Source organism: Eptesicus fuscus, chromosome 3, assembly GCF_027574615.1.
Source record: "Eptesicus fuscus isolate TK198812 chromosome 3, DD_ASM_mEF_20220401, whole genome shotgun sequence".
Taxonomy (NCBI): Eukaryota; Metazoa; Chordata; class Mammalia; order Chiroptera; family Vespertilionidae; genus Eptesicus; species Eptesicus fuscus.
Genome location: NC_072475.1, coordinates 90077532 through 90654247, shown reverse-complemented (window position 1 = coordinate 90654247; position 576716 = coordinate 90077532). Strand labels below are relative to the sequence as shown.

At 37.2% G+C, this 576716-nt stretch overlaps 1 protein-coding gene, 1 non-coding gene and 1 pseudogene across 2 annotated transcripts; 2 read left to right on the top strand and 1 right to left on the bottom strand.

Moving 5' to 3' along the window:
• Window positions 1-64837: 64837 nt before the first annotated feature.
• LOC114226976 (eukaryotic translation initiation factor 4E-binding protein 2-like) lies at window positions 64838-65200 on the bottom strand (annotated as a pseudogene).
• A 98806-nt stretch (window positions 65201-164006) lies between these two features.
• On the top strand, window positions 164007-445032 carry CADM2 (cell adhesion molecule 2; the record flags this gene model as incomplete). The annotated part of the gene is made up of 10 exons (XM_054712332.1): window positions 164007-164065; window positions 173861-174012; window positions 262392-262544; window positions 265110-265247; window positions 291610-291780; window positions 306358-306448; window positions 336326-336504; window positions 361491-361610; window positions 443692-443817; window positions 444914-445032. Coding segments are annotated over 10 exons (1308 nt in total), but the record flags the coding sequence as incomplete, so codon positions are not given.
• On the top strand, window positions 208041-208170 carry LOC114226981 (small nucleolar RNA SNORA65). Its single transcript, XR_003613075.2, has one exon. It is a non-coding gene; the product is annotated as a small nucleolar RNA SNORA65 (small nucleolar RNA).
• Window positions 445033-576716: the final 131684 nt, after the last annotated feature.

Here is a 576716-nt window from a genome sequence, read left to right as displayed (position 1 = left end):
CAATAACAAAACAAATTAGACAATAAGTATCTTACAAAAATGTTATTTGTATTTAGAATACTTCTTTTATTCCTAAGATAAGCAATTAGCATCAATTTCCCTGCAATGAAAATCTCAACATTAATCTCTACTTTTTGAGACCACTTCTGTTTCTTAAGTGCTTATTCTGTTTATTTTAAAGTTAATAAGTATATTTGCTCATTGGTTAGTGTAATATTTTGTAGAGTCCTTGAAATGATCATTCTAACTTAATTATTGTATAGAACAGAAAAGTTAACAAGTGGCCACAAAATATGGTGGAAATGTACATTGCTTCTTAATTTTTATCTTGGATTTTGTTTCCCAAGAGTTCTAACTTACATGTTTTGGAATATGTGGAGCAAATCTATTCTAAAAACAAGCAACATTTAGTTATCATTATGTTTCATAACAATGCAATTCTGGATATCACTGTCATGGGGTGCCTTTCATTACAAAAATTGCTTACATTACCTTAAAAGAAAGGGGATTTATTATAAGGATATAGTTCACATAGAACTAAATAAAAGTCTTAACAATGGACTTCACCAGGGAAGCTCTTAAATCACCAAGGGCACCATGATTCTACCATCTTGAGTTCTGTCATTGGTGTGACTCAGCTATAAGCTCACTCACATTCTGTCTCTCATGTTTCAAATTGTAAGAGTTAGTTTACTCAGTCCAGTTAAGGATTTCCTCTCTTGTGGTCAGGGACTGGTCAACTATGATCAGAATAGATTGTGTCACATTATACAATGGTACAACTAGGCCTGTGGGAGAGGGAGTATATTGGAGAGGGTTGGGGAGAAGTCAGGATGAAAGGAGAGCAAGGAAGCAATCAATAGCCACTATAGTCATCACTGTCAGTCTTTTTGAGGCTTATTGGATTTGCACCCTGTCTATGAAATCGATTCACTTCTGGAGAGAGCTGTCACCTTTCTCTTTAAACCCTAGTATTTCTAATTTTATATACTTAAATTGAACTTGTTATATTCTGCCCTGTGTGCTTGCTATTTTTATGGCTATTTGTTTTATCTCCTCAGATGGATGAAACAGACTGGGCTGGTGGTGGGGGAACAGGAAGAGATTAAACCAAATAATTTATATGCATATATACATAGCCCATGGAAACAGACAAGGTTGTTGAAGGTTAAGATGGGGTGGGGGCTAGATGATGGGGAGGAAAGTGGGGGAAATAGAGGACATCTGTAATACTTTCAACAATAATTTTTTTAATTATTATTCAGGAAATCAAATCCTACCTAATAATAGGAAAATATGCAAATTGACCATACCTCTGCTACACCCAAACCATGCCCACCAGTCCAAGCCACGCCCACCAGACAATCAGGGCGAGTATGCAAATAAACCGAACCAAGATGGCTACAGCCACTGAGAGCAAGGTTTCCCAGGCAACAGAGGGAAACAAGCTTTCTGCCTGCCCTTGACAGGCCTAAGCCTCCACTCAAGCTACAAAGTTTCAATTATAGAAGGTAAACAAATTCAAACAGAATGGCGGCAGCTGGAGAGACCAGGCCAGGGTTGCCTGCGGTAACGGAGAAAGCAAAGCTTTCCGCACATCCTGGCCGGGCTCAGGCCTCTGCTTAAGGCTACAAAGTTTCAATTATAGAAGGTGAATTAACTCAAACAGAAATGGCTGCTGGTGGAGCATGCAGGAGGCTTGACTCTGCTCCAGGCTACAAAGTTTCAATTGTAGAAGGTAAATAAATTCCAGATACCAGGGCCTCCGCTTGGGTTGCCAGGGGGTGTGGCTGGCCTACAAACCACCACAGGCCCCTCGCTCAGGCTGCCCCATACCCCAAGGAAACTCCACCCTGATCTGGGACACCCTTCAGGGAAAACCAGCTGGCCCCACCCCTGTACCAGGCCTCTATCCTATCTAATAAAAGAGTAATATGCAGATTGACCACCACTCCAACACACAAGATGGCTGCCCCCATGTGGTCAAAGATCCTGCCCCCATGTGGACACAAGATGGCCACCGCAAGATGGCCAGCAGGGGAGGGCAGTTGGGAGGCACCCAGCCTGCAAGGGAGGGAAGTTGGAGGCGATCAATCCTGCAGGGGAGGGCAGTTAGGGGTGACCGGGCCGGCAGAGGAGGGAAGTTGGGGGCAAACAGGCTGGCAGGGGAGCAATTAGGCATCAATCAGGCTGGCAGCAGAGAAGTTAGGGGGTGATCAGAAGTTAGGGGGCAGCAGGCAGAAGTGGTTAGGGGCAATCAGGAAGGCAGGCAGGCAAGCAGTTGGGAGCCAGTAGTCCTGGATTGTGAGAGGGATAACAAACTGCCCATTTAGGCCCGATCCCACTGGGATCGGGCCTAAATGGGCAGTAGGACATCCCTCAAGGGGTCCCAGATTGGAGAAGGTACAGGCTGGGCTGAGGGACACCCCATCCTCCATGCACGAATTTCGTGCACTGGGCCTCTAGCATCTTATATATGGAAAAAGTCCTGTTCTCTATGTTCAGCTTTCCCCTGCCCCAAGGCACAAGGGGTGAAACTGGAAAGTTTCTCCAGAAGTTAACATCTCTTTTTTTTTTTAATATATTTTATTGATTTTTTACAGAGAGGAAAAGAGAGGGATAGAGAGTTAGAAACATTGATGAGAGAGAAACATCAATCAGCTGCCTCTTGCACACCCCCTACTGGGGATGTGCCCGCAACCAAGGTACATGCCCTTGACCGGAATCGAACCTTGGGACCCTTGAGTCCGCAGGCCGACACTCTATCCACTGAGCCAATCCGGTTTCGGCAGAAGTTAAGATCTCTATATATACCTATTACATTGGTGGGGAAGGAGGGAGAAACATTTCTGTGACAAATGTTACAAGTAGAAAAAAATCCATTTTCGAAAGTCTATAATAATTATGTTTGAAAAGATAGACAAGCATATGTAATAATACATAGTAATGTTATAATATAAAGTAAAAAAGAAGTTTAACATAGCAGTTTCAAAAGTATACAAAGAATATTGATTATATGTGTGTGGGCATTTCTGTACATTAATTATAGTTTAGGGTGGAAAAAATACTTAGATAAATGCCAAAATTTCAAATTGGATTTCTCTTGATCAGTAGCCACCAGTGGTTCTCAAAGGGTGGGCATCATCCTGAATGTCACCTAGGAACTTGTTAGAAATACAAATTACATCTGCTGAATCATAGATTCTGGGCACAGGCCCCAGCAATCTGAGTTTTAATAAGTACACCTGCACTCAAAGTGATTGTGTTGGACCCTAAAGTTTGAGAAATTGTACATTAGTATAGAGGGTGTGACTACAGGTGATTTATTTTCTCCTTGGTGCTTAATGACTGTGTGGTGTGTTTGAATTTATAAAGCACCACAACTGTTAATTTTCTAAAGAAAGATGCTTTCTGAATAGCCACATTGTATACTTCTTTGTAAATACCACTCTCAGAGCAGACATTTACATATATCAGGTACAATAAATGCATGCTGATAGCTTGGTTAAAATTAGCTTTAAAGTGTACCTCCATCTCTGCCTATTTCAGATTCAAAGGAGTGTATTGAGTATGAGCCACCAAGGTCAAGGTTTATGGCTTGAACTACTTTTGGTAATGAAGTGTAAAATAATTTATTTTAATGCACTTATTTAGAACTATAACTTAAGCAAAAATTGCTCTCATGGAAAATATACCATAGTATAGAATTATTTAAGCTACTTCAAAAATTCAAATAAGAACTAATTAAATGCATTCTGGAAAAGGCAAGAAACATTTTCTATTAAGCTGAGAGTTTAATGTCTCATTGCTGTTCTTCAATTTATTGATGCCTGCAGGTCATATTAAAGGTTACTTAACAAAAGCAGTGACAATAAGATAGCAAATCACAAATTAGCCTCGTCTTTGGGGATTTGTACTCTACCCACTTCAGTTTTCCAGTCCTTGAATATTTTGTAACAGTTGTTTTATTTGTACATTGTTATCTGGGCAACAAAAAGGCATCAGTTAGTTAACCAGAATGAATTTGAAAAAAAAGAGAAGGTTCATAGAAATGATTTTTAGGAGGGAAATAGTTTTTCAACAAAATGATAAAGAAATGAAGAAAGAAAAATAGTGATTAGAGATATACTAACAATGTTGAAAATTATACTATAATATATTTCAAATTATTTAGTCTTCTTAAATAATTGTATAAATTTCTACATAATCTTATTATTAAAAGAAGTTTAGATCATGCTAATTCATAATAGGTTCCCCAAATGTCATTAATCTTGTTCTTTCTGAACTCTGACCAGACATATCGTTTGCATTGCATAATCTCAGTACTCAGTTATATTAGTCTATTGATAAAATGTTTAAAAAGTCTTTTAAGATGTCACTCTTATTTACCCAATTAAAAAGTAAGTACCTTAAGAGCAAAGAGATGTAGTGAATACTTCCTTGATACCCTCACCATGGTCTTAGTGATTATTTCAAAAGTATACTAATTGATTAGGTCGCAAGCTTTCTAGAATCAGGATCTAGCATGTGATATCTGCATTAGTTGTCTTAACAAATTACCCGCAAAATTAGTGTCTTTAAGCAACAAACATTTGTTATCTCATAATTTTAAAGAGGAATCTTAGGCTCAGCTTAGCTGGAGCTCTGACTCAGTGTAACTTACAAAGCTAAAAATAGGGTTTAGGGACAGGTGCAGTCATCTCAAGGCATGACTCATGGACAATATGCTTCTAAACCCACTCATGGTGGTTATTGGAAGAATTCAGTTCCTCAGTGACTGTTGAACTCAAAGACTCAGTTCTGTGCCACGCAAAAAATATAAAGCTTCTAATAACAAGCAGGTCACTGTTTGTGAGAACAGAGTAAGTAAGAGGGGATGTGATAGCACAGTCAGAGGGGAAAGAAGTGGGATGTTACATATGGTAGTTTTTTTCTCAAATATCAAGGTGCATATGAATAATCTGGTGATCTTTTAAAGTGCAGATTTAAATTCAGAAAATCTGGGATGGCACCTGAGATTCTTCAACTCCAACAATGTGATTCATGTTGTCAAATATTAACATAGTTTAACTAAGATGTGGACTTAGAATTGATTATTAGTTTTAGCAATGGGAAAGTAACTGATGACCTGGGCAAGAGCAGTACAGTGAATTTGTTGGGGCAAAAACCTGATTGAAGTCAGCTTAAGAGAATGGGAGAGAATAAATTGAATATTAGATGACTGAGTAGTTATTTTGAGTAGTTTCACAGTAAATAGGAACAGAAAAACTGTGTGTTCATTGGAGGAAAACTTGGTCAAGAGAGGAATATATTGAGTTGAAACAAGATCATAGTTGTGTGCCCATAGGGAATATTGAATAGAGAGAAAAAAATGATGATGTAGTGGTAAAGGTACAAAATCATTGGAGTAGTAGCCTTGAGTAGATGAGGTGGAATGGGAACTAACATATTAAGAGAAATACAAGCTTTGGAAAGAAGCATGGAGAGTTTATTATTCTAACAGCTCAACAGAAGAGAAGTAAGTATATATAGACAGAATAATGGGTAGATGTATTGATAAGAGTTTGCTATAATTCTCTTCTGAGTTTTCCTTCATTTTTACTCCATAAAATTAAGTATAGTAGTAGTACATTAAGTAATAGATGTTTGATGAGTGAATCTGAAGAGTTATTTAGGCTGTGAAAAATGAATGTTCTAGAGATATATAGGAATTCTGGTTAGAGGTAAGGACTTAAGATTAGTGGCCATGAACTTAAAGGTATACCATATACATTTGGTTGTTCTCTTTCCCCAGGTATATTTTGTTTCTCTTTTGAAATACAACATACTCTCTTTAGGGTTAGTTAATTTTTCATGTGCATATTCCAAGTCTAATGGTAACATCAGGGCCATGTACTTTGTAATTCTTTCATTCCCTACACCATTGACCACAGTTCATTAAACCTAATTGTTAATTGATTGATTAAAGGTGTTAGTGATAAATGAGAGACAACCATGGAATGTAGGGTTGGAAAAGAAATTATACATCATTGAGTCTATTCACATAATTTTATGTTGTAAAACTAAGGACTACATTGCCAACAAACTGGCCTAAGGCCAGGCAGTTTGTTCAGACTAGGAATTATAGAGTAGTGAGGAAATGTGTATACTTTAGTTTGGAATATTACATTTCATATTGGTTTTCTTTGTTAAAACAAGCAGTGTTGTTCTCATTACCCAAAATGAGAAGCAGGAATGCACTTTAGTAATTCCATAACTGTTTCTTGCTGCTGAGCCACCTCTATCTGATTGTCACCTAGAAATAAGAGCTATCATTGTTTAGTGTTTGTTTCATGCCAGGCACTGCACTAACCACTTCACAAGAACAATGCATGCTGCCTTTATATCGATCCTATCAAATTAGAATTCTTTCACAGATGGAGAATTGAAATCTTATCCATCCCAATATAAATGACATGCCTTTAATCACACAGCTAATCAAAGAGTCATGACTTGAAACCCAGACCCAGTTGAACAGAGTGACTCAAACTTTGAAGTGCATCAGGATTAGCAGATGGGCTTATTAAAACAAAGATTGTTGGGCCATATTCCTTGAGTTTCTTAGTCAGGAAGTCTGGGACGTAGCCCAAGAATTTTCATTTCTAACCATTTCCCATGTGATTCAGCCACCTTTTCATTGCTCCAGAAGCCCCTCTCATTTCCATCCTCCTCTTCACTATCCTAGGTAAAGCCTTTTGCTTCTTACTTCACTCTCCCCCACACCTTAAAGCACTGATATTAAGAAAACTTCTCACACATCTAACACTGGAATATATAAATCATGAAGTATAAGTCACATGTTTTATGTTATTAAAAACTGCAATAATTTTAACTTTATTATTTGGAGGTTAAATAATTTAAATTTATTTGCTGCTGTTTGTTGCTGTATGAACATTTGTTTTGTTTCAAGAATTATAAAAATAAAAACAGACTGAATAAAATTCCCATAAAGTAATCTATTTATCCATTGGCATCACTCATTATAGCTTATTTATATAGAGATTTAACAATTTGCAAAAAATGGAGCCAGACTATAAAAGCTGCTTCCAATGGGACCATTCTGTGTTGTCTCTTTCTATTGTGTTCAAACTACACATATTAACTAAATCAGTCATTCTGAAGTGAAAGTCTCATCATTTCATGGCTCATCTCAAGAAATTTCAATGAATTCCAAATGTCTAATAAATTAAGTCCAAATTGAACATGTTGGAATTAGAGATATACAATGTGGTATCAATTAATCTGTCCAGCCTAATCTCCCAATTCAATTTCCCTATGTTAAAACATCTTTGCACTAATTCTGAATATGTCCAAAATCTAGTAATACTAGACCATTATTCATGCAATTGCATTTTCTTAGAATATTCTTGAGTTTTTGAAATATTGCCATTGTATCTGGGCTTATATAAAATATCTCCTCTGAGAAGAGTTTCCTAAACTTCTAGCTAGTTGCATTTTCTTTCTCTCTTTAGCTCTTTTACAGCAATTTTTGGTACATTTTTTTATAAAACTACTTAAGGTGACACATATATGGGTAATAAACAGATTGGATTTAAACCCAGGTCTGAGTGATTACTTCCACTTATTCTCTATTTGTTTAAAGCCTCAGTTTTCTTTTCAGTGAGATGAGGGCAACAGCATTTATGTTTTAGAGACATTGTAGGGAATAAATGAAGTAATACTGTGAATAGTCTATGGCATGTGCCCCTTATATAAAGGGTTCTCAATAAATGTTAGTACTGGTAATAGTCTGGAATCTTCCAGTAATAAGTAATAGAAATCTAGCCTAACCTATCTTGAAAAAAAAAGGAATTTAATGTTTCAGTAACTTTAAAAACCAGAAATGAATTTCAGTCTGAGCATGTCTATACCCAAGGTTTCAAAAAAATGTCATTCAAAAAAATGCCATTATAGTGTTCCTTTCCATCTCTTTGTGTCTCTAATTGGTTTCACCCTGTATGTAGGTTTTTATTCATGGATATTTACATTATTATAAATGAGCTTATTTAGCAATTAATATTTGTATACAATTCTCTGTATACATACATATATACATACATTATATATTAAAATCTTTCTAGATTCCTGAATTTTTGGGTTAAAAACAACAACACTGATTTCTATTAGGGTCCTTATACCATTTCAGAAGTTCCTGATGAATCCTGCTTGGATTACTTGCCCAGTTTAGGACTAATCATTGTGGAGGACACTCTCCTATGGTTTTTTTTTAAACTAATTCCATGCCCACTTCTGGGGAATATAATTGGCAGACTCATCACAATTATATTTAGTGAACGTGGTGATTTCTTCAAGGAAGGAAGCCTGGCGTGCCAGACCATAGCAATTATATTTCCCCTCTTTCTTTATAATATAACAATGCGTGTCTGATACCCAAGGAAGCAACTATATACTTGTTTTGAATTATTATTTATCTACTCTTCTCTTTATATTTTATAAACTAGAGGATGTATGTTATGAATAACTCATGCTTTTATCTCTTATATGCAAACACTTTGCACAAGGAATGCTTTCAATAAAGGTTCTGGGATGTACTTGATTTAACTATAAAACCAAAAGTAAACCAAAAAGCAGGGCGGAAACATGCACACACAGAGAAATCTACAAAAAAAATGCAAGAGGAACATCATTACAGAAATGCATGTTATTGGAAAATTTTATTGTCTGGTCTTCTTTAGCTCAGAATCTTAGATAAAGTTCTCTATAAAACATTTTGTAGTATTTATATTTGCACCTAAATTCAGTGTATGCATGAGAAATAAAACTTGTGACAGGTATGAAAAAAGCATGGTTGGGCCAGGGCAGCGCTTCTCAAAGTTTGATGTGCATTTGTGTCACCAGGATCTTGTTAAAATGTAGATTTCCAGTCAGTAGATCTAAGGTAGGGTCTAAAATTTGTTGTGACTAATAAGTTCCAAGTTGGAAAAGATGAGGCTCAAGTGAATACCACACTTTGAGTAGCAATGGTTTAGACTAGAGCACCAAGTGTGAATCACATCAAACTGTGGACATTGGCTGTTTAGACAACACAGATTTCAACCTTTTAAATAAAGTTAAATGCCTTCTTATGGACTTGGATGCTGACACTAATCTAGTCCTTACTTTATTATTTTAAAAGCTATTACTTCTCAAATTTAAATTATTAACTTGCTACCAGTGAATATTTAGGGTTTAGATTCTTGTGCATAGATCTCTCTATTAACTCTAAATTATTTCTGTGCCTAATCTCAGTGTTTCCAGGAGAGAGAGGCCCTTTATGAAAGCTACCTTGTATGGGACTGCAAACAAGTGCGAGATTCCTGTGTTCTTGATTAAAATATTTCAGTACATTTAGATCTTAGTATAATCATATATAGTAGTTTCTATTCTTCCTAAAATGGATGAGGCATACAATATGTTGGTGGGGGCGGGGAGGCATTAGGGAGAGTTAGGTGGTGGTTTGCTAGATTCTAATTTTTAGAGAACAGTAGATAGTCTACAACCTTTTAGATTTTCTCTTTAAGAGCTTTCCATGTCCAGATCAAAGGAATTTATTAGGCTTTTAGCTCTCCTGTGTGTGTGTGTGTGTGAGAGTGAGTGTGTGTGTGTGTGTGTGTGTGTTTTACAGCTCAAAAATGAACAAATTTTCAAGTACAAAAGAAATGCTTTAAAAGAGTTCTTTTAGTCTTTATTTGAAATCTCCTGCTCTCCTCCAGTTCACAGATGTGCCGTACACTGAATGGAGGAATCAGACTACTACACTTTGATCATTTCACTATCTTGTTTGATTAGTGTTTTCAAACTATGGAGTTTATCAGCAGGGGGCAGGTTGATCCCTGTGGCTTATAATGGGCAAAGTATGGGGGGAAAATAGGTTTTTAGAAATCGTTTAAGATCAATCAGTTTCTTCCTTCTTGAAGGTTTAAAAATAACATCATGGACAGATAGACTTTGACACAGAATAAGAGCAGCTATTTCCAAAGGGAAAACTGACCAGCATGGTACACTTTTTTCCCCTCTTTTTCTGTTTAAAATTGTGACTTCTAGTCTTCAGATTATTACAAACTATAATCAAACTCCTTTAAAAAAGGGAAGCAAGAGCCACAACTGCTCAATTTTAACTTTCATTTATTGTACAAACATAACTTTCAGAATGAAGGGCAAGGTTGTTAAAGACATTTTAAGAGCCTACCTGTTTGGGGGAAGGTTTTGAATGATGCCTGTGTCAGTTTTAGCTATTGTTGTGAACTTGGATTATTCATCCTCTACTTAGGGATTTCTAATTTGTGGTTCCATATCTATAATTCAGGAGACATAGTTTTGCCTCTGATGATAAATCAGTACCAAAACATGGTCTTTCTTGTGTGGTATTTGGAAATATCCTGAGTGGCAATGCTATGCATGTTGTCAGCTGGTGATCTTTGAATGAGGCTGGCAACATATTAGCTCAATGACTGACTGCCTTGTAGATCTGGGGAATACTGTTAAATTATGGATTTTTAAATTGGGGGGTAAATTATATCATATGTAACTTTTCAATTTAAATACATTTAGCTGGTTTTCAGTTTGAAATGAAAGTATGGACACAGAAAACTGACAGAAAAAGAGGCTAGTTAGGCCAGAGGCTTGATGAAAAATTTCCTTTCGCCATCTTCCTGTTTCTTGATGTTCCCCTCTGAGGTACCCAGTGGGGGCTTCTTGTGATGGAGCTGGTCTCCTTTGACCAGCCCCTTGGGTTGTTCACTCTGCAAAATGTCCTTGTACTCTTACAACCCTACTTGTGTAAAGAAGAGGGGAGTCCAGCTGGTGTGGCTTAGTGGTTGAGCATTGACCTATGAACCAGAAGGTCGCAGTTCTATTTTAGGTCATGGCACATGCCTGGGTTGTGGGCTCAATTCCCAGTGGTGGGGGTGGGGGGGGGCATGCAGGAGGAAACTAATCCATAATTCTCTCTCATTACTGATGTTTCTATTTCTCTCTCCCTCTCTCTTCCTCTCTGAAATCAATAAAAATACATTTTTTAAAACAAAAGGGAAAGATTAAATAAATAATTTCATACCAAAAATTAAATGACCACCAGCTCAGATGGCCAAATGAAGAGCATTTTAATGGTAAAAATCTCAGGCATTTTTACAGAAATAACTGAAATTATCCCCAAGCCTATAGGAGATATATCTATATCTATATCTATATCTATATCTATATCTATATCTATATCTATATCTATATCTATATCTATATCTATATCTATATCTATCTATATCTATATCTATATCTATATCTATATCTATATCTATATCTATATCTATATCTATATCTATATCTATCTATATCTATATCATCTATATCTATATCTATCTATATATAACTTTATAGGCATCCCAATAGTCACTTTGAAGTTTTGTCAAAAGAGTCACCAATTTTTAGTTTTAATTTATTATAGAGGCATTCACTATAAATACATGTTTTTTGCAATTGTCTTTAAATTGAAAGCAAAATGTCATTCTATATTTCTCTCTTGTAGTTAAATATACAGCAGATAATATAATTTACATCTTGTTTATTTATATGTACCTTAATTCCAAAAGGATTTATATATTTGAGTTATTTTGGAACATTTTAAAGTTTGCTATAATATATCAGTTCTAAACGTGTGTGTTGGTTCAGTCTTCAAATTAGGTTGTTAACTATATAATCCTATATAATAAAGAGGTAATATGCAAATTATCCCTCAAACCTTCACAAGATGGCTGCCTATGACCAGGCTGGAAGGGGCATTACTGAGGGACAACCAAACGACTGAACAAGCAGGCTGCATGGGGCAACCATGCTGGCAGGGCTGTTAGTGAGGAGCAACCAGGCTGACAGGGGGGCAGTTGGGGGTGACCAGGCCATCAGGGGGCAGTTGGGTGCAATTAGGCTGGCAGGGGGGCAGTAAGGGGTGACCAGGCTGGCAGGGAAGGGGTAGTTTGGGGTGACCTGGCTGGCAGCGAGGGGCAGTTAGGGGTGATCAGACTGGCACACAGAGGCAGTGAAAGGTGATCAGGCTGGAATGGGGGCAGTTAGGGGTGACCAGGCAGGCAGGCAGGTGAGTGATTAGGAGCCAGCAGTCCAGGATTGTGAGAGGGATGTCCGACTGCTGTGATCAGGCCTAAACCGGCAATCAGACATCCCCATGGGGTCCCGGATTGGAAAGGGTGCAGGCTAGGCTGAGGGGACACCCCCTGTGCATGAATTTTGTGCACTGGGCCTCTAGTATAAAATAATTAATAGAGCAGTTTGATCTGTGTTCACTTCTTAATTATTGGTAAATGATTACTTTTTTAACAATTAATTTTAAGCAATTATTTCTAAACTTCAAAATACTGAGGATGTAAGTGATTTTTTGGTACTAGATATACCAAGAATTAGAAAATGTTTTTTAAGAAAGCATTAAAAAACTGTGATAAAAATTAAAACATAATTTCAAGAGATTTCTGAAAGTCATGAATTTATGTCTCCTTCATCCTCAGAATTGCAGCTTCACTTCCAGTTACTGGGAAGTTGCAATAATCAATAAAATAGTCTTGTTGCCTCACATAATCTCTCCCACTCTCTTTTCAATATATACTCTGAATTGAGCCCAGTGTTTTCTCCACAAAATGCAAATCCTCTCTTGCTACCTGCTTCCCTCTGTTTATACATAGCTCCTCAGCCCTCCTCTCATGTGTAATCTCCCTGCACAGCCACCTTTTCTCCCAAATGCAGCATCTTCAGGCCCCTGCAAGTGACATTTTTTTTTCCTGCCCGTGCACATGCTGTTCTTTGCCTGAGGACTTTGTATTAATTCCTCAACATTCTTCCTAAGCATGTTACCATCTGGCTACCATTGTTGACACCTTTTCTTTTAGCCTCCCCCAAAGATGGAGAACACTCTCCTCCTGTAGTTCTATTGAACATCAATTATAGCACTTTTCATGGTATACTGTGATTGTTTAATTGCTTATTTCTCTACTATAATATGAATATTGTAAGAGCCATAACTGTGTTCTCTTTCTGGAAAATTCACAAATCCCCCACTACAAAAGTACGAAATTGCAATAACTTTCTAGTTCATGTGTTCCCATGCTTGAAACCTTCTCCCTTTTCTGCACTCCATATTTTGGACAATGACACTAAGGTCAACTAGTTGCCCTAATCAGATACTTAACCTTTTGCACTCAGATGTCGAGTGTGACTCAACACGGTTAGCATTGGTAGCAGCTCTTTTTACACTCTTAGAATATATCAATAATTTGAAATATAAAAAAATCCAAATAAATAAGTTTGTATGAAAAGAAACTCCAGTTTTTTATTCTACTGACACGTTTTGTAAAATCTGAGGTTTTTAAAAAATTAAATCCCGAGTAGAATAAAGGAATCAAGAAAAAAGCAAGCGAGTGCAAAGGGTGAATGTAGTCCCAGAATACACAATTCATGGAAGCATTGAGTGTAGTAATAAGTGGTGCAAGCTATCTATATATATACACAAGGTTAATATGCAAAGTGGCCCCTCAGGAGTTCAACTGGGAGACCAGGAGTTCGATTAATTGCTATGGCATGTGCTGACTACCAGGGTGTGTCATGGAATGAAGGAAGACCCCTGCCAGCAGCAGAAAGGCCCCAATTGGCTCTGATCGCAGGCCAGGCCTAGGGACCCTACCTGTGCGCAAATTTCTTTAACCAGGCCTCTAGTGTATGAATAATAATCCAAAACCTAACCATTTTTAATTATAACATCTTGGGCAATTTCCTTAACCCCTCTTTGTTTCTACATTTTTTCAGCTCTAAAGTGGAAATGGCAATAGTCATACATCATGGACTGAACACTATTTCCTACTAGTCTGAAGCTAAATAAAGTTGCAAATGAGCACACTGCATGTTGATTGGACTCCCTTTAAATTCTGGCCCACTGGCCTTGATGGTTTCTAGAAATATGCTACAATCTCAGTCTGTTCACTTTTCCAGTTCGGTAACCATGTTGTACCTCTCCCTTCTCCTCACCTTCAATACATCTCCTATTCTTACTTTCACCTGATGATTCTGCTCTCTGCTTAGTGAGAATAATAGCTCCAGTTAGAATTGAACTATGCACACCATGCACCACCTGTCAAACTCTGTGCTCATGAACAATGCCTTTTCTTTGACTGTTATCACTGGTGGAAACAGAAACCTTCACTTTATTTTATTCATTTGTGTTCCCACCCCACCTTCTTTATCGTGGGTGGCTACAGTGTCCCAACAACTGCTCCATTATCTTTCCTACATGATCAGTTTTCATCTCCCACCTGAATCTTTTCTATCAGTATAAAAACATGTAGTTATCCCTCTCTTCTTAAAAATGTATTGCCCCTACTTCCTTTGTAGCTATAGCTTCACTCTCCCCTCTATATGCTCACCACAAAGCTCCTTAGAGGAAGTGTTTCTACTGTATCTTATTCCTGGGCTTTCATGCTAGCCTGAACTCACTGTTCCAAGTTTGCACTGCCAGCACTCCATCAGAACTGTTCTAGACAGTGCCAGCGGTAAATTCTGAGTTCTCATCCTAATGAAAGCAGCAGTATTTTACCCAGTAGATCACTGACTGCTATGGGAAATATTTTATTCATTTGCCTGCCAGAAACTCACCCTTCTGACTTCCTCTCCATCCTCACAGGAAGATAATGCTTCTCTCAGTCTCTTTGGGTATTTCCTCCTCAATTCCCCAATCTCTAGACTTTGGTCCACTCCCTGGGCCTCTTTTCATTTTCATCTAATTCTCTTTAATTAATGATATTGTTCGTTTTAAGTTTTTAAATACCACCTATAAGCTAGCAATTTTCAAATTTCTATCTATAGCAAGAACGTTTCCTCTGAACTTTAGATACATATTGTCAACCACCAATCTCTACTTTTGTGTCTAAAGACGTTTCCATATTATCATGTCCAAAATCAATTTTTTTAAATTTATTTTTATTGTTGACACTATTGCAGATGTCCCCACCTCTCTTCACCCTCTTCTTAACTTCCCCTGAAATATGTTTCTTCCATAGCATTCTACTTTTCATATGGTGACAATTACATCCATTTAATTTTTCAGGACACACAAAAAAAAAACACAACAAAGAAACATAGAGGCATCCTTTACAACTATTTTAATCACACCCTGCTTCAGATGCATGAACAAAATTTCTGATGGTTTTACCTTTATTATATACCCAGAGTCAATTCAATGCATACTACCCTCCCACATAACTATTGCCCTTTCCTCATGATCCATTACCCTTTCTTGTCTTGATAATAGCTCCTCTTGTTTTCTGCCAAATCCATAGAACCTTGAAGTGTGTATAACTTGTAGTAAGATATCATTCAATATCTATGAATTTAATGAAGTAGTAATGTAATTATTATTTGAAATTGTCTTTTCAACATTCCTTATTTTTTTATTTGAGTGCTATTTAGCAGTACCTGACATGTTGTAAATTCTTAGTAGTTGTAAAAACCTTCACTTTTTCTTAAGTGGAATGACAATTTCTAATCTCTAACATATAACATTTAACTGTTTGATTTTGCTAAATATAACCTAATCTTTAATAATTTTAAAAACATTTAAATGTAATGACTTGAATTCATTATTTATTCTGCCATACACAAATTGGGTACACATTTGCTCTTCATATGTACTGGTTCTTTGTTATACACTGGAACTTAGTTGCTACGTAAAATAATTCTCTAATAATAGTTAATTTTGTTTTTAATTTGCTTCTTTCAAGTCAAAGTGAATTGCAAAAATTTAACTCTCATATATAGGCTGTGATACCCCATTACTTTACTGCTAATAGTTGTTAATGAAAATAGACGGATCCTTTTGCCAAGTGATATTATTTTCACTAAAGCCATTGGTAACTTTAAAAGTATCTTTTGTCTTTCAGTTAATCAACAGTTTTTACCATTGTTTCATTAACATTTTAAAAAATTCTTTAATTTTGAAGTTTTTACATATGCCTTCTTTTCCCCCCAATGGCTTCTCCCCACTTGCTCCCACCCCCCAACACATGTCCCCACCCCCCTATTGTCTGTGTCCATTGTTATACTCATTTGCATGGATACAAATCCTTTGGTTGATCTCTTAACCCTACCCCAACCCTCCTTTGCCTTCCCTCTGAGGTTTGACAGTCTGATGCTTTTATGTCTCTGGATCTATTTTTGTTCATCAGTTTATGTTGTTCATTATATTCCATAAATGAGTGAAATGATGTGATTTTATATTTCTCCAACTGGCTTATTTTGCTTAGCATAATGCTCTCCATTTCTATCCATGCTGTTGCCAATGGTAAGAGGTCCTTCTTTTTTACAATAGCATAGTATTCCATTGTGTAGATATACCACAGTTTTTAATCCACTCATCTGCTGATGGGCACTTATACTGTTTCCAAATCTTAGCTATGGTGAATTGTGCTGCTATGAACATAGGGGACATACATTCTTTCTGATTGGTGTTTCTGAGTTCTTAGTAAATATTCCTAGAAGTGGGATTACTGGGTCGAATGGGAGTTCCATTTTTAATTTTTTGAGGAAACTCCATACTGTTATCTACAGTGGCTGCACCAGTCTGCATTCCCACCAGGAGTGTATGAGGTTTCTTTTTTCTCCACATCCTCGCCAACACTTGTCTTTTGTCTTTTGTTGATTTGTTGATTTGTTGATGATAGCCTTTCTGACAGGTGTGAGAAGGTATCTCATTGACATTTTGATATACATCTCTTGGATGATTAGTTACTTTGAGCATGTTTTCATGTCTCTTGGCCATCTCTATGTCCACTTTTGAAAAGTGTTTAAGTCCTTTGCCCATTTTTTATTGAATTGTTTATCTCCCTGTTGTTAAGTTGTATGAGTTCCCTATAAATTTTGGAGATTAAACGCTTTTCAGATGTAATATTGGCAAATATGTACTCCCATGCAGTAGGCTCTCTTGTTGTTTTTTTGATGGTTTCTTTTGCTGTTCAGAAGATTTTTTATTTTGATGTAGTTTTATTTTTGATGATTTGTTTATTTTTTCTTTAGTTTCTATTGCCCTGGGAAATGTATCAGGAAAAATATTGCTATGATATATGTCTGATATTTTGCTGCCTACAGATTTTTCTAAGATTTTTTATGGTTTTCCATCTTACCTTTAAATCTTTTATCCATTTGAGCCCATTTTTGTATATGGTATAAGTTGGTGATCTAGTTTCATTGTTTTTCATGTATTTGTCCAATTTTCCCAACACCTTATTGAAGAGACTGTCTTGCCTCCATTGTATGCTCTTGCCTCTTTTGTCAAATATTCACTGAGCGTAATGGCTTGGGTCAATTTCTGGGTTCTCTGTTCTGTTCCATTGCTCTGTATGTCTGTTCTTGTGCCTGTACAGGGCAGTTTTGAGAACAGTGACTTTGTAATACAGCTTGATATCTGGTATTGTGATCCCTCCAACTTTGATCTTCTTTCTCAGGATTGCTGAAGCTATTTTGGGTCTTTTTTTTTTATTCCATATAAATTCTTGGAGAATTTGAACTAGCTCTGTGAAATGTGCTGTGGTATTTTAATTGGGATTGCCTTGAATCTGTTGATTGCTTTGGGTAGTATGTGCATTTTAATGATATTGATTCTATCAATGCATGAACAGAGTATATTTTTCCACTTATTTATATCTTTCTCTATCTCTTTTTTCAGTGTCCTGTAGTTTTCTGAGTACAGCTCTTTTACCTCATTAGTTAAGTTTATTCTTAGGTATCTTAATTTTTTTTGTTACTATGGTAAATAGAACTTTTCTTAGATTTCTCTTTCTGTGAGTTCATTATTGGTATATAAAAATGCCATAAATTTCTGGATATTAATTTTGTATCCTGCTATGTTGCCGAATTAATTTATTAAATCTAGTTGTTTTTTGATGGAGTCTTTAGGGTTTTCTATGTACTATATCATGTCATCTGTGAATAATAACAGTTTTACTTCTTCTTTTCTAATTTGGATGTCTTTTATTTTTTCTTCTTGTTTGATTGCTATGGCTAGCACTTCCAGTACAATGTTGAACGGGAGTCATGAAAGTGGGTATCCCTGTCTTATTCCTGTTCTTAGGGGAAATGATTTTAGTATTTGCCCATTGCATCTGACGTTGGCTGTAGGTTTGTCATATAAGGCTTTTATTATGTTGAGGTATGATCCCTCTATTCCCACTTTATCTGAGAGTTTTTATCAAGAAAGGGTGTTGGATTTTGTCAAATGCTTTTTCTGCATCAACTGATATGATCATGTGGATTTTGTCTTTCAATTTGTTTATGTGATGTATCATGTTTATTGATTTGCAGATATTGTACCAGCCTTGCATCCCCAGAATAAGTCCCACTTGGTCATGGTGTATGATCATTTTAATGTGTTGCTGGATGTGATTTGCTAATATTTTGATGAGGATTTTAGCATCTATGTTCATCAGGAATATTGGCCTATAATTCTCTTTCTTTATAGTGTCTTTATCTGGTTTTGGCATTAGGTTAATGCTGGCTTCATTCTGAAGATGTCAATTGATTCCATATGATCTAGTGAATCGTTTAGGATGGCTGTTTCTTTGTTGATTTTTTGTCTAAAAGATTTATTCAGTGATGTCAATGGGATTTTAAAGTCCCCTACTAAGATAGTATTGCTGTTGATCTCTCCCTTGATATCTTCCAGGAGTTCTTTTATGTATTTGGATGTTCCTGCATTGGGTGCATATATGTTTACCAGAGTTATATCTTCTGGTTGTATCAAGCCCTATAGTATTCTGAAGTGGCCTTCCTTATCTATTATTATGGCCTTCACTTTGAGTTCTATTTTGTCAGATATAAATATTGCTACCCCAGCTTTTTTTTTTTTTTTTCATTTCCATTTGCCTGAAAAATATTTTTCTATCCCTTCATTTTCAGTCTGTGTGAGTCTTTTGTTCTGAGGTGTGTTTCTTGTAGACAGCATATATATATGGGACATGTTTTCTTATCCATTCAGCTACCTTATGTCTTTTGACTGGAGCATTTAACCCATTTATGTTTAAGGTTATAATTGACTAGAGACCTGGTGCACAGATTCATGCACCATAGGGGTCCCTAGGCCCAGCCTGTGGGGATTGGGCCAAAACTGGCTCTCCAACATCCCCACAAGGGGTACTGGAATGCAAAAGAGTTGTTCTTGGGTTACCCAACCCTGGAATCAGGCTCCTTCCTCTGTTTCTGGGTGTGTCACGGCAGCTACTGCATTAAGTGTCTGCCTCCTGGTGGTCATTGCATGCCATAGCTACCAGTTGGAAGGTCAAATGGTTGGACGGTCCCTTAGGCAGATATATATATATATATCTGTTTATTGTCATTTTTATCCTTTATGTCTTTGTTTCTCCTTCTCTCTCTATTTCTATTTCTTACACAAGTCCCTTTAGGATTTCTGGCATATGGTTTTTTTCTCTACTATATATGCACATTTGGATAACTGTTATTAGAAATGTATTTTAAGTAGCAACTTTTGTTCAGTGAATAACAAAGAACCAGTACAGATTATGAGCAAACTTATACTACTTTGCATATGATAGAGTGACTGATGATTCCAAGTCATAAAAATTAAATGTTTTTAGAATGATTAAACATTTATTTTTGTCATAGAGGTTAGTGATAATTATAGTAAATAAACAGGAGATTACAAGATGATGAAGTGTAAATAAAAAGACCTCTTACATTCTTAGAGCAGAAAAACCTATTTTAGATACTGGTTACCTCATAAAATCATAATAGAAGCAGACAGGGAGTATAACTCTCTTAAATCTCTTAAAAGCAGGAGGCTTGGAAGAAAGCACTTTAGAGCAGCACTGCACAATAAAAAAATAATGTGAGCCACAAATATAAGTTTAAATTTCTAGTAGCCACATTTTTAAAAGTATTTTTAGAAAACAACATTAATTATAATGAAATATTCAACTCAATTGTATCCAAAATGTTATCATTTCAACATGTAATCATATGAGAATTATTACAGAGACAACTTATATTCTTTTTCTAGTACTGAGTCTTCAAAATCTATTATGGTTTTTCACTTACAGCGCATTCCCTCAGACCAGCCACATTTTAAGCGCTCAGTTGCCCTGGTGGCTAGAGGTTGCCATTTTGGAAAGTGTAGCTTGAGGTAAAATCAATGTAAGTAAAGATCTCTCTCCTCTGAAGCACACAATTTGCATACTTAAAGACATCTTCCAGGAGACACCAAGCAAATCTGGATCCCTTCTTTCAATTTTCTCTCAATAGGTCCCAGTGATGGCTAAGGGAATATTCTGATTTTAGGAAAGACTACTCTTCTAATCTCACCCCAAATGCCTTAAATCTACTCAAGGCAGGCACAAGACCAGTGAGGGAAAAGGGATTTGTTATCTATCATATCTTCTTACTACTTAAGTAACCTCAACTTTAATTCTCTATGTCTTTATTTCCTCACCTATAAAATGGGACTTATGATATAACTTTCCTCATATGATTGTAGTAGAAATTAAATGACATGATGAAGGTAAGATATAAGCACATCATCTCTGTCCATACTTGTTGCACAATAAATCTTAACTGATATTATCCATTCTTCTATAGTTCAAAGCCAAGTTATCCTAACTATATATTAACAATGTTGGCTCATAATAGACCTTGAACAATCTTTTGCCTATGGAGAGTGCTAACAAATTAAATGTGAAGTACTTTTTACTGAAAGTTTTGGATATTTTGATATTTTAAAAATCTTAGAAAATCAACAATTCATTGATAGCGATGGCCAGTAGTGAGAGGTGATCCCTCCCATACACAACCTATGGCTTTCTACCTTCCTCTTTCTGATAGCAAAATCAGAGAATGACAAAGGTATTAAGCACTACATTTTACCATCAACCTCCCTGAGAATGGAAAAGACTGATCATGTTTTTCTAGTGCCCAAGCAAAATACTCTAATAAGCCTGGTGTTGAGGTACAAATAAGTTTATTGTTTTTTACATGAATAAGGTAATTTACAACTCATCCATCTGAAGTGCAAATAACATGTGCTTTATGTTCTTTTGATTCTGTACAATGCCTTTGGTTATTCTTGTTGTAAAAGTCAGCTACATTGAATTCTCTAGGAAGAAATGGATGTGTACTTTATAGATCATAGACTTGATTCAACTTTTCCCCAGATAGTAAAATTCAGTTTTCCTTTTTATTGTTTGTAAAGAGAAATAATTTATCCAGATACAATGTAAATGTGGTTGACAAATTCTCTGTCTCATGCATTAAAGAGCTTTGTAACTTCAAACTTGTTTACTGTACCCATTCCTACCTTCAACTTTATTTGCATCATTTTATCTTGACATTTTTAGTATTTTCCATGTGCTAAGGAAATTTTTTCTTCAATAATTGATAAGATAAAGAAACACAAGACTTCATAACTAGTTCATTTTTTACTTAGATGGTTCTGCTGCTATCGTTTGCAGCAAAAAGTGCATTCTTTCCCTAAGGCCGAAACAATTATCTCTGGTATCATAAAGAAGTAAAACTGGCACATGTGAAAAATTCTTGATGCATTTCACTCTATGTAAAGAGCACCAGCCACTGTGCAAAGCAGTATAGATCGACCTCAAAAAATTAAAAATGGAACTGCCTTACGACCCAGTGATTGCACTCCTGGGAATATGTCTGAAGAAACCGAAAACACTAATTGAAAAGAATATATGCACCCTTATGTTCAGTGCAACATTATTTACAATAGCCAAGATTTGGAGGCAGCCCAAGTGCCTGTCAGTCAATGAGTGGATAAAATGTTGTGGTACATTTACACCATGGAACACTACTGGGCCATAGAAAAGAAGGAATCTTACTTTTTTGTGACAGCATGGATGGGTGGGGGGAGTATTACGCTAAATGAAATAAGCCAGTAAGAAATGGATACGTACTATATGATTTCAGTTATATTTAGAATTTAATGAATGAAATAAACTAATAAACAAAATAGAAACAGACTCATAGATACAGAGCACAGACTGACAGCTGTCAGAGGAGAGAGGTGTTGGGGGCTGGGTGAAAACGATGAAAGCATTAAACAAAGAAAAAAGACCTCATAGACACAGACCACGGTATGGTGATTAGCAGAGTGAAAGTGGAGTAGGGGGAGGGAGAGGACAGTAAAGAGGGGATAAATGGTGATGAAATGAGACTTAACTTGGGGTATGCACAATACAATATACAGATGAGGTATTATAGATTTGTATACCTAAAACCTATATTACTTTATTAAACGATCTCACCCTAATAAATTCAATATTTTTTAAAAGAGCAGCAAAAGGCTAAAGGTCTTTTTGTAATTGGCATTTGAAAGTATTGAACATAAAGAATATGCAGCTACAAAGTAGAGAGATTTTTTTTTCAAAAAACGAACACAATTTTTCTTGCATTTGTAAAATATGAGCATTGGTCAGTTAAAAAGAAATTTTGATGATCACAAAATAAGGAGTGATATGTAATTTTTGCCAAAAGAACCTCAACACAATGTGAATGCCTAAATCTTTTAGAGCAATTTCAAAGAACAGAGAGATGTAGAATCAACAGTAAAACTTAAAAGACAGAATAGAATATTGGGTAGTATACCTTTCTCTCATACATCCCTAGACTAGCAAATTCCCAAGCCTAAGAATAAATATATATACAATTGATATACAAACATCACATATTACATGTTTAATATATTGATTACTTTTGTTGTTATTGCTGTTGCTAAAGTTTATACCGTTATGATGGAGTAGCAACATGGTATAATGGCAATGCTGCCATGGGACAGAAGTCTCCTGTATTCTCTTTTCAGCTGCAATTTCAATAAACTGTGGCCTCAGTAAACTCAAACACTCTCCTCCAGGTTTAGTTTCCTCATCTGTAAAATAAAAGGATTAGGTTAGATTTTCTAGGGCATTTCCAACACTAATTTTCCCCATTTCCAATGCTATGTTACAAGCTTACTTCTGTTCTTAGTGGAGAACATACAGAACCCACAAATATGGCCTCAGTGAATCCTGTATGCAAAGGAGTGACAATCTTGATAAGCCTCCTTGGATTCCTGTTCACCTATGAATTACTTTTCCTAATTAAAAATGAATCTATTATTTTTTGGTTTTTTTTTTTAGTTCTGGAGATGTCAACTAAGAAATAAATTATAGAATAACATGTATATTCCTTTTTTTTTTTCTATAAAGAAGTAGGAAGTATGCCTTAAATTGCTTTCCTTTTTCCAATCTCAAGTGTCCCAAACACAACCCTTATTCTAAAATTATGTCTCGCTCAGTGTTCATTAAATATGATTTCTAAATTCCTGTTTTGTGTTCTGCTAGTGACATCTTGTTACTCTATTTTTCTCAGTTCTCAAGCTTTAGTCATTCACTACCTTCCATCATTTCTTCATAGTTCAGCTCAAATCCAAGCCAATCAAACTCAGTGTCTTAGCAATTTACACACACAAAAAAAGCACTGAGAGTAAAAATCAACAACAGTGAAGCTAAACATTAAATGTTAACATTAAAAAAGAGTTCCGCATGATGGCCATGTGTGATCTGAAGTTGTGGGGAGTGTTAACTCTGCGGCAGATACATCCTATGCAATAAAGACAGAATATGCAAATTGACTATAACTCCGTGACAAAGATGGTGATGCCCACAGCCAATAAGGAGGGAATATGCAAATTGACACAACAAGGCAAGAGGCAGAAGGTGGCTCTGGGCTGGAGCAAAGGCGGTCCCAGCAGCCAGGGGAAAGAAGGCCTATTCTTGCATGAATCTTAGTGCAACGGGCCTCTAGTATGATATAAAGAAAAGAGATAAGGAAAATGTTTATTTAGAAAGAGAGGAGAGCCATGGAGAGAGCCCTCTCCATAGCAGAACACTGGGGTGACTACTGTGGTCAGCTCTGTTTTGGTCCTTGTTCTTTCTCCAATTCTTACTCTGCTCTTGCCTTTCTTAAGCTACGTTGCTTCTCATCCATGAACTGATACCCTTCCCCCCTCTGCTTGCAAGCCTGACATGGGATTTTTCATGGCAGAGTGATTCAGTGATCTTTGTGTCAGTCAGTCTGTCCTATTTAGTTAGGCTAAGTGTATGGAAGGTCTGACCTTTCTTACCAAACTGAGCATTAAAGTGCTTTGCTAAACAAGAATTGCCAGTTTCTGGAGTTGAATAATGCTTCTCCCATAGAAGGAAGAATCTGCCCCGATCAGTGTTTCTATTAAACCGCGTGTGTTTTCCCTTTACATAATAAATTTCCCATCACTTAGAGCAACATGAATGAATCTCTGTAGCTTGCAATTCCAAAGACCAACTAAAATAATAAATGTCCATTGCTTGATTTTAAAGTTTGTGTATGTTGGTATGGGGGTAGGAGAGAAATAGACTGTAAGTTATTTCTTTCTCTGATAATTATCACTGTCCAATTTTTACAGGAGAGCAGACAACTTATTTTCAAACATTAGTAATTTAATCATTAGTTGATACAGTGGCTCCTTCTCTTCTCTTTTTCAAAGGCAGTGACTCCTATTTCAAATTTTTTATTTGGTAAATACTTGACAAGGGACTGAAATGAGCAATGGAACCTGGATAATTCCCAGCCCCTCTACTACTGCATCCCACTGCCTTTAAGTCTACAAGACCCTACATTATCTGACATCCTTTGCTACTTTTTCCTCCTCCTCCTCAAAATCCACATCAGCTACACTGATCTTTTCCCTACTTCTTTGAATATGTAAAATGATTCACTTCCTCAAGACCTTTGCACTTGCTGTTCCCTATGCATGAAAAATATTCCCTAGGATACATATATGGTTCACTCACAATTTATATCCTCATAGTTGCATTCTTTGATCATTCTTCTAAATTAGCAGCACTCATTATCATCTATAGCCTAATATTTCCTATTTTGATAAACATAGTCCACAGCACTACCTGAGATTATCTTATATATTGATTGATTTTCTCTTACTACTTAAAAATGTATGTTGTCTTGAAAATAAGCTTTATGAATTCAAAAGTTTTCTCTTCGGGTCACTGTAGTTTCCACAAAACCTCCTAAAGTACCTGTCATACAGTAGGTGTTCAATAAACATTTATTGAACAAATGAAGCAGAAATTTAGTATGGAACAATAAGTTTAAAATCTCATAGAGTTCATCGAAAATAAGTCAAGTGAAAAATGAACAAGCAAGTAAAATCTTCATGACTCCAAAATTTACTTCTAGGTTTTCTTAATGTTATGGGCTAAAGGATCCCAATCTGATAACACTAATACCCAGTAGATAGGTCAAAATAAACCTCTACTCTAATTATTCAAATAGTAGTCTCTCAAAGTGACATATAATTTAGATCCTTTGGGAGACAAAAGATGAGCTAATTCCTTGAATGTCTGATAATTTTTATGTATAAAAATTTTACAATTAAAATTTTCATTTAGCTGCTAATTCAGTTGATTTTTAGATCCTCTGAATTTATGACATAAATATAAAGAGCTATAAAATACCTCTCCTTTTTTGACATGTTGACAGAAGTGGTTTATACAATCTGAATGCTAGATTATTTAGAAAATACACATAATTTTATTCTTTATTTAATCTAAATTGAATCAGATTTTACAAGTAAGCACTAATGTCAGATTAAAAGCATGTTAAAAGAAGAAAGAATGTAGAGTACTAGTATACCTTATGTTTCTGTAGTTTTTTTTTCTTGCCTGAATATAAGAACTGTGTTAATGCAGTATTTCTTGCCTGACTGTTTAGGGTCAGGCTTTCTGGGACTAAACTGTTAGCCTTTGAGTTAAAAAGAATGTCAGGTAAATTGATGTAAATTGTCTGTCTTGTGACCTGAGGGCACAGACAAGGAATCAAGAGATAAGTGTTCCACAAACCCATCCCATTACCCAAGAAAGCCCTCTGCCTGTGTACTAGGGACAGGAGGTTAGCAGCATGCAAGTAAAACCTCACTGTCACTTAGTCATGATTTCTCTCCCAAGTGTAAAAGAATGCACCCTGTGAGCCAACATTACTCAACTTGCAAATTCTGTCTACTGTGTTCTAAGACACTGACTATCCACCTAAAGGTCTGATTAAGAAGGAAAAATAGGGTAGTCTCCAGGTGCATACTAATTTCAAGCTTATGTGGGTGTTCTCATAGATAAATTCAGCAAGGTTACAGTGTGCTTGCTCAGAAATGTATCTAGATTACTGAGAAGTGAGTGCTGTAGGAGGGGAAAAAATTACCAAAAAAAAAAAAATACTTCCCCCAACACTAAAATAATAGTTTTCATCTACTACTTATGAAGAGGAAGTATCTAAAGAAACTCTAATCCAAACAGAAGTATGGAATTATAAAGATATCAGTACTGCTCTCTACAAAGGGCTTATATATGCTTAGGATATTAATGGGAAGGAAGGAAGGAAGGAAGGAAGGAAGGAAGGAAGGAAGGAAGGAAGGAAGGAAGGAAGGAAGGAAGGAAGGAAGGAAGGGAGGAAAGGAAGGAAGGAAGGAAGGAAAGAAGGAAATATGGAGGACTAGAGAGGGAGAGGAAGAAAGTAAGACAGCATATTTCCTACTCTAGGTTACTAGTGGATTTAAACCTGAATTAATTTTGCTACACCCTATACTTTCTTTGAGATGAGTGAGGTAAGGAGAAGAGGATGTTAAATCAGAAATTTTTGGTGTTATATTTTAATTAAGACTTTTGTGCCAGGTTTGTCATTGAATCACTTTACTCAGAAAACCTAAGGAAAAATTCTGGGATCCTTCCCACCTAAGTTTAATTCAAGTAGGTTATATATGAGCAACCTATTGTTTTGCAGGGTTATTAGTTTATTTGATGAATTCCTAATAAGAGCTGGAATTCTATTAAGCTGAGAACAATAGTCAATGAAAATAAAAAGGATTTTGAGCTCTAGAAAATAACATTTTAGTAGGGGAGACAGATAATAATAACATGCAACAAAAATGCACCAAATCAATGTAAATACACCTGCAAAAATGTAAATAAAAAACGTATTACCAGTGTGGTGAAGGAAATGTTGTCCAGGCTTTGACAAGCATATGCTTTGTCTGAAGGATCAAGAAACGATTTTTAAAGAAGTGGCATGTGAGGCGATGGAGATGTTAACTAACCTTATTGTGTTAATCATTTTGCAATTTCTATGCTTATCAAATCATCACATTGTACACCTTAAACTTACACAGTGTTAAAAGTAAATGTATCTCAATAAAACTGGGGGTGGGGGGTAGCAGATGTGATGTCTGAAGAGAGAGTAGAAGGCTATCGAGGAGATAACAGAGGGAAGCAGAAAGAGCCTCCAGTATAGAGGTACAGGTGGGAGAAAATGAACCAAGAAGTCAGAAGGAGCTTGCAGCCCGAAGGAAAGGAGGAGCTGGGGTAGATGAGGGTGGAGAGGTAGACAGGGTTGCATCATTCTGAGCTTTTCCTTTCCCATTACCCACAAAAGATCGGAAGAGGAATGAAAAGAAAATGTAAAGGTTCCACATGTTTTCCCATAGTAATTTTAAAATTTGTGATGTCCTAAGTTATTGTAGGCTTAAGTACCTGAAAGAAATGATAATTCTTTAATCAAAACCAGTGGTTTGCCAATCAAAATTTGAAATGGATATCTAATTTTTTTTTAATATTTACCTTATTGAGATTAGAAATGCACATATTTTAGTGATTTATAAAAATTGTAATTAACCCTGGCCTGTTTTCCAGTTTCTCTCAGTAGTTAGAGTGTTTGATTCCAGGTCAAGGGCATGTACCTCAGTTGCAGGCTCAATCCCCAGTCCCAGTTGGGGCCCATGTGGTAGGCAACCAATTGATGTGCCTCTCTCACATCTCTCTCTCTCTCTCTCTCTCTCTCTCTCTCTTCCCCATTCCTCCTTCCCCTCCACTCTCTCTAAAAAAAGCAATGGAAAAAAGATTCTAGGGTGAGGATAAAATAAATAAATAAATAAATAAATAAATAAATAAATAAATAAATTGTTATTAATAAGCAAACCCTTTATAATATATAGCTAAATATTTTAATTACTACACCCAAATTAGTATTTCATTTTATATTTTGAGATTATTTATATTTTTTTTACTATCTTACATTATATATTGTGTTTTGGGTTCAAATAACTTTATAGAAATTATTATTTTTATTTTGTTTTGGCTGTGTCAAGAATGAATTATTGAGTTTTAAATTTGAGCCATGATACAATTGGCTAAATAGAAATTTCTCATAAACTCTAAGGTACCTTGCAAATAAGTCACCAGAAATAAATATAAATAAAGCAGAGAAGAAAAATTGCTATAGAAATATTTGGAAAAAAAAATATTAGCTTACTTGCTATGGTTTCTTGGTTTTTGAAATATTAAAATGAAATCATTTAAATAGATGAAGGCAAAATCATTAGTTTGTGATGAACATGGATGTCATGGTCTGTCAGCAATCACTATGTCCAAGTAAACTAGTGAAATCATCAGAACTTTTAATAGTATTTTGTTGAATGATTTGCATTGATGTGCCTGAAAAGTTCATCATAAAATCTTTCTAACCACATTAATATCCTTCTTAGGATATTAAAGAAAGCAGCTCTACTTTTGTGTCATTTGTGTGAATTGAATTACAAGCATCATAAGGAAAATTTTTGTATTTAAGTATCAAATTCCTGTTTATAAAAAGAATAGAGGCCCAGTGCCCGGATTCATGAACCTGTGGGGTCCCCTGGCTTAGCCGGTGGGGATTGGGTCAAATCAGCAGTGCAATGCTGCCTGCTGCTCCTGCCTGCCACTCCTGCTCACCCAGGCCCCGCTGTGCCTTCTGCCACTGCCACTCTGTAGGCTCACTGCTGCTCTGCTGTCTGGCACCCCTTGGTCAGCTGAGCAGAGCTCCCGCTGTGGGAGCGCACTCATCACCAGGGGCAGCTCCTGTGTTGAGTGTCTGCCCCCTGGTTGTCAGTGTGCATCATAACAGCCAGCTGACCTGTCATTCAGTCTTTCAGTTGACTGGTCGCTTAGGCTTTTATATATATAGAAGATGCCTGCCACCTGGCCAGTAGAGCTCAGTGGTTGAGCATTGACCTATGAATCAGGATGTCACTTTTGATTCCCAGGTCAGGGCACATGCATGGGTTGCAGGCTCCAGTAGGGAGCATGGGCATGTAGGAGGCAGCCAATCAATGATTCTCTCTCATCATTGATGCTTCTATCTCTCTCTACCTCTCCCTTCCTCTCTGAAATCAATATATATAAAGATGTCTGACCTTTATTCCTATAGTAAACAATTATGTTTGAGTCTCGTTTTGACTTAATTCTCCAGTTTTGTCCTCAGTAGAGCAAAAGTGCAAATATCTAGAGAGCTGATTTTATTTGCACCTTGCTAAATATTTGCTGATCATTTATTAGTTTCAGGTTATTTATCTTACACTTAACCCTACCTTTTGCTAGAATAATGAAAAAGCATTTACATACCAGTTTTCCCTTTTTACTATAAGGATATATGAAATTTTAACAAATCTGATGCTCTTAATTTATAGTTATCCAGATTTGAATATTTCAAGTTTTCATTTTTAAAGTTATATTTAGCACTTCTACTTGTTAGTATATAAACATTAATTGATATTTTATAGAATTTCAGGAAATTATTTACTTTTCAAATCACAAACTTCCACTAGCCATAAGGAATGCATGCTTAACTTTAAATAAGGATATTTAACTTCTTTGGAAAAGGCTTTTGTTTTTCAGCATATTGTTTGTTTGTTTGTTTGTTTGTTTTTGAGAAAATTAAGTATAAGAAATAGTGAATATAAGTACTCTGTGTGTTTGTACCAGAGATTAGAGAACTGGGTTTTAGAAGCCAAGTGATTAATTTATGTGCTGCTGTATTTATTCTCATTTTATTCACTCACTACATAGCACAGAGACAGAAGTCTAAGTTTTATACCTCTCTCCTGGTATTTTCTCTAGTGCTTCACGTAGAGTAGTTGTTTAACAGGTTTTTTTTTTTGTTTTTTTTTTTTGGTGAAGATGATGAAGGAGAAATGGACACATCAGAATGTCTCTGTAGGTTAAATTAACAAAGGATTTCATGGGAAGTGTTAGGGAAAACCACCCATATAGTAGATGCATCTATCTGTTCATTAATCATAGAGGGTGTGCCTTTGTGACCAAAATTTCATCTAACCTTTATCAGAATTTGAAAGTAAAAGAGACTTAAAAAAAAACAAAAACTGAATTAACTTCTTCTTGTTATACATGCGCGTTTTGATGGTAGGGAATGGTTGAAAGAAAGAATAATTTGCATGGCTTAAATAAAAATTATTTTTGCATATTGTAACTGCTATCAAGCTTTTAGCATTTACTGGATAACTAAAGAAACTATCCTTTTCAGAGACGATGTAGTATAATTTGGCTTTTGGCACACATCTGCACTGAAGTAGCCAGCACTTGCTGGGACGCTCATGGCTATTGAAACCACAGCAGATGCCTCACTTTGACATCTTCCTGATTCCCACTGATAGATCTGTTGCACTAGGCCTACCTGCCTGAATACTGAAACACAGCCCATTAATTCCATGGAGTCTCTGTCCTTTATAATAAATGAGCTTACATCACCCTTAAAATCAATTAGTTTCACATCATAGAAATCTAGACTCAGGGTGTAATGATCATCTCATTTACTTCCCTCTCAAACCCCAATAGAAATCTTGAATTTTATTTGTGATAAAATTCCTAAATCCTGTTATCCATGTTATTCATGAAACTTTTGATAATAAGATCTCCTTAGGAACCCATGTCTATAATTTTAAAATGTTATCTTGTTTTGAGATTAAAAATGTGAAGGATCTTCTTTCTTTGTAACATCTTAATTTATCTGTTTATTTAAGATACAGTTTTGATTATTGCAGTATAGGACAGGGTAGTGAGATTTAGACGTTAGTAATATCATCAGAAACAATTTCTCAATCACACAGGAACTTCCATATTGATATTACACTGACTATTGGAAACAACTTTCTTATATATTTTTTAAAATATATTTGATTGATTTTTTACAGAGAGGAAGGGAGAGGGAGAGAGGGTTAGAAACATCGATGAGAGAGAAACATCAATCAGCTGCATCCTGCACCCTCCCCACTGGGGATGGGCCCACAACCAAGGTACATGCCCTTGACTGGAATCGAACCTGGGGCCCTTGAGTCTACAGGCTGACGCTCTATCCACTGAGCCAAACCGGTTAGGGCCAACTTTCTTATATTGAGCTGATATGTAATGTCTTCCCAGGGAACCAAGTTACACCTATAATAGTCTGTTCATAAAGTACATGCATTCTTCTTCTTCTACAAGATGATCCTTCCACAACATGAAAACTGCTTTTTCTTTTCAAGCATATTATCTCTCCAAATTAGACAATCCCAGTTGATTTAACCTTTCCTAGTCATCCAGTGCATCATATGAACAACATCCTCCCTTGCCCTCTTTTTAATCACCTTAGAAATGTGACATCCTAGATTATATAAAACTTTCAAGGGTTGTCTGCACAATAAATAGTGGCATGGGATCATCCATGGCCATGCCCACATAGGACACTTCTGATAATGTAGCCTAACATTGAGTGCACTTTTTCAGTTTTATGACAGTGATTATGTATTGATCTAATTGCTGATTAAAACACCTATGTTAAATTGTTTTATATCTACATTATATCTACATCCTATATAATAAAAGCGTAATATGCAAATTGACTCAACATTGGAACAACCAGTGGTGGGGGGGCGGGGCCAGTGAATAGGTGGCGCCAGGCCAGCAGAGGTGCGTGCCAGTGGGCAGAGGGAGGGAATGGCGATGGGGGGAGTGGCAACCAGTGGTGGCAGAGGAGCGATGGTGGGGGGCTAGCACCATCCCCTGATCAGCCCATCTGGTCGCCTCCTGCAGAGAGAGGCCGGGCGGCAATGGTGGGGTGATGTAGGGGGCACCATCTCCTGATCCCCTGTCCTTGCCTCCTGCAAAGGGAGGCCAGGCAGCAATGGCAGGGTGATGGGGGTCATCCCCTGATTGGTCGGCCCGGTCGACTCCCGCAGAAGGAGGCCTGACTATGGCTCAGGCCCACTCCCTAAGCCCTCAGTAGGACATCTCCTGAGGACTGAGGACTGTGAGATGGTGCAGGCAGGGCTGAGTGACCCCCCAGTGCACAGATTTTTGTGCAATGGGCCTGTAGTATATATATAAAAGCCTAAGCGACCGGTTGACTTAATGACTGAATGACCAGTTGAATAGTTGCTATGATGTGCACTGACCACCAGGGGGCAGATGCACAACACAGGAGCTTTCCCCTGATGGCAAGTGCGCTCCCACAGTGGGAGCCCCGCTCAGCTGACCGACAGGCACCAGACACCTGGCTCATGGCTGGTCGCTGCAGCCCAGAGACCGTAGCAGAGCAGCAGCAAGCCTATTGAGCAGCAGCAGCAGATGCAGCGGGGCCGGGATGAGTCAAGTGGCAGGCAGGAGCTGCATGAGGCATTGGACTGCCAGTTTGGCCCAATACCCGCAGGCCATGTGAATATATGTTTATTTTATTACTTATTACAAGTTTATGTCATTAATAATATTTATCCAGTTGTTCTATCTATAATGTCATTTGAATGTTCAGATATAATGAATGAGATATTTGTTGAGAATTTATTTTTGTGTACTGTATGGAAGTAAGCTAAGAGTGCAATAAAAAAAAAAAAAATAGAAACTCAGTGAATCCCTAGTCTTAAGAAATGGGTGCTACAGATTACAGGAAAATCCTCTATAATAAAGAGGTAATATAAAAATGGTCGTGACACCATGACGCATAACAACCGATCAGCAGGAGGGTGGGGCAGTGAGCTACAAGCTGCAGAAAACTACAGGAAGTTGAGGCAATGAGCTACCTGCAGCAGAGAGCTACAGGAGGATGACACAGCAGGTGGAGAGCTACAGGAGGGTGGGGCAGTGAGCTATGAGTGGTGGAGAGCTAGAGGAGGGTGGGGTAGTGAGTTATAAGCAGGGGAGAGCTAAAGGAGGGTGTGGTAGTGAGCTATGTGTAGCAGAGAGCTACAAGCTATGGTGGGCTGGGCAGCCAGCTGAGGCAAGCAGCAGTGAGCTACTCATGCATGGATTCGTGTGCAGGGCCACTAGTATATACATAAATTTAAAAATTCCTAAGCAAATATAAAGAAAATTAAAAAGGGAAAATATATAATTGAATATTGAAGGATGGTAACTAAGGTGATGTTTTGAATGGGATCATAGTTGAAGAGTTTATATTTGGAAGAAATGTTTATTATGGTGTGAATCCATGAAGTTTCTGACAGCTCTAACAACTGACATCTGGGTTCTTTTTTTCTTTTTTAAAAATATATTTTTATTGATTTTTTACAGAGAGGAAGGGAGAGGAATAGAGAGTTAGAAACATCAATGAGAGAGAAACACTGATCAGCTGCCTCCTGCACACCTCCTACTGGGGATGTGCCCACAACCAAGATACATGCCCTTGACTGGAATCAAACCTGGAACCTTTCAGTCTGCAGGCCAACGCTCTATCCACTGAGCCAAACTGGTTAGGGCACCTCTGGGTTCTTTGTACCTTTAATATCATATGACCAGAAAGGAAAGAAAATCATTATTTTCTCCATAAACAATTGTACTTGGGGATACCAAAGCTATCAGAAACATAAAATCTAACATCACAGGAATTCACCAAAAATGAGAAAAGACTAGTGCAATATTATGTTAAAGACTTAATTTTTACTAGAGGCCTGGTGCACGAACTTCATGCACTTGGGGAGGTTCCCTCAGCCTGGCCTGCACACTTTTGCAGTCCAGGAGCCCTCAGGGATTGTCTGACTGATGGCTTAGGCTGCTCCCCCCAAGGGACATCCTTAGCACTGCCACAGAGGCAGGAGAGGCTCCCGCCAACGCCACTGTGCTCACCAGCCGTGAGCCCAGTTTCTGGCTGAGCGGCACTCCCCTGTGGGAGCACACTGACCACCAGGAGTAAGGTCCTGTGTTGAGTTTCTGCCCCCTGGTGGTCAGTGTGCATCATAGTGACTGGTCGTTCTGCCATCAGCCTGAAACCATCTCTCCAACATCCCCTGAGGGATCCCAAATTACAAGAAGGCGCAGGCCTGGTCGAGGGACCCCACTAGTGCACAATGGGAACCAGGGAGGGACATGAGAGGTTGGTCAGCCAGGGAGGGACTGCAGGAGGGCTCCAGGGCATTTCTGGTCAGTCTCACAAAGTCCCTATCAGCCGGACCCCAGCAGTAAGCTAACCTACTGGTCAGAGTGTCTATCCCCTAGTGTTCAGTGCACGGCAGAGTGACTGGCCAACCAGTTAACTGTCTGCCCCCTGGTGGTCAGTGCACATCATAGCAAGCAGTTGCACAGCCTTACCATATCATTAGCATATTACGCTTTGATTGGTTGAATGGCCAACTGGATAACCAGACACTTAGCACATTAAGCTTTTATTATATAGGATCGTACATGGAATTGAAGAGTGAGAAGTCAGGTTTCTGGCCAACTATGTCGGATCAGTTGTGAGATGGGAATTAAGGCAGAGAATAAGAATGAGGCTGATGTTCCAGGGGAAACTTTCAGTAAGTGTGAGCCAGAGAAACATGATGTAACAGGGAGAGTAAAGGAGACTGGGGTAACCATCTTCACTGGCCTCTCTCTGTAGTTTAGACCTTATCTACTCCAAGATGCTTGACTATCCTAGAAGTTGTGAGGGTCCCAGGCTATTCTAGAGCTTTGGCTTTCAACTAGTATTGGATCATCATTCCAATTGCATACTATTTGCTAACTTGTCTTTACACCTGTACTAGAGGCCCGGTGCATGAAATTCGTGCACGGAGGTGGGGATGTCCCTCAGCCCAGCCTGCACCCTCTCCAATTTGGGACCCCTGCATCACTCTCACAATCCAGGACTGCTGGCTCCCAAGTGCTCGCTTGCCTGCCTTTCTGATTGCCCCTAACCACTCCCCTGCCAGCCTGATTGATGTCTAACTGCTCCCCTACCAGCCTGTTTGCACCCAACTTCCTTCCTCTGCCAGCCTGGTCACCCCTTAACTGCTGGCCTGATCACCCACAACTGCTCTCCCTTACAGGCCTGGTCCCTCCCAACTCCCCTCCCCTGCTGGCCATCTTGTGTCCACATGGGGGCAGGATCTTTGACCACATGGGGGCAGGCATCTTGTGTGTTGGAGTGATAGTCAATCTGCATATTACTATTTTATTACATAGGATAGAGGCCTGGTGCATGGGTGGGGGCCAGCTGGTTTGCCCTGAAGGGTGTCCCGGATCAGGGTTCCCATGGGGTATGGGGCAGTCTGGGCGAGAGGCCTGTGGTGGTTTGCAGGCCGGCCACACCCCCTGGCAACCCAAGCCTGGTATCTGGAATTTATTTATCTTCTACAATTGAAACTTTGTAGCCTGGAGCGGAGCCAAGCCTTCTGCTCGCTCCGTGGCGGCAGCCATTTCTGTTGGAATTTATTTATCTTCTATAATTGAAACTTTGTAGCCTGGAGAGAAGGTCTGGGCCAGCCAGGGCTGCAGAAGCTTGGCACCCTCCATCACCGGGGGCAACCCTAGGCTCCTGCTCTCTCCAGCTCCATGGCCGCAGCCATTTCTGTTGGGATTTATGTATCTTCTATAACTGAAACTTTATAGCCTTAAGTGGAGGCCTGGAACGGCCAGGGTGTGCAGAAAGCTTGGCTTCCTCCATCACCGGGGAAACCTAAGTCTCCCTCCTGCTCTCTCTGTGGCTGCAGCCATCTTGGTTGGTTTAATTTGCATACTCGCTCCTGATTGGCTGGTGGGCGTGGCTTGTGGGTGTAGCAAAGTGATGGTTAATTTGCATATTACTCTTTTATTGAATAGGATTTTCCCATTGATCTTTGGAGTCCTTATTCTTTAATCTCCTACATATCATGTAAAATCAGTCTTTTACAAATTCTACTCTTTAGAAATCCATAATTATGGTCAATAGTCTGTTTCATATTGCCTAAAAGTAAAGTTCACCTGTAATAGTACTGCTAATAATTATTTACTGAAACTTTAACATGAACCAGGGACTGAGTGAAATATCGTCAATGCATTATCTCATTTAATCCTCATAAAAACCTTATGAAATTGACAACTTAACATTAGCACACAACATCAGTCTAGTATTTGATTGTATGATGCCCATATCAGTTCATTCATTCCATTATTTATTCAACAACTATTTAGTAAATGTACATTATGTGTTGCATGCTATTGTAAAATAGTAGGTCTTAGCTTGGGACAGTTTTGCACCCAGGAGACATTTGGCAATATCTGGAGATATTATTGTTTGTCACACCTGAGGGAATGGCTACTGGTATCTGTAGGGTAGAAGTAAAGAATGCTACTATGCACCCTACTATGCACAAAGCAGCCTGCTACACAAAGGATTATCTGGTACCAAATGTCAATAATGCTGACATTGAGAAACCATGTTGTACAGTGAAGAGATATAATGCCTAGAAAATCAGACACATGCTGAAACCGGTTTGGCTCAGTGGATAGAGCATCGGCCTGCGGATTCAAGGGTCCCAGGTTTGATTCCGGTCAAGGGCATGTGCCTTGGTTGCAGGCAAATCCCCAGTAGGGGGTGTGCAAGAGCCAGCTGATCGATGTTTCTCTCTCATCGATGTTTCTAACTCTCTATCCATCTCTCTTCCTCTCTGTAAAAAATCAATAAAATATATTTAAGAAAATCAGACACATATCTGCCTTTGTAGAGCTTATGTCATTAGTTATGTCATTAATTTGAAGGCAAATATAAAATCAATAACCAACAAATTAAATACATAGGTGTTAAATGTTATAAACTGAAGGAATATATGGGGTGTGATTCTCTATAATAAAAGTGTAATATGCAAATCAACCAAACAGCAGAATGACCAGTCAGCAGGGGGCAGAGCCAATGAGCAGGTGGTGTCAGGCCAACCAAGGTGCATGCCAGTGGCAGAGGGAGGAGATGGCAATGGGGTGGTGGGGGCAGTGGTGACCAGTGGCCTGGTGATGGGGGCTGGTGCCATCCCCTGATAACCCACCCAGTCACCTCCCACAGAGTGAAGCCATGGGCTGTGTGGCGATTCAGGGCAGGGCCGGCTGCTCGCAGCTCTGGATAGGCCTGCCAGGGTTGCCTCCTTCAGATGGAGGTGGGCCTAAGCCCTCAGTTGGACATCCCCTGAGGGCTCCCTGACTGGGAGAGGACACAGGCCAGGCTGAGTGATGCCTCTTCCCCTCTTCCCCCCCTACCCCCCCAAGTGCATGAATTTCCATGCATCGGACCTCTAGTAAAAGAATAAAACTGTAGTGGTTAATTTAGATTCTTTTGTAGGGAAGTTTGAGAGAAACCTTTTTGAAAAATAAATGTTTAAATTGAAATCTAATGGAAAAATCAGAGTTCACATGGCTAACTATTACACATTTGGAGAGTAGAAGATATGCCAGTGGGAATGGACCAGAGTGTACATGGGTGTATGGGTGAGAGATGAGGCTGGTCTCTGATTGTCTTATGTATATAAATCTTTTCTCTCTAATAAGATTACAGACTCCCACGAGGAGAACATGACAAATACAATATTTACTTTCTATCCCATGGAGTGCTTTGAACAGTATTGGGACATAATAGGTACACAATAACTTGACTTGTGTATTTTTGCTAGAAATCCAATTTCTAGATTGTATTATGCCAGTTTCCACTTTGGGGGAATGGTAGTGCCTTTGACAATCTTTCCAATTAATTCAGGAATTGCTTCCAATTGTAGACCTAGCCGGAGTCCTGCCATTTGTCAGGCAGTCATTGTGTCTGCAGGCTGCGCGGGGCTGCACTGAGCTTTTTATATAACCACTGTTAGTAAATCACTTGTTGTCAGCTGGCCTTGTTTTGGAATTTCAATAAAAACCATACCTTTCTTTAGTCTTCCTGAAAAATTCTTACTAAGGACCATTTTCCTCTCTATTGCATATTTGTAAATTGTTTAATAATAGGGCAAATAGTTACTTTGTTACATGAAGAATTCTGATTATTTATATGACCCTGAATTATCACAATCCATTTAATTCCCAGAGAAAGATAACATGCATACTTATTACAGATTTAAAATATAAATCCCGCCCAGGCGGGTCTCTCTCCCTCTCCCTTCCTCTCTGAAGTCAAAAAAAAAAAAAAAAAAAAAAAAAATATATATATATATATATATATATATATATATATATATATATATATATATAAATCCCTTTGAAATTTGAGATTTTCTTTGGAAACCATTTCAATTATTCTTAACACTAGAGGCCCAGTGCACAAAATTTGTGCAATGGGAGGGGGGGTTCCCTCAGCCCAGCCTGCCCCCTCTCACAGTCCAGGAGCCCTCAAGGGATGTCCTACTGATGGATTAGGCACATGGGGAGTGGGCCTAAGCCGTGTTCTGGCCTACCTCTGCGGGAGGCAACCGGGCTAGTCAGGGGAAGGCGCCACCCCGATCAGCCCGCTGCTGCTGCCACTGCTGACCACCACAGCCGCCAAGGTGTTTTCATCAACGTGGACTCCAGTCCCTTCACCACGAAAAAATAGCAACTTTCTTTAGGCATTTTCAAGATGTCTCTTTCATAGGATATGACATTGCTTTCTTTCTTTTTTTTTTTAATCCTCACCTGAGGATATTTTTCCATTGATTTTTAGAGAATGTGGCAGAGAGAGGGAAAGACAGAGAGAAATATCAATGTGAGAGGGACACTTTGATTGGTTGCTTCCTGCATGAGCCCTGACCTGGGCCCCAGCCAGGGAGGAGCCTGCAACCTAGCTTACATGTTCTTGATCAGAATCGAACCCGGACCCTGCAGTCCGGAGCCAGACCAGCTAGAGCAGGATATGACATTTCTTAGCCCCTCCAGCAGCAGACCTTCGTTTTTTCCTCCAGGAGTGAGGTGCAAAAACCCTAGATCACCTTCTTGGATTCTTGTTAGCCAAGTTACCAAGAACACTGCAAGTGGTATACTGGGAGCTTAGCCAAAAAGCGGTCAGAAAAGGTGTCTCCTCTGCAGCTCACACTCAGAGGGGGACTGCTGGCATGCTGTGGTGTGTCCGCTCTGGGCCTGCTCCAGCCATGCCGTGGTGGCTTGGGCAGCCCCCGCTGTGTGTGTGTCCACTCCGGGCCTGCGCCATCCATGTCTTGCCTCACTGCGCACGCAGTCCCCTCCTGTCCATCTGCGCACACAGCCTCCTCCTGAGCAGGTTGTGACTGTAATAGCGTCCCAGCTAATTTGCATATTACCTCTTTATGTATAAATAGGAGGGTGGATTTTTTTAAAGGCCCTTGTTAGGCACAGGATAATATCCATAAATAATAATTTTGATTCATTTCAAATTATATTGAATTTATATTATATTTTATACAATGAAGGTGTTCATTTAGGTCAGTGATGGGCAACCTTTTGAGCTTGGTGTGTCAAACTTCGCCAAAAAACTGAGCATAACTCGGGTAGTGTGTCACTTTGAGGAAAAAACGTTATTTCGCAAATGTTTCATCCTCAGGAGCAGCAAACGTTTCATCCTTGGCATGTGGCCGCATGTCATCAGAAATGGCTACACGTGTCAGTGCTGACACGCGTGTCATAGGTTCACCATCACTGATTTAGGTCAATAAAACTACAAAAATTCTTCATACTTATAAGAAAGTATGATGAATACATACTTTCTGTTATCTAATCTAATAATAGACAAATATGCAAATTGACCGCACCTTCGCTACACCTAAGCCACGCCCACCAGCCAAGCCACGCCCACCAACCAATCAGGATGAGTATGCAAATTGCCCCAACAAAGATGGCGGCTAATTTGCATATCAAGACAGCGTCCAAAGAAGCCAACAGCTGCAGAAGGGAGTAAAGCTTCCAAGAAGCAAGCAAGGGGGGGGGGGGAGGGCGGGGCGGAGGCGGGGCCGGGGGGAAGGAGAAGGGCGGGGCGGAGGCGGGGCCGGGGGAGAAGGGCGGGGCGGAGGCGGGGCCAGGGGTGAAGGAAAACAAGGGAGGGCTGGAAGAGAAGGCGGGGTGGGCGGGGCGGAGGCGGGGCCGGGGGTGAAGAGAAACGCGGGCGGGCTGGAGGAGAAGGCGGGGCGGGCGGAGCGGAGGTGGGGCCGGGGGTGAAGAGAAACGCGGGCAGGCTGGAGAAGAAGGCGAGGCGGGTGATAAAGGTGGAGTGGAGGTGGGGCCGGGGGCGAAGGGAAATGCTGGCGGGCGGGCTGGAGGAGAAGGTGAGGCGGGGGACAAGGGCGGGGCGGGGGACAAGGGCGGGGCAGAGGCGGGGCGGGGGAGAAGGGAAACGCGGGCGGGCTGGAGGAGAAGGTGAGGCGGGCGAACAAGGGAGGAACGGAGGCAGGGTAGAGTGCTGCGGGAAATCCTATTGCAGGATTTTTTCCTGCAACGGGAAAGCTAGTTTTAAATAAAAGTTAAGATAATCAACTTGTGCTCAATTGGAAACATTTTTTTGCATTTTAATTTCTTTATTGATTAAGGTATTACATATTTGTCCTCATTCCCCCATTACCTTCCCACCGCCCCCCTCCCGCCCAGAGAAATGATAGAGGACTTGTCTTTAAAACTTTACAAAAGGAAAAATATTTTCCTATTTTAACAGGTAAAGAGAATACTGTCTACCCTCAACTGTATATCTTACATATAATTGTCTCTTGCAACTTATGTATACTGAGTTTAATATTTTGTTGGAGTACTTTCTTCAGTGTTTCTTAGTGTATGTAGTTGGTGCTCTAGGTGCTCTAGAAATGTTATCGAATACCAGAGTAATACATAACCATTAAAGGCCTAATTGTGTTACATACTCTGCAATATAAATTGACAAATTGTGTGTATGCATATATGTGTATACATATATATGTGTTTACATGTAGTGTATATATAAATGTGTATGTTTATGTATATATGTGTATATATGTGACTATACACACATATATACCATTATGCACAAAAATAAACACAGACTTTTTCATACCATTTTCATAGAACTTTGCTTTGGGCAATATTTAAATTTAGAGTAATTCAAAAATATCTCTCTAATTAGCATGTTATTTTTTATCTGTTCTCTTGACTTCTTTCTGGAATGTTTGCTTTCTGGAGTTTGCCTGATATTCTACCAAGGCTTCAAAAATGGTGTAAACTTATAAAAAGGTCAGTTCAAGCTCATGGTCCTTTGGCCTCTTGCCATCCAGAGGATAAGGTTTCTGATAGAGGACTGTGTAATCACTTCAGAGAATACTGATGTTTGAAGGAGGGAGAAGGAAGAAAATATATGAAAAATTCATGGGCCTTCATTGGCATGCATACTGTTATTTGATTTTCATCAGACAGTAAATGAGAAGAACCTGAAGTCTGGTTGTGTTAACAGAACTCTTTTAAATGCTGGACAGCCCCTGTAAATAAATGCTCAGCATGTCATGAAAAATTCTTCCACTGCATACAAGAATAGATTTTGTCACATTGGGGCCTAAATATAGGCAGTGATATCCATGACTGGCCACTCTTAAGGAAAACATTTACATTCCTAACAGAATGCATGGAAGAAAAAAGAATATGCATCATGAGAAGAGGTTATCATATAGGGTGCAGAGGCAGGTGTGAGATCTACAGTTCATTAGGCATGCTGATTATATTCAGCATGCCTTAATAGAGAGAGATAAGAAGAATATCAGTTTTTGCAAATGAAAATATGCTTTTTGGAAAGCACCTTCTGGCTAATCTTTAAGCTAAGTGGTGAAGGTGAAATTGAAGAATTTTTTATCTATAATAAAATTTAATGAACATATTAATTGCAGCATAGAGTTAGCGGCACACCATAACTCTGAAGCTTTCTCTAAATGATAATCATCTTTAAGCCATATATATGTGAATGAGAGGCAGGGTTTGATTTATAATATTGAGTGGCAAAGCATGTTAAGGCTGAAAGTGACCTTAGAAATCACCTAAAATTCTCTGCCTCATTTTTCAGTTGATGAAACTGACATCAGTGGAGTCAAATGATTTCTCAAATTTTCATGATAAATTTCTGAAAGTTCTATCCCATTCTATCAACCCATTTAGCTTCTTAGTGTCACAGAGAAAAATTTTAAATATTTTGCTTTATTTGTAGAACTCCAAATTAAGTTTCCTTCTATTGATTCTTGCTAATTATTTAGTAATGTCTAGGATAAAATAATTACAAAAATGTAACAGCTTTATGCAAATACCTGATCTATTTCATATAGATCACCTCTTAGAAGTAAAGAAAAATCTGCTAAAGGTTTCAACATGCATTTTGCAATGTGTAGGAGACAGGCATTTTTATTTGGTTGTTGATTTGTTGCTTTTAGCCATGAAGCAAAGAATGTGCTTTGGATTGCTTTTCTCACAGCTTCATTCCTCATGTGTCTCAGTGACACAAATAGACAGGCTGACAACAGATTTATTACCTAAAGCTCAGTTGAAAATTTAAATGATACAGCTAAAAGTCATAGTCTGCCTGAGCACCCACTTGCCAGTTCAGGAGTGAGTATTAAATACCCCAGGACATGAAAGTGGTGAAACATTTGGTAGAAAAAGAAATTGGGAATAAATCACTAATTTGATAAGTTTTGACTGACTGACCAAACAGGAAAATAATTCTTTAAAATGTGTCCATCTTTAAATTAGTTGACTTTCTAAGTAGAGGAAAGCCTAGTCCTTTCCAGTAATCTACTAAGCTATCTCCCCACACTTTTACAATGTGATCGAATTCTTTATTCGAATTTTTCCATGTTTCCTCAGATTATCTGTTGAGCATTACAGGAAACTAGTTTTAGCAGCGTGGTATGTAGAGGTGTTTAAACTGAAGTTGGAGACCAGAGAAATATGTGCTTTATATATTTTCAAACAACATTGCATACATTGAATATATAGTGTAAGGTAGCTAAGAGTAATTATTTATATAGTAAGAATTGCAAGAACACTAAATGTTTCTAATTGTCTTAATATAATGTTTGCAATGAGATTGACCCCAAAGCTTCCTTTTTAAATAAAAGCCAAATTAGCATTCTTTATTTAGTACAGAGAAGGTCCTAAATTCCACTTTATTACAGGTATTTTCACGTTTTTCTCTTACATTGTTTCAAGAAGACTGTTCATTAATCCTTATATTCTCTCTTTATTTTTTAATTTATACAATCATGTAGAATTATAAGGAAATAAAAATATCTCCAAGTCTAGGAGATTTTGTTGGGTTTATATACCATGCCCAAAGGTAAAACTAATCTCCTGTCTCATGGAATATGTGCCAATAATTTCTCCCTTTAATGATTATGTAAAAAAGTTATTTTGAAAGAACTGAGGGGTTTACTATCCTAGTGTATTTATGCAGTGTAGGTGAAATAAAATATTTTTACGGTGAGTGCCACTTAAATATTAAGTACATATGAGCTCAGAAGTATATCTTAGAAGGAGCTATATCCTAAATCATTGAAATCTTCTACAATTCTATTTTTAGAGGGACTTGAAGATGAAGGAGTGGCTGCAGGCAAAATAGTTTTGACGGTTCACTATTCTATCTAAAAGTCTTAAAGTTTCCGGATGCATTTATTCAGAATTATCCTAACACAATATTGTTCTTTATGGTTGTCTGATCTGTTTATATGATGAACTCCCTGACTTAGGGTAAAAGCAAAATGAATGCAATAGAGTTGTGTTTATTTTTTGATTACTAGAACCCTTACTAAAAACCTAATAACTTCAAACATAAAATACGAATCTTGCTCTACCTTTCTGGTGAATTCTTTAAATATTATCTTATATTTTCACAATTGCATGAAATTCAAAATATAAGGTTAAATATTGCTCTCCAAATTATGACTAATTTATCCTTTGTGACACATAAATTCTTGTTACTGGATAGTATAGGAATATTTAACATGACGAAATGCTCAGATTACCTAGGATAGTAATGAACCAACCTGATGCCAGTAGGAAAACTGTCTTTGTACTGTCAACTGTGTTCTTGATTCCCCCAATTATATAGAAAACAGTGGGAATATTTATGGAATACAGGTATCCCTAATTTATTGTTTTTCCTCTACTCCTACAAGATGTTACTCTTAGAGCATAAGTCCTTTAAATAAGTTTGCAACAGCATTGATGAAACTGGAGAGCATTGTGCTAAGTGAAATAAGCCAGTCAGTGAAAGAAAAATACCATATGATCTCACTAATTTGTAGAATATAAAGAACATTATAAACTGTTGAACAAAAATAGATAGAGGCAAAGAAGCATCAAACAGACTGTCAAACTACAGCGGGAGGGTTTGGTGGGTAAGAGATCAACCAAAGGACTTGTATGTATGCATATAAGCACAATAAACAGATGCAAGACACGGGGGGGCAGAGGGGGTGAGGGCAAGTGCCAGGAGGTAGGGGAGTCTTGGGGGAGGCCAATGGGGGAGGGGGGGAAAGAGACATATGTACTACTATTTGTAATACCTTAAACAATAAAATAAAATAATAAAATAAATAAATAATCACTATGACTATTCAATGTATGACAATACTAGTAGGTCTATATCTATGTGTGTTTGTATGTCTTGTGTTTTAGCAAAGAATTACCTTCTTTAGTAACCCCTAGGAATCATTTCTCCTGATTATAACTGGAGCTACATGATATGAAATGTTCACACCCATTGGCAGGCCAACCCTAATATCTGCAAGGTATAGAACAAGAGATCAAATAGAAGCCCACACAGAATAGGTCTTAATATTTTAAAATTGCAAATCATGCTAATAAACTGTACAGTCAGATATGTTTGAATCTCCTACCTTGATAAATATATCTCCCTAATGACCTGGAAAATTAATTTGAATTTAGAATTCTTGAATTCCTTTGAATTCCTCATTTAACATAGTGATGCAAATAAGTTGGTCCCTGGTCCACTCTAAATTACACACCATGTAAGAGAAATCTTTGATTGCAAGTGAGGATATCCCAGAGCATGTGTCAACTCTGCATACATACCCTTAAAGACAATTGCCTATAAGTTTAACAGTGGGCAAACCAAAAGAGAGATCCAGTGAGGCCTTGAAATGTCTCAAATACAAATTTTTAATACCTTCTCTTTATTTTAATTTTAATATATTTTTATTGATTTCAGAGAGGAAGGGAGAGGGAGAGAGAAAGAGAAATATTAATGATGAGAGAAAATCATTGATCGGCTGTCTCCTGCATGCCCCACACAGGGGATCGAGCCCACAATCAGGGCATATGCCCTGACTGGGAATCGAACCTTGACCTCCTCGGCTGTAGATTGACACTCAACCACTGAACCATGCCAACCAGGCTCAAATACATGTTGACAGCTAGTTCTAGGGTCTTGTGTGCTTGGAACATTGTCTGGAGCCTTGATCTTTACAATTGCTCCAACAAGCAGTAACAGTAAAACCTGGGATCATGTTAGAAATGCATCATTTCTGGCTGCACCTCAGAATCACACAATCAGAATCTTAATTTTAAAGGATTACCCAAGGATTCCTGTTGGCATCAGAGTTTAATACCTATTGAACTAAAGGATGGCAGTGTGTTTGTTACAGAAAACAGCTGGGCATATTCCCTTGCCTGCCAGACTTTTCACCCTATGATATCACTAACTTCCAAATTAGCCTGTAAAATACATAGAAACATGTCTTATTCACCACTGTAGCCATTAGCTGTTCCTTTATGGATAAAATTACAGACTGAAGATATGTTCTAATATATGATTCAAACATTCTATTTCTTACTGATAGGAAATGATGATTTCAATAAGAAGCCTGGATTTAAACAATCAAATGATTTTATTTGGCTATAGAGATTAAAAAATATATTTGTTATTATTTGTTTTCTGCTTAAAGGCATAAGATCTGTTCTATATATGTAAATACATACATATGCTACATGAAGTACATAAGCGGCTGTTGATTGTAGTCCAAATGCCAGCTGCATAAATTCATAAATTACAACAAAGTTCTATAGTTAGTATCTAATGTGTTTCTAACATAGAAAACTAGAGCATAGTTGCTCTGCATAGTTTTATCATTAATGCTTTAATTTTGAGTTTAGTTTTACCTCAAGTCTTCTTTCCCTTTCTGCCCAAACTAATCCTGTAGATATTGAAAAAATCAATATGATGGCCATATTTGTCTTCTTAGTTGTCTTATATGTATTTTATAAGTAATACTAATTATTAGTGTCTTTAAGTTTTCAATGACTTTTTTTAAAAATCCTCACTTGAGAATATATGTTCATTGATTTTTCAGAGAGAGAGGAATGGAAGAAAGGGAGAGAGAGAGAAACATCAATCAGTTACACGCCCAACAGGAGACTGAACCTGCAACCTTTTGGTGTAGGAGACAATGATCCAACAGAGCCACCAGGCCAGGGCCGGACAATATTCTTCATGGCTGATAGTCACTAAACCTGGGCTATCTATTTCATTTATGCAGAACAACTATGCTCAATCCTATAGGGAAAATTAGAAAAAATACCTTCTTCCTGGCAGTCAGGTACAGACTATGTGTTTGGTGTAGGGTTTGGCAAGAGGATGGCAGTTTTGGGAAAGGAAGGACTAGACTTCCTTAGATTCCACCCCGCCAGCAGCAGGGCCTTATCTTGGCCTTTCAGGTACAAGCTGAATTTCAGCCCCATATGCTTTTGTGCCATGCACATTTTGCATGACCTAGCAATTCCATATATATATTAAGGGCATTTGAGCCACCAGTTTTGTAAAATTTTGATTTTATGATGCTAAAAGAAGATATTGAAGCCACTAAAGAAAAAGAAGAAAAGGTTAGGAAGCAACCAGTTGTAGAAAACATTAAGAAACAGAGGGAGTATGTTACAATTTTTTTAAAAAATATATATTTTATTGATTTTTTACAGAGAGGAAGAGAGAGGGATAGAGAGCTAGAAACATCGATGAGAGAGAAACATCGATCAGCTGCCTCTTGCACACCCCCTACTGGGGATGTGCCCACAACCAAGGTACATGCCCATGACCGGAATCGAACGTGGGACCCTTCAGTCTGCAGGCCGACACTCTATCCACTGAGCCAAACCGGTTTCGGCAGTATGTTACAATTTTTAAGCGTATATTTAAATACTAGAGGCCCGGTGCACGAAATTCGTGCACGGAGGGGAGTTGTCCCTCAGCCCAGTCTGTACCCTCTCCAATCTGGGACCCCTCAAGGGATGTCTGACTGCCCGTTTAGGCCCCATCCCAGGGATCGGGCCGAAAAGGGCAGTGGAAAATCCCTCTCACAATCCAGGACTGCTGGCTCCCAACTGCTTGCCTGCCTGCCTTCCTGATTGCCCCTAACCGCTTCTGCCTGCCAGCCTGATCACCCCCTAACCACTCTGCTGCCAGCCTGTTTGCCCCCAACTTCCCTCCTCTGCCGGCCTGGTCACCCCTAACTGCCCTCTCCTGCAGGGTTGATCACCTACAACTGCCCTCCCTTGCAGGCCTGGTCCTTCTCAACTGCCCTCCCTTGTAGGCTGGGTGCCTCCCAACTACCCTCTCCTGCTGGCCATCTTGTGGTGGCCATCTTGTGTCCACATGGGGGCAAGATCTTTGACCACATGGGGGCAGCTATATTGTGTGTTGCAGTGATGATCAATCTGCATAGTACTCTTTTATTAGATATGATAGAGGCCTGGTACAGGGGTGGGGGCCAGCTGGTTTTCCCTGAAGGATGTCCCTGATCAGGGTGGGGTTCCCTTGGGGCGTGGGGCGGCCTGAGCGAGGGGCCTGTGGTGGTTTGCAGGCGGGCCACGCCCCCTGGCAACCCAAGCGGAGGTCCTGGTATCTGGAATTTATTTTCCTTCTACAATTGAAACTTTGTATCCTGGAGCAGAGCCAAGCCTCGGGCTCTGTCCGAGGTCCGAAGCCATTTGTGTTGGGGTTATAATTGAAACTTTGTTGCCTTAAGCGGGTGGGCCTGGCCAGGGAGTGCGGAAAGCTTTGCTTCCCCTGTTGCTGGTGGCAACCCTGGCCTGCTCTCTCAAGCTCCATTCTGCCGCCATTTGTTTGAATTTGTTTACCTTCTATAATTGAAACTTTGTAGCTTGAGTGGAGGCTTAGGCCTGGCAAGGGCCAGCGGAAAGCTTGGCTTCCTCTGTTACCTAGGAAACCTTGCTCTCTGTGGCTGTAGCCATCTTGGTTTGGGTTAATTTGCATAGTCGCTCTGATTGGATGGTGGGCGTGGCTTGTGGGCGTGGCTTGTGGGTGTGTTGGAGTTATGGTCAATTTGCATATTTGTCTATTATTAGATAGGATTTTAACCCCAACTCTTTCTTTTTAATTAGTTCTAGTTGAGGGTTTTGTCCTTCTTTTGCTTTATTGAATATATTTATTTTGAAGTTTGGTCTGGTGAAATCACCAACTTAATTATTCATTGCTCTAAGGCATCTGTTTAGACACAATCAGTGTTTGAACTAACTCTCCCTCTGGTAATTACCCACCAGTTATTTTCTAGTGTAAAGACCAGAGGCCACTATGCTTTTCTTAAACTTTCAGATAAGAAATAGTAAATGTATATTTCATTCTTCCTGAGGGAAGCTCATTAGCTTATTTTGATGATGCAAATTAAAAGGATGACTTCTCTTCCCCTGACCCCTCCACAGAGCATGTTCTTCTAAATGCCATAGAAAAAAAAAATTGAAAAAATATATTTTTTTGAGAAATAGATACAAAGAGAAGAATGACTGGCTTTTGCTTAATTTGTGGAATTCTGGAGATATTTCTAATATCCCTTGAAATGCTTAGTGTCTTTTAAAGATATATAATATTTTCTTTAAGACCAAGGGTCAATTTGTATTTATTATCTATTATGACAAAAATAAGAGTGATTTAAAATATAATATACAATAAAATAAATTAGTTTTTGTTGAGGACTGAATTATGCTACCCCAAATTCTAAATTTTTCAGATGGAGTCTAACCCCCAATGTAGATATAGAGCCTTTAAAGAGGTAATTAAAATTAAATGAAGTCTTGCCCTGGCCCACGTAGCTCAGTTGGTTGAGCTTCATTGCAGGTTTGATTCCTGGTAAGGGAACGTACCTAGGTTGGGAGTCTGGTCCCCAGTGGGAGGGCATACAAAAGGCAACCAATCAATGTTTATCTCTCCCTCTCTCTAAAGTTAATAAAACATATCCTCAGATAAGGATTAAAAATATACTTAAGAAAGAAAGAGGTTAAATTAAGTCTGAGGGTGGTTCCCTAATCGGAGAGGACTTGTCTCCTAATAAGAAAAGAAAGGGACACTGAGGAGTGCAGGCCCAGAGGAAAGGCCATGTGAGGACATAGGGATAAGACAGATACCTGCAAGTCCTGGAGACAGGCCTCATGAGAACACCAACATGCTGACACCCTGATCTTGGACTTGTAGCCTAAAGAATTGTGAGGAAATTAATTTTTGTTGTTCAAGCAACCAAGTCCATGATATTTTGTTATGGCAGCCCTAGCAGACTAATTCAGAGTGAATATATATATTTTTTTAATATTCAATATAAATATACCAATTGGCAATAGAATTCTAATTATAAAAATCATTCATGCATTTGTATTTCTTATTCAATTAAATATGTATTGAGCACCCATTGTGCTCAGGCTCTTGCTAGGCCCTGAGAATCAAAAAATGACTCTAGAGAGAAAATTTTCTATCCCTTCGCTTGTTCTTCTCTTTTAATGGTATATTCCCTTCCCATTCTCCCACAGTTCCCTAGCATGTCCTGCATTCTTTCCAAAAGTCGGGACTTTTTTAAAACGCCGCGGGACTCAGGACAAATTGTTAAAAATCGGACTGTCCCGCCAAAAGCGGGACGTCTGGTCGCCTTACACATATGAAATCATGTGATATTTATCTTTCTCCAACTGGCTTCTTTTGCTTAGCATAATGCTCTCCAGTCGTTTCTATTTGCATTTCTTGGGTGATTAGTGACTTTGAGCATGTTTTCATATGTCTCTCAGACTTCTGTATGTTTTCTTTCGAAAAATGTCTATTTAGGTCCTTTGACCATTTTTTGATTGGATTGTTTATCTTCCTTTTGTTAAGTTGTATGAGTTCTCTGTAAATTTTGGAGATTAAACCTTTATCTGAAATAGCATTGGCAAACATGTTCTCCCATGCAGTGGGCTTTCTGGTTGTTTTGTTGATGGTTTCTTTTGCTGTGCAGAAGCTTTATATTTTGATGTAGTCCCATTTGTTTATTTTCTCCTTAGTTCCCATTGCCCTAGGAGGTGTATAGATAAAGATATTGCTCTGACATATGTCTGATATTTTACTGCCTATGGATTCTTCTAAGATTTTTATGGTTTCCTGTCTTACATTTAAGTCCTTTAGCCATTTTGAGTTTGTTTTTGTGTATGATGTAAGTTGGTGACTTAGTTTCATTTTTTTGCATGTATCTGACCAAATTTACCAGCACCATTTATTGAAAAGACTGTCTTGACTCCATTGTATGCTTTTGCCTCCTTTGTCAAATGTTAATCAAGGATATTGACTTGGGTCGATTTCTGGGTACTCTGTTCTGTTTCATTGGTCTATATGTCTGTTCATGTGCCAGTACCTGGAAGTTTTGAGAACCGTGGCTTGGTAATATAGTTTGATATCTGGTATTATGATCCTTCCAACTTTGTTCATCTTTCTCAGGATTGCTGTGGTTATTCAGGGTCTTTTTTTATTACAGTTTAATTTTTGGAGAATTTGTCCTAGGTCTTTGAAATATGCTGTTGGTATTTTAATGGGGATTGCATTGAATCTGTAGATTGCTTTGGGTAGTACCGACATTTTAATAATGTTAATTCTACCAATCCATGAACATGGTATGTTCTTCCATTTCTTTTTGTCTTCCTCTATCTCTTTTTACAATGTCCTATAGTTTCTGAGTACAGGTCTTTTACATCCTTAGTTAAGTTTATTCCTCAGTATCTTAACTTTTTTGGTGCAATGATAAATGGGATTTTTTTTTTTTTTAGTTTCTTTTTCTTTGAGTTCATTATTAGTGTATAAAAAGGCCATAGATTTCTGGGTGTTAATTTTGTATCCTGCTACATTGCCGAATTCATTTATTAAGTTTAGTAGTTTTTTGATGGAGTTTGTATAGTATCATGTACAGACTTCCCAATTTTTCTGAGAGTTTTTATCAAAAAGGTGTTGGATTTTGTTGGATGCTTTTCTGCATCAATTGATATGATTATGCGATTTTTGTCTCTCAATTGTTTATGTGATATAACACATTTATTGATTTGCAAATATTGTACCATCCTTGCAGCCCCAGAATAAACCCCACTTAGTCATGGTGTATGATCTTTCTAATGTAATGCTGGATATGATTTGCTAGAATTTTGTTGAGGATTTTAGCATCTATGTTCATCAACAATATTGGCCTGTAGTTCTCTTTTTTTGTGGTGTCTTTATCTGGTTTTAGAATTAGGGTAATGTTGGCTTCATAAAAATAACTTGGAAGTGTTCCTTTCTCTTAAATTGTTGGAATAGTCTGAGGAGGATAGGTTTTATTTCTTTTTTAAATGCTTGGCAGAACTCCCCTGTAAAGCCATGCAGACCAAGGCTTTTATTTGCTTGAAGATTTTTTTTTTTATTACTGCTTCAATTTCTTCTGTATTTATCAGCCTATTCAAGTTTTTTTATTCTTCCTGATTGAGTTTTGGGATCTTGTATTTTTCTAAGAATATGTCCATTTTATCCTGGTTGTGCAGTTTTTTGGAATAGAGTTGTTCAAAGTATTTTTTCATAATCCTTTGTATTTCTGTGTAGTAAGCTGTTACTTCACCTCTTTAATTTCTGATTTTGTTTATTTAGGTCCTCTCTCTTTGCTTCTTGGTGAGCCTGGTTAGAGGTTCATCAATCTTGTTTATGCTTTCGAAGAAACAGCTCTTGCTTTTATTGATCTTTTGTCTTGTTTTTTTTTTTTGTCTCTATTTTGTTTATTTCCACTCTGACCTTCCTTCTGCTTAAGCTGGGCTTTTCTTGATGCTCTATTTCTTAATTCTTTGAGTTGTAGGGTTTGATAATTTATTACCTGTCGTTCTTGTTTTTTGAGGTAGGCCTGTAGAGCAATGAACTTCCCTCTCAAGACTGCTTTCACTGTGTCCCATAGATTTAGGATTGTTGTGTTTTCATTGTCCTTTGTTACCAAGATTATTTTTATTTCTTCTTTGATCTCCTTGGTAACCCAATCATTGTTTAATAGCATTCTATTTAGCCTCCAAGTGTTTGATTTTTTTTCTTTTTTTATTTTTGTTGATTTCTAATTTTATGCCATTGTAGTCTGAGAAGATGCTTGATATGATTTCTATCTTCTTGAATTTGAAGAAACCTTGCCTGTGTCCCAATATGTGGTCTATCTTTGAAAATGAACTGTGTGCACTTGAGAAGAATGTATATTCTATCGCTTTGGGGTGAAATGTTCTGAAGATGTCAATTAATTCCATCTGATCTACTTAGTCATTTAGGATTGATGTTTCTTTGCTGATTTTTTGTTTAGAGAATTTATTCAGTGGTGTTAGTGGGGTATTAATGTCCCCTACTATGATTTTATTGCTATTGATTTTGCCCTTGATATCTTCCAGAAGTTTTTTTAATGTATCTGAGTGCTCCTATATTGGGTGCATATATGTTTACCAGAGTTTTATCTTCTTGTTAAATTGCTCCCTTTAGTATTGTGAAGTGATGTTCCTTATCTCGTGTTATGGTCTTTACTTTGAGGTCTAATGTGTCAGATATAAGTATTGCTATCCCAGCTGTTTTTCATTTTCATTCGACTGAGGTGTTTTGTTTTTTTTCATCCATTGACTCTCAGTCTGTGTGAGTCCTTTCTTCTGAGGTGGATTTCCTGTAGACAGCAAATATATGGGTCATATTTTCTTATCCACTCAGCTATCCTATGTCTTTTGATTGGGGCATTTAATCCATTTACATTTAAATTTATTATTGATAGGTACTTGTTTGTCACCATATTTATTCTTTATGCCTGTGTTTTTTCTTCCCTTCCTATTTCTTCTTTTTACAGCAGACCCTTTAGTATTTCTTGCATTTTTGGTTTGGTGGTAATAAACTCCCTTAGTCCTTTTTTTGTCTGTGAAACTCCTGATTTCTCCCTCAATTTTGAATGATAGCCTTGCTGGTACAGTATTCTTGGTTTCAGATCCTTGCTTTGCATGACTTTGTATATTTCATTCCATTCCCTTCTGGCCTGATGTGTTTCTGTTGAGAAATCAGTCAATAGTCAGATGGGAGATCTTTTGTAGGTAGCTTTCTGTCTCTCTCTGGCACCCTTTAAGATTCTTACTTTGTCATTGGTGTTTGCCAATTTAATTATAATGTGTCTTGGTGTCTATCTTTTTGGGGTTCATCTTGTTTGGGACTCTGTGAGCTTCTTGAACTGTGCAAGATTTTTCTTCCCAATATCAGGGAAGTTTTCTGTCATTTATTCAAACAGGTTTTCTATTCCTTGCACAGTTTCCTCTCCTTCTAGTACCCCAATTATGCAGATGTTATTTCATTTCATGTTGTCCCAAAGCTCCCTTAGAATCTCCTCCTGTTTTTTAAGGTTTTTTTTTTTGTTGTTGTTGTTTTCTGTTGCTGCTCTGTTTGGGTGTTTTTTCCTACCTTGTCTTTTAGCTCACTGATGTGGTCCTCAGCTTATTCTAGTCTACTGTTGATGCTTTCTATTGTGTACTTTGTTGTAGCTATGTCATTCTTCATTTCTCCTTGGTTTTTCTTCATTTCCTCTTGGTTCTTACACATGTTATTGAATTTGTCTTCCATCCTTTTCAGCATCCTTATCACCATTGCTCTGATTTTTTTATCTGAAAAATTGCTTGCTCCATTTTGTTAACTTCCTTTTCTGGTGATTCCTCCTTTTCTTTTTATGGGGGCTGTTTCTTTGTCTCCCCGTTTTCACTCCTCTCAGGGTGTCTGGTTATGTGGCTCCCTCTCTACTGTGTTGACTTAAAGGCACAAAATACAACTCGACAAGACACAACACAGAGGGCACAAAACACAAATGCATTCACGATACCGATAACCCCAAATAAAGGTGACCACCAGAGAAAGGAGAATTAGAGGAGAGAAAAGAGTGCAAAAATGATATTGATGAAAGGAAGAAAGGTAAGAGAGAGGGAAAAAAAAGAGAAAAGAAGGGAAAATTTTAAAAAAACAACCTCTAGTCCAATAAGTGCAAACAACAAACACCTAGAAAAGAAGGAGGGAAGCTGAATCTGAAGAGGCAGAGCTTATTTCCAGAAGGTAAGGTCAAGGAATTGAATGAATGGGGAAATGGCCACGATTCAGTATGGAGGATGTAGAAAGAGAATGAGTATATAAGAATAAAAGTAAAAAACAAAATACTAATAAAAAAGTAGAAAACAATAATTGAAAAAATATAATGATTAATATATGTATATATTAAATATATACATAAAAGAAAAAAATATATATATATAATTTTCCCTTTCTTTAATCTATCTATCTATGTACTCATCTATTTTTGGAAAAGGGGAATAGCGAGAAGATAGGCCTGATTTGGTGATTGAAACTAATTAAGCTATTAGTAAAAGAAGAAAATAAGCAAAAAGAGGAAACACAAAAGCATAAAATTAAAAAAAAGCAAAAAAACAATAAGAAAAAAAGAAAAAAATTAGCTATTGAAGAAATAGTAAAGAGGAGTGTATATGTACTTGGAGAAGGGGAGAAGAAATTAGATATATGAGTAAGCCAACAAAGACTACTTTAATAGTAATATGTCAATAAAGCAGATAAAGAAGATCAATTTTTAACAGGGTGTAAGAAGAAAGGATAAAGAAGAACTAAAGCAAGAACTGGAGAAGAGAAACAGGATGAAATAGGGTGGAAGAAAGTGTTGGCATAAAGGAAAAAATGAGAGAGTAAAATAATGATAAAAAATAAAAAATAGAATGTAGAACACTAATACAAAAAATTTTTTTTTAAATGGTAAAAAATAATAATAAATGCCCTAACCGGTTTGGCTCAGTGGATAGAGCGTCGGTCTGTGGAATGAAGGGTCCCAGGTTCGATTCCAGTCAAGGGCATGTATCTTGGTTGCAGGCACATCCCCAGTGGGGAGTGTGTAGGAAGCAGCTGATCGATGTTTCTCTCTCATCGATGTTTCTAACTCTCTATCCCTTTCTCTCTGTAAATAATTAATAAAATATATTTAAAAATAATAATAATAAATGAAAATAATAATAAAGTGAGAAAAAAATTTACTTTCTTAAATAAAAGGTAAAAAAAAAAAAAAAAAACTGAAGTAGTAAAGTTCATTCGCTTCAGGGGAGCTTCAATCCCATGGAGGCTGGTTTAAGACCCCTCTCTACTGTTCTGCCTGCCATGTCTCAGTTTACTGTCAGGTATTCAGCACAGGGTTGAAGTTCCCAGTGATCCACCACTCCTCTGTGTCATACACACACAACCTTGGTTTCAAGCAGGTGGGATCAATCTTCCCATTTTATTTTTCTGCCTGCTTTCAGTTGTATTTACACAAGTGTCTATTTCTGACACAACCCCTGGGTTGCGGTGTTTCTGTATTAGTTTCTGGGACCAAATGGCCCCTCAACCCAGTCCTCCAGGGCTCCCTGGGTGTATTTAGAATCCTTGTTTCCCTGCCACAGTCAAGACTGGGTGCAGCTACACTGCTAGGAGGAGCCTGGTCTCCGATCGCCCGGCTCCGCCCCTGGCCAAGGCTGCAAGCCTCTGGCTGAGCTCAGGCCCTGGGCAGGGACCCCCAGATCACTTGCTCCACACTTGGCCAAGGCCGCAAGCTTCTGGCCGAGGCTTGGGCCCTGGGCAGGGACCCCCAGCTGGCTCCGATGGACAGACTCCCGGCCAAGGCCAGCAAGGGCAGGCAGAAAGCTTGGTTTCCTCCATTGCTGGGGAAACCCAAGCCTTCCTCCTGCTCTCTTTGGCTGCAGCCATCTTGGTTGGGTTTATTTGCATATTAGCTCCTGATTGGCTGGTGGGCGTGACTGGTGGGTGTAGCAGAGGTATTGTCAATTTGCATATTACTCTTTTATTAGATAGGATGATATCTACCTCAAGCATTATTAATCAATACTGATTATGACATCTTGTATATGACTATATTAGGCTATAGTGTCACATAGGTATAACCAGGGTGGCCTATAAAATCCAGACTCTATGCTCAATAATGTTTGACTCATTTTAAAAATCAAAGTAATAAGTTTTTGTACTATAGTGTTTTATCTCTATGAATTATTTCATAAACAGAACAAGCAGTATTATTAAGGCCTTGTGACTATAAATCGGATATAAGAAACACTAACTAAACTTGATAGAGCTCTATTTATTGTCACAAGCACTATTTTATTGTCTAAGTTTCTGATTGCAGGTATGAAGCAGCTCCATTTAGTTACTCTGCACATCATATGAACAATATTACAGCTAGATTATATCTGTCACAAATGAAAGCCATATATTTTTTTCCTTGTAATTCATTCACAGTTATCCAGATCCATAATCCTCTAGGGAGTGTCATGAATCCACATAATGTTCCCAAATGCTAGATACTGCATTTGTATATGTGATTTAACTGACAGATGTATAAAATCACATGCAGCTAAATAACCTCACAATAACTGTGCAACTGTGAATCCTAAAATTTGCCAGTTATTCCAGCTGGTGGAGATGTACCATATAATCAGAATAATCCAATTCCAATTTAATCCCCCATTTTAATTGCACATGTGCTAAAAAATTTAGCAACAGTAAAATAAATAAACTGCTTTTGAATATTTGTATAATAACACACAAAGACAATAAAGAGAAAAATAATTATGTTTTTATTGTGCTTCTTTAGTGATTAAAAACTCTATAATTTTTAATGTAGTGCAGCAATTACTGGTTTATATGGCAGTAGGTAGATATCAACATGGCTATCCACTTTCTCTAATAGTATAAGAGGCAGGGAGATTGAGGTATGGATTACATAGGAAGCATATGGGTAGATGCAAATTATTGGTAATGTTATTTCTTGGGTTGTTGGTGTATTCCTCTTGTTTATTGCATAGTACTTTATAAGTCATGCATATACATGTACATAATTTTTCATAGCTTAAATACTATATTTAAGACTTATATAAGAGGAAAAACAGCAGGGAGACAGTGATTTATTTGTTCCTCTACCATGCAATAGTCACTGAACTTAGTGTGTGTACTTTGCTGAAGAATTAAGGGGTGTTGGATGGCTACATCTACCCAATTATTTGCATCTTTGTGTTGCTTGTTTACTGATTTGACAAAAACTTAATTAAGATAAACTGTAGACAGAGTTGACTCATCATTCCCACTGATCAGACCTTCTGGGCTCACCTGACCCTATTATCTCTTGTAAAACATAATATCTTAAGACATTAGCAAATTCATTAAATTGTTTTATTTTGAGGATGAAGAATTTGGTCAGGCAACTATTGGGGAATTATGCTTTTTATGTCATCAATTAAAGTCAACCACTTATATTCAGCTGGCAGGAGTGCTGCTCTGTAGTATACAAGATTTTTCATAACTGGCATGTCCGGTGCCTTTGGCCTCTGTCTCATGAGGGCCTTAAAATGGTCAGTCTCATGAGAGGGCTCAGTCTTCCAAAGGTAAATTTTCCTAGAAAGCATGATGAGGAGCTGCACAGCTTTCATTGCCACAGGAGGCATGTAGCTGTCTTCTATTAGGAGAAGAGCTTCCTTGTTTGTGCAGATGCAAGGGATAAGGGCATATACCCACATCTCTGTGGGATGAGTGTCAAAGAATTGGCAGCCTTGTTTTTATATGTTTTAATTTTATTTTATTGTTTAAAGTATTACAAATAGTAGTACACATGTCTCCTTTTTTTTTCCCCCATTGACCTTCCCCCTGCCTCCCCTACCCCCGGCACATGCCCTCACCACCCCTTGTTTTTAAACAACCACACTCACACCCATATAACATTCCATTTTGTGTCATCATTTTATAAATACCACATATCCACTTACCTGTTCAGTCACTTTTCCTAGAGGTCTCTGAATATCAGGTCCTCACCTGGTGAAGTCTACCAGGATTCATAATGAAGCTTGCGATAGAGGCACCGCCTACTTTCATTTATTAATTTTCCTTACATATTGCTACTGCTCAATCTGCTTCCATTTATATAAATTGGTAAATTATTCTGTTGTACAACACCAGATACATGTATTTGAATGTATAATCTCTATCTGTCGTCTGTTATAGCTGTTGCTGGAAAAACAAAAAGTCCTGGCCTAAGCTTATTTATATTTGTACAGCATGAGGTTTTGCCACTTGCAACTTTGGTGCATATGCCTTTATTCTTCTTGAAATTCTTCCTCTCCAGTCTCACAGGCATTCCTTACTTTCTGTTGTCTTTTTTCTTTCCTCCCTTCTCCATAAACAACAACCTCAAAAATGATAGCAATAAGGGTTGTAGTCAGGAAGCAGATAACTTACTCTCTTCACCATTCCTTTTTCTGTTTCCCCTTTCCTTTCTCATATTCATACTGCTTGCTGCTCTTGTTAGGCTATTCTTCAGACTCTTGCTGTCATTCTCACTATCTTTTTATCAGGTCCACAAGTCAGAGACTTAAGATCCTATATAATAAAAGGCTAATATGCAAATAGACAGGACAGTGGAACAACCAAACAACTGGTCGCTATGATGTGCACTGACCACGAAGGGATGCACGCAGAACTTGGTGGTAATCAGCGGCAGGCAGCAGAGGGGGGAACATGGTGGGCGTCGGCTGTGGCGGGATGGTGGAGCAGGTGAGCAGGGGCACCAGACCAAGACAGGGCATTGGTCGCTATCATCAGGGCAAGCCTCTGGTGGTTACTGAAAATTATTTGCTCCCACAGGTCGCAGTCCTTCCCAGCCCTCACACCCACTGCTGGCACCTGGTGTCAGCCCTGATTGCCCCTCAGTGCTTCTCCACCTCCCCCTGCTCCTGAGGGGCAATCCAAGCAATGGCCGATGCTTGCACCCACTGCCAGCACCAGCCCCACTTGCAGCACACAGACAGGGGATTGGAGCATGGAGGATGCACAGAGCCCCGCCTCTCTGCCCACAGCAGACTCATGGCCCACCCACAGTTCCTTTCAAGATGCACAAATTCATGCATTGGGCCCCTAGTATTATTACAAGAATGTCAAACTAGACCTCTGTATTCTCCTGACCAGGCTACAACTATTATTAACTTATGGTAATTCAGGTTTCATATTTTCAACATCTAGATATTTGTTTAAATATATTTTTAAATTTTTAGTTACAGTTGACATGAAATATTATATTAGTTGTCAGGTGAACAACTCAGTGATTAGACATTATATACCTTACTAGTAATCACCCTGATAAATCTAGTACTCATCTGACACCATGCATAGTTATTAAAATATCATTGACTATATTTCCTATGCTCTATTTTACATCCCCGTGACTATTCTCTAACTACCAATTTTATACTTCTTCAACCCTTCACCTTTTTACCTATAACGCCTTCCCATCTGGCAACTGTCACAATGTTCTCTGTACCTATTAGTCTATTTCTCTTTTGTTTGTCCATTTATTTTATTTTATTTATTTATTTTCTTTAAATTATATCTTTATTGTTGAAAGTATGTCCTCTTTGGAGAAATGTCTATTCAGGTGTTTTGCCCATTTTAATTGGATTATTTGTTGGTATTGAGTTTTATAAGTTATTTTTTAATTAAATATTTATTGTTGAAAGTATTTCATATGTCCCCTTTTTCCACCATTGACCCTTTCTAGCCCTCCCCACCTCTAACCCCCACAGGCCTTTACTGCCCTACTGTCTGTGTCCATAGGTTATGCATATAAGTTCTTTGCTTGATCGCTTCCCACCCACTACCTTTCCCCACCTTCCCTCTGAGATTCAGCAGCCTATGCTATGCTTCTATGTCTCTGGATCTGTTTTGTTCATCAATTTATTCTGTTCATCCAATTCCACATATGATTGAGACCATGTGATACTTATCGTTTTCTGACTGACTTATTACATTTAGCATAATACTCTCCAGGCCTCTCCATGATGTCTCTCTCAAAGGGTAAAAGATCCTTTTTTTTTTTTTTTTTTTTTTACTGATGCATAGTATTCCATGGTGTAAATGTACCACAGCTTTTTGTTTTTTTAACAACTCATATACTAATGGGCACTTAGGCTGTTTTCAGATCTTAGCTATTTTGGATTTTGCTGTTATGAACATAGGGGTGCATACATTTTTTCTGATTAGTTTTTCAAGTTTCTTAGGAAATATTCCTGGAAGTGGGATCCTGATCCTGGGTCAAATGGCAGGTCCATGTTTAATTTTTTGAGGAAACTCCATACTATTTTCCATAACAGCTGTATCAGTCTGCATTTCCACCAGCAATGTACTATGATTCCCTTTTCTCCACATCCTCACCAGCACTTGTCGTTTGTTGATTTGTTCATGGTAGCCATCTCACAGGTATGAGGCAAGACCTCATTGTTGTTTGAATTTGCATCCCAGTGATGATCAGTGACTTTGAGCATTGTTTTCAAATGTCTCTTGGCTATCTGTATATTCACTTTGGAGAAGTGTCTATTTAGGCCCTTTGCCCATTTTTTTAGTTGAATTGTTTGTCTTCCCCCTTGTTAAGTTGTTAAGTTCCTTATATATTTTGAATATTAACCCTTTATCAGATGTATCATGTTCTCCCATACAGTGGCTCCCTTTTCATTTTGATGGTTTCTTTAGCTGTACAGAAGCCTTTTATTTTTATGTAGTCCGATTTATTTATTTTCTTGTTATTTTACTTTGCTCTAGGAGATGTATCTGTATATATATATTGCTATAAGATATGTCTGATATTTTGCTGCCTAGGGATTGTTCTAAGGATTTTAAAGGTTTCACAATTTACATTTAATTATTTTATCCATTTTTAGTTTATTTTTGTGTATGTATAAGTTGGTGGTCTAGTTTTATTTTTTTGCATGTATCTGTCCAATTTTCCCAACACCATTTATTGAGGAGACTCTCTTTTTTTTAAATATATTTTTTATTGATTTCAGAGAGGAAGGGAGAGGGGGAGAGAGATAGAAACATCAATGATGATAGAGAATCATTGATTGGGTGCCTCCTGCATACCCGCTACTAGGGATCAAGCCTGAAACCCGGGCATATGCCCTTGACTGGAATCAAACCTGGGACCTTTCAGTCCACAGGCCGACACTCTATCCATTGAGCCAAACCGACTAGGGCTGAAGAGACTCTCTTGACTCCATTGTAATCTCTTGCCTCCTTTGCCAATTATTGAGCATAATGGCGTGGGTTGATTTCTGGGGTCTCTGTTCTGTTGCATTGATATATATGCCTATTCTTTTGCCAGTACCAGGCTGTTTTGATTACATTGTCTTTGTAGTATAACTTGATATCTGGTATTGTGATCCCTCCAACTTTCTTCTTTCTCAAGATTGCTTTGGCTATTCGGGATCTTATTTGGTTCCATATAAAATTTTGAAATATCTATTCTACATCTGTGAAATATTCCATTGGTGTTTTAATAGGGCTTGCTTTGAATCTGTGGATTGCTTTAAGTAGTATGGAAATTTGAATGATGTTAATTCTACCAATCCAGGAATATGTTATTTTCCTCCACTTGTTTTTATCTTCCTCTATATCTTTTAGTTTTCCCACTACAAGTCCTTTACCTCTTTGGTTAAATTTATTCCTAAGTATCTTAATTTATTTGTTGTAATGGTAAGTGGGATTGCTTTTTAGTTTCACTTTCTGAGAATTCATTAATGGTGTATAAAACGCCATTGATTTCTGGGTATTAATTTTATGTCTTACTACACTGCCAAATTCTTCTATTAAATCTAGTCATTTTTTGTCTGTATCTTCAGGCTTTTCTATGCACAATATCATGTCATTTGGGAATAATGAGAGTTTTACTTCCTCCTTTACAATTTGGATGCCTTTTATTTCTTCTTTTCTGATGATTGTGGCTATGACTTCCAGTACTATGTTGAATAACCGTGGTGAAACTGATCATCCCTGACTTGTTCCCGTTCTTAGGGGAAATGGTTTTAGTTTTTGCCCATTGAGTATGATGTTGGCTGTAGGTTTGTTATATAAGGCTTTTATTATGTTTAGGTATGATCCCTCTATTCCAACTTTGGTGAGAGTTTTTAACAAAAATGGGTCTTGGATTTTGTCGATATCTTTTCTGCATCTATTGATATGGTCATTTATTTTTATTTTGGTTTCACATATAAGTGAAATCATATGGCATCTGTATTCCTCTATGTGATTTATTTCATTTATCACAATACCCTCCATGTCCATCCATGTTGTTGCAGATGACAAGATTATATTCTGTATGCACCACTTCTTCTTTATCCATTCATCTACTGATGAACATTTAGGTTGCTTCCATTTCATATCTATTGTAAATAATCATGCAATTCGTATACATATTTAATTTATTATTTTGGGTTTCTTTGAATAAATACCCAGAGATGGAATTGCCGTGTCTTTCTTTGTCTCCTTCTATATAGCCTTTGTATATTTTTTGTTGTTGTTACTTTTAAGTGAAATTTGGAGTTTAATTAAAATCAGAACAGGGATATAGTAAACAAAAAAACATAGCATACTTTTCTGATCATCAATTTTTGAGACTGAAGGCATCTCCAAAATTTTGGAGGTCCAACTTATTTCTGAGAGATAGCAACCATCACAAAAGGTTTCACTCTTTGAACTATTCACATTTCATAGAAGAAAACAGAACAAAGTTCCTCAGACATTTTCCCTTTCATATCTAAAATGTATTTGCAAACCGGGTCTTTTCATAGTTCAAAGGAAAAGCAAACAGCTTTCTTTCTTAACCAGCTTACCTGTTACTCACCTTGGGATGTGATCGCACAATATGAGGGCACCAGATCCACCCAGAGACCAGGGCACCAGTGGCCACTTGTCTTTCTCTGAGGAGGCAGAGGTATTAGTCTTTCCGCAAGGGGAAGGGTGTGCCAGTTCACTGTCAGGAAGGATGAGCAGTGACAGAACAAAGAGTAACAGAAAAGAAGAAGGCTTTCACAAGTCAGAGTAGCCCAGCTTTACACACCACGCACTACAAATGCCAAATATGCACACCCACAACTAGAGGGAGAAGGAAAGAGCTCATAAGGGACTGCAGGAGACAAAGGATGGTGACATAGAACAGCAGGTTTGCTTACAGACATTTATCACCTTCCTAACCCTGGAAGATGTGATTAAGAAGTTGCAGTTCAAGATTGTGCTAAAAACATATCTAAAAATAGGCCTGTGGTCATCTTAAAAAATGAAAGGTCACTCCTCAGATAATAGAAGTGACAGATATTATCAGATACCAAAATTTGAGGTATCTTTGAAAATGGCCTGGCAGAGAAAAAGGAAGGAGAGAGAAAGTGAGGGAGGGAGAGAGGGAAGAGGAGAAAGAAAGGTAAATTCAGAGTACAATGGGAAAGGCAAAAAAATGGGGAGGAGCACATTTTTAAGCCCATGCTTACCTTTCTCAGCAGCCAAATAATAAAACAGGTGCACAAAGGGAAAAAAATAGTTTTTTTCTAAGAACTTTCTGGAAGTCAATGTTAACATATATATTTCAAAAACCTGCAATCTGAGACTGCACATATTACAATGCTCACTGGAATGAAAAACAATGACCACTGAGACTAGGTACTCAAATGGGTCAATGCTCTTCCAAGGTCATTCTTAAGTATCATCTGCAGGGTACTGTGATCAGGCCTTATCCAAAGTGCCTCTGTCACTTGGTATGGACCTGCTCTGAGAGCAGTGCTCAGAGGACAACAGGATTTTAAGCAATAAGATGCAAGCAGGGGGAAATGGAACAAGAAGAGGAGAGAACAGCTGGTTACTGATGACTCCCTTTTCATGTAGAGAGTTTACCATTATTTGCCCAAATGTGCTAAGTAAAGATAGGGGAAAATGAACTATAACACCGAAGGCAAAAGACATCCATTCTAGAGATTGGATGGGAAGCAGAGCTCAAAACTGTGTCACAGGGCATTCCTATTAGAGTTTTACAACCTGCACTGTCCCCAAAGCAAAAGGAAAAGGAAAAGCAGTTCTCTTCTTATTTATTTTCCTCTGGTTTTGAAGGGCACACACCCAGGCTCTTGTAGCACTGATCCGTGGGTAGAAGACAGGGAAGAGAGACACGATGTAAGAACATGAACAATGCTGAACCCATCAAACCTCTGTAACACTGACCCAGACTTCCCAGATGGCACTTGTTGGTAGGCTGATATTTGATTTGGGAGTTAAAAAAAATGTGTGTGGGAGATGTTTCTCAATATGAAAATGACTAGGGAAGCCAAAGGAACTCAACTGTTTTCCTTTGTGGGCTGCTTAGGTCTACAGATATATCCCATAGGCCTTCAATCTAATCTGTCTAGCTGGGAGAGGAAATGGTCAGATGAAGCTCATCTTTGCATCATGTGGCACCCAGAGGAAGAGGAGGAGAGGGAAACTGCAGTGGGGACTGCTGGGGCTGCCATTTCATGGTTGATCCTTTTGGCCAAATCAGGTACACACAGGTATCAGTTTTGCTGCTATTCTTCTGATCCTTGAAGGACAGTTAGATGTCCTTCTCAAACTGACCATCATCCCCAGCTACATGCTTTCTCTCATGATTGCTCAAGATGTTCAAATTATTTGCTTCTACTATGGAGTCTTTGATTAAGATTCGAGGGTTGATGAATCCTGTGGTATTGGGCAGATGGCAGGGTTGCATCTGAGGCATGGGATAATTGCAACTACCCAACAGAAACTTTCAGTCATAAATTATTTGGGTTCCTCTTGGCGTGGTGGAGAAGAGCATCCCACTGGGCATGGAGATATAGTCATGGGATAGTTGTGTGGCATTTCTGTTGGGCACTGTGCAGGTGGGGATGGCATGGCTCTGGCTATGCTGGTGGTTGCTACTGGCAGATGAGAACATGGCCCTGGGCGTGGACTCTTGGATTTTGTACTTTGGGAGGGCAGTATATAGCCTTTGCTTTAAACTTAATTTTGTCTGGTATAAATATTGCTACCCCAGCTTTTTTGTTGCTTTGTTTCCATTTTCATGAAATATATTTCCCATGCCTTTACATTCAGTCTGTGTGTCTTTTGATCTAAACTGAGTCTCTTGCAAACAGCACAGATGAGGGTGTTGTTTTGCTATCCATTTAGCCTCCATTTGTCTTTTGATTGGAGCACTTAATCCATTTGCATTTAAAGTAATTGTTGATAGATATGTATTTATTTTAACTTTATTATTAATAGTTTTAATCTTTTTTTTTTTCTTAAACAAAACCCTTTATCATTTTTTGTAATGCTGACTTGATGATGTTGAATTCCTTTAGCTTTTTCTTGTCTGGGAGGCTCATTATCTGTTCCTCAATTCTAAATGATAGCTTTGCTGGGTAAAGTAGTCTTGGTTGTAAGTCCTTGCTTTTCATCACTTTAATACATATATTTTAATTTAAATTCTTTATTGTTTAAAGTATTACAATAAGTCTCCTTTTTCCCCCATTGACCTCTCCCCGGCTGCCTCCAACCTCCAACATGTGCCCTCACCCCCCACCCTGTCTGTGTCCATTGGTTTTGCTCATATGCATGCATACAAATCCTTCGGTTGATCTCTTACAACCTCACCTCTTGCCTTCCCTCATTGGTTGGACAGTCTGTTTGATGCTTCTATGACTCTGGTTTTATTTTGGTTCCTCAGTTTATGTTGTTCATTATATTCCACAAATGATTGAGATCACGTGATATTTATCTTTCTCTGACTGGCTTATTTCACTTATCTCTGACATAATGCTCTGACAATGAATATTTTGTGCCAATCTCTTCTGACCTGCAAAGTTTTTGTTGAAAAATCAGCTGATAGTCTTATGGGTCACCCTTGTAGATAACTAATTTTGCTTTTCTCTTGCTGCTTTTAACCTTTTGCATTTTAATTATGATGTGTCTTGGTGTGGGCCTCTTTGGATTCATTTTGTTTGGGACTCTCTGCACTTCCTGGACTTATATGTCTTTTTCTTCACCAGGTCAGGGAAGTTTCCCCATCATTACTTCTTCACATAGGTTTTTAATTCCCTACTCTCTCTCTTCTCCTTCTGGCACCCCCATGATGTGAATGTTTGTATGCTTGATGTTGTCCAAAGGCTCCTTATAGTATCCTCATTAAAATATATATATATTCCCTTTTTCTGTTCTGATTGGTTGTTTCTTTGTTTTCTTATTTTCCATATATGACCTTATATAGTAGATGTCCTGTAGGGTCCAGTGGCACAACCTCCACGATAACCTGACCTGGGCACTCCAGGTGCATTCCCCCAACCTGTGTGGGAGTGCACACCCTTCTGTTGTAGTTGAGCTTTGATTATTGTTGGCACCTCAATCAGAGGGATTTCCCCCAGGATGATTGGCTGCAGGGACTGGCTGAGACCACCATGAAGGGTCTACAGTGCAGGGCTGACTCTCACAAAAAAGGATTTACTTCTGCAGGGCTCCACTGCTTGCTAAGTCTGTCCCTTGAGTTTGTCACATGTGGATGTGGTTGGGTGGTGCTCTGTCATGATCTGTAACTATCCACCAGGTACACTGGCTCAGAGGCCTACTAGAAGGTTCAGGCCAAGGTGAGCTGCCATCTGTGCCCTCTTTGAGCCACTCAGCATGAGCCACAAAGCAATTAGCATATGACTGCTACTTGTGCTGGGCTTGGAGGTGCCCAGGAGAAGCCAACCTGCAAACCAACACTGACTGCCACTAGTGTCTGGCCTGGGGACACTTAGCAAGGGGTATGGGGCATTATGAGGCCAGATGCTGATTAAGAGATTTTAGGCAAGTCCAAAGCATAAGCCAAGATAGGACATTTATATGGGAAAAAAAAAAACACTGGAAATGGCTTGGGAAGCCCACAATTTTGATAGGGCTGGGTCTCAGGGAATCGCCTTCAGGGGAAGAAGGGCAAAAAGGGTTATCCCAGTTAGTTACCTTGCTGGACACTCAGATATGGTGCTTGCCAGCCAGATTCTTGGAGGGAGGACCCAGAAAATGAGTAATAGCCTCTGCTAGCACTTCTGTGTGGGAAAAAAACTGCCCCTCCCGCTCTTGGCCTGATGTCAGACAATTCAATTATTCCCTATATGTCTCTGGTGCCTTTTGAGCTGCTGTACCTGTGCTGGAGCTCAGAGCAAGTGAGCCTGAGTATGTCCATGTACGGCCCTTTAATAGGAGAGCTTATGATTCCAGGAGCCTTTGTCTCATGAAGCAACAATCTCTGCTGGTTTTATACCAGCAGTTATGGAGTCTTCTCTTCCTGGCACTGGAACCTGGCTAGAGGCCTGGTGTGGGGCTGAAACCCTTTGCTCCTCAGCAGGGAACTCCACAGGTGAGATATCTCTCCCAATTTTTATCCACCACATGTGGGTGTGGGACCAGCCATTCTATGTCTCTGCCCCTCCTACCAGTCTCGATGTGGCTTCTTCTTTATAGCCTTAGTTATAGGAATTCTGCTCAGCTAGATTTCAGGCAGTTTTGAGTGATGGTTGTTCTTTAGCTTAGTTATAATTTTGATGTGGTTGTTGGAGTATTCAAGTACCACATTTACCTATGCTGCCATCTTTACCAGAACCTCAACATCTAGAGAAGCTAACTGTGATATTCTAATTCTATATTATCCTTTCATTTTATCAATGATTTGTCTCCCTGAGGTATTACTCATATAGGAAAAGTAAAATAAATGCTTACTGTCTTTTTAAAGTTTGTTTTTGACAGTTTAAAACTAACTAGTTGAGCTCTTGACATCTTCTAAATCAGTCTGTTTGTTTATGAATCTTTGTTTTGGGGATCAGTATGTGTTCATAAACTTAAGCATATTTGATGTGTTTAAATCCATCAGAGTAATTACTCAGATAGTCCAATATTTGACTAGTGATTGACTCTTCAATTCTTTTGGCATAAAATCAGTAGACTTTTATTGCTTTTTAGCTTTCTGGATGATATACTTCTTGTCCCCCTAAAAAGTGTTTTATTTTAATGGAAATGTATTTATAGACCTCAATTATGATATGAGAGTGGCTCATTGCTACTAGATTTGTCATTGATTCTAGGCCTTTCTGTAGCAGAATATATATATATATATATATATATAGATATATATATATATATATCCTTAAATTAATACTTCCAAATGAAATTTTGGACTATAGAAATTTTACTTAATGGTACTCATCTTACCTCTCTTTCTCTGTTGCTAGAAATATGATCAGCTTTCATTCTAGTCAATGAAAAGAGAGGAGGGAGAAGACAAAATATTTTTTTTCATGGAGCTTTTCTTCAATTCCCAAAGAGCTAAATGTCATTTGGATGATTTACAGTATTAGTATTAAGAAAAGTGAAAATTCAGGACTCCTCCACTAATCTTACATTTTTCTTCATTTGGCTTCTGGATGAATAATATTATTTTAATGCAGTCAGATTTCCATGGCATAGAGATTAAAGACTTATATGTACACATTTAGTATGTAAAATGAAATGTATAAAATCCGTTCACACTAAGAGAATAATCAGTTTATCAACACAAGGGCAAATGGTTTATCAGAAACTTTCTGTTTGCAAATGGGATAAAAAACCATAACCTGAGCATTCTGAACACATTGTAATTCCTGATCCTCAGTTTCAGCAGTGTTTTACTGCCGAATTACACATACAACCTAGATACAAGGGCCTAGACAATACAGAAAATGAGCTGACTGAAATAGGAGGTAAGGCTCTACATGGCTGAAAAGAAACATTGAGTAAAAAGTCACAAACATTATAAAATTCAAAGTTTTTTTTGAAATCTGTTTCTATTCACATGCCACAAAACCTGTCTGACCCAGAACAGCTATTTCTCATCCTAATACAGTCATACTATGCAGTGTAGAAAGAATATTTCACTTAAAATTCAATAAAGTATTTCCTGAATACTTTCTGTATTTACCTTGTAGGAACTGTTCTACTGGCCAATACTGCCCTCAATAATTTATGCAGAATTCTATATTTTTTTAATGAGTCAATTTGCTTTTAATAAAGCTTAAGCCCTAGAAGATTCACTCATCAAAGGTGTTCTTTAGGTGAGTCAATGCTACACTACATATACTTCATGTTTTCTTCTTTAGTGTTTTAAATGTGTATTACAGCACATATTTTTTAGTCCTGGGTCTTTCTATTTCAACACATGTTGTTGTTGTTTTTTTTTAAAGTTTTCAGGAACTTTTTGTTTTCAATAAATGAAGACACATTCATATTGCTCCCCATAAATAGGATTGACTGAATGGAAATCCAAGGAATCTAGGGAGTAATGCAAGTATGTTCCTAAAAGGAGATGCTTCCAAGAAATCTATCATCTGTATCTTCCTTTTTCTAGCCCACTTTCCATTTTCTGTCTGGTTTGACTTCAACTATATACCATGTAAAATCTTTTCAGTTCTCACTGATCACCTTATATAAGTTATCTAAGGATACATTTCTGATAGAAATTGGCTGATCCTTTTCAAAGCAGGGTACTAATGCTATATATCAAGTATGTAGAGGAGAAAATGATTGATTGGACAATGAGATTTGCAATAACAAATGCCAATAGGGAAACTCAGCAGGTATTTCCTTAAAGGAGGGCATTTTACCCTTTTCTCCAGGTGAGAGTTAGGGTTGGGGTGGTAAGTCAAGCAGCTCTAAATATGTCTAATACAAGATCATTTTATATGGCAATTATGTAGTATATTTGCATGTCCTTTTCCTGTTCTACTTTAAAGTGACATTAATGGTTACTTCAATGGTTTCTTACCTATTTTATACTTGGGGATTTTTTTTTTTTTTTTTTTTTTTTTTGCCAAACAAAAAAACTCAATATTAGATCAATTGAAAAGGTGCCTTAAGTGTTTTATATCCTTTATTAGGACACTTGGCATTCTAGTTTTTTTTTTTTTTTTAATGTACTCAAGGCCAATACAAAGGACAAGAGCATTCAATATAACATCATTGCTTAGTAGAAAATTGTCAAACATCTTATTATTTTCATCCTTTGTTTCTTTAGACTAAAGTACTTGGCACATAGTACATTTTTTATCTTTGTTTCTTGTTCAAAAACTGTTCTGAGTGCCTACCATACACTGAGCTCTGTATGAGAAAATGGGTTCCTAATAGCCAGCAGAGAAAACCAAGCCCTCAATAAAAGGAGAGCAAGGAAACAGATAATTCCTATGTGAGGCCATAAATGGTGCAATAAAAATGGTTTCTGTGCACTTAGTTTGTGTAGAGTGTGTTCTGAGTGTTTTATATATTATTGAATAACTAGTGGCCCAGTGCACAAAACTCAGCCTGCATCCTCTCCAATCAGGGACCCCTTGGGGCATCGGGCCTAACCCAGCAGTTGGACATCCCTCTCACAATCTGGGATGGCTGGCTGCTAACTGCTCACCTGCCTGCCTGTCTGATCGCTCCTAACTGCCCTACCCTCCTGCAGGCCTGATCACCCCTAATTGCCTCTGCCTTTGCCCCCACCACCATGGCTTTGTCCGGAAGGAAGTCGGACGTCTGAAAGATGGCCAGTCAACCTGGTCTAATTAGCATATTACCCTTTTATTAGTATAGATAGATTATATAGAATAGGATTTCTTAAATAGGGAGGAAAAGCCTTTTTCAGCAGGAGATGCTCTTGGCAGACAAAAATACATAATCTCTATATCTGGACTGATAGCCAGCCATATGCACTATATTGCATACTAGTCATTAAAAAATTGAACCACTTTCTTACACCTTACACCAAACAGCTTTTGCCCTTAAGACTCCTCCTCAGCCCCCACCTTAGGTTCTGCCTGTGCAGTTCCCCCAGATTTGGTTCTAATTGGTCAGTTTCTATGCCAGTCAACGTCAAAAGCTCTGCCTCCTAGGCAGCCATTAGCTCCTCACAGTTGACCCAGATTTGGTTGTGATTGGTTGGTTTCTATGCCAGTCAGCATCTCCAAGCCTGATCAGAGAGGCAGGGCTGATCAGCAGCCACCCCAGGCTGCTGTCCAGCAGGCTGAACTGCTGACCTCTTGGAGAGAGAGAGAGAGGTGGGGCTGCTGGCGAGGCCCGGAGAGAGAGAGAGGCAAGGGCTGATCAGCAGCTGTCACAGAGGCTGCAGATCAGACTCTGCTTCTCTCTCTGGGTCTTGCCAGCAGCTGTGGCAGCTGCTGATCAGCCCTGCTTCTCTCTCTCTCCGAGAGGTCAGCAGTTCAGCCCGCTGACCAGTCCCTGCCCAACTGTGCTTGCTGTGCATGCAGCCTGACATCCAGGCATCCCTTTGGTCATTTTAGACATTACGGACCCTGGCTCTTTATATATGTAGATTATATTTTTATTATAATTCTACATATCAGGTACTGTTATTCTTGTCCCATTTAGGGATGAAGAATTTATTGCAGAGAGATGGCATATCTTGCTCATTTATATCAGAAAATGGAGAGGGCTGTTGTTCTAGACCTAGAGTTGAAAGCTTCTAGTGAGTAGATGTGCTGTGTGAACATTACAAGAGACACTGTGCAGGCAAATTTAATTAAAAAATCAATAATCTAGCAGAAAACTTATTTATGTACTTTTATTTTTTTCCCATGATGATTTTTAAATTTGTCTATATGTACAAGGAGTAAGCTTCCAATTGTAAACCCTTTGGGGACTTCACTGTACATTCCCTTGAGCTCTGCATGCTGAGATATTTAAGTAGAGCTTGTTCTACAGAACCTCCTGCCATTTGTGAACTAGTCTCATTACAAATTTATTAACAGTCTGAGAAATCTGGTATCTGACCTCCAAACCTTATATTCAAAGGCCTAAGAAAAAAGAAGCTAATTGGAGTATAATTTAACTCTGAAAAATTTATCCTAGGGTTACTTATGGCGTTCACCCATCACATTTCATCTTTGATTATTTATAGTGAATCCCTTTTTATTCATATAATTTGCTCATTGTGTCATATGACTGAAAAAAGGTCCCTGAAATATGTATACTAACTGTTCATATGACCTCAATATTTCTCTTTAAAAATGTTGCTTAAAACTATATTCACACAAATAAGTTCCTTACATAGATCGTCATTTTATTTTCCTTAGCAAATCTAATAATATGATTAGAACTGCTCAGATAATCTTCCATCTCAAGGTTTTATTCATTTCTGATTCATTTTGTCTATTATTAAACCCAGCTGTTGATGTTTTTGAACAAACTGATTTCTGAATTAACTCTACATTGTGTTCTATAATAACCCCACTTCAGTATTACCATGGGTTGCTCCCAATTTACTTTAGATAATTAAAGCCTCTCTTTATTTCTATCCAAGTTGCCTGTTTTATTTCCCAGAACACAAGGATGTGATTTCATTCATGTTGCTCTAGGGGTCTAAAGTTGATAATCATTTTTCTACATCTGCCCTCATCAGTGTCTGCTTACAATATACATTGCTATATTCCCATCTCTTGGCTTCCTCTCATTGACACTCACATTCCCACTGATATGTTGTGTTTTTCTGCCACAAGCCATTTCTTGTTGCTTTCTGTAAAGTCAGTACCTTTGTATCAGAATTGTCCTAATTTCCTTAGCATATTAGATATTTTTTTCCTATATTGACTTGTTTAAGATGATTGTTTACATACGAATGCATCTACTTTAGAATTGATGACATTTATTACTGAAATATGAAAAAATGTATACATTTTTCAATATCTGAATGAGCAATTCACAAGTAGGTATTGGGAGAGAAGAAAATCTAGGTCATCACAAAAATCCTTGCTTATTTCTCTTTCATTTTCATGATGAAAACTTGAAACCTATTAAAATGTGTATTTTATTTGTCAGATCAGAACAAAGAAAAAGTGGTTTAAGTAATTTTTATATCCAATATATTCTAGTGGATATTCACTTATAGAATGACAAAGCTATAATTATTTATGTACATATTTGAATACATACTTATAGAAGTATTGGTATATTTTATATTCTATACAGTTTAGAGGTTTGTTTTATATACTTTATATTAGTATTGAATTAATTTATAATTTTTTACTAAATGTCTACCCCTAAAGTGACAAAGCAAAATAATAAAATTACAAAGAATATGTGGAATTTCCAGTTCTCTGTATTATGATTTATAATTTATATATCTGATGAAGTTTCTTAGATTTTATACAATTCCTTCTATAGAGTACCAATATTTTCTTGGTTCACCAAAATGAAAATTTCCTAGGAAGACTATGTAATTATATGGTTTCATTGTAAAACTAGAGGCCTAGTACAAGAAATTCATGCATTTGAGGGGGGGGGTCCCTCAGTCTGAAATCCCTCGGGGGATGTCTGACTGATGGCTTAGGTCCACTTCCTGCTGGCTGGGTGGTGCCCTCCCTGTGTGAGTGAACTGACCACCAGGGGGCAGCTCCTACATTGAGTGTCTGCCTCCTGATGGTCAGTATGCATCAACCAGTTGTTCCACCATTTGGTTGATTTGCATATTAGCCTTATATTACATAGGATAGGCATTGAAAAATATGGTTGATAAGTTTAGGAGATTTCCACTATCCTTATTATGTGATTAGATAAAAACCACTATCCTTATTATATGCTTATATATCTTTCTTACTTAGTTGCCTTCCTTTACCTGAAGAATAATATCTATACTGAAAACTTTTCATACCCAAAAAAACAAAAGGTACATTTTGAGATTGTGCAGATGTATTAAATATTATATAGTTTTATAAAAATATTTCAATGTTATATCTTAGAGAAACCCAAACCCCTATACTTTTCTATAATTTTTAGAAAAATAAATAATAATAATAATACAACCTCCCCTAGTTTAGCATTTTAAAACAATTTATCAGTATTATTTACTTTAAGAAAATAAGATGTTCTTTGTGCATATTTTAATATTTCCAACTCAAGCATGCACTTGAATGTTAAAATATTAGTAATCCAAATTTTTGTCTTACTTGCCAATACTCCCCACCCATATGACATCAACACTAATAAAAGAGAAAGATGTAAATTGACTGTACCTCTGCGATGCCGACCAGCCAATCAGGAGTGAGTATGCACATTAACCCAACAAACATGGTGGGTTCATTTGCATATGCAGGTGCCAAGAGGCCCAAGATGGGGCTGTGTCAAGCAGCCTGGGTCCCGGGGACAGGAGCCAAGCCCGCAGCCTCCCGGGACCATTGCCGGCCCTGGGAGGCGAGGGCGGCCCCACCAAAGGAGCCTGGGAGCACAGGTGCAGCCCAGCACAGGCCCAGAGTAAAACGTTGACAGCAAGTCCTTTCGGTATAATTGGAGCATTAGAGGCCCACAGAATGATCATTCCCTTTTCTATGAAACACATAACTCTGACACACTATTTACAATTAAATAAGTTCCATATATTTTGACATTTTATAGCCCTGGAAAGTTACATATAATGATCAGCAAAGTGAGAAGATGAAAAGAATTTTTATGCTTTTAAAGATGTAACTAATTTCTGTCAAGAAGACACACCAACTCAAAAAATGATGGTTTTATTGTCCTATAAGTCATTAGCCAGATTGTATCTAATTTAGCCATTTTACTTTAGGCTGCAAGCTCCTCCCTGGCCGGGGCCTAGGTCAGGGCTCATGCAGGAGGCAATCAATCAAAGTGTCCCTCTCACATTGATGTTTCTCTCTGTCTTTCCCTCTGTCTTCCACACTCTCTAAAAATCAATGGAAAAATATCCTCAGGTGAGGATACAAAGAAAGAAAGAAAGAAAGAAAGAAAGAAAGAAAGAAAGAAAGAAAGAAAGAAAGAAGAAAGAAAGAGTCATGTCCTATGAAAGAGACATCTTGAAAATGCCTAAAGAAAGTTGTCATTTTTTCATGGTGAAGGGACTGGAGTCTGTGTTGATGAAAACACCTTGGGAGCTGTGGTGGCCATCAGTGGCAGCAGCAGCAGGGTGATGGGGGCGGCTCCTTCCCCTGATCAGCCAGATTGCCTCCTGCAGAGGGAGGCCTACTGATGCTGTCAGTAGGACATCCCCTGAGGGCTCCCGGACTGTGAGAGAGAGCAGGCTGGGCTGAGGGACCCCACCCCCAGTGAACGAATTTCATGCACCGGGCCTCTAGCATATTATAAGAATCACCATAATCAGATGTAAAGTGTTTTTTGGAAAGCTTTTCTATTTTACAAAAAGAGGACTTGGAAACATACTTTGTTAATACTTTGGACTTTCTGTCACTTGCTGGTAGTAGAATAAAATATTCACAGTTGTTTTTTTGCCTTTAGAATTTTGGGTATTTGATTCTAAACATGTGAATAGAATTTGGGTACTGATATCTGATGTCTAGAGTTTTTTCTTTATAGTACCTGAGGTGTTATATATATCTCATACCTGTGACTTTTAACATTTTTATTTCATGGTACACATAAACTAATCACTAAAATTCTGTGCCACACCAAAAATATATATTATATTTTTTCTAACAAAATATATTTTTCTTACAAAAAAAAAAAAAAGGTATCATTTTGATTTATTTACACTGGATGGCTATTGTTGTTTAGCTGTTGTCATTTTCTTGATCTGATAATCAAAGGGAAATAGGTCAGTGCCCCTGACTAAATAGTGAGTTATTTCATGGTTTAAAAATTATTGGGCACTCTAGTTAAAAATCACTGTTCTGTACTATAATCACCTCAAATCTCTTTAGTACATAGGAAGAATGTACTAAATATAAAGAAAGTTAATTTTTTCAGCCTTCATGAAGACAGTTCATGTGAGAGTTCAATCTTTAATGTTTTTCTTAATGTTAATGAGGACACAAAAATGACAATGAAGTTATTGTTTGCAGAGTAGATTGAATAGATAGACTGGCCCAAAATATACACAGGTTACATGTGCGAGAGTTAAAAATAAATAAGGTTGAATGAGGCAGTTTAAATTACCAAGAATCTATGTTTTATTTGCTTTGTTTCCTGTTTTACTATAGTTTTTTTTTAATTCTTTGAATTCTAGACTTTTCTCTAATGCAATTATCAATTTTCATGTAAACATCAATATGTGTTCATTCAGTGATACTTTCTTTTAGTCAATGAAAACCAGAAAATTTGTTATAACATCTGTTCATAATCTTTAGTAAAAAATTAGGTCCCCACATCACTGAGATCTTTAAAAAAGTATTTATAACAATTTCCTAACAGTTGATATTTTTCAACTCAACTTTGGCTTTTTAGTTTATGATTTCACCATGTTTCTAGCTCTACCATTGAAGACCAAGAATTAAGTTGACTTTGTGTATTGAATTCACCTGTTCCTATGATTTTTTGTTAAAATTTGCCTGTTCCTAAACATGATTTTGTTTAAACTTTAAACAAAACAACATTTTTGACAATTTCTCTTGGCATGCAAGCATGTTAAAATGGTATCTATCCTTTTCTGTAAATGTCCGTGAAAATTGTCAACTTTGAACCAGTGACACTATATTACACTTTCTGTTTGTGTGTTCTGTTGCTCTACATATAAAGTTTCCTTATAGTTTATTTTGCGCTAAGAGATAGCACTTTGTTAATATGACTGTGTACAATTTTCTGACATGTGCTGAATCTATGCTAACAAAAATGATTCTTATTTATGACGTGTCGAATTACAGTTCTGAGAGTAGACCTTTTAGGTTACATTCAGCCTTTAATTTGACTGAATTTAAATGGCATAAAAATGCCTTTTAGTTGGGCTTTTGCTGACATATTATACATCTCAGTTCAATGAAAAACATTCACATGCAAATATGGTTTGTTTGGAGTAAGGCAAATGTGACTATCATGACTGATGAAGGCTTTTGATCACAGTTCTACAAACTGAAACCTTGAAAAAGAAGAGGCTATTTGTACTGGCATCTGCAATCCCATGAATTATTTAGTTCACATTATTCATAAATCTCTTTGAAGAGGAGGTTTTAGGAGGTTTTAAGGAGGAGTTGTCATAGTTGTATTGACAGCTTAAGTGTATGCTGTGTTTGCCTGCATAGGAACACTTCCTTGAAATACTGTGTTCCATAGCCTGTAAAGTGTGTTACCTGAGTACTCCAGCAAGTTCATTTCTTTTTAGAAATGAAATCAATGTTCATTCCTACCTTACTCTTTCCATCATTGGGTCTATTGGAAGGAAAAATGAAATGAAGGTAATGTAGAACGTTTCACATACATTATATAAAGAAGTAGAACACATCAATAGAACATTCATTTTCTATTCCAACTTCATACCAGAGCAAGCTAAAAGCTGTCCTTCCCCTGCACACCATGATCCTCCTCTTTTCCAGGACTTTGCACTGATGCAGTTGCCTGGAAAGACCTCTCTCCTCTTTTGTTCTAGATTTCCAAAGCACTTTTTTTTTTTTTTTTTTTTTTTGCTGGTGAATTGATTTTTCTAAAACTTAGTCCCATTGCTAATGACATAGACTAGTTTTACACGTATTTTTTTTCTGAATTAGTTGTTTACATATTTGTTTCCTTTTCTGATCTTGTATTAATCATACTCTTTGTTCCAGAGTAACATCATCCTTGAAAGTCCACAAAAATATCTATTATCTGGACTTGGAGAATACCTATATCTTATGTTGTTTACAGTTTATATAAATAATTATTACTTCAAAAGCATTTCCATATTTGAAACATTAAGAGAAGTTTAATATTGGCTGCACTTTAGGAAAAACATCCTCTTTAGCTAACACAGGAAAGTGACTCAAGTTCAGATCAAGTTTTTGAGAGAGTGAGTTGAAATGCTCAGTTGTAATTTCCTCATTTGAATTTTTGAGTACTGCTTTTAGAGTTTTACATTTAATGAACAGTTACATTTTATGATGCTGAATAGCTATCTCTTACCCTCAATTTAGAGTGCACAATATTTGATAATCAACACTGGGAAGGAGGTTAGACCAGATAAACCTTAATGGAAACTTCTAACTCTGAGATTCTCTGAAATCATTCCAGGTGGGATTTGGGGTTTAACAATAGATTCAAATCCAAACAACCTGAGTAAGTTTACTTACAGTTTGACTATTTAAAAAATCCAGAAAATGATTCTTATTTTATTTTCTCTCTAAAATACATTTTTCTTTGAACTGTTTGGACTTTGCAATATGTTTATTAATATCCTATCTAATAAAAGAGTAATATGCAAATTGACTGTACCACCGCTACACCCACCAGCCACGCCCACCAGCCATGCCCACCTGCCAATCAGGAGTGAATATGCAAATAAACTCAACCAAAATGGCTGCGGCCACAGAGAGCAGGAGGGTGACTTGGGCTTCCCTGGCAATGGGGGAAGCCAAGCTTTCTGCCTGCCCTTGCTGGCCTAGGCCTCCACTCAATGCTACAAAGTTACAATGATAGAAGATAAATAAATCCAAACAGAAATGGCGGCAGCCACAGAGCTAGAAAGAGCAGGAGGCTAGGGTTGCCCCCAGCGATGGAGGAAGCCAAGATTCTGAAGCCCTGGCCTGCCTTGGCCTCCACTCCAGGCTACAAAGTTTCAATTATAGAAGATGCATAAATCCCAACAGAAATGGCTGCCTCCATGGAGCAAGCAGAAGGCTTGGCTCCGCTCCAGGCTACAAAGTTTCAATTGTAGAAGATAAACAAATCCCAGATACCAGGGCCTCCGCTTGGGTCACCGGGGGGCATGATTGATCTGCAAACCACCACAGGCCCCTTTCCCAGGCCGCCCCACACCCCAAGAGAACCCCCACCCTGATCCTGGACACCCTGCAGGGCAAACCAGCTGGCCCCTACCCATGCACCAGGCCTCTATCCTATCTAATAAAAGAGTAATATGCAGATTGACCATCACTCGAACACACAAGATGCCTCCCCACATGTGGTCAAAGATCCTGCCCCCATGTGGACACAAGATGGCCGGCACAAGATGGCCAGCAGGGGAGGTCAGTTGGGAGGGACCAGGCCTACAAGGGAGGGCAGTTGGGGGTGATCAAGCCTGCAGGGGAGGGCAGTTAGGGGTGACCAGACCGGCGGAGGAGGGAAGTTGGGGGTGACCAGGCCTGCAGGGGACGGCAATTAGGGGCAAACAGGCTGGCAGGGGAGCAGTTAGGCATCAATCAGGCTGGCAGGGGAGTGGTTAGGGGGTGATCAGGCTGGCAGGCAGAAGAGGTTAGGGGCAATCAGGCAGGCAGGCAGGCGAGCGGTTGGGAACCAGCAGTCCTGGATTGTGAGAGGGATGTCCGACTGCCCAGGGGTCCCAGATTGGAGAGGGTGCAGGCTGGGCTGAGGGACACCCCCCCCCCCCCCCGCCGCTCCATGTATGAATTTCGTGCACCGGGCCTCTAGTGTACATATAAAATGGTTTGTAAAATTATGAAATATATATATATATATATATATATATATATAAATGCCTAAGTGACTGGTAGGACCAAACAACAGGACCGATCGCTCAACCAGTTGCTATGACGTGCACTGACCACTGGGGGCAGATGCTCATGGCAGAAGCTGTCCCCTGTCCCCTGGTGGTCAGTGTGCTCTCACAGTCTGAGCATTGCTCAGCTGACTGACCCATCCTGGAGGCCCACCAGCCTGGCAGCAGCCACTCATTCCCTCAGTAATCCTGCAGGTCCAATCCCTGGAGAAGAGGCCAGGCACTGACAGACCAGTGCCTCGGCATGATCCTGACAATGCCACCAGCCACATGGAAGTCAGCCTCAGGCACTGTGGCCTCTTCCCCTTCCTAGATGCTCCACAAGGAAGAAAGAATATAAAAGCGGCCACCAGGTGGCTCCCAACAACTGGCACGCATGTCAGAGAGAGGGATAGGGATCCGGATCCCAGGCTGGCAAGGGCATCCCACTGCCTGCCCGGAGGGCCAATTGCATCCTGGCCCTCCACCCCCACCCCCTCGGTACCCTACCCATGAACAAATTCATTCACTGCGCCTGTAGTAGCATCATAATGAAACAAGTGGGTTTTTTTTGTAGTTAATTGGAATATTATACCATAGATAAAAGGAACCAGAATATGTATACTGAAATTCAGACAGCATGATGGGAGAGAAAAAGTCCCTGTGCTGGGAGTTGGAAGATTTGGAACTTTCTTGATTCCTTTCCTGAGTAGCTGGGTACTATTGAGAAAATCTTGTATTGTCCCTCAGGCCTCAACTTCTACACATACAATTTAGAATTAACAGTATCTGATCTCAGAGTTTCTTTGTGAATTCTATGTAAGGACAGATATGGAAATGTTTTAAAAAGCATTAAGTTTTTTAACAGTGAAATTTACAAAATTTTAGGTAAAACATTATCTGTCAAGAATGTTACCTTATTTTAAGAATTTGTTTCCTATATGATTTAGTGAAGTTGTTGTAGGTTTCTTATGTTTTCAAATGTATATTCTAGACCAGGTTGGTATGTTTGAATGTATCTTTCATTCAAATGATCACATAAAATGTAGAATTAAAATTATGAATTTCTCATTGTGACTGTGTCTGTCACAGACATTCAACTTCAAATTGAATGTACTAGTTTTAGAGGGAAAAAAACAGCAAAAATAGTAATGTGATCTTTAGCATTAGGCATTTTGTTAAAATATGAATTGTTTAATATCAGTATGATTATCTTACAAGTATATATTGTGAACCTTATGACAAGTAGTGTTTGATTTGTAAAATGCACATAATACTTATAAGTTGAGCATTATCTTACAAGCCAAAACTGGCAGTTAGCTTACTTGTTGCACAGTATGAACTAGTCTTCCACCTGCTCTCTGTAACAATCTGAGGTACTGGGAAAATTAGTATCCATAAATTTTTAATAACTTACTTATCCTGGTCAAAATATTTTGTCCTTTTCTACAGTGAAAAAGTTTATTACAATGGTAATGTTTTAGCTATAACTTCAAACTGCCTAGACCTAACATAAATACTATATAATAATTATACTGAGTTATTTTTAATGTATATTGAAATCCAGTTCTGAAAAATGTCCCTATATTGCTCTTGTTTTTGAGGATTTCAAATTGAGATGTAGTCATAGTAGATCCTCAATTGCTCAACATTTGTTAATAGCCTTTAAATAAAATGCTAATCATTTATTGAACCACAATCTATACCCTATAATTCATGTTATTCTATCAATCAAGGTAGAATAATGATATCTGTAGACCCAGAGCAGTGGTCGGCAAACCACGGTTTGCGAGTCACATGCGGCTCTTTGGCCCCTTGAGTGTGGCTCTTCCACAAAATACCACTTGTGGGTGCGCACATACAGTGCGATTGAAACTTTGTGGCCCATGCACAGAAGTCGGTTTTCGGCCTGGGTGAGTCTATTTTGAAGAAGTGGTTCTAACGCTGAGCCACACTCAAGGGGCCAAAGAGCCGCATGTGGCTCGCGAGCCGCCGTTTGCTGACCACTGACCCAGAGAGTTACATAGCACCTGATAAAATTTTGTTTTGAAAAATAAAATTATGCAAAATCACTGACTATGTCAATATAAAATAAAACTTTTAAATAGAAGGTAACAGAAGAACAATATAGGGAAAAAAGATGCCACTGATGTTCTTCTTAAGACTTAGTGGAACCAAATACCAACAGCCCAATACTTACCAGTACTTAACCCACCTATTTAGCATTGAATCAGTAATGTGACTTGCTCTTCGTTCACTTATTAAGACTTAAGCAAAATAACATCTGTGTCAAAAAGCCTTAATTATATTATACTAGAGGCCCGGAACACAAAATTCGTGCGCGGTTATGGTCCCCAGGCCTGGCCTGCGATCAGGGCCATCTTCCCCAGCTGCCTGCAGCCAGCCCCACCCCCGTCACCCACCCTGGGTTCTCTGTTTGCTATCGGGTGATCGGTGCCTAAGAACCAGGGGGAGGGACCAGGAGGTCAGTTGTTCCTGCCCGTTCTCAGGCCCTGTTCCCACACTAGGTGACCATCAGACAATCTGAGCCAGTGGGATGGGGAAAGGGACCAAGGTTGTCAGTTCCCCTCAGAGTGACTGGTTCAGTGGTAGTTCTGGTCATTCTGCTATTAGGGTCAATTTTCATATTACCCTTTTATTATATAGGATAGAGGCTTGGTGCATGGGTGGGGGCTGGCTGGCCTGCCCCGATCAGGGTGGGGGTCCTCGCTGGGATGGGGCCAGCCTGGACGAGGAGACATGGGTGGTTCGTAGGCTGGCTATGCCCCAGGCTTTGTCAGTAAGGACGTCCGGAAGATGTCTGGTCTAATTAGCATATTACCCTTTTATTAGTATAGATTACAGCAAAAACTTCCAGATATCATGTCTAATTAATTTGAAAATGGCATTTCTAAATGATCACATTCCCTGCATATGGTTATGGAAGTGATGTACTGAAAATAAGCATCTAATTGCTCCTCAAACTAACATGTCTACACTAATAAAAGAGAAACATGCAAATTGACTGTACCTCTGCTACACCCACCAGCCATGCCCACCAGCTAATCAGGAGCAAGTATGCAAATTAACTCAACAAAGATGGCAGCATCCATGGAGCTGGAGAGAGCAGGAGGCTTGGGTTGTGCCCAGCGATAGAGGAAGACAAGTTTCCCACCTGCCCTGGCCGGCCCTGGCCTCTGCTCAAGGCTACAAAGTTTCAATTATAGAAGGTAAATAAATCCCAGATACCTGCTTTCAGCCAGCCCTGGCCTCTGCTCAAGGAGGTGCTGACAAAAAAAAAAAAAAAAAAAAAAAAAAAAAAGGAGGGGCTGGGAGCCTGGATCACCGGGGGGGGGGGGGCGGGGAGGTGGCCGGGCTGCAAACGGCCATCAGCCCCTCACCCAGGCTGGCCACACCCCCATGAGGTGAGGGTCCCCACTGGGGGGCTTGAACAGCCTGAAAACGGTCCTTAGCCCCTCACCCAAGCATCTCCACGCCCCAAGGAAACCCCCACCCTGATCCGGGACACCCTTCAGGGCAAACCAGCTGGTCCCCACCCATGCACCAGGCCTCTATCTATACTAATAAAAGGGTAATATGCTAATTAGACTGGGAGACCTTCTAGGAGACCTTCTGGATGTTCTTCTGGACAAAGCCATGGTGCCGGGGCTGAGGTAGAGGCGGTTAGAGGCCAAGAGGGGATGGCAGTTGTGAGTGATCAGGCTGGTGGGGGGCAGGGCCATTGGGGTAAGCAGACCAGCAGGGAGGCCAGTTGGGGGTGAGCAGGCCATCAGTGGGGGTCAGTTGGAGGTGATCAGGACAGCACGGGGGGCAGTTTAGAGTGAGCAGGCCAGTAGAAGGGCAGTTGGGGGTGAACAGGCCAGTGGGGAGGAAAGGTGGGGGCAAGCAGGCCAGCAGGGGGGGTCAGTTGGGGGTGAGCAGGCTGGTGGGGGGGCATTTGGGGGCAAGCAGGCCAGCAGGCAGAGTAGTTAGGAGCAAGGTGAGCGGTTAGGAGCCAGCAGTCCTGGATTGCGAGAGGGATGTCCGACTGCTGGTTGGGGCCCGATCCCTGTACACTGGTAGTAGGACTTCCTTCGAGGGGTCCCAGATTAGAGAGGGTGCAGGCCGGGCTGAGCCCCACATCCCCCATGCATGAATTTCGTGCACCAGGCCACTAGTCTTATATAATGAATGTATGTTAAGTGTGTGTATTCTGGGTCTGATATATTTTATTGTGGATGACAATTTTAGAAAATGATGACCCTGCCTGAGTTATAAGTTAGGATGAGATCAGAAGCTGATTAACAGCATTCTGCAGGTCACTTTTAACCTTGCTGGAGTTCTTCATTGGGGTGATCCCCTAGAGGACAATACCAAGTATTTCTTTATCAAAAGCCTTCCTTGTCCATTCCACTGATTGCCATTAGATTCCCTGAGAATTGAATTAGTTATCTGAACTACAACAGAGCAGATTATATACATTCCCATAAGTTATTCCTAACCACATTTTCTATTTGCATAGCTTTTTCAGAATGAGCCCATTATCTAGTAATTAGTAGGTAGGGAATTGAGTATTTGTCTGCTTTATAACTATTTGCTTGAATGCTATTGGCCAAATCAGCACATGGTGCTGAGTTTCACATCTCTATTTATAGATCTTCTCAAAAATTATCTCATGAAAACATGATTTTATATATATATATATAAATTTCAGTTCTACCCCTTAAAATATCTTCTGTCGCTACCCTCCTTAAAATGAAGCTGTAAATCCTTGCGTTAAGTGTAAGCATAAGGTGGTATGGATTCTCTTCCTTTACACCAATTATCCCAGGCATTCATTTTAATAATTGCAAGACCATTATCATTAGGTGATGGTTTGGTTTTATAATTGAAAACCATTCCCAGCAGTTATTCTTCCCAGATAAATACAAAAAGTACTAATTACCAAAGGTATATTATAAACTGAATAAACTGTTATGTGTATATATGGTTATACAAAATTATTATATAATGTTATTTTCCATATACATACACATATACAAATATATATGCATATACATAGAGAGAATGTCATATTATTTTTCTCCTATTATCTTCTACCTTAAAATATGAATTTTTACTGATAAATGTCATACCATTATTGATTCTATATAACCACTGAAGAACTTTAATGGACAAAAAATATTCAAAGAGGTATATATTTGTGCTTTATTATTTTACCATTACTACTTATGGGCATAATAGTATCATTACTTTGTGTATGTTTTAATTCATAAAATAAAATACATTTTAAAATAAATTACTGAGTAGACATTTCTAATTAAGATAGTCACTCAATAGAAAAAAAACCCTGCAAGTATATTATAACATCTAGAAAGTAAGAAATGTGACCAATCTCATGGATATTGGAAGTTAGTTTTATAAGTATCTATTTATGTAACACTTCTTAAATCTAATAGTGTCCATATAACTGACAATAACTTAAGTATGTATATTATATTTATCCATCTAAATTAGCCACTGAGGATCTGGGGAATAATTCTTCCTCCTCCTCCTCCTATATAATAAAGAGGTAATATGCAAATTGACCATCACTCCAACACACAAGAAGGCCGCCCCCATGTGGACACAAGATGGCTGCCACAAGATGGCCAGCAGGGGAGAGCAGTTGGGAGGGATCAGGCCAGCAAGGGAGGGCAGTTGGGAGGGACTGAGCCAGCAGGGGAGGGAAGTTATGGGTGACCCAGGTCTGCAGGAGAAGGCAGTTGGGAGGGACTAGACCTGCAGGGGAAGGCAATTGGGCGTGGTCAGGCCTGCAGGGGAGAGAAGTTGGGAGGGACTAGACCTGCAGGGGAGGGCAGTTGGGGGGGAAACAGGCTTGCAGTGGAGGGCAGTTGAGGTGACCGGGCCAGCAGGGGAGGGCAGTTAGGGGCAGTCAGGCCTGCAGGGGAGGGCAGTTGGGAGGGACTAGACCTGCAGGGGAGGGAAGTTGGGAGGGACCAGACCTGCAGGGGAGGGCAGTTGGGGGCAGTCAGGCCTGCAGAGTAGAGCAGTTGGGAGGAAAAAGGGCTGTAGGGGAGGGCAGTTGGGGGAGGACCAGACCAGCAGAGGAGGGCAGTTGCGGGGGACCAAGCCTGCAGGGGAGGGCAGTTGGAGGTTACTGAGCCAGCCGGGGAGGGCAGTTAGGGGCAACCAGTTCTGTAAGAAAGGGCAGTTGGGGGTGACCAGCCTGGCAGGGGAGGGCAGTTAGGGGCAACCAGGCTATCAGGGGAGGGCAGTTGGGGGCAATCGGGCCAGAAGGGGAGCAGTTAGGCATCGATCAGGCTGGCATGGGAGTGGTTAGGGGGTGATCAAGCTGGCAGGCAGAGCAGTTAGGGGCAATCAGGCAGGCAGGCAGATGAGTGGTAGGGAGCCAGCAGTCCTGAATTGTGAGAGGGATGTCTGACTGCCCATTTAGACCCAATCTCACCAGGATTGGGCCTAAATGGGCAGTCGGACATCCCTCAAGGTGTCCCTGATTGGAGAGGGTGCAGGCTGGGCTGAGGGACACACACACACCCCATGCACAAATTTCGTGCACTGGGCCTCTAGTGTGATATAAAACTTATTGGCACCATTATATTTTAGTGTTTTATTGATTTAGGATATTTCTAAAACAACTTCCTGATTCAGTAACATAGATATAAAATACTAGACCTGTACGGGAGGGTAGTTGGGAGGGACAAGGACTGTAGGGGAGGGCAGTTGGGAGGGATTGGGCCTAAACTGGCATTTGGACATCTCTCTCACAATCAGGGATGGCTGGTTCCTAACTGCTCACCTGCCTGATTGCCCCTAACTGTCCCCCCTGCCAGCCTTATCACCCCTAACTGACTCTGCCTGCCAGCCTGTTCACCCCTAACTGTTCCCCCTACCAGCCTGATCACCCCTAACTGCCTCTGCCTGCCAGCCTGATTGCCCCCAACTGTCCCCTCCCGCCAGCTTAGTTGCCCCCAACTGCCACCCCCCACTGGCCTGTTTGCCCCTAACTGCCCCCCCCACCAGCCTGGTCACTCCTTACTGCCCCCCTGCTGGTCTGGTCACCCCTCACTGCCCCCCCTGCCAGCCTGGTCACTCCCAACTGCCCGTCCCCCTTGCCAGCCTGGTCACCTTCAAATGCTCCCACTGCCAGCCTGATCTCACCCCAACTGCCCTCCCCTGCTGGCCTGGTTACCTCACGCAGCTTGCTGTTCAGTCATTTGGTCATCCCTCACTAACCCCCTTCCAGCCTGGTTGCCCCACACAGCCTGCTGTTCAGTCATTTGGTCATGCCTCACTAACCCCCCTGCCGGCCTGGTTGCCCCCCAACTGCACCTCTGCCAGCCTGGTTGCCTCCCCCGCCAGTCTGCTCTCCCCCAACTGCCTCTCCTTGGCCCTGACACCATGGTTTTGTCCGGAAGGATGCCCAGTGTTCTGGTCCTCCAGCATATTACCTTTATTTATGATATATATTTTCATTTTATTTATCATTTACACAATGGACTATTACACACTATAATTTTATTTTTCAATTACAGTTTACATTCAATATTATTTTTATTAGTTTTAGGTGTACAGCATTTAGACAGTCATATGCTTTACAAAGTGATCCCCCAATATTTCTTTTTTTTTAAATTTAATTTTATTGTTTACAGTATTATACATAGTGGTACATATATCTCCTTTTTCCCCCCATTGACCTTCCTCCAGCCTCCCCACCCCCTGTCACATGCCCTCATCGCAACCCCCCCCCCAGTGTCTTGTGTCCATTGGTTGTGCTTATATGCATGCATACAAGTCCTTCAGTTGATCTCTTTCCCCACCTCCCCAACACTCCCCAGCCTTCCCTCTGTAATTTGACAGTCTGTTCAATGCTTTACTGCCTCTGTATATATCTTTTTGTTAGCATATTACCCTTTTATTAGTATAGATAATTTAAGAGGATGCCCATGCACTTTATTTATTGGTAACCTTTTATTCTTGTCATGCCTTGTGACTGAGATATATATGTGTATATATATATGGACTTTTACTTATTTTGCTATATGTACCAGTTAATAATGTGGATTTTTTCAATAGATGGAGTTACACATATGTTGATATACAGTATATGCAATTTGATTTGTATGCTATTTTGTTGTATTGACAGTAAGCTTCAAAACTGCATATGTCAAATTTGCTACAGGTGTTAACATCATAGATATTTTTACACTTAAAAATGTAGAATTTTGTGCCAAAAAGAGAGCATTTGCGGGAAGTTTTAATTCATTACTTTATTTTGAAGAAAAAGTTATCGAATACTTCAGGAAGCTTATGGTGAACATGCTCCATCTCAAGATACTTGTGAACACTGATTTAAATGCTTTAAAAGTGATGATTTCGATGTGAAAGACAAAGAACATCCAGGTCAACCGAAAAAGTTTGAAGACCAATAATTATAAGCATTATTGGATGAAGATGCGTGTCAAACTAAAAAAAACAAAAAACAAAAAAAACTTGCAGAAAGTTTAAACATTGCTCAGCAAACAATTTCCGATCATTTTCAAGCAATAGGAAAGATTTTAAAGGAAGGAAAATGGGTGCCACATCAACTGAACGAAAGACAAATCAGTAAAATGTTGCTTCAAAGGCATGAAAGAAAATCTTTTTTGCATCAAATTGTGACTGGCGATGAAAAGTGGACTTATTTTGAGAATCCCAAATGCACAAAACCATGGGTTGATCCAGGTCAACCATCTACATCGACTGCAAGTCCAAATCTCTTCAGAAAGAAGACAATGCTCTGCATTTGGTGGGATCAGGAAGGTGTGGTATATTATGAGCTTCTAAAACCAGGTAAAACTGTTAATACTGATTGCTACCAACAATAAATAATCAATTTGAACCACACTTTGATAGTAAAATGACCAGAATGGGCCAGAAGACATGGCAAAGTAAATTTGCTTTATGATAATGCACCATCACACACTTCAAAACCAGTTAAAGACACATTAAAAGATCTTGCCTGGGAAGTATTAAACCAACCGCTGTATTCACCAGACCTTGCTCCTTCAGATTACCACTTGTTCAGATCGATGGCACATGCACTTTCTGAGCAGCACTTCAAAATGTATGAAGAAGTGGAAAATTGGGTCTCTGAATGGTTTGCCTCAAAACAAGAAAAGTTCTTTTGGGACGGTATCCACAAATTACCTGAAAGATGGGGGAAATGTGTAGCTAGCAATGAACATTACTTTGAATAAAGCACTTTTGATGTTTCTCTTGAAATTATCATGTTTTCTTTGATTACAAAATCAGCATTATTAACCGGTAGTATTGTCCCTCTAAAGACATGAGTTTGAGTTCAATTTTTCACAAAGCCTTGAAAACTTCTCCCTATATCTACAGAAGAAAGTCATAACCTACAGGAAATATAGAATGTGGCATAAGAAAAAGAGATTTGTGAATTGATAGTGACTCATGAAGTTCAAAGAGATTCTTGAGAACAAAAGAAATAGATATAGAATAAGGTAGTGTAAATATATTATATATACACTATTAATCCTAGAAGCATGGAAATCATAGAGAGGAAAAATTCTTAATGCAAAATAAGTTATTTTAATACATATAATAATTCAGTATTTATAGAGTAAGGAACATGGAAAATAACCATAGATTAATTAATTCTCACAGTACACATGAATAAAGTAGTTAGAAGTTTAAAATAAACTTCTCATTTATCTCTCTAGAAGTAAAATGTTTATTTTATAGAGAAAATACAATGTCCCACATTTTAAAGACTAAATTTCTTAAACTAAAATTGTTTCATTGATGCCTGTTTGCTTTGTACATACCATTATTAATTTACTCACATGATAAATTGACCTCCTTCAATATAAAGGTCACTATATAGCCAATACATGGTGTTTTATATTCACTGTTACATTTAATCATATTATAGGAAAATCAGTACTGAGAAATGATGTTTAAACAGAAATTATCCTAGATAGTTAATTGAATATTTTAAATATTTTTATCAGAAATATTGATTATATACAAAAGTAGATAATATAATAAACAGCATGCATCCCAAGATTACTCTGAAACACATCCCAGGCAACAGGTAATTTTTCATAAGTATTTAATTTTGTTAAAAAATAATGATTTAAAAATAACAGTTACTTACTACATTCCATTTATATATTAACAGTAATTACTTAGTGTCAGGAAATATCTGGTGCTGAAGTCAGGATCCAACACGTGACAATTGTTTGTTTTGTCTCAAAAGTCTCCTCTTCAACTGATATTTTTTATCCCTAAAACCTATTTGCTAAAGAAACCAAATGCCAAAACTGCTTGTGTGGTTTTCCACATTCAAGATTTGACTAATTGCATTGATTGAATGTAATTTATTCATCCCCTTGTTTATTGGCCATTCAAAGTTCAATGTAGAGAAATGAACCCATTCAGATTTGATTATTTTGGCAAAATACTTCTATGAGAAGTTATATAATGTTTGATAGTCTTTTAAATAATGTTAGTAGGAATGGTGATCACTGCCTATGCACAAAAACATTAAGAATTGGAGAATAGTAGTTTTTAAATTCCATTATTTCATCTTTATTTATTGCCTGAAATATTTGTATAAAGAGATATTTCTATGTATCAAATATTTGGCTACTCTGGGGTATAATTTTTGAGATTTTTTTTTTCTCAAGCATTACTTTTACACATTTTTTCTAGTGTGAAATTTGTATGTTTAATAAGAAAGAAAAAAACGTTTGATAGATATTGAAGTCAAACTTTTCAATTATTTAAATTTCAGTGAGACTTTTAAGAAAGTTATAATGTTTAGGTGGTTAGTGGGTGGCTAGAAAGTTGTTATTTTAAATAATTCTCAAGTGATTCTTGAAGGAATGTGTTTAACTTTGTGCTAGATAGTTACAGAAAAGGGTGAAATGTAGGTGGTTATCTAAAATGCATTTATTTTAATATCCTGATCTTGAAGGACTATAATAATGTGACATGTGATCAATTAAGTGTAATAGTACTTTTCCTTTCCAAATCAGTTTGATTTCCTTCTTTGAATAAATGAATCATACTCAGCTGGTTTGATTAGCACTACATTAATACTGTTATCTAATGATTGCATTTTGATGTAGTGGATTTAAAAACATGTTTATCAAACATGTTGTTTTCATTGTAAATTTTTTATCGGATAACTTTGTAACCTAGAAAAAAAATCACTTTTCCTAGGAAGTAGAGGCAATGTATACTCTCTTTTTAATAATTTGCACATATGCATATAAGAATAACTTTTCATATTTAAAAACTATATTTTACAGTAAATAACAATGAGAATGGGTTTTAGTTTGTTGTGTTGTTTTTTATTGCAGGTAAATTTGGGACAAAGAACACATCTAATATATCTGGTTATAAAGTCATAGATGTCAGGAACTTCTCTACTTGGAATGTCTAAGAACTTTCTAAGTTCATATATTACTTCCCTACTAGGGAATAGTAATCTGTTATCTATAAATTTGCTATGGAAGGAGGAATAAAAATACTAGACTAAAGTATTAAGGTATTTAGACAAATTTTATATCATCTTAAAATGAAAAGATCAATTGTGCTTTAGCATTAGTTCTGAGTGTATAAATACCAGCCATGTCTTTGCTATCTATTTACTAAATGTTTAACTGCTAAATAACTTTATGGCAAACACTTCTAAGGCAACCACAAATACAATATGTTCTATATCATTCATACATTGAAAATATTCATAAATATACCCCATTTTGTTATGACAGGAAATCTTAGAATAAGAAGTAGGTGTTAAAAGAAAAGGGAAAATGTGAGTAGGTCATGTCATTTTTGAGGATGGTTTTAAAATTGATCTAAACTCCCTTGAGAATGCCCTCATTCTCTGTACTTTGAGAAACATTGTTTTAGATTCACCAATTCTTCAAAATTTATTAGTGATACCTTTCAAATAGACAGGCCACTGACTAATTCAATAAAACTAATTAACTAAACTGGGAGCATAATTGTATTTTTACTCTGATAATTTGTATTGGAGATTTTTAAAGATAAACCTTACTAATCTGATCCCTAATATTCACTAACTATCCAGAATTCGTCTGTAAATCATTATGGTGATTTTTTATTATGATTCACATGATTCTGCTTCAAAAATTACATGTGCAAATTTTTACATTATTAATATTATAATTATCAGTTACAGATTTAATATTATGACTAATCAACTCTGAGAAAATAGTGTGAACACGTATAATGTTACAGCTTGCTGCTTTTATTATAAAAGTGAAGAAATGTTGATAACATACCTAAAACTTTTCTTTGGTCAAAGTACCTTCACTCCTTTTCTTTCATTTTAACTATAAACTGTTAAAATTGTATTTTAAAGATAAATTTCAGTCACTTTTGTGTGGTGTGCAATGTGCACTTTGCAATTGACTTATAATTGGACTATGCTGACAATGGAAAATCATACAAGTATTGAACATGACATTTATGACAGTATTGCTGTCATCTTGGCTTCTTTTATTGAATATGCAGAGAATTATAATTGGGCTAACAAGCCTGGTAGCCTGGCCTCTTTCCAATTATATTAACCAGCCTAGTTGAGTATTAGCTGCCTGAACAGACACTTATTAGGCATAGAGCTTTGTTTTCTTTCCTATTTTATTTTGGTATCTACCCAATAATCTAAGAATAATATTGGCTGCCTCCATGTAACCTTGGAGAGCTTTCAATAATTCACCTCCATTTCACTGAGAAATGTAAAGAAAGACGTGCCTTCCCTACATTTATCTCATTAGTTTTTAGTAAGACAATGTTTTTAAGTGAAACATTGGTTGTATCTGCTACATATTAAATACGAATATTTGTCTAATAATTTATAAAGGCTTTTGGCAATGCTTTTTGAATTCAGGCTAAAATTTTAAAGTGATGAATTTGAAACTTAAGAAAAATGTCCTTTCATGTGAGCAAGTCAGTATACTGATGCATTGAAATATTTTCTTTGAAGTGGAGGCAAATAATACTTTTTACCTAATCTAAAAATTTATTTTAGCTTTGAGTAGCTTTAAATACAATACAAAGTTAAAAATAATTCCTGATGGTTAGACTTCTGAAATCTACTATAATTCTGGCAAGAATTAAAAACTGAATTTTTAATTGAAAAGCCAATATTAAGATATGTTAAATGAAGCAGTTTGTGGTTTACAATATCAAGTACATTACAGTGTATCAATTACTTGGAACACTAGATTCTTTACTTTTGTTTCTCTCTCTCTTTTTTTCTCTTTTTCTGTTTTTCTTTTACTTTATAGCATTCAATATACTTGCATATTTCGTTTAGAAACATTCCCAACCATACCATATGCAATATTTAAAGTACTTATCTTTATCAGTGATTCCTTGAATGGAAATATGAAAACAATCTGGAAATTTATTCTATAGAAACAAAACACCACTAAAGCACATCAGGGATATGGCATAGGGTGTATATTGCAGTATTGTTAGTAGCAGCAAGATATATACATACATACATAACAAGCAGCCTGATGGTTTATCAATAAAAAAATAGTCCTATACTTTATATGTGCTATCAAAATATATACAACTATTAAAATTAGTGAGCTAGAACTCTGTGTGTTAACCTGGAAAATGTGGGAAAAGCAGACTGAAAAGTAATGTGTATAGCATTATCCTGTTTTTGGAAAAAAATACACAAAATATGTATGTTACTAGTTTTTATAAGAATTGCAAAATTAATTTTTCTAACATTAGTAAACTGTTAACATTGATTCTTTCAGTAGCTAACATTGGAGAAAAATGAAATATTGTTTTTTTACCTATATCACCTCTAATTTTTTTAGATGCATCAATTTTATAATAAAAATAAACAATGAAGTAAAATAACTATTTCATTCATTAAATAGGAGTAAATTTCTTGGTAAAAGTAACTTAAATTTTGTTTTAATAGTAATCATTTTAGGGACTTTAATGGTCTATACATTATATTATGAATTGCTTCATCATAGTAACAATATCACAATAAAACTGGTAGGTTAGCCCTAGCCGGTTTGGCTTGGTGGATAGAGCGTTGGCCTGTGGACTGAAGGGTCCCAGGTTTGATACCAGTCAAGGGCATATGCCCGGGTTTCAGGCTCAATACCCAGTGGGGGGGGCGTGCAGGAGGCAGCTGATCAATGATTCTTTCTCATCATTGATGTTTCTATCTCTCTCTCCCTCTTCCTTCCTCTCTGAAATCAATAATATATATATATATATTACCTGGTAGTTTAGTTTTGGATCATTGTTTTTTAGTTTGAATTTTTTATCTTCATAACAATATTGTGAACATTCTCCCTCTCAAGCCATATATACTCTCATTTTAAAGCTGTGGGATAAACAGAGATTGAATGGGCTTTAGCAAGGCATGATTGAGGTTTTTTTGAAATATTTTTGTTTTAGTTAATATATTTTTATCTGAAAAAATATTCTAAAAACTTGATGCACATTTTTGTATGAGTTAGTGAAAGATAAATGCTAATAAGTAAGATCATGTTTATAATTGTAAACAAAAATTAAATTCTCTGTGAGTAGTCTGGCATATATCTAGAAATGCAAGAAAATTTTATTTAGCTTTAAATAACTTGAAGGAATGAACTATAGACTAACATTTTCTATATACAGTTCATAAGTACTTGATCCAAAATCTAAATTAAAAGTCATTGAAGGTCACTATGCCCAAGTGGAGACTGCTTATTGCCCAATTAAGGGATGGGTTATCACTTCATCTTTAACATCATTTAGAGAGTGAAAAAGACTATCTTCATTTTTAAATAGTATTTAAGTCAAAATAGAATATATCACTTCAAAACATTTAGAGGTCTCTAATTATGCATTTTGTCTAGAAATCTCCCTTTGAGTAAAGAACTCTCCTTTAGGTCTGTTATAACTTCCTCATTAAGTTTACTTCTAACCCCAATATTGTTTACCAGTAGATATAAACAAGCTTAAAATTGTACTTCTTAATGGTAATAATGCCATTTAAAGTAACGGAGTTTTCTAATTTCATAGCTATGTGCTCAACCAAAAACGAAATAGCTGGATGTTGCTTTGGGTTTGTTGACCTGATGTTTGCAATTCAGTCGATGACTCAGTGCCTTAAATCCCAATAATATGAGGGATTTTGGAGTCACATACACCTATTATAAAATCCCACATTTGCTTTTTTCCAAATATATCTCAGTCAGCAAGTAATTTGACTTGTCGAAGTCCCAGTTTCTATGTTTCTGAGGCAACAGTCACAAAACTCCCATCTTGAGCTTGCTGTTATTAAGTGGAAGAAGTATGGGAAGTGTTCAACCTCAGTCACTGGCACTGAGTAAGCAGGCAGTAAATACAAGTGGCTTGCCCTTGTTATTTCTCCAAACTTCGTGAAGTATATTTTAATACTTAAATAATCTGAAATATATTTGAGCTATATATGAGTATTTCTTTAATTCAATTATAACTTAAGCTTAGAGTTAAGAAGGAAATAGAGAAAGATTTACAATCCTCAATGGAATTTGGTGCCTGTGCTGCTTGGAATTTCAGCTCTGTGGCTCCTATCTATTTTTCTTTCTTATTCAATAAGTTAGATCAGATACTAACAAAATGTAACCAATTGTCATTTTCCTTGTCATAGGCCCTATTCATCAAAAGTATGTTGATCATATAATAATAAGTGCATCTTTTTAGACTTTAGCTAATAGTACTAACATACCTCTTTTTCTTATTAAAGACTCTGTTTAATATCTAATCTCTGTTTGTTCTCTTCTTCTTGTGCAATCTTTGCTTGGAACCAGCTGCTGCTTCAAAAAATAAAGTTAAAGGTGAGCTCCTGTCTGTTTTGCATGATTCATCATGATTCATTTTTCTGCTCACTCCTCTAAGTCCTCTTAAATGATGAGCCAATTCTGTTGGTGATAATATTAGTTCAGTATATAAATATTCATAATGAATTTTTACAAATATAAATATATATTATTTCAATTATTCAGCTTCTGATATATGTCTGTGTTTGCATGATGATTTGTGAGAATTTTTTTTGTTTTATTTCTCACTTTAAACATTGCTTTTGTGCACTAATATTTTGTTTTTTGACCTTTGTTTCCTTGATAAAATTGTAAATTGGAAAAAATATGGCATAAAATAGGCTGATGGAAAATCTCAAAATTGAACACACCCTTCATAGAATTATGTGAAGAGAAAATGTTATCTTTTAAAAATGAATATTATAAACTGTGGGTTGCTATTTATGATGTTCCTTCCATTTCCTAGTTGCATTAAGTTTGCATTTTCTAGAATTCTAAAATATATTTTCATGAGGAAGGATGAACTTGTCTAATGCCAGAATGTTTCCCTGAAAGAAAAATACTTTTGGCTTCATGTGCCTGTCTTGGTTTTGAAAGAATTCTAATATATGTATACTACTGTGTCATAGGTTTATAGTTTATGTTTTGATTTCATACTCTCTACAACAATGTATATATTTTTTTAAAATGTCTTCTTCTTATAAAGCAAATATATATTTTTCATCTTTCATGTATTATTATGCAACAAAACTGGTCATATATCTATTGGTCATATATCTGTTATCTTCAGTTTCCTCATCTACAGAGTGTGAATAAACACTTCAAAAGATTGTTGTAAGAGTTGAATTGGGTAAACATGTGAAACGACTAGTAGGCTTCCTGCTGCTAATTGCATTTTAAACAATGCTGGTTTCATTTTGCTTCTCACAAAACTGCCTCTTCTTTGTGGCGAATTTTCTGACTTTTTATCACTTATGTTGTGGTATCTATTATATCCCTGTGTGTACTCAGAAGAAATGAACAGGTGGTTTTGTCTCTTTCTCTACTTCTCATATTCAAATTCATCCCAAGGCCAACCTTCTCTATTATCCTTCTCCCTCCAGCCCTGCCCTCCCACAGGGTTTAGTTTTATAGCTAGTTTCAACACTATGACAGAGTCATCTTTGAAATGTTAACTGCTCCCTCTTTATAAGGCTAACCATTTAGTGTGCAAGTACTATTTTCCTAGCAATATATTTGTTTTATAAAATACTAACGATATAAAAGACAAGATGACAAATCTATGTTACCATTTACTGTATCCTCTATATCTAGCCTAATATGTGGTTTCGCTGGTGGTGAGAATGGCACCAGGTGTCAGACCTGTGGAGTCCGACCAGACCTCAGTTCAGCAACCTTGGTGACTGAGTTCTGGCTAGGAAAGAATTCAGAGCCAAGACTCAACCAATAAGAGAAAGTTTATTTAGAAAACCACTGAGATAGAAGAATTGAGCAGTAGAAGAAATGGGCCCAGGAATCAAATTACATTATGGAGGCAAAGGAAAGGGCCCTCAGAACTTAGGAGAGGGAAAGGTCAGGGCAACTTGCTTAGTGGGAAAGGCACTGGTATGCTCCAGAGGAGGAGTGCACTGGGTCCTCTAGCCTAAGGGCTTTTAAGAGTGGACCTTGTAGGGGAGGTCTTAGGAAAGGATCTCAATAGAATATCCATCAGCTCTCCAGGTGTGTCATTTCAGAGTCAGGGTCTCCACTGATTGGTTAGCACCATGGCAAGGAGTCAGTAGTCAATGCAACTGGACCTGAGGTTTTCTGTGGCATCACTTGTCTGATTTTGCTGCTTTTCTGGGCCTGGAGCTGAAACACAACTGAGGTTTAGATGTTATCCCTGGGGGTTAACGTTTAAGGGAGTGGTCTTGCAAGGGCCCTCATGGGAGTCATACGAGGCCTCTCTTGATTCCTTGTTTCTCCTCCAATGGAGTCTACCACACAACTATGGACATGGCAGGGGAGGAAAGGTCAAGGGAGGGTCTGAGCTGCATGGCCAGTGATATGAAAGGTCGGGGGGTCTAAACGATGACCTGGGTATACTAGGTAAGGTAAGGTTAACCTGGAAGTAAGGTCCTTGCTTTCCCAACTTTGCCCATTGACACCCAGGGCCTTCTGTACCTGACCTATCATTCCTGCTGTGCTCACGTCTGTCTAATTGCCTACCACAGTTTCTGTAAATGTGCTAGAATAATTATTTAGGCTGGAGTCCTTAGAGAATGCTTTATGTGGCAGATGAGGCTTGAGCTGATTCTTGATGGTTGGGTAAGATGTAGAAAAGATTAGTACATAGAAAAAAAATAACAAAAGCATAAGTAAAGGTATAGAAATAGAAATGAGTAGAGTTCATTTCAGTATAATGAAGACAGGTTTTGAGGAAAGACCTGTATTATTATGGAAGTGGAGGAAAATAAATGTGTTGATTCAATAAGCAATTGAGTGATTGTGAGCCATTACCGTATTTGACTACACAAAACCTCTTGTAATAGTCAAATGTATGATCACCTAATAATTCTTAAAAACAATGGACAATAATTTAAATTATAATATGTAAGTTACAAAGTATTAAGTACAGAAAAACAATTTACCAATGTGGATTTATAGACATAAATTATATTACAGGTGTCTGTTAAGTCATGTCAGAAATCAAGCTGGCTAGGATTTTGGAATGCAAATATGTTTCTGCCTACAATTTGGTGCTCTTCACATCACCATCCCTACTGTTCTACTCCTATTTATTTTATATAAATATCTTTCTCCAATCGTGTACAAGCCTGCAGGGAGCTTTGGGACATAGTTTACCTATGTTTTTGCATCTATAAGGTCTTATAGAGACCAGAAATGACACTTTCTAAAATGAACTGTACCTCAAGTAGAAATTGAAATTTTATTTCTATCAATTGAAACATATATATTATATAGAGATAATAATAGAGAGAAATACTCAATGCTTTTATTGACCAATTTTCATTTTAAGGAAAATGACATTCCTTAACATGAAAAATAAAAAAAGTGGGTAAGAGGAAAATAAAGCCCAAGGTAATATAAGGGATATAGTTGCTTAGAAATAGTTCATTTTCTGGTCCAAACAAAGCACATTCCAGGGAAACAAGGTAAATTTTGAAGAGGATCATATCTCATTAATTTCTTCCCATGAAATCATCCAAATGTGGGGAGCCTCTGAAATATTGGAGAGAGGCATATGTCCTGATATATATATATTTTAAGAATTACATTCCAGAACACAAAGATGATATTTTGATATTAACTTCCCAATAAAATTTTTAAACAGACTCTTAAAATAATTTATAGATGTTTACATTAAAAGAGAGTATATACTAGGAGTCAACATTTATTAGTAATGGTGTAGGAAATTGCCCTAATTCCCTCCTTACTTTTTTATATTGGTTATTATACCAGTTTCTGAGGACAAAATTATAAATATGTCTGAATTTCATTAAATCATTTAACAGCTAATGCTTTTCTTATGTATGCAGAAACTTTCATTCTGGAAACTACCTATTATTCTTTTTAAAATTTTATTTTATTGTTTAAAGTATTACAAATAGTAGTACATAAGTCTCCTTTTTTTCCCCATTGATCTTCCCCTGGCCTCCCCTACCCCCGGCACATGCCCTTACCCCCCCCCCCGCAAAGTGTCTTGTGTCCATTGGTTATGTTATATGCATGCATACAAGTCCTTCAGTTGATCTCTCCAATGGTGGTTTCCCAATCTTCATATTGCTCATTTTGTTTTGATGAATATATATTGTTTATTTTTATTTTATTTTGCCCTTGATTTCAGTGTCTCCATGCAAAATTTATTTATGTATTTGTTTGTTTGTTTTCTTATTTATTTACTCCTCTTTCTGTTTTTACATCTTGTTCTGGAATATAGATTTCATTCAGATTATATTTTTGATCCCTGAAAAGATTACTTATTGCAATATTGGTTCAGTGCTCCACATCCCTTTTAAGAGATGAACTTTAACTTCTACAAAATAAAGAAAGCAGCCTTTTTCTAGATGATGGTGTATCCACAACCAACTTCGCTCATCATTGTTGACTATTAAGAGAAAAACAAAGGATCTAATAAAATTCCTCTGCTGAAAACTTAGAACTGGGAAGGGAGGAAGGAGAGTGAGAGGAAACTGAAACTGGCAAGAAAAAGGAGAGATAGGGAATCAATTTTGCTCAACTGCATGGCCAGGTCTTTTGTATGTAGAATGAATAAGAACATTAATTAAGTCAAGAAAAAGAAAGCTGAATGTACAAAGAGAAGGCAAGACAATGACCTCATGGTGCTGCATTTTGAAAGTCTTTTATGCCTGAGGAAGGCCTTTTAATTAAGCTTTCTAGATGGGTTTATCTTGCTTGTAATCAAAAGGGAAACAGCTACTATAACTGTCTTCTTTGTCTGAACGTTTCTTAGTTGATTTCAGTTAATACTTTTCTTGACTTGTTCCTACCACCTAGATCTTATTTGCTATTTCCATTCACCCTCCTAAATATTTCCACCTGAATATTAAAAACTGAAACTCTTATTTTTTTTTCCAAATTTGAGGCCTCAGGATTTGTTGTGTTTTCTCATGAACAGATACGTTCCTAACTCTGTAGTTTAAAATAATTGAGACATCTTTAACGTCTTTGCCTTAATGCCCCCCATAAACAATTAATTATCAAATTGTCCTCTTTGATGGGGATAAAATTACCCTAATTTTATCCTACTTTTACCATGGGAATAGTAGCTTTTGCATGGGACTCTCTTCTTCAAGCTACTCATTTCTCAGAGCTGGCCTGGAGAAGTTCCTACCTTGTCTTCTGCTTCAGTCCTTGATACCATACAATCTCTTCTACATTCATATATCACAGTAAATTTTTAAAAAAGGTCAACAGTTAGAGGTAGACAAAAAGGTACCATAAAGTGTTCCTACATTTTTTGTATAAAATTATTTCATTTTATTCTATTGTAAACTTATATAGACTACATATATTTTAATAACTAATGTTGTTTAAAAATCTTATAAAATTTCTAAATAGTTTCAATCTTGTATCTTTTTAGTCTCTTACCTGATTTTAAGCTTTTTTAATTTAAAATTTGGCAACTATAGTGAAGATAACATTTTATGTCATTTCTAGATTATTAGCTATTACTTTCAATCACATAATCATTTTTTCAGTGCTCAAATAAAATTAACATAATTATTTTCACTATACATGAGAACTAAAAGATAATGCAGGATACTCAACAATCAAACTTCAGTTATATATGTGGTTTGAGAAAAATCAGTATTTCAATTTACTAGATTTAAATAATAGTCATATAGAATATTGTTAAATAAATCATTCATACAGGTGCAAATATAAAAAGTCTCTAGTAAACCTTAAACTTTGGAGGTAAATTGAAATGCTATATGAGGTTGAAATTGACACATTATTCAAACTATTCTAAGATTTTTATCTTAACTGGGGCACATATTTTCATATTGTATGCAGTATATATACTAACAACTTCCATTTTGTACTCTGACAGACGTAGGTCAAATCCTGGTTTTCAATTTATTAGATTTGAACATCTGGACAGTTCAATTAATTTAATTCAATATTCAGTTATTATGACAATTATATGGGATAATGTACAAAAAAAATTAAACTATGGAAAAGGGCCTAGTAAACACTCAGTAAATTGTACTTAGTACTATCATTACTATTGTCATTTAAAGAATGTCTGTGGAAAAACAAACACACACAATATGGTAAAAATAAATTGTGAAGTGAAAGACAATTCCAAAAACTAAAACTTACATTGAGTATCAGCTGTATTTCAACTTTATGATGCATTCATGTTTATAATCATCTATATATATAAAATCCTAAGCGATCCTTAGGACCGAATGACCAGAACAACCAGTTGACCAGTTGCTGTAACACACACTGACTACCAGGGGTAGACGCTCAATGCAGAAGCTTCCCCCTGGTGGTCAGTGTGCTCCCATAGCCAGCCTCCCATGGCTGGCCGGCGGCATCAGCATCCAGTGTCCATTCCTTCCACAACCGGCCCAGCGACCATTGCTTCCTCTCTTGATCCTGCCGGGCCTTCAGACCCTGAGCTGGGACAGGGACTGGGTGAGACGGCCCCAATAGGCCCTGATCACTGGCCAGACCTAGGACCCCACCCATGCACGAATTTTGTGCACCAGGCCTGTAAAACATAATGTGCATAGTACATTAGGGTATGTATATTTTCTTTCTTCACATTTAAATATCAAAAACCAAACTGTATAAATGATATCATTAAGGAATTTCAACCCAATGTCAGAAAGGAAAAAAGTGAAGAAAAATTGTCACAGAGAGGTTTATATAATGCTTAAAATGTAAAAATAACTTGTCTCTGTGAAGAAATTGAGGACTAAGGTTATATGTGATTTACTTTGAATATATCACTTAACTCCTTTTGTTGAAGCTATGTTTAGACTTTAATTTTAAAAAGTGTGAGGAAATTCTTGCATAACAGCTACAAAATCTTCATAAAAATAACTCATCAAGAAACAGTTATTGCAGCTTATGTTTATTTGTCCCATACAAGACAAGCTGATATAAGAAAACATGCTGTGAATGTTAGATATACAGTATGTCAGAGAATTTAAAAGAATATTATATTTCTATAACATATTCACTATGGGCTCCAGGTGGACTTCGTTGAGATTTTCTTAATCCATCTTCTTGTGCTTCTCACTTCTTAAGGAAAAGTGCCAGAGACATTGCTATATATGATAATGTAGTAAAATTTTAAAATATATAATTTGTTGCTATAGCATTTTTCTAACTTTGAAAAGAGTGGATAACAATAATAATTATAACAACTAACACTCAATATTTTAAATGATTCCTAATTTAATACCTTCAAAACAGTTTGAGGTAAATACTGTTATTATTCTCATTTTTTTAAAATGAGGAAATAAAGCCAAGGGTTAAGAAATTTGTTTTTAAGTTTTCAACCTGAATAGAAGGCAGGATTACAATTCAAAATCAGACATAATGATTCCTGAGATCAAGCTTTGTATCTTTTAAAAACTCTAAAGATACCAGATTAATCAATATTACCAGTCACCTAAATCTTATTAATTTAAATGCTTTTACCTATGTCTCTTCCACCCAGGCAGGACTGGGGTTGGAAATGGGGGCAAAGTAGAAAGATGATGAGCTATCAGAAGCAAATAAATTGGACCTACCAAGTTGGGTGCATTGCTGACAAAAAAATATCCTCCCAGACTTGTTGTATTTTTCTTCTATATTTTTCTTCTTTTTCTTTCAGGTGCCTTGTCCTTTTATCTTATGTTAATTTTACTTATTTCCTCTTGGGAAAGTGAGGAGGTAATTAGATTCTCAATAAGATGAGTAATGTTCTAGAAAAGTTTTAGTCATAGCTAATGTAAAATGCTAAACTTAGAAGAGGGTAACAGGGTTAAAGAGTGTGTTCATGAAAATTTTATGACAAGATGATTCAGTAGGTCAAAATATACTTAATTTTAGTTTTTAAAGTGCAGCTTTATTTGACATGGTTTCTGATTTTTATTTCTCACTGTATAGGAGTTTTGCCATGTAGTTGCTTTAAGGAATATTTCATTATTTACTCTTGTGTAACTGTCCACATTAATGTTGTACACTACAAACAGTGTGGGACAGGATGGAACAACCCCTCTATACACTCCATTTGCAAGTCTAAACAAATATAATGTTTCACTTGATTTAATGGAACTTCATTTTTCTCACTCCTTTCTTTTTGAAATGCAAATACAGGCTTGAGTTTTCCTGTGGACATGTGGATAAACTTAATTATTTGCCACCAAAACAGAATAAATTTTGTGCAGTGATTAAAAATTAGTTTAAGTGTTGCTACCATAAGTTTATGTCCCGATTTCCATTATAAATAAGTCATTGCAATGCTCTTTATCTAAACGCATCTCATCCAAAAGACAGGATCTTCGGGGATTCAATGCATTCTGTTGTTTCATGTCATTCTATTATGTTAATAAAATTGGTTTGTGCTTATTGTATAGCTGTGGGATAGGGTTTTAAAAAGTCTGTCATTAAAAGCCCAAGTTTTGTGGCTTCTTACAGGTTTTTAAACAGAAAAAAGTCTGTAATAATGAGAAATGCAGTGATTAATGTGTAACAGTTGAGCATTTAGGGGCATTTTCAAAAAAAAAAGTTCTATAAGGCCAATAGTTACATTAGATTAAAAATAAATCCTGCTTCATATTTCAAATGAAATGGAATTATAGGTATATATTTTTAATGGAAAATTTCTTCTAGAAATCTTCCAGGGACTTAGTTAGACTTTCAAGGATCTCAGTGAGAATGTAAAAAAAAAAAAAAAAAACACACAATGGAAAAGGACTAGTCAGAAATTAAGCATACAGTGACTGAAATAAAGAATAATACACAGGGATTCAACAGTAGAGTAGAGAATTCTGAGAATCAAATCAACCACAAGAGATAAAAGAAATAAGAATCCATAAATATGAAGATAGTATAAGAAGTCTCTGGGACAACTTGAAGAGTACCAACATTCTAATTATGGGGTGCCAGAAGAAGAGAGAGAGAGCAAGATATTGAAAACCTATATGAAAAAATAATGACAGAAAACTTCTCCTATCTAGTGAAAGAAATAGACTTACAAGTTCAGGAAGTACAGAGAGTCCCAAACAAGAGGAATCCAAAGAGGACCACACCAAGGCACATCAGAATTAAAATGCCAAGGGTACAAGACAAAGAGAGAATCTTAAAAGCAGCAAGAGAAATGTAGTGAGTTACCTACAAGAGAATGCCCATACAACTCTCAGTTGATTTCTCAACAGAAACTATGCAGGTCAGAGGGAGTGGCAAGAAATATTCTAAGTGATGAATAGCAAGTACCTGCAACCAAGATTACTCTACCCAACAAAGCTATCATTTAGAATTGAAGGTCACATATAGAGCTTCACAGACAAGAAAAAGCTAAAAAAGTTCATCACCCCCAAGTCAGTATTTTATGAAATGTTGAAGGGTATTCTTTAAAAAGAATACTACTGTGTTGCCTATATTAAAGTTGATAAGACAGTAAACCTAAAAAGTTTTTTTTTAATCTAACAACTAGAAATGCATTTTGTGACACATTAATTCATTAACATTTAATTATTTATTATGTCAAAAAATTAAATTTATGTCATTTCGCAAAAGAAGTTATTGTATGTTTTATATTTTAAAATCAATCTAAAATTATAACAGACATTTCAATATAAATGATTTAAAATAAATTATACAATAGCACCAAAAATGAATATGTTTAGAATCTAATTTTAAAAGACTATATATGGTATTTGCAAAAACATAACCCAAGAAAATAAGCATTTTGCCTTTGATTATCTTATTTATCATCAACTTCCTAATAGCATGATGGAATGGAAGTTTGCATTAGTATGTATATTCTACTATTAATCTTTAAGTAGTACTGGCTTACATACCAAAACAAATTTTGGGTGTTATGGTTGTTGTGGTTGAAAAAAATTTTATTAGCCTTAAAGGCAACACATTTTATTTTATTTTTATTTTATTTATTTTAATTTATTTATTTATTTTACTTTCATTTTATTTTATTTTTATTATTTTGTTGTTAATCCTCATTCAAGGATATTTCCTCCATTGATCTTAAAGTAGGTTGGAGTATGGATAGTAAGTTTTAAAATGTCAACCGTATTATCAGTTCTAAAACTGGTAGATGACTATACTAAAATGTATTTATGTTAGGTTTAAACAGATTAGACAAATTTTGTTTTCTTGTAAAATTATTCAACTGCCTCAGCTTCATCAGTAGTTTGTGCAAATGTAAATGACAGATCTGAAATCAACTTGAATATATAACTGAGGAAAAGGAAAAAAATAAAGAAAAATAAAGTGTCTGGGAAATAAATAAGATTACAATAAATTTATTGAAAATACACATAAATGCAAGTTGCATTCATTGTGAGTAACACAATATCAGAAAGTGATCTTATTTTGAAAGAAAATAAAACTATTTAAATTTTAAAATTAAACACATTTATAGTTATAGATGAGGAAGCACTGGAAAAGATAAAGTTTAAATAAGTGTTTAAATATAAATAAAATATATTAGCTACCCCAGGAGACAATGTATTATTGGCAACTTTAAAATAAAAGCATGCCATTAAATAAAAATTTTCAAAGTTAATTATTATCAAATTCAATGACATGTGACACTGAATTCTGCTTCCAAAACAAGTTTTAATTATTGAGAGTCATATGTAAAGGACAGATGTGATCTATTACGTGAGAAGAAAACATTTAACTTTTATCCTTGTAAACAGATTTAGCTTAATAAGCTAGTTCTACCTTCGAAACAGATCTTCTATGAATAATAGCAGTGTTAAAGAGTAGCCAATGCTATTAATATCAGGGTCAAACAATTTAAAGCAAGGACATTAATTATATTCATATTCTAGTTAAAACGGATGGCCAAGTTGGTAGCATTTCATTTTCTAAGAGATTTGGTAAACTAGTCTATCTTTTTTATATATGTAATATAACATTATATTTATACTCTCTTTATCGTATAGAATGCTTTCCTTTTTCTATAAATAATCTAGGTGCCTTATTTGCATGCCTTGTCCCAAAGAGAGCTGTAGTCCTTTTTGGTCCAATGGTTTCAGTAATAGATCAAGTATAATGTACCCTTCCTGACAATGTTGAGATCAAATAACTCACACTTTTGACACTAATTCCAACTGTTTGCTTAAGTGACCATTATTTCAATCTGTACTGACTATATTTCACGGTTGTTATTAGAGAGACTAATTTTTGCTCCACTTTGGTACTAATGTTATCATTACCAATTACACTCTTTATTTTCTTGTTTCCACCTTTTTTTCTTACTGTACTTAGGGAATCTAAGGCCCTAATCTTCTTGTATCAGTATAGCAGTTTACCACCAGATCCCCTAGTTTTTGTTTTATTCAAATTACCATATTAATTCACATATATATTTAAGAATTTCAAGTCCCTACAGCATCAGCTGGTTCCTTTGATTAATTATTGTGTTTCTTTGTTTTTCTTTGCAAGGAATTTGTTCCCACAACCTTCCCATAAAACACTTGGAGCCAACTCCCTCTGGCTCTCTGGAGTAGCTCTGCAGTTCCCCAGATCTGATTAATTCTTCACATCTGATATTAATATGTTTGTTCACTTTTAAGACATATTCTCTATTTTCAGAGCTTGACTCTGTACTCACCTGATCTAGCAGCTTTTCCAGAATAGTGCAGTCATCAGAAATTCTTATCCAGGGCAAGAGTTCTCCTTCTACTTTCTACAAATGAACAGGCACTTTTATGCTTCCATGTGTCTGTCAAATAGCCACCTTCTGAGTTTCCAAGTATCATTAATAGGATTTAATTGGATTATGCTATGAGCTTTGTCCAGTCTTTGTATAGGAATTAATAAAGCCCTAAGCAAAGAAGAGGTTGGAATTCTTCAATTTGACTTGAGCATCTAAGATGTTTAGATATCATCTTCTATTTCAGTATAAGAAGATATAATTTCAGCCAATAGCTTCCCAGCTTATAGTTTTGAAATATCTCCATGTAATTTAATTGGGAAGTACATTAGTGCAAAGTCACTTGTTCCTGTCTTAGATAATTTATTTTTCCCAGAGAAATAAAAGAATGACTCTTGTTATTTTCTTGCCAAATAAATCATTTCACATATGGAAAATTCCTTCTCTAAGCCATGACCACCGTACATTATTCAAGCTGAGATATAAACAATCAAATGTACTTGTTACTCAACCCATTAGTGTAGTATATTTTACTATTTCACTCAGAAAATAAAATTGGAACTAAAGTACATATAATTTACTTTCTTTAAAAAGTCATCCTTTTCTGTAGCTCACAGAAACAATTGGAAACTACTATTTTGTAAATCACTTGAGTTATAAGGAATCATATAGTTTTGAATTTCTAAATGCAAAACACTTACTTTTACAAATTATTACTTCCTTAGAAGTTCTTGAGGGATATAAGATATAGGTTTTTCCAGTAAGCTGACTACCTATTATGTGTTAAGCACTGGTCTAGCAACTCGGAATATAAAGGGCTTTGTCTAGCAGTATCTAACACTCGCTCATTTCCTATTACTGGATTACAGGATACAAGAGCACACACTGACATTTTCATGAATTTTAAAATAAGCATATTGTTATTTTATTTTCCTTGTTAGTGGCTTTGACCATTGATCAGAACTAGCATTATGATAGTGTCATCTAGTGGTTCTTATGCCAGGTTGTAGGCATTTGCCTGTAGAGGTATTTTTTTTTTTTTTTACTTCCCATGGTTGAATTTCACCTGATAAAACATGCCATAGGTGTTATGCATACATATCTTTCCCTGTACATTCATCTTTCCTGGGATCTTCTGCTGAAAGACACTGTAAAGAAATACTCTAAATGGGTCACTGAATATGATCTGATTGTATCTGCCTATCCATGATGAAAAGGACATGATACACTTTTAAGAAATAGATGATAAAATAAGTTACATTCGCATTTTTAAATTCACTATCAGTAATTTAAATGATGAATTTTATTTTTATTGCAGTTTCATTGATAGTATTGAGGAGAAAGATTACTTAGAAGCAGAAACAAAAAACATAAACTGAGACATCATGAACAATATTTTTTCAAAACTGATATTTTGAAATGATGTTAGTTTCTCTCAGTGGCAATTGTGGCATGTTTTATACCTTCTATATGAAATATATTTTTCTACGTTAAAAAATGCTCAACTGCTAATATAATTCTCGTGTTTCAGTTGGCAATTGTGTGGCACCCTCTCTAATCCAATCATAAAGGCCATATCTAGAACACAGATAAAACTTTCTGATGGAGGTTTGTTGGAGCAGTTTTTGATTTCTGCCCAGCATCATTATTCCACAATTTGTTTTCTTTAAAAGAGATTTTTGTTTGTTTAAGATTTGTCTCCTCCGACTGCTTGTTATGCATGTACTTCATTGATTTAGTTCTTTCTAGTATGTGATTGCATTTTTCTTTTTGAGTCTATCAATTTGTGCACAGTTATGGACTGAGCAGCTCACATTACTCTCTGGGTGGTTTATGTAAATAACAATAATGAAAAACCCTGAAGCTTCATCCCTGTTCCCAGTGGTATCCCACTGACCTCTTTTCAGCTTGAAAAGGCTCTATCTGTGGCTGATTTTTTCCCTTCCCACTGGCAATTTTCAGCCTACTGTGCTTCTTCATCTGATTTCTTGACTCTTTCTTGACTTAAGAATTAATTATTGAAATGTATCAGATGCACTCTGAAAATGTCAGTGTATTTGGTTGGACTTACTAAGAAGCACAGCTTTTCAGTCAACATGATATTGGAACTGAATTTCAAGCAGTGCCTTTCGCCACACATCCTTTTCACAGGCAACACAAAAACATAATGCAGATGATCTATACCAGCTCTGAAAGGTTTGAGCTGTAGAAGGCCATTTGTCTCTATCACTTTAAAGCAGAATGTTTACCTTTGCATTTAGTGGCTTTTTTCTCTTTGAAACTTTAACAAACACTTTGTATACAACTACAAGTGACTCAAATAAGCTGTCCATCTATCCTCCTGCTTCCAAACCAGCCTGTGGCTAATTTAATCTGTCCAACTCAGATGGTTATTGATCCTGGTATAAAAGGAATTCACAGCCTCCCTTGTATTTGGTGGAATATTCTACAAGCCTTATTCTCAGAAACTTGGACACAGGAATCCATACACTGAATAGCACAAGGCAGCTTGAGAATGGAAGCAATTTAAAAACAAAGATTAAAATAATCTGAAAAGAGATTCAGAAGCATTTATTAAAATAGTCCAGGTGTGGGTTTAAGAAGGGAAGAGATGTTTGAATTCACAGAACATTTTAAAAGAATATTAATAAAATACTAGTTTCATATAGCCTAGACTCTGTACTTATTCATTAACTTATAAAGTAATTATTAGACACCTTCTTGTAGGTTGAGCTGTTTCAGGGGTTTGTTTCATTGGTGTATACACCCAATGAAAGAGACAAAAACTCTATTCTCATAGAACACATATCCTCGTGAGGAAAGACAAAGTAAGGAAACAGTAGTTATGTTTCAAGGTGATGAGGATTGCAGACAAAACACAGAGAATGGGGTTGAGACATGCCTGGAGGTGGGAGGATTGCTTTTTTAAAGGAAGCAGTCAGAGTCAGGCCTTTTTGAGAAGGTGACATTTGGACAAACTGAAGGTGACAAGGGACAAGGTTATGAGAGGGAAAAGCAGTAAAGAATAAGATTGGTGCTAAAGCCTTGAGGCAGGAGTATACTTGTGTGCTTAAGAAAGAATGAGGGACCTATTGTAGGTGGGGTGGACAGAGGCTGCACACAGATCCCTCAGAACCATCTGGAAGGTTCTCTTTCCTCCTGTGACTCAGGGGTGACTGGCCCCACAACTTACAATCTCTCTCCTACTCATGGATTTTTCTTCTTGTGGATGTCTTACCTCCCACATCACCCCATCATACTTGTGTCCTGAAATTATTTTAAGTCCAAATTTTACCTCATAAGGCCTCAGCTTTTAAAATCTGACTAGAGGCCCGGTGCATGAAAATTCATGCACTGCAGGGGGGGTCCCACAGCCTGGGCCTGCCCCCTCTCACAGTCTGGGAGCCCTCAGGGGCGGGAGGCAACCCGGTGATCAGGGGAAGGCGATGCCCCCATCACACCTCTGTTGCTGCCACTGCCGGCAGCGCAAGCCTCAGCCGGCCCTGGTTACCTAAGCCTCAGGTGGTCCTGGGCAGCTGGGCAGCCACTATCCAAGGCTTGCCTGTGCCTCAGGCCGGCACTGGGTGGCTGGGAAGCCACCATCCAAGGCTTGCCTGTGCCTCAGGCTGGCCCTGGGCAGCTGGGGGGCTGAGGGGACTAGGGGACTCTGGAGGCAGGTGCGGGGAGCTGCCATGTGACTGCTGCCCTAGCAGGGCTGAGGTGACTGGGCACTGCCATCCTGTGGCTGTGGGTGCCACCATCTTTGAGGGCAGGGCAGTCAATTAGCATATTCCCTCCTTATTGGCTCTGGACACCACCATCTTTGTGTTGATGTGAGGGTCAATTAGCATATTCCCTCTTTATTACATAGGATAGCCAGGAAAGCTTTGTTTCCCTCTAAGTTCTGAACATGTATCTTTCTTGTATCACGACACTGAACGGGCTTACTACCCCTGATTGTGGAGAGTAGGGCAGGGTGAAGAGGAGACCTATGTGGATCAGGAGATACAACACATTACATTGACTATCAGAAGTTCTGTGAACAACATCCTATACTTACCTCAGTCTAAAATATTTACTAAGTACTTTCATCTATATTTAAAAATGATCCTTTATTCAACCTTATAGGATAGTAGCTTTAGAGATGAGAGGTGTATGACTGAAATACATTAAATAATTTATTTTAGGGTTATCTATAAACAGATAGTTAACACATTACTGAAACCCAGATCTTCATCCTGCATGAAATATAAAATTTTACACCACACTTCTGTTAGGTCACCAAAGGAATTGCTGGCTCTGCCTTTCCCTCTTCTCTTCAGCATATATCACCATCCCTATACCAATCAAGAGATGGAATCAGGCAAAAATCACTCAAGCTTATAAAAGGAAAAGGGAACTATATTTCTCAAAAAGGCAGACACCCAACTAGGTAATTATCCTACAGTCCAGGCAAACCAAGCCTCCCTCCTCTTCTGTACCTATTTTCTATCTCTTACTAAGGTAGCTTCTTCCTCCCTTCCGGTCACAGGTCCTATCACTCTACACACCTCACTAATCGCTCAAGCCCCTATACTCTATACAAGATCACAGGGCAATATATCAATAAGCCACCTCCCATCATCTGCTTGCAACACCACAAACTAGAACTATGGAACACTGATTGGTCCCAACAGGTCAACTACCAGGTCTCCCCAGAAGCCATGGTTATTTCCTACAGCCAGCCCATTTTACTTCTTATCCAACCATCCAGGCCCAAGGCTTCAACTGCTCCTTTCCTTCCCTTTCATTTTTTCCTTGGATAACAGCCCATCATAGTATTCCCTCCCACTTTCACTGCAATAGAATCTCAACTACTCATCTGTCACCCCTTATTGGTAGTGTCATGGCAACCACCCTCTCAGTTTGAAGTGCAGAACCAGGAAAAGGAACCTCATACCCTTTAGTCCACCCCTTCTCCTTACACCTATCAGCTTGTCTCCATGATCAGGGATTCTTCTTCCTCTGTGGGGAAAACACATACACTTGTCTCCCCACCAACTGGACAGGGACCTGTACTCTATCTCTCACCCAATGTAGATGTAGCCCCCAATAATCAGATATGGTATTTATAGTCTAAGGAATGACTCAGCCTTGTGGGGTGAGAGAGTACAACTGAGGTAGGTGATTCTGGTTTGGGACAACTGGGCTTTATGAGGGGATGCATGGTAGTCCTGGCTGGGCACCAAGGTAGAATGAGAAAAGAGTGAATGGGGGAATTTAGTAAGATGCAGTGTAGAGGTGAGGTGGCTAACAGCTATGAGACTGATCCGTCAACCCCCATAATAGAAGCTGAAAAGTGGACAAGGGTCCCAGCAAATTCAGAGAGGGCAAAATAAGTGGCCTCAGTGTCAATTAAAAAGGAGATGGGCTTACCTGACACCACAGTCATTACCTGAGGCTCTGTCCTGGTGGTGTAAGTCGGTGGGGCCCTGTCAGGGCCTGGGCAGCTTCAGTCTTTAGTGACCAGTCCCAGGAGGTCTGGGAGCTCCAAAACAGATTCAGAGAGTGGCCTTGATGGACTGGCTGTGGGGCCAGACTACAGTTTGATTTCCAGTGGCCTTCCCTTCTGCACCTTGGGTAGGGCCCAGGTGGGAGTCTTGGGTTTGAGCAGGACTTGGCCCAGTGTCCTTCCTTGTTTCATTTGAAGCATGAGCCCAGAGGAGGCTTAGCCCTGACTTACCCTCAGTAGGAGGACCAGCATTTTGTTTGGGGGTCATGAGAGTGGTGGCTAGGAGCTGGAAGGCCTCCTTCTGGGCTTCAGCCTTGGCTTGACCTCGCCTTTGTTTTTGGGTTTGGGTCTCCTTGTCTCTATAATTAAATACCTTAAAGTCCAGGTTAACCAGGTCTTTTTGAGGGTTTTGTGGACCTGTGTCTCTTTTTCAAAGTTTGCGGCATATGTTGGGGGCTGATTGGGATATAAAATGGGTGTTCAGAAGAAGGGCTCCCTCTGGGGAGGTGGAGTCTAAGGTGATACATTTCTGTAAGGCCTTCATGAGGAGGAAGAGAAAGAGAGCTGGGTTTTCATCAGGGCCTTGAGTGATTTCATTAAGTTTTTCATAATTGATCACAATACCCTCAATTCCTACTACTGCCCTCAGGGGTAGAATGGGCGCAGGAATAAAAGAGGCTGTTGAGATGGGGAGTCTTGGCTGGCCCAAGAGCGAGTTTTAGGTGGGAAAATGCTGTTTTGGAGCTTGTATTCTTGAGATTTGGGCTCTCAGCAGCCAGGTAGAGGTGGTTGCTGGTTAGGAGGGTCTGGGTTTTGGGAACCTACTGCAGGTGAGGAAGGGGATGTGTAAGGGGGTGGAGGTCGGTGGTCTGCTGGGTCAAAAGTCGATTCAGAATCAGAAGTGTTAGGGGTAAGATGTTTTGTGTGAAGGAGAAAGATCTGGTGGGTAGAGCAAGACTGAGAGAGAGGATTGGGACTAAAGGATAAAAAAGGCCTGGATGTAGGGAATCTCTGACCATTTTCCATTGCAGTGACAGCAATTATCTAAATTGATCAGTGTGTTAAAATCAAAAGTGCTGTTTTCAGGCCATTGAGACTTATTATCTAGTTTATGTTGTGGTCAAACAGTGTTACAAAATAAATTGAGGTGCTTGGGCATGATCTCCCCCACCAGTGTGCAAAGGGAGTGTGGCGTGGCCTATGAGAGAGGAAGGGTGAGTGACAGACCACAAATCCAAAGGTGACTATTTAGGGAAGGCATCTCTGCTGCTAAACAAATCACCATGAGAAATAAGAGGTGACCCTCTGGACTGGGCGTCCCCAATCCAGAAGGACCCAAAGCCAAATGGCTGAGGAGTCTTCTGGCCTAGTGCTAGGACTTTTGAGATGAGAGACTTCTAAGTCAGTGAGAGAGAGTGGGCAGAAGACCCCGGACAAGGGGAGTTGTGGTACGTCACTCACCTAGAGAAGATTAGCCAATGTGGGATGGAGGATCAGCAATGGAGAAGGAGAGATTCCCAGTCTGGCATCCTCCTTGGCTGGCTGGCTGGGGGGGGGGGGGGGGGAGGGATAAGGGAGGGAGGCCTGATTGAGGCTGGCAATCGAGTTGCCTGAGTAGGATTCAGAGGTAAGCCCAGGACGAGCTGCCACTGCCTACTGTTCTCCCAGTTGCAAACTCGGGGTGACTGAAGCCAGGACGATGGCTCCCCTTTCCCGTGGAATCCTCCTGGGTTTTGACCAAATGTTAGGTCACTGAAGGAGGAACACATGAGGCCAGAGTGGTGAGGGATTACAAATTTATTCCATCATCTGCACACCAGGTGGCTGAGCCTGGATGGCTCCTGCACCCAGTGACGGGAGTCAGCAGTTTTTAAAGGACTTTTGGCGGGCTTTTTCTGGGTGGGAATTCTCTGTGCAGGTCCAGAGAGGAGAGATAATGGAATGTGGTCTCAGCAAGTAAAGTGTGGTCTCAGCAGAAGGGAATGTCCTTAGTGAAATGGCCTGAAAAGTCAATTCCTGGGGAAGAGGTATCAATTCAGTTATTTGATCAAACCTAACAACTTCCTTAAATGTTTGCATATTAATAGAAATAAATTGTCCTTCCTCCATTTAAGAGGAAAGAGTGAGGAGGACACCTGTAGTAAATGAGAGCTTGATATAGTGCTGGAGAAAGTGAAGGCACCATCAATAAGGGGCATAGAATCAACCCCCAAACCTTTAGTCTTCTGTGATGTCCTAGTGCCTTTTAGCTGAAAAGGGGATGTTATATTTTTATAGTAGCAGCAGTGCATAAAAAACTAAATCAATGTAATATGCAGACTATTTAATTGTTTGAAATAGAATGAAAACTTGGTATATTTATGAAAACTTTGAACTTGGTTAGTTCCACAAATATTTAATCACTATAGACCCGGTGCACGGATTTGTGCACCAGTGGCTCCCTCGGCCTGGACTGTGGGGATTGGGCTGAAACTGGCTCTCTGACATCTCTCAAGGGTTACAGGATTGTGAGAGGATGCAGGCCAGGCTGAGGGACCCAACTGGTGCACGAATCCATGCACCGGGCCTCTAGTATGCATATAAGATCTTTGATTAATCTCTTCCTACCTTCCCCCACCCCCTTTCCCTCTCAGAGTCATCAGTCTGTTCCATGTTTCCATGCCTGTGGTTTCTATTCCTGCATTGAGCATCAGCTCCATAGTGGTCAGTGTGTATCATAGCTACGGGTTGGATGGTGGAACGGTCAGCTGGTCACTTAGGCTTTTATATATATAGAATATTGTCTCCAGATCATCAAAATTACTCTCATTATAAATTCTGGATTTGTTTGGTTTTATATATTACACAGTGAAACCCGGAAATTAAAGCAAAATGCGTTGTTTTCCTCTGGGCAGGATGCAAAGGTGATTTCCCGTTTTTTTTGTCCAGGTAGATTCGAAGAATGAAGCCACGGACAAAAGGTGATATAGGAAAAGGTGGAAATTTATTGGGAAACAAGCACAGACTCCCATGTGCGGATGGGGAGAGAGACCCACTAAGTACCTTTTTTCTAAGGTTTATGAAGGCTGCAGTGCTTTGTATCCTGATATCCCCTCTGATTGGTCACTATAGCAGCTTCAGAGCTCAAACCCCACGTGGGGTTACCCTCTTTTCCTCCCTTTAGTTTTTCTATTCCCTGTGGCCTTTACCTTTATTCTGTGAACAGTTGGCTTCCTCTCCCTTTATTCTGTAAATGTGTACCTTTTGGCAGCTCCCAACCCCCTTGTTCGGTGAATGTATGCCTTCTGGCAGCTCCCAGCTTTGCAGCCCCCGGTTCTCCCCCATGGACCCCCTAATTCCTAAAACTCCATAAATCTGCCCTTTTTATCACTAAAAACTCCTTTCAATAGTATGTTCAAAATGTTGCACAATGACATTGTAGGAAAGGACAACAAGTGTGGCCCAAAATAAGAAGTCTTAGGAATTAATATTGAAATGGTTAGCTATCTAGCTTAATTAGGCAGGTTTAGGAAATATTACAGATAAGAGGGGTCTATGGGGGAAGGAATACACAGTGGAGACTTGAAGACACCAGGGTGTTTATTATATTACTTGTACAGAGAATAAAGAAATGCCATAGGCAAATTGAAATATATCTGGCCTGTGCAATTAAGACAGCCATAAACAGGGGTATCTCTGGCCTGAGCAATTAAAGTGACCATAAGTTAGGCCAAAAGCAGCCCTGACCTGAGTGGCTGGGAGGGCCATCAGATAAGGTTTCTCTGTAGGCACAACTGGGAGAGCTGTAAGATAAATCAAAAGGGACTCCAACCAACAAGATAATGGGGAGAGAAAATGGAGGACACCACACGGGCTTTGAGCTTTGAGAACTAATTCTATGCAGCAGAATGACTAATAAGAAGGGTCAGGTTCAGACAAAGAACTGCAGCCTAGTTAATGCCTCAAGGCCAAGAAAGCAGCGGTCACCCTTCTCAGGGGCCTCTCTGTCCACCCAGGAGGGACACAGTCTTAGGCTTAGAAGTTAGAATTAGGTTTTAGAGGTAGTATTTGCTTACATAAAGTTCCTGTACTTTTCCCCTGTCACCTTTTGTCCGTGGCTTCATTCTTCATATCCATTGGGACAAGAACCCAGAAATTCACCTTTGCATCCTGCCCAGAGGGAAAACCACACATTCCAGTTCAATTTTTATGGTTCAATATATTTTTAAAATATTTGATATACTAGTATTAAATGTAATGGCATTTGAATCAAAAGACTATGGTTAATTTTTAACATTTTACTATATTATAAAATATCTTTTCAATGTATTTTTAAAAATTTATGTGCATGAAATTGTTTTATAAATGGAAAGTTTTTTTTATTTTTTATTTTTCTGTCAAAATATAACTCCATTAATGGAAAGAGGATTATTTATGTAGATTTTTTTCTCTATAAAACTCTTCAGAAACATTTCTCTTCTTACATATCAGAGACTTTTGCTTGTCATACTGCTCCTAATAGATCAAAATATTGTTAGCTTTAAAAATAAAACCACTAAAAAGTTCATTTACATTATTTTAATCAACTTTATCTCATTTATGTCTAGACAGCTATTAAAAAAATAAGCATGTAGCATTGCAAACAAAATAAAAATACTGAAGCAGAAAAATAGCCTAAATTGTCCTTGCCTCTCCTTTCTAGTCAATTTATTTCTCTACCCAGGTTTCTGATGGGTATCTGTGTTTGGGCACAGACTCAGACTGTATCTATTCCAGCTGAATGCCCACTTATCTGAGTCTAATATCAGGGCTCTAGATGCAAATGAGATGAAGGAAACTCAGAGCGCGTGATCGTGTTAGTCATAGGGCATTTGGCTGTTTCACTTGATCTGAAAAGCCTTCTCTGCCTGGTTATTCACCTTTTCCACAGTTACTCTCATCCCATCACATCTGCATGGCTTTCCTTTACATGTTGTCATGGGGCCCAGTCTTTCCTTTTTCACAGCACTTGCCACACTTAACTGTCTTAGTTTAGATGTCCCTTTTTATCTTTGCAAACTGCAAGAAATTTTACCAGTGCCCTGGCCTGCGTGGTTCAGCTGGTTGGGCCTCCTCCATGCACCAGAAGGTTGCTGGTTCATTTCCCTGTCAGGACACATGCCCATGTTTAAGGCTGGATCCCAGGAAGGGGGAAGTGCAGGAAGCAGGCTATCTATGTATTGTTCTCACATCAATGTTTCTCACTCTTTCTCTCTCTAAAAATCAATAAAAATTTTTTAAAAGTAAAAAAAAAACAACAAAACTTTACTAGTCCCTAATATATTGCCTAATAATCCATAGGTATCCACTTAATGTCTTCCGAATAAGTGGTTTATGAAAATATTTAAGCTTCACACATGGATGAAGGCAGCCCAAAACGTGCTATAAATATGAGACTTATAATAGCAACAATGAAAATTATAACAGCTAACTTATTGAGCACTTACTAAGTGTAGATGCATTTCTGTTCGCCCATGATTTTATTTCATCCTTGCAACAATCCCTGAAGAAAAATTTTTATGGTACTCATTGTTATGAAAATAATTTGTGTGATAATTCTTTTTCTTATATCTCCACTTTTCTGATGTCATCTAATATTTTCTACTTATCTTCACATTATTAAATGATCTAACGATGTGCACATCAATTTTGTTGTAAACTGCCAATATTAAAAGAAAGTGTCACTTATTTTAAAATAGATACAATTTAGGATATATCTGTAACTTAGAACATTTTGTGGAAAATTACATAGAAAAAATGCTGGCAGGGATGTTCAATATTTATATTGTCTGACTAGGTTCAAAAGAGAAGATCTATGCAGTACAAAACCATAGTTACTGACCCCAGAATAGTTTTATATGCAGATGAGCAGGAATCCACTTGGGATTGAAATAAAATAAATGTGTCATGAGTCTACCTTTTGCTTTTAGTTTCAAGTGCTAATACTTACTTCTACTTAAGTCATTTTTATGTCTTTAACTAGAAGCCCAGTGCACAAAATTCATGCACGGGGGGTGAGGGGGAGTGTTCTTCAGCCCAGCAGGATCGGGCCTAAATGGGCAGTTGGACATCCCTCTCACAATCCAGGACTGCTGGCTCCCAACTGCTCACCTGCCTGCCTGCCTGATTACCTCTAACTGCTTCTGACTGCCAGCCTGATCATCCCTTAACCACTCCCCTGCCAGCCTGATTGACATATAACTGCTCCCCTGCCAGCCTGATTGCCCCAACTGCCCTCCCCTGCCTGCCTGGTCATCCTCAACTGCCCTCCCCTCCAGGCCTCGTCACCCCCAACTGCCCTCCCCTGCTGGCCCGGTCACCCCTAACTTCCCTCCCTTGCTGGCCTGGTCGCCCCTACCTGTACTCTCCTGCAGGCCTGGTTACTCCCAACTGCCCTCCCCTGCAGGCCTGGTCTATCCCAACTGCCCTACCCACTGGCCACCTTGTGGCGGCCATATTGTGTCCACATGAGGGTGGCCATCTTTGACAACATGGGGCGGCCATCTTGTATGTTGGAGTGATGGTCAATTTGCATATTACCTCTTTATTATATAGGATTAGAAGGATGTTGAGATACATTTGATATGTTTTTTTATTGCTGTTGCTATTGTTTGTTTACTTTTTTATGGTATTTAATTCTTTTGTTTTAGTAGGATATAATGTTCCCTTTTCTATTTAAAAGTAATCAGAAGTGCAACACTGCTCCTTTAAGGTGATATTTTTTCCCCATGCACTGCTCTTGTCATTTTCCATGAGCTATGAGCTGTAAGCACTATTAAAGCTATATTGGGAGAAATTTGTTGAACTATTTTAAGATACTTTTTATATTCCTCTTCCATTTAGTACTGAGTTTTGCCTTGATCATGCATTTTCATTTTGCTGAAAATGTCTAGTAATTTTTTGCACCAACTCCACATCTTTCAGGACGTGTTTTCGTCTTGAATGAGGTTAACATTTTCTGAAGTGTGAATAGTATCTTCTCTGCTACTTAATTCTCTGAGGTCATCCCCCAGCCTTTCTCAAAGTCCCTACTTATCCTTCTGTCTTTAATCCTGCTTTGGAAACTTAGAAAGGAAGCTGAATTGTTACTGCTCACTGGACTGAACACACTCCCTTTTCACTTGATTTCTTACAATAGTTGAATAGTCTGTGATTCATTGAAGAATAATTTGAGTTATAGTATCAGGCATTATGGCAAATCTACTTAATATTCAATTTCATGACCTTTACATATATTTGTAATATATATGAAAGATAGGATGAGAAAAGCATTTCTATTATTATTTTTACCAGTTGGAAGAACTAGATATTTTCCAGTTGGACAGTTTTATATTTTATTAAACCTATTTTAGGGTTTTATTAACCTATTCGAAGGTTGAAAAATTGTCAAATGCCATGGTGAAGATAATTAGAATTTCAGACATCTGATGTTGCTCTGGCACTGAGGGAAAAAAAGTTTGAGTATTATTTTTTCAACTAAATATACTAAGCTAGGCTCCTCTATGCTCTTAGCCAGGCCAAATATAGTTTCAAATGTGACATTTTTACCACATCTTATATTGTTTAAAAAAATTAGTAAGAACTTGATTCATGTGAAATAAATACTCATAACTTTATTTGTAAGAAGACTTATTACCAAATTAGTCATAAGTATTGAATTTGGAATTAAAAAAAAAAAAGAGTTCAACATTACCTAAAGTAAGTGCAATAGATCTTTTTAAAGAGTAATTAATCAGGAGACTTGTGAAGAGGAATAAAGGAATGTAGGTTAAAGGTGGCTACGGCAAAGCATGTGGAGTCAGTCAGCTGGGGAGAAACTTTGGAGCTGAAGCAAGAAAGAGGCAGTGGCAGTGTTTGTGGAAGGGCATTTAACCCTAACCCTCACACTTACCCTCACCCTCACCCTAACCCTAACCATAACCTTAAACCTAACCCTAACCCTAACCCTAAACCCTCACCCTAACCCTAACCATAACCTTAAACCTAACCCTCACCCAAATCCTCACCCTAACCCTCACCTGAACCTTCTCCCTCACCCTAACTCCTAACACTAACCTCTAACTCTAACCACTAACCCTAATCAATAAGTCTAAAAGTCACTGAGAAATTATGCTTGAGGAGGAGAAGGACTACATATACCTGATCATAAAGTGAACCAATTATAAATTGAATTTCATTTTTCCAATGGATGATATTTTTCCACTGTTTTCAGGATTTTGAAAAGTTAAATTCTTAAAGATATTCTTGGCATGGTTAGATGTCATCTTGCAATGCTTATCAATTTAATAATGTATATATTTAAATTGGTATATTTTATAAAATCCATTTATTGAGAAATGGTACTTTATTTTCATTCTCCTATTTTATGGAAGTTTATTCAAAGTTCTCATATATATCTTTGACATCAGAGTCTTGTCATCACCAAAGCCACTTGAGAAATTTAATGTGATTTTCCCAGAGCACATCTTCACATTTATTTAAGTTGTTTGAAACATTGTAGCACTTTTTGATTTGATGCTGGCACAGGAAATTTTAGTGTAAGCCTGAAGTATCCATTTGCTATCCATAATCGACAACTAACCACTTAATACATTTCTTAAAGGATCTATTAAAAACTTGACAGCTAACCCTTGCAATTATTAAGGCATATGCTCATGACTAAATACATATTAAATTCTGCCTGCTTTTATCATTCTGTTTGTAAGGATTGTGTCAGGTGACGTTTGTAAGTATTCAGAACCAGCACTAAAATTAGTTCATTCGGTAAACATGTAGGGTCTTTAAAAGGACTATTATCCACAGTAACTTTTCTGAGAAATAATTTTTAGATGAAATGAATCAGTCAGAGTCCCAGGAAGAAAGACTCAATTTAGGATGATTTGAAGCGAATTTAAGAAAGACATTATTAGCAAAGACGTGAGGAGAGTGTTGGAAAACCATAATGGACAGTGTGCTACTCTATGATGGGTAACAGGGAAGCTATTACTAACCTTCAGCCTGAAGATGCAGAGGAGAGGACAATTTCCAAGATAAGGGAGAACAGTGTAGAAAGGTCCATCTTCAAAGGTGAGACCTAGCCAGCCTGCTGGGAACCTATAGGAAGTGATTCTGACTCTCTCTTCTTCCTTCCTTTGATCTCCTGAAAGGGCTGTGCATTAATCCAACTTAAACAAAAAACAGGGTAAGAAAGCTCATCCTGCAAACCAGCCTACCAAGACAGAAACAGAAGGAGAGGGTAGAGTGAGGGGTGCAGGTAAATGGAAGATAGTCTTCAGAGAAAAACTTTAATCCCTCTCATCTGTGTGTGTGTGTGTGTGTGTGTGTGTGTGTGTGTGTGTGTGTTTGTGATAAAGTAATTTAGGCTGTTCTCAAATCCATTGATATATGGGATTTGGACTTGGCCACATTAAATAGTTATATTTTTAAGTTGTTACCCAGGAGAAGCGAAGACAAAGCACCATTTGGAGAGAAGAGCTTTCTTTCTTTTGTCTCCAGTCTTGTAAGGCACTCGTATCACTATCCAACCTCAAACACCAATAACCAGATTGCCCCAGCTGTGGAAGAGAAAAGGTGTTTTTAGTGTTTGTTTGTTTTGTTTTTATTTAGTAAGTAAATAAAGTTTCATCATGTAAATGTAGAGTTAAGGTAACAAAAATAATTTTCAGAAGAATTTAATCATTTAGACATTGAATATAAAAAAAAATCTGGAGCCCTGGCCTCTGTGGCTCAGTTGGTTGAGCAACCTCCCATGCACCAAAACGTCACCAATCTGATTCCTGGTCAGGCCACAAGCCCAGGTTACAGGCTTAATCCCCAGTAGGGGGTGTGCAGGAGGAAGCTGATCAATGTTTCTCTCTTGCATGGATGTTTCTCTGTCTCTCTGTCTCTCTCTCTCTCTCTCTCTCTCTCTGCTTCTCCCTCTAAAATCAATAAAAATATACTTAAAAAAATAACCTGGAGAACACTGGCCAACTAATGTGGACAATGGAAAAGTATACCTAAAGTAAAGCCTGAAAAACAAATCAACTTGAAAAAAATGAGCAGTAGGCTTTCCAGGGTTGCAGGTGGTGAATTTTCTCCTTATCAGGTAGGTACAAATAAAAGATGACCACAGAGATATTTTTGTCATGCAGCTACAAATGTAGGTAAGTCTGCTTTCTATGGATGATGATACTATTTTTCATCTTAATATGACAGAATTTTTTTTAAAAAAAACAAACAAATAAAAACAAAACACCTGTGCTCATTGGGAGAGTGGGAACTGTGCTATATAAAGCAGATGCATGGTTTATGTATGTTATTCAGACACATCAAATACTTTTAAATGATACAGCACTATTATAAAAGTAGTAATACAGTTCTAGCTTTGATGAGGCAAGAAAAGGAGTACATTATAAAGGGATGTTGGAGGAAACCAAAGAAGAAAGCACAAAGGGAAGGAAATGTAAAACAATAATTAAGAAAGGGTTATTTTGACAAAGAGGAGCGTATAAAAGTGGAAATAGAAAAAAAAAATGTCATTGGCAGGAGAAATCAGAAAAACCAGAAACCTGAAATTCTACCCATAATTCCAATGAGAGACAGTGCATTTTTTTCTTGAGCATAGAAAATAGAAACTAGAACAAGTGAGTACAAAAGTGTGTGTTAAGGGCAGTAAAAATCATGGCAAATGTGTGGGTGCATCAACTATGGACCAGTACTTTGTTAGTTCTATCTCACACGAAACTCACTGAAACCTTGAAAGGTTAGTTGAACAGTTTTTTATTTATCCCCATGATATCTGTAGTACACAGTTAGATAAGTTCATGGGACTTCTATGATCCCTGTCAGCTCAGAAAATTTTCTAGAATGAACCACAAAACTCAGGAAAGCACTATACTTATTACAGTAAACCTTTGATTTTGTGGACTTCCATTTAATGGACTTTGAATTTAACAGACAAGTTTTCTGCGTCCATATGTCATATATGAAAATTAACACCCTGTTAATTTTTAAATTCTTTTAACTAAGATTTGCTTATAATTAAATTAACAGGTTATTTTTGTCATTAATTCACTGTTAATTTCTTAATATTTTTATTAATTTTTAGAGAGAGAGGAGGGGAGAGGGTGAGAGAGAGCATGAAACATCAATGTGAGAGCAAATCATGAGCTGCCTCCTGCACATCCCCCAACAGGGATCGAGCCCACAACCTGGGTAAGTGCCCTGACCAGGAACCAGGCCAGCATGGGAAGACACTCAACCAACTGAGCCACACTGGCCAGGGCAAATTCACTGTTATTTTTAACAAATTTTAGCTAATAGTCCATATGTTGGAACAAACACTGTACTAATTTCACCTACATAAATAAATATTACATAACTATAGGCTACATATTAAGATGCAAGTGCCAGTGCTCTTAAACAATGTTTGAGAAGGGTTAGCACACGATCACACAGCACTGTGCTTGGTAACTGGCTCTGTTGTCTGGTGGCATGACTTTCTGCAGCAGCTTTAACTCCAGTCGGCCCATGTTCTGATGTTCACTAAGCCACACCCCAACTCTGTACATTTGTTTATTAGCGGTGACTGGTAAATGCACACATGTACTAGACCTATTCAGTATAAATTTAAAATTACTGTAATACATATAGAAAACTTTTCTGTGAAATTAAACTCTACATACATACTTAATTTTAATTACACAAACATGTCTACATAAGTAAAAACAGGTAAACTAATTTGTCACTTATTTAACATGTGCATTCAGAAAACCTACATTATTATAAAATGGACTTTCAGCTTTAAAGAATGCCTCCTTACCCGAATTAGTCCATTATATTGAGGTTTTACTGGGCTGCAGTTTTATTATAGAGGTTACAATTCAAAAAGCGTCAAATGAAAGAGATACATAGAAAAGGGCTGGTGGGGTTGGGGGTTGGAGCGCATAGCTCTCCTGCCCTCTCCTGACATGCTACCTACCCTCCCAGTACATTAGTGTACGCCCCAACCCAGAAGCTCCCTGTTCATGTTTTTTTTTGAGATTTCATTACTTAGACATGATTGACTAAATCGTAGCCACTTGATTGAACTCCATCTCATTCTCTTCCCCCTGGAGATTGTTGGGTGGGGTGGGGATGAAAGCTTCTCTAATCACCTGGCCAGCCCCTCCTTGAAAGTATCTAAGAGCCCATGAAAAGTTCATTGTTAGTTTAAACTGAAGTACTATTGAAAGGGGTATAGTATGAATTACAAAAGAGAAATTCCAAGGGTTTTTGAACTTCTTGTGCCAGTACCCTGGGACAAAAACAAATATATGATTTTATTATACCACTGAATAGAAGAGGGTAAATTCCCTTGTCTACATTTCTTGAGTTTTAATATTTTTATTTATTTATTTATTTTTAAATATTTTTTTTATTGATTTCAGAGAGGAAGAGAGAGGGAGATAGAAACATTAATAATGAGAAAGAATCATCAATTGGCTGCTTCCCACATGCCCCACACTGGGGATCAATCCCTCCACCCAGGCATATGCCTGATCAGGAATGGAACCTTGACCTCCTGGTTCATAGGTCAACACTCAACCACTGAGCAACACCGTCTGGACTATTATTGATTTTTAGAGAGAGAGGAAAGGAGAGGGAGAGAGAGGAAGAGAAAGATGTCAATGTGAGAGGGAAACATGGATCAGCTGCCTCCTGCATGCCCCCTACTGGGAATCAAGGCCCTGGTCTAGTATATATATATATATATATATATATATATATATATATATATATATATATATTTGAAGTCATTATATATCAAACAGACATATAATTAAGTTATTCAACTACCTTGGTCACAAGGATTCTACTTCATATTGTATTTAAGCCAAGAATGTCATTTGTAGATCATGTAGCAACTACTTGATATGTTGATGTTGACATTTACTTTTGTCTTACATTTATTTTTCAAGAATATAGACACATATGAAATCTATTTTATCAGACTGATAATTGGTTGTCTTTGAAATATTCTCAGCATAGATAGTAATATTATATTACTAGTTTTTTTAGCCTTCTTTTATTTTGATCTATTTAGACAATATTTATGTTTTGGTAAATGGATTACTGTTTTGTTTTTAACTTACTTAATTCTTATTTTGAGAACTTTTGATAGGGTTATTACCAAAAGCTGAAAATTTAAGGTATAGAAAATGTCTATATAGTGGAATCCCCTGTGCAGTAGGTAGATTAGAATAGCATGGTTTTAATAAAAATATATGAATTTTTGGCACAGAGAAGAGGACATTTCAGATAATTTATTGATATCTATTTGGATTATACAAGCTCAGGAGAGGAGCTTATTTGAATTGTAAATTACTTAACATTAGATATTTATGTCCTCATAAAATATTAATATTAAACAAAGGAAAGTTTGCACTAATACAATTTACCATGTGCTTGAACTTAATTACAACAATTATAAAAATTAACATTTGTAATATACTTGGAAGATTATAAGAAAGGCACTAAAGTTGTTAAGTTTGCCTTGCCTTGCAAATGCATTTACTTACTTTCTATTTATTCATACATTCAAATAATTTTATTGAGCACCTACTACATGAAAGGCAAATTGTGTTAAGATCTTGGGTTATAAGAATAAATAAACCTGATTCAAATATATTTCAGGAGTTTATTATTGAAAAGGAACAAAGAACTTGATCCTGGTTTCATGAAGCAAAATCAGGTCAGGGAGATAGATAAGTAAACGGATAATTCAAAGAAAGTATGATACATTTTAGGGATTTATAATCTCAGGATGCTATAGGAACATAAGTAGATATATTTTCATAAGCTGGATTAAGAGCTGGAGTAGGAGTGACAAGGCTAAGTTTTGAAAGCTTAATAGAAATTGAGCCATATGCTGAAGAAAAGGGCTAGTGCACACAAATTTCTTGGGGAGGGACCTAGTGTTGTGAATCCAGGGGACTTCAAGTTTTTTATGGAATAGTTGTAAGGTACTGAGAATGGAGCAATGGGAAATGAGACTGGAGACTTAGGTCATTTAGATACTAAAAGAGGATTTTAAATTTATTTTTTTTGATCCATTGAAGAATCTTTAATTAATAAGTAACCTATTCAAATTTATACTTTTAAAGGTTATCTAGGAAATAGAGGATTGTTTTATCCTAGGCCAACTGAATTTAGTAACTAAGTGGAAATTTTATAGATTTCACCAGGGTATGGAAAGGATGTAAATTAACATAGACCAACAGATGGAAAAGTGTAAAGATGAGTTGCTTTATTTGTTTTTTAATTACTCCGGATATATTATTGACTTGGCAGTGTTCACTTAGAGACAAAGGGAGGTAGGAAAAAAATAATAATGGGTAGGGATACATATAAACTAAGAAGTGTTTTGTTGGTAGCACAGAGTTCAGTAAATTAGCACCAGGTTGGTACTGTCACATAATTTGCTGGTAGGAGCACAACAGAGCAGCTTGTAAGAACAGATGAGCCAGGGCACAAATAAAGCAATGAACATAAATCAGAGAAACTTAATTTAGCATTGGACATCTAGATGGCGGTCAGTGAGCTGATCGTTATTACCATACTGCCATGCTCACAGGAGACGAAAAAGTATTTGTTGGTGGTAATTATAAATTTAAACAGAAACATGACTAGCATCCCTGCCCCCCACCATTTTGAACATGTTTGTTCATAAAATATTTAGATGTTCATCATGATTAGTAAAATATGCTTTGACCATTATCTGGACTTTAAGACACTTTAAAATATCAAATGTTTCCTTCTTGAACAGGCAAATTTATAAACACCTTGTTTTCTATTTCTAGCAGACTGTCTCATCTGTGCATGTTTCTGATGGTTCAATATTTAGTTTGGTATTATTTGAAACAGAAGTTTAAGTATATAATCCATTAAATTTAAAAACAAACATTACTAAGTACAAGTGAGATTTTTATTGTAGCAGTAATCTCATCTAGGAATAATCTCTTTGGCTATATTGCCAATTTCACTTGAGTTTGTCAATCTCATGTGAATTCCTCATTTTATTTTTTTCTCTTCACTAAAAGTCTCAGTGCTTTTTCTTGACTGTTGAAAAGTTGGCCCACATGTTTCTTTATTTTGCCAAAAAGAGAAATAATATAAAAATCATTTTAATGTATTATCGTGAGCATGAGAGGAGTTGGAGTGGAGCTGGGACACAAAACATAAAACAACTTATTCACATATGGTATACTCAAACCTCGTAATGCCCACTTTGATAATATGAAATAAAGAACATTATTATACATATACTGTAGCTCAGGCTATTATTTAGGACAGATTCTTATTCACTATTCAGACAGATTCTCATACATTGTTTGAGTTGGGACACAAACAAAGACTGCTTTTTTTTTTTTTTAAAAGTTAAAAAATATATTGTTAGAAAATTGCACCTGAATATAAAGGACATTATTTGAATTCTTTTGTTAGGGTTGTTCATTTCTGCCTAGCTCTCTTCTGCATTGTCCATATTTTCCTGAAATATATAGATTTAAAGTATTTAAAATTCAAGGAGGAAAGTAAAATATGCACAATATTAAAATACATTTATTCATGATGAAATGCAATAAAATACAATGCCACACAATGCAATAAAATAACTCATGCTGTTTTATAAGCAATCAAAATCACTCATGTCTGGTCATTTAAAAATTCTGTTCTCTAGATTTTATCTCTCTCAATATTGTAGATACCATTATCTTTTGTTTAAGTGTGTCACTGGGGAAGGGATAAGTAGAAAAGAGGAGTTTACTGTACATCTTGTTTCTTCATAAGTTGCCACATAAAACAACACTTCTGCTTATATTTCAGTGGCCATAATTTATTAGCATGGCTATGCCTAGCTTCAAGATAATCTGGAAATATAGTCTTAATTCTGGAAGTCACATACTTGGATAAAATTATTGTTGGGAGATTGGTATTAGCAAATGATTAGTAGTCTCTACCATACTAAGTACCATGGGCATTTTAAGTCGGGTCCTCTCTCTACTTTGATGTCTGTTTGCTAGTTTTTGAACAACATAACTACAGACTTTTTTTTTTCCAAGAACTTTCTCCAAATGTTATCATAAATACTTTTATGCAGATAAAAATTTTATTGTAGTGAATAAATGCAGATAGTAAATACATAAAATTAAAATGTAATACATAATCTTACGAGAAAGAGACCCCAAAATTACTTTGGTTAGTGTTTTACTCTTCCATAAAATATTAGAAAGACCTTTTGTGGTTTCTATTTGAGTGTTTTATAATTTTACTAGAAGCCTAGTGCATGAAATTCATGCACAAGGCGGGGGGGTCCCTCAGCCTGGCCTGCACCCTCTCCAATCTGGGACCCCTCGGGTGATGTCCCTCTCACAATCCAGGACCACTCACTGGCTCTTAACCACTCGCCTGCCTGTTTGATTGCCCCTAACCCTCTGCCTGCCATCCTGATCGCCCCTAACTTCCCTCTCCTGCCAGCCTAATCACCCCTAACAGCCTCTGCCTCAGCCCCCACCACCATGGCTTTGTCTGGAAGTAGGATCAGACGACTGGAAGATGTCTGGTCAACCTGGTCTAATTAGCATATTACCCTTTTATTCATTAGTATAGATTTTTATAAAAGAATCATCCATACATAATGCCAGACTTGCTAGAAATACAAGTTTTCTGAACTCTTAGTGCTCTGAAAAAAAATGCTTTTCTAAAAATAAATTGTACATGTTGGGAAAATGTTCAAATCAATGTGCTAGTTGTTATGTTCAAAATTCCATTACTGTTAATGAGATTTGCAAGCATAACTTGCACAGCAAGTTACTCTGAAATTTTTCCCAGCTGTGTCCTTAAAAAATAGATACTTTTTTAAAAAAGAAATTCATTTTATCGGAGCAGTTGCTTTCCAAGTTATCTATTTTTGTGCTGATGGCAGTTATTCTATACAAAACGTTGGACTTATATGTAAAGAAAAAGCTTAGGTATTTGTTCACTACATCTGTATGAATCACAAACAACTCATTGACATGAACTTAGCACCTTAGCATAGTTCTGGTATGGAACTTCTGAATAATTCATTACAAAAGAACATGAAGCATTCAGAAGTCAGTGTTCACTCAAGGATGCACTGCAGTATTAGCAACGCAAGGAATATGCCTTTTCTCTACATATTTTACATGAAGCAGCTGATAAGTTTATGGCACATAATAGGCTTATTTTGATCCTTTTATAGTTGTTTGGGGATATTTTAAAAGTAATACATTAAAATAAATTATACTCAAACCAAATTTTTTAATCTTCTGTGATATATATATATATATATATATATATATATCCATATATGTCCTTGGAAGACAATTACTAGTGATTAAATCCATATTATATTTCAAAAGCAAAACTGTAAAATGGTATCTAACCAATAAAAATTATTAACATGATTTTTATCTCATCATCTCCTACTTATATCACACTGACTGGTTGCTTTATAAGAAATAGAAATTTGATTTGTATCATACATAAGTCCTGCTAACAGTATTTTATATTATCAGAGCAAATGCTTTTGGCCATTTTCTCTAGTTTGAATTTCCCACAAGGCAGAAGAGGAAGGGGCTCTCAGGATCACCTACAGAAACATTGCAAAACATACCCCACTGCCAGCACCAGCACCACTTCCCCAAACTGTGCCTTACTGAGCCATTGGACTTGTGTTCTGTTGGGAACATAAATGGGGACTTTTTTCTCAAAACTCTAAAACACAGTTATGTTTTTCATTTAAAAAAATAATCACCAGCTCTTTTAAAAGAAATATATATATATATATATATATATATATATATATATATATATATTCCTATATTGTCAGAAAAACAGCCTTAGTAAAAACAATTACTCCTATGAATAAAACTGTAAATTCTATAAAATAGAAACTTATAGACAAGACACCATAGTAGTGATTCATAATAATGATTTCAATCATCAAAACCAAAACAAACACATTGTGTTATTATTGTCTATTTGGTAGTATCATTGTTATACCTTCCATACAGATCAGGCTTATAGTGTGTATGAAGTCTTCTCTTAAAAAGTAAGAATATTTGATGGCTTTGTAATGAACACTTAAATGTAAGTCATACAATGAACATGCACACTAACCTATTTTATGTGGCCAGAAAACAATCTGGGAATGGTTATTCTTTAAATAAATTATTAGATAGAAGTAAGTCAATTGAAATTATGAACTTACATAGCTAGGCAGAAATAAAACGTTCTTAATGTTTTAGGTGAGGTTCCCCAGGAAAAGACTCTGAGACAGATATTTCCTTGCAAAGAAAGCAGAATTGGTCAGAAGTCAAAGTTGCAATGCAGTCACAAAAAAGGTCTCAGATGACTGCTCTAGGAGTATGGAACTAGGAATACTTTTGAAGTTGTCACTTCTGCCCTGGCTAGGTGGTTCAGTTGGTTGGAGCATTGTCCCATACACCCGAAGGTTTCAAGTTCAATTCCCAGTCAGGGCACATAGCTAGGTTGTGGGTTCAATCCCTAGTCTAGTGCCTAGGGGAGGCAACGGATTGATGTTTCTCTCATCTCCCTCTCTCTATATATTTCTCAACATATCCTCAGGTGAGGATTTTTTTAAAAAAAGGTCATCTGATAAGGGTTTAATTTCTGAAATATATAAAGTACTCATACAACTCAACAAAAGGAAGACAAACAATCCATTAAAAAGTGGTCAAAGGACCTGAATAGACACTTCTCCAAAGATAACATACAAATGGTCAAGATACATATGAAAAAATGCTCAACATCACTAAGCATCAGAGTGATGCAAATTAAAATGACAATGAGTTACCACCTAACACACAACAACTGCTGGCAAGGATGTGGAGAAAAAGCTAGTACACTGCTGGTGGGAATGCAGACTGGTGCAGCCATTATGGAAAACAGTGTGGAATTTCCTCAAAAAATTAAAAATGGAACTGCAATTTGACCCAGTGATCCAACTTCTAGGAATATATCCTATGAATCCTGAAACACCAATCAGAAAGAATGTATGCGCCCCTATGTTCATAGCAGCACAATTTACAATAGCTAAGATCTAGAAGCAGCTCCAGTGCCCACCAGTAGACCAATGGATAAAAAATGGTAGTAAATTTACACAATGGATGAATATGCAGCTGTAAAAAAGAATAATCTATTATCCTTTAAGACAGCATGGAGGGACCTGGAGATTATTATGCTAAGCGAAATAAGGCAGTCAAAGAAAGACAAATATATGATCATTGTTATATCTTGGCAGTATCATTGTTATATCTTCTATACAGATTGGGCTTATAGTGTGTATGAAGTCTGCTCTTAAAGAGTTAGAATATTTGATGGCTTTGTAATGAACACTTAAATGTAAGTCATTCAATGAACATGCACACTAACCTATTTTCCACACTTATATATGGAATCTAATGAACACAATAAACTAATGAATAAAATAAAACCAGAGGCGTGGAAACATGGGACAGACTGATGAATCTCAGACAGAAGGAGGGTGAAAGGGCAAGAAGAGGACGTATATGCACATATGCATTGCCCATGAGCACAGACAATAGGGTGGTGAAGGCCTGGGTTGGGGGCAGGGTAACTGGGTGGTGGGGAGCAAGGGTTAAGAAAGGGGGTTGTTTCCATTTGTAAAACTCTCAACACTAAAGAATTTTTTTTTTATTTTTTTAAGTTCAGGGGTAGTGTGACATTGGGGATTTAGCTTTCTTTGATGAAGACGATTCCAGAACAGCTCAGAGGAGTCACCCAGTTGCTGGGGAATGAGTGCCATAGGCTGGAAGTGGAATCTGGGTGTGTTCATCTGCATCCACTTTCCAAAATTTACTTTAAGATAGTGAGTTACAAATGAGTAAACTTGATTTTGAAGAATTACTAAGTGAAAGGAGGAAGATTTCTTGGTTTGGGCTGAAAATATTGTTTAAATAACTAGGGCATACTTCAAAATAACACTGATAGTTCTTTACACCGGTAAGTGAACCAGGCACAAGTAATAGGTGGTACGAGATGAGTTGTAGTATAGTAGGAAATCCCCATTTCGTAGTCAGGAAAGTTTATGACAAATGAACTAAAGAAACCTGTTAAAATTATTTTATAGACCCCCTGAGACTCTTCACCATTTGGCACCCACCTAACTTCTCCAATGTTACTTCTTTTGGAACAACTCTTAATGGTTACTCACTATTTACTGGAATGAACATGGATTTCACACTCCTTTCATGCTTTTCTTTTATACCTCTATTTTTCTTCCAAGTTTTCCCATCCTGTATCACTCCCCATTGTTCCCTAAGTCTTCCCTTGTTCCCTCCCTCCTTGTAACCCTTTCCTACATTTTCCTGCTAATTCATTGCAAGTTCCTCATTTCTTCCTTCCCTTATCCTCCAGTCCCCTCCCAGCTCAGTTCCTTATCATCTCTTCTTCTCTCTCTTTATCTCCCTCTCAGTTCTAATTTTCCCATTCATGCTTTTGTTCTATTTATTTTCACAATAAAAGTGTAAATAATATACTAGATGGATTTATATACTCTATATACATAAATATATGCACGCTATGTATAGTGTTATAAATATATACAGTATATAATTTTTATATAGTTAAGTATTCTTATACTTTGGTATTTGCATTTTTCCTGTTTGTCAGAGCATCTTATGAGATTTATTGATACTAACACATTAAGATATGTTCATTTTAGCTGAAGTATAGCATATCTTCAAATGAATAAGCCAGATTTTATTTATCAATATATCTAATTATATTTTTGGGGTGGGTTCTTTCTAATTTTTCATTATAGTAACAAAGCTATAATCATATCCTTGGAATTATTAACATGTATTTGTTAGAGCTTCCTAACAAGAATATAGGTTCCTTGAAAGAAGAAATACCTTTAATTGCCTATGATATCTAGCACAGAATTTGCTTCATAATTATAATATTTTATTGATAGATTGGTTGGAAAGCAATGGCTTTGGATCGATAAGCAAGAGCCTTTTTCTTATATGTAAAACGGGACAATTTGGCAGGTAGTGTTTACTTTTTAAAAAAATATTTTTTATTGATTTTTTTTTTTTACAGAGAGGAAGGGAGAGAGAGAGTTAGAAACATTGATGAGAGAGAAACATCAATCAGCTGCCTCCTGCACCACAACCAAGGTACATACCCTTGACCAGAATAGAACCTGGGACCCTTGAGTCCGCAGGCCAACGCTCTATCCACTGAGCCAAACCGGTTAGGGTAGGTAGTGTTTACTTGATAGCATGTACTAACTTCTCATAAAATAGGTTCTATCAACTAGGGTTGTGTTACATTCTTCTTTATTTAAGACTTACCCTGAGTCATTTCACTTAACTTCCATATGTCTATTTACTGATATATTCACAATACTTAGGTTGTTTGGAAATAATGTCATCTTTACTTATATAAAGGTAGCTTTATATTAATGTCCCTCCCAGAGGCTATTTTGTAGAAGCACATGATTTATTGCCATCTTTCCAATTTATTCTGAGTCAATTGTGCCTTCTTAGAAACATTTCTTACAGCTACTTAAGTAGGTCGGTGAAATGGCCATCTCTCATTTTGACCACTGAACAACTCCTCCCTGCTCTGCCTGCTTTAAACATGGTCCTACTCTAATCAATTGCCAATTTGCAGCTGCCAAAATGATCCTTTCCTCCCAGTGCTTTGACTGTGACTCCTCTCAATTCGTTCTTCCTATAACTTCATATTCTAGACATCAGGCTGGAGAATAGCAGTTTCTGTCCCAAGCTTTTCATCAAAAAGCTTTACATTGTTTTTTTCTGTCTGTACCTATATTCTCTTCACTTGTATCTTCTGGCAATCTTACCACATCCGTTTTTACAATTATCCTACTTTGGTTCACTTTCTCTTCAATGCATTCTCTGACTTGGCTTGCAAGAACTCTGTCCTCCTCTATTATACTTTTAGTAGACATCTATCCTATCTAATAATAGACAAATATGCAAATTTACCATACCTCCAACACACCCACAAGCCACGGCCATAAGCCACGCCCGCCATCCAATCAGAGCAAGCATGCAAATTAACCCAAACCAAGATGGCTACAGCCACAGAGAGCAAGGTTTCCTAGGTAACAGAGGAAGCCAAGATTTCCGCCTGCCCTTGCCAGGCCTAAGCCTCCACTCAAGCTACCAAGTTTCAATTATAGAAGGTAAACAAATTCAAACAAATGGCGGCAGAATGGAGCTTGGGAGAGCAGGCCAGGGTTGCCTCCGGCAACAGGGGAAGCAAAGCTTTCTGCACACCCTGGCCGGGCCCACCTGTTTAAGGCAACAAGTTTCAATTATAACCCCAACAAAACTGGCTACCGGCCTCGGAGGGAGCCCCAGGCTTGGCTCTGATCCAGGCTACAAAGTTTCAATTGTAGAAGGAAAATAAATTCCAGATACCAGGGCCTTTACTTGCGTTGCCAGGGGGCGTGGCCCGCCTGCAAACCACCACAGGCCCCTCACTCAGGCCCACTCACACCCCAAGGGAACCCCACCCTGATCCAGGACTCCCTTCAGGGCAAACCAGCTGGCCCCCACCCCTGTAACAGGCCTCTATCCTATCTAATAAAAGAATACTATGCAGATTGATCATCACTGCAACACACAATATAGCTGCCCCCATGTGATCAAAGATCCTGCCCCCATGTGGACACAAGATGGCCACCACAAGATGGCCAGCAGGAGAGGGCAGTTGGGAGGCACCCGGCCTGCAAAGGAGGGCAGTTGAGAAGGACCAGGCCTGCAAGGGAGTTGGAGGTGATCAACCCTGCAGGAGAGGGCAGTTAGGAGTGACCAGGCCGGCAGAGGAGGGAAGTTGGGGGCAAACAGGCTGGCAACAGAGTGGTTAGGGGGTGATCAGGCTGGCAGGCAGAAGCAGTTAGGGGCAATCAGGAAAGCAGGCAGGCAAGCAGTTGGGAGTCAGCAGTCCTGGATTGTGAGAGGGATGTCCGACTGCCCGTTTAGGCCCAATCCCACCGGTGGGATCAGGCCTAAACGGGCAGTTGGACATCCCTTGAGGGGTCCCAGATTGGAGAGGGTACAGGCTGGGCTGAGGGACAACCCCCCTCCATGAACAAATTTCATGCACCAGCCCTCTAGTATATATATAAAAGGCTAACATGCTAAGTGTCCGTCCAACAGGTCGCTATGATGTGCACTGACCACCAGGGGACAGATGCTCAACACAGGAGCTGCCATGACACACACTGGCCATTTACAGAGAAACGGCACTGCCAACCTGGCACCCACAAAGCAACAGTCAGCTTCTCCCAAGTGGGACACAGGCCCTGCTACCACCCTGGAGTGACAGCCCACCAAATTGCAGCTGATGCTGCCAAGACCCCATGGCACAAAATGCGGTCCACAGCCCAGCCCAGAAACAGTGGCTATGGGCACCATGTAATGACATTACAAAGCAACATCTGGCTTCCTCTCCCTAGCGACTAGCCTCCTTGTAGTTTCTTCAGCCCAGGAACACTACTTGCTTTATAGCCAGGTGGAAACATTTTACACTTTAATCAAATGTCTGTGAAGCATTTGACTGTTCCTCATTTCATTTGATCCTCACAGAAGTCCTGGAGTAGGTAGATAGGAGACTCGCCGGAATCCTATTTTCTTTTCATTAGCCAAAAAATGGAAATCTAGAAAACTTAGAAACTTGACCCTACTGAAAAGAAGTAAGAAATGGTGGACCTTGAAAATGACTTCAGGATTTCTTACTGCGCAGAATAGAGTCAAACTCTGCTGCAGTTAAATATTTTACCCTTTGTTCTCCATGCATAATCTACAATAATAATCTGCTTCATGTTGATACTTACTGCTGTGTTGCTGACAATTACCTGAAAGAGAAGTTGAGGTGCTTCACTGGGCTGGAAAAAGTTTAGCTAAATCAGAAAGCAGGTCTATAGAAGGCTAACTTAACTCATGCATGCACAATACATATAAAGCACTTGCTGGTGCCAATTGCATGCATGTGTTTCAATCTGTCATTGTTGATCATAAATTTGGTTGACACTTCTATTATAGAGAAAGGGCAAATAGCAATATTAACATATTTCTTCTAATTAATTTCCTTTCAATGTGCATGAATCTGTGTACCAGGTCACTAGTTTACTATAATTATGTAACTTATGAGATGAATAGAGAGAGATAAGAAAAAGAGGAAAAGCATCTAGGGATATCTACTATCATTGTTTAAGTATGTTTCTTTTCTTTCTGAATTATATGGAAAAAATCAGCTCCTCTGTATACCAAATTAGCATATTTTTTTGCTAAATACTATATCATATGCATCTTTCAGATACTAAAAATTCTTTGTGAACAGCATTTCTTTCAGAACAAAATAAAAATATATGAAGATACATTATAGAGTACTCCATTCTAAAATACAATTTAAAAAAACTAAGTAAGTAATGTGACTGGAAAATTCAGATAATCAGTTAAAAATAATTGCTGATTGTTGTTGATAGATGGAGTCACTGAGGAATAGGAAATTAAAATCTATAAGTAGGAAAATACCATTAATGCATATGCCCAATAAAAGAAACAAAGACTGTGGTAAGTTGCCAGACTGGAGCTTAATAGGAGCAAATGTTCAAAGTCCACTCTTTAGTAACATGAAGTATTTGTTGTTATATAACCAATGCTAAAGTTAGCATTTGAAATACTTAACAAGGAATGTTTTCCTATGTGCCATGCTTATTCTATTCCAATTCTTTATTCGTTGAGAAAAGTGTTAATGAACCATAAGTAGGGTCATTTCCAGAAAGGAATGTGAAAATGACTGATATTCTTCCTAAAGAATTTTAAAGACACTAAATGATTAATAATAATTCCTTACATTTGTATAACTAAAATGTTACAAGATCACTTTCATATTAATTATCTTCTTTTATGTTCACAACAAAGCTATGAAGCAGATATTATAATTATTCTATGTATAAATGGATAAAACCAATGTCAGAGAAGTTAAGTGATTTACTGAAGATGGTACCATTAGCTCGGGGTATACAAACCTTACCTTCTGATTCATTCTGTTTGATTTTTTTTTTTTTTTTTAATAATAGGGAGGTGTGCTTTGGCAAGGAAGACAGAAATTTTTTAATTGATTTTTAGAGAGAGAGGGAGAGGGATAGAGAGATAGAAACAGCAATGAGAGAGGAACATCAATGATTGGCTGCCTCCTAAACACCTCCTATTGGATCAAGCCCACAATCCAGCATGTTCCCTGAGTATGAAAGGAACCAGTGAACTCTTGCTTCATGGGTGGATCAATCACTGAGCCAAACTAGCTGAGCTGAATGTCATATTTTTATAACACAGAAACTTTAACCTTAAATTCTTAATATTAATTCTCTTCTTGGTTGTTTAGTCCCAGAATGTAGGAAAGAATATATTTTCTAAGTTTTCACAAAGACACAACTTTTGAGAATATAAAATGTCTTCTCTGACTTACAGCTATTTACTCTGGTGTCTCTCACAATTACTACCGAAAAGAAGTAATAATCCTCCCATTTTGAGAATTACCTACTCTGATGTTTCTAAGATTTTTAAATGCATTCTTAAAATACTAAGTATTTCTGGAATCTGCCCAATTGAGGGGTCATTAATGTTGTCTATGAGGTGGTAAGGGTATTCAATATTCTTATAAAGTATACTAGAGGCCCGGTGCATGAAATTCGTGCACGGAGGGGGGTTGTCCTCAGCCCAGCCTGTACCCTCTCCAGTCTGGGACCCCTGGGATCCCAGGGATCGGGCCTAAACGGGCAGTCGGACATCCCTCTCACAATCCAGGACTGCTGGCTCCCACCTGCTTGCCTGCCTGCCTGCCTTCCTGATTGCCCCTAACCACTTCTGCCTGCCAGCCTGATCACCCCCTAACCACTCTGCTGCCAGCCTGTTTGCCCCCAACTTCCCTCCTCTGCCGGCCTGGTTACCCCTAACTGCCCTCTCCTGCAGGGTTGATCACCTCCAACTGCTCTCCCTTGCAGGCCTGGTCCCTCACAACTGCCCTCCCTTGCAGGCCAGTGCCTCCCAACTGCCCTCTCCTGCTGGCCATCTTGTGGTGGCCATCTTGTGTCCACATGGGGGCAGGATCTTTGACCACATGGGGGCAGCTATATTGTGTGTTGTAGTGATGATCAATCTGCATAGTACTCTTTTATTAGATAGGATAGAGGCCTGGTACAGGGGTGGGAGCCAGCTGGTTTGCCCTGAAGGGTGTCCCGGATCAGGGTGGGGTACCCTGGGGGCGTGGGGCGGCCTGAGCGAGGGGCCTGGGGTGGTTTGCAGGCGGGCCATGCCCCCTGGCAACCCAAGCAGAGGCCCTGGTATCTGGAATTCATTTTCCTTCTACAATTGAAACTTTGTAGCCTGGAGCGGAGCCAAGCCTGTGGCTCCGTCAGCCATTTGTGTTGGGGTTATAATTGAAACTTTGTTGCCTTAAGCGGGTGGGCCTGGCCAGGGTGTGCGGAAAGCTTTGCTTCCCCTGTTGCCAGTGGCAACCCTGGCCTGCTCTCTCAAGCTCCATTCTGCCGCCATTTGTTTGAATTTGTTTACCTTCTATAATTGAAACTTTGTAGCTTGAGTGGAGGCTTAGGCCTGCAACGGCTATGGAAAGCTTGGCTTCCTCTGTTACCTAGGAAACCTTGCTCTCTGTGGCTGTAGCCATCTTGGTTTGGGTTAATTTGCATGCTTGCTCTGATTGGATGGTGGGCATGGCTTGTGGGTGTGTCGGAGGTGTGGTCAATTTGCATATTTGTCTATTATTAGATTAGATTTCTATTTCAAGATTTATTTTTAATCATCATAGTCCCAATTATCTTAATTCTGCTTCAAATGTTTTTTGAGATTGAGCCCAACTTCTATCCACTATAGCTATCATCTTCTTTCAATCATTTTAATTCTGTTTTCATATTATCTCCACATGTTTAGGATCTTTCAATTTTTCCTCAAATTCTTTTTTTGTTGTTGTTTTTTGTTTTGTTTTGTTTTGCTTTCTAGCATCAACATGTTCTTGGTTACCTCCAAGTCAGATTTTGGTTCTTTAGTTGGTTTTAAAAATTATCTTATATATATTTCTTATTTTATTCATTTTCCTTTTATCATGTGTTTTTCATTTTTCATATTACCTTATTCATCATTCTTCTTTTGTATCCTCTTCCTTGTGTTTGATTGAATATATTACAAAGAAATGGCCTTCTTTAGGAAAGGCCCCACATATGCTATTGTTTTTTCACTTATGTATGGAAGAGAAAATGTTATCCAATATTGTACTTTCTAACAGAGTACTCAGATTGTCTTTGATTCCACTTTATTTTAGCATAAATATTGGATAAATACCTCTTATATGCAAATGAGAGGGAAAAAGATGCATAAGGTTTCTTAATCAATGGCATAGAACTGCTATAGACTTATTAGATTAAGATATAATCTTTTCAACTCTCATCATATTTTTTGGCCTAATAAACAATAATACTATTGGGCAATACATGAGGTCAATTCCTGAATTAATAGGGTCTATTTTACTTTACATTGTTGGCTTTTTTTTTTTTTCTGACTCAGCAAGCAATTGCCAATTCCCCATTTAACCAGCTGTATAATGTACCTATAGTATACATGTTATTGGTATGGTAAACATACAAGTTATTGCCAAAAAAGGAAAATCTGAGAGTGAAAGTAGGCTCTATTAATAACCATGCTAGGGCACCAGCATGCACTAGGGTTATCCCAGGCAAACTGTGACATATGGTCACCCTCATTAAAGAGTGTTCAGTTGGTTGTAGAAGAAGGGTCACTAACCCAAGAACGAGGTAGCTGGAGTTCGACTAATGTTCTCCTCCTTGAAATAGCAGCCATCATGTAGAGGATGGACATTTGCTTTTCAGAGTGGCATAAAACTTGCTTGCACTTTTGAAGCAAAGAACAGACTCTTGCAGAAGTTCTAATTCCTATGATTCTGGGAGTTTACCCTTGTAATTGCATAAGAGAGGAAAACAAATATTTATTATCTCAGTTCAAGTCTCTTGGCCTTATAGTTCATAGGTATTTTCCAGAAAATATATGCTCATGACATATATGCTCATGACATATATTGATGACTGCCATTGTCCTGTTTTGTCATGAGTTTTCACTCTTTGTGTCTCCATAATTATATCGTTGAGTGCTGGGAGAAATGGAGTTGAGCTGTCCTAGCAATATTTTATTTAAATTTCTGTTTCTATTTCATTCAAACTGATAACGTGTCTTTCATCACATATTAAATTCATCATTCTCTCTTTATGTATTACATTTAATAAACATGTGTTCAATTTCCCCCATTATCTATGACATAGATTAGCAACTCCTACACATTATGAAAAAAAACAATAGATTCAATATTTATATTAAATATCTATTAGTGTTATCATAATTTTTAACTTTCTTAGAGTATATGCTACACTTTAACTCAATGAATAGGTGTCAAATGTTTTAATGTTAGTAGCAAAGTACATACATAAAGTAAAAAATGTCTAATTATCATAATTAGTTTTGTTAGTGACCACCTTAAATAATACAATTAAGCATGTTACTTAGAGCTCAGTTATAAGCTTAAGTGTCCACTTTATGCAGCTATGCCTATTTTTTTATTGATGAAAAGGAATCAAAATCACAGAGTAGCTAAATTATTAGTGCAAATTTAATTCATGAAGTTTTCTGTCACTAAATTTCTTGCAGCTAGCGGGACTATTGTGATCTATTATCCTATAGCCTGATGTCTAGTCTTCTCTGCAGTAGATGTCAATCAGTTCCACCCAGGAGCATGGTGCCACCTCCAACCATGACTTCATATCACTTTCACTTCCCCCAAAACTGCATGTGGCATTATTGAAACAGTTTGAATTTTTCAAAATTTCACATGCACAGAAACACATCTGACCATATTTCAAAAACAATTAGAGGATGACAGTCCCATGTGTTTTCCCTCTCCATCCCCACTGCTCCCAGAAACCTCACCCAAAAGCCTATGGGCCCTTGCTGGTTGGGCTCAGTGCATAGAGTGTCGGCCTGTGGACTGAAGGGTTCTGGATTCAATTCTGGTCAAGGGCACATGCTTGAGTTGTAGGCTTGATCCCCAGTAGGAGGCATGAAGGAGGCAGCCAATCAATAATTCTATCTCAGCATTGATGTTTCTATCTCTCCCTCTCCCTTCGTCTCTGAAATCAATAAAAATATATATTTTTAAAAAGCCTATGGAACATTGGTAGAAGATCTGTGGTGTTTGATAAATGCTCAAAACAGATGGTATTTTTAACGTCCTAAACTGATGTGTATTACCTGTCTTTCACATCTGGTTCTTTTAACAGTTTTACACAACACAAGAAGTAAATTATTATGTTTGTTCATTTTGTTGCTTATATTGTAATTGATTATTGCCTAGAGGATGATGTGCTTCTTGTTTTCAGTTTTTTCTTACAGCTTTTATGATAATTCATCAATTAAATCTTATATTCAGTCATTTGCCATAATCTAGCTCATTAACAGGTGGTTTTCAGGTAATATGGCTATGTATTTAAAAATACATATTATCACTGAAGCAAATAAATCTCGTTAATGTGTCATTTAAACTATTAACCCTTTGCACTCGCTTGCTTTTTTCTCGATTCCTTTATTCTAATGCTAACCGTGTCGAGTCACACTCGACATCCGAGTGCAAAAGGTTAAAGCATAATTATTGAAAGGTTGAACATAAGATGAGAGCTGTTTAAATATTTTGCTAATACACCAACTAATTGGTTTTATTTGAGGTTACAAGAGAAAAAATATATTTGTGGCTTGCTTGATTTTTTTTCTTTTTATTTTTTCCAAACTGGGAACAACTAATATTTAGCAAAACTTCCTGACTAAGTTGATAAACATAAGCAGAAACAATCACTATTAAGAGCTAACATGCATATTATAAAATTGTATCTTAATTCCTAAATAGAAAATTATTGAAAACTGGAAGAAAATATTCATGTCTGTATATCATTTTCCATATTTCATATGATTTATATATACATATAAATGCATATGTAGTATTTATACTAATAAGAGGGTAATATGCTAATTAGACTGGATGACCAGACATCTTCCGGATGTCTGACTTCCTTCCCAACAGTTAGGGGGTGACCAGGCCAGCAGGGGGGCAGTTGGGGGATGACCAGGCCAGCAGGCAGGTGAGCTGTTAGGAGCCAGAGGTCCTGGATTGTGAGAGGGATATCCCTGATTGGAGAGGGTGCAGGCCAGGCTGAGGGACACCCCCCCCCCCCACACAAATTTCATGCACCGGGCCTCTAGTGTGCATATATAGCATATATATATATGTCTATGATAATACAGGCATATATGTACATATATACTTTTTTCTTGTTCAGATAATGCTAGGTCATACAATTGATTAGCCTATAAAAGTTATGCAAAACTACTTTATTAGGAAAATGCTGTGCTTTCCAAGCTGAGTTTGTTCTTCTATGTATTTTTTTAAAAAATATATTTTGTTGATTTTTTACAGAGAGGGAGGGAGAGGGTTAGAAAGTTAGAAACATCGATGAGAGAGAAACATCAATCAGCTGCCTCCTGCACACCCGCTACTGGGCATGTGCCTGCAACCAAGGTACATGCTCTTAACCGGAATCGAACCTGAGACCCTTCAGTCCACAGGCTGACGCTCTACCCACTGAGCCAAATCGGTTAGGGCAGTTTTTCTATGCATTTTATATTCTAATTTTATATTTCACATGATAACAAAAACTGCCATTTTATTTCATTTTAATAGATTTTTTTCATTTTAGTGGTTTTGTCTGATTTTAGTGTTCTGTACAATAGTGTCACTCAAAAACACAGCATTTTGTGACATCTGTACAGCAGTGTTCAGACTTCAATGAGAAGAAAAGAGAAAAAAGTAGCAATTAACTTTGGTATTTTGCTGCTAAGACATAAAATATTGACAGCTCAATTAAAAATATGAGTTCAAATAAAACATGCTTGCTCACTGAGAACTTTTATGCAATTCATAAAAAGCAGCTTTCTGCAGCCTCTTTCCATGGGATGCTGTAGCAAGAGGTTACTGCACTGGAAGCAGGAAGCCTGGCTCCTCTGCCAGCTCTACCAGCAGCCAGCTGTGCCAGGGTGCCAGTCACTTCACCTCCAGAGGCCGTAATGTTCTCATTTAAAAAATTAAAAAGTAAAGTGCACAATCTTTAAATGTCACTCCTAAATGAAAAATTCCATTCCATTTGCTTACTTGGGAAGGTGGCTAAAATTTCAAGTACTATATCTTTACAAAAGACTAAATTTGAAGTACAACTAGCAACATATCCAAGTGTAATGATTTTTATATGAGTGTAAAACGAAATATACAGATTGTTTTATGCTGTTGTTCTAGAAATTTGTGAAAGTCCCGTGGTAGATAATGGGAAGCAGAAAACAAATTGTACTGTTTGCAGTATCCCTTCTAATTCTTTATTTTCCACTAAATGGGGCCATTTCCTTTGTGTTGAGGCCGTCATTTAAGTTCAGCAAGTGGCATTTTACTCCTCTAAATTCAGGGATATTTTTTCATATACTTTGATCATTTGCTGCACAGCAAGGACAGCCATAAAATGTTTTAAACTTTTGTGTTTAGCAATGCAGTGATGTAGTGGTGCCTGGACTTCATGCTCTGTGGTAGATGTCATTTACAATAGGCACCTCTGTGTGTCTCCTAACCCATCTCCTACAGTGTAAAACAACCCTCTTATTCTTATGAATCAGAAAACAGTAATTCTTCTTCTAGCAAAGGTGTGTGGGAACTGGAGGTGAGCGCTTGATCTAAATTAGACCATAAATATTTTGTTCAGTGAAGTATAAGTGACCGTTTGTTGGTTTAGTAACAACAATAATTATAATGTTAAAATAAGAGCAGTTCCTGAACTTCTTAAGTTCATTGGTCAATCCATGAATCAATTCATATCTCTTCAGAGAAATCAAATAAAAGTTAATGTTCCGATGAGTACATTAACAGAATATGTATTTACTACCTTGAGTTCTAATGAACTAAAAAGATTGTCAAAGGCATATCCTAGAATTCATTACTTTTGTATTTATAAAGCACCATAAGTTATTTGTGTACAAAATATATTTGCCTGATATTACTAGTATTTATTCTATACTTAATATTTTTAATCTGGTCTCAGCTTTTGCATCTACACTTACATATCACATCGTGGACATATATGATAGAAATGTTTAGGAAAAATTAAGAGAGCTAGGTGGAATGAAAAAAAGTAATTCAAAAAGCCTCCCACCCTCTTTGCAGGTAAATATTTAAAAAGAAATTGAGAATGGGCCAGAAATTTATGGCATGCTGATAGAATGATTTGATTTTTTTTCTCAAAAATGAATATCTGTCTTTCTTCACGTTCCACCTATCTAGATAGCTGATCTATAAAGAGCCGAAGAAGGGATTTTTATATTTCCTGACAATATTTTGTCAATGATCAGAAGAAAAACAAAAACAAAAACAACTGTTTTTATTTCTTTCCAAGTTGAACCAGATGCCATAAAACAAGAAAGGTGAAGGCTTTCAGCAAAAGGGGTAGTAAATGCATTGAGCCTTTACAAGCTAGCAAAGTATTGTATTTTTCTTTCTTTTTCTTTTCTTTTTTTTTTTTTTTTTTGGTGTGTGTGTAAAATATATCCATGCACCTCTGACACTTCTGACACTAGTGGAGGCAAATGGAAATATCATGGTGAGAGAACCACGTTGAGGTTAGCAGGATTGTTCCTTACGAAAGCATTTTTGAAACATAAAACAGGTTGCACAAGTTTTAAAACTGTGCTAAGAGACTCAGAGGCATTCATATGGACAAAGAGAACTTTCTTAGTGTTAACTGATTTTTTTTTTCTCTTATTAAAGGTTTTTTCTGGTCATTTTTAACTTTGCAATGTTTGCATTCAAATGTTGAAATTTTCTTCTACTTAGGTTTATGTTTAAGTGTATGTATGTGGAAAATATGTGTACATTGCCTTTGTTTCCTATGTATATGCATTTTTCTAAGCAGGATTTATAGAATACCTAAGTTTTTCAACATAAACCATGAGTGAAGATATAGACAGCTTTTTGGAAGCAAAGTACATTTGTGTAATTCTAACTCAATTTAACTTACTTTGGCACCGGGAACCAATAACATATATAATTTTTTAAAGAATTTCAAAATTCCAATTATGGTAATTATTATGTAATATTAACCTACTTTTGTTTTGTTTTGTTTTGTATTTAGGGGACTGGCATCCAAGGGTTTACTAAGAAGTTTAGTTTAACAGAGGAGTATACTTAGGCAGAATACAAAAGCTACTGAGAATCAATAATCTTCTATTTATATTTCACTTCTATCTTGATTTCGGCTAGAAGCCAAATTTTGTTTTTACCCTCACTTTTGCTGAGTACAGTGTTTAGTGTTCAGCAAGTTAGGTCTCATTTTGGTCTGTTGCCATTTTTCTTTAATTCTTCACCCCAAATTCTCATCTTCATTTTTGTTTCCACTTGAGAATGTGCTTTTAGCTGGATGAGTTCCTTGCTATATTACTTAGGCAATGCTAGCTACTATAACAAATAGACCCGCAGGTTGTATGATGGTTTAAATATATTCAAGGTATTTTTTTTCCTGGTGCCCTTATTGATCTGAGATGAGTGTTCCTGACTTGAGGTATGTTCTTCTTCCTCAAAAATTGATGGAAACAGGCTAACAAGGGCTTTGTTTAAAAAACACACACAAACAAACACTAACTTAGATTGTAGTTCTAGTCAGCCAGAAGCAGAGGGGAGAATATAGCAGAGTGCTGTGGGACTTTTTAATGAGTAAGCCTACAAAATAAACATTCCCTTCTGTAAAATCCTTTGTCATTTAATCATACGGTCACAATTAATTGAAAAATAAGAAGGGCCACACAATATTGCCAAAAGGGCAAGAAAGGGGAGGAAAAATGTTTTCATGAATAGTTAGCTGTCTCAGCATAAGAAACATGATATTAAATGCTACTTTTCGTCCATTTAACCTTGCCACAGAATACTTATATTCTCAAATATATATTTTCAGATGAGAGACATGGTGATCTCAAAAGTATTTTATTTGTTCCAATATTCAATATGTCAATAGTTCTAGCTTCTGCTTTAATATGTATGTTACATGACATTGAATAAATCTGACTCCTACAGGCTCTATAAATGAGTGATGTCCACAATATCATGTCCTCAGAAGCCCTGCTCAACTCCTGTGTTCTCATGACTATGGATTCTTTTATATCATCAATTCATCTCATTTTTTATCTTCCCTTTTATCTGCTGCCTCCTATTTTCCCGAGAATTATCATCTTTTCCAAAGAACCCTGCTTTCTCATGATATACACTAAGTAGGATAACTTCAAAAAAGCATATTTGTTAATTATGTACTTAGAATTTGCTTAGAGTATCACTTTTCTACTAAATGGTAATGCTTTCAGGCACATTTATATCTTAGATTTGATCAATCACATAGGATATCTTTCTGAGAAAGACTGGAGATTACTGCTTATTACTTTAATGTCCTTAATTTTCCCATACTTTAAATTGCATGAGGGCTAGAGTCTACTTCAGTTTTGATCATCTTATACCTGCATTAAAAATGATTCAGTTTTCATGTTAAGTACTAAAATAATGTATATAAATATGTGTTGAATGAATTAAAAAGGCTAAACATGTGATGATGTAATTTATTTTAAATTATAACTAAGTTATTAGCTTCAATATTTTTCTTTTATAGGGAATATGTTATTCCTGGCCAGAAAAGCATAAAATTAGTTTTTGAGACTGGCTCTTCTTGTTTTGAAAGTTTTCTTGTGTTTGTGGAACTTCTCTTTTACGGTATGATCATTGGTATATAGCTTTTACACTTTCCCTAGATTCTTTACCTGTGTTTTTCAGTGTCACACCTCCATTTCCTCTACATCCTTTTACATTCTCCTAAGAATAAGAATTTTATGTTTCTATCTGAAAATTTATGCCAAAAAAGCCTAATAAACATGATAGACATTGTCTATCAACGAACAAATGTACAGTCTCCTAGTTTAGATGGATAAGAGAAAATATTATTCATTAGGTTTGATATGCATATGATTGTTTTACACTTACTGTAAATAGCCGTAAAACATTTTACTTAGTATTATTCATGGTAAAATGTCTTGTCATAAAAAAAGGTAATTAATAACAGAAAGGCAGTTATTTTAGTAGTTTAAAGAGGAAGATTTTATGAAACATTTATATCTGATAGAAAAGTCACCATATTTAAAATAGTGTGCATGAAAATGCATTCTAATGTAAAGATATTCAGAAAGTGGTTCCTTTTTAAAAACAATCCCACTGTATATTTTGCAAAAATATTACCCTCATGAAACATTTTTATCAGTCTTTTACAACCAGATAGATTACTACTGTTTTTTATACTCAGAAAAGCTCTAGAATTAGAAAAGTTGATATTTTCTTTAAGGTTTAAATTTTCATCTTTATTTTCCTGAAATATTATGTTGCCTGCCATCCTAATTGATCATTTTATTCAAGTCATGCATAACATCAGGTGGACAGATACTCTGGATAAAATTGGTAACTATTCTTAGGATCCGGATGACTACAAAACAGTGGGAAATTAGCAGAGTTGTGTAGTTTATATATAATACCAGGTTCAGTGTGATAATTCTGCAAAATACTAAAGAAATTTCCATTCAGTTTTCTTCATGGGTGGTTAAATTAGTTTAATCTCATAAACAAACTCAAATGAAGAAATAAATAGAATGTTAGTAGACAGGCACTTAAGGAGGCATCTCTGTAGAGCAATAAGGGCTTTAGTGTCAAATACTAAGTTAAGACTGAAACCTAAGTGTTTATTCATCAGAAATGTTTTACAAATTTCACAAGTTTTTAAAATCTTAAAAAGGAGTACATTAGCATATTTGCCAAACAATTAAAATTATTCTATTTTAAAAGCTTTTTTAACATATAATAATATAATTGCTACTGTTATCATTGGTTCTGTTAATGCAGGAATTAATAATGTATTGGTAACTGGCTCAGGTCTTAAATATATAGTTCAAGAAATTTGGGTGGTAAGGCCTGGGGCAGGGGCCAGGAGTAGCAAGAAGGGGTTAATGGGGGCAAAAAGGAGACACATGTAAAACTTTCAACAATAAAGATTTTTAAAAAATCGCATAGCGTTCATTCAGTAGATTAAGGACTATATTCTAGCTTTATAAACCTTAAAAGTAAAATCTATTCAGAATAGATTGGTAAGATAATCATATTCATTCCAAATTGTACAAACAACTTCTTCTGTCTATGCTGACTTCTGTCCTTTTGCTCTTAGATATTCTTGCTTTCTCCAGACTCAGTGCTATGAAAGTAGTTTGGGGCTACACTAGGTGAATAAGTGTAAAACAAGATTGCTAGAGGTAGATCTTCCATTATTTCCGTTACATACAACCTGATGCAATAAACTTAGTGACATGCAAAACCAATTATGCTCTCATTTATGAGAAAACCATGCTCCAGCACACAGTTGCTATTCAGATAAATCCATTCACGTCTGCATGTTATTAGGTACTAAATTACCTTTAAAATAATTCAGTAATTTAAAAAGTAAAAGATTTTTATTAAAGGATTTTTAGAGCAAAAGAAGAAATGTAATTTTAGTATAAGCAACCGTTTCTAACATGAATTCGCTGATCTAGAAAATTACTTTAATGCACATATCAATATACAAGCCAGTTGCTAATATTTCAGCAATTAATTAAAAAATCTTATTCATTTTTGTGTGTTTAATACAAATACACAGAAACTTTTCATAGTAAAATAATAAGTATGCTTTTATTATTGTTATTTTAGTAAAACTAAGTTTTAATTAATGTTTAATTAAATTAATTAAGATTTAATAAAAATTACAAATGGAAAATATCACATATTTTAGATTTAGTATCGTTTTCCTATATTGAGAAAGATTAAATGTTTTGATAGAAAAATACATATTTAACTTTTTTATGATAAAAGAGTCTTGGTAGCCACTTAATTTAAAAATCAAAAATAAGGACATTTCAAATTTTCACAATATGAGAGAGATGGAGAGAGAGAGAGACAGAGACAGAGAGAGAGAGAGAGAGAGAGAGAGAGAGAGAGAGAGAAAAGAGAGAGAGAGAAAGAGAGAGAGACCGAAAGAGAGAGAGGGGGAAAGGAAGCAATTTTATTAAATACCTGTACTTGGATGTCTCAAATTCATATACATTAATGAATTCAAATCATCACTTTCATTTTAAATGTGTGTGTGTGTGTGTGTGTGTGTGTGTGTGTGTGTGTGTGAGTGTGTGTGTCTGTGTGTATTTAGAGAGCGAGAAAGAGAAAAGCATCTATATGAGAAAGAAACATCGGTTGTCTCCCATACATGACCGGACTAGGGATCAAACCCACAACCTGGGCTTGTGAACCCAACACCTTTTGGTGTACTGGACGACACTCCAACCAAGTGAGCCACACCAACTAGGGCTCATTTTAAATATTGTAAAGCTTCATGTCTGTCATAATGCTTGGCATACAGTAGAGAATGAATAAATTGTGTGACTAGTTAAATAAAAATACTATTTAATATATGATCTAGTTTAAAATTCCCATCTTGCCATTCTTAAAGGTATTTATTTTTAGATGTAGTGTTTATCTTTATATTTTTGATAATAATATATACCTTCAGATTACTTCTAGTCTTTAATTATAAGGGACTACATTTGGGGGCATTAGAGAAATGTAATATTTAAACAAAAGTCGAAAGACATTTTTAACAAAATATTTGATTTCTAATATCTTACATAAATCAGCACTCAATAGTAATTGTTAGACTTCCCAACTGTGTTGATTGTATCATTTTAACCAAAAATTTCCATGTTGAAAGAAAATATGAATCCCATGTAACTTTAGTTGTATTCTAAGTATTTAAAAAAACAGAATATATCTCTGATATTCCTGCAAGTTCTGCTAAATAATATGACTTGATTTGATGTGGTCTTTGAATCACAATTGAAATCATTTCTGTTTACTTGTTCTTTTAGTATAAAACAGGTTGCACATTATTTATTTATATTTCCTTTTAAATTATCTCAAATTCATTGCTTATTATATTTCCAAAATGTACATAAATATGCATATATTTATTTCCGTCACTTGCATCTGCTTATGCAAATGTTTCATTTTATATTTCAGCATTATCATTTTCATAAATAAATTGTATGACATTTTAATATATCCAGTTGCACAAAGCATATTTGCTATATTTTAAACTCAGCTTTTCATGGTTGGCTCCTCTCTAACCTTTTCCCATATTCATTTGTTATTATTTTTACCTTCTTACCTATTCTCATTCAAATATGCCTGATTTTAAAAAATTAAATTTATTAAGTATTTTCTAACAATTTATATTATTTAGTACACATGTGTTAAGCTGGTGTTCAATAAGAACTTTATCTCAAACTGTCTAACATATAAGCAAACCAATTTATAGAATAGCTTTTAAAGTGTCCAGTTCAGAGTAGCATTAGAAGCCAGTCTGGACCATGCAGAAATCTTCGTGATGCAAACTTTAAAGTCAAAGTAGATGAGCTCATCGGTGTTTCATTCTACCTCATTTTAATATGCATACTTTGTACTTGCATACAGATGAACACATGTTTCTGTCATGTGTGTAGAGAAAATTAAATAGAAGGTGTACATTCTTAAGGATTATATTAGTCAATGAGAACTGTGTTTATTTCCTTATGTTTTCTGTTTTATTTCCTTAACTACTTATTTATTTTAAGAACAAAAGGAAATAGTACAACTATTAACAATGATTAGACTGGTGAAGACTAAGTAATATCAAGTGGGCCAATAGCATTTTAGCAACTTACTATAAAGAAAACCAACCAACAAACAAAGATATTTACTGGGCTTCCACAATACTTAAGAAAATAATAATTTCAAAATAATGGCAAAGATTATTTAAGAGAACTTTTCAATGTGAGGTGAGATGTATTCTTACTTAACCTCAGTATACTTTTTTTTTAATTATTTATCTCAGATCAGGAAGGGAGGGAGAGATAGAGAGAGAGAAACATTGATCAGTTGCCTCCTTCATGCTCCCTGATTGGGGATTGAACCCTGCAACCAGGGTATGTGGTCTGAGAATCGAACCTGCCACCTTCTGGTGTACAGAAAATACTCCAACCAACTTAGCCACACTGGCCAAGGCTATACTTTGTATTTTTATTTAAGTTTTTTTAAATATATTTTTATTGATTTCAGAGAGGAAGGGAGAGAAAGAGAGAGATAGAAACATCAATGATGAGAGAGAATCATTGATTGGCTGCCTCCTGGATGCCCAACACTGGGGATTGAGCCTGCAAACCCAGGCATGTGCCCTTGACCGGAATTGAACCTGGGACCTTTTGGTCCAAAGGCCGATGCTCTATCCACTAAGCCAAACAAGCTAGGGCTAAGTTTTGTTTTATTTATTTAATGTTGCCACTATAAAAAATAAGAGTGTGACCATCAGTCCAACATATTCATTGGACGAAGACTGTGCTGACTAGACATAGAAATAATGTTACTGACCTAAGAATAGGGCCCCGTATTGATGTGCTCTTCCTGAAGTGGGAACACCCTGGCGCTGGTTACTCCCAGTCTTCTCAATCGGCCTGTAGGTCAAAGAAAACATTTGTAAAATAATTTAACTGAGTCACAAAGAAGGCTATATGGCATTATTCTACTGTTATATGAAGAAGTAAGCAACAAATAATAAAAATCTCCCTCCCTCAAATCCTATACTCTCCTTTAGCCTTTGTTAAATCTCCATATTGTCAAGTTTCTTGAAACTATTAGTTACACTTAATATCTTCATCTGATAATCTTTCACTCCTAAAACATTATATTCTGCTTTTTTTTTCTTTTTCAATTAATCTCTTATAGCAAATACCCCAAGGCATATGGGTGGTCATGCCCCAATAACTGTTTTTGATTTGTCTTAAACTTGGTTTCCTGCAACATTTGAAGTATGAAAATATCTTTCACTCTTAATTTTCTTTTTTCTTGCTCTGGGATGCACCATTTTTTCTCTGATAAATTACTTTAATCTCCCAAACCAATATCTGTTCAATAATAAGAACAAAAAAATATTCATGTTGCCCTATATCTTTCTCTTTGAATAATCTTTTTCCACATTGACTCTTCGCTTCACCCGGTGACTAGTTTTGGCCAATAAAACAAGAGCAAACTTAAAGCAAGAAGGGACTTGGCAAATGCTTGCTTGTTGGGTTGTACTCTTGGGACCGAAGAGCCCTAAAATCAAGCACAGTCACCAACTGTCACTCCAGCTGACAGCCAGTCTATCCTCAGATGCGGAGCCCCCAAAAGCAGGTAACCATTGATACATTAGGGAACACAGCCAAATCAGAACTATCCAGTAGAGCCCAGTACAAACTGCCACTTCACAGAAATGTGAACTACAGAAATGACATGTCACTATTTAGTGGTGGCTTGCTAAGAAGAAAAAAATAACAAACATACTACTTTCCTTGTGGTATCCAGATCTTTATTAGTAGCACTGCCATCTATTCTATCGTATATCTGGAGACTCTGGGTCATCCTCAATGGTTTTCATTACATTTAGCCCTTAACCTTATTGGTAACTAGGTCTTGCTGCTATTTTTAAACCTCAAATTATTTGAATACTGAAATAATTGAATATTTTATGAATGTAATACATATTTGTGATTACTTGATATATGCCAGAATTATTAAGCCAATAATTAGAAGCACAATGATTTGTTCATTTTGGATTATGGATTTAATATCTCTTTCCCCCTATGCACTATATCCCACTGTCTTTTTTTATAATATACAGTATTTCTGATTGCCTTGTATGGTGCATGTATGAATCTGTTAATTCTTTTACTTCATTTGTGATCTAATTGATTCCGAGCCTTCTGAAAGATTTTTGTAGTCTTCTACCTAAAAGATAATATAGATAATGAAATGTAGTCCATTTGTTGTTTTTTTGCTGTTGTTGTTTTTTATTATAAAAAACAGGAATTTTGTTTCTGGTTGTTTCACTGAGATGTAAAATCTCTATCCTCTTGATTCCTTGTTTGACCAAACACTGTTTGCACAGCTTGCAAAGAAAACTTTTGTAGGAAATTAAATCTCTATAGTGCCTCTGTCTCATGGCCATGTTTGCCAACTTTCGGGGCCAGAATTTCTATTTCCACTCACAAAGCTAAGTAATACCTACAAAATCCTTGAAGGAACTTTAAGTTTCTGATGATTAGAATACAAGGTGGGGGGAGTTAAATGTTTGGCATTGGAATTTATATGAGTGAGTCTTTTCTAATCACAACTATCATACGTGCAATGCACAGGAAGCATTTTAAAATACTTCCAACATTTTTCACTACTTATGCTTTGCTACTTTACTCAAAATGACATGCCCTTTTTAAAGTGATCATGGAAACATTAAAATAAGCCTTCCATTGAGCAGTCATTCAGTTTAGCTTTCGGAGTTGATTGAATGTATTGTAGAGCATTGTTAATGCTGACCTTATGGAAGGTCTTCTTTGTAACCTGATTATACTATGTAGTGTGCTTATTATGCACTTTGTGGTTTCTTATTATTTGCATTTACTGTGCCTTATTCATAGTAGGTGGCCAATACATAATGGGAGAGTAAATAAAAATTAGCAAACAGTAACTTATTTTGCTATTAAAATTTATATTTATGTATTTCTTTTTAAAAATATGTTTTATTGATTTTTAGAGAGAGAGGAAGGGGGAACGATAGAGAGATAGAAGCATCCATGACAGAGAAACATCATCCATCAGCTGTCTCCTGCACACCCCCTACTGGGAATTGAACCAGGGACTGCTTGGTTCCTAGATCTATGCTCAACCGTTGAGCCACACCAGCCAGGCTCTATTTATTTTATAACTTTTTTTTTTTTATTTCTTTGACAGTAGAAAACACAGGGATAGGAAAAAGTAGGTTTACAGTTGTCCTTATGGAAAAATATGAAAAATAAGGAAAAATATTCTTGTATTCATGAATAAGTAACAAGTTTAAACTCTGATTTGCGTATTCATGACTGAAAACCTACTTTTGCCCACCTCGTGTATCCTGCTGTGCTATAACAAGGGTGTGGGGGGTGCATGTGCTATAATAAATGGGGGACATAGTATATAGTATCAGAGCCTAAGAAACATGGTCCATCTCTTTTAAAAACTCTATCCCTTTAAATTTGTGTGTTGGATAAAGGAGAACAGTTGTGTAGAGGCAATATAAAATTCTAAAATATGGAATTTTTATATAGGTGACAAAATCTAAATCTTATAAAATTGATGGGCACTCCACTGAGTCAGTGTAATTGAGGGTGGAGAGATGAGGAACAGTTACATCATTTAATCACATTGTGTTCTTCAGTAAATTTAAAATTCAACTGAATAACGTGGAGTAGTGAACATACAAAACAATATACAGATGACTTATTATAGAATTATACATATGAACCCATGTAATTTTATTAACCAACTAGAGGCCTGATGCACAAAATCCGTGCAAGGGGCTTGGCCCTCGCAGCCAGGGCTTAGTCTGGATGGTCTTCCTAAAGGTCGTTCAACTGTAAGGTCTAATTAGCATATTATGCTTTTATTATTATAGATGTCCCCACAATAAATTAAACACACACACACACACACACACACACACACACACACACACACATGATTCAATACAGAGTACTTAGCTTAACCCTTTATTTATTGTTTCTTAGAATTTTTTATAAAAACTTGGCCTGTTAGTATGACATCAACAATATGTAATTAAGCCTGGTAAACTGCAAGTTGAAGATTAGGTGGTTTGTCCATTTATATAAGAACAAATATTAGAAATAAATATTTTCCTACAATATTCAGACTTCTTTTGGTTTATATCTTGAAAGAAATCACATATACAAGCATTCAATTTAGGATAAATGCTGTTATATAAAAACAGACAGTTTTATATGGGTTTGGTTAAATGAAGTAGCAAATGAACAAAAATAAGTCATTAAAAAATGGCTTAATAGTTCATTCAAACCACTGATGACCACTATTTATGAGTAAGGGTGTTCCCAACTTTCTCACCAGCCCTTCTGCTTTCCATTTGGCATGAATCCCAATTTCTGCTGTGTTAATATTTGCTCCTGGGAAGAGATGAAGGAAAAAAGGTCCATAAGGTTTCCATTGGCCCAGATAGGAGAAACATCTGCTGGATTCAAGAGCAGCTTGCTGGCTCAAGTCAGCAGGGAGAATTGATGCCTATCAACCCTGCCATATGAGTTGATATTTCCTGTGCCCTGGGGCTAAGCAAGCTTAATCAAGAAAAAATAAAGAAACACATTGTAAGGCAAAATTTTCTTATTAAATAAGCATTATATATTTTTAAAACAACTCCCCTAGCATTATAAATTATGAGTTTAGTACTATGAAATTCAATTTCAAGCAAGCAAAGTGTATTGGATTATTTTATGATTAATTAGATTATTTTGAGTAATGATAGATTCCATGCATTTAGAACCTGTTTAGATTTTATCCTTAAACTTGAAGAGTTGATTAATATTTTTCTTGGTGATAAAAAGCTTGTCATCTTTATATGCAATTTTAGGATTAGCTTGTCAATAGTTTCAATAGTGAGATTTGGGATTATAGTCTCAAATGTAAACTTAATAAGTTGCTACTAAATGTAATTATTGATATTTACATACAAACACATATATTTGCCGTTTAGAAAGAAGTTGCATTCAAAAGTGTATACTTATTTCCACATTGCTACCAATACCCTGAACCCTTGGTATTTTTTTTGCAATTGTCCTCTGAGTCTGTGGCTCATCCTATTCAGTGCCCTAAATTGGAAAAGTCTGTACCTTCTAAAGTTTGTTAAAATTTTTAATTAGCACAACACTCAGTAGATATCTAAATTTGAGAAATGAAATATCAGCTTTTATTAAAATACTAGGGGCCCAGTTCACGAAATTCGTGCACGGAGGGGGGTTGTCCCTCAGCCCAGCCTGTACCCTCTCCAATCTGGGACCCCTCAAGGGATGTCCGACTGCCCGTTTAGGCCCGATCCCTGGTATCGGGCCTAAACGGGCAGTCGGACATCCCTCTCACAATCCAGGACTGCTGGCTCCCAACTGCTTGCCTGCCTGCCTTCCTGATTGCCCCTAACCACTTCTGCCTGCCAGCCTGATCACCCCCTAACCACTCTGCTGCCAGCCTGTTTGCCCCCCACTTCCCTCCTCTGCCGGCCTGGTCACCCCTAACTGCCCTCTCCTGCAGGGTTGATCACCTCCAACTGCCCTCCCTTGCAGGCTTGGTCCCTCTCAACTGCCCTCCCTTGCAGGCCAGGTGCCTCCCAACTGCCCTCTCCTGCTGGCCATCTTGTGGTGGCGATCCTGTGTCCACATGGGGGCAGGATCTTTGACCACATGGGGGCAGCTATATTGTGTGTTGCAGTGATGATCAATCTGCATAGTACTCTTTTATTAGATAGGATAGAGGCCTAGTACAGGGGTGGGGGCCAGCTGGTTTTCCCTGAAGGGTGTCCCTGATCAGGGTGGGGTACCCTTGGGGCGTGGGGCGGCCTGAGCGAGGGGCCTGTGGTGGTTTGCAGGCCGGCCACGCCCCCTGGCAACGCAAGCGGAGGCCCTGGTATCTGGAATTTATTTTCCTTCTACAATTGAAACTTTGTAGCCTGGAGCAGAGCCAAGCCTGGGGCTCCCTCCGAGGCCCGAAGCCATTTGTGTTGGGGTTATAATTGAAACTTTGTTGCCTTAAGCGGGTGGGCCTGGCCAGGGTGTGTGGAAAGCTTTGCTTCCTCTGTTGCCGGCGGCAACCCTTGCCTGCTCTCTCAAGCTCCATTCTGCCGCCATTTGTTTGAATTTGTTTACCTTCTATAATTGAAACTTTGTAGCTTGAGTGGAGGCTTAGGCCTGGCAAGGGCAGGCGGAAAGCTTGGCTTCCTCTGTTACCTAGGAAACCTTGCTCTCTGTGGCTGTAGCCATCTTGGTTTGGGTTAATTTGCATGCTCGCTCTGATTGGATGGTGGGCGTGGTTTGTGGGTGTGGCTTGTGGGTGTGTCGGAGGTATGGTCAATTTGCATATTTGTCTATTATTATATAGGACTAGGGGCCCAGTTCACAAATTTGTGCACCTTGAAAGGAACTGTGAGCCAAGAGGCTCCAGTAGGCACAAGGGCAGGTCTCGACCCATCCTCCGTGCTCCTGACCGGCCCCTCCCGCTGTAGCCCCTCCGGTGCCCTGTATGCCGGCAGCCCCGCTCTCGCCACTGCTGCTCTCATGCACTGAGGGCGCCATCCCCGCTCACACCTGCTGATGGTGCGGAGTGATTGGTGATTGGGGCTGGCACCAGCAGAGGGTGCAAGTGGCGGCTGCTGCCCAATCACCCCTCAGGAGCAGGGGGAGGTGGAGAAACCCTCAGGGGTGATCAGGGCCAGCAGCTACTCCTCGCACCTGTTCCAAGTGATCGGGACCGACCCTGGGCACCAGCAGTGGGTGTGAGCAGCAGCTCCAGTGCCAGCTGCAGGTGTGAGCAGGGCTGGCACCTGCAGCAAGTGCAAGCGCTGGGCAGGACCGTGGCGCGTGGGAGCAAAGAATTTTCAGTAACCACCTGAGGCTCACCCTGATGACAGCTACCAGTGCCCCACCTTGGTCTGGCACCCCTGCTCACCTGCTCCACCATCCCACCGCAGACAACACCCGCCATGTTTTGAACACATCCCCGGTGGTCAGCACACATCATAGCGACTGGTTGTTTGGTTGTTCTGGTTGTTCCACCAACATTCGGTCTATTTGCATATTAGCCTTTTATTATATAGGATATGTCAGTATAATATATATTTTATTCATATATATTTAATACTAGAGGCCCAGTGCATGAAATCTGTTTACGCAGGGTGGGGGGGGGTCCCTCAGCCTGGCCTGCGCCCTCTTGCAGTCATGGAGCCCTCGGGAGATGTCTGACTGCCGGCTTAGGCCCGCTCCCCGGGAGGAGCGGGCCTAAGCTGGCAGTTAGACATCCTTAGCACTGCAGCAGAGCTGGGAGAGTCTCTTGCCACCCCAGCTGTGCTCGCCAGCCATAAGCCAGGTTTCTGGCTGAGCCGCATTCCCCCTGTGGGAGTACACTGACCACCAGGGGACAGCACCTGTGTTGAGTGTTAGTGGTCAGTGTGCATCATAGCTACCGGTTGTTTTGCCATTCTGTTGATTTGCATATTAGTCTTTTATTATATAGAATGTATAAATAATGAAAGATATCTACATACCAAAATCTATCATCTATCTATCTATTCATCTATCTGTCTATCATCTCTCTATCTATCATTCTATCTCAGCACACACTTTTGGTTTCAGATCTGTCAAAACCTGTAAGACTATGATTTTGAAATGACAATCTGTTATTGCCCAAATTGTATGTAGAATTCATAAAATAGACAAATAGAAACAGTTTCAAGATTTTATTTGAAAAGTCTTTACCTCACCAGAGAGACTATGCAGAAATTTTCTTTATTTTTAAACCTGATATAGTTGCAATGCCCACTTTGCTAGAGCAGTAATACAATTCTTGGTTTCATATACACAGTGATACCAATGAGAAACAACAGACTTGATTGATATCCAACTATAGGCTTACCCAAAAGTCAAAAGACAAGTGATACAATAAGAATATCAACAACTAGCTGAGGTTTTGTGACTCCCTGAAGTGCTTCTCAATGTGCAGTTACTCCTGATCCCAGACTAGACTGAATCCATCAGAAGCCACAAGCTCTGGAGTCCATTCAGTTTTTTGGCCTTGCTAGTCACCCACCCTTCTCAAGATTATGCCATCAGTTCCCATTCTCTGATACACATACATCTAACCAATACTGATAATTTATTATTCAATAAGTCATTGCAACAATGAAATGCAAGTACCTAGTCTGGTACATAGCAACCTTTCTGGTTCTCATTAATTTTGAATCTAGTACAGATGAGGATTTTTTTAAATTGCAAAGATGATTCAACCAATAGTTAACTTTTTAGGATTTTCTGAGACTAGACATAAGACCAAGAACCAGATATTACCCTTTCTTTCCAATGTTGCCGTGAAGAGACCATTTTCTTTCCTATGAATATAAATATATATATTTTCCATTTATCATTTTGCAACATCTCTCCAGAACAAGCATTATTCAAATGTAAGAATTCAGATGAGGTTGTTTTTGTTCTTCATTCCACCTCAATGTATTGTATTCAAGTTTAATTTTAATAATTTCCATTAAAAATTCATTTTAACTTTCTTAAATTAATATATTATAACTCCCAAAAAAAGAATACAAGAAGATATTATTAATTTCTTCTCTGCATTATCAGAAGTATAATTCTTTGAGCTGCCTTATGTGTACTAATCTATACAAAATATTTAGTTTCTTTTTAATATTTTCCCACAGTAGTTTCCACTTGGTCTCATAGGGCAATGTTCCCCTAGATCTAATGTGGCACTACAAAGGACTTAAACATCAAAGTATGTAAACATGCACAAGATGGGTGAAATCAACATTAATGAAATCTTTGTGCATTCAGAAATGATCAAACAGTGAAAAACACATCCTATTAACCATTGTGTTATTACATATTGTTTTTCAAACGGGAGCTTGTTCCTTTGGGAATATGCCAAGTTGATTCATAAGTTACTGCATATTGATCCACACTTAAATAATTAAGGTGACATCATTTTCTACACAATGGTCATATTTTCAAAAATGTGTGCCCAGCCCTAGCCAGTTTGGCTCGTGGTTAGAGCATCACCCTGATGACCAAAGTGTCACAGGTTCCGTTCCTGGTCAGGAGCATGTATCTTGGTTATGGGTTCTCTTCCTGGCCCCAGTAGGGGCGTGTGCCTGAGGCAACCAATTAATGTTTCTCTCTCTCTCTCCCTTCTCCTCCCTCCCTTCCACTCTGCAAATCAATGGGAAAAAAATATCCTCGGGTGAGAATTAAAAAAAAAAAAAAAGTGTGCCCAGCCCTGGATGGTGTGGCTCATTTGGTTGAGCATGCTGCAATGCATCAAAAGGTTACAAGTTTGAATCCTGGTTCAGGTTGTGGGCTCCATTACCAGTGGCGGGCATGCAGAAGGCAGCCAGTCAATGTTATCTTCTCACATGAATGTTTCTCTCTATCTCCCTCTCCCTTCCTCTCTCTCTAAAAGTCAATAAACTATTTTGAAAAAGGGCTTCAGACTAATGAGCTTATTTAAAAAAAATATGCCTACCATGACCACTTATGCTTGTTAGAAAATAAAAAGTAATAGACACTTCCTTCTCTGCTATCAAGGACTTTGAACATGTTTCAGGTTATAGAGCAATGGTGACCTTGGGCATAAAAATTCTGTCATTAAAAAAGAAAATCTTTCTATGGTATTAGTCAAAAGAGGAACCATTTTATAATGTTTACTAGTACTCAAACAGGGCAAAGGCTCAAATGTTTTGTTATCTCACTTTTGTAGTCTTTTATTAACTCATTATTTATTTAAAAGCATAGTATTGTTATCCACTCAGGGAAATACATCTTTGCCAAAGAAAACTCTCTTAAAAACAATATTTACAGCAATATTTTCCTTTCTCGCAGATAACTATGGCAGTTTTTAAAATAAGCAGTAAAACAGAAGTCCTCCATTATTAACAACAAGGAACTTCCATAGGCAATGGCATTTTAACGTGGAAGTCAGTGATACATTGTCTATCAAAGAGTGCGGCTCAATTGACTGAGTGTTGTCCAGTGAAGGAAAGGTCCTCAGTTCGATCCCGGGTCAGAGCACATGCTCAGGTTGCTGGCTAGGTCCTTGCAGGAGGTAGCTAATCAATGTTTATCTCTCACATTGATGTTTCTCTCTCTCCCTCTCCCTTCCTGTCTCTCTAAAAATCAGTAAAAACACATTTTAAAAAATAAAACAGTGGGAGGTATATAGGAATATGGGTAATGATTCTGTAGTAGTACAAGCTCAAGTCAGTAAAATACGGGTTTCCATTTACTAGAAGGTTATTTACAGTATAAACCAAATACGAAGAGATTAGTTACATTTACAAATAAATTATCCCATGATTTAATGGATTTTTTTTTGATATTTTCTCAATAAGGTTCTTGACTGTAAACACAATTTTTACAGTGATTCATCTCTGAGATTAAAAATCTTTGGTTTGAGGATAATGATAAATCAACAGAAAAGCAACGTTTTCTGAAAATTTATATTGAATAATTGCCATTGCATGTAGAATAATTGTAAGCTCCTCGTTGTGACATAAAAAGTTCTACATTATTTGCCTGAACTTTCTTTGTCATCTCATCTTGGGCCATCACATCCATTTCTTCTAATGTAGATTCATTGTCTGCTTGTTTATTTCTCCCTTCCCTCCCAATCCTCCCCCTCCCCCAGTTTCTTTAATAGCCAATCTCTTTTCTCCTTATGGTCCAGGACTTTCACATTAACTAATTTACATTTTGGAATACCAGCCCCTTCTCTTTAGCATTTTTGTCCTCTAGCAATTTGTAAGTGACTTGTTCTTTCTCCCCATTTAGGTTTCTGTCGAAATGTCAACATATTCTTTTTTTAAAATATTTTTTTATTGATTTCAGAGAGGAAGGGAGAGAAAGAGAGAGATGGAAACATCAGTGATGAGAAGGAATCATTTATTGGCTGCTTACTGCACGTTGGACAGAGCCCACAACCCAGGCATGTGCCCTTGACTGGAATCAAACCTGGGACCTTTCGGTCCACAGGCCGATGCTGTATCCACTGAACCAAACCGGCTAGGGCTCAAATGTCTACTTTTTCTTAATCATGGCTTTCCTTTATATCAGCAATGTTCACCTTTTTCAGCTCATGGCATACATAAACTAATTACTAAAAAATCTGCTGCACACCAAAAACTACATTTTTTGCCAAATTGACAATAAAATAGGTATAATTTTGATTAATTCACACTGGGGTGGGGAGGGGAAGAAAAGGGCTATTGTGTTGGCTGTTATTTTTTTTTTTCCTTTTTTGGCAATTTAAGTAAAATCATTAACTAGCAACAATATGTTAGGCAACAATTATTTTGAGTTTGTATATAAATATATATATATATATATATATATATATATATATATATTTATATATATATATATATATTAGGGGCCTGGTGTACAAAATTTGTGCACTGGGGGGGGGTCCCTCAGCCCAGCCTGCCCCCTCTCACATACTGGGAAACCTCAGGGGATGTCTTACTGACGGCTTAGGCCTGCTCCCCACGGCACAGTCTGGCCTCCCTTTGTGGGAGGCAACCAGGCTGATCAGGGAAAGGCACCAGCCCCATCACCCCGCTGATGCAGCCACTGCCAGTCACCACAGCCACCAAGGTATTTTCATCAAAACGGACTCCAGTCCCTTCACCATGAAAAAATGACAACTTTCTTTAGACATTTTCAAGATGTGTCTTTCATAAGATATGACATTTCTTTATTTCTTTATTTTTTTTTTTTATCCTCGCCTAAGGATATGTTTCCATTGACTTTTAGAGAATGTGGAAGAGAAAGGGAAAGACAGAGAGAAACATCAAAGTGAGAGGAAAACTCTGATTGGTTGCCTCCTGCATGAGCCCTGACCTGGGCCCCAGCCAGGGAGGAGCCTGCAACATTGGTACATGCCCTTGATCAGAATCGAACCCGGACCCTGTGGTCGGCAGGCCGAGGCATTATCCACTGGGCCAAACCGGCTAAGGCAAGATATGACATTTCTTAGCCCTCCAGCAGCAGACCTTCGTTTTTTTCTCCAGAAGTGTGGTGGAAAAGCCCTAGATCACCTTTTTGGATTCTTATACCCAAGTTACTAAGAATATTACCAGTGGCATACAGGGAGCTTAGCCAATGAGCGGTCAGAAAAGGTGTTTTCTCTGTAGTTCACACCTATTGCCTCTGATCACTGGCTCCACCCCTGCCAAGGCCTAAAGCCTCATTGCCTGGGCAGGGTCCCCAAGCTCCCTCTGATCGCCTGCTCTGCCCCTTCCCAGGACCAAAGCCTCAGGGCCTGGGCAGGGGGCCCCCCAGCTCCATTCGATCTCCTGCTCCGCACCTGCCCAGGACCAAAGCCTTGGGCCCTGGGCAGGGAGCCTCCCAGCTCGCTCTGATCACTGGCTCCACCCCTGGGCAGGAGCATCCACCTCAGATCCACCATTCTACCTCTGCCCAGGAGCCCCCTGGCTCAGGCCCTTCCCAGGTTGCTCAGGACCCATGGGGGGCCTAACACAGAGTGACCTGGGTGCTGAGAACGTTCCCAGGACCCAGGCTGCTGGTCGCCTATGTATGCAAATTAACCTCCATCTTTGTTGAGTTAATTTGCATACTCACTCTGATTGGCTGTGGGAGTAGCAGAAGTACGGTCAATTTACATGTTTGTCTATTATTAGTTATGATATATATATTATGTGGAATTCGATTGAAGTCCGAATATATAATTATGTATGATATATATATTATATATGATATATATATTATGTGGAATTAGATTGAAGTCCGAATATCATCTCAATTTAAACTTGCCTCACTATCTAAAACTAAATGTGTTAGTTATGTTTTGTATATTTGAAATAATTATATATTTGGAATTAGGATTAATTATACTTGCTTTATTTTCTTAGAAGTTTTTCATTTAATTTATTCCTAGGAATGTTACTAGGAATTTAACTTTTTCTCAAAGTTATTAAATATTTTAAAAGATATTACAATTAAATATTATATCTAATTTTCTTTAAATATATCAACCTTCTAGGACCTACCAGATGAAACAAAAATATTTTTACCATTTTCCCCTTTTTTAGTTTCAGATTAAAGTTTTTCTCAGGGACTTTAATTTTAAACAGTTATGTCCCACCCAGCCCATTTCCCCCAAGAAGATTGATTATTGTACTCTCAGCACTATATTCCTCACTCTGTCTTCAGAAGAGTTCTACCATCTGTATATTCCTTTCCAGAATATTTCCTCCAGGTTGACATCTCAATTTAGAATTTAGTTCCATGATTGAGTTTCACTGTGAATCAGACTGTGATTTTGGTCATAAATTTATTTTCTTTGGAAGGCTGCCTCTCAAATGTTCATCAGTTAGCAAGTATAGTAGTCAGTTCTAGGTCTTGATCATTCACCCTGAAAACAGTACTCTGGAAAGATCAAATGACTGTATGCACACATGATAATCACTATGTAAACCTGTTTTGAAGTTATAGAAATATTTTTTTAAATCTGCTTATTCTTTTATATAGCTTTACAAGACATACAGTGTCCTTTTTATTTTAATCATACTTCCTTTTCTTTTTATTCTTCTATAATGTAATAGTTGAAAAATCTATTTGTATAGGAAGAAAAGTAACCTTGTGAATATAAATGTGAAAAAATTGAAGTTCACTTTTTCCTTGAAAATCTGGGGCAGGGTGGAATCCAGGTGGGGAGAAGGACTGGGGGGAAATGAGGGAATATCTGTAATACTCTCAAAAACAAAGATTAAAACAAAGAAAATTGTATGACCTCATTCAATATATTTTTTGAGAAAGGTCAGGACATGTGAGGAAATTAATTAAACTAGACCAATTAATAAAAGTAAAATATATTTTAATATTTTGATCATAAAAATCTACTTTGGATGTAAAAATGGGTATATTTATATTTAATTTAGTTCACTAAGTCTGTACTTTAGACAGCTTTTTGTTTATTATAAATTTTGGCAGAGGGTGAAAACACAAAACAAGCTAAGAATGGAGATACAGGTTAAAAATGCTGGGGATATTTTTTTTTAATTATATAATGCGAAAGCAATACAACCACTATGCAAAACGTAGAGCAACCATAAAACAATGTTTCCCAGGATTTTATAAATATTCTGTGAGGCTCAGAATTTTGTAATTTAAGGAAAACAATGTTTGTGATACAGCTGAGTAATATAAAATTAATAGAAGAAATATGCAAAATCTATTTCATGTAGGAAGAATAACTGTGCTGGGAAATATTTACAATATAGAAGGCTGAGGTACACAATCACACAAAAACATTTTTAAAATGGAAGGGAAGGCACTAATATTATATTTTACCTACATTACAAATTTCTCCAGGGCCAAGCCTGATACTGATAATCAAGAATTAACTTTATTATAAATTATATCAGAGCCACAGCAAACCATAACTGGTCTTAATATAATGTAGTTAACTGGGTCACCTGCTCACCATCATTGTGTAGGTCAATGGAAACAATGCAAGAGTTATCCCATAAGCCCCCTGATCTACTATGGGTGTCCAGGAAAACCTATGAGCACATTCTGGAAAAGAAAAAGAAAGGTGAAATTTCTGCAGGAGAATTGTGATTCTCTGGGTCAGGAGCTGTGGGAGCCATTGTAAATCTGAAGAAGCCTTTTGTCATGGATCACAGGCCAGCAAAGGACTAGGGCCAAGCTTTGGGTACACAAGAGTTTCTGCTCCAGAAGTTGGGAACAGAATGGGTTCCTCACAATGGCCACAGTGAACACCAGGATCTGGTCTACAGCATTGTAATTGCTGAAGCTGTCAACTTGGCATTCTTACAACCTGATATCAGGAGGAGAAAGCCCTTCCAACCTTCCCTGGCCTTGCAAGACCCTGTGCCCGCCAGCTTTGTTTCTTTCCTGCCTTGGTCTGGCAGCTGCGAGGGAACACAGGTCTCTGAAGTGCTTCCTGTCTCTATGGAAACTGGCAAGCAGCACCAGACCCGTGGCCATGCTCCATAGCGGCTGGGCAGAGGGGCGGCGCAGAAGGTGGATACCAGGTGTTGTACTCCATAAGGCAAGCGGAATAAGGAAAGGATGAAGCAGAATCAGAGAAAAATAAATGATATGTGGTAGCCTAGGAAAACAGAATGCTTAATTTTTCAGATAAAGCTAAGAGATAGAATGAAGTAATGAGAAACACATCTAGAGAATTCTAAGTATTTGAAAGAACAGAGGGACATTCCAAAAGTGGAAACACTTCTGCACTTAGTCTTAATTTTCTCTCTAATTTCTTTCTCACATGATAGAGCATTCATCACACTTCTCTTAAGAATTATAATTTTGCATTAATGACATTTGCGCTTTTTAATCCAATAGGCTTTAGTATGCAATATGTATTTCAGTCCCTACAACTACTGAGCCACAACGTTCACATTAGAAGAGGTTGTTTAGAATGCCCTCAGTAATTTAGTGGAAGTAATCTCATATTGTGTGTGCATTTAGATATACTTCTAGCAACAAGAATGAGCTTGAATTTTCTAAGATGCAGGCTCTCTGTATAAATACCCTTAACTAGGTGATGAAATAGATGAGAGAGAAAGAGATAGAAACACAAAGCTGAGAATAGTTGAGGGGGAAATCCTAAAGAATAGTAGGATACCTTCATATTTCATTTAAAAATTAGTTATGTATTTATGTCATTGCTTATTGAGGTTGGTATTTAAGAACCTTTAATTTATTTTGTAAATACTTATCTATTTGGCATCTGCACTTTTCATAAGCAAAATATGAGAACCTTAATATGAAACCAGTATTTTGCATTTAAAATAGGGTTCTTGAGAGGACATAAAATGTTTTTAAACAAATCAAAACATTATATAGACCACTTGATTCAGGTGCCAATAACGTGAATTAAATTTTTTTGTAGACTGTGTTGACAGTTTTCACTAGACACAAGTATATTCCATTCTGAAAGAAAGGGTCAAAATACAGGGCATTATTTATCTCATGAGAAATTTTCACTTTCTTATTGAAAAACAGTACCTTAACTTCTCTTCACATTTGTTCCCCTTCACTGTTTTTAAATCTGGTTCTTCCTTTGAGAAAGTTTTGCTCATTTTCAGGAAGAAAAATAATGAGGGTCCTCAGTTCCTGTTAAATAGCCCACAAAATTTGATCATTTACTCTGAAAAATCACAGTCTGTAGCACACTCCCTCTCACATGCGAAAAGGCTCAACCTCTGCCTGTCTGTCTAGATATATCTCAGGTGATTATTGCTCTCAGTAAGTAAGCACTCATGCACAGTGTGCACTGATCCATTGCCGTGGTCCAAGTTAATCTTCAGCATAGGAAGCGAGATGGAGAAAAGCATTGCTTTTACTCAGCATCCATTCCGGAGATAGCAAGGCTTGAATGATGTTGTCTTTGGAGGCAGAGCCATGCGTTGAGATCAGTGTTCAAACACGCAACTTCGCCTCGCCTACCTGCTCTCTTTCAACAATGCAGCTGGCTTCAAAGATTTCTTATTGCTGCTTTGTTTCTCGCCTCTTTATGCTTAGGGCACACTGCAGCCTTCACCCAGGCTGAGGTGGCCATAATTGAGAATTTGCTTCTTTATGTCCTGTGTGACAGAGTGCTAGGTTCTTGGTGGTCAGAGAGTCAAGGCACATGTGAAACGTGGGGGGAGGACACTTCTTAACTAACTGAGGTTCAAGGAGTCAAGACTGAGCTCACTTGATGTTGAACTTGGTAGTTCCTAATCTAGACAAGGAAAGCTTTGGACTATTATTTTCTTAAGTACATGACAGATGGAAACATTGAAGGAATAATAATAGCTGCTCCGTCTGCAATTTAAAGATGACCTGCAAAGCTATCTTTTCAGAATATTGACTACGTAATTGCTCTTCACTAAATTGTCTTTCATGGCAATGAATTACCAAATTATTTTCATATGACTACTAAGACTAACTTAAGTGGTTTTTAACCACCGATGCTAGTTAGTGACAACCTAAGAAAAAAACTAGTAGCACAGAACAACTATCCATATAGAAAAAAGACATCTTATCTGAAATATTTTGTAATCAGAACAGTGGTGGGAAGGGAAAGAGGACTTTGCAAAGTGATTTGAAGAAAAGAAAAAAAAATGATTAAAGAAGAGGCTCAAAATATGAAAGAAAAGAACTTCAAAACAAATACTAACCTGTATTAGAAAGATTCATTGGTTTTTATAAACAAATTGAAATAAAATAAAAAAACCTAATTTATACTAAAAATGCAAGCAACAGCTCCACCAAGAGGCATCAAGAGTGGCTTCCTCAGTGGTGTGCTGTACATGTACATGTTTAGCAACTGCCTCTGTGGGGGGAAAAAGAAAGGAAAAAGTTGGCCTGGATTGTTTGCCAGTTTCCACCATGAAAATAATCCCAATGTGGTCAATTTCAAGGTACCAACATCCCTCTCTGAGCATGAAGTCAGCAGACTGCAGTTGTCTCTCCCAGCCCAGGGAAGCCCAGCTGCTCCTACTTAAGTTGAAGATGCTTCTTTTACTTACTAAAAATAGATGCAAACACTCTAATTGCATTTTTGAAATGTTTGATTTCAAACTAGCTGCTTCTTTTATAACAATTATTCAGTCAGAATTTTCACTTCCCTTTCAAAGCAGCTCAGGAGTTAAACACATGAGATCTGAAGACAGAATGCAAGAGTTCAAAACCTGTCTCTGCCCTTCCCAGCTCTGTGGCAGTGGGCACATTTTTCCAGGTCTTCTTGCAGCTGTCCCCTCCTCTTCTGGGTAGAGATGACAACACTGTTGGCATGAAAATTAAATCCTTGCTGAAGGAGATGTACTTAGAATAGTGTTTAACATATTGTGGATGCTCAATTAAGGTTAGCTGTGGTTTTCATGTGTTTACCACTGGTTTAGTGACAGATGAGGGATGACATGACATAGGAAGGGTATGTTGGCATAACAAATATCCAGACCTGTAATAACTTTTATGAGAGTTTGTTTGAGCCAAACTGAGGGCGTGTGACAGGGAGCAATATATCAAGTGCAGCTTCTTTTATGCATTTGTGATTAAGGAGGGAACTAAGGAAGATGATGTAGGGCTGGGAGAAAGCAAGGTGGGGGTCTGATTACAGGGTAGTTAATAGGATTATCTGTTTTCTTGCTTTAATACCTGGTATTAACTTTTGTATTTCAAAGGTGTGTTGACCTAGATGAGAAGAACAATGAACAGGGTTGACTTAATACCTTTACTAAAGAAGTTATGGGCCTGAGGCATGACTACCCTGTGAATTTATTACCAGATTATCCTGTGAGGCCACTTTCCATAGGAGACCCCCCTTTTATTTTCATCCACAGGTACTATTAAAAATGAATGTTGATAAAAGGGAAATTGCACCGTGAAGGGAAGATAAAATACTTTTAGTCACAGAAATCTATCTTCTTCAGAGGGCTTATGTAGAGCTTATTATACTTAATATTCAAGAAAAGTCATTGTCTTCTAAGTTTTCCCCCTCTGGAGCATAGATTTGGCACAGTCTGTCTTTTCATGTCCCGTTTTGGGAGCTGACAATGGTGTTAGGTATGTCTGTTCTAGAAATTAGTCTCTCCTCTCCTCCATTTTGACCATGAACCAACGCAACAGACTTGAATTACTCTGGTCCTTCTATCACAGGTTCCTCTGCAAATGCTAGCCACCAGTCTTAGAAGATTCTTTCATTTTAGACAGTATGTACCAACTGAGAATTCTGATTCACAGCAAAGGAAGTTAAGCAATGTAGCTGACTCAAAAATACATAAGATGCCTTGTTACCTGACCCTTAATTAGCTTAGAAACAAGTGAGGGAGACTGATATTTATGCACATAATAAAATGACATAAACACACTGAGCGAAAGAGGAAAATGATGGATATAGTTTGCCTGGGAAAATAGCCAACTTCTGCAATTCTAAATTGGAAGTTGTGTTTCCTTTAAATACCATCATGAACTTGTTTTAGAATGACTCCTCTGAAACCTAGGATGGTGGTGAGCTTAGGCAGAGTAAATATCATTTTAAAATAATGCCTCAAGGATATGACCGATGCATTTTAGAAATCCTTGTAGAGAGTAAACAGCACCACACCTAAACTGCCTTCTTTCTCCATTTCCATCACACTTCCTGCTAAAGTTTCTGATTATTTTACAGTTTCTTTAGAAAATTTTTTCTTCCTCTATGCATCTTTCAGATGCTGATTCATACAAGACAAGGCATCTAGTAGACCCCCCCAAATATTTGTTTGATGACGTTATTGAAGATGAATCCTTAATTTGGCACATATACTAATTTTGCTAACTGGGAAAATTAGTAATTTTTTTGGAAAGACTTGAGCCATGAGGAGTTAAAAGCAAAAAGTAGCAACTAACTTGATACTTTTTCTAGGTTATAACCAGAAATAAAAGGCAATTTCAATCTTTGAGAAGTTTGTTTGACTGCCTCTACAACACTGGCTTTTGAATTGATTTTGGAAATCACATATCCTAAGGGTGTTTAGGATTAGTAGATTCTCCACATGGGTTTGCTCTCTATTGGGAAAAACTAAATTATTTGACCACAGGGATTTTAGGCCGCAGGTCCCAGTGAAATTGAAGGTGCAATGCTTTAAAGTCAGAATCTACAAAGAGAGAAGATGGAAGAAAGCTGTCCCAATCTTCTATTCCCAAGGACAAAGTACAGGTGCACTGAGGTATTGAAGAGTTGTAAAATCATAAAAGCCAGCATTTCAGTAAGGGCCTGAGGTCAGTTGAAGACAAGGGCAGTTGAAGACAATTAGAACAAGTCAGCCAAGAATGTTGAGATAGAAACCAGATAGCCATCTATGGCTGGGGGGAACAGATACCAAGAGCTTGTGTATAGCTAAAGAAAAATGCTTGTATGTCAACAGACTTAATTGTCTTAATTGTTCCAGGAAGCAGAAAACCATAGTGGAAAGTTACCGGGTTGTAAAATGGAAAGACCCTGCCCCCTAAAGTGTATTTAACCTGTGCTCAAACCCTGCTTCGGGGCCCACAACCTCTGCTCTGTGTTCAGAGTATGTTGTGGGACCGGGCATGCCTGTACCAATAAACCCTTTGCTTTTTGCATGAGAACGTCTCTTGGTGCTTTGTGAGTGCAGCCAGCGTTCCGGGCGTTACATTATATAGAGTAGCTGGCATGTAGAAGACCCTATGGAATATTACTTTCTTTCTTCTATGGGCCAGTAAGGAAAGCCTGAAATAATTAACAAAAGTAAGTTCTGAATAGAATAGAATATTTAAGGGCAGTTAATATTGACATCTTCCTTTCGTATTTGATTTTAATGTTATAACTGAAATTTATGAGGACTTAGTTCAGCTAGATATGCAATTTAAAGTTTTATTGTTAAAGAGCTTACTCTTTATTTTTTAATTGTTGTCTAACTAATTTTTAAACAAATAGTGACAAAATTACTATGACTAAGAAGCCTTGGTGAAAAAATAAGAATAAAATGTTGAACTTTCAGAACAAACTTTGAATGGTTCATTGACTTTGTTTCACCATGGAAAAATCACTTCACCCGCCAGTGTCAGTTTACCCATCTGTGAGATCAGAAGGATAATATTTTCTTAGGGGGATGTTTTCAAATTATTTTGTAAATGCAGTGGATGAAATGATTACAAGCATCACTGCTTCCCCTCCCCTCCACACTTGTTGAAAGAAGTAGACAGTATATCTATGTACTAGTTGATAGTCAAATTGTCATCTTGACAATACATATATTTACTATCAGTTGTGTGCTTTTTATTATTTAAAGAATCCCCTTATCCCCCAGATTTATTTATTTATGCATTAGGTCAGTACCTGGGAACTCAAGCAAAGTATCTTAAAATTATTCTGAACTTCATATTTATGAGCTGCTAATACTGTATCTGTGGTAATTGTTTCTTCTTTCTGTTTTTACTTATATTTCCTCTGATGTGGTTTTTTGCTTCAGCTCACTTCCCAAGATTGATAGCTCTCCAGGTTTCCCAGCTAGAGGTCACCTTTGAGCTGAAGGAAGACACACCCCACTCTGGCTCCTGTTGACTTTAAGTCAACTATCAAAAATTTTATTCCAGACATCTCCTAACCTCTATTTAAAAACTCCACCCTAAGGATTAGAGGGAGATGTCCTGGGGAGTTGCCATAGTGACTCTAAGTGGCTGGCATTGAGGAGACAAAGCTGCTGATGTCAAAATTTTATACTTGATAGGCTTAATTATATAAAGTGGTCATGAACCTCTGTGCTTGTGTCATTTAGGTCTGGAAAGAAAATTTCCCCTTCAGGCTCTTCTGTATCTTATGGTGCCAATCAACAGGCTTCTTGGTAATAAGGTTCTTTATGCCAATATCTCCAGCATAACCTCAAGTGGTGCTTATAGTAATGACAGAATCATTACAAAACTCAAGAAAAAAAGGAAATATATTTCATGGGTGTGATTAAGTCATCACAATGTTCTTACATATGTAAATTACCCTTGACTTAATGAACTACCTTGCTCATACAAGAGTGTTTTAAGCTGGCTCTAGAAAATAAATTTTTACCCATGTTGATAATTGTTACCAGACCTGGCAGGGCACATCTTTAGATACTCTTGCTGACCTAACATTTATGTATTATGTTTCTATGAGCATGAATTTTGTTTTAAATATTGGAAGTGCTATTATTAAGTAAGGTTATTACATGTATTTCTTTAATAAATAACTACACTTAGGAAGACAGCAAACTTAATTTCTAATGATATCCAAATTGACAAGGGTCATTTTAAACATCTTTTTCTTGATTATAAAAGAAATATGTATTCAAATCATAAAAAAACTATAGAAAGGAACAAATAAGAATATTATCTTGATTTCCACTTTAAGACTTTGATGTATATTCTACAAAATGAACACTTTTTTTGAAAACTACTTACATTGTTTTCTCTCACACATTTTGTATTTCTAAAAACAGTTATACATACAAGAAACCCTAGCGAAATAGGATTTAAAAAATATATTTTATCAAAAATTGAATCTAAAGAGGGTTCAGTTCATCCCAAATTATTCCAAAGCCTTATCTTCAAAGATGACCAGTTGCAGCACAATTTACTATAATTAATGCAAGGCCAAGATAAATTAATGATAATCATATCACTATTTAAATACAAATGTTATGTGCCTAGGAGGAAAAGAATGTTTTCTGGAACATGTGAGGGAATACAAAGGGATCTCAATTGTATGTCAAAACTGTTGTCCTCTGATAAAGGGTTTTCAATAACTTTTCTGTCTTTTTGCAATATACAGTGTTTTGTTGTTTGGTTGGTTTAATTTTTTTTGTTTTTGAGTGAGAAGTTAAATACAATGAAACTCTTGGGAAATTAATCATTTTATATCTTTCATTTAATCAAAATTTTCTTTAATCCCCTTTTAGGCAGCCAAGGGCAGTTTCCACTAACACAGAATGTAACAGTTGTTGAAGGAGGAACGGCAATTTTGACCTGCAGGGTTGATCAAAATGATAACACCTCCCTCCAGTGGTCAAATCCAGCTCAACAGACTCTGTACTTTGATGACAAGAAAGGTGAATACATTTTCTTTTCAATGTTTTAATCATATTCTGAAATGTCCTAATTATAATGAATTTATTTCTATGAGATGATTCAAATTATTCCTTTTGATTACCAAACTGCTGCTGCTTGTATTTAAACATGTTAAATATTAAATGCTTTAGTTTGCAAGTCATAAACACTAAAGATAACCTATGCCAACTTTTTAATAACATAAACAGTTCTAATTCTGTTACAAAAATAGCATTATGCTCTCTCTTAACAATCACCTTCTATCCAGATACCATATTCTTTTGTTTTTGTAGCTTCATTGCGTATATATTTAATATATTTTCCTCACTTCTGGCATTGTGATATGCTATTTTAATTACCTTCACTTTTTAAAAAAATTTTTGGAGGTGTTTGTTGCAGTTTTTTCAAATCAAGTGATCATTGTTGCTTTCAAAAGAGTGAAGTTCATTAATTAAAAAAAATTAAGTGAATAAGCAAGAAGTCACACAGAGATTTAACAAACTGTTTTTGCTTTTAGTATTAACTAATTATATACATATATATATATATATATATATATATATATATATATATATATATACACACACACACTGAGTGGCCAGATTATTATGATCTCTGAACGCATAATAATCTGGCCACTCAGTATGTGTATGTGCATGTGTGTGTGTGTGTGTGTGTGTGTGTGTGTATGTGTATATTTATATATATATTAGAGGCCCAGTGCATGAATTCGTGAATTCATGCATGGGTGGGGTCCGGCCAGCCTGGCCAGAGGGAGGAAACATGGGCAGTTGTCCTGGTCGAGGGGACAATTTGTATATTAGCCTTTTATTATATAAAATATACACTGAGTGGCCAGATTATTATGCATTCAGAGATCATAATAATCTGGCCACTCAGTGTGTATATATATACTAATATATAAGACTATACCAATTTTAAGGAAAACTCTCATTTGCCCAGTCATATAAAAAAATGTTTTTAAGAATGCAGACTTTTAGGGATATTCATGGAACAATTAAATATATAGTTACACTATTGAATTTATCAATTTGATTATATTCCCATATTTAAACTAACATAAAACATATTAATTTAGAAAATGTATTTTCCACTGTTGCATTTAATGAAATAATTTAACTTAGAAGCACTTTTTTGAAAGTGTAGATACTCTCAATGACAAATTTGTCCCAAGCAACAACTAGTATAAATTTTTATAACAGTAGAACATTCTTCTTTGTTCATTCATCCAGCAGGAGTATAATTATCTCCACCATGTAGAAACTTATTGTACAGTATTTTTAAGGAGATCTGTGAAAGACATTTTTTACAGTGACATCTAAATCTGTGAGGTCAAATCCTCAGGCATAAAAACAAAATCTATACAAACTGTCCTTACCTCCTCTTTCATGATTCTATAAGTTATCCTCTCTAGAACGTCTAACACTGGAATTGATTCAGGGTATTTTAAGCTAATGCATCTTTCCTGTAGCAAATACTGAACAACTTGTAAAGTAAGATTTGCAAAGCCTTGGAAATAAGGCAGCTCCTCTTTTCTGAGGGATAATTACGGTGAGAAAAGCCATTATGTTATATTCGTGATATTTAGTAATATATTCCTGTATTCTACTGCTATAAAAATATAATGATACACCTGACTATATGAATTGCTGATGTATGTACTTGCTTTATTTCATTTCTCCTATTCTAATTGCTAGATAGCTTAGACATAGGTTGAACAAAGCGTGTGTGTGTGTGCGCGCGCGCCTGGGTTTAAGTGTTTGTAAAATAGCAGGTTTCTGTTTTCAATATTGGACTTTTTCTAACTCTATCATGGTTCTAATTGTCAGTTGCAACACAATAGCAGGACGTTTTGAATAAAGAAACCCTTTCATGAATGGCCATCTAGCATGTCTATACTCTCACAATTACTTGGTTCAATTCCTATGTGATGTCTTAGTGGGAGGAATCTTGGACAATGACGCACATCAATGCAAGAGTTAGAAAATGAAAACATTTTTTAAAGATTCCATTCAGATTTTACCACACACTGTCTTGTTCTCTGCATTTAACTGCCGAGCCTCAGTCCTAAGGATTATCTTGAGCAAATAAACTTGCTACGAAATGCCAGAGCAGAAGTGGAGAAGCTAAGCATGGCTTAGTGTGACTAGAATGTCCCATATGTGTTGTGCAAGTGACAACTGCTCAGAACAATAGAAAAAATGGTGGGTTGTCTGTGTCGCTGATTGCACTACCTCCTCCTACAGGTGGCTGCTCCTGTTAAATACTTCATTCATGGCTCTGTTCTTATTTCTGTCTCAGCTGATGTTGCCAGTTGTTCTTGGGAGCTTTCAAGATAAATTGTATGCAGTGTCCTAGTGCCTTAATTGTGTCTCAAATGTATAAAATGCATCTGAGGTTGAGAAGCTTTGGGTTAAGCAAATCAATTCTCATAAGAGTTCTGTATCCCTAAGCTTAGATTTCTGTGCTGACATAGGTTCCTGAGAAGGAAGGAAGGTAGGGAGACAGGGAGGGAAGAAGGAAGGAGAGAAGCTGCCCAGAAAAAACTGAACAAGTGCTTCTCATTAACATTGCTGCTGCCAGTAAGAGATCTAAGAGACATTCTGAATAGTGTTTCATGTTACCTGGAGACAGGCTCTGAGGATCCTAGCTATGAGGGTTGAACAAAACACTCGGGATGGCAGTCATTGGTCCAATTAGAACTGGAAAAGCCTTTCTTGTTTACTTGGAATTAATAGCCAAAGAAAATTATGCTGTGATTGGCCAGTTGACGATCAGGTAAATAAGTATTAAGCTGAGCCCCTTTCCTATGTATCTCTTTCACAGAAGTTAAATATGACCACTCACATTGACATCCCACCAAATTAGATGTTCTGCTTGTTGTACCACAATTGCTTTTTACCAATTTCTCTATCTACTATGGAATCTCTTTACAAGGGAGATAGGTGTCCAGGGGAGAGTTGGCTAAATATTGCAATATTTCTCTCTCCGGCAAATTATGGAGGAGGTCAGAGATTTTGGGCTTTTGCTACTTTGAGCACATTTAACATGATCAGTAGCTTTGGCCATTTACAAATGAAGAAATTAAGGATCAAATTTGTCCAGACATTCAGCTAATGCCTGGCAATGATAAGATTTGAATCCAGGTGTGGCCTCTGTGTTAGTTTTAACAAAAATGCCCCTCAGAACAAAGGCATCTGGGCACCAGGTCACTTTACATATAACCCAAGTGGCCTCTGCCATTGATCTTGGCAACCACCTTTCAGACACAGAGCAGCAGTTCCTTTCAAACACTTAAAGACACACCTGGAGTAAGACAGGATACAATGCAGTCAGCACACCCAGCGGCGGTCTTGATGATGATGGTAGTGCTCTGATTCTGTGCAGAATAATTCTGTAGCCAGCAGCCATGTGTAGCTATTTAAGCTAATTAAAATGCAATAAAACGTCAAATTTAGTTTCTTGATCACACCAGCACTCAGTAGCTACATGTGGGTAGTGGTTACTGTTTTGGAAAACACTCTTCTGGATGCCGATACAGCCTTGGCTGGTGGAATGCCCATTTTCTAACTGAGAAAGCCCTAGGTCATCATAAAAATGTGTATCAAATATTCAATAAGTAAAATTTTGCTTTTTAAATTGCACAGCTTTAATGGGAACACTGTAGTGCAGGAGACAGGGAGTCATAACTGACTTCTAATTCTGCCTTTGACACCAACTAGCAGAGTAATAAAATGGGCATATTGACACCCCACCAAATTAGATGTTCTGGTGGTTGTACCAGAATTGCATTTTTAACAATTTCCCTATCTATTGTGTGTGCACTGAACACCAGAAATAATTAACCTATAAAGTAGATGTTTAATTACAATTCCATTTTATTTCTGTATAGTTTCTTTATGAAGAAATTTCTATAACAACCTGCAAGTGTAAATGGAAAATAAAACCAAGAGAAAAATTTGCAAGTTCTTATGGGTCAGAGGGACCTAGAACATATTTAGCTAAGGCAACACTCACTTTTATGGCCCTCTTTTCTCTACAAATCTTACTACATCTTTTATAAAACGTAAGGAAACATTTGAAATAGAGTGGGTATAGAAAGACAGAGTAGGGACTTGAGGCCATTGAAACACCACACGAATGCTGTGTGGTATTTGGCAATATAATTGTAAAAAATCAATTAGGTCATTGCATCTGTTTCTCTGAAGGTGTGGAAGAAACAATTGAAGTGTACAATCTTATCACTTAATGCTCAGGAAAGTATACTTCAATTCCTTCCTGTTATTTACAAAGAATATTTTGGACAAACATTTCCAGTGTATGCATTCAATAGACACATCTCTGTGTGCTTGTATCTTTTTATATAAAAATGTAAACTACACTACTTTTTAAAATGATGTTTCTTTTCACAGTATTTTTGCTTTTTTGAAGAATCCACACAAATTATCTGAAGGAAATATTATTTCTGAAGGGAAAAAAGTAAAATATTATTAAGGGCATGCATAGCCCAAAATTGCTAGTGTTAATTATCCTGCTGATAATGTTACACTAATACTGGGAACAATGGGAGAGGAAAAACATGAATAAGAAGTCCTGGAACAAGAAGTGATAAAGAGAAGAAAAATGAGATTAACCTGAAATAGAAGTACAGGCACACCTGGCTGCATGCCAACCAATGCCACCTGACTATGCCTGCCCTTACAGCTGGCTTCCATCCATTTGACAGGCTTAAACATATTAAAGATCAACTCAGTAAAAATCAGGTATTAATATTACTATTCTCCTTGCTTTCTTACAAAATTCAGACATCATGTATAATTTAAAGACCTTCAATTAATGACAATTTGCAGTTATATAATGCTCTACACTTTCTAAGTAACACTCAACATGTTTATCTTTTCTCATTGATTCACACCAACCCTTTGGGGTAGACATTCTCATTTTCTATAAGAAATACTAGGTGTTTGCAGATTTGAATAACTGAGTAGTAAGTGAGAAAACAATTATGATACCTCAGTTTTCTTATAAGCCTAATTAACTTGGAGCTATGTCACTTTAAAGAAAACATATTTTTATTGATTTCATAGAGAAAGAGAGAGGAAGAGAGAGAAACATCAATGATGAGATAGAATCATTGATCAGATGCCTCCTGTACACTCCCGCCCGCCCCCCCACCCCCACCTCTGGGGATTGAGCCTGCAACCCAGGCATGTGCCCTGAACAGGAATCAAAACATTACCTCCTAGTTCATAGTTTGACACTCAACCAGTGAGTCACACCAGCCATGCTATGTCATTGTGATAAGGACTTCATTTTATTACTTTTTGTATTTATTTATTTATTTTTTTACTTTTCCTGTGAAAATTATTACTTGTTTTAGGTCTTTATTCCAAATTCACTTTCTCCTTGAGGAATCTTCTGAACATATCTCATATTTTAATCTCAACACACAACAATACTTTTATCTGTTTTAGCAGATTTCCTAACAAAGTATACATATTAACTTAGTATGAATCAGGTTCCCATTAAGAAATAAATGACACATGAGTTAATGAAGAATGAGCACACTATATACATAGTCATAATTAAGGGAAACAGTCAAGATGATGCAGCACCTAGGGGCTAGCAACTGTAGGAACCACTGGACCCTTGGGCCTGAAAGGGTGACAGTGGGCCAGCAAAGCTATGGCTGTGAGAGAAGAGTCCTAGTTAGAAGCTGTGGAAACATGGACTTCTCTTTTTCCCCACCACTGATCTCTTGTCAATGCCTTCCATGGGCTGAGTACAAATGAAAATCCTAGGTTAAGTTATCCTGGGGTAGTTTACTCTCCCCAGGCAGAGAAAAAAAAAATAGATCTGGAAGGATCAGCAGAAAATAACCAGTACAACTTACTATATATAAAATATATTTTTCCCAATCCAATATTCAGAATAGATAATATTTATTGAATACCATGTATTATTCTGTACTCACAGCTAGTTTTACTTGGTTCCTTTTTGGAAGAAATAAGTTGCAACAATGCAGCCCTTTCGAAAACATATTAATTTATCAATATCTATAAAATTAGGGAGCGGGCCTAAATCGACAGTTGGACATCCCCTGAGGGGTCCCAGATTGGAGAGGGTGCAGGCCAGGCTGAGGGACACACCCCCATGCACGAATTTTGTGCACTGGGCCACTAATTAAAAAGCTACTAGATTATGACTTTATTGTAATTAAAATGTTAATGAATTTGATCTAATTTTTAATTTATTCATTTAGTTTTCTTAAATTATTTTGGATATTTCTGATATTTCTAAATACTGAGTGTTTTTCCTCTTCCATGCTTTTTCAGGTAACATTTCTCCACCCTTCAAACAAAATATTACAGTTAAGAAATACATTTTCCTAATACATATTTTAATTTATCGTTTTATACTGTGTGGACTGAAGGGCTATTCATTGGTATAGGTACCCTACTTTCCTTAGCTTATTATTACTTTCGTCCCAGCAAGATCCTGTGTGATCCTTGGTAACAGATGTAAGTGAGCATTTTGGGGCTCTCATGGAATGCAGAGAGGCAGCATTATTTTAGTACCGAAGTGTGAGTGTTTGTAAGAATTAAGTGTCTTGGTTTAACACCTGTTTATAATGAGGTTAGTTAGTGGACTTAGGTGCAAATGGCTAATGTTGGGGGTGAAGAGGGGAATGCTGAATGATTGGTCTGCATATTCTGTAACATTCACTTTTACATTTCAGAAAGAATGATGGTAGTTTAGGAAGAATGGTAGTAATATGAACCTAGACATAGCATGTTGGTTTTGGACTTTCAAAGCCCCTTTAATACATACAGTCCACCTTTTAATGATGAAAATTGTATATAGTAAGTTTGAATGAGCTATTTCCTAAGTTGTGAATTGTGATATAAATATCTTCCAGGTCAGTGATTTTTAACTGGTGTGCTTCAAGAATTTTTAAAACAAGCAAACCTGACTACTTAGTCAGGGACACTGACCTCTTTTCCCTTAAATTGTGAAATAAAAAAAAATTATAGCTGCCAACACAATAGCTCTCCAGTGTGAATGAATCAAAATACCTTTTTCTTGTCAGCTCGGCAAAAAATACATACTTTCTGTGTGCCTGTGTTTTTCCATGGAGATGATATTTTATTAGTCACTTATTTATTTGTAACTTTAAATATTTTCTCATGACATTTTATGGTATAGATGAGTTGGTTTGTGAAGTTTATAGGCTTGATAGTCAGGGGAGCTACACTCGAATCCAGGCTCCACCACAGGTTTGTGTGTGATCTTGAATGGACCATGACTTATATAACCGATCTCACTCCAGCCTATCACCATCTTGAGGCAATGGTTTGTGATGGGCCACCTGCTGCTATGCCCAGGTCTCCAGGGTGAAATGATTCTTAGAGTTTGTTTTGACATTTTTAAAATATTGGAAAATCAATGCTGCAATACCAAACAGAATTAAAAGCAAAAGTGTGCCAGGGCATCTTAAGCAGTTTCTATCTAACAGGAAGTTGAGATCTTAAAAAAAGAAAACAAACACCCTTTTGACTGAAAGTGGCTGTGTATGAGTAAGTACCTGAAATGGGTCTTTTAGTTAATGGAACTTGAAGCAGAGACCCTGCCTTCCAATGCTAATATTCAGCCCTGCTGGTACCTTGGTGCTATAACTGTGTTGAAGGTAAAATGCAATGAAGGCTTCTAATATGGAGGCTGAGTTGCTATTCTAAAGCCTTTGCGAGAAAGCACCTAAGTTAGAAGGAGGAAACTTAGGAGGAAAAGGAGAGTTTTCATCCTCACCTTCCTGCCTCTCTTCTTTCTACATTGAGTCTGAGCTCTTGTAGTAGGAGCTTTGCATGAAGAGAAGTTGAGTTTCTCCCACCTTAGAGCTGTCACTGAGTTTATGTGACAGAGTGGCAAAAATCAGTCCTGGTGCCCTGATGCCGGCAGCTACTTTAACTGCTTTCTTTGCCTCCTTCTATAATTTCAGTGGGTATCTAGCAAGTCAACATGTACACTTCTATTTTGTTTATTACCTCCTCACTAAATGCTCTCTTACTAGTTTCAATGGTGTTTTGAACTTCTTTGGAGGTTTCTCATTAGACTACTCTGCGTTCTCTATAAATAATTGTGCTTCTGCTTTTTAATAGCCATAACTCTACTTTTCCCCCCCTCCCTTAGTATATTGGCTACAGTATAAATTCTTTTAAAATTAGGGGAATGAAAGAAAAAAATCAACTGTTATGGGAAGGGAGGCTTTGAGTATAGAGCGGTAAAAAGAAGATAAAAATGACTTTAGCATCTCTAGCATGAAATGATAATGACCTGAATCAAAATTAAAGCAAAGGAAATAGAGAGAAAGAATATACTTGAAAGGTATTCAAGCAATGAATTGTCTGGGATTGGGGTTGCAGTCAGGCAGCCAAAAATTAATTTCAAGTTTCCAAACCAGGAGCAAAGTAATCTAATTATGAGTAGGCATATGATTGTTTATATTATTAGTGTATTATAATCTATGTCAGAGAAGGTGTGACAGTTGAAATTAATTGTATCTCAGTTTCTAAGGGATCCTAAGATTATAGACTCACGATCATTAGTAGACGTTTCATTTACTATATCTATACGGTTTGACACTAATGCACGTAAGAGTAATTAAGACTCAATTATGCATTCAGTGACATTTACTGAGCTGCTATTTGCCAGGTGTTGTTCTAGGCACTTTGGATATAGCAAAGAAAAACGGGCAAAATTCTGCCCTCATGCAACTTCCATTTAAGTAAGAGGAAACTGACCCTCAGTAAAAGAAATAAATAAATGTGTATTTTGTGCAATGATAATGAAATATATGAAGACAAAAAAATGAAGGAAAGGGAGAAAAGAAGCATCATTTACAATAAGGTCTGAGGGAAAGCCTCATTAATAAAGTGATATTAAAACAAACTTAGAAGATGATAAGGGCTATAAGTGGGACTGTGTGTGGGACAGCCTGGAATGAGTATGTCTGAAGAAGAGCTCAGCCAGTGTGTACAGAACAGGGTGAATGGAGAGAAGCGATGAGATGAGGGCAGAAAGGTAAGGGCCTGGGAGTGTGAGCAGGTGTGGTCTCGTCGGTCATGGAAGGATTCTGGATTTTCTCTCATGAAGATGAGAACCCACTGGAGGGAGGGTTTTGAACAGAGGGAAGGTTCAGATTTGGCCTTATTTCATTTGAGCTTGTTAAAGCTACAAGAGGGATTATAGCATAGGCAATTGGGTATATGAGTCTGGAACCCAGGGCCTGATTCAAGTGGAAGATCTCAGAGTGGGCATGTCACCAGACTAGATGTGTTACCAGGAGTATCTGGAAACATCTGGTCCAAGGCATGATCCCTGGAAGCTACCCTAGTAGTTTAAGAAGGTGAGAAAGAAAAAGCATTTGAATCATGAATTATCTTTTTATTTACGTTTGCAGCTTTCTTTATATTGTGACACTTGGCCTACAGAATCATATTGAAAAACATGTAGTGATAGAACGAGAAGCAGGTTAATATCCCTCCTCCCTGAATTTATAAGTTGCAAGCATTCTGTCTTTCATATCTTATTTTTCTATTTTTCTTGTCATATTTATGAACCTTATCATTCATATCCAGAAGGTAAATCAATGCTACTGCGGTTCTCTGCATACATGTTTCATCACACTTGCAAGTATGTTAGATGGGATTCCCTTTACCAAGTGTAGGCTTTCCTATCTTATTCACCCGCAACACCCTGTATAGGCAGGGAACTTTGTCCTCTTTCCCCTGGAGATAGCAAGGTCAGGGAGAGGAAGTTCAGACATCAGTGATTCTGCTAATGAAGTGGCCTCAACCAGATGTCCATGGGAGTTGCAGGAGCTCATTCCCATGTCTTCCCTGGGCATCCAGAAAAGCTTCTGAGAATACCTACAACTTATTAAGGATTGAACCATCCCCTTCCTAACCTTATGTTAAGTTCCCTGCTATCATTGAAGAAAACAAAGTAAGAACAAGAGCAACCATAAACAAAACAAAACCTCCCTAAGTCCTAGTCTTCCCTTAGCCTAATCCAGTTTTCCTACATGCAGTAGAAAAGAGGGGAGTTGCTTTTTTGTTGCTGTTGCATGAGATGGAGTTGGGGTAAACAAGTCACATTTCGTGTTGAGACCTGTTTTATCTTCCTGCCACCATTTAGGCCTTTCTCTACAACAACTCATTTCTGCACAACGTTGTAGGTGGGAGCTGCAATAGTGACCACATCAACCAAACTAACCTCATTCATGGAGCTCTGTCAGCACTTAAAGCATCAGCAGTGAGAGCTGCTGAATTTTCTAAATCAGGTACAAGTGATAGAGAGCTTTGTAAAGTACCACAAGAATGGATTATTAAAAAATGAAATAATAAAGCACACAAAATGCAAGTCCCAACTTTGTATTATTAGGTTCTATAAAAATATCATAGAAAATAAATTACAAAATTGTATATATTCATTGAGCATGGTTACATTTGGAATAACACAGTAATTATTTTATTTGCAAGTGTTTGTTATTATTTAATCAGAATTAACAAAAAGCTATAAAATAAATACTAATTGTTCATATTAAAATGATATACAGACTTTGAATGACCATCATGTATACCAATTATTTAAATTTTAATGTGATGCATGTGTTTGCTGCTTGCTTGTTTATTCAGTCTCCTGGGACTGACTAGAATTTCTTACAGAGAATAATGTATAATCTAAATTGTTTCCATGTCTTATATTAATTGCAGTCATAGTAGAAAAATTAATCTCAGACAAGTATGTTGACAGGAATAGAGAAGAGATTTTAAATCTATTTCATCAATCTTAAGATATTCATTTTTAATATTTATCCAAAATGAGACACATTTGCTGCATTTTCAAAATTCAGCTTCAATCCCTCATTAGTAGCCAGTTTCATATTTATCCTGTAAAGTTAGAGTTAAATATTTTTTATGAAATAAATTAATTCAGGACCTACAGATTTCTATATGTGGACCTTTTGATGTAATATACCATGCAAAATATTCTATTGTATGGAAAAATGGTCTGTTTTACAAATGTTCAATGTGAAGATCATCACATATTTTACTGATAATTGTACTTAATTTGTGGATCACATCATAAATAATTGTAGAAACTCTGTTCTTTCAAGCTCTAACTTTCGCCTTGCCTTTTCGTCCTAACTGCCTCTGCAAAACATGTTGCCTTCTCTCCTTGCAAAAAGTATTAGGATCATTAATGACACCAACCATATCAGACAAATTAGGAGGCTGGCTCTATAACTCACATATCTAAAATTCCTGGGCTGGTTTCTTATCTTGTATGAAAAAGAGCTTTTGTTGTTGTTCAACATTCTCAACAAAAGTTTTTATGTCTATAACCTCTGTGCCCAGAATGCAGTAAAGTTGTTTAAAATCAACTTCATATAAGAGTCTTGCATTTAAGTTTGAATACAATTCACAATTTTTACTGTTTGAGAAGAATCCTGATATTCGGCTGATATTTTTATTTTGTAGCAAGCATTTCTTGATGAAAAAAGCAGTCCATTGGTTTATGTTCTGCATTAGCATTTTAATCTAAGTACTCCACTGTGTTTCCCTGCCATTGTAGCTTGCCAGTTTACTGCTAAATAAAACTTAGCCCACAAACCAAATTTACTGACAGAGATCACACACTTTGAAGTAATAGCAATGTCAAATAGCTATAAAAGTTTATAAGCATTTATTCTCAATGTCTATAGTCATCTATTTGATAAATAATTTATAACTGGCACTTTGAGAAACACTGTTGTATATAAAGTAGAGATAATGCCTACTTTGCAGAGATGTGGTTAAGATTACCAATAATCTTGAAAAAGTGCCCACCAAATAGTAGGCATTTTATTTAAAAGAACTATTAAATTGTATTAAGTAATTATATACTCCACTTTAAGCAATTCAGGAGTTGAAAAAGGGATAAATAAAACAATCTATCTGACCTGAAAAATCTTATAGAGAATTGTATCTATTAATACTTATGTATCTACATATAGATATAAAAAACAGACATATTCAATAATAACATATCTTCTGTTTAAAAAATCTTTATTGTTGAAAGTGTTACATACAGTATATCCCCTATTTCCCGCCATTGACCCCTTCTAGCTCACTCTGCCCCCTGCCCCAGGCCTTCACCACCCTATTGTCTGTGTCCATGGGTTATGCATATATGCAAACAAATTCTTTGGTTGATCTCTTCCCACCCACCCACCACCACTGCCTTCCCTCTGAGAGTGTAGAAGCATGGAACAGAATCTTGAATGAATATCTTCTATAAGAAAAACTAACAAATTGTTAGGGATTGGTCAGAGCATAGGCAGAAAAATTATATTAAATTAGGGAGATCAGAATAAGACTCAAAACAGGAGATGGATTATGAGATAGGCTTTAAAAGATGGCAGGCAGAGCAAGTTGCTGCAATTTGAGACTGTTGAGAGCTTTCTGGCACATTTTTCTCCACATAGGATGTACTAAGGAAATAGTGCAGAGTCTCTCAGCTGAGAGAGCTTGAAAAGCATTAACTCATATAGTTCTCACAAGGGATACACTGTTATGCGTGTTTCATATTTAAGGATCCTAAAGCAGAGACAAGCTCAAGGACATGTTTTAGTTTGCTGCGTGGAAGTATATAATCCTAAATAGTCTGCCCTCACTCACAGCCTATGCTCACCAACAGATTACAGTGCCCTCTCATGGGAATACATGGGGGCTAAGAATGGAAAGGTTCTAGTGACTTTATACGGGGAAGATAAAGATAGAGGGTTTTTCCAACAAGCCTCCAGGTGAGCCCACAGTGCACACAGCAAGCTGAAGGGTGGTAGAGAGATGTGGCTGCCCTGTGCACTGGTGGGATCCAGCTGGCACTGCTGTGCATGAGGAATTACAGCTACAGGTGGGGCGGGGGGAATGCAGGCAGGTGGACTCTCGTTTAATTCCTTGATGAGATCTAAAGATTACACGGAGGGTGAAAATCAACTGTGACAAAAATCTCTGAATGTGAAAAGAACAATCTGAGGAAAGAGAAGCTACATATTCCTTTGACCTCCCCTCCACTCTTGGTTATTCACTAACTGAGTGAAGGTCAGTGTCCCGGATAGAACAACACTAGGTACCGTAGTTCAATTGAGGAGCAGAAAGGAACTAGGAAGTGGAAAAGGAAACCAAAAGGCAATTAATTGTGAGAATGTTGAATATATACTGGCAATAAACAGGCTGAATGTACAATTGAGTGGAGGCCTGTGAAGAAATCAGTGATAATCAGTGATGATTCAGGTCTCAAACCTCTGTCAATATGATATCCACAAGAGAAACAGAGAATTTAGGAGGAGGAGATGAATGTGAGGAGAAAGGGTTAAATTGATGAAAATAGAGTAATGAATGTTCTTGAAAACTTTCAAAAGGAAGAGTAATTTGTATTAAAAATTATAATATGCATACCTGAATGCATGTAGAATATAAACTGAGGGGTACTTCGTTTGGGTTATTTGAGAACAATATAAAACTGATAACCATAACTGAAGTAAAATTACCATGAGAATATATAGTTAGATCATAGCAGAAAACACAGGGCACCATCAAAAGGTTCACGTTAAGAGGGTTTAAAGAGGATACCATTCCAAAGATGCCGGAGGGCTTAAGGAAACCTACCAAAGACTGCCTACATCAAACCTCAGGGAAGGTAGGGGAAGGTGGGGGTAAGGAGGAGAGATCAACCAAAGGACTTATATGCATGCATCTAAGCTTAATCAATGGACACAGACAACAGGGGGGTGAGGGCATAATTAGGGGGAGGGGGTAATGGGGGAATAAGGACATATATGGAATACCTTAATCAATAAAGAAATTTTAAAAAAAAGACTACCTACTCATAGGCAAACAATTTGAGAAACTATCACTCTCCCTAAGACTGGAAAGACATGTGATCTAAGCTGTAGCCAGAACATGCAGCCACTACCACAGCTAACAGAAACACACTCCAGTGCCCTTTTCCTATCCCACAGTATCCAGCCATGGACTTTCTTTGGCTGAACTTAATTGTAAGGCAGAGGACTGGGACAAGGGAAAATGCATCCCCTAGGGGCCGGTTGCCCAGGCCATATAGAGTACAAGAGGTGAAAATGATAAAATCAGACATTGTGACATAAGTAACAACATTATTCACAGAATAATCCTAAAAAGGACTATGAGAAATTATTTAGAGCACATATTTTGTGAAAATGAACTTTATCATTTTTTAAATCACTATGTTTAGATACTTTGAAGTATAAGTCTGATATTAAAGCTTACTCTCACCCAGCCACTGTGTCTCAGTGGCTGAGCATTGACCTATGAACCAGGAGGTCACAGGAATGATCCCCGGTTAGGCCACATGCCTGGGTTGTGGGCTCCATCCCCAGTAGGGGGCTGAAGGAGGCAGTTGATAGATGTTTCTATCTCTTTATTCCTCTCCCTTCCTCTCTTTGTAAATATCAATAAAAACATTTTTTTAAAGTTTACTCTTAATACTATAATCCTTTTTTTACTTAGTGATGAAAAATGTAAATTGTACTAGCAATGATTTAGAGTATTAACTATTTTAATTAATAATTGCTATGTTTCACAATTCCAGTAATATATCTTTGCAAGTAAAATAACATAGTTAAGGGATTAGTTTTGTAACAGTATCATGAGTATACTAGAGGCTGGTGCATGAATTTGTGCATGGGTGGGGTCTGGCTGGCCTCGCCCCTGATTGGGGTAGGAGGGCCAATCTGGGATGGGGCTAGCCAGGGAGAGGAGCCATGGGCCATTGGCCAGCCTGCCCCACCCCCTGGTCAAACTCACGGTTGAGAGGACAATTTGCATATTAGCCTTTTATTATATAGAATAATTACTGACCTCTCATATCATCACATACTTTTATAGAAATTCAGCATATTTTTTTAAAAAACTTCTCATTCTCATAGGATTTATTAATTATAAATTTTCTAAATACATTATCCATCACTTCACTTGGACCATAATATGGTACCAGTGAATTAATTGGGGCATTATATAATTAATTGGGGCATTATAATAATTATATAATTATTGGTGAGTCTGACTTTACTTTTGTATAAAGCTGCCTACTGTACTATTTAATGAAAAAAATGCACTTAGACTCAATCACTACTTTGCATCATACTTCTTTTAAAATAATGAGAAATCACGTGCACATTTCAATCATTAAAATAACAATATTGGAATTAATTGTGTTCCTGATTGTAGGGTTTTTATCTTGTTTTTCCCAAACAATATTTTATATAATTTGTTATTTCATGATTAGCAGAAATGCACATAACAGGAATAACTGTAATAGCTGAATTTGTTAAGGAAAAGGGAAATAGTTTCTCATTTTTCTTAATTGCAATATGAAAAGATTCCCCCTACAGTTACTAAATGATAGTGGTGAATGAAGGATAGAGGGCAGAGAAGAATAAACACTTGTCTTTGAAGTGAACCAGAGGGAATTTCTAGAAGATTTACAACCATATTGGCTCATTGATTACTCAGATAGCAGAAAGACATTCTCAGTGTGTGCTCCTTTATCCTAATGAAAAAGACTATTAACCGACCTCAAAATATATTTTAAAAGTTTTATTTTTGTTAAATGGAGAGATCTGTTTAAAACATTTGGGGAATTGGGTCTCTTCTTGGAAATTAGTAACCACTTTTGGAGCAGTATCACCGCAATTACAAATCAAGTGGAGTTAGAATTGAGATACCATTTGTTAAATTATGATTGCAAGATGAGTGTAGTGAGGAATTATTGAATTCTTTGTGCTCCAAAGATTATGCAGAAAATTTTAATTTCACTGTTACCAAATTGACCCCCAAATGGAAGATCATATAAGCAGGCTAGAGATTGTATCAAGGATGCTGAAAGCACTATTAATGCCTCTTTCAATGACCTCAAAGTGAGAGTATTAAGGAAATCATGGTTGGTTTCATTGAGGTCATTCTTTTTATTGAATAAAATTTAACATTTAAGTAAATGAATAGTCATTTTTGGACAGCATAATATAAAAATATATGACCATAAAAACTTGATAGCCCTCCAGCAGTGCTTGTGGAAATTGCAATCTCTTACAAATATTATAATGGGTGGTAGCTCAGTAGAAAATTACAAGGGCTGTCTAAATTCTAGTACATTTCATTTCTATTACATATCCTAAAATGTGCATTTTTATTACTTCTTAAGGTGCATAAAGTAATGAATATATATGTGTTGTATGGTGGTGTAGAGCCATAAAAATACTATATTTTCTCTGATATAAAAAATTTGAAAAGGAAATCATAAATTGTTCTTTTGAAATTCATGTGATTATCAGTAAATTTGGCAATGGGGAAATTACATTATTCATAGAAAGCTTAATTATTTTCATCCTGTTTTATCATTTTTGGAAATCCCATTTGTTTTATTGTATAGGAACCAGACCAGAGGCTACTAGAGCTACAATTGATCAGAGAGGTTCACTTCAGATGTTTCATTAGGAAAGTCTTCCTGAAGCTTATTTTAATGTTTATTCTATATAATAAGAGAGGAATATGCAAATTAGGCCAGGACTCCATAATGGTCACAACCACTCTGAAAGGGGAGTGGGGCTTGCGGCCGGGACACGAGCCTGTGGTGCCTCCTCTGGAGTTGGGGATCTAATGACCGATGGGCTCCAGTCCTCTTCCAACAGCCCTTTCCAGCAGGCATGGGCTTGCTGAGACCCAGGCCAGGCCTCTGGCCACAGATCCACAGCTTTGAGGAGACCGACTCTACCAGGCCACCCGGAGGCCATGTGGCTGGGCCACAGGGTGCCTGTTCAAGATGTGACACAGAGAGGAGGTGCGGGAGGAAATCCAGAGAATGGAATGTGAGGGTTCATTACACACTTCCTTTGGTCTTTGTCCTTCTTGGCCTTGGTCCTTTTCTTTAGGGCCTGGAGCACAAGCAGTGCAGGAGAGAGGGATGGATGGAGGCCGAATGTGGAAGAAAGGAAGTGACCCAGGTGAGGGTGGAGACCTAGCAGAGGCCCGAGGCCGACTGCAGGGCCACCTGAGGGGTGGCTCCCAGGTGAGCGTTGCTGCTTTGGCAAAGCCGCTGGCCAGGAGGCGGGTGTTCCAAGGGGCGCAGAGCAGTGCCGCACCGTCCCTCTATGAGGACACCCCACACAGGCGCTGCCTTCGCCAGCAGGCTCTGGGCGACATCTGCAAATGCTACTGCAACCTCTAGCATTCTGGGCAAAGAACTGACCCTGTGCCCCTCTGGGTGCCAGGCTTGCTGGGAGTGTGCTGTCACCAATGCCATAGATCAAAGGCAAAAACCTGGCGAGGCAGGGTGCACCGGAGGGGGCTCAGGCCGGGGCAAGGGGCCGGCGGGCAGGGATCTGCCTCACCTGCAGAGATAGAGGTTCTGCAGTGGCCCCAAGACACAGGTTGACCCAGGGGGGACCAAGTGGCATGGAAGGACACCTGGGTGGAGGGGTGCAGACCCGCAGCCCTGAGGCAGGAGTTGAGGGGCAGCATCACCTCAGTGGAGGGGTGCCGCACTGCAGGGTACCTGACTGACTGACACGATTCAGAGAAGCTCCCAAGCTCCCAGCGCTAACCGGGCCTTGCCCAGGTGGCCTTTGCACTTCAGAGGCCACGACTCCTGCTCCCACTTTGGGCCAAAAGCAAGCTCACGCCCCCTTGCCCCACAGCGGCGCAAGCCTGTGAGGTGAGTGCAAAGCCTACCACCTGCTCTGGAGAAGGTGGGGACAGTAAAGAATGGGGGCGGGGGGGGGGGAGAGGAAAGAATGTGGAGCATCCATGATGAAGAAGTGCTTGAGAATGAGGCTTGAGGCTCGGAAGCCTGATGGGAGGTTTGTTCTGTTTTCCCTGAGGCTGCCCCTTAGGAAGGGCAGAGGTAGCAAGGCTATGAGGGCTCCCTGCACACTGAGTCAAGTTCCGCAGCCAACTGGAATCGGCCTCAGTTTCCTGGTCTGTAAAATGGATTAAGTGTGTCCCAGTGCCTTCATTGAGCTTTGAGGCCAATTGAGATACTATATAAAGAAAATGAGGGAAGAAGTGAGAAAGAAAAGGAAGGATGAGCAACACAAAAGAAAGATCGGAAGGAACCTGTAAACCTATTGTCACTTAAATAGGGAATATAGTCAGTAGGGTTGTAATGACGGTATGATGCCAGGTGGGTACTGGAAATATCAGGGAACACTTTGCAAAGTATATGATTGTCTAACCACTATTCTGTAACTACTATAAAACCTGAAACCAATACAAAATAATACTGAATGTAAAGAAATGAAAAAAGGAGTGAAATGTTTATAAATTTCACAGTTTAAATAAAGGCTGTAAAGGAAGGAAGGGGAGTGTAAAAATAGTGTTTTTCATTTTACCACTTTATTGTCTTTTCAATACATGAAAAAGACAGTTGTCTTTATATGGTTCTTTTATACTTTTCTTTTTCTCATTTTTTTTATTAAGGTATTATATGTGTACATATCTTACCATTGCCCCCGCCACCCCACTCCCATACATGCCCTCACCCCCAAGTGTTTTGCGTCCATTGGTTATGCTTATATGCATGCATACAAGTCCTTCAGTTGATCTCTTATCTTCCCCACCTCTCCCTAACCTTCCCGCTGTAATTTGACAGTCTGTTTGATGCTTTACTGTCTCTGTATCTATCTTTTTGTTCATCATTTTATAATGTTCTTTATTATCCATAAATGAATGAGATCATGTGGTATTTTTCTTTCATTGACTGGCTTATTTCACTTAGCATAATGTTCTCCAATTCCATCCAGGTTGCTGCAAATGGTGAGAATTCCTTCTTTTTTATGGCAGCATAGTATTCCATTGTGTAGAAGTACCACAGTTTTCTGATCCAGTCATCTGCTGACGGACACCTAGGCTGTTTCCAAATCTTAGTTATTGTAAATAGTGCTGCTATGAACATAGGGGTGCATATATCCTTTCTGATTGGTGTTTCTAGTTTCTTAGGATATATTCCTAGGAGTGGGATTACTGGGTCAAATGGGAGTTCCATTTTCAGTTTTTTGAGGAAACTCCATACTGTTCTCCACAGTGGCTGCACCAGTCTGCATTCCCACCAACAGTGCACGAGGGTTCCTTTTTCTCTGCACCCTCGCCAACACTTGTCGTTTGTTGATTTGTTGATGATAGTCATTCTGACAGGTGTGTGAAGGTACCGCATTGTCGTTTTGATTTGCATCTCTCCGATAATTAGTGACTTTGAGCATGTTTTCATGTGTCTCTTGGCCTTCCTTCTGTCTTTTGAAAAGATTCTATTTAGGTCCATTGCCCATTTTTTTATTGGATCATTTATCTTCCTTTTATTAAGTTGTATAAGCTGCCTGTAGATGTTTGAGATTAAAACTTTATCAGTGATAACATTGGCAAATATGTTCTCCCATAGAGTGGGCTTTCTTGTTGTTTTGTTGATGGTTTCTTTTGCTGTGCAAAAGCTTTTTATTTTGATATAGTCCCATTTGTTTATTTTCTCTTTAGCTTCCATTGCCCTAGGAGCAGTATCAGTGAAGAAGTTCTTTCGGCATATGTCTGAGATTTTGCTGCCTGTGGATTCCTCATAAGCTGGGAAACCATAAGTATTTTTATGGTTTCCCGGCTTATGTTTAAGTCCTGTATCCATTTTGAGTTTATGTTTGTGTATGGTGTATGTTGGTGATCTAGTTTCATTTTTTTGCATGTATCTGTCTAATTGTCCCAACACCATTTATTGAAGAGACTGTCTTGACTCCATTGTATGTTCATGCCTCCTTTGTCAAATATTAATTGAGCATAGTGTTTTGGGTCAATATCTGGATTCTCTATTCTGTTCCATTGATCTATATGTCTGTTCTTGTGTCAGTACCAGGCTGTTTTGAGAACAGTGGCTTTGTAATACAGCTAGAAATCTGGTATTGAGATCCCTCCTACTTTATTCTTCTTTCTCAGGATTGCTGTGGCTATTCAGGGTCTTTTTTTATTCCAGATGAATTTTTGGAGAGTTCTTTCTAGGTCTGTGAAATATACCATTGGTATTTTACCTCCTTAGTTAAGTTTATTCCTAGGTATCTTAATTTTTTGGTGTGATGGTAAATAGGATTGCTTTTTTAGTCTCTCTTTCTGTAAGTTCACTTTTGGTGTATAGGAAGGCCATAGATTTCTTGGCGTTAATTTTGTATCCTGCTACATTGCTGAATTCATTTATTAAGTCTATTAGTTTTTTGATGTAGTCTTTCAGGTTTTTTATGTACAATATCATGTCATCTGCAAATAAGGACAGCTTTACTTCTTCTTTTCCAATTTGGATGCCTTTTATTTCTTCTTCTTGTCTAATTGCAATGGCTAATACTTCCAGTACTATGTCAAACAGGATTGGTGAGAGTGGGCATCCCTGTCTTGTTCCTGTTCTTAGGGGAAATAGTTTTAGTTTTGCTCATTGTGTATGATGTTTGCTGTGGGTTTATCATATATAGCTTTTATTATGTTGAGGTATGATCCTTCTATTCCCACCTTGTTGAGAGTTTTTATCAAGAAAGGGTGTTTGCTAGAACTTTGTTGAGGATTTTGGCATCTATGTTAATGAGGGATATTGGCCTGTAATTCTTTTTATTGTGTTGTCTTTATCTGGTTTTGGTATTAGAGTGATGCTGGTTTCATAGAAGGAGCTTGGAAGTGTTCCATTCTCTTGAATTTTTTGGAATAGTCTGAGGAGGATAGGTTTTAGTTCTTCCTTAAATGTTTGGTAAAACTCTCCTGTGAAGCCGTCAAGCCCTGGGCTTTTGTTTGCCGGAAGCTTTTTGATGACTGCTTCAATTTCTTCCACAGTTACTGGCCTATTGAGTTGTTTAGATTCTTCCTTATTGAGTTTTGGAAGGTTATATTTTTCTAGGCATATGTCCATTTCCTCCAGGTTGTCCAGTTTGTTGGAATAGAGTTGTTCATAGTATTTTTTAATAATCCTTTGTATTTCGGCAGAGTCTGTTGTTATTTCACTTCTTTCATTTCTGATTTTGTTTATTTGGGTCCTCTCTCTTTGCTTCTTGGTGAGCCTGGCTAGAGGTTCATCAATCTTGTTTATCCTTTCAAAGAATCAGCTCTTGGTTTTGTTGATCTTTTGTATTATTTCTTTGGTCTCTATGTCATTTATCTTCACTCTGATCTTTATTATTTCCTTCTTTCTGCTTACACTGGGCTTTTATTGTTACTCTTTTTCCAACTCGTTGAGTTGTAGGGTTAGGGAAATTATTACTATTGTTTCTTGTGTTTTGTAGTAGGCTTGTAGAGCTATGAACTTCCCTCTCAAGACTGCTTTCGCTGTGTCCCATAGATTTTTGGATTGTTGTGTTTTCATTGTCATTTGTTGCCATGATGTTTTTTATTTCTTCCATGATCTCTCTGGTAACCCAGTCATTGTTCAATACCATGCTGTTTAGTCTCCATGTGTTTGATTTCTTTAAATTATTTTTATTGTAGTTGATTTCCAGTTTTATGCCACTGTGATCTGAGAAGATACATGATATGATTTCTATCTTCTTGAATTTGAAGAGACTTTGCCTATGTCCCAACATATGGTCTATCTTTGAAAATGACCCATGTGCACTTGAGAAGAATGTATATTATGTGGCTTTGGGGTGAAATGTTCTGAAGGTGTCAATTAATTCCATCTGGTCTAGTGAGTCATTTAGGGTTGATGTTTCTTTGCTGATTTTTTGTTTAGAGGATTTGTCCAATGGTGATAGTGGGGTATTAAAGTCTCCTACTATGATTGTATTGCAGTTAATCTCTCCCTTGATATCCTCCAGAAGTTTTTTTTTTTTTTTTTTTTTAATGTATTTGGGTGCTCCTGTATTGGGTACATATATGTTTACCAGAGTTATTTCTTCTTGTTGGATTGCTCTCTTTAGTATTATGAAGTGGCCTTCCTTATCTCTTGTTATGTCTTTCTCTTTGAGATCTAATTTATCAGATATAAGTATTGCTACCTCAGCTTTTTTTTTTTTTTCATTTCCATTCACCTGGAAAACTTTTTCCAACCCTTCACCCTCAGTCCGTGTGTGTCTTTTTTTCTGAAGTGGGTTTCTTGTAGACAGCAGATATATGGGTCTTGTTTTCTTATCCAATCTGTTACCCTATATCTTTTGATTGGGGCATTTAATCCATTTACATTTAAAGTTATTATTGATAGGTGCTTATTTGTCGCCATTTTTATTCTTTACCCCTGTCTTCCTTCTTCACTTCCTATTTCTTTTTTTTACAGCAGACCCTTTAGCATTTCTTGCATTTCTGGTTTGGTGGTGATAAATTCCCTTAGTCCTTTTTTGTCTGTGAAGCTCCTGATTTCACCTTCAATTTTGATTGATAGCCTTGTTGGGTACAGTATTCTTGGATTCAGACCCTTCCTTTGCATGACTTTGTATATTTCATTCCATTCCCTTCTGACCTGATGAGTTTCTGTTGAGAAATCAGTTGGTATTCTGATGGGGGTTTCTTTGTAGGTAACTTTCTGTCTCTGGCCGCTTTTAAGATTCTTATTTGTCATTGGTGTTTGCCAATTTAATTAAAATGTGCCTTGGTGTAGGTCTTTTGGGGTTCATTTTGCTTGGGACTTTGTGAGCTTCTTGGATGTGTGTGGGTTTTTCCTTCCCTATATCAGGGAAGTTGTCTGTCATTATTTCTTCAAACAGGTTTTCTATTCCTTGCTCAGTTTCCTTTCCTTCTGGAACCCCTATTATGTGGATGTTGTTTTGTTTTGTGTTGTCCCAAAGTTCCCTTAGGCTCTCCTCTTGCTTTTTATTTTTTTTTTTCTAGAAGCTGCTCTACTTGGGTATTTTTTCCCATCTTGTCTTCTAGCTCACTGATGTGGTCCTCTGCTTCTTCTAGTCTACTCTTGATGCTTTCTATTGAGTTCTTTACAGCAGCGATGTCATTTTTCATTTCTTCTCGGTTCTTCTTCATTTCCTCTTGGTTCTTACTCATATTGTCGAATTTGTCTTCCATTCTTTTCAGCCACCTTATGACCATTTCTCTGAATTCTTTCTCTGATAGGTTGCTTGCCTCTATTTCATTTACTTCCTTTTCTGCTGATGCCTGCTTTTCTTTCATATGCAGGCTGTTTCTTTGTCTCCCCATGGTCTCTCTTCTCTGGATGTCTGGTTATGCAGTTCTCACTCATATCTGTTGATTTAAAGGCACAGAATACAACACAACCAGGTACAATACACAAGGCACTGAACAGAAATGTATTAATGATATTAATAACCTCCAATAAAGATGACCACCAGAGAAAGGCAAATTAGGGGATGGGAGAGAAAGAAGAAGAGTAAAAAGAAAGAAAAAAGGAGTGTCAAAATGAAATTGGGAAAAGGAAAAAAAAAAGTAAGAGAGACAAGAATGAGACTAGGAGAGAAAAGGGGAACAAACTATATATATGAGGAGAAAACTCCAATAGAACAACCACTAATCTTAGCAAATGCAAGCAAAAAGTACCTGGAGATTAATACAAACTACAAACAACTAATATCAAGTGAGGCAAGGGCAAACAGAAGTAAAAAACAAATAAAAACAAATCAAACAAAAACAAAGAAACAAAAAAAGAATAAGCAAAACAATCTCACAAAAAAGCATAAAAATTTTATATAATCAACATTCAAGCAAACAAAAACAAAAGGATAGAGAGAAAAACAATGTTTTGGATAGTTAAGACAGAGGTGTGTATGGACTTGGAGCAGGGGATTGGAAATTAGATATATAAGTAGGGTGAAATTTTAGCAGGGGGTATACCGAAATAATAGGGAAAATCTAAAGCAGGAAAGGGTTAAGATAAACAGGACACCAAAAGGGGAAATGTTAGAAAGAGAGTGATGGCATAAAGGTAGAGTTGAGATGGGCCAAAACGATGCTAAAGGAAAGATGAAAATAGAATGTAGAACACTAATCCCAAAGTAAAATAAAGAGAAAATAAAATGACACTTAAAAAAAAAAAAAAAAGTAAAATTGTCGTAGTGATAATACTGATTGAAAATAAAAATGTAACAATTAAAAAGGTAAAATCAAGTGAGGAAAGGAGAAAAAAATTAGTTTCTTAAGTAAAAGATGCAAAAAAATGAAAATAAAAAATAAAAATAAAAAGATAAAATAAAAAAAACTGCAGTAGTGAATATCATTCACTTCCTCTACTGTTCTGTTTGGCACACCTGTTTCCCAGTCTGGACGGTATTGCAGTTCCCTGTGTTCCACTGCTCCTCAGTGTTGTAAGACAGTCCTGATTTTTAAGCAGGCGGTGTCTTAATTTCTCGCATTCCTTTATTTTTGATTACACAAGAGTCAATTTGTGATTCAGCCCCTGGGTGGCAGTGTTTCTGGATTGACTTCTGAGTCTCTATGGCCTCTCTAGCCTTCTTTCCCTGTGGCACTCAATACCGATATGTGGAGGTGGGCTGCCTTAGAGCTGGCTCTCTGATGGTCACTCCCTGCTCAGATCCCCAGGTTCCAGAAAAACAACTTCCCCCTGAAGTCTCCCAGGGTGTCCCCAACTGGGTGATCCTATGTATTGGGCTTAGTAATCAGAAGCAAGGAAATGAAGAGGAAAAAGCCCAACTGTGTGAACAATGGGTCTGCACACAAGTCTAAGCAGCCTGCACACCTTTGAAATTCTTAGGCTGTCGCTCTGCGTCAGATCAAAATGGGTTGCTTTTTAGAGATCCCTTCTGTTAACAGCTCTGAGGACCCCCTTCCACATTCACGGATCACTCCAGCCCCAACAGCCACGGATTTTTCTAGGCACAGACTTCCCTGGTCCTCCAGCTCCTGCAATGCCCACGTTTTTCTCTCCCGCCGGGACCAGACACCTCACCTCATCCCAGGCGAAATCTGACCTTTCTATGGAGGAGTGAAGCGCTCCTTTGAATCCGCGTGTTTGCGCCAATTGGGGACTGGTGTTCTGGGGCTCCCAGCTGTTCGGTGGTTGCTGCAGTTGTGGATTTCAGGCTTCCAATAAGATCCACTTTCCCTTTCAAGATGTTGCAGTCTCCACATCTGAGCCTGTAGCTCCGTGAGGGGACCCAGCTGCAGTGGGTGCTGCCATGTCAGGGGAACCCCATCTAGCAGTCCCCCACCTTCTCCTGGAGTTTAGCTGACCCTTAACTTGCTAACAAACACTCCCCATGCGACCCTCAGCTGTTCTTTCTTTCTGCTCCGGGACAAGGCTCGGAACACATCTGTCTATTCTGCCACCATTTTCTCCCCCTCTCTTTTATACTTTTCTAAGTAATTATCTCATTTGATGTTCAGGGCAAATTAAAGAAAAGATAATTATTCCTTTCACTATTCAAAGAAAGGAAATCTTGGTGTCTGGCCCCAATGATTCAATCATCAAGCCCTTATTGTAAAGCAGGGTTAGTGAAATTTTCTGTGAATGGTCATCTATCTATACTAATAAAAGCCTTGGGGGTGATCAGGCCAGCAGAGGAGTGGTTAGGAGTCAGCAGTGCTGGATTGTGAGAGGGATGTTCGACTGCCGGTTTAGGCCTGATTCCACAGGGATCGAGCCTAAACTGACAGTTGGACATCCACTGAGGGGTCCCAGATTGAAGAGGGTGCAGGCAGGGCTGAGAACGCGCCCCCCTCCCAGTGCATGAATTTTGTGCACTGGGCCACTAGTATATATATAATAGTGAATGCTTCTGTGCTGTATTTTCTTCAAGTAGATTTAACCATATGAAGAAATCTAAACATTTCTACTGGGAAATTTTATAGTAGTTGTGCACCAACTACCTACAAAATCCTTAAGGAAACAAAATATAAAAAATAGAGTTGATCAAAAATATGATTGTCCAACATTTCTTATAGCAAAAATTAAAATACCATGAATCTAGTATTTACTTATATTTTTCCATTTGACTTTGTTTAAAATGAGAGCAATTTTTATTGTATACTCAAATCTTTTTATGTTCATAAATGTTATGCTATCTGTTCTTAAGAATTACAAATCTATGAAAAGAAAACTAAAAATAAATACTATCCTGTAATAAGTGGTCTTAAGAAAACTGGCTATAGCACAACCAAAATACATACAAGTTAAAAATCATCAACTAACCAGAATTGTTTGGTGGCATAATCAGAACAATGCACTTTGTGCTTCTTAATCACATTTCATATTTTGGGTTTCTGTTATTTTAATATATTAAAGTCTTCTTTCTGATTCACTCTGAGCAGCTGTTTTTCTAAGAATGATGATATATACTTTATTCATCAGTATTTACTCCTGATTCAGATCTGCGTTCCATGTTCTGAGTTGGTTTGTAGTTACATCCCCTTAGGCAACAGAACATGATGAATTGCTGGACACATGGGGAGCAGAATGCTTACAATGCTGGCTCATTTGCAAAGTTAAATAATTCTTGCTCAGTTCTCCCCATTTCTCTTATGGGAAAAGAAGGTTGGCCTTGGGTGGATAGTGATGGAATTAATATTCTCCAGGTGATTTCTGTATGTCACACACAGTGCTGAGCTTTCACAAGTGACATCTTATACAATCTTTTCAACTTGAGGTTACAGAGGCCCAGATAAGTTAAGTAAGTTCATAATGGTTGCAGAATTCATAACTGATATAGCTGAAATCTACTTACATTATCCAAGAAATTAAAATGAACCCCTTGCATACTCATACAGTCTGTGGGTGTGTGGAAGTGTGCTTGTATACATGAGTGAATGTATGTGAATGTTGAAATCGTGGGCGAGATGGCCTCTTGATCACACCAAGATGATAGAAATTAAAATTAGAAATGTTTAACTGGAAGGATATAAAAACTGCAATTGATTAAAAAGAAGGAAAGAAAGAAACTTTACTCCGCCCACAGCCCTAGTCCTAATAGTTCTATTGGGGTTGCCTGTTCTTTTTCATCATAGACTTGTGATTAATGTTTTGATGGACATCTTTTGACAGCTTTTAAAGAGCTATATTTTAAAACTTGAAATGTGTGAGAGGTAGCTACTATGAGAGCAGTTTCTGCACATTCTTTTTCTGACTTGTTGGCCTTATCCTGTTAAGCACTGTTTACTCTGAGCTATAGGGAAATAACCAGAGACTGCCCAGACGTCAGGCTCTCTGGGGCAGTTTTCATTTAGGAAACTTCAAGAGCTGTGTCGAGGGGCTGTGGACCTATAGGTGACGCAGAAGCACAAAAACTATTAGTTTAAATTCCGAGTGAATTTTGTTTCCCCTGTAAATCAAGTGTGTTTTTGAGAATTTTAATGGTTTTTTTTGTTTGTTTGCGTATAGTGATTGTTGGTGATTTTCCTAAGGAACCTAATGTACTTTGACTTTCATCACTTGCTTAATAAAGGGCCTTGCTATTTACCTCCAAAAGAGAATCTTAGAGACCTTGTTTGTATCTAGAGCAAGTGGAATATATATGCATAAATAGATAGAAGATAGATACGTGCCTTTCTTACAAAAGACAGACACAGTTTAGGCTGATTCTAATATATCATATTCTCTCTAGGGAATTTTCCCTTTAATTAGGTCTTCTCATGTTATTCCCTTTGTGTCTACTGAAAAACTTCATATTTCTAGTTAAGTCCTGGCATACAGCACTGTGTTTAAAACCATCAGTGCAGAAAATGGCTTTACTGTTCTCATACAGAAATATTTTAAATGACATTATTGCCTACAAATCATCAGTTTTGAAGAAAGAGTTTTAGTTTTGAGATGCCAAATGGAATAAAAATGATATTATTGACTTGTAATGAAGAGATTAAAGTGCATGGGTAGAATCTGACCTTTTATCATCACTTATTTAAAGAGCTTTCAGGGGAAGAGGGAAAAACTCCCTGTAAAGAGTGTAATAACTTGCTAGTGAAGTGCATTTTCTCTTAGTGCAGTGAGCTGAAAATAGTCAAAGGGAAAAGCCCAGAAGGCATGATTGTAAAAATGACCATTTGCTACTGGTGCAGATACTAATTTATGCCAGTGAAAGAAGAGAAGTTATTTTAGTCACATAGTGCTTCAGGTTCTGATTCTTTCTACCTTCTGTTGACTGCTAGCAAGAATTAGAAAATTTTAAAGGCAAACCGATCAAGGCCTGAAGATCAGGCTCTTTCCTCCAGAGTCAGTAGTGAAGGTCAGTATTAATTTTTTTTGCTTTAAAATGTGGAAATTACTGTTCCTGTTGAGTGCAGTGTGTGGCACACCTTAACTTTATGTTAAAAAAGGCCTCATATTTCCCTGTACGTGTGTGACATAAAGAATATCTATTTGGAAAGATTTAATGGGCCTGGAATAGGGGGTAATAGAAGCCGAATTGGAGTAATTTATGTTGTGCACCGAAGAAGATGGCCAGGGAAACTTCAAAGACAATTCCTTCTGCATGACTAACGCTGAAAAGGCATTTTAAAGCTATCTTACTTTTACATGAAACTAAGTATCAATCTATTGACTCCAGAGTTTATATCTTTAAAGATTTTGATATGAGCAAAGTGGCATTAATGTATATTAGGGACTGGCCAGCTGAAATATGGGAGCAAATATAGCTCAGGTAACAAGCAAACTTATTTCAGGAGGCTTCTAATTAACCATTTGAGAAAGAAACTGAACTTACTGATCATGGTTGCCATTGGAGAGACTGTTTTGAAAATGAAGGTCTCAGTTTCTATTTGGGATAGTCCAATTAATTTAACAACAAAAAAATAAACAGTAACAATCTACTCTCTGGCTTGGTTTATAGGGGACATTTTATGGCCTGAGATATGTATGATAAGGATTATGCTCAAATCATATTTATTTTAGCTTATTTCTCAGGCTCTAAACAACACAAATTAGAATTAGCATAGTTAACTACATTGTGGTATTTTATGTTTATTGTGTTAAATTTGGAGATCTCTGCTTCATTCAGTGGAATGAACCAATGCCATAAAATAAAGGAAAAATAAGCATGTTAACTATATAACTGAATTATGTAATATTTTTCTGCTTCTGAAGTAGAAAGTCACCTAGTCATTTACAATATAGTCTTTCTCCTTTTGCCTAAAATTCCATTAGGAAAAGAAACTCAGATGCAGAGAAATTCCACACCCTGAAGGGAGAATAATTCATTGTGGCAGGTTTAAAGTATGAGAATCAAGGTGGAACAAAGGGAGCAGGGGAGGGAGAGACATTTTTGTACACAATGTCTTTTGTTTTGTCAAGTATGTGTCAGTTGTGCCTTATTATCATTCTTTGGAACTGACTGATGTGCCTCAGCAATCACTTTTGAGGTTCTATACACATGAAGATCTTAGACTAGAGCAAAAAGCTTTCCTGAAAAACATCTAAGTGAACTCTGACAGACAGTATACTGTTTTAACTAAAATGTGCTCTACTCTGTTGCAATTCTGCAGGCACATTACCCTCGGGTATATTTTTATCATAGCATGTAACTTCTGAAATTAGACTCTACTGGAAGGTGACCATTGTAATCAAAATTTGCTGGCACTATCTTAAGTAATGTTAAGAAATTAGTTAACAGAGATATTGTGATAAAAGATTGAAGTAAGTCATCTTCATGATAGGTAATTATTCTTTAGCCCTTATAAGATGTTTCTTACTTATATGAGGTATCTGGAAACCAATTCCCCGGGGCATTGTCATTGTCATACATAACAATCATAAATCATTTAGATAAATTCAAATTTTTTTTTTTACAACTGTATTTTATCCTCACCATATAGTATATGTTCAATTCAAACGTCAAGTGGCTATCTCATTATTTAACAATGGCTGAAGAGCTAGTCAATGAAGCTAAATGGCCAATGTGGGAGTATCATTGCACCACTATGTGAATTTAAACAAGGGACTTGAAGTTTCTGCATTTTAAAAGGAGACATTATTTGGAAAAATATGAAGAAAAAATATCTCATGGATCAAGACTAGTTACTTAATCTGCAGTTCTAGGGGGAAAATAAAATGGGTGAACCTTTGTTCAAAATTTATGACTAATTTCAAGTTGCACCAGCAGAGCATTAAACCGAAGCACTGACAGGAGAGCTTACAGCCAAGCATGGAGCCCTCCGAAGTGCAGAGCCCTATGGAACCCAGTTTGAAATTGTTATGAAGATTAAATGAGTTTGTAAATTGAAAGTATATAGACTACTTCCCAGCACATACTAAGGACTCCAAATAATTTTAACAAAAATATTCTACAACATTGTATTTGAGGTGTTCTGGCTATATTATGTTATTCTGAAAAAATAATAACTTTAACTTAATAATATATATTTATTAAATATCCATATAATAAATTTATATACATACATTTATATATAATAAATATATATTCAATAAATTTATATATATTTAATATATATATATGTGTGTGTTTATATATATTTTATTTTTTTTTAAATTTTGAAGCTATTGTAAGTAACAACAGAATCTTGCCTCTGAAAAGCCAGGTGGTCAAATGAAGGTGATATTTGTCTGTAGGAGAGATACATACAGAGTAGGGAGTGGTGAAAGGTAGAGCAGAATGAGTTCTGTTGTGTGGTTTTCCTTTGGAAGACCTTTGGAGGAGAGCAATGTGGTCATGGGGGTCTGCGTTACAGGGAGATCACTTTGAGAAAGATTTGGGTACATGAGGTGGAAACCCAAGTTGCTGCAGGTTCACAAGATAGGAAAACACTAGTAATTCAACTGAAAGGAGGATCAGGATAAAGTTAGGTCTCAGAATCAATTCCAATCTTGGACTTAACTGCCACTTGCTCTCTCTTTCTTATATCATTGATTTTTTTTTTTTTCCTGATTATTGCCTTCATGCTCTCCAAATAGTGACTGGCTTCTTAAATATTAACAAAAAATGTCCCACAACCATTTGCGATGCTTCTATCATTTGGCTTAGAAGAACAAAGAAAGGGAGTTTTAGTTTTCATTTTTGATTTATAGAAAAGAGTCAAAGAAAGAGGTATGATTCTATTGTATTCAGTCACCAAAATTCTGCACTCCAGAATGCTAAGTTATGGTTGGGTTGGGATGAGTGCTCGCAAAGTACAGACATGGTCATTGAGAGCTGAACCTGTGTTCAGATTAGGGCAACCCTACACAGACTAATGGATAAGGTAACTGATTCCAGAACAGGGCAACCCTGGTGAAGGCAGACATGCTAATTAAGCTCCAAAGAGAAACTAAATATTCTCTGGAGAAGAGAGAAATTAACCTAATGATTTAAAATAGCAATTGGAAAATTTTTGAAAAATAACCAGAGACTATAGTAATTGAATTTATCAGATATTTCAAATTTTCTTACTACAAATTTATTATTGTTGATAAATTGCTTGAACCACCCTACTGTAAGTGACTCTCAATTACTGCTGTGCCTCAGTATCACCTGGGGGAGACTTAAAAAATACAGATGTATAGGGCCTACTGCCTGAAATTATGACTCCATTGGTTTGTAGCCTGGCTCCAGCAGTGGTATTTTCAAGATCCCCCTGGTGAGTTAAATGTGCAGCCAAGATTGAAAATCACTAGGTATTTAACTAAATTATTTCTTGTTGGCTCTGTACAATATTTTTTTATAACTCTACATAATATAAAACACCAGTCATAGATTTCAAAAAATTATTTTTGCCCAGTTATAATAATGGAATGGGGATAGGGCTATGAAGGTGACAAAGGTGATTTTGATAGTACAAAAGTAAATAAACAGCTATTGTCTTTAAAGGATTTATAACCCACAGCTCAAAATGTAATGGAAAAGCCCTTACAGCAAATTCACTTGGGGTTGCTTGTTAAAATTTCAGATGCCTTGGCCTTACCCTGACCTACTGAATTAGAATCTCTTGAGGTGAGCTCCAGAACATGCAGTTTACCAGCTCCTCTCTTGAACATACGTGTATGAAAGTTTAAGAGTCATGGTTAGGGCCACATGCCTACTCCTCACAGCTATTCTTTCCTTAAGCAAACATAACAGCAAAGATTGTAGTACCCTAATTAGCACTGCTGCTCACCTGGTGACTGTAACTCATTGGATACCATAGTGCCTGAGAGAATTAAAAAAGATCACTGTTTATTTATTTATTTGTTTATTTATTTATTTACTTATTTATTTGCTGACGAACTGAATAAACCCCTTTTTTTTTAGTTATTGAAATAATACTATTTCCTCTCTGTTTAGTTAGAGATGACTATTCTGTATTATATGGAAATTGCTTTTTTATATACGGCTGTCCCTTTTGTAATATTTATAATATTTATTCTAATAGGCTGATATTTTTCCCTCTACTCTTAGGACTGATGAAAAAGGGTTAGTAATAAGTAATAAACAATTAAAATATGTGGATATTAGTTATTCTTTGTCCTTTTTCTGATTTGACCTTGGGACTATATCTGTATACTAGCCTTCTGCCACCTATGTTATGGAGCTCAGTCAATGCAACTGCACTTCACATACTTATATCATGTATAAAATTCAGCTTTCTATTTAATTGACATCAACCAAGATGAAGGGAAGTGAGTCTGAAAAAATAAAGGTAATCATATCTCAATCGCAAATGTGCAAATCAGGGTCACTTATTTAACAGTCAGGAGGGAAACATCAAAATTCTACTTTCTTGCACTACATATTCAGGAAGAATTTATTTATTATCTCATAGATTAAGTAAATATAACTAGCTATGTACTCTTTATTAATCTTATGAAATAGTTTATCCAAAAAAAGAACAACTTTATCATTACCATTTAAGAGTTATAAGTAATTATGGGTAGTAAAAGAGAGGCACTAAAATACAGCATTATTCCTTGACATCTCTTATTTCTCATAGAGACAAGTTCATGAATTGAATCAAGATTCTACTAGGAATTGTGTATTTCAAACTTCTCATTATTTGTGTATAATTTCCCATTGCAGTCTATATTTTAGTTTTTTTCTATAATTACTGAATTTTATTCCAAATGTGTTCTTTCTTTGACAACCATGTTTCCTTAGTTCAATAAATGTTATCAAGCATTCTTTGACTGTTCCTATTGCATCAACCTTAATTAGCTTTTGATTACTGTTAATTTCACAGCATTTTCCCTTTAATACGTTGCATCAAAATGCTTTCATTTCTGTTGCAGCAAGTTTAATTAGTTTTTGAGCCTTGTTTCTCTTCCATTAAAAAAGATGACACCCACTTTCTTTGTTTCTATGAGGATGTCCATGACTTACAGCAATGTTCCTCAGAAGCCCTCACCCAAGACTTACAAAACAAAACTGTGGTAACTTGTAGCCTTTTCATTTGCATCAGGAATGTTCCCATGTACTTACATCTTTATAGTCACTTCTGATTATTTTAAAAAATAGTATAACTTGATTTTCATATTTTAAAAGGGCTAAATCACTTATTTGAAACAACTAGCATTCTCATTGGCCCATCAATTTAATTAAAAACTGATTAACACTTTGTGTATTCAATTACATGATAGAAAATAACTGCATTTTTTTCCAGAAATGTTTGTGCATTTTGTCTTGGTGAACTAAACTGTTACTTCTAATATCCCTTAGGATAAAGTAACACCCACATTTTTTTTTATTGTATCTTAATGAGTTGTAATTGTTAGCATGCTGGATATATTTATTTTGTAATAATAAAATGCATTAATTTATAATAACACATTATATGTTTACATCATATACAGTTGACCCTTAACAACACAGATTTGACTACATAGTCCATTTGCACACAGATTTTTTTCAATAAATAATGTAATTATATTTTCTCTTCCTTAGTATTTCTTAATAACATTTTTATCTAGTTTACCTTATTGTAATAATACAGTATGAAATACATATAACATACGAAATATGTGTTAATTAACTGTTTATGTTTCAATAAGGCTAAGTCAACCAGAGGCTTTTAGTAATTAACTTTTAGGAATTCAAAAGTTATACATTTAGCCACCCACCACCATACCTTACCAGTTCTCTGTTGGCTGGTGCAATCCAGTAGTTAGCTGATACTAAACCCCAGCTTAGGAAACAGGCTTGTTCTACATGTGCATAGCTCTGTGCAGAAAGCATGGGAACAGCCTAGAAAAAGAAAGAAAGAAAGGAAGGAAGGAAGGAAGGAAGGAAGGAAGGAAGGAAGGAAGGAAGGAAGGAAGGAAGGAAGAAAGAAAAAATGAAAAAAAGAATGAAAAGAGAGAGAGAAATAGAAAGAGAACAAACATTATACATGGATTTTCAACTATGCCTCTAATCCCCACACTATTCAAGAGTGTACTATATATCATTAACTGATTGATATTTATTTATGTGACTTGAAATATGAACTAGGAGATCTGTGGGGATTTGAAACTTTTAATTATTTCCCACCAAAAAAAATTTAATAGATAAGAGCAAAGTGTGTATACAGAGCATATTAATATTGTATGACAACCATGCAAATACCAGTGATTGTGAGTTGTTTGTAGTATTCTATATTATAATAGACATTATAATAATCATAATAATATAATAATCAATATTTTAAAATTATCGGGATCAATGAAAGAAAAGTAAATGCTCAATTAAATAATTAATTCAATTAATTATGATACACTCAATTGATAGCATAAAACTTTTTAGAGAGAAAATTGACAGTTGCAAAACAAAAAAATTGAGCATTACATTTAATGGTATTCATTTGGTATATATTTAAATAAATTTTCCAATGCCTGACTAGAAGTATATAGGTGGGTGAGGGGAAAGTGTAACATAAGCATTACAGAGAAGAGAAGGGGTTACAAATCTTGTATGTATGAATATAGTGTCCCTTGCTTAGAAAATATAAACCCTGGCATTTGCAGGAGTTTAAAGTTTATATAGGCCTACCACCTACAATGTGTCCTTTGTTTCCATATTATTTTTCCAAAGCTCATGCAAACTCTGTAACTGGCAGTCCTATGCAGCCTGCCACTCCTGCCTGCCACTCCCGTTCATCCTGGCTCCTCTGCACCTGCTGGGGCCTCACTCCCAGTCAGTCCCAATCTGGAGAGGCTCATGCCACCACAGTGGTGCTCACCAGCCATAGCGGCGCTTGCCAGCCCTGAGCCCTGCACCTGGCACCCCTTGGTCATTTGGTCTTTTGGTCATTCGGTTGCTTACACTTTTATATATATAGACTAGAGGCCTAGTGCTCAATATTCGTGCATGGGGGGTCCCTCAACCTGGCCTGCACCCTCAAGAGATGTCTGACTGCCAGGGATCAGGCCTAAACTGGCAGTCAGACATCCCTCTCACAATCCAGGATGCTGCATGCACCAGTGACTATCTTATCTAATAAAAGAGTAATATGCAAATTGACCATCACTCTAACACACAAGATGGCTGCCCCCATGTAGTAAAAGATGGCTGTCCCCATATGGACACAAGATGGCCGCCACAAGATGGCCAGCAGGGGAGGGCAATTGGGAGGGACCAGGCCTGTAAGGGAAGGCAGTTGGGGGCAATCAAGCCTGCAGGGGAGGGCAATAGGGTGACCAGGCTGGCAGAGGAGGGAAGTTGGGGGTGACCGGGCCTGCAGGGAAGGGCAGTTGGGGGGGGACCCAGGCCTGCAAGGGAGAGCCGTTGGGGGGGTCAGGCCTGCAGGGGAGGGCATTTAGGGGTGACCAGGCCTTCAGGGGCAGGCAGTTAGGGGTGACCAGGCCTGCAGGGGAGGGCAGTTAGGGGTGACCAGGCCTGCAGGGGAGGGCAGTTAGGGACAATCAGGCTGGCAGGGAAGCAGGCATCAATCAGTCTGTCAGGGGAGTGGTTAGGGGGTGATCAGGCTGGCAGGCAGAAGCAGTTAGGGGCAATCAGGAAAGCAGGCAGGCAAGCAGTTGGGAACCAGCAGTCCTAGATTGTGAGAGGGATGTCCCAGATTGGAGAGGGTGCAGGATGGGCTGAGGAACACACCCCCTGTGCATTAATTTCATGCACTGGGCCTCTAGTACTTTTCATACAGGTGAAAGGCATCTTGCTATTGCATGGGCAGCTACATTTTGTTGCCCTGATTATAAAATGTAGTACATAACATGATGATCCTTCTGTGGCAGTAGTACCATTTTCCCCATATTATGGGTGGAAAAACTGAAGCAGAGAGAAGTTTAATAATTGGCTTTGTCACACAGTTATAAGTGTCAGAATCAGGGCTGACCACAAAATGTTCAAGCCAGAGTCCATGCATGTCATCACTGCAACATCCTGTTTTTTCAGTGTTAAAGTAGCCTTGCCAGGTTTTAATTTTTAAATCTAAGAGACTGTTCCCAATATATAGGGTAAGGTCCCTCTGCCTGGCTGGCGATCAGGGCCAATTTGTGGGGCAACCAGTGGGCAGGACAATCGGGGGGCCCCAGCTGGCACCCATCTTTGCTGGTGGCCTGGCACTACCCACTGGCTGGTCCTGCTCCCCGATCACTGCTGTCGGTCACCTCCCTCTCAGGGGGGGCGGGCAGTGCGCATCATAGCAACCGGTCATTCTACCATTTGGTTGATTTGCATATTAGGATTTTATTATATAGGATTAGAGAATTTTCAGGGAATGCAACTCATAAATACATCATTTCTGTCTTGTAAATAATTTTAATGTATGTTTATTTCTATAATAAACCTTTCTATCACACACATTACTGGTATGTTATGCCTTTTACATGATTTTAAAAAATTTAATGGCTTTAATGCATGTATTTACCAGTTTTGCAGCTGCTGTAGAGGTTAAAAAAGTACCACAAAAACATTCATGATAAACCATCATGATTAGTGCCTCTGCGTATTGCTCCAGAGAAAAACAAATTAGCACTAGAAGGAAAATCTGCTGTGGGAAGTCCCACACTGCTGGTGTAATGACCTATCCCCACAAGAGGATTGAATAGAATAGATCCATTGTAACTTCCCAAATGATCATGGCTGGCAGCCTCTGGAGATGAGGAACAGCTGAAGTGACAGAGAAAATAAAATGTTCTGCTTGAATGCAAGCTGTATTAGCCTGCTTCCCTCAAACCTCTTTCAGGAAATGTTGCCCTTTCAGAGTAGGACACCTGATATTTAGCTTTGTGGCAAAAACTAGACTTGGATCAATGAGATCTATCTTCTTGGGTCAAATAATACCCTGCGCATGGTAGCTTAAATTCATCTCAAATCTCCATTTCTTTTAGAAATCTCTCCTATAGACTAGCTACAATCACATATCTTTTTGGCCAAATTAGGATGTAAGGGTGTCCCTACGCCTCTTCTCTGCAGACCCCACTAAGGAATCGAGGATAAAGAGAGGTTGTCACATGTGTTTTAATTCAACCTTTCTTCTGTTTGTTGAACTCACTAGAGGCCCAATGCACAAAATTCATTCAAGAGTAGGCCTTCCTTCTCCTGGCTGCTGGCATTGGCTTCTCTCTGGCACTTGGGACCCAGGCTTCCCTCCAGCTGTTGGCAGGTACCCAGGACCTGGGCTTCCCTCTGCAGACCCGGCTTTGTTGGGAAAGTCATCTGGAAGGACATCCAGAAGGACAACCAGTCTAATTAGCATATTACACTTTTATTATTATAGATCCTAGCGTCTCCTCTTCAATTGTCATCTTTGCCCTTACTGTTTACTTCTTGCAGGAGGAAGGATTATGACTCACAAATGGTTACAGATTAATTCCTTAGGTATCAGATTCATAAATTACTAGGGTAGATGCTGCACACAAAATTACTTAGCATTAATCTCCAGACTTTAACTAGCAGATTAAAATATAAAAAATAAATGTTACTGTGGCCATGCATTCTTATACTAACCAGTTACAGGTGTTATCTGTAAGAACAACAGATAAGTGGATAATTGTAATTATATGCCAGTAGTTCTAGTAGTTTCTAAGCGCCTTTGCAGAGAAAATACAACTATAATGAAATGTTTAGTATCATTATGGCTTTGAAATGCCATGGCCTTTAAGATACACTAGAATCATCTTTTAAAGAATGCATTTTTGAAAACATGGAATAATTATTATATTTAGATTTCATTTATAAAATAAAAAAATCTTATATTTGTTTCAATAATTTCTTTCTTTATTTAGCTGACATTAGTATATGGAAATCAAAATAACAGTAGAATGATTGTTTTCTATTATTCTCTCTCACTCTGTCCTGTTGTTCATTACTGTAAATTTATAATGGAATATATGAAAATTGTTTATTTTTTATCATGAACAAAAGGTTAATTATTCTTATTAAATTAACCATGTATGGTTTTATTATTTAAAATAAGATGCATTACAAATATATTTTAAAATAAATGTTTGTATGAGTTTTTTTAACCATTCTATTATCTTGATTTTCAAAAGTAATATATATAGTGTCTATTATGACATTCTCTCATCAGTTTAGTATACATGAGGAAAATACCCTTATACAGTTGGGGTAGGGAAAGTGTTAACTAAGTATATGCAGGATTATCATTAATAGACTTTTAAACCCGTTTTTCTCCCAAGCCCAGCAGTGCATTTGAATATCATCTTAATGTTCCTGATAAACAACAGAAGCTAAAACTCCAGGGGAACTCTAAAACAATGTGCTGTATAACTTCCCAAAAATTAAGCTTGAGCAAGAGTTTCTATTATAAATCTTTTTAGAAAATGGTTCAGCTGTGTGTGGGAGAGCTGGGGGTGGGGAGGAGAATGCACACGCATATACATGTGTGTCAAGGGCAGTAAATAAAAAATAAGCCTAATTTTCTTAGTTTAAGTATTGAAAGTACCCCTCCACACCCACTCAGGGTGCAGGGTGTTTAAGGACTCTGGTTGTACAGCCAGACTCCCCTAGTCTAGTCCCAGCACCACTTCTTCATAGCTGCAAACCTTGAACAGGGCATGCATCTCTCTAAGCTTTAGTTTCCTTGTCTCTCTAAAGTGGGTAATAATATTAATATCTTCTTCAGGGAGTTCTTGAGAGGAATATATGATATAACCCAGGTTTCAGAGATTTCTGAGCCTCAAAGGAATTTTTCTTCATTTAACAGTATAATAGCTGAATTTGTTATCCTGAACAACAGGTCAAAGCTTGGTAGAGTGAGTTTAGAGTTCTATCTGTTTCAGTGTCCTTTGGTAAATTTTAGTTTTAATATCTCCTTTTTTTAACTCTTATGGAATAAATAGAAATACATTTTAAAAATAGAATAAAAGCCAGGAATAAATATAAAAAGGAATATTTGTTGCTTTAGCTTTATGGGGATTGATATAGTCACAATAAAAATTCCTAAAATGAAGAGGGGTGGTGGTGGAAAAAGAGGACTGCATTGAAAATGAGTTAAAATTTCTATTTAAATCTACATGGGACAACATAAGTGAAGACTTTCAGAAACAAATTTTCAGTTCATTTATAATTAATATTAGCATTTGTTTTCTATATATTGCTGTGAATGTTAAATAACTATTGTTGAAAAACTGATCTAAAATGTACACCTTTATACTGAGAGTCTCATCTCCTAATCATTCCTGATATTGTACGTACAGCATACGCCCAAACGTGTATGCTATACATAATGAGAGGCGATAAAACAAATTTTAAGGAGCAAAATTACTTTTAAATTGTGGTCAGGTGTTTGGGTGGGATATTGAAGTCTCCTCAGGAGAGCCTTGCTGGTGGAGGCTCTGAGACTGGTCTCTCTGTTGGAGTCAGGCTTCAGTGGTGACCCTGGACTCAAACTGAACTCTTGGTTATAGAGCCAAGGTCCTCATTGGTCTGAGGGTGGGGCTGCCTGGGCAATAACAAAGGGACTCAACAGGCCATCTTTTCTATAGGAGAGAATCAGAGAAGGACAACAAAAGCATTTTAATTCTTATATTTTACTATTATTTCTGTATTATTTTATATAGGTCTCAAGCTGCAGAATACAAAAGGTCATAAGAATAGACAGTTTTCATTAACAGAGATATTACTATATTTTTCTTGTCTTACATTTTAATTTCTTTACTGCATGATTAATTTAGAAAAATCAACATTCATTCATTTACATATATAAGAAGCACCCACACTATACTTTAGCATGACTGACAGAGCCATAGAGAGACAATTGGGAACAAGTAGATTTTCTGCTACGTCAGGCTTATATTTTTATTTATAGTACTCTCTGAGTCAGAAATGTCAAAAATGTTTGGGTTGTAAGTATAAGAAACAGGATATTTAGGGAACACTTTGTCAAAAAAGACTGAATTTTAAAGATATAAAGCGTTTGCAATGAAGTATAAATTTAAGATTATGAGCCTACTTTTTCCTCAGCCATTATCACATTGAATGAGTATGAAAACAAATATATAGGCCTAGCAGGACAAATTCAGTATTAGGGCGGGTGTACTTGTTTAGTGTCACTGTACAGTTTTGTTCCCAGAACCCAAAGAGTCAGAACATTATTTGAAAGTCATAGTATCATGTCTCTTGGTAATTGTTAAATTATAAACCCTTTATTAATACATGGTGGCTTTGTCTTTAGTTCTTAACTTTTACTCATAAGGAAAGTATATAATGAATCTTATTTCACTATTTTCTCTAAACATTTTAAACATTTCCCCCCAGATTTGGAACCTGAGTTTTAGAAATGTACATAATTGAATAACTGCAAGAAATTGTGGGTACATATTTAAAATTTTTTATTTAGTAAACATATTCATTTGCTTACCATGTGCCAGGTACTGGTCATTTAGTCATCATGACCAATCTAGTAGTGAGGTCCTTTATTAGCCTATTATGGAAAAGGAAGCTAAGCCTCAGAGAATTTAAATAACTTTCTTAAATTCACAGTGATAGTTGGCAGAATAAAAATATGAATCTGGGTGGTCTATACTTTTCATATTTCATTTAATGAAAATTAACCACATGGCCCCGAAAGATGAAAGGGGACTGGGAATGATAGTTTCAGCCTCCCAGACAATTTTACAGAATGAGAAAAGGAGCCTGCATCAGCAGGAGGGCTAACCATCTGTGTCACAGTCATATGACCTAAACCGGGCCAATGCTTATTCATGTACAGGAAAATGCTGTTGGCCAGTTCACTGATTAGAGTCAGTGTCAGTACTAGTATGAAAGATCAGTAACTGTATTGTTTTAACAATAATGATCAGTGCTGGCGAAGATGCAGAGAAAAACGAACCCTCCTGCACTGCTGGTGGGAATGCAGACTGGTGCAGCCACTGTGCAGAACAGTATGGAATTTCCTCAAAAAACTAAAAATGGAACTCCCATTTGACCCAGTGATACCACTACTAGGAATATACCCCAAGATACTAGAAACATCGATCAGAAAGGACATATGCACACCTATGTTCATAGCAGCACAATTTACCATAGCTAAGATTTGGAAACAGCCTAAGTGTTCATCAGCAAAAGAGTGGATTAAAAAACTGTGGTACATCTACACAATGGAATACTACGCTGTGGTAAAAAAGAAGGAATTCTTACCATTTGCAACAGCATGGATGGACCTGGAGAGCATTATGCTAAGCAAAATAAGCCAGTCAGAGAAAGATAAATATCACATGATCTCACTCATTTGTGGAATATAATGAACAACATAAACTGATGGACAAAAACAGATCCAGAGACAGAGAAGCATCGATCAGACTGTCAAACTTCAGAGGGAAGGTAGGGGAGGGTGGGGGTAAGGGGTAGAGATCAAACAAAGGACTTATATGCATGCATATAAGCCTAACCAATGGACACAGACACCAGGGGAGTGAGGGCATGAGTGGGGGGATGGGGGGCAATGGGGGGATAAGGATACATATGTAATACCTTTATCAATAAAGAAAAAAAATATTGCATACTGGACTCTGAACAAATACTGTTACCTTGGGAAATGTTATTCATACTATTGGCTAATAACTTTTTATCAATATATTTTATAAAAGATTTTTACCTCAAATGAATTCCTTTTTATTAAAATCAACATTCTTTCCTTGTAAAACATATCATATATATACTAGCGTTCCCGTTGCAGGAAAAATCCTGCAATAGGGTGTCCTGCTGCACTCTACCCCGCCCCGCCTCCGCTCCTCCCTTGTCCCCCGGCCCGCCTTCTCCGCCAGCCCGCCCACCAGCCTGCCCCACTCTCCTTCCTTCTCCCCTGGCCCCGCCTCCGCTCCTCCCTTCTCCTCCCCCCGGCTTGCTTGCTTCTCTGCAGCTTTGCTCCCTTCAGCATCTCTTGGCTTCTTTCTATGCTGTCTTGATATGCAAATTAGCCGCCATCTTTGTTGGGGTAATTTGCATACTCGTCCTGATTGTTTGGTGGGCGTGGCTTGGGTGTAGCAAAGGTGCAGTCAATTTGCATATTTGTCTATTATAAGGTAGGATATTAGAGGCTCGGTTCAGTGCATGAAAATTCATCACTGGGGGTGTCCCTCAGCTCGGCCTCCTGTCCCTTCTCACAGTCTGAGAGCCCTCAGGGGATGTCCTACTGAAAGCTTAGGACTGTTCCCCATGGGGAGCGGGCCTAAGCCACAGTCTGGTCTCCCTCTGCGGGGGGCGACTGGGATGATCAGGGGAAGGCGCCGCCCCATCACCCCGCTACTGCTGCTGCCACTGTCGGCTGCAGTGGCTGCAAGGCCTGAGCCCTGGACCTTGCAGCTGCTGTGGCTTTGTCCAGATGGACATCTGGATGGACATCTGGAAGACATCTGCCCTAATTAGCATATTACCCTTTTATTACTATATACACACACACACATATTATTAATTTCAGAGAAGAAGAGAGAGATAGAAACATTAATGATAAGAGAGAATCATTGATTGACTGTCTCCTGCATACCCACACTGGGGATTGAGCCTGCAACACGGCCTGAGCATAAATCAAACAGTGACCTCCTGGTTCAAAGGTCGATGATCAACCACTGAACCATGTCACCTGGGCATAAAATATATTTTGAATTTGCAAATAAGCCCTTAAATACTTCCAGCTCCAGGATTATGGCAACAGTCACACCTTGTACAATAACCTGAATAAAATGAACAGCACACTCAGTTAAAAATAATCTTGTTAAGACCAGGCCAGCTTGGCTCCATTGGTTGAGTGTCTTCCCTTGAACACAAAGGCTGCCAGTTGAATTCCTAATCTGGGCACATGCTTGATCTCTGGTAGGGGGTGCACAGTTCTCTCTCCCTCTCCCTCTCCCTTCTTCTCTCTCTCTCTAAAAAAATCAATTTAAAATCTTTAAAAAACATAAACCCTGTTTAAACAGGTTTCTCTGTTCCCTATAGAAACATCATGTTTTGAGTATCAGTCATCATGTGAAAGGCACTAAAGTCCAGGTATTTATTTAGCACCAGGATGTCCGAACTAGGGAATTTATTTGTTTGTTGGTTTGTTTAGTTTTGTTTTTTTATGGAACATTTTTGGGTTTGACTTTAACAGATGTGTCCTGAGGTCAAATGTGACCAAATTTAGTGCATACAAGACTCAAGAGAGCAGGGAATTTATTAGGTGCAGGACTTCTCAGAGACTTGCTCTCAGATGCTCTTGCACACGGGGTGTCACCAAGAATGAGATTTAATGGGAAGATGTTTCAGTTTGAGCCACACAACATCAAATGAACATAACTGAATATGTTTGAAATTTAGGATGCTATCAAGAACATAGGGATGACTGGATGTGCAATAAGGAATGGAAACTTTTTGTATTTTACTGTCCATTAACTCAGGCTTCCCAAATGTTTTCACGTCTTGCTACTGATAGAGAATGACAATATTTATATTGACAAACGAGGGTAAATAGGTAAGTCCATTAAGACTGGGAGTTATAGGTCCAGAGGTGGAGCCTGAGTGCTGAGGCGTCATTTCAGTGCAGTGGTCAGCACCCTTACAGCTAGTGAAGGTTCACAGAACACAAGGAGAACGCTTGCGCAGTGTGGCCCTGTGATTGCTCTCTCTTCTGCTCTGGACAAATGCCGCTTTCCTCTCATCCAGCGTGCCCATCACAGCGTGCTTCACCCTGCGCCTTGTGTCTCTCTGCGTGCTTCTGACTTATTTTGATTTACGTAAAGTTTTTACCTGTTGCATCTTCAAATGTTGACAGTTCGTTTAAAATACAAGTTTTACTACAAGCAATGTCCACGATTTTACGGTCTTTGCTTTCTTCTAAGATGTTTATGGTTTCAAGTCTAACATTGATGTATTCAATCCATTTTGAGCCTGTTTTTGTGTATAGTGTGAAAATGTGGTCTAGTTTCATTTTTTGCATGTATTTGTCAAATATTCCCGAGGCCTTTTATTAAATAGACTATCTTTACCCCATTATAAGTTTTTGCCTCCTTTGTCAAATATTAACTGACTGTAAAGGTGTGGGTTTAATTCTGGGCTCTCTAATCTGTTCCATTGATCCATATGTCTGTTTTTGTATGCCAGTACCCTTCTGTGGACTAGGTGGTACTATGGCCTTGTAGTATAGTTTGATATCAGGTAGCATGACTCCTACAACTTTTTCTTTCTCAAGATTGCTATGGCTATTAGAAGTATTTTGTGGTTCCATATAAGTTTTTGGAATATTTTTTTCTAGTTCTGTGATATACTCTATCAGTAGATGAGTGGATAAAAAAGCTGTGGTACTTTTTATACAATGGAATACTACTCTGCTGTGAAAAAGAAGGAAATTTTACCATTTGTGACAGCGTGGATGGACCTGGAGAGCATTATGCTAAGTGACATAAGCCAGCCAGAGAGACCAATATCACATGATTTTATTCATATGTGGAATCCAATGAACAAAATGAACTGAAAAGAAAAATAGAGACAAACTCATAGACAGAGAGCAGGCTGACAGTTGTTGGGTTTGAGTCTTAGAGAGGGGGTAGAGGGATTAAAAGAAAAACAACTCATGGACACAGACAACAGTGTAGTGATTGCCTGGTGTATGTGTGTGTGTGTGTGTGGGGGGGGTGGGGTAGGTGGAGGAGGATATGGGGGTAAATAGTGATGAAGGCAGACTTGCAGAATTGCTTGTGGTGATAAAACATATAATACAATGTACAGATGATGTGTTGTAAAATTGTACACCTGACCTGTATAAATTTGTTAACCAATGTCACCCCAACAAATTCATTAAAAAGGGAAAATTATATATATTACAAGTTTTATTGCAGTGTCTTGAGAAAACTTTGTGAAAGTGAAGATTCCTTAGAGTACTAGTATGTTCTTCACACATTTGGCTGCCGGCTGTGTAACATTGGGAATAAAGTATAGTCACTCTGTTTTGTTAATTCTTGAGCCATTGTGGTGTTTTACTGAATCTTGAGGCTGCTACCATATTGTAGTGGAGGGAGGGGCATTTTAAATCCTTTGAGGGGAGGATCTTACTTCTAATTTGATCCAGTTGAAAGTAGTCCTCTCTTACACAAAAATTTGGTATAGTGGCAATTGTAATGTAACCCTCAAAATCCTTCCTACCCTGTAAACTTTTTAATCATTTTATGCCCAATACTTTATAGACTATATTAAACCATATTGATTATGTCTGTTTTTTAAAAATATATATGGTTTGGATTTTGTGAAAAAAATTATAATTGAGTGAGCTATTTCATTTTTAAATTTAGAGTCTAGAGGACAGTTGTGACATTTTGCAATTGTTTCTTATGATTAATTGAAATAAGCATAGGAAGGTGAATATTCGTTCCAGCTGTGACTTCTCCACTGGAGTGATCTTTCCTAAATTGCTCACAGTTGTTCCACTCCTTGTCTTCTCATGTAAAATCATTTTACAAACAAGGGTGAAAGTTCAGCCACTTACCATGTCCCCAGGTTGAAAAATAGTTATTGTCTTCCCTTAGAAACCAGAATAGTTTTCAGGATCAAGTCTTATATCACTTTGTAAAATCCAAATAAAACTGTAAGCACAACTTAATGTAAATTTCCAAAAATCAGTATCCTGCTATCAAAGATTTTGTTAAACAGAAAAAAAAACCCACAAATTTTAAGTTAGATTTCATAAACTGGGTACATATGAGTAATATATACAAAGATATTCAGACTTGACACAAATAATATTGAAAATTAAGTCAGAACTCTGGAATTTCTAAACTAACCATCTGATTTGTATAAATCCATGTTTACTTATAATGACATTATAATTAGAATGAACCATGTCTAATGTGAGCTGTTTAGCCAGTTAAAAAGTAAACGACAAAAAAGGAGAAAACAAAACAAATGATTCTGAATGACTTACAGCTTTAAAATATTTAGTTGCTATCAGTAAAGCATGTGTTTGCTATAACCAAACCCATATGTCCATTTCCAATGTCATCTTATTACTGAAGACTATTTCTACTGTCATTCAAAACTGGCTTCTGTATGTCTGGGTGTGTGCTTTTATTCATTTCTTTATTGGGATTAGTTAGTTAATCTTCCTAAAACATTTGTTTTTCACATTATTTAAACTTTAAAAATAAAAAATCTCCAAAGCCTCTTTTGCCTGTTTTGCACAGAGTTCCTCTGAGTTGCTATAGAAGTGAAAAGTTAGCATTTTTACTTAAATGCCTAATTTTAAACATTGATGGTCATTGTTCATTGAAAAACTATTTATTGAGTGCTCTTATGTACCAGGTCAATTTTTGGAACTGAGTATACAGTTATAGACAAAGTAATAGTGTCCATTTCTTTTAACATAGTTATAATCCAGTGACAGAGAAAGGCAATAAAAGCTAACCCCAAACGCTTTCAAATAAAATATAAACTGTGAGAAGTATTATTTTAATAAAGAAAGGACTGGATGCTATCAAAAGAGAATAACAATAAAAACTAATTTAGACTAAGGGAGAATTTGGTAAAGGCAAGTCTTTCTCAAGAAATTACATTTAATGAGATCAGAAAAATAAGTAATACCTAAACTTGGAGCAGGTGATGTCAGAGGGAATAATGAGAATTAAACAGAATTAAAAGAGATTTTGGAAATAAGTTCATAAAACCTATAAAATTTTATGTATGTAGGAGATGAAAAAAGGAGAAATCAAAGATTTCTAGATTGAGCAACTTTAATAGATAGGGTGCTAATTGGTGAGGTGATAATGAAGGAGAAAAGATGTGTGTCAGGGGTGGGTAGGTTTAATAAGTATGTGGCTTATTTGGGTTAAGTTTGAGATTATTGTAATATATCTATATGGAAATTTCATATTGAAACATAGGTCTAGGGGTTTGCAGCTTATCTGCATTACTGTAAAAGCTTTCAAAATAACTGGTCTTTTCTCTAGCTATAATATTTCTGATACCCTATAATGGCTTAGATTTCCATTTTTTCCATCCAGAGAGTACCAAGTGCTTACTTCAATTGATGCTTATTAAATATTCTACTTATATGTCAGTTGGCTCCTGTAACCTGCATTTTTTGAAATAAAATATTGTGCCCATTACAGCTGCAGTTCATAATAGACACTCCATAAATGTTTGTTGCATGCATGAATGAATTAATAGATACTAGTAAGTGGGTTAGAGACTTCAATGAGACCTGTATATTTGTTTGTTCTATCTTCAAAAGATAGATAGCTGGTTGCAAACAAAAATCTTAATCTTCTCCCAGATCCATTACCGTGTATAATACACTACTGGATATTAAATAAATATCCATTGATTCATGAATATGCTAGAGATACACTGGTTCAGTTGGATAATCCTAGAATCTGCCTGCAAAAAATCATCTAATTTGCTTTATTTTTTTCATATTTCATAGGAAAAATGGAGATAAAAAATGTATCAACATACAGAAATAGGATGAGAATATGGAAAAGCAAAGAAAATAAAAATCTAGAAATGGACAGTACTAAGGCAGAAAGACAGAGACTAGGCCTCTATGTCTACAATTGTGTCTGTGACATTTTTTTCAACAAAATAATCTAATTACTATTATACTTTGCACATAATTCGAAATAAATAAACACATTTGTTTATAGATGATTTGCCCCACTGGCAAACACACAGCAGTTAATCAATACATTATTGCATACTGCCAATAATGATTTATTTTCAACTTATTTTAGCAAAAATTCTGGATATAGTTAAGAAATCTTTAAAATCCCAGCTGGGCCAGTGATTTTAATTTTAAATAATCTTTCTTTTTTTAAATGTCTTTTTTCTGCCAGCATTGTCATTAGAACATTAGCAGTAATTAAACCATAAGTGGAAGTTCCAGATGACTGGACAGCTGAATAAGAACAATTAAGGATCATAGACAGGAAGGAATTTACACTTTCACATATTCAATTGTTTAGGTGTTAGAAGAGGCATTGAAGGTCAAAGGTAACAACAACAACAAAACACAAAAATAGGAAAAGAGAAAAAATAAGAAAGAATGATAATGAGTAGGATATTTCTTTGTCTTAAATTATTTCCATTTAAAAATCCAAAATTAAAAGCAATTATTTAAATATTATATCAAAGCCTATATTATTAAATTATAAAACGTAAGTCCTAACAGGTTTGGCTCAGTGGATAGAGTGTCGGCCTGTGGACTGAAGGGTCCCAGGTTCGATTCCGGTCAAGGGCGTGTACTTTGGTTGTGGGCACATCCCCAGTAGGGGGCATGCAGGAGGCAGCTGATCAATGTTTCTCTCTTATCGATGTTTCTAACTCTCTATCTCTCTCCCTTCCTCTCTGTAAAAAATCATAAAATATATTTTAAAAATTATAAAACATAAGCTAGATGATTCTCTTACCCTTATGGTTTATGAAATTGCTAGAATGAGTTGATTAAAATGGCCTCAACATGCATGGTTACTTTCCTTTTAGCCCTCTTGCAAATATATTTATATGTTTATATTTATATATGTATTTATATTTATATATATATTCATATATATATATATATATATATACCACCCAAAAAGAGAGAAAGGAATAAAGAATGAGTTACTTCAAAAAATATGAAATATTTCTTTAATGCAACAAAAGTCAGAGACTGTACAGTGAGATTGAAAGAAATAATACTTATACAATTATTGACGAGAAAGTATACAGTAATTTATCTAACATTTAGATGTCTTTAATAGAAAATTTAGAAAGAAACACTAAAATGACAGGTAGATCCTGTTGGTAATCAAAATAGTATAATGCTTGAAATTCCAGTTTTATAAAACAACAGATTAGACTTTTCTGGGTTATTCCTGAAGGGCTAACTTCTACATGACCCAACCTTTCCTGCATACTGAGTAAAAATTTAAATGCATAAACATAAAATATATCATTGTAAGCTCTATATCATTGATGCTGTGATTAGAGAGTCACCATTAAAAACTTCCAGCCTAGTAAAGGATACATGCATACATGGTCAGCTAACTGCAGAACTACTAACTTTCTAGGATATAGTAGGACATTGTGTTATGTTATACAGACATTTTTAAAAATCTCTGCAGAATTAACTTTACTTGTTTATCTACCCTATTTATTCTAGCTAACTGAATTTTTCTTCTGCATATCATGTTCCACAATCTCTCTGAAAGTGCTTATAAAATAATGTAAGTGTATATCACATCTCTAAGTCAAATATCCATCTATAGTCCTTGCTTTTTGGCCCTTTAACAATATGGATACATTTTAGTAACTCTCTACATTGGCCCAAAATATTCTACTTGATGGATACACCACGTAGAATATACCACATATTTTGCTGCAAGAAGAAATTTTCATCTTATACCCATGAGAAACTTTTTTTATCAGTCTCAAAATCTCTTAATTTTCATGCCACCAAGAGGTGTTTTCTCCTGATTTCCAGTCTACTCTCCTCTCCCTCTACTGCATTCTCTCTTCTCACTCCCTAGAACTACATAGTTCTGTCTGATTAATTACCTTCCCATCCCAGTCAACTTGCACAACAAAGAAAAGGGTCTGCAGTGTGCAGGGAATGCCTTCCCTAGAAGACAGTGAAATTACCACCTATTGCTTCTCAAGCTTGCCCCTGGGTCTCTTTTCTCAGCCCAAACTGTTCCTCAAACTAACTAAGCCTTGAAGATACTTGCATGTTCTTTAGAGAAGTCTGACACATAATATGTACATTCCATTACATAATGAGTATATGACTCTTCCCTTGGTAATTTAAAACTTCATATTAAACCGTGGAGGGTTCTGATTCAGTCATAGATAGATTTCCAACCTTCTCTTTTTCATAGCATGAGGAATTTATTCAAGAGATATTTGGCAAAATCTGACATTTTTTTTTTCTGTAAAGACTTCAAGGATTATAATTTTTGGCATTTATAATAAGCATTCTAATCTTAAGCAGTCATGTGCTACTTCCAGGTTGACTTAAAGAGAAATTAGTATAACATTACATTAGTGTAATACTTACCCTTTAATTCCAGTCTCCTTTTTTACAATTCTTAGAATTGAAACATTTTATTTTTAGTAATGGGAATTCTTTTATCTTTGCTATAGTCTAGTGGTCATTGCTAGTGAGAAAATATAAAGCTTCTGTATTTCCACTTCAGTGGACATTATAAAAATAGCCTCTTTTTTTTTCAATATAACTTTTTAGGCTACTGTCACATCAATGCTTAGGTTTATTCCTTTCAGAAATCTATAATAATTCTTCATTTTACCTCCGAGTATAGAGGGGATAAACCACATAGTCTATAATTATTACAAAGGAAAATAGCACACACTTAGTTAACTATTATCTGTTCTTCCAGAAAGGGTTAATTGAATTTGGGCCAGTTTCTCTAAACTTGCCCTAAGCATAACTTCTTTAGCTAAGATGATGGAACAGGTTCTCCATTGTAAAAAAGTGCCTCAATCTGTATTTTACCCATTGCTTCTTCAGGAACATCATAGAATATTTAAGATTTTATTATCATTTATAGTCTATATCATTAAAGTACCAGCAGAAACATACGCAAGGACTTACAAGCATCAACATAATATGTTTAATCATGAATTGTTTGGAAATGGCAAAATGCAAAACTTGAGATATTGATTTCAATTTTGATAATGAATAATGCAATAATTAATTAATTCTTGAAAGTCTGTAATACAAAATGAGGAATTTTCTCATTTTGTTATTTTTATTAATATTATAAAAATAAAAGCTTATTGCCCCATGGGCATGGCTCAGTGGTTCAGTGTCAACCTATGAACCAGGAGGTCATGGTTCAATTCCAGGTCAAGACACATTCCTGGTTTCAGGCTTGACTCCAGTGTGGGGTGTACAGGAGGCAGACAATCTGTTTCTATTGCTCTCTTCCTCACCCTTCCTTTCTGAAATTCAATAAGAATACATTTTAAAAAATAAATAAAAGCTTATCTATAAACCACAGTTAGGAATAGTGAAGTCAGTGGATAGGAAATTACTAGTAAGTACAAGAATTCCCCCCGTCTTGTATGTTTGGGAGAGATGGGTGGGCAATGCCCTGGTAAAGACCATGTGAGACATTTTCTAAAGGATGCTCAGATCAGAGAAAGGGTAAAATGCACAAGCCAAGAGGCAAGATGCCAGAGAGTCAAGATCACAGCCAAAGTATGGTAAAAATCTTTAAAATTTTATGTATGTAGGGATTCTAGGATTAAGCAGGGAAATTTTGCAGAATACTTGCTGCAGAATGTTCAGTGCCTACTTTTTTTTTTCTCTTTGTATAAAACACAGGCTCACTTGTATAAGTGTGCTCAGCTTAATTAATTTAAATGTACAAAGAGGACACACTGGTACTGCAAAGATGCGATCAGTTCTTATAACAATACTAGAGGCCCGATGCACGAAAGTCTTGCAAGAGTAGGCCTTTGTAGCTTAGGCAGCTGCCTTGGTCCCTCCCAGCCTCTGTGGGCACCTCAGCCCTTGCAGCTGCAGTGGCTGCAGCCCCACCTTCACCTGGAAGGTTGTCCAGACGGTGGTTCCACCATCCAGTCTAATTAGCATATTAGCTCTTTATTATGTAGATTCCCACAAACTTAGTGATCAAGAGTATTTTGACATCTGCTATGTTCTATGAACTACTTTTAGGAGAAGCTCCTGGCCTCATTCTTTTCTTTATTTTTAAAATATCCTAAATTTAATTACATTTGATTTTTACCACCATCGGTAATGCAGATCATAGAAGAATACACACCTTTGTTGCTGGGCCAGCATGGCTCAGTGGTTGTGCATCAACCTATGAACCAGGGGGTCACGGTTTGTTTCTGGTCAGGGCATATGCCAGGGTTGCTGGCTTGATCCCCAGTGTGGGGCGTGCAGGAGGCAGCCGATCAATGATTCTCTCTCATCATTGATGTTTCTATCTCTCTATCCCCCTCCTTTCCTCTCTCTGAAATCAATAAAAACACATTAAAAAAAATATACACACCTTTGTTTACTGACATTTGGCACTATGAGCCAAAACAAAATCTAATTTTAGTTCTCTTATTTTGTGAATTATGTTAAACTTATAAATTCATTAGAAACATTTTGTCATATTTGTAATATTCATGCTTTCCATACCATAAATGAATTTTTCATTCAATTATCTTTCCATTTAACCTACTCTTGTATTAAATTTTGAAAATATATTCTATTCTTCAGTGTGCTGTTTATTAATATTTATTGAATCTTTTATCTATTACTAGAGGCCCGGTGCATGAAATTCATGCATGGGAGGGGAGGGTGACCCTTAGCCCTGCCTGCACCCTCTCCAATCTGGGACTTCCCTCTCACAGTCTGGGACATCTGGCTCCTAACCGCTCACCTGCCTGCATACCTGATTGCCCCTAACTGATCCCCTGCTGGCCTGATCACCCACAACTGCCCTTTCCTGGTGGCCTGATCTCCCACAACTGTCCTCCCCTGCCAGCCATATTGCGGTGGCCATCTTGTGGAGGCCATCTTGTGGTGCCCATCCTGTGGTGGCCATATTGTGGTAGCCATCTTGTGATGATGTAACACGAGGGTGTGACGCCACCTAGGCTTTTATTATATAGAATATCTTGATCTGGTTTGAATTGTTATATTGTGAAACTATTACAAAGTGTAGAAAATTCATTGAACTCTATATAATCTTAGGATTCCCAATGTATACTTTTGGCTGCTATTTCCAACTCGATAGCAAATTCATTCATTCTTTCATAATATATTTCTTTATTACTTATTTGTGCCATTCACTCTTCTGAACGAGGAAATACAAGAGGATAGTAAGTTATAAAGTGGAAAGAATAATAAGCTTATTTATTGATTCTACCATTAACTTTTGGTCCTAAAAATTTTACTCACTTTTGTGGTAGCAATGGAGAAAACTCATTGATGGAATGTAAACATGTTTCAATAGAAAATTTATGGTCTGGAGCCTCATACTGTTTCTGATTTTAGCTATGAGGCCACCAGTGTGTTTTTCTAAAAGTGAATCTTCTGATGACTTGTGATAGCATATGTTTAACTGCTAATGAGTAGAATTGCAATTGGTGAAATATGTTGAAAGATAGATTGTTCATTAACCCCTCAGGGATTATAACTTTTGTTTATTCAATTATATTACATTTACCACAATTTTCTTGTTTTAAAATGCCATCTGAACCTCCAGTATCATTCAGACATAAGCAATTTAGTGAGAATACTAATGGGTTTGAATCAGTAAAAGTTAATGGCTTTCTAAAGTAAACTAACACTACAGAATTACTTTTACAAAATATATAAAGCAGTTTCTTTAGAGCCCATACCAGGAAAAAAATGAATAAAACCATATTCAACTCACATATTCATTCACATATTTTACTTGTATACTGCCCTGAGGAAGCCCAGATGGCTGAAATGTTGGCAAGTTTCTGCACCTGCAATGATAATAAACTACTCTGTTATTACCTAGGTCTGTGAGTTGAATACAGTTACACTTTCCTCTGTTATATGCAACTGGCAAGTAAATAGTTTATATTTTATTTTTATAGGATTGGCAAATGTGTCTTGTTGGATTTTGCTGAGTTCACCTTTAGCAATAGAATGCCAAAGGCCACTAAAGCACCTTCATGCGGACACATTAATCATGTGTCAAAGCCTGATGTGGAGTGGGTTGTTACTACTATAGTATATATGGAGAAAAAAACAACTCAGTGGGTTACTTGATGGGCTATTACATAAATGAATGCTCCAGATATACCAAAAGAGCTTAATTCAGTGTTTGTTATATGTTTATTTATTTAATACCTCTGAATAAAAATAATGTATTTAGAGGATTTGGCCAAAAATCTTTCTATTTTTGTACACTTTTAATGTAAAAATAGAACATGTTATTGTATTATAATGGAGACGTATACACATAATTGAAGAGAAATAAGCATCTCTCACAATCCGATCCCTCTGATACAACCTCTGTTGATATTGTAGTGTTTTTCCTTTTTACTTGTAAACATTACTAAGAATTTATAAAGGTTATATTGTTCTTTTCTAAGTAACATAGACATTTTCCTATGTCATTAAACATTTCTGTGAATTTGTCTCACTAGGAATCCTCCTCCTTCCCCAAACAGTTTTGCTGTATTGACACTTAATCTTTCCCAAAATCTAAGTTCATTTATCACTTTCTTAAGAATGCTTTCCTTGACTTCCTTTGCTGGAGCAGTTCCCTATATTAAATGTCCACAGCACCTCAAACATTTCTTTTTCTAGTTCTTATGTTAGTTTTTATGTTATTTTTATTTGTGTGAGTTTTTGAAAAAAAATATCAGTGAGATTTTGTTTGGAATTATGTTAAACTTATCAATTAATTAGGAGAATATTGTCATATCTATAATAGTTATTCTTTCCATTCCATAAATCAATATTCCATCCAATTCTTTTTGCATTTCAATTTAATCCATTCATGTATTAAAATTTGAAAACACATCCTATTTTGTATTATTTTATTAATATTTGGTCAAATAATTTATCTATTATATCTAAATCAGTTTGGATTATTATATTATAAATCTATTGAATATATATATATATATATATATATATATATATATATAATGAAGTGTAGAAATTTTGTTGAACTCTATATAATTTTAAAAGTTTCCATACATACTCTTGGACATTATTTATATATTTAGTAGCAAAATTATTAAGTCATTCAAAAATATTTATTCATTAATTATTGTGTATCATCCACTCTTGTGGATGTAGGAGGTTCAGAAGAGAATAAAAATAACATAAATTGTTAGATAATAAGTAATATTTATATCATGTTGTATGGTATATGTTCTATGGATTAAAAAAAGCAGGGAAGAAGAAGAGATAGATTTAGGAGAATAAGATGGTCAAGAGTGTTCTAAAGGAAGTGAGGGAAGTTGTGTGGTTATTGAGGAAAGCATCACAGAACAGAATAACAGAGGGGAAAGCTCTGAGGTGGGAGCATGTCTTCTGTGTTCTATGAAGAGCAGCGAGGCCAGTGGTTGGAGCAGAATGAGCAAAGGAGAGGGTAGTGTCATATAAGTAATGGCAGGAGGGAGGCAAGATGTATGGGCCTGGTGGACCACTGTGAAAATTTTGAGTTTTATTTTGCGTCAAAGAAGAGGCCACTTGAGAGGTCTGAGAACTGAGAATAAGAATAACTTGAGCTGATTTTGGCAGGATCACATTGGCTGTGGTGTTGGAATTACATGGGTGTATTAGGGTTCTCCTGAGAAACAGGCCAATAGGAGATAGATGTATGATGATGGTAGAAGATAGATAGATAAAATAAAATGCATTATAAGAAATTGGCTCACATGATTATGGAGCCTGAGAAGTCCCATGATCTGCCCTCTGTATACTGGAGACACAGGAAAGGTGCTGAAATATAATGATGAATAAAAAACATGGTCCTTGACCTTAACCATCTTAAAATATGTTGAGATGGATAGACAATTTAGCATTTGTTTTAATTTATGTTTTTCCTAATAAATGAGAATAATTTAAAGCTAATAACATCATAAATAAGACAAGTATAACTTGAAAGAAAATTTACTATAACATGTCCTAGTTTACCAGGTGTACCAGTTAAAAATGTGGACTGTTAACCAGTTAATAATGTGGATTTTGTAATCAAAGAAAACATGACAATTTCAAGAGAAACATCAAAAGTGCTCTATTCAAAGTAATGTCCATCACTAGCTACACATTTCCCCATCTTTCAGGTAATTTGTGGATACTGTCCCAATATAACTTTTCTTGTTTTGAGAAAAACCATTCAGAGACACAATTTTCCACTTCTTTGTACATTTTGAAGTGCTGTTCAGAAAGTGTGTGTGCCATCAATTGGAACAAGCGGTAATCTGAAGGAGCAAGGTCTGGTGAATACAGCAGGTGGGTTAATACTTCCCAGGCAAAATCTTTTAATGTGTCTTTAACTGGTTTTGAAGTGTGTGATGGTGCGTTATCATGAAGCAAAATTACTTGCCGTGTCTTCTGGCACATTCTGGTCCTTTCATGATCAAAGTGTGGTTCAAATGGATTATTTGTTGACAGTAGCAATCAGTATTAATGGTTTCACCTGGTTTAGAAGCTCATAATACACCACACCTTCCTGATCCCACCAAATGCAGAGCATTGTCTTCTTTCTGAAGTGATTTTGCCTTGCAGTCGATGTTGATGGTTGACCTGGATCAATCCATGATTTTGTGCATTTGGGATTCTCAAAATAAATCCACTTTTCATGGCCAGTCACAATTCAATGCAAAAAAGACTTTCTTTTGTGCTGTTGAAGCAACATTTTACTGATGACTTTTCGGTTTTCTATTTGTCTTTTGTGTAGTTGATGTGGCAACCATTTTCCTTCCTTTAAAATATTTCCAATTGCTTGTAAACAATCAGAAATTGTTTGCTGAGCAAAGTTTAATCTTTCTGCAAGTTGTTTTTGGTTTGACACGCATCTCCATCCAATAATGCTTGTAATTGTTGGTCTTTAAAGTTTTTCGGTTGACCTGCACTTTCTTTTTCTTTCACATGGAAATCATCACTTTTAAAGCGTTTAAACCAGTGTTCACAAGTATCTTGAGATGGAGCATGTTCACCATAAGCTTCCTGAAGTATGCAATAACTTTTTCTTCAAATAAAGTAATGAATTAAAACTCCCCACAAATGCTCTTTTGTTGGCACGAAATTCAATATTTTTAAGCGTAAAAATATTGATGATGTTAATACTTTCAGCAAGTTTGACACATGAAGTTTTGAAGCTTGTTGTCAATACAACAAAATAGCATGCATATCAAATCGCATATATATCAACATATGTGTAACTCCATCTATTGAAAAAAAATCCACATTATTAACCGGTACACCTGGTATTATTAAAAACATATATTCAGCTTCATTCCTCAGCTCACTTTGATGCTTCTTCCATTTAGCTACTCAATCTACTCCATGGTCCACAAGAGTAATACATTTAATTAATAACTAGCATGAGCAAAAAATTAAGATGTAACTTATTTTCTGTTTCTCAGAGGTATTTTCATTTTGTTCAGAGAAACAACCCTGATCATGATCCAATGAATTTTATTCTTGAAACTTTCTTTAGCAAAGTGTTGCCTCATGTTATTTCAATGACTTTTTGCTTTTTCTATGTTATTTAGCAATAAGAGACTAACCATTGTTGTCCTCACAATTAGGATATGTCTTACTTTCCTTGTAATTACTTCAGTGTTACTTATTTCTGAGTGGTTATCAAGGAAATACAATTTTATAATTATGCAATAAAAGAAGTGGTACACAACTACCTAATTAGATAATTCTAAATGGTTGACATCCTGTGTATTATACAATTTCCATAGAACACTGAAGTTGAAATCTTAGAGAAAGTTTTTCAGTCACAGTAAATGAAATTATGTTTTCAAGCTTGACTTCTAACATAGTTACATTGTGGACAACAATAACAATATTAGTTTTCAAAATTAAAATAATATAAATTTTATATTATCTAGAATAATCATAGTAACTCACTTTTTCTGCATCATATAATTATTATTTTTAGTTAATCTGTATAATTGTCGTATATAAGTGATAACAGATTTTTACCTTTATTGAAAGTAGATAGAAGCCAGCAGATATCAAACTACTCCTTTTAAATTATTTTACTCATAGACTGATGAACAAGAACAGACCCAGAAACAAGGAGGCATGGATCAGACTGTTGGGCCTCAGAGGGAGGGTAGGGAAGGGTGGGGGTAAAGGGGAGAGATCAACCAAAGGACTTGTGTGCAAGCATATGAGCCTAACCAGCGGTTAAGGACAAAAGCGGGGTGGGGGCATGTGTGGGAAGGGGTGTGGGATGGGAATGGGGGGATGAGGACAAATATGTGATACCTTAATCAATAAAGAAATTAAAAAAATAAGTAAATAAATTATTTTACTCAAAGATAAAATGCAAAATATATAATTAACACATTTACCTTAATTGTTTTTTTTCAGTGAATGAAAACCAGTATCATTCTCATTTTATTCCTTCTTTTCCTATTTCTTTCCTTATTTCATTTAAAGATTAAATTTTTCTTTAATTATTTTATGTTCAAAACTGACCTTAGCTTATTAAAAGAATACCTTCCATGTTGAACAAAGTAAATGAATTTCAGAGAAGACAGAAATCAAGGACACATTATTTTGATGATGAATATAATTTTTAAATACTTTTAATTTTATTATGAATATTTGAAAAATACAAGTGTATAGTGATTCATACAAGAAAAATCAATATTCACCCTATTAGCATAATAAAAACTGTCATTTTGCAATTTTTGTTTCACATTTTATCTGAGAAAATGAACCATTACAAAATGAAGTCTACTGTTTCATAACTTCTAATTGTATTAATTTTATTATCTCACAGAAATAGTTAAGGCCCTTTAGTTGGTACTTACCATTTCCTTTTGTGTTTTATGTTGCCACACTTTTATATATGAAGTTATATTATTTTGCATCTTTCAAACATTATATATAAAATCACATTGTATGTATCTTTCAAAAACTTTGCTTTCTCAGTTAATGTTGTTTTTGAGATTATCCATATTAATTCAAAAAAAGAAAAAAGAAAAAAAAACACAAAGGTTTTTTATTTTCTGATACACTTATTTTTATGTGTCAGATATATGTTTTGATAATACATTATTTAATTAGTATTTTGTCATTTACCATTTTTTGATTTATTGAGATATTAAATACAGCTGTCGTTTAATATTTTTGATGTGTTAAAACTGAGGTTGAACATTTTAAGGTAGTCAAATTTAGCCATGGTGTCCTCTCTGGTTTGTGCTTGTGTTTCTTGTTTAAGAAAGCTGTCCCTATTTTGAAGTTATAAAGATAGTCTACAATTTCTTTTGCCAAAACAATTAGATGAGTGAAGTTGTTAACTGAGATGAAGAATGCTAAGACAGCTGGTTTGTGCAGGAAATACTATTAGGAACTCTGCTTTAAATATGTTAAGTCTGAACAGCATTTTAGACATTCAGTACAGGTGTCAAGTCAATTAAATAAGTATATAGGTCATAAATTCAGGAAAAGGGTCCAGTTTGAAGATATAAATATGGGCGTTGTCAGCATATTGATGGCACTGAAGCCATGAGAGAAGATGAAATCATTCTATATGCAGAATTCAGTCATGAATATTAAAGTAGACCGAATTCCATTTAACTCCAGTGTGGTCTTCCCAAGGGAAAGTACTGAAGTGAACGAGAGATGAGGAGGTTGGGGTTGAATGCACTGAAGGAGTCTTGGTTGCAGATGTGCCTCCAAGGACCCCCACCCACACTCGATAATACACATTTGCTGAGTAAATAAATTTTAAAACTGACCACAAAATCCAAGCTGAATACAGAAGGAAGAAGGGGCATGAAGTGTGTGGGTGACAGTGACATTGTGGCAGAATAAAAGGATTTCAGTAAGCATTCTGGTTGGATTAAGGGAGTCCCAAAAGAGGGATGCTCTGGAGAGATGCTAGTTGCTGGTCAGAAAGTAGGAGGAGTGGAAATTATGAAAGGGCTGTACATACTGATTAAAATGGTGAGCACATCTGAAGAGTGGGTGTACAGATGACATCTTCAGAGGGGGAAGTCAAGGAACCCCGAGTTGGAGTGATAATCTACAGTAAAGTTAGAATCACTAGTTCCCTTCTATTCTGAGATTTATAATGTTTATCAGGAATGTTATTCATTTCAAAAATACCTTTGTGTTTTTTGAGATAATGGTGGGCTTTTCCTCCTTTTGTTGGTATGGTAAAATACATTAATTAATGTTTTATCATTATAAACACCTTGCATTACTGGAATTAACCCAAATTAGTAAGGATGCATTATCTTTCATATATACTAGTGGACTCAGCTTGCTAAATATTTTGTTTATTATTGTTTGCATTTATATTCATGAGATCAATGTGTAAATTTCTTTTTAAAAGTCTTTATAAAGTTTTGGTAAAGTTTCAACAACTCAGTGTTGAAATAATGCTCCACTATTTAATTCTTCTGGATATACTATAAGATGTATGCTAGAGGCTCTCCATGTGGCCTCTGGTTGTTCGACTGCTGTCATAAAAACACATATATACTTAAATATTTGTATATATACATATAATATGTGTAATTTAATATGTAATACATATGTACCATTGTCTTTCTGAGGTCTTTGCCACTGGATTCATCAAATAGCTATAAATTTAATAATTCCATTTCTAATTTCAGTGATTGTACTTTCTAATGATATTTAAAATTACTTCCTTTTATGTTAACCTATGTTTCTTTTTTCCATTTCTGCTTATTTTTGTTTCATAATTTACTTTATTGTAATGGAGATTACTCTTTCATTTATTAATGAAGGCATTATAATCATAGACTTTTTTGTATTATTTTGTCCAACTGACCTATAGTATTATTTTTATGCAATTTTGTTTTGAATACTCTGGAATTGGGGGGATTATTTTTTTCTTGCTTCTCTTCCTCTTTCCCTCTTTTCCTCTCCCCTCCTACTTTCTCACTTCCTTTGCTCACTCTTTCCTGTTTTGAAGTTGAGTGTTATCCTATCTCTTATCACTTACCTCCCTAGGTCTCCAGTCTAGAAAAACTTTTTTTTTTTCCTTAACCAAGGCCTTTCAGGGCCTGGTGGTCTAGTTAGAGAGCCACTCCTTCAATTCTTGGTGAAAAGACTGGGTGTTCACAGCCAAATGATTGCATTTGTTTGAAGCCACAGCCCAGGTGTTGGTGAGCTTTATTTCTAGCTTCCTTCAGAACTGGGGAGTCTCTCTCTAAGCCCTGGCTTCAAGAACTTTCTATTCCTGCTCCTGTTTGTCTGAGAGCACTTAAATCTCTTTCACTTCATAGAAGCAAACTTCAGACCTGGAACTAACCAGGCCTACAACTTTGGCACCATTCACCACTGTGTTAATTGGCACTTCTCTGCTTATTTTATTTGGAGGACCAGTTTTTATACCTGTTGTTTTTCCTTTATATTTCTACTATTACCACTGTGTGTTCACAGTAAATGTGTTGTCAAAAGATGAACCCTTGCATCATTTTACCTGAAAACCCTGGTATATCTGAATTTGTTTTTTCTGATCAGATATGTATTTGTTAACATATTAAATATGATGCATTTAACTTCTCAGTGAACCATACTGGCATTTGAAGGAAAAACATTTTTGAAACTCCATTGTTAGATGTTGAAAGAAACGTTTATTTCTTACCAATGATAATAGGAATATAACATTTTCTAGTTGTCACAGGTAAGTTTAGTTTTTTTTTTTTAAATTATTTTAGTTAAACTGTGAAGTTGACACAAATGAATCAACTCCAGACATAATAACACTCTGAATAAACTTAAAGTATCCTATCTAATAAAACAGTAATATGCAAATTAACCATCACCCCGCTACACCCATAAGCCATGCCCGCAAGCCAATCAGGAGCAAATATGCAAATAAACCCAACCAAGATGGCTACAGCCACAGAGAACAGGAGGGAGGCTTGGGTTTCCCAGGCAATGGAGGAAGCCAAGCTTTCTGCAAACCCTGGCCTGCCCAGGACTCCTCTTAAGGCTACAAAGTTTCAATTATAGAAGATACATAAACCCCAACAGAAATGGCTGCTGCCATGGAGCAAGCAGAAGGCTTGGCTCCACTCCAGGCTACAAAGTTTCAATTGTAGAAGATAAATGAACCCCAGATACCAGGGCCTCCACTTGGGTCACCAGGGGGCGTGGCCAGCCTGCAAACCACCACAGGTCCCTTGCCCAGGCCACCCCATGCCCCAAGGGAACCCCCACCCTGATCCAGGACATCCTTCAGTGCAAACCAGCAGGCCCCCACCCGTGTAGCAGGCCCCTATTCTATCTAATAAAAGAGTAATATGCAGATTGACCATCACTTCTTTCTCTCTCTTGCTGTCCCTTCTCTCTGAAATCTATAAAAACATATTTTTAAAAAAGTTTAAAAAGTTTTATACCAATTATCATCCACTTTTTTTTCATGTTGCTTTGCAATTATAGCCTATGTATTTTATATCTGTACATTTAATCTTCTCCAAATAAATAGCAAGCTCTTAAAAATCAGTACACGTGCTCACTACTTCTTTGAACTTCATCTCTATATATTCAGAATTTTAAACAAGTGTTTTAATTAATGATTTATGTAGTTGAAAGAAACATATATTTGAAAAAAATCATCTACATTTTAGATGTTCTTTGTTTATTTTATTTTTCTCAATTAGTCTCTATTTCTTGGTGCCTTCTTTCAAGAGGACTTTGCTATTCTCTCTCTGGCTGAACATATAAATATGTACATATACACACACATACATATATGAACTCACATAATCTATACAAATAGCACACCAAGAAGCAAATTTTCAAAGAAGGATAACGTTTCAATTATAAAATCAAACTATAAGCTCCTTTCTTGTATTAGGTAAAGATAGCATCTTAGCAAGCTAGAAAAGTAAGGTGTCCTTAAAATCAACAATAAAGTACTGTTATGTATGCATAAAAAGTAACAACTGTATGTCTAAGATAGTGTTTGTGTCTGTGTGCTGTCAATCACCTTCCTTCCTTTATTAGTCTTAGATAGAAGATAAACATCAAGACTGACAGTTGTGTGTCCTTTATAATTTTGTGGCACCATCACAGAAAAGAGCGTATTATGTCATCACTCAAGTCTGTCACATTTGATGTATTATTCTATTTGTTTTAAAGACTGTTTTCCCCATGATCCTCATATTTATGATGTATTATTTTATTATAGAAATATTTCCCATAATATAATGTCCTGTACCACAGGCAAGAGCATTTGAGCTGTTGCACAAACCTCCAGAATATAGAGATGCTTTGTTTTAGAAAAATAAATTCTAAAATAAGAGAAACAATAAATATGATAATGTGGATTTTCTTTTTTCTAAATTCTATATCACAAGGAAACTGCATTGAATTTCTATATATTTCTAACATGTAATTCAAACAGTGAATTTTAATATTTTTAGCATAGACAAATTAGGTATCAGTGTTAAAACAAGAAATGCTTTTAAAAATTTAAATTATCTTTATGATACAGGATATGGGATATTTCTTTAAATAATGTATATTTGTTCAGAAAATTGATATCTGATCTGAAATGGTGATTAAAAAATGGTGAAATAGAAGGTATAAGAAGATATTAATATGATTAACATGACAATGTCTTTTCTTTTTCTTTTCTATTTTCTGTCGTTTCATCTGCTTCTATGTTTTCTTATTTTCACATTTTACAATGAGATTTTATGGTATGTTTATTGCTTAAAGACAGTCTAAATATATGAAGTGGATCTATAGCTAGTAAATACTCAATATAAATAATCATAAAATAAAGGACCATAAAATAAAACATGATTTATTCTATATTTTCTAAAGTTTTATTGTTTTTAAATAAGTGCTATAACAATCGATGTAATAGGAAAATTCAGAAAAATACAAAGAAATGGGAAAACAATCAACCCAAATTTCAACGCTCAATTCTGTATTTTATCTGTTTTATCATAAAATTATCTGTTTAATGCTTATTTTTCCATACTTCTGTTTTCAATTACGATTTTAACATTTCCCTGTATTAAAGGTTTTCCACTACTGAAAAATGAAGACTTTTTGGTATTTTAAAAAGTTTATTTTCTAATGTTGGGTATTAAATATATTTATACAATGTTTTATGATGACTAATTTTTATGCATAAATATTGGTTAACATTGAAATGACTTCCCCTAGGAGGGAGAGACCATGACAATACTTCCCTATAACTGATAGCCAGTTCTCTTGATTTTCTTCCTTTCTGTAATAAAATAACTTCAAATTATTTTCTTAAACAAAGGAAATAGATAGTATTTTTCTGGGACCTAGAATATCTAACTTTTTTTTTTTTTCTGGAGCAATATCATGTGGAAGATACATTGGTTGGTTACACAAATGTGGCCTTATAACCTTTCATCCTCAAAGTTGTGATGAAATTGCTCCTTTCATTTTAGGAATTTAATAACTTTTAAAATGAAAACACAAATTAATTTTAACCATAGATATTGTATTATGTGTCTTTAGTTACAATTGCCACAGTGTTACTTTTCTCAATATCTTCCCTGTGAAATAACTGAGAATACACACACACACACACACACACACACACACACACACATACACACACGTGTGTGTGCACAGGAGAAAAAAATATATATAGAGAGAGTTATCTTGTCATATGTGCTAATTTCTTCTGCAGTTGGAGACATCTCAAGTTGGTTACATCATTTTTTTTTTTCATTTTCACTACATTTATATTGCTTTGACTGCTTCTTTTACTTTGGACTTGAATGATTTTATATTTGTATTCTATCTTCATCTCTACTTTTTATTCTATCCTATTTTTATTACATTTCAAATTACTTTTTCTCTGTCTTTCTGCTGCTTTTAAATAGAGTTTTATGTTCTTTTAGTGCATTGCGGGTTCTAAACACTTATCTAATATTTATTTTCTGGTTTATGTAGTAAATCCTATAAAATTGTTTAGAATTATGTCCCTATATTTTGATAAATAGTATTTTTGTAGAACCCATGTTATATTTTGTTTTACTCATTTTTGTTATAGAAATGCTAGTTTCATGAACAAACAAACTCGCACATTTAAAAAGTTAAAGGCAATCGAACTTTAATTCTCTCTGAAGTACTGTTCAGCAAAAAAAGTCTGTAGCATTTTGTGGCATTTCAATCTGTGGGGATCCAGACACCCAGGGCTCGTCAATTTTGTGTCATCCCCATTGCCTAGAGCTTTGGAAGCCCCAGCTTCCAAACAGGAAATGGATGAGAGTGGGGAGAAGCTCTTCCAACTTCCTAAAAGCCTGAGCAGTTAATTTTACCGTTTTACTCAGTTCTTAATGGTTAAAGCTAGTCAAATGGTTTTATTCCAAAATAAGGAGTTGCTGAGACAAGTAGCCATTCACTAAGCAACTACCTCCTGGATTTGAATAAGGAACAAAGAGAATATTTTATTTTTGGAAAAACAGTTACCTTAGCCTCAATCAATCTTTAATAAGGAGAAGTCTACCCACATCTAATTCATTATGACTTTGAATATGTGAATATTACTCTCACTTCTCTTCTTATCCTACAACTGGATGGTAGATAATATGTTAGCTCCTAGCACAATCCCCAGTGTATGTTTTGTTTAATCATAAGTGTGGCCCTGTAGATCTCAGATGGGATCTCAATGGTACTAATTTTTCTGGGATATCAGTATGACTGTATTCTTCATGGTGCATTGCTACCAAAGCTCTCCTTGTGTCCACTTCTGCATATACATGAGTTGGCAAAAGTAGGTTTGCATTTGTGGAAAAAATCATGCAGGTTATGATTACTACAACAGCTTTATTAATGCTGTGTTTAGCATACTCACATTGTAAGCCTACTTTTGGCAACCCTGTATTTTACTTGTGAATTCTGATCCTCCTTGAATACAATGTACCACTGCCACTTTTGATCCAATTTGTATACAGGATATTGCTTTTATTTTACCTAACAGATTATTACAATGTCAGATCTCTGGGGCTCAGAGGGAATAGAATTCTGGTTGCTTTGAAAAGCAGCACTTATTCAGTATTTGAAAGTTTTTTTTTTTTCTTTTTCCCCAGTAGAAACCTCCCAGAAAGTATTTGCATAGTAGGACTGTTCTAAGTGTGTTGTGGAATGTACAATGCAAATGAAGTTTTGTAGCAGATTATTTCTGAAACATGTATTTTTTAAATTCTCTCCCGCACTGGAAAGCTATTTTATACACTCTTCCTTTTGATGTGGTCCTTATTATTTCAGTCAAAGCTCTCTAAGAGAGAACCAGAAACTTTTCCACAGTGTATGATGGTTTTTGGACCCGCCTACATCTACAAGACCAAGTCACACTCAAAGCCTAAAAGTCCAGATCTCAGAGCTTTATATGAAAACCGTGGAGTCAGCAAGTATAGGAGCCTTTGAACCAGCGTATATCACACCATGGATTTCCCTCCTGGGAACTAACAAGTGTAGTGTGTGACCAGGCACCTCCATAGTAAATCTCATTTCAGCCCAGCTACAAAGTAGAACTTCAAGGTTACTTCCAAACCACTATATATAATGCAAAAAAAAACACAAAAACATAATGTAGCTCAGTGGATAGAGTGTCGGCCTGTGGACTGAAGGGTCAAGGGTTCAATTCCAGTTGCAGGCTGGATCCCCGGTTCAGGTTGGAGGTTGGGGCACATGCGGGGATGTTTCTCTCTCTGTGTCTCTCCCCCTCCTTTCCACTCTGAAAATCAATAAAAAAATATACTCAAGTGAGGATTAACAAAAAAACACACAAAAAGCATGCACAATGTGCTTTTTTATTATAGATTTCAAATGATGTGTCTAATTTGATACATATGTTTTTATTCTTTTCAGTGAATTTTAGAATATTACCTTTGTGAACTGCAAAAAAAATCTTTTTCTATAAAACTCCTAAAAAACTTTTATTAAATTAGCTTTTATCAGTCACTCTCATGTGTCCTAGGGTTCTCAGCTTCAACCATTTTAGTTGTACATTGGACTTTTATTCTATTTCATATTTCCTCTTATTCATTTATTTATATGTTTTATATATTCAACATGTGTACATGAAAGTGTATGTATTTATATGAATTTACATAAATAAATTATTGTGTATGTTATTTGTGTAAATAAACTATATATATAGCATAATATAAACATGTAAGAAATTTTAAAGCTGTGTACTTTATAGTGACATATTAAAATATGTTGCCTTTGCTTTTTAGTCACTGGTTCTGCCTTTTGCTAAAATTTGTTACAAGCAAATTTGAGTGCTATCCATCTTTTTACAGATTGACAGACTTCTAAAAGTTAGGATATCATTTAATATTAATTAGCACTTTAAAAATAAATTTAGAGAACTAAGGTAAAGAAAACTTAAATCAACAAAGTAAGCCCTCGCTGGTTTGGTTCAGTGGATAGAGCTTTGGCCTGGGGACTGAAGGCTCCTGGGTATGATTCCAGTCAAAGGCACATGCCTGGGTTGTGGGCTCAATTCCCAGTAGGGGGTGTGCAGGAGGCAGACGATCAATGATTCTCATCATTGATGTTTCTATCTCTCTCTCCCTTGCCCTTCCTCTCTGAAATGAATAAAAATATATTAAAAACAAAATTAATGAAATAAAAAAATAAAAGTATATTAAATGTCTTAAATTTAGAAAGTAGTATGTCATTCTTCAAATTCTAAATAGTAAATTATTTTATTGCCCTGAGATTTACTATATTCCCATTGGATGTTTGATTTATGCGTTAAGATATTTTAGAAATAATGTTCTTAATCAATATTGATTTGCTGGTTTTTTAAAGACAGTAATTATTTTCTGAAAGATGCACACATATTTCATTCCCATAAGAAGGGGAAAACTACTATGAAGTAGAAAAATTGAGGGAAGGAAGCAAGATTAAGTTTTTAAACTTTCATTCACAAATGTTCATTGGCAATGAAAAATATTAAACACATAGAAATACATGAGCTATTATTGATGAAATCTGTATTATATTTATATATTTTATGGTTGTGCCTGAATTTCAAAAATAGAAAAGCAATTTTGTTAAATGTTTTAACAAGTTTCTAGATTTTAAAAGTTTGTATTCTGTAGAATTTATTTCACCTAATAATTATTTTATCCCCTAAATAAGGGCAGAACTATTAAAATTTAAAATTTCAGGCTGTAGGAGGTAAGACGGATTATTAGAAATGTACACAATACAGTCTTGAGTCATTTTTCCCCTATGTTATAAACAGTAATTTAAGGTTTTCTAAAGGCATAGGGCCCTGTAATGTTACAAAATCACAAATACCAAAGGCTGTTTTCTCTATCTAATGAAAGCAGACTTTTTTTTCATTCCCAGTGTAGCTTTGTATATGCATTTTCATAATAACATGGCATATAGTCTTTTTCTTTCTTTAATATAAATATTCAATGGTAGTTAAACCACATGGCTATACATGGTGGCTTTATAGTGGGATATGACAAATATATTTCATATATCTACAAAAAACCCAATATTTGGTAGGTTCTTGTAAATAATGAGAACTTTCAGAAACTGCTTATTTCAAATACCACATCATTTTCTTGTTCTATGAACCCAGGAAAATAGTGAGCTGTATAAAATTATTAACTTCATCAAATACTGAAAGATACTTTCTAAAGGAAAATAAGAAATCATGTGACAAATACCTAGGGAAATATTGTCTTGAATAAACAAGAAAATATTCACAGGGAAATCAAGATGGCAGCATCCTAGGTGGATACTATACTCACCTCCTGATTCAGTTTTTGGAAGATTGTATGTTTTTAGGAATTAGTCAATTTCTTCCAAAATTTTTGTTTTTTGGCATATAGTATTCATAATATTTTCTTACAACCCCTGTGTAGTCAGTTGTTACTTCTCCTCTTTCATTTCTGATTTTATTTATTTGGGTTCTCTCTCTCTCTCTCTCTCTCTCTCTCTCTCTCTCTCTCTCTCTCTCTCGGTGAGTCTGATAAAAGGTTTGCCAATCTTTTTTTATCTTCCAAAGAACTAGCTCTTGGTTTCATTGATCTTTCGCATTTTTTAGAGTCTATTTTATTTATTTCTGTTCTGATCTTTATTATTTCCTATTTTTTACTCACTTTGGGCTTTATTGTTTTTATCCTAGTTCCTTTAAGTATAAAAACAGTTAGTTTATTTTAGATTTTTCCTGTTTCTTGAGGAATGCCTATAATTCCATGAATCTCTCTCTTACGACTGCTTTCCCTTTGTTCCACATCTTTTGTGTTCTTATTGTCATTGGTTTCAAAGTAACTTTTGATTTCTTCCTTGATCTCATTTTTAACACACTCATTGTTTAGTGACATATCGTTTAGCCTTCATGTCTTAGTGTGCTTTTCATTCCCCCCCCCCCCAATTTTACACCATTATGGTCAGAGTAGATGCTTGATATGATTTCAATCTTCATAAATTTATTGAGACTTGTTTTGTATCCTAACATGTGGTTTATCCTAGGAAATGTCCATGGTGTCCCTGCCTTGCTGAAGTCTGGGCAGAATTCTAGAATGGGAGTCATTTCTCGATTGCTTGCCTGACAGGTGCAGAGCCCTTGCTTCGCACAGTCAAATCTTATCCTTTTGGGGACTGATACACTCCGTGGGCCACATGCTAAATACTTCTGAGACCCCACCCCACAATACAGTTTCACAGGCGCCCAGCAGGCGACATTGAACAGATATATATTAACGGCAATTGTGTGGTGTTCATGCTATGACGAGGCTTCTGGTAAATCTTGTCTTTACTTACCAAACTACAATGTGGTTGCACATACAGTATCATTTGAACATTTCATGTAAATAATACAACATAATTAATGTTTTACTTCTGTAAGTCATTTAAACAGGGTATAAATTAAATTCTGAAGACTAAAGTTGCCAGAATTGGACATTTCTACTTTTTTGCAGGACGCATTTTATCAATATGTTACTACTAGTAATGATATATGTATTTGATTTCTCTCAATTGCAGAGTATACCATGTCAACAGATAGTTGAATCTTTTAGCATTTTAGATGTGAATTTTTAAAACGAAGTTTCTGTTATGTTCTATTTCTACCTGAGAAATTATATGTTCTTTTCTCCTTAACCCATTTTTCTTGAAGAGAGTAGATACTCTATTAATAAGAATGAGAGGCTTTCAGTTTTTATACAGGCAAGATGATACTGGCCAAAAGGAATCCTCTGATCTAAGTTATTGCAGTTATAGATATAAACACACGTACATAGAATAATAAATTCCTATTTTTTTCTGACTTGTCAAAAATAAATGTTTTTAGGATTTCACCTTCATTAACTAGACATGTGTACATACTTCTTCATGACTTTGTGTTACTCTTTTAAATACTTGATTTTGCATCTGTTTGATGGGACTACTGACACCTAGAAGACAGAGAACCATTTTGAGTGTATGTGTATTAATTTTATAAAGTTAAATTTTAAAACACACTTGATTATCTGAGTAGTTCTAGTTGAACCATTTATTTATGTGACAATATTTTTGTGTAAAAATTCAGCTACTTAGAGCAACATAATGAGAATGAGTTGAATTCATATCAAATAATTTAAAATATGATGAATAAAACCATTAAAATTATTATATCATCATTAACATAAAACACCTTAAAAATCTACTGAAGTTTTTTTTTTTTTTTTTTTTTTTAATAGAGGAAAGTATACATAGACTATACTGTATCATTGAGTTAGTGATTCCTGATCACTGAATCGGAAATTATTTATAATTGAATAAATTTACAAATTAAATTTATAATTGAAAGTAATAAGTGCTACTCCTAAATAAAATTCAAAGGTAAATTCCTAAAGTCATTACAAGGGACTTTAAATGTCTCTGTGTTTTCTAGTAAAATCATTTTCAGACTTTAAATATACCTGTATATGTTTTATGGACTTGGAACTACTTTTATTTTTTTCTCAAAATGTATTCTATAGATTGTCAAAGAGATGAAATTAGAACATAATGATAATATATGGGGAGGCTATGGTAGTAGCATTTTCCATTTTCAATAATTATCTTAGTCAGAGTTAATTTAGAATTTTCAAACAAGAAATTCACATTTTAGAAGACTCCATTGTATAAAGAAATTTTAGGTTTTTTTAATAATTGAAAAAATTTATATTATCTTGTAAGAAAATTTTGCATTCAAATTGATATCAGAATTAAAATGAAATCACTACTGTGCATTATATTTCATAAATATGTATATAATTAATACATAATTATAATTGATAAAATAATAATGGTTTTTAATTTAATTTAGTAGATAATGAACAAAAAAATCCTCCAATTTTCTAAAACTAGGGTCACGCTTATCTTTGAGGATAAAATAGTCATTAGGAAATCACTATAATGCTACCTCTATAGATATTTCTTCTTTGTTGAATCCAAGTCAGCATTGATGAGAACGTGTTCATGAAGGATAGACTCATAATTCTGTTTCATAATTTAGTAACTTAAGTTGAATTTTTGTATCACATACACCAAAGTCATTACTATTTAGAGAAAGTATGTTATTTACTGTTTTCCAGCATTTCTGGATATCCACATTAATTTTTATACAGAAGCATTAGTGCATATAGATATAGTGGTACAATTAAACCCATAATAGCAAGGAATAGCAAGGAAACCATAAACTACTCACTTATATCTCTCCTTCCTGTGCACAGACTGCATTTGCCAGCCCCCTACAGTATGGCCATGTGCCTGAACATGGACTGGGAGTGGAAGTGGTAGTGTATTTCTAGGACCCTGCAAGTAAAATTTTTTACACATGCTTCCCCAGGCTCACTAACTCTCAGAAGACTTTCACAATCAGAAGTTGAAGGTGGTAGCTTATACCCCTGATACTTTTATAGTATATATTGCCCTACACCAAGGACCCTGAGAAGTCTTTTACTGTTACGAGTTAAAGAAAATTTATGTTCTTTAAGTCACTGAAATGCAACTGTACATCAAAAAGCAAATATAATGTAAAATCAGTGGGTGTAATGATATTTAGATGGTTTTCTAGAGATTTAAACGATTTAAGTATATTTGCTTCGGCTTTTAAAAGTTCTTTTTGTTTATGACAAAGTCAAAGTAAGAGTGGATAAACCTACTTACTTTCTTTAAGAGGAGTGCATTTTCAATTTTTGAAAGCATAGATTAGAAGTTTTGTAGTCATAGACCACTCTAAAATATAGGATGACAATTCAACTGTCTCAGACTTAAAAAAATTCAATTACATAATTCAAATCATATTAAAATGCCCAAAGAGATTTAGGATGGGGTCTTAGAAAAATGACTTTTGTTTTGTTTGAATTGTGGAAATGTTTATTGTATTTTTATTTATTTTAGTCATTTTAATGATACTTTGGTACAATATAGGCAAAAAATTATTAATCTAAAAATTTAGAGCCTAAAAATAAATCCTGTAAACTCCTTTGACATCAAATTTTACAAAATTAAAATTTATCAGATGCAAGGAAACCTACTAGAACAAAAAATTTTCAGTAATTTTTGCATTAAAATGACATTTTTTTTCTAGAGCATACTCTCCTTACTCATTTCACTTTATGACTTGATGCACCTAGCATTTTATTTATTCATTTGCATTTTTACTTATGCATTGGCTCTCTTATCCAATATTACTGTGGACCATTAAGAAACAGTCTCAGTAAATAGTGTGGTGAAGGCCTGGCATGAAGGCCTGGATGGGAGGAGGGGAATAAAGGCGGAGGGATTGGAGGACATCTGTACTACTGTCAACAATTAAAAAAAACAAAACAAAACAAAAAAAGAGACAGTCTCATTCATGGCTAGATAATACAGGTGATTATCCTATCTAATAAAGAGGGAATATGCTAATTGACCCTCACACCATAGCAAAGATGGAGGCACCCACAGCCAATAAGGAGGGAATATGCTAATTGACTGCCACACTCTCAAAGATGGTGGCGCCAACAGACACAAGATGGCAGCACCCAGTCCTCTCAGGCCCTCCGGGGCGGCAGGTGTGTGGCAAAGTCAGGCCCGGTTTGGCCCAGCCCTGCCGCACACCTGCTTCCAGAGTCCCCCAGTCCTCTCATCCTCCCAGCTGCCCAGAGCTGGCCCGAGGCACAGGCAAGCCTCAAATGGCAGCTGTCCAGCTGCCCAGGGCCTCCTGAGGCTCAGGTAACCAGGCTGGCTGAGGCTTGCACTGCTGGCAGTGGCAGCAGCAGAGGTGTGATGGGGTGTCGCCTTCCCTTGATTGTCAGGTTGCCTCTCACCCCTAAGGGCTCCTGGACTGTGAGAGGGGCAGGCCGGGCTGAGGGACGCCCCCTCCAGTGCCTGAATTTTCATGCACCTGGCCTCTAGTCCTATATAATGAAAGGCCAGCCACCATAAGTGTAATGACCGGAATGACCAGACACCAGAAACACTATGGCCCCTTTCCAGTCTGGCCCTGTCCCCAACAAACAGTTAGGGGCAATCAGGCAGGCAGGCAGAGTGGTTAGGGGTGATTAGGTAGGCAGGCCAGTGGTTAGGGGTGATCAGGTAGGCAGGCAAGTGGTTAGGGGTGATCAGGTAGGAAGACGGCCCCTCACAGGACTGGCCCTACCCCCCCAGCAAAGAAAGAGGAAGGCCCATGCCACCGGCAGCTACTCTGTGGCCAGTGATTGCCCAGCAGAAAGAGGCCCAGGCCAGCCGAGCCATCACACCCACACCTGTCACCTATAGAAGGAGGCCACCAGTGGCAGGGGAGGGGGGGCAGTGCTGCACAGATGGAAAGCAGTGGCAGCGGCAGGGGTGGGGCCAGCTGCCTGCAGCTGGGGGAAGGAAAGCCCCAATAGGCCCTGATCTCAAGCCAGGCCTAGGGACCCTACCCGAGGGGTTCCAGATTGTGAGAGAGTGCAGGCTGGGCTTAGGGACCCTCCTACCCCTAGTGCATAAATTTTTGTGCACCGGGCCTCTAGTCTATATATATATATAAAAGGCTAATATGCAAAGTGACCCCTAGGGAGTTCGACTGGGATACCAGGAGTTTGGTCACTCGCTATGACATTGACATGCACTAACCACCAGATGATGGCGTGGAACGAAGAAAGGCCCCAGGCAGCAGCCAGCAGCCAGGGAAGGAAGGCCCCGGCTGGCACCCGGAAGGCCCTAATTGGCCCTGATCATCGGCCAGGCCTAGGGACCCACCCGTGCACAAATTTCATGCATGGGGCCTCTAGTTGTATAATAAGATTAATGCTAACTAACTGCCTATAAATAATAGACCATATATGACTATATAATGTTTACCTTTAATTTCTCATTGTCTGTCCTGGAAACTTAAAGGAAATATGAATGTGGTTAGAGGTGGGCAATATGGTAATTAAGTTGAATAATAAGTATGCCCTGGAGACATGCAGAGAAATATATTCCTTGAGTAAAAAGACATAGACTGCACACCCTATTTGAACAAATGCTCATGAATTTATAAATTATTAGGCATTTTGAGGAGGGATGGGAAACTAGATTGCATATTATGTCACATAAAAGTTTTACTGTTATAGAAAACAATCAGGGTAGGTGTAGAGGTATATTGTGTGGTGGTCTCTGTGCAGGGCTTTAGGAATTCAATAGAGTAAAATAGTAGAGGAGTTTCCATCAGGACAGATCATGAGGAGGACACTCTGAGGAAGAGGGGCAAGATGTAGCAAGAAGGTCAAAAGTAACAATGTCATTCAACTTACATTCATTCCATAAGCATATTGATAACTTTTCCATACCCAAGTGTATTGCTTTAGTAGTACATTTTAGTGTGGCAACATTTTTTTTTCAAATGTTTCATAAAAATATACTGCAAGTGCAGGAATGAAAATAGGTACTTTCTTGTTTTCAAATATTTGAAGTAAAAGAGGCTGGGGTTTATAACTTGAAATTATACCACTAGAAAGCTTCCTTCAAATAGTGACATAGTTTCCAGATTTATTGTTTGGATTCTGTTCATATTTCTATTCTAAAATTCCATTTACTATGGTTTTAATAAAAATTCAGTCCAAGCTGAAACTTGGTATACCAAATATCAGCTCTAGAGCAATGGTTGTTTTTTACCAATTTTCCAGAAGATTGATTTAGATTGTTTTAGGTTGTATGTCTGTAAAACAATAACCACAAAAAATGATTTACTAGCTTGAGATTTTATTCTGTCTGCATGTATTAATTCATTTATTCATGGCAATTCATAGTACTATCACAAATAACACACTGATCATAATCAATATTTTATTATACTGATCAGTATTATATTAATAAATAAAATATTTGGACTATTACAGAAAATAATACTTCTAGTATAAGAACAAGAGTGGCTAGATTTGTTTATGTTTCCCATTATGTAACATCTAGAGGCATATTTTGACATCATAGAAGTAAATAGATGATTTGTAAGTTCTAACAAGAGTTAAGCATTGTATCTGTGGCCCATTAGAAGCTTTATTAGAACGTATTTGACTTATTTTTCCCAATTTATTAGGTTACAGATATAATTAACAGAAAAATCATTCTAGTATACCAAAGCAAAGCTGACCTCACTGCAGTTTTCATTCTTTGTCCTTTTCTTACCCTTCAGAATAGTGGATATTTCAGCTGAAAAAAAAATAGGGGCTAGCAGAGTGCATGAGTCAAGTTGGTTAGTGATCAGTTCTAGAGAAATTAGTAGGGGCAAAGCAGGCTGGCAGTTATCACAGGTATAGGTGGACAGTGTGCAGAGAGCCTTTTGAAGATGTTAGGGGGCGGGAGTAGAGTGCTGGGCTGGGCAACCTTTCAACAATAATGCCAAATCATGAGAAAGAGTCTATCATCAGACAGCAGACTGCAAAATAAAACTCAATATGAACCAAAGGCCATGGGCAGCACTCTTAGATCTCTCCCATAGGCAGAACTTGCCTTATTGTACTGACACATCTAAAATGCTGGTAACAGCCTTCTGGAGAATAAAGGCTGACACACCTATGGTTCTTGAGAACTCATTACATCCGTAATGTTAAACTTACTTTAGTTACTGTTTAGGTAATAAACGTATTTTTTTAAATGTTTAAATGTATGCAATGCTTGTTTTGACTAAATCCTATGGCTGTAGAATGATATGCTTTTGGAAACTTGTGCTCAACATTGAGAATTTAGACAAGCTGACATTTAAATTGACTCTTATCATGTTGATGGGGGGTTTTCCTTTCCTGTTTGTCTATAAAATATAGTGAATTATAATAAAACTAGAGGCCCGGTGCACGGATTCGTACACTGGTGCTGTCCCTCAGCCTGGCCTATGGGAATTGGGCCAAAACCGACTCTCAGATATCCCCTGAGAGGTGCTGGATTGCGAGAGGGCGGTTCTCTGGTGACTCATCCTGGAATCAGGCTCCCTCCTCTCTGGTTCTGGGTGCATCACCTGGGAACTGCAGCTGCCAAGTAATTGCAGCTCAGCAGCTCCTGCATTGAGTGTCTGCCCCCTGGTGGTCAGTGCACATCATAGTTACTGGTTGGATGGTTGGATGGTCACTTAGGCTTTTATATATATAATAGTGGCCCAGTGCACAAAATCCGTGCATGGGGGAGGGGGTGGTGTCCCTCAGCCCAGCCTGCACCCTCTCCAATCTGGGACCCCTCTGGGGATGTCCAATGCTGGGTTAGGGCCGATCCTTGTGAACTGGCAGTCGTACATCCCTCTCGCTATCTGGTACCGCTGACTCCTAACCACTCACCTGCCTGCCTCCTGATCGCTCCTAACCACTCTGCCTATAGTCCTGTTTGCCCCCAACTGTCCCCCTTGCTGGCCTGATTGCCCCCAATGGCCCCTCCCTGCTGGCCTCATGGTCCCCAACTGCCCCCCTGCCAGCCAGCTCACCCCCAACTGTTCCACCTGCCAGCCTACTTGCCCCCAACTGCCCCCCCTGCTGGCATGGTTGCCCCAACTGCCCCCACCTGCCAGCCTGATCACCCCTAACTACTTCTGCCTCGGCCCCACCACCATGGCTTTGTCCAGAAGGATGTCAGGAAGGTCTCCTGGTCTAATTAGCATATTACTCTTTTATTAATATAGATGGATCATTCAGTATATAATATTCACTTAATATATGTAATTTTCTAAAATGATTTTATTCTGTAAAATTATAGAATACTAGTGACCTGGTGCATGGATTCATGCACATTGAAAGGAAATTAATTAGAAGGTCGCCAGTGAGATGGGACTGGGCAAGATGGGCCAGACACGCCCTGGAGCCAACCTCCTGCAGTCTCTTCCCTGCATCTGTGGAGTGAGTAGGGTCCTTCTGGCAGGTGGGGGTCTCTTGGCCTGGCCTTTGGGGATCCGGCCAAAACCAGCTGGCTCTCCAACATCCCCTGAGGGGTCCCGGAGTGCGAGAGGGCACTCTGCAAAGTTGCTGTTGTACAGGGTATGGAAAGCAAATGCAAGTGTACAGTAAACTAGATTCAGGCCCCAGAGTGCCACAGCAACAACATAACCCATGGCCAAAGGTGGAATTATGTAGCCCCACAAGGAATTGGGCTCTCTCCTCTCTGGTTTTGGGGTGTGTCACCCAAGAATTGCCACTGCCAAGTCGCTGCAGCTCAGCAGCTCCTGCATTGAGTGTCTGTCCCCTGGTGGTCAGTGCACATCATAGTGACCGGTCACACGGTCAGGCACTTAGCATATTTGCCTTTCATATATATAGGTTATATGAAAAAGACTGATGATACACATATTAAATTTAATCCAATAAATTATTAATGAGCATCTGTACTGTATGTACCATAATATGTGTGAAGCCTGGTGGAAAATACAGAGATATAACATTATACTTATTTGGGGAAGTTTTAGGTTAAATGGATGAACCAGGAAAAAAAATGTGAAAACAATGAGGTTGTTACTTGCTGCATTTTAGTAGTCATTTTAAAGTGATTATATCACGAAATATTTTTTATTATTATTTAAGCACTCTAAAACGTGACATGAATTATTAGTCACTGAAAACCAATTTAATGATATTTGAAAATGTGTCTAGTAAGAAGTATATCATCACCTTTATAAATGTCATAACTCTTAAGAAAGGAAAACTTTCTTAAGCAAGTATGTACAAATTGCTATTGGATTCTTAAATGAATAATGCCAGATAAATTTAGTAGTACTAATATCATTAAGTTAATTGGTTTAAAAGTAATTAATATACAATTTATTAATTATGCTAGTAACTTTTGTTAGAAATAATTATAAAGTGTAACTAAAATCCTCCAAGTAATTTTCTTAGGAATTTTTATTTTACTTTGCACAAATCCCAAATATGCACTTGTATGATTGATAAACCATTTAGAACCAGTGGCATATTGAAAAAATATTTTTATCCAGAGTTAAGTACTGTTTAATAGTTTCTTCCTCATTGGTCCACACTTCTTATTTGCAGTTAAGGTTAAATCCTCCAGAACTCAGTTTTGAATCTGTTAAATCACCTCACTAGTGGGTGGCAGGCACCTAATATCTGAAGAGGCATGACTTCAGAGTAGCCTACTTATCCTATTAGCTCATTTTTAATCTCCATGATGTGTGAACAATTATCTTTCAACATTTTATTACACATCTTCATTTATTTTTTATTTGTTTTTTAAATTCTCATTTTTTTCTTCAGTTATTCTTGTGATAATGGTCAAAATCTTTATTTTAAATTAAATCTTTGAGTGTTTATTTTATTTTTAAATGTATATTTTTATTGATTTCAGAGGGGAAGGGACAGGGAGATAGAGATAGAAACATAAATGATGAGAAAGTATCATTGATCTGCTCCTGTATACCCCACACTGAGGATATGCCCTGACGGAATCAAACCATACTTCCTGGTTCATAGGTCAATACTCAACCACTGAGACATACCAGCTGGACTAAGTATTTCTTTTTTTAGAAAGGTATTTAAATAATGAGGAACATTCTATGTTCTCAAAGAATTTTTTAAAGATTATATTCACTGCCACTGAAAATATTATAATCCTTTATTTAGTTTCACTATATAGTTGGGACTTACTGTGTAGAAGTTAAATAATATAAATTGGCTCTGGTGAACTACTACCTTTTGTGTTCTTTTGGAAACTGTAAGGTAGCATGACAATAGTTTCAGAGATCACTCATTCAGTGTTTCAAACCATTTCCCAAAGAACTATTATTTTGTTAAAAATTTTTGTAGCATGATATTTCTAACTTTTTTATGCTCAACAGTGTCTAAATGGGACACCTTTTTTCTTCTTCTTTTTTTTCTTCTCTCCCATGGGGAAGCCTGTGGAGATATATCGAAGAGGACTTCCTAGTTCCATTCTTTTTCCCTCTGCTCTTATCATGTACAGACAGAGTTTGGCTCTTAGTTTCAATTCAATAGCCATTCACAGAATACCCCCTGTGCAGATAGTGATGGTGCAGGATGCTGAGATGAGCAAGACAAGGATCCTGCTCACAGGAAACCCACTGAGTTATATTATATCCCTCTTTGAACTATTCTAGGTTTTCCCGTATTCTTTCATACTTGAAATGCTATGATAAAGTGAACTGTGGATGACATCATAAATATTTACAAACTGGAAAAGATGAATGTTGTAAATGTAAGATTTGTTTAAAATGTTCATTTAAGCAGCTCTTTTGTTGTGGCAAATGAATTATCAAGGATAGTTACGTAACAAATAATCATTTATTATTATAAAAACAATACCAATTGCGTCAGTTTCTTGGTTTGGGGGAATATGTTTTTAGGTTTTAGATATATATTCATATATTTCAGTTCTCTAAACCATATTCCTTATACTTTTACTAAATTATTACCTGCACGTAACAATCAGTAGACTGAGGTGCATCATATTTAAGTGACTTGCCTAGATTCTTATGGTTAATCAATAACAGAGTTTAAATAAAAGTGCAGCTTTTCTGCCTTTCAGAGTCTACTCTTTTTAGTCAAGGCTGGGAGTAATCATAAAACAACTCAAAATATTATCTGATTGGTGAGCTTCATCAATTGAGACATTTCAGACACTAAAATATTTAGTATCTCATAAGGATTCCAAACCAAAAATATTTTTATATCATTGTATATTTATTTTAAGGTACTTTAAAAACTTGATATTATTCATTTGTCATCATATTCCAAATATGTAAATGAATCAAGAATTAGTATCCACAGAAAATTTGACCTCATATAAATACCTAGAGCAGATAATTTAATTCGAAAGTCAGTACTTCTAGCTTTACTCGAGGAAAATGATTTAAATGTAAAATTTTTATTTGTATGTATTGAGTAATTCAGTTTGTCTTCAGTGATGTTATACAATTTCCACAAAATAAACTGAGAAAAAAGAGTTAAGTTTCTTTTGCCAAAATTCACTAACATTGAAAGTTCTATCTCTTTGTCAGTGGGGCTTGTGTTAGAGGAAATGAAATTGAACACAGTGGGTGTGTAACATGTTTTATCCATACAGTATCATGGCAGGAGCCTGAGGCTTTCCCTTTTGGTGACCTCTTTTTTAAAAACCAAGAAATTGTGATAAATATTTTTTTAAAAAAATAAATCATGGTTTTGAAAAGTAGTTGAAATAGCATGAAGTCCTATGGGGAAATGACAAATCTGTGCCCCACTGTTTTCCTGTAGCATCTGAACAAGGCATATATATTAGGATATTTAGGAGATAGAACATGAAAGAGACATTTTTGAAAATGCCTGTGTATCCTAATGGAATTGCGAACACAATCATGATCAAAGTTGCCTTATATTTTATATTCAATAAAAATCAGTTTTAAAATATTTGCAATATGTCTCCTTATGAAATTAGAGTCAACAGAGAATGGTAGCAGAGGGACTACAATCATTACGTATGTGTTATTTGAGTATGTGAGAGGATGGTTTTTAAAAATACATTAAAGTCATGAAAATTTAGAGTTTCCCCAAATCTTAATATTTTATAATGCCTACTCTTTCAGAAAGCACACAGGGAAGCTTCAGTAATTTAAGACTTTATGGCACTTGGGATCTCTCTCTTCCTGGATGGCAAATGTGTACAATGAATTTTAAGTTATGATATCCTCATAATTTCCCATACTTGATCAAATGAATGTAAAATGTTTTAATTGTGTTTTTATTGTAGATTCATATCTAATTGTACGAATAACTCAAAGAAATCTCATATACCCTCCAGTGAAATAAAATACTGCAAATATCATCACAATTAGGGAATTGACAATAATATAATTCACCAGTCTTATTTGGATTTCATCTTTTTTATATGTTTGTGTGTTTGTATGTGTGTTTATTTCCATGCATTTTATTACATGTGTAGGTTCATGTATCCATCGCCATTGTCAAGATACAAAATACTTTCATCACTACAGGCATTCTTTGAGCTGTTCTTTTTTTGATTGAATTTATTGGGGTAATATCAGTTAATAAAATTACATAGGTTTCAAGTGTACAATTCTATAATACATCATCTGTATATTTTATTTTGTGTTTGCCAAATCAAGTCTTCTTACCTCACCATTTATACCCCATTTACCTTGTTCTACCTCTCTTCACTATACTGTTCCCTCTGGCAATCACCATACTATTGTCTTATGCTATGTGAAATAAGCCAGTCAGTGACAGTCAAGTACCATATGATTTCTCTTATGTGGATTCTAATGAAAAACAAAACAAAACAAAAAACTAACAAAGTGGAAACAGACATAGATACAGAAAATATACTGACAGCTGTCCAAGGAGACTGTTTTGGGGGCTGGGTGAGAAGGGTGAAGGGATTAAACCAAGAAAAAAAAATGTCTATGTGTTGTTCTTTTATAACCATACTAGAGGCCCAATGCACAAATTCGGGCACTCGGGCTGGGGGGTCCCTCAGACTGGCCTGCATCCTCTCAGTCCAAGAGCCCTCGGGAAATGTCCCATTGATGGCTGTCAGACATCTTTAGTGCTGCCACGGAGGTGGAGAGGTTCCTGCCACTGCTGCTACACTTGTTAGCAGTGAGCCCAGCTTCTGGTTGAGCGGTGCTCCCCCTGTGGGAGCACACTGACGACCAGGGGGCAGCTCCTGTGTTGAGCGTCTGCCCCCTGTTGTTCAGTGCATGTCATAATGACCACTTGTTCTGTGTTTTGGTCGATTTGCATATTACCCTTTTATTATATAGTATTCATTTTCCTCCTACTTCCCTTCACTCCTTACTATCCTTTTCCTTTGGTAACTACTAATCTCTTCTTAATCTCTATAATTTTATTTAAAGACACTGTATAAATGTCTTCCATCTCAATTTATTTTCATATTTTTTGAATGCATCACTTTGCATATTTTCTTAGTAGTTCTTCCATGTACTGAAATATACATATGTGAACTATTGTAGCTCACTAATAGCAATGTTTTACCATTTTGGGTATAGTATGGAAACCTACTTCCATTAGGTCCCTTTGTCCTACTCATTTTATACTTCTCTTGACTATTCCTTCTACAAATGTTGAACATGGCATCAATTGATGTTATAATTTGTTTCAACCAGTATATAAGAGAAAATCAGAAAGAGTACGGCAGTCAATATTATATTTACTTACCCATATTTTTAATCTTTCAGTTGTTCTTTCTTCCTTTTTGATGCTCCAAGACCTCTTCTTTTCTGTTTAAATAAACTTTCTTAAAAATGTTTAAGACAAATCTGCAGGAAACATATGTTATTAGTTTTCCTTCTTTTAAGAATATATTTATTTCCTGAAGGTTAGTTTCACTGGATACAAATCAATCATTGACAGTTATTTTGAAAAAATGCACCACTCTTTCTTCCCTCCATGATTTCAAATAAGAAATCTATTGTCATTTGAATTGGTGTTCTCCTATAGGTAATATGTCTTTATCTCTGGCTGCTTTCCAGATTTTTTTTTTCTTTGTCTGGATTTCAGACATTTGATCTTTGGGTTTATCCTCTTTGATAGTTGATTGTCTTTGTATTCTCTACATTTATCTCTTTTGCCAAATTTGCAAAGTTTTCAACCATTATTTCCTCAAATATTGATTCAGCCCAACTCTCTTAGAACTCTTATGATACCAATGTTGAATATTTTGTTATTGCCCCAAATGTCTCTAAGGCTCTGCTATTTTTTTAAAATTTACTTTTCTCTTTTGTTTTGATTGAGTAAATTCTATTGTTCTGTCCTTAAGTTCACTGATTCTATCCTTTGTCATCTCCATTGTACTTCTGAGCCAATCCAGTGAGTTTGGTCACTATGTTTTAATTTCTATAATTTTCATTTAGTTCTTTTAAAAAGATATTGTTGAGAGTATTACAGATGTCTTCCTTTTTTCTCTATTGTCCCCCTCTACATGGTTCCTGCCCCACCCCTGGTCTTCACCACCCTATTGTTTGTGTCCGTAGGCAATGCATAAACACATATAAGTTATTTGGTTAATCTCTTCCTTGGCTCCCCCCTTTCCTCTGAAATTCGTCAGTCTGTTCCATGTTTTCATGCCTTTGGTTCTATTTTATTCATCAGTTTATTTTGTTCATTAGATTCCTTGTTCGTTTATTTGGAGTTTTAGATTCAATTGTTAATAGACATGTATTTATTGACATATTTTTGTTCATATTTCTTCTTCTTCTTCTTCTTCTTCTTCTTCTTCTTCTTCTTCTTCTTCTTCTTCTTCATACCCTCCAACATTTCATGTGATACTGGTTTGGTGATGATTAACTACTTCAGCTTTTTCTTGTCTGTGAAGCTCTTTATAGGACCTTCAATTCTAAGCGATAGTTTTGCTGGGTAGAAATCTTGGTTGCAGGTCCTTGCTATTCATCATTTTGAAAATTTCTTGCCACTCCCTTCTGGCCTGCAAAGTTTCTGTTGAGAAATCAGTTGACAGTAGTATGGGTGCTCCCTTGTAGGTAACTAAATGCATTATCTTGTTGCTTTTAAAATTTTGTCTTTAACCTTTGGCATTTTAATTATTATTTCTTGGGGTGGACCTCTTTGGGTTCCTCTTGTTTGGGGCTCTCTGTGCTTCCTTGACTTGTAAGTTTATTTCTTTCACTGGGTAGGGGAAGTCTTCTGTCATTACTTCTTCAAATAGGTTTTCAATATCTTGCTCTTTATCTTCTCTTTCTGGCACCCACATGATGTGAACATTGGTATCTTAGAGGCTCCTTATGTTATCTTCATATTTTTAGATTCTTTTTTTCTTTCATTTTGCTCTTCTGGTTGGGTGTATTTGCTTTTTCATATCCCAAATTACTGATTTGATTCTTTGCATCTCTTCTCCATTGTTGATTCCCACTAAATTATTTTTCTTTTCAGTTAGTGTATCCTTCATTTCTGACTGGTCCCTTTTCATGTCTTTGACATTCTCACTAATTTCTTTGAAATTCTCATTAAGATCTTTGAAATTCTCACTAAGTCTCTTGGAGCTCTCATTATGATCCTTGAGCATTCTTTTTAATATATTTTATTGATTTTTTTTACAGAGAGGAAGAGAGAGGGATAGAGAGTTAGAAACATCGATGATAGAGAAACATCGATCAGCTGCCTCTTGCACACCCCCTACTGGGGATGTGCCCACAACCAAGGTACATGCCCTTGACCGGAATCGAACCTGGGACCCTTGAGTCCGCAGGCCGACGCTCTATCCACTGAGCCAAACCGGTTTCGGCAATCCTTGAGCATTCTTATAACCATTGTTTTGAACTCTGTATCTAGCAATTTGATTGTAACCATTTCACTTAAGTTTTGTTTGTTTGTTTTCCCTGGAGATTTATTTTGTTCTTTTATTTGTGACATGTTTTTGTTTGTTTGTTTGTTTTGTCTCTGCATTTTGACTCCTTCCCTGTGTTTGTTTCCATGTATTAGGTAGAGCTGATGTGTCTCCTAGAATTGGTAGAGTGGCCTTGCGTAGTAAGTGTCCTATAGGGCCCTGTGGCTCAGCCTTCCCAGTAACCTGTATAGTCTGTGTGCACTGTCTTATTGTAGTTGAGCCTTGATTACTGTTGGTGTCACTGTGAGGAATTGACCCTGGGCCACTTGGTTCTGAGTACCAGATGTGACTACAGTGGGAAAACTGCTGTGCAGGAGATACCCCTCTGGAATAGGACTTGCTTCAGTGGGGCTTTGGTGCTCATTGAGTCTACCCCATGAATGTGTTGCTTGTGGATATGTAGAATTATAATCTGACATGGTCTGAAGCTGTTCACCAGGTGCATTTGCTCTGGAGCCCCCCTGATGGTGCAAATTCAGCTACTGCCTATGTTCTGCCAGGGGTCACTGGTCAGGAGCTACAGAGTGATCTGAAGATGGCTACTACTTGTGTTAGTCTTGAAAGTGCCCAGGAGAGGCCAAGCTGTGAAATGATGCAGGCTTCTGCTAGTTCCAGGCCTGGGGCCTCTTATTGAATGGTATGGGGCTATTTGAGAGATTTTAGGAAAGTCTGAATTCAGTTAGGACAGGTCATTCATATGGAAATACTCTGCAAAAAGCTTGGGTGAGGCTACAAATTGGGTAGTGAGGGGGGGGCGGTCTCAAGGAATCACCAGGGTGAAGTGAATAGTTTAAGACAGGTTGATGGAGACTCAGATTTGGCCCCTGCCAGTCAGCTCTGTGAAAGGGGAAGTCTCAGCATAGGGACAATGACCACTGTGAGCATTCCTGTATAGGAGAAAGCCACTCCCAAGTTCTTGCTCCAATACCAGATAATCCAGATCCATCTCATATGTTCCTGGACCCCCTCAAGCTACTGAACCAATGCTGGAGTTCAGAGGGAGTGAGTCTGAGTAAGTCCTTGCACTGGCCCTTTAAGAGGAACACCTAGAACTCCAGCAGTCTCCATGTCCCCCAGCCATAATCCCCACTGGTTTTTATCCGCCCAAAGTTACAGGGACTTCTCTTCCTAACATTGGACCCCTGGGATGGGGGTCTGGTGTGGGGCTGGGAACTCTTGCTCCTCATGGGAGGCTCTGCAGCTAGATATCCGTCCTGATTAAGAAAAATGCCACACATGGTGTCAAACCAGCCCATTCAATACCTCTACCACTCCTACCAGTCTCAATGTGCTTTCTTCTTTAATTCTTTAGTTAGGACTTCCATTCAGCCAGATTTCAGGCAGTTCTGGATGATGGTTATTCTGTATTTTAGTTCTAATTTTGAAGTGGTTATGAGAGGCGGCAAGTACTGTTTTACATATTCCACCATCTTGGTTCTTCCCCCTCATTTGGTTCATTTTTATAACTTATTTTTCTTTGCTAATATTTTAAAAATATATTTGAAGAAACTTATTACTTGTTAAATTATTTTAATAAAATAGCTTTTGAAATTCTTTGTTAGATAATTTCAATATGTATTTCAACTCAGTGTTGACATCTGTTGATTATGTTCTCTTATTCAAGTTAGGATTTTTTTGGAATTTGGTGTGACCAGAGTTTTATCATCATCATCATCAGCAGCAGCAGCAGCAGCAGCAGCATAAATATCATAATCATTACATTCTGGACATTTTGGATATTAAGTTAGAAGATTCTGAACTCTATTTAAATGTCCTGTTCTATGAGGCAGTCATCCTAATTAGGTTTAGCACACAGATCCTAGAGTACATTCGCAGACTGTAGTTACACAAATTTGTCAGAATCTTGGTAGTTTTATTTGGTCAGCTTGAGTTGTCTAGTTCCACTGGAAATTGCACAGATGTCTACTGATGCCACCTAAGTGGGCAGAGTTGCTCCCTCAGGCCAGGCTGCCTGGTTGGTCTAAGTGGGGTCAATAGTCCTGTAGCTTATTGAGAGATCACATTCAAGGCTGGTTACTTCAGGGGCTGCCCTGCTGCCCTTGTTTCCAAGCAGCTATTTTCTCTTTGTAGGGAAAGGAGTCTCCAGCCCATTGGGGATATAGTTCACTTCCCATGGACTCTTGTCACTGATGCTCCCTCTTGATCCCCCTTACTTGTGATGTTGCTGTTGGAACTTCAATTTATTCAGCACTAAAAATTAGTGTACCTCAGCCACTTGCTGTTGTGAGATTGTGGTTGGTAGAAGCCAGGTCTTCATTGCCTTTCACTATTGTTTGCTTCCATGTTGTTCCTTAGGACCTGGTGTTCTTAACCGGTTCTCCTTTCTCTTTCTACCTTTTAGACCAGTGATGGGCAACTTTTTGAGCTTGGTATGTCAAACTTCGCCAAAAAACTGAGCATAACTCTGGTAGTGTGTCACTTTGAGGAAAAAAACATTATTTCGCAAATGTTTCATCCTCAGGAGCAGCAAATGTTTCATCCTCGGCATGCGGCCGCCTCAGTGGCCGCGTGTCATCAGAAATGGCTACGCGTGTCAGTGCTGACACTCGTGTCATAGGTTCGCCATCACTGTTTTAGACTAATTCATCAGTGCCTCTTGCTTAATTCCAGGTTGTATAGCTGTACTTAGTGAAATATATAATGATTTAACTTTTTAATCATTTCTGGTAAACTGAGTGAAGAGAAGTATGATTTCTGTGAAAACAAGTGTTGTATAACAGAATAGGTGGTTTTAACTAATGGATATATAAAAAATATTTAACAGACAGTACAGCAGAGGTACCAATGAATCAGAAGAGATTTTAACATCTGGTACCTTACAGGTGCTCTCCAGCTGAATGTCAGTTCTGGTTTAAATGAACTTCAATAGGGATCTGTACTGTGGAGAGCTTTTAATATGCTAATGTTCACTGTTAGTTTCTTGGAAGAAATGCAGCAGCCATAGTTTTCCCAAATTTATCTGTCCATAGAAGTGAGTCCTTTTGTTTATAGTTTTTCTTTTTAAAAAAATATATTTTATCAATTTTTTACAGAGAGGAAGGAAGAGGGATAGAGTGTTAGAGACATTGATCAGCTGCCTTCTGCACAACCCCTACTGGGGATGTGCCTGCAACCAAGGTACATGATTTTGGCCAGTATCAAACCTGGGACTCTTCAGTCCACAAGCCGATGCTCTATCCACTGAGCCAAAACAGTTAAGGCTATGGGTTTTATTTGGCATTAGCATTTCATGAAAGACTTTGTGGAGGAAAGCCACTTTTATCAATATCATCTACCTCATCCACAGTAATGTACTAGATGCAATCATTTAATTAAAAAGTTATTTCTGAGAACCTTAAGGAGCACCTAATTCTACTTTTATGTTAAAAAATCTGATAAAATACTTCAGTATATTTAAACTGTCCTATAAACTGTTTCAGTAAATATTTAGATGTACAGCCAAAGAAATGTGTATTATGTTGTGCTAAAAATATTCAGTCTAACAGTACTGACTTTTTCTAATATTGCTATTTCATATTTTTAATACTTTCTCCTTCCAGCTTTAAGGGACAATAGGATTGAGCTGGTTCGGGCTTCTTGGCATGAACTGAGTATCAGCATCAGTGATGTGTCTCTCTCCGATGAAGGACAGTACACCTGCTCTTTATTTACAATGCCTGTCAAGACTTCCAAGGCCTATCTCACTGTTCTGGGTAAGTTCAAGGAACAAACACAATGTATTCATAAGACTGAGAGATGTGTACTTGTAAAATACCATTCACACACACACACACACACACACACACACACACACACACTTGATTTAAGAGAGAGAGAAAAACATCAATATGACAGAGAAACATCAAACAGTTACCTCCTGCATGCCCCCTGTTGGGGATCAAGCTGGCAACCTGGGCATGTGCCCTAACTGGGAATCAATCCAGCAATTTTTGGGGGCATGGGACAATGTTCAACCAACTAAGCCACAAAGGTCAGTACTACAACACATACCAGGTATATATTATACTTATCATAATAATAGATGTAGTTTCATCTCCTTTCTGCTACATTTTAACAAAAGGCATTTAAAAATCACTTAGTCACACTTCCCATTTTTTAGACAAAGGGAGGTATAAAGACTTTTATGACTTCTAAAAGCACATACCCATTTAATTTCTTAGCCATCAGCAGACACCAGGTTTCTTGATATTCAATTAAATTCCTTTGTAGCAACTCATCTATATATTGTATATGTGGTGATCCTTTCATAAGTGATAGAATATGAGCATAATGAGTTTAATATGTTTTTAGGGTGCTCATTCATTTTATCATATCAGTCATTTGATATGGCTTTCTCTAATACGTTATAGCTTTCAGATTTAACCCCTTTATGTGTTTCAGTGCATTTAAATAGCTGACATTTCCACGTATCTTCTTACCTTTTAAATCTGTAGTTTTTTTAGATTCCTAAATGAAGTACATAATGTCACTTGTGCATGCAGCTTGTAACTTCTTTGTGCTTCTATTCTCTAAATATTGAGCCATTTTTTCCAAAGGTTAGAGTGACATAAAAAAGCAACACATTCATAGAGATTCAGAGGAAATATAGTTGCATCTCAGAGCTCTCTGTGATTCCACAAACGTCAGTGGCCCAATCAGCTGAAATTGCTGCAGTTTATTGAAACACACCTGTGTTCTGAACAAGTTAGAAGGATTTCAAGATGGATATTTTTGTCCCTACCTTGCCTTCCTTTTTCATACATAAGGCCTAACATTGAATTTAAAAGAACTAACACATGCTGTTCTGTTGGGTGGGAATATTAAAAGTTAATTCAGCTAGTGAATTGGTTTTTTACATAGGATAAGAAACTTGCTTCTTTCTAAGTCCCACTGAGACTATTTTATCAAAAATATTTACAAGTTTTCCATTAAGGATACAACATAACCACTAAAATGGAGTATTTTAGGATAACAACTGCTAAGTTTAATGTATTGTCCTGTAGAGAGTCACCTTGAGACACCATGAATAAACAACTGGCTGATTTCAATTGATTAAATGGTGGGATGATATAAATTTTTTTAAAGCCAATAAGAAGGTGGGAAAAAAAAAAAAAACTAGTCAGCTAATTGGAGTATGATGAACTGTCATTTGTCTTTGTTGTTATTGTTTAAATGTGTGTTTCTTTTATTGGTACTTTCCAACGTGATTACATTTTATTAATTTATAACTATATTAAATAGGACAATAAAGAAATTTCAGTCTGCCTTAAATATTGAATAATTTTAGAAGAAATTTTAGTAAACCTCTTCTATGATAACAGAATATTAATGCCCAAGACATGAAGAATGTTCTATTATTTAAACCACCCATGTGCTATCTCTGAATATTAGTTAGCTGTTTATTGATTTGACTAGAGGCCCGGTGCACAAAAGTCGTGCAAGAGTCAGACTTTGCAGCCCCGGCTGCCCCGTGGCCCTACCTCCTGCCCACTGGTTGTTCTGGAAGGTCTTTCAAGCAGGTCATTCCCCGGTCCCGTCTAATTAGCATATTAGCTCTTTATTATATAGGATGATTTGCACTGGAAATGGCAATAGTAGTTAGCTTTAACAATAACACATATCATGCTCCACAAAGCTACAAGTGAATTTCTAATGCAAATGACATCAAGAGACATTTTCTACTTTAGAAGAATCAGAAAAGTAAGTATGGTTGCAATTACATATCAATCTTTTTGCTGCATTTTTCTTGGACAAAATGCCATTTCTTGAATAAAATACATAGAGGATAATATTATTTTTAGACTTTCAGAATTATGAAATCAGGGGTGAAAAGTGCTATTTTAGTTAAATTATAATTTGGTAAAGAATAAATAAATGTGCTTTGTAAATTATTTTTCCCCAATGAATGCAATGTTTATTCTTGAATCCCTATACTGGTAAATTTTAAGACATATTGAATGGTTGTCTTTAAGATTTACGAAGTTTATTTTGACATGAAAACTTCAATTTAAACAACTACTTTGAACTGAATAAATGCTTTCAGGTAATCATATATATATATATATATATATATATTTACACACACATACTCATATGTATGTATATATATATGTACATATACATTTATCTATATCTATATGTCATAAGCAGTTAATGTTATTATACAGCTGTTTATTATTCTTGATGAACTTATTGCCAATTTACTTTTGTTTGTAAAAATAATAGTCACAAGAATGAACCAACCCTGGTGATGGATGTTTCATTTGTTTATACTTCAGGTGTTCCTGAAAAGCCTCAAATTAGCGGATTTTCATCGCCAGTTATGGAGGGAGACTTGATGCAGCTGACTTGTAAAACATCTGGTAGTAAACCTGCAGCTGATATAAGATGGTTCAAAAATGACAAAGAGATTAAAGGTAAAGAATGGAAAAGGTCCCAAATCAAAATTAATGTGCTGAAAATAGTATGAAAATTCAAATGCACTTAACATTTTCTTTTTAATACCACATTCATTTTCTAAGTTTAATTTAACCAAATTTACCCATTTCTTAAATAAGGTCATTTTACAATATACATTAATATTGTATTTATGTGCCTCAGTTCTTCTCATTTAAACAGGTCTAAATAATAAATAATTCATGAGAAAGTTGGTGGAATTAAGATATAAAAATACATGAGTTAATATATTAAAAAACACATAGATTTGTGTTGACAGTAGTAAGCACTAAGGATAAGTTAGATATTTCAGAACTCATCTATAATATTTAGGTTATAAACAGAGAAACTTCATGACTTATTTCTTAAATTTGTTGGTTTCTGGAATTACAAAGTTTTGATAATAAAACTGACTAAGCATCAGTAAATCTGATTCCTAGTAATTCTCAAGAGAGAAAATACAATTGACTCATTTCAGTAAAAATGCACAGTACAGTCATACCTTGGAGATATTGCAAGTTCAGTTTCAGACCACTGCATATCTCAATAAACTAAGTCACACAATTTTTTTCATATCCAGTGCATATAAATGTTATGTTTACATTATGCTGTAGTCTATTAAGTGTGCAATAGCATTATGTAAAAAAGATGCCAACCACCTTCTGAGCCTTCAGTGAGTTCTAATCTTTTTGCTGGAGGAAAGCCTTGCCTCATTGTTAATGGCTTCTGACTGATCAGAGTGGTAGGTGCTGAAGGCTGGAGGTTGTGGTCATTTCTTAAAATAAGACAACAGTGATTTTTTTATGCACTGGTTGACCTTTTCTTTCACAAATAATTTCTCTTAGCATGTGATGCTTTTTGATAGTATTACTCATAGTGGAACTTCTTTCAAAATTGAAATTAATCCTCTCAAAACCTGCTGTTGCTTTATCAAGTAAGTTTATGTACTTTCTAAATCTTTTGTTGTTATTTCAACAATCTTTACAGCATCTCACCAGGAGTAGATTCCATCACAAGAAACCACTTTCTTTGTTCATCCATAAAAAGCAACTCCTCATTTATTAAAGTTCTTTTTTCATGAGATTGCATCGATTCAGTCATATCTTCAGGTTTTACTTCTATTCTACTTCTCTTGCTTTTTCTACCACATCTGCATCTACTTACTCCACTGAAGTCTTGAACCCCTCGAAGTCAATCATGAGGATTGTAATCAACTTCTTCCAAATTTGTATTAATGCTGATATTTAGACCTCTTCCCATGAATCATAGATATTCTTAATGGCATCTAGAATGGTGAATCTTTTTCAGAAGGTTTTCTATTGAGTTTTCCAAGACCCATTAGAGAAATCACTCTGTGGTAGCTATAACTTTATGAAATGTATTTTTTAAATTAGAAGATTTGAAAGTCAAAATTACTCCTTGGTCCATGGACTGCAAAACAAATGTTGTGTTAACAGGTGTGAAAACAGCATGAATCTCATATATCTCCATCAAAGTTATTGGGTAACCAGTTGCATTTCATTGAGTAACAATATTTATTTTGAAAGAAGAATAAATTCTGTACAGTAGGTATGAACAATGAACTTAATATAGTCAGTAAACCATGTTATAGACCAATGTGCTGTCATCTAGGCTTTGTTGATAGATTGATAGAGCATAGGCAGAGTATATTAGCATGACTTTTAAAGGCCCTAGGATTTTCAAAATGATAAAAGGGCTTCAACTTACAGTCAACATCTGCATTAGCCCCTAACAACAGAGTCAGCCTGTCCTTTGAAGCTTTGAAGCCAGGCATTGACTTCTCCTTTCTAGCTATGAAAATCCTAGATGATATTTTCTTCCAGTATAAGGCTATTTTGTCTACATTGAAAACTGTTGTTTAGTGTAGGCACCTTCATTGATTATCTTAGCTAGATTTTCTAGATAACTTGTTGCAGCTTCTACACCAATACTTGCTGTTTCACTTTTCACTTTTGTGTAATGGGTGTGGGTTATTTTCTTAAACCTCATGAACCAACTTCTGCTTGTTTCAAGCTTTTCTTCTGCAACTATCTCACTTGTCCCAACCTTCATAGAATTAAAGAGAATTAGGGCCTTGCTCTGGATTAGACTTTTAGCTTAAAAAAATGTTGTGGCTTTATCCAGATCACTAAACCATTCTCCATATCAGCAATAAAGCTGTTTTCCTTCTTTATCATTCCTGTGTTCACTGGAGTAGCATTTTTAGTTTACTCAATAAATTTTCCTTTGCATTTATAACTTAGCTAACCATTCAGTGCAGCAGCCCTAGTTTTTGGCCTTTCTCAGCTTTTGACATGCCTTTCTTACTGAGTTTAATCATTTCTAGCTTTTGATAAGTGAGAGATATACAACTTTCCCTCTTACATGTGCACTTAGAGGCCATTGCATGCTTATTAATTGTCCTCATTTCATTATTGTTGTGTCTCATGGAATAAAGAGGCCCAAGGAGAGAATGAAAGAGAGAAGGGGGAATGCTGGTCAGTGGAGCAGTCAGAACACACACACAATATTTATTTATTAAGTTTGCCATCTTATGTGTTGCCACAAAAAATTACATAGTGACATTGAAGATCACTGATCAAAAATCACCATAACAAATATAATAATAATGAAAAAGTTTGAAATATTGTAAGAATTCTCAAAATATGACACATAGACACAAAGTGAGCAAATGCTGTTGAAAAATGACTACACAGGGTTGCCCCAAACCTTCAATTTGTAAAAACACAGTATCTGTAAAGCCCAATAAAACAAAGCACAATAAAATGATGCATGCCTGTAATTTAAGCATAATTTTATTCTTACTTCATACACCTAAATTTAAATGCACACATACACACACACAAATGCATTCTTTTAAGGAGGACATACGTTTCTAGGGGAGATGACAACTCAGGTTAAGTAGTGTTATTTTTTACCCCACATACAGGTATCTTGGACTTGAGGTCACATTTGCATTAAAATCCAAGTATAAGAATTATTTATGATGATTGTTAAAAATGTTTCCTATGTGTATAGTAAACACCTTGTTATTCTCAACATACCCTAAGAAAAAAGTTTATTCAAACCATTGGGATTACTTTAATTTATAAGTCTAATATTTCATCTGAGATTAAAATAATTCTTATTAATGGGTATTAAACACAACAGATAAGATTGCCTACACTACTGAGAAATCATAGGTTTATAATCCTATAATTATTCAATTTTTGTGTGTTTTAATTACTCTCTCTGTATATTTCATTTACCAAATAGGATTTATGGTAATTTGTTTCTAAACCTGACCTTTGTTTCAGATCTTCTAATAAATACATTTTATTGGATAAAATTTAGAGAACTATAAGCCCCCAAGATACCATTTAAATATCTTGATGTGCTAAGTTAAACTTTCAAGTCACTATGTAACCTTATCCTATATTCTTCTGGTGTCCAGTAGCATCCATTCAAACCTGCCTTCAGGATATGTTTGTTTAGGCATGTCTGAACTTGGTAAAATTTTTCCTAAATAGACCCTCTACACTGCTTCCAGAGTTATCTTACTATGTCAAGGATCTAATTCGGCCACTTTTTCTTTTTCTTTTATAAAATTAAATTTGTTGGGGGTGACAATGATTAATAAGATTATATAGATTTGGTTGTTCCCATGTCTTGGCCAACATGAATTAATTTTTCAATTAACATAAGGTTTATATATATTTGCAAATAAATTTTTGTTAAACTTTGGGGGTATATACCCAAAGAAGGGGTTGCTGAGTTATACAGAAGCTCTATTATTAATTTTTTGAGGTACCTCCATACTGTTTTCCATAGTGGCTGTACCCGTTTACATTCCCACCAGCAATGAATGAGGGTTCCTTTTTTTCTGCAACCTCTTTAAGTAATAACAACCTCTGTTAATCCTTGTCTTGTTGCTACTAGACATTCTAACAGGAATGAGGCAGTATCTCATTGTAGTCTTGATTTCCATTCTCCTAATAAGTAGTGAAATTTAGCATGTTTTCATATATCTGTAGGCCATTTTTATGTCTTCTTGGGAGAAGTACTTGTTCAGGTCCTCTGCCCATTTTTAAATTGGATTGTTTGTTTATTTAGTGTGGAATTGTATGAGTTCTTTATATATTTTGGGTATTCTCGGAGCTTTGTTTGCAAACATCTTTTCCCACTGAGTTGGTTGCCTTTTTGTTACGTTGGTGGTTCATTCTGCTGTGTGGAAGTTTTTAAGTTTGATGTAGTCCCGTTCATTGACTGTTGCCTTTACTTCCCTTGTTTTTGGGGTCAGATTTATTACATCTTCTCTAAGACCAAGCTCCGTAAGTTTAGTAACATATTTATTCTATGTAATTTATTGTTTCAGAACTTATATTTAGGCTACTTTTTCTGCTTAAACACTTCTGATGGAATGCCCTAACCTCCAGAATAAATTTAAAATCTGAAGTCTTTGGCCTGTCAGAATGCTCTAGGTGGTGAATTCTTACACCTCACATATATCCTCTGTGTAATGTTTTTGAAAAGAATTATTGTATCCTATTCCAACATGCGTGTATGAAGGCTTCTTCACACCAACATATAATTCTGGTTCCCCTATGTGGAAGCTCTCTGAAAAGGTCCACAAGCTGTTATTGTGTGTGTGTGTGTGTGTGTGTGTGTGTGTGTGTGTGTGTGTGCTTTAGGCTTTATTTCATAGTTGTGATTAACTAAGCAATAACATTGGCGACTCCTTCAAATTCAAGCCCCTCTCCCTTTTTTTGGAAATGAGGGGGTGGGACTGAATGTTATAATCCTCTAACCATGTGGTTGGCTCTTACTGGCAACCAGCCCTCACCTTTGAGTTGGATCCAAGTCAACTCATAAACAGAACAAGAGACACCATTGTTACCTCATTACTTAGAAACTTTCAGGCAGTTTGGGAACTGTGAGCCAGTAATGAATGAAGACAAAGTATATCTTAGAAATGTATTTCAGTCATCTGAATGACTAGATAGATATAGATATAGATATAGATATAGATATAGATATAGATAGTTATATTTCTTATAAATCACATTTGGCTTATTCTAAAATGTTTCTCTTAAATCCTCTTCTTGAGTTGAATTGTTTTATTAACTATGTGCACACCTTCCTTAATTCTGACATAATTAGTTGATTATTCAGGTCCTCTAAATTGCTTAGTATTTTATTTGTGTTTCAAGGTTTTATCTTTCTTATATCGTCAGGGAGATCAGTGTTGGACATAATAGGTTCCTCATTAATATTGATTGATTGCTTTTAGCATTTTAGCCTTATGAGGAACCAATAATGTAGTCATTTATATAAAACTAGAGGCCCGGTGCACAAAATTCATGCAAGGCGTGAGGAGGTGTCCCTCAGGCTGGCCTGTGCCCTTTCGCAATCCGAGACCCCTCGGTTAGGGTCCCTAGGCCTGGATGGTGACCAGGGCCTATTGGGACTTCCCCCAGCTGCTGGCAGCTGGCCCCAACCCTGCTGTTGCCACTGCTTGTCATCTGTGTGGTACTCCCCACCCCCACCCCCGCCGCCAACAGTCACCTCCCTCTGCAGGCAACAGGCATGGGGTGTGATCGCTTGGCTGGCCTGGGCCTCCCTCTGCAGCATGATCGCTGGTTGGCCCCTCACACCTGCCACAATGCTGCCAGCCAGGTGGCCTGGGCCTCCCTCTGTGGCTGCCAGCCTGGTGGCCTGGGATCCACGATCAATCACCATGCTGAAGGTGGCCTGGGCCTCCCTCTGCAGGGTGATCCATCACGGAGCCCCCCCATCAATTGCCCCGCAGAGGGTGGCCTGGACCTCCCTCTGCGGGGCAATCATGGGGTGATAACGAAGCCCCCTGATCAATTGCATCGCACCCTGGCACCAGTGCATGTCATAGCATGGTCGTCCAGATGGTCATTCTACTGTTTGGCTGTTTAGTCGATTTGCATATTATGCTTTTATTATTATAGATATCTTAATTTTTGGAAAAAAATTTGGCTTCTTCTCTGAACACCAAACATATTTGGTCATATGTTAGGTAGCGAGGGTACTTGTTTATATTAGGAAACATGAAAATTTTGATTTTTATGAACACCATACTTTAAAGTCATCTGAACCAAGACTAGAACAAAAATCAAGACAAAACTATATACAAAATCAATGTATAGCTCTATGTGCCATCCAGAAGTAGTAAAGCCTTCTATTTTCCATGCTCTCTAATGCATAGTCATTGATAGAACATTTAGTATCTCTACTCATGCATTTATCTATATAGCTTTTTATTTGTTTATAACTCTTTTGCATGTTTATATAGTTTGTGTTCACAGCCAGATGGTGAACTTCTTGAGTGGTATAAATGTTTATTTTTATAAATATATATGTGAGTATGCTGAGTGCAATACTCTACACAGAGTGCACAATCATTACTGTTGCTGTCCTCTGGATATGCTAAGTGAAAGTTCCCTCTGAAATCCCTCAGCAGCCCTAGCCAGTTTGGATCAGTGGATAGAGCATTGGCCTGCAGCCTGAAGGGTCCCAATTTCGATTCTGATCAAGGGTATACGCCCAGGTTTCAGGGTCTATCCCCAGTAGGGGATGTGTAGGAGGCAGCCAATCAATGATTCTCTCTCATCATTGATGTTTCTAACTCCCTCTCTCTTTCCCTTCCTCTCTGAAATCATTAAAAATATATTTAATAAAATCCCTCAGCAAACACTTCTCTCTGAAAGCAATGCTCCATTCTTACCTTGAACTATTTTGCCTTTTCAGAGATTAAGAGTGACTTTTTATAAGATTTTAACTATGTTTGTTACAGTATCATTGGACATTTTTTAAAAAGACCATTCCTAATGTAAAATAATGGAAAAAGATAAGCCAATTTAATTCAATTTACTAAAAAATTCTTAAAATGCCTCTAATTATACAGCATTCTTTGATATGTGAGCAGAGACTCAAATGAAGAAAACAAGAATCTGACCTGAATATGTGTAGGATGTCTTTGGGATGATAAACTAGTTATTGGAGTATTTTCCTATAAAGAGAAATGTTTGAAACGATATAAATCACAGAGCTGTTATTACAGTCAAGAGTAAAGGTTATTCTGCATTTACTTTAACAAAGCATTGGCCAGGTCAGCATATTGACATGAAGTTTCCGACTCCATATGATGAATGTGTCGACCTTCAAAATGACTTCTGATATCAGGACAGCTCCTTTTTTCTGTAGAAATCTTTGATTTTCATCTATCGTTACCTAATATAATGAATTTTATTTCTAATCTCTGAGTGAATGTTGTTTGAAAGTCTAGTTGATCACATCTTGTTGGCTGGGATAATCTTATGTTAGATTATATAGCAGTGGTTCTCCAACTTTAGCAGGCACCTTCAGGGCCTGTGAAAACTCAAATTGCAAGGCCCTGGCCCCAGAATTTCTGATTGAATGAATCTGTAACAGAACCTGAGAACATGCATTTTTAGTGCTATGTTAAATGCATGAGCTATACTGACGCTCCCATTTGGAAAGCACGTTGGTATAGAGAAAATAAAGTTCAGGAATATCAGTAACTTATAAGAAAGCCTTGCTTCTGTCTCTGCACTTTAGTTTTTCTCATTTACTAAGTGAGGGTTATAATACTTGCCTCAAAGTTCTATTGCAAGAATTTTATATGAGCCAACATATAGAACATGTTTTTACAGTACAAGGGATCACTTAATACATTTTAGATGTTATTATGATTACTATTTTTAGTAAACCATGGTTAATGGGTTGCAACAATCTTTGAATTATTCTTAATAATATAAACACAAATAAAAACAGAATATTTGTGTCAATGTACTCACAATCGGGATATGAACCTATAAATATAGCTCTAACCATCATGGTGGGAGATATATGACCTGGCTAATGACTTTCTATTTAAAAAATAAGAGATTATTCCTACTTTGTGGGAGTGGTAAAGGTGTAACAGTTCATTGATGAATATAGGCACTCAATAAATATTCGTTAAAGGAATAACAGATTTTAAACAATGGATGAAATAAATTTTATGGGTTTGGATAAAAATTGTACAATATTGTAAAGAAAGTATGTTCATGTATCTATGCTGAGTAAAAAGCATGTGATTTTTTGAAGTAACTATGAAACTCTGTGTGATACAAACATGAAAGATAAACAGGAAAGCAGAAACCAAATAAGTCATGTAAGATCTTTTATTCTAGGTAAGGCAATGGTAAGGCTTTCTTTTTCCAGGTTAGCTTTGAAGAGTAGAATGAGACAATCCTCACCCCCATACATCTGACTCAAAAATCTCTTTGGTGCCTCTGGGCAGCTCTGCATCCAAAACCACATGTGGTTTCACTGAAGTTTTTAATTTCCTATATAGCAAGGAAGTCTGATTATCTGTTATTTAGTGTGAGACAAAGATGAGCATTGCCTTTCTAAATCTATCAGCTCTCTGAGAATTAAATTAACTTTCTGTCCCATGTGTAGGTTTCATATTATGTAGTTTGAGCATTTACTATTGTAAAATCTTAAGATTTCTTTTCCAGCAAACTAGCTTTTACATTAATGTGTTAGGTTGCATTCTATAATAATCCTCTATAGCCCATACCTTTGAGTAATTCCTTTCCCTTGAATGTAGAAGAGACTTGTGAATATGATGTTATATCACTGTCTTGAAGATGTTACCTTATGGGGCAGAAAGGATTTTGCAGATATAATCATGGGTCCCTTTTGAATTCATCAAATACCTATTATCAAGGCAGGCCTGACATAATGTGTTCTATGTAAAAGAATGAAGTTCCAGAGAGACATTTTCCTGTTGGCTAGGAAGAAGGCACACATCTCTCTTGTGAACTATCTGTGGGGGCCATGTGGCAAGTAACTGTGGGTTACCTCTAAGAACTGAAAGTAGTTTCTGAGTGACATCTGGTGACAGTAAATGGGGGTCTCAGACATGTAGCCTTAAGAAAATAAATTTGCCAACAACTGGAGACCTTGAAGGTATCCCTAAAGACCAGATGAGAATCATAGCCCCAGCTAACACTGACAACAGCCTGGTGACACCGAGAACAGGGCCATGCATACTCCTAATCCACAGATATTGAGAGAATAAATGAATATTGATTTAAGCCACTGAGATTGTGATAATTTTTTTATGCAGCAATAAAAAGACACTGAAATATAGAAAGGCAGGGTTATTTCTCAAGTCATACATCTGGCAAGATGGATTGAATATTTGGGGGGAAGTCCAAAGGCTAGAAGAGTAGTTAAGGCACATTGCAGACATGAAGTAATAAGGTCCTAAAGTAATGGAGCTTCTTGTATGAATTTCATGCATCGGGTCTCTAGTAAATGAAATAAAAATGAAAGATTTGGGTCCCCTGAGTTTAAAGTCTCTGTGTCATCCAATCTAATAAAAGAGTAATATGCAAATTAACCATCACTCCGCTAAACCCACAAGCCATGCTCACCAGCCAATCAGGAGCAAGTATGCAAATTAACCTAACCAAGATGGCTGGGACCACAGAGAGAACAGGAGGCTTGGGTTTCCCTGCCAATGGAGGAAGCCAAGATTCAGCAGCCCTCACCTGCCTTGGCCTTTACTCAAGGCTACAAAGTTTCAATTATAGAAGATAAACAAATCCCAGTAAAAATGGCTGCAGCCACAGAGCGAGCAGGAGGCTTGGCTCTGCTCAAGGCTACAAAGTTTCAATTATAGAAGATAAATAAATCCCAGATACCAGGGTCTCAGCTTGGGTCACTGGGGGGCGTGGCCGGCCTTCAAAGCACCACAGGACACTCACACAGGCCACTCCACGCCCCAAGGGAACCCCCACCCTGATCCGGGACATCCTTCAGGGCAAACCAGCTGGCCCCCACCCATACACCAGGCCTCTATCCTATCTAATAAAAGAGTAATATACAAATTGACCATCACTCAAACACACAAGATGGCTGCCCCCAAAAGATGGCCAGCAGGGGAGAGCAGTTGGGAGGGACCAAGCCTGCAAGGGAGGGCAGTTATGGGCCATCAGGCCAGCACGGGAGAGCAGTTGGTGGTGATCAAACCAGCAGGGGAGGGCAGTTAGGGGTGACCAGGCTGGCAGAGGACGAAAGTTGGGGGTGACCTGGCCTGCAGGGAAGGGCAGTTGGGGGGGACCCAGCCTGCAGGGAAGACCATTTGAGGGGACTAGGTCTTCAGGGGAGGGCAGTTAGTGCTGACTAGGCCTGGAGGGGAGGGCAGTTAGGGGTGACCAGGCCTGTAGGGGAGGGCAGTTAGGGGCAAACAGGCTGGCAGGGGAGCAGTTAGGCATCAATCAAGCTGGCAGGGGAGTGGTTAGGGGGTGATCAGGCTGGCAGGCAAAAGCGGTTAGGGGCAATCAGGAAGGCAGGCAGGCAAGCAGTTGGGAGCCAGCAGTCCTGGATTGTGAGAGGGATGTCAGACTGCCCATTTAAGCCCGATCAGGATTGGGCCTAAATGGCCTTCGGACATCCCTCGAGGGGTCTCAGATTGGAGATGGTGCAGGCTGGGCTGAGGGACACACCCCCCACCCCGTGCATGAATTTTGTGCACTGGGCCTCTAGTATATGATAAAACTTAATTGAATGTATTAGTATTTAATGATTTATTTTTGTCTTATTTGAAAGTGTCTTTTTCATCTAAATCTGGACCATGCTGGACACTGTATTATATGAAAAAAGAAAAGAAAAGTAAAGAAAAGAAAAGAAATAGCATTAATAATACTTGTGTGTGTGAGTGTGAATGCACAAATTGGAATTTTCTAAGTGCTATTAAGTGTCAATACTCTCCAGGCCACACTATGTGATAGACATGGAAAGAAATAAAGCAATTGTTTCATGTTGGTACAAATGATTGATAAATGCAAATAATCCAGGACTGCTGGTTCCCATCAGCTCGCCTGCCTGCCTTCCTGATTGCCCCTAACCACTTCTGCCTGCCAGCCTGATCACCCCCTAACTATTCCCCTGCCAGCCTGTTTGCCCCTAACTGCCCTCCCCTGCAGGCTTGATCGCCCCCAACTGCCCTCCCTTGCAGACCTGGTCCCTCCCAACTGCTCTCCCCTGCTAGGCATCTTGTGGTGGCCATCTTGTGTCCACATGGGGACAGTCATCTTTGACCACATGGGGGCAGCCATCTTGTGTGTTGGAGTGATGGTCAATTTGCATATTATTCTTTTATTAGATAGGAAGGTTGGTCATACTCATTTAAAATTCTTCCCCCCACCCCTACCTGCCACATTCTCTGCCCACCCACCACCTCATTCTCAAACAACCACTTTTTTGCTTTATGTCATTATAGATTAGTTCATATTTTCTAGAATTTTACACAAATATTATCACATAGTCTGTACTCTTCTTTTTCTGATTTATTTCTCTTGTAATAAATATTTTGAGATTGCTGCATGTATAAGGTGGTTTCTATTTATTTCTGATTAATATTTTATTGTATAAATCTATACTATAATTTATTTATTCATTTACTTAGCAATAGACTTTTGGGCTGTTTATAGTTTGCAGCTGTTATTATTATTACTTTTATGAGCCATGCTTTTATATAAGATATTTTTGCCTAACAAGATCACAAAGTCTTATAATTTTAGGTTTAAAATATATTTTGAGCCCAGCTGGCATGACTCAGTGGTAAAGCATTGACCTATGAACCAGGAGGTCAAGGTTCAATTCCGGGTCAGGGCATATACCTTGGTTGTGGGCTCGATTTCCAGTGTGGGGTGTGCAGGAAGCAGCCTAATGGCGATTCTCTGTCATCATTGATGTTTCTATCTCTCTCTCCCTCTCCCTTCCTCTCTGAAATCAACAAAAACATATTATTTAAAAATATATTTTGACATATTTCATATTTTTGATATTCTTGTCTTATTTCTCTCAGCTGCATTATTTTAGGTTAGTTTTGAAAGATTGATTGATCTCATCACAGTAGCATTTTCCTGCTTTGAATCCATGGTGTGTATGTAGGTATGTGTGTGTGTATTTATTTATAGAGTTCCTCTAATCCTTTTAGATGGTCTTGTCCCAGCCTCAGTTTTCTCTCACAGATGCACTGGTCTGTGCTCATTTTGCTGAATACCTGTGGGGACACTGAAGACACCTGGAGCTCTCTCTTTGTGCAGCCCTCCCTTTTTGATACCCAGCCCTAGCAAACTGCAGCTACTGTGGCCTTCTCGGACCCCCACTCCACCTCCTTCACCAGGCAGGCCACCAGCTGCTACGTGGGTTCTAACCATGGTCCACCGCCTTGAAAACCTCTCCAGGCATTAAGCAGGGACAAACTTGAGGGTTCACCTCATTTGTTTTCCATCTTCAGGCATCACTTTCCATTGCTATGATGTTTCTGGAAAACTGTTGTTTTTACGTGAGAGGTAAATCTGTCTTCATTACTCCGTCTAGGCTGGAAGAAGAAGTCTTTCTGTCTTTGCTTTTGAAATGTAGAGATATAATACTTTTATTTCAATGGTAGTGTGTCTTACTTTTGTTTGCTTGCTTGTTTTAGGTGATATAATAAACTTTAAAGGATGAATAAGAATGAGAGTGAAATGTGCCTACTCACTTTGACAATATTTTAGAAAAACAATTTTGCTAGTTTTAAAGTTAGAATTTTCTTTATTATTTAGCCACAAAAATTCAGTGCTGTATGGGTTCTTACACATTACGGGAATAAAAATGGAAGCAATAGCATTTATACAATCAGTTAAATAAGTATAATTATTTTTACTGGACCTCACTTATTATCAAGAATGAGCATTTTATCAACAAAAGAAGTGTTGTTTTTTAAACTTTGTTTAAATTTACGTTTTAAATTAATGTTTTTAACTTAAGGGTTAAAGCAAGTACACACCTCAATAATTCAGGACTCATCAGTTTATAAGCAATCTTGAGGTTGTAATAAGATAAATATTAAAATATGCTAGCTTTTTAGCTCTCGTCTGCTAATGGAGGGGCTCAGCTGCTAAAATACATCCTAAGCTTATTTCCTAAAGATCCTTTATGGCTCTGCCATGCACTATGAAAAATACCTCCCATTCTTCAGCTTTAATTTCTTCATAAAAATTCAATTCTTCATGTTTTTTGTGATATCTGGGGAGAGAGAATCTTGTTTCAATCAACTTTGGCTAAGGGTCCTCTTTGGACCTAGGAGGATATTTTTCAAAATTTAAAAATTACATCTGTCTAAAAATGATCCTTTAATTTTTGATCAATAAAAGTCATTAGATTCAAATAGTTTTTCACAATATTGTGGCCTAATTGACATCTGAGTGAAGCAGTATCTAAGTGCATTGGTAACTTTTCTTCCATTTTCCTTGGCAATGGAGAATTCTAGGTAGATTATTTTACTTAAATTATTTTCTAGTAGTATAAATTAATGTTCAATAATAAAGTTCTGAGTGCATTCCCTGTCTATGATTTTATTTGCAGAATACTAAATACTGTGTTTCTTGAAAGCAGTCTTACATGTAGTCTGTATCTTCCAAGAAAGTGACCAACCTTATGTTTCTCTCCATTCAATAACTCTCTAAAGTGTTCATTATTTTATACCTCCTAAATTTAAGCCAAACAGATTTGCCATTATTATTTATCCTTTATATTACATTTTGTTGAGAGATAACTAATATACCATCAATTTAGCTAAAGTTTTTAGTAATTTCAGTTATATAACTCCCTTGGTAATTTTTCTATTTCCCCTCTCTTTTCTTCAGATTACATAATCTGTACTGATCTGATTTCTTTTGGTTCATAACTTCTTACTAGTCCTCTACCAAATTTTTCATTTCAATTGTTGCATTTTTCTACTCCAGAACATCCATTTAGTTTGCTTTATAATTTATCCCTTTCTATGGATGTTCACAATTATTTTGTTTTACTTTTTAAAGTTTGGTTTCCTTTATTTTTTAATGTGTTTAAAATGAATCATTTGGAGTCTTTTCCTGTCAAGCTCATATTTGAGGCCTTCCTAACAGCAGTTCTAATGTTTGCTGTGTGTGTGTGTGTGTGTGTGTGTGTGTGTGTGTGTGTAGGAGCCACACTGTCCTGTTATTTTGCATGTGATAATTTTTTTGAAAGCAGGACATTTAGATAATATATTGAGCGACTCTGGATACTGATCGCATTCTGCAGCTCACTGTTGTTTGCTTACATATTTGTTTGATAACTTAGATGGGCTATTTTCACTGCAGTGCAAAACTGTGATGTCACTCAGAGGGCACAGCCTTCTGCATGTGGATAGTCAGTCTGGGAATGAGAATCGTTTCCATAGGGCTTTTCCCTAGTGTCTGCGCTAAGCTATCTGCATCTGTTGCTATTATGTATTGCCGTTGCCCTCCACTGCTTGTCAGCTGATTTCTCTATTGTTTTTAACAATATTCTGTGCATAAATTGCTCCAAATCTGATCCAGTGAAACTGAGAACCCTTTGCTGGAGTATTCTTCTTTACTTCCTGAGAGCAGTCTTAGAGGTTTTCTTTGACTAAAAGAAGGTTTTTCTGGTCAGTTCTTTCTCTGGTTTTTCTCTCAGAAGCAAGTGGCCTATCGTTTAGCCTGCTGATCTCATGGAGCTGACAGTCTCCTTTTACTTGCTTACCATCAAATCTTCATAGTTTTCATGAGGGCCCTAGGCTTGAGCTTCCCCACACTCTATTGCAAATATTTACCCTAGAGAGAGCTTTAGAAATCTCTTATTATGGCCTGCCTCTTCCCTTGGGCAAAGTCTCTATGATGTTCCTCCTGAGATGGGGGCATGACCTGCTTCTTTTAAAGGACACTCACTCCTCTGTAAAAGCAAGAGGCTGGAAGAGCGGAGGTAGACTGTCTTCTTGGCATGCCTCTCTAGCTTGAAACCTCTATTCAGATGAGTGGCCTGAGATGTGAACTGTTGGGTCCCTGTATTCCTGGCCTACAAGTGGGAACTGGTTAAGGGAACAGAACCTTAATCTCTCAGCCCCACTCCCTGCAATGTAGCCTCTGCAGCCAAATGTAGTAGTGAAGGGAATAAGAAATGCTGGCTGTGTTCCTCTCCTGGGAAAACACTGTAGCCATTGGTTGGTAGCTGAAAGGGAGGAGAAGCCCCATCTTCTTGCCCACATTCACTCACACGGAGTTGGGGGTGGCATGGAAGTAGGGAGCAGGTCATGGCTCTAGAACCACAGACTCCACCTGTTCTTACTAAGATTAAGTAGATTTTATTGATAAATTGGTTCTTCATTTGTTATATGCTCATGGAGCAATTTTAAAAGACCTTAAATTTGTGTGTATGTTTAAATAATTTTCACCGGTTCTTATTGTTGTTGTTTTTTTTCCAATTTTTTTTTATTAAGGTATTATATGTGTACATATCTTACCATTGCCACCCCCCACCCCACTCCCATATATGCCCTCACCCCCCAGAGTTTTGCATCCGTTGGTTATGCTTATATGCATGCATACAAGTCCTTTGATTGATCTCTTATCTCCCCCATCTCTCCCTAACTTTCCCCCTGTAATTTGACAGTCTGTTTCTTATTGTCTTGTGGAGAGAGAGAGTCTGCAGAGCTCCGATGCTGATGTTCCAGAAGTCACCCGGTTTCCTTTTTGTAGTCATGTATTTTCACAATGTTGACTCGTAAATTATTCTAATATCTTCCAAGTACCTTCCTTTATTTAGTCTTACAAATTATTTTGTCTCTCATTCTTATTTTTTATAGGAGAAATTTCTGTTTTATTGAACATTTTATAATCAACATTTATTTATGTTTTTGCCTTTAGAAGAGATGAATCTATTTTATACTTTTCCTTTTTCTTTATAATTATAGATAATTTTCAATTTTGTTTTTCCTCTTTTCTTTATGAACTTTATATGAATAATATATATATTTAAAATATTTTATAGTTTGATGTATTTTTAATGTAGTTATGTTACCAGATAATCCGATTTACCTGTCACTCATGGGAGCATGGTAGAAGTTCTTTGGGTGACACTAAAATAAGCATTTTCAGAAGTCCGCAGGGGAGGATGGGGTGTGAAAGAAGTCTTTATTTGTGTGAAGTTGCATTTCTAGAGTTCCAAAGTCGCCTGCCCCTTAATCCAGTCCTGGAAAAGATGCAGCTGGGATTCCAGCAGAGCCAGAAACAGGGCCAGTGTCCAAAGTTTCCATTCCATGTTGCTGGGGTAGTTCAGCATTCAGGCTAATTACAGTCTATTAGTCCAACTTGTGGAGTCCAACATGGCCTTGAACTATGTGGGCACAGGGTGGCTCACCCCCCTGCCACAGAAGAGCCAGGAACTCAAGCCAGGAAGAGAGAGTAAACTTCCATTGTTTGGAATTTTAAATATTCAGATTTTGTGCCCTTGCAGTGGCCATGCCCATCCTGACCACTAATTTGTTCTCAGGTATGACTGGCAGACAGGCAGGCACTTTCCCACATTACTCAGATCTTATTAGACATGCATCTAAACTGCCTTTGTCCCGTGTCTTTCCCCATTGATCAGGGGGGAACAGACTTGGAGAATGGTAAATGTGATTGTAATGGTTTGCGGCCCATATATTTTTATTGTTGTTTGTTTAATCCTTGCCTGAAGGTATTTTTTCCATATATATATTTAGAGAGAGAGGAAGGGAGGGAGGAAGTGGGGAGAGAGGGAGAGAGAAAAACATTCATGTGAGAGACACACATCAATTGGTTGCCTTCCACATGCTCCCCGACCAGGACTGGGGATCAAACCTGCAACTGAGGTACATGCACTTGATGGGGAATCAAACCCACAAACTTTTGGTCCACAGGCTGTCGCTCTAAACACTGAGTTACACCAGCCAGGTCTCCTGTCCATTGTTAAGTGAAAGGGGCATGAGGGAGCCTAGTTATATACATTAAGGTTATTCTCTGCATATTAAAAGCTCACTGATGGACTAGCTCCATGGTGATCTAGCTACTTTCTGGCTCCAAGTGAAACCAGCTAACTGCTTCTTCCTCAATTTTGCATACCTTATATCTACCTAATGAATCATCCTCTCTTCTTAGATTAGCTAAATAATGATTTTCCTAGAACCAGCTGTGTGTGTTCCTGTATGTGTATATATGCTTAAACATGTATTTTTAAGTTCTATTTCATTGAGTTCTTCAAGTTCTTTAATTAATTAAGATGCATGATAGAAAACTAGAACAATTTGTTAATTAAATAGCTTCTGTTTGGGGATAAAGTTTTATGCTTGACAACGACAAATTAAAGACTGTGGGGTCAGGTACCTCTTCAAGTTTAATCACACCAGGTTGGAGTTCCATGTTACAGAACAGGACAATTTAAAAGCAAGGAATGACTGCAAAAGAAACTACATAGGAAAGGGATTAACTATTAAACCTGATTCTGGCAGACACTATGAATTCAAATTCATCAAGTACAGACACGATAGAGAATTATAAACTTATTTTCATATTTAGATATACTTTGTTAGATTTTATGATGGTGAATCTGCTAGATATAAAATATTAAGAAGTACCTAATAAACTATTGTGCTCTGAAATTAGATTTACAAAAGGCTGCTATTTCCTCTCCTTCATGTACCTCTTTTTTGTTTTTTTATTTATTTATGAATAATTGGTACAATGTAAACTAAGCCCAAAGTGCACAAGATAAACTCCATAAATTATGCAGGATATACCTTTATAAGATAATGAATGAGCTGTGTAAGGCATATATATATATATATCCTATATAATAAAAGCCTAATATGCTAAGTGTCCAGTTGTCCAGATGTCCGTTCAACCAATCAAAGCTTAATATGCTATTGATATACTAAGGCCACCCAACCACTCGTTATGATGGGCACTGACCACCAGGGGGCAACACTCCAACTGGTAGGTTAGCTTACTGCTGGGGTCTGGCTGATCGGGACTGAGCATGATGGGCCAGACACGCCCTGGAGTCCTCCTGCGGTCCTTCCCTGGCTGGCCAACCTCCTGGGTCCCTCCCCAACCCTGATCATGCACCGGTGGGGTTGCTCAGCCTGGCCTGTGCCTCTCACAGTCCAGGACCCTTAGGGGGATGTCAGAGAGCCAGTTTCAGCCCGATCCCATAGGCCAGGCCGAGGGACCCCACTGGTGCACAAATCTGTGCTCAGGGCTTCTAGTGTATGTGTGTGTGTGTGTGTGTGTGTGTGTGTGTGTATATGTATACACTAGTGGCCCAGTGTACAAAATTCATGCACATTAAAAGGGGATTAATTAGAGGAAATATTTTAATATTGCTATCTGCCCTTTCTCTATAATAGAAGTGTCAGAGATGAAAGAAAATTAGTAAAATGTATATGAAAATCTTCCTCCTCTCAGAGTCTGGGGCACACCACGGGACCCAGAGTCAAGTCCCCGCCCACCCACCTGCACCTCAAAATCGTGTGAGACCCAGACCCGGCCACCCCCCATAGTGGGCTAGATCTGGACCCAGCTGGTCCCACTCTGTCAAGCCTTGCCTGGTGGGGGGCATGGCCTGAGGTCCCCCATCAAGCCCTGCTGGGCAGGGGGCACAGCCTCAGGTCCCCCAGCCCACCTCCAGGAGGAGGGCACAGCCCCCCACCAGGAAGGGGGTGCAGGCTCAGGTCCTCCAACACACCCCGCTGGGCAGGGGAGCAGCCTAAGGTCCCCCAGCCCAGCACTGGGGTGCGAGGGTGCACCTTGAGGTCCCCTGTCAAGCCCCACCAGGCAGGGGGTGTGGCCTGAGTTCCCTTGTCAAGCCCTGCTAGGCGGGGGTGTGGCCTCAGGTCCCCTGGCCCAGTGCTGGTGCAGGGGGCACAGCCTGAGGTTCCCAGTCAAGCCCCATGTGGGCCGGGGGGGAGCGCAGCCTCAGGTCTCTGCTGATTGCTTGTTAAGGATCGTTATGGGAACTCGGCCTCCACTGTGGGTGCAGCCATCTTGTGTTACGGAAACCCCCACCTACACTGTGGGCGCTGCCATCTTTGTGGTAGAGTGAAGGTCAATTTGCATATTCCCTCTTTATTATATAGGATATATATGTCCCTTACTAGAAGAATGTGATCATTTTCCTCATTTAACTTTTTGTACAGAATTGAGCATGGTGTCTAATACAGGGGAAGAGCTCGAGGATTTTATATATAGAATGAATGAATTACTTGAATTATAAACTTATTTTCACTTTTAGAATGGTCTCAGACTTTACCTTACTAATTTTTAAAGGCAGTGACTTCTTTTGCTGGATGTTCTCCTGGACTGGACAAACCAGGTCTTAGTATTCTATCACAGAATAACTAAATAAAGAACTAAATACAGACTTAACCACTTAGGTGATAGTGACCTAAGATTTTACCTTAATTTTCAAAGAAAATGACTATTTCTTACTGACTGTTCTCTTGGATTGATATTGTTCTTAGTGCTCCAAAATATTAAGTCTTAATAGATATTTAAATATCGTTCCTGAGCCATCAAGCAGAAATTGAACTGGTCCAGTGCTTTTGAAAGCGACTCTTATAATTCACTTTGTTCTAGACTGATTTGTGTAAATCCAAAAATCACTGATTAATATAAAGGTAATGTTATTGAATATGGAGAAGCAGCCAGATTAATATAGAAAAATAGATGGAATTTAAAGTAAAATTAGTAAGTGCATTCTTTTTATAAAACCTTTCATATTTGCCAGTGATGGATCACAAACTTTTAATGGGCTTTTTAACTATTATCATATTCACATTCAGTGGTACAAAAGAAGTCTAATGTTTCCTGGTGCTGACAGTCAGAAGAGGAAGTTCCTCTCTGAGTCCCTGTGTTTTAGGCAAATGCATATGTTCTGAATTGCATTGGCCCCAGATAATATAGAGCAAGAGTCACACAGTGCATTATTATGGTACCTTTGAATGCAGACCTGTGGGATAACAGTTAAGAGAAGCTTGATAAGAAGTATAACATTCTGCTTGTCTAAGTAAATTGAGAGGTGTTTTAGAATATTTAAATAAATGAAGTATATCCCATTCACCAGTTCTTCACAAATGCTGTTTTGCTCATCTGAGCTTTTGAAATCTATTAATAAGAAACTGATTTTCAGTAAAATTCTTTGGCAGGTGAAATAGTTATTCTGTGTTGCTGGTTAATGGTGGAGCCATAGCTTGAAAGCCAAGGTTATGACTGTCACTCTATAGGAAAAGGATTTCTATAAATCTACCCCTTGGCAGTTGAATGAAGGAGTACTCACAGGCTATGATGTGCTTGCCTCAAGAGTTTGTTTTGCAGTCCTTTCCAATGAAAAGGGATTGTGGTTATCACTTTAACGGTCTGCCTTGTAAGTCTTGGACTCAATATTTTTGGTCTGGAGAAAGTTTAAAGCTGATACAAAATGTAGTTCTTACCTTGAATATTAAAGAAAAAATGCTTTATAAAATACATTTGAATACTTAAATTTAAGAAAAAATGCAATGACATTTTCTCTAAGACAAACTGGTTTTAAAATATGCATCTCATTTACTGAATAAGTTAAGGTAAGCAGATCGAGTTTCTTTATGCCAATTAAGAAAAGAAAAAAAGATAGGGTTGTTTTGTTCGTTATCTTCTAAAAATAATGTATTTTGTTTTCAAGATGTTGATCTATGTAAAATATAGATCAACAGAACTTTAGATCTATAGAACATTTTTAAGCAGCAATTGCACAACATACCCAGATGTCCAATATGGTCACTCCATGTTTTTGAGGAGAAAGCCATATTATCTCATATAATGCTCCCAATTACTGTTTTCTATGGCAAGAGGACATACAGACACCTTACTAACAATGGTGTGAAATCATTAAAATACCATAATAATGGCAGTATGGATTCAGAATAAATTATTTAAATTCTTCTTCCAAAATTGTCATCTGGTCCATCAAATATACTTTTACAAATCCTGATTATGAAAATAATAGTAAAATTCAAGTTCTATATAAGCATCCATATCTGTGGCACATACTGAGCCCTTGAAGTGGTGGAGGTGAATTCCGAAGAATGGTAGGCCCAAATAGGTCAGAAGTCACATAATATCCTATATGATTTCTAAGAGATATCTTCACATGGTGAGAATATATAGCATTTTCAGTACTCAGAACAAGACAGAAAATGTATTTCATGGCTGCATTGTTCCCTTGTGGCCTATTGGCCTTATAATGGATTACATTGAAACTGGCCCATTTCTGCCGAAACCGGTTTGGCTCAGTGGATAGAGCATCAGCCTGCGGACTCAAGGGTCCCAGGTTCGATTCTGGTCAAGGGCATGCACCTTGGTTGCGGGCACATCCCCAATGGGGAGTGTGCAAGAGGCAGCTGATGGATGTTTCTCTCTCATCAATGTTTCTAACTCTCTATCCCTCTCTCTTCCTCTCTGTAAAAAATCAATAAAATATATTTAAAAAAACAACACACACACACATAAAAAAACAGAAACTGGTCCATTTCAGTGCATGTTTGATCCAGAGGGCTGCCACAGGATGAGGGCTGGTTTCCATTTATAAAAATGAGAATGTCTCTTTTCAAGTCTGTTTAAATGGGATCAAAATCACAAAAGTAAAGAAAGCAAATATATCAAAATAGTTAATATAGCTATTAACTATGTGCATGTGGAGGTGTCTCCTGACATCTGATATTTTATGAAAAGATTTGGATCTAAAAAATCCAATGACCCTTTGCTTTTTTTCTTGACTAACCTGACTCAGAACTTGTTAACTTACTGATTGCGGGGAGGGGGTGTCCAACAGTCTGCCTTTTTTTTTTCCACTATAGCTCTTGATGAGATAAACAACCTAAGATCCAAAATAGAAGCAAGTTTCTATTTACAACCCAAATCTGATAAATTTACATAATATAAAAATTGGTATATTGTTTTTGAGACTTCACCAAGAAATATCTAGAAAATAAATTATATTGAGATATATACTTAAGGGATTTTCCTAGGAAAGTTTTTTTTTTTTTTTTCAATTAATAGAGCCCTAACTGGTTTGGCTCAGTGGATAGAGCATCGGCCTGCAGACTGAAGGGTCCCAGGTTCGATTCCTGTCAGGGGCATGTACCTTGGTTGCAGGCACATCCTCAGTAGGAGGAAGCTGATTGAGGTTTTTCTCTCATCAATGTTTCTAACTCTCTATCCTTCTCCCTTCCTCTCTGTAAAATATCAATCAAATATATTTTAAAAAATTAATAGACAAATTCTAATATCTGCAATGTAAGTACAAAAACATAATAGATAATTTCCAACTGCCACCCACCAAAACAACCAGTCTTCTGATTACTTAGGGACAAGTACTTAAATGTCCAGAATCTGCTTTGGAGAAAGAGAGGTAGCTGCAAAGATTTTGAAGGAAAGTAATCCTGCAAATTCCTCTATTTATTATTTGCCCTCAATTTTTGCTAGACATTGCACTAATGCATGATATATAACATGCTTATTTTGAAAAATATAAAAAATAAGAAATACATTTTTTAAAATAGTAAAGGTAAAATGTGAGCTTAAGAAAAGAGGTGTGAGAGAGAGGCAAGGAAGGGAGAAAGAAAAGAAGCAACAGATGAAGGGGGAAGGATTAAGGGAGAGAGAGGAAGCAAAAAAAAGAAAAGAAGGAAAGGAAAGAAAGAAAGAAGAAATGAAAGAAGAAAGGTACATGTGCAGAGTAAGTCTCAATATTCCAATATTTGGTCCTTAACTTTGGTTATATCTCTGGTGTCCATGCATCTGGTGTCTGCTCTACCCTTGCTCCTAAAACTATGGTCGGTGGGCCAGCAGCAGAGTGTCAGGCTCTGCATCACAACATATTTGGTCTAAATCTGCATATTAAAAAGATACACAGTGCTTAATGAGCACATTACAACTTCAGAAATACTGCTCTAGATCACAATGTCCAGTAGTGGCAAGACACAGGAGAAAAAAAAAATAGAACTCTAAAACAGACAGAACATGAAAATAAAATTCACAGGGAATCAACAAATTAACTATGAGACAAAGAAAATTTCTGTTTATCTATAACTGTGTAATACATCAGTTATCTTATAAAGCTAGAAAATGAAAATATAAATTAATTTTAAGTACTATTTTGTGTCTGTTTGCTTCAGAAGGAAGTGGTCAGCATAAAATATGGGAAAGATAGTATGATTCACTCTTTGCGATGCATTTTCCCTGTTCATTTTATACCTACTAGTAACCCAATAAGCTGTCACATAAGCTAATATTAAAAGCAACAAATTATACTTTTGTTTATTCTATTCAATGATACTCATTAAAATTTTATGTTGCATACAATTGCTATCAGATTTTATGTGTCCAATTAATGTTACATTAAATGATGCTTTTGTTCTGGAAAACCGAAATAGCTAAAGGAAGCAGATGTGTTGTTCTTAAAAATGCAGCTGTGATTATATTAAACAATTAGCACCAATATTTTGGAATAATATGTTAGATGTTCTATAACAATTATAAAATTGGTTTCCACTCTAGCTGGTGTGACCCGGTTGGTTGGAGCGTAGTCCTGTACACCAAAAGGTGGTAGGCTAGTTCCTGGATTGGGGCTCATGCCAGGGAGGGAAAGAAGGGGGATCAGCCAATCAGTGCTTATCTCTCACATTCACTTTTCTCTCCTCTCGTCTCCTCTCATCTCCTCTCCTCTCTTCTCTCTGTCTCTCTCTCCCTTTCTGTCAAATCAATGTTTTTAAGGAAGTGGTTTCTCCAAAGATCTAAATTTTCCTACACTGCCACCACTTAGAGCTATGACCAAGAAAATATTGGATATACATTTATAGGAAATAGTTTGAAATGTAAAAACAAAGGAACATTTTCTATAAATCTATGAGACACTGAAAAATTAAAAACTTCATATTTCTTTTTTTATGTAGCAAAGAACTCTAAATACATCTATACTATACTGGCATGTTTTAACTCATAAAGGTCATTTCATCATTTTACTTTAATATTTTTAAAAATATATTTTATTGATTTTTTACAGAGAGGAAGGGAGAGGGATAGAGAGTCAGAAACATCGATGAGAGAGAAACATCTATCAGCTGCCTCCTGCACACCTCCTACTGGGGATGTGCCCTCAACCAAGGTACATGCCCTTGACCGGAATCAAACCTGGGACCCTTCAGTCTGCAGGCTGACACTCTATCCACTGAGCCAAACTGGTTAGGGCTACTTTAATATTTTTTAACTGATGTTGAAACTAATTTTCAACTGCAAAAATCTTAGAAATAACTTTAGTTAGCAAAAATGGGATATTTTATAAGATATGTATTTATGGCCCTAACCGGTTTGCCGGACAGAGCATCGGCCTGTGGACTGAAGGGTCCCAGGTTCGATTCCGGTCAAGGGCATGTACCTTGGTTGCGGGCACATACCCAGTAGGGGGTGTGCAGGAGGCAGTTGATCAATGTTTCTTTCTCATCGGTGTTTCTAACTCTCTATCTCTCTCACTTCCTTTCTGTAAAAAATCAATAAAATATATTAAAAGAAGATAAGTATTTATGGAAAACCCTGTGTCCTATATGACTGGTTTATAGTTAAAAGACAGAATTAAGATTTTATACTGTTCCTACCTTTTCAAACGTTAGAGATTGTTTTTACGCTGAAAAACTACTAAAAATATATAAAACTTTTTTGTGTGGTAAAATCTTAATTAGGTAATATTTTCCTAAATTTTAAACATAATAACAAATGTATTTTCAATAAGATGACAAAACATTTATCTAGTTTTATTCTTTAATAATATTTATTTTATTTTTAAAATAAGTAAGAGGAAGTCATATCTCTGCAAATAAGCAAAACTCAATGGAACATGCAAATATCTGCACATCAGATACATGAGATTCAGTATTTTTAAAAATGTTTTTATTGATTTTTTAAAAATATATTTTATTTATTTTAGAGAGGAAGGAAGAGGAAGGTAGACACGACACACTACTGAGAATTGAGCCCATGACCTGGGCATGTACCCCAAACTAGTGACCTTCTGGTTCATGGGTCTATGGCCAACCACTGAGCTAAATTCAGTATTTTTTTTTCAAAATCAAAGTTTTGTATAGAGCACAAAAACGGAGAAGCTATATTTACATTAATTTTTTGCCAATACAAATGTTTAAAATAATTATTTAATACATAGTAAACTGAAATGTTTTATGCACTTCATGTGAAAACTCTTTTTTTCTGAAAATATCATTGTTCATTTGAAATGTCAACACAAAAAAATGAGACAGCATTTTTCCTCAACTATATTTAAGATTTTATTAGAATGGTATCTTAACCGTAGTCTATGATTTTGATTTCTAGTTCATTAAAATTGCCCTCTTTTTATCAGCCACTTAGACTTGAGAAATTTCCAGTTCAATAAAAATACTATTAAACCTTTTTCCACAGAAAACAAGTAATCCCTAAGTGCACCATTTAATGATGTATCTAATTGTTCACAGTGAGTTTAAATGCTGATAACTGAATTCACATCCTAAGGGAAGTTTTCTTATGCCTGTTGGAATGAATTCTTCAGTGTGAAGAACATTTTTCTCAATGTAAATTTCACAGCAAATATATGTATTTAAATATTCCAAATATTTAGGTGACTAGCTTAGTTTCTTTACCAAGGATGGAAACTTTCTCACCTTAGGTATTCTTTAGCAATTATGCCCATCTCACATCACTCATTTTAAAATCTTAGTTCAAATAGTAGATTGTACTTTCTTTTAGGCATATCCAGGTAGTTGTGAAAATGTTCTTCCCAAATATGCTTGTGGCTCAGAAAATTAAGATTATCCTTTCATAAAATTGAAATCTGCCCATCTGGGATGCTCAGTGGTTGAGCTTTGACCCATAAACCAGGAGGTCTTGGTTTGATTCCCTGTCAGGGCACATGCCTGGGGTTGTGGACTCGATCTGCAGGATGGGGTGTGCAGGAGGCAGCAGATCAATGATTCTCGCTCATCATTGATGTTTCTATCTCTTTCTCCCTCTCCCTTCCTCTCTGAAATCAATAAAAATATATTTATTTAAAAATATAACATAAAATTGAAATGTAAAGAAGGGAGATTAATATTGTAAAATGGCCTGATTTTTCAAGGGGAGTATAAAAATTATCTCTCACTAAGGAATAAAAGTGTTTTGTCTTGCCCTATTCTTTCTGCATTTAACTTTTACATTTTATTTTTGTCAACTAGTGTATTTTTATTTTCTCCAATTCAAATGGATTAAATTTTAAACTAACAAATCTTTGCTTTTAAAAATTGATAAATATAAGAAGAAGGTGCTTCCACTAAAGTTTTGAGTAAATGGAATGTTACATTTTGAAGGAGAATGTCACAGAAATTTTTAATTTATATTTTATTTTCAGATGTAAAATATTTAAAAGAAGAGGATGCAAATCGCAAGACTTTCACTGTCAGCAGCACACTGGATTTCCGAGTGGACAGGAGCGACGACGGTGTGGCGGTAATCTGCAGAGTCGACCATGAATCCCTCAATGCCACTCCTCAGGTAGCAATGCAGGTGCTAGAAATACACTGTAAGTAAAGCTCTTTTCTCCCCCTTTATATCGGCAGCAAATCTGCTCATCTACATTTAAAATCATTTCAAAATTAGGTAAAGTTACAGAAAATGTACAGCAAAATGCAGTAAAAGTACCCTCACTAGCATTAATCATGTTCAAAGGCTGAGTATCATTACAGTCAAGGAATAAAAATAAAGGTGGCATCAGAAGGTTAAAACTCCTCATTACCTTCCAAATAGTGGCTTGATGTCTGTGTGTGCATCTGAGTGGGGGAGGAAGAGTGGTAATTTTGGCAGAATCAGAGAGCTGGGAATCTGAAAAGGGCATTGATGAGCTTTATTGTATGTAACTTGGTTGCATGCAAACGTGGCTTTCTATCTGTGCTTTTAAAATTAGACTCTCTTCTTTTACTTTCTCTATGAAATATACTGTCTATATAACTGCAAGAATATATCTATTATGTTTACTTCATAAATAGCATCATTATTTACAAGTGATAAGAACCAAGTTAATTTGATGACAACAATAGTTCAGAGGCAGTGCTAAATGCTTTGCTGGCATCATCTCATCTCATGTTATCTGTAAGGGTATCAGTTACTCTAACTTTAGTCACAATTGACAGATGAAGACACCAAAGATTATACAGGTTGAGTCACTTGGCTAAGTCACACAACTAGCAAATAGTGAACTTGTAATCATAGCATTTTAGTAGTTGGTAAGGTCCTTGGGAGATGTGATCTATAAATATTTATCAATATGAAATTAAATAAATTGAAATAAGTAAGATAAAGCAGAAAAGAAAAAGAGGAGAACACAAGACATTGTATTTCTGAATTGGATTACTTGATTTTTAAATATTAGAGAATTTTGTTTGCTTTTATCTATTAAAGTTATAGATTGAATGTAGAAGTGAGATGCAAAATCACATTAAATACTAACATTTTAAATATAAGTACTGATCTTGTAATATGCCTCAAATTATTATTTTTCATTTATTTATTCAACAAGAAGTTTTTGAGTGCCTACTATGTAACAGACATTGTTTGGACACTGGGGTTGCATAAGTGGTCAAAAATAACAAGAAAACAAATCAAGATTGTCCCCAAATGTCAAAATCACCATCACCACTAACAGCAACAAATTTCAATTCTTTTACAGCATCTGTTCTAGTAAGGAATGACAGAAAAGCAAAATAAATGAATACAACATATAGTATGTTATGTAGTAATGTTTATGGGAAAAATAAACATCAGGGGTGGTGATAAGGAGTGGAATTGGAGGGGTGGGAATGGGAGTCAAGGAAAGTGTGTGTGTGTGTGTGTGTGTGTGTGTGTGTGTGTGTGCTGTATATATACATATGTGTAATATTATATATACACATATATACAGAGAGAGGGAAGAGCAAGTATAAAGACCATGAGGTAGGACCATCCCTTTATGTTTTATGTTTCTATGAACAGCAAAAATATCAGTGAAACTGGGGTAGAGTGAACTATGGGAAAAAAGAGAGAATATTATGAGAAAAGATCACAGTACCAAGGAACCATACTTTTAAAAATTATTCTTGATAGAGCAAATGTCATCTGATTATGGTTTTTAATTATTGCCCAACATGGTTTAAGTATTCTTAGTTTACTTGCTGTTGAAATTATTATAGTTTTAAATACTTTCAATTATATTACATTAGTTTTATTTATTTTCTCCCTGTCCTCATTGAAACAGATTCAGAAGCAAGCACATTTCATACCTCAACCTGAGGTTATCTCCAAATTTCAAATTTATTTGCAGTGAGACCTTGGGACAATTATTGAAAATGTTTAAGGTTTGAATATAAGCTAGAGAATTAATTTCCATGAGGAGCAAACTAGACAACTTAAGTCAAGTTTATGACATTACATAAAAATTCAATATAAGTAAATTTAAGCCCCTTTAGCAAAATAGCATAGACTGGGTGGCTTCTAAACAACAGAACTGTATTTCTTTTTTATTTTTTTAAATATATTTTTATTGATTTCAGAGAGTAAGGGAGATGGAGAGAGAGAGAGAAACATCAATGATGAAAGAGAATCATTGATCGGCTGCCTCCTGCAAGCCCTCTACTAGGGATCAAACCCGCAACCCAGGCATGTGCCCTTGACCTTCATCAAATCAGCGACCCTTCAGTCCCCAGGCCAGGCTCTGTCCACTGATCCAACCAGCGAGGGCCAGAAATGTATTTCTTACTGTTGCACATGCTGAAAGTCCAAGGTCAAGGTTCAGGCTCATTCAGTGCCTGGTGAGGACCTTCTTCCTGGTTCCTAGAGGGCTGTCTTCCCTCTCTGCCCACACTGGCGGGAGGGGCTAACGGAGCCCGCTGGGCGCTTTGTAAAAGGGCACTAACCTCAGTCAGGACCTCAGTAGGCCCCACTTCCTAATATCACATAGGGAATCAAGTTTCAACATATGAATGGGGTGGGGGGAGGGCGCACAAAAAACGTTCAGTCCACAGGCTCTTTCCTTTTCTCCTTTTTCCTTATTTCATCAACATGTCTTTTAAAATATGAAAAGTTATATAATTTGATATGCTTAGAGGATACAGATCATCAGCATTTTAAAAAAACATTTTCTCACTTACACATAAAGCCATATAAGACTGTTTAGAATCATATTTACTCATTTAGCTGTAAGTTTCAACATATAAAATAAAATTATAAAAATTGGGTCATAAGGCATGTTGGAGATTGCCAGACAAAGATCATTGGACTTCTACCACATCAGGCTTACTCAGTGGCTATGGCAAAGCAGAAGGCCTCCCAGACATCTCTGAGTGCATGTAAGAGCGAGGAGAGGCTTTGTAACTGGAATTAGGAGAGGCTTGTCCCGAATATTTTAAAAAGGGTTCTGGAATTGGATGCTGTCAGGATTGGGAGGAATCTAGTAATGAATATGTTGGTAACTTTTACCTAGAAAGCAAAAATATTAAAGCAGAATTAGATTTGCTATTATAAAGATGCAGTAGTTAATATGCCATTTTTTTTATAGTTGCTGAATGCTCTGGTCTCTATCGTGTTTCAGACCTGGTCATGGAATAGACTTGCCTTTGGCTTATTCCACTCCATAGTCACAGAATGGCTTCATCTCATTATTGTTTAGATTCTCAAGAATTGTTTATATTTGTCGAAAATATTTAAACTTAGCTACAGATGCCAATTGTCAGCTGCCAGTCATTTTCACTTTCTTGGGAGTAAAAAATGGAACTATTATACACTTCCGAAGCATTTTTAGCTGTTCACCATATTTTAGTATGCATTATTAATCAAACTTTATAGGGGAAGCCAATTGAATTGCCTAATTTTTTAGAACACGTTATGTGAAAAATGTTATACTTGCTGGCCAATTAAAAATAACAACTCATTCCATCATGGTTTAATATGTAAGTGCTAGAAGGCAGAGACCAGATCTATTTTATTTTTTTATTTTTTTCCCTAACATCTTGCATACCAGCATTCGATATGTGAAGTTAATTACAACTAACTGATAATAATGCTGTATATTCCTTTAGTGGTACAGAAATATACAGCATTATATATGAGAGGACATAGCTAAATGTCCCCTCTCTATTCTCCTCCCCTTAGATGAAATGAGGGGAGGAGAGTGGAGAAGGGACATTTAGCACTGGCCTGCATCAAAGTTAGAGGAAATCGGGTATAATCTTTATAAACATCTAATATCTCAATGGTTGTTTTCAGAGACAGTAGATTGTAGATTGACTTAGGTGCATGGGGCAATATATATAATATGGAAATTTCCATGGGTACAAGTGGAGGAAAAAGTAAATAGTTGTTGTTGTTGTTTTTTTAAACAGAAGGTGGTTAGTTTAGAATTTATGGAACATTGATTTAGGATTTCCACCTTGTTTTACAAAATTCCTATGAATAATTGCAAAGATTGGCCCAAATAAAAAATGTTAGTCTTTTGATCTCCAAAACAGAAAAGATGGTATTGTTTTCTGTGGTGAGTGACAGAGTAAATATACATCTCTAAAATGATGGAAAGTTATGATTTCACTTGAAATAAAAATTCTGTGTTATTGTGGAAAGGCAAGTTTAACGAGAAATAAGAAATAAGTATTGAACACATAGTGTCAAGGAACACGATAAAAAAAATACTAGGAGAAATTCTTTTTTTAGGGCTAAATGTTTTAACTTTGTAATCTTGCAATATACAATTTAGAAGGACTCAGCCTATAAAATATATCACAGCAACTTTTATGTCTTTATATAATATTACTAGTAATCATAAATTTTACTGCCACTATGATGGAAGAGAGTTTCTTTAAACTTGAAATTAAAGAAAATGTCGACTTTTCATTGTGAACCACAAATGCCTGAACATTTCACTTAATAGGTAACAACATAGTTTACACATGAGCAGTGGAAAAAGCTACATGCTTTTCATAAATTGAAATTCTCATTCATCTTTCTGTTTTTATGCAGATCTCATTGGAACAATAACTTTTTTCTGATTTAATTTGTAGAAGAACAGGTTGTATGAGTCAGATTTTAATTCATTCTTAGTAAGAATGATGTATCTGAACTAACAGAAAGAACTATGCACAAAACAGAAAATAAGACAATAGATGAACATTTATTTTCTTTATGTGACATTGACAAAATTACTTTAAAAAATCATCTGTTATTGAAAATGAGCAGCATAAGAGACAGATTAGCATTTTTTTAGAATGAGTGTTCCGAGAATACATTTAATACCATGGCATTAAACTGCCAATATGCATACATAGGAACCAAACTTTTAAGTCCATTTTGGTGTGTGTGTGTGTGTGTGTGTGTGTGTGTGTGTGTGTGTGTGTGTTGTAAAGTGCATTTTATATATAATTCATCTATCACATTTGCATAATCCTTCCCCACCAGGACTGTCTAATAGAACTTTCTGTGATGATGGAACTGTTGTATATCTGTCTTAAAATAGTAGCTAAGAGCTAGATATACGTGTCTACTCAGAACTTGAAGTGTGGATCTTGTTACTAAAAAATTGTGCTTTCAATTTTACTTAATTTTAATTGATTTACATTTAAATTTAAATGGCCACATATGCCCGATTGCTACTATGTCGCATACCACCACTCTAGATGATTTCATCATAAATTAATTTCCTTATGTCATTTCTTTTAGCATAGTTGGGGATAACTGATGAGTTAAGGATGAGTAAATGTGAAGTAATTATAGAATGCTGAGGTAACAAGATTTTTATAAGAAATATAACACCACTGTATTTTCATAATATATCTCATACATATGAGTCATAATCGCAAAGTAGGATAATTTTAAATCTTTTTTAAAAAAGTAAGATTTCTCTTTGATTTTTGGAAGACCTCTAAAAAAAGAATGCAAATCATGAAATATATTTTCCAAAAATACAACTATTTCAAAAAGTAACTCAAAACTAAATCTGAAGCCATTGGGCTCAAATATTATACTGAGCATTAATTTTGTATTTATCTTCAGAGTGAAAATTTTTCTTTATATTTTTAAAAATAAGACTCATGATTTAAATATTACAGAATTATAGAAAGATTTATTCTGGCCTCCAAAATACCTTTTGTATTTTCTCTGTGATGCCTAACATTTTGTAATTTGCTATTCAGTTTTTTTGTTTTAAGTCTAGGATGCTGATACTGGAGCCCATTAGTGGGTGGAGGTGGAAGTCCATCGATTATTTGAGGCCATATGTTAGCTGTGTCCTTAGAGGGCTGGGCTGTGCTTTTACAAGACTACAATGTTTAGTGTCCAAATACAGGTTCACTATCTCTGGGGTGAAATATAAACTTCTTAACAGATTATATTTTTAATGCAGTGTGACCTTGAAAATCAATATTGCATATTTTAAAGTTGAAGTTCTGAAGTCAGATAAGGATAGATTGGAACTCAAACTCTTCTTTATGATTTCATACAAGTTAGCTTAAACCTCATTTTGCTCCTCCGGAAAATATACCTACTTTATTTTTCTTTGTAAGCATTAAATCAGATAATGCATCATAAATGCTTGGCTTTCTAGTATTGTTTTTAATAGAGAAGTAATATATTATTCCTTATGAAGACAAAGAGGTCTAGCTAATACTTTCTATTAGGCCTATATATTGTGGAGGAAAATTGAAAAGCTTGATAATGAAAATAATATAAAGAGATTGTTTTATTTGTGATTTTGCCTAGGAAACATACTATTCACTATCACTGATATAAATCAAACATATTTAGCAATATCAAGAAAATAAAAATATTTCTTAAATATTTTTTTTCTTTCCATTCATAAAAACTACAATTAAAATGTCATCATCCTAAAGGAGAAAATTCCTGGAAACTATTTCCTGTAACTATGCAGTTACTGTTTTATTTGACTTTTACAATTACTTTTTTTATGATGATGATTTTGGCCTTTCTCATGTTTACCAAAATGGTATGGAAGGTGACATTTTAAAGATTAGATAATGTGTGAAATAAAAATAAACCCAATGATTGACAGACAGGAACTAAGATAACTCTGCATCAAGCTGTATAGTTTTACCTGTCATTGCCTTCGACTTAGCCTAGGTAGTGCCTATTATTGTTGCACGTGTGTCAAATCAACATTGAAAGCGTAAACCCTCCCATGGCAGATTTATAAAAACTAAAACAACTTTGCATTCGTGTGTTCATTTCATTATTTACTATTATTTCTTTTTCTATTCCCATAATGAATGTATTGCATGGTGCCTTTGATAGTGTTTATTTAAAATTATATCAAAAACATGAACAGCTTTAAGCTGCAGTCCAAGGACCACCCCCAGTCTAGCTGCAAGGCACTGCAGCAGGAGTCCCTCAGTGGTGGCCAGCTGAAGAACCCAGAGCAACTAGAGAAGAACAAAACAAAATCCCACCTCATAGACAACTGAGATTTTTTGTTTGTTTGTTTGGCTGTTTGGCAATGTGAATGGGAAGCACTACATTCAGGAAAGAGCCCAGGTCAGGAATCAAATGGCCTGCGTTCTGTATCAGGTTCTACACATAACGGCTATGTTTACTTGTACCTTTCTGAGCCTTAGTTTCTTCTGTCTGCAGTTTCTTCTTTATTCAGCTTGAAATGTTTGGGAACACAATGAATTTTGATTTCTCATTTTCTTTTTTAAATGCTGATATGGAGCCCCCTTGTTTTAAAGAACTTTCAGGAGTGTCCAAATGCCCTACCTAATGACGACATTCAACAAGTGACCTTCTGATGCCTTTTCCTAAGTAATCCATCTTTAGTGCTCAAGCTATCAAAAAGTTAAATTTCCTTCAGCCCTCCAAAGCAAAACCAACCTATCAGCAACATCAAGTCAAAACTGCAATTTATATCACTTCATCAGGCCATTAATACAAAAGAATTCTATTTGATAAATGTCTAAATTTTATTTATTTTGTTGTTTGGATTATCATAAAGTTCTAAATTATAAACTTTATTTTGGAATATTTTATAGTTAATTGTAATAACTAGAATGATATATTGGAGAAACAAGGATTTAAAACTAAGATATAAGTAAGGATAATAAATGGGCTATAAAGAAGATGCACTTAAATTATGCACTGTAGAGCTTACAGTTTAAATGATTGATGAAATAGAATACAAACAAAAATATGGAAACATTTGCTCTCTATAATTTTACTGCTACCTTTCTTCTCCATAAGATCTTCCTGTGGCTTAGCTTTATAATAGAGACATGTGGTTTCCAGTTGCTCCCTGACCCATTCAGTTTTACACATGGCCACATATCTCTCTGAAACTTAGTTCTGAGCCAGATACTCACTTGTTCAAAAACTTAAGGAGATTTCTTCTTGCTTTTATTTGATAGTCAAACTCCAGCCTAACATGCAAGGCTTTTAAAATATCTCATAAAATGCTGCTCTCAGCACTCCTTTTAAGATAAGGTGCCCTATACTTTACAGCATTTCTCGATTCCTCCTAAATAGCCCATATTCTTCTCTGTGTCAGCTCTTTATCCAAGTCTGCCTTGAGTCCTCTCCCTGTTTTCCCCTCTTGAATAATTCCACCAGTTCAAATACCATGCATTCTATAAATTGTTTGAAGGGCCACTTCTCTAGGTAACTTTCTTTGTTTCTGACAAACATGTATAATCTCTTCCTAAATGACTCCCATAATATTTCATCAGAGTGCTATGTTGCTTTCATTTTAAAAGTTTGCATTATTTTTTTAAAATATATTTTATTGATTTTTTACAGAGAGGAAGAGAGAAGGATAGAGAGTTAGAAACATTGATGGGAGAGAAACATCAATCAGCTGCCTCTTGTACACCCCCTACTGGGGATGTGCCCACAACCAAGGTACATGCCCTTGACCGGAATCGAACCTGGGACCCTTGAGTCCTCAGGCTGACGCTCTATCCACTGAGCCAAACCGGTTTCGGCTTTGCATTATTTTAAATGATGAATGATTTATCTTTCTCATTGGGACAAAATTCAGATGGATTACTATATTTGTGGATGTACAGCAGTTGAATAGTAGTAAAAATGGATCTTGTACACATAGGAATTAATACCTATTGGTTGAAAAAATAAATGATCACCACAAAAGTAATGTTTCACTAGCATTAAAAGGAATTTAACAGACCACTGAAAGAAAAGTGCCTGATAATTTTGAACATTATGAAATGAATTTTAGGAATTAAAAGGAAAGTGAGGTTGGAGTTTTATTTCAAATTTGCAAACAAGAAAAATAAGTTCGTATGTCTTACATGGAGGAAATGAACGGTATAGCACTGTGGCTGAAATGGTTTTAGTTAACTCTCGCTATGTCAAAAGTGATAGACCTTGAAATGTCGATAGAGTTTGTTTTTAGGATTGTTATTTCAGAGAAGTATCACAATGGCCTCACTCAGAGTATTCAGCATTCTTTTCATTACAGAAATTAACTAAGATCTGAGAAAAGACCAAATATCTGATATAATAAAAGGCTAATATGCAAATCGACCAAATGGCTGAATGACTGGTCACTATGACGTGCACTGGCCACCAGGGGGCAAACAATCAACGCAGGTGCTGCCCATTGGTGGTCAGTGTGCTCCCACAGGGGGAGCACTGCTCAGCCAGAATCAGGGTTCATGGTTGGTGAGCACAGCAGCGGTGGCAGGAGCCTCTCCCGCCTCCGCAGCAGCACTAAGACATCAGCTGAACATCCCCTGAGGTCTCCTGGACTGTGAGAGGGTGCAGGCCGGACTGAGGGACCCCCTTCTCCCCTCTGTGCACGATTTTTGTGCACTGGGCCTCTAGTCACATATAAATGCACACAACTTCACTGTTCTCTAATAGTTCCCAATTTGTTGTAACAAGGAAGAGAATGATAGGTCATGAATAGAATAAATGTATATTTTTCAGAGGTGGGCACTGTTGATTTGGGGGCAGACAATGCTTTATTGTGCAGGGCTGTCTTGTGCACTGTAGATTGCTCAGCAGCACTCTGGCCGCAGCCCACTAAAGGCTGATGGTACTCCCTGTACCTCTCCCCACACTGTAACAAACAAAAATGCCACCAGGCACTGCCAAGTGCCCTTGAAAAGAAAAAAATGTCCATTAGATGATTTAATAGTAGCTTTATTGAAGATTTTCTCTTTCCTAAAATCACTGCTAAGGATATAGAAAATGCATTCTACTGAATCCATATATTTACTTTGATTCAAATCCTGATCATTCAAATAGAACAGGAAGTATCCTTACTTTCTGTTAAATTTTGAATAAGAAAATAACAATATGTGTCTATCAATATATCTTTTGAGAGCAATAATAGTTAAGAAAAAAGTGTGCTTTCATATTTCTAGAATTTTAAAGATGGATTCTAAAGAATATTTTTTCCTGCTAAAGTCTTACAGGAAATATTATGCTTTTAAAACATGAATATTTTGTTTGGTTACTATTAAGTACTAAAATATGATTTTTTTATAAATGAATATATACCTATTTTATATGCTTGTGCTAAACTTATAACATTTTGTTCAGATCTGGAGACACATAACTGAATATGTTAAGATCTTGAATCCTGACTGCTCAAAATGTGGTAGATAAAGCATCCATGTTAAAATTGAATTCTTTTCTTATAAAAGGTGAGGAGAAAAAATTAGTATTCAGTATTTGAATTAAAAAAAATGTTCATTTAATTATCATGGAAAGTTGTTACCTAATGCTATCTAATGCAGAAAATTTGTACTAGGAAGAGAGTCAGGTAATAGCCATTTAATTAAATTAAATATGAGCTTAGATTAAAAGTCAACCTAAAGTTTGTGTTAGGAATATTTAAGATTAATTTTACATACATCAGATGTCAATAAATTTCAATTAATTTTTTCTAATATTTCAGAATTAATGTACCATAAAGATAATAATATGTATACAAATTTGTGTGTTCATTTATTTAACAATTTATTTACTAGGCACAGATTTTGTATAAAGGACTCTGCAGATACTGAGGATACAGCAGCGAATTTTAAAAATTACACAAGGTGAAAAAGAGAACATGTAGCAGAGTTATCTGACTGAATTTTTGGGTAATGAATAGTCCTTAGCAAGGCTATACTAATTATTTTGCTTGGAATCCTAAAAGCAGATATTAACCACACAAGCTTTTAACCAGAAAATTGATGTGATCAGAGTCATGTTTTGAGAAGATAAGTTTGTTTAGTTCTAGAAGTATGAGGGGTGAAAAATTGGTACAAGGGGACCTTTCACTAGTATGGTAAAGTAGATAAAAGAAGTGGTTGTGAAGCAGCCAAAAGAGAAATGAGATTTAAAAATTATTTAGGAGGTATATCAACCAGATGTAATTAGTTGATTTATTTAGAAAAGATAAGGAAACAGAGGTATTTGGTGTATATAGCTGAATAGAGGCTGGTGGTGTCTTTGGAATAGAGATTCCTGGAACAGAACTATATGGGGAGGGTTACAGGCTTTGAGTTCATTTTGGACATATCAAACGTGCCGTGTCTTTCAGACATCCAAGCGGACATGTCAAATAGGTGCTCCATACACATAAGTGTAGTATGTAGTACAGAACTGCTCTGGGACATAAACTTGGGAGTGACTGGTGAGTAGATAGAAACTAAAAAGTTGGGTGTGGCTGAAAGGACCTAGAGAGAATTATGGGACAACAGATTGTTAATGCCATTCTCAGTGATCTCAATATCTAAAGGTGAATACAAGAAGACAACTGAACAGAATCTGAGAAAGAGTAACTAGAAATGTTAGAGTTGAATCAGAAATGTTGGGGATGGGTAGGGTTGAGAATGTTAGAGAAATCTAAAGACAATCCTTAGTAATAGAGTCTAATCAGCATTTGAGTCTAATCAACATTTTATTTCATACCAACATTCTGATGTGAAATAAAAGAGTACTGTGTTATATCCCTTAACATGGTAACTTAGGGGTTATTTGGTGGCCATAATAAACATTTCATTGAAATACATGTTAAGCATATTATCTGCTTTGGCATTTGCTTATAACTGAATTTTGTATTTTGAATCTAAAGGGAATGCTGAACCATACTTCAGGGTACTATTTGTTACACATGTTCTCACCTCTGATAATAACTATTTAAATTAAAAAGGACAGAGCTAAGATAAATCAGACCATATTCTGTTTTCCTCTATTCTAATAGCTACCTGGCACTATATAATTTACTTTACTGAAACAGACACTTGCCCATATCCCTTTGACACACACCATTTCTTTGCATCAAGTCCACCAGGAGTACCAGGGAGATAACACTCCCTCCTCCCTCCAGGGCAATCCTCCACCGAGCACTAATGAGAATTGGTAAATATTCCCTAAATACTCTCATGCCCTGCTCATCTAGGAAAAAAGTGTGATGCATGCCCTACATTATTTCTCAGCGTTCCACAGCAGGACTGAACCCTAGCTGCCCCTGGTGTAATCTGCTCAATAACACACTTTTTTTTTAATGTCTTTCTTTCTCTTTTAGCTAGGGTTCTCCAGAGAAACAGAACTAACCAGATAAACACACACACACACACACACACACACACACACACACACACACACACACAATTATCCGGGCTGGCAAGTCTCCAGATCTTCAGGCCAAGAAGTCAGCAAGCAAGAGACCAAAAGGACAATCATTTAGTTTCATTCTGAGTTCAAAAACCTGAGAATCAGAATCGATGTCATTTCAGTCTGAAGGCCAGCAGGCTCAAGGCCCAAGATGTTTCAGGTCAAGTCTAAAGGCCCCAAAAAAGCCAGTGCTTTAACCTGCAGCCATCAGACAGGAGAGATTATTTCCTACTTGGGGGAGGGTCAGCTTTTTTAAAAATTCTATTCAAACATTCAACTGATTAGATAAGACCCACCTGCAATCAGCTTTATTAAGTCTACAATTTGAATATTAATCTCCTCCAGATTAAGAAGTACAAATTGGTTATTAGAAAATAGTCATAAGAATGTGAGATACAGCATTGGGAATATAGTCAATTATATTGTGATAACAATGTATGGTGGTAGGCAGGCACTGGAAATATCGGGGGGAACACTTTGTAAAGTACATGATTGTCTAACCACTACGGTATACACTTTAAACCAATACAAAATAATATTGAAAGTAAACTGAATTAAAAATAAAAAAATAAATATTAATCTTACAGAAATACTTATAAAAATGTGTGGACAAATATTGGGGCCTCCCATGATGCAATCAAGTTGACACATAAAATTAACCATCATAGTCACCCCAATTAACACAATTTTATTTTCCAAAATAATTTTTTCTAATCTTTCTTCTGCCACCTTTATTTCTAGAAATAAAACTTTTTTTTTTTACATTGGCAAAAGGAAATTAAGTTTTGATATATGTATACATAGTCAAATTTCAAAAGACCATACACCTCAGTTTGCCCAGAATTATTCTGGCTCATAGCTCTTACCTTACTTAGTTGTTAATATGTTCCCTTTCCTTTTAAAAAATGTTCTACTTTGAACAACATTATATGAACATTATAGTCAGTAACTATGATAACAATTGAAAAATTAGTGAATTATATTTATTTTTTATTATTTTAGTCTAGTAATCCTATATATTAAAAGGTTAGTGTGCAAATCAACAAAACGGCAGAACGACTGGTCGCTATGATGCGCACTGACCACCAGGAGGCAGACGCTCAATGAATGGAGCCTCTGGGGCATCCATGGCAGCACTAAGGATATCTGACTGCAGTTGGACATCCCCCAAGGGCTCCCAGACTGTGAGAGGGTGCAGGCTGGACTGAGGGAACCCTCCCCTGAGTGCATGTTATTTGTGCACTGGGCCTCTAGTTAAAAATATGATGAGCATGTGTCATAGTCTTCAAATTATTTTTCTTCCTGGGTAATTTTACACTGCAATTATTTACCATGATGTATATGGAATGCCTGTTTGTAACCTGGATATATTCATTGATTACCTTAAATGTATTTTCTTCTTTAAATGACTGAGAAAGAATGAGTTTTAAAAGTACAAATAATTTATAAGTGTACAGTCTTTCACAGGATCATGCTTTATTTTTCTATATGTGACAAATCTGATTATTTTCCTGAAATAAGATTTTAATCTAAAATTTATACACTTGATTGATACTTACTTAATTAGCTTCAAAGTCATAGAATGTGTATAGCTCCAGGGTAGTTCGGTTCTTCCATCACAATGAAGGGAATGATGAGAATAATTTTTGACTATCAGGAATGCTCAGAGCCTATATTGTTTATTGTGGAGACAAGAGGAGGAGGCAATTCCATGTTGACTGTGGGACACAAAATGCCAGGACTTAGCAACCTCTCAGAAATAAATGAAAGTGTTTACATTGTCTCCTTTTTCAGCTTGTTTTCCATTTCTTCCATGAACTATGTATCTTTGTGTTTACTAAACACAAAGTATTCTTGAATACTTTTTTTTACTAGGGATGATTTTATTGCCTAATGGAAATAAATAATTTTATAACAATTATATTTTAGCAATAAAATGTTAACTTTTAGTAATATTCTTAGTAACTATGTCAAATGACTTGCTAACTGTACTTTAGAGCAATCAACATGTGCTGAATACCGGATTACTGCATTTTCAAAAAGATTCTGCATAATGCTGTGAGACAGTAGTTGATCTTGAGTTCTTTTTGGCTTCCTTGTTGTAACTCTGGTATTCCTGCAACAATGAATGGGCTGTTATTCAAATGCACATAAATGTGTTCAGTCCATAATAATGGTATTTCTACTCATCTATAAATAGTTGACGAAACAATTGGATGAAATGCTTGATATTCATCTGAACCAGTTTTTGCAATTTCACTTTTAAATTTAGATTTCAGAAATAATACAGCAGTGGTGCTCATGAGATATTCTGGTATTTTTGTTAGCTTTTCATGGACAGGATAGTAGCTTCTTAAAATTACATATTCCATTTCACCAAATCTAAGAAATCCCTTTTAAAAAAGACACCATTATACTAGTAAGAAAGTGCATGGACATGCAGCATGATGTACAATTTCTAAATGCATAGTTTTACATATTTAATGACCTTTTCATTTTTTTCTAGATACACCATCAGTTAAGATTATACCATCCACTCCTTTTCCACAAGAAGGACAGCCTTTGATTTTGACTTGTGAATCCAAAGGAAAACCACTGTAAGTGATTTAATGAGTAATGACGTTTTTCACTTTTGCTTCTATTCTGCTTTGATTGCAGACTTTAACTACAGAAATCCACTGCTTTTGTCTTTTCTTGGTGGGCAAAGTGGTCTCTAGACCAGAACCCCCTCCCCACAATCACGTCTTCACTAAGTGTCTGTGGAAGATTGGTCTTTTTCTTTGTCATCGAGTGAAGTTTCTGGGAAGGGTTCCAGCTGTGATTTTTTTTCCCCCAGGAAGATATTTCAACCTGAAAGAAATGTAGGCTTAATCAGTCACTGTTCACATCATCAGATTGATAACAATTGCACATTGCTAAGCTTAGTTCTCACATGAAAAATTTTGAAAATATTGAAGCATCGTCAAAATAAGTTTTAAAGTTAGTTGAGGAAGCATTTCCTTAATAAGAGAAATCAACTCTACATTTCTTATGTTGTAGCTCCACAACTCATAATTTATGAATGTGATAATACTTGTAGGGAAGGTGAATGAAAGGGGTCATAAACTCAACATTTTCAATTGTAAACTATTTCATTATTAGAATACATGAGTCCTAACATCCCTTCAACTCTAAAATTATACTTTTTAACATTCATGTTTTTAAACAGCAAACTCTGGAAGTCTACTATTTCTACAAAAATCAAGTCAGTATAGATTATCCAAATAAGGATTATTCAAAGATTATTTGAAAGACATTTGATCATTTTAATATAGTAACAGTCTAGGTGTAGTGATAAATAATTTATCTGATTTATTAAAACTTTCAATTGAGTTACATTTTGGTTTAAATCTTAAGAAGAGGGATTTAATTGTTCTCTGTTTATAACTATATGGGAAACCTTTTGTGCAAATCAAAATAATTACAAAATATTTAACTGTTTGTGCAAAATAAAATAATTACAATTGTTTTTCTAAGAATATTTGTTATTTAAGTGTAAATTACATAGTATCCATGAGAAAGTTTCCTAAAAGAGTTTTAAGGCAGAAGTTTGAAATCATCCTCAATTGTATGATATTGTACTTTTTAGCACATTAAGCATATTCACACTTTCTTATTTTAATATGTATTGTTGATAGTATTACAGATGTCCCTTTCCTCTTTTTTCCCATTGACCCCCTCCACCAGGCACCTGCCCCTCCAAGGCCTTCACCCCACTATTGTCTGTGTTCATGGAATATGCATATCCTATATAATAAATGGGTAATATGCAAATTGACCTAACAGCAAAAGGACCTGGAACAACCAGTTGCTATGATGTGTACTGACCACTGGGGGCAGACACTCAATTGCAGGAGCTGTCCCTTAGTGGTCAGTGCACTTCCACAATGGGATTGGCACTCAGCCAGAAGCCAGCACATGGCTGGCCAGGGCACTGGTGGTGGCGGGAACCTCTTCCGCCTTCACGGCAGTTCTAAGCATGTCCCGTTAATGGGCTCCTGGGCTGCCAGAGGGATGTCTGATTGCCAGCTTAGGCCCAATTCCCCAGGGAGCAGGCCTAAGCCAGCAGGTAGACATCCCCCAAGGGCTCCCAGACTGCGAGAGGGCGCAGGCTGTGCTGAGGGACTCCCCCTCCCAGTGCACATATTTTCATGCTCCAGGCCTCTAGTATGCATATAAGTTTCCTGGTTTTCACCCACTACCCACCCCACCTTCCCTCTGAAATGCGTCTGTCTTTTCCATGGTTCTGTCTCTGGGTCTATTTTATGCATTAGTTTATTTTGTTGATTAGATTCCACATATGAGTGAGATCATGTGATACTTATCTGGCTTATTTCACTTAGCATAATGCTCTCCAGGTCCATCCATGCTGTTGCAAGTGGTAAGATTTCCTCCTTTTTTACCACTATATAATATTCCATTGTGTAGATGTATCACAGCTTTTTTATCCACTCATCTGCTGATGGGCATTTGGGCTGTTTCTAAATCTTAGCTATTGTAAATTGTGCTGCTATGAATGTAGGGGTGTTTCAGGTTTCTTAGGATATATTCCTAGAAGTGTGATCACTGGGTCAAATGGCAGTACTATTTTTAAATTTTTGAGGAAACTCCATACTGTTTTCCACAGTGGCTACACCAGTCTGCATTCCCACCAGTACTAGGGTTCCTTTTTCTCCACATCCTCACCAACACATGTTGTTTGTTGATTTGTTGATGATAACCATTCTGACTTTCTTTATTATAGTTTTGGTATTTTAAAACTGCTTTCACTCAGTAATTATTTCCTAGAGATGTAAACATGCAGATTTAAAGAGCATATTGTGAATTAGTATATTAATTTATTTTATAAGAAACATTTAAGGTGTTTTATATCTTAAAAACACATTTTTCATAGTAGCTTTACTGTATATATCCTGCATAATTCATTTTAGTAGTTCTTACCTTCTGACAAGATTAAATTCCTTATATAAAACATTTTTCTCCATCGATCAGTATGCTGTCAAATGCGACAGTGTGTTCTAGTATTAAAGTTTCAACAAAAGCTTTTGGCTACAAGTTCAGTACTTTAAATAGGGAAAGAAGTATAGTAGACCCTAGTCAGCTTTACACATACTTAAATCCTCATCTATTTACTCCTGAACCTGTGTACCTAACACCAGAAACTTCCCTACTCTCCCTCCCATCTTCACTCCTGTTCCTTGCATGTGTTATTTTCTGACTCTGTCTGCTCCCCTTCCCTCTCTTTTTTATGCTTCTGCTTTGTATGTTTGTTTCCATTCTCCCTGACAACATCAGAGGTCAGCATATTGGGGTATGAAGGAACATGATCAGGATCCAGGTGTAGCAAAGGATTTATGATTTTAACTTCTCTCTATAGTTCTGCCACCAAATACATGTATGTACACTTGGAGCAAATACACAATTTATGCCATTAAATGAGGTGAGTATGGGAAATATAATATTCAGAATGCTTGCAAATAAATACATTCCTGTTCAAACATTATCCAATTACCTGTCAATTAGCTACTCTTTGACTCAATATTCAATCTGCACAGTAAAAACAGCATTTCATGTGAATAATGAGATTGTGAGGTCCATGTAATTAGATATGTTAAGTAGTTCATTTCCATTAGCTGAGCTGTGGTTGGATGGATGCACATATTGAGGGTCTCTTTCAGCAACCTGGAAATAAGGTTGGCTGTGTAACACTCTTCTGCACTGAAAATAAATGAAAAGTATAATCATCTTTTATTTATGTATTAATGTAAAGAATACAAAGATTCCAGAAGTTTAGAAAATAGAAAATGCTTTCTTTCTCAGAAAGATCCTAATTAATAATACTTTGCAAATAGGTAAAATAAATAAGATACTCTCCTTATTTTACAGAAGAGAAAACCAAGTCTCACCAAATGTAAACCAAATTTTCCTGATCCATCCAAATTTAAAATGGATGAGTTAGGATTTAAACTTAGTTCAATCTTTGTCCAAAGTTCATATTATTTTAGCTATTTTCTGCTACCTCCATTGCTGAGTCTACGTTGTCAGTTATGTTATCCAAAGTAAGTTTTGAAAAACAAGGATGTACAATAATGTTCAGCACTGAAGTTCAACACACAGAAGCGTGAAGGTAAAGAAGTAGCTGGCCTCAAGACACTCTTGCCATCCTCTTTTATCAGACTTTCTTCTGTATCTATCCCCTTTTGCAAAACTTGCCAAATTCCTACCAAACTGACTGTTTCTAGCATGAGTTTACAGCCATATAAAATAAAATAAAGAACTCTAGTATAGTATCACCTGGCAATTAACTCATAAGCTCCACTCCACAAGGGCTAAAATCATCATTCTGTTTTGTCTTTATCCTCATAGGTCCCAATGTTGTGTTCTATATGCTGTGTTACAGAAGTAAATGTGTATAAAGTTATTTTCTTATAGTGTATTCTCATTCCCAGCTTCATTTTTACCCTTTTCTTCCCTTATAGTCTGCCAGCCCATTGATAGTAAAGGTATTGCTATCATTCCTTATTCCTTATGCTGCCTTTAGATAATTGGTTTACCTATGTCCTTCCTAATATTCTTAAAATTCACTCTTTTGCAGTTTCAAAGTAACTATCACTTCCAATAAATGTTGGCATTAACTCCTTTAAAAACAGTCTAATTTCTACCCTCTCTTTAGTTTATATTGTATCTCCAACAGTGCCAGATGAGGCAGATAGGACAAAAAACAAGGGGAGATTGAAAAGAAACCATTGGATTTTCCCAGAAGGAAATCTTAGTGGTCATAAAGAAAATAGTCTCACCAGAGCAGAGAAAACAGAAGGCAAATTGAAATGGATTAATCAGGGAAATAGAAGGTGGTGGGGAAGCAAAGATAATGGGAGGATCACCCATTTTAGAAAGTGAATTAAAAAATGTGAGAGAAATAAGGAAATAAATTTATGTCAAACAGAAGTTACAAAATAAATAATAATATAAAGACTGTTCATATTTCAAGATTTGGTCAAAAAAGCCTAAAAAGTGTGGGAGTAAAAATGAAACATGTGATATCACAATACCTAAAGGCCAGGATCCAGTTTCTTACTTTACTGACAAATTTCCACTCCATTACCTTGGAGCTCTTACACCTGATTCCCATTTGTTATTGTGGAAACACTGAGAAGCAACACTGTGGTTCAGCTTTTGATTGGCTTCCAAAACACTTGATTTATTTTTTAAAAATACATTTTATTGATTTTTTACAGAGAGGAAGGGAGAGAGATAGAGAGTTAGAAACATTGATGAGAGAGAAACATCGATCAGCTGCCTCCTGCACACCTCCTACTGGGGTTGTGCCCGCAACCAAGGTGCATGCCCTTGACCGGAATCAAACCTTGGACCCTTCAGTCCGAAGGCTGATGCTCTATCCATTGAGCAAAATTGGTTAGGGCTTGATTTCTATTATCTTTCCACTTACCTGATCCACCTTTAATGAGCAGGTGGGAATCAGAAATGGATAATGGATACATGATGCTTTACATATCGTAGCTGACTTAAATAATATTTTTAATCCATGACCAAATATTTATTATTCCTTTCAAAATGTTTGACCAATTTATGATTTCCTGAAGAGTGAGTTATTCATGGTTGCTATCCTTTTATATAAATCACAGATGATAGCGTGGCTCAACTTGTGCTGATACTCATGTTCCCAACCTGCCTTCCTGTATGCTAATATTGTTTTCTTTGTTCTAAATGTGAGGGCCCCAGTGACTGTTTATAAACAATCATGCCTTATTTGCCTGCTTTGGACTGAAGCCTTTTGCTGTTTTCCCATTGAACAGCTGCATAACTTGGGCCAGGACCAAATTGTTCCACTCGACATTACTATAGAAGCATTATATTCTTTCCTTAAAAGAGAGATTACTGTACTTGTCTGTCTATTGTTTTAATTTTAGTTTAAAGTGAGGACCAAGCTAATGCCAACCACTCTTCTTTCAAGTCCCCAGAGTTTTTGCAACCTTCTTCTTTCTTTGGCTGAATTCCCAGACAGCTTTCAGGCAGCAGCATTCTCCATTTATAGAAGTAGAGAGAGAGGTGGTAGGAAAGCTGCTATATTACATTAAAGTCATGACCTTAAATGGTGTGGAGTTGCACCTCATATGCTATAAACAAAGAATTGTCACTCATTTTAATCCAATGTTTAACACTTTTTAAATATACCTCAGCAAAGCAATGGGACATTTTCAGTTCAATGTGTATTTGGCATTTATTCTATAAAAGAAAACGATTATAGGTATTGATACATTTTTCTGTGTATCCAGCACAATGTTTATGGTTTACCTTCTGGTAGCCACAATTTTCCTTGTGTTCTTGTCATTAATTTATTATATGTAAATCATAGACCCCCGTTCTGTACAAAAATAAAGATTTTACTCCTTAGGAAGACAGATCACATATTCCGTAACAACTAGTGAGGTGTGTAAGTGCAACCACCACACAACCATTTTTGAAATGATCAAGAATTGAAAAATAAATCTAAGAACATATTGATGAACTTTCTATTAGCATAATAGAGATTAAAAATGAGATTCAAATTAAGGCAAAATGGTTTTATATCAAGTCAGTTTTCTGGTATATACTTTTTTGCCAATCACTTGTTATTTACTAATTGTCATACAACCTAATCACAGTCAGAAGAAATGACAAAACAAAAACACACTGGGAGTTAAAAAAGGCAAGTTATCGCCCAGACTATGTGGTTCAGTGGTTGAGAATCAACCTATGAACCAGGAGGTCAAGGTTTGATTCTCAGTCAGATTGCAGGCCCAATCCCCAGAATGGGTCATGTAGAAGGCAACTAATGGTTCTCTCCTATCATTGATCTGTCTCTCTCTCTCTCTCTCTCTCTCTCTCTCTCTCTCTCTCTCTCGTCCCCTCCCTTCCTCTCTGAAATCCTCTCCCTTCCTCAGAGTGCCAGCCTCCAGCCCAGAGGTTCTAGTTGGTAGTTCTGTGGTGGGGTCTGGATCTCTGAAAAACAAACAAACAGAAAAAGCAAGTTATCATCAATAGTGAAATGTTTTAGGCCAAAACAAGACAAAATATGAATTTTGGGGAAAATTGCTCTAAAATAATAGTGATTGTATATTAGTTGACCTAATGAATAACAGGTGTTAATTTTATGATATGTGTTTCTCACCTGCCATCTATGCTATTGAAAGCCAGCTAATTAATCATCAGGTTTTTGTTTATTTTTAGATATAATGTCTAAGCTGTCATGCTCTTGGGCACAGTTGTATGGTAAAGTAGAAAGAGAAATACAAAACTAGATTTGAATTACAAATATCTTTAGCCTGAGTGGTCTTGAACAAGTCACCGAACCATGTCAAATATCTTTTTAATTAATATCTTACTTTTAGAGTAATTTTAGGTTCAGTGAAATTGAGTGGAAAGTACAGAGTTCCCAAGTACATACCCCTGTCCCCACACATGCACAGCCTTCCCCACTATTCACATGCCACAAAATACTGGTATACTTATGGCTATTTTTGTTGAAGTTAAATAGAAATTGTGAGCTACAAGAAGAGAAGAAGAGGCACGACCCTGTAAAATAAAATAGAGCTAGAAATGGGAAACCGTACCATCCCAAGCCATGGAATGGAACTTTCATAATGTTAAGGCAGAACATTTTTTAGAAAACTTGGAAAGGATTGGAAGGGGTAGAGAATGAGTTTGAGTTCAACAAAGGTGGAAAAGGCTGCACTCTAGAGCAGTTCTGCTGGGATGATGGAACCACTCTGTTAGTGAGTTTTGACAGAAAACTAAGGCAGGAGATATGGAAAGCCTTAACCAGAACTAAGTGAATGGCATGGCTCATGAATGGGTGAGTGTCCACAATCTGTGATGTTGACCACCTTGTGTTGACATAGATTTCCAAGTTCACTCATGGGTGTTGCTTATTTAAACCACACACTATCCTGTTGTGAAAGGTTTACAAAGACTCATAATTATTTCCATTTTGTAGATGATAACAATAAGTCTTGTGATGATTACATGACCTTTGTCAATCATACAGCTCATTAGGATTATATTATTTTTTAAAAAACTTTAACAGCACTGATGGTTATGATTTATTGTTTACAATATTTTCAGTTTTCCAATAATACTGATTTTTCACAGTAACCTGGTAAAGTTGACAAGAATGAGATAGTTTTCATAAACTACTAAAAAAATCCCATTTATCAAATAGTTGTAAAATATTACCAGTTATATAAGCTTAAACCTGTGATAGTATATCTAAATACTATATAAAGTGTTTCTAAATATATCTAAATAGTTTCTACCTAGAATTATGATTATATGTATAATAATTATGTTATTATTATATACATTTTTTAAAAGCCAGTTATATTATAACCTTAATTTTATATATCTTTAAGAAGATTAAGATCACAGGTTACAAGTACAAAGCAATATTAATGGAAATGCAATGCCAACATAACAAATAAAATGGGAAGCCTTACAGGGTAAATAGAATAAACAGAAAGTTAAAAGTAAACATTCATCAAAAGTATGTCTTTTTTGTTGACTATTAAGCTAATACTTAGAGGCCCAGTGCATGAAATTCGTGCTGAGGGGGTGGTTGTCCCTCAGCCCAGCCTGCACCCTCGCCAATCTGGGACCCTTGAGGGATGTCCAACTGCCCATTTAGGCCCAATCCCCGTGGGATAGGGCCTAAACGGGCAGGCGGACATCCCTCTCACAATCCAGGACTGCTGGCTCCAAACTGCTCCACTGCCTGCCTGCAGGCCTGATTGCCCCTAACTGCTTCTGCCTGCCAGCCTGATCACCCCCTAACCACTCTCCTGCCAGCCTGATTGACACCTAACTGCTCCCCTGCTAGCCCAATTGCCTCTAACTGCCCTCCACTGCCAGCCTGGTCACCCCTAACTGCCTTCCCCTGCAGGCCTGGTTACTCCCAACTGCCCTCCCCTGCCATCCTGATCTCACCCCCAATGGCCCTCTCCTGCCTGCCTGGTCACCCCTAACTGTCCTCCCCTGCAGGCCTGGTCACCCCTAATTTCCCTCCCTTGCCAGCCTGGTCTCCCCCACAACTGCCCTCCCCTGCAGGCCTGGTACCTCCCAACTGCCCTCCCCTGCAGTCTTGGCCTCCCCTAACTTCCCTCTCCTGCAGGCCTGGGTCCCTCCCCAACTGTCCTCCCCTGCAGGCCTGGTCACCCCCAACTGCCCTCCCTTTCAGGCCTGGTCACCCCCAACTCTCCTCCCCTGCTGGCTTGATCGCCCACAACTGCCCTCCCCTGCTGGCCATCTTGTGGTAGTCATCTTGTGTCCACATGGGGGTGGCCATCTTTGACTACATTGGGGCAGCCATCTTGTGTGTTGGAGTAATGGTCAATTTGCATATTACCTCTTTATTATATAGGATGTCACCAAAACAATTGACTGAATAAACATAAGGGTCTCCTTTATTATAGAGATACTTTTGAAATGACAGTCCTTAGATAATGAAGGTTATAGGATATTTAGAATGTTTTTATTTCTTTGTGTACTGATATCTAGAGAAATACAAAATTCTCTCAATTGATTAATTAAAAGTTAAAGGCAAAATATCCCATATTTTTCCAAAATATTTTCAAAGGAAATTAGCTCTAAATTTATATAATTTTTAAAAATATATCCATGTGCTGTCCTTCTCCTGTGTGGTTCTTTTCTGAGACCCATATGGTCTTTTGCTCCCATCTCCTGGCTTCAAAATTTAATTACACATTAACTCTCTGGAAACACACAAGTGCTTATCTTGGAAATGAGACCGAATATATTTGGTTTGGTTTTGGAAACAAGACGCTGACTCTGGGTAATCTCCACTGCTGTTATTTAGGCTGGGCATCTGTGGTGTGTTGGCCACTCAATCATTTTCAATTAAGCATTCCTATGTCTTGTGAAAGTCTCATAAGTTGTGCAGAACCCCGATTATAGATCCATAGAGGAAATGTACTTCTTGAACATTTCTAGGTAAGCAGTTTTCTTGCAACAAAAAGCCAATTATTTTGAGGAATTATGTAAATCTTCAGTAGGAAACTTTCACACAAAAAAGTCTCAGTACGTTTAAGACACCATTGTGGAATGATGCTGTCATATACATTGATTAGATATTTCAAGCTGCACTTGGGGCTCATGTGTTCAAAACTATGTAGTTTTCATATATATTAATTATATGATTACACCTAAGCATTTTACTTTTTATCTAAAGATCTATAAACATTGCATGTGTTTTTATATAAAAACCAAGCTATTAAAATGGTAATTGTAGGAAAATTACAGGGGAAAAAAATCACTCACCATTTAAAAATTATGAAATACTATACTACACCCTTGATTAAAGAAATTCTTAACCCATTGCTCAACATGCAATTTTTTTTTTCATATTATGTGTCATAATGTTAGAGCAAATACCAGTCTGGTCAAGTTATTAAGAAGTAGATTACACTCTGCCTGGGTTAAGTATTTTGATTTTCACTTTTGTAAAATATATGCAGAAAAAAAAAGTATGGTAATAAAATTAATTTAGATTCACTCTAGACATTTGGTATTATTTCAGTTAATATTGAAATTGAGAAATTCTTTTGCTAAGAGACCCATTTCCTCAAACTTAGAAATCTAAAGAGGATTTTCTGCATTGCACACATGTTTTTAAAATGCATGGTGCATATTGATTCACTTTTTCAGATATTCCCACCATCATATAGAAGTTCCTAAACTTCAACGTTTGAATAAGAAATATTTAAACAGCAACCCAAATTGTAGAAAATGTGAACATTTACAAATGTCTCCAATTAGAATAGAAAGAATCTGTCAGTGATTGATGATGGCCTTAAAGCCCAACTCTTGCAGATTCAGAGTACTAAAAATATCCGAGCTGCTTCAAGGAAAGGACGAAGAGCGACAGACAAAATTTTAAAAAGCAGAAGAAGAAAGCAGCAACTAATTTGACTTGTCATCAGCAATTGTCCCTGAAATGGTGAGCTGTGATAGACTTAAGCACTAGCACTCAAAACTACAGCTAACAGAGATGAGCATAGTGAGGTATGAAAAATATAATAGCTTGTCAGTGCAGGGACAGAAAGACTCAGAGGCCACAGGAGCTTTCACTGTGGGTCACAAATGCAATGTTTTCAAATTGCTGGTTGTAACTTATTAATGAATTATAAGTTCAATTAAAAAACCCTTTTAAAAACTAAAAATAAAAAAAACCTACATAATAAAGAGGGAATATGCAAATTGACCATTACTCCATCACAAAGATGATTGCACCCACAGCTGAGGCCAAGTTCCCATAAGGAGCCTTAATGAGCAATCAGCAGGGACCTGAGGCTATGCCCTCCCCTGCCCCCATGGGGCTTGACAGGGGACCTCAGGCCACAGCCCCTGCCCCAGCACCGGGCCAGGGGACCTGAGGCTGTGCCCCCCCCACCTGGCTGGGCTTGACAGGGGACCTCAGGCCGTGCCCCCCACCCAGCGGGGCTTGACAGGGGACCTCAAGGTGCACCCCCAGTGCTGGGTCTGGGGAACTCAGGCCATGCCCCGCCCAGCGGGGCTTGACGGGGGACCTGAGGCTGCGCCCCCCCTGTCAGTGGGGCTTGACGGGGGACCTCAGGCTGTGTCCCCCACCTGGTGGGGTTTGACGGAGGACCTCAAGGCATGCCCCTCGCCCCAGTCTGGGCTGGGGGACCACAGGCCATGCCCCCCATCTTGGCACCGGGCCAGGGGACCTGAGGCTATGCCCCCTGCCCAGCAGGGCTTGACAAGGGTGGGACTGACTGGGTCTGGATCTACCCCAATGTGGGGGACTGACCGGGTCTGGGTCTCACGCAATTTTGAGGTGCATGTGGGTGGGCGGGGACTTGACTCTGGGTTCTGTGGTTTGCCCCAGACTCTGACAGGAGGACGGTTTTCATATACATTTTACTAATTTTCTTTCATCTCTGACACTTCTATTATAGAGAAAGGGCAAATAGCAATATTAAATTATTTCCTCTAATTAATCTCCTTTTAATGTGCATGAATTTTGTGCACTGGGTCACTAGTAGAAAATAATAGAATAGGACAGGAAAATATAGTGAAGGAATGAAGAAAAAGAAAAGAAAATGTCACAGTATATTAGAAACAGCAAACTTTTACTTCCTGTTTGAGTTTATGTATTGTATGAGGTTGTAAAATATGCTTTTTACTATACGTCACGCCTCAAAAGAGTTGAAATTCATTGCATTAACACCACTTGTGGTGCAGTTAGACTTGAAGACATTTAGGGAAAGAGCATGTTAGGTCCTAGTTACTTCAGTTTCTCTAAGGCCATCACTATACCAAAATGTATGTTCAAACTGAAGAGATCTTATCACCAAAAATGCAGTCAAATGCCACTAAGTATGTTCAGTTTAATAATGCAGAAAAGTTTGATCCTTTGAGAAGGACCAAATTATTAAAAACTATTTTCAAATTTTAATCTTAAGTTTCAATTATCTCCAGCAATTACCTATATTGAACATTTAATTCCCCAACTACCAGGTAAAGGATGTGCACTTTTATTTTACTTTTCCAAGACTATTGGTTTCAATATTAGAAAAGAAACAGTTATAGAACAGAAGCAGTTCTATAATGGTGATACAGGGTCTAACATAAGTGTTAATTCTTATAAGCTTAATTAGCACTATTTTATAGTCATAGAAATAATGGAGTCAAAGTAACTCTTATGTAGACAATAAGACACCATAATTATGATGTACCCTTAAACTGAATGGTTTTCAGGCATCTGATTGATTATGATGCTTGCAGATATGCTTGATATGGAATCAAACTGTCCTTATAATATCACAGATTGATAAAGTAGCAGATTCTGAGAAATTTTGACTCACAAATTCTTGATTTAAAAATTGTTCTGAATCTAGCTTAGTCAAATAACTTTTTAGGACCTACTAAGTTTAAAATAAGTTAAAAATATAGCTCCTTAAGAATGATCATTTTAAAATATATCATTAAGAATTTAAACTTAATGTACATACATTGACGGACTTATTATTGCTCAGATGTGGAAATGGGTGTTTAGTTGGAATTTATTAATCTTTTAACCAGAAATTAATATTATGTGTTTATTAAAGAAAATAAATGTTAAGTACAGATAAGTCGTGAGTAATTGTTTTGCTTTAGCACAAGTCCTTGATAGATTAGTCTAAGCATTTGGCACAATCTTGAATATTTTCCCTTCAGTACAAAAATCTGCCACTCCTCCAGTATCATAGCAATCTTATTTTTTCTAGGATAATCTTTTATTTGTGTGCCGTAAATTGGCTAAAATTATACAGTTTGTAATATGACTGCCTTTGTTTGTTAAAAGTGTCAAAATCATCATCAATGAACACTACTTATCAGTAAAGAGTGGTCCAGGATTTCACAGGCACTCTAAAAAATGCCATTATTTTCAAGTCTATAGCGCACTTATTCTTGTATATAGGTTATTTTCTGTTTTAACAACAAGCTTCTAAATGTGGAGGTAAGAAGTGTGTTAAAAATTATAATCAAGCAGCATATGCTCAGATTAATCAGGATAGAAGAAGTCCATTCATTATTTGCTATTGAGCTTTTAAATCTCATGGTGAAATTAACATCAATGTTATTGTCAGATCTATCTCTAACCTTTAATGTAATGAGACTGCAATAGTTGATTTCAGGAATTTACATGAGTACATAAACTCAGAGTCAGAGTTTTAGCTTGTAATTTAATGGAATAAGTGGGCTTGGATGTTTCACTTCAAACTGACTTCATCTATTACTGCATTCAACACTTTTGACCCTATCAGAAAAAGCATACTGATGGTGATTTTTGTGCAGGGACTTTCATTGCTGAGCTTTTCAACAGGAATCACTCAAACTGCAAATAGAAAGGGGTGGGGGTGTTTATTGCTTTTCATAAAAAGAATTGGGCAAGTTTGGGAAATATATCCACGTTGAGCAAAGACAAACCTATAAGAATTATGACGATAAAACAAGAGATTGAAGAATATATCCAGAAACCACTAAATGCAAAAGGGAGTAGAGACCAATGTCCAAAAAGCTAAGGAACCATCTATCTACTGGTTATCTATCTATCTATCTATCTATCTATCTATCTATCTATCTATCTATCTATCCATCCATCCATCCATCCATCCATCCATCCATCCATCCATCTATCTATCTATCTATCTATCTATCTATCTATCTATCTATCTATCTATCTATCTATCTATCTATCTATCTACCTATCTATTTATCTATCTATCTATCTATCTATCTATCTATCTATCTATCTATCTATCTATCTACCTATCTATTTATCTATCTATCTATCTATCTATCTATCTATCTATCTATCTATCTACCTATCTATTTATCTATCTACCTACCTATCTATCATCTATCTATCTAATCTAATCTAGTTATCTATCTACCATTTCACACATGCAAATACACAAGTACTAGTATGTACTTATCAAATTAATCAATACAACCTCAAAAGTCTAGAAAAACAATGGAAAAGTACAGATTTAAAAGAGAAGTTGTACAAATTTTTTCATCTGAGTAGTTTTGTCAAGCTTCTTGTTCCTCCTCCTCCTCCTCCTCCTCCTTTTTCTTCTTCTCCTTCTCCTTCTCCTTCTCCTTCTCCTTCTCCTTCTCCTTCTCCTTCTCCTTCTCCTTCTCCTTCTCCTTCTCCTTCTCCTTCTCCTTCTCTTTCTCCTTCTCCTCCTTCTCCTTCTCCTTCTCCTTCTCCTTGTCCTTCTCCTTCTCCTTCTCCTTCTCCTCCTCCTTTTCCTTCTTCATTTGCTTTACTTTTCCAGTCTTAAATATTTGAAATGTTAGAACAGAATCAATTTAACAAATGAAGATACTAGCCGTATCAAAATGTATATCTTGCAAAAATGTGTATTTTAAGTATAATGTTAAAGAATTATGGAAGGCATAAATATATTGATCTAATCATATATTCTAAAAATATTTATGATGATACACAAGGCATTTTTTCAGATTAGAAAACAAAATAAAATAAAAATCATGAAATACTCAAAGACACGATAATGAGATTTACTTTGGCTTTAAAACTGCCTTTCTTGCCCTAACTGGTTTGGCTCAGTGGATAGAACATCGGCCCGTGAACTGAAAGGTCCCAGGTTCGAATCTGGTCAAGGGCACATGCCCGGGTTGTGGGCTCGATCTCCAGTGGGGGACTTGCAGGAGGCAGCCGATCCATGATTCTCTCTCATCATGGATGTTTCTATCTCTCTCTCCCTCTTCCTTCCTCTCTGAAATCAATAAAAATATTTAAAAAAATAAAATTGCCTTTCTCTTTGCTCTTTCTGTGTGTTCACGCATGTTGACTTTGAGAGCAGTAATTAAAACCTCTCCTCATTTTTTTCTTCAGCTTGTTTTGATGTCCTGGTAAAGTTACAGGGAAGATGTAAAATTTGTGTTCATTAGGACTGGCAGTTAACCAGATGAGTATAATGGATAGGGCAAAGAAACAAAATATTGATTCCATTGTAAGACTGATTAAAGAAAGGATTTGGAGGACATTGCAGAATAAAGGTAAATGGTGGGTTCATTAGTTAGGATTAGAAGTAGTTTTGATGATGTATAATAGAGCAGTTAGCCAATAAGATGGGAGGTTGTGATTGGAAAATTTGTGATTTTTAAGGTACTGAAGTTACGATAATGACAAAGTTTAGTGTAAGGTTAACAAAATAATTATTGGATGTGAGCGGATCAGAGAATTAGGAGGTCAAGAGAACTGATAGTTCAAGGTATTAGATTAGTTATAAGAGTCAATGTTTAGGCCAATTAACTTTTAGAGATTCTTTTTTTATTTCTATGACATAATTATTTTAAAACTTCTCTTGGACAACTAGGACTTCATTGACTTTCTTTTATCATGTACTAAATAAAAGTATTTAAAAGTATTGGGTAATTCCTCCTCCTCCTCCTCCTCCTCCTCCTCCTCCTCCTCCTCCTCCTCCTCCTCCTCCTCCTCCTCCTCCTTCTCCTTCTCCTCCTCCTCTTCTTCCTCTTTCTTTTTCCTGAGCTATGAATCTTGCTTGGATCCAAATTCTTACTGTAAAATCTCCCAACCCTGTCCTCTATCTGTGTTTTTAATTTCTCACTTTCTTATTGCAGGATGGATATGTATTTACTAATTTTCTTCTAGCACTTGAATTCAGCTTGTCCCAAAATGCTGACTGCAAAAAGTTATATTTACTTACTCAACAACTCTTGTTATCTAGTCTGTGCTTTCCTTTAGTATTACCTCAACTTCATCTAGGACCTTGTTTGCTCTCTTCAGAAGTCTATATATGGTCTATTTATTGAATTTCCTTTTTTAGATAATTAACTTTGGTACACTTAAATAAAATTCTGATCAGGAATTCTCACTTCTTAAATACCTTAGCAAAGTGTTTTCCATTTTCAAGAAAGTCTAGATTATTTAATCTGTAACTCAAGGACCTTTATTGTCTGTTTGTTTGTTTGTTTGTTTATTTATTTATTAAATTTATTGGGGTGACATTGGTTAGTAAGATTATATAGGTTTCAAGTCTACATGATTTGTATGTTGCATTATGTGACCACCAGCCAAAGTCTAATAATCTTCCGTCACCATATATTTTACCCCCTTTGCCCTTTATTACCTTACCACCCCCCAGCCCACTGGTAACCACCATACTGTTGTGTGTGTCTGTGAATTTTCATTGTTTTTCTTGTTTATTTGTTGCTCTCAGTTTTATATCACACATAAGAATAAAATCATATGATTCTTATCTTTTTTCTGTCTGATTTATTTTGACATACTCAAGGTCCATCCATATTGTCACAAATGGCAGTATTTAATCTTTTCTTATGGCTGAGTAATATTCTATTTTATATATTTACCACATTTTATTTTCCCGATCATCTATCAAAGGACCCTAATACTATTATCATATCAAGTATTTTTAACTTTACTCTTTCTTAATTTATCTTAGTCTAAAGCAATTTTACCTATCAACTGTATTCTCTTTCCCTGACATTCACCATATTTAAATTTATATCTTAAACAATATGGCTTCTGGAGGACAAACATGCGGGGTTCTGATTCCTCATGAGATGGCATCTTCCATTTCTTCCAGTCAAAATCCTATCATAATAAAAGACACTAAGCAAAGTTATATCTTTCATAAAGGTTGCTGTAATGTTTCCAATTTAGGTGTGATGAAATCTTTATGGTGTCTTATAACTTATTTATGCTACTTACTATGTCTTGGCAAGTGTTATGGTTGATGACATATAAACTACTAAAATAAAATATTACAGAGAGCAGAGATAATTTATTTTCCTTATATCCTTTATAATGCTGGTTCAAAACTTGCACAGATTTGTTTATCAATAACTTTTTAATGATACTTGCATAAACTTATTAGATTCCTAGTCAGAATATATAGTCTTTAACAACAGCAGCAACAAAAACTTCATTGATCTCTTATGTATCTTAAGATATAAGTGTAAAAGTACAACATTCTCTGTAATGAAATTCATTGAGGTTTTTTGAAGACTCTTTCACTATGTTTCTGAAGTTTTGTTTTCCCTTGAGCCAAATTCTATATATAATGAAGACACATAAATGTTTCATTGATTGTGTTTTACAATGAGCCTAAATTGTGATAAGTAAACCATCTAAAGTCAAGTTGGAAAACAGTAGAAGTTATATTATTTCTTAAAATTTTTCCATAAAAATATGAAATCAATACCAGGAATAAAAAGAAAACAAATTTAATTACAATTAAGTTGCACAACAATCAAATCCGAGGGGAAAAATCACAACTTGATATACTCTTCAAGAGATTAGATTTTTTGAATAATTAAGAACATGACTTTGAATCTATATAGAATGTTATATGCAAACGATGCTCAGAAACACCTCTTTTGATTTTTAATAATAAATATATTCCTTTGTGTGTCTTTAAATTTGAAATGATCAGTGTACAAATAGCTCCACAAGTAATCCCTTTTTATTTCTTATATTTAGCAAGCACATCCTTATTTTTCCAAAAGAGACTCATTAAAAAATTTATATTTTAATTGAATTCAGAGCTCTAAAGAAGACTACTTCTTGAATTCTCTATATATGTTTTAAGTTTTTAAAAAAGCAGTAAAGTGATTCCAGCTTCTAGTTTTCTCCTCTCTTTTTTTTTCCTTTTCCTCGCTTGGTTGGCACTTTTTGAGCTTTGGCATATGGTTGTGATCTCAATCTGCCCATTGGAGAACTGTATAGGCTAGAGTTCCTTCAGAATTTTTCTTTTCAAAAATCTCTAAAACTTAAAATTTTCTGCCTAAGCTCAATTTCAAACTTATTTATCAATCAATTTGCATTTAATTTTATCACACCATTTCTCTAGAAATTAGCAAAACAATGAGAATTTTATGCATAGTTCTTCAGTATAATCCTTTTTAAGGAATCATCACCCAAGCATATGTATTTATTGATTTTAGAGAGAGAGGAAGGGAGAGAGAGAGAGAGAAACATCAATGTGAATGAGAAACATTAATTGGTTGCCTTCCATATCCCCTCCTACTGGGGATCAAACCTGAAACTTAGGTATGTGCCCTGACCTGGAATCAAACCTTCAACCTTTTGATGCTCTAACCACCTGAGCAACTGTCCAGGGCAGTATAATTCTTCATTTACAAGTTTTTCTTTAAACAGAAAAACAGAAACAAGAAATTTATATAACTCCTACTATGTTCTCTCATTTTAGAGTGAAAATATTACAAGAAATAGAGAAAAATTAGGCTTTAAGAAATTCTCCCTGATATTAAAACTCCAATCACATCTACTGCCACCTGTGAGATTTCTAAAGTGAAATAAAGGCAGTAGTTATTTCACATGCCATATAAGTTAGATACCTAAGGCACTGAGTCATTAATATAAATTCCTGTTTTGTCTTATATTAAAACAAATGTAATATATATGTTTTCCCCCATCGAGCCATAGCAAAATATTTACTTGAGTGATATTAGACTGACTATTTTTTATCTGAGAAATATAAGTTTATTTAATAAGATTAACTTTAGTATTAAAGCCCAAAATGCACTGTCTTATTAATGCACTCAAAGAGGATATGACCATTTGGGAAAAGAAAGCCAATGAAGTGTGCATCCATACCAAACTTAAAAAGACCTTTACTCCTATTCATTTCCTCAAAGACACCAGAAGATTTTTTTTCCTATAGGAGACATAATATGGAACTCAGTTTTCCATAACTGAACGGTTTATATTTTATTTTTATTCTCAAGCTTGAGCCTAAAGGAGAGAATGAAAGCAATGAAGGCTGAGCAAGATTTCATTCCTATCACTACGTAGGGAATGGATAATCTCCTATACACTTAGGAGACTTAGAGGGACTGTTAACTATGAAATAACTTTATAGAATAAATATCCCAAAGAATAATAAAAGAGTGTCAGTGAAAATTATGAATTAGATTTGTATCTGGTTCAAGATAATAAACACACTGATAGTCTGAGAGTTGTGACAATTCTTTCCAATGTTAATCTGTAAATAGAAAGTTGTTAAAGTTATTGCAGAATTTCTTATTAGATGTGTACAAAACAAAATGAGTTTAAAACTTTTTAAAAATATCTGTTAAGTTAGCCCTGGCCGGTTGGCTCAGTTGGTTGAAGCATGGTGCAGTACACCAAAAGGTTGATGTTTTGATTCCAGGTCAGGGCACATACCTAGGTTGTGAGTTCAATCCCTGGTCAGGGTGCCCAAGGTAGGCAACCTGTTTCTCTCTCAAATCAAACCAAGAATTCTTCCCTCTCTCTTTCTTCCTCTTTCTCTAAAAGTAAATAAAACATATGCTCAGGTGAATATATATATATCTATATATATGTCCTGGATTGTGAGAGGTATGTCTGACTGCCCGTATATGTATATAAACATATACATATATTAAAGAGCCAAGGCTGTAATGACCATTACAACCAAAGGCCTGACCAGACTGGGGCTGCTGCCAGCGCTCCGACCCAGCACAGCGCTCGACCCAGCACTGACTGCCTAGGGGGCTGCAGATCAGACCCGGAGAGAGGACTGCAGAGAGAGAGGCAGGATCTGATAAGTAGCCTCTGTGGCAGCCATTGATCAGAACTTGCCTCTCTTTCTCTCCTGGCCTGGCCAACAGCCATGCCTCCATTTCTCTCCAGGCCTCCACCAGGCCTACTTATCGGCCCAGCCTTTCTGATCAGGCCCCATTTACAAGCCCAGAGACGCTGACTGGCATAGAAACTGAGCAATCAGAACCAAATCTGGGTGAATGTAAAGAGCTGATGCCTGCCTAGGAGGTAGAACTATTGACGCTGACTAGCATAGAAACTGACCAATCAGAATCAAATTGGCCGGCAGGGGAGAGCAGTTAGGGGAGAGATCAGACTGGCAGGGGAGGGCAGTTGGGGGCAACCAGGCTGGCAGGGGAGGGCAGTTGGGGGCAAGATCAGGCCAGCAAGGGAGGGCAGTTAGGGGTGATCAGGCAGGCAGAGGCAGTTGGGGGTGAGATCAGGCCAGCAAGAGAGGGCAGTTAGAAGAAATCAGGCAGGCAGGCAGAGGCAGTTAGGGGTGATCAGGCAGGAAGAGGCAGTTAGGGGTGATCAGGCAGGCAGGCAGAGGCAGTTAGGGGTGATCAGGCAGGCAGGCAGAGGGGTTAGAGGTAATCAGGCAGGCAAGCAGGTGAGTGGTTAGGAGCCAGCCATCCCAGATTGTGAGAGGGATGTCCAACCTCTGATTTAGGCACTATCCCACAGGGATTGGGCCTAAACCAGCGGTTGGACATCCCCTGAGGAGACGCCAATTGGAGTGGGTGAAAGCTGAGCTGAGAGAAACCCCCTTCATGCACAAATTTTGTGCACTCAGCCTTTAGTATATATATCAATCTAATAAAAGAGTAATATGCAAATCGACTGTATCTCCGCTACACCCACAAGCTATGCCCACAAGCCAATCAGGAGCGAGTTGGCAAATTAACCCAACCAAGATGGCTGTGGCCACAGAGCAAGCAGGAGGCTTGGGTTTCCCCGGCAATGGAGGAAGCCAAGCTTCCTGAACACCCTGGCCAGCCCTGGACTCCACTCAAGGCTACAAAGTTTCAATTATAGAAGATAAATAAATCCTAACAAAAATGGCGGCAGCCACAGAGCTGGAGAGAGCAGGAGGTTTGGGTTTCCCCCAGCAATGGAGGAAGCCAAGCTTCCTGGCCTGCCGCTCAAGGCTACAAAGTTTCAATTATAGAAGATAAATAAATCCCAGATACCAGGGCCTCTCCTTGGGTCGCCGGAGGTCATTGATGGCCTGCAAACCACCAAAAGGCCCCTTGCCCAGGCCACCCCACGCCCCAAGGGAACCCCCAACATGATCTGGGACACACTTCAGGGCAAACCAGCCAGCCCCCTCCCGTGCACCCGGCCTCTAGCCTATCTAATAAAAGAGTAATATGCAAATTGACCATCACTCCAACACACAAGATGGCTGCCCCCATGTGGACACAAGCTGGCTGCCACAAGATGGCAGGCAGGGGAGGGCAGTTGGGAGCAACCAGGCCTGCAAGGGAAGGCAGTTGAGGGGGATTAAGCCTGCAGGGGGCAACCAGGCCTGCAGGGAAGGGCAGTTAGGGGGAACCCATGCCTGCAGGGGAGGGCAGTTAGGGTTGACCAAGCCTTCAGGGGAGGGCAGTTAGGGGCAATCAGGTCGACAGGGGAGCAGTTAGGCATCAATCAGGCTGTCAGGGGAGTGGTTAGGGGTTGATCAGGCTGGCAGGTAGAAGCGGTTAGGGCCAATCAGGAAGGCAGGCAGGCAAGCAGTTGGGAGCCAGCAGTCCTGGATTATGAGAGGGATGTCTGACTGCCCGTTTAGGCCCAATCCTACTGGGATCGGACCTAAACGGGCAGTCGGATATCCCTTGAGGGGTCCCAGATTAGAGAGGGTGCAGGCTGGGCTGAGGGACACCTAACCCCATGCACGAATTTTGTGCACTGGGCCTCTAGAGTGTGTGTGTGTGTGTGTGTGTGTGTGTGTGTCTGTATGACTAAAAAACTTAAGCAAAGCCTTGGAATACAAGAGAATAAATGTATAAGCATAGTTGGTTTCTTTTTTTAGTTTGTTTGTTTTCTGTCATTTTAGGAAGAAACTGCTACAAAAATGTCTTTAGGTACATGGGAAAATAAAACATATTTTTAATCCTATAGATTTGGTAGATAGAAATGTAAATCAAATTTCATCTCATATCGAATACAGTAGGTCCTCGGGTTACGTTGGAGATCCGTTCCTTCAGAGTGATTTAACGCGATTTTCGCCGTATGTCAGAACCCACCTACATAAGCACCTACATCACTCACATGGAGCTTATACACAGTAGTAATGAAGTGAAACAGTAAAAAAAAATGAAAATAAATATAAAAATTCCTGACCTTTGCTTGTGGTAAATAAATAATAACAAACATAAAGCACATGTGTACATATATCGAAATGACGGCACTTGTGTTTTTTTTTTAATAAATAAATGGGAGATGGCAACGTAACCACAAAACGACATACATCAAGTCTGTCATAACCCGAGGACTGCCTACATTTTCCACTTCTAAATATTTGGGCTTTTAAAGGGGGAAACTCTGTGGATCAACTACAGTATATTTTTCTCACTATGAAGTTAAAAAGTGCAATGCCTGATTTTGTTAAGTCTACCGTCTAGCTCCTATTCTTTCCAGACTTTCCCATAGGAACTGTACTCTGGAACCATTTTTTCAATGACCTCTTTTGGTTGCCTGAATAGCAGGAAAGAATGTTACTCATTGCAGCAAGAAACTCAATCATTTCTGGGTTCCAACTAGAAAACGCCTAGGGGCCCTCTTTATTAAGATAAAACACAAATTGTATCAAGACTGGCTGAACCACTTCATATTTTTATGATGACTGAGAAGTTTGATGATTTTAAGTACTAATTGGCATATGTGTAGCTTATTTTTAATTGATGCATACACTCTAACTTTCATTTCATTAATATCATATCTTACAGTGCTAACATTTTTGCCATCTTGAAGATTTACTACCATACATTGTAGGGTCTAGAAATCTGCAATGTTAGTGTCAGCAGTGACACTATTTTTATTTATTTTTTCATTATTTCTTAAAACAGAGGCTTTAACTTTATTTTTATACACACAATTTTAAAAGATATGTCTACATTTAATTACATATTTACAGAGTCATTAAAATATGACTAAAAGCTTATGAACACAGGCAGAGAAAAATTATGACACTTTGGATTTGGGTACCATAATTTTTAAGTTTATGAAATTGTATGTTTATATGCATATAATCATATCTGTGTGTTTAAAAAATCTTACTTATATATCAATGAAGTAGTGTCTCTTAATATAATAAAATACCTCCATTAAGTAGTTATTAACTGTTATTTTAAAGTTGGTTTAATGTGGCTTTGTAGAAAGAACACAACTTCTAATATTTCAGTTTAATGCATGGAGTCATGGTTTTATTGAATCTCAAAGGAAGTTCATGGTACAAGATTATTCAGGCTATCAGTTTTAAAATAAAAATTTCTAAATGCAAATAATAACTAGCACATGTTAGATATATGAATCAAATCAAGAAGTATTAATGGTGTGGCTTTTATAAGAGATACTGTGAAAGTAAGTTGTCCATATAATTAGATGATATAAATTATTAGATTTTCTAATAGGTTTGGACAACTAGTTCTTATTCAACTTTTTTTTTTTTTTCATACAATCCTCTTTCAAAAAGTTTCATGGGTACAGTCCTAATAAAACTATCTTCTTTGTTCTATCTCCAAGTTCTTACTACTTAAACTAAGCAATCATATCTCATAAAGACGGAATATGCTAATTGACCCTCAGGCTGTTGCAAAGATAGTGGCACCCACAGTCAATAAGGAGGGGATATGCTAATTGACTGTCACACCCTCAAAGATGGCAGCGCCCACAGCCACAAGATGGTGGCGCCCAGTCCCCTCAGCCCCGCAGGGGCAGCAGGCACGCAGCCAGGCCTCTGAAGTCCCCCAGTCCCCTCCGTCCCCGAGCCACCCAGGGCCGGCCTGAGGTGCAGGCAAGCCTCGGATGGCAGCTTCCCAGTGCCCAGGGCTTCCCAAGGTTCAGGTAACCAGGGCTGGCTGAGGCTTGCACTGCCAGCAGTGTCAGCAGCAGAGATGTGATGGGCATCGCCTTCACCTGATCGCTGGGTCGCCTCCAGTCCTTGAGGGATCCCGGACTGTGACAGGGGGCAGACCAGGCTGAGGGACCCCCCCCTGCTCCAGTGCATAAATTTTCATGCACCGGGCCTCTAGTCTACATTATAAAATGCCAGTGGCTGTAATGCCAGAATGCTGGAATGCCGGAACAACCAAACAACTGGTCACCAGGAAGTGCATTGATGGGTCTTGCTGTGCAGCAGGTCTCGGTCTCATACCGTGGCAGGAGTCTGTGTCTCACCAGAGCGGCAGGAGTCAATCTGGGTCCCACCTGCATGGCAGGAGGAAGTCTGGGTCCCGCTGGCATGGCAGGTCTGGGTCTCGCACAATTTTGCATGCTAGGCCTCTAGTTCTTTTATAACATTGCCAATCTGCTTGTTTCAATAGAATTTCCAATATTTATTATTATTTGGTTCACAAATTTTATCTGTTTGACAAAATTTTGTCAAAAAAATGTAATCTTTTTCTCAGAAAATCTATGATAGTTATAGCCACCACTTAACAAGACATATATTCTAATTGTATCCAATTAGACACTAATTGTTGTATCCAATCCAACACTTCAGTGTTTTCTCCAAAATAAACAAATAATTAAATATTTTCCAAAAATAATTGTAGATGATATGATTAAATTATGTTTAAATTAGGAAATTCTGAAGAACTAGGAAAATATTCACCATGTTAGAAAGCACAAGATAGTACACTTAGCATTTAAAATGGAGTCAGAATAGAATTTAGATACATCTCTCATCTCCTTATGTGCATTAATTTTTTAAAATATATTTTTATTGATTTCAAAGAGGAAGGGAGTGAGAGAGAGAGAGAGAGAGAAACATCAATGAGAGAGAATCATTGATCGGCTGCCTCCTGCACACCCCTTTGGGGATTGAGCTCACAATCCAGGCACATACCCTGACTGGTATCAAAGCCCTGACCTCCTGGTTCATAGGTCACACTCAACCACTGAGCTATGCTGAATGGGCTGCATTAAAGTTTTTAAACTATATGCACCAAAGTGTTCTTGTGAGGATTGTAGAAAATGTATGTAAAGTATTTTGGATAATTACCATCATCAACACCTGGTGGTAGATATTATTAGTAGCCATTCTCATCATTCATAATTATAAAACACCTTGAAATCTTCAAAAGCAGAAATCCATGATTTATTTATGCTTTCTTCCCTAAAAACAAATTTTGAGATGGGAATTGTTTTGCAAGTATACGATTCAAAGAGATTTAAATTAATTCAGTGTGTTTTTTTTTGTTCTCTGTGTGTGTGTGTGTGTGTGTGTGTGTGTTTAGATTCCACATATAAGTGAGATCACAAAGTATTTATCTTTATCTGTTTGACTTTTAATACTTAGTATAATGCCCTCAAGGTTTATTCATCTTATTTCAAATGGAAAGATATCCTTTTTTTTTTGGGGGGGGGGCGGCTGAATACTTACTCTATCTGGGATATATTTTCTTTATTCATTTATCCATTGATGGACACGTAGGTGTTTCCATGTCTTGGCTAAGTAAATAATGCTGCAATGAACATAAGGATGCATATATCTTTTTGAGATAGTGATTTCATTTCTTTAGGATAAATACCCAGCATGGATTTTGTGGAACATGTGATATTTCTATTTTTGATTTTTTTCAGTAATCTTCATACTATTTTGCACAGTGGTTTCAACAATTAACATTCTCAACAACAGTGCAAAAGGGTTTCTTATTTTTCACATCTTCTGCAACCCTTGTATTTCTTGTTCTTTTTGTTTGATGATAAGTCATCAAAACATGTATTAGCTGATATCTCAGTATTGTTTTGCTTTGTATTTTCCACATGATTAGTGATATTGAATACTTTGTTGGTCATTTGCATGTCTTCCTTGGAAAAATGTTTATTCAGTTTCCCTGTTTATTTACTTTATTTATTTATTTATTTGTTATAAAGATGTATCCATTCTTTATATATTTTGGATATGTAACTCTTATCAAATATATGATTTGAAAATAACTTATTCCATTCTGGAGGTTGTCTTTTGATTTTCTTAATGGTATTCTATGTTGCAAAGAAACTTTTTAGTTTGATGTAGTCCCATATGTGGTTTTGACCCCCAAATCACTCTGCCAAAACAAAATGAGGTATTAGTTGATCATGGTACTGAGCACAAACTGTGAATATAAAACATTAAGGTAAAGCTGAAGAGGAGCTCTGAAAGAATGGTAGTGTCAGAATATAATACAAATAACATCCCTGATGGGTTTAAAGTCCTCATAAAAAAGATATTTGCACTGTTAAACTTAATCAAGGACTAGAAGAAATGTGGTCTGACACTAGAAATATTATTAAGAAAGAATATGAAAAAGCAATGCTAGTGGTAACAAGGAAAGACAAACTGTCATAAATGACAGAAGAAACACTAAAAATTGTTCAAGACAGGCAAGAAGCAAAAATAAAAGATGACAAAAGCAGGGTTGGAATCCTGAATGCAGTTTTTCAATAAGTATCATGTAGAGATAAAGAGAACTATTACATTAGTCAATGTAAGGCGATAAAAGAGAACAACAAAAAAGGAAAAACAAGAGCTCTCTACCAGAAGATTTGGAAAATTCAAACCTAGACTAATGCTGAATGACTAAGGAAGAATATTCCTTAACCAAGAGAACATAAAAGGAAGGTGGAAACAATCTATTGAAAATCTATACAGAAGAGACAAAATGATGACAGACATCTTTGAAAAACATTCCTATATGGAAGAACCTATGATTCCAGAAACTGAAGTGAAAGCTACCCAGAAAGTATTGAGGACAAGAAAATCACTAAGGGTAGATGTCATACTGATAGGATTATTTCAAGCCACAGAGACTGAATCTGTCACTATCCTAACAAGGATATATCAACAAATACGGAAAACCAAACGATGGCCTACAGACTGAAAATATTCACTGTACATCCTCAGTTTCAATAAGTGAGATTCCAAGCAGTGCAATACCTAAGGACCATTGCTCTAATTTTCCACACAAGTGAAGTGATGCTCAAGGTAATGCAATGAAGGCTTCTTCTACCTTACAAGAAATGCTGGACTCAAAAAGGTCAAAGACATTCAAAATCTAATCGCAAACATTTGCTGGATACTAGAGTGCTCCAAAGAATTCCAGAAGAATGTTAGTCTATGTTTTATAGACTACAGAAAAGCCTCTGGCTGCATGGATCCTGAAAACTAGGGATTGTTCTAGAAGAAAGTGACGTGCCCCAGCACTTGATCGTCCGGATACATAAACAGTGTTGCAGACAGGAAGCCACTGTCAGGATAGAATACGGAGAGACAGAGTGACTTCCTATAGGCAAATATGTCAGACGTGAATACATTTTTATTTCTCTATTTGTTTAATCTGTACACAGAGCATATCATATAAAAAATGTGGCTAAATTCAGAGGAAGGAGGAGTAAAAATAGGTGGAAGAAATATCAGTAACTTAAGATATGCAGATGACCTATTTTATTGGCAGAAAGTAGCAATGATTTGAAGAAGCTTCTGATGAAAATGAAAGAAGGAAGTACCAAAGCAGCAATGCATTTGAACATCAAGAAAACAAACATCAGACTGCAAAAGAAATGCATGACTTTACATATTGAAAGTGTTAAAGATTTTGCTTGTCTTGGTTCAGTCATTAATTTAAATGAAGACTGCATTCATGAATTTAAGAGAAAGCTGAGACTTGGAAGGGCAGCAATGGAAGAATTAGGAAAGATCAAGAGAAAAGACGTGTCATTGGAGACAAAAGCTAAGATCATTTACATTAATGTATCCCCAGTTGCTATGGTTAGTCGGGTGCCAAAGTTGAACAGTGACGATGGCTAAAAGGAAAACAATTGATTCATTTGAAATATGGTGTTGGAGGAGAGCTCTAAGATACCTGGATCTCCATGTAGGTGAATAAGTGTGTTCTAGAGCAAATTAAACCTGAAACATTGTTGGAGGCAAAAATTACAAAAACACAAAAGCTGTCCTACTTTGCGCACATAATGAAAAGGCACGATTCTCTGGGAAAACAACAAACAAACCAACAGCAATGCTTGGAAAAATTGAGGCAGCAGGAAAAGAGGAACAACAAATATGAGAGAGAGTCACTCCATAAAAGAAGCAATAGGCAGGAGTCTACAGGAGCTAAGCAGGGCTATTAAGGACAAGACATTGTGGACATCACTCATTCATATGGTCACCAGGAGTTGACTTAATGGCATGGAACACACACAGTCACACATTTATTTTTGTTTTTGTTGCCTTTGCTTTTGGTGTTAAACCCAAAAAATACTGTCAAGATCAATATCAAGGAGCTTGCTGTCTATGTTTTCTCCTCGAAGTTTGATAGTTTCAGATCTTACATTCAACTCTATCATTCATTTTGCGATAACGTTTGTGTATTGTGTAAGGTAGTAATCCAGCTTTATTTATTTATTTTTGCAGTTTTAGCAGCATCATTTATTTAAGAAACTGTCCTTTCTCCATTGTGTATTCTTGACTCCTTACTCAAAATTAATTTACCATATATGCATGGGTTTATTTTTGGGTTATTTATTCTGTTCCATTGATGTATATATCTGTATTTATGCCAATATCATACTGTTTTAATTACTATAGATTTGTAATGTAGTTTGAAACCAGAAAATGTAATCCCTCTAGATAGTTTTCTTCTTCCTTAAAATTGCTTGGTTATTTGGGGTCTTTTGTGGTTCATGAAAATTTTAGGATTATTGTTTTGTTTCTTGGAAAAATGTCATTGAAATTTGTATAGCGATTGCATTGAATCTGTAGATGGCTTGGGTAGTATGGGTATTTTAACAATATTAATTTCCTAATTCATAAACATTAAATATATTTCAATTTATGTGCCTTCTTTAATGTTTTTCATCAATGTCTTACAGTTTTCAGTGTACATATCTTTCACTTATGATTAAATTTTTCCTAAGTATTTTTATTCTTTTTAATTCAGTTGTAAATGGGGTTGTTTTCTTGATTTATTTTTCTGATAGTTTGTTGTTACTATATAGAAATGTATTCATTTTTGTATATATATTCTGTAGTCTGCAACTTTACTGAATTCACTTAGTTCTAACAGTTTATATTTGGGGGAAGTGTGGGGGTAAAGTCTTTAGGGTTTTCTCTATGTACCATGCCATCTACAAATAGTGGATTTCACTTTTTCCTTTCTGATTTGGGTGCTCTTTATTCTTCCTGCTTAATTTCTCTGGATAAGACATCAAATACAATGTTGAATAAAAGTGGTCAGAGATGGGGATGGGAGTAGGGGAAATGTGTGAATGTAATCAAAAGGTACTAACTTCCAGCTATAAAATAAAAACTCCTGGGGATCTAATGTACAACGGGATTACTATAGTTAAAAATACTTTATTGTATATCTGGAAATTGCTAACAGTAATTTTAAAAGTTCTCATCACACAAAAATTATAACTATGTGAGGCTATGGATGTTAACTAATCTTATTGTGGTAATCATTTTGCAATATATGCATATGTCAAATCATTATGTTGTATACCTTAAGTTAATACAGCATTATATGTTAATTGTATAGTAATAAAACTAGGGATACAAATGAGAGAACTATCAATAATAACATTTAGAGGAATGAGAAAAGCAGGAGAGACAAAGGGGAAAATCTTTAAGTGGTCTCAGGCAACAACTGTGTCACAGTGGTGGCCCTAGTGCAAAAGTATCATCCCAGGTACCTCTGGGGAAAAAGCTGTTCCAATAGGTCAAGGACAGTTCTCCAAGCATTAGCAAGTATGAGTCATTAGCAGCAGATCAGGGCCACAGGAACTGCTATATATCAGGAACTCCTATGATGACTCAACAAATTACTTTCTTAGTGCATGTCTAAGAAAATGCATATCCTGCCTAGTTAAGCAGGATAGAATTAAAGTATATTTGTCATCCCTTCAAATCTTCTGAGTGAGTGCATAATGGTTCTTTTGGCACCTTATAGAAGTTAGCACATGCTTATGCACAAAATGGGTGTTAAACATTTATAAATTGCTTGATTTATTTAATTCACAAAATACGTAGCATTTTTTTTTTTCTAACTATGCGTGTGTTTAAATCTGATAGGCCAGAACCTGTTTTGTGGACAAAGGATGGTGGAGAATTACCAGATCCTGATCGAATGGTTGTGAGTGGTAGAGAGCTAAATATTCTTTTCCTGAACAAAACGGATAATGGCACATATCGATGTGAAGCCACCAACACCATTGGCCAAAGCAGTGCAGAGTATGTTCTCATTGTACATGGTAAGTACCTTTTGGACATCATCATATGTGAAAGAATTAATCCCTTGAAGAACTTTTTGAAGTTATCGAAGTCTTTAGAATAATACACAAAATTAAATAGGTTTTTCTTTTTCTTTCAGAAGGTCTCATAAATGTAAATACCTCCAAGATTTACTTTTAAAGTGTTCCAAGTCAAACTAATAAAATTAAATCAAAAGATACACTAAAAATAAAAATTAATTTTGTGATAAGTTTTCCTTATTACAAATATATTGTGTAATTTTGTGTGGTGACTATTAAATTATATTAATGATTTTGTTTCAATTATACAAATAAATGCTTTTAGTTATAAATCAAAATCATAAAGATTATATTTCCCGTAAGCTAATTTTGGTTGTATTGTCATTTAAATGTACTTATAATCACTGTAACTGGTTTCAAAAAGAATGATAGAATGTTATTGAGATGGAGCAGAAATAGAGGTATGCAATATTAATGACAACTGTCTTAATTTCTTATGAACAATATTTAAAACACCCACAGACATTTTTTCCACTCCACTAATCTCAGAATTTGAGTATATATAACAAAATTCAGAAATAAATATTAACACACAAGATTGAAAAAGTACCTGCTTTTTCCAACCTCCAAAACCACATTATGTTGTTTATGACATAACACTAACATATTGTTGGATGGAGATAACTTTTGTGAGATTGGAAGATATTGCAATAAACAAAGTAAGTCGGGTTTCTTTGTTGAAGAATTTCTTAGAGCTTTTTAATATGCAGGGTACATTGTGAATCTCTGAGAAAGAGAGAAGCTATGGGGAGTGGAACATTTTCCTCATATATCTCACCAAGAAAACTTTACTAAGACTAGTACTGTGTTCTACACATTATTACAGTATTCCAAATGAGTATTGCATAAATCATGATGCTGTTATAAATCCAGTGGATCTTCGACATAATGAAGAGTGTAGATTTATTTGATATATTTTCTCATGGACTAAATTATAGAACACTGTAAGAAGCATGAGTTAGTTAAAAAAATAATTTTGGAGTAAAATCTAATTCACTGAAAATATATTTAAATTTAGGGAAATGATAATTATATTATACTTTTGCCCAGGTATTTATTTTACTGTAATGTAGGTAAAAATTGGATAAAGGTTAATATAGTAAGCTAATATTCTACGTCCAAATTGCTTTAGTGTATACAATCTCTTAATTCTAAATACTACTTTGTAATCAAAGGCAAATTGAGGTTCTGAGTGAATAGACTATCCTAGACTGTCCTCATACAAACATCTTGAAGGTAGAGCTGAGAGATTAATTTCTAGCATATTATGAGTTGTGCATATTCCATCTTTTGAGAAAGATCAGCCTAATCAAATGAGACTGATATATTGGAATTAAATGTGGTGAATCCTTGTAGACACTCCCGCCACCTTACTTCCAGAGAGAATGGAATCATTGGGTGTATCCAGAAGATAAATTAGATCCTTTGAGCATAATTCAGGAGTAGCTTTCCATTCATGTGGACCTGGCTGTGTAGATCATGCACTCATGTAAATGAAGTCTAGTCAGATTCACCCTTAACTTTTTAAGTGCTTCTCTCACCTGAGAGTCTCTTGGGGCCTGGGGCATTGTTGCACAGCATGTCACATTATGTCGAAAGCAATATGAAATTAAAAATATAGAATTAGAAGGGAGTGACAGAAAATCATATACTTCAATAAAAAGAATGTTGTTTGTTTTTTTAAAGTACTTCAAGTGGGGAAAATTCCTATGTGTTCCCAGTGTTTGTGAGCCAGCCAACAGCATGATTTCCTAAGTAGCCAAGCTGCCTTTAGGAAGTTGGCAGTTGACACATTTCTAATAAATGCTTTTCTGAGCACTTTGTAAGAAGTAATTTTTGGCTTTGCTTTTTGAACTACAATTTGTCGAAAGCACCCCATAGATTAATGCTATTCATGCTACTATATAAATGCTGTGAAGTTCAACAGTAGTTTACCCAGGATTATCGACACAAGTAATGAGAGGCTCGATGAAACAGTGAGACCATATTACACTGTGTTTAAAAGGGCTCCAATTGGGTTCATTACAAAATAAAGGTGTTTTTTTTTCACCCCTTTTGCACACTGAGTATAATGTTTCATTAGTCACTGGTGGTATAAATACAAAAAGCTACTCTCTCCTGTTAATGGTTTGGCTGTTTCAAAACTCTACTAAATGGTGAAATTTGAGTGGCATTTCGATCTATAATGAATGCTGTCTGCATTTCGGAATGGAGTGATAAATGATCATTTGTGAGAACTTCACCCATTTATCTTTTACACCATGGTTGGTTTTACATTGGCTGTGATAATTTAGTATAGCTCTAGCACAGAAGGGCCTTTCAGGAGCTGAGACCTTGCCTTTGTACCACACTCGCCTAGGTTCTATTGATTCCTAACTTGATGGAGGTCTGAGCGCTTTCCTGTGAAATCATCTGCTATGTAGATGTCGTCCTAATAGCTAGATTTTATTCTTTGGGTGTCAATGGAAGTTCATTATTTAAATGTTAGCACATTTAATTGTTAGCAGCACTGACATTTTGTATTGTGGACACTGGAGGGTTTTATTATTTCACTTCCTAATTACACCTTTGCAAATTTCAGCATTAGAACTTTAGATGGTAATTTGAAACTGCCAGTATGAAATTCTGGGCCTCACAAATTTAACATGCAAATACTTGTAGGATAAAACATTATACTTATGAAACATTTGCATTATGGAGATTCCTTTAGGAAAGAAAGTAGCATTTTTATTAACAAGCTCAGCAATGAAAAAAATTAATGTTAAATCGGTAGTCATAGTTGTAATATTAATTTCTGTGAGCACAGTAAGCTTCTGTGTTTGCCTATATAAAGATATTAAAGTTATTTTTGTGTTATTAGTAGGATCCTGCTATTTATTTATAATGACTGATTACTTTCATATGTATTAATTGTCTTGAATTATGTTGTTGCATTGCTGGTTTACCATTTGTAGAACTCAGATCAAGAGAAAAATTCATTCATTCACTAACTAGATAGTTAGCATTTATCCACTGAGTATAAAAACACTATACAAATAAGGTCAATAGTAATCAAGAAGTGTAGAGTTTAACACTGAAAATAAGTTAAGCATTCAAGTAATTATGATACAAAATAGAAGAGCTATAGGAGAATGGCCATACAATGATGTAGATTTTCAAAGTCTGCAAGAATGTGGTCCAAGTATCTGGAATTCTTAAAAATAGTAACACAGCACTCATGGATTATTCATAAACTAATGTTATGTATCATAAATAGAAGTACCCAACACAGTGTCAGGTACATAGATATGCACAAATTAGACTATTATTATTATTACATTAAAATATTATATTCTTGGAATTCCTTGTTTACTCAGGTTTCCATAGATCTCTTTCCACATCTTGGCATTTTTTATCCTTTCATACTACCGTCACTTTTGCCACACATGGTGCACATGCACATACTGCACAAACACAAATATACTATGGAAAATCAAAGATTCTGGACACCATATTTTTAAAGCCTCCCAACCACATAGTTCAGTAAAGGAAACAGAATTATTTACATAATAATTCCCTTGAGAGTCATGGCCCTTACTATAGTCAATTCATGCATTCCTTGTCTATAAGCCCTCAACTGGTCAGAATTTGAAATGTGATTGTTAACATGGTGCCAACCCATGTGTAGTGTGTCATAATAAATTGTTATTAATGTGAATTTTTTGTTTTCAGTTTTTCCCATTTTAAGGTTAGTTAACCGGTTTTGTGTCCAGAACTCTATGTAGAAACCTTTGAACACTTTGACTGAGTTTAACCAATAAGTTCAATAACCCATTTCATCAAAATAAAAATCTTTTGCTAATTTTTTTTGGATTAAAGATATTTTAAGACTGACACATCTGTCCTTTATTTTATTTTTTATTGAAGTATAACTGATAGAATGCTGTATTAGTTTCAGGTAAAAATCATGACAACTTAATATTTGTATATATATTGAAAAAAGCTCACAAAAATATTACTAGTAACCTTATTATATCAAGGGCAATATCATTTCAGTACACTGATATGAAACTTACTCATGAGTTACATATAATCACTGCCCATACCCTTCCCTGAATAGTACTCAAAGCATAAACTAAGTTATCTGTATTGAAGAACAAGAATGATCTAAATCCTTGCTAACTGAGAATAAAAAACTTAACAGTATAGTAAAATTAGTAATATAGTATATTGAGTAGGACAAAAGTTATAATCATCCTTGTTTCTCTGATGCAACATCAAATTGAAAAGATTTAGATAAAATATTTCTTCCCCAAGCAAAGACTATCTGGATCTGGATCTTCTAGCATAGAGAACCTAGCAGATGCCTATTTATCATGTAAGAGATGGCTGCAGAGAATTACAAATGACTGTAGGCTAATCTTATTTTCTGGTTGGAAGCAATTCAAGTGCTTCTATTCATTTGTCATCAATAGATTAAAACAATATTATTTTGAAACATATATCACCTGGGAGATTTTGAGAAACTATCTAAGGAAAGTGTGGAACACAAATTACTATATTCCCTTAAATCCTAAACTTATTGCTTCTCAACTTTCCCTAGAGCAATTTGTAACCACTCTTCAAAATGCAAGCGGTAGATGGACAAAAAGGCTGAACGTCTTTAATATCACCTCCAGTCTCAAAGCCCTCCCGGGGTTCAGGGATAAATCCAGTTATTCAAGTAGAAAAAAATGAGCAACATATTTCTTCTTGTACCAGTAGCTACACTACTATGGAAAGCCCAGATTATAGAAGAGAAACAGGGAGTCCAATTAGAGCATTTGTGGAGAATCCACTCCATAGAGGACCCTACTCAGGGCTGTCCCAGAGGTCATAACAGAGCTGAGATGCACTATTCCAGAAAGTTTTTTATGATGTTCCCCATCTCTCTTCAAATTTACTTTTCCTATTACCGTAACAACCCTCATATAAGATTTAAAATTATTTTGCCACTGTTTTACTAGTAACTTATTCCATTACTTTATTATTTCCTACTTCTATGAATACACTTTTATAACAATTCAGTACTTCATTATCTAAATGTTTTCTGTTCTTATTTTGTTTCTTTTTGGTATTTTTCAACTTCACATTTTTCTGTTTTTATTTAATAATTCTTTATTGTTGAAAGTATTACATATGTTCCCCTTTTCCCCCCATTGACCCCTGACCCGCTGCCACCCCCACCCCAAGCCTTCTGTACCCTATTGTCTGTGTCCATGGGTTATGCATATGTACATACAAGGTCTTTGGTTGATTACCTCCCACCCACTTACCTTCCGCTGCCTTCCCTCCAAGATTCTGAACTCTGTTCCATGCTTCCATGTTTCTGAATCCACCCTATTCATCAGCTTATTTTGTTACTTAGATTCCACATGAGTGAGATCATGTGATACTTATCTTTCTCTGACTGATTTATTTCATGTAGCATGATAATATTTTGAATGAAATTAGCCACCATCTTTCATAAAGATTTTTACTTTATTTATATATATTTTGCTATTCTAGCAATTTTATTTTTATGAACGTCTATAATAATAATCTATAAAAATAAAATAATAATATGCTAATTAGACCAGACAGCCGAACAACCTTCCAGACGTCATTCTGGATGTCCTTCCCAACGAAGCCACAGAGGCGGGGCCAAGCCAGAGGAAGTTAGGGGCGATCAGTCAGGCAGGCAGAGGTGGTTAGGGGCAATCAGGCAAGCAGGCAGAGGAGACAGGGGTGATCAGGCAGGCAGGCCAGTGGTTAGGAGCCAGAGGTCCCAGATTGCAAGAGGGATGTCCTGGATTGCAAGAGAATGCAGGCTGGGCTGAGGGACCACCCCCCCTCCATGCATGAAGTTCGTGCACTGGGCCTCTAGTATATAAATAATTAAAATTCTCCATACATAGTATTATCATAGTAGAAAGTGAAACACAGTAAAAAGCTTCTTTATATTTTTGTAATGCCAATAAGTTTACTGACAGTTGCTGACTTGATATCTCTAAAATATCACTGATGTTATGATTGCTTTGGTTATTTTTCATGTGACAATTGAATACTGATGAAAGATGCAATATTGCTTTTTTGTTTGTTTGTTTGTTTCCCGGATATTTTACCTCAAACTAACACACGTACCGAATAAGGTTTATTGTTAGAGTAGGAAGCATTACAAAAGGAATGTTTCAGATTTTTAATTTGAAAAGTAGCAAATACTATTACTTCTAGAAATATGTATGTGCTTTAGTCTAGTGAAAGGTATCAAGCCATTAAATATCCCTTTCTAGTTTTAAAGAATTGATACAAATGCTACTTTCATTTCACTCTGCTTTTATTTTTAATAACAAATGTCAAAAATACTCAGAATGTTGCACACTGAGATATTACAGACTCTGTCATCAAGCCAAGCTTCCAAGTTTTGTTGCTCATTTACACATTTATCTTTTCCAGAGACTAAACGTAAATGCAAGGTCACTTTCAATCCTGTATTCGATTCCCCATTTCTGTTGATATATTTACCACAGGAGAAAGCCAAAATGAGTAATGAAGGGTAGCCTTTCTTTCAGCTTAACAAACATTTCTAATCCACCTAGTATCTTTTTTTAAAAAACTTAACTAGTATAGAAAAAAAATAAATTGAATTGCTTTAGTGTTATTAGTACCTGATCCTAAATCTAGAAAAATAACTAATACATGTGTAGGTGAATGCAGTAATGATTATGAAACAGATTAGGAATATCATAAAGTAATATCCTAAATTTATTTTTAAATATATTTTAACCCTTTTCACTCCCTTGCTTTTTTCTCGATTCCTTTATTCTAATGCTAACCGTGTCGACATCCGAGTGCAAAAGGTTAAACTAGAGCTAAGAAGATATGATTATAATGCATACTTTCTTAGTCTTACAGTATTTAATTCACATACTCATATTATGACTATCGGTGATTTAAAAGCTAATGAGGACTTTCAGGACATTAAAATAAAAAATTGTACTCTGTACATTACATATATATATATATGTAATGTACAGAGTATATATATAGCCTAAGCGATCATTGCAATTGAATGAACGACTGAACAGGCTGTGTGGGGTGACCAGGCCTGCAGGGGGTAAGAGAGGGGCGACCAAACGACCAAGCAGCAGGGTGCATGGGGCAACCAGGCCGGAAGGTGGCTTAGTGAGGGGCAACCAAATGACTGAGCAGCAGGCTGTGTGGGATGACCAGGCTAGCAGGGGTTTGGTGAGGGGCGATCAAACGACTGAGCAGCAGGCTGTGTGGGGTGACCAGGCTGGCAGGGGTTTGGTGAGGGGCGATCAAACGACTGAGCAGCAGGCTGTGTGGGGTGACCAGGCTGCAGTGGGGGCAGCAAGGGGAGACCAAATGACCAAACAGCAGGCTGCGTGGGGCAACCAGCCAGGCAGGGGGGGCAGTTGGGGGTGACAAGGCTGGTCCAGGGGGGCAGTAAGGGTCAACCAGGCTGGTGGGGGGCCAGTGGGGGCTATCAGGCAGGCAGGCAGGTGAGCAGTTAGGAGCCAGTGGTCCCAGATTGTGGACATCTCCTGAGGGTCCCAGATTGGAGAGGGTGCAGGCTGGGCTGAGGGGTCCCCTCCCCCATGCACGAATTTCATGCACCGGGCCTCTAGTAGAAAATATGTAGCTAGACTAAAAAGTTGGCAGTTGCATGCCCTTGATTATTACAGTTACGGGGCGACGAAACCAGGCATCCTCAAACTACGGCCCAAGGCCACATGCGGGTGTTTTTGCCATTTTGTTTGTTTACTTCAAAATAAGATATGTGCAGTGTGTATAGGAATTTGTTCATAGTTTTTTTTTTGTTTGTGTTTTTTTTAAACTATAGTCCGACCCTCCAACGGTCTGAGGGACAGTGAACTGGCCCCCTGTTTAAAAAGTATGAGGACCCCTGGATGAAACATTTAGAAACATTGAAAGGTAACACCAATCTATTTGCTTAGTGGTACTGGTGGGAAAGGGGGTACAGATCACGATGGAAGTAAGACAGTGAATCTTTGCAGTCAGATGCGAAAGGGGGAGCAGGAAAGGGAAACCCGAATTATGGACAGATGTATGGCGTAGGGAACATTAAAAGGAATTCAGCCACCATCTGTTCCCCCCCATGGAAAGGAGACTTACCAGTTGGTAAATTAACTCTGTGTACTCATAATGAGCATTTCTCCCCCTTTGGAGAAGCTTTCTTTAGAGGCATAAATGGAAGTATAACCGTGCAGGAAGAAAAGGACAGAAAGGACATCCATATGGAACAATAAACAGCCACTAATGGAAGAGCCCAATGATTACTGCTCTCATCTCCAGTTGAGAGTTTCCAGACACTACACTAGTTGGACGAGTCTGAAAACAGTGCCTTCTTTAACAGCTGAACGGCTGAGATAAAGCACATCATTCCTGGACATGAATAAACAGGGATAGCTGTGACGCCAGTGGGTAGGGGCACCTCTGACTGCAGGAACGTGCTGTTGCTCTGCAGAGAAAAGTGGAATGGGATCAAATAGCGGAGCCAGGGGCACTGTTTTCATTAGAAAACGTTTTAAAAGGTATATGTGTACAAGCATACTCAGCAGAGATTAGGCTTCATTCCACGTCTTTGTTTTAAGATGAGCGTGAAGTGGCTAGATTAAGCTTTCACCTTTCAGAGTGAGAATTCTGTTCACTGGTAGCACTCTGTGGAAAATGGTTATGTGACAGTAAGATGGCCACTGGCACAAATATCCAGGAGAAAAGCTCACATTTCTATCTGAAGGCAGGAAAGAATCTACTACTTAACAACTTCAACATTTTAAATAGCTTTTCTTTCACTATTTAATGTGCAAATAAGGGTATATTGTAACTCTATAAAAATGTATGGAGCGCTTCTATGGACATATACTGTATATGCATCCATTCATTAGAGAATTCGAGCAATGTGCAATGGGCCATGGGGGAAATTTTGGGTATTTGTCTTCAGAAACAAAGGCATACCTAACTAGAAGATACAAACTTTACGGAAACATTGCTTTGTAGCTTTTTACAATGTAGCTTTCACAAATACTGTAATAACATATATCATGGATTATTCCATAAACTAAGATTTATCCTTGATTCCTCTCTACTCTCCTCTCCAACTCATCAGCACAGTCTTTTGACACTTTTTCCAAACCATGCCCCAATTATGTCCACTGTCCTCTTCAGTCTAGACTATTGAAACGTTATTTTGTGGGCTCCCTGCTTCCACGCTTCTCTCTCTCCCCAATCTATTTCCCACAAAAGTACAGTATATACACATTTCAAATGCATACCCCTTTTTCTTTCTCCCATTAAAATTTCTCCAAAAGCATTTCATCAGACTTAATATAAAATCCAAGTTCTTCTTACCCTAGTGTACCAAATCCAGCATAACATGATACCAACCTACATCTGTGACATTTCATCACTCTCCATGCAATCACTTCTGTTTCCCTGGTCCTCTTTCAACTCCTCTAAGACATCAACCTCATTCTTTTTATAGGAATCCTGCATTTGTCTAAATTGTTTGTCTAGGAAGTATAAGCAATTCTGTCATGAATGCTGATATTTGCAAGAATCACTTCTCATTGTACAGGTCTCATATTAAACAATGATTTTCAGAGAGTCCTTTTATGTTTATTGCAATCTACATAACCCCAGTCATGTATCACTTTATTTTAATTTTCTGAAGAGAATGAATAATTATTTACTACTTAAGTTGTTTTTTTTAGAAAATATATTTTATTTTATTTTTTTAATTTCTTTATTGATTATGGTATTACATATGTGTCCTTATTCCCCCACTACCCCCCAAACCTCCATTCATGCCTTTACCCCCTGTTGTCTGTTTGTACATTTGATTAAATATATCTATACCTGTGTATATGTGCAGAAATACATATATTTATATGTGTATATGTACACATGTGTACATATATAATATATTCATGCATTCATGTGCATATATTATATGTGCACACATAAATTCGTGTGGATTAATATATTCTATGTTCACCAGTAGATTATGATTTCATGAAAGCAGCGATCTTATACATCTTGTTTATCTCTGTATCTCTAGCTCTTAGGACCATGCCTGCTAAATAGTAGGCAAACCAATCAGTATTTTTTTAATAATTAAATTTCTTTATCTCTCGGTCTCTCTCTTTTCAACAGAAGAAAAAAAGTATATATGTATGCATGCTTACATGCATATATGCATATGCACATACCCATATCCACATGCATACACATATATACACATATCCTATCTAATAAAGAGGGAATATGCTAATTGACTGCCCCACCCTAAAATATGGCAGCACCCACAGCTAATAAGGACCCCCTCTCCAGTGCATGAATTTTCATGCACCAGGCCTCTAGTATACTTATAACTTCTGAGTAAAATTGGGATAATTGATATTCATTCATTGATCACCAAAATCAAGACCTTTAACTTTCATCTTATATTAGGAAAAATAGTGAGATGTATTTTACTTGGCAATACATATGTAAATTGTGCTTTATAGAGTTAAGCAGTGTACAATACGAATACTGTGCATAGAAAAATTAAAATATCTCATGGAAACCTTTGATTTCATATATCTGTTCATTTTTTTTTTTGCAAAATTCTATGATTATTGCTAACTGAAAGTTAAGTTTTTGGAACTTTATCTCATCTCTTATAAAGATAACTCTCATCTCTTGTATATAGCCAAATATAAAACATCTCTGAGACACAGCCTGAAAATCCACATCACAATGCTGTACTATCTAATGCTTCACTATTTCAGGAAATCTTTCTTGAGTATCTATTATATTCAAAATGTTAGATCAGTCACTGTGGATTCTATAATTAATAAATAAACACTCTCAATTATGCCTGGACTTCAAAGTAAAGAAGTCCTGTTTCACCTTGATGCAACATCAGAGGTGTTTTTAAGGTCCCCTCATTAATTGTAATATTTCAGGAGAATATGAAATTCCACAATCAGAAATACATTGTTTTGGTAAAATGTTCTTATCAAGAGCATAATTTATATGTAAATTATTTGAGGAAAGTTATTAATTTGTATCACTAAATCTTATGCAGGAGTCAATTTTTTAAAATAATGATTTATAAGGTTAAAAAAAAAACTTGCTTTGCATGAGAACTCTGAACATTAAGATACAGAAAAGATAACAAAAGTGGAGCTCAACAAGTGTTTCTTCACAATTCTGTTTAATATTATCTTCTATGGTTCAACAAAGTGGATGTACTTATTAGCATGCAGGCACAAAAAATAACATTGTTGTGCTTTGTGAAGTTATAGCATAGCAAGTTTATAATAATAATCTTTGAAACACTCCCACATTCTCTTTTAAATTTTATTTTAATAAACTTTTATATTATAATATTAAATATTATATCTGGGTGTATTTTACTACCTTTATAAGTTGTCACATAAGAAATATGTAAGAGAGAGAAACCAAGATGGCGGCATAGGTGAACACCTAAACTGCAGCCTTATACAACAATTTCAAAAATACAACTAAAAGACAAAATGGACATCATCCAGAACCACAGGAAAGCTGACTGACTAAAACGCCTACAACTAGAAGGAAAGGGAAAACCACAAGGAAAATCAGAGGAGCTGTAAAAGCCTGAGGCACAAGAGACACGGGCGGAGACAAGGGCGCACGCACATGCGGGGAGGACAGAGCCGGAGAGGACGGGGCGGCTGAGTGCCTGGCCAACATTCTCTAGCGGGAAGGAGATAAAAGCTCCAGATTGTGCTGATCCCCAGCTCCGACTACACTGAACCCCAGTTCCGGGTGAGACCCTGGGGACCCAGGCTCATACTGGGGGAATCTGGGCTGTAAGGTGGAAACTCAGGGGAGCGGTGAAAGGCAGAGCTTCGGAGGCGTGCATGTGAATGCGCACAGAGGATGAACTATTGACTGTGCCGTTGAATTGCCCTAGCAGGAAGGAGACAAAAGCTCCGGACTGCGCTGAGCCCCAGTTCCAACTGCACTGAACCCCAGTTCTGGGCGAGAATCTGGGCATCCAGATTTATTGGGGCAGAGAGTAGACTGTTCGTCAGTGGACGAAACTCCAGGGCGCCTTTCTCTCAGAGGTGCTTACAGGGAGTACCGAGGGACACTGAGGGAAACTGAGACCCAGGAACCTCATAGGGTGGGGCTGACGGGAAGCCAAGGCTGTAGGCTCCACCCTGAAGCTCCGCCCCATCCATGCTGAGCACAGAGACTTCTACAAGTTTGCAAGTCTAGTCTAATAAGGCTGTCTCCCGGCGTAAACACAGCTGATCCTCACAGCCAATTGCCTGAAGGTCAAATCCTCCCAGTGTACCAACAGCAATCAAGGCTTAACAACACCAAGACTTTGCACTCAGCCCACAAAGGGTTGTACCAAGAGCAACCACCTAGGGCGATTGGGGAAGCTGAGCTACCGGCCCCTATAGGTCACTGACCACACAAAGCCACTCCATCAACACAGGGAGGCAGCCAAAATGCGGAGACACCAAAGTATGTCATGAACAGGAGAGATGGAGGAAAGTAAACTACTGGACAACACAGTGTTCAGAACCACATTTATAAGTTTACTCAAGAATCTTCTAAAAATCAGTGAGAATCTTGAAGAGACCTTCAAGGACCTTAATGAGAATACCAAAAAAAAAAAAAAAAAAATGGAAAAGGATCAGTCAGAAATTATGCATACACTGTCTGAAATAAAGAATATACAGAAACTCAACTGTAAATCACTGTACCCCAAGAGTCAAACCAAAGATCTGGAACATGAGGAAGCAAAAAACACCCAACCAGAGAGGCGGAAAGAAAGAAGAATCCAAAAGTGTGAGGATAGCGTAAGGAGCCTCTGGGACGGCTTTAAGCATACCAACATCCGAATTTTTGGGGTGCCAGAAGAAGAGAGAAAGCAAGATAGTGAAAATCTATTTGAAGAAATAATGACAGAAAACTTCCCCCAGCTGGTGAAAGAAATAGACTTACAAGTTCAGGAAGCACACAGAACCCCAAACAAGAGGAATCCAAAGAGGACCACACCAAGACACATCATAATTAAAATGTCAAGGGCAAAAGACAAAGAGAATCTTAAAAGCAGCAAGAGAAAAACAGTTAGTTACCTACAAGGGAGTACCCATACGACAGTCAGCTGATTTCTCTACAGAAACTATGCAGGCCAGACGGGAGTGGCAAGAAATATTCAAAGTGATGAATAGCAAGAACCTACAACCAAGATTACTCTATCCAGCAAAGCTATCATTCAGAATTGAAGGTTAGATAAAGAGCTTCACAGATAAGAAAAAGCTAAAGGAGTTCATCACCACCAAACCAGGATTACATGAAATGCTGAAGGGTATTCTTTAAGAAGAGGAAGAAGAAAAAAAAAGGTAAAGGTAAAAATTATGAACAACAAAAAGACATCAAATACATAGCTACCAACGAGTGAATCTAAAAATCAAGTGAATAAAAAATCTGAAGAACGGAATGGACTGGTGAATATAATAGAATCAGGGACATAGAAAGGGAGGCGATGGACAATTCTCAGGGGGAAAGGGGTCTGAGGGGTGCGGGAAGAGATTGGACAAAAATCTTACACCTATGGATGAAGACAGTGGCGGGGGGTAAGGGTATGGGGTGGGGTGGGGAATCAGGTGGAGGGGAGCTATGGGGGGGGGAGGAGAACACCTGTAATAATCTGAACAATAAAGATTTATTATAAAAAAAAAAGAAATATGTAAGAGATCAACCAAAGGACTTGTATGTATATAAGCATCACCAATGGACACAGACAATGAAGGGTAGGGGCAAGCTGGGAGATTACAATGTGGGGGGGAGGGGGAGTTATGTAATACTTTCAACAATAAAGAATTTAAAATAATAAAATAATAATAATAATAATAATAAAGAAATACGTATGTGAAAATTAGAATTCACTAAAATTAGTGCTGTGTAATAACTTCCAGTTTAATTACAATATTTTTTAACCTATATGTTTTCGGTAGCATAGTACAGTAGCATCATATGAGCTTCAGTCATTGCATTTTTTAAATGTGAACCTACACCTTTAGGGGTTCTTTGTTTCTCCTAAAGTCATACACAAAAATATCTGCACTTACAAGTTTCTTGAGTTAAGGTGTTTTTCATTTAGAGTATCAATCTTGTCCGAAGTACTTATATAAACGTCCAGGTCTAAACTCTTCACTTTGGGTATAGGTTAAATTATATGAAAAATGTCTCTCTGCTATATTATCACATAACTTAGATGAAAACTTCAAGTATCTGGATTTCTCAATCCGTGTTTTTTTAGTACATTACACTTCCTCTTGTATATATTCACATTTAATGTACTTTCCTTTTAATGGCTGATAGTCCTATTCTTCCCCAGGAAATTGGCATCCTTATAGAACTGAACATATTTTATCAAATTATCTGATTTACTTTTTGGAAAAGTACTTTTAGAAGAGTGCTCACGATATTGAAGTAGCTGGAGCTAAATAATATAGAATGACCCATTTCAAAGACATATTTTTTTTTCTCCTACTTTACATTTGACTTTGCCTTTGTCAGTTTGGAATGTAAAGGAGTATTTTAAAAGAAAATAATGCGTACACTTTTTTTCAAATAACAGACTGATTTTATTCATAAACTCTTCTTGTAATTACATAGGACTCTTGGTTACCACCTACAGTTTAAAATTGCAGTACTTTTCATTTTTCAAGAATAGCTTTTTTTTATTATTGTATAAGGATTCCATTTAGTTTGTGAAGCCAGTGGAAACTATCAGAGGGATGAATTATTCAAATGTAATTTTTAAAAGGGTTCCGTTCTATGAAGAAGATGAGGTTACCTGGTGATGCTCGAGGAGGATGCAAGTCGAGGCCTTGTCAACCTGGTGGTTGTCATTTAAGTAAGAGCCTTGGTGCTGTTTGTCATACTTATGCTGTAAACCATGTAGCTGAACATAAAAAAAACAAATACAGTAAACTTTTTCTGTTACAATTGCTTCCAGTGGCAATTCAATTACCAGTAAAAAGGTTGATGACGCCATATTATTTTTAAGGCTAGTAAATGGGAATAGCTTCTATCAAAACGATATTTCTTACCTTAATACTTCTAACATGCATTGAATTCTGATGCCCCTATATCTCCAAAATCCTTGGTTTGAATCCACTCCTGATTACCCGGGGACCACCGTGGGGAGTTATTGACATAAAGCAGAAAGGAAGCAGACATATGAAGTCCAGACTAAATGGCTCTTTTTTTTTCTATTGAACACTAGTCCTTGGAGAAAAACAAGCTTCTAAGACACTTTAGACTTAATTTTGCTTCAAAAATCCATTCTGAATGGGCCAGAATGCCATTTTTAAAAAGAGAATCTGCCACAAAACAAAACACGTTGACAAGTTAGAAATTATTGTACACTGCATTTGTAGAGAACAGAACATACCTTTAACCTGAAAAGCTTGTTATTAGAAAAAAGATGCTGTACCACTCTCCAATTTATTGTATACAGAGCATGTTGGAACTGATTTCACTTTGACAAGGTTATAAAAGATCTGTTGTGCTCTAATAAGCCCAGATAACAAAATGTGGTTGCATATTTTTGAATTCCTTCATTAGGATGTGAAAAAAAGGGCACTTTTGTATTGTTTTTAAATGTGCTGATTTGGAGCTCTAACACTTAAAATCATGGAAAAACTGAATTTAGAATATAAGGTTCTTAGTATGCTGTATATTAACTTTTTAGTAGTTATTTAGACTTAAAAACTCTTGGCAGGAATTCCTAAATATTACCTCATATATGGTAAAAGGAAGAAGAAGAAACAGTAATTGATCATTAAACATGGTTAGGCTCAATTACTGATTCATATTATTAAATGACATCATTGTCACTACCACCAGAAAGAGCATTATTTATAAAGTCCCAGTAAAATTCAAAACATTGAGCAAGTTACCCTAGAAAGCACAGAAGTCTCTGATCTCTGATATCTTATCATCTTGTTGGTTCATGAATACAGGTAATTCATGAATGTTATAGCCTTCCAGTTTTCAACCACTGATTTTATGAAGACCTGGTTGTATATTCTTTGTATGGTGAACTTTTTTATTAACTAGAGGCCCAATGCATGAAATTCGCGCAAGAGTAAGCCTTCTCAGCCATGGCTGCCTGGATCCCTCCCAGGAAGTCCTCGGGCGGCTGCCTAGATCCTGTGGCTGCAGCGCTGGCTTCCTCCTGGAAGGACGTCAAGAAGGATATCTGGTCTAATTAAGCATATCAAGTTTTTATTATTATGGATAAGAGTAAGAATAATAGAGGGTATTAATTGATTATGTAAATTAGAGAAATGTAAAAATGTTACCATATAATCCCACATGTATTTTGTAATATTTTTCAGCTGAGGCAGAAGACAGATATGTGCAGCTAGTAAGAGGCACATAGCTCTGGGTATGGTTGCCCATAGATAGTAAGATATCATGAATGTAAACATCATTGTCATGGGGGATCAAGGGAGTAGTAACAATGTGAGGAAAGTAGTAGATAAAATCAAAAGCATGATGCATATTGAGAGAGAAGGGAAATCAGTTTGAATTTAGTTGGCCAAGGATGACTTCACAGAGCAGGTGGGAATCAGGCTGAAAGTTGAGAGTAGTGTTTTTTATTAGATACATAAAGAAAGGGAGGCTAGTTTAAGATAGGAATTGGGTGATACTGAGGTGTTGGGTAAAAATAATTTGTCCCAAAGCAAAGTGATATTTTAATTATTTTTATTAAATTTATTGGGATGACACTGGTTAACAAAATTATACAGGTTTCAGGTATACAATTCTAAACACATCATCTGTATACTGTGTTGTGTGTGCACCACCTCAAGTCAAGTCTCCACCCATCACCATTCATATCCCAATACCCTTCTCTACCCCCCAATCACCTACCCCTGACAATCACCACACTGTTGTCCATTTCCATGAAATCTTTCTCTTTTTTTTTCTTTTTTGCTCAATCCCTTCACCCACCACCCACCCATAGTCCCACACCCACCCCAGCAGTTGACAGCTGCCCTTCTATCTATGAATCTATCTGTATTTTGATTGTTTGTTCATTATATTGCAAATATTAGTGAAATAGTATGACTGGCTTATTTCACTTAGCACAGTGCTCTTCAGATCCATCCATGTGATTGTAAAAGGTAAAATGTCCTTATATTTTATGTCTGAGTAGTATTCCTTTGTGTAAATGTTCCACAGCTGTTTTAGCCATTCATCTATTGATGGACATTCGGGCAAAATGATATTTTTTTAAAATAAAGACATATTGATTTATAAAGACAGAAATTACAGTTTACTAGAAAGAGATGTACATAAATACCATGGTGATATACTATGTAATAACTATGTGTGAGGTTGTGTGCAAAGTGCTTAAAAAAAACAACAACAGTGAATGAAGATATTAACTCTTTGCAGAATTGAGGGTGCTTTATAAATGAGATCATATTTTAGCTATACTGGAAGGACAGAGAAGAAAGAGAAAACTAATGCCATAAAATAGAATATGGCTCTGAGAGCATGGCAGCAATGAGAATAAATGGAGTTAGTCTAGAATTTGGGGAAAGCACTTGAGTCAAGGCCGGATGTCTTCCTGTGTACTAGGCTCTGGCTTCTTTGTTCATGTTAATCTAGCACTATGAGAAATAAAGAAAGCCAGTAATACATGCTCTGAGGAACTCTCGCCCTGTCGTTTCAGAAAACTTTAACATTTTGAAATGTTAGTGGTTGCAGCTTTAGGGTTCAAATCAGAATCATGGGTGTTGAGCAGGAAAGAGGATGAACTGGTATATTTATCATAAAGTTTAGCCATGGTCCCCGGACACAGATTTTAGTTTCCTGATTTAACAACTTTGTTGTGTGAGCTGAAATTGTGCTTCTTCAAGTGATTAGTTTCTTATAGAATGAACTCATATTATTTATAGTACATTTATTTATAACTCAATATTCACTTGCATGAAAATTTTAGCTTACATAGACTTTGTATGCACTAGTATGCAATTGTGCTACTGACTAGATTTGGGGTTCTGTCTGATATTATTGAATTACTCTTGAGTTTTCCTTTTATATGAGAACAGTACTTTATATATGTTACAAATAAAATGAAAAGTATGATTTATTATAATTTGTACTCATGTATTGGTAAAACTATAATCAAATATTTTTATGACTTGAAACCTTTACTTTTTTCAGTTGATAAAATGCTGACATTTTTCCTTTAAAGAAATATCCATAGTAATTTATATATAATATATAATATATATATAATTTATATATAATATATAATATATATATAATACCCAAATTACTATGGATTTATACATACCATATTTTTCCAATAATGAAATATGGACTACTGTGAATTTATTTTAACATTCTTTTTAAACCATAAAGTAATTTTAGCAAGTTTTATCCATTTTAGCATAAAGTTAAAAATTAGTCCCCTAACATTTAATTTACTATCAAATGAATTAAAACACATAATCACAATTTCAGATAAATTGATGTTATACAATTCTATATATTATGATACAAAGTTTTAACAACTTAAAAGAATTCTACTATAGCATTCAAACAATTTCTTATAAATTAGAATGTGTTTTTAATTCTGACTTTTAAGAACTTTATGTACCTTTCTTTTGTTTGGATGTAAATGACTTATAAATAATTTGTCCATATTTACTAATGTCTTCAGTTAATTTCTCTTGCAAACTGTAAATGCTGAACTTCTTTGGAACCACTTTATTTTTTATTTTAGGCAAATGTAATAGTATTTTATTAACTTAACACATACTCCAAGGAAAGCAACAATAAAAATTTGAGCTCATGTTTTGTATTATACAGAAAATGAGAAGTTAATTTATTGACTTATTAAATAGATACCATTTATAAATTTTAATATTTATAAATTATGTTACATACCATTAACTTCTCTATTTTATTTATATGTGTCTTAGTGTCTATGTTCAAACATTCTTTAATCATAGGATGTTAACATGTAAAGAATATATTAATAACTTCTAAAATTGACAAGTCATAGTGAGCAAATTACTTACAATTTTAATATGGCTACAGATTATCTTGCTTTTTAAACAGAATTAGTAAATTAATGTTTAACTAGGATTTGGTTATTTTTATTAGTGTGTATATGTATAATTTTTATGCATATAAATTTTATAATCTCATTGGGAAAAATAAATTTGGTATGTATTAGAATAAAAAATGACATATATTTTATAACCTATATATATTTTATTGAGAATTATTTCTATTAACAGTGTAATGTTGTTTTTTTAAAAAGATACAGGATTCCAGATACATAAAAAATTATGCAGGTGACTAGTACTAGTGTATCCAATTTCATATTTAAAAAATACATAGCTCCAATTTTATAATCAGTGTATAAATAAAAGGCCAAAGTGAATACATGAAATCAGGAATTTTTAAACAATTGTTAATAATGCCACTGACTTCTAGGAATGAAAACTAGATAGATGGGCATTTAAACTTAGGAAGAATGCACAGTCTTTTACTAATATTTGCTTTGAGAAGAGTTAAAATCAGACAGCTAAAATAAATGATCTCCATATGGAAGCGTTGTAGAAGAATCTGCATTATACAAAGTAAATAAAATATTCTCTTAGTAATATAATATACTAGTGGCCTGGTACAAAAAATTCGTGCATGGGTGGCGGGGTGTCTCTTAGCCCAGCCTGCACCCTCTTCAATCTAGGACCCCTTCAAGGATGTCCTGCTGCCGGTTTACAGGGATCCAACCTAAACTGGCAGTCGGACATCCTTCTCACAATCCGGGACTGCTGGATCCTAACCACTCACCTGCCTGCCTGCCTGCCTGCCTGCCTGCCTGCCTGGTTGCCCCTAACCACTCTGCCTGCCAGCCTGGTCACCCCCCAACTGCCCCCTGCCACCAGTCTGCTGGTCGCCAAATCCCCCCCCACACACCAGCCTGATCACCCCCAACTGCCCCTGGTGCCAGTGTGCTCGCCCCCAACTGCACCCCCTGCCGGCCTGCTCACCTCCAACTGCCCCCCTTGCTGGCCTGCTCGCCCAGACATTCCCTCCCCTCTGGACTGCTCGCCCCCAACTTACCCCCTGCTGGCCTGCTCACTCCAAACTCCACCCCCCCTCCCCCCTGCTGTCCTGATCACCTCCTACTGATCCCACTGATGTCCTGCTTGCCCCCAACTGGCCCCCCTGCTGGTCAGCTTACCCCCAATGGTTCCATCCCTCACCAGCCTGATCAATCACAACTGCCATCCCATCCTGGCCTGATCACCCACAACTGCCCTCCCCTCTTGGCCTCTAAGCGCCTCTACCTCGGCCCCGCCACCATGGCTTTGTCCAGAAGAACATCCAGAAGGTCGCCTGGAAGGTCTCCCAATCTAATTAGCATTTTATTAGTATAGATAGAGGCCTGGTGCACAGGTGGGGGCCAGCTGGTTTGCCCTGAAGGATGTCCCAGATCAGGGTAGGGGTTCCCTTGGGGTGTGGGACGGCCTGGGCAAGGGGCCTGTGGTAGTTTGCAGGCCATCCATGACCCCATGGGGTGAGGGTCACCCCTGCGGGAACGTTGCCAGCCTGTGTGAGGAGCTGATGGATGTTTTCAGGCTGGCCATGCCCCCCAGTGATCCAGGCTCCCAGACCCTCCTTTTTTTCTTTTCTTTTTTTTTTTTCTCAGCACCTCCTTGAGCGGAGGCAAGGGCCAGCTGGAAGCAGGTATCTGGGATTTATTTATCTTCTATAATTGAAACTTTGTAGCCTTGAACGGAGGCCAGGACCAGCCAGGGTGGGTGGGAAGCTTGGCTTCCTCCATCACCGGGGACAACCCAAGCCTCCTGCTGGCTCCAGCTCTGTGTCTGCCACCATCTTTGTTGTGTTAATTTGCATACTTGCTCCTTATTGGCTAGTGGGTATGGCTGCTGGGTATAGTGGTATGGTAAATTTGCATGTTTCTCTTTTATTAGTGTAGATGCCACATATAACATGTATGCACACATATAACAAACACCTATGTAGAGACAAAGAAATTCTATCTCAAATTTTTTTTATCCATTAATGGGGAAAATAATAAACAACTAATAAATGTGTTATGATCATTCACCACTGATCACAATGGGATCTGCTTAGTGAGCCCTCCTGGCCTTTCACCCTTAAGAGGAATATAGTGCATAAGAAGAATGGAGGACATGAATCTCAGATCAGGTTCACACTGTTTTCAAAGTAGCAGGATGTGTGAGCAAAGGTATATTTTGTTAGCAAGAAAATTTGTTGAAGGAATAAGTTGTAGGTGTTGTCTTGAAATTTTACCCATCAGAAAATAATGGTGGCCAGTCTATATTGAAGACAGAAGGATTGTTTTTAACAGAAGTAATAAAGTATTTCAGTTCTATATTAATTATTATACCTTGTCAAAAATATGGACTTTTCTAGATCCCATAAAATCTGTTATATATTTGTAATGCTATGAACAAATTCACTTGGTAAATATTTATTGACCTTCTAAATTGTGTTAGGTTCTCAACAATAAGTATGCAGAGTTCTTCTCTTCAGAAATTGTCAAGTGGGGAGTCTGACACCAATAAACTCAGAGCATTTAGAAAGTTTTCATAGAAGAGAAGTATCATATAATATTCTTATTATTTCTGAGGATTTCAACTAATTCCAATTAATCCTATGTTGCTGAGTTTTAGTTGATGCTGATTAATTTGGTGTTGAATATTTAGTTTATTTAAATTTTGCTATTTATGACAAGGTTGAAATATTTGGTGAACATCCATGAGCAGTAAAAAAAAAAAAATCAGAATGAAGAAACCCTAAACATTTTTGAAAAAATGAAAGTGTCTAAGGTGTTTTAGAACACATAGGATGAAATGAAGTTAATGGTGATTCAAAACATGTAACAGTTACTGTGAAACATTTCTTATACAGGTTATTGTCTTGATCCAGTTTTCATATTGGCCAAGGTGCTTTGCACCAAATTACTTTCAGCCTATTTATTTCTATGTGCATATGAATTCAAGAGGGGAGTATGAGACATGATGATGAACAGATAAGCAGGAGCCAGACTATGAGTCAAGAATAATTTTTAGTGTTATCTCATTTATCTGGACACTTTAAAACCACAACCTGTTTTTAAGTTCTTTGAAAATTAGCTTCGAAAAATGAATATAATCCATGCATTTTCACAATTTTAGAAAATAAGAATGTTTTGTGATCTATACAAGAATGCTTATAATACTTGGTAATATAGACTCTATCCAAAACAAATCAAGATGTATTATTACCTATTTTAGTTGAGATGGAATAAGGACAAAAACACCAAATAACATGCTTTTTTTTTTTTTTTTGGCTGAACTAAAAACAAAATAAAACAACCCCAAACCTGTTATTTGAATTCCAATTCTTTGTTAAAGTAATTTTGAAAGGCTGCTTTTCATATGCAGTGATATCATTTTAACTCATTGTCTGATAGCAAGAAACCTAATATTTTATAATTTATAATAAGGTTATTTACATGAAGTTTCAAAGAACTAATATTATTGCATACTAGAGGCCCAATGCACAAAATTCGTGCAAGAGTAGGGCTTCCTTTTCCCATCTGCCAGCACAGGCTTCCCTCTGGCTGCCAGCACCTGGGACCCGGGCTTCCCTTGCAGAGAGAGGCCCCGCCCACCTGCTGCAGCCTGCTGGTCAGTGGCCTGGGCCTCCCTCTGTGGGTCAATCATGGGATGATGGCCGGGCCCCCAACCAATCAGATTGCACCCGCCTTGGCTGGCCTGGAGCCAGTGGGTGTCATAGCATGGTCCCAGATTGTCGTCCGATGGTCCTTCTGCTGTTCGGCCATTTGGTCAATTTATATATTATGCTTTTATTATATAGAATTCTTATATTTGATAGCCATGGGAAATATTTCCCTTTGCATTAATTAAATACATATATTTTGAGATCCTAAAGAACAAGTAAATAAAAAATATATATTTTTTTATCTTGGATAATATATGAAGATTAAATTCATGTTCTTTTTATTAATTTACAAAACATACTTCATTTACCTTTAGGCTTCCTAAACTCTTTATGAAAGCTTACCATGAAAAAAAAAAAAAAAAAAGATATTGCCCTGGCCAGGTAGCTCAGTTGGTTGGAACATCCTTCCTTACACCAAAAGGTTGTAGGTTCAATCCCTGGTCTGGTGGTCTGGTGGGTGCAGGAGGCAACCAATTGATGTATCTCACGTCAGTTTCTCTCTCTCTCTCATCAATAAAAGACATGCCCTCCCGTAAGAAAAATAAAAATCTTTGCTAAAAAATAAAATAAGAAGGTACTGTAAAAATTAGTAAACAAGAAGTGACCATGCTCATATACATAATATTTATGATGAAAGTCAGTTCTACTTTATGACCATGATAATCACACTCCAGGAAATACTCATTTTCCCTGGTGATTAATGTAGCAACACTGAGTTTTCAGAAGGTTATTTCCTTAAATTTGGCCAGGAAGATAAGAGAGTGATCTCATGTGGTTTGCTGTGTCTCCAGTGTAGATAATTCATCAGGTTAAAGTCTGAGTATCCAGTAGGGCTATTTATCAGAAGTAAAGAACTAGAAAAATTTTGGTGTGACTTAAAGACTTTAATTGAAAGACTGACAGGAAGCTTTTTAGTAGCAAAATAATCTGTCAAACACTCTGAATATATCAGGGCTGTGTGGAAAACATGTAAAATCAAACCCTGGCACAGTAATTACAGGTAATTTGTGAACTGCTTCTAATTTCCTTACTGTGTAAATGATATGTCTATCCACTTGAGATGAGATTTGACTCTCTGAGGATCTTATTGAGGTGCTCACAGTTTGACACTGTCTATATTGTTTTCCTATACTCTATGCTGCTCTTCAAATTTTCAGCTCATTTTGAGTGACAGAAAGTATGATTTTGGTGTTAAACTGAGGTATTTATTCTGTGTAGCATGTTCTCTATATTTTGATCTACTGTTCACTTTGGCAACTTTTACTAATTATGGATTAAGGTTTGAATGTTATTTTCAAGTATATGTTCAATAACTTCTCCTAGATATGACAAATAAAATAAATCATAAACCTTTCAGAATATTGGGTTCCATGCTAGTTGATTCAATACTTGTTAAAGACTCCTAGGTACTGCAAAATTGTTAGAAGGCGTTACCAGCTAATCAGGGTAAGAATTGCAAGACTCCAAATGTGCATTAACATCATTTGTGAGAAATGGAAAAGTAAAGTAATATTAATAACAATTGGCTTATTTTTGTTTCTAAAGATCACTCTCATCCTATTTATTTCCTATCATTAAGTTTTCTTAGATGAAAAAATCAAAAAGCCTTTAACATGCATATACTCACCCATCCATTTCATTTCTTTAACCTTATATGGTGATGTTATTTGTGTTTAGTTCCGTCATGTTGTTTCTTCGTTTACTTCTTCGACAAAGCATGTCATTTTTTGTTTTACCTACCTGTATTTTGCTATTGCATGTCCAACTTTTTAAATGACTCAGTGAACAAATGAATTCTTGTCACTTTAAATTTCACTCTAAATATTTTGAACGATCTGTTTATTCTCAAACATTGCTCCAATTTTTTACTTTGTGTAGGAGCATGAAAAGAAAGTGAACAAAAAATGGCAAGAACTGTGAGGTACAGCCAGCTTTGTACCTGATAATCTTGTTAAAGCTTGTTAATGTTAAACCTAAATAAGATATATGTATTTTTGTAATTTGGATCATTTGAGTTTGTCTTTTGTTTGCATGATATGATTTTGTTTTATATTTTGTTTTTTTCCACTCACCAGATGTTCCCAACACTTTGCTTCCCACTACTATCATCCCCTCCCTTACCACTGCAACAGTCACAACCACTGTAGCCATAACAACCAGCCCAACCACATCTGCAACAACCAAGAGCATAAGAGGTACAGTATCCTTCTTTGTTATGGCCTGGAAAACACATTAAATGGAGCTTTAAGGGATTTCTTTAAGGGGTAGAAAAGTTAAGATCCAATTTTACTTAATAATAAGTAAATCACCTAACTTACAATCAATTAGGAAGATTGGAATAGAATATAAGACAAACGTTATATTTTAATTTTTTAGGGTCACTTATGACTATTATGAAAATATTCCAGAATATAGGTTAAAAACATACGGAGTTCTACAGCATTGAGCAAATTTAAAATGTGAACATGGGCAATGTTGGTTTTTTTGTTGTTGTTGTTGTTGTTTGTTTTGCCTTGCCTTTTCAATGCAAACAAAGAAATAACATGTTCAAGGATGCAGAGATAACTTTCGCCGTTTTGATGTTCTACTTTAATGTTAAAGAGTTGTTATTTCTCTGCAACCAGATTGAAATGCCTAGTGTTGAATTTTTTCTAAACTTGACATAATCCATGGACATTATAAACCATAAAAAAATAGAACTTTTAAGTAAATATTCAGCATATTAGCCTAAAATAATTTGCTGAGTGGATCTGCTTATTCAAGTATAATGTTCTAAAGCAAATGGTCTAGAGTTGTCCAGGATGATAGTATTTGATATTGGCTCCATGAGTAATCTCTGGTATCAGTTTATTAATAAGCATTTTTGCCTCAAGGATAGCAATCTTAAAGAAATGGAAATAATCCTTAAGGGCAAAAAAAAAAAAATTACATATGGTTCAGAAATATAAAAAAGCACTCCTGAGCAGTCATTAAGTGGTTAACAGATGATAAAGAAATAAAAAGAGTTGAGTGCATTATAGAAAACACATTAAAATTTATTTCTGCATAAACATCATTTAGAGAAAATTTGTCTTATTTAAGTCTTTTATTAATTTTTATACATGTTTTTTGTCATGTTGGCTATACTAATATGTATTAAACTTGACAATTTAACTTGAAATCATGGGCACATTACATTAATATATATGTAATTAAAGCTGTACCAAGGGCAGGCTTAGAATTATTTTCATTCACTTGTAAAGATTGTTCAATTACACTATCTGGTTTTCTTGAAATTTTTATTAATTCTCAATATTAAATGAGTTGTCAGCTTTCACTTTGCAGTTATCATAGCATTTTTTCTCTTGTTTCAAAAAACTGCACTTGATAATTGATAATTTTTAATAGCCATGTCAACTATACTATACAATGCACAAGGTTGATAGCTAAAGGATTGATAGCAAAGTTTGATGATAGTAGCAATAAGAATTTGTCAAAAATACCTAGGTTTATTTAATGGTTACTAAATAAATTGTATCTGAATTAAATCTACAAGTGAGAAGAGTTTAAGATATTTCTAATAGCAATTTACATAAAAGTGGGAAGAAAATAATAAAGATGAAGGAAAAGGTAAATAATAGTGTATGATTATATATATATATATAATGAAATCTCTTTGCTTTATCATTTTTGAAGATTTTTACAAACAGCAATTCAAATTAAATATGATTAATCCATGCTAACAAAATCTAAAAATCTAAATGATAATATGAAGTTCCAATTGTACGATCAAATCAATGTGATAGAAAAGGAGGGAAACATGTTGAATAGAATTTTTATTTTAAAGACCTACTTACAGCCTATTAATCAGTTATGGTGTCCTTCTCTAACAAATATTCATTGAGCACCTGCTATGTATATGGGACTATGCCAGTTCCTAAAGATACAGAAGTTAAAGGTATTGCATTGAAAACCACTAACAATTAACTTAATGCATTTCCCCACAAAATAACCAGTGTTGGTATTTAATTAGAATGACTAAGAGGAAAGTGTTTTATTTTAAGTGAAGTGTTTAACAACATTCTTTTATATTTCTTCATGTGTATCTTGAAATGTTGTCTATTGCATTTTAACCAGCCTGTTAAATAAAACAAAATCAATGTTATTCTTTTCAAGTAAATTCACTTATTTATATGTCCCCTATGATTTTTTGAGAACTTTACATCATGGAAATTAAAAATGCTGAAGTAATTAGTCTCCCTGAAGTAAATGAACAAACCTCAAAGAAACATACACACATACACACACACACACACACACACACACACACACACATACACACACACACTGTTTTAACCAATAGTGAAAAAAATAATGTTTTTCCAATGACACCAATATGCATGGAAAGAAATGTATTTTGTAAGTTATTCAGCCCATTCTATATTTTATGTAGAAAAAAATAGCACTGACATTGAATGTTAGTCTAATGCCTATTTTCCTTCCTATCTTAAACAATTGGGGACTGAGGAGAGTCACCCAGCTCACCTGCATGATTAATGTTGTAGTTCATAATTGAAGGAGTGGAAATTCAGTCAGTACATAGACATTTCTTAGAAATGTTGTACTCTATTCCTTTTAAATTACTATATGATACTCTTTTATTTGTGTATTACCTATTAAATTAGAGCTTCCAGATGCAATTATATTTTCAATGAAATTAATTTATTTATGAATTAGTGAAAAGTGTTTCAATATTATGGTTAAAATATTATAAGAATATGTTTGATAAGAAAAGCTGAGAAGTAAAGAAAATATTTTTAGCTTGCAGATTTTTTAAAAAGTTTGTGTTTCATCACTTCCTCTCATTCAATACTGTGAATGAAAATTCGGTGAACATGTGAAGTAAACTAACTACATTTGATTTTATTAGGTTTACCTGTAATTTCTTCAAATATTATAAACTAGGAGGCCGATGGACGAAATTCATGCAAGGGTCTCGGCCCTCACAGCCCCACCTGCCTCAGCCCTCACGGCCCTGGCTTTGTCCAGAAGGTCATCTGGAAGAATGTCCGGAAGGTCGTTCGGCTGTCCAGTCTAATTAGCATATTACACTTTTATTATTATAGATGATAACACTTATCTATCTAATAAATGACTACAAATGAATTAATTTGTATCTCCATTGACACTTTTTCACCACCCCTATTATTGCTGAGTTTTCCATCCTAAGGTATGATGAACATCATCTACTAGTATTCAGCAAAACCTAAGCAACCATTATGGCGGAATGACCAGAACAACCAGTCGCTATGATGCACACTGACCACCAGAGTGCAGACACTCAACACAGGGGGAGCGCTGCTCAGCCAGAAGCCATGCTCACAGCTGGCAAGTGCAGCGGCAGTGGTGGGAGCTTCTTCCACCTCTGCTGCAGGCAGGTGGTAAGGAGCGAGGGGTCCCGGACTGTGAGAGCCCCAAACTGTAAGAGGGATGTCTGACTACCAGCTTAGGCCCAATCCTCAGGCGGACATCCCCCAAGGGGTCCTGGACTGCGAGAGGGTGCAGGCCAGGGTGAGGGACGCCCCTCTAGTTCATGAATTTTGTGCACCAGGCCTCAAGTTTTAAAATAAACTTAAAGATTCACAGCTGTGGCTATATTATAAATCAAGATGAAATAGAGCAAAAGAGCTACTCAAATTGTCAAAGTCATAACCTTGAGAATTTGCATGTCTCTTCAGTTTGTACATGAAATGTAACCCTGTTTGGAGGAAGATGATCTTCAACCATATGAAAGAAAAGCAAGCAATTAGCAGTATCTTGTTACAAATAAGGTGATAAAACAAAGAGGAATGAGCAAAGTTGAGTAGTCACGGGAAAAATAGACAGTAAGTGACCCATAGAGACATCTTTGACATCTTTGGTTGTGAAGTTTTGGTTCGTCTGTTTAAAAGGTCTTTGGTCTTGGACAGTGATCCAAATTGAGCTTCAGCAGTTTCATTAGAATACTAAGAAATACTTAACAGAAGCACTTAATTCACAGGTTGTCTTGAGAGTTAGCTAATATGTAGAGTTCTGGAAACATAATTTATGGCAGAATATTGCTAGTTCTTTTTAGTAGAATAAATGTGTTTACATGTAGCTGGATGATACAATTAATGAAATAGTATATTTTCCTAAAATAATTATAGTTTTAATTCTGAGAAAATTTTGTGGTGTTAGTGTACTGATTTCTTTTTAATTTCAAACATATTTTAATTGATTATATTATAAAATTAGATAAAAATTGTATTAGATCATGTGGAACTTATCTATCTCTATCTATATATCATCCTGGAAAGTTTATAAACTTTCCATGTGATAGTATTATTGATATATATTATATATCTAAATCTGAACATTTTATAAATCTCTTTAAATGTTTTTCATTACAAAAGACCATTGCTATAACATATTTTAATTTCTATGTTTGGAAGTGGAGTTGTTGTGGCTGTGTGTGTGTGTGTGTGTGTGTGTGTGTGTGTGTATGTAAGACTAGTGTCCTGATTAATCCTATCATTAAATTTAGAAGGCATACACCCACTCTCTTATAAATGTAGAATATTATTAAATCATCTGCAATAAATTTTAATGAGTTAAATATGGTCATTTATAAAATTGTTCCAAATGACCCAATGTGATTTTTATTATTAATACTAGTGGCCCGGTGCACGAAATTCATGCATGGGGGGTTGTCCCTCAGCCTGGCCTGCACCCTCTCTAATCTGGGACCCCTTGAAGGATATCATACTGCCAGTTTACAGGGATTGGGCCTAAACTGGTAGTCGTATATCCCTCTTACAATCCAGGACTGCTGGCTCCTAACCGCTCACTTACCTGCCTGCCTGATTGCTCCTAACCATTCTGCCTGCCAGCCTGCTTGCCCCAAACAGCACCCTGTCATCAGTCTGTTTGTCCCCAACTGGCCCCCACCCTGCTGGCCTGCTCACACCCACATTCCCTCCCCACTGGTCTGCTTGCCCCCAACTGCCCCCTGCTGGCCTGCTCACTCCAAACTGCCCCCCCCTCTATCCTGATCATCTCCAACTGACCCCCACTGACATCCTGTTCGCCCTCAACTGACCCCCCTGCTGGTCTGCTTACCCCCAACAACCCCGCCCACCACCAGCCTGATCACTCATAGCTGCCTTCCCATCTTGGCCTGAACAGCCACAGCTGTCCTCCCCTCTTGGCCTCTAACTGCCTCTACCTCAGCCCCGGCACCATGGCTTTGTCCAGAAGAACATCCGGAAGGTCTCATGGAAGGTCTCCCAGTCTAATTAGCATATTACCCTTTTATTAGTATAGATAGAGGCCTGGTGCATGGGTAGGGGCCGGCTGGTTTTCCCTGAAGGGTGTCCTGGATCAGTGTGGGGGTTTCTTTGGGGCATGAGGTGCCCTGAGTGAGGGGCTAAGGGCTGTTGTCAGGCTGGTCAAGCCCCCAGTGGGGACCCTCACCCCATGGGGGTATGGCCAGCCTGGGTGAGTGGCTGAGGGCTGTTTTCAAGCTGGTCACACTCCCTTCAGGGTGGGGGTCCCCACTGGGGTGCCTGGACAGCCTGGGTGAGGGGCTAATGGCTGTTTGCAGGCTGACCACACCCCCCAATGGCCCGGGCTCCCAGCCCCTACTTTTTTTTTTTTTTAATCACCTCCTTGAGTGGAGGCCAGGGCCGGCTGGAAGCAGGTATCTTCTATAATTGAAATTTTGTAGCCTTTTCCCTGTCCTAGAACTATTAGTATGTTTAGATACTCCATTCAAATGGAAGAAAACTTTTAGAGTGATGATAAAATTGTTTATACAATCTATGTAAAAATCTAAATGAATTATTGGTTTAAATATAGATTTGGTTTTACATCAGACTTTGAAATGGTGGAATAACTTTATATTAATAAATTTATAACATTTATGTAGTAATCTCAACCAATTTGTAGGTTATAATGAGATTTAATTGCATTGGAACCTTATTCCAGAATGTCACTACAAAACAAAAACAAAGGAGTTTTGTTTTGTTTTTTAATTTAGGAAATCAACCATGGTCAAACTATGTATCTGTGACCAGAGTAACAATGAACAACCTCACAAAATTTGAGATGGGTGCTTTGTGTTGGTCCCAGGCTTGGTTAGGAATGCCTGAGGCACTTGCCTGGGCTCCTTTTCCTTGGAGCCCCCACAGACATTTCTTCACCAAGCCGATGTTGTGGCTGGAACTTGTGATTCTTATGATAAACTCCAATAAGAAACTATAAAGGAACATTGATGAATACAATTTATTACTCTCAAGTCTTGGAGGACCACACAGTGAGGTCACAAGTAGAAAGAGAGAGCAAGCAAATTCACAGACCTAGAACTCTGTCTTCATCAGGGTCCAATGGTGGGGTGTCTAAGGCTTCACAGGTTCACTCTTTATTGGTGATTTTAAAGCAAAAGTACAAGAAAGGGAATGAAGGAGTGGAAAGGGAGGAGCGGAGTTACTCAAAGCAGTCAGTCATCTAAGTTACCCAGAGCTTTCACAAAGGGGAAACTTCAGAGGCGAGCAGCCTAATCTTTATCTGGTTGTTTTGCTAGTAACTGTATCATGTTGCTAGCAATATGTTTATTCAAACTGAATGACATTTGAAATTAATACCTCAACAATCAAAAGGTTAATTTCAAGCACTTACATTACACATACTCGATTCTTCACAATTAAATTACACAGTAATTGTGTTACTTGTATTTAAAAATATAATATTAAATGAAATATTTTAAATCATACATGTAGAAAAAGATGAATTATAGTATATATCTAGAATAAATATACCTGCAATCTAGAATTTTTAGTCCATATGCAGCTATTGTATTTTTAAATTGTGTGAATAATAAAACTGAGTTATTTAATTGTATGTGACCTTAGGGACCTGTTTGAACATTAAGTATAATCATAATACATTGCTGATCGAAAGATCTTAATACATAATTGCTTTAAGCCCTAGCCGGTTTGGCTCAGTGCATAGAGTGTTGGCCTGTGGACCTAAGGGCCCTGAATTTAATTCCAGTCAAGGGCATGTACCTCCATTGCAGGCTCCTCCCTGGCCCTGCCCTGGTTAGGGCACATGCAGAAGGCAACCCATCAGTGTGTTGCTCTCACATCTATGTTTCTCTCTGTCTTTCCCCCTCTTTTCCACTTAAAAAAATCAATGGAAAAAAATATCCTAGGGTGAGAATTGGAAAAATAAATAAATAATTGCTTTTTTTCTGTAGGTTTTTTTGAAGATTAGTGACTTGTAAAAAATAAATCATGTACACAATATTAAGCTATTGCAAATGAAAAGCTGCTCCAGTATTTACTTGTGCCAGCATAGAGAAACTGAGATGAATTGTAAAATTCTACTCATATTTAATATTAACATTTTAAATTAACTACAATTGCCAAGAATATTGACTATGAAGTAGTGTTTTATATATAGACTAGAGGCCCGGCGCACAAAATTTGTGCACAGGGGGTGTGTCCCTCAGCCCAGCCTGCACCCTTTCCAATCTGGGACCCTTCAAGGGATGTCCGTCTGCCCGTTTAGGTCCAATACAGGTATGATCGTGCCTAAACGGGCAGACGGACATTCTTCTCAAAATCCAGGACTGCTGGCTCCCAACTGCTCTCCTGCCTGCTTTCCGGATTGCCCCTAACCGCTTTTGCCTACCAGCCTGATCACCTGCTAACCACTCCCCTGCCACCCTGATCGATGCCTAACTGCCCTGCCCTGCCAGCCTGTTTGCCCCTAACTGTCACCTCTTACTGCCCTCCCCTGCAGGCCTGATCTCTCCAAACTGCTCTTCCCTGCAGGCCTGGGTCCTTCCCAACTGCCCTTCCCTTCAGGCCCAGTTGCCCCCAACTTCCCTCCTTTGCTGGCCTGGTCATCCCCAACTGCCCTCCCTTGCAGACCTGATCCCTCCCAACTGTCCTACCCTGCTGGTCATCTTGTGGTGGCCATCTTGTGTCCACATGGGGGCAGCCATATTTGACCACATGGGGGCAGCCATCTTGTGTGTTGGAGTGATGGTCACTTTGCATATTACTCTTTTATTAGATAGGATAGAGGCTTGGTGCACTGGTGGGGGCCAGCTGGTTTGCCCTGAAGGGTGTCCTGGATCAGGTGGAGGTTCCCTTGGGGCATGGGGCTGCCTGGGCGAGGGGCCTGTGGTGCTTTGCAGTCCGGCCATGCCCCCCAGCGACCCAAGCAGAGGCCCTGGTATCTGGGATTTTTTATCTTCTATAATTGAAACTTTGTAGTCTTGAGCAGAGCCAAGCCTCTTGCTTCCTCCATGGCCACAGCCATTTTTGTTGGGATTTATTTATCTTCTATAATTGAAACTTTGTAACCTTGAGTGGAGGCCAAGGCAGGCTAGGGCTGCAGAAGCTTGGCTTCTTCCATTGCCAGGGAAACACAAGCCTCCTGCTCTCTCTGTGGCCACAGCCATCTTGATTGGGTTAATTTGCATACTTGATCCTGATTGGCTGGTGGACATGGCTTGTGGGTGTAGCAGAGGTACAGTCAATTTGCATATTACTCTTTTAATAGATAGGATCCCTTTACATCAATTATTATGTAATTTCTCTGGCTTCAAAATATAATATGCTAAAGTAAGATAAACACAAAATGCGTGCATGTACGTATCAAACAATAGTCTTAAGTGTCTGTTTAATTCAGATTAAAAAAGCAGTAATGATCTGGCCTATGCTTCTATTCTCTATTTTTTTCATGCCTAAAGAAACTCCAGTTTATATTTCTATTTGGTTTCAATAATGTGTCCTCTCCTTCCCTTTTGAATTATATACATTAAACATTGAATACAAAGAGATAAAGAAGCATTTATCAGAATAGAAGAAAAAAGAAAGCCAGCCTGGAGAAAGAATGAATGGTGTAAAATCATTCTAGCTCTAAGTTAGTGACTATGGAAAGCCTCAAAAGGAGCATTTGCTATTGTAAAGTATATGAACTTATATCTGAATGTGTGTAAATCAATAAGTTGTTTATGAGCTTATGAGTGTTTAGCTATTAAAAATGTTTCTGGTCTTATTGGTGGAAATAGGACACAATTTGCATGGTGTTGTAAGATTTTAAAAATTTAGTGCCAATATATTGGTGTTTTTTTCACTTGACAAAAATCAAGCAATAATTCAATCTCCAGATGGTCCATATAAAGAGACCTGCTTATCTAAAAAAAATAAAAATAAAAAATAAAAAAAATCAGGTTTCCACATTTGAACTGTAATTTTAGCTAAATTTCCATTAGTCTTTTGAAAATTTATTATATTGTAATGATTATATGAAGTTGACTCAGTTTCAAAATTAAATATACAAAACATAGTTCATAATGAAAATAGGATACTAAAAATGTTTCTTACTGGGGAAAAAACAAGCAACACAGAGCTCTATAGTTGCAGGCACTTCCAGCCCTGCTTATTAATACCACTAGTAGCCGTTTGCACGAAGATTCCTGCAATAGACCTTCATTCACCTGGCTGCCTGCACCAGTTTTCTGCCGGCACCAGGGACCCAGGCCTTGGCTGTGGCCACCGCCTTCTACCTTCTTTCAGGGTCCCGGCTTGGCCCTGGGCGGTGGCCTTGGGCTTGGCTGCACCCAGCGTCCCTGCTACCCGATCTCAGGAGCGAGCCAGGCCTTGGGCTCCGCCGCACCCCAGCTTCCCTGCAACGGTTTCCTGGTGGGCGTGGCTTGGTTGGTGGGCGTGGCTTGGGCGTAGCAAAGGTGCGGTCAATTTGCATATTTGTCTATTATAAGGTAAGATATTGTTAACACTAAGAGAGGACATGAGTGGCATGCTGAGTGGGGTTCCTGGTCTTTATGTAAGTCAGTTTGATCATCAAGGTGATTAGATAACAGAGCTGTCCTTTCTATTCTAGTAGGTCTTATCTGGAGTAAGAATACATATCACTGGTTATAAAGTTGAACTCTGGAAAAAAATGTGAAAAACCTTGAATATTTACCTATTTCTTATGGAAAGCAGAACACTTATGCTCCATTCTATTTTCTAAGGACACTTGAGGCTTGGGCAATTTACAAAGCATCAAACATTTTTAAGGGTTAAATTTCCAGTCTGTTTATTTATTTGACTTAGGTCAATTTGAACAGAAACATTTGCTCTATTCATCTACATTTATTTTAAAGAAACAGGTTTTTTGTGTTTTTTTTTTTTTTTTACTTCTATAAATGTAAAAGTATTTTCACTGATTTTATGGTAATAATCCTAGATTTAATATAACCTAAAAATACATACAATTCCTGCAAAACAACCTCCAAGGAAGAAAAGAAAATGTTCACTAGAAGACCATGTGCCATTTTTTAAAATTCATTTTATATAATATGCATATACATATAAGTATTAAATTTAAAAATTTCATAATTATTGTATTCCAGGAAGCTTGTCACTTATAAATATCAATATTAAATAAATTACCAATTATTAGGATGGTAATCTATTTTATATTTTAAAAACTCAACTTGTATATATGAATAAATGTATTTCTAGAACATGTTTAAAATTACTTTAAAAGTCATTAATAAACTAAACTGGTTGTATCTTTCTTACTAACCAACGAATTAAATTTATGAGCAGTGCCTTTGAAGCTGAAAAGATTTCCGGCACAGCTCTTGCTTCTTTGACACTCACATGAAAAACACAGTTAATAACCTCCTATGTAAGCTCGGTGAAACACCGAATTGATACTAATTAAACCAACTTTGGGACAGAAGGTGACCTTGACTTCAGCTGGAACTTTCTGCCAGGACAATAAATAAGAACAAATGGCACAAAGCATAATTCCTGAGAAGGATCTAATATAATCTATTAATTTTAGGGAGTTGATAGAATTGTAATAAGTGCTTAGATAATTGTAATATTTTAAAATATATCTTGTTTCAATGATACAGTGGCTTCTTATTTCTTTAGATTTCAATAATGTTTTCTATTAGCTTTCTGTACTCATTTAAAATAACCTGTGGCCATAAAATTATAAACTATTTGATGCAAAGTGAGCATAAGGTGAATGCATGACAAGGAAACATGTTTTTTTCCAACTGACTTCTCAAATACTTACAAAATATCCGTGCAATTTTAATATCAGAACTGCTTATGCTTGAGCTGCAGTGACGCTGACTTTTAAATAGAGAAATACCTTTATTAAATGATTAAGAAAAATGATTAAGAAAAAGAAATTGTCCCAATAGGTACACAGATTTAAACTATTGCAAGAAAACCTTTTGAGGTGAATGATTTGCAGCAGTTCCACAGTCAAATTTGAATTGAATAGTATTAAAAAAGACTCAATAAATTTACTATAAATGGGAAGAGGTAAGTAAGAACAGAAATTAAACTTTATTTACCAATACTGCTTAAAGAATTACATTAGTGTAAGGGGAATTTTGTTCAACATGTTAAATGTAATAAACAAAAATACGTAATTAAAGTCCATTTATTTTTCATTTTAAAAAAGAAGTTAACTTAAGTATTCCAATGGATATTTTATTTTATTTTATCTACTACTAAGCAAAGAATACTAAGCAATGAGTGTTTAGTAGAGAAAAAAAAAACAAATTTGAATTAACATGAGATAATGGATTAGATTGATTGAAAACCATTTTTTCAAAAGCTTTTGAACCAATTTTGATGTCTAAGAACCAGATTCTGTAATAAAGAAGCAGGATGCACTTCTAGAATAGTCTGGATTAAACTGGGTAAGTTTCAATAGGCTTAATGCATTTTTTCCTTTGAAGTCATGTTCTTAAAATATTAATTATAAACTTTTTTCTAGTTTAGATAATGTTATTCAGATATCAGCAGGAACTGATTGTAGTCTCCAAATGGTGTAGCTATAGTCTTTTTAATGAGCCTTTCACAGAAACATGGGCTGAGTTTGGGGAACTCATAAATGATGGGAGAAGCAGGAGAGAGTACTTTCACAGCAAGTTGCTCCTGAATATGGAGAAAATGCACGGGTTATCCTAGTCGGAGAAAAACTGGAGGCAAAAAAGTGGCAGCTTGAAAAGAGCAGTAGTCAAAGGACACAGCCAGTATCCAAACCTAAATCAAGTGGGGACATTGGGGACAAAGGATCAATAGTGGGTCTCTTTCTTCTCCTGCTTTCCAAAACCTTTCATTAACTGAATCCAACTGGAAATCAGAGGCCAAGGAACCTGGATGAAGCAGTGCAGAGAAGTCACCTCTAAGAGCATAGAGCAAAGCAAAAAAGGACGGTTGCTGGATTTGGGGAACAAAAGGAAAATGAACAGCAGAGACTTATGTATTTAGAATGTCATCTGATCTGTTTAAAATATGTCATCTATCCCAGCCTGTGTGTCTCAGTGGTTGAATGTCAACCCCTAAATCAAGAGGTCTCTGGTTCGATTCCCTTTATCCCTCTCCCCTCGTCACTCTCTAAAAAACAAAAACAAACAGCCAAAACCGGTTTGGCTCAGTAGATAGAGCATCGGCCTGCGGACTGAAAGGTCCCAGGTTCGATTCCAGTCAAGGGCATGTACCTTGGTTTTGGGCACATCCCCAGTGCGGGGTGTGCAGGAGGCAGCTGATCAATGTTTCTCTCTCATCAATGTTTCTGACTCTCTATCCCTCTCTCTTCATCTCTGTAAAAAATCATAAAAATATATTTAGAAAAACAAACAAACAAATAAACACAATAAAATATGTCATTGCATTTGATCATCAAGGTGATTAGATAACAGATTTCAATTTAGTTTTAGATTTTTCTCATTAATATACATATTATAAGTCTGTAATAGAAAATTAGTAATAGAGATAGTAATGGTGGTAAAATAGCAGTGTTCCCAACTCATTTCAATATATAATTTCCCTGGTAAGACAACAGTTGAAAAGAGAAAAATACTCTAGATGAGACGGCAGATTATGAAGCTTGATGAGGCTGGCTTTGTTGGTACATTTTAAAAAAATCTTTTAAAATCTATTTTTTATCATTTATGGTAAATATTCTGATTTCCAAGATATAATCATCTTAAATCTTTGTGTGAAGAATTCCTATCCAATTTATTAAGTAGTAAGAAATTCCTCATTTGAAATATTCTCAAACATACTTGTATGGACTGAAATGATTTCTATTTGAATTAAATGCTTTGAAAATCATGGCTCTGGGTGGGGGTCTCTAAAAATGAGCCAACCTTAAGTGAGTAATCAACTGATATATGTATATGTCATTAACTTTCTATTAAAGGAATTTTAGTGTCACACAAATAATTGTCAGTCTTAAGATAACAGCTTTTCAGGAAAAAAAAAAATCATTTTCTTTAGTAAAGATTTAGAAACATCAATTATAGTCCTTAATATGTAACATAATATATATGTCTACTGTTTCTAAAGTATGTGTATATTATTAATTCAGTTAAGTTGGTAGGCAGAAAACATGTGAAATAAAAACAGCTAAAGTTACCTTTTTGTCTGTATTACACTTTGTGTCCCTCCATGTTTTACCACTGACAGACCAGAAAGTTTTGCTCAGATTGGGATTTTAGAAAAGTTTTTAAAAGAGTAAGAAGAGTAAAGGTATTTTTTCTCATATTTCTAGGTAACCTATTCTGTAGTTTGAGAATTAGTCAGTTGGAAATTGAGTACTGCATCTCAAAATGCTGTTTAGGAACTGAAAACAAATCCTCATATACTTTTTTTTTTTTAGTCCTGCCAGGTTAAATCCCAGATATATTTCAATTTCAGTTTAAGTCAAAAGGAAAAAAAAAAAACGCAAATGAGAAGGAAGTGCTAACAGTTTCATTTTGCTACTTTAAATTAATATTTTAATTTATCTAATCAATATTTGGCAATATATCAATGTAAGAGTTTCCCATGATAATATATCCATGCGGGATTTTTAGAGTATCTTTTTAAATGACATGGTATTTGCTAAAAAGTAAAAATAGTATGCAGCATGTTCTCAGAGTACAGTCATTCTTTCCCTGGGTTCACAAGGAATACCACATTCAGACTCAGCATGAAAGAGTGAAAATAATTGCTGGGGGCAGGATATTTCGTGTCATCCTTATTTGATCTCTGAGCATGTGATCTTAGGCAAGGCAATTTATCTCTCTGGACCCGAGTCAGCTATGTGAATGCCAATGTATTTCTCAACTCTTGAATTCTGTGAAATATGATCTGCAGATCTGAGTCCTTCACCAGAACTTCAAGGACCAGTGCAGTTTCTGTTGTTTTTCAATCAGAACAGGTGGATAAAATCACTCTGCCATTGGAAATTATTTGAATAATTTTAAACATACTATCACACTGCCAGTTCATTCGTTTGAATAATCTTAAAAGTTAAAAGATTAAAAAAGTATTATTACACCCTGTCTGAAATATGTGGCGTTTTGTTCATTGTTTCCTAGTCATATGCCCATCTATTCTCCCATCATTTGCAATTTCACATTCAGTAACCCTCCAGTGTTTTCTCATCCAAGTCTTTATATACCTAAAGATGCTTTAGTCTGTAAAATGTCTATCCTCACGGCATGGCAGTATAATAAATATTGAGTTCCAGCTGTGATGTCTACAAAACTAAAGTACATGGTCCATTTTTGCAGTTCTGTAATTGAGTCCAAGTCTCTGTTGGGCGAACACTTTATAGCCAAATCCACAGCATAAAACAACTTTCCAATACTGTTTTATGTTATAATTTAAGAGTGATCCATTTTGATTGAATTAAAATAGTTGTAGAGAAAGAAAATGGTGAAGGCATTAGCTTCCGGATTCATATCATCTAGGCTCACTTTTCCACTTTGCCATTCATAAGCATTGTGACATACCTTACCGTCTCTGTGCCTCTGTTTTCAGAACAAAAAAGTGCAGAGAATAAAAATAGTATCAACCTTAGAATATAGAAAATATATTCAGATCATCAGCACCACCACCCAGACTGGCCTTGGACACTGCCCGTGACCCTGCAGCCACACCAGCCAAAGTCCTGCTGCCCCGCCCACAGACCTGCAGACCCTAGGATGTCCACCTCCAAGGGTGCATGGCTCCTGTAGCAGTAAGTGGGACTTCCCCCTCCCTGGCTGCCAACTGCTGGACCCCGTATTCGCACCTTTCCTGTGCCCAGGCCTCCTAAGCCCCACTGTCCCTACAGGCAACTCCCAGGTGCCTCTGTGAGCCCCCGCTGGGCATGCTCATATCCAAACAAGGGTGCATGGCCCTGGCAACAGAAACTGGGACTTCCCCCTCCCTGGCTGCTGACCTCTGGTCACTCACTGCTTTCGCAATGATCCAGCACACGGCCCCCTGAGCCTGCTGCCCCTGCAGATGGCCCCAGGTACTTCTCTCAGCTGATGCAAGGCACAACCCTGGCTGCTGGCATCCAGTCGTGCTATAGTGCTGCTTCAGCACTCAGGTTCCCTGAGCCCTCTACTCCAGCAGACAGCTCCTGGGTGTCTCTGTAAGCCACAGCTGGGCATGCATATCCAACCAAGGGAATACATCTCCTGAATCAGAAACTGGAATTTCTCCCTCCCTGGAGCCAGAGGCACACCAAAATCATGCCGATCCAATCCAGTGTGTGGACTTCACGAGCACACAGCCCTGGCAGACAGCTCCTGGGTCCCTCTGTGAGCTGCCATTGGGCCTGTGCCTCTCTGTCCAAGGGTGCATGGCTCCCTCAGCAGGATCCACAACATCCCCCTCCTGGCTGCCTACCTCTGCACACCTTGGTGAGTTACTAAGGACTAGCTTCCCTGGACAAGGTCACATTGTTTCAGCCACAGACTCTGAGATTCCCACATCCCCAGCTGGTGGCTCTTGAAACTTCTTGTGATTCAGAGAGGGAATTCCCTTTGGCCAGAATCCCAATGCCTCAACCACAGACTACGAGACACCGGCTGCCCAACATCATGGGCTCCGGGAGCCTTGTAGTGAATTGCAGTGATGCTACTCCAACAAGAGTCACACAACACTGGTTAAAGTCACAGTACCAGAGCCTTAGGCCCCAAAACTCTTTCCTCCCAGTCCGGGGACTCTGGGAACCCACAGTGAGCACATACCAGTAAGACCTCAGGCAACCCTTTCCACAAGAGCTGCAATCATGATCCCATACAAAACAGCTTGCACAACAAAGCCAGGGGTGAGTTGCATTGCCAATCTGTGACTAGATTTCATCCATGAATAAGAAACTAACATTCAAGACCCAGCTACATCAGGAGAACCCAAATAGCTCAAGGAGGGACTCTGCTAGATCACCAAGCCCAGGAGACCTGAGAAACTGAATGACTGGATCCCCCAAATCACTAACTACATGGCACCACCCCAAAAGAACCTTAGATCCCCCAAATCACCAACTACATGGCACCACCAGTTGGATCTAAGACATAGAAACAATTAAAATGTTACTGAAAAAAATGGGGAGACAAAATCACAATCCCCAGGGGAAAGAAAAAGGATCACCAGAAAGGGAATTAAATGAAATGGAGGCAAGTAACATGTCAGAGAAAGAATTGAGTACTGGTTATAAGGATGCACAAATGGCTGGATGACAAATACACACAACTCAATGAGAATTATAAGGAGCTAAATGAGAATGTCACCAACATGAAAAGAAACCAAGAGGAAATGAAGAATGACCTAATTGCAATAAAGAATACAATGGAAGGCTTAAACAGTAGACTAGCAGAGGCTGAGGACCACATCAGTGAATTAGAAGACAATGTAGGAAAAAACACACAAACAGAGCAGGAACTGGAAAGAAAACTTAAAAAGCAGGAGAAGAACCTAAGGGAGCTTTAGGCAACACAAAATAAAAAATAATAATAATAACAATAAATAAAAAAATAAATCCACATAATAAGGGTACCAGAAGGAGATGAAGCAAAGCAAGGAAGAGAAAAATCTGTTTGAAGAAATAATGACAGAAAACTTCCCTGATGTTGGGAAGAAAAATCACACAAGTACAAGAAGCACATAGAGTCCCAAACAATATGAACCCAAAACGACCTACACCAAGACACATCATAATTAAATTGGCACACATCAGTGACAAAGAAGAGTCATAAAGGCTGTCAGAGAGAGACAGAAAGTTACCTACAAGGGATCTCCCATCAGACTATCAACTGATTTCTCAACAGAAACACATCAGGCCAGAATGGAATGGAAGGAAACATATGAAGTGATGCAAAGCAAGGGACTGAATCCAAGAACACTATACCCACCAAGGCTATCATTCAAAATTGAAGGTGGAATCAGGAGCTTCACAGACAAAAAAGGGCTAAGAGAGTTTATTAACACCAAACCAGCAATGCAAGAAATGTTAAAGGGACTGCTGTAAAAAGAAGAAATAGAAAGGCAAAAAGGAACATAAGCATAAAGAATAAAAATGGTGACAAACAAGTACTTATCAATAATAACATTAAAAGTAAATGGATTTAATGCTCCAATCTAAAGACTTAGGGTAGCTGAATGGATAAGAGTACATGATCCATATATCTACTGTCTACAAGTGACCTACCTCAGAACAAACGATTCACACAGACTGATAGGGAAGGGATGGAAAAAAAATTTTTCAGGCAAATGGAAATGAGAAAAAAGCTGGGGTAGCAATACTTATATCTGACAAAATAGACCTCAAAGTAAAAGCCATAACAAGAGATAAGGAAGACTGCTTCATAATACTCAAGAGAGCAATTCAAGAAGAGGATATAATTCTGGTAAATATATATGCACCCAATACAGGAGCACCCAAATACATAAAAAACTTCTGGAAGATATCAAGGGAGAGATCGATAGCAATACAATCAGAGTTGGGGACTTTAATAATCCATTGACACCACTGGATAAATACTCTAAACAAAAAATCAGCAACAAAGAAACAAATCAGCAATCCTAAATGACTCACTAGATCAGATTGACATAATTGACATCTTCAGAACATTTCACCCCAAAGCTACCAAATGTACATTCTTCTCAAGTGCACACGGGACATTTTCAAAGATAGGTGACAAATTAGGACACAGGCAGACTTTCTTCAAATTCAAGAAGATAGAAATTATACCAAGCATATTCTCACATCACAATGGCATAAAATTAGAAATCAACTACAATAAAAAAAAAATCAAACACTTGAAGGATAAATAGCATGCTATAAAAAATGATTGAGTTACCAAAGAGATCAAAGTAAAAGTAAAAAGCATCCTGGAAACAAATGACAATGAAAAGTCAACAATCCAAAATCTATGGGACACAATGAAAGCAGTCCTGAGAGCGAAGTTCATAGCTCTACAGGCCTACCTCAAAAAACAAGAAAAAATTGTAATAAATTATCTAAACTTGCAACTTAAAGAATTAGAAATAGAGCCACAGAAAAGCCCTTAGTAACCAGAAGGAAAGAAATAATAAAGATTAGAGCAGAAATAAATGACAGAGAGACCAAAAGAAACAACACAAAAGATCAATGAAACCAAGAACTGCTTCTTTGAAAGGATAAACAAGATTATGAGCATCTAGCCAGGCTCACCAAGAAACAAAAAGTGAGGACTGAAATAAACAAATTGAGAAATGAAAGAGGTATAGTAATAACCAACCCACAGACATACAAAGGACTGTAAAAAAAAAAAAAAAAAAAGAAAAAGAAAAAAAGAAAGGGAAAAAAAAAAAAAAAAACAACTCTACTCCAATAAACTGGACAACCTTGAGGAAATAGATATGTTCCTAGAAAAATACATGCTTTCAAAACTCAATAAGGAAAAATAAAAAAACTTGAATAGGCCAATAACTACTGATGAAATTGTGAAATTGAATCAGTTATCAAAAAGCTTCCAGCAAACAAAATCCCTAGGCTGGATGGCTTCAAAAGGGAGTTTCACCAAACATTCAAAGAAGAACTAAAACCTACCCTCCTCAGAGTATTCCAAAAAATTCAAGAGGAAAACACCTCCAAGCTCTTTCTATGAAGCCAGCATTACTCTAATCCCAAAACCAGATAAAGACACCACAAAGAAGGAGAATTACAGGTCAATATCCATGATGAACATAAATGCTAAAATCCTCAACAAAATTCTAGCAAATCAGATCTAGTATTGCATTAAAAAGATCATACATCATGATCAAGTGGGATTTATTCTGGGGATGCAAGTCTGGTACAATATCTGCAAATCAATTAATATGATACATCACATAAACAAATTGAAAGACAAAAATCACAAATCATATCAATTGATGCAAAAAACGTCATTTGACAAAATCCAAAACCCTTTTCTGATAAGAATTCTCAGCAAAGTAGGAATAGAGGGATCATATCTCAACATAATAAAAGCCTTATATGACAAACCTACAGCCAATATCATAATCAATGGGCAAAACTAAAACCATTTTCCCTAAGAATAGGAACAAGGCAGGGATGCCTACATTCACCACTCCTTTTCAACATAGTACTGGAAGTGCTAGCCATAGTGATCAAACAAGAAGAAATAAAAGGCATCCAAATTGGAAAAGAAGAAGCAAAATTGTCATTATTTGCAGATTACATGATATTGTACATCGAAAACCCTAAAGACTCTATCAAAAACTACTAGACTAATTAAATGAATTTGGCAATATAACAGGATACAAAATTAACAACCGAAATCTATGGCTTTTTTATACACCTACTAGAGGCCTGGTAAACGAAATTTGTGCATGAGAGGGGAGGTGGTGTCTCTCAGCCCAACCTGCATCCTCTCCAATCTGGAACCCCTCAAGGGATGTCCGACTGCCAGTTTAGGCCCGATTCCACAGGGATCGGTCCTAAACTGGCAATCGGACATCCCTTTCACAATCTGGGACTGCTGACTCCTAGCCACTCGCCTGCTTGCCTGACAACCTAATTGTCCCCTAACTGCTCCCCTGCCAGTCTGATTAATGCCTAAGTGCTCCCCTTCTGGCCTGATCTCACCCCCAACTGCCCTCCCCTAATGGCCTAATGGCCCCCAACTTCCATCCCCTGCCAGCCTGGTCACCCCCAACTGCCCTCCCCTGCAGGCCTTGTGATCCCCAACAACCCTCCCCTGCTGGCCATCTTGTCCAGCCATCTTGTGGTGGCCATCTTGTGATGACGTGAGGGCATTGAATGAAGGCATGAGGATGAGGGCTACCTAAACTTTTATTAGTATAGATATTCTGAGAAACCTTATTATTCTCCTTCATAAAATTCATCAAAAGCATTTTACGCATAATTTTCTATTTATCCCTACCCCAACCTGATGGGAAGTTCATTTTTAAATTTGGGATTAATTATTGTTATTGATTATTTTGCCAAATTTTCTGAAACGTAGTTTTAGCAATTCATTATGTCTTAAAACAAAATAATGGATCCCTAAGTATAATACTGCTGAAAATCCTGTCCTTATAGTTCTTGATTATTTTTATTACTTTATTAACTTGCTCTGCTATCTCATCCTAACTCTGAGAGCCTCTTATTATCAGAAGTTTTAAGTGATACATGGGTCAGTATGGAACTGTAATTGTTTTGTCTTCCTTTCATAAATGACTTCTCTAGAGTCTATCCCAGGTCAAGGCTCTTGCTTTCTTTTCTCCATGCAGTTTGGCTCTAAAATGAAGGTGTTTTGTTTAAATCATACCTGAATGTTTAGGTGTTCAAAAGTCAAAGGAAATTACTTTGAAAGTTTTATCTATGAAATGCAAAGAAGATAAAGAAACATAAACATAATTACCTGTGTAAAGGATTAATTTAAGCCTCCACAATGAACCCTCAGTGAAAGCTCTTGTATTATTTTCATAACTATAACTTAATTTTGTTTTGAAACTATTAACTTTAACAATATATTCTTGGTTATTTATCCATAATCTGTATACTAGGGGTAATGATTGTGGATGTCAGAGCTGTTTGAAAATTATAAAGCACTACAAATATATGTTTCTCATCACTGTTTTATTTTTTTTAACTTTCCTCAAGCTACTGGCAGGAATGATATTTTTTAAATATATTTTTATTGATTTTCAAGAGGAGGGAGAGGGAGAGAGAGAAATAGTATATCAATAATGAGAGAGAATCATTGATCGGCTGCCTCCTGCATGCCCCGCACTGGAGATCGAGCCCGCAACCTAGGCATGTGCCCTGACCAGGAATTGAACTGTGACCTTCTGGTTGCTCAACCACTGAAACAAGCCAGCTGGGCAGGAATTATTATTTTTTTAGTGGGGAAAATGAAAATATTAATATTCTAAGAAAATCCCAAATAAAAAAGGGTGGGAAATTCTTAGGAATTACAGGAGGTCCATAGTGTGGTAGTTACTTGGGTTTAATTTTGTAGAACCCTAAATTTGATTTAAGGATTTTAGCAATTACTCTAAGAGCAATTAAGAATAAAGAAAGGAAGAATGAAGTAGAAAGGGAGGGAGGAAGAGAGAAAAAGTGGAGGAAGGAAGGGAAAAAAGAAAGAAGAAAGGGTGGAAGGAAATAAAGAAGGAAGAAATTGGGAAGGAAGGAAACACAACTGGTTTTAAGCAAAATTATACTACAATCAAATTTGCACTTAAAAATACACTTCTGGCTGGAGGAGCAGCAAGTATATAAGAGATGGGCAAAAGGGGCTCATGGAAGAAAAGTTAAGGATCTACTGAAATAATTCTGGTAAGAGATGATAACAATTCTAGGGTATTAGTACTATTGGCAGAAAAGTGGAATAATTAAAACTGAAATGTAAAATGCACAGATTGTTTTGTTACATGGACTAAAGAACAAGAAAATGTCACAAGTTTTTGACTTAATGGGTAGTGGTGTCATACACTCAGAGAGGAAACATTGCTGTGAGAAGTATCATTATGAATTCATTTTTAAAAAGTTGAGCTTATTTTGTATTTTATATCTTCAAGTAAATGTTAAATGATGGAGCTCAGACTAGTGATTGCTGTTCCGAATCAGTGAAACCCAATCATTGGGATCATGCAGGGAGAATAAATAATGAACAGAAAATTCAGTCTGTAGTTGGAGATCATCCTATATAATAAAAGGCTAATATTCAAATAGACTGAAAGGTGGAACAACCGAACAATCAAACCGAACAATTGGTCGCCATGATGTACGCTAACCACCAGGGGGTGCACATGGAACATAGTGGGCATTGGCAGCCGGCGGCAGAGTGTGGAACATGGTGGGCATCAGCCACCACAGAATGTTAGAGCAGGTGAGCAGGGTCGCCAGACCAAGGCGGAGCACCGGTCACTGTCATTGGGGCAAGCCTCTGGTAGTTACTGAAAACTCTTTGCTCCTGCATGCCGTGGTCCCACCCAGCACTAGCACCTGCTGTCAGCACCAGCCCTGCTTGCACCCGTGGCTGGCGCCCAGCCCCCATTGCTTAGCGCCATCAGCAGGTGCGAGTGGCGGGTGCCAGCCCCAATTGCTCCTCAGGGCTTCTCCACCACCCCCTGCTCCTAAGGAGTGATCATGGCCGACAGCCACTGCTCACACCCACTGCCAGAATTGGCCCTACTTGCACCCGCAGCCGGCGCCAGAGCCACCACTTGCACCCACTGCCAATGCCAGGCACCAGTCCCGATCACATGGTGCTGTCAGTGGTTGTGAGCGGCGGCTACTGGCCCTGATCGTCCCTGAGGGCTTCTCCACCTCCTCCTGCTCCTGAGGGGCAATCGGGGCAGCAGCTGCCACTCACACCCGCTGCTGGCGCTGGCCTCAATTGCTCCACGCCATCAGCGGGTGCAAGCGGGGCTGGCACCATCAGTGTGTGGGAGTGGCAGTGGTGGGGCTATTGGCAGACAGGGGACTGGGGGCTGCAGTGGGAGGGGCCAGGCTTGGGTGTGGAGGATGGGCCGAGACCCGCTCCTGTGACTACTGCAGCCTCGGGTCCCACAGTTCCTTTCAAGGTGCATGAATTTGTGCACTGGGCCCCTAGTGAATTTATCAGAGTGCTAATTTGAAATGCTTTCTTATTACTTTCAGCTTTCTGAATAGCCCATATTATAACTAGATATACAGATCCTTTGTCTGGAAAAAGAAATGACATGTAATTAGGCAAGTATAGTGGAAGGAAGAGATAAAGGGTTCTGGAGAGTGATGGTCTCAAATCTTAAAGGGAGGATATGGACTAGAAAAACACAGGTGAATTTAATAAGAGAAGCAGAGAGTGAGAGGAAAGGAGTCTAAATCTAGAACATTGTAGTTTGTTTGCCAGATAAAACAATATCAGTATTAAAAATTCTGAGGTAGCCCTAACTGGTTTGGCTAGTGGATAGAGCATCGGCCTGTGAACTCAAGGGTCCCAGGTTCAACTCCGGTCAAGGGCATGTACCTTGGTTGTAAGCACATACCCAGTAGGAAGTGTGCAGGAGGCAGCTGATCAATGTTTCTCTCTCATCGATGTTTCTAACTCTCTATCCTTCTCCCTTCCTCTCTGTAAAAAAATCAATAAAACATATTAAAAAAATTCTGAGGTGGAAAACTTCTCTTCTAGGTAACTCAGAGGGTGGCCATAAGAGTGGTTCACCCAACTGTTGGGATATCAGAATGCAAAAGGTTTTTATTTTTATGATTTTTAAATCTTCATTGTTGAAAGTATTACATGTGTCCCCTTTTTTCTTCTATTGACCCCTTCTAGCCTGCCCCCATCCCTGCCCAAGATGAGAATGAATCTAAAATCTTGATGGATCTTAGAATTCTTACTCAATCCAGACCACTTCCTTCTTAATGTCAAAGTGCCTGGGATAATTAATTGTTTTTATCACATGAGCATGGATGCAAAAAAGGTGATGTATAAACATGAAGGATAAGTTTCATCAAGCCTGTATCTATGTGATAAGCTGCCAATGCTTCTCCACAGCTTACACCTTTTAATTGATCACACCCTTGATTCCACATGAATCCATGCTGCTCTTTATTATAGTTATAAATTATCATAAATTATCATGTAAAATTATTTTTTAATATATTTTTATTGATTTCAGAGTGGAATGGAAAGGGCACTAGAGAAAACCATCAATGATGATACAGAATCATTGATTGGGTGCCTTCTGCACATCTCCCACAGGGAATCAAGCCTTCAACCCGGGCATATGCCCTGACCCAGAATTGAACCATTACCTCCTGATTAATAGGCCAATGCTCAACCACTGAAATACACCGGCTGGGCTCATTTAGTTTTTTTATTTTCTTTACTGATTAAGGTATTACATAACATATGTGAACTCATCTCCCCATTTCCCCCACACCCTTCCGCTCATGCCCTCATACCCCTAGCGTCTGTGTCCATTGGTTATGCTTATATACATACATACAAGTCCTTTGGTTGATCTCTGCCCCTTACCCCCACCCTCCCCTGCCTTCCCTCTGATGTTTGACGGTCTGATCAAAGCTTCTCTGTCTCTGGATCTGTTTTTGTTCATCAGTTTATGTTGTTCATTATATTCCATAAATGAGTGAGATCATGTGATATTTATCTTTCTCCGACTGGCTTATTTCGCTTAGCATAATGCTCTCCAGATCCATCCATGCTGTTGCAAATGGTAAGAATTCAATCTTTTTTAGCACACTGTAGTATTTCATTGTGTAGCTGTACCACAGTTTTCTAATCCACTCATCGGCTGATGGGCACTTAGGCTGTTTCCAAATCTTAACTATGGTGAATTGTGCTGCTATGAACATAGGGGTGCATATATCCTTTCTGATTGGTGTTTCTAGTTTCTTGGGATATATTCCTAGAAGTGGGATTACTGGGTCAAATGGGAGTTCCATTTTTAGTTTTTTGAGGAAACTCCATACTGTTTTCCACAGTGACTGTACCAGTCTGCATTCCCACCAGCAGTGCAAGAGGGTTCCTTTTACTCTGCATCCTCTCCAGCACTTGTCATTTGTTGATTTGTTGATGATAGCCATTCTGACAGGTGTGAGATGGTATCTCATTGTCATTTTGGTTTGCATCTCTCGGATGATTAGTGACTTTGAGCACATTTTCATATGTCTCTTGGCCTTCAGTATGTCCTCTTTCAAAAAGTATCTATTTAGGTCTGTTGCCCATTTTTTGATTGGGTTGTTTATCTTCCTTTTGTTAAGTTGTATGTTGGAGATTGAGCTCACCTTCCATTAATGCCATTTTGATGGTGCACTATTTATTAATACACTATTTTACTGAGTAGAAAGTTGTATTGCTTCCTTAAGTTGTTAAGATTGTTATGCTTTCTTAAGAACAATCTTGTTTACACTGTGCCTCCTGGAGGTAATACATAAGTCACTCTGATTCAAGTCCAGTTTTTGTGAAAGGCCTTGTACATCTACTTGGAGATCAACCTTCAGAACTTCATGATCTCCAGGCTCTCTTCAAGCTTGCATATCAGATTCTCCTGGTGATCTTACTACAATTAAATTTCCTTGACTTTATTTTTAATATGACCCCTAGAGATTCTGATACACAGTCTATGGTTGACTAATAGAATATATGGTTTTTAAAACTTTTTGGGACAAAAATATTTAGAAATGACTATTGCAAAGTTGGTTCATAAATGAGACATTTTAAATTCATTTTTTAAAGTTTTAGGTTTCCATTAATTTTTATGGATACCTTGTTCTTACCCTTATCTGTTACCACAACACGCTTTCTAGTGATTGCCATCCAATTGATAATGATATAATTACTTAGTATGAAAAAATTAAGATGCTATTTAAAAAAATGTTTAAAGCAATATGCTATTTTTATCCCTCCTCTCTACCTCAGTCCATTGTGCAAAGACAATTCTTTATTTACTTTAAGAGCATTTGTTTAGTAAAAATCTTAGAAGATAGAGATAGGAGCCCCTTGCTTGGCAGAGGCTTACTGTACAGTTTAATAAAGATAGCATTTCTCTTCATGGCAAATGGCAAAAGTGGGCAAGTTTTTTGTAGTCTACCAGGTATAAAAAAATTGGGTATCTCTAACCTCAGGGATTCCGGGTGATGGAAACCTGGTGCAGCAGCATCCACCAGGCCACGCCTTGTTGCCCCCATGGGACTTGGAATCCAAGGGGAAGCAAAGTAAACTGAAACTCAGGCTAGTTTCTGTATGATAATAACTTACTTTGTCTCTAACCCAGGACTCTCATGTCTTCTGCTGGCATCTACGAAACTGTGGCAGGTTAACTTGTTCGCTTGCAAGCAGCATAAAGTATGAGAATATTTACAATTTTTTACACATCTGTAATAAAAATTAAAGACACTTACCCATAGAATGTCTATGATTATAATATTGCTGTGGGTATGATGAGATAATAAATGTAAAGTGTTTAGAATAATGCCTGCTGTATGTGTAATAATTTCAAAAACTCTCCCTATTAATAAATAGCCCTAGTATTACTAGGTTTGGAAATCCTTTCACTCTCTGCATTATAGATCCATGTCATAAACACACTAAAAGGGAGCGGCCCTAAGGATTTCCTGCTGATCATTTCTATGTGGGAAAACTATGGGAGACTGGGAAAAGCTATGCAGGAGACCACACTGTGACACTCCAATGTAGAGAGAGCATAGGATGCGAGATGAATGTTGAGCTTTATCAAGGATTAAATTCTTATTTAACATTTGCCTGAAGTTAGGTCTTCAGGTTATTTTTGTCCTATTTATAAGATGTGTCTAGTGTAATTCTTAGCAAGGTAATAATAAAAATATAAAAAATGATCCCCTCTACTGGCTATTCCTGCAATAGCCACTTAACTTTTCTCCTGATACCAATTTCTTTCTTCTCTCCCATTCTCCAAACAGCATCTAGAGAGTTCCTCATAAAATGTAAATTTAAGCAAAACCCATCAATATTTTACCATGACCTTTGCACTCATGCAAATCATAACTCACTATCTGGGCTTTCTCTGCCTCACAGGATTCGTTCTCTACTGATCCAGCCAGTCCACCTTTCCTGGCTTTTGATACGCAGAATAACTTTCAGTTTCGACCCAAACCCCTTCTCTTGCCTGAGCCACATGCTTTCCTCCACCAAGAACATTCTTCTTCAGCGCTCTTGATAACTCCCACAAAAACCAAAAATCATTTCTCGCTCTATCCATTGTCAGGCCTTCCCCCAGCACCACAATTAGGCACCACCTTGTGTATTCATAAGAACAGGACTTTGGAGGCAGTCATACATGGTTTCTCCTCTCAGCTTTGCTTGAATAACTTGTGATTAATGTTTGGGTCACTGCCTAGTGTTTGGTTCAATACCAAATCATGCAATCTTCCAGGAATTATTTCAATATCCAACTTTTATAAAAAATTAAAAGCACTATTATCTGGTAAACTAAAACTGTAGAATAAATTTTTGTGGGACAATGCTCTGTCAAACTGTGTTTCCTAATAGAGGTCAATCACAAGCCTCAGAGCACTGGCACAAAAATGTTCATCTCTGATGACAGAATTGTCATCATGGTGACAGGAACCAGGAGAGAGAGTCGGTTTAGAAGTACATGCCTTATCCTGTTATACGTGCAAGCCCTTCTCCAGGAAAAGGTGAGCTCTACCTGGTTCGATGAAGCAGTGGAGCAGCCCTCTACTTGTTGAATGCTATAATTTCTCCCTGTCCTAGAAAGTAATCAATGGGAAAAGAATGAAACCTCAAAGGCAGGTGTACCTTTACTAGGAATAAGCTGCCGGATGTAAAAAGTGAGGATTCACTAGTGGTTCAGGTGACTCTGGCTGAAAGCTACAGGACCTTGTTGAAATCATGAGTAGGGTGTTGACATCATCTTTCTACAGCAGCAGGTCCTACTAACTTGAGAATATGAGTAGAACTGGTCCCCTATCATCCCAAATTTTTATGTCCTAATGCTGGTTTAGGAATAGACCGAGCTTCAGCACATCCCAGATTCCAGCAATGTAATAGTGTTTCTTTTTTCTTCTTTTTTACACTTACATAGATACAGATTTTATTCATAACTGATTGTAAAAATAAAGTTGATTTTGGTTGTTTATGAAAAACCAAATATAGAAAAATGACGTGTGCAGCCAATTTTTGAACATACATGAATACATCATAATGTAATAGTGTTTCTTTAAACTCTGCCTATATTGAAAGTGGATTTTCCAAGATTTATCAAAATGCATATACTACAAGTAATAATAACAATAATGATAAAAATAGAAGCAAATGAGGATGTACTTGGGCAGGGATAAGAAAAGTAAAATGACACGGGGGGGGGGGGGGGGTCATGTTAGACGATTCTAGAAGTCAAGGCAAAAACAAACAAACAAACAAACAAAAAATGAAAGAAATAGAACTTTGAAGTTTCTAGTAGAAACGGACTTGCCAGTTTTCTATGTTGTATCACCAGGCTGTGAAGTACCAGATTTGCCTCTTTTTGCCTAATTCACATTGATCTTTTGTCAAGCAAGTGATACCTGGTAGAGGCAGACCTTCTTGAAAGGGCAAATGAAGGGGAATTGAGCAAATTATCAAACTGTGGCTGGTGATTTGAAACCCCAGTTTACGTTCTTCTAAAGATTATTATACTATCAAGCCCAAGGAAATGTTTGAATTACTATAAGGAATTTTAACTCCTTTAAGACCTTTTATTTTCACGGCCTGCTATTGAAGTGGAGGAAAAATGATGAAAGATTAGATTTTTACGCCAAGCTGCAAAGAAGTCATTTTTATTTTAAATTCTAGATGAATAATGTCTGTCTCTTTTTCTATGAACTATCTGCTGCAAGTTAGTGTCAGGCCAAGATAGAGTTAAGAGGACAATTTAAACTGTGGATCAAGGAAATTGAGGAAGATTTTGCTGAATGGTTAGGTGTTTTACAGCTTGGTAGTACCAGGTTCATCATATGAAATTCCAGCTACTGATGGCACTCTAAAACAACATGTATAAGATAATTTTGGATTTGACAATCAATTTTGTTTTCCAAATTTGAGGATTATTCCAAAGGGCAGCAATCCAAAATGTTAACATCAATATATTTCCTAGGCAAGATAGATCTTAGTTTGGAGACTGGGACTCAAAGACATGTGCGGCACTATTCTACCTTATATTAGTGGCATGAAACAAACTAGCTATTTTCAGCAGTAGCGTATCCATAGAGAAGAGAAAACAAACAATACATCTTTGTTCATTTACACAAAACATTTGAACATCATACCTGATTGCTAAATACGAAAAATTATCGATCATTGTAGAATCATCCTACTATGTTATATAATTTAAAAAATGAAATTGGGACTCTTATCATTACATTCTGTTTCCATAAATGTGATTTTTAAACAAAAGTACCAACCTTATACCATGCATAATTCAGTGCTTGGGTGAGGTAGAAAAAGGCAATATTTAATCTATGCAAACTAGAATGACAATTTCAAAGGATAATGAAAATCTCTAGTCACCCAAGAGGAATTAAAGGGCTAAATTTTAATTTGCAATCTTGATCCATAATAATTAAAAGGCAAAGAGGTCCTTTATAATGTTTCTCCTAGTTCAAGGGCAATTTAGTTCTAAATTGACCCAGATGAATTTTATGTAATTTGATTAATAAGGTTAACTTCCCACAAACTTATGAGGATTATGATTTGAAAAATGCTGTTAATTTTTATCTTTTCCCCAGTTTTCAATTTTATGGAATATCACCTACAAAAAGTAAATTAACTAGTTAGTACCTTCTCAATACACCAATGTATTTGAAATAAAATGTTCTTTGCTTTTCCCAAATGTTGTCTTTTATCTGAGAAAAGAACAGTTAGTATAGCAATACAGGGTATTTGGCAGTAGTGGCTTTCACTGAAAATAAACAAGTAATTGTGTTTATTTAAAATCTTACCTAATAATAGACAAACATGTAAATTGACCATACCTCTGCTATGCCCACAGCCAATCAGAGTGAGTATGCAAATTATAAGGCCAAAGATGGCGGCTGCCCAGCTGCTCCAGGCACAGAGTGGCCAGGTGGGGCAGGATGCCTGCAATGAGAGGGCAGGGGGGAGGGGGCGCGAAGGGATCTACAGGAGCGGAGTGCCACAGCGAAGACAAGACTGCAGACTCCGGAGCCTGCAGCAAAGACGAAGACAGCAGACTCCAGCTGGAGTCTGCAGCGAAGCAGCGAAGACGAAGATGGCAGACTCTGCCCTGAGTCTGCAGCGAAGATGAAGATGGCAGACAGCAGACTCTGGCTGGAATCTGCAGCGTGGAGTCTGCAGCGAAGCAGTGAAGATGAAGATGGCAGACTCTGGCCTGAGCCTGCAGCAAAGACCAAGAAGGCAGACAGACTCTAGCCGGAGCGAAGGCCTGGGTCCCGGGTGCTGGATGAAAACCGGTGCTGGAAGCCAAGGGAAGAAAGGCCTATTGCATGAATCTCTTCGTGCAACAGGCCTATAGTTGAAGAATAAAGGGCTTGAATGCTAACAGTTTAAGAAATGTAGACTTGGTACTGTATCATTTGTATTCTTCCCTGTACTCCAACAACCAAATGCAAAGTATCCACATTAAACATACACTATAGCATGACATTACCTGTGCATATGACTAGTAGAAAATCGATTTCTCTAAAAGATGATCTTCAATTAACTCAGATGTGTAAAGGCTTTGACAAATTTATTTATTTACTTCATTTGTATGTTTTCTTGCTATTTTTATTTTCACATAAGAGGTAACTATATTTTTGGAGTACTAGCTTTACTTAAGATAGGCCATTCATTGTATTTTTAAAAGACAAAGTTTATATTATATTTTGTTAAAACTCCAAAATATATTTATATGATTTATTTCTGTAAAGTTTAGTCAATTGGCATTTTCATAATATGTAGTAGTTGACAATACAACTATTTAATTACTTATGCTGATGCTTCTTCCTCACAATATATAAGGTTTTGCTTTGGTTAATGTGTGTGTGTGTGTTTGTTTCAAGATCTATTTAGAACTGTTATTTTTTTTTATAGTAAAAATGATTTTGCAACAAGTTCTTAATTGAATTTCATTTATATTAGTTTTGAATTTTATATTTTCTCATTTATTTTTTAAACTACATTTATTGGAAGGACATTGGTTAATAAAATTATATAGTTCAAGTGCACAATTCTATGATGAGCCCAGGATGGTTCAGTGGTAGAATACTCATCCTAAATGATGTCCTTGTAAAAGTAGCTTGACACTTTGTAAACCACGCTTGTTCTTCCTTCTAAGGCAGTGGTCAGCAAACTCATTAGTCAACAGAGCCAGATATCAACAGTACGACGATTGAAATTTCTTTTGAGAGCCGAAAAACGACTTCTGCGCATGGGCCATGAAGTTTCAATCACACTGTATGTGCGCGCCCGCACGTGGTATTTTGTGGAAGAGCCACACTCAAGGGGCCAAAGGGCCACATGTGGCTCGCAAGCCGCAGTTTGCCGACCACTGTTCTAAGGGAAATCTATCATTAGCCTCTGGTCTATTTAAGCTTTCCAACAACTAATTTGAATCAAGGTAAACAACAATCAATGAAATAAAGATGGCCATATCATATGGATAATAGAATGAATAACAAATTTAATTATCGTGAAATAACATGTAATCTTATATAATAAAAGCCTAATATGCAAATAGAATGAATGGTGGAACAACCAGTGGAATTACTGGTTGCTATGATGCCAACTGACCACCACGGAGCAGATGCTCCACGCAGGAGCTGCCCCCAGCCCACAGGCTCCAATCACTGATGGGGCTGCCGGACCACCTGCTGGTCCCTCCCTCCGGCCAGCAGGCCCCATCAGGCTAGGAAGGGGAACCAGGGGTGGACGGTGGCATACGTAGGAGGCAAGGGAAGGAGGAGGGGGAGGTGGGGAGGCAGGGAGGTAGGGAACCTGATTGGCCCTGATTACCAGCTGGTTCTAAGGACTCTACCCATACATGAATTTTGTGCACTGGGCCTCTAATATTCCATAATGTAGAAACATAAAGAATTGCAATTTCTGAAAGGTCAAATAATATTAAGACTATAAATAAACTAATACCAAAAGTAGAGATCATCTGATATACACACATCAAATTATGCAATACAAATAAGAGCAATTTTTTTTCTCACTGATGGATAGCTTAATTTTCCTTTAAACAATCCTCTGTTAGATAGCGAAGAACAGTCAATTAAAAAGAATGTAAAAGTATTATCACATTATTTTCTGGCACTAATGTAATAATCCTAGATATAAAGACCATAATGAAAAGCTTTTTAAGTGGCATAAAAATATTTGGAAATAAGCTTGCAAAACATAAAAAAAATAAAACTTCAGCTTAGCCAGCATGGCTCAGTGGTTCAGCATCAACCTATGAACCAGGAGGTCACGGTTTGATTCCTGACCAGGACATATGCAAAGATTGTGGGCTCAATCCTCAGTGCGGGGCAAGCAGGAAGAAGCCCGTCAATGATTCTCTCTCATCATTGATGTTCTATATCTCTCTCACTCTTCCTTCCTCTCTGAAAACAATAAGAATTTTAAAAAATAAACCTTAAATTAAAAGTTACCTAGAGCCCTAGTGGTTTGGCTCAGTGGATAGAGCATCAGCCTGGGGACCAAGGGGTGCCAGGTTCAATACTGGTCAAGGGCATGTACCTCAGTTGCAGTCTCAACCAGGCCCTGGTTGGGAAGCATACAGGAGGCAACCAATCGATGTTTCTCTCTCTGTCTCTCCCCCTCTCTTCCACTCTTTCAAAAATTCAACGGAAAAATATCCTCAGATGAGGATTAACAAAAAATAAAAAAAATAAAAATTACCTAGAAAAAAGCAAAACTATAAAACATATAAGTACTGTCTGAAACCTTATTCATGGGAAAATTTAAAGCACTAAAAGTTTTAATTAAAAGAAAGAAAAATTAATCTTAAGAAATACAGAATCAGAAAAATGTAAATATAAAAAAATAAAGGAAAGAAATATAAAAACAGAAATTAACTAATTAGAAAGCAGACTATAGAATTGATAGTCAATACATAAATCAATAAAGCTTTTGAAACACTAAGCTTTAATAATAAAGTATTCCAAAAATAGCACAAAGAAAACTGGAGATCATTTTACTTTGTAAATATTGATGCAAAAATTCTAAAAGAAATACTTTCAAATATAATCCAGTAACATATTTTAGAAATCATATGCTTCAATAGTCAACTTATTCCCAGTATCTCAATTTTGGTTAATTTTTAAATATCAATTAATATAATTAACCACATTAATAAATCCTTTACCTATTAATATGTGCATGTTAATAGATATTAAATAGATATTTGTAAAACAGCAATTATTACTCATATTAAAGGAAAACAAAACAAAATTTATATAAACATACATATATCAAAGGCCAGTGTTGTGGTTAGTCACAACACCCTAGAAATCCTAGAAATATATATATTAAAATCAGTGGGGTTGGGCACACAGAAGAAGTAGGGGGAAAAAGGGCAGAGAGGAAGAGAAGAGGAGAAGAAAGGGGAAGAGAAGGAAGAGGAAATAGGGAGAAAAAAGAACAGGTTCCTTAATTGTAAAAGGCTATACACAAGTTTTGCAGCCAATTATATTATAAGAGAAGTGAATCTGTTACTTTTTCCCTAGTGATATGATTGCAAACTAGAATGTCCAAGAGGAATAATTAAACAAAAACAAAAATTGAGAGATCCTTTAAGTGGAAGATTACAAACACAAATTCAAAATTTAGTAGCTTAGAAAACATTATGAAAAGATCAAAGTCTTGCTCAGCTGAATCACTTTGAGTGTTTTTTTTTTTTTAATTATATGTTAGCCCAGCTGGTGTTGCTCAGTGGATTGAGCATCTTCTCATGCACCAGGGGTCACTGGTTCCAGTCCCAGTCAGGGCACATGACTGTCTTAGAGGCTTGATCTCCCAATAGGGGGTGTGCAAGAGGCAGCCAATAGATGTTTCCATCTCTCATTCCCACTCCCTTCTTCTCTCTAAAAAATCAGGGAATGCAGACTGGTGCAGCCACTGTGAAAAACAGTATGGCATTTCCTCAAAAAATTTAAAATGTAACTCCCATTTGACCCAGTAATACTACTTCTATATCCCAAGAAAACAGAAACACCTATCAGAAAGGTATATGCACCCCTATGTTCATAGCAGCACAATTTACAATAGTTAAGATTTAGAAACAGCTTAGGTGCCCATCAGCAGATGAGTGGATTAGAAATCTGTGGTACATCGACACAATGAAATACTACACTGCTGTAAAAAAGAAGGAATTCTTACCATTTGCAACAGCATGGATGGAACTGGAGAGCATTATGCTAAGCGAAATAAGCCAGTTGGAGAAAGATAAATATCACATGATCTCACTCATTTGTGGAATATAATGAACAACATAAACCAATGAATAAAAAGAGAAGTAGAATCACAGAAGCATTGAACAGACTGTCCAACCTATGAGGGAAGGTGGGCAGTAAGGGGGTAAGAGATCAACCAAAGGACTTGTATGTATGCATATGAGCATAACCAATAGACACAGACAATAGGGGCGTGAGGGCATGTGCTAGAGGTGGGTGCAACTGGGGAGAGATCAATGGGGAAAAAGGAGACTTATGTAATACATTAAACAATAAAGAATTTAAATAAATAAAGAGACCCCAGTGCAATAATAATAATAATAATAATAATAATAAACACATTTTTAAAAAAAAAGGGTCACAGTTTTTTTAACTGTAACAAAAACCCTGTATAAAACCTTAGATAATATTAATTCAGTATACACTGCAGAAACCCCAATGTAGAATTGAATAAATAGAAAGATATGCTTTAGTGTTGGATGTAAATATAACATACTACAATATGAATATGGAATTATTTCTTATGTTTTGTTTATGTCTATAAAAGATATAGCAGTCAGCATTCTGTTAAAAGACATATCCTATCTAATAATAGAGTAACATGTAAATTATCATCACTCCGCTACGCCCACGATTGGGTGGCGGGAGGCTGGGGGGCGGGACTCGGGGTGGCCTATCCGGCCATTGAGAGGCACGGATCCACTGCCACTGATGGGGGCTACCCTGCTGTTGAGAGGCACAGGGGGCTGGACTCCCGCCCCCTGTGCCTCTCAACAGCCAGATCCGCGGCCGCTGAGGGGGCCTGCAGCAGACACCCAGCTGCACCTCTCAACGGCAGGGTAGCCAGGTGTCCATGGCAGCCCCCCTCAGCGGCCGTTGAGAGGCACAGCGGGCGGGAGTCCCACCCCCTGCGCCTCTCAACAGCAGGGTGGCCCCCCTCAGCGGCCGCGGACCATCAAAAGTGGGGGAGCTGGGTGCCTGTCTGCTCCGGCACCAGGCCTTTCAGAAGCCTCCACTGAGCCAGAGGCTTCTGAAAGGCCTGGTGCACCAGCGGACAGGCACCCAGCTCCCCCGCGATCGAAAGCATGTAGGGGACCCTACACGTGCATGATTCAATCATGCACTGGGCCTCTAGTCTCTACATAAAGCTATAACTCATATTAAATTAGAATATATAATTGATGAAATTTTCTGTCTCTGTTCTCTTGTGTTAATAGACCAATCTCAATATAAAATATGTTCTTTCTTAAGCATGGAGATATCTAGATAGATAGATAGATAGATAGATAGATAGATGATAGATAATCTCCATGCTTAAGAAAGAACATATTTTATATATATATATATGCTTAAGAATGGATATATATTCATATAATAAATTTAGTACTTTACAATGTTTTTAATAAATCAATGAAATGAAATGGCTTTTGTAATAGCATAACAGATATGGAAAGGTCCTGAGAGTTACCTTGTTCAATATGCTCTACTACAATTCTACTTTATTCTCATGTTGCTTTAGCCTGTGGTAGCTGTGGTCAAACACAGAGAATTATAATCTATATACTTATAAAAGGGTAATATGCTAATTAGACCAGACATCTTCCAGATGTCCTTCCAGACAAAGTCACGGTGACAGGGGCCAAGGCAGAGGTGGTTAGGGGTGATCAGGCCGACAGGGGGGAGCAGTTAGGGGATGATCAGGCTGGCAAGCAGAGGTGGTTAGGGGCTATCAGGAAGGCAGGCAGGTGAGAGGTTAGGAGTCAGCTGTCCCGGATTGCGAGAGGGATGTCCGACTGCCGGGTTAGGCCTGATTCCTGATTCCTAAACTGGCAGTCACACATTCACCAAGGGGTCCTGGATTTAAGAGGGTGCAGGCCGGGCTGAGGGACCCCTCCCCCCCATGCATGAATTTTGTGCACCGGGCCTCTAGTCCTATATAATAAAGAGCTTATATGCTAATTAGACCGAACAGTAGAACTACTGTTTGGATGACCTTCGGGACTACCATTCGGACGACCTTCTAGATGAAGCTGGGCTGTGATTGCCGGCTGAGGCTGCTGCGACTGAGGCAGCTGGGGCTGCAAGGGCCGAGCCCCTTGTCCGAATTTCATGTATCAGGCCTCTAGTATTTTATAAAATAATAATTTTATTATCTAAGTGAATACAATTATTTTAAAGGCACCATGAAATTTTCCTAGCATGCTACTCAATCATCACTGTATATGTAGACATTAGTTCTCAATTAAATTCTATCACTTTGTAGTAGGTGGCAATTTATGTTATATTAATATGGAAGAGATAAATAGAGGGAAATAATATATAAATCATCTTATGCAGCTATTACCTATATATGTGTGTATCTATTTATATTTACTTTTATTTTTATATTTACTTACTAATAAGTATCTTGTATGAGATAAACTGTTAAAATTCTTCTCTGTGCACCAGTATACTATTTGACAGGTTTCCATATGACACTTAATTATGAAAAAATTATGCTACACATTTTCTCAATTACTGCTTAAATTACTTTGAGTTAAAGGTTAATGACAGATAAGTAAAAACTTCTGAAGAGGAAGGAAATTAAGTAAGTGGTAGTACAGTAATGTGTTACCAGTTGTTAACTCCCACCTCTTTCTTTCAAGCATAAGAGCTAGCATAAGTTTTGTTAGTGACAACCCACTAAATTATCTTTCTCATCAGCCTGGATTTCCAAAATGTGGGGAGAAGTGGAAAACTTAAATTTAACCTTTTATGATCTCTGAAAATAATTTAAAAATCTTAACCTTCTGAATTTAGCATTTGCATTTTATGATAATGTTAACACCCAGAAGCATAATTTTGCTTTGTTCATATTTAATGATGATTAATATGTTTGCTAGAGAATCAAGATAAAATAATGCAGTTCCTGAAAATTGTTCTGTTTTGTAATAAAGAAATATAGGAATTACTAGGAACTTAAAGGATTTAAAACAAATGAAACAAAAGGATTTATTTTTAGACTTTCACCCATTACTTTTGAAGAGACAAAGTTAGAATGTGATACTTAGATAGAAAAACAAGGTTATTTTTTTTCAGAAGAAGAAAATTAAGTGAAGAGAAACTGTACAGTAAGCATTTTTCACCACTGTATATCAAGCATTAGTCCTTATCCTCTCAACTGTCCTACAGATCCATTTCTCTCTCCTCAAGTTAAGGTGGGTTCTTATGATCCTGAACAAGCTGAAGAGAAATGGTTTTGGATACTTGCACCAAGTAGAAATTAGTCTTCAGTTTGTGGTAACTTAGAAAGAGAAAAATATTTAAAATAGCATAAGAATAACATAGTCTAGAAAAGATGTTATTTTTTATTCTCAGATTTCTATGGTTTGATTAAATAAGTATCATTCCCTATTCCTATTCTAGACATGTTTTGCTAATCTACACTAATAAAAGAGAAAAATGCTAATTGACTGTACCTCCTCTATGCCCACAGCCAATCAGGAGTGATATGCAAATTAAGCCAACAAAGATGGTGGGCAAATTTGCATATGCAGGAGGGGTGGGCTGCACCTGACACCATCCGCTGGGTCCAGGCCACCATCGGGGTCCGGGCAGTCCGGGCGGGCAGCGCGTGACACCGCCTGCGGGGTCCAGGCTGCGATCAGTATCCAGGCAGGCCAGGCGGGTAGCGCCTGACGCCGCCCGCAGGGTTCAGGTCACTATCGGGGACCTGAGCAGGGGGATATGGCCAGTGTCTCTGGGATCACTGTCTGCCCCCAGGCTGCCTGTGGACATCGGTGGAGCAGGCCGGGGTTGAACATTTTAATGAAAATGGGATGCCTGTGCCCCGGCCCACTGAGCCCCGTCCCTGGTTAGGAGAGGGCAGTGGGCAGTTAGCAGGCACCGGGGCTTGGAAGGGACTGGGAGCAACCTGCAGGCATGCTACCAGGAAGAGGTGCTGAACCATGATGAGGCAGAGGACTGGCTGATGGAGGCACGCAAAGGTGTAGACGAGGCGGCTCTAGCTGGAGCTGAGCTTGAAAGGTGCATCAACAGCCTGATGGACTAAATCGCCTCTCTGAAGAAAGTGCGTGAAGAGGAGATCACCGAGCTGCAGGCGCAGATCCAGTACATTCAGATCTCCGTGGAGATACGCATGTTCTCCAAGTCCGACCTCTCTGTGGCACTCAAGGACATCCGCACCCAGTACAAGAAGCTGGCTGCCAAGAACATGCAGAATGCAGAAGAATGGTACAAGAGCTGCTCACCATGTTGACCGAGAGCACTGCCAAGAGCACCTACTGGGTGCACGCCGCCAAGGAGGAGGTGTCTGAAAGCCACTGCCTGCTCAAGGCCAAGACCCTGGATATCAAAGCATGCTGGGGCATGAACGAAGCTCTGGGAAAGCAGCTGCGAGAGCTGGAGGATAAGTAGAACTCTGACGTTAGTGCTATGCAGGACACATTCAACAAATTAGAAAATTAGTTGAGAACTACAAAGAGTGAAATGGCATGATATTTAAAAGAATACCAGGACCTCCTCAATGTGAATATGGCTTTGGACATTGACATTGCAGCTCACAGGAAACTCTTGGAAGGTGAGGAGACCTGGCTCAGTTTCACCAGCATGGGAAGCATAGCCAGTGGCTACTCCCAGAGTTCCCAGGTCTTTGGTGATCTGCCTACGGAGGTTACAGACTAGCTCTTACTTGATGTCCGCTCGCTCCTTCCCTTCTTAATACACCAGCCACATCCAGGAGGAGCAGAATGAGGTGGAGGAGACCATTGAGGCTGCAAAAGCCAAGGAAGCTAAGGATGAACGCCCCTCTGAAGGAGAAGCTGAAGAGGAGGAGAAGGAGAAGGAAGTGGCTGACGAAGAGGAAGGAGAGGAAGAGGAAGAAGGTGCCAAGGAAGAATTTGAGGATGCAAAGGAGGAAGAAGAAGGAAGTGAAGGTGAAGGAGAAGATGCCCAAGAAGCTGAGGACGAGAAGAAAGATGAAGGTGCTGGGGAGGAGCAAGCAACCAAGAAGAAAGATTGAGCCCCCCTTTCCTTAATTATTTCAGGAATAATCCTCCTGAAACCAGGTCAACCCCCTCACCAACCAATCAGTTGAGTTCCTGATGCTATATGAATTAAGAAGTCAATATATATAACATTCTGAGGTGACTCAGGTTGGACATTAAATGTTGTACTATGACTTTTCTCCTTATGCAGAGTATCTGTTTGCTTGCAGAGTCGCTTCCTGGCTTGCTGCCAGCCTGTGCTTGGTCCATGCTTATGAGTTCAGGATCTATGACAGTGTGAATAATTCAGATGTTTACAATAAAAACACATGAATTCACTGATGTTAATGTTAAACTTCATGGAAAAAATAGTCCTTTGAATCTTTGGTGGTAGATATTAAAGACCTCAAATCATGTGCAATAAACAGTAAATAAGGTTACACTGAATGACAAAAAAATAAAAAAAAAATACATTAGGGCCAGGAAACATTCAAAGAACTGGGGAACCATTCCCAAATCAGGAAGGGAAAGTCACAGGGTGTATATTGTTGCTATGAATACAGTATTTCCTACTACTTACAACATATACAATGTAATGTATTAGATGCCTTCCTATCACATGAAGTATGTATTCTCATAGAGTAATACTGGTACATATGTTATAGTTATGGCAGTATATCATATCCTATCTATATTAAAGGGTAATATGCTAATTAGACCATGAGACCTTCCAGACATCCTTCTGGACAAAGCTATGGTGGTGAAGCCGAGGCAGAGGCAGTTAGGGGTGATCAGGCCAGGAAGGGAGGACAGTTGGGGGTGATCAGGCTGGCGGGGGGTGCAGTTGGGGGCAAGCAGGCCAGCAGGCAGAGTGGTTAGGGGTGATCAAGCAGGCAGGCAGGTGAGCAGTTAGGAGCCAGCAGTCCCAGATTGTGAGGGGGTTGTCTGACTGCCAGTTTAGGCCTGATCCCACAGTGGTCCCAGATTGGAGAGGATGCAGGCCGGGCTGAGGGACATCCTCCCCCCGTGCACGAATTTCGTGCACTGGGCCACTAGTTAATTATATAATATCTCTAAAAGTATCTTTTGATTTCTGAAATAAAATTTGTAAAGTACTTTTAATTGGTTATAAAATATTTTGGTTAAAGGAAAACAAATTATTCTGTGTGTTAAATTAGAGTTAGTGTTGGGAAAAATCACTGGTATGTGTACCCTGAAAAATTATTACATCTATCCATTTCATTTCCTCAGAAAAATCTTTAATGTTATTTAATTATTTTGCCTCACAGAGCAATATATTTCTTCCTATCACATCCCAGTGATGTATTCTAGCTTAAAATAAAGAAATTAATTTATCAGTGTAGATATGGCTCAAGGAGTCTCTAATGTTACTTTTTAAACATTACTTGATCACTTCTTATATTTACAAAAATATCTGTGAAAAGCATCTTTATTTGGATTAAAGAGATATTCTATTTAAGTCAAGATGTGGTTTCAAATAAATAGTGTACTTCTTAAGTGTAAATATTTCTAATTAGAAAATATCAGATTAGTTCTTAGGCTTGAATAGTCCATAATCTCTCTCTCTCTCTCTCTCTCTTTCTTTCTTTCTCTCCTCTACGTGTGTGTGTGTGTGTGTGTGTGTGTGTGTGTGTGTGTGTGTGTGTATCTACCTAGAGCAACTAAAATATATAAAAAAATAAATAAAATAGAGGAGTTCTTTACAATGTATCAATGTCTAAAAAACTTGGCCATTAGATAGCATTTGTTTTGGCACAAAAGCTTAAACTACCTTGTGGTATTCAATTATTTTCCCCTTTTCATAATTGTAGACTTTCTTTTATCTATATACTAGTAGACCGTTTGCACGAAGATTTGTGCGATAGACCTTCATTCACCTGGCTGCCTGCACCAGTTTTCTGCCGGCACCAGGGACCCAGGCTTTGGCTGTGGCCACTGCCTTCTGCCTTCTTTCAGGGTCGGGGCTTGGCCCCGGGCGGTGGCCTTGGGCTCAGCCGCACCCAGCATCCCTGCTAAGGATCGCAGGAGCAGACCCCCAGTGGTTTCCTGCAATCCGTTCAGGCTCCCCGCTGGTGCCCAAGGCCAGGAAAGCCTCTGCCCGAGGCTTTCCTGGCCTTGGGCTCAGCGGCACCCAGCGTCCCTGCTAAGGATCGCAGGAGCCTACCCCCAGTGGTTTCCTGCGATCCGTGCAGGCTCCCCGCTGGTGCCCAAGGCAGGGAAAGCCTCCGCCAGAGGCTTTCCCAGCCTTGGGCTCTGCCACACCCCAACGTCCCTGCAACGGTTTCCTGGTGGGCATGGTTGGTGGGCGTGGCTTGGTTGGTGGGAGTGGCTTGGGCATAGCGAAGGTGCAGTCAATTTGCATATTTGTCTATTATAAGGTAAGATAGAGGCCTGGTGCACGGGTGGGAGCCAGCTGGTTTGCCCTGAAGGGTGTCCTGGATCAGGGTGGGCGTTCCCTTGGGGCGTGGGGTGGCCTGGGCGAGGGGCCTGTGGTGGTTTGCAGGCCAGCCACCCCCCCCAGCAACCCAAGCAGAGGCCCTGGTATCTGGGATTTATTTATCTTCTATAATTGAAACTTTGTAGCCTTCAGCGGAGCAAAGCCTCCTGCTCACTCCGTGGCTGCAGCCATTTTTGTTGGGATTTATTTGTCTTCTATAATTGAAACTTTGTAGACTTGAGCGGAGGCCAAGGCAGGCCATGGCTGCGAAAACTTGGCTTCCTTCATTACCGGGGAAACCCAAGCCTCCTGCTCTCTCTGTGGCTGCAGCCATCTTGGTTGGGTTAATTTGCATACTTGCTCCTGATTGGCTGGTGGGCATGGCTTGTGGGTGTAGTGGAGGTACTGTCAATTTGCATATTTCTCTTTTATTAGATAGGATATAAAGAGGTAATTTGCAAATTGTGCATTACAGTATCACAGCAACAACCGAGGCTGCGCATGCATGGAGCACCTCTATGTCCCTGCCCCCCCACCACCCTGCAGGCGGTGGTGGGGGCTCCCTCCCACCTCCCCAAGCTGCACGGCTCCCTCCCGGCTCCTGCAGGTGGCAGTGGCTTGCTCCTACCTCCCGAGGGCGCCAGGGGCTCACTCTTGCCTCCTGAGGAAGCTGCATGGCTGCCTCCCGCCTCCTGCAGAATCTGCGTGGTTCCCTCCCGGTGGCTTCCAAGGAAGCAGCATGGCTGCCCCTCACCTCCCATGGCAGCGGCGGGCAACCTCCTGCACGCGATACTGCGCACTGGGCCACTGGTTAGAAATATAAATGATGACCTGGTTCTATAATAAAAGATGTTATGCATCATAGTCATTATAATTTTTTTCTATATACATATGTACATACACACAGAGTGTGTATCTTTACTTTCTGAATGACATACAAATGGTTATTTAGTAAATATAACTTAGATGGCTCATTTTCAAATAACTATAGGCCTCAGTCATATTTCTGGCTCTTACTTAATAATGCAGTTTTCATATAATTTCGGCTCACCTTTTACAGAATGCCTGCATAAATGTAGACTAAAAATATAACAAGAACTTTCTGTTGTGACAGAAAGTTTTACTCCTTTTAGATACATTGATTCGAACATCCATAAGTAGGCTTATTTTCAGATCCTGAACAGTGAGCCAATCTTCAAGAAGATGGAAAACTTCCAGCAAAAACCAAGAAGGTTATTCCTCTGATTGAGATTTTATTTTATCCCCATTCCTTGTTCCCTAGTTTGTGCACAATAAAAACCAGACTATGGCAAATACTATAAAAGGGGAGGAAAAAGCAAAATAGCAAAAATCCAATATGTTATATGCATTCAAACCAATAGTAGTAGATATTGAGAAAAAAATTGTCTTCCAAATTTCAACTTAAGTTTAAATATAGTGAACATATCGAGGTTTGTACACACCATCCTATGAGAGACAACATTCATCCTGTGGCCAGTTCTCTTATAGATTCTCACCATAGGAAAATCCATAACTCAAAAAGAAAATTATCCTGAATTGGTTCTCAGCTCTTTTTAAATACCTTTCAGAGAAGGACTTGCATCTCTGCTTTACTTCTGAAAGAAATGCAATCTGTATCTCCCAGGACTGCAGTTCTTGTAAAGGTTTATCTCCCACTTATAAATGACAGTGTCCATTGAGAAGCAACCGGGTTTTAGAACTACCAGTTTTTCAGCCTTCATCTCAACATTTGTCTATGGCATAAATTTGTATTGAAGACAATTATGAAGAATTCAAGGTTTTATCTAGCTCTTCCCTTAATTTTATTTCCCACTAAGCCTTTGGTTGATCCCAAGAGGTAAATTCATAGGCATACCGCATATCGTGTTCCTCTCTTGTCCATGCTTCTGCTTCAGTTGAAATTCACCGTAATTTTCTTCAAAAAGCCAAAACTCTACTTGAAGTTTGTCAATGTAATGTTCACACAGTTTGATAAAGTAAATCACATTAATGTGTAAATAGGACCTTGCTCACCTTAGAATCTTATTTCTCCCAAATAGCTTCAGAGAGATGTAGCCTTTGCAAACAATGCCCCTGTTCATTGTCTAGTTGACACTATGATGTTACCTTGGCGCCTTTAACAGGTTTAAACCTTACTACATAGGTTCTGACCTACTTTTAATTTAACATGAGACAGACCATGTGTCTGATTTTATCACCTCAATGCATATTCATATTCTGAACTTTATTATTTTTTACTTTTCCTGTCTTATACCATCATTAATCAGAATCTCCACTGCTTGGTCATACATTAGAATTTTCATAGTAAATGTTAATTGAGACAAAGGAAGACTATATTCATTCAAAAAGACATTCTATAAAGCATTAGCATATTAGATCTTGAGGTAAAAATTACGTTTATCTTGGGCCTGAGGTCTGCACAAATTGGGACAATATTAGTCATTAAGAGAGATTATATATTGCTTTGACATGAATTCATTGACATATTTGACATATCATAATAGTCCATGATCTATAAACAATAAATCTGTAACAGGAACAAAAACAAAAAAAATAGCTTTATTTGATACCAGCAAAATCTTTTATCACATTAGGTGCTTTTACAAATATTTCTGCTACAGAGCATATTTTGGATTGTTTCAGAGATGATGCAAAAAAAAATATTGACTGCATATCTATGAATCTGAATAAAAATGAGTGATGCTCTATTAGTGTCATTTTCCTAACATTGGAAAAGAATATTAGTCTCCACTAGAAGCTTACACAGCATCTTTACTTTTTTTTGGTAAATAGTTTCTTAATAATAATCTTTTGTTATAAGGTTATAAAATAAATATATTCTAAGTAACTTTAAAATATTGTCCTTTCAGGCTCATAGTCACCCAAGTTTCAAGTTATACTTATTTTTTAGATAATTATAAAAATGTTTGTTTCATATCTTTCAGTCAACTGAAAAACAGTTCTGTCATTGGTATGAGCAGATTTGGGGATGACAGTGGGGGATATAGTGAGCTAATTATTTACTAGTGGAAGGGCAGGTGAATGTTATATTTTAAGCTCATAAAGTAATTTATCATTTAAATTTAAAAATAAAATATAACAAATATGATTTATATTGCACAATTATTATATTGCAAGATTTTGTGTATTCCTCTCATTTATCTTACCACAACCTTGCAATAACTGTGGAGTTAAGCATCAAGTGTTCAAAAATAAATGTTTACTTATTCTCAAAGAATTTGAAGACTAATACTAAAGGAGACAGATAATTTAAATAAATACAATATAATATGGATTGAAGGAAATTTGAAAAATGTGTTTTAGCAACTTGAAAGAGTGATTAAATCTTTATGAAAAGAGATGCACATGTTCATGTGAAATAAAAATTGATAGTGATAATCAAATAATAACAATTTGATTATCATTAATTCAGTACTTATTAAGTACTAGGGAATTTGTTGTTTTATAAGACTGTAAGTCAGAGGTAATCTCTGCATTGGGTGAAATTAGAAACACTTTCTAAGAACTTAAATGCAAGGTCACTCAACAAGGATAAATCTATGAATCAATTCTGTAAATCAAATCCAGGTCAACTTGTGTCCATGCTGAGTCAGGGACACATGCATTTTATCATCAATACTGCTATTTGCTTGCTCTATAACTTTGGGTAAATAACAATTATAATTATCACTGAGCTTGATAAATTAGAGATAATCATACTGTCTCATGATTTTTCTTGTTGTTTTGTATACCTATAGAAACCATGGTGCAAGCATTGAGTCCTACAGAAATTAATGTCTTCCACAGCCCTAGTTACTATCACTCTCTTATAGACATCTTTCATTGTCAATTTTATTGGACATTCTTGCTTTGTTAAATGATGCTAGTCGGTATGTCTTTTTCCCACCTTGCCATCTGGAACATTTCTTCTTATGCTTCAAAACTTACTGAAGACGTCAGTTCCTCATTTACATTCACCAGCCTCATCTTCTATGTCCTTGCCTTACAGTACTTGGTACAAGAGAGAATCAGAGCACCAAGCCACTCTGTGCTGTAGTGATTATTCTTGCTCTGCCAGATTCTGCAGCTAGACTGTGTGAGCTGCTTAATGGATTCTCAGTGAATGGGAAATAGTGGATGCACCATAAGCTTGTGTTGGTATGAAAACAAGATATTAAAATTATAAACATTAGTTCAAATATATGTATTCTTAAGTTAATTTAAATTGAATAAATGCAAGGCCCTTATTTTATATTGTACAATTATTATATGACAATATCTTGCAAAAGGAGAAAATAATTTCTCATAGATTCTTTTCGGCAAGACATTACATTTTTACTATGCAGGAAAAAACATTCTGACTCTCTGTTCTTAAAAAATTAATAATAATTACAGTAAAAGGATTGATTGATCACCATTCATTTTAAGTGTGGTAAGAGATTTTTAACTTAACTTTGCAGTGTAGATTTTTCACCTTGTCCTCACATTTTAGTCTTATTTCTAAAGCATTAGTCTACTTCCTTAGATTTTTCTTGGATAATCCTGAAATACTTATACACAATTTATACACAACTCTTCCTGTTGAGTTTAAAGTAGTATCCCAGCAATATATGCCACCATTCAGAATGCAAGAATATTTTTTTTATGATGTAATGTTATTTATAATCGAAGGTAAAATAAGAAAGAAAGAAAAAAAACTCCTACGGTAGAGAAGAGGTTGTTTTCCATCCATCTCGTCGGTATATTTTATCATAAATCATTTTAAAACTCACTTTACAATGAATAGCTATTTTTAATTATATCAGCACTGTCATAGGAAGTGTGTTTTGTTGTTGTGTTTTGAGTCTTTCCACCAGCAGCAAAACATTCATTTCATTATAATTGAGTTTTAAAGTTTATTTAAAATGCTCTATGAGGCATAGCCTACTGAAATGACTCATCATGTTTCTGGGAATATCTGGAGGATAAAAGTTATCTTTGAATAATTTCTCTCATGTTAAATTGTACTTTGTGAAAATTATTCTAAATAGTTTTTACTATAGTTTTTTAAATTTGGGTTTTACTTTTCAACTTGAAAATTACTACTCTTTATGAGAATATGAGTAGTCAATTTCAAAACTATCAATGAGAAAGTCAGCATGAACTAAATACCTGGCTAAACCTTAGGCATATAAAGGAAAAAGAAAATTTACTTCTTCTCTTAGGAGCATTTCCAGTTTGTAAATATCCATATAAACATATGAAAACACAGAGGTTCAAAACTCCAGGATACAGGTTATCTCTTCTAACTTATTTCAGAAATTTCTGAGTATACTGTTCTTTGAGCAAAGAACTCATAGTTTGTTTTGAAAAATTAACGTCCAGCTGCCAAAGTATAATCCAATGAATTTATTTTCTATACTACATACTACGTAGCTCTGAGTAGCACTGTATTTCATTAACTTAATATAAAAGTGTGCATTTTGCACTGATTTTCAGCATAAAAATCATTTTATGACTGACTTAAGCCAACGAATGTGAAGAACCAGCTTACAGAACTGCATACGAAGAATAAAGGACGATCATATTATTTCAGTGTACATAATGTCTTTGTGTAATATTATATGCTTATACAAGGTGTCCCAAAAATGCTTACACATTTTTACAGCTGATAGTTCAATTTTGAAACTAAAATGTATTTTAATAAACAATGTCTTTATTATTATTCAAAATGAGTATATACATTTTTGGGATACCTTATACACTGAGTGGCCAGATTATTATGATCTCTGAATGCATAATAATCTGGACACTCAGTATATATATTAGAGGCCTGGTGCATGAATTCGTGCATAGGTGAGGACCTGCGAGCTTGGCCAGGGGGAGGGGACATGGACTGTTGGCTGGCCTGCCTGCTGGTCGAACTCCTGGTCAAGGGGACAATTTGCATATTAGCCTTTTTTTATATAGAATATACACTGAGTGGCCAGGTTATTATGCATTCAGAGATCATAATAATCTGGCCACTCAGTATATATAAAGGTAGATTCACTTATATATTAACAAATATTTCAGTTCCCAGTACTGTGAACAACACAAAAATGAGTAAGATACAAGTAATAACTTTCAATTTGCTTCCAATATAATATAGAGAAGAATGGCTAGTAATTAATATAAAAGATAATTTTAAAATAGCAAGAATCATAAGATAAATGTTTGCAAAATGCATAGTAGGTCATACCAAAAAAGTTAAGATGTGTTTTTCAAAAATCTTTTCCCAAAATATATGTTCCTCTTTTACCTTTCTCCATTTTAAGAAGAAAGTGTCTCTTTGGAACCAAGGTAGTAAGGCTTACAACCTGCATATTTCATTCCTTATCACCTTTGTGTATCTCAAATTTCTGGTACTTTCAACCCTGTTAAACAGTTTGGGAACAACTGCTATAAAGGAAAGAACAACTGCTTTAAAGAAAAAAATATTCATTAGCTTTGAAGCTGGACACAGCTGGATTAAAACCTTCATTTTTATGTTCTAGCTGAGTGAGTAAGTTATGTAATTTTCTTAAACATCAGTATTCTTATCTATAAAATAAAGAAATAAAACCTCCCTTACCCTGAATTAAATTATTATAGTACCTAGAAAAACGCTCCAGTACATTAATGGCTGCTCTTTTATAGCAAGATTTCTTCCCTGGGACAAGAAGAAAGGATTAATAGAGAATTTAATACTACAATTGGACTAGCTGTGGGTGGATAAGGATACAATGAATTGTGGGAGCCATTGTGTAAAGCATGAGAAAAGAGCCAATAGGTGAAATCCCTAATTTTAGCTAGATTGAAAGATAGAAGCTTTGATGTTGAGAAGAGGGAAGTAAGCCTGGGAAGTATTAGTAGGAACATTCTTGTAGCGAGTTTAAATGCCATGCTGAGAAGAGACACTTAAGTTCTTGAGCAACAGAGAACTATTGAACATTTTGGATAGAGGTGTGACATAATTATAATTGTGCTTTAAATACAGCCTTTGAACAAAAGAGATTTCAAAGAGTCTAGAGGCTGAGAAGCAATTGAAGAGATGATTGTTGAAGTAAAAGAAAATGAAACTCTATCATACACTGGGGACATATCAGAAAGGAAGAAGTTAATAATATGAGAATGATTTGGAAGGATTTAATAGGTTATTATTGTAGGGAACAAATGAAAAGAAATGTTTTATTTTTTTAAGGTGAAATAATGCAGGAGAGAGATGCTGCTATGACATAACAGGATTTATTTGGGGGGAAATAGTGATTTCTATCTGGGATGATGGAATTAGGGAAATGTTCTTTGTCTAAATGTATCAACTCATCAATGAGTAAATAAAGGTTAAGAGGATAAATAACTTGCCCATGTTCCCTCTGCTAATAAAATTATTTTAAATTTCTGGCTCCTTAGACCACAGCCATATTTCCTATGTTTTATATGAACATCCAGGGAACATCTCAGGAGAAAATGTCCAGCATTATACTGATATTTGAAACAGGTATTTGGACTATGGAGGGGTAAATTGTTATATGAGTCACAAAGATGGATTCTATAGTCTCAGGGATAACATTGTCAAGAGAATGAGTATTTAGAGAGAAGAAAGTTGAATTTAATTCCTTGAGGAATACGTAATTTTAGGAAGTAGATAAGGGATAAACAAAGAAGACAAAATAATTCAATCTGGTTGATAAAAAAAAAAATTTGAAATAAGGCAATGATCTGTAGATTAGAAAAAGAAAACAAGAAAAAAAAAGGAAAGTAATAGAGATTCAATAAACAAGGGTAAAGAAATAGCTAATCCATGAAGACCATTGAGAAGGTGTTTTTACTTCACTAGTGTGAGATGAAAACAAAATTAAGGTTCTGTTGTAATGGCTTGAAACCTGAAGAATATCTGCATTGAGTTATAGTGATACTTATTTGAATTTAGAGTTTCTGTTTGTAGGAATTATAAGAGAGAAAAAACTTTTAATAGTCTTTATTGTATAAAGAAAGAAAAAATGTCACTGTTGAAATATTGGAACATTAACAAAAATAGTTACTTTTGTTTCTTTCTCTTCTCCTTTACCTGGGCCTCTTGGGGACATATTTAGCACTGAAATTAATTGTGAATTATTTTTTGTACTGCAATATTTCTGATTTACTGTGCTTTTCTGCCAAAGAATACCCTACTTACTTTCTCAGGACATTTGTTCATATCACATGATGCAGAAATTAAATACCAATGTCAATGAGACTGGTTGACTAGCTTTAAGATTTGGTCACACAGGTTAGCAAGAACTCAGTCATCAGGGGGTAAGAGATCAAACAAAGGACTTGTATGCATGCATAACCAATGGACACAGACACTAGGAGGGTGAGGGTATGTGCTGGGGGGGGGGAGAGGCGAGTAGGGTGGCCCTGGAGAGGTCAATGGGGGAAAAAGGAGACATATATACTATATGTAATACTTTAAACAATAAAGAATTTTAAAAAATAAACTCAGTCACCCAATTTTTTAATCACATCATACAGTTGATAAAACTGACTATATGAGGTAAACACTATAAGGATTGAGACTATGTCCTCTTTTAACCTAGCATAGGGTCTTTCGTGTACATAGCAGGCCTGAGTGAATGAATGTATGAAGCATAGAATATATGCTAACTTATGAACTAATGCACAAGAAAATAATTTATTTTTACAAGTCAGGTGAAGAAACGAGTATTTTGGCTTTCTAATCTTTACAAAATACAATCAGTGGTATCCTATATAATAAAGAGCTAATATGCAAATGATCATCATGCCCTCATGCCATCATGCCTTAATGGCTCAGACACTCAACACTGGGGAGAGAGGAATGGGGACCAGCTAGGCACAAATAAGCTCATGAGAGAGGAATGGGGACCAGCCAGGGTGCAGCTCAGGAGAGGGACAAGATGCCTTGCCCTGCAGTCCTAGGTGCCTGCAGTTGCAGCCCAGGCAAAGCCGCCTGCCCAAGGTCCCCAGCGGCTGCAGCTGGCCTGGGCAAAGCTGGCCCGGGTCCCAGGTGCCTGCGACCAGCCGGAAGAGGGAATCCTGGGTCCTGGGTGCAGGGCGAGGCAGAGGCAGTTAGAGGTGATCAGGCCAGCAGGGGAGCAGTTTGGGGTGATCAGGCAGGCAGGCAGAGGCGTTAGGGGCAATCAGGCAGGTAGGCAGGCAGGCAAGCAGTTAGGAGCCAGTGGTCCTGGATTGCGAGAGGCAGTCAGACATCCCCTGAGGGGTCCCAGATTGGAGAGGATGCAGGCTGGGCTGAGGGACCCCTCCCTCATGCAAGATTTTCATGCACCAGGCCTCTAGTAGTTAATAAAGCAAAGCAATATTTCTGTGTGTTCCTATAGGCATATTGAATAAACATTTTAGGAACATAATAAATAAAAGATATACATAATTACATTAAAATTATTAATATTGATTATTATATAATTACTTTAAATCATAACAGAGAATTTATTGTGGATAACTTCTTAGATGAGAAAGGGAAGAAATTGTGATAGATGTGAACCATAGGGGGAGGGCTGGTTGATAAAAAGAAAAAAATTAAATTAAACAATTTATTAACTTCAATTTTTTTCCTCTAAATGTGAATGAATAATTATTTCTCCATTGCCATTGATTTTGACTTAACTTAAAACTTTGGGGTGGACATTGTTTAAAATTCACCATCCAAATGAGCAACATGCAGGCTTTATGACTATATCACTTTTATATATTTCACAAAGAAAGCTCAAATATCTCTTTTATCCAATTGAGATATAGAATGCCTTTTTTTTTTTCTTAATAAAACTTTTGGTAATTTGTCTGCCAGTTTTCAAACATGTACATAAAATTTAAATACATCTGGTGTTTCAAAGGACATCTGTTTTATAGCTAGAATAGACATTAAGCATTTAGTAAACAATGCTATAAAATATAAACTAGGCTTTTAAAGAATAAAAGGTTATTCTTGTCTTACCAATTGCTATAATAACATGTGTCAGGCAGCAATAACTAACAGGAAAAAATTTAATGCATTTCAGATATGCCTTTTCTTATGTAGTTGTAAAGTATATTAATAGTCCTAAAGAATGTAAAGTCAATGAGCTATATATTTATATATTCTTATGGTAAAAACCTAAGACAGAATTGCTGATTGTTGTAACTCTATACTTGTAACTATAAATGATAAAACTTTGCCCTAGCTGATTTGGCTCAGGGACAGAGTGTCAGCCTATGAATTGAAGGGTCCCAGGTTCGAGTTTGGTCAAGTGCACATGCCTAGGTTGCAGGCAATCAATGTTCCTATCTCTCCCTCTCTCTTCCACTCTGAAATCAATAAAGATATACTTTAAAAAATGTTTTAAAAAATTGTTATCAGATAATTCAGACAACAATTCAAATGTGACCAGAAGATGATATTCTGATCAATTACTCTTTGGGAGCTATACTTTGATATGAAGCCCTTATGCCATTGGTTTTACATTTAGAACTTTGAATTTGAAAGAACTCTAACTGGGCAATTAAACCTATTCAAATATGCATTTTGCGAATCATTTATGCAGAGCTATCTAAAATTTGTATAAAATAGACAATTTTGTCCAAAATCCCCTTAAAGACAATCCTGCCTTTCTCATTCTCTGTAGATTATGTGTTCTCCTATGTTTCTGAAAGTGTTAAGGTTTTTTCAACAAGATTTTTTATTTATTTTCATTGTATTTAAGACTATATCAATCTCTTACATTTATTTGATCTTATATTTAGTTTAAAAATATAAAATTTTCTCCCCCAAAATTCCTCTGTATTTAGTGATTTATGGCAGACTTGGGCACCAGTCTACAGAACCATCTCACTCATCAAAGTCAGTAAGGACCCTATGCTCCTAAATTGTATGCTCCTTATCTTACAATACTTGGAAAATGTTACCTAGTATCTATGTTTTACAAACTTCTCTAATTAAGTATGTGTACATGGTGTCAGGTTGTTTTTCGGACATAGGCTAAAACTGCTGTTGTAAGACCAAAACGTTTTTTTGAACATTTAGTTTTGATTGTATTTTTATATATACACATATACACAACATCCTTTCTTCTGATTTGCTGGATTGATCAGTTAATGATCCAGGAAGATGATTTTTTTCCCCTGTCATTCTATGTACTCACAGTTGATGAATATATTTCTGTAAGTTTGGGAAATTTGGTTTCAGCTTATCTCTCAGTGACATTCTTACATATTTTTGAACTATTCTGTACCTGAGTTTTGTGTTTGTGTGTGTGTGTGTGTGTGTGTGTGTGTGTGTGTGTGTTTTGGGGGTGGTTCTTGTAGTTTTTTTTCTCCCAATCTCTTTAGCATCTCTCTTAGTCTCCCTTGTGTGCTTCTGACCCACTTCCTTATCTCCAAGTTTCTGTTTTTGTCCTTTTTCTCTTTCACTTCTTCCTGGCCAGATCTCAACTTGTTTAATAGTTTCAATGATAATCCCTATATTGATTACTTTTAACTCTATCTACAACTTATAATTTTCAGTTGAACACCAGCTTTGCGTGTTCAATTGCCAAAGAAAATCAACACTATTCTATAGAGCAGTGGTTCTCAACCTTTCTAATGCCGCGACCCTTTAATACAGTTCCTCATGTTGTGGTGACCCCCAACCATAAAATTATTTTCGTTGCTACTACATAACTGTAATTTTGCTACTGTTGTGAATTGTACTGTAAATATCTGTGTTGTCTGATGGTCTTAGGCGACTCGACCCACAGGTTGAGAACCATTAGCAGGGTCGCCTAAGACCATCGGAAAACACAGATATTTACATTACGATTCATAACAGTAGCAAAATTACAGTTATGAAGTAGCAACGAAAATAATTTTATGGTCTGGGGTCACCACAACATGAGGAACTGTATTAAACAGTCACGGCATTAGAAAGATTGAGACCCACTGCTAGAGACATACATAACACTCAATATGTCCTAAAACAAATTCATTTATCTCGTCCCAAACTTATTTTACGTTTTATATTGTCTGTCAGTGAATAGTGACACCTTTCTTTTTATCCCCATCAGACACTGAACCTTCTCAATATTTGCTCCAGCCAATCTTTTAACTTCTCTCCACCTCTACTCCCACTATTTTTACTTCAAGCATCCTTTACCTCTCACCTAGATGACTGCAAAAGCCTCTTAAATGGCCTTCTTGCCTCCAATTTTGTTTCCCTCTAATCTAGTCTCCATATTGCACACATAATATCACACAAATTACAATCACAATAATTTTATTGTCATGAAATAAAACCCAAAGTCCTTAACCTGGCATATAAAGGTATTCTCAGCATGACCTCTGTTCATTTCTTGTCACAACACACATTTTAACCTTCTTGTAATAAACTTTGAAACCCCACTTGTCATCCCCATTTATCTGTAGAATCTACTTGTTCTTTTGCAGTTAATGTTCATGACTGCTCAGTATTACTTGATAACTTTTGACAAACACTTTTGCTTTGTACCTTTCTTCTGAGCAGTGTTCTAAGTATTGTTCTGAGTTTCACACTAAGGTCTGACCACTATATTAATAGCTTTAGTTACTGCTTTTGCTAAACTTATTTTGCTTTTTCTCTGTAGTCTCTTCTTTATTGTCAATTATGAAAATTGGACATCCTTTCCTTTAGTCTAAATATCTCTACAAAATATTAGATTCAACTGCCACAGCATTCAACTGCTGAATGATCTCCAGAACTCCAAGTTTGACCTGGCCAAAATCAATGTCAGATTCTTCCTCAGTTAGCCAGATACAATCTATAAATCACTTTACTAGTTTTGTGAACATTGGAATGTTACTTAGTTCCTCTATGTCTCTGTAGCTTCATCTGTAAAATGGCAATAAAATAGTACCTACCTCAAAAGCTGTGTAAGAGTTAAATAAGTCATTGCATGTTAACTTAATTGTTTAAATTTAACCCCCTATTTGCTATTTTTGTTAAGCACATATTACCATAATGACAGCATATAACATGAAAATATAAAAAGAAAGGTTGGCAAATTTATTACAACCTATATTAAGCATTGCACATCATGGGTGTTAATCATGATTTTCTGAATATGCAATTTGACTTCAGGAATGACAACAATGTTATTTCTTTATTTACTTATTTATTATTTTTAATGTATTTTTATTTATTTCAGAGAGGCGGGGAGAGGGAGAGAAAGATAGAAACCTCAATGATGAGAGAGAATCACCGATCGGCTGCCTCCTGCATGCCCAACACTGGGGATCTAGCCTACAACCCAGGCATGTGCCCTGACTGGGAATCGAACCATGACCTCCCAGTTGATAGGTCAATGCTCGACCCTGAGCCACTCTGGCCAGGTGACAACAATGCTATTTAGAGAGAAATAGAGATAAACTATAATTAAAGGGAAATAAAAATATGTTTATGGACACCTTTTCTTTAGAAAAAAAAGGTTCCAAAATGTATAAGGCATTAAGAGAAATTGAATTTCTTTTCTTAGATTCTATGAAAAGGCATCCATACATATAAGCACACCTCAAGAGGCTGGATTTTAAATGAACAATAAATTATTGTGAAGTTCTTAAAAATGTATTTTATGTATTGCTTTTTAAGATTTAAAAAATTACATTTTTTATTGTAATACCTTTAGGCAGAAACTAAAGTAAAATATACCATATGCCAAATATGTACTTCCAGAAACTAGTAGAAAATAATAACTTAGGGCTAAGATTTTTATTAGGTTGTAACGATTTTTTTCCTCTTGTGAATAATATGAGTTTTAGGGGGAAAATGCATTGTTCTCTCAAGTTGTTAACATATGTTCAATTGACCGAGTGAGGTATTTTAGCTACCAAAGGCTTCTAGGAAATGAAGACAATCCAGTGAGCCTGGAACTCTGAAAATAAAGATCTTCAGCTGAAGATCTTCAGTTGCCTTCTAGAAGTTATTGGAGAAATTCCATGCCTAAGGAAATATATAGAGTTTTTGCTTTGTTTTACTTATCTCTGAAGTTCTTGCTGATGCAATAGCAGTTGGTTTTCTGAGTCAGAGTCTACCTTAACTTAGTTTCTTCAGACTTTCCCTTCTAAACACTAGTTAACTCCATGCTGTCTACATCCTTTGAGAGTTGTTCTAATCGATTATAATGTAATTTCAATTGTATTTGCCTCCCCACCCCCACCCCGGCCCCATCTTCCCCTCCCCAGCATGTCCATGGCCTGCTTCTCCAAACCAGGTTCTCAATAATAAATTTCTTGTAATTCTAAACTCTATAACTTTTTTTCTGACTTAGAGACCAATTATTAGGTAAATTTGCTTAATAGGGGCAGAAAGTCATTGGAGGATAATTTAACTTAATTAACATAATTTAATTGGTGCCTACCTCCCCTCTCTCCACATTCCTGCCTAATCTCATGAAGTAGATGTCACATCTTCATTTTACACTTGAAGGAACCTGAATAGAATAATGTTAAGCAACTTGCCAAAGGCCATACAGTTAATAAATTGCCCAGGTGAGATTCAATTCATGCCTATATAAGATTTCCATTATATACACCTGCCTCTAGTGACAGATATTTGGAAATCAGTGTTGGAGAGAATAAATACTTAGAAGGAGAATCTGGAGGTAGAACAGTAATATACAAATTGTTCTTTGGTCTCCTCTATAATTGTCAGTGTTTCCCTAAGCTTTTGTTTGACTCTTGCTATCACTGTACTAAAACAATTAGATAGATAGTAGATAGATGATAGATAGATAGATAGATAGATAGATAGATAGACAGATAGATAGATTAAATTTACTTATTAATTGCATGGGAACTGTTATAATTGGAGAAGTAGGATAGCTAAGGAACGCCCACGCTGTTCTGGGTGATTTAAATTGATTGGCTAATCTGATCCAACCTTATTTTATCCTCAGTCTTCCTGAAATTTGAAAATAATTATATTTATTTTTAATCTCTAGAATCATCCCTTTCCTTTTTATTTTATAAAGACAGGCATTCCAATGGCTCCTTTCCAGTTTCCAGGGATTCTGGTTATTGAGAACAGTGGATGAATGCACATATAATTCAATTCTAAAGTACCTTGGAATATATTACCATGTGCTGCTAAACTGGACTACATAGACAGATATACCTTGAAATTGTCCTTCTTCCTTTGTTTCAATATAATATTTATTTTGCTGTCTTACCATCTATCAGAAAATAAACATTTTGTTGAACTTCCTTTTTTGTTATGCATAACTAGAATTCTTTTCTCTATATAATTTAAGGTTTATTTTCTTAGACTTTTTATTTTTCTCCAACAATAAGAACACTAATATTTCCATTAATATGCTAGGCACTATTAAACCCCTTGTATACTAGTAGGTACCCTTATAGTTACCCTTACTGTAAATACTGTTATTGTCTTCATTGAGGAGTCTGAGAAGCAGGGAAGGTCTGTCACAGCTAGAAAGTGTCAAAGTCTGATGCTTAGATTCTAAGAAAGTCTGAGTCCCAAACCCATATTCTCAACAATTATGCTCTTCTTCCCAGACTAATTTTATTGCTTAAAGTTCAAATTAATGCAAATAATGCAATTCAGTTCAGTTCAATAAATACTTATTCCAGACCATTATATTTAAAAAATAAGCCAATTTTATACCATAACATTCTGTTTTATATACCCAGTTAACCTAGGTAACATATTTTTTTTCTTTTCTGCTTTAGCTTTCCTATATGCATCCTGATTAAATATTTTGTTTACATCTGACCTTTTATAAGCTTTTGTTCTAAAATTTAGTAGTATTTTCAAAACCAATCATTTATTTTTAAGATATGTAATATCTATACATGCTATTCTACAAACATTAAGTGTCAAGGACCTTAATAGTCGATAATTTATTGTATTTTTTTTTTTATCCTCCAAAGACTTTCTGCCTCTATTAAGCAAATTCACCTAATAATTGTTTCTCAGTCCCTAGAAAATGTTTGGTAATGACTGGAGATATTTTTTTATTGTAACTACTTGTGGGGAACTAGTATTTATTGGGTAGAAAACATAATACCACTAAACATCCTATAAGACACAAGACAGCACCCCAAAAACAAAAAAATTATCCAGATCAAAAAAGTGGTTAGTGCCAAGACTGAGAAATTTTGAGTCCTACTCTAGCCCTGGGGCCTTTTACATTAGCATGACAAATAGGAACAGATTGCTCACTTCTCCTCTTAGGCAAATAACAGTGGTTTGATTCTCTTTAGTTTTATTCTACTCCAAAATAACATCCCTCCCCCCAAAAAAAGTCCTCTCACCATTCCTCCTGTTTACCATTATTTTAATTAGACTCCAATGTCTTAGGGTCTTTTTTTTCCTTTAAAATATAAATATGTTGATGATAACAGTGACTGACACAATTAGGACATTTTCAAACCCAAACTGAGAGTTTAGCTCTAAATGCTTTCACTGTGTTGTTGATGTTGCTTGCTAAAGTAAATATCCATATTTCATTCATTTACCAAAATGTTGGCATTCTGTAATCTAACAAAACAAGTACCTAGTATCTTAACTTCAAATCTCTTTACATGCACTTTTCTGGGACCAAGAATACGCTTCTTGGTTGTTGTGAAATTGCGTTTGCCTTTTCAAACAGTGTGAGCACAATGGTCATTTAGTAAAAGAAACATGGCTCCACTGTTTGTTAATGTCTTACTTAACAAAGATAGGATTGGACCACATCTCACAGCTCCCACTGGGCAGCACTTAAGAAGTGAGTAATATTTCTGTCTGTCTAAGTCAAGTAATCCCAAATGTAAGTAATTTACAGGAAGGCATCAGGGACTGTTACAATAGACATATTGCAATATGTCACTGAAAATCAGCATTTCCCCACATGTTTGCATGTTTGATCAATAGCCAGATGGAAGCTTTTATCACATTTATTTAATCTGAAATGCACATGGTGATTACACTGGACCTTTGATTCAAGGCCTTATTAGTGTCTCAAGAGAAGTGAGGAAATGAGTTTGTTGCTTGCAAACTGCTGTAGCCATGACCCTCTGGGTAGAGTTTACATCTATCACTGCCTAGACTAGAATACTGCTACAAATAATATAGTATTTCAAGGAAATAAGGTAAAGTAAAAGCTTTGTTAATCTATGTAAGAAAAGAAAAGGGTGTTGCTAACTGATCGACCTATGAACCAGGAGGTCATGGCTCAGTTACCAGTCAGGGCACATGTTCGGGCTGTGGACTGTGCAGTGCCAGCACAGCCAAGGGAGGGCTGGAGAAGGATGAAGAAAAGACAGACAAAGAGAATAAGCTGGGTCTAGGTGGATCTTCTGTGCGTGACTGAGACCACAGAACAGATCCAGACTGCAAGCTGATGCTTTATTTTATAGTAAGAGGTAAACAAGGTAATCTACAATGTTCTTGTAAGTTTCACTTGTTTTGGCAGCACTTGCTGCACCTCCCACAGCCCATTAGCTACCCAGGAAAGATCTAGGGAGCAGTCACAAGATCAAGCTTAATTATGCTTAGAGGACTGGGCCCTCTAAGCTGGGACTTGTTTGCAGCTTTGCCAGCAGGTCAGTCCGAGGCTTAACCCTATAACTGCTGCCTACAGTAGACTCAATCTCCAGTATGGGGAGTGCAGGAGACAGCCAATGGATGATTCACTCTCATCATTGATGTTCTATCTCTTTCTTCCTCTCTGAAATAAATAAAAAAATGTTAAAAATAGTTGAAATGTATTGCTGAAGGATGGGGTAATAGAAAACTTCAACTTAATTTTACATATTTTTTAACATTTGGAAATTTATATTATGACTAGAGGCCCGATGCACAAAATTTGTGCATGGGGGCGGGGTCCTCTCAGCCCAGCCTTCACCTCTCCAATCCGAGACATATCGGGGATGTCTTACTGCTGATTTAGGCCAGATCCCGGGAATTGGGCCTAAACCAGCAGTCGGACATTCTCTCACAATCCGGGACTGCTGGCTCCTAACTGCTCACCTGCCTGCCTGCCTGATTGCCCCCAACTACCCACCCTCACTGGCCTGGTCTCTCCCAACTCCCACCCCCCCCCACTGGCCTGGTTGCCCCTACTGCCCTCCTCTGCCAGCCTGGTTGCTCCCAACTTCCCCCACCCCACTGGCCTGGTTGCCCCCACTGACCCCCATTCTGTCTTGGTCACCCAACACAGCCTACTATTCAGTCATTTGGTCATCCCTCACTAACCCCCCTGCCGGCCTGGTCTCCCCACGCAGCCTGCAGTTAGGTCAACTGTCTGGTCATTTAGGTCATGAGGGCCCCGTGCTTTTTATATATTAGGATTATGTCATTTTATTTTCAAAGTCAGAGAAAGAAATTTGAAAAAAGAAGACACATGTACCCCTCGCTCCTCTCACACAAACACACATGCACAGTCTTCCTAAAGTATTCACAAAAGAAATGACATTTTTAATATTTTGTTGATTTTTTCAAGACTGAAATCCATATAGCATATTATAACTAAAAAAGAGAGAAATAATAGGTTTCTATTATTATAGGATAACATGACTAATGAGAAATGGTTAATTAAATAACATGCTTATTCTGAAACTAGAGGCCTGGTGCATGAAATTCATGCACGGGGGGTGGAGGGTGTCCCTCAGTCCGGCCTGCACCCTCTCCAATCTGGGACCCCTCTGAGGATGTTCAACTGCTGGTCCAACTGGCAGTTGGACATCCCTCTAACAATCCAGGACTCCTGGCTTCTAACTGCTCGCCTGCCTGCCAGGCTGATTGCCCCCTAACCACTCCCCTGATGGCCTGATTGCCCCCAACTGCCCTCCCCTGCTGGCCCAATTGCCCCAAATGCCCTCCCCTGGTGTTCTGTTCACCCCCAACTGCCCTCTCCTGCGGGCCTAATAACCCACAACTGTTCTTCCCTGGCAACCATCTTGTGGTGGCCATATGTGGCAGCCATCTTGTGGTGGCCATCTTGTGACAATGTGAGGGCAGCCATCTTGTGACAATGCCATGTGAGGGTGTCGTGCGAGGGTGTGACGCCACCTAGGCTTTTATTATATAGGATGACTTAAAAATGTTGTTGCTTGATCAAAACTCTAATAATGGCTATTACTGTAGCCCTAATGCACTTGCAAAATATTTTTATTCCAATTAAAATGTTAATTTAAAAGCATAATATTATCCTATCAATATTTTCTTTTTTTCACTTTAAGCCAATATGGTATACACTACAAATATTTTGTGGCTATCTCACATCTCAGTTGAGAATTTCTTTAAGTTTGGTGATTTCTTTATTTCTACTGACACCACTATGCTACTATCATTTCAAATTAGGACAGACCTTGAAAAGTGTCAATTGTATAAACAAACTACATATATTGACTATCTATCTACTCTGTACTAAACAACATTCTCAGAACTTCCCAATTCAAATTCTTTTCCAACTTAACAATTCTATAAGACAAATGATCAGTAAAGACAATCTTTTACTGCAAAGAGTGAACTGAGTCTCAGTGAGACTAAACTGTTCAGGGTCACTCAATCATAATTGGTTGAGTCTGTATGACTATAAAAGAAAATTTAATTGAGACTATGATTCATTTAGTATCACATTTTTTATGATTTTTCTCCCCCAAAATGGTGTGTGTGTGTGTGTTTTAATTCTTCTCAGATAAAGAACTGGTTTAAGACTCTTTTTTTTTCATTTTATACTTACAACAATAGACAATCTTACTGGTAATATAGTACTTAAAATTCCTTTTATATGTAAAGTTAAAAAAAATAAGCCTTGTACTGTTGTTCTGTGGTTAGAGTGTCATTGGCATACGCACCAAAGTGTTGTGGGTTCAATTCCCCATCAAAGGCAACACCTGAGTTGCAGGTTTGATTCCTGGCCCCAGTTGGGTTGGTGCCAGAAGCGACCAATTGAAAGACAAGATTATTTTCAGTGCTCCAATGTGAGGTTTATTCAACTTGAACCAGGAATGAGGATGGAGCTCTTCAACATTGCTTTAAATTAGGGAAAAATATTGAGGTTGTAAGAACTTGGAGTCTGCAAATATTACTCTTACCATTTAGGAATATGTACACTACCTAAGATATTTTTGAGTAAAAGTATACACCTTTTAAAAAATTGCCTAGACAAAGACAGTTCTGGTTTGACTAATTATTTTGTTTCTTTAAATGACAGAGTATATGCAAGGTGGACCCTTGATGAGCCAATATTGCACTATGGATACATATTTATGATTACCTGCTGTTAGAACAGAAAGAGCTGCATATAGAATTTTTTCTTTGAGGCAATAGTTACAAAGCATGCAAACTTCTGTTTCTGTATTTGGAAAAAATAAGACAGGCTTTCGTTGCAAAAACAAAACAAAATAGTCGGGCCCTTGTTGCTCAGTGGTTGAGCGCCAACCCATGAGCCAGGAGGTCACAGTTTGATTCCTGATCAGGGCATGTGCCTGGGTTACAGATTCGATTCCCAATAGGGGATGTGCAGGAGGTAGTTGATGGATGATCCTCTCTCATCATTAATGTTTCTATCTCTCTCTACCTCTCCCTTCCTCTCTGAAATAAAAAAAAAAAAAAAAAATTAAAAAAAAACAGTTATGAGTCAATGAATAAAGTGGAGGAACAGATATTAACACATTTATGGTGCTGAGGTGTAGCCTTACCATATGACCTTGAGGAAATAACTTAGCTCTTTGTTAATTTCTTGATGTGTTATCTTACAAGACAATTTGAACCTTTGATGAGAGACAGATTCTAGAAAAGATTGCATAAAAAGTGATTTTATGTGGAGGTGGAAAAAACAGGAAAGAAGAGAACTAAACAACACTCCATTTATTATAGAAACAGAAATATAAACAGTTAATACTGAACTTGGAAGACTGGTTATGACTACATTAGGTTTCCAGTCACAATTAGAATATGATTGATTTATGGTTATACAATTAATGATATTTATGAAAGACATAGTTTCTTCTTCTAAATTGTATGTGTATTGCTTAAGTAGAGGAAAGTCATAAGGGTCTTTCATTAAAATTCTAGATACTATGTGCCACTTTAAAAAGGTTTTAGGCATCTATTTTTATGACCATAAGACATAGTTTAGAATATAGAATACAGGTATTTTAATGCTGCCATTTATTTTTTTTTCAGTTTAGTTGAAATTACCTTAGAGCTTTTAGTTAGGTCTTTTCATTAGTATGCTTGGACTACAAAGTGCTATGTAATAATTATTAAAATGAATAATTATATTTTATGCATAACAGTAATTTATGTCCAGTGCTTTTTAATTATGATGTAGGACAAAATTTTACGAATAATTGTACTTCATATTTACTTGCCTGGGCAGAAGTATTTTATAGGTATGTCTGCCACTTATTAATATTTAGGTCAATTTCCTCTGAAGAATTTGTTACAGGCTTAGTTAGTTCATTTTGAATATTTATTTCTTAAACTTAAAATCATAGTTCCTTAATTAATGAAATATTAAAATGTTATGTATGTTTAAATTTAATGCATTGCCATAATTTAAGCATGTTATGTTTTGTGCAAACTTTATTTTTATTTATTTTTGGAACAATGGAGTTTATTTATATTCACAAACATGCATACGACTTCTGTCATACTCAGTGACTAGATCTGCATGCTATCTGATCATTAAATTATTACATATCTGGTCAGGATAAAGCAGTCCATGACAGATACTAAATATGCAAATTATGTATAATGGACTCAAATCTCCAATAGTTAATTAACTAAACTGTCCCTTCACACTAATATTTTCCTCAGAATTCATGTTATTAAAAAAACTACTAAATTTTATACAGCCTTCTTTCAAAGTTTTTTCTATAGTTGAGTAAGTAAATAGATTCAGGAATGATAAGTGACATTATGAATTGCTTTCTATAATATAGAATTCTAGATAACTAATTTTTATTATAAGTCATTAATTAAATTAAGAGACTGAATTTTCTGTAAGGAGATAATTTGAACTCTTAACAAATATTCTACACTACCTTTGGATATAAATATATTTACTTGTGAACTTGCCAAATCTAGCCATCTATTACAGCTTTAGCCATTTTGGAAAATAAGTTCTGAATCATGGGATGAGAAGGAAACTCAGTAATGCTTAGACTTTGATGTTATTCTTCCACTCTCCTCATGCAATGGTCTCAGAAGAGAATCAACGCCAAGAGAGCAATCTCAGGAAAGGAATCCCTCCTGAAACCTGGGAAAGCTGTTCACATGAACGTTTCTTTTCGGCCATCTATTCAAATTTTCACTCCTTTCAATGAAAATATGCTCACACAAGTCTAATTCATTTTGCATTTGGGTCTGTTTTCAATTTGGAGTTTGGTACCTAAGTTACAACAAAAATATTTATTAAATATTTATTCTAAAATCTACTAAATTTTATATGATAATAGTAACTATTTTGTGACTTGTGGATAAAATGAGTTAACTTATTAAAACAATTAATAGGGATAAGAATAAAGCTTTAATAAATATTAACCATTATTGTCATTATATTTTATGGAATAAGTTTTTTAATAAGACCTTTACATGCATTACTTCATTCATTCCACGGAAAATTTATATGTGGCTCATATCACTATTTTCCTGTGTTATATAAACTGAGTGGCCAGATTATTATGATCTCTGAATGCATAATAATCTGCCCACACAGTGTATATCCTTCTTTCAAAGTTTTTTCTATATTTGGCTAATATGCAAATTGTCCCCTTGACCAGGAGTTTGACCAGCAGACAGGACGGCTGACCACCCATGTCCCCTCCCCCTGGCCAGGCTGGCCAGACCCCACCCATGCATGAATTCATGCATCGGGCCTCTGGTATATATATATATATATATATATATATATATATATATATATATATATATATATATCAGAGGCCTGCTGCACCTCAGCCCAGCCTGTACCCTATCCAAACTGGGACCCCTCAAGGGATGTCTGACTGATCCTCCCAGGTAGGATCGGGCCTAAACGGGCAATCAGACATCCCTTGCACAATCCAGGACTGCTGGTTTCCAACTGCTTGCCTGCCAGCCTTCCTGATTGCCCCTAACCACTTCTGCCTGCCAGCCTGATCAACCCCTAACCACTTCCCTGCCAGCCTGATTGATGCCTAACTGCTCCCCTGCCAGCCTGTTTGCCCCTAACTACCCTGCCCTGCAGGCCTGGTCATCCCTAATTGCCCTCCCGTGCAGGCCTCATTCCCCCAACTGCCCTTCCCTGCAGACCCGGTCACCCCCAACTTCCCTCCTTGGCCAGCCTGGTCACCTCCAACTGCCCTCCCTTGAAGACCTGGTCCCTCCCAACTGCCCTCTCCTGATGGCCATCTTGTGGAAGCCATCTTGTGTCCACATGGGGGCAGCCATCTTGTGTGTTGGAGTGACGGTCAATTTGCATATTATCCTTTTATTAGATAGGATTAGATAGGATAGAGGACTGGTGCACGGGTGGGGGCCAGCTGGTTTTCCCTGAATTGTGTCCTGGATCAGGGTGGGGGTTCCCTTGGGGCATGGGGTGGCCTGGGTGAGGGACCTGTGGTGGTTTGCAGGCCAGCCACGCCCTCTGGTGACCCAAGCGGAGGCCCTGGTATCTGGAATTTATTTATCTTCTATAATTGAAACTTTGTTGCCCTGAGCAGAGCCAAGCCTCCTGTTTGTTCCGTGGCTGCAGCCATTTATATTGGGATTTATTTATCTTCTGTAATTGAAACTTTGTACCCTTGAGTGGAGGCTTCTGCCAGTTAAGGCCGGCGGAAAGCTGGACTTCCTCCATTGCCACGGAAACCCAAGCCTCCTGGTCTCTCTGTGGACGCAGCCATCTTGGTTGGATTAATTTGCATACTTGCTCCAGATTGGCTGGTGGGTGTGGCTTGTGGGTGTAGCAAAGGTATGGTCAATTTGCATATGACTCTTTTATTAGATAGGATATATATATACATACACATATATGTGTGTGTGTGTGTGTGTGTGTGTGTGTGTGTGTGTATATATATATATATATATATATATATATATATATACTGAGCGGCCAGATTATTATGCATTCAGAGATCATAATAATCTGGCCACTCAGTGTATGTGGAAACTGAACTGAAGCAAGAGAGGTTAGGTTACCTATTGGTCACATGGCTTTTTATTTTAACATAATTTAATATTTGAAAAAATAACAGGGTGAGATTCTAGTAAGCTTAAGATTTTAATATTTAAAATATTCACAAGTCTTTCCTACTAGTATGTAATCATCTCTCTTAAAGGGTGTACAGAAAGGACATATATATTAAATTCTTCTAAATATATTTATTATGATACCTGGAAATCTGGTTCAATGACCATTCATAATGGATTTAAACACTTATATAAGCATCATCAATATAAATATTATAATTAGCACCAGAATAATTAATTCAAAAAAGTAGTAATATATAATTTGTTCAGATGAATTGACTAGTAAAATAGTACACATTTTAGATTTGTAAAGGGAAATTATTTTAGCAGTAGTGGTATTGTGTTTTTGGTGTATTGTCTCATAATAAATATGTTTCTACATGTGACTATTTTATCACAATAATTTCTGCATACGGACAGACATTATAAACAATTGGTACAGGCTAAACTTTTTAATGTTGAGCATTATAAATATTCTCATTGTCAAGCATTTATTCTTTATATTTTCTTAGTATTTAAAAATAAATCTGTCCTATTACTGTTTCCTTTAAAGCATACTTAATTTTCAGGTTATCTTTTTTTAAGTTTAATTTAAAAAGAAACATGCTTAAGTCTAGATTTCACCCTTCTGCAGAAATCATTGCATGTAATTTATGTAACCTCTGGTCTGCTTAAAAATACTTTAATTCATCTTTTTAGATTTGCACAGAGCACATTGCCAAATAGACATATGGTAATGTCATATACAAGTCATTTGTCTTCCTTTTCAGTAGTCGTTCCCATGTATTCATTCTGTGTGTGTGGGCTAAGACCAGTGATGTACAAACATGTAGGTATTGTTGCCATTAAGGCAGAACAGTCCCTCATTAGATGATATGAGGCAACTGAAGAAAAACAGTAGCTTTTTCAGATAATATAAATGTAAAAGGAATTGGTGCTAGAGAATGAATGTGAGTATATTTTTTCTGAAAATAAACAATATAAAATACAGGTTTGTTTACAGTTTCTAGCATTATAAATCTAATTGTTTGATTCACATTACATTTATTAAGCACCTATTGGATGTGACTTATATGCACAGATTCCATATAAACTGATTTTAACAATAACTCACTGAGGATGGCAGAGAAGATATATCTATCTATATCTATATCTATATCTATATCTATATCTATATCTATATCTATATCTATATCTATATCTATATCTATATCTATATCTATATCTATATCTATATCTATATCTATATAATGTTATAGATGGAGACAAGTGAAACAGAGGAGGACAAACTGAAACTAGTACTTGGGTCTTATAGTTTTGAGTGTCATATTATTTCTGATCTTTTCTGATCTTAAAGAGACTACTGCTCAATGCAGGAAAATTATACTCTGTGGCACATGCCTAATGGATAATTTAGTTGAATTTTCCAAGCGGTAAATAACATTTTTGAGTTATTTACCAAAAATGTACCATAATCTTCCTTTGATTGTGTAGGTAACCTTAAAAACTTCATTTCTTTCCCTTTTCTCCTGCTATCACACAGGTAATCTCCTGGCAACCTCTCCCCCTTTGGATGTCAGTGCTAAAGGAGGTGAAACATTTTGTGAAGGGCCCTTAGTCCTAATAGCTACACTATTCTCCTGGTTGAGAGTACTCTCTGAATTGTTCAAATTCTTCAGAACTGAGAAATTTCCCCATTTGAAGTACTCAAGAAACTACAATTCTGAGTTCAACAGAGAAAGACCAGTGAAATGAAGAGAATTATGCTAGAATCTATTTTACCCCAAAATAAGAATACCTTATCAGAGAAAATGTCCACTTAGATTTTTGTTCTCAAGGATAGAATATCTTGTTCAAGTCTATATCTTATTTGGGCCCAGCACATTATTAACTATTTATGATACAAGTTAATGATATCAATTTTATATAGTTAGAGAAAGTGAGTGATAAAAAAAAATGACAAACAGAGCTTAAGAGGGACAGTTCTCAGAAGAAAGAAACTGGAGGGCAACGTTATGAAATTAGTGTAAGATGCAGCAACACTTCACTTTTGTATCTCTGATAATCACATTCCACTTGCTAAATAATTTTATAAATTGATTGTATCTCTAAGCTAACCAACCTGGAAACACTGAAGTCAAAACAAAACACATAAACACAACAGTAATTTTACGCTTATTGTCAAAATCTTTCTGAATAGGAAATCTGTGTACTATTATACTAAGTACATAGAGAGTTGTAGTGGCATTTGTTGTTTATCAGCTTGACATGGAAACAAATTTATGGTGCAGTAAATATATATGTTTTTTAGTGGAAAGGCTAAGTGTTGTGTTTGCTGGGATTTCTTTTCCTATTATTGTAAACCTGTTGTATTACATAGATTTAATTTAGAGCTCATAGATTTAGAGTCCCTATCCACTTTTTAAAAAATGTCTTGATTGGATTTATTGGGGTGACATTGGTTAATAAAATTATATAGGTTTCAGGTGTATAATTCTATGATATCTCATCTGCACAATGTATTGTGTGTTCACCACCCCAAGTCAAGTCTCCTTCCATTAAAATTTACTCCCCTTTTACCTTTTCTTACCTCCCCTCAACCCCCTCCCCATGCATACAAAGAAGAATATATTTTCATGCCTTCTATACTTTAGAAATTATTCTTAAGTATTTTTGTCAGAGACAGTAATTGTACATAAAATTAGACGATAACAGATGACCCCTGAGTAAATGTAGTGATATAGTTCTCTCCAGGGACTTTGTTAATGGCATATACTGCTAAAGGACAGTATACTTTTTCTCCATAAATTTTGTATAACTAAATTTAATGGTTTATGATAGTGACCTTCTTTCTGAGGTATTACTCTAGTTAAAGGGGGGAAAGTAGGCTCTTAAGTACATAGAAAAAATCAAATTTAATGTTAGAATCTAATTATCTGAAGCATTAAGAACAAATCTGCATGAGTCATTTTTCTTAGCAAAATTTGCTAAAATAGTTATATAGTAGCAGTATTATTATATTTAAACAAATAATTTAATACTAATAATTTAATAATTTGATACAGTAGATCAACGTATCCCAAGAATCAAACCAAAGGTCTGAAATATGAGGAAACAAAAAACATCCAACCAAAAAGAAAAAAGGATCCAAAAATATGAAGGAGCAGCAATTCAGGACTCAGCACAGCAAATTGAAATCTAAAGATCCAAGTTCTGTCTGGAATTCGGTATTAGAATTTAATAATATCCATTCACTCACTCAATTATTGGGGGCTTAAGAACTGTATGAAAATGTTGTTGCAGCTATATTGCAAGTGTAAGATTCAACTATATTTTCAGGAATACTTATCTTTGGGTGAAAATAAACTAAAGCAAGTCAATTAATTCAAGAGGACAAATAAAGAACGTCAGGGCTAATTAACATGGAGAGACTGTTCACTATTGTTTGGACTTTGCATACACGGATGGAAAAAGAAATTATTACAGGATGAAGAAACAACACTACACAGGTGATTTAGCAAATATGGGGATTGAATCCCTCTCTATGATGGAAGAAAAGATAATATAATTAAGTGAGAAGACAATAGAAATTACCTCCACAAACTGCTATTCTCCAAATAGGAGACATCTGACACAGCCAAAAAACTGACTTTCATAATTATTTTTAAAACTCCTCAAAAACTATTCCAGTAACTTGCTTAGGCAAGCTGTCCCACAGTTTATCAATCTTTATATTAATAATAGCTATGATTTTCTGAGTCAACACATTTTACAGACATTGAATAAAATAAGCCATTTATAATACAGAAAATTGGCACAGATTAAATATCAATAAATAATTCTCTCATTTAATCTTCATTCATCAGACTCCCACCACACTCATTTTATCCAATCTCATGCTATAGAAATCTTTCTCTATTGATATTGCCCTCCATCTCTCAAATATTCAGACACTTAGAATGATCCACAGTCACCACATAAAGTCCTGACGAAAGAAAAAGCTTCTGTACAGCAAAAGAAACCATCCACAAAACAACAAGAAAGCCCACTGTGTGGGAGAACATATTTTCCAGTGCTATCTCTGATAAGGGTTTAATCTCCAACATTTACAGGGAACTGATACAACTTAACAAAAGGAAGATAAACAACCCAATCAAAAAATGGGCAAAGGACCTAAATAGACACTTTTTGAAAGAGGACATAAGGAAGGCCAAGAGCCATATGAAAACATGCTCAAAGTCACTAATCATCAAAGATATGCAAATCAAAACAACAGTGAGATACCATTTCACACCTGTCAGAATGGTTATCATCAGTAGATCAACGAACCCCAAGAATCAAACCAAAGATCTGAAATATGAGGAAACAAAAAACACCCAACCAGAGAAAACAAAAAAGTATGAGGAAACAAAAAATACCCAACCAAAAAGAAAAAAGGATCAAAAAATATGAAGATAATGTAAAGAGCCTCTGGGACAACTTTAAGGGTACCAACATCCAAATTTTGGGGGTGCCAGAAGAAGAGAGAGAGCAAAATATTGAAAACCTATTAGAAGAAATAATGACAGAAAACTTTTCCCACCTGGTGAAAGAAATAGACTTACAAGTTCAGGAAGTGCACAGAACCCCAAACAAAAGGAATCCAAAGAGGACCACACCAAGACACATCATAATCAAAATGCCAAGGACAAAAGACAAAGAGAGAAACTTGAAAGCAGCAAGAAAAAAACAGTTACCTACAAGGGAGTACCCTTACAACTGTCAGCTGATTTCTCAACAGAAACTATGCAGGACAGAAGGGAGTGGCAAGAAATATTCAAAGTAATGAATGGCAAGAACCTACTACCAAGACTAATCTAGCCAGCAAAGCTATCATTCAGAATTGAAGGTCAGATAAAGAGCTTCACAGACAAGAAAAAGCTAAAGGAGTTCTTCACCACCAAACCAGGATTACATGAAATGCTGAAGGGTATGCTTTACGAAGAGGAAGAAGAAGAAAAAGGTAAAGATAAAAATTATGAACAACAAAAAGACATCTAATACATACCTACCAATGAGTGAATCTAAAAATCTAGTGAATAAAAAGTCTGAAGAACAGAATGGACTGGTGAATATAATGAAATCAGGAATATAGAAAGGGAGTGGACTGACGATTCTCAGGGGGAAGGGGGTCTGAGGGGTGTGGGAAGAAATTGGACAAAGGTCTTACACCTATGGATAAAGAAAGTGGCGGGGGGTAAGGGCATGGGGTGGGGTGGGGAATCAGGTGGAGGGGAACTATGGGAGGAAAAAAAGAGGAACACTTGTAATAATCTGAACAATAAAGAATTATTTTTAAAAAATAAACAAACAACAAGTGCTGACAAGGTTGCAGAGAAAAAGGAACCTCAGGCACTGCTGGTGGGAATGCAGACTGGTACAGCCACTGTGGAAAACAGTATGAAGTTTCCTCAAAAATTTAAAAATGGAACTCTCATTTGACCCAGTGATCCCACTTCTAGGAATGTATCTCAAGAAAACAGGAACACCAGTCAGAAAGAATATATGCACCCCTATGTTCATAGCAGCACAACTCACCATAGCTAAGATTTGGAAACAGCTTAATTGCCCATCAGCAGAAGGGTGGATTAAAACCTGTGGTACATCTACACAATGGAATGCTAAGCTGCTATAAAAAGGAAGGAATTCCTATCATTTGCAACAGCATGGATGGACCTGGAGAGCATTATGCTAAGCAAAATAAGCCAGTCGGAGAAAGATAAATATCACATGATCTCACTCATTTGTGGAATATATTGAACAACATAAACTGATGAAGAAAAACAGATCCAGAGATAGAGAAACATCAATCAGACCGTCAAACCTCAGAGGGAAGGCAGGGGAGGGCGGGGGTAAGGGGGAGAGATCAATCAAAGGACTTGTATGCATGCATATAAGCATAACCAATGGACACAGACACCAGGGAGGTGAGGGCATGAACAGGAGTGTGGTGGGGGGCAATGGAGGGATAAGGACACATATGTAATACCTTAATCAATAAAGAAGAGAAAAGGAAACAATATTTTTCTACACAGAAGTTTATACTTGCCACTTTTCCCATCCCCCATATAACTAACATTTAGATAATGCTTACATTACATTGTGTCAAACATTCTTCTAAGCCCTTTATATACAGTAATGCATGTCGTCTTTGACTATCCTGGAAATAAAAGTATTCACATTCTAAAGATGAGAAGGCTAAGAATCTTGGCCAAAATCAAACTAATAACAATAAGTGGTTTAATGTTTGGTATAAACAATTTGTAAACCCAGAATTTTGTGAACAATTTCTTCCACTTGAAAAGCTTTCAGCCTCTTTTCGGCTTCATGCTACTACTTTTCTTTTATTTGTATAAATAACACACAACCTAGTTTCATTCCAAGATTGATTTCATCTGATGTTCTTGACATCAATTATAACATCTCAACTGCTATGAAACACTGGTGTGTGAGTAGACAGAGGCCAGCAGTATAAAGCAGTACAATGCAAGGCACAACTCAGTTACAGGTGACTCACTAAAAAAAATTCATCTGTTCTATTTGCATACAGATTATTGGCTGGGGATGAATATAGATTACCCAGACTTCCCACAATCTATTTTCCATTGAATTTTTCCATAATCAAGTGAGTTACATGACAAATACCATGCTGTAGTTTCTATATTACTCAGTTCAGCCTGCAAAGTGCCATAGACTGAGAGACTTAAATAAGAAATGCATTATTTCTTCCAGTTCTGGAGGTTGGAAGACCAAGATCAGGGTGCCACCATGGTCGAGATTCTGGTAGAAGCTCTCTTCCTGGCTTGCAGAGAACCACTTTTAAGCTATGACTTCACATAGCAGAGATAGAGATAGGTTAGATAGATAGATGATAGATAGATGGTGATGATAGATGATAGATGATAGATAGATAGATAGATAGATAGATAGATAGATAGATAGATCAATAGTTCATATATATATACATATATATTCCATTTAAGGGTACTAATCTCATTATGAGAACCACACCATCATGACTTCATTTAAACCTATTTTTTTTTCAAAGATCTCATCTCTAAATACCATCACATTGGGTGTAGGCCTTCAACATATGAATTTTGAGAGGAACACAGCTTATCCATAGCAGTTTCTTAAAAGAAGAAAATCCTATTTTCCAATTATGCTATACAAGTAAATTTCTAGCAAAGACATAAGGAATTAACTAGAAATGCTAAATATTACTTGATTGTGATACAGGATCACATATATAGGGAAATTAAACTTGAAAATCTCTATACTCTCTATTTCTAAAGGTGATAATCCCAATTACACACTTATTTTTCTGAGTTTAATTTCATATGTGTTAACCATTTTATTGTTAAATTAAATTTTCTCTGAGTTTTCAATCACAACCAAAAAATAAAAACACTCAAAAATGAGCACAGGATATCTATATAAGTGACTTTATTATTAAAGTGGCTCTTATCAGACAAACCAGTATCATATTTGGTCCATATTTATTCTATTCATTCATTTAACTCTTGTTGAACAACTCTGATGGTTGCTATCTGGGGACTATGTTTGGTGACTTGCTTAAGAGGCACTTGCTTCTCTTCACTAATTCTTCTATTAATTTCAGCTTTTGCCTGCTTTTCTATTTTTCCATATTGACATTGAATTTTATTCCTAGTTTTATCAAAGATTCCTCTTAACTTTAACCTTAGACTTAATTAGCAATTTTCTATTCTGCTATTTAATGTACTACTCCATTTTTTCTAGATTTACGCTGAACTATTGATAATGAACCTATATTCTGAGCCCTAACATTTATACAGTGTTATAGATAAGGTTTTATTAGACTTTATTAAGAAACAGTAAAAATTTCATAGCAATCTTACATATAGGTGGGTTAATATGCTTATTATATACTAGAATCCCGATGCATGAAGATTCGTGCTAAAATGGGCTTTCCTTTCTCTGGCTGCTGGCACTGCCTTTCCACTCCGGCCCAGCCCCTTTCTGCTCAGGCCCCAGAGCCGCCTCTTTCTGCTCTGGGAGCCGTCTCTTTCTGCTCAGGCTCCGCCTTCCCACACTGCCCAGAGGCCCTGAGAGACCAGGGATTGGGCAGAATGCTTGCGTCATCACCATGCCAACATTGCAAGCATCCCGCCCCCGTCACTCCTCACCTGTGTATGCAAATTTGTGCCATCTTTGTTGGGTTAATTTGCATATCACTCCTGATTGGCTGGTGGCATAGTGGAGGTACGGTCAATTTACATGTTTGTCTATTATTAGGTAAGCTAGTACATGTCCTTAGAGTTTTATCATTTTTAAAATTGTAATTGTTAATCTACATTTTCCAGTAAAATATATATATTTTAATATATAATGACAATTATTTATTTTTAAAAAGGTTTGGAAACTAAACTTAAAACATTTACATAAAATGATTTTAAATTTATTCTCATCTAACATTTTATTAAAACTGGAAAACATAAGGTACATAATAAAGGTATTTACTATAAGATTATTCTAAAACAATGTAGAATTTACAATCTCTGCATGCTGTGAACTTAGAAAATCAGATATTACTTCTTTAAAGTTGGTACTTCTTTTTTTAAAAAATATATTTTATTGATTTTTTACAGAGAGGAAGAGAGAGGGATAGAGAGTTAGAAACATTGATAAGAGAGAAACATCGATCAGCTGCCTCTTGCACACCCCCTACTGGGGATGTGCCCGCAACCAAGGAACATGCCCTTGACCAGAATGCGAACCTGGGACCTTTCAGTCTGCAGGCCAGCGCTCTATCCACTGAGCCAAACCGGTTTCGGCTAAAGTTGGTACTTCTTATGTTAATGGGGAAAACATGATAGACGTGATAATAGAAATCCCCTACAATGATTTGAGAAATAGAATCATATACTTTAGGATTCCTCCATATTAAATTTGACATAATTTTCCTTTGTAGTCTTTTAGAAAAAGTCCAGTAACCCTAATTAAAGGAAGTTAAGCTCAATAATATTTGATTCTACAATATTTTTTTGTGTGTTTTGTGCATTGTTAAGTAAAAAAGACTTCTAATATATTACTGAATCTATTAGAATTTACTTACTCTAGTGATAACATCTTTCTCCAGCAAGTCATGGGATTAAGAATGAATAATGGTCTTTAAAGATACAGGATGTATTTATCAGAATAATAAAATGAAGACTCAGCTAACTGTAATAAACTTCAGAAGCATATATTTCTTTTTATTGCTCTGACATTGGAGAGGGATGAGAGAAAAGATATGAGAGATCCCCATTAGTACTTAGATATTTAAATTATGTATTATCTCTGCATTGTTCAGATGATACTTACTTGATTCTGACTCTCAATCTCAATCACTTGTGTTAGTTGTTAAGAATAGAAATTAAGATACATCACATAAACAAATTGGGAGATAAAAATCACATAATCATATCAATTGATGGAGAAAAAGCACTTGACAAAATGCAAAACCCTTTCTTGATAAAAATTCTCAAGAAAGTTGAAATAGAGGGATCATACCTCAAAATAATAAGCCTTATATGACAAACCTACAACCAACATCATACTCAATGGGGAAAAACTTAAACCATTTCCCTTAAGAACAGGAACAAGACAAGGGCGACCACTTTCACTACTCCTGTTTGACATAGTACTGGAAGTGCTAGCTATAGCAATCAGATAAGAAGAAGAAATAAAAGGCATCTAAATTGGAAAAAGAGAAGTAAAAGTGTCATTATTCACAGATGACAATATATATATATATATATATATATATATATATATATATATATATATATATATATATATTTAAAAGCCTAAGCGACTGGCCAACTGGCTGACTAATCAACCGACTGGTAGCTATGATGCACACTGACTTCCAGGGGGCAGAGACTCAATGCAGGAGCTGCCTAGTGACATCAACTTTGCAGAGTGCCCTCTCACACTCCAGGACACCTCAGGGGATGTCGGACTGCCTGCCTCAGCCCGATCCCCGCAGGCCAGGCTGAGGGACACCAGCAGTGCACCAATCTGTGCACTGGGCCTCTAGTACATCAATGTTGAACTCACAGAAAGAGAAACTAAAAAAAAACAATTCCATTTATGATTGCAACAAAAACATTAAGATACCTAGGAATAAACTTAAGTAAGGAGGTAAAAGACCTATACTTAGAAAACTACAGGACATTGAAAAAAGAGATAGAGGAAGACATAAACAAATGGAAGAATATACCGTGTGCATGGATTGGTAGAATCAACATCATTAAAATGTCCATACTACCCAAAGCAATCTATAGAGTCAACGCAATCCCCATTAAAATACCAACGGCATATTTTACAAAACAAAAAAAACTCTCCAAACATTCATATGGAATAAAAAAAGACCCTGAATAGCCCCAACAATCCTGATAAAGAAGAAAAAAGTTGGAAGGATCACAATACCAGATATCAAGCTATTTACAAAGCCACTGTTTTCAGAACTGCCTGGTAATGGCACAAGAACAGATATATAGACCAATGGAACAGAAAAGAGAACCCAGAAATCGACCCAAGCCATTATGCTCAATTAATATTTAACAAAGGAGGCAAGATCATACAATCCAGTCAAGACAATTTCTTCAATAAATGGTGTTGAGAAAATATGAAAGATGCATGCAAAGGAATGAAACTAGGCCACCAACTTACACCATACACAAAAATAAACTGAAAATAGATAAAGGACTTAAATGTAAGACAGGAGACCATAAAAGTCTTAGAAGAATCCATAGACAGAAAAACATCAGACATATGTCGTAGCAATCAATACCTTTACCAATACAGCTTGGCAATGGAAACTAAGGAGAAAATAAACAAATGGGACTACATCAAAATAGAAAGTTTCTGCACAGCAAAAGAAACCATCAACAAAACAATAAGAGAGAACATGGGAAAACATATTTGCCAATGTTGTCTCCTATAAGGGTTTAATCTCCAAAATGTATTGGAAACTCATACAACTTAACAAAAGGAAGATAATCAATCCAACCAAAAAATGGGCAAAGAACATAAATAGACACTTTTTGATAGTGTACATACAGAAGTCCAAGAGTCATATGAAAACATTCTCAAACTCACAAATCATCTGAGAGATGCAAATCAAAATGACAATGAGGTACCATCTCACACCTGTCAGAATGGCTATCAACAAATCAACAAACAACAAGTGCTGGCAAGGATGTGGACAAAAAGGAACCTCATGTACTGCTAAGGGGAATGCAGACTGGTTCAGCCACTGTGGAAAACAGTATGGAGTTTCCTCAAAAAATTAATGGAACTCCCATTTCACCCAGTAATCCCACTTCTAGGAAAGTATCCTAAGAAAACAGGAACACCAATCAGAAAGGATATATGTACCCCTATGTTCATAGCAGCACAATTTACAATAGCTAGATTTGGGAACAGCCTAAGTGCCCATCAGCAGATTAGTGCATTAGAAAACAGTGATATAGCTACACAATACAGTACTATGATGCAGTAAAAAAGAAAGAACTCTTATAATTTGCAACAGCATGGATGGACCTGGAGAGCATTATGCTAAAAGAAATAAGCCAGTCAGAGAAGGATAAGTATCACATGATCTCACTCATTTGTGGAATATAATGCACAACATAAACTGATGAACAAAAATAGATCCAGAGACATAGAAACATCAAACAGACCATCAAACCTCAGAGAGGAAGGCAGGGAGTGTTGGAGGGGAGTAAGAGATCAACCAAAGGACATGTATGCATGCATATAAGCATAACTAATGGACATAGACAGTAGGGGTTGAGGGCATGTGCTGGGGGTTGGGATAGCTGGGGAGAGGTCAATGGGGGAAAAAGGAGACATATCTAACACTTAAAAATTTAAGAAAACAAAAAGGAATAGGAATTAAGGATAGACTTAGTTCTAACAGTTATGGGAGGGTGACAAAAAGCATAACCAACAAGGTCAGTTTTTTTTTTAGAAATGCATTTGTAAGTAAACATACAAAGTAGCATTCTTTATATTTATATTATCTTTGAAATCTTAAAAATCCTAGGACTAAATGTGGACTTATTTTGTTAATCAAAAAAGGCTAAAGTTTAAAGTGTTTTCTTCATTTATTATAACAGTATGTGTAGAACATTATGAATAAGGCAAAATAATATGTGTTTATATATTATTTTCTCTAAAGGTCATAATAAATGTATACTAGTAAAACTAATATATCTATAAATATATCTATTAAAAATCAAGTTAATTGATCTAAAACTCATTCTGCCAGATCAAAATGTCTTAATGTACAAAAATGGAGGCAAAGACCTAAGTTATCTGCGACTACTGTGCAAGTGAAGGTCATAAGCAAAAGTGTATGAAATGAATCAATGAAATCTCTCACCAATAATGATTCACATCCAAAGGCTCTTTCCCCAGTCGAATCACTATGTACAGATGTCATATGATCCAAAGATAGTTTCTGCTGGTGGGTTGATCTGCAACTTTACAGCTGATAGAAATAAACACCAGCATAAAATCAGAGAATCCTTCTTCAAAATATCTCAACAATATGAATGAATATAAGTAAATAAAAGGATTTATTTAAAAAATTTTACACCTAATGGAAAATTTTTTAATAAAAGAAGAAAAATAATGTATGCATATAAAGTAAAAACATTTTACAAGATGTCTAAAAATAATTATTATACTTAAATGAAGAAAATAAGAACTTTTTATTGTCAATATTATAATTTTTAAAGCATCTACTAAATACAGAATGGGTTAAATAGAGAGTGGAATTAAACCAAAGTCACAATTGATAAAGACCTTTTGGAAGAAATGAGAAATGGCAGAAAATGAAATCAACTAAAAGGAGGATAAACATGGAAAATATAATTAAATCAAAATGTAAATTGTTAAGATTATTTTAAAATAGGATGGAGGGAATGACATATACACAACATAAAATGTGGAGTTTCTACCAGTGCCCAAATTGATTTCCAAGGAAGAAATTAGAAAGAATAATTATTCATCATAAGTAGAGTAGAAAAAAAATTTCATGAACCCAAAGCAAATAAACTAATCTGATTTCTCAGTTTCCCAAAAGAATGCTCAGTTCTGAGATATATTCAGGAAATAAAATGGATATGAATTTTGACTATCTGTATTTGTGGACCTGAGCAAGAGGTGGATTTTGAAAGTGATTCTAAAGTATCTAAGCAAGGAATACAAATAGGTAATTTAGAGGCAAGGCAGGTTTATGTTTTGCTCCCCTCACCTGTTTTTTTTGTTTTGTTTTGTTTTGTTTTTTAGATTTACAGCCAATGCCAGAAATTAAGGAAAATTCAATAAATATATAGTAGAAAGCTAAATTAACAATAGCTCCTATAACAGATTAACTAGTTAATGCTCATTGCTTTTAAGTAACAACCCCCCCCCCCCGTTTTTTTTTAAGCATTTCAATTCATATATTCTTAGTTGGGTAATTTCTTCCAGGTGGAGATTTATTGACCCATTACCTTATTCTTGTGGCTCTCTCATTTATTTTTTTTTTCCTTTTCTTTCTTGTTGAAAGAATTACAGATGTCCCGTTTGTTTGTTTCTTTGTTTGTTTTCCCATTGACCTGCTCCACCGGGAACCCCTCCTTCCCAGGCCTTCACCTCTCTATTGTTTGTGTCTATATATGCATGTTCCCCAGTTAATCACTCCCCACGCCCCCACCCCCACCTTCCCTCTGAAATTTGTCATTCTGTTCCATGCTTCTATACCTCTGGATCTATTTTGTGCATCTGTTTATTTTGTTCATTAGATTTCACATGTAAGTGAGACCGTGTGATATTTGTCTTTCTCAGCTTGTATCTCCCGAGACTGCTCAGCAGGATTATTTGTCTGGGCCTTCATTCAATTGCCTAGAACACAAATCACATGGTTACATTCAACTGCAAGAGAGATTGGAAATGTTTAGCTCTGTGAACTGAAAGAATAGGAAACAAGTTTGTTATGAGCTAGAAATCTCTGCTCCAATATACCCTTCTGATCACCAAATATTTGTTCATGTTGGTTCCCTCACACAAACCAATGTCATACCTTATCCAAAGAGACAAGCTAAAGACCTGTCAAGCCAGTATATCCAACTCAATGATAAAGATCATTGATATGCTCAATCCTCTTCATCATATCTGTGTGCACTAGTTAAGGAAAAAATGATCCAAAAGACTAGTGCTCCTCTCCACCCATATACAAAACACAGTGATAGAACGGAGCCAGGAGAAGTGGGGGTGCTTTTTAAAAATCTTTGTGGTTGAGAGTATTACAGATGTCCCCCTTTTCCCCTCATTGCCCTCCTCCACCCAGTTCCAGCCCACCCCAGGCTTTTACCACCCATGGGCAATGCATATAATTTCTTTGAAGAACATCTTAATATAAATGTTCCCATTTGGAAATAAAGGAAGAATGGTAAACACTGAGTAGTTACTGATCCATAGCAATTATGGAAACATGCCAGACTGGCATTAAACGATCACTCTGCCTTGGCAAAAATTATAGTTCCTTGGAGAAACTGGATTCTCTTCTGTTCATTCTTTTTCACTTCCCACAATTCTATCCTATGGAAAATTCAACCCGATCAGTCAACCTCCTTGACCACATCTGAAGTGAGTGTTTCAGAATATGCCCTCTATGGAGTCTAAATAGCTTTTAAAGTCTACCTCTTGCTTTCTTTAAATTTTGGGAGTCCAAGGTTTGAAGTTTCAAATAGTCAGACTTTTTTTTCTAACTAGACATATGTTTTGATATGTCTTTTTGGGCACAGTAGTTCTATTAAAATCACAGTAGACTTCTAATCAATGTGCCATATTTGTGTGCCTTTAACCACACTCCAAGATAATTATTTTTAAATCTATGATTATATTTCTATGGTAGAAAAAAGAACAACACAGAACAATGTTTGCCCATGGGTAATACCTTTAAAGAATTATCTTAATTGTTGAAAGTATTACAGATTTCCCCGTCTGTTTCCCCATTGACCCCCTCCATCCGCTCCCACTTCCCCATAGGCCTTCACCACACTATTGTCTGTGTCCATGGTTATGCATATATGCATATAAGTTATATGGTTAATTTATTCCCCCTCCAACCTCTCATCCCCACCGTCCCTCTGAGATTTAAAGGTATAGTTGTCAAGCCTAATTTATTTCTTTATATCTTCCTCCTCTAAACCCTTCTTTAGACTATAAGCAGCTACTATGATGCTATCTGCAACAACGGGCTTGGAAGGATAGGCTGTCCTTTCAAACTGGTCCTTGCTATAGGTGCTGAGCCTTGGCAGATTTTGTTGCTCAAAGCTTCATTTAGTTTTATTCCTTCCTATGTGCCTTCTATAAACAGGTTTCTTAGACTTTCAATATCCCAATGATTGGGCTTTCTTTTGATTTTTTAGATCTCTGTTTGAAAACTGGACACAGTTTCCTGTGCTCATTTCTTTCCTGTAATATCTTACTAAAGGCAGAATATAAAAGCATATCATTAATCTGTATCTTTCCAATCACCTCCTCTACAACTACAAGTCCAACAGGCACTACATCCTCCATGCTGAGTATTCATTCACCTCCTTCCATCAATAATACTTAACACAATCAGTACCACCCTCCTCTACAGCATCCTCTCCAGGATCCTTTCTACTGCCCTGCTCTCTCCTCTCAGTCTGTTCTGCTGGAAGCACTTCCTCTTTCTAGCTTTTAAATATGGGAGTTTTTCAGGGCTCAGTTTTTAGACCTTTTCTTTTATCTAGACTCACTCTTCTAAGAAGTTTATCAACTTGCATAGCTTTAAATAACATTTATATAATGATAAATCCCAAGTTATCATCTCCAGCTCCATCCTTTCCCATGACATAATTTCATTTTAAATATAGTATAATTGTGGTCATCTCACCAAAAAATATGCACATAGATATTTTTAGATGGAGAAGAGAAGGATAAAAAGGCATAAAACTATGCAAAATCATATGGGTATTTGTTTATACAGTTTCTCTTTAAAATGAAAACTCAAAAGCAACAGTGGTTGATGGGAGAAATGTCGTATCCCCAGGTATGTTGCATGTTATAGGTACACAATAAATATTATAGATACACTATACATATTTGTTGACTAGATGATTGGTGTACTACACATTAATGAAGCTTTATTTTAATAGAAATGTGGTAATTTTTAATAACTCATTATAATGCAGATATGTACTCTATGACTAATAAAACTAACTTACGCAATATTTTCTTATCTTTGCTAGATCCCAATGCTCTGGCTGGCCAGACTGGTCCTGATCATGCTCTTATAGGAGGAATAGTGGCTGTAGTTGTATTTGTCACGCTGTGTTCTATATTTCTGCTTGGTCGATATCTGGCAAGACATAAAGGTAGGTTGTATTTAATAGTGTTCTGAACTTTGACACAGATATTCTAAAGATTTGCTTTACCATGAGATATATATGACTGTACATGTTTATGTGTGTGTGTGTGGTGTGTGTGTGTGTGTGTGTGTGTGTGTGAGTGTGTGTGTGTGTGTGAGAGAGAGAGAGAGAGAGATCTAAATACTAAATTATTTCAGGGAATTCTTGATTCTTTTACTCAGCTGTAAAGTTACGTTGGCTTAGTCCTGGCCAGTGTGGCTCAGTTCATTCAGCATTTTCTCATGCACGGAGAGGTCGCTTGTTTGATTCCCCATCAGGGTATGCCCGGTTGTGGGCTATATCCCTGTAGGGTGCATGCAGGAGGCAGCTGATCAATGTTGCCTTCTCACATCTATGTTTCTCTCTCTCTCTCTCTCTCTCTCTCTCTCTCTCTCTAAAATCAATACTAAAACCATATTTATAAACTAAATAAATAAAATTAAGTTGGCTTAGCAAAATAATGTTTAACCAATAGCCAAAGATCACAGAGTAAATCATGGCTGGAAAAACAAAAACAGAAGCAAGTTTATAATTTATTTCTAGAACTGAAATTCAACTATAACATCAAGCTTTTGGTTATTGTTTTTGTTTGTAGATTTATGGACACACATGTGGCCATATTAGTGAGAATAATATGTGATTTTTATAATGGGCTAGGTAGCAAACTCTTGATATAATTTACTTTTAAATGGAGTTACCAAAAGGAATGGTGACACATTCGATGTGATCATTATGAACTGCTTAACAAAGGACCCTGATTGCTACAGCTGCATGGATCACATGGTCTGTATCCATCATTAAAGAAATCCAAGTATTCATTACCCACTCCAGCTTGGCTGTTACCTCTAGTTAACCTGGCCACAGCTTTCTCTATAAGATTTACCTAAAGGCGGAAAGAAAGTGTGCAACTTTAGAAGGGTAAATTGTGTGGTTTATTACAGCTCAGAATATTTTCTAACATGTAAGATATCTGGCATAAGTTCCTTCCTAAATCAATGCGGCTTTAATGCTGGCTATTTACCAGTCTCATAGAACTAACACATTTTTCTTCCAATACCCACAGGAACGTATTTAACAAATGAAGCTAAAGGAGCTGAAGATGCACCAGATGCTGACACAGCCATTATCAATGCTGAGGGCAGCCAAGTCAATGCTGAAGAGAAAAAAGAGTATTTCATTTAAAATGCAGGCCAAGATTCCGAGTTTTACTTACCAGGCTGGCTGCTGGAGAAAACTGGCTATCATCTTTCAGAATTCATTTCTACCATTTTCTGCTACCTTTATTAACTTCCATACCGTACTGCTATCCGTAGCCAGTGCATACCAGCAATCAGCTGTCGAAAACATCCTCCTTTAATTACCGTACCATCCATAATGCAGGACATTTCTTACTGCCTAAATTCCACACCATTGCTCTCTTAACATACAGTGCTTGAATATACAGCCTTAACAATGTTAATCATTTCCTTGGATCATGATATTGAGTTGTTTTTATACATTGAAAAATGTATGCAGAGGTTTTTGTTTTTGTTTTAACCCCTCATTTTTCACCCTCTTTAAATCATGGACTTAGTCAGTTTGCCATTGGACAGCTTTCACAAGAAACAGGATTAGATGACGAGCTAATGTGCTTAAGTTTAATGAGACATTAGAGGTTTACAGACAATATTTTCTACATGTCTCTCTTCAAGGACATGCTTAGAAACATATGCCCTAGAAAACACAAACGGAAAACACTGTAGTATAGCTCTGGACTGTTTGTGATATACTGGTAAAGCTGTATCAATTTGCTATTTTAAAATATAGCATTTGATACAGGAGCCATGGGTACGAATTGTAATCATGTCATGGTATCTTATATAATTATATAGCTCTCACCATTAGGTTATTTTAGCTGTTTACCAATAAATTGTTACAAACATTTTACTGCTTTGGGAATCACAAAGATTTCATTCATTGCTCTGATTTGATTCTGTAATTTATTTGCTTCACAAGGACTCACCTTCTTAAACAAAATTGAAATATCCATAGGGCACAATTTTGAAACATTTTAGTATCTGTATATAGTGCATATAATAAATCCAATTACACATTATTTGATACATATTTAACTTTTTGGCTGTAGGTAATTCAATCATAAGTAAGCATTTTCTAATGTCCATTATATCCCTTTAGATATTACTTAAACCAGTATTACAAGTAGATAACATGGATTAGTATTTTGTCTGTATGTCCTAGCACTGTTCAACAACAAATGTTTCTAGTTCTTGTTAATTTTTATTTGTTATACAACGGAAGCACAATGTTATAAGGAAAGGTAATTTTAAGCTAACAACCAGTGCACAGCCTCAGGTTTTAAATTACAACCACAATAGAATAACCTAAACATAAACTCTTAGTTTGCTGAAATTTTACAAGTTTTCATTTGGCAGTTCCAGAGCTGCTTGCCTATGTTGGTTTGCCAAAAAGAAGTGTTTAAGATATGTTTTCTGTACAAATGAACTAATTCTTTATATTAAATTCCTGTCTATGCATTTTGTGAGGTACAAACTTATGAAACAATGAGTGATAGAGAATTTCTGCCATTCTTTTACCTCGAAGGTGAAAGTCTCTTTCTCTGGATTATTTCTGAAATTTTGGTGTATTTAACCATTAAGAAATGCTGTATTCTTAAATATGACACAGAGTTAACCTAAAGTCATATTATTTCTTCAAGTAAATAACAATATTGTTAGATTAGTTCTCATTACATTTGTTATATGCTAAAGATTAAAAATCCAGTTAGGTAAAAATTATTTTCCCATTCACAAGCATTGCACCTTTAAGAAGAAAACAAATGTGATCATATGGAAGCTATACTTGTGATGTCAAAGCATGATGGCCTATGGTTTTAAAAATATCTTGGAATTCATTTGGGGGAAATGAGAATGTTCAAGTATGACATCAAGTGTTAATATCAAATAGAAGACAAGGGTGCTGTATCTTAGATTATTTATCAGAAAAGTTTAAATCCTTTAAAGATGTTAGAATTTTAAATTGCTTTTTTTTTGTTGTTGAAGCATTTATCTTGTTGATTTCTTACAAAAGAAAAAGGATGATGTCAGTCAAGCAGCACTTTTTCAGAATATACAGAACATAAATAATATGATGTGGTTGAGTGTTAACATAATAAATCATATACAGTATGACATTTTAAGGAAATAAGTCTGCATTGATGTGATTGCATGCTTGTTTTTACAGTTCAATTCATACCATCTGTGGAAAAATGCAATAATATGTTAATATAGTATGGTAGTTTGAGAGAATCAGGTAGGTGCTACTAGACACATTGAAACTAGAATAGGTTTATAAACTGTTCATCTCTTTCAATGCATAACCTTTAGAAAGACTCCACAAAGAAAAATTCATCCTGTTAATAAAAATGAAAAGGTTCTTATTACAGAAGTTCTATAAACTGCATCATCAATTACTATTTAAAGCCTAATTTCAGGATGCACTTACAAAATTGCTACTCTTCATTGATGTATTTACATCTCTCTTCATTTCATCTATATTCTACTTTGCTCCAACTGCTAAATTGTTTCCTAAATAACTCAATCATTATTTATAACACTGTAAAATTAGGGATCCAAAATTGGTTACATTTCAAGATTTTTGATTAATTAACCCTTTGGAGTAATGTAAAAAAATCATTAGAAGTATTAAAAAGAAACCAACTAACTGGTATATTATGATTTGTGGGTTTTAATCAAATATTTTGCCAGTTCAATAGATAGATTTGAATTAGGTATTGTTTTTAGTTACTGAAAAAAATAGCAATGGAATTATATTTTCCCAATTTTAAAAATTATTTGATTTCCACCAAACAAAAAACTAAAATATAACAGCTGCTTATTTCTATAAAATTTAAAATAAAATGAAATACCATTTTTAAATGGAACCATGTTAATTGCAACATCTGAAACATGCACACTCATACCCACAGAGCCAAATTCTGTCTCTGCTTAGTGAGCATAGTAGCTACGGAACTCAGTGAAGGAGTGTGCACACAGAGACACACACACACACACACACACCCCTAGTAGAATACGGAACATTATTTTTTACCAAAAGTAGCTATTCTCTGCCAGTGTACTGTTTACAATGTAAAATGATTATCCTTCATCAAAAAAGTATAAGCGGTATTTTTTTCCTTTTTCCCATTTTTTGAGAGTCCTAGATGGAACAATTATCAAAATTAGGAAGAAAAAGAAAAGTTTGTGAGTCCAAGAACAAAGACAGAGAGCATGAGCAGAGTATTTAGGCATGTGTGGATGTGTTTAAGTTCATGTGTGTGAGAGGAGAAAGACATTGATTGATTGATTGATGATTGATTGATTTCAACTTGTTTTCTTTAACAGAGAATTCAAGAAGCAGTTTAAGGAACCTGATATTGGCATTTAAACTAGAAACTGGATGATCTCATATTGATTCAAGAAGCTTAATCTTTCATTGAAACCCCACAAATAAAATTTAAAAATAGAGAAAGAAAACTAACTTTCTCTTAAATATGGCAAAGAAGATAACACTTCATTTATTTTTATTTTTTTGTAAAAATATATAAATATCTCAATTAAAGGACAAGTTCATGTGTAGTTATTTACTCATGATTGTAATAGCATTGAGATTCCATATAGGCACATGTACAGCAGCTGTGACAGTGACGGTTCTTCCATGTAATATAGCAGTTATCGTGTAATATAGTGCCACTTATTGCAAAGTGTTACCAAGGGGAACATTTAAAACACTTTTCCTTTTTCTTTGGCCTTAAAGGATAATTTAATGAATGATAAATATGAAATTTCACATTAGGTTTTTAACTGTGGAGAAAATGGAAAACTTCTTATCTTACTACCACTTCCTGGTCATATTACTAATTACTCAGAGCCCTCTATAAATGCCCAATATTATCCCCCTTTGCAAGTGTAACCTGTGATAAATATACAAAACAAAATGGACGAAAAAAATCTGGCAATGACAGCTGAAATACATTAAACACCTAATAACAATTATTGAGTAATGCTTTTTTTAAGTGGCACAAAGTACACACTAAAAACTATGCAAAATATAGGTAACTACAGTGTACGTACATGTAAGTATCTTGTACTTGCTGTGTATGGATGTTTGAAACCCATGTAATTATAATATGCATTTTGAATATTGGGAAAGAGGAAATATTAGTGTAGATAATAGAATTTCTTTTGAAATATACACTGGCAATATTGAAATATACTCAGTGCAATATCTGCAATTCTATTGCTGGATACTTAATGCAGAGGGACTTTAAGAATTTTTCAGGAGATCCAAAAGGTTGCTAATCTTCACCTCCCACATACTAAATCATTAATTTAAAATACAACTGCCTCAGCAGAACATTAAGTTTTTCTTTCCTAATCATTAACGTGACACAATAAAATTATTTGGCCTAGTTTTCAGCCTTACTGGAGAGGAAAAAAAATTGATTTATATCTAATTCGATTTAGAATTCTTAAACTTTCTTTGAAATGTGTGTATGTTTAATGAATTGTGACACTTATTATAAGTACAATTATTTAATCAAATACACAGGTTACCTTTAACAGGTAAAGTCACTACATTTCATTGGAATTTTTTTCTTTGTATTTTTATTTATTTTTCCCTTTCTCTCCCTATTCTACCCCAAACATGCCCTTTGCACTTATATCCTTCCAAAGGCAATGGATTGAAAGTTGAAAGATTGTAAACTGATCGAAGGGGAACAAAACATAAGAATGGGTTCTAAACTCATCAGCATTATCAATATTGAATGCAATCATTATTGAATACAGCTGATAAATTCTCTGCCATGCATACCTATGATAATCCTTCTACCTCTCACTTTTAACATGGGCTATGACACTTCAATATAAATAGAAGAAATGATGATTTACAAGATATCCCAGGAAGTGTTCTTTGGGAGCTATCATAACAGTCTGCTCCCCACACCCTGGGAATTCTCAAAAGCCAACTTGTTTTAGTGTATTCAAGGTTGTATGGATCTGCATTTGTTTTCCTTTTCTATTATTAACTTTTCCTGTAGGCAAAATACTGCAACTATAAAAGGACAGATCTTCTCATGCCTATTTAATATTTCAATGTAATATCATTGTGTTGATTTTTTAAAAATAATTTAAATGGCAACACTTTGTAGTTCAATCTATTTATTTAAATTTAAAATGCAATTTCTTAGTAAGTAATACTATGCTTTTAAGTAAAGCTTTATAAATATAATTTATTTTCCCAAGCAGTGTTATCTATGTAAGACAAAAATGTAAGCATTTAAGATTGCCTCCATATTAACAAATAACCTCTAAATAATGAATGCAAAGTATTGCCACAAAGTGTCCATTTTATTTTGTGTGCACAGATATATGAAATTTTCAAATTATGTAATTTAATTATTCTAAAATGAAATGACATTTTAAAAGCAGATCTTCCTCTAGAAAAAAGGGATACAAGAATAAAAATCAAATTATGACCTTGAATCTGTAATATATGCTTGAAGTCTAAGATGTTTCTATGTTATGCGGTTATGTTATAAATACTATTTGATCCTATCTTTATAATCTCTTCCATATATGTGTATATATGTATATATATTCATATACGTGTATATATATATACATAAATATACATATACTAGTATAGGTATATGCTAATTACAAGAAATGTTTGGTTATTTGGGAGAGAATGGGCCCAAATGTGAAAAAGATGTAAAAAAAACAAAAACAACAAACCCACTATTTCCCCTCTATGAAATATGCTGTATATTTCAAAAGAAGACAAGTTAAAAGATATTTGAAGATTGCAGGGGCAAAAGAAAAATCTACCAGGGCTCAGCACTTAAGCACTTTTCCTACATCCAGGGCCAGAACAGCAGTGATTCCCACACGGACTTTCAAGTGCGGTCTCATCGCCACAGTACCCTTCTCTTACACACAGTACTGTCAACCTCAGATGTTTTCTTTCTTCAGATGCTTTTCTTTGTACACGATGCTAGTAGTCACTTTTCTTGTTGTATTTGCTGATAGTGAAAGTTATATGCAATAAAATATTTGATGATTGAAAGCAGTGTTTACCAGTTGGTTAGAGAAAAACTATGAAATGTAAACTGAATTATCTCTTTATCCTTTTTGCTTTTCTCTGTGTTTCTAATGTACTGAAGGACTCTCATAAGTAGAAAAATAATTTAGACATTTTTCAAAACTAGTACTCTTCCTCCTTTTAAATGTATAAAATTTTAAGCTCCTTACAATTTTTCAACTGTAACTGTTGTACCTATTGTAGATTCAATGATGCAGTTAAGTAGTAACCCAAGGATGTATGAGTTTGGGATTACTAACCCATTTTCTTCATATTCAGTTCACATCAGTATTTGTGAATTGCTTGTTTTGCTTTTCATTCAACCAAAAAAAATATTCCCTCAAGAAAGCTCCATTTTTATCATAAATATTTCAATACAACCAACATCGAAACAAGTCTGCCATGTTAAAAATAATTTAAAGACTTATCTCTAAAAATTGTGTTTAATAAATGCAGGTGTTCCCAGTGATGTGGCTTCGAAAATAAAATGTTCTATTTATATGATATGAAATTCATAACTTTCGGAAGGGTATATTTATGGCAGCATAAAAATTATGTGCTGTAAAGAAGATCCATACAAATCAAGCCTATTGCACAGTTATTAAACCTAGTGTTATCATTAACATTTTCAAAAAACAAAATGCATATTGTAATATTAGGTACATGACACTTGCATGTTGATATGCCTATATACTCACAAAGTATTCAATGTGTACTTAGTGGCACTTAAAATATGTCATGTACAACCCTTATAAACATTCTTACAGGGTTTCCACTTGCAATTCATCTATCAGTAAAGCCTTGTCAGGAAAAAAATTGCCCAATATATATGGAAAAATAAAATTTGAATTTTAGTTATCTGTTGGACATTACTGAATTGTCTATTCATTTAGTTTATTTTATTAGAGTTGAAAATATACATTGAAAGATGGAACTTTCTTTTTTCCCACTGACAATTTATTAAAGATTTACAAGACATATTCCTTTATACCAAACACATTATTTTCTATATCTAGTTCAAATTACATACATCATTCATTTATTTTAGATATCCTCAATGATGCCCGTTTTTCTTATAAGTTTCTAAATGGAAGTTTTAAAAATTAAGCAGTAGCAAAATAAATGTTATCTTATTTGTACATTTTGTACTTTCTCCTTGGAATATATGAACCTTGTAATATGCTAAGGGTTAAAAAATGTTGCTGACTTAGGGAACTTTGCTTGAGATTGCCAAAATTTCAAAACTCTGTAATTTTACATTCACTTATGTCTGTTTACTAATGTTGACTATGAACGGAATAAAAAAATACCTACACCTATTTCTTTTATAATTTTCACACTCTAACTAGTATTATATAATCCAACTACCTAAAATAATACAATCAATAATATATTCATCCTAAGTTTATGCTAATTAAATTTGAGATAAGCTTTTAAATTTATGGAGGATTTTCTTTGTGTCTTTGGAAGTTCACTTACCATAAGGTATTTTATAGTCTACTTTAAATAACAGATTTTGTTATACAGGGTAAGCCAAAGGCTGTATAAGAATTAGTGTCATTGGGTCTGATATTTGTGTTAGACCATGAAATATTCCATTAAAACTTATCTGTAAATACAAAGCAAGATTTTGTTTCTGGTTTATTTTGTTAATAACATTATATTTAATTCAGTTTTTCTTAACAAAAGAAGCCCTGTGATACATGTTAACAAATTTGATATTATATTGAAGATCGCATTCAACACATCTTAAAGAAAATTAAGACCTTTGAAATAACACATTCATAGACACTATTTTTTTTATGATAGCCCAAATGTCCACTCTTATTCAGCTCTACAATCATATACACACCACAAGAAATCCATGTTTCCTAGATAAATCAATTGGATGAGTTCATGATGACAATTGTTATTTCTGTCAAAATATTCCTTGACTTTTTTTAATCAAGGAGGCACACTGGAAATTCTACTTAATATAATTCACTAAAGGGTAGCATTAAGCCTAGGTGTTCATAATAATTGCATAGTAGTTTCATTCTAAGAGAGAGACTTCATTATGACAATCCTGGGATAATGCTAAAAATAACTGCACACCACTTTAAAATAAGAAGTTACAAGAAATAGATAGATAGATGATAGATAGATAGATAGATAGATAGATAGATAGATAGATATAGATATAGATATAGATATAGATATAGATATAGATACTAGAGGCCCGGTGCATGAATTCGTGCACCAGTGGGGTCCCTTGGCCTAGCCTGTGGGATCGGGCCAAAACTGGCTCTCCGGCATTCACTGAGGGGCCCCAGATTGCCGGAGGGTGCAGACCAGGCCGAGGTACCCCACCAGTGCATGACCGGGGACAGGGAGGGACACGGGAGGTTGGCCAGCCAGGAAGGGATGGTGGGAAGGCTCCAGGGCATGTCTGGCTCATCTTGCTCAGTCTTGATTGGCCAGACCCCAGCAGAAAGCTCACCTACTGGTAGGAGGCTCTTCCTCCTGGTGGTCAGTGCACATAATAGTGACTGGTTGACTGGTCGACTGTCTATTCCCTGGTGGTTAGTGCACATAATAGCAAGCAGTTGAGTGGCCTCAGCATATCATTAGCATATTATGCTTTGATTGGTTGAACAGCCAACTGGACGACGGGACACTTAGCATATTAGGCTTTTATTATATAGGAGATACACAAACACACACACACACACGTAAATATTTCCATACAGGAGATATATGGTGATAAAAACATTAAAAATAAATAAATGAAGGACTGTTTTGGCTAAAAATAAATAAAAAAGTAAATATTAAAAAAGAAAAAATTCAAACCATACTTTGTTTTGAGAAATGTAAGGGTATTCCCTTCCCTTCTAATGATTTAAAACCTAGCAAATAATATATATGTGTGTGTGTGTATATATATATATATATATATATATATATATATATATATATATAAAATTTAAGGGGTAAAGCAGCTTTCTGTGTGCATTTTAAATGCCACTTATTGCTGCTCTACATTGCATGTTACTTAATCATAACATAACATAACTATTTAACACCTACTATAGGTACATCAAGTCAGCCCCCTCGTGAACCTGAATACAGTGTTCTATGCCCAGACTTCAAAACCCATTAATAAACTATCCTTCCAAAATAAATAAATAACAATTTTCTGTATTTTTGACATTCCTGTGTTGGAGGGAGGAGGGAGAAAATTCTACTAATAAAAATAGAATCAAATGAACAAAATAAACTGAAGAACAAAATAGAAGTGGAGACATGTACACATGAAACAGATTGACAGATGTCAGAGTGGAGGTGGTTGGGCAGATGGGATGAAAGAAGTGAAGAGATTAGCCAGAGAGCATATATGAGTAGCCCATGAACACAGAAAAAGAATGTGGCGAGGTCCAGAGGGAGGAGGAGGTTTGGGTGGAGATGAGCAAAGGGGGGATGAAGATGGGAGACATTTGTAATAATGTCACAATAAAAATAAAATGTAAAAAATACATAGCTAAATAAATAAATGAAGTATAATTATGAAAGGCATGTTTTAATTTAATCAATCTGAGAAAACAAACATTTAACCTATCTTTCAACCACTGTTCATGGTCTCAAATGTGATCAATATTTCTCTCTGAAGATTCTCTGTATTGATATTTAAAAGTAGATCTGAATAATAAGATAATACTTTATTGTGCCAGAAAATTTAGGGAATTAATTTATCGTCTGAAGAGTGCCATAAGAATGTCCAGAATCAGTACATTATTAAACATGTTAAAAGCATGTTTCTTGCGCATACTATCAAAACTGTAATGTGTTTTGTCTTTCTAAACCAAATCCTTACACAAATGGAGTGTGCATATTATATGTGCACATGACAAATTTAAGGAATATGTTTTCACATAGATTTGAGTTGGTATACAATAACAATATGGTATACACAGGCCTTTTAAACTAATAAAATAGCGCTCAGAAAATAGCATAAGATTTGAAAACATCTACACTAATAAAAGAGAAACATGCAAATTGACCATCACTCAGCTACGCCCACCAGCCAATCAGAGTGAGTATGCAAATTAACCCAACAAAGATGGTGGTTAATTTGCATACGCAGGCATGGAGTGAAGACTGAAGACAGCATAGAAGGAAGAGGGAGTGAAAGCGGAAAGTGGGGTAGCAGAGTGCGGCGGGAGAGAAAGCGCAGGGCGGCAGGAGGCGGAGGGATGAAAGCCCGCCTTGGTGGGCTTCGCTCCCTTCTCTGCTTTGCTCAGGCCACGGGAAGCCCTATTTTTGTAGGAATAAGCCCGAGAATGCCCTATTCTTGCAGGAATCTTCCTGCAATGGGCCTCCAGTTAAATTAATAAAATTGGTATGTCAGAAAGATAATGTCTTTTACCCCCAAATTAAGAGATTATCAGGATGAGGAAATTTGTTTCAATGTGTTTGATAAAAAATGATTAAAAGAGAATTGGGAAATTTCTGAAGATACGTTGTATCTACTTAGCAATTTTATCTAATGGGAACATGTCCTAATATCCTTTTGTCAGAGATCAGAGAAGCTTTGTGAAATGGAATCTCAGAGTCAGCTATCCCACAAAATCTGAAGGCTCCATGGCTGGTGGAAGGGCTGGATTTGGGGATCTAGGGAATCCCATTTAACCCACATATTCTACCAATTGCATGTACATTTGCTTATTAAAGTAACTCTTTAAAATTGGATCTGTTTTCATAAAAATATAAACCTAGCTAATTTGCATCTTTTGTTCTAAATTGAATCCTATGCTTCAGGCTATTTCCTGCTCCTTAGATGTGAATAACATACAATGCATCATGTGACACCAATGTCCCTTCTTTGGCCCGTATGTGTCATAGAAGTCATTCATATATTTTTTTTTAAATGTATTTTTATTGATTACAGAGACAAAGGGAGAGGGAGAGAGAAATAGAAACATCAATGATGGGAGATAATCATTGATTGGCTGCCTCCTGCACTACTGGGGATCAAGCCCACAACCCTGGCATGTGCCCTTGACAGGAATCGAACCTGGGACCCTTCAGTCCCCCTGGGCTGACGCTCTATCTACTGAACCAAACCAGCCAAGGCAAAGTCATTCATATTTTAAATCAAATTTTGCTTCCAGAATTTTCTGCTAATCTGATGGAGTCATGTAAAATAGGACCTGCACACAGTACTTTGATTAGAAATTAGGGTACATTTTAAGCCTGACCATGATCTCCAGGCTAAGAATCTGCCTATAGCCTTCACTAAAAACATCACATTCCCAGCTGTACAAACATTTCTAGTTCATTTTGGCTTTCTTGTAACTAGCCATTAACTACAATATTGATACTAAGGTATCGGAATATCACTCTCCTTCCCCTTTCTTAGAATACAGCTCTTAAAACACTTGGAATCTCCAGAAATTATAAATGTGTTTTTGTGTGCTAAGAGAACGACTGGTGCCTGGAGGTTTCTGGATATTCTCAGGATGGAGGCTAGTTGCCTGGGGAACCAACCTGGAAATTAAAGGGTTGAAACTTTTAACCCAACCCCTGACCTCTGGGAGGGGAGAGGGGGCTGGACATTGAGTTAATCACCAATAGCCAAAGATTTAATCCAATACACACAAACACACACACACACACACACACACACACACACACACACACACACAGATTCAGAGAGAGTAGTATGCTGCTTTTCCCACTTTCTGATTCCCTAACTTCAAATACTTTCTGCTTCTCCAAAGACAAGAAAAAATATTGTTTCCCCCATAGAAGATAATTTTGAAAAATTCTTAGAAACTAGAGCATATTTTACAAAAGAGGAAGCTGGTGTTTAAGAGGTACCTATATGCCGCTTTAGTGGAAGAGCCAGATTGGAGCACACATCTAACTACTGAGCTCCACTGCCTCTCATTGGGGTGTTTTCTGCCACTCGGAACACACAGGTCAGATTGCCCTTTCCCGACATTGTGGAGCATTATTAGCCGTGTTCCTCCATCCCAGGCAGGATCTGTACTGCAGGAACCTTGGAGTCACCACTGCTAACTTTCATGAGTCTGAGCTTCTCTTAGTGTCCTCACAAATAAATGATTAAAATACAATAGTGACGTAAATTGTGCTTAAGGAGGTTGCTGATGGGAAGTAGGAACCTAACCAGAGATTTTTTTTTTTTTAAATGGGGGTTTATAGAGGAGAAAGGGACAGTTTTGGAACAGGATAATACATGGAGGTTAGAACTAAACAAAAGAGTTTTGGCCACTCCAGGGCAGCATCAAGATGTTGGGAAGGGCATAGTGAAAATAAATGCATTTTTCCAATTTATTTTACAAATTGCTTGGACACTAGAGGCAAAGCCCCTGAAATATCTGTGGAAATTATCTTAGCATAAATGGTCAATCCCCAACATTACAACCAAACTAAAGCAACAATCTCCATTTGTTGAAAAAAAATAGTCACATTTTGTCAAATGTATAATGTGAATATATTTCAATCCAACTATTATATAGCTAGGGGTCTGATTACATTTATAATCTCAAGCAATACTAGCTCTTATGTGGGGTGACTTGTTAGTTGAAGCTATAACCCCATGCTTTCTATCAGGGCTGGCTTCATGGGTGGGTGAGTAGTGGAAATGCACGGGACATCACACTGCAAGGGCGCCTCCTGTTTGGGGTTTAGTGCCCTTCCGTGGCCATTTTGAAGTTTTTATAATTTACCTTAGAAATTGTTTTGTAAGTGAAGTCCTCTGGGGTGATGTAGTGGGGCTTGGAGCTTCAGCCCACCTGTGATTCTGCCTCTCACCACCTCTGCTTCTGAGGACAAGTTTTTACATAGGCACTTCCCAGCTGCTGCTAGGTGATCACTGCAGCCCATGGACCCAGTAGGGACATAAGCACAGGCAGAGGGGGTTTAGGTCAGGATGTCCTTATCCCAAGTGTGGAGTTTCAGGGCCGACCAGCTGTCTGTGAGAGTCTGCACTCACCTGATGCCCTAGTGAGTGCTACATTAAATGTCAAATAAAATCCAGGACTACAGGTTGGCTGAGACAGTACAGGAAGAAAAAGGATTTTGTTGTTGCTGTGTTTTCTTTTTCCAAAGTGTCAGATCTTCGTTTTGTAGGGGACCTTGCAAATTAAGTAGCAGTCCCCCCTTACCATTTTAATAATATAGCAAATATATATTGTTTCAAAGTATCTTCAGAATGACCTTGGGTTATCTTCAGATGCTTTGGTTTAATGGGTGTGTGGTAGGATATGGAAATATTATGTATTTTCTTTTTTTGTTGTTGTTAAATATGCTATAAATCTTTCCACTTCTCTCTTTCAGGAGAGACATAAAGGTCATGGTGCAGGTTCAAAATCCTAAGGCAAAAGTTACTTGAAAATTAACATTTTCAATTTTTTTCTTTTTCTGTCCTAACCTCAGTGTGAACAATGAAACAAGTACAAAATTAAAAGCTGGTATATTCTTTTGAAAATAAATAAACCAAATCACATAAATAAAACATATGGCCCATGCTACTTTATGTTACTTAGGGAAGGGATGTGGTAATCATTTCAGATAATTTTTTGAAGACAATTTAACATGACAATTGGAGTGTCCAAAAATACTTTGAAAAGCCAATAAATGAATAATAGATTTAAAAGATTCAATAATAAATAGTTATTTTTATAATTAAATTTGAGAACCATATGACATTTATTTTCACTTCAGATTATAAGCCCTGTGTTCTAAGAGTCCCAACAATGAGTAATTCAAACTATTATCATTGACCTTGTTGAAATGAAAATCAGGTTTATCTTATTCTCTGATTAGAACACTTCAATAATATCCACTATTTTCAGATAAAATCATATACACATATATTTCTAATTTAATCCTGCCTCTCCATACAATTTAGACTCTGATTATTTCCTCTACTTATATCCCATTATCCAGTTTTCTTAAAAATCTTGCATGTAATGAATTCCTCATGTTTCCTCATTTATTAAAAAGGAATTTTTAATCACTAAAAGATATCAGCAGGAGGTATAACACTGAGTATATCAGATACTGTCTCTTCCTTTATATCACATATACTGTAGGGAAGAGAATGAGCATTAGCCAAATATTCACAAAAATTGATATATAATTGCTAATTCTGATAAATTTGGTATATATGTATGAAATGCTATAAAAATAGAAAGTCTCACCTGTTGAGGTTTCCTGGTCTGAGGAAGAAGTGTTTGACATGATATTTGGGTGAGTTGATCAGTGCTAACCAGGTGAAAATAAGAGAAAAATATTAATGAGGTGGAGAAAGCAGCAAATGTTAAGAGCTAAGGTAGGCTCATTGTTTTGGCAAAATAGAAAAGATGCTTGAGCAGAATTACATGGCATTTTATTCATATTTGTACCTATCACAAGGCATGGTTTCTTACACAATCAGTATTAAATGTTTATTCACTATCAATTATCGAATATATGAACTAATATAACAGGGTTCATCCACTAAAACAGAAATCACTACACATTTTCAAAGAGCATTAGTTACACATGTGAGAGGACGAACAGGGGTGGTGAGCTATCCAGGGATTGGAAACAGTAGGAGGCTGTTATCATGCCCTGGAAATTGGAAAACCTAGAAGCCAGAAAGGTCCACCTGGAGCTAGAACAATTGTGGGTCTTCAAGACGGGATCTGGTGCTGTAAGTATAAGAGGGGTGTCCAGTGGGTTTTGCGTCAAGGAAGAGATAAATTTGCCCCCAAAAAGGAGCAGGAATAGCATGTTTTCTCTCCTTCTTTGCCTTTCAGTCTATCCCAGATGACAGGGAGGCTTGAAAATTAGATGTGTGTGTGTGTGTGTGTGTGTGTGTGTGTGTGTGTGTGTGTGTGTGTTACACAGCAGAGGATATCTAAGAGCAAAAGGGTATTTTACCAGCACCAAACATTTCCTATATTTGTAAAACTTACAACCTAGCCAAGGAAGGTCATTCCATGCTAGTGATAATTAGATACCAATGATAAATATTATATTTTATACCTGAAACTCTTGTGTGATATGCACAGATTTGAATCAGTATCCACATTATGAGGGAAAAATTAGCTCTAAATAAATTATAAACTTCCAGTGTTTGAGGTTAAATGTTATATTCAATAGCTTATGGTTTTTAACTTATTTCATTTAGTTTGAGTACTCAATTATTCACAGATGTTAAAATATTTTTGTCCATTTGAAGGTATTACCAGATCTCTTTAGTTTATTCAAACAACAAATTAACGTGAGCACCTATTATGTGCTACAGATGATGCAATGTGCTACAGATATGAAGATGGCAAAGATCTACTATGTTTGAGAAGTAGAGGAAAAGGCACCTTTGATTATAACCACCATACAATATCATTGAACACTACATAAAAGTTTAAGGAAAGTACTGCAATCCTACATAATAAAAGCCTAATATGCAAATCAACCGAACGGCAGAACGACCAGTCATTACGATGTGCACTGACCACCAGGGGGCAGACACTCAATGCAGGAGTGTCTGCAGCTGCAGCAGGGGGTGGGGCTGGCGAACATGCAGCACCAGGCCAGCCAAGGCGGGTGCAAGCAGGGGCCCCCCAATTGCTGCACAGATTGGCTCTGATCACCAGCCAGGCCTAGGGACCCTACCTGTGCACAAATTTCATGCACCAGGCCTCTAGTGTCATAATAAAAAGAATAACATTTTTATATTGATGAGAATTATCCAATAGGAAAAGAAGACCAAAATTGGTGATTCAGGAGGGAAAATAACAATTTGGGTGAAAGATGTTTTTTGAGTAGATAAGAAGTTGGTGGAGTTGGTGGAGTTGGTGGACCATTCAAGGATTTAGCTTTAACAAGGAGCTTTGTTTATTTTTGTAGGAAAATGGAAAGTAGTGTGATTAAGTCAGAAAGAGAGAAGAGGAGGTACTGGAAGAGAAAGAATAAAACAAAATTGACCACTGATACCTTGTAGATGCAAATGGACTAGCAGAATGAATGTCTAGGAAAAGCAGTAAAATTGCCATACAATAAAAATTCACTAGAATTAGTCATTCTGCAGCTGAAGACAGACCAGAGAGCTTCATTGTGTGTGTGTGTGTGTGTGTGTGTGTGTGTGTGTGTGTGTGTATGTTTGTTTGTTTTCAAAATTGTTTGGCAGTGAGGGTTACATGTAAATAAAAATGTTTAGTGGGTGTGTATGTTTCCATTATGCAGTTTAAAAACCAATCTATAGTGATAGATTGTGGGCTGAATAAAATAATGGCATTAGAGATGGGATACAATGTGTGGATACGACAGGCAGCGGCTGCTGGGAGGCAGGTGTGCCTCCCTGAGGATGGAACATGCTGTAGGGTTCTATTTTGGGGGTCAGGGTAGAGTTATGGGTCAGATGCAGATCCGGATGTTCTCAGGTAGTGAGGTGTCACGAGTGGCTTGGAGAGTTCATGGAGGGTGCCAGGGAGTAGGCGAGTGCAGAGGACCCAGCACTGTGAAGACCAGATCAAGGAAGGGTCAGGTCATGGAAGACCCACCAGAGCACCATCTATACCTCCCCTTGTCCCCAACACTTCCCAGAGCACATGACTGAGGAGGGTGCAGGTTGGCTGAGCCACGGGGGTGGGAGGAGTGGGTGACAATGAGCTTCTGGGGTGCGTGTCCCACTTCCAGAGATAGCAGCAGGGGTACACGCCAGCCTGTGCTGTGAGTAAGGATGGTCTTTTTGACTAAATGAATAGGATGAAACCATAAAGGGGTTAAGAAATGAAATGATTTTTGAAAGTGATTACACTGTGAAACTATGTAAGATAAGTTAAGCAAAAAAGAAAGCAAATACAGGGGATGGGCATTGACATGCAGTAAAATCAGTGGATTTTAGTTGCTGGGTGGATACAAGGTATATTAGAGTTAAGCAGCAGAGGGAATGAGATGGAAAGAAGTTGGATATTTTGCTTGGTGAGTCTAGCTAAAGAATTGTTGCCTGACTGGTGTGGCTCAGTGGTTGAGTGTTGACCAATGAACCAAGAGGTCATGGTTCGATTCTATAGTTTGATTCCCCTCCAGGTCACATGCCTATGTTGGAGGCTCAATCACCAATGAGGAATATACAGAAGGTACTCAATCAATGATTCTCTTTTATTATTGACTAGAGGCCCGGTGCACGAAATTCATGCATGGGGAGGAGGGGTGGGGAATGTGTCCCTCAGCCCAGCCTGCACCCTCTCTAATCTGGGACATCCCTCTCACAATCCAGGACTCCTGGCTCCCAACCGCTCACCTGCCTGCCAGCCTGATCACCCCCTAACCACTCCCCTGTGGGCCTGATCTACGCCTAACTGTTCTCCTGCCAGCCTGGTCTCCACTAACTGTCCTCCCCTGCAGGCCTGGTCACCCCCAACTGCCCTCCCCTGCAGGCCTGGTCACCCCCAACTGCCCTCCCCTGCCAGCCATCTTGTGGTGGCCACCTTGTGTCCACATGGGGGCAGCCATCTTTGACCACATGTGGGCAGCCATCTTGTGTGTTGAAGTGACGGTCAATTTGTATATTACTCTTTTATTAGATAAGATGTTTCTATCTCTCTCCAGCTCCCTTCCTCTGAAATAAATAAAAATGTATTTAAAAAACTAATTGTCAACTTTGTTTACCTTTTCAGAAAGCTTGCTCTCAGTTTCATAAAATTTTCTATTTTCTTTTTAGTTTCTATTTTATTTATTTGCACTGTGATCTTTGTTATTTCCTTTCTTCTACTAATTTTAGGCTTTGTTTTTACTTCTTCATCTGCTTCTTCACGTGTAAATTTAAGTTGTTTATTTGAGATGTTTCTTGATTTAGGCCTTTTTTGCCTTGAACTTTCTACTTAGACCTGGATTTGCTACATTCCGTAATTTTTGGTATTTCCATTTTCATTGACTCAAGGTATTTTTGATCCATTATTATTATTATTATTATTTCTTCTTTTACCAATTGATTGTTTAGTTGTATGTTGTTTAATCTCCACACACTTGTGAATTTTTCAGTTTTCTTCTTGTCATTGACTATAGTTTCTGCCATTAATATTAGAGAAAAAACACTTGATATGATTTCAACCTTCTTAATCTAATTAAGACCTGTTTTGTGGTCTACCTTATGATTTATCCTGGAGATTATTTCAATTGTGCTGGATAAGAATTGTATTTTATTGTTTTGCAATGGAATGTTCTGTATATGTCTAAGTCCATCTGGTTAATGTGTAGCTTAAAGCTAATCTACCTTTATCAATTTTCTATCTCACTGATGTATCTATTGATTAAAATTGAGTATTAAAAGTGTCTACTATTATAACATTTCTGTCTATTTCTCTCTTTAGGTGTTTTAATACTTGCTTTATGTATTTAGGTGGTCCTACATTGGGTGAATAAATATTTATAAATGTTCTGTTTTCATTGGATTGATCCATTTAACATTATATAATGACTTTATTTGTCTCTTAAAGTTCGTTTTATCTGTTACAGGTATAGCTACCTTTGGTTTATATTTTCGTGTAATACTTGTTTTATCCCTTCACTTTCAGTTTGTGTATGTCTTTCTGCAAGTTGTTTTTGAGTTTGACATGCATCTTCATCCAATAATGCTTGTAATTGTTGGTCTTCAAACTTTTTTGGTTGTGTATGTCTTTATACCTGAAGTAAGTCTATTATAGGCAGCATATAAAGGGGGTTTGTTGTTGGTTTTTAATACATTCATCCACTTTATATCTTCTCAGGATAATTTAGTCCACTTGTGTTTAAAATAATTAATGATATGTATGTATTTATTGCCATTTTGTTAAGTGTTTTCTAGCTGCTTTATAATTACTGTGCTCCTTTATTCTTCTCTTGCATTTTTTTAAAATTTTTAATTTGATGATTTTCTGTAGTGGAATGCTTAGATTTATTTTTCTCTTCTGTGTATGTACTATAATTTTTTGCTTGTAATTACTATGTGGCTTACATAAAACAACTTATATTTATAGCAGTCTACATTTAGTTGATAACAACTTAGGCTTGAAGACATTCTAAAAGTCTATATTTTATTCTTCCCCATAGCTTGTGATCTTGTTGTCACAAATGCATTTTTATGTGTGTATTTATTATCAAATTATTGTTAGAGTTGTTTTCACTACTTTTGTCTTTTAACCTTCATGCTAGCTTTTAAGTTATTAACCCACCACCTTTACAACATTAGCTTATTCTGAATTTTGTTATATTTATATTTACCAGTGAGGTCTATCTTTTTATGTATTTCCCTGTTACTAATTAGTTCCCCAGTACATTTACCCTCTCCTCTTTAATCCACCTATAATTCATTTTTAATATGGTGAGAGGTAGGAAAATTGTTTTTCCCATTAACATCTACCTACTTATTCAGATTCATACTATCAACTTTAATTCTTAGTTGTTCTGTCAGTTTTGTTTAGGATCTGTAACTTCAGGGTCACTACAAGTCAAAAGTTAAGTTGGAACTTGGAATGACTAAATTGATTCTTTTTTTTCCCCTTTATACAAATGCAAGTTGTTTAATACAACCGCTTTAAAATTTTAATTTTAAAAATGTAGTTTAACAAGTAATTGCTGAAGACCAGCTAGAGGTGGAGCTACCATGCAAACATTTATGAAGAACAGGAAAGTGCTGCATTTAAGGATATAAATATCTAGTATAGAGGGTAAGACATTTCAAGATAAAAATGCACACATTTAAATAAATAAAATATAGAACACAGTATGCTAAATGTCACAATAACATAGAGATTCGAAGTGATAATATTTAACTGTAGATTCAACAGAGGAGGCTTTTTCAAAGGATCAGCCTGTAAGTATCAATATATTGCCAATGGACCAAGAAAACCTTTTAGATAGGTAAACCTTTTGCACGGAACATTTTAAATACAGCTTGTGCACACTCCTAAACTTGAAGAAGCAAAGAGCATTACTGCAGACACTACGCAGTTAAATCTGTTTTGATAAGTACATGCATTCCAAGATAAGAATATTGGATTTTTTTTTTATAATATTGCTTTTGGTGGTCTCAGAGGATAGAATTATTGTAATAAAAACTATTTTAGAAACATACTTTTATATTAAGTATAACTCAATCTGAAGTTTGAAGTTTAGAATATTAATATGAGTGGTGAACTTTTGGTTTAAGATGAGAGTAAAGTTTTGTCATCTCCTAACTATAACCAGTAATAATAATAAGAACAATAAACAAAAATAGCAATAATAAAAACAAACAAATGTGAGTGAACTCAAAATTATTGACTCAAAGAGACTATTTGACTCATTATTTTGAAAGTATTATTTATAAAAGTTACAACTTATATAAAATTCCCATTAGTACTGAGAATTTCTGTTTATATCTCTACCAACAACAAATATTGACATTAGTTTTATGTTGAAAGTGATATCTTATTGCTTATCATATGTTACTAGTGAGGCCAAATAGAATAAAAATATTTAGAGTTAGAATGTTTAAAATTCAAATCATGGATTTGCTTATTTTTGGGCAACATTTTATTATGCAAGTTAATCTCACAGAAACTCTGTTTTTTCATCTGTGATATAGAAAAATTATAGTTATTTCTCAAAAAATTTGTGATATAGTTATTTCTCAAAAAATTTATTAGTAGTAATAAATCTAAATGCCAATTTAGATTTATTACTACTTTTTGGGCCACTTGTACATGGTATATGATGAGTAATTGGTATCTAATGTAAATACATATTTCATGTGTTAGGGACAAATATTTTCAGTAAAGAGCATCTTTATATTCTTTGCACATTTTTGATGAGGTGTTTGTCATAACCATCTTCTCTGTATTCTTTTCTTGTTTGTGTGTTTGTGTGTTTGATTTAGTGGAAGGACTGTTAAATGCCAACTGACCTCCAGGAAATTGTCCTGCCACTGGCCAGCTTTCAGTTGCTATGACCATTCTTGCCTGTGGCTCCCAGAAAAGCTACTGAATCTCACTGCCAAGTAATAGTCGTCATTTCCACATCTGAGCCTGGCCTGCCCTTTTCTCACAAGGCTGCAGTCTCTGCTTCCTCCCTATAATGCTGCTTTCTCCGGGAGGGCACTATGAGTGTGGCATTGCTGTCTTCCCTCTAACAGGTCCCATCTGTACTGTATCTAATGGAAATTAATCCACATCCCTAGGAGGTGTATGTTATTATTTCCTAGATTGTAGTTCTGATGCAGGTGTCTCTCTTTCAGTCTCGGTTTATGAAGAACTTGTATCCATGTTGATATCTTACCCAAAGTTAATCCAGGACACATATCCAGACAATCAATGTTTATAAATATTGGTTTTGTCAATGTATTTATGTATCCCCTCCCCCCATAGAAACAATTAATTTGGCATGATTCTTCAAATGTTCTTAGCTAGCTTCCAGTTTTTTTTTTTTTAAATAAATACACAAAAATACAAAAAAACATGCTTAATCTCCTATCATCTTTTAACTTACATGTATCTTTAACTGAACATTCTATTGAATATGAATATTTTACTACTTTTGTTTTTATTTATCAGCAATAGAAAAGAATGTTCATTTGTTATAGATTTATTTCTTCACCCCAAAGTACTTCCAACTGGTGAGAACAGTGCACTGTGAAACATGATGTGGTTTCAAGGAAAATGCCAATTTAGATTTATTGCTCTTGTATTTGTGTGAGGAACAGGAGACAAAAGTACTGATACTTGAGTCAAAAATAACAAGTATTATATAGGTAATATAAATTACTTCTACTTAGTGCTCTCTCTCTCTCTTTCTCTCTCTCTCTCTCTCTCTCTCTCTCTCTCTATATATATATATATATATATATATATATATATATATATATTGTTTTAGAGACTATATATGCTTTAGGGGAAAAAGAGCATCTTCATCTCAATTTTTGGAGAAATATACATATATAAGCAAATTGCCTTTGCATGTCTAAAAGCCTAAATTGCTTCTCATAGTCCTGTTTACCAAATCAAAGTGTTGAAGCTAATCTTTTACCATGATCCAGCTATGTCAGAATAAAACAAGAAAAACTATTGTCTACTAGTATAATATGGTTATCCAATATTTTTTGTTAATTTTCATTTTAAATCTGGGCCTGGAAAAACATCTAATAGCTGAGTGTACTGTAGTTACTCTACTTAAGAGAAAGAATCACAATAAATACACTCTTACATCTTGTTTAGTTCCTATTACCTTGACCTTCTTTAATTGAGCTCAAAGCTCCTTCTATCCCCCAAAACCCTTGAATTATAACAATGTCTCTTCTTGCATTTGTTTGTTAGTAAATTAATTTAAGCACTTATTTTTACTACATAAGTTTAGTACATGGACCATTGCAGTGATATTATATAGCTGCATGTAAAAGTGTATAATCTTAGTCTACATTCCAGACTTACTGAGTCAAAAGACTGCATTTTGTTTTGTGCCATTTAATGTGTCACATTATTATTTTATTTTAACATTTTTATTTATAAATATTTGCTGATTGATGATTTTAAATTGCATTTGCATTATATATAAATTTGAATAATTTAAAAAATGTTTAATCGCCATTAGTTTTCTTTTTTATTTTAAACACTAATTATTGCATTTATGAAGTACTGCCATGGGTATCTCTTTTTCCCCCTGTCCTGGTTGCCAGGGCAAAAACTAGGGTTAAGTTCCTCCATAATTTGGATGGGGACATGCTGGGCCTAATAATAGAGGGAAGAGACTCTACCAAAAGAGTCACTTAAATTAGCTAGAATGTACTGGTAGAGGGCAAGAATGTACTACAGGGATTGTTTATGTATATATACTAGAGGCCCGGTGCATGAAATTCGGGCACAGAAGGGGTGTGTCCCTCAGCCTGGCCTGCACCCTCTCCAACCTGGGACCCCTTGGGGGATATCTGACTGCCAGCAGTTGGACATCCTTCTCACAATCCAGGACTGCTGGCTCCCAACCGCTTGCCTGCCTGCATGCTTGATTGCCCCTAACTGCTTCTGCCTGCCAGCCTGATCAACCCCTAACTACTCCACTACTGGACTGATTGATGCCTAATTGCTCCCCTGCCAGCCCGATCGCCCCTAACTTCCCTCCCCTGCTGGCCTGTTCACCCCCAACTGCCCTCCCTTACCAGCCATCTTGTGGGGGCCATCTTGTGATGACGTGAGGGCAGCCATCTTATGATTATGTCAAGTGATGACACCTAGGCTTTTATTATATAAGTTTTATATACAGTATATATACAGTATATATACACAAAAGGCCTGGTGCACAAAATTCTTGCACTTGGGGGTGGGGGGCGGTCCCTCAGCCTGGCCTGCACCCTCTTGCAGTCTGGGAGCCCTCAGGGGATGCCCGACTGATGGCTTAGGCTTGCTCCTTGGCAGTTGAATAACCTTAGCGCTGCTGTGGAGGCAGTAGAGGCTCTTCCCACCAATACTGTGCTCACCAGCTGTGAGTCTGGCATCTGGCTGAGCAGAGCTCCCCCTGTGGGAGTGCACTGAACACAAGAGGGCAGCTCCTTCATTTAGTGTCTGCCCCCTGGTGGTCAGTGCACATCATAGCATCTGGTCATTCTGCTGATTTGCATATTAGCCTTTTATTATACAGGATATATTAATAAAATATATAATCCTACCTAATAATAGACAAATATGCAAATTGACCATACCTTCAACACACCCACAAGCCACGCCCACTATCCAATCAGAGCAAGTATGCAAATTAACCCAACCAAAATGGCTACAGCCCTTAACGAAATTCAAGAAGTATTCACATTGCATGGAATGACTATCCTTTATTAACAGATACAAATACATTGGATGAATCATACACGCGACAACAGGCAGGTTTTTGATAAATTCTCTGAATGATGAACCGTTGACAGCCTTTCAGACTATAAGTTTCACCATCGAAGATTAAACTGTACATCCCAAATCTTTTTCTTAGATGGTCCAGGTGGTGGTGAAAAAACATCCTACCTAATAATAGACAAATATGCAAATTGACCATACCTCCGACACACCACAAGTCACACCCACAAGCCACGCCCAACATCCAATCAGAGTGAGTATGCAAATTAACCCAACCAACATGGCTACAGCCACAGAGAGCAAGGTTTCCTAGGTAACAGAGGAAGCCAAGCTTTCCGCCTGCCCTTGCCAGGCCTATGCCTCCATTCAAGCTACAAAGTTTCAATTATAGAAGGTAAACAAATTCAAATAGAAATGGCGGCAGAATGGAGCTTGAGAGAGCAGGTCAGGGTTGCCCCCGGCAACAGGGGAAGCAAAACTTTCCGCACACCCTGGCCGGGCCCACCCGCTTAAGGCAACAAAGTTTCAATTATAACCCCAACAGAAATGGCTGCCAGCCGTGGAGGGAGCCCCAGGCTTGGCTCCGCTCCAGGTTACAAAGTTTCAATTGTAGAAGGAAAATAAATTCCAGATACCAGGGCCTCCGCTTGGGTTGCCAGGGAGTGTGGCTGGCCTTCCAACCACCACAGGCCCCTCGCTCAGGCCACCCCATGCACCAAGGGAACCCCACCCTGATCAGGGACACCTTTCAGGGCAAACCAGCTGGCCCCCACCCCTGTACTAGGCCTCTATCCTATCTAATAAAAGAGTACTATGCAGATTGATCATCACTGCAACACACAATATAGCTGCCCCCATGTGGTCAAAGATGGCCACGACAAGATGGCCAGAGGAGAGGGCAGTTGGGAGGCACCCTGCCTGCAAAGGAGGGCAGTTAAGAGGGACCAGGCCTGCAAGGGAGGGCAGTTGGAGGTGATCAACCCTGTAGGAGAGGGCAGTTAGGGGTACCCAGGCCAGCAGAGGAGGGAAGTTGGGGGCAAACAGGCTGGCAGCAGAGTGGTTAGGGGGTGATCAGGCTGGCAGGCAGAAGCAGTTAGGGGCAATCAGGAAGGCAGGCAGGCAAGCAGTTGGGAGCCAGCAGTCCTGGATTGTGAGATCGGGCCTAAACGGGCAGTCGGACATCCCTCGAGGGGTCCCAGATTAGATAGGGTACAGTCTGGGCTGAGGGACAACCCCCCTCCGTGCACGAATTTCGTGCACCGGGCCTCTAGTATATATTTATAATATAATATAATCTACACTAATAAAAGAGAAAGTTGCAAATTGACAGTACTTCCGCATCACCCACCAGCCAATCAGGAGTGAGTATGCAAATTAACCCGACAAAGATGGTGGGTTAATTAGCATATGCAGGCACCCAGCGGCCTAGGTCCCAAAACATCCTTGGGACCCAGGCCACTCAAAGCCTGTAAGCTTGTGCATAGTCCCTGAGCAGATGGCGTCCCAGAATGGCCCTGGCCACTCTTGGCCTACAGGACTTGGCGCTGAGCAGCTGGGGACTGGATGGCAGAGGCTTGAGCAGGGCCGCAGTGGAACCAGTGGGAGCCCTGCCCAAGCCACAGCACAGGCTTGATCAGAACCAGGGGGCCCTACCCAAGCCACAGCGGAGGCTTGAGCAGGGCTGCCTCCTGCACACTCCCTATTGGGAACTGAGCAGCAACCCAAGCAGGTACCCTGACAGGGAATTCAACCTGTGACCTCTTGATGCAGGTAAAATTCTCAACCAAGTGAGACATACCAGCCAGGGTGGAATTGTTTTTTGTTTTTTATTTTATTTTATTTTATTTCTTTCCTTGGCCCCACAGCCCAGCAGTCACCAACATGTTCTCTTTATCTATTAGCTTAGTTTTTGTTTTGTCATATTTTGATTCCACATATAAGAGAAATTATAAATATATGTCTTTCTCTGTTTGACTTATTTTATTCAGCATAATCCTTTTGAGGTTCATCCAAGTTGTCACAAATGGAAAGATTATATTCTTTTTTATGGCTGAATAATATGAATATCTATATAGATAGATAGAAAAAGTATTCTATCCTATATAATGAAGAGGTAATATGCAAATTGACCATCACTCCAACACACAGGATAGCCTACCCATGTGGTCAAAGATGGCCACCCTCATGTGGACACAAGATGGCCCCCACAAGATGGCCAGCAGGGGAGGGCAGTTGTGGGCAATCAGGCCTACAGGGGAGGGCAGTTAGGGATGACCGGGCTGGCAGGGGAGGGCAGTTGGGAGGGACAAAGCCTGCAGGGAAGGGCAGTTGGGAGGGAAAAGGCCTGCAGGGAAGGGCAGTTAGGGCTAACCAGGCCAGCAGGGGGGGCAAGTTAGGGGCACTCGGGCTGGCAGGGGAGCAGTTAGGTGTCAATCAGGCTGGCAGGGGAATGGTTAGGGGGTTATCAGACTGGCAGGCAGAAGCAGTTAGGAGCAATCAGACAGGCAGTCAGGTGAGCAGTTGGGAACTAGTAGTCCTGGATTGTGAGAGGGATCCAAGATTGGAGAGGGTGCAGGCTGGGCTGAGGAACACACCCCCCCATGCACAAATTTTGTGCACTGGACCTCTAGTACTCTAGTATAGAATACTGTAGAATATTCTATATTATTATATATAATATACAAGAGGCCCGGTGCATGAAATTCATACACGGGGGGGGGGGGGAGGTGTCCCTCAGCCCAGCCTGCACGCTCTCACAATCCAGGACTGCTGGCTCCCAAATGCTCGCATGCCTGCCTTCCTGATTGCCCCTAACCGCTTCTGCCTGCCAGCCTGATCACCCCCTAACTACTCCCCTGACAGCCTGATTGATGCTTAACTGCTCCCCTGCCAGCCTGTTTGCCCCTAACTGCCCTCCCCTGCAGGCCTGGTCACCCCTAACTGCTCTCCCCTGCAGGCCTGGGTCCCCTGCCTAACTTCCCTTCCCTGCAGGCCCGGTTGCCCCCAACTTCTCTCCTCTGCTGGCCTGGTCACCCCTAACTGCCCTCCCCTGCAGGCCTGATTACCCACAAATGCCCTCCCTTGCAGGCCTGGTCCCTCTCAACTGCCCTCCCCTGCTAGCCATCTTGTGGTGGCCATCTTGCGTCCACATGGGGACAGGATCTTTGACCACATGGGGGCAGCCATCTTGTGTGTTAGAGTGATGGTCAATTTGCATATTACCCTTTTATTAGATAGGACTAGTAGCCCTGCTCATGAATCCGTGTGCCAGCAGTTCTCTGCCACCTTCCTATAGCTCTCTGCCCGCTGCCCTGCCCTCCTGTAGCTCCCCCTGCCCCCCATGTAGATTGTTGCCCTTTTCCTTCCTGTAGCTCTCTGCCTTCCGCTTGCTTGCTGCCCTACACCATGCTGTAGCTCTCTGCCACCCACTGCCCCGCCTTGCTGTAGCTCCCCCCTTCCCCCTCTTCCCTCCCCCCATCATAGATTGCTGCCATGCCCCCTCTTGTAGCTCTCTGCCACCCACTTGTAGTCCACTGCTCCACTCTCCTGCAGATCCATGATCCTGTCATTATGTGGTCAGTAGTTATGCCTCACAGTGTAATGGATAATTAGCATATTCCTCTCTTATTATATAGGACTAGAGGCCCAGTGCATGGATTTGTGCACCAGTGGGATTGGGCAGAAACTGGCACTCCGACATCCCTGGAGGGGTCCTGGATTGCCAGAGGGTGCATGTTCGAGGCCAGGGAGGTACTCAGGAGGTTAGCCAGCTGGAGAGGACCATAGGAGGGCTCTTGGATATATCCAGATTGTCTCACTCAGTGTAGATCAGCCAGCCTCCAGCAGCAAGCTAACCTACCAGTTGGAGAGTCTGCCCCCTGGTGGTCAGTGCACATCATAATGAGCGGTTGAGCAGTCTTAGCATATCATTAGTATATTACACTTTGATTGGTTGACTGGAAGACCAGATGACCAGACATTTATCATGTTAGACTTCTATTATATAGGTTATATAATCTCACAATTTCTTTATCCATTCATCCATTGATGGGCACTTAGGTTATTTCCAATCTTGGCTATTATAAATAACTAGAGGACCGATGCACAAAATTTGTGCAAGAGGCTTGGCCCTTGCAGCCGTGGCAGCTTGACTCTGCCCTCGTAGCCGCGGGTTTGTCCAGAAGTTCGTCAGGAAGGACGTCCGGAAGGTCGTTCGGCTGTCCAGTCTAATTAGCATATTAAACTTTTATTATTATAGATTCTGTAATGTATGTGGTGGTATAGATATCTATTTGAGATAATATTTTGAACTTCTTCAGATAAATACCTACATATGGAGTTGTTGAATCAGATAGTAGTTTATTTTTAATTTTTTGAGGAACTTCCATACTCATTTCCATAGTGGCTACACTAATTTATACTCTCACAAACTACACAGGATATCCTTTTCTCCACATCCTTTCCAACACTTGTTATTTCTTATGTTTTTTATAATAGGCATTCTAACAGGTGTGAGGTGATGCCTCATTTATGGGTTTGATTTGCATTTTTCTGATAATTAGTGATGTTGAGCATCTTTTCATGTACTTTTTGGGCATCTATCTGTTTTGGGAAAAAAAGTCTATTCAGGTTGTCTGCCCAATTTTTAATTTAATTGCTTGTTTGTTTGCTATTGGGTTGTATGAGTTCTTTATATTTTTTCGATGTTAATTACTTACATACATGATTTGCAAGTATTTTCTAACATTAAGTAAATTGCTTTTTTTTGTTGTTGATGGTGTCCTTGCTGTGCAGGAGGTTTTTAATGTGTTGTACTCCCATTTTCATTCTTGCTTTTGTTGCCTTTGCTTTTGCTGTCAAATCCATAAAATCATTGCCGGGACACCTGTTAAGGAGTTTACCACCTGTGTTTTCTGCTAGAAGTGTTACAGTTTCAGAATTTTACATTTAAGTCTTTAATCCATTTTGAGTTAATGTGTGTATATGGTTTGTATAGTTTTATTCTTTTGCATGTGGCTGTTCAGTTTATCCAATACCATGTATTGAAGCAACTATCCTTTCCCCATTGTATATTCTTGGCTCATTTGCATAAATTATTTAATTATAATAGGTGGGTTTATTTCTGAGCTCTCTATTCTGTTCCATTGACCTATATGTCTGTTTTTATGGCCTTGCCATACTGTTTTGATTACTATAACTTTGTAGTATAGTTTGAAATCAGGAAGTGTGAGGCTTCTAGCTTTGTTCTTTTCCTAGAGGCTAAGTCCAGCAGGTCATAATAAATGTGAGAAATCCTCAAAAGGTTGAATGGACATATTCAGCAGGGCTGAAAATCTGCATGTTATTACCTGCTGCTGGAAAAGCCAAAGCAATCCCCCTAACCTGACTGTTTATCAGACCTTACCTTTGATATGTATATATGCTTTGCTAAAGGGAAAAATGTGTGAATAAAAAGCCCTGGATCTGGAGATTTGGAGAGCCCACTTCACTAGAAAGTGGAGCCTCCCCTGGCTCCACCATGCCTCCCAAATTTATATTTATTGTTTAGTTTATTCATTTATACACAGCTCCTTCTCCAGATTCCTGAACCCTAGCTGCGGAAAAACTGCAGCATTCTTTTACTCAAGATTCCTTGATTCTCAGGGTTTTGTGGTTTCATACAAATTTTAGAATTACAGTTATGTGCTACACAATGACATTTTGGTCAACAATTGATTGTATATACAAATACAATAAAATTATAATGGAGCTGACTTTCCTGTAAGAAATGAAAAATATATATATATATGGTTCAGATGGATTTTTTTTTCTCTGACAGAAGAAATATTGTGGGGATTGGAAATACATTTCCTCTCACAGCACTTCAATATTGAGTGCACAGATTACATTCCAATCAGTCAGCTACTGATGTGTCTCAGCATAGATGAGCTTGTCTCCACAGCACTACATATTCAGAAGACCTTACAGCCCCCCAATTCCACCCCCCAGATCTAGCTGGATGGTTTTCAGAGAACCTTGCTGTAAATGCTTTGCTGAGGACCTAAGATCCTTTACAAGAACACTGGTCCATAGGAACTACTTTAAGAATTGTTCAATGCCACTGTCACTTTAATAAACACTTTCTGTTATTGTGTGGAACCAGCCTCTCCCTGTGCTTTCAAAATATTTTCTAATTGTAATGATGTGAAGCATAGATAAGTTTTATTTATTTATTTATTTTTTATCAATTCAATGCCAGAGAGAGCCCTTTGTGCCAGATAGGGTCAAGGGAACCAAAAACAAATTTCCAAAGTAAAAATATTAAATTCTCAATTCTACACTCTCCATGTGAGACACTCTTTTTTTTTTTATGAACACTAAGATCCTTAATCTGACCACTGCTCCAACGTGCAATAGTGAAAACCACATCACTGTGAAAATCTCTGATGTTCCATTATTTCTCCATCTGGATTTGATTCTACTGATCCTCAGGCCACCTTTAACTCCCTGCTGACAGCCTCTAATATGATGATTTATACCTACCCAGCCAGTTTGCTCCAATATTTCTAATCAATCCAGCCCACACCCCTGTTAATAGAGAAGCACTGACAGTTTTGCTGTTCTCTTTCTGACTGCACTGGAAGTAAGAGGGCGGGTGGGCTTGTAGGCAGCATTTATAAAGTCTACAGTAGTGTACAGGTATGTCCCAGGCCTTCATATTCACTCACCACTCACTCACTGGTTTACCTTAAGCAATTCCAGTCCTGCAAACTCCACTCTTGGCAAGTGTCCTTTATGAGTGTAGCATTTTTTGCCTGTTGTTCTGTATTTTTATTGTACCTTTTCTATTTTAGATATGTTTAGATTCACAAATACTTAACATTGCATTACAATTACCTACAGTATTCAGAACAGTAACATGCTATAAAGATTTGTAGCCTAAGAGCAATTAGCTGTACCATCTAGGTTTGTTAAGTGCACTCTATGATGTCTCCACAATGTCAAAATCATCTAATAACACATTGCTCAGAATGTATTCCCATCATTAAGTGATGGAGGACTGTATTTGTTCTACTTTATAAAATGCCATTAGAATTTTGATAGGGGTTGCACTGAATCTGTAGATTGCTTTGGGTAGTATGGACATTTTAACAGTACTCATTTTTCCAATCTATGAACATACATTTCTCCATTTATTTGTTTCTTCTTCATTTTCTTCCATTAATTTTTAAGATTTCTAACATACAGGTCTTACACCTCCATGGTTAAGTCTATTCCAAGGTAATTTTTGTTCTTTTTGATGCAATTGTAAAAAGGATTTTTTTTAAAATTCCCTTTCTGTGAGTTTATTAATATATAGAAATACAACAGATATTTGTATATTGATTTTATATCCTGCAACTTCACTGAATTTATATATTAGTTTTAACAGGTTTTTTATGTAGTCTCTGTTAGAGATAGCCTTTATTATATTGAAGTACCTTCCCACTATACCCAATTTTTTGACAGTTTTATCATAAATTGATATTAAATTTTATCAAGTGTTTTTTCTGAATTTATTGAGATGATCATATGATTTTAATCATATGGTGTGTTATATTGACTGATTTGTGGGTGTTGAATCATTCTTACATTTCTGGAATAAGTTCCGCTTGAATAGGTTGTATGGTTCTTTTAATGTATTGCTGAATTTGGTTTGTTAATATTTTGTTGATGATTTTTATATCTATGTTAATTAGGGATATTAGCCTGTATTTTTTTTTCCATTGGTGTCCTTATCTGGTTTTGGTATCGGGTAATTCTGCCCTCATAAAATGAATTTGGAAGTTCCCTCTTTTTCTATATTTTCGAAGAGTTTGAGAAGGATTGCTATTAATTTTTTGACTGTTTCAAAGAATTCACCAGTGAAGCTGTCTGTCCCTGGACTTTGTTGGGAAATTCTTTGTTACTTATTCAGTCTTTTTTTCTAGTAATTGGTCTGTTTAGATTTTCTATTTCATCATGATTCAACCTTAATAAATTGTATATTTCTAGGAATTTATTCCTTTTTTTTTAGGCTGGCAATTAATTGGTGTATAACTATCCTTAGTAGTCTTTTATGATTATTTATGTTTCTGTGGTAACAGTTGTAACATAAATTTGATTCCTGATTTTGTTTACTTGAGTCTTCTCTCTTTTTTTTTCATTAGTGAGACTAGTTATAAGTTTGTTAATTTTGTTTATTTTTCAAGAACAAGCTGTTAGTTTCATTGTTCTTGTCTATTGTCTTTGCAGTTTCTATTTTATTACTTTTTCTCTAAACGTTATTTTTTTCTTCTAATCTGCATTTTAAACCATGATCATCTGCACATTACATTTTAAAAAGCATTATCAATATTTAACCCTCATAAGCTATTTTCCCTTTTTTAAACTACTTGATTTATGTCTCCTCCCAATATTGAAGTTGCTTTGCAAAAGGTTACTGAACATTCCCTTATAATCAAATCCAGTTCTTCTAGCCATTTTTTCAATGTATTTCAATCTTGGCCAATAGTCCTTTCTAAAGTTTTCCTTCCTGAGTCTTTTATAATAGTAGTATGACTTCTCTTTCTTCTCTTGGAGCTGCATTTCTTTTATCCCCATTCTCTTCTTCCCAATACCAATGTTCTGGGTTTTTATTCTATGCTCTTCTTTGGTAAAATTACTTTCATACTTATAATTTAATTACATGAAGTGCTTGACTTCCAAATCTGGCCCACATTTATCTCTTGAGATTACTTTTATCTTAAACAGCTTGCTGAGCATCTGAACCTGGACATTTTTAAGATCAATGGGTTTTAACTGAACTTAAAGCTTTTCTACTCAAATTTGATTTTTTTTCTTCTCTTTTGGGCTGTTAAGCAAAATGTCATATTCCTCAGTATATTATAAACTTCTTAAAGTTGTGGATCAATTTAATCTATGAAATACCTTACAATGTGAAGGCAGAATGAAAAACAATTGCCTTATAGCTTACTTGACTAACCAGATTCATTCAAATGTCAGTTTACTTCTATTCATAAGTGGTTCTTATGAATACCTGGTGTGGTTCTATAAGTTAAGGTTATTATAATAACCAGGGAAAGGTTAAGTGATGCAAACTCACACAACAGAATGAACTGTATAGAGAATACCAAATAGTTGCCTCAAGTATTTTTCTGTCTATATAGCTCTCTCAAACCACCTATCTCACCATCTATTAAAAACTATATGCCGCCGAAACCGGTTTGGCTCAGTGGATAGAGCGTCGGCCTGCGGACTCAAGGGTCCCAGGTTCGATTCCGGTCAAGGGCATGTACCTTGGTTGCGGGCACATCCCCAGTAGGGGGTGTGCAGGAGGCAACTGGTCGATGTTTCTCTCTCATCGATGTTTCTAACTCTCTATCCCTCTCTCTCTTCCTCTCTGTAAAAAATCAATAAAAATATTAAAAAAACTATATGCCAATGTGATATAATAATATTCTCTTTGAAGAGTTGATGGAAACATTTGCTAAAAATTATAAATGAAATATCTATATTCTGTTTGTGGTACAGATCCTTTTTTATTTATCATACTGTTGTTTTCTTATTTACTCATCCTATTAAGTATTATCTTTACATCTTAGACTTATATCTTTTTCAGGGTTGATACACAATCCAGAGGAAAAATTTTAATGGCTCTTTATGAGAAGTAAATCCAGTCTAATAAATATATGTAGCTTTGTATGTTTGTTAAAGTATATGTTTATGAGATGAGTGCAGGTATGGTGCCTGTCTCATACATGGAAGAGCCTAAAATGCAGTGGAGGATGAAGTCAATGAAAAAGGAAAATCAGTTGTCTGCTAATTGTCTTTATGGTATAGATAAAGATTCTATTTTTCCATGGGGGTGTTGTAAAGAATAAATAATGGCATTTTACATTGGTTAGTAGCACAGGCTTTGGGGATTATTCAGATCTCAGGGGAAAACCTGGTTTAATGGCTACTAATTATAGAAACTTGTGCAGTTTATATGGCTTTTGAACATGAGTGAAACAATGATAATAATACCTACCTCATATGGTTATTCAAACTAATGAAAAAGATAATGTATGTTAAATACCAAAAACATTTCTTTATAGTCTTAAATAGTATCTATAATTATATTTGCTTCTAATTTATGTTATTTTCATCCTTCCATATTTTTTTAATTTTTTTTTACTCTTACTGTAGCGTATAGATTGTGTTTCAAGTACTTATTCTGCCAATTTCTAGTGTGTGTCAACTCTATCTCTGAACTTCATTTTTCTATTTATGGAATTGGGATTATAATGCTCAGATGAGATGAAACGTATAAAAGTTTGATGACCACTGTAAGATGATATTGACTGTGAGTTATTTAATTAAATTGCAGATGATGACTGGTCATCTAGTCATCTACTAAGTCATTCAACAGATATTTATTGAATGCACAATGAGTTATAGACTTTGTGCTGGATACTGAAGAATGATACAAGCAGGATCTGCTTTAAGGGTTTTACAAATTAGTAGACAATATAATTATATATACAGCAGCTGCATAGTGTGATGCATTTATGCCTAAAGAATGACCTTCCCTTGAGTAAAATCAGAATTCACTTGCCTGAACGTTACATGAAATATTATAGTTGAAGGTTGATCGTTCTCTTTTTAATGATTGACTTCCATTTTGCCTAATTGGTAGTTAATTTTATATGTCAACCTGACTGGGCCACAGGGTGCCCTGGCATTTGTCCAAACACTGTTCTGGGTGTGTCTATGAGGGAGTTTCTGGGTGAAATAAACATTTTGAAACATGGGGTTCAAGGTGCAGACTTCTTCTCTTTGGTCCTTGTCCGACTAAGTTGAAAAATAAATTTGTGGACTAACAGATTTATTTAATAATAATGTAGAAAATTATTGGAAGCATATACAAACTCCATCTTGGTTCAAAAGATGCCAAGGGACTCCCAAATGGGAAAAGCCTGCTCTCTCTCTAATGGGAAAAAAAATCTAAATCCAAAAAGTCTGTCTTGTGTCCCTTTGTCTCTGGCTTATATATGCTGTAGTTCTTTGTTTGAACCTGACCCTTTCTAATTGAACCCTTCCTTAACTTAGGACCCCCATGCTTTCCTCATTGGTCACTCTGCTATATAGTATCAGTTTCAAAGTGCAAAGCCCACGTGGTGCTCCCTTCTTTCTCTCTCGCTTATCTTGCAAAATTACTCTATCCTCTGTGAAAATATGTCCCCCTCTTCCTGGTATCTATCAACATTTCTCTAGTCTCTGTATAAGTAAGATAAGTATTTTGGCATCTTGAAGCTATTTCTGCCCTTCACATATACATTCCTCTCCCATGGACCCTCTTTATTTCCTAATATTGTCTGTCCTGTCTTTAAAATTCCTTTCAAGTTGATGGCCACCTAATACTAATGGGCCTCAGCCTATCAGTCTAACATCTGAATAAAACAAAAAGGCTAAGTAAGAGGGAACTCTTCTCTGACTGAATGAGCAGGGGCATTGATCTATTCCAGCTTTTACACTCTTATGGAATCATTGGTTCTTCTGGGATCTTGAGCCTGCTAACTTTTGGACTAGACCATATACCATTGGTTCTTCTTGATCTCCAGCTTTGTGACTGCAGATCTTTGGACATCCTAGCCTCTATAATCACATGATTCAATCAATACCTTAGAATAAGTCTGAGTATATACACGCATACCAGTATATATGTATACATGGAGATAAACACAAACACATACATCCTATTTGCTCTGTTTTTCTGGAGAACCTGGACTAATATAACCCATTTTTAACCTAGATTTTGTATTGAGTATCTCCCATCTAACGTCCCTACCCTTACATCATAGGGTTGGATCCATTAAATAACTGAATCAAAGTAAAATGGTCTCATTGCCAATTCAGATAAAACTATTTCCCTGGCATATATGAGACTGTACAAGAATGTGAGAAGAAATGATGTGTGGACCAGTTACTGAGCATGTTTGTTCAACTTTTTTTTTTTTCAACAAAATGCCTTGAAGCTCTATGCCATTCTGAGATCTACTGGTATCTTGTAATTTTTCCTTTTATCTATACCTGTGCTGGAAATGATGACCTTTATTTTAACTTCAAAAGACACGTTCCTAATTTACCTCTACCTCTGGGTAAAAATTATACAGAATCTGCTAAACTAGCACTCATGTGAGAAACACTGATGCAAAAGCTGTTAAATTCTTATTAGTCATATACGTTTATTATTGTGTTTGTCTTAATGGTTCAAAAGATGCCAAATGCAAAGTTTATAGCAGTGTTTGATGAAGAGATTTTTTTGCCAGCAGCAAAATAGTTCAAGTTGTAAATTATGGATGGTCAAATAGAATTCAGAGAAAGTGTTACTTACTCTTAGAGGCAATGATTAATTTTATTAAGGGGAAAATGCCACCAAGTTAGTCTGTCAGTCACATTATCTAATTTCATTGAAATACTTAAAACGTTATGGGATATGAGGTTGATTCTATATGAATTTCCAAATAATGACAGTATTAACCATGTACTAGTAGTTAAATGTGCAACAAATAGGTACAGAAATATAGTTGTATTTAATAATGTATTAGCTAGCCCAGAGGGAGTGGCTCAGTTGCTTGGAAGGATCATCATCATCCTGTACAGAAAAGTGCTGGTTCCATTCCCAGTTAGGGCACATACCTGGGCTATGAGTTTCATCCCTGATTGGGGCATGGGAGGCAGCCAATCCATTTCTGCCTGTCTGTCTCTCTCTCTCTCTATCTCCCTCTTTCTCTGTCTCTCTCCCTTCCTATCTCTAAGCATGTCCTTGGATGAGGATTTTACATATATATACTAGAGGCCCAGTGCACAAAATTTGTGCATATGGGGGGTGTCTCTCAGCCTGGCCTGCACCCTCTCCAATCCAAGACCCCTCAGGACCGCTGGTTCCTAACCGCTCACCTGTCTGCCTGCCTGATCACCCCCTAACTCCCCCTCACATTGGCCTGATCGCCCCTAACTGCCCTCCGCTATGAACCTGATCACCCCTAACTGCCCTCTCCTGCCAGCCTGATTGCCCCTAACCCTAACCACCTCTGCCTTTGTCCGGAAGGATGTCTGGAAGATGTCCACTCTAATTAGCATATTACCCTTTTATTAATATGTGTGTGTGTGTGTATATATATATATATATATATATATCCATTACCTAGACATAACCACAAAGCAAAAGTGTTCTCCCTGGGGGCTAATATCTACAAGAATGAAAGAATGAATTCAATACGTATCTTTTCTACCAGGAATGCTCAGGGCCTACTCAAAAAGGCAAATAATCCTCTCCACTAATAATTACAGGGTAAAACAAGATGGTTGTTAGAGTATTAAATTTGACAGTAAAATAGTAGTCAAGTTTTCAGGCTAATTTAAATTGGCCAATCAAAATAAGCAAATACTCTAGAAAAATCAATTATACTGGACAAAAAAGCTGTTCCTAAAGTGTTAACTAAAATTTTTATTGGTAGTTCATCTCATGGTAAAATTGCGTAACATATAATGAACCTAAAGCAGTCACATTTTAGTGCAAAAAAGTAAAGTTTAAAAACTATCAAGATTACAGCATAAAATTTCCAAAAGCATCCCAATATTTAAACCAAAAAAAGGGGGGATAGTAGAAGAATATCATGCAAGGGAAAATATCCTGTAAATAAATTACATCTAGAAAATTTTTACTTTAGAAAATTAACTTTCATTTGTAATGCTAACAGCAAGACACTCAGGTAAAACATACATGGTGTCAAAACAAGCCAAAAAAAAATCGTTTGGGCAAAAAAATGAAAAAGGATCGCAAGTCAAATTTATAGAAAATATTCCTTTATTAACTTTTGGTCGAGAATATGTTTGTATATTTTCAGAAAACAACTCCGAGACCATGTGGATTCCTGCAACAGAGAGGAATTGACAGGAGTGCTCCAGCCATGAAGTCAGAAGAGAAACAGTCCAGAGATGGAAGACGCTGACCATGCCTTACCATACTAGCAGTCAGCAGATGTGCGTCACTGCAGATTGCCCAGGACCAAACCAGAGAGGGTCAGACCTGCATTACCACGATTTGTCCACAATCCAGAACTGAAATATCATTGCTGTTATGAACACATAAACAACTGTTGGACATAGAAACTGGGACTCAAAAGAACTGTTGGCCCAGAAAGAAACTCACTATAGACTGATTAATTTGCCTCTCAGCATAACTATTATTGCTTGTCTCATTTTCGGTTCCTATAAGTGTATTACTAGTATCACATGAGCTCACTCATCTAGGGGAAAGATGAACAACATAGACTGAAGAACAAGAACAGCATTGATCAGACTGTCAGACCTCAGAGGGAAGGTAGGGGAGGGTGGGGACAAGGGAGATAGATCAACCAAAGGATTTGTGTGCTTGCATATGAGCCTAACCAGTGATCATGGACAACAGGGGGAGGGGGGCATGCATGTGGAGGGGTTTGGGAAGGGAATGGGGGGGGTTGATGACAAATATGTGATACCTTAATCAATAAAGTAATTTAAAAAAGTAAATAAATAAATAAATAAATAAATAATACATGATGTTTGTGAAGATTAATTTTCTTAGAGTTTAGAATCATTTAAAAAATAGGAAATATAAAACTGAAATTTGGGGAGAGAGAGGTAGAGAAAAAGAGAGAGAGAAGACCTTTGTGAAAGGTGTAATTCATGTTTTTTTATTCCTGCAGCATTAATTATTGTATATGTGTGTCTATTCATTACACAAAGAAAAGAACATTAAACTGAAAATGTATATGTGACCTTTATCACAAGAAATGTGAACTTTAACTAGATGATATCAATATCTTAAGTAGCTCTAGAATTTTATATCTCTTTCTGTATGTTAAGACTTCATTAATACAGAAATGTCAGTCTTTGAATTTCTTTGCTTAAACTGATGACATTCAAATAATTGTATGGCCAAAAAGGTTTATTTTTTGAAAGTAAAAAATGAAAATACAGTCTATAAAATATATAATTAATTTTATATTGGCTTAACTTATATTAATGGCTTAATATATGTTAAAAGGCCAACATTTTATTAATAAATTCATTTTTATATTAACCAACAGTGTTGTTTGCAAATGCTACAATGTCTTTTTTTTCTGATTTTAAGGCATTATTACCTTTAAAAATTCAAAGAATGTTTTAAAGATGTATAGCAATAAATTACATGTATCTGTCTTCCATACTTTTATATTAAATTGAGGTTAGAATAGTTAGTATATGTAGTTAGCTAATGTGGAAGAAAGAATGAGAGATAAGTAAGCAGGATCTTTTTCATTCCTAAATTTTAATATAAGCTAAATATTCATAAAGAAGAATATATGTAATTCTAAAAATGGAAATTAATCTATACCTCATAAAAATGGATAAACATTTGAATTATGGTAAGTGTGATGGATTAGAGATGAAAAATGGAAGGCATTTAATATTCCAAAAATATAAATTTTGTTGTTTTTATTTCATTCCAAAATTATAATGATGTTGATGCATAAAATGAGAAATGTGAGTCCTCCAATTTTATTTTTTTTTAAGATTGTTTTTGAGTATTTAAGTTTTCTTGCATTTCTATGCGCTATTTAGGGTAAACTTATTAATTAATGCAAAAAAATGGTACATAGGATTTTGAAAGGGAATACCTTGAAACTGTAGATCAATTTGGGGAGAATTGCTATAGTAATAATATTTAGTCTTTTAATCCATATGTGGGGGCTGTCTTGCCTTTTATTTAGGCCTTCTTTAATAATTTTCAATGATTGTGATTTTTTTAGTGTATAAATGTTGTGCTTCTGTAATTAATTTATTCCTAAACATGAAAAGCTTTTTCATGATTCCATTGTAAAGTAAAATATTTTCTTAACTTTATTTTTGAAACACTTCTTGTATTATATAGAAATACAAATGACTTTTGTGTATTGATCTTGTGTAATATAACCTTGTTGAACTTCTTTAGTTCTAATGATATTTTTTGAATACTTCGGATTTTTAAAATCTGTAAATAGAGATGGTTTAGCATGCAAGTGGTGTTTATTGTTCCTTATGTTATGGGGAAAGCTTCCATTATTAAATATGAGCAAAATAATGGATTTTTAATTTTTTTTATTGATTAAGGTATTACATATGTGTCCTTATCCCCCCATTACCTCCCACCCCCCCCCCCATGTCCTCACCCCCCTGTTGTCTGTGTCCATTGGTTAGGCTTATATGCATGCATACAAGTCCTTTGGTTGATCTCATTGATGCCCTTTATTAGTGTGAAATCTTTGTTCTTTTGTAAAAAATCAGTTGACTGGCCCTAGCTGGTTTTGCCCAGTGGATAGCGCATTGGCCTTCAGACTGAAGAATCCTGGGTTTGTATCAAGTCAAGAGCATGTACCTTGATTGTAGGCTTCATTTTATTCCCTGCCTTGGTGTGGGGGTGAGGGGTAGAGGAAGGCAACCGATCTATGTGTCTCTCTCACATCAATGTTTCTGTCTCTCCTCCTCCCTTCCACTTTTTTTAAAAATCAATGGAAAAACATCCTCGGGTGAGGATTAACAACAACAACAACAACAAATCAGTTGACTGTATTTTTGTGAGTTGATTTCTGGGTTCACTACTTCAGTCCATTGATCTATTTGTCTATTCTTTCACCAAAATTATACTGTTTTCATTAGAGTAGCTTTATCGTAAGTCTTTAACTCAGATAGTGTTGGTCCTTCAACTTTGTTCTTTTCTTTCAAAACTAGAGGCCCAATGCACGAAATTCGTGCATGGGGGAGGGGTGTGTCCCTCAGCCCAGCCTGCACCCTCTCCAATCTGGGAACCCTTGAGGGATGTCCGACTGCAGGTTTAGGCCTGATCCCGGTAGGATTGGGCCTAAATGGGCAGTCAGACATTCCTCTCACAATCCAGGACTGCTGGCTCCCAACTGCTCACCTGCCTGCCTTCCTGATTGCCCCTAACTGCTTTTGCTGGCCAGCCTGATCACCCCTTAACCACTCCCCTGCCAGCCTGATTGATGCCTAACTGCTCCCCTGACAGCCTGTTTGCCCCAAACTGCCCTCCCCTGCAGACCTGGTCACCCCTAACTGCCCTCCCCTGCAGGCCTGGCCCCCCCAACTGCTCTCCCCTGCAGGCCTGGGTCCCCCCAACTGCCCTTCTTTGCAGGCTCAGTCTCCCCCAAATTCCCTCCTCTGCCGGCCTGCTCACCCATAATTGCCCTCCCCTGCAAGCTTCATCGCCCCCCAATTGCCCTCCCTTGCAGGCCTGGTCCCTCCCAACTGCCATCCCCTGCTGGCCATCTTGTGGTAGCCATCTTGTGTCCACATGGGGGCAGCCATTTTTGATCACATGGGGGCAGCCATCTTGTTTTTTGGAGTGATAGTCAATTTGCATATTACTCTTTTATTAGATAGGATAGAAGCCTGGTCACAGGTGGGGGCCAGCTGGGTTGCCCTGAAGGGTGTTCCAGATCAGGGTAGGGGTTCCCTTGGGGTGTGGGGTGGCCTGGGTGAGGGACCTGTGGTGGTTTGCAGGCTGGCCATGCCCCCTGGCGACCCAAGTGGAGGCCCTGATATCTGTGATTTATTTATGTTCTATAATTGAAACTTTGTAGGCTTGAGTGGAGCCAAGCCTCCTGCTTGCTCTGTGTCTGCAGCCATTTTTGTTGGGATTTATTTAACTTCTATTATTGAAACTTTGTAGCCTTGAGTGGAGACCAAGGCAGGCCAGGGCTGCGGAAGCTTGGCTTCCTCCATCATTGGCGGAAACTCAAGCCTCCTGCTCTCTCCAGCTCCTTGGCTGCCGCCATTTTTGTTGGGATTTATTTATCTTCTATAATTGAAACTTTGTAGCCTTGAGTGGAGGCCTGGGCCTGCCAGGGTATGCAGAAAGCTTGGCTTCTTCCATTGTTGGGGAAACACAAGCCTCCTGCTCGCTCCATGGCTGCAGCAGTCTTGGTTGTATTAATTTGCATACTTGCTCCTGATTGGCTGGTGGGCGTGACTTGCGGGTATAGTGCAGTGATGATTAATTTGCATATTACTCTTTTATTAGACTGGATTGTGCTGGCTATTCTGGGTCTTTTGCCTGTCCATATAGACTAAGAGGAAGTTTGTTGCATCTATAAAATAACTCACTGGGATTTTTATTGGGATTGCATGCAATCTAAAAATCAAGTTAGGAAGATATGACATCTTGAAAATATTGAGTTTTTCTATTCATGAACATGTAGTATCTCTTCATTTGTTTAGTTCTTATTTAATTGTATTTATCAGAGTTTTATAGTTTTCCTCATATTGATTTTGTACATATTTTGTTAGCTTTATACCTAATATTTCATTTTGTGGGTGCTAATGTAAATGGCATAGTGTTTTTAATTTATACTTTCACTTATCCATTGTTGATATATAGGGAAGGTATTCACTTTTGCATATTAACCTTGTATCCTGCAACCTTGTTATAAGAGCTTATTCATCCCAGCATTTATTTTGGTAAATTCTTTTGTATTTTCTACATTGTCTGTAAAAAAAGACAGTTTTATGTCTTCTTTCTCAATTTTTGTATCTTGCATTTTCTTTTCTTGCCTATTGAATGAACAAGGACTTCCAGTATGATGTTCAAAAGGAGTTGTGAAGTGGACATCCTTAATTTATATCAGATCTTAGTGGAAAAGCTTTGAGTTTCTCACCATTAGGTATAATGTTAACTGTAGGTTTTTTGTAGATAGTCTTTATCAAGTAGAAGAAGTTTCTCTACTTCTTTCTGGATTCTTATGATGGAAAGTTAGGTATTGATTCAAAATTATTTTGTTTTATCATATAGTTGTTTATAGATATAAACTTTAAGTACTGCTTTGGCTGTATTCATTCTGGGTATATTTTGTTTTTATTTTCATTCATCTCAAAGTATTTTATAATGTCTCTTGTTATTTCTTCTTGGAATTATTCATTATTTAGAATTAAGTTGTTTAATTTTCACATATTTGTTAATTTCCCAATTTTTTCTTTGTATTGATTCTTAATTTTATTTCACAAAGCCAGAGAAAATACTTTGCATAATTTGAACCTGTTTGAATTTATTGAAGCCTATTTTATGGTTTAACAAATGGTCTACATTGGAGAATGTTCCATGTACATTTGAGAAAATGTATAATCTGCTGGTTTTTGTTGAATGTTTTTTTAAAATATATTTTATTTATTTTTTCACAGAGAGGAATAGAGAGGGATAGAGAGTTAGAAACATCGATGAGAGAGAAACATAGAAACATAGATCAACTGCCCCCTGCACATCCCTTCACTGGGGATGTGCCTGCAACCAAGGTACATGCCCTTGACAGGAATTGAACCTGGGACTCTTCAGTCTGCAGGCTGACGCTCTATCCACTGATTCAAACCAGTTAGGGCATTTGTTGAATGTTTTATACTTATCTGTTAGATCTAGTTGGATTATAATTCAAGTCTTCTATTTTCTTATTAATTTTCTTTGTCTTTCTCTTTCATGCATTATTGAAAGCTGGGTATTAACTATAACTATATTTTTTGAATTGCCAATTTATAAATTCAATTCTGTCACTTTTTGTTTTATGTATTTTGATGCTCCATTACTATGTACATATTCTGTATGTGTGTATTTTTCATATATTCCTGATGGATTGACACTTTTTTACTTTAAACTTAAAAGTAAAATTTTTGTTTTAATGTCTTCTTTGTGCGTATTGCTTGCATAGTATAACTTTTTACAACTTTGTACTTTCAATTGTCTTTGATTTCAAGTGTCTTTTGTATGATTATTGGATTGGTTTTAAAATTCCTGTTAATTTCTTTTTGTTGAATTGGATTGCTATTCATTTACATTTAGTGTAAATACTAAAAATCGTATTTATGTCTGTTATTTTTGACATATTTTTGTTTATGTTTTATATTTTTATTTTTCCCTTTTTTGTACTACATAGGTATTTTCTAGTATAGCATTTTAAATATCTTGTTGGTTTTTAATTATATATGTTTTAGTTATTTTCTTAATACCTGCCCTATGGATTACATTTGACATCTTATTAAAAATGACTTTTAAAAATAATATAATATGGCAAATCTGGAAATCAAATAGCACCCCTTTCCAGGATATGTTGTTTTAGCTGTTGTGGTTCTTTCTGTTTAGTGACTTTACTTGACTATTGCTGTGAAGTCTATATTCTATGTCATGTGTTGCCATAGAGTCTCTGATTAGTTACTCCAGTTGTCAGTTAATAATTAGAGATTTCCTTTACAGTTTTTGAACCAATTATTCTCCCAGCCTTTGCTGAGTGGTTGCATGTAGTATGTGTGGGGGTATGTGTTCACTGATTCCACAGGTAGTTCACAACTTTGCCTTAGCCTTTATTGCTTGACCAGATCCTCAGGTCAGTCAAAGTGAAAGAGCAGCGATTTCTCATGTCTTTCCTGGACATACACACAGCCCTTCATATATGCATGACCTTCTAGATTTCCAGGGATATGTCAGAGGAATATGACATTTCATTTCTCAGGGTTTTCTCTTTTAAGATTTTGGCCAGTCTCTTGTTAGCCCAAACTCAGGCAGCTTCAATGCTGAGCAATTAGCTATGATCATTTGCCACAAATGCCTTGGAGATGGGGCTGTTCCTGCAGAATGAGATCCTCAAGTCAGGTCAAATGAAGACAAACCCTGACAAAGGAGCTTTCATCAAGCTGATGGACAGGTCAAATGGTGACATTCCCGTGGGTAAGATTTTTTGTGGTGCTTGAGGTCTGTTCTTACTCTTCCGGTAGCTTCTAGGATGCTGGTTTTCATAACTACCCTGGTTGTAAGGCTATTGGTTTTCAAAGCACTGAAGAGCTGCAGAGAAAGGAGTGGAATCAAGACCAATTAAAGTGACTCAAAGCTCACTTTTTTAAAACTGAAATTCAGCTTTTAAAAAAAATAACTGTCTTTCTTATACTTACAAGCCTTTAGCAATTCCCAGGGTTCTGAAAAGGTTAGTTTTGACACTTTTTGTGCTCTTTTTGCTTTTTTAGAAGAAGCAGATTTTCAGAAGTCTTTACTCTGCCATTATGGGCCATTCTGCTGTGTTTTTTTTTTTTTTTTTTTTTGTAATTTCTGTTTCAAAGATCAGTAAATCTCTTAGCTCAAGAATATAGATAAGTAGTTACTATAACATAAAGTGAGAAAAATCAGAGTTGAAATTGACCCTGATTAGGGGATAGTGACTTGGAGGAAGGATGAGAGAGATGTCTGGTGGTGAAGTTTATATAGAGAGAGATTTTGGCCACACAGCTGTAGACTATACAAAAAATTAGTGAAAGGGCACAACATATGTATAATTCATTATAGCATGCATATATTTTTTATATTTGTATGGATTTTTTCGAGAGAGGGGGAGGGAGATGGAGAGAGAAACATTGATTGGCTACCTCCTGCATGTCCACCATCAGGGATCAAGCCCACAACCCAGGTATGTGCCATGACTGGGAATTGAAACTGAAACCTTTCTGTGCACAAGCAGATGCCCAACCAATTGAGCCACACTGGCCAGGGCTTTAGTACATACATTTTATATCAAAAGAAACAAACTATATTGCCCAGCCATTGTGCCTCAGTGGTTGAGTGCCAACCTCTGAGCCAGGAAGTCACAGTTCAATTCCCAGTCAGGGCATATGCCAGGGTTACAGGCTCAATTCCCCATGTGGGGCTTACAGGAGACAACTAGCTGATTGATGAGTCTCTCTCATCATTGATGTTTCTTTTTTGTTTATTTGTTTTATTTATTATTGAAAATATGACATAGGTCCTCCTTCCCCCCCGCCCCCATTAACCTCTTTCAGCCCTCTCCTGCCCCCGACTAGGCCCTCACCACCCCTTTGTCTGTGTCCATGGGTTATGCATAAATGTATACAAGTTTCTATCACTCTCTCCCTCTCCACTCCTCTCTGAAATCAACAAAAATATATTTTAAATTTTTTTGAAAAAGAAAAAATTGTAAATATTGAGCTCTAGTAATGCTGTGTGTTATCGATTGTATCTAGAGGAAAATTGACTGATGTCTTCAATTAGTTTATTTGAAACATTTCCAAAATAGGATGGATTCGTGGATGACTAGAAGAATCGACAATTATGTAAAAAAAAGTAAGTTCAGTGAAAGTTATTCACTAGGAAATCTCTCAAATTTGCCTTATTTTTTTAAAAAAAATATATAATAAAATGTTATGATAAAAACTTCAAGTTCTTACATTTGAAACATATTTTTAATAGTGCCCTAATATAAATGATTAGTGTTTTTCTAGAATTAAGAAACTTTGGCAATATTGATAGAAAACTGAAGAGATAACTCAATTATTGTCAAAGGGATACAGCTAAAACCCTCCAAAAAAATTGAGAAAATGTTAAAAAATAAAAGAGAGCTGTATTTTTACTAAACTACGAGAAGTGAAATTAGTATCATTTACAGCTCCATATAGGTATCATTTTGGAAGCTATATTGTAATAGAATAAAATGTGATAGAATAAAATGTAATAGAATAAAACACCATTTTTCAGTACAATTTCTGTAAAGTAGATGAATCAGATATCAAACTTTCATGAGACCAATGAACACAATGGTTTAGTTCAAAGCTCTGTAAAAATAAAACTGGTTCATGGGAATCCTGTGAGGTAAAAATTGTACATGCTAACATAAAAATGCAAACCAGTCTGTGTATACCATCTTCTTTTCCCCAGGAACTTCATTAGCCCACAGTTTAGAATTTAACATAAAGCATAATGTGTTATCATCTGGGCCAGATTATTAGCCTGTCTTTTGCAGAACTGCTAGGTTGTAATTTAATGTGATTGCATGATAGAAAGGCTGGCCATACACAGTGAAAATGTATCAGCAGTCACCACCACGGCAGAATCTATTACATAATTGGAAGCACAAAGTAGTGCCTTTGGAGTTGAGAGGAAGAAATTGAATAGCTGGCTTATCATGCTGTTTAACAAAGCAGGAATCAGGAATGTAGGCAGTAACATACTGACATCACAGGTCATCCAGGCTGTGCGGATCTCTATACCTGAAAGAAGAAATGGAGCCCCGATAGACAGGGCTGTCTGAGTTCTATTTAATCACCTTAGGAGATGTCTGTACTGTGTTTATCTTGCTCTCTTTTATGGGCAAATAGGAGCTCTCAGAAAAATAAATTTACTGAATGTCTGCAGCAGAGGGAATAAAAGAAAAAGAACTTTGTAACAATCAAAAACAACATTTTAATACCTACCTAGTACCTAATATAGAGTCAAGAACGTAGTAGTGACCCAGGAAATGTTTGCTGATTAAATAAAGGCATGACTGAATTAGTGCATTCTTTTTTTTTTTTTTTTTAACCACTCCATATGGAATAGATAATATATACAAGGATTTGTGCTGGATTGCAGGCAGAATGCAAACCTTCATGGTGCTAGGTCTCAAGAAACCTATAATTTACCAGAGAATTATTACAAATATTTATTCCATAGGCAGGAAGTGATAAGAGCTATGTGTAAGAGAAAATTTGAGAGCTACTGGAGCATAGAAGCAGTTAGGATCATCTTGGAAGTCTGAGAATTCAGTTGCATTTGGAAGGATGCTAATATATCAATAGTAGGAAAAGAGGATGAGGGATTTAGGCTATTATAGGTAAATTTAGGTAAAAGAATGGGAATGGAATGAACAAAATAAAATGTTCCTTTTTTAATCAGCTTTATATAATTCACATAGAACATAATTTTAAAAGTCTGTATAGTTCAGTGAGGTTTGATACATTTATATAGTTTTACTAGTGGCCCAGTGCATGAAATTCGTGCATGGGGGGGGGGGGTTGTCCCTCAGCCGGGCCTGCACCCTCTCCAATCTGGGACTCCTCAGGGGATGTCCAACTACCAGTTTAGGCCCAATACTTGTGGCATCGGGCCTAAACCAGCATTAGGACATCCCGCTCGCAATCCAGGACCGCTGGCTCCTAACTGCTCACCTGCCTGCCTGCCTCATCGCCCCTAACTACTCCACCTGCCAGCCTGCTCTCCCCAACTGCCCTCCCTTGCTGGCCTGATCGCCTCCAACTGCCCCCCTTGCCGACCTGATCGCCCCCAATTGCCCCACACTGTTGGCCTGCTTGCCCCCAACTGCTCCCACCTGCCAGCCTGCTCTCCCCCAACTCCCTCCCCCACCAATCTGATCACCCCCAACTGCCCTCCCCTCCTGGCTTGATCGCCCCTAACTTCCTCTGCCATCATGGCTTTGTCCGTAAGGTCTCCCAGAAGGTCTCCTGGTCTAATTAGCACATTACCCTTTTAGTAGTATAGATAACCACAACAACAATCATGATATAGACCATTTCTATCACTTGTAAAAGTTCCCTCATGTTGAATATTACCACAGAATGAACACAGCTGTATTTTTTAACTCTTCTAGATATCAGAACTCCAGAATGAGTCTTATGGGAATAAAATCAAAGTATTGTCAGAGCTGGCTTCTTCTGTAGGCTCCAGAGGAAAATCCGTTGCTCATCTCCTACAGCTTCTAGAGGCTCAGTATCTCTCACCCTGTGGGCATGCTAATCCAATCTTTTAGTGTCAGGTTGGTTCTCCTCTTCCTGTCACTCCTCCTGTGCTTTTCCTTCTGACTCCTGCACCTGCTCATTGTGAATACAAAAGGCCACCTGGGTATTCCAGGATAACATTTCTATCTCAAGGTTCTTTTTTTTATTCAATATATTAGTTTTTTTTTTTATTGATTTAAGAGAGGAAGGGAGAGGGGGAGAGAGAGAAATATCAATTATGAGAGAGAATGACTGATCGGCTGCTTCCTGAACAGCCCACACTGGGGATCGAGCCCACAACCTGGGCATGTGCCCTGACCTGGAATTGAACCACGACCTCCTGGTTCATAGGTCAATGCCTAACCACTAAGCCATGCTTGCTGCGCTCCACATCAAGGTTCTTAATCACATGTGCACAATCTCTTTTACCATATTAAGTAACATTTACAGGTACAGAGGATTGCTATGTAAGGATATTTGGCAGGGCTGGGGGCATTATTGAGCATGTCACATGTGCTTTTCATATCAGTCCCCAGCCCCAAACCCTTGACCCTGAAAATAATTGATCTCTTTTTTTTTTTTTATAACTATAGTTTTGCCTTTTCTAGAAAGTCATAAAAATGAATCATACAGCATAAAGTAGTCTTTTGGGTCTGACGTCTTTTTCTTATAATGCTGCTTTTGAGATATGTCCATGTTATTGATGGTAACAGTCTTTGTTTTTCCTCTGTATTGTGGAATATGGGTCTGTGACAATTTGTTTATCCACTCACCAAGTGACGGTCTTTTGAGTTTTTACAGGATTCAACTATTATAAACAAAGTTGTTATGAATATTTAGGTGTAAGCATTGTTTTCAAATGAGTTCTTATTTCTCTTGGTTGAAATGGAGCATTTGTAGAATGCCTTTATAAGAAGTAGTTAAACTACATCCAATGTGGTTGTACCATTTTGCATTTTCAGCAATGAATGAGAGCTTCAGTTAATCTTGATTTTTACTAAAACTTATTGTTAGTTTCTGGCCATTCTAAATGGTATGCAGTGGTATATCATTGTGCTTCTTTATTTCCGTAATTACTATCTTCTTGTGTGCCTATTTGCAGTTGATATATCATTTATCTGTCTGTTCACTTTTTGACAATTTTAAATTGGGTTGTTTACTTTTTTAATTGAGTTGAAATAGTTCTTTACATATACTGGATATAAGTTCCTTATTAAAATATGTTTCCAAATATTATTCTTAATCTGTAATTAGCATTTTCATTTTATTAGCAATGTCTTTTGAAAAGAGGATGTTTTTCATTTTGATAAAATCCAGTTTATAATTTTTCATGTTCATGTTTATAGTTGTCCCTCAGAATTATTTGCCCACTCCAAGGTAGCATTGATTTTCCTTGTAGGCTTTCTTTTAGAAGTTAATCAATTTAGTAACATTTAGGACTGTGATTGACTTAAAGCTAATTATTGAATATGGTGTGAGGTACACTTTTGATTCACTTTTGTCTACATGGTCAATTTCAAAGAAAGGCTAAGAAATGGATCTGAAAGTACATAAACAAATAATATAAAATACTATCGTAAATATACTATGTATTTAGAATAATTTTAAATTTGCAAAATTGTGAAGATAGTACATAATTCCCCTAAATCACTTACCAGTTTACCATATATGGAAATAACTAGGCTCCTTAAATGCATTTCTTTAAATGTAAGTGCTGCTGTCTTTCTGTTCTCAAGTATGATCTTCTGCAATTACTCCTTTCTGGTTTTTCTTTCTGGAGTTTCTCCTTGTCAGATAAAAGAGTCCCTTATTTCTTTCTTTGTATTTTCATTTTGTCCATTTGTCTCACTTTTATTTATTTATTTATTTATTTATTTATTTATTTATTTATTTATTTTTTTTATTCATTCATTCATTTATGGTCTAAAGTTTTACATATGTCTCCTTTTTCCCCAATTGACCCCCTCTCCCCCCAGCCATTCCCACCCCAGGCAAGCCCCCATGGCCCCAGTGTCTCTGTCCATTGGTTATGCTAACATGCATGCATACAAGTCCTTTGGTTGATTGCTAAACCCCCTTCCCTACCATTTGTCTCTGGGTCTATTCTTGTTCATCAAATTGTGTTGATCATTATGTTGATCATTATATCCCACATATGAGTGAGAACATGTGATATTTATCTTTCTCCGACTGGCTTATTTCGCTTAGCATAATGCTCTCCAGTTCCATCCAGGCTGTTGAAATGGTAAAAGTTCCTTCTTTTTTATAGCGGCATAGTATTCCATTGTGTAGAAGTACCACAGTTTTTTAATCCACTCATCTGCTGATAGGCACTTAGGCTGTTTCCAAATCTTAGCTATTGTAAATTGTGCTGCTATGAACATATGGGTGCATATATCCTTTCTGATTGGTGTTTCTGGCTTCTTGGGATATAGTCCTAGAAGTGGGATTACTGGGTCAAATGGGAGTTCCATTTTTAACTTTTTGAGGAAACTCCATACTGTTTTCCACAGTGGCTGCACCAGTCTACATTCCTACCAGCAGTGCAGGAGGGTTCCTTTTTCTCCGCATCCTCCCAGCACTTGTCCTTTGTTTATTTGTTGATGATAGCCATTCTGACAGGTGTGAGATGGTACCTCATATTGTCCTTTTGATTTGCATCTCTCGGATGATTAGTGACTTTGAGCAAGTTTTCATATATCTCTGGACCTTCTGTATGTCCTCTTTTGAGAAGTGTCTATTTAGATCCTTTGCCCATTTTTTGTTTGGATCATTTATCTTCCTTTTGTTAAATTGTATGAGTTCTCTGTAAATTTTGGAGATTAAACCCTTATTAGAAATATCATTGGCAAATATGTTCTCCGATGCAGTGGGCTTTCTTGTTGTTTTGTTGATGGTTTCTTTTGCTGTGCAGAAGCTTTTTATTTTGATGTAGTACCATTTGTTTATTTTGTTCTTAGTCTCCATTGCCTTAGGATCCGTGTCTGTAAAGATATTGCTACAACATATGTCCGCTATTTTGCTGCCTATGGAGTCTTGTAGGACTTTTATATTTTCCCGCCTTACATTCAAGTCATTTACCCATTTTGAGTTTGTTTTTGTGTATGGTGTAAGTTGATTATGTAGTTTCATTTTTTTTGCATGTATCTGATCAAATTTTCCAGCACCATTTATTAAAGAGACTGTTTTGACTCCATTGTATACTCTTGCCTCCTTTATCAAATATTAATTGAGCATAATGGCTTGGGCCAATTTCTGGGTTCTCTGTTCTGTTCCATTGGTCTATATGTCTGTTCTTGTGCCAGTACCAGGCAGTTTTGAGAACCGTGGCTTGGTAATATAGCTTGATATTTGATAATGTGATCCCTCCAACTTTGTTTTCTTCTCAGGATTGCTGTGGCTATTCAGGGTCTTTTTTTATTCCAGATGAATTTTTGGAGAGTTTGTTCTAGGTCTTTGAAATATGTCGTTGGTATTTTAATGGGGATTGCATTGAATCTGTAGATTGCTTTGGGTAGCATGGACATTTTAATGATGTTGTTTCTACCAATCCATGAACATGGTATATTCTTCCATTTGCTTATGTCTTCCTCTATCTCTTTTTTCAATGCCCTGTAGTTTTCTGAGTACAGATCTTTTACATCCTTTGTTAAGTTTATTCCTAGGTATCTTAATTTTTTTGGTGCAATGGTAAATGGGATTTTTTTTTTTTCGTTTCTCTTTCTGTGAGTTCATTATTGGTGTATAAAAAGGCCATAGATTTCTAGGTGTTAATTTTGTATCCTGCTACATTGCCAAATTCATTTATTAGGTCTAGTAGTTTTTTGATGGAGTCTTTGGGGTTATCTATTTATAGTATCATGTCATCTGCAAATAAGACAGTTTTACTTCCATTTGTCTCATTTTTAGAAAAATTTCATTTTCATCTATTTTCTTTTACTATGACATAAATGGGTCTGTTTTTGTTCTCTGTAAATCTATAAATAGTCAATTAATGAGAACAAAAATTATTTTGATGCATAAAACAATATGAAATTACAGGTTATAACTGACAAGCTAAACTCACATATCATTATGCATATCTAATTTATATCTTTATTTTACATTTTAAGGAAATTCAGACTCACATTTAAGGTTTTGGAAGTGATAAAAATTTTAACATGCATATTATCCTTTTCAGTACTTTAGAAGAAAAACAATTCCATTATTGAAAGTAAATCTTCTGTTCAGTAAGTTGAATGACAGTAGTGACAATACTGTTATAAAGTGATTCACAAATGATATATAACAATTTCTTAAATTCCTTTACAAAAATAGAAAAACCCAATAAAGCAAAACTTGCATAATAACTAGATATGAGATTACATCATTATCCTAACTGTTAGATATTCAGTTATTTATGTACACTTGTCTATCATATGATAAACATATAATTATTGAGCCCTGAGTGCAATTACACATTTAATTGCATGTGGAGAATAAGCTTTATGACTGTGGCTGCTATAAAGTTTAATAAACTCATAGGCAGATATATTAATGCAAGAAAAGAAATAGCACATTTGTAAAATCTCAAATTCGATCCCAGAAATAGTAAGAAAAAGTTTGGTTCTGATGAAAACCCTTCAAAGAATGCACTGAAAGGATGAGACAGTGTATTAATGGTGCACAATTTGCTAAAATGGAGGATTTTATACATTGGAAGGTTTCCAAAACATTTTTTAGAAAGTTAAATCCTACCAAAAATACAGAATATTTGAAACCACTTTATAATCTTAGATCTTATAAATTACTGATCTAAAATGAACTCTAAAGCCTCTTGAAATAGAAAGCATATGATTCTCCAAAAATATATATAATGAAGGTAACAAATTTGTAATCCTTATTAAGTATTCATATTCTCAATTCCCACCAAATTACCTGAGGTATTGGTGCATACTAGTATTCAAAATATTGTATATAAAGTTTTTCCCCAAAAATATCCTAATATCTTAAAGAGGATCAATCACAGGATGAATATGTTAGAATGTTAAATTTGGAAAGAGAAGGCTGTAAATCTCCTATATAATAAAGAGGTAATATGCAAATTGACCATCACTCCAACACACAAGATGGATGCCCCCATGTGGTCAAACAAGGCCTCCATAAGATGGTCAGCAGGGGAGGGCAGTTGGGAAGGACCAGGCCTGCAAGGCAGGGCAGTTGGGGGTGATCAGGCCTGCAGGGGAGGGCAGTTTGGGGCAACCAGGCTGCAAGGGAGGGAAGTTAGGGGTGACCAGGCCAGCAAGAGAGGGCAGTTGGGAGAGACCAGGCCTGCAGGGGAGGAAAGTTGTGGGGGACCAGGCCTGCAGTGGAGGGCAGTTGGGGGCAACCAGGCCTGCAGGGGAGGGCAGTTGGGGGCAACCAGGCCAGCAGGGGACGGCAGTTGTGGGGGACCAGGCCTGCAGGGGAGGGCAGTTAGGGGCGATCATGCTGGCAAGGGAGGGCAGTTAGGGGTGACCAGGCTGGCTGGGGAGCAGTTAGGGGTTGATCAGGCTGGCAGGCAGAAGCGGTTAGGGGCAATCAGGCAGGTAGGCAGGTGAACAGTTGGGACACAGCATTCCTGGATTGTGAGAGGGATGTCTGACTGCCTGTTTAGGCCCAATCCCAGTGGCTGCCACAAGATGGCCAGCAGGGGAGGGCAGTTGTAGGTGATCAGGCCAGCAGGGCAGGGCAGTTGGGAGGGACCAGTCCTGCAGGGGAGGGCAGTTAGGGGTGACCAGTCTGGCAGAGGAGGGCAGTCAGACATCCCTTGAGGGTTCCCAGATTGGAGAGGGTGCAGGCTGGGCTGAGGGACACATCCCCCTCGTGCATGAATTTCATGAACTGGGCCTCTAATATATAATAACAAATTGTGAAATGCTAAATGTAATTTTGTGGGGTATAATTCATGAGTACCTTACTCAAGAGTCATAGTTTCACTACTAGAAGTCAATTTCAAAGTATGTAAACAAGTCAACCTCACTTAGAAATGCCATCTTCATAGCCCTCCAGGGCAGTGAGAGAGAGTCTGGCTTTATGAGGGTCTGACAGAGCCAAAAACTACCTGACGGAATCAGGGAGAGTTGCAGATTCTCTCTCAATTTTGCACTCTGGATTCATAGGATTTCTTTCCTCTGCATGCCTATTGCAGTCTGTAGCCCATCTTTCCCTTCTTCTCCATGAATATGACAGAAGATATATCCACCTCCCTGACCCTGCCACCAGCCTTCCTGCACCCCTGCTCCATATCCTCATCCCTTAGTTGTCACATCTGGTATTCAGTTCATCTGTGTGCAGATAATCTGAGTAGCCCCTCTGTGTTAGGTGTCCTTTCCTGGGTCCTTCCACTCTGCAGAGTCATGGAATTTGAAAAGGCCACTGAGGCACCATACTGTGGAGTGGCCAGTTGTGGCTGAGAAGTGAGCAGTGAGGAGTACTAGCTCTCAGGGAAAGGGAAACACACTGCTTATTATAGAACTAGAGGCCCGGTGTACAGAATTCGTACACAGGAGGGGGGGGGGGGCGTCTCTCAGCCAGGCCTGCACTCTCTCCAATCTGAGATCCCTCGGGACTGCTGGCTCCTAATTGCTCACCTGCCTGCCGGCCTGATCCCCCTAACTGCTCTCCCCTACTGGCCTGATCCCCCTAACTGCTCTCCCCTGATGGTCTGATCCCTCTAACTGCTCTCCCCTGCCTGCATGATCACCTCTAACCTCCTCTGCCTCAGCCCCGCCACCATGGCTTTGTCTGGAAGGATGTCTGGAAGGTCGTCTGGAAGATGTTCAGTCTAATTAGCATATTACCCTTTTATTAGTATAGATGTGTTTGTCTAATGGAAATAAGTAGTACTGGGAAGATGGATTCTCTATTTAATTATTAACAAGTAAATAAACAACTTCTTTCTTATAGGAATTGGGTAAGCATTACTTGGTTGGCACGTCCTCCAACATCTTTCCAAAATACAAACAAGTTATTTTAGGCTTAAGTGCTATGGAAAAATTTCTCTAATATTGTATTGCTGTTATTTTGAAAAGATCATCAGAATTTAAGTCTTTGGTTATTTTGAATTTTTTAGTTTATATATTAAATGAGGTTGAATTCAGGTTAAAAGAATAATGAATCAAGAATGAACCCCATGCTTACCTTCCAGCTGATAGAAGTAATTATTCAAATTGTTTTAGGGGGAATTTTGATGATGTTAGTAACCCTCTTGTAATATAGTTAATACTGTAGAAAAAGAAGAGCACAGAAATCAAATTAACATAAAAAATCCTCATCAACATGAGGCTTGATGGTTTTACGTGGGGCTTAAACAAAACCATCTTGTTGGTAGTTGTGAGATTGGAGAATATACTGCATCATATTGGTGAAACATTACAGAAGCAAAAGGCATTTGAACACCAGGGAAGATGGACTTTAAGAATGCCAGATGAATAAATAAAAAGTATATGTCTGGAGTTTTCTTTTTTGACTTAGATATTTGACTGCTAGCCTGTCCTATATAATAAAAGTGTAATATGCAAATCGACTGAACTGCTGAACAGCAGAACGACCATCTGGACGACCATCCAGGACCACGCTATGACACCCATTGGTGCCAGGCCAGCCTAAGCAGGTGCGATGTGATTGGTCGAGAGCCCAGCCATTGCCCCATGATCACTCCGCAGAGGGAGGGAGGCCCAGACCACCAGCTGGTGGGGCAATCAATCCGGCAGCTTCACAATCACCCCAAAGTGGGAGGCCCAGGCCACTGACTGGTGGGCTGCAGCAGGTGGGCGGGGCCTCCCTCTGTGAGGGAAGCCTGGGTCCTGTGTGCCGAGAGAAGCCGGTGCTGGCAGCCAGGGGAAGGAAGGCCTACTCTTGCACGAATTTCTTGCATCGGGCCTCTAGTAGTTTAAACAATATCCAAGGTTTCAGTAAATCATTCATGTACCTAGAGAATATGAAAAAATCACCTTAATAGAATGTCTAAAATTATTTTTCAAGTAAGTTAATCATACATTGATCAACTTTCAGTTGAGGCTTAGTATCTAGAGACACATTCATATGTTGTAGTTATAAAGTTGACATTTCAAAAGTTGATCAACACATACTACTTTAATAATCTTCCTATGCTTAACGGGACAAAGAATTGTGAATTTCTATGTCAAAGCTTCCATTATAGAGTTCATATTAGAGTTTTCACCAAGAGGGTATTGACAATTTTTGATATAAAATATTAGGATATATATATATTTTTTAAGTAGATATATCTGAATGCCAAACAGCCTTTATCAGAGTTAAGGTTAACATTGGAGACATTTATCTTATGTTCTCCACGGTGAGGTCTTTGATTCTTTTGGGGGGACATGTTCTCCTCATCTGTGCCACTAACACTTTTATGTGCCTTTTTTATATGCTGGAACAGGAAACACTTCCATGCTGTACAATGGTGATTTGATCATATATTTTCTCCTCTAAGCACTGACTTTTGTATCTTGGACACAAAATACCTAGTATGTGGTGCTAGGGAGTAAAGTGAATCAGGCTGTGCGCAGCAAAGTTTTCATGTTGGGTAAGTGAATTAATGAATGAGTACCTATTACACCACCAGAAAGAGCAGTTCCAATAGCAAAAATATCACTACATATAACTAAAATACAATTAGAAGTAATAGAAACACTAGAAACATGTGCATTGTGAAATGAGTACTGACAGTTTTTCTTTCTTACATGACTGCACTGAATAAAATGCAATACCACGAACCCCCTACAGGCTCCTGCCCTAGGAGCTCATCCCTGCTGCGGTGGCAGCAGCCAGCAGCACAGAGCAACAGACAGCACTGTCTGCCTCATTTCTCCTTTCCTGAATTTTTCTTTTTTTTTTTCTTTTCTTTCCAAGCTTTTAATGTTTAATACTAAGAGTGATGAAGGAATAAGATACATCAAAATTGCCTCTGTTAGACCTAAGTCATTGCTCAGCTTGACTTCATTCAGTTTATGCATCTCTTTTTAAAAAGCACCAAACAATCATCTTGTTTTAGCATGGTTAAGCAAATGATACAAGATTATACAGCTAGTGAGAAAGTGGAGCTGGATTAGAACTCATGTCTGGCTTTTATAATCTGTCATCTCAATGTTCTGTCATGCAGATATCAGCTGTAGCACCTACCCTGAGTGGAAGTGACTTTAAAGGGACAGAGATCATAGGCAGGGGAGAAAGAAAGAAGACTCCCTCTGCTTTCACTGAAACACATAAAAGTCTCCTTCACTTAATCAGTAGAAGCTTGTTGTCTAGCTCCTGTGGATTGAATGGAGGCAGATGAGCAACTCTTAAGCAGGATAGTCCATGGATTTGGGAAGTTGGTACCCGTAGCTAATTATAGGGCAAGTGCTAGGAGACTGGCTGCTTCCAATGGAAGTAGGTAATAGTTTCATAGGTAGTTAGCAAGTAACAGTGAAGTTTTAAGAACTGCCGTTAAATCAACCACTGGCATCCTGAAATTATGAGTTTTTCAGCTTTTACATTTGTATAAGTCAGGTGAGGAGGAGTAACAGGAATTATCCGTGCAAACACTCTTAATGTTTTTGTTTGTTTTAATTAAACTTCTCAATAAAACAGTGAGCATAGTTAATATTTCAGAAAGTTCTAAGGTTTCATAGAGGAATGTAACATGGATATGACTCTACTCAACTAATTAGTGGGGAAGCCCAGGAAAGTTTCAGGGATGATTGTGCTAAATAATGAAAACAACTATTTTGTATTCAATATCAATTTAGTGAAAAGATCCTGTGCTGAGGGCTATGAAAAGAAGACACAAAATATATGACCTCACAGGAACTTAAATTTACTAGGGAGACGGAGATATGTGTACAAAGCAACTGTGTTGAAAAGCATTTAAATCGGTAAATTAGTTACGATTACAGCCAGAATAGATATGTTTAGTAATAAGGAAGAAAATTTAATATAATAAAAATCCAGTTGTTCAAGATTAGGGAAGCAAAACTGACTATTAAGGCTTTTCAGCAACACCATGGCTCCTAGGATGACTCAGTTTTGCACCAAGACCAATTTGACCTGACAGAAATTAAAATCTCAGTTTCCCAATAAGACAAAAAATATCCAGTGAGAAATGAGCAATTACCAGTGAATGCCCAGTCTCTAACAACTCTAGTGTTTCCGTAAAAAGTGCATACCTGACTGCAGGGCAGGGGCAGTTTGTCAGGCAATCATGCTCGGAGGCATTGAAAAGCAATCTGCTACTTAAAAAAGTTGTGCCTTGGCAGATAGCCATCAAATGGAAAATTAAGGATATCAATTTCCCTTGTTTGCAAACCTGCTCCTTTGTATAAAGTAAAACAAATGCTATTTGTGATAGCTTGTCTTTGCTGTATAATCAAGAAGTCTCTAATACCTGTTTACTAAGTTTAATATCATTTAGAATGTGCTCCTGTGTGTATATGCGTGTGTGGGTGTCTATAGTGTTAAAAAAAAAATTACTAAAGATAAGAATTTAGGTGATGCAAACAAACTTTCACACTTTATGAAGCAGACAGTTTTCATTTGCAGAACTGTAAAATGGGATGAAGGACTGGAAGTGTTAGTAGGAAAAAGAATAAAGGACAAGGAAAAGGAAATAGAAAATATCTGATTAGCTGGGGCCGCATAGGTAGTCAATCTTGTTGAGATGAGAATGAATAAGGAATTAGGTGTAGAGCCAAGAGCTGGCTTCCATTTGGGGATTGTGTTTCTGGTCAAGCAGAGCATTTAGAAGGACACACATGTTACCTTAAGTTTCGATTTGCTGATGTGGCACTCGGGGCAGGAGCAGCTCCATCTTGACTCTGGAAAGTTAATTTCAATGGTGCCCGTGTAATTAGCAACTTAGTGAATACTTTCTAAAGAAAATTTAAATCTAGGTTTCAGCCAGTGCCATGTTTATTTCTGGAGTCTGCTTCCAAGCAGAATTAAACTCCATGCAGTTTTAGGACTGTCAGCTCATTGGCTGTCAGCTAGGATTATCTTTTAGACAGTACCCGCCTTCCTTCATCTTCAATCCAGTAATGGTGCGTTGAGTTCTCCTCCACTCTGACTTACCTCTCTTCTGCCACATTCCTCTGCTTCCAGGTGATACATTTTTTCTGTTTTTAAGATTCAAGTGATAAAATAATCACCTGAATCCTAATAATCCAGGATGCTTTCCTGATTTTAAAGCTAGTTGATTGGTAACCCCATTCACCAACAGAGTCCTTTCCCAGCACAACCTATAGTGGTGTTTGAATAACCAGGGCATGGAAATCTTGCAGGAACCCTTTTGTAATTTTGCTTGCCCCCAGTCCTTGTCATGGATCTAGCGATTTTGAAAACTAAATTTAAGATATAATTTAAATGCCACCACTTAATCCATTGTGCTGATACACTTAAAAAAATAAACTACTTCAAAATAAGCTGATTATGAATAATCTCTTTCCTGTGAAAAACTAATCATGTCCAAAACTTATCTTGTCAATATTTGAATATCATTACCTTTGTAAACAGTGAAATCCCATTTGGGCCCATGTGCTTGTAATAAAATAATATATTTTCCTAATTCTACCTCATGAAAGTAGTTCTTAAGCAAGCAGGTGTAAAGTCCCTCTTTTATACTCACTCTACTGTCTTGACTAACACATACATCAACTTTCAGCTTTGTCTAGTTTGTGGAAGTTACAGAACTTTAATATATAACATTTATTGAACTTATCTTTTGTTAGTTTTGATGGGGGGTTTGTTTCTTTTTTTATTATATATATATATACTAGAGGCACAGTGCATGAAATTCATGCATGGGGGGGGTCCCCTCAGCCCAGCTTGCACCCTCTCCAATCTGGGAACCCTTGGGGGATGTCCAACTGCCAGTTTAGGCCCAATTCCAGGGACTGGGCCTAAACCGGCAGTTGGACATCCCTCTCACAATCCAGGACCACTGGATCCTAACTGCTCACCTGTCTGCCTGCCTGATCATCCCTAACTGCCTCCCCGCTGGCCTGGTTGCCCCTTACTGCCCCCCCTGCTGGCCTGGTCTCCTCCAACTTCCCCCCTCTGCCGGCCTGGTCATCCCTAACTGCCCCCCCCATGCCGGTTTGGTCACCCCATGCAGCCTGCTGTTCAGTTGTTTGGTCATCCCTCACTAACCCCCCTGCCGGCCTTGTCACCCCAGGCAGCCTGCTGTTCAGTCGTTACTGTGATGGAATCCTGTACAATTTGCATATTCTTCTATTATTAGTATAACTATTATTGTTTAAAGTATTACATGTCTCCTTTTTCCCCAATTGACCCCCCTGACCACTCCCACCCCCCTGGATAAGCCCTCATGGCCGGCCAAGTGTTTGTGTCCATTGGTTATGCTAATTTGCATACATACAAGTCCTTTGGTTGATCTCTTACCCCTCCCCCACCTTCTCTCTGAGGTTGGATGGTCTGTTCAGTGTTTATTTGTCTCTTGATCTATTTTTGTTCATCAGTTTATGTTGTTCATTATATCCCACATATGTGTGAGGTCATGTGATATTTATCTTTCTCTGACTGGCTTATTTCACTTATGTTACTACACTTATTATTTCACCTAAATTCTTCATGTTAAACCTGAAAATGTTAAGTAATTTGTCCAAGGTGAAATGACTGATACTTAAAAATCCAATTTTTATATTTACATACACACCAAAATACTTCTTGATGTAGATCCCTTGTTACAAAGCATAGAAAATGCATTTTTCCCTTTAATATTCACCTGCTCACCGCATTATTTGCTTAATCTTAAGAATTTTTAAAAGTTACTTTGAAGACTTCTAATATTACTATCCCATTTCCCAGGCTTGGATAATGTTCAAACTTGTATATACCTTTAAATTCAGTTTTCAAGGTTACTAAAACTGAACCAGACTAGACCTGGCAATGATCAATCAATAATTCTGTGAGTGACCTTGTGACTAGTTATATAACCTGATAAAGACATAGATAACATATGTTTTACTTCAGTTTCTTGGGAATTTAGCAAGACCAAAAAAGTGAGTCTTTATCAAATTTTTTTCCCTTGAAATTCAAGCTTGTTTTTAAATATTTTAGCTAGAAAGTGATGTTTCAGCATTTTCTATGTAACTATGTTTGTTACTATTTTATGCATCTTTTAAAAAATAATTGCATGATTATGATCTTTCTAGTGTTCTTTAAACCCATTTAGCTCTTATGCAACACTAACTTATTTTAGATTTCACAAACTTATATATTCAAATCTTTGTAATTTTTTTAAAAATAAGGTGACATTATTTTACATCCTTTTCTAGTTCATTCATTCATTTATCCAGTATTTACTGGGTAATGATTTTGTATTCTTAAGTGTTGGAGACACACAGTGAAAAAGATGAAATCCCTGTCTTTGTGGTGTTTACATTCTAATGAAGAGACAAAATAAGTAACAGATAAAAATACTTTCCATTCCAGAGAGTTTAAGTGCTATTAACAAAATAAAACGGAGTAAGCAGAGAGAACAAAGGGGACAGGTGTGCTGGTTTATAAAAGATGGCTGGGGAGGAGGTGGCAGGAGGACTGAATAGCGTGGACCTGAGTCAGGTGAAGAGGTGGGGGAAGGGCTTTGCAGACACAGGTCAGGAGGTGATAGTCCCTGAAGTGCGAATGAGCTTGGAGGCCTGAAGGAACAAGCAGCTGGGAAAGAGATAGGATGCTAAGAGATGAGTGGGCCCAGTAATAACATTTTAGGTCTAGGGCTAGAATCCAAACGGAGATTAAAAATCAGCCCAGCTGGTGTGGCTCAGTGGTTGGGCATCAACATGTGAACCAGGAGGTCAAAGTTCGATTCCCAGTCAGTCATGTGCCCAGGTTTTGGGCTCTATCCCCAGTGTGGGGCGTGCAAGAGGCAGCAGATCAATGATTCCTCTCACCTTTAATGTTTTTACTCTCCCTCTCCCTTCCTCTCTGAAATAAAATAAAAATATATTTTATAAATTCATATGTCTAGAAATTTAAAAGTTATAAATTAAGCTATACTCAGTGCCTGGTTAGTATTCCCACTTCATGACCTGGAGGTTAAGGGGACCTGTTCTTGCCTCTTTGACCTTCCCTGCCACCCACAAGTCTGATTGAAAGCACTGGGCTGTTGAGGCTGAGCACTGAGAAGCTGGGCTCTTGGAGGGTGATCGGACCCACCTGAAGCCAAGCGAGTGCCTGAGCTGGTCCAATTCCACAGAGAGCTGAACTAGGACAAGGGCAAGTTTCCCTCCCCATTCCCAATGTTCCTGCCTTGAGATTTGCAGGCTGCTTGAAAATCCTTCCAATAAAATGCCCCCATCCCAGAGGAGGCAGCACAGTTATCTGGAGCACCTTGTGGAAGACCTGGGAGACCCCAACCCTACACAAAGGCAGGCATTCTTTTGCTCAGTGCTGCTTTCCACACGACATTCCCTCTCCTCTAATTCTTGTTTGATAGTTAGTGAACTTCCAAAATGTTTTCTAAAGAGATTAAAAAGAGGGGAAAAAATTGTGTTTCAATGCTTGGGAAATACTACATCACTTGCTAACATGCAGGAGTGTCCAAAGGCGATAGTGAAGATGAGGGTGGAGAAGTCCTCGGAGCCATGCCTTGTAGTGGTCTTAAGGCTGCATAGGAAACTCAGATGTGAATCTCTATGTGATGGGAAGTGTTTGGAGAGTTAAATCTAGACTTATACTGCAAGCATATCATCGGGTTCTTCCAATCTAAACGTTTTCTCATTGCTAAATGGCAAATTGCACATTTCTTCTCTAACAATCTCCACTTTGTTCAAATTAACTTATATTTTTGGTGATTATAGGTTGTGAACTCCTCTTACCTTGCACTTTATCTATGGGAATATGGTGGTACCTCTTATGACATTGTATACATTTGTTGGTTTTTGTGGGGGGTTTTTAAACAATCTTAAACTGAAATTATATATATATATATATATATATATATATATATATATATATATGGAGAAGCCAACTCAATATATATTTGAGATAGAAATGTAGGACTTCATTAGCAGTCTAGAATTAAAGGATATATATATATATATATATATATATATATATAAATATATATTGAGTTGGCTTCTCCCCAACTCTCATCTGTCATCACCCTAGTCTAACCAGCCTCGTCATGTGCATCTTTACTGCTCCTCCTGACTCAGACTCCAATTTTAACAACTGCAATTTATTCTCCACATATTAGCCAGTTTAATAAAAGTATTTCAAATTACGCCATTTCTTTAGGCTTAAGCCCTTCAGCTGATCCCCACTGTTCTCAGAATAAATTTAAAACTCCACTATGGACAGTCAATTATTACATGAAATATCTGCCCACTCTTCAGTGCCATTTCTCCTTAGCCCCCAGCATTTCTGCCACATGGGCTGAAATGTCAGATTTTAATGTATTCCAAACTTTCCATAGTACAGATATTGTCACATATTTGACTTCTTTCTCTGCCCTTCCCCTATCCAACACACACACACACCTCTTCCCACCATTTCCATGGCTAATCTCTTTACATACTGCTGGGTCCTTTTCTGTATATCATATTCTTTGAGAGGTCTTTATCCTACTGTTATTTCCCTTGGTTATTCAATCATTCTACATCTCTTCATTCAGTGTGTTTTCCTCACTGTGTGTTTTCCATTCAGTGTGTTTTCCACACAGGTCACATACAAACACACGCAATGTTATGTGATTGATTTATTGTCTACTTGTCATAGAGGAGTAAGCTGGCAAAAGGTACAATCCATGTGTATTTCAATTAACAAATATCTGGTGTCACATAATTGGTACTTAATAAATGTTGCTTAGGGAGTAAAATATAGTTTTGAAAGTGAGACTGTACTAAGTGTAGTGGGAGTTAAGAGAAAATTATACAGGGCTATTTGGTAGACTTGGTTGCTACTATAATGGAGAAGAAATAGAAATATATATTTATTACTTATTTAATAAGTTTGCAATAATCATTTATTAAACCCTATCTGACAATGTGAAGTATGTTAATGAGTAAATGTTGAGCCTCTGTCTGTTTAGCATCTCACAAATAGTTAGGTTCTGAGACAAAACAAGAAAATTCATACTTATCAGAAACAAAGAAGTTAAAATATCTAGCTCTGGATTTATATTTTTTAGATTTTAAATCTGAAATCTGGAAATGGATAGAAATCACTGATGTTAATCTCCATAAAGAGAAATAAGGATAAAATCTTGTGGAGGCTAATATTTATTAATCAGGAGGATCCATCAAGCAAAATGAGTTATAACATTACATACATACATGTTTGCATGCATACCTGGTAAGAAGATACATCAATCATAATTATTGATTAAAGTATCGAAAGTGGCTCTGGTTAACTTCAAAAGAAAATGAATTATTGAAAGGTTATTGAACAGCTATTCTAAATGTTAGAAATCTGGTTTGGAAAATTGAGGATTGAATGACCGTGAGAGCAAGCCAGGATGAGGTAGTAAAGATATGAGGCTGTTGCTACTGGTGAGCCTGCCCCTGGTCACTCACCCTGCTGCCTGAACATAGCCTCCACAGCCAGTCCCCTAGGGACATCTTTGTGGTTTTGTTCACTTTTGCAATATTTAGTCTCTCAACCCGGTTCTTTATCGATAGGCATGCTTGCTTCCCATCTACCTGCTTACGTAAAGTTAGGAGGTACTTGATTTTCATCAAGGCAACAACACAATTAGTACTTCCCCCCCAAATTAGAAAGGGTGTGTAGACACTGATAGACTTCAACTGACAATTGTTCACTACACACATTCCAGCATTATTTCTGCATTTTTGAACAGTAAAATTTTAATGTCTAAATAATTTATTTGCATTGGCTCTGATTAGTTTCATATGAGGTTGAGAATTTGCAACCAGTATTTATTGAGCATGGACCCTCACCATTAAGTTTCCAAGATTGCAGCTGCCAGGATACCAAATCCTCAGGCTTGTATTGACTTCTCCTTCCCATGGGAACCCAGAATGAAATGTTTGCTAATATTATACTTTTCTGTCTTCAGTAAATATTCAGAGTAGCTACCACATGCTTAAATCTAAAAATTCCCTAATTGGTGAAGGTCACTAGTCGATGATTAGTCTTCTAAAGTACTAATTGTTCATAAAATAAGAGCGCAAAGGCCCTGTGGAAATAATAGCCTAAGCTGGACACATGGGTCTAGGTTTTATGACAGCCAAATGGATAGGAAAGATTATAATGGCACATAAGCATCTGTTAAAACTGACTGTATAAATGATCTGTGAACCAGGCCATGCTTTTATGATGAACCATTACCACTTCAGAGACATAATTATGGACTATAAGGTCAAACATTTACTTTTTTAAAAGAGCACCTAAGTATAAAATTATATGTTTCTCTAAAGCATTTTAGGGTCTTATCAAGTAGAACCATATGCACCTCAAATGTAAAAATAAACAGAAGAGAGATGACTGCATTTACCATGTGGTAGTTTTCTGTAAGGAAAGAAGTTACGATTTTAATAGGATTTGTAGTTTGCAAATATGGCTTCTAAATAAAGCATAACAATTATTAGTTTCAGGTCTGAATGAGCCACATAATAGAAATAAATCAGATAAATGCTCTTATACCCTGGGGCCCTCTTCAGGGGATATCTAGCGATGGGGATCTGTGACAATGCACACACTCCAGTGGCTCCTGAATCTTATCGGCTAAATATAGTAGGCAACAGAGTCAAAGATCAATAAAAAGATTAATGGTTTTAATTACCCCTATATAACCAGTTATGGGTAAAATTTCTCTTGCTACTTTCACTAAGGGTAACGCACCACAGTCAACTTTCCAGTAAAGCTAATTTGACTCTCTGCTTGGTAAATGGCTCATCGACAATCCTGTAATGAGTCCGCTCTGTGTGTGACTGAATACTGAGCATGCTTCCACTTGCTAAAACCAGAGAAAAAAAGCCATAAAACTGATGAATGACACATAAACAATTTCCTTGTGAAAAAATACTAAGAAATAAGACAATTTCCAGGCAAAAGTTTCCCAGCTTGAGCTGTATGCAGCAAGCAAATGAGTACCAAATGAATGTTGTATTTATGGAGCTGCATGAACAAGGCTAATAAATACTGACAGACATCTTCTGAAGATATATGTAGTGACTGATAAATGAAATTAGTTTTTGACAAAAAGAGAGACAAAAAAAACCCAACTTCACTCTATATAATTGACTTATGATTATTGATGCTTGGCGAGAAAACTACTTCATAACCTGTGTATGTATTTATAAGTCCACATTCAAAAATAAGTGGATTTCTGAAAGATTTCTAGCAGTTCTCTTTAAATGATGCCCTGCAGTGCTGCCATCAGCTTTATCATAATAATGTCTGGGTTAGTACCTTTATGCCAAAACTCAAGGTACTACACTATATGGAAGATCTATCTGGGGAGAATGAGTAGGACCATGGGTATAATATTTTGTTTGTTTTTATTTTAGCTTAGTTTTGGTGCTGTGAAGGGTAGAGGATGCTATCTTGTTGTGTTTTTTTTTTAAGTTATGTTAAAATTACTTATTATATTTGTCTGTATATTTGTATTAGCTGTCCTCTTCTCACATAAGACCATAGTTAAATTGTAGTTGACTCATGGTGTGGTGCATCCAGAACCAGCTCAGGGTCTTCTGTAGGATGGGATGCAGGTCCAGACACAGGTCCAGATAATAGCTATCCCTTCAGCGGTGCTTCATGCAGTACCAGCATAGGGTGTTTTCCAGGAGCCGGTGCAGGTGCAGATGATGGCTCTCCTTTTAGAGGGGGTGTGTCCAGAACCAGCTGCATGTAATCTTCAAGAGCTGGAGCAGGTTAAGGTGACCATTCTCCCTTCAGAGTGATGTGTCCAGTACCCCACTTATGGTCTTCTGCATAAGTCAGTTCAGGTACAGATGATGGCTCTCTCTTCAGTGGTGCATCCCGAACCAGCTCAGGATCTTCTGGAGGAACCAGTGCAGGTGCAGGTGAAGATTACATTTTAAGTGGTGGTATCTTTACTGCCAGGTCAGGGTCTCCTGCCACAGTTGGTGCAGGTCCTGATGATAGCTTCCAGGAGGAGGCCTTTCCCAGCCATTTCTGGTTTCTGAAGACTCCTTAGTGCCCACACTCACCCCAAACCTGTGCTGACCCTTGCTGTGATGTGGTGCATCTGCCCCTCACTTATGGAGATGGAGAGGGTGATACTCTCCGCCTGCTCTTTACCAATCTCTTGGGTAGAGCTCTGCAATGACAGTGACCAGTAGCCAGTCCAAAGGCATCAGAGTCCTGCTCCGCACAATGGCTGCCACTTCTGCCTATCAACCTTCTGCTCCAGGATCAGGCATAGACCTTGTCTATACAGACCTCCACCTGAGTAATATGAGATTTACCTCCAGGGATCAGGATAAATCTCAGGCAGAAGGGCACCGCTACATACACCATAAGCCTTAACCTATGGAGTGAACACGGCTGGCCCACCAAGCTTCTGAACCTTCCTCATACTGATCCTTCTTAGGGCAGGTCCTCTCCACATGAATCCTCCCCTTTGACACACACACACATAGAGGGTACATAGGGCTGCCCAGGTGAGATCATAGTGGTGGCCTGGCCTGAACTGGACTACCTTTGGGTCCCTCTGGGGAAAGTGCCAGAGGCTGAGACCTGACCCAACAACTACAGTGTTGTAGCAGGCTATCAGTGCAGGATTTCTTGAGGCCACAGTATCAGGACCTGGGAAAACAGCAAGAGAACATGTTATTCTCTCCAGTGTCTCCAGCCAAGTATGCTGGGCAGGGCCCACTCTGGAAGTGGCTGCCTGGTTACCAAGATTCCAAGTTCTGTTGGGTTCTGTCATCAGGAAGTGAGGTCACAGCCAAGAGTATTCTATCTATGCTTCCTCCTCAAAGAAGAGTTCCTCAGGGGCTCTTCTGCACTGCCAACTGTTCACCCTCCACCCCACACTATATACAGTTACACCATAGCTGTCCACACACAGTTACCCCTCACAAAGTCCATCCAAACCCCAGGGGGGTGTCTAGGTGAAGCCAGAACCACAGCTTTGCCGACACAAAGCTGGGTTCAGACCTGGCTCCTCCATTTTCTTGTTTGTTTGTTAATTTCATTTAGTGGGGTGATATTGGTTAATAAGATTATATGTTTTGAGTGTACAATTTTATAATACACTAGAGGCCCGGTGCACGAAATTCGTGCACAAAGGGGGGTTGTCCCTCAGCCCAGCCTGTACCCTCTCCAATCTGGGACCCCTCAAGGGATGTCCGACTGCCCTTTTAGGCCCAATCCCACCGGGCAGTCGGACATCCCTCTCACAATCCAGGACTGCTGGCTCCCAACTGCTTGCCTGCCTACTTTCCTGATTGCCCCTAACCGCTTCTGCCTGCCAGCCTGATCACCCCCTAACCACTCTGCTGCCAGCCTGTTTGCCCCCAACTTCCCTCCTCTGCCGGCCTGGTCACCCCTAACTGCCCTCTCCTGCAGGGTTGATCACCTCCAACTACCCTCCCTTGCAGGCCTGGTCCTTCTCAACTGCCCTCCCTTGCAGGCCGGGTGCCTCCCAACTGCCCTCTCCTGCTGGCCATCTTGTGGTGGCCATCTTGTGTCCACATGGGGGCAGGATCTTTGACCACATGGGGCAGCTATATTGTGTGTTGCAGTGATGATCAATCTGCATAGTTACTCTTTTATTAGATAGGATAGAGGCCTGGTACAGGGGTGGGGGCCAGCTGGTTTGCCCTGAAGGGCGTCCTGGATCAGGTGGGGGTTCCCATGGGGTGTGGGGCGGCCTGAGCGAGGGGCCTGTGGTGGTTTGTAGGCCGGCCACGCCCCCTGGCAACCCAAGCAGAGGCCCTGGTATCTGGAATTTATTTTCCTTCTACAATTGAAACTTTGTAGCCTGGAGCGGAGCCAAGCCTGGGGCTCCCTCCGAGGCAGCCATTTCTGTTGTGGTTATAATTGAAACTTTGTTGCCTTAAGCGGGTGGGCCCGGCCAGGGTGTGCAGAAAGTTTTGCTTCCCCTGTTGCCAGTAGCAACCCTGGCCTGCTCTCTCAAGCTCCAGCCTGACACCATTTGTTTGAATTTGTTTACTTTCTATAATTGAAACTTTGTAGCTTGAGTGGAGGCTTAGGCCTGGCAAAGGCAGGCGGAAAGCTTGGCTTCCTCTGTTACCTAGGAAACCTTGCTCTCTGTGGCTGTAGCCATCTTGGTTTGGGTTAATTTGCATACTCGCTCTGATTGGATGGTGGGCGTGGCTTATGGGTGTGTCGGAGGTATGGTCAATTTGCATATTTGTCTATTATTAGGTAGGATTATCTGTATATCGCATTGTATGTTCACCACCCAAAGTCTAGTCTCCTTCTATCATCATATATTGTACCCTCTTTGACCTCCTCCTACCCCACTTTCTCATAACCACTGTACTATTTTCTGTGTCTATGAGTCTTTTTTGTCTGGTTTGGGGGTTTTTGTTTGTTGCTTTCAATTTTTGTATCCTACATATGAGTGAAACCATATGGTTCCTGTCCTTTATCATCCAACTTATTATACTTATCATGATACAATGAAGATCCACCCATGTTGTGGCAAATGGCAGTATTTCATCTTTTCTAATGACTGAGTAGTATTCCATTATATATATGTACTACATCATCTTCTTTATCTAGTCATCCATAGAAAGATGCTGAGGTTGTTTCCATATCTTGGCTATCATGAATAACGCTACAATCAACATAGGGGTACATATATCTTTATGACAAAATATTTTTAAGTATTTTGGGTAGATATCCAGAAAATGAATTGTTGGATTATATGGGAACTCTATTCTTAACTTTTTGAGGAACCTCCATACTGTTTTCCATAGTGGCTGTATCAATTTACATTCCCACCAGCAGTGTATAAGGGTTCCTCCTCCTCCATATCCTCTCCAACACTTATCACTTATATAGCTATAATAACCATTCTAACAGGTGAGAGGTGGTGTCAGTCCAATTCACATCTTTATTTTTCTTTTTGGAATGTTTCTGTGATAAATTAATATATGATTATTATAACTAGTGATATTTAGTATTGTGAGTAGGGACAGACCTCTAAAATTAGACTCTTGTAGAGGATCCTCTGAGAAACAGATGTCAAGATAGACTACAATGTGCAAAAAGTTTTTTGTTGTTGTTTGTTTGTTTGTTTTTACAGAGTGGAAGAGAGAGGGATAGAGAGTTAGAAACATCAATGAGAGAGAAACATTGATCAGCTGCCTCTTGCACACCCCCTACTGGGGATGTGTCCGCAACCAAGATACATGCCCTTGACCGGAATCCAACCGGGGACCCTTCAGTCTGCAGGCCGATGCTCTATCCACTGAGCCAAACCGGTTAGGGAAAAAAAAAAAAAAAAAAAAGTTTTATTAATGAAGTGCTTATGTGAGAGAAAATATGGAAGAAGTTAGAAAAGGCCAGAAGAACTCTCAGACTATAAGTTCGGCCTTCCATGAAAGAGAAATGGAGAGAAACTTGTACAAAAGGCTTTAAAGAAGGTGTGAAAAAACTGTCAGATAGTCTTGAGCCACTTTATCTTATAGTAGTAATGTGTCTCCCACATGTTTCTGTTTTAGCACTCCTGCTGCATTTAGTTATTGGATGAAAGAAGGGTATGGAAAGCATGACCTAGGCAAATAAAAGAAATGGAATTTCAAATGAAGCATCTGGGTATCTTGATAAATTGGATTTTCTACAATTGGAGATCTTCATGTGCTCATATTAATCTGGATAACATGTATAAATGTGTTCACCACACTCTGGTTTCAGCTCCAACATATGAGAGCTTGAAAGTTCTCCCCCATACCTTAAAGTAAGAAAATACTGAACACACTGAAAATTATGTAATTACTTTTCTTGGACCAGTAAGATAAATTAAATTGAACAATTAAATATGTAGTTGGCAGATCGTGAAAGGCAGATTTCTCACTGGTAGAGTAAGAGGGTAAAGACTAGCATGGGGGAAGGTTGGAATGATCCCTGTGGTAATATATTAGAAGTTAAGTCATCAGTATGGACTCATATTTAGCTTAATAGAAATAGTGATGGTGATCTATCTATCTATCTATCAAGGCATGGATATAGGCATAGCTATAGATATAGATGGGTACATATAATGATTTGTTGCAGTGTTTATTAAATACATTTCATTTTGAGCTATCAGTATTAAAATATGTATACATTTTTTGGAGGGACACCCCATACATGAGTTAGTATATACATATATAGGGTGTTCCCCAAAAATGTATACACATTTTGATATTGATCACTCACTTAATTTTCACTATTTTTCAGTGTTAATAAACACTGACTGTATTATCATTTAAAATGTATATATTGTTTTGGGACACCCTGTTTATGTATTCCCTTACTCTGTTAGTTGAGACAGCCTAGAAGCAAAGATGATCTAAAATAGAGCAAACACACTCAGTGCCAAAATCTTGGTTTCTAGTGCTATTTTTCACTAAAAGGAACCAGGACTTCTTGGAAAAATGACTGATTCTGGGGATGGGCCAACAATATACCATATGAGCATGGGACATGATGTAATGCCAGAAAGTAAGGAAGTGCTAAAAACAAGAATAACAACAAACCATGGAGTATGTCAAAGGAACAGAGGAGCCAACAGAAGGAGATCCCAATGGCCAAAAGTGAAATAATTTGAGCAAAAAAATAATTGTTTATATTCAGCAGACTAGTAGAGTCAGACTAGTCAGTCTAACAGCAATGAAGAGCTACTTTCTTTTATTTTTTCCCCTTAAATTTTAGACCTTTATTAATGGGTCTTTTTTATCTCTTCATAATAATTTCTACCCTTAGGTGAGAACCAAATTCTCTTATATTCTGTCTATAAAATATTGATTTTTATAATAAAGCTATGTATATAAACATATAAAATTGAATATAGGATTGTAATATTATTTTGAACAAACTATTACCCATTAGATCAGTGAAGAATAATAAGAATAGAAAGTTTTATTTCACTTAATCCTTCTCTAATACTCTTTATCACTTAATATAGATCCAAAATTCTAGCCTACATTATTTTTCTTCTTTCTAAAAAAACTGCTTTTAACATTTCTCACAAGGTGGGTCTACTACAAGAAATTCTCTCAATTTTCTTGGTAGTTTAGTTTGTTCATTAAATTCCACATGTGAGTGAAATCATATGATACTTGTCTTTCTCTGACTGGTTTATATCACTTAGCATGATTCTCTCCAGGTCCATCCATGCTGTCACAAAAGGTTTTATTTTTCTCTTTTTACAGTAGAGTAGTATTCCATTGTATAAATATATCACAGTTTTTTAAAAAAAATATTTTTATCGATTTCAGAGAGGAAGGGTGAGGGAGAGAGAGAAACATCAATGATGAGAGAGAATCATTGATTGGCTGCCTCCTGGATATCCCCACTGGGTATTGAGCCCACAACCCAGGCATGTGCCCTGACTTGGAATTGAACCATGATCTCCTGGTTCATAGGTCAACACTCAACCACTGAGCCATGCCTGCCACACTCTACCACAACTTCTCTTTCCACTCATCTACTGATGGGCATTTGGGCTGCTTCCAAATCTTGGCTATTGGAAATAATGCTGCTATGAAGATAAGGGTACATATATTCTTTCAAATTAGTGATTGGGCTTCCTTGGATAAATTCCCAAAAGTGTAATCACTGGGTCATAAGGCAGTTCCATTTTTAATTTTTTGAGGTAGCTGCATACTGCTTTCCAAAATGTCTGTACCAGTCTGCAGTCCCACCAACAGTGCACTAGGGTTCCTTTTATTCCACATCCTTGAGTAACGCATCTATTAAGATATCAATACGAGCAAGTTGGATTTATTACTGCTTGTTCCAGATTAGTTTAATTTTAATAAAATCTATATTGTAATTAATAACATTAATGCATTAAATAAACAAAAATGGATGATAATTTCACTAGATGTAGTAAAAGCATTAAATGTAAGTCAGCATAAATTCATATTAAAATAAGTTCATTGCAAAACATCAGAATAGAAAAAAACTGATAAAGATTAAATGAGCAAGCATAATACTTGGTAATGATGGTTAAAAAATACCTAGTTTTTAATTAGCTAAATGATACCTGCTATCACTCTTTCTATGAGAGAAAAATAAAGATTAAAAAGAGTGAAATAGAGCTCTCATTCATTGTTAATTACATGACAATGTCTGTCAAAACCATACAAAAAAGGGTGTAGATTTATTTTCAGAAATTAATAAGAAGGGTTAACAAAACTCTGTATAGAATTGTTTTTTTTTAAATTTCTTTATTGATTAAGGTATTACATATGTATCCTCATCCCTCCATTGACCCCCCCAACCCACCCCCCTACTCATGCCTTCAGCCCCCTGGTGTTCATGTCCATTGGTTAGGATTATATTCATGCATACAAGTCCTTTGGTTGATCTCTCCTCCTTTGTCCCACCCTCCCCTAGCTACCCTCTGAGGTCTGGCAGTCTGATCGATGCTTCTCTGCCTCTGGATCTGTCCCTGTTCGTCAGTTTATGTTGTTCATTATATTGCACAAATGAGTGAGATCATGTGGTATTTGTCTTTCTCTGACTGGCTTATTTCACGTAGCATAATGCTCTCCAGTTCCATCCAGGCTGTTGCAAATGGTAAGAACTCCTTTTTTACTGCAGCTTAGTATTCCATTGTGTAGATGTACCACGGTTTTTTAATCCACTCATCTACTGATGGGCACTTAGGCTGTTTCCAAATCTTAGCTATGGTGAATTGTGCTGCTCTGAACATAGGGGTGCATATATCCTTTCTTATTCGTGTTTCTAGTTTCTTGGGATATATTCCTAGAAGTGGGATCACTGGGTCAAATAGGAGTTCCATTTTTAGTTTTTTGAGGAAACTCCATACTGTTTTCCACAGTGGCTGCACCAGTCTGCATTCTCACCAGCAGTGCAAAAGAGTTCCTTTTTCTCTGCATCCTCACCAACATTTGTCGTTTGTTGATTTGTTGATGATAGCCATTGTGACAGGTGTGAGATGATACTGCATTGTTGTTTTGATTTGCATCTCTCGGATAATTAGTGACTTTGAGCATGTTTTCATATGTCTCTTAGCCTTCCTTCTGTCCTCCTTCAAAAAGTGTCTATTTAGGTCCATTGCCCATTTCTTGATTGGATTGTTTATCTTCATTTTGTTAAGTTGTATGAGTTCTCTGTAAATCTTGGAGATTAAACACTTATCGGTGATGTCATTGGCAAATATATTCTCCCATGTAGTGGGCTTTCTGGTTGTTTTGTTGATGGTTTCTTTTGCTGTGCAAAAGCTATTATTTTGATGTAGTCCCATTTGTTTATTTTCTCTTTAGCTTCCATTGCCCTAGGAGCAGTATCAGTGAAGAAGTTCTTTCGGCATATGTCTGAGATTTTGCTGCTATGGATTCCTCTAGTATTTTTATGGTTTCCCGTCTTATGTTTAAGTCCTGTATCCATTTTGAGTTTATTTTTGTGTATGGTATAAGTTGTTGGTCTAGTTTCATTTTCTTGCATGTATCTGTCCAATTTTCCCAACACCATTTGTTGAAGAGACTGTCTTGACTCCATTTTATGTTCATGCCTCCTTTGTCAAATATTAATTGGGCAAAGTGGTTTGGGTCAATTTCTGGTTTCTCTATTCTATTCCATTGATCTGTATGTCTGTTCTTATTCCAGTACCAGGCTGTTTTAAGAACAGTGGCTTTGTAATAAAGCTTGATGTCTGGTATTGAGATCCCTCCTACTTTGTTCTTCTTTCTCAGGATTGCTGCAGCTATTCGGGGCCTTTTTTTATTCCAGATGAATTTTTGGAAAATTCTTTCCAGGTCTTTGAAATATGCCATTGGTATTTTAATGGGGATTGCACCGAATCTGTAGATTGCTTTGGGTAGTATGGACATTTTGATGATGTTGATACTACCAATCCATGAACACAGTATGTTCTTCCATCTATTTATGTCTTCCTCTTTCTCTTTTTTCAGTGTCCTGTAGTTTTATGCATATAGGACTTTTACCTCCTTTGTTAAGTTTATTCCTAGGTATCTTAAATTTTTTGGTGCGATGGTAAATGGGATTGCTTTTTTAGTCTATCTTTCTATAAGTTCACTATTGGTGTATAGAAATGCCATAGATTTCTTGGTGTTAATTTTGTATCCTTCTACATTGCCCAATTCATTTATTAAGTATTAGTTTTTTGATGGAGTCTTTTGGGTTTTTTATGTACAATATCATGTCATCTGCAAATAAGGACAGCTTTACTTCTTCTCTTCCAATTTGGATGCCTTTTATTTCTTCTTCTTGTCTAATTGCAAAGGCTAATACTTCTAGTACTATGTTGAACAGGAGTGATGAGAGTGAGCATCCCTGTCTTGTTCCTGTTCTTAGGAGAAATGGTTTTAGTTTTTGTACATTGAGTATGATGTTGGCTGTGGGCTTTTCATATATGGATTTTATTATGTTGAGGTATGATCCTTCTATTCCCACCTTGCTGAGTGATTTGATCAAGAAGGGGTGTTGGATTTTGTCAAATACTTTTTCTGTGTCAATTGATATGATTATGTGATTTTTATGTTTCAATTTGTTTATGTGATGTATCACATTCATTGATTTGTTGATATTATATAATCCTTGCATCCCTGGGATAAATCCTACTTAGTCATGGTGTATAATCTTTCTGATGTATTGCTGGATCCGGTTTGCTAGAATTTTGTTGAGAACTTTGGCATCTATGTTCATGAGGGATACTGGCCTTTATTCTCTTTCATTGTGTTGTCTTTATCTGGTTTTGGTATTAGGGTGATGCTGACTTCATAGAATGAGCTTGGAAGTGTTCTTTCCTCTTGGATTTTTTGGAATAGTCTGAGGAGGATATGTTTTAGTTCTTCCTTGAATGTTTGGTAAAACTCCCCTGTGAAGCCGTCTGGCCCTGGGCTTTTTTTTGGTGGGAGCTTTTTGATGACTGCATCAATTTATTCCATAGTTATCGGCCTATTGAGATTTTTAGAATCTTCCCAATTGAGTTTTGGAAGGTTGTATTTTTGTAGGAATATGTCTATTTCCTCTAGGTTGTCTAGTTTGTTTGAGTAGAGTTCTTCATAGTATTTTTTAACAATCCTTTTATTTGTGTGGGGTCTGTTGTTATTTCGCCTCTCTCATTTCTAATTTTGTTTGAGTCCTCTCTCTTTGCTTCTTGGTGAGCCTGGCTAGAGGTTCATCAATCTTGTTTGTCCTTTCAAAGAACCAGCTCTTGGTTTCATTGATCTTTTGTATTGTTTTATTTGGTCTCTATGTCATTTATTTCTGCTCTGGTCTTTATTATCTCCTCCCTTCTGCTCACTCTGGGCTTTTCTTGTTGCTCTCTTTCTAATTCTTTGAGTTATAGAGTTAGATGATTTACTACCATTTTTTCTTGTTTTTGGAGGTAGGCTTGTAGAGCTATAAACTTCCCTCTCAGGACTGCTTTCATTATTCCCATAGATTTTGGATTGTTGTGTTTTTGTTGTCATTAGTTTCCAGGATGCTTTTAATTTCTTCTTTGATCTCTTTGGTAACCCGGTCATTATTTAATAGCATGCTATTCAGCTTCCAAGTGTTTGAGATTTTTGGATTGTTTTTATTTTAGTTTATTTCTAATTTTATGGCATTGTGGTCTGAGAAGATGCTTGGTATGATTTCAATCTTCTTGAATTTGGGGAGACTTTGCTTGTGACCCAATATGTGGTCTATTTTTGAAAATGCCCCATGTGCACTTGAGAAGAACGTATATTCCATGGCTTTGGGGTGAAATGTTCTGAAGATGTCAGTTAAGTCCATCTGATCTAGTGAGTCATTTAGAATTGCTGTGTCTTTGCTGATTTTTTGTCTAGAGGATCTATCCAGTGATATCAGAGGGGTATTAAAGTCCCCTACTATGATTGTGTTGTTGTCAATCTCTCCTTTGATATCTTCCAGGAGTTTTGTTATGTATTTGGGTGCTCCTATATTGGGTGCATATATGTTTATCAGGGTTATATCCTCTTGTTGTATCAATCCCTTTAGTATTATGAAGTGGCCTTCCTTATCTCTTGTTATGGCATTTACCTTGAGGTCTATTTTGTCAGATATAAGTATTGCTACCCCAGCTTTTTTTTTCATTTCCATTTGCCTGAAAGTTATTTTTCCATCTCTTCACTTTCAATCTGTATGAGTCTCTTGTTCTGAGGTGGGTCTCTTGTAGACAGCATATATATGGGGCATGTTTTTTTATCCATTCAGCCACTCTATATCTTTTGATTGGAGCACTTAGTCCATTTATGTTTAAAGTTATTACTGAAAGGTATTTGTTTGTAGTCATATCTATTTTTGTGTCTGTGTTCCTACTTACCTGTTTATTTCTTCTTTTTACAGTATTTCCTTTAGCATTTCTTGCATTGCTGGTTTGGTGGTGATAAACTCCCTTAGCCTTTTTTTGTCTGCAAAGCTCCTGACTTCCCCTTCAATTTTGATTGATACTCTTGCTAGATAGAGTATTCTTGGATTTAGACCTTTGCTTTGCAACTATTTGTATACCTCCTTCCATTCCCTTCTAGCTTGATGTGTTTCTGTTGAGTAATCCTTTGATAATCTGATGGGTGTTCCTTTGTAGGTAACTCTCTGTCTCTCTCTTGCCGCCTTTAAGATTCTCTCTTTGTCATTTATATTTGCCATTGAAATTATGATGTGTCTTGGTGTGGGTCTTTTGGGGTTGATTCTGCTTGGGACTCTCTGTACTTGTGTAACTTTTTTCTTCCCCATATCCAGGAAGTTTTCTGTCATTATTTCTTCAAATAGATTTTCTAATCCCTGCTGCTCTTCTTGTCCTTCTGGCAGCCCTATTATATGTATGTTACTTCGTTTCATGTTATCCCAAAGCTCCCTTAGGCTTTCCTCCTGCTTTTTAATTTTTTTTTTCCAATTGCTGTTCAGATTGAGTTTGTTTCTGTACCTGATCTTCTAACTCACTAATTCGGTCCTCTGCTTCTTCTAGTCTACTGTTGAAACTTTCCATGGTGTTTTTGATTGTAGCTATATCACTTTTAATTTCTTCCTGATTCTTGCATAAGTTGTTGATTTTCTCATCCATCCGATGTATAAATTCCACGACCATTACTCTGAACTCTTTTTCAGTCATGTTGCATGCTTCAGTTTCACTAATTTCCTTTCTTGGCGACTCCTTGTTTTCTTTCCTCAGAGGATTGTGTTGTCTCCCCATTCTGACTATCACCAGAAGGTTCAAGCTTCAATTTGCATGGACCTAGAACGTGTGCTGTGGGAACTTTGCACCACCCGAATTTCACTGAAGTGCTCTGAACCTAGGACATGTGGCTGCTGTTGGTTGGTGGGAACCAGGCTTGCCCAGGGTCAGTGTTCCCAGCATTCAGTGTGGTCTCGCGTGCGCACTTAGAATCAGGGACCCTGCCTGCACCAAACTGTTGGTTTGTGCCGAAAATGAGTCCCCTAGCGTGTGCCAAGAGTCAGAGTTTCCCTGTGTGTGCACCAAGAATCGAGTGTCAGAGTCTCTGTTGCCTCGTGCACTTCTCACTGAGAATCAGGGTCCCTGTGTGTGCATGTACCAAGATTGGAGACACTGGCTCTTAGTGTGAATGTGCTGTGAGTCAGGGATCCCAGGCGCACATGGTAAGAAACAGAGTCAAGTCGGTGGTGCTCAGTGCTGCCTCTTGCCAGGAGAATTTGGTTCCCGGTTACCATGGGGGACTGAGTTGCACAATAGCTCTGTGGCGTGCCTGCTCTGTGTGTGCTTGCCCAGAATCAAAGTCAGGTGGCTGTGCCACCCTGCAGGGGCTTTGGGTTTGCTCACCTGATTATGTTGAGGGGAGCAGATTCTACCTTTTGAGCTTGGTGTGTCAAACTTCGCCAAAAAACTGAGCATAACTCGGGTAGTGTGTCACTTTGAGGAAAAAACATTTTTTCGCGATATTTATAGTTTAAATAACATAAATGTATAATCCTATCTAATAATAGAGTAACATGTAAATTACCATCACTCTGCTACGCCCACAATTGGGCGGCGGGGGGCTGGGGGGCGGGACTCAGGGTGGCCTATCCAGCCATTGAGAGGCATGGATCCGCTGCCACTGAGGGGGGCTACCCTGCTGTTGAGAGGCGCAGGGGGAGGGGCTCCCGCCCCCTGCACCTCTCAACGGCCAGATCCACGGCTGCTGAGGGGGCCTGCCACGGACACCCAGCTGCGCCTCTCAATGGCAGGCTAGCCAGGTGTCCGCAGCAGCCACCCTCAGGGGCCTTTGAGAGGCACAGGGGGCGGGAGTCCCACCCCCTGTACCTCTCAACAGCAGGGTAGCCCCCCTCAGCGGCCACGGACCATCAAAAGCGGGGGAGCTGGGTGCCTGTCTGCTCCGGCACCAGGCCTTTCAGAAGCCTCCGCCGAGCCGGAGGCTTCTGAAAGGCCTGGTGCACCAGCGGACAGGCACCCAGCTCCACCGCAAAAAAGCAAAATGTGTAGGGGACCCTACACATGCATGATTCAATCATGCACTGGGCCTCTAGTTGTTATATATAATTGTATTTAATAAACCAAAAACTAAATATTTAACTTATCTGCTTAGTGACTTCTTTGTTCATCCATCGGTTGGTTTCTTTTGTTGGTCTTGATATTATTTAGCTTGTGTGGGGTGCGTGAACTAAGATAAGTGAGAGAGAGGGGGAATTCATTAACTAACCTGCCTATTAGTGACTTTTTTGTTGCTGAATTTCATTGGCTAAATCTTCAATTGAAGTTTGGTATTTTGTACACTTCAGGCCCAAGCAAGCGCTACTAACTTCATCTGTCAATCTGTTTCTTTTGTTGGTTTTGATATTATTTAACGCTGAGAATAAGGCCTCACAAAAGTATGTAGAGGGAAAAATTGTGAGTAAAGCCATTGCTATATTTTTCAGGGTGCTAAAAGTGTCTGGTAGTCGGTTCCAGGCACTCCAAATTTCCTGTTCGTAGTGGCACTCCTCTTGATTCTCCAAGTGGCACCTTTCCAGATTCTCAAGCTTTGACCTCAAGTCGACAAACATCTGAGCCCAGATACTGTCTTGAAATTCTGCAAGTTGCATCTCCAAATCATCAATTTGCATCCATTGGAAACCATTTAATTCCAAACTACTGTAGACTGCTAGTTCAGGATACTTAATTATTTTCATGGTCTGTTCTAGACTTCTAAATTGACTAAATCTATCACTAAGCTGGTCAAGTAACGATTTTAAAACATGCTGGTACTCCATATGCAAGAGTTCCATTTCCTTTTGTACAGCTGCGCTGGCCTTCTCAAAATACTTTGTTACTCGAGGAAAATACTTATAAGTTTTAGTTTCTACATCTCGCTTGAAAATTTTAACTTTACTTTCAAAAGCTTTTATGTATCCAAACATAACGTCAATACTTTTGCCAAAACCTTGAAACTTTAAGTTCAGTTCATTAATATGAACAGAGAGATCTATAAAAACATCAGGGTGTTGACCCACTTATCATCATTAAGCTGAGGAAAGTTTCCCAGATCCTTATCGTTAAGAAATACCTTAATTTCTTCAAAGCATGCCACAAAGTGCTCAAGAACTTTGCCTCGGCTCAGCCATCTTACATTATTGTACATCAACAGTCCACTGTAGGTGGAATCAACCTCCAGTAAAAGTGCCAAAAATTCTCGCTTGTGAAGGGGGCAAGCAGCTATTAAATTAACTATTTTTGTAACAACTGACATTAAGTCGTTTAAGTTGGTGAATCCTGCCTTGGCACATAAAGCCTCCTGATGGATGATACAATGAAAAGGCACAATCGGATGTCCAATTGCTTCTGTAAACAATTTGACAAATCCGACTTTTTTCCCCACCATATTTGGTGCCCCATCTGTTGTCACTGACACAACTTTAGAGATATCAATGCTTAGGTCACGAAATGTTTGTATAACAACTTTACATATTTCGCTTCCTGATTTACTTGTTGACACTGATACTAACTTTATCAACTCTTCTCTCATTGTGAGACCATCAGAATATTGACCAATAATGGCCAACTGAGCATGTGATGTGACATCAGTAGTTTCATCAAGAGAGATAGAAAAATATTTACACTTCCTTATGTCTCTCTTTAATTGATGTTGTACGTTTGTGTTCAGTCTCATTATTCGGTCTTTTATGATATTTCTACTGAGTGGTAACTCAGATATTCTCTTAATAATTGCATCTTTATTCTGCATATTGTGAAATAGAACTGGTGCACATCTTAGGAGAGTTTCTTTAATAAATTCTCCCTCACTGAGCGCTTTTCCATGCTGAGCTATAGAGTGAGCAATGCTCAACCTTGCAGATATTAAATTTGTAGAGCCTTTCATAAATTTAAGGATGGAATTAGATTGGCTCTTATAAAAGTGTAGCTGCCTGGAAATGTATTCCTTCCTTTCATCCTCACTTTTTTCCAAGAGCTGGGAATGATTAATTTCACAATATCTATTTATATTCCATGTTCTGCTGTCTATCATTTCAGTACATAGAACGCAAAATGATCTGCCATTTTTTTCTATAAAGCCATACATCTTGGTCCATGTCTTTTGAAAGGGTCGGCCACTGCTACTACCACTTCCTTTACTTAACCTTAGTTTTTTTATTTTTTGGGTTCTCCATCAGGGGGACAGTGACAGAAGATAGAATTATAGATAGCTTGTTAGGCCTGCAGGCAATTAGGAGTTAACTAGCCTAACTAACCACAAAATGGTGCATATAACTGTCTTTTAGGAAAGGGCAGGGTTAATAAGCAGAAATAGGGGTTAATAAGGATGCACAACAGTAATAGTGGTGAAATGGAGTCTGCACTATGGAGCAAGATGGTGTTCCTTATGTGAATTAAAATGGCTGCCGCTATTTCTAATGGTGGGAAACGGCACCCATAGCACGCTACAAACCCTCGCCTCTCCCAGCCTCCCCATCACTTATCTCAGTAATGATGGATTAGAAATCCATGACACTCCAGAATAGTAGATAATGGTTGCTGTGGTTAACTGTTATTTGGTTACTGGTAATGGCAGGGCACCCAGAGATGCATCCTTTCCCCATACCTTGCCTTATGTGTATCTTGCATATGGCTTTTCTGAGTTATACACTTTTATAATTATCTGGTAATCTCTTTAGTTAAATGTTTCTTGTAGTTCTGTTAGCCTCTCTAGCAAATTAGTCAAACCTCAGGAGGGGGTTGTTAGAACTTCCCAATTTATAGCCCATTGGTGAGAACCACAGGTGACAATCTGGACTTGGTAAAAAAAATTAGCAACTGAAGTGGAATGGGCACTCTTATAAGACTGAGCCCTTAACCTGTAGGATCTAACGCTATCTTCAGGTAGACAATATCAGAAATGAGTTGAATTGTAGGATACTTCACTAGTGTTTAAGAATTGCTTGGTAATGTGGGTAAAAGACCTCACACCTTGGAATTCTATGTATATACATATGTATGTAAATTTCTAATCAAAAGATCATCGTCTATATTATTATTCACTATACTGTAGAAAAGTTTGGATCTTAGATAAAGAAAATCATGGTTATTTCAGATATTATAGCTGGATAAAAAATTGTCACTATGAAGGTAAATCCTTCATTTGTAGCATTTTTATGTCCTATTAAAGTAGAATTTATATCATGTGCAAAGGTCCTTGTTTTCAAGTCACATAATACAGCCTCAGTACTTAGAAATAGCTAATTTCAACAAAGACAACATATGTACAAGTAAACACATGGTAATATGCTATCCTTTGTTGTAAAAGTTTCTTCTGTCATGAAATATTGAAGGCAATGCCTTCACAAAGACACCATCTTTTCTAATTATATGGCTTGTGCAAATAAGAAATAGACTTATTACTCATAAATTGTTTGAACCAGGTGCAAATGTCTAAAACCTAAATTACATACAGATTTTGTGAAGTTGATGTTAGAATACTTAAGTCAGAGAGCACAGGGTTCTTTGTTTTGAGGACGTTGATGTGAACCAAAATGTGATTGATATACCAGAGGCCATAATTATGTTGTGCTTTTTTAGTAACTAGATACTATATTTAATTGGAGACTACCTGGCCATGAAGTGCTCTCTTTCAACCACTGACTTGCAGATAGGTCTAAGCCAATCATTCGGCTTCGGGGCACTGATGCCCCATTTCTAAATGAAAATTCTGACCTGATCTTGCCTTCAAAGAGTCTATAAATTATGATTTTTCATTCATATGACTAGGTTACCTTTTCTGTTTTGTGATAGGGTGTCACATCACTCATAATCAGAAAGATTGCACTGGAAATAGCAACATATTTTATTTCTAATTTCCTAGCATTTAAAACTCAAATGGTACTTAGTGATCTTTCTATACTTGTAGATAAGTTACCACTCAATGGGATCCATCACTGATTCATTTTTCACATACACTCTCTCTATAAAGTTGTGAGAAGTTTTTAAATTCCATTATTCTTTTCAAGTTATTTAAAGGAGGCTGTAAATGAAAACAAGGTGCACACTTATTTGTCTTTTCATAATGTAATGGTATACATTTTTGTTGAGTAGATTAATAATTGCATACCCATTTCTCCATCCAGTTTAGTTACTGAGCAACCAGTCAAAACTCTGTTTGTACTACAATATAGTGTTTAAAAAACAGATATTCTGTCTTAGATAAGATTTATTTTGGGGAAGGAAATGCATCCTTGAAAAAAATTATTTAAAAAGGGGAAAGTAGTCAATATTGAAATGGTATTGTCTAAGATATAATGTAATGTGTTTGGAGATAAAGACAAGAATATAAACAATTACAAGTATTAAAACTCAGCACAATTTCTGAGCATATGACCTTTTAAAGTGTTTGGAATGAGAAGTAGTGTTCTATAGTGTATAAAAACCTGGACCCCATAGTCAGAGTGCCATTATAGGGCTTAGAATAGTGCCTCACATATGATAATCACCATGTATGTGTTTGCTGAATTGATGTCCAAATAAACTCAGTCATTGACAGAATGGAGCATTGTGATAACCCTTACATTTAAAGTGAAATTTGCTCTGATATGTGAAGCAAAAATATTGGTAAGTAAATGTTTATCAGTCTGTTTTGAACTTTTATTTTGATGTATTTTGTTTTAATATTTACAATTAAAATATCCTATATACAGAATCACTATATAACTACCCTAATTATGACAGCTTACGTAGCCTGGATGGAGGATTTCCTTACCTAGTAATGAATAGCTGTACTCAAAGAGAGTTTTTGTGCTCCCTTTTCACTATTTTAGATAACCTAGAAAAAATAAAACTTAATAGACTTGTCTGTCAAATAAGGCATTTTGATCACAGACCTAGTGACAAAGATGAACATCTGTTGAGACACATTTTGAGGGTAATCTCAGTGGTCAGTGACCAAGGCCAAACAGAGAAAGAAATAATATGTGACCTTTGAACTATGTTGCTTATATGATAGTAAACAATGTAAGCATCAAAGAGCTAAGCTTTTTCATATTTGTTGAAAATGTGCTGAATTTTATCCCAGCATTTTTAAGAGAATTATTGCCTGCCAGTTTGTATGTAAAAAAAGGCTGCTTAGGGGAGAAAAAATCTGCACAGGGCATTATCGGTCTAATTGTCAGCCCCCACATAATTATTAATTCCAGGTCACATGGTTACCTGGGTTATGTAACCCTAGAGTTTTGTGTGATTATAATTACTGATGATTTTGTTCTACTTGTAATATTAATAAACTTATAAAATAATACATATGTGACTGATGAATTATTTCACTGAGTAGGATTTAAGGTGAGGGCAGTGAGTCTTGTGTTTATATTGACACTAGAGGCCCGGTGCACAAATTCGTGCACCAGTGAGGTCCCTCGGCCTGGCCTGCAGGATTGGGCCGAAACTGTCTCTCTGACAACCCCCAAGGGGTCCCAGATTGCAAGAGGGTGCAGGCCAGGCCAAGGGACCCCACCAGTGCATGATCAGGGCCAGGGAGGGACGTGGGAGGTTGGCCAGCTGGGGAGGGACTGCAGGAGGGCTCCAGACCATGTGTTGCCTGTCTCATTCAGTCCCGATCGGCTGGACCCCGGGAGCAAGCTTACCCACCAGTTGGAGCACCCCCCTGGTGGTCAGTGCACACCATAGTGACTGGTTGACTGTCTGCCCCCTGGTGGTCAGTGAATGTCATAGCAAGCGGTGGAGCATCTTTAGCATATAATTAGCATATTATGTTTTGATTGGTTGAATAGATGACCTGACAACTGGACACTTAGCATATTAAGCTTTTATTATATAGGACTAGAGGTGGGGGGCAGGGTCCCTCAGCCCAGCCTGTACCCTCTCGCAATCAAGGACTGCTGGCTCCTAACTGCTCACCTGCTTGCCTGCCTGATTGCCCCTAACCACTCTGCCTGCCAGCCTCATCTCCCCTAACCACTCTCCTGCCTGCCTGATCTTTCCTAACCACCTCTGCCTCAGCCCCCCTGCCTCAGCAGCTTCATCCGGAAGGACATCCGGAATGATGTCTGGAAGGTCTTCAGCTATCCAGTCTAATTAGCATATTCCACTTTTATTATTATAGATGGGGCCATAACTGGAGAAAGTCAATATGTACATGTTCTGAAAAGTTAATAAAAGTTGCACATAATAAAGGAAGAAGAAATTTAACTCCACTGCTATCTCAAAGCACTTCTAATGAAAAGAATAAAATTATCCTACTTTAATTGTACTGTTGAGAAGACTGAGAAATGAATTTTTAAGATGATTTATACCCACTGGATAATAAAATAACAGGGATTTCCTCCCCCCAAAAAAACTGATATTTCAAATTAATAAAATATCAGTTTGGACTAACATTTTTTAAAGTCCCTTAAAACTAAAAAATAAAAACCATAATAAATAAATAAATAAATAAATAAATAAATAAATAAATTCTCTTTGAATAGCAAAATTAAGAGTCCATTTCTATTTTCTGTATTTTCTAAAATTTTTAATACAATGATATTCATTCATAAATAAAATGAACCAGGATATAAAAGTAATTATATATGAAAGATATGTTAAAGAAACATAGAATTTCACCTGTGCAATAACCACATATGCAGTATACCAAGATTTTGTATCAAAGAGCCATGGGGGGAAAAAAACACAAAACTTTTCAGGAGTCTTCCAGAAAATCTACAACACAAGTTTTGGGCTCGTACCCCTTGTCCCTCAGCTAGTTCTTTTGTTAAGCTCAATAACCTCTGTAATTATAACCTGAAGGCTTGAATAAATATGCTGCTGTGTAAGTAAGTGTACATAGGATTTGGGGATGGGACTATATGAAGAACAATGTAGAAAATAAGGGAGGCAAAGGAATATCTTGGGTTAAGTTCTCTGGGGACAGAAACTGAGGGTGAAGATTTATTGAGGGAGGAAGTACTCTCAGAAGTGGAGTAATGGAAGCAGAACAGGGGAGGGAAATAAAACCATGGCAAAGATGTGTTCTTATCTGGAGACTGGCTCTGCTTCATGCTATAGGAAACACTAAAGCATGAATTATAGCACAGCGTTACTCTCACTTTGAACATGCACATGAGGGCCTGTGTTAGTCAGTCCTATGCTCCAAGACGCCTCCCTTCCGGACGAGATTTCTTCAGAGAAAGGGAGCACTGGAGTCTTTGGCAACCAATACTCAACAGCTGGAGAATTAGGGAGTCTGCTCGAAGAGATATTGTTGGAACACCAACATTACTCACTATAAGATATTTAATTTTTGGAAAGTCTAATTTTTTTTTGTTGTTGTTAAAAACACATAGGATTTTGTAGAGAAAAAGACATGGACTTTTGAGCAATAGCTGAATGATGAATTTCAAATTCATCCCATTTTAGTCTTTGCAAGTCACTGAACTTCAGTTTTCCAATGATAATATGCCCATAATGATGCCTCTCTTATGGATGTGTAGTGTAAAATAGATGCATTTTTACAATACCTTGGAAAGTATCTGGAACATTCTAGGTGCTCAATAATTGGTAATTGCCTTGTGACAATAATCACTTGTTTTAACATTTATTCCTTAAAGTTAGCTTATATTTGTAGAATGCTTGAGAGTTTGCTAAGTATTTCTATACATATTATTGTATTTAAACTTTATAAAGATCCTCTGACCTAAAGTCAGTAGGTCATGCATTATTTACCTATCATCTTTTACAGATCAGCAAATGCAGATTCTGAGTAGGAACATGGGAGATAAACTGTGTTAATTACCTACTGGTGGTTAACAAATTACCCTTAAGCATAGCAATCTAAAACACCTCACATTTATAATCTTACAGATTCTGTCGGTTGGGCATCAGAGCATGGCTTTGGTGGGTTCTCTGCTTTAGGGTCTGTCACAAGACTGAAATGAAGATGTTGCCCAGCTCTCTCACAAGACTATAATCATGTATTGGTAGGGTCTATGGTCATCTCAAGATTCAACTAGGGCAAGATTCACTTCTAAGTTCACTCACTGGGTGTTATTAGGATCTTTTTCTCATAATCTGGTGGACTGGGGGCCTTAGTTCTTGATGTATGGGTTTCTCCAACATTACATTTTGCTTCATCCAAGTAACCAAGCTGAAGAGATAAAGGAGAGGGAAAGGGTGATAGTAAGAAAATATTAGCAGGAGAGAAATTATGGTCTTTTGTAATTTAAACAATAAAGTGACATCTGTACCTTTTATTTTTTTTTTTACTGTATCCTATTCTTTAAAAGTAAGTAATTGGGTCTAGCCCACACTCAAGAGGAGGGGTATCACATAAGAATGTGATACCCAAGAGATTGGCATCATTGTGAACTATGGTAAAGCTGCCTACAGAAAGCGTACTATGTTTTGGTGTCTGCTGTCAGTGATTGTGCTAATATAATATACTAAAGGCCCAGTACACAAAATCTGTGCTCTGGTAGGGTCCCTAGTGGCTGCTGGCTGCTGCCCGCTGGGTACTCCCTCCCTTACCCTGGCTGGCCCCGCCCCCTGGTCAAACTCCTGGATGAACTCCTGGTCAAGGGGACAATTTGCATATTATGCTTCTATTACATAGGACTAGAGGCCTGATGCATGAAATTCGTTCAAGGGGCTTGGCCCTCGCAGCCCCAGCTTCTGGTCTAATTAACATATTATACTTTTGTTATTATAGATTATTATAGATAATGTAATCCACACAACCATGTGGATACATAGGTAGATAGATATTATTATTCTATTTTTTTCTCCACCAAAAGTACAGTTTTGATTAACCAATTTTACAGGGTCACACTGCTAGTAAGTAGCAAATATGTACCCAGATGTTACAAATATGTAACAATGCATATTCTGAATAAATTGCCTGACATATATCAAATGTCAAGAGTGGCATCTGATACTTTCTTGTGTGTCGCAAAGTGGTTGTTTTATAAACTTAGCATTACAAAAAATAGTTGCTGAATAAGTGAACTGAACAAAATGCTAAACAGAGGGCTAATATCCTTTACTTCTTTAATTCATCTTGTTGAAATTCCAAAATAGAATTTTTCAGACATGTGCAGAAAGTGAATAAAATAAAGGGAATTCTGTTAGATGATGAATAATATCTTCAATGTCCCTTTATAATTCTTCTGCATGTGATAGGAAATGTTCCCCTTGCAAAGGCAAACCAAATTGAATTCTGCCCAATGTGTCAATGCTTAAAATTGCTTTATTATGCAGACTTATGCCACTCAGAGCTTATCAGATTTTCAATTACCATATAAATTTCCATAGTTAAGCAATATAGAGACATCAGTTTAAAAAGCATCTAATCTTATTTTCAAAGTTAGATAAGAAACAATCAACACTTTAGAATGAAAGCCATACCCCTAAGCTGGAAAGTTCCAGCCTAACAATATTATCTATACTAATCATTATTAGCTATCACAATCATAATACTTGTAAAATAGAAACGCTGGTTTAATTAATTATAACACCTGCAGGTTGAGAAGATCCAGAATCTGCTGCTGTAAGGGAAAGATGGGGGCTGTTAGAACACATTCCAGGTTTCAATGAACAAATCTATAAATTAACCTGAAATACATGATAAAAGGAATTCAAATACCATTCTAATTGTAAATTCCATTCCTATGTCTAATCTTATGATAACAAATGAGTTATTTTTTTCTATTTTACATATCCTTTTTGATATAATTTTTACACCATTTCAAATTCAGTCTTTTCATGGACTTACTCATTTCACCCCAGGTGGACAGGTATGATTCATTAACATCCAAAAAAGCAACAGGGCAAAATAAATTAAACTACAAAGTTAATTTTATGTTCCATTTGAAATTCTGTGGTTGGCTAATTTCAGATTTTATTGCCAGCCTTGATTACATTTGGCTGCACACATGGCTTTCTACTTACTAGATGGTCAACTACTTGAAAGTAGGGAATAAATCATATTCATTTGTGTGTGTGTGTGTGTGTGTGTGTGTGTGTGTGTGTGTGTGTGTGTTTATAGCATATGGCATAAAATGTATCTAAGTCAGGACACAATAAGTACTAAAACATATTGTATCATAAATAAAAAGTCAGTATATATGAAATTTTTATCATCGAATAGTGGAATAAATGAATACAATTAGTAACAAGGGCATCATGAAAGTACTTTAAAGATTCAGATGGTACTAAAAGCATGAGAAACTGGTATTATACCGAGTAAAACAGTGCTTAAATAAAAAGGCTGATCTACATAAATGCTTTTGCATAAAAAGTATATGATTAGAAACCAGCTAATATCTTTATAAGTTTCTCTGTAGCTTGCAGAATCATTAATTATTCAGTTACAATGGCTAATAAACATTTTAAAATATTCAATCCCACTAATAATTAAAGAAATGAAAATTAAGCTAATAAAATTTGATTTTCATTTAAAATTAACATTTTAACTGCAACAATACATTGCTAAAGGATCCAGAGAAACTACTCACAATCTCACAAACACTATTCCAGACTTACACACATACATACATTCAACTTAAAATAACCCAAATGCTCAATAGTATAGGAATGAATAAGAAAATTATTAAAGTAGCAATAAACATAAAATAAACTTTAAGATATACAATATATACATATTAAATATGCATTGAATAGCATATTAAATTAAAACCAAATCTAAGGAAGGATATTTTAGATAATGAAATAATATTGAGAGAAACTAAAGAAGACCTAAATAAATGGATGGATGTGCAATGATTATGGCTTAAAATATATTTAGAAATAGAAAAAGACAAATGAATGGAGAAAACTTGCTAAATATCCTCAAACTGATTGATAGATTCAGTAAAATCCCAATAAAAATTCCCACAGAACTCTGTGGGTGTATATTTGTGTGGAAATTGACAAGCTGATTTGAAAGTTCAAGAGAAATGTAATTGTCAGGGTATTCTAAAAAAGCACAAAGGACAGGACTTACTTGATAAGATATCAAGAGTAATAGAGCAAGAAAGAGTGGTACTAATGCATAAATAGACAAACCAATGGAAAATTTAGAGTGCAGAGACAGACTCATGTATATATGTATTTAGGAATAGAAAAAAAAAATTATGCATTCTCATGGTAAAATTAAATGATTGAAACAAAGACAGTTACATGGAGGGAATGCTTATATGTTTATTGAATAAAAACAAGTTAAAAGGTTTATGAATGTGGTCGTAACTATTAAATGACATTCAGATAGGAGGAAAAAAATCACCAAAATATTATCAGAGATCATCACTAAATGATATTATAGGAACACTTTTAGTCTTCCTATACCTTTATGAATGTACTAAATGACATGTATAACTTTTTATAATCAGAAATAACCTTAATATTAAAAAATGAAAATATAGTGTAAGAGATAAACTCTTTAGATATAAAACAAGTTATCATCTCAAGTTATTAAATTAAATTTAGATATAGTTATTCTCAATATTTTCTTCTAGAATCATAGAGAATGTGATACATTGGAAGTAAGAAAATATTTAGTATTTTAAACATGAATGTACAAGTTAATATTTATGATTTTAATGAATAGGGCCTAGGAAGTATGATAGAGAGCAAATACTGCAATGCAGGTGACATGGACCAGATCATTATATTTCTAGTTTGAATATTATTAAACTCAATTGAAAATGTAGAGAACTGCCAATGGCCAAAGTCAGTATCTATACCTGCCTCTAAGTCTTGCAAGATCTTTGTTGTGTGAACAAAGCTTTTGAAATTTTGTAAAAGTTCCTTTATAAAACCTTTATTTTGAGGTAACTTATTTAATAGTGTTCCTTTTTGGGAGGGATTTTTATAATGCATACTTTAGTAAACAAGTTCTCTAAAATGAAAATTTTAAAATGTTTTTATTAAATGTAATTTTTCATTAATTGCCTATAATGTGCATAATTGAAAAAGTTTAAGATATTCTTTCTTTCTTTTTATTTTTTAAATATACATTTTATTGATTTTTTACAGAGAGAAAGGGAGAGGGATAGAGAGTTAGAAACATTGATGAGAGAGAAACATCAATCAGCTGCCTCCTGCACACTCCCTACTGGGGATGTGCCCGCAACCAAGGTACATGCCCTTGACCGGAATCGAACCTGGGACCCTTGAGTCTGCAGGCCGACGCTATATCCACTGAGCCAAACAGGTTAGGGCAAGATATTCTTTATTTAAATATATTTTTTTCATTCATTGACCTAGATGTTCCAACCTTGGACATAAATAGTAAGCATGGGAACATAGAAAAGGAAATAAGAAATTTTTGAAGATAAAGGAAAGGAGACACAACTGTGCATTTGTAACTACCTAAGTGAGTCCAGTGACACTTCTCTATCATATTCCTTCAACATTTCTAATTGGGACTGAGTTCAAATCCTAGTATCAGATGTGTGCATGTAATTTAAGTTTGCAAAATTAGATTATTCTACCATATTCCCCTGTTAAGTAATTGGTTCAGGTCCGGGAATGGAACAGTTAGACTAGCAGAGTTACTCTGAGGTAAATTTGTTTGTTTTTTTATGAATTGATACAGCCCAAGAGGAGAGAAGATGGTTTCTTCTTATACAAAGCCCCTGATGTTGATCTGTGTACTCAGGAATATTCTTAAGAATGAACCAACACTTGATTTGGGATGGTAAACACAATAAAATATACAGGTGATGTATTACATAAGTGTACACCTGAAACCTGTATAATTTTATTAACCAGTGTCAACCCAATAAATTAAAAAAAAAAGAAAAAATAATAATGAACCAACACAAAGGAAAATACAAAAGGGGGAAAAAAAAGAATGAACCAACACAGAGAACAGTATAAATTAAAGAGAAAGAGATAGAGAAAGGGAGAGATAGGCAGAAACCTGTAATGAGATATTTCTGATTACTTAGTTGCATATTGACAAAAAAAAAAGTCCCATATATTTAGGATTATACACCATATGTTGCAACAACACCAGCAAAATCTATTTTATTCCCTTGCTACTAACCCTTCCAGGTAGGCTCAATCTCCCCAACTATAATAGAGGTCATGCAGAAAAACACAATTACTAGGTCCTGCAATTGCCATGTTTCTCAGCCACGTGTCCACAGGTCACAAGAAAAAAAAAAATTCTACTATGTTATAGTCTACACTAATCATGACATCAACAAATAAAGTGTGAAAATGTAGATTCATAGAAACCCTTGTTTATGCAAGATAAAAAAGTCAGTGTGCAAAATGTATAGGCCACCAAAGTTCATGAGCAGGCAGTCTCATTACAATGCCTTAGATTTACAATCCAACTCTGAACACTTACCTGATTTCTACTGCCAATGCCCCCTTCAGATGTCCCCTTAAGATGGAGTTAGAAAAAACACATACTATTCCTCTTCTCATTACTATTTATTTTGTTTGTGTGCTGCTCTTATGCTATAACTAGAATCCTGGTGCACAAAATCCGTGCACTGGGGGGTGTCCCTCAGGCCAGCCTGCACCGTCTCCAATCTGGGACCCCTCAAAGGATGTCCTACTGTCGGTTTACAGGGATCAGGCCTAAACCAGCAGTCGGGCATCCCTCTCGCAATCCGGGAATGCTGGTTCCTAACCACTCACCTGCCTGCCTGCCTGATTGCCCTTAACCACTCTGCCTGCTGGCCTGCTCGCCTCCAACTCTCCCCCCACCACCGGCCTGGCCTGCTCGCCCCCAAATGCGCCACCCACCAGCCTGATCACCCCCAACTGCCCCCCGTGCCAGTGTGCTTACCCCAACTGCCTCCCTTGCCGGTCTGCTCACCCCCAACTACCCCCCCTGCTAGCCTGCTTGCCCCACCTTCCCTCCCCACTGGCCTGCTCACCCCCAACTGCCCCCCTGCTGGCTTGCTCACTCCAAACTGCCCCTCCCCCCTGCTGTCCTGATCACCGCCAACTGACCCCCCACTGATTGCCTGCTCGCCCCCAACTGGCCCCCGTGCTGATCTGCTCAACCCCAACTGCCCCCTGTGCTGGCCTGATCAACCCCAACAGCCCCCCCACCAGCCTGATCATCCACAACTGCTGTCCCATCCTGGCCTAATCACCCACAACTGCCCTCCCCTCTTGGCCTCTAAGTGCCTCTACTTCAGCCCCGCCACCATGGCTTTGTCCAGAAGAACGTCCAGAAGGTCTCCTGGTGTAATTAGTGTATTACCCTTTTATTAGTATAGATAGAGGCCTGGCACACAGGTGGGGACCGGCTAGTTTGCCCTTAAGGATGTTCTGGATCAGGGTGGGGGTTCCCTTGGGGTGTGGGGTGGCCTGGGCGAGGGGCCTCTGGTGGTTTGCAGGCCAGCCATGCCCTCATGGGGTGAGGGTCCCCTCGGGGGGGCATGGCCAGCCTGGGTGAGGGGCTGATGGCTGTTTGCAGGCAGGCCAAGCCCCCCAGCAGGGACCCACACCCCATGGGGTTGTGGCCAGCCTGTGTAAGGGGCATTTTTTCTTTTGTTTTTCTCTTTTTTCAGCGTTTCCTTGAGCGGAGGCCAGGGCCAGCTGGAAGCAGGTATCTGGGATTTATTTATCTTCTATAATTGAAACTTTGTATCCTTGAGCGGAGGCCAGAAACGGCCAAGGCAGGCAGGAGGCTTTGCTTCCTCCATCACCAGGGGCAACCCAAGCCTCCTGCTTGCTCCAGCTCCATGGCCGCCGCCATCTTAGTTGCGTTAATTTGCATACTTGTTCTTGATTGGCTGGTTGGTATAGCTGAGAGTAATGATTAATTTGCATGTTTCTCTTTTATTACTGTAGATGTTGGCATCCTATCTAATAAAAGAGTAATATGCAAATTAATCATCACTCCACTACACCCACAAGCCATGCCCATCAACCAATCAGGAGCGAGTATGCAAATTAACCCAACCAAGATGGCTGCGGCCACAGGGTGAGCAGGAGGCTTGGGCTTCCCGGGCAATGGAGGAAGCCAAGCTTTCCACACACCCTGGCTGGCCCAGGCCTCCACTCAAGGATACAAAGTTTCAATTATAGAAGATAAATAAATCCCAACAAAAATGGCAGCAGCCATGTAGGAAGCAGGAGGCTTGGTTGTTCCACTCAAGGCTACAAAGTTTCAGTTATAGAAGATAAATAAATTCCAGATACCAGGGCCTCCGCTTGGGTCACCGGGGGGCATAGCCAGCCTGCAAACCACCACAGGCCCCTCACACAGACTGCCCCGTGCCCTAAGGGAACCCCTACCCTGATCCGGGACACGCTTCAGGGCAAACCAGCCAGCCCCTACCCATGCACCAGGCCTCTATCCTATCTAATAAAAGAGTGATATGCAAATTGACCATCACTCCAACACACAAGATGGCTGCCCCCATGTGGTCAAAAATGGCTGCCCCTATGTGGACACAAGATGACCACCACAAGATGGCCAGCAGGGAAGGGCAGTTGGGAGGGACCAGGCCTGCAAGGGAGGGCAGTTGGGGGCGACCAAGCCTGCAGGGGAGGGCAGTTGGGGGGGACCAGGCCAGCAGAGGAGGGAAGTTGAGGGCAACCAGGCCTGCAGGGAAAGGCAGTTAGGGGTGACCAGGCCAGCAAGGGAGGGAGTTAGGGGCAAACAGGCTGGCAGGGGAGCAGTTAGGCATCAATCAGTCTGGCAGAGGAGTGGTTAGGGGGCGATCATGCTGGCAGGCAGAAACGGTTAGGGGCAATCAGGAAGGCAGGCAGGCGAGCATTTGGGAGCCAGTAGTCCTTGATTGTGAGAGAGATGTCCAACTGCCCATTTAGGCCTGATCCTATCCTAAACGGGCAGTTGGACATCCCTCAAGGGGTCCCAGATTGGAGAGAGTGCAGGCTGGGCTGAGTGACACACCCTCCGTGCACAAATTTTATGCACTGGGCCTCTAGTCCTATATATAAAAGCCCAGATGGCATAACAACCACAACAACCAATCACTGGGCGCCTAGCAAGTAGCTATGACAAGCACTGACCCAGACCTTGCTGCCTGCACCCTGACAGCCCCAAATCCCATTCAAACACACCCCGTATTCTGACAGGAGGGAGGGGCAAGCCGGATACCTGCACCCCACTCCCTGACAGCTGGGTGGTGGGAGCCCAATTCCTTGTGGAATCGCTGTGGGTCACTTTGCTGTCAGTGCCCTGCCAGCCAGGGTTCCCATTCACCTGTACCACAGACCCTGACTGGAGGGAAGAGGGAGCACTATTCAGCATGGAATCGGCCGTTGGTCAGCTTTCTGTCAACGGCCTGCCAGCCAGTAATCCCACTCACCTATATTCCAGGCCCTGACAGGTAGGAGGAGGGAGCCCCATTCCTCGCATAATTGGCCATTGGTCAGCTTGCTGTCAGCGGCCTGACAGCCACGAATCCCATTCACCTGCACCCTGGACCCTGACAGCAGGTAGGAGGGAATATGTCTAAAGACAAACTATTGGCACAAAGTACCTCTGAAGGTGAAAGAAGCCGACGTCAGCGACAGAATGTATCAGAAGACCAACAATTGGCACAATGTAGCTCTACAGACAAAAGAAGCTGGCGGCATCTACAGAAAGTGTCTGAAGACCAACCTACCTCTGAAGCTGAAAGAAGGCAGCAGCGTCAACAGAATATGTCTAAAGAACAGCCAAAACAAGTACTACCTATACTGGTAGGAACTGCCTTCACAGAGAAAATGTAGTAAATGAGGATGCAATAATCAAACATAGTTGTGGTGAAATGACTGTTACAAGTCATTTTTGCCTATCACTAAATTTCTCTAATGAAAAACCATCTGATGGAAAATTTACTCCATGTTGTAGCAAAGGTAAAGTTTGTCCAAATGATATAGATTTTCCAGAATACCCAGCATATTTAAAAAAATTAATGATAAACAAAGATTCTGACAGTAAAAAAAAAAAAAAATCATGGAAGATATTTGTTCAATAAATAGTGCTTTTGCTTCAATGGGTCCAAATATTACATCACCATCAGGATATGGGCCATACTGTTTTAGAATACATGGACAAGTTTATCACCGTAATGGAACTTTACATCCTTTGGATGGTGTTTCTCAGAAATTTGCTCAACTCTATATTTTGATATGGCCGAAGTGACCAGTAAAAGATCAGCAATGCCAGAAAACCAAGTTTTAATTCATTTATTTAATGCATGATCAACATCAACAACCATTAATTCATTTATTTAATGCATGATCAACATCAACAACCTCATGCATTAAATAAATGAATTAACAAAATCGTACAAGATGCTACATGAGGTAGAAAAAGAAGCCTAGTCTGAAGCAACAGCAAAAGTTATTGCTCCCATGGAAGTAACAATGGTGATTAAATATGATCATAATACTGATCTAGGTAGATATAATTCTCCCCGTGTAACCAAAGTTGCCATCATATTCAGAAATGAAGATGGAGAAACTCCTTTGGAGAGGGACTTGCTCATTCATTGTAAACCAGATCCCAGTAATCTGAATGCCACTAAAATGAAACAAATCAGTATCCTGTTTCCTACATTAGATGCAATGACATATCCTATTCTTTTTCCACATAGTGAAAAAGGCTGGGGAACAGATATTGCATTAAGACTCAGAGACGACAGTGTAACAGACAATAATACTAGATGAAATATAAAGACACGAGTCACACAAATGCAGTATTATGGATTTCATCTCTCCATCTGGCACACCTTCAATCCTACTTTAAATGCAGGAAAATTAACTCAACAGTATATTGTCTATTCATATTAAAAAATGGAAGCCAATCAGATAAATTCCATGAAAGCAAACAGATCTAAGTTGAGAGTTGAAAAATATAGTGGTTTGATGGATTATCTCACATCTAGATCTGAAAATGACAATGTGCTGATTGGTAATATGATAATACTTCTGTCTTCTTTTGAAGGTAGTCCCAGAAATATGCAGCAGCATATCAGGATACTTTGGCAATTGTAACAAAGTATGGCAAGCCCAATTTATTCATAACCATGAAGAACAACCCAAAATGGGCAGATATTATAAACAATTTAAAATGCTGGCAAAAAGTTGAAAAAAGACCTAACTTGTTTGCCAGGGTTTTTAATATTAAGCTGAATGCTCCTTTAAATTATATATATAATTTAATATATATAAATATATATATATATATATATATATAAATTTGATTTATTTGGTAAAGTAATAGCTAAAATTCATGTCATCAAATTTCAGAAATGCGGACTGCCTCACACTCACATATTATTGATATTAGATAGTAAATTCAAATTACAAATGGAAGATGACATTGACCATATAGTTAAGGCCAAAATTCTGGATGGATACCAGTGTCCTCAACTGTTTCAAATTGTAAATGAAATATGGTACATGGACCATGTTGAATACAAAATCCAAGTAGTCTATGTATGGAAAATGGAAAATGTTCAAAGGGATATCCGAAAGAATTTCAAAATGTGACCATTGAAAATATTGATGGATATCCCAAATACAAATGAAGATCTGGTAGCACCATGTCTATTGGATATAAAATTATCCATAACACTTGGATTGTCCCCTATAACCCATAGTTGTGCCTTAAATATAACAACTGTCATATAAAGTTTGAAGTCTGTGCATCGATTAAAAGTGTCAAATATTTATTTAAATACATCTATAAAGGGCACAATTGTGAAAGTATTCAAATTTCTGAAAAAATATTATCAATCATGACAAAGTACAGGATTTCATTGATTCCAGGTATGTGAGTGCTCCTTAGGCTGTTTGGAGACTGTTGCAATGTGAATGCATGACCAATCTCATGCAAGATTAGCTATTCATTTGCCAAGTGACCAGAATTTGTATTTTCATACCGATGATTTTGCTGAAATTATAGATAGGGCTACTCGACTTTGATGGCTTGTTTCTTATTGAATAGAAAAGATTCTGACGTGTGTAATTATTATTATTGGGAGATTCCACGGCATTATGTGTTTAATAATTCTTCATGGAGAAAATGCTGAAAGGGCTGTAATAAAGTAGTAGGTAGACTGTTCACTGTGAGCTTCAGAGAACCAGAAAGATATTACCTTAGACCAGCAGTCAGCAAACTCATTAGTCAACAGAGCCAAATATCAACAGTACAATGATTGAAATTTCTTTTGAGAGACAAATTTTTTACACTTAAACTTCTTCTAATGCCACTCTTCAAAATAGACTCGCCCAGGCCGTGGTATTTTGTGGAAGAGCCACACTAAAGGGGCCAAAGAGCCGCATGTGGCTCGCGAGCCGCAGTTTGCCGACCACGGCCTTAGACTTTTGCTTCTGCATGTAAAAGTTGCAATAAGTTTTGCTGATCTGCGAACTGTAGGAGGTGTAATTTATGATACATTTTGCTAAACACCGAGGATTATTACTTGAAGACACTATCTGGAAAGATACGATTGATGATGCAATCATCCTTAATATGCCCAAACAACTACTGCAACTTTTTGTGTATATATGCTTGTTCAGATGTCCTTCTGCTGCAGACAAATTATGGGATGAGAATAAATCTCATTTTATTAAAGTTTTTTTTTGGAAATTACACAGAAGAGAAGGTGCCTGTGTGAACTGTGAAATGCATGCCCTTAATGAAATTCAAGAGGTATTCATATTAAATGGAATGAAATGTTCACATTTCAACCTTCCAGACTATCCTTTATTAATGAATGCAAATACATGTGATGAATCCTATGAGCAACAACAGGCAGAGATTTTGATAAATTCTCTGAAGGATGAACAGTTGGCAGCCTTTCAGACTATAAGTTTCACCATTGAAGATCAAACTGCTTTTTCTTGGATGGTCTAGTCGGTAGAGGAAAAACATATCTTTATAAAGTTTTAATACATAATATTAGAGGTCGTGGTGGTACTGTTTTACCCACAGCATCTACAGGAATTGCTGCAAATTTACTTCTCGGTGGAAGAACCTTTCATTCCCAATATAAATGACCAATTCTATTAAATGAAACTTCAATTTCTAGACTTGATATAAAGACTGAAGTTGCTAAAACCATTAAAAAGGCCCAACTTCTCATTATTGATGAATGCACCATGGCATCCAGTCATGCTATAAACACCATAGACAGATTACTAAGAGAAATTATGAATTTGAATGCTGCATTTGGTGGGAAAGTTCTCCTTGGAGATGATTTTCGACAATGTCTCAGTGTTGTGCCACATGCTATGCCATCGGCCATAGTACAAATGAGTTTAAAGTACTGTAGTGTTGGGGAATGTTTCAGAAAGTTGTCTTTTAAAACAAATATGAAATCAGAGGATTTCTGCTTATAGTGAATGGTTAGTAAAACTTGGAAATGGCAAACTTGATAGCAATTTTCATTTAGGAATGCATATTATTGAAATCCCCCATGAAATGATTTGTAATGGAACTATTATTGAAGCTACCTTTGGAAATGGTATATCTATAGGTAATATAAAACATATATATATATATATTTATATATGTATATATCATATATATATATATGAATATACATATGTATATATATATATAAATGTGAAAGTCTTTGTCCAAAAAATGAGCAAATTCATAAATTAAATGAAGAAATTTTGGTTATACTAGATGGAGATTTTCACACATATTTGAGTGATGATTCCATGGATTCAACAAATGATGCCAAAAAGGAAAATTTTCCCATTGAATTTCTTAATAGTATTACTCCTTCAGGAATGCTGTGTCATAAATTAAAATTGAAAGTAGGTGCAATCATCATGCTACTGAGAAATCTTAATAGTAAATGGGGTCTTTGTAATGGTACTGATTTATTATTTAAAGATTGTGACCTAACATTATCGAAGCTGAAGTATTAGCAGGATCTGCAGAGGGAGAGGTTGTTCTGATTCCAAGAATTGATTTGTCCCCATCTGACACTGGCCTCCCATTTAAATTAATTTGAAGACAGTTTCCCGTGATGCCACCATTTGCAATGACAATTAATAAATCACAAAGACAAACTCTAGACAGAGTAGGAATACTCCTACCTGAAGCCATTTTCAAACATGGTCAGTTATATGTTGCTTTCTCCCGAGTTCGACGAGCGTGTGACGTTAAAGTTGTAAATACTTCATCCCAAGGGAAATTAGTCAAGCACTCTGAAAGTGTTTTTACTCTTAATGTGGTATACAGGGAGATATTAGAATAAGTTTAATCACTTTATCAGTCATTGTTTGCATCAATGTTGTTTTTATATCATGTGTTTGTTGTTGTTATATCATGTTGTCATTGTTTATTTATTAATAAATTTATATATTACTTTCATATACATTTTTCTAATTTTCTTTAATCTCTGACACTTCTATTATAGAGAAAGGGAAAATAGTGATATTAAAATATTTCTTCTAATTAATTCCCTTTCAATGTGCACAAATTCATGCACTGGGACATGAGTATTAAATAAGGTCCTCATATGTAGAACAACCAAGAGTGGGGCTTACACAGTATACTTGGCTGCTCTCACTTGTGTGAGAAATTCTTCACCTTATTCTGTTTCTTCCATTTGGTTATTGAAGCATCTCATCCTCATTATGCTGATCATGTCAACATATTTCTCTTAGCCCTAGTTATTTATTTATATGTAGCACAGCACTTAAGAGTATGGATGGTGGGGCCAAATTGTGAGGTTGGTATTCTGACCTTACTGATTAATAGCTGTGTAGTCTTTGGCCAATTACTAAACCAGTTTGTACTTCAGTTTTCTCATCTCTAAAAAGTGAAGAATAAAAAGACCTAATTCAAATTGACTTTTTCAAGATTAAATTATGCTTTTATTATAGTTTTAACAATAATATTGCCAGTATTATTATTATATCTTTGGAACTATGCATTCATTTTACACCAGAAGTCTCATGATTTTTAACCTGCTGCAATAGAATACATCATTTATTTTGAAATTACATGAAGAAGAGAGAAAAAGTATTTTTAAAACTTCAGTTCATAGTAGAGAAACTATAGGAAATTAAGCCACAGAGAAGTGACCAAAGTCACTCAGGAGGTCTGTGGTAAAGTGGACATGCATACAGGTTTCTTATGAATATAGAACCCATATATTAAATATTCTGCTATATTCTATGGTAACTATGTAATACATAGAAATTATACACCTTACACTTGAAAATTTTTCTAAAATGAACTTAATTATATATCTACTAGAGGTCTGGTGCACAAAATGTGTGCACTGGGGGGTGCACCTCAGCCCAGACTGTACCCTCTCCAATCTGGGACCCCTGGGGGGGATGTCCGACTGCCGGTTTAGGCCCAATCCCTAAACCGGCAGTTAGACATCCCTCTCACAATCCTGGACTGCTGACTCCCAACTGTTGACCTGCCTGCCAACCTGATCAACCCTAACCACACCCCCGCCAGTCTGATCAATGCCTAACTGCTCCCCTGCTGGCCCAATAGCCCCCAACTGCCCTACCCTGCTTGCCCGGTAACCCCCAACTGCCCTCTCCTGCTGGCCAAGTCGCCCCCAACTGCCCTCCCCTGTTGGCCTGGTCACCCCTATCTGCTCTCCCCTGCTGGCCAGGCCACCCCCAACTGCCCACACCTGCAGAACTGGTCCCCCCAACTGCCCTCCCCTGTAAGCCCCCAACTGCCCTCCACAGCAGGCCTGGTCACCCCCAACTGCCCTCCCCTGCCAGCCTGGTTGCCTCCAACTTCCCTCCCCTGCCAGCCTGTTTTCATCCCCAATGGCCCTCCCCTGATGGCCTGATTTGGCCCCTAACTGCTCTCCCCTGCTGGCCTGATCACCCCTAACTGCCTCTGCCTGCCTGATCACCCCTAACTCTTCTCCCCTGCCAACTGTCCTCCTCTGCCAGCCAATTTGGTTCTGATTGGTCAGTTTCTATGCCAGTCAGCATCTCTGGGCCTATCAACAGGGCCTAAACAGAAAGGCAGGGCTGATCAGAAGCCATGGTGGAGACCTAGAGAGAAATGGAGGCACTGCTATGGGCCAGGCCCGGAGAGAAAGAGAGGCAAGTTTTCATCAACGGCTGCCACAGAGGCTACATATCAGACCCTGCTTTTCTCTCTGCAGGCCTGATCCACAGCCCCTTAAGCAGTCAGTGCTGGGTCACCACAGCAACCCAGCACTGACTTCCAGTCTGGTTATGCCTTCTGTGATAATGGTCCTTACCACCCTGGCTCTTTTTTACATTGATATGCATGTTCCATTTTATAATTAAGGTAAGAGAATTTCAAAATTGGTGAAGATAATTTTTAATCTCAACAAAAGTCTTATAGTCATCAAATTAAACCATCTCTTTCTGCAGCACATTGGCTGGAAAGCTCTTCTTTAAATAAAACTAAATTTGATAATCCTAAGGAGTGGCCTTTACATGTGTTTTTGCTATTAAAGAAAAGTTTTCATATATCATACATTATATTTTACAATGTCTTGTGATCAATTATATGATAGTAAAATGATGGAGAACTTTATATATGAAAGTTAACTCTATAAGAAACAAGGTTAACTTCTTAAGTTGTAACTGAAAACTCTTCTATTTGATAAGCCACACAATTAGGAATATGGTGAGCATTTGATTAAACATAGCTAATTGCTTAATTCTATCAGTTGCTAGGCATATCTATTTCAACTTTTTATTCTGAAACTGAAAAAGCAGAGACAGACCCAGACCCAAACTCCATTTATCACCAGGCAGTCATAATACAGGGTGCCCCAAAATGATCGTCACTTGAGATTCAGTCTCCAGTAACCACATGTTCTTTTCTCCAGTTTAATTACATGGTGTATTCTTTCAGGTCCCTTCAGGGAAGTATCTGGATATACATACTCTCATAAAGTCTCTTTTCAAGGTGACACAGTCCTTTTTAAAAAGGAACTCCTTGTATGTTGACTGACACAAGTTTGGTCATTGGGTGAAAAGCTATGACTTTTTATTGTGAAAATTCATTTTAGGCTCTGTTCACCAGTCCTGTGATTTTTGCTTTTGTCTTTTATATGTATCAAGGAAGGTTTTGAGTCAATTCCCTATTTATTTCAGTCCTAGGAACACCAAAATCAATAAGCTACTGCAAAAGATGGTTAACGATCATATCATTCTGATCACTGTTCTGGCCCTGATGCCTTGCAGTAATCATGTCCACCATCCCAAGACTCCTACAGAAATCAAGGAGCCCTTTTAAAGTACTAGTATGTGTCATCCCCTGTGATTCCTGCCTGCAGGATATAGCATTTCAAGGATGAAAAGCTCAACTACAGTTGGATGTACTCAGTGTATTTCTCAGTAACTTAGTGCATTAGGGATTAAAAATTTGAAACTATTTAGCAACCAATCAAATATTTACATCACTTTAATTTATATTTGAAAACTATTCATAAATCTCTCTCTGTTAACATCCCAAATTCAGTCCTTATCCTTTTGGCACATATGAACTTCTATATAGCACCCATGGCTGCAGAGTCCTTTACAAATTAAAACAACGTAGACCCACCTCTTTTAGGTTTTCACTAAATTATACAGCTATTTGAATTGCTCCCAAAGGGGAAAAATGTTTACTATCTGTGAAGTTCTTAGATTTATATGTGCATATAAAATACAGGTACATAACCTAATTTCTGCAATTCTACAAAGCAACAAATTATGAGAACAAAGAACGATCATACCCCAACCCATAGGTTTGACACCAAATCATATTTGGTAGCTAAACTTGACCTACATTGATATTAACATTGATAGTCTTATACATCCCATTTGGTGTGAATGTTGAAAAACAATGTCTTGCCCTAGCTGGTTTGACTCAGTGGATAGAGAGTTGGCCTGCAGACTAAAGGGTCCTGGGTTTAATTCCAGACAAGGGCACATGCCCAGATTGTGGGCTTGATCCCCAGAGGGGGACAGGGGGTGTGCAGGAGGTAGCCAATTGATGATTCTCTCTCATCTTTGATGTTTTTATCTCTCTCTCCCTCTCCTTCCTCTCTGAAATCAATAAAATAAATATATTTTTTAAAAGAAAATAAAAACAATGTGTTAAATTAGAGTGTGGATGGACAGGCTACATATGTATGATATATGAAAAACCCATTGACTCCATAGGTTTCAGATAAGAGATTTTTGACCTGTATTGCTTCTTTCTTGACTTAATTGAATTATTAATTTCCTATGTTTTACCTATCATAAAAGGTATATTATTATCTATTATGAATGTTTGTTAAATAAATACTGATAGTCTTGATCTTATTTGTTACTTTTATTGGTTGACTTACTGATTCTTATTAGACAATAGTAAGTTTCTTTTAGATATTACTAAATAATACTTATTTTCAAAAACAATGAAAATAATTAATTTGCTTAAATAAAATCACATTTTGTTCTTTCAAAATTCTATTTATTACTATATTAAAATATAACTTCAGGTCTGTGAAATACGCTGTTGGTATTTTAATGGGTATTGCATTGAATTTATAAATTGCTTTGGGTAGTATGGACATTTTAATGATGTTGATTCTACCAAGCCATGAACATGGTATGTTCTTCCATTTGTTTATGTCTTCCTCTATCTCTTTTTTCAATATCCTGTAGTTTTCCAAGTACAGGTCTTTCACCTCCATAGTTAAGTTTATTCCTATGTATCTTAATTTTTTTTGTGCAAATGTAAATGGGATTTTTTTTTTTGTTTTAGTTTCTCTTTTTGTGAGTTCATTATTGGTGTATAAAAAAGCCACAGATTTCTGGGTGTTAATTTTGTATCCTGCTACATTGCTGAATTCATTTATTAGTTCTAGTAGTTTTTTGATGGAGTCTTTAGGGTTTTCTATGTATAGTATCATGTCATCTGTGAATAATGACAGTTTTACTTCTTCATTTCCAATCTGGATGCCTTTTATTTCTTCTTGTTGTTTGATCTCTATGGCTAGCTCTTCAAGTACTATGTCGAACAGGAATGGTGAAAGTGGGCATCCCTGTCTTGTTCCTGTTCTTAGGGGAAATGGTTTTAGTTTTTGCCCATTGAGTATGATGTTGGCTGTAGGTTTGTCATATAAGACTTTTATTATGTTGAGGTATGATCCTTCTATTCTCACTTTGCTGAGAGTTTTTATCAAGAAAAGGTGTTGCATTTTGTCTAATGCTTTTTCTGCATTGATTGATATGATTATGTGATTTTTGTCTCTCAATTAATTTATGTGATGTATCACATTTATTGACTTGCGGATATTGTACCAACCTTGCATCCTCAGAATAAATCCCACTTGATTATGATGTATGATCTTTCTAATATAATGCTGGATCTGATTTGCTAGAATTTTGTTGAGGATTTTAGCATCTATGTTCATCAAGGACATTGGCCTGTAGTTCTCTTTCTTTGTGGTTTCTTTATCTGGTTTTGGGATTAGGGTAATGCTGGCTTCATAGAAAGAGCTTGGAAGAATGCCTTCCTCTTGAACTTTTTTGGAATAGACTGAGGAGGATAAGTTTTAGTTCTTCTTTGAATGTTTGGTAGAACTCTCGTGGAAAGTTGTCCAGACCAGGGCTTTTGTTTGCAGGAAAATATTTTATTACTGCTCCAATATGTTTGGTAGTTATCGGCCTATTCAGGTATTTTTTTTCTTCTTCCTGATTGAGTTTTGGAAGCTTGTATTTTTCTAGGAATATGTCCATTTTGTCTAGGTTGTACAGTTTGTTGGAATAGAGTTTTTCATAGTATTTTTTCATAATCCTTTTAATTTCTGTGGGGTCGATTGTTACTTGACTTCTTTCATTTTTTATTTGGTTTATTTGGGTCCTCCCTCTTTGTTTCTTAGTGATCCTGGCTAGAGGTTTCACAGACCTACAACAAACTCTCCAAAAATTCATCTCGAACAAAAAAAAGACCCCAAATAGCCTTAGCAATCCTGAGAAAGAAGAGAAAAGTTTAAGGGATCACAATACCAGATATCAAGCTATATTACAAAGCCATGGTTCTCAAAACTGCCTGGTACTGGCACAAGAACAGACATATAGACCAATGGAACAGAACAGAGAACCTAGAAATAGACCCAAGCCCTTATGCTCAATTAATATTTGACAAAGAAGACAAGAGCATACAATGGAGTCAAGACAGTCTCTTCAATAAATGGTGTTGGGAAAACTGGACAGATACATGCAAAAAAAAATGAAATTAGATCACCAACTTACACTATACACAAAAATAAACTCAATATGGTTAAAACTTAAATGTAAGAAAGGAAACAATAAAAAAGCTTAGAAGAATCCATAGGCAGCAAAATATTAGACATATGTCTTAGAAGTATATGTACTGATACAGCTCCTAGGGCAATAGAAGGTAAAGAGAAAATAAACAAATGGGACTATATCAAAATAAAAAGCTTTTGTACAGCAAAAGAAACCATCAACAAAAACAAGAAAGCCCACTGCATGGGAGAACATATTTGCCAATGCTATCTCAGATAAGGGTTTAATCTCCAAAATTTACAGTGAACTCATACAACTTAACAAAAGGAAGATAAACAATCCAATCAAAATATGAGCAAAGGATCTACATGAACACTTTTAGAAAATGGACATACAGAAGGCCAAGGGACATATGCAAACATGCTCAAACTTACTAATCATCCGAGAGATGCAAATAAAAACAACAATGAGGTACCATCTCTTACATATCAGAATGGCTATCATCAACAAATCAACAAAGGACAAGTAATGGCGAGGATGTGGAGAAAAAGGAACCCTCATGCACTGTTAGTGGGAATGCAGACTGTGGCAGCCACTATGGAAAAACAGTATGATGATTCCTCAAAAAGTTAAAAATGGGACTCACATTTGACCCAGTAATCCCACCTCTAGGAATATATCCCAGGAACTCAGAAACACCAATCAGAAAGGTCATTTGTACCCCTATGTTCATAGCAGCACAATTTACAATAGCTAAGACTTGGAAACAGCCTAAGTGCCCATCAGCAGATGAGTAGATTAAAAAACTGTGGAACATCTATACAATAGAATACTATTCTATCTAATAAAAGAGTAATATGAAAATTGACAGTACCTCTGCTACACAAACAAGCCATGCCCACAAGCCACACCCTCAGCCAATCAGGAGCAAATATGCAAATAAACCCAACCAAGATGGCTGCAGCCACGGAGAGCAGGAGGGAGACTTGGGTTTCCTTGGCAATAGAGGAAGCCAAGCTTTCCACCTGCCCTTGCCAGCTTAGGCCTCCACTCAATGCTACAAAATTTCAATGATAGAAGATAAATAAATCCCAACAAAAATGGCGGCAGCCACGGAGCTGGAGAGAGCAGGAGGTTAGGGTTGCCGCTGGCGATGGAGGAAGCCAAGCTTTTGCAGCCCTGGCTGGCCTAGGCCTCCACTCCAGGCTACAAAGTTTCAATTATAGAAGATAAATAAATCGCAACAGAAAGGGCTGCTGCCACGGAGTGAGCAGAAGGCTTGGCTCTGCTCCAGGCTACAAAGTTTCAATTGTAGAAGATAAATAAATCCCATATACCAGGGCCTCTGCTTGGGTTGCCAGGGGGCATGGCTAGCCTGCAAACCACCACAGGCCCCTCACGCAGGCCACCCCATGCCCCAAGGGAACCCCTACCCTGATCCGGGACAGCCTTCAGGGCAAACCAGCTGGGCCCCACCCGTGAACCAGGCCTCTATCCTATCTAATAAAAGAGTAATATGCAGATTGACCATCACTCCAACACACAAGATGGCTGCCCCCATGTGGTCAAAGATCCTGCCCCTATGTGGACACAAAATGGCCACCACAAGATGACCAGCAGGGGAGGGCAGTTGAGAAGGACAAGGCCTGTAAGGGAGGGGAGTTGGGGGTGATCAAGCCTGCAGGGGAGGGCAGTTGTGGGGGACCCAGGCCTGCAGGGGAGAGCAGTTGGGGGGATCAGGCCTGTAGGGGAAAGCAGTTAGGGGTGACCAGGCCTGTAGGGGAGGACAGTTAGGGGCAAACAGGCTGGCAGGGGAGCAATTAGGCATCAATCAGGCTGGCAGGGGAGTGGTTATGGGGTGATCAGGCTGGCTGGCAGCAGAACTTAGGGGCAATCAGGAAGGCAGGCAGGTGAGCAGTTAGGAGCCAGCAGTCCTGGATTGTGAGAGGGATGTCTGACTTCCCACTATGATCAGGCCTAAACGGGCAGTCGGACATCCCTCAAGGGGTCCCAGATTGGAAAGGGTGCAGGCTGGGCTGAGGGACACCTCCCCCCCGTGCATGAATTTTATGCACCAGGCCACTATTTCTGCTATAAAAAAGAAGGAACTTTTACCATGTGCAATAGCATGGATGGACCCGGAGAGCATTATGCTAAGTGAAATAAGCCAATCAGAGAAAGATAAATATCACATGATCGCACTCATATGTGGGATATAATGAACAACATAAACTGATGGACAAAAATAAATCCAGAGACAAGGTAACACTAAACAGACTGTCCAACCTCAAAGAGAAGGCTGAAGTGGGGGGTGGGTTTAGAGATCAACCAAAGGATTTGTATGCATGCATATTAGTATAACCAATGGACACAGTCACTGGGGCTATGGAGGTTTGTCCTGGGGGGTGGGAGTAGCCTGGAGAGTTTCTGGGAAAAAGGAGACATATGTAATACTTTAAATAATAACAATAACAATAATAATAGTAAAATAAACTATAACTTCAGTACTATATATTTTGTTTTACTCATGTTTAATTTTTAAAGAATTTTATATGATTTGCTTTCAAGCTTTTTTTAATTTTCTTTTTTTTATTGATTAAGGTATTACATATGTGTTCTTATACCCCCATTGCCCCCCATTCATGCCCTCACCTCCCTGGTGTCTGTGTCCATTGGTTAGGCTTATATGCATGCATACAAGTCCTTTGGTTGATCTCTCCTCTTTACTCTCATCCTCTCCTACCTTCAGTCTGAGATTTGATAGTCTGATCGGTGCTTCTCTGCCTCTGAATCTGTTTTTGTTCATCAGTTTATGTTGTTCATTATATTCCACAAATGAGAGAGATCATGTGATATTTATCTTTCTCTGACTGGCTTATTTCACTTAGCATAATGCTCTCCAGTTCCACCCATGCTGTTTCAAATGGTAAGAATTTCTTTTTTACCGTAGCATAGTATCCCACGCAGTGGCCTTTCTTGTTGTTTTGTTGATGGTTTCTTTTGCTGTGAAGAAACTTTTTATTTTGATGCCATCCCATTTGTTTATTTCTCTTTAGTTTCCATTGCCCTAGGAGTTGTATCAGTGAAGATATTGCTTCAGGATATGTCTGAGATTTTGCTAAAAAATCTGTGGATTCCTCTAATATATGTATGGTTCCCCACCTTATGTTTAAGTCCTTTATCCATTTTAACTTTATTTTTGTGTATGGTGTAAGTTGGTGGTCTAGTTTCATTTTTTTGCATGTATCTGTCCAATTTTCCCAACACCATTTATTGAAGAGATTGTCTTGACTTCATTGTATGTTCTTGCCTCCTTTGTCATATATTAATTGAGCATAGTGGTTTGGGTCGATTTCTGGGTTACCTATTCTATTCCATTGGTCTATATGTCTGTTCTTGTGCCAGTACCAGGCAGTTTTGAGAACAGTGGCTTTGTAATACAGCTTGGTATCTGATATTGAGATAATCTCTTTTCCTGTTTTGTTTTTGTTGTTGATGTTTTCATATTCTGAAGCCATAAATCTCTGTTATATTTAAATAATTTTAGATTTTACAGATATTTATTTTCCTACTGAAAGGACAACAAACTCAATATTTAAAATAAGCCAATAATGAGACAATATAATAAGGATACTTTTAAATATTTTATTTACATCAGTAAAAATTTTATCCAGACTACAAGTTATATTTTTGTGGAAACTAAATCAACTTTTCATATTAGAACAAAGACAGTGTGCCAGCATTTTGATAAAAACGTTGCAGAGTTAGCCCTGATAGTTTGTCTCTGAGGCATTTGATTTCTCCTAATAGGCCATAGTTCATAGGTCTGAAGTAGATAAAGGTATAAGGAATAAAAAGAAGTATATCTCCTCACCTCTGACTCCTCTGTCTTCCCAAGGTTTAAATTTCCCAATGAACAATTTTAGACAAGAGTGTCCCTGCTGTGGTCACTTCTAAGCTGGGGAATGTCATTTTCTCCTATGGACAATGGCAGTAATGAGTGTGAATGTTCCCTGGTGCTCTCTGCCTAGCCTCCACCTATGCTCTTCCAGGCACTGAAATGCTGGACTCCTTGCTCAATCTCCTTACTCTGTTTCCGGCTCCTGCCTCCTGTGATGATGTGAAACTCTCCCTCCTTCAGGTTGCACTTCTCATTCACCTGGGAAATTCTCCCTACAACCTGTGAAAGCTCTCATAGGCTGCCTGAATGGTTTTTGATACATGTCACAGAAAAGAAAATTGCAGAATTGATCCCATAGTGTGACACCTTGAAGTGAAACCTGAGGGAGATCAATGGCTTCTCCTCACAAGAGAAGTTGTGGACATGTAGTCTCAGAACATCACACTTCCTTCTCTCCTAAAGGAGCTGGCAGAAACCCAGATAAAGTAGCTCAATCTTCTGTACATTTTTGCATTTTGGCGAAAATGCAGGATGTTGAGGTGATGGACTTCCAGCATATACTCATATTGTTTTGCCTAAAAACTTTCCTAATTAATGAACCTACCTGTCTAAACCCTCCAATTCAGTCATTTTTGTCAGCGGGGAGAATTCCATCTAGTTCAGGGGCTCAGGGTGTATATTAAAGGGCATATTAATATGTCATCTCATTGCCCCATCACCCTGTGCTTTGTTGCAAAACAACCATTTTATTCCAGACCCCACAGTACTTTAAGGTTTTACAAGATCCTGAGTTTTGTTTGCTTTTAATCTCTGACTTATAATTACTTTATACGTGTGTGTTCTGTTAAAAACCTGCACTAAATAACTTTTGTTTCAGAAGATTTATCCCAACAGACCTACTTTCTGTCTACTATTGTTCTTCATTTATAAGTGTCTGTTATCAAGCAAATAATGCAAGCAGGGAGGCATTGAACACACAGCATGCAAAGTGTTTATTTGGGCACTCATTTAAAAGCTAGACTGCATGGGGTAGAGTGTGGAATGGCCTCAGCTCTTGCTGTCCAACATTCAAGAAATGTGAGCTGATGCACTCCCATTGAACTTGGTTGCATAAGTCTGTAACATTTCACAGTATGTAGGGATGTGTTAAATATCTTTAATTTAAAGTGGAGTCAGGCTGTCCCTAGAAACAGTGGATGCTGGGCAAGGAGCAATCTGTGACCTGGATTTCAGAGTTGAGGGCCTCTTACTCCATACAAGCTATTAACAGTGCCTACAGGGGAAACTCCTGAGGTTCAAACACAGGAAATGAGAAGTACATCCCAGCTTTCTTTATTTTAAAAGACCTTTTATAGAAAAGTATTAAAGGTAAATGTCCTGGCCTCTGTACAAGAGATGGTCCATTAGCACTTTCAAAGGGACATCAGGCACCTGATGGAAAGAAGGAAACAGAATTAAATGATCTCACCAGCATTTTCTAATGTGTCACCACTGTGTGTACATACAGGCACAGAGAGAAAATTCATATTTACATTTTCTCGCTAATTTGAGAAGCAAAGAAGAGGCAAAAAAAAAGAAAAGTGTTGGCTAATTTTCTTGTGGCAATTGACATTTCTATTTCTCTGAGAACAGGATGAGGAAGGCAGAGGGTGTGTATAAATCTAGTCCTGCTCTGTCAGCGGGGAGCCAGGATTGCTATGCTCAGAGTTCTGGGAGCATAATCCCATAACTCCGTGGTTTCACTCCAACGCATGTTCCACTTCTTTTTCCGCTGAGCTCATTTACAGTCCCAAGCAGTTTCTTCCTGTCACTTCCCATTTGTGCCACTGATTTCCTTGTTTTCTTTCTTTCCTTTAGAGCTCATCCTTGTCACAACCCATCTTACTTCTGACTTGTTGTCATCTTTCCTTGACTTGTTCCAACCCCTTTTTCCTGCTGTCTCCCTCAGTTGGTATCACCTGAAGGTTAATGAGGCAGACCTTCTCCCAGGTGAGAATACTGTGTGGACTTTTTATACCTTGTAACTCACGACCATCCTTTTGCAGTGTTTATGGCCTATCTCAGTTTCAGGAGTTGTGAGCTGTTCAGGTTTTTCTTTAGTTACGTTGATCAAAATAATAGCGTTAGCCTTTGAAATATCCAACATATTCAGAGACCTGTTGTGACTCCCTCCTTTTATTTATTTTGCTGCTTTCCTCTAATGGAATTGGTGGTGGGCTGTGTGTGCTTGTGTGTGCAGGAGGCATGAAAGGTTAGAGGTCATAGTTGCTCCTGTCATAGTCATATGTGCCATGGATTTTAGCCAACCATACTTTTATAATTTGAAATGCAAATTTCTCACATTCTGACTTGTTCTCAATCTACCAGACTTTTAATGAAACCATGAAGTTGTCCTCTCAGGAATGTGGACAGGATTATAGTTGGTGTAATATATGCAGTCTCTAGAAGCTTGATAAGACTTACCATTTAATTTCATTCAAGATAGTTTTTCCTAAATCCAAACTACATTTATGATTAAAAAGTAAAATCTGTAGCCCTGACAAGTGAGCTCAATAGATTGAGTGTCATGTGGTGCAACAAAGGATAGCTGTTTCGATTCCTGGTCGGGGAATATGTGTGAGGCAACCGATAAATGTTTCTCACATTGATGTTTTTTTCTCTCTCTCTCCCTTTACCTTACTCTCACTTTAGAATCCATGAAAAACATATTCTTGAATGAGGATTAAAAAAGAAAAGAAAAGAAAAAAATAATATATGCATACTCATTCTAAAAACAAACATAGATGAATATAAAGACCAAATAAAAACAAAAACATTCTGTAATATGTATTGTTTAAGATATAAGTTTTACCACTAAGTAATTAAGCGAGTGAGTGTGGTACATACACTTATATAAGTAAATAGTATTAAAAATTTACTTTTTAAAAATATGTGCTAAGATTTTTTAGAATGCTATATAGAAGTAATGCATGATTTACTGTAATCATTTTCTTCTACCATTAATATTAACATTTGAGTTGTCACCCTGCTCATACAACATTGTATTAAAAACTAAGCTATATATAGTATTATTTTATTTGTAAAGACATCCAAATGTTTTACTTTATGTGATACTGTATGAATAGATTAAGAGTGTAAATCACAGAGCTAGATTTTCTGGGTTCAAATCTTAGCTCCTCCAATTATTAGCTCTGTTACCTTTGTCAAGTTGCTCAATTCCTCAGATTTCTTATCTTAAAGTAATGAGAGTAGAAATTATAACTACATCTTAAGGTTATTATAAAATTTAAATGTGTTATTACTTATTAAATCACAAAGCCTAGTATGTAGAAGAGAGTAATGTTTAGGACATTTTAGTTATTATCATTTTTATAATTACAGCTTATCTAAGTAAGCCTACTTAGTATTTCTCAAGGTCTCATTTATTGCTTTTGACCTTTGCATCAGGCTCCATAATTTCTTTTGCTTGATGTTAAAAGACAAGATTTACTGTCATCATTTATTATGTAATCAATGGCATGGATTTGAAAGTGATATTGAATATCTCTCTTAGTCTTTTCTCTTAACATAGAACATTTAAATCTTATGTTATCCTCCCATATAGCACTCTGAAAGCCCATCACCATCCTGTAATGGTAAAATTTTTCCAGATGTTATGCTATAATAATTGTATCCACTGTGAGTAGAGTTTGAGCAATTAACAAATAGTGATTATGTATTTACTTGCAAAGTAGAGAATCAGAGTGGGAAGGTGAGGCAGATTCTTAGTTCATTGAAAGGATGGCATTATCCCTAAAGGTGTTTATGAACAAATTCTCTGATATGATTGTTGTTTTTAAAAATAGATAAACCTAATTTTGGAAGATTGGGTTATGAAATGCCAGTGGGGTTTCAGAAAAGTTCTGTAATGCAAAGAGGCTAAGAGGAAAGGAATTTCATTTTCCTATAATGGACTTGGTTTATTCAAGTCTCAATCCCTGCCTTTTCAAATCTCTTGAAAATAAGCTTTAGAAAAAAAGTTTGAGCCAAATGAAAATAGGTTCTTTAATTCTGCCTTTTGATAATTCTGAAGCTACAACTGACCCTCCTCAATCTGGTCTTCCCTTTTAACATTAATTACCTTGTTATCTGAGAGATGCAGCAGCTCTTCCCTGTTTGTTTAGGAAGAATGCCAGCAGGGCAACAGTTGGAAGTGAATTACCATGATTGTTTGGGGCTTTAGAAAGCCCTCTCTGCTGTCTATTCTTCTTAGATTCCTGGTAGAGTCACTTGGGCATGTTTTCTAATTCAGTATTCCTATGTCCACTGCCCAGTAAAGTATGTTTATACTCTATGTATATAACCAATTATACAGTGGCTAGGGGCAACGTCTCTTCTGGATTCTTCACATGCCAATGATTAGAAAACCTGGTGTAGAACTCCTGGGCATGCCCTGAGTCAAGAGGTAGGAGGGAAGGTTTATTCCAATTGCCAACATGTTTTGCTCATTCAGTTGATTGGTTATGACCACTGGGGTAAGCAAGCATATTGCTTTGTGTTCCCCCATGCTAACACTTTTCCACTCAGCAGAGACTAGTGCTTATTAGCAAAAATGTTAAGATTCAGAACCATCGAAAGGATATTGAAGTGAACACACCCGGTCTATTTACTTAGTTTGATGATTTTGACTGCATCCATTTGTCACTTCAGCTTAAAGCCAGTTTGGGCAATTTGATTAAATTGACTGGTTCTTTCATTGAAGTGACCAGTCAATGCTAACAAATTGGTTGTGTTTGAAGAAACTCATTAGGTTTTATCTCTTGCATTGTGTCTGCAACAGATATAAAATCAAGAATTTGACAGACTTTGTTTTTAGCTCTTAGAGCAAGGGGTGTGGAGAAAGGATCGTGTCTGGAATTTTATAGATTTGAGATGGGAAATATAACCATATTGATTTAGGCTACAAGTGAGCCCCAAGGTATTAATGATTATCAAGGCAATCGTGTTTTTTATTACATTGTGCTATCTCGAAAGGTTTTTTTAATAAGCATTTGCGTTACTCTCCTTACTCAGAGCACCGGGGTAGTCAATTAACGTGTGACCTGGAGGAAAGTAATGTCTATAGCAGTGTCATGCAAATTGTTTCTTGGAAGAGAAGGAACTGCTTTCTTGCCAAGCGGAGCAGTACTGACCATCAACACAATTCTGGTATTTGAGTTTCATTTATTTCAGATTTCTTGTTTGCTGTCTCAAAGGCCACATATCTTCAAGGCTTCTGCATGTCAGCTGTGTAATTGCTATAATAATAATAATAATCAGGTAACACACACACACACACACACACACACACACCAAAAACAAAAACAAACAAACAAAAAAACAGTCAGTAGCTTTATACTAGCCAGCAAAATAATTTCTGGCATTTCTGTTTTGTGTCCAAGCAACAGATTTAGCTACTAGCTATATTAATCACATGGAATAATTCATAAGAATAAATTAGAAGATGAGTCTAACACCACCTTTTTGTGCTATTTCACTTTCATTTAAGTAAAATGTATGCATCTTAGTGCTTATTTTTTGACACTATTAGGCAGGGAAGGGAGAGTCATCCGTGCCTCTGGTGTGTATTAGGAATGTTGGACTATAAATAAGAAAAACTGAAACTAGAGCCAAACAAAATTTCATGGAGTGATTTATGGAGCTCATGGGGATAATCAGATTCTGAGAACAGAGGGCAGTAACCAGGGAAGAACCTGGGGTCCAGGTAGCAAGAAAAAATGGGTATTTACTTTAGGTCATCATTGGGATAGTGAATCTATGACCAGCTTGTCCTGTCTTTTTCTCCAATCTTGATTGACCATATCATCAGAATATCCAGTAGAAAATTGTTTGTTCCCCAGCACAACATTGGAATGGTTACAGGAAGTATAGGACATGGCTGTTGGAAAACAAACATAATAAAACTCCTCTTCATTGGGTCATGGGGTAGTCATTTGAAATGAGTGGAAAGTTTGTGTCATCAACTTCCAAATGGAGATTGAGACTTCTGGCATTCCCTCACATACAAACATTTATTTCTGGATGAACAAAATGGAACAAGATATATTGTTCTTAGGTGGGCAACGGTAACGTTACTCTTTTATTTCACAACTAGAGGCCTGATGCACGAAATTCGTGCAAGAGTAGACCTTCATAGCTGCGGAAGTTGCCTTGATCCCTCCCTCGCAGCCACCGCCCCCTCTATCCGGAGGCTTCAGCCCTGGCTTCAGCTTCATCTGGAAGGACATCCGGTCTAATTAGCACTTTTTGCTTTTATCATTAGAGATAAGTCAAGTGTTTAAATTAAATAAAAAGAATTAAATGTAGCCTTACTTGAGAAGATGGATTTCTGTTTGTTGTGTTTATTGACATGTCCACTAAATATAGTACAGTGCCTGGAAGATATATATATAATTTTTCAATAAGCAACTCTGGAAATCTTGCTTACTTACCTGTTGATATTCCTGACTTCTTAAAAAGTAAGAAGAAACTAACTTTGCATATAAAAATGGAATTTTTAATTAATTAGTTTATTTTTTATTATACTGACATTTTACTATGCCCACAACACCTTGGTCTCAGGGAGAGCAATGCTGAGAACATGCTTTCTTGGAAGTTCAACCTCCCCTGAGTTTCGTTGATAAGGTGAGAGCAAGGCCTTTCTATCCCCCATCTGCCACAGCCTAGGACTGTTCATATGACTGAATATGCCTACGTTTATAGAAGCATGTATCTAATATATGATATTACCTACACATTGCATGTGATAGCTTCTATCTCTCGGGGTTCTGAACATTCCATCTCATTAAGAAAGAAAAAAAAAATCCATGTAGATTCTAGCATCCCAAAAGAAACACATTAATTGGTAATTCTAAAGCATACTTAATGGGATGTCCAACAACATGGTCAACCCCCATTTTAGTGTTAGCATATAGTAACAGGAGGGTGGCATGAGTGTGGAGCTTTTGCTGGCGTTGAGCAAGGCTTTAGGGATGTGAGGAAGAAGGCTAGCAAAAGAGACAAAAATTATTTCAGGGCTTAGCTTAGGTTATGAGATAGGTAGTGGAACTGCTCACTAAGATGGAGACTCTGTGAGGAAGATTCAGGACAAAGAATCTGATTACCACTCAGAGTGACCATCCCTTATCAAATAATTAATCGTTGTCAGGTATTGTGCTTTTTTAGACAATTCTGACTTAATCATTTAAATGTCCGTTTTAAATACCTTGTGTTTATCAGTCTGCATTTCTGCTGGGATTTGTCCTATTTCCGTTTTACCGTAAGGTGTTGGGAGTGAAGCAGACCTGCCATAGCCCCTGTGCTTCCACAGCCCAGCAGTTGCTACTCCCATCACAGCAGGATAGCACAGTGCCCTAGTTCAGAATTCATTGACTTAATGACACATCCTGGCGGTTCTACATCATAATTTTTCATTCAGGTATGGAAATTATAAATCAATGCTTGGCATGATCTGGAAAAGTCTGTTTAATATTAAAGCCATTGTAATTAGAGAAATACACAATTTACTGAGGAAAAAAAATAGTCTTACTAGAATTGGAAGTTTCATTTTAAAAACATGTTCTATAGTCAGCCTGGTTGTTTTCAAAAACAAGATGAGTTTTTTTCAGTATAAATACATTACATTGTGTGTTTTTTGTTTTCTTTTTCTGAATTATTCATGCCTATAAGGCATATTTGGCCTCAAAGACCATCTGAGACAAATTCATTCTTCATTGTATTCACTAAAAATAAAAGTTTATTCAAAACAAAGTCTCAATAACTTATTTGTATATGGGTGTTTGTTTTAGATCGGCCTTCTCTAAAATTAGCACAAATATATATATTTTTTTCCTAATGCTGAGGGTCATTCTCATGTTTATCTGTTGAAATAGAAATGTATCTAATCCATCTGCCAGTGCTTATTGTTTCTACCTACCCAACACTGAAGCAGATAAAGTGGAATAAAGAAATCAGACTTAACCCTGGCCTTTGAATGATTCACAGGTCTCCATTTTCTGGGTCTTCCAACCCAGTTCCTTCTAGTAATAAAGAACTTCCCCAGGGAAGGCATGGACCGCAGAGTCTAGGTTTTCTTATGTTTATCCTTAGTCATTTTTATTACAGCCCAAATTAGCTATTGGAAACTAAAGAATAAAGTCCTTTTAGATCCTTGTAGGTAGAGTGAAAAACTTGGAAACCAGAACACTTTGAGAGTGAAAGCAGACAATAATAAAAGCAATGGAAACCTTATTAGTCATAAGTAGATCATCTTAGACAAACTAGGACATATGTGGGCCCGACTTTTAGGTGGTTTCTTTTTGGACAACCTGGCTAAGTATTTTTGACAACCTAATATAGGTCACTGTACTTACTAGTAGCTATTGAACTGATATTTTTTCAACCTAAAATAAGTATATAAAGTAGGAAGTCTTATGATGCATAGTCAGAAATTACAAAAGCCAAGGTCTTCCAAATGGGCAGTTTAAGGCAAAGTTCCTTCAAATATCCAATGTTTTGTTAAACTCTTCTGAATTCACCTACTGAAGTTTTCTAGTCTAGTATTTGAATGTCATTATGTTACCCCTAGGTAAACATACACATGACAAATAGGACTGTTGCTTCTGCGACTTTAGTAACTAGTTTTATTCATATAACACTTCAAATTTTATCTCTGCAGAATATATAGTGCCAGCAAAAATTTAATGAAAAACTAGGTTTTTTATGACCTTAACCTGAAATTATAGAAGAAAACCAGGAAATCACATTATAATAAAGCCCACAATGTTTGAAAACTTATTCTAAATATATATTAAACCATGAAAATTTAGGATAATGTATTAACAAATATGTTTCAATAAACTTTTTTTTTTTTATTTGAAAAGCTTAAGGAAGTAAAATTCACTAACCAGAAATTCAGTAATTATAAATCTGGACATTAAATTCAGGTCTCAGATATCTTTCATGAGTTTAAGAAGGCAGATTTATATGGCATACTTTTTTATAAGAATTCTTATCATTAATACATGTAGAGTACTTATAAATAATATATTCAACTTTTATCAACAAAGGTAAGTTTAACTCCGGAAATATTATCAGGATTTTTTGCATGAAAAGATTTGCATTTTTTTAAGAAACTCTATTTTTAAGGATTGATATTTCAGGACTTCTATTCTTCTCAGAAATAATCTCCCAGTGGATAAAAGGATAATTTACATGTCTAATGTACTAAAACGCATTTTATCTTGCTGTTTCCCTAAGATTCCACTGGGTTCTTTTATACATATAAGATTTATTATGGAAACTTGCTGATTTATTTTCCCATACTTTGTGTGCACAAGCTCTTTCAGGGAGATACTAGCGATTTGGAGAAGACAGAGAGAATGCAATGATGGTGTCCACTGTCTCTGGAGAGTACTGCAGTCAGCTCCTAGATTCATGTTGAAATAGGTCCCTGAACCAGGGGCTGTAGCTTCTAAGATATATAAACAAGTCTCTTTTCTGTAAAGACTGGTGTATGGGTATTTCAGTTTGCTGCCTCTGTGCTGAGACCTGGGAAGATAACCAAGTAGGTCCTCACAAGCCAGTTAAAAAGCATTTCTTTGTTTGCTATACTCTTGTGGGTCTTTTGGACGCAAGTTCCATGGGCTTTCAGAGCTAAGTTTTTTGGGGCACTATGCCTCAGGTGGAAGTCTTAAAAGCTGCAGACCTAGATGTTAGGTCCAAATTCTTTACTCCTCAGGAAGAGGTTGTGAGTTGTGAGTTCCTTTCAATTATATGTTGCCAGGCCATCGGTGTAATTTATAGAGAGAGTATATCTCTACCTCTCCTACCTATTTTCTGGTGTGTATTTTTGTGTGTTTGTTTGCCCAGTGTGTAAAGATAACTCAACTAGTTTCTAGATTTCTTTCAGAGGAAATTGTTTCATATGTATCTGTAGATTCAGTGTATCCATGGGAGGTGACCTTAGAAGCCTCCCATGTCACCATCTTGAACTGCATCCTGCCAAATTATTCCAATAAAGATTAAAATAGTAAGGAAATGGAATAGGTGTGGAATCACCTAATAAAATAATACTATAGTGAAATAAATAGTCAACTTTAAAGCATTTGTCAATTTTTCTTAGTATATTGTCTAAAATATTATGTCATTCTTTAAAATGGTTTAAGAGAAGTCTGGTGCCATCTTCTTTGTAGTATTTTTGTTTATAAGTTTTCACTGGACAGAATTAAGAACTCATATTAAAAAAACATTTCTACACATACTGGCAATGAGGAGAACATTGGCAAAAGAAGACATTTCAAAATTATCAGGCAAATAAGAAGACAAATGCAAAGTAAGACAGTAGTACTCAGGATTCTAATGATAATGGTGAGATTGAAGTAGAAATCTCAGATTATGTGACTTCAGATGACTGTAAAATTAATTTTCTCAAACTCAAGAATTAGTGAGCTGTATTAAATAATAGAACTATAATTTCTAAGGGAAAAACAGGAAATATGATGTTTTTATGGAGTTCTTCATTGAACAGAGGCATTTTGTTATGCATGCTTTATGATATGGATCAGAGGCATGCTTTTTTTTTTTCCCCCCCTGAGGAAACATTCAGCATCATATTCTATTTTTTATGATGTTTATTCAAAAATGTATTCAATATATTTCATAAGTGGACAAAAGCTAAAGGTCAGTGTGCATACAAATAAAATATTGAATGGAAATTTGTCACATTGAAGTGGAAAATAATTCATTGGCTTCTTTTATTGGTACTCATAAATCCAAAAATAAATACGTTTTGTAATTATGGAGCATAGATGATGGGCATTCTCTTTTTTTGTAATTAAAAGTGGTCAAAATATTCAAAGGCATTATATTTTGGTGATAAATGTATAAGAACAATGAGCAATGACAAACTAGAACCCATTAGAGATGTATTTATGGGATCACTATTTACAAGATGGTTATGTTTCAGGTCCATCCATAAAAGTTGATGAGCAGTTAAATGCATTCAAAGAAGTTGTCCATTTTGGGTGTGTACTTTCAAAAAAAATTTAAGAAGATATAAAAATTTGGTGTGCCATGTTTAAATAAGTCAGTCAGGAAAAGCTAACAACTATATGATTTCACTTATACTAGTACTAGAGGCCTGGTGCATGAAATTCGTGCATGTTGGGGGGGTGTCCCTCAGCCCAAGCTGCACCCTCTACAATCTGGGACCCCTACCGGGATCGGGCCTAAACGGCCAGTCGGACATCCCTCTCACAATCCAGGACTGCTGGCTCCCAACTGCTTGCCTGCCTGCCTTCCTGATTGCCCTAACTGCTTCTGCCTGCCAGCCTGATCACCCCCTAACCACTCCCCTGACAGCCTGATTGATGCCTAACTGCTCCCCTGCCAGCCTGTTTGCCCCTAACTGCCCTCCCTTGCTGGCCTGGTCACCCCTAACTGCCCTCCCCTGCAGGCCTGGTCCCCCTTCAATTGCCCTCCTCTGCAGGCCTGGGTCCCCTCCAACTGCCCTTCCCTGCAGGCCCAATTGCCCCCAACTTCCCTCCTTTGCCAGCCTGGTCACCCCTAACTGCCCTCCCCTGCAGACTTGATCACCCACAACTGCCTTCCCTTGCAGGCCTGGTCCCCCGCAACTGGCCTCCCCTGCTGGCCATCTTGTGGTGGACATCTTGTGTCCACATGGGGGCAGCCATCTTTGACCACATGGAGGCAGCTATCTTGTGTGTTGGAGTGATGGTCAATTTGCATATTACTCTTTTATTAGATAGGACGTGGGATATAAAATTGAAACTCATGAACACAAATAGTAGTATTGTGTCATTCCTTAAAATGGTTTAAGAGAAGTTTGGTGCCATCTTCATTGTAGTACTTTTGTTTGTAAGTTTTCACTGGACAGAATTAATAATTCAGGTAAAAAAAAAGAAAAAAATTTCCATGCATAATTGCAATGGGTAGAAGTGGGTGGGGGGAGAAGGAGGTCCTAATATATGGTGACAGGAGAAGATTTGACTTTAGGTGGTGGGCACATGGTGCAATATATAGATTTGTAACCTAGAAACCCATACCTAAAACCTATATGATCATGTTGACCAATCTCACCCCAATAAATTTAATTTACATTTTTGTCTAAAAAGCTATTTTTTACTATACCTTACTCTTACATCTATAATGTATTCACAAAATGACTTAAATTTATTTTTTAAAGTTAACTGGACCCAGAGGATAAGTTAAGACAGCTAATTTTTCTTGTATACTGGAGTTAACTTGTTTTAACCAGGCCCATAGTGCTTAAGTATGTATGTTGTTGATGAAAATAAATCTTTTTCATATTTATTCTTCTTCCTTTTTTCTACTCTACTCTTCATGAAAGAAGAGTGGCACAAGCAACATGATTATCAGAGGTGGGAACTGTGAATTCTGTGTTAGTACATTTTGAGAATTTCTATAGTGTGACAAGGTGTTTGTATTATGAAATTCCTAGCTTGTAGTACACAGGTAATTATACTTGAATTAATCAATTAATTATTATTATATTTTAGGTATTGAATTGATTGTGGGTATGGCAGTAAATAGGCTGAAAATGTTTGGTATTAATATATGTATATGTAGTAAGAGTTGAGATATGTATCAATAGCAATATTTGTGTTAACAGTCTCCTATATAAACTAAAGCAACTTGAGCAGTTTCTTCTTTCATTCTGGTGTTATTAAAGTCCCTTTCACCTTTCTTTATATAAAATACTGATTAATGTGACTATTTTCCCATATAACATGAAAATAGATCCAAATCAAGATGGTTCATTATTATAGCTATACTGACTAGCACAATTCTCAGCATACAATAGGAGCACAGTAAATGTTGATCAAAGAAGTATGAATTAATGAACAAATAAATATAATAACAGAATGCTGCACCTTTTAGTTAATCTTTTTTTCTTATCCTCTGCAAATAAAAGAAAAAAAAAGTTTCAGGAATTCAGGTAGCACAGTAAAATATCAACTTCTGGGGACTTCTGACAACTTATAAATATTATTCCTTTCTCCCTGCAAAACTAAATCTATTTCTCATGCTTTCTTGCTTGCTTTCATACCCACACACAAACAATCAGATTTACCTGATTTCCGACTCCAATAGAATCAGGTCAGCAGTGAGGATAGAAGCAATAAATCTCTTTATCTCTGTTGACTTTTATGGAACTGACAACTCTTAAAATATTTTTCTTGACTCTTTTTTCTCACTGACTGATTAGGCAGTAGGGCACAAAGTCAACTGAATCTTTCTAAATCTAATATTAAAAGTGGAAAAGAAAAGACCTGAGGGGCAGCAGAGTAAGTGAGGAGGACTAGAGAAGGCCCAATAATTTCTTTCCAAAAATTCAGAAATTGTATTTAAGTGTTAGCCTTTCTATCAGCCTGAGCTACTGTCTTTATGGCTCTGACATTCTCTGTTTTCTATCATCAAGACAGCATTCTACTGTTTTATTTTAGTGGTAGCCTTAGCTCTTGAAAATTAATTGATGATAAATGTATTACAAAGTAAAACGCACGTATCTAATGCCAAGTAGGAAGGAAAACATTTCTCCATTGTGATAGAATAGACATGTTATCTAAGATAATGGAATATGCAGAATAAAAATGTAAGTTTCAGGAAGTTTTATTTGTGTTTTTAGGTAAAGTTTTTGATATGGGCTTTCTGGCATTTGTAAGAATGAATAATAAGAAGAATCTTATTAAACTGCAGAAGAGTGGCACAAGCAACATTTCTTTTAACTTTTAATAAGTATGGATAAATGAAACCATGGACAGCAATTGAAAGGTATCCAGATGTTTGAAGACATAATTAAAATTTTTAAAGCCACACAGAGATTTTTGCTAAAGCATTATGTCACTTAACTGGCCTGGCTCTTTATTATTTCCAAAGTTGTTCTATTTAAATCCTATGGACAACAGGAAAAGGAAAAACAAACAACAATGAAAACTCATCAATGCTCCTCCCACAAGGAAATAAATATCTTTCTTATCTTAAGAGCTAGTCAATAGTTGTATAATGAAATGCTGCCTGGTATGAGGAAGTATGACAACTTTATCTAAGAGCTTCTAATTTCTTATTATTTTTCATGCAGTTCTTTACTGTGCAGCTCATAGAGAAGACTTAAGTTGGAAGCTGTCATAGCACTTCATAGCTTCTTGTTTATTTGCCCCGAAAAGCCCAAGAAGGCTTGGAAAAGAACCATTCAGTTTCACTTTCTGTATCCTTTTTGCTGTAATACTTTTCCAAAAATATCAGTAGACACCATGAAGAGAGGTAATTAAAAAACATGATTGTATGATAAAAAATAATTAATCTTATATCCTTTATTCTTATCATATAAAGATTTTCATAATTGCAAAATTTGCACAGATTCAAATTAAACCTGAATAACTAGAAAGGTTAAAGTCATTTAAAAAGATTTCATATAGCCATAGTCAAAACAAAAATATAACCATAAGTCCCTAGGTTTGTCAATCTACTTCATCTTAGATAGGTAATCATAGGAATGGGTTTAGCTGATAGAGTATTTCTCCTTTAAAGATCTTTTAATAGAAGAGAAAGATATTTACTATTTAATTATTCTAACACTAAAGAGAACTTTGGTGATGCAAATTATGAGTTTTCTTTTTAAATTCAAACCACTTCATTCTGGACCAATTTTGCGATATAGTTTTGTGGTTGTATAGACATTCCCTAAAGGAAAATTCCAGGAAACCTTAATATGGAAGTGGTCCAGCAAGACATATCTAAGTTTATATTTTTCCTGGTTCCTGATCAGTAATGCTTTAGGGTAGAACTTAAATTATCTCAAAGATTCCAGTACTACACTCTAACTTGCCTTGGCATAGACTCAAGTTTTACTCCAATAACCTAGAACTAGGTGTTGTTTTTTTTTGTTGTTGTTATTTGTTTGTTTGTTTGTTTTAATCTCATAGACCTTGTTTAACTCACACAAGAAAGAAGGAAGAAAGAAAGAAAGAAAGAAAGAAAGAAAGAAAGAAAGAAAGAAAGAAAGAAAGAAAGAAAAGAGAGACAGAAAGAGAGAGAGAAAGAGAGAAAGAGGAGAGAGAGAGAGAGGGAGAGAGAGAGAGAGAGAGAGAGAGAGAGAGAGAGAGAGAGAGAGAGAGAGAGAGAAAAGGAAGGAAGGAAGGAAGGAAGGAAGGAAGGAAGGAAGGAAGGAAGGAAGGAAGGAAGGAAGGAAAGAAAGGAAGGAAGGAAGGGAAAGAAAGGAAGGAAGGAAGGAAGAAAGGAAGAAAGATTTGGAATGGAGAACTTCATTGTCCCTTTTCCTCATTGGATTCTATGCATGCCCTAGAAGTTAAACAGAGACAAAAGTTAAGCATAGAACTATGATGAAAATGTTAGGTGGACTACTGATGCTTTGTTTTCATCTCATTTCCTCACTTTCAATTTATGATGAAGAAATGAGATCTGAAAGAGGCAATATACAAATTTTTAAACTAGTCAATATTTGGTCACAGGAATTCAGCAACTGAAACAGAAATTATTTGAAATATAGACAATTATATGAAAACCACTTTTTAAAATGTCTGTTTACTCAATCTTTACTTACAACTTTTTAATTATTTCATTGCAATTGTATATTGCTACCCTAATCTTTAAATTATTTCCACAAAATGACTTACAATGAAATAGTAATATTAATATTAGATGTGTCTAAACATCACACTATATACTCTATAATAATTTTTGTGCATTTATTTCCACATATATCATTGCTTCAGAAGCTGCAGGCACATATGAGAAATGATAGTAGCACTTGCCAAGCTCTGAACTCTAAATCTTGGGTGAGGAAGGTGTGTACCATTTAAATTGCTAATGTCAACTTAAATTACTTAAATTCGTGTTACAGATGTTAATGTTGCCATCGGGGGAAAGCAGCATTCTATTTGCTTCTCAGGTAGTTTTGAGGATTGGCTATAAATGAACCAGAAACATATTAATCCAAGGGGAAAGTACTATTTTAACTACTTTTACATACTTGCTCTTAGAAGTAATAGAATTTGATGAGGTTCCATAATGCTAATTTGATCCTTACCACCTATTTTACAGTCCACACCATCAAAGTGATGATTCAGCTTCCTTTCCTGGATAGATGAACTGTTTTATGCTAGTTTCTTCCCCTAGCACTCTCATGATTGTTATTAATTTTAGCTTGGTGGCAATGAAGAATCCTGGTTTTCTCACCATCTGCTGAAGAATTATTCATTAGGTAGGACAGTGTGAGGAACAAATACATGTCTAAGTATAGATAATTAAAAGTCTCTGCAATTCCCCTCAAATACTTTGCCCACCTGTCAGGCTCTATGGCATAACAAAATTATTTTTCTGTCCATGTTTACTTTTCCAATAGCTCAGGAGTTTCTGAGCAAATATCAACCTCTTTAATTGTTGAAAAAATGTTTTCAGAACATCAGCACTTTCTGTTTCTCAGGGAAAATTATTAATTTGCTAAATATAAATAGAAATCCAATTTGCCTGATACTCTGGAATATCTTAACATAAACATGCAAATCAGAAAATTTCCTTCACTACAGTTGCATTATAATTAGGCCAAACTTTAAAAGAAAGCAAAACAAAATAGTGAATTTGAAGTCATTTTAATAAGTCTTCTTAGCTTCTGCCCCCCTCTCCCCATCTGTATCAACCCCTATCTTTGCTTTTCTTCTCCCCTTCAACCTTTCTCCCAGTGTAGTTCATGGCTTTGAAACAGTTATTATCTCATATCTTTCCTTTCCAGTAGCCTTTTTTCTATTTCTATCCTCTTGTTAGATAGCTAGGGGAAGTTGTGTTTTTGGGTGCCCTATGAGTGGTTTTTGGCTTCAGGAATATATTTCTGTTTTCTTAGCCTGGCTATCTGAGAAAGAGGGTTTGAAAACCTGGTAAGAGAATATTGATCAACTTTGGCTTGGTAGTCATTTTTCTCAGGTTCAGTTTAGAAGTATTTTCAACTATATATGTATATTACTCCACTATAGTCTCTTCTAACTGATAATGTCTCCATTCTTCAATTTATAATTAAGTAGAAAACCAAAGCACAGAAAGCCCAAACTTTAATTTTTAAATACCATACCATCATTTTTCTCAAAAATTATAATGTATCTGTCCTCTATTTTAACTTCTGTCACGTAAAACAAATTGAAGCTTTCACCTGGTCATCTTGGCCATTTAGCATCTTCTTCTCTGCACATTGAAGAGCACAGGAGGGCTCTAGCTGGGGCATGTCAGTGCTGTGTAGTGGCATGCCTCTCCAACTTTCCCCATTAATCTAGACCCTGTGCTCAATCAGCAATTCATCACATTAAGTTTGTATCATTGACATTTCATTTTTAACCTTGTAGTCAACCATATTTCCAGATAGACCTATCCTGTAACTTTCACAAACAATATTTAAACAAAATGTAAGACTTTATTATACTACTAGAGGCCTGGTGCATGAAATTCATGCAGGGGGGGGGGTGTTCCTCAGCCAAGCCTGCACCCTCTACAATCTGGGACCCCTTGAGAGATGTCTGAATGCCCGTTTAGGCCCAATTTGGGATCGGGCCTAAACAGGCAGTCGGACATCCCTCTCACAATCCAGGACTGCTGGCTCCCAACACCTCACCTGCCTGCCTGCCTGAATGCCCCTAACCACTTCTGCCTGCAAGCCTGATCAGCCCCTAACCACTCCATGCCAGCCTGATTGATGCCTAACTGCTCCCCTGCTGGCCCGATTGCCCCTAACTGCCCTTCCCTGCTGGCCTGGTCACCCCTAACTGCCCTCCCCTTCCAGCCTGGTTGCCCCCAACTGTCCTCCCCTGTAGGCCTGGTCCTCCCCAACTGCCCGCCCCTGAAGGCCTTGTCCCTCCCAACTGCCCTCCCCTGCTGGCCCGATCACCCCTAACTGCCCTACCTTGCCAGCCTGGTCGCCCCTACCTGCCCTCCCTTGCTGGCCTGGTAACCCCCAACTGCCCTCCCCTGCAGGCCTGGTCCCCCCCAAGTGCCCTCCCCTGCCAGCCTGGTCTCCCCCAACTGCCCTCCCTGCAGGCCTGGGTCCCCCCACAACTGTCCTCCCCTGCAGGCCTGGTAACCCCCAACTGTCCTCCCTTGCAGGCCTGGTCCCTCCCAACTTCCCTCCCTGCCAGCCATCTTGTGGCGGCCATCTTGTATCCACATAAGGGTGGCCATCTTGTGTGTTAGAGTGATGGTCAATTTGCATATTAATCTTTCTTCGATAGGATTCCTGTTAAATTTAAGTTTGTTTCTTTTGATTAAGTATTCCAGCTTGTTGAGATACTTTTTTATGGAATTCTTTTATTCATCAGCTTTCTGTCATTCTAAATTTGTCATTCTAAATTTGATAGGCATATCTTCTGTGTCCTATCCTAATCATATATATTTTTTTCATACAAAATAGGACCAAAGACAGAATCTTCCATCAAGCTAGAAGAACCTTCTAGTCAGGTTGATATTAATCAACTAGAGGCCCGGTGCACGAAATTCGTGCACAGAGGGGGATGTCCCTCAGCCCAACCTGCACCCTCTCCAATCTGGGACCCCTTGGTGGATGTCCAACTGCCTGCAGACCTGGTCAGACCATGGATCGGGCCTAAACAGGCAGTCCGACATCCCTTTCACAATCTAGGACTGCTGGCTCCCAACTACTCGCCTGCCTGCCTTCCTGATTTCCCCTAACCACTCTGCCTGCCAGCCTGATCACCCTCTAACACTCCCCTGCCAGCCTGATCGACGCCTAAATGCTCCCTTGCCAGCCCAATCATCCTCAAGTGCCCTCCCCTGACACCCTGGTCACCCCCAAATGCCCTCCCTTGCATATTCCCTCTTTATTAGATAGGGTTTTTTCTTTAGCATATTGGACAGTCCTAACTGGTTTGGCTCAGTGGATGGAGCATTGGCCTGCAGACTCAAGGGTCCCAGGTTCGATTCCGGTCAAGGGCATGTACCTTGGTTGGGGACACATACCCAGTGGGGAGTGTGCAGGAAGCAGCTGATCGATGTTTCTCTCTCATAGATGTTTCTAGCTCTCTATCCCTTTCCCTTCCTCTCTGTAAAAAATCAATAAAATATATATTATAAAAAAAACACATTTAAGATTCCTCCATATCTGCCTGGCTGGTGTGACTCAATGGTTGAGACCCCAGGCTGCCACCACTGGAAGGGGATCGAGCCCTGGCCAGGCTGAGACCCCAGCCCAGGATGCCATCTCAGCCTGGCCAGGGATAGTGCGGTGGGGGTGTGTGGCCCCAGCCCAGGCTGCCTCCGCTGGCCTGAAGATCTCATGGTGGGGGTGCATGGCCCTGCAGGTCTGAGACCCCAGCCCAAGCTGTTACCTCGGCCAAGGGATCCTGCAGCTTTAGTGCTTGGCCCTGCCTGTCTGAGACCCCATCCCAAGCTGTTGCTGGGGCCAGGGGGATCGTGCGGCTTTAGTGCTCAGCCCTGCCGGCCTGAGACCCCAGCCCAAGCTACCGCTGCTGGCTGGGGATCACGCTGGGCGCTGGTGCCTCCCAGCCAGACACCCTGGACAGCTGCTGCTGCTGGGCGGACTTGGGGACTCCGGCGGGGCTAAGAGTACTGGGCGCCATCTTGTGGCTATGGGCACCGCCATTTTTTGTCGCAGATTGATGGTTAATTTGCATATTACTCTTTTATTAGGTAGGATTATGTTCTATATATTCCTCCACCAGTTATTTCTGATCCCCAAGAATATTAAGAAAGACATGTCAAATATCTCAACAAAATTAAAATATACTGCATGGTAATTTTCCAAATCAATATCAGTTAAAACTTCTATAAAACAAGTAAGTCAATTCTGGTGTTACTTTTTTAATAAGTCACTCCTATTTCTAATTATTTTAATTTTATTTTCAAAATACCAATAAACTTCTTATTTAATAATTCTTCCTAGTCCAGCATTTCATGTGGCCATTGTATTAATCACTTCCACATTAGAGATGATTAACATAGTCTGTTAAGGCCTAGTTTTACATGTAATATTATAATGGAGGTCATCCAGGAAAGGGAATACATATTATAATTAGTTTTCCTGAGATTCATCTAATTTGTTAAGCAATGATAAATGAACAAATGGACTAGAATGCAATGTGTATTTTATAAATTATAGATTAGTTTTTAATCACTTTACGACTAAATCCATCAGATGATTATTGTGTATTCAATGCTACATAGCAGAGAATGTGAAGTAAAGGTATGTGTGTGTTTTTTATAAATTCTGTACCCTTAAGGGTTGTAAAATCTAAATAAGATCAAAATAGCAAATTAGCAATAAAATGCATAAATAAAATAATGTTTTACATTCTTGCTATTTGGCTGGGTGGAGACATAAAGAAAGCTATACTAGACAGGGAAAATAACATCTTAGATTAGTATACTAATTAAAACATCATAATTGTGTACTTTAAAAGATAAGACACAACTGTGGAGTAAGGCCTAAAATTAAAGTCCATTATTATGCTGCTGTGACTTTCTGTAAGTCCCCTCTGTACTCTGCTCCTGCCCAAACATGGTTCTCTAGCCAAACAACCCTCCTCAT